Source organism: Rhamphochromis sp. 'chilingali' (genome assembly GCF_963969265.1).
Source record: "Rhamphochromis sp. 'chilingali' genome assembly, chromosome: 4".
Classification (NCBI taxonomy): domain Eukaryota; kingdom Metazoa; phylum Chordata; class Actinopteri; order Cichliformes; family Cichlidae; genus Rhamphochromis; species Rhamphochromis sp. 'chilingali'.
The window spans coordinates 22,090,511-22,667,226 of record NC_137948.1 but is presented as its reverse complement, the minus strand read 5'-3'; the positions used below and the strand labels follow the sequence as shown (position 1 = coordinate 22,667,226).

The window sequence follows — 576,716 nt, the reverse complement described above, 5'->3', positions numbered from 1 at the left end:
TTTTTATGTGGCATCCATTTAAGTTCAAATCACTTTGATAATTAAGTACAGCAACAAATATTTGTATTTTGTTCCTTCCCATGTCTGGAGTCACTAAATAGTTAACCTTTCCTTCATGTAATTCAGTGGAAAAGTTTAGAAAAAATCAAATCAAGGCAAGAGACAACTATTTAAGTAAAATGAGAAATATCAAATAGATAAATAGTAAGCAGAAAGAAAAAAAAAGAATATTTCCAAAACTAAAATTTAAAAAGTAATGAAGAGAACAGACTGGCATTTGAAAATACAGTAAACAAAAATAATAGGAAATATTTAACCAGAAAGTCAAACTCAAATATAAAGAATTCAAAACTCCAGAATATAAGACCCACAGACCATAACACAGACACAGAAACACCATTTTAGGGTTATCTGACATCTCATTCGAAAGGCATGAATGTTTCCTTGTATACTGGAGTTTTACATTCATTACATTTACACCTCCATTCAAATGTCTGGATAGAGAAAAGCTGTTACACAGAGAGCGAAACTGAGATGACAACCCAATGAAATGTTCTTTTTCCTGGCTGTGATAGAGTCTTGGCTGCATGTTTTTGTAAATATGCCTTGACAAATTTCTTTTATAGACACTTGTATATGCTTGTATAGGTTGCTGCTGTGTCAAAAAAATTCAAACAAAAAAGATTCAACTTGTTTTACTTGAGTGACAAAAGCAGTTACTGGAGTTTAATTTAGAGGTTGTGGCTAGTTTTAGCCGCTTTATTGTGGTTAAATGAATGGAAGTCAGCATTTCACAAGTGTGCAGTACAAATGGGGCCACTACATATAGGCAGAAGGAAAAGGTGACTAATGACTTCATTGTGTATGATTCAGGGTAATTAAGAAAATTAGACAAACAAATGTCTGTATAAGTGATAAAATTTATATTTACATTTCTGCGTTGTCAGTGATCAGCTCCTAATGTAAGATGTATAACACAATATACTGTATTTATTCATGATCATTTTAGTGTTGTCAGGGTAGTTGTCATGAGATATAGTCAGACTAAAGCTCTATGCACTTCAGGAAATGTCCTTCAAAATAAATTTGAAATTGCATATTTATTAAAAACAAGAGCAAATCTTAAGACCTTTACAAGAAATGTACATAAAGATCTAAACTCCTCCCAGCAGAGAACTTGTAAGCACTACATCCAGTCAGAGCCAACTCAGGGTGTTTAGTATACACAAAAATTGAAATGTTGGTAAGAGATGAGTCACAGAAAGTATTTTCGTTAAAATGTAATACTATATGGTAGATAACAGCTACTGTGTTTTGTTTTCATTTTCGTTGTAGTGAGACTTGTTTCCCTCTTTACGTAAATCATACAGTAGGTGATTCACATAAGCAAAGTGCTAGGTTTTTCAGATGATTTCCTATAAATTATCATGAGACCTGCTTGCAATGGGTGATATACAGGGAGTGCAGAATTATTAGGCAAATGAGTATTTTGTCCACATCATCCTCTTCATGCATGTTGTCTTACTCCAAGCTGTATAGGCTCGAAAGCCTACTACCAATTAAGCATATTAGGTGATGTGCATCTCTGTAATGAGAAGGGGTGTGGTCTAATGACATCAACACCCTATATCAGGTGTGCATAATTATTAGGCAACGTCCTTTCCTTTGGCAAAATGGGTCAAAAGAAGGACTTGACAGGCTCAGAAAAGTCAAAAATAGTGAGATATCTTGCAGAGGGATGCAGCAGTCTCAAAATTGCAAAGCTTCTGAAGCGTGATCATCGAACAATCAAGCGTTTCATTCAAAATAGTCAACAGGGTCGCAAGAAGCGTGTGGAAAAACCAAGGCGCAAAATAACTGCCCATGAACTGAGAAAAGTCAAGCGTGCAGCTGCCAAGATGCCACTTGCCACCAGTTTGGCCATATTTCAGAGCTGCAACATCACTGGAGTGCCCAAAAGCACAAGGTGTGCAATACTCAGAGACATGACCAAGGTATGAAAGGCTGAAAGACGACCACCACTGAACAAGACACACAAGCTGAAACGTCAAGACTGGGCCAAGAAATATCTCAAGACTGATTTTTCTAAGGTTTTAAGGACTGATGAAATGAGAGTGAGTCTTGATGGGCCAGATGGATGGGCCCGTGCTGGATTGGTAAAGGGCAGAGAGCTCCAGTCCGACTCAGACGCCAGCAAGGTGGAGGTGGAGTCCTGGTTTGGGCTGGTATCATCAAAGATGAGCTTGTGGGGCCTTTTCGGGTTGAGGATGAAGTCAAGCTCAACTCCCAGTCCTACTGCCAGTTTCTGGAAGACACCTTCTTCAAGAAAAACATGATTTTCATGCAGGACAATGCTCCATCACACGCGTCCAAGTACTCCACAGCATGGCTGGCAAGAAAGGGTATAAAAGAAGTTAAACTAATGACATGGCCACCTTGTTCACCTGATCTGAACCCCATTGAGAACCTGTGGTCCATCATCAAATATGAGATTTACAAGGAGGGAAAACAGTACACCTCTCTGAACAGTGTCTGGGAGGCTGTGGTTGCTGCTGCACGCAATGTTGATGGTGAACAGATCAAAACACTGACAGAATCCATGGATGGCAGGCTTTTGAGTGTCCTTGCAAAGAAAGGGAACAGGGCTTTTAATCAGGTGTTTCTTTATCAGATACAAGGACTGCAGGGCAGTGTACAAGAATGTGGAAGTGTGATACTGACAGCGGTCAAGGTAGACCGGCCTTTCTGTTCATGGGAATGAATGTTTAAAATAGAGTGTTGGGATATTCTGATGTCTTTGTGGGATAGCGTTTTAGGAACTTTTTATTTTCCCCGTAACTTTTGGAATAAAAGTCATGTGCCTACGTTAGTTTTTGAATAGCATTTATGAATTGAGATCACAATGATCTTTGTTATTAATCATTACAAATTATGCATTGATTGCAAGATCCATGTGGCTGTTGGTGAATATTTATTTTAGCACAGTAAAATTAACTTTCATGACTTTACAGTAACCTAGATAAATGTATTTTCTCAGACATTTGTGTCTAATCTTGCCATGAATCTTGCAGTCATTGACAAATCGACATGAATCTCTTACAATGGGTGACTTAGCCTGCAATAAAATACATGGACGTATGCTCCAGAGTGATCAGTAGCAAGCTTGATTAATGAACATGTGTGGGATAGAGAGGGGGGGAGGGAGAGAGAGTTGGTGCAGTAGCCCCACTGGTTTTGGCACTGGGATCTACCATGTGATTCTTGATGACTCTGTGCCGTTGATCTGTGAAGGAAAAGAGAAAATGGGCCATTTAGGGAGAGAAACAGTCAACTTGCTATGTCTTGTCCACTATCTGGGATTTACGTGAAGAAATCGATTTGTCATGACACTTTACCAATAAAGTTAATTCTCTCATTCTTTCCCTGTACTCATCTTATATGCGCACTAGCTGTGTTTGTTAAATTATTGTCGATACACACTCAGACAATATAACAATATATAAATATATATGCATATATATTTAAATATGACTGCAAAGAGATAGAATAACACAACCATAAGAGAAATTGACTTATATACAAGAGGAAGCATAATCTGAAGATGTAGATTAACCATAATAATAACCCAGGGGTCTTAAAAATGCAGCATGTGACACTTGCACCCCTCCCATAGTACTAGGAAGAAGGAATTTATTATCAGGAATAAGATCCAGTCATGATAGCCAGCCTGACAAAGTTTTCCCTTGGTTCAATCAATCACATGTGTCCTCTGTGAAGATGCTCCACCACATGGGGCCCTCGGAGGCTTTGCCAGCAGATTAGTCACAGCCAAGTCTTATTTTTGCAGCTGCATCAGTACAAAGATGGAATGATGAAGTTGCGTGGGGGTGTGACATGTAGGCAAAAACGAATCAGAGAAAAAACTGGGAAAGGCTAACAAGAGAGAACGAAAACTGCTGAGAATGAGAAGGAGGGTAATTATATAAAATAACTGAGTGGGTGTAAAGAGAAGCAAATAACTGGTAATACAAATAGGGAAGAATAAACAGAAACATATATCATGAAACTTACACAAAGGAAATGAAATGGATGGGGGAAATTTCAATGGCACTCTTTGTATTTTAAACTGCATTCAAAAGCTTTCCCATGATCCAAGAGCTTTCGGCTTGGATGTAACCATACTTACTTTAAGCTTCATGAAAAAATAAAGTGATTTAACAAGAGATGTAAGATTTTAAGGATGGTCATTTACATCCCAATTGAAAGAATGTACTGGTGTTACTCAACAAGACAGTATACTGCATCACAGGTAGACACTGAATAACTGAAGTCAGTGTAATTATCAAAGGAACAACATCAAACTCACATTTATTAGTAAAATTTAGTGAATGTTTGGGTCGTTAATCAAGAAAACTAATGTAATGCACATTACTTTTTACTTTTGTTAAAAGTAATACAACACATTACTTGCCAGAGAATTTTTTTTATTTTTATTTTTTTACAATATTTGCTACATTACTTTCTTGTTACTCCATAAAATGACCTGAAACAGATTATCACAGAAACTTGGGCAACACAAATATGAGCTACCTTTTAGTTTTTTGAAAAAGAAATGTTAAAAAGACTCCAAAACTAAAGACACTTAAAAGCAATCAAAACGGCCTGACTTTTTGTTAGTTTTTTATTTATTGAAGATCAGGCTCTGGCTGCTGGGCCTGGGTCAGCATGCACTTAGCTTTAAAAACACTCCCAGTTCTTGGCTAGCTTTGGGTTAGCATGCTGTTAATGCAAATGCTTGTAAAGAGCTGAAGTTGCGTAATTTTTGTTTCTGTCCTGAATGCAGTTTCCACTTTACCATTGCACTCATGTCTTTTTGTGCAATAAAAAGGTGTGCAGATTACTGAATAATCTTAGTAACCAAAATAATGACATAATTATAACAATGTAAATACTGAATTTAGTACTGTAACTGTTGCATTACTGCATTACTGAAAAGTTTAATGTAATTACAGAAGTGTAATATGTTATAACACATTACACCCAACACTGCATTTAGTCATACAGTGCCCACACATGAAAAAACTGCATAAAATGTAAATAAATTACTGAGGTTTGAAGAAGAATGAGCTGAGTGACTTTATATTTTTTTTATATATAAAGTCTGTGTAAGTAATCCAAAAATGTTCTAATGAAAAGTTTGACAAACCGTGCCGACGTGCTCTTGTACTGATATAGTGGCACTGTCCCACTTTTATCACTGTGATGATAACGGCTCTATCTGTTCATTACCTAAGCCTTGGGAGAGATTGCTGACCTAGCCCAATGTGCCACAGGCCTATGCCACCATAGCTCACCATTATAAATCGCTCCATACTCGTGCCAAGACTGATGAGCACTTGTTTCCACAAGAGCTTACTACAGCATGTATGAACACAAACAGAAGCAGCTATGAGACAATAAGAGCACTACGTAAAACAAGAGGAACTACAATGTTCTATTACTCATTTGTAAGAACCAAGCATGTGTACTCATAGAGACTTTGTTATCCCTGTTAACCTCTCCATCGAGTATGGAGGGAGTTCATATTTTTGAAGTAAGTATTCTCTAAAAATTAAAAGGTGCTCAAGTTAATAATTTCCATGTCATAGATACATCTACTGATTGTCTTGTTTTGAGTTTTCCTTACTTGTTGTGATTGCCTTGAGCATTTTAAGCTGTGCCTTATTCAGCACTTCCCTGTTATAAATACTTCTTTCTTCCTTGTTGTCTTTGTTGAATTATCTGTTATTGTGCCCCCTGTGTTCCCCAAGTAAGGTTTCATGTTATTGTGTACTATTCTTATCCTTGTTTTATTATTTCTAGTCTGTATTGGTATTGGGTCTGTAGTGAAACATACTGAAGATTTAAAAATGGAAAAACAGTGATGTTCAAAAGCAGATGGAAAACTTAAAAAAGAAACATAATCTCAGATCTTAAGTAACTATTGTTACATTACCGTCCACCATGTGCATGCAGCAATATATTGCCTGTTTTGTTTTTGTGAAGGTTTACATATTTAGTACAAAATCTTAAAAATAAGCGCAACTTTATTAAGGAAATAGCCAGACTGATAACTGCTGTACTTAGTCATTACCTAATTGATGATATGTCCAGTGTGTATGCATCCCTCCCAACCTGAAATCATGGCAAAGCATCTAATAGACATGCCTGTCCACCTTGTCCATTTCATGCTTTGCTTTAGTGTTTTTCCACGTGTTGGATTTCTGCATGGTTGTACATTCCACATTTTGGAAACGTGGAATGTACATGCATGCAGAAGTTGCAATAATCTGCAGTAACAGCCGAGGGAGATATTTTATTTCAAGCCAACATGAAAATAAACACAGACATTATAAACACAGACATTATAAACAGACATTATAAACACAGACATTATAAACACAGACATTATAAACAGACATTTGGATGTATAAACATTTTAGTTGCCTATCTTAAACGTTTCTGATGATTAACACCTTGACATGTACTTAAGTTTGTGGGTTTTTTTTTTTTTATTTATTCTGAAAAAATCCCCTTTTTTAGAAAGTGAAGTTCTTGTGTTGAATCTTTCCATGTCATATGTACATCAAGTAAGTATGTGACAGCCAACCTAGTCAAAAACAAATTGAAAATGATCAAAGGTGCCAAAGAAAGACTACAGAGAAATCAAATCTCAAAGTACTTCGTTTGCCAAAAATCTGTATTTGGATACATAATGATAAAGCAGAATAGTAAAACAAACAAAAAATAGTAGATGCACAAGAGGATAATTACATTTATAAAACACTTTTCTGGTGTTACAGATCACTCAAGGCACTTTATAACCTGATGGTTAACAAGATACAAACTCCATGAAAGCTTTAAAAAAAACCTTATAGTTGGAAATCACACGATTTAAAGCTCTCTAAATTTGCACTTAGTGCCAAAACTTGTTAAAAAGAAATTGTAGAATAACAATAGAACAACAATTATTCAGCTTCAGACATATTTGATTATTTTGAAATCCTAAACCTGGGAACTGTGTTTTATAATTGCTATACATATATCATAGGCATGATTATCAATCATTATCAACTGATAATTAGGCTCAGCAGACATAATTTTATTAAAGATTTTTCATAACCTTGGAGATTTGAAAAACAAACAAACAAGATTTAGAGATTACTACATAGACTAAACAAGAGTGACATGTTAATTTTAACCCAAACGATTTCGATTTTGAGACTAATAGTGTTCTTTACAGACACACTACAAAATGGACAATAAAAAAATCTAGTAGAAAAGTTGTACCTTCTTTCTCTATCTCTCTCCCTTCCTGTCATGCACACCCACACACCACACTCTGCAAGTTAAAGACAGCAAGGAAGCTGTTTTAAATAGTTTACACAATAAACAAATGCTAAGTACTTACTCGTTTCCTAAATGTGCCAGTCACAGCAATGCAAGGACGTTTGAGAGTCTTTCCACTCTAAAAGCAAAATGTATTGTTCCTAGTATACTGAAAACAGGTGAGACTGGGAGGAAATAATCTACCATGGGTAGCATTTCAACTCTAAACTTAAGGTCTAGTACAGCTAATATATTCAAAATAGCAAACAAAGGTTTATATTTTTCAGCCTATATATTTTATATTTTTCAATTGTCTTTTCATGAGCCTTATCTTTACCTGCACTGCCAAATAACATGCAAACTCCACACAGAAAGATCCTGGCCTGATGGTGGAACTGAACTCAGGACCTTCTTGCTGCCAGTAAGCAGTAAACAACTTATGCCATTTTTGCCAGAGAACCATGGGATCAGACTTTGAGGCGCTGATTCTTATACCGACCGCAGCGAAACCATCTGAAAATTCATGCATGCATCCTAATGGGCATGTGGCAATTACTGTGAGTTAACAGAACAACAATTCTGAGATACCCACAAAGAAAATTGTGATGTCCCCAAATGTCCATTGATAACATGCCAAGAACATAGACACAGCTCTGTCTTATGACTTGATGTCTCATAATAGCCTTCCCAGTAACCCATACTCTGTACCTCTCTAAGCTTCTTCATCCATCAATGCCTTCCCGGTCCCTCAGGTCGGCAGACCAGCTCCTCCCGAGCGTGCCCAGGACAAATCGTAAGCTCAGACCTGATTGGATGTTTGCTGTGGTGTTTGCTGTGATGAGTTGCCTTTAAATGTTTGACAGGCACCTTCTTTATCTGTTTTTAAATCACGTCTTAAAACATATCTATTTACCTTGGCTTTCAGCACAGCAGGACTTGTTGATGTCTCTTAATATGTTTCTTATTAATTATATTATTTTTAATTTTAAGATATTCTATATGTAATTTAAACAGTTTTCTCTTTGTTTTATGTTTGTAGCACTTTGGCCAACATTGTTGGATGTAAAGTGCGTTATAAATAAAGATGCTATACTTCATAGCACAGCCCTAGGATTTAACATTCCAGTAGGAATCCCATCCATATCTGGCACACTGACTTTTGACACGAGGCCAAGAACATTTATGAGCTTGAAGGTGGTTTTCTAACCAATCCAAACAATAACATAACAGTATTCTGTAGTGGTTTATTATTGTCTGTCATTCTTCATTGACAGCCATGTGAGCACAGAAGTCTCCCAGGAAAGGTATGGACTATCAAGCCAAGGCCACATCACTCACTGCTTTGTGAGTCCTGTTTTTGAGTCCTTGAGTTTAGTTATGTCACCACATTGTTTTTTGAAGCCAGAATTGACCATGTTTAGCCTTTGGAGCATATTGGCAGGGCTGCATTGTATTCAGTCATTGGTCTGTAGTGGATCAATAAACTACCCAAACACACAGAGTTTGTTTCCCCTCAAACCTCTGAGTAAGTAGAAAAAGTTTTTAATTGCAAATAGCAAGTTATAAAATACATCTTAACCAATGTAAATATGTATAATCACTTTTAATGAGTAATGTAAAGTGCTTTTTAGTGAATGTAAACTTTCAATCTGACCTGTTTACTTTACTGTTTACATTAATATAAATTCAAAGTTCAGCCCACTTTCATTTCAAGAAATGAAAAAGAATTAATTAGTTATTAATTAATTATTTAACTAATTAATTAGAATCTGCAAATATTTTCAGCCACTGCAAAATTAATATGTATTAAAGATGCTATTATTAATTTAAACTGCTCAAATCAGTTTTGATATGCAGTTATCCATTAACTCTCTGATGTCATGTGTATAACAGGATGCTGATCAAATATAGAAGACTCTGCCCTATATAACGCAAGCACAGTGGAGGTTAAAACAAATAAAGAGCACTTTTGTGTTTACTTTGCTCCCTTGCTGTGCTATTCCCCAGACTTACAATGTCTTTTAACATCTATAAACAGCTAGAAATATCTGCACATGTAAGAATAATCTTCAGTGATGATAGAAATGAGACCTTTGTCGCTTGATTTTTACCCCACAAATGGCTATATAAAAGTCAATCACATAAACTTTAATTATTGTAATCTTCTTGGGTGGTGACACTAAATGGTAATTAAAGAAGAACTCCTCATGGCTTCACAAAAGTAAGCGGTTTTTATGCCAATATATGCACTGAATTGTCCCAACATTTCTCATAATTTCTGAAATTAAAAAAACTGTTCTCTGGGTGGGCTATAATCAAGTCTAGGATAGTAGTAATACATTTTTCTTTCTTATTTTTTAGACAGCCTTAGCCTGTTCTTAAAAAATGTGAATACGTATTTGTATAACATTCAGCATGAAAAGGCTTCTTTCTGCCAAGAAAAATCCCTTAAGGGTAGAAGTATTTAATAAATATTGTTACTGTAAAACAACCCTACTGGAGTTTACAGGAGCATATATTGAAAGAAAAGTAAATAATGACTTTTTCCTGTATTACCCTTGCCTTTTTTCCTATATTTGCCCCATTTTTCAATCCATTATTTGATTTCTGAGCTTGCTTTTTGTAAGGTTTAAATCAATGTCTTTGCAGAGTAGTCGTTATGGATGTGTCATGCTGTATACAGTAAATGTGGAGAAGGAGAGACTATTTCTTTTAGAAAAGCTTTGCAAATTGCTAACTAATACACAGGGTAAAATACATTTATTTATAATACATTTATATTTCCCAAACTGCAAGACAGCAACAGTACAAAAGAATGCCACGCTGGTGTATTTTGGTCTTTGTGAGGTCTTCATCGTCCACAAGTGTGTTTTGTCTCGAACACACCAATTATGCACACTGTTAAATCTATTAATGTGTCAGCTTATTCTGCTTTACAAAAAGTCACATTTTCTTTTTTCTTGAAAACTCTAGAACGTAATCTGTTAATCTCATTCAAATGAGGATTTAATGAGGCTCAGCAACTACTGAGCAGCTAAAGAAAAGTAATGCCACACTCAGTGTCTGTCAATATAATGACACTGTGGGAATGTAGGCTCTCTGTCACCATCTTATCTTCATTGTCTGTGCAAGTAAGGTACTTTATTATGAAGGCCTTTTCCCTTTAGGATTTTTTAATTCTTTTTTGTAAAACATGTAATGTTTTGTGATGATTGTGTTTCTTGATAAATGTCATTAAAAGTCTAAATATGTAATTTTGTTTAACGCAGGTGCATTTTCAGGGGTATCATTAATTTCAGGAAAAGGGCATCTGTAGAGGCTCCTGTAAAAAAAATTCTGTTAAACCGCAAATGAGATCTGTACATTTCATTGCTAATCCACTCATAGGAAGTAAGTGGCCTAACACAGGCAAATTACTTGTCTGAAGATGATCTTTTTAAAAAATATTATCATCTATCTCAAAAAAATTAAATAAATTAATTACTTAATGTAAGGAACACAAATGATTAGCACATAATTTTTGCATTTTTATCCAAAGAACAAGTGCTATATGATTAGATTATGAACTTTTTTGCCAAAAGCTAAGAAGCAATATACTTTAATATGTTTTGATATTTGTTTACTCTTTGAGGAATAGTGTAACCCAACAGTTTCCTCACAAATCATGAATGATGTCTATAGAAGTGTGCTTCAGACATACATATAACCAGAACACAGCATGACAATGAAAATGTTCATCCTTCCACGTACCTGTGTGTAATTATATTGCTTTATTGTCTTGAAAACACAACTGTTTTGGTTCCTTGATGCTTTTTATTAAACTACCTATTAAAAGCTGACATTTTTTTCTTTTAACTTAGTATTTTAATATTTAAATACATGTTTTTACAATATCTCAAGATAAGAAATTGAAATAGGAAAGGAATGCTCCATGCTTTATGTCAAAGTCATTGTATGATAGATACAGCTGAAGTTTGAACAGTTTTTTCCCCTTATTCACTGAAATTGAAATTAATTAACAAAGTGGTATATCTCTGTCTGTGCTAAATTATTTGTATCCCCAGTTGGAGACATTGCCAAGCTCCAAACTTTGTTGTCTTTGCAACCTCACTCCTACTTTTAAAAGAATGACCCCAACCTTACCATCATTGAGTGCAGCAGTCATAAGTTAGAACCTGCAGTCCATGAAGCTTTTAAGCATATTATAGAGTCGAGTCATTTTCAGATATTTATTGACTCTCAGACTCAGTAAATGCAACAAGAATTGCCTCTCTCCCTATTTAGAGATTTTCAGATGCGGTTAAAAGAGGACCGACACACCTTCATGTGAAGAGCGTCCACATTAAAGGAGAAAAAGTCATCAAGACAGACTGTTGTCTCAGAAAACTACTGTAAAATAGTATTTACTTGCTGCTGAAAGTTGAGATTATGTCATTATGAAGGGGAATTTCAATCTGACGTGTTAAAATGACCTTTGATCAGATCACTTGTGTCTGGAAGAGGCACACGTGACTCTGACAATATTGTATTCATGATTACATGTTGTAGTTCTGAACTTGTGTACTTGTTAACTTTTTAATTGATTTACAGAAATAATAATGGCAGCAGTTATAAATACTACATGATAGGTTTCAGAGAGTAGGACCACTCTGGTTCCTCAATAATTATCATGGAGAAGAAAAAATGTAAGGGAAACACTGGTTAGTACAACTTCCTTATTTGTTGCCTTAATATTACTATTATACTTCTTTGAATTTACAACCTCGCTCAGTTTGAAAAACTCTTTGTGTCCAGGGAAATACATTGATTTGAGCTCAGCCTTAACCATAACATCAGAAATCACTTATTTAGAGACCAAAATCTGCATCAAAAGTCATGATCTTCATAATCCATCAAACTGTCTTACATGAATGTATTCATCAGGGTACCACAATTTCACCTCAACTTCAACATTTGTAATATGTTCTCTATGGAGGAGAGTGTAATTACCAATCATTTACTTTTCAGAATCTTATTGAAAAACATTTTTCAGTATAGTGCTTTGACCATACTAAGGTGGATGCCACACTTTGTAACCTTTCCTCCTTTATGTGTGTGTGTGTGTGTGTGTGTGTGTGTGTGTGTGTGTGTGTGTGTGTGTGTGTGTGTGTGTGTGTGTGTGTGTGTGTGTGTGTGTGTGTGTGTGTGTGTGCTCACTTTGCATGCTTCTCGAATATAATTCAAGGTCTTCTGTTGGGCTCAACGAATTAAAACATTCATTTTGAACCATCTAACCTGCGTGATTTTGGCCAAAACAAATGAAAATAAATTGCGTAAAAATCCATACTAAGTTGTAATTTCATCTTTTAAAAAGGCTGTGGCAGATTTACTAGGCTCTCCACTCATCCACCTCCACCTTCTTTTACAGACAGTCCCTTGGACAATCACATATAATGTTTCCTGCATAGACATCATAAACATCCACAGCCACAAATACCTACAATACAGCCCCATAAACAAAACTGCATTCTATGTTCAGAGCTGCAGTATTGTGATGAAAACCAGAGCATCAGAAAACGTTATACTAAACGATAAAGCTACAACAACCTGTACAAAAAAATAAATAAATGAAAAAACGATATGTTGATGTCTTCACAAAGTTGCATGTTGTCAATTTATTGTAACAAAGGACAATCTGGTATTACCAGGGATACTGCAACAATGGTCTGGATAAAGAAGTTATAGTTCCCAAAGGTTTTGAAGCAGAAAAGGTTCATGCACATATTCTGCATGTTACATGCTTTCAGTAACTTTCAGTAAGTACACTGAAAAAATGGCCATGTTGGATTTACTTAATTTAATAGTGGACATTGGTTGCACACAACCGTTTTGCTTTGGCAGAAACTTAAACAACTGAGTTAAATCACAACTTATTCATATTCAGTAAACCTGTGCATTGTGTGTCGATAAAACGCAATTGAAACATGTTTAGATGAAGTAAGGTGAGCTCTTGGAATATTTTAATCCTTCGCAATTTGTCATTTTATTTCAACACTATTCAATAACTTTTACCCCAATACTACTTGGTCACTTAGATACTAATTGTCTTCATATTACATAATGTTCAACAAAGTCTAGAATCTGGTTAACATAAGAATTGACTGGATCTACAACAACTACTATCCTTTATCTGGGTATCAGGGGTGCTGGGGCATAACCCTGAAGTGATAGGTTAGCCTGGACAGCTCACCAGTCTATCACATAGAGACGAACAACCATTTAATTCAATTCAATTCAATTCAATTTTATTTATATAGCGCCAAATCACAACATAAGTCGCCCCAAGGCGCTTCATAGATACAGAGAAAAACCCAACAATCATATGACCCCCTATGAGCAAGCACTTTGGCAACAGTGGGAAGGAAAAACTCCCTTTTAACAGGAAGAAACCTCCGGCAGAACCAGGCTCAGGGAGGGGCGGCCATCTGCTACGACCGGTTGGGGTGAGAGAAGGAAGACAGGATAAAAGACATGCTATGGAAGAGAGACAGAGGTTAATAACAGATATGATTACACTCACATGTAATTTAAAATCACCAATTAACCTAACCCTAACAACTGCATGACTTTTAACTGTGCGAGGAAACCAGAATACCCAGAGAGAAACCACTGTAAACTAACCAGATAGTGGATTTTAACCCAGGACCTTTTTGCTGTGAGGCAGCAGCACTAACCACCATGCCACCAATCCACGCTTAACAAACGTAGGAAAGCTATGATTTCAAGGCTTGATGCAGAATTTTCAGTATGCCGAAAAAAGTAGAGGCAGCTGCTCGACTTGACTGAGATGGATGCCTTCCTCAAACCACGATCCAAAGCACGCAAGACTGAAATCCCATGCGCTGTCGTCAGATTTAACATTGCTATATCATTGACTTACTTCACTTGAACATGATATGAACAATTTAATCTACCTTCTCTGAATATCATGTAGTTTCTACAGTATATAGTTACACTTAACTTTATTTATTTATTTATTTTTTCCGCCTGTCCCGTTTGGTTCTTTTGCCATTAGAATTATTGTCTAAAGGCAAAGAAAGATGCCCAACAGATTTACTTTACCAAATGGACCATCCCAGCCTTGCCGTAATGGTCTATTTCATTGACCTTTGTTTTTATTGTTTATTTTATTTTATTTTCACTTGCTACACACAGAACAGACATGACTGGGGAAAAGAAAAGGGAGAAAGAAAGAGAGGTAGGGAAAGAAAAACAGTGGGGAAGAGAAACGGTGATAAAGGGCAAAAAACAAAAACAAGCAAAACAAACAGACAAAAATACATATATCAATCACCTGGATCACCTGTTGAGAAAGAAAAAAGAGAAAAAAGGCAAAAAAAGAGAGCAATATAATAAACAACATCATCTCGATAATCTTTGTGAATATACCAGTAAATACTAAATATTAAACATTATTGCGCAACATGTAGGATCGACAGTGCACAGTGTGCTTTGAGGTAGGAGCCAAAAAGGGTGTAGTTTGTGTGTGTGAGCACCCGTGTGTACACCTGTGAGCATGAGCCCGCTTGTATTCAAAAGGTTCCTTCACGTAATGATCTTCTAGAGGGTGTGGAGAGCCACAGCCCCGTCCACCAGGGAATGAAGCAGGTATGGAGGAGATCCAGGCTCCAGACATCCAGAAACCCTCAGAGCACAAGAGACCAAGGAAGACCAACAGAGGGGCAACTGTGCCGGAAAGAGCTTTAGGAGAGCCCCAGATGAGGGGTCACTCAGCAGCCGCGGAGCAGAAGCCAGGGGGGGTTGCAGTGACGTGCCCGTGAGCTCCGCCGGCAGCCAGCTGTGCCAGAGTGACCGAGCCCCAGGCCCAGAGGCTGAGGGCACCCCATCCCCCGAAGGGGCCCGAGCGAGCCCCAGGCTCCAGGCCCCAACAAGCAGCCACCAGGAGTGAGCTGGTGTATACCTGGACGCCCATCCCCGGACACCAAGAACCACCAATACACCGATGTCTGAAGGCGTCTGCCACTGGCAGGGGGAGTGGTGGGGGGAGATAGGCCTCCATACCTTGGAGGGCCTGAGATGTTCCCAGAGAGGTGGCGTCTGATACCCAACCTGACATGTAGACACAGACAAACAGGCACACACAGATACAAACATCCATTCCCACCCTCATGCTCTCATATGCAAATACTCAGCACTCACCCAACGTGGAGACAGACATAAATAGACACTGTACACACAATCACACTCCCCAAGCATACTCTATACCCCAGGTCGAGGTACCCTCTTCCCTGAGAGAAGCAGACCGCCCAACTCCGCAGCAGGGATGCTCCACATTCCAGACCCCAATTACACTTAACTTTAAAGCATGAGGCAATTGTGTTGAATACACGCAAGATGCTTACATAAATCCAAGAGATGGTCAATTCCTTTTTTCCCAGTGTACTTCTAGAAAATGTACCCATCAGGAATGCATGTATTTTTGTGTGGAAGATGTTGTTAGTGGTTAAATTCTTACATCTGGCGCAGTAACAGGAAAACACAGGGTTTTATGGCTGCTCGAGTATGGCAAAAATGATAATCACGATTATTTTCACTGAAATTGAGATCTCGATTATTTGACGATATTTATTTAACAATAACAATGTATTGAATAATGACTTTAAAGATTGTCAAAAAATAATATAAAATAGTGTGCAAATACTGATGACAGTGCAAATATTTGCAATATAAAAAATAAATGAAAAATGTAAACAGCTATGTTTAGTGAACGTTGCAGTGTTGCTCTGTGGTGCAGCTACGACACTGTAGCAAAGTTTACACACTATGTCTACTTGATCCACGTCTGACTCCGCGAACCCATAATGTTTCCACACCACTGAAGTTTTTTTTTACCTCTCTTTTCAACCAGCGGCAGTCACTCTCCTCTCCAAATAACTTTTGCTTAGCTACCCGAGCTTCCCTCGGGTCCTCTTAATCAGCGGTCCCCAACCCCCGGGCCTCGGACCGGTACCGGTCCGTGAGAGTTGAGGCTCGGGTGTGAAATGTATAGTTTTCAGGGTTTTTATCAGTTTTCAGCGTTATTTTGTTATCGTTTTTGTCGTTTACTCGGTTTTCCTTGGTCTTTTCACATGTGTTATGAATAAATTTTCTTTTTTTCGGTACCGGTACTAGTTTTATTTTGTTGTATTTATCCGCGACACCTTAAAGGCCGGTCCGTGAAAATATTGTCGGGCATAAACTGGTCCGTGGCGCAAAAAAGGTTGGGGACCGCTGCTCTTAATTGTTGTGACACGTGTTCGAAATGCAGAGAGGTGTGCTCGATTTGCCACACGGAGCAGCGCGAGAGTAAAGCACGAGGGAGGGGCTAATAATCGGCTCAGTCATTTTTAATGATCGTTGAAAGCCCAGATCGTAATCGTGATTAAAATTCGATTAATTGAGCAGCCCTACAGGGTTTTATAGCAAAATGTTAATTTTGCACATCAACAGTGCTTTGAAGCTTACCTCTATGTAAACATACTGCTATGTAAATGGTATTTGAATTTGATTGTTTTGTTTATTAAAGACAAAGTATTATGTCTTTAGTAAATATAATACTGTTTACCACTCATTGACATTCAAAATGTACATTTTAACTCAAAACTGCATTATGTATTAACATTATGCAAATAAAAAAGCAGTGGCATAATTTTTTATATTGTATATTTATGTACACAGTAAGGTTATTATTAAATTAAACAGACACAGGAAAGAAGACATTTCATGGTAGAATGGAAACATGTTATTATGAGACTAAGTAAAAAAAAAAAAGCGAAATTCTATATCAAAGGAAGTCTTTTCCAATAGTATTTGTTTGTCTTGCAGGTAGAAGAGTAAGGACGTAGACTAACTGGCTAATTTGGCAAATTTTGTTTTCCAGCATAAAACATAAAAAGTCAAGCTGATTATATTTCTTTTTCATTTTGCTGTTGTTTTCCACTCAGTCTAAAACCTGTTTAATTTGTTCTGGATTAAGCATGAAAAGTGCTACTCTTATGTGTGCCACTCTTCCTTGGTGAAATACTAAAAGATTGAATAATTAGAAATTGTTAACATTTATTTTCACTGAGCCAAACGTATATCATAACTGCTTTTTGTTGAGTATCAAGATTTCCTAAATGTTGAACCAAATTTGGCTTTTAAAAACACCTTTGGCCTTTGGTAGGGCATCTGCCTTCACAAAGGTTGCACACTTCATGTTACTTCTAGGTTTGATATATATTTGTTTGGACTTGGATGTGTAAATTTTTACAAACACAATTTTCAAAAAAGGTAGGAAAGTAGGTGCTGTGTAAAAGACAAATAAAAACAAAAATCAATGATTTGCACATTTCATAAATACACATTTTAATTACAATAGAACAAAGAAAACGTGAAAAATTTAAACTGATGCATTTTGCTTGTTCAAGAAAAATATCAGTTCATTTTAAATTCAATGGCAGCAACACATCTTAAACAAACTGAGACAGGCAATGACAATCTGGAAAAATATGTGGTACTAAAACAACAGCTAGAGGAACATTTGCAACTAATTAGGTTAGCTGGTAAAAAGTCAGTAACAATCAGTGACAATGAAACTGACAGTTTGCAAATTTGGTAAGGCACTATAAGTAATGAAGGTATTGACCAGTTTTAGAGGAACATATGCTCCCATCCAGACAAACTTTCCTGTTATTATAACAAGATGACTTCATAGTAGAAAAGTTCAGATGCTGAACTGGCCTGCCTGCAGTCCAGACCTTTGACCGGTGATGGATGGAATTTGAAATTAAAAATACAACAATCAGTCAACAATCTTTTCTTTTTCATGAAAGAGTAAGTTGCAGTTTAAAAAAATGTATGTCTTTTCTATGTTCTTATGTGAATAAACAGATTTTTGAATCATTGCATTTTGTTCTTATTTATATTTTAGACAGCACCCCACCTTTTTGGAATTAGTCGTGTAATTTTAACAAAAACAGAAGAAAAAAATTTTTTTTTGAAGTAGAACATGTATAAATTTACTGCTTTAGCATAAATGTTACAACTTATATCTATCTGTCTATTGTTATGGACCATCTAGGGGTGACCAGACCACAAAATAAAATTGATCCATCCTCGTTAGACCCTAAGCAGCCACATCACACAATTGATAAACAGTGACAGTGGTTTATTTACAATATGTTAATTGGTTAGCGTATTTGACAGTAAAAAAGGAGCTGGTTATAGCTCCAGAGTGGACCTAACACCAAAACAACAAACAAAAGGAGCCTATCGATAGGATTTACCAAACATACCTAATCAAAAGAACAGCATTGGGCATGTTGCAAAAAGTCTTCTGGTTGAGATGAGCCAAATATGAATGAATAACTTTCCATGGTGGTGTCATCATTATAAGACATCTCCAGCTAGGTAGCCAATCGTTACGGTCCAGCCTCTGGATACCCCAATCACAGAGAGGCACCTGGACACTGAGTTATGCATATTAGACAACATTACAACAGCAGTTGTATAGATAAATATGTATAAGGATTTGGCATATAATTTTACAAATTTATTAATAATGAATAAATAACTGAATTATTGAATAGTTAATTATTACTACACTAGCAGTGAAGAAAAAGAGAAAATGTGTTCTCATGTAAATAATTGAACTGAAAATACTTTTGGATAGTTCCTTTTTTTTCTTTTTTGCTGTGAGGAAGCCATCTTTCTAGGACGAACAGGGAAAAGCTTCAGGAAATATAAAGCCATCACACGTTCTGTTTCTCTCTAAACCTGTTGACTTTCACCAGTGAGCTTGAAACTGGAGCCCATTCCTGGCACTGAGGTCCATATCTGAGAGGTACTGGCATATGCAATTGGCCCCAAGGGACTCCTTTGAATCTTGGCCATCTTAGTACTTGCAGAACTGACTTGGCATTTCATATTCTGCACATACTGTTTGCAAAAACAACCACAACCCACTTCAGAGTTAGTGATTAGAACAGAGATGTTAAGTAATAGGCCATTAAGTACTTAAATGTAGTTATAGCAGAGCACTGGATTAGCAAGTGTCTTTGTAAATATTGGGTACTGGCACAGTACACTGTAGTAAACGGAGCCAAACAGTTGACAAAATCCTGCAGAATTGTTTAATAAATTCCGGAAGACCACATTTTTATTCATCCTGTAAAAATGAAGTTTAATTCATTTTTCAGCTTTGTTGTTAGGTTGGTGTCAAAGATAGAGGAAAAAAAGACCTAAGGCCTTAAGGTCTAAAATGTATTTAAAAATTTATGCCAAGCTTCTATGTCCATCACTTCAACAAGTAATAGCCTTTTGAAAAAAGAGTATTCCTTTTAATACATGGAACTGATGGAAATATAAAGCTTACATGTAACATTTTAATGTTGAGGTGAAGTTTACTGATTTTATCAAATTTTATTCAAGGGTTGCATGAAATGTCAAGACATTTTGGTACAGTAAAGTGCAGGATATAGGGATGAAGTTTCAGAGCAGTACTATGTTGGACTGGTGTAGAACAGGCTGTGGTGTTCATGGTCAATGTTAGGTTACATTAAGGAAGCAGACATCAATTTAAAGTTAAGGTGATAACACAAATAGATTTGCTCACCAAATTATTCCTCCTACACTAGCTTTATATTGTGGTGGGAATTGAAAGTTAATTAACATCTCCAACATATGTTGGTCAGGTCAGTTGGCTAAATTCACTAAGAACAGCTAATACTGAAGTAACAGCACATGAAAAATCTGCTACAGCTCACAAAACAAATTATTATGTGACTTATTTCTAAAGAATTCCTTACCCCATGCTGCAGTTCCACATCTAATTTTAGGGCTTCTCCACCAACACAAAAAGAAAAGAAAAGAAACTTTATATTAATGGTGAAAATTCATGTAATAAATAAATGTTTGCTAAAATATGAATGTGGAATTCTAACTTCTCCATCATAGTATAGAATCATGCAATATTGGTACCATGCAGATCTGGCATTCATTTTCAGCTTGCAATTAATATCCCACAATAATTGTGATAACTCTTTCATACATCGTCCTTACAATGAGATGGGTTTGACAGTCACCAGAAAAACATAAAACCATGTAACATTTAAAATTTCGCAGTGAGTAATATTATAATTGGTGAAACATTAATTAGTGATGTATTTTTTATGGGCTGTAATAAGCAGCGTGTGCTGTAATTACCTTAAACTCAGCTATTTCAATCTGTCTATTATCTATATTACCCTATCACTCCCTGTTTCACAATAACAGGATACTTATTTTAAACTAAACTGGGTCATTAGCGCACAATGCAATTAGTCTGTCCTCACCCAGTTAGCTGCCGGAGCTCAATTTGATGTGTGTGAAACTTTAGTTTTAACAATAATAAGACCAATTTACTCCAGAGGAAATAGTGTGGCTGGATCATGTAAAGTATGTTGGAATAATCCAACAGAACAAGGGGAAGGTGTTCCTGATCATACAGTCATCAATAACAAGCACGTAAGTAATCATTCTGATAGTCATTTGTTCACTGTGATAAAAAGCAATGACCGTGGTAAACAGAGTCACAGGTGTTTGCTGTTTACTCCACTGTGAATTAATCCAGTGATATTTGAAACTAAACTCATCATAGGTATGCTTTATCTTTAACCATGCACGTATAATTTTAGGATAAAATATGAATATTGTTAATAATACCACAGCAAAATCAATAGAAACTAGTACCTTCAGATTCAGTTATATCAGTCATGCTAAAACTACTGATATGTGTTAATATAACCTTTTTAACACTCAAAACTGCTCCTCAACTTTTTTGTGTTGTCATTCAGATTTGATATTCTGGTGACCACTTTTGAATTGCTGATTATCTTAGTCCAAAGTCCTTACATGAGGGAAAGGAAATACATTTCAAGTGAGACGCAGTAAAATGGCAGTGACCCTTTAAACAAGAGCTATTCGCCCAGAAGCAAAATAAATGAATAGCACTATGCTTCCACTGTGACGTTGTACCATAAATAATTAAACACTCATTGTTTGTACTGAAGCTCTCACTCAGCCAGCAGCTATATTCATCTCAACTTCTATAATGCTCTTAATAAGCATCACATAATATTTATCTCAAAATAATCAATGTGAATAATCAATGACAATGCTTTAAGGGAAATTGTACTGCCATTGAATTATTATTAATCTGTGTTCACTGTGTGTTTCAGGCTCTATTTTGTGTTAAGATGTTGCAGTTTTACCTACATGAATTCTCTCTACTACATTTCTACACTTCTATACTCCTTGATTGTAGACCTCACCATAAAGGTCTTTTGACAGCCCTACTTCTGCAGGAAAGGTAAAAGGAAATTTCACAACTAAAGTGCATTGTGGATCATGCTGATTTTATTCGTCGAACAACATTACTAACCATTCATAGCAAATATATGAGTCAAAAACTGACTTTCTCACCAGTGTCTGACTTATTTGAGTTCAGTCCTTCCCTAGAGGGCTGATTAAATTATAGCTGCCTTAGAAAAAAACATTAACACCCCAATGAAGTGATGCTGCAGTTTTCCATTTTCCCTTATTATTTTGTCCCACCACAAACTTGTTTTCTGTTCTTTTCAGGAAATTTCTCTTAAAATAAGATTATCAAATAAGTACTTTTCTCCCCTTTGATCCTTAGCAGGACAACCTCTTTTCAACCTCCCTTTAAATATCACATCTCAGCTTAGGTACAAGATTACTGGTGTTGAATTAAGAGATGATTAGATATAGGCTGGAAGGGACAATATATTTCTACATGTTGACTAAGCACTAGAATTTTGAATTTAGGTTTGTCTGTGCTTGAATCAGCAAGGACTCGGGTGAACCATTAAACTCTTGTACGCCTTTTCTCACACGTGTTAAATGCGGTCATACTGGGACACAAGATTTGGGTCATGCAGTTTGTTTTTGATCCCAGCAGCTAGATCTGCACACATTTTAGAAGTTATTTGGGCTCTGATACATCTTGTGATAATCACTGCTGTGATTGGCTATAAAAAACAATTTAATGGGGTAGTTGAACATTTTGGGTTTATAAACTTTCTTGCTGAAAGTTAGATGAGTCTATCAGTTCCAATATCATGTCTGTGTACTAAGTAATGAGCCAATGAACCAAAGAAAAACTGTTAGCTGGGCTCCATCTGTGTTCAAACATACGCCTACAAGCATTAATCACATGTTGTATCTTGTTTGGTAATTCTGTTTACAGAAATGTTGAAAAATGACAATTTCTGGTTTTAGAGGGAATTAGAAGCTAAAACTGCATATCCACCAGCAACAGTTTATCCTTCCACACCCGTGTGAACTGCTGTCATGTCAATCTCTGTGATAACAAGGGACACCATTCCTGTGTATTGTTCTGCAAGAATAACAAATAACACCCAAAATCCCATCAAGCAAATAACTGCAGTTTCTAAATCCTGTAAGATTTGAAAAGGCCAAGGTCAGCCGTTCTTATGTCTGACCATTTGCCTACCCAAGATCTGCATGTAACACAAGGACTGAATACCAGGAAAATAAATAAAATATCTGTTTAAATAAATCATTTTTAAAGACCCATTTCAGCATAAATTTATAAAACAAGATGGGTTATACAGGATAAAACAGATAAACATTGGCCAAGGCCGTCATGTCATATTTGTAGATGTGCTAATAACAAAGCTGTTTAGCCAGTACATCCCTGGATAAGAATATTCCTTAAAATGTTGAACCAGAGAAATAACTATTTTATCCTCCTCAAATACAGTAATGTGCAAAAGTCTTGAGCTTTTCCTCATTTCTTTATAGTTTGCCTGCAAAGAGCCAGATTTTGTAGTCATTTTATAAGTACCCTTAAGAAATAGTTCTCTGGGCTTGGATATTGACAGGCATAAAACTGTATTTTTGGACCAGCGAGGTGAATCTCTAAGAGCCACTAACCAAACATTTGGTATTGTATCCAGCGTTTCCTTAAATAATTTTGAGGAAACTGGAAAAATGGAAGACAAAAAAAGAAGAGGTCTAAAAACACTATGTACAGTAGGAACACTATCTGAAAGTCTCAGCAAAGACTGGACCAAGGACCTAAGAGATGCGTTGGGCCCTTTATTTCATTCATCTACTGTTCACTGAACGGTCATCACCACTCGACGAGGGTGGCTGTCAAGAAGCCATTCCTAAGGAAAGGAAACAGGGACAAAAGTCCCTTTGGAATCCCAAATTACATAAAAAATGCACTTAAAATTAGTGGCAACAGGCTTTATGGAGTCATGAATCCAAATTCTTGGCTGTAGACACACTGTATTGCGTGTCTACAGCCATCTATGTCATTGTTAGGGGCTGCATTTCAGTGGTGTTTGGGACCTCATGAAAATGGATGGAAATATGCAGACAGGAAAGTACCATCAGACTGTGATCCACTATGCAACACCATCTGGAACTACCATCATGTTGAAACATGACGAACAAAAGGCAGCCCGTTCAATGAAGAGCTTCTTTAAGAACACTGGAGACGTATTCCTGAGTCAAAGAAAAAAAGCAAAAGCTTACAAAAATGCTTGCCTCAGAAAATTCAAGCTGTGTTGAAGAAAAAATATGGCTTTTGCATTATATACTTTTTTATTTTTGTCACGGTACTGGGCCATGAGGCCCAGGGTTTAAATTCTAATGCTTGTTTTTGTATCCACATGTGTAGTTTAACGCATCCAGTTGTTTTCTAGTTTGCAGTTTAGTCCTTGGTTTCTTAGTCCCTTTTGTCATCTCTCCCTGGCCCGTGTGTCTACCTGTCATGTTTCGTGTCTCTGGTTAGGTTAAGTTCATGTTCTATCTCCATGTCTATGTCTCTGTGTTTCTTGGTATCCTGTTCCTTAGTCTGCGTCTCTCTGCTCCTCTCTCCGTTTCGTTATGATTCAGGTTTGCTCTTTAGTTTTTCCCAGTTTAGGTTTCCATTAGTAATTTCTCATGCTTCGTTGCCTGTTTCTGCCACTGCCACTTTGTAAACAAATGTCACTCTCATCACCAGTCGCTTGCCTGCATTTTGGGTCCTCATTCATTCCACAACACGACTGCTGCCCCAGCCGTGACAATTTTCATGTATATTTGCATTTTTGAATAAATTGCTGCAACTATTTCCCATTTTCTTCCTGCAACATATAAGATGAGGGGGCGGCTCAAGACTTTTGCACAGTATTGTGAATTAGGTAATAAACCAAATATTATTATAATAAACCAACTTTGTATATATATATATATATATATTATCTATTTACATGCTTCCATCTCCCGTTTCTGGTCGGTGACATCTTTTCGACTCTTTTTCTCCCTCCTTGTGCTCACAGGCACATAACAGGTATGGCAGTCCATTCTCCCTGCAGCACAGACTACACTGCCCATGAGGCTACATTCTTTAGGGCTATGCTTGTAACACTCTGCCTATTGCCTTCATATTAAATCATTTTTGTGAATATTTTTTGAAATATTTCTTTACGTCATTATGCGGGCCGCAAGTAGAGGTGACATGGGCTGCGAGATTGAGACACATACATGAGAGCCTCTTAATGCGTGTTTTGTTTGGGTTTCCACCGGCGTGGACACCAAAAATATAGAGTTCATAGCCTTATGAAACAGGATAATACCGCCATGTAATCCATTCATTTCAACAAAGTAACTGTATTCTGAATACCATCTTTTAAAACAGTAACTGTAATGGAATACAGTTACTCATATTTTGTATTTTAAATATGTAACGACGGTACATGTAATGTATTCCGTTACTCTCCAACACTGCATATGTACCTTGTACAGTATAAGATATTTAGATGATTGCAAATGTGACCATGTCTGCATCTTGGTTAACAAGGGTGTGGAGAAGGCCTCTTGTATAGTAGCATGTCCTTTTTCAGTTATAGTACCCTTTGATGTCTCGCACCCTTGGAAGGCCATGCGAGGGATCAAAGCTGGAACAGAATAATTTGTCCAGCATGCCTGTCAGTTTTAAGAAGATCTAAGCCATTTCATCTACAAACAAAGCACAACAAAGGTAACACAGAGTGAAAACTGCAATCATGAAAAAGTGGCATGCTTCTCACTGTAGTCTTTTATCAGATACTTCCATTGCCACAAGACATTAACATCATGGTTCTGCAATGGTGCATGGAGAGTCGTAGACAGGGTAATTACTCGAGAGCTATTTCAAGCTCCCTTTTTCCCTTGTCATATACAGTTAGGTGACTCTCGTTTTATTTCTTTATATGTTCCACCATCAACATATGGTTGTCACTTTGCACAAAGTTATATAAAACTTTGTCAAAGGGCACTGGTACTTTATTAGCCCATTTAAAATTGACGATTATTAATTCTTTGTGGATGCAAAAGGTAAAGGGTGAATTTCAGGAAGTAAGCATCTTATATTGGTTGTCACATTTGAGTGCATGCAGACTTCATGTCTGTTGTGCTTCAGTGATTACTGATTAGCACCCATTTATCATTTATTGTCAGGCTCACTTATTAACTCCTAGATTACAAAAATTACTCTGAGTAGGCTACAAGCTAATGATAATGGTCATGCTGTTTTCATTTTCAGATTTCAGGATGCAACGTTTCTTATCACTTTGAAAAACGCCTCGCGGATTAAGTTAAATGATAGTGTTACTGTTAATGTGTGAAGTAAAAGCAGACACCACAAGCACTTTAGGTCTTATATCACATTAACATAACAACTGGGGGGGGTGTATTGTTTACTTGTCCACTCATTACTGATTTCACAGTTAATGGAATGCTCCAACATAATAAGTTGTGGTATTTCCCACCAGCGAAAAGATGAAGTGAATATTTAGGTAGCTACAACTATAGTGTGTCTCTTCTATAAAGTCATGTCAGACTCAGATGGGTTGATAAACAAGAGTGACACATTCCACCCACATTTTTGCTTTGTAATTGTTCCCTTTGTATCTTTTTGTTTAGCGATGGTTAAATACTAACTCCACATTCTGTCTCTGCCTCCCTACACTTGAATTTTCAATGTAATTTGCCAAAAAAGGTGACAAATCAAAGTGTCGCTGTAGATGTATTTTTTTAAATACCCTAAAGTTCTTCTATTGGATTCAAGTGAGGCGGCATACCAGGCCAGATAGTTTTTACTTTTTTCAGTGTTTTTGTCAGTGTGAGTTGGATTGTGGAGTACTGCTTTTCTGCCAAGCTTCTGACAACAGAGAGTCATCTTCTCAGCCACTATTCTGGTATATCCACAGGCATTTCATAGTGGCATCGATAAATGTCATTTCCCCAAAACCCTTTGCACACATACCCCACATCATCTGTACCTTACTATCAGTTAGATAGTAAGGTTGTATTAGTCCTGGCCAGGTTGAAGGCAAACGTGCTGGACTCCAGCTGCGATGAGCAAACATATCATAAATGTATGGTGTTATTCGACCAAAGAATGAGCTCCCAGTTTGGCCTGCAGTTATCTACCAAAAAGCAAGCAAGTGCTTATTACTTTGCTGCTTATAATGTCTTTTGCACTGCGAGCTTTTACAGGAACTCTGATTTCACTGTTGTCCCGAACGTGAACCACTTACCTGTTTTCAGACATTGCATTTCTTTTTATTATGGATCACTCAATAACAACATTAAAGCATCGCCTCATTGCTCTCCAGGCTTCTCACATCAAGAAATATGCACACAGGAAGTGTGTGCATATTTTTTTTATCTTTTATCTTACCAATGTTTATACAATTATAAATCATGTTACCCCATTCGAATATTTAGTATGTTCTCCAGCATATATCGGCAAAACAAAATAACTGCTTACACTTTGCTTGCAGCTGCATTTAAGAAAGCTATTTTAAATCTGAATCTCTACAGGTGACCTGTAACCTGCATCTCAGTAAACTTTTTTTCTAATTTTATACAAGGTGTTCAGGGAAAAACATAAAAGCTCATTATATAAGGGAAGAACATTAAAAGTTTATTTATGAGTGACAAGAGGCCATTTATTAGATAATTAGCATTTTTATGTAAGTTCCTGGTGTAATTATCTACAATTTTTAGCTGCACTGAGATTAAAATTCCCTCCAACAGACCAACCACATACTGTCTTGTCTGTGGAGGTTCTCAGTCATCCAGGTCATCGTAGTCAAAGGAGCTTGCAAAGAAAAGAGTCTGGACTTCTTTAAGTTGCTTGAAGATGTTTCACCTCTCATCTGAGAAGCTTCTTCAGTTCTAAGGTCAAATGGTGGAGAGTCCCAGATTTAAACCTAGTGGGAGTTTCCCCCCACAGAGGGACAAAAGGACCCCCTGATGATCCTCTAATCGCCTGAGCCAAGGTGTGAAAATGGGTGTGGGTCTCAATCAGCCAGGGTTTCGGGTGTGTTCATTGTGCCCCACCTTATCATGCGAATTCCTGAGGTCAGATGGCCCAGGATGTGAGTGGGTGTTAAGGCGTGTGAGGAGGGAACTCAAAACTGGATTATAGATGGCAGACAGTTGGTGTCGTAAACCACCGCCTCTGTTCAAAGATGGTCGCTCACAGTGGACAGAAATGGCTTCTTTCACTCCTCTTTCAAACCATCTGTCCTCTCTGTCCAAAATGTGAACATTGGCATCCTCGAAAGAGTGTCCTTTATCCTTCCTTTCCACTTCCTCCATGTAGCCAACCTTTACATGTAGGAAGTGGAAAGGAAGGCTCTTGGCTCTTTCAAAGGAAGAGTACCCAGCCACTGGTACAGATACAGTGGGGCAAAAAAGTATTTAGTCAGCCACCGATTGTGCAAGTTCCCCCACCTAAAATGATGACAGAGGTCAGTAATTTGCACCAGAGGTACACTTCAACTGTGAGAGACAGAATGTGAAAAAAAAATCCATGAATCCACATGGTAGGATTTGTAAAGACTTTATTCGTAAATCAGGGTGGAAAATAAGTATTTGGTCAATAACAAAAATACAACTCAATACTTTGTAACATAACCTTTGTTGGCAATAACAGAGGTCAAACGTTTACTATAGGTCTTTACCAGGTTTGCACACACAGTAGCTGGTATTTTGGCCCATTCCTCCATGCAGATCTTCTCGAGAGCAGTGATGTTTTGGGGCTGTCGCCGAGCAACACGGACTTTCAACTCCCGCCACAGATTTTCTATGGGGTTGAGGTCTGGAGACTGGCTAGGCCACTCCAGGACTTTCAAATGCTTCTTACGGAGCCACTCCTTTGTTGCCCGGGCGGTGTGTTTTGGATCATTGTCATGTTGGAAGACCCAGCCTCGTTTCATCTTCAAAGTTCTCACTGATGGAAGGAGGTTTTGGCTCAAAATCTCACGATACATCGCCCCATTCATTCTGTCCTTAACACGGATCAGTCGTCCTGTCCCCTTGGCAGAAAAACAGCCCCATAGCACCCCCATGCTTCACAGTAGGTATGGTGTTCTTGGGATGCAACTCAGTATTCTTCTTCCTCCAAACACGACGAGTTGAGTTTATACCAAAAAGTTCTACTTTGGTTTCATCTGACCACATGACATTCTCCCAATCCTCTGCTGTATCATCCATGTGCTCTCTGGCAAACTTCAGACAGGCCTGGACATGCACTGGCTTCAGCAGCGGAACACGTCTGGCACTGCGGGATTTGATTCCCTGCCGTTGTAGTGTGTTACTGATGGTGACCTTTGTTACTTTGGTCCCAGCTCTCTGCAGGTCATTCACCAGGTCCCCCCGTGTGGTTCTGGGATCTTTGCTCACCGTTCTCATGATCATTTTGACCCCACGGGATGAGATCTTGCGTGGAGCCCCAGATCGAGGGAGATTATCAGTGGTCTTGTATGTCTTCCATTTTCTGATGATTGCTCCCACAGTTGATTTTTTCACACCAAGCTGCTTGCCTATTGTAGATTCACTCTTCCCAGTCTGGTGCAGGTCTACAATACTTTTCCTGGTGTCCTTCGAAAGCTCTTTGGTCTTGGCCATGGCGGAGTTTGGAGTCTGACTGTTTGAGGCTGTGGACAGGTGTCTTTCATACAGATGATGAGTTCAAACAGGTGCCATTCATACAGGTAACGAGTGGGGGACAGAAAAGCTTCTTACATAAGACGTTACAGGTCTGTGAGAGCCAGAGATTTTCCTTGTTTGAGGTGACCAAATACTTATTTTCCACCCTGATTTACAAATAAATTCTTTACAAATCCTACCATGTGGATTCATGGATTTTTTTTTCACATTCTGTCTCTCACAGTTGAAGTGTACCTCTGGTGCAAATTACTGACCTCTGTCATCATTTTAAGTGGGGGAACTTGCACAATCGGTGGCTGACTAAATACTTTTTTGCCCCACTGTATGTAGACGACACCTGGGTCAAAATCAAGACACAAGAAGTGGAATCCTTCACTGCGCACATTAACTCTGTGGATAAAAACATCAAGTTCACCAGGGAAGACACAAAGGACAACTGTTTGCCTTTCCTGGACTGCGCTGTGCACATTGAAGAGAACGGCAACCTCAACAACGAAGTTTACCGGAAGCCCACACACACGGACCAGTACCTCCTGTTCGACTCCCATCACCCTCTGGAACACAAACTTGGAGTAATTAGGACCCTACAGCACCGGGCAGAACATGTTCCCTCTAAGCCTGAAGGAAAAAAGAAGGAACACACACATGTAAAGGAAGCACTCAAAACATGCGGTTATCCTAATTGGGCGTTGATAAAGTCAGCAAAGAGGCACAGAAAAGAAGACCAGACACCAGCGAGGGAGGATAAGAAGGACAGACGCAACAACATTGTCATCCCCTATGTAGCCGGTGTATCAGAGAAACTCAGGAGAGTTTTCTCCAAGCATGACATCCCGGTGCATTTCAGACCCAGCAACACACTCAGACAAAAACTGGTTCACCCGAAAGACAAAACTCCTAAACACAAACTTAACAATGTGGTGTATGCTGCACAGTGCAGCGAGGAATGCTCAGACCTCTACATTGGAGAGATCAAACAGCCACTTCACAAGCGCATGGCACAACACAGAAGAGCCACCTCCACAGGACAAGACTCAGCAGTCCATCTGCATCTTAAGGATAAAGGACACTCTTTCGAGGATGCCAATGTTCACATTTTGGACAGAGAGGACAGATGGTTTGAAAGAGGAGTGAAAGAAGCCATCTATGTCCACTGTGAGTGACCATCTTTGAACAGAGGCGGTGGTTTACGACACCAGCTGTCTGCCATCTATAATCCAGTTTTGAGTTCCCTCCCCAGATGCCTTAACGCCCACTCACACCCTGGGCCATCTGACCTCAGGAATTCGCATGATGAGGTGGGGCCAGGTTTCACAATGAGCTCACCCGAAACCCTGGCTGATTGGGACCCACACCCATTTTCACACCTTGGCTCAGGCGATTAGAGGATCATCAGGGGGTCCTTTTGTCCCTCTGTGGGGGGTCACTCCCACTAGGTTTAAATCTGGGACTCCCCACCATTTGACCTTAGAACTGAAGAAGCTTCTCAGATGAGAGGTGAAACGTCTTCAAGCAACTTAAAGAAGTCCAGACGCTTTTCTTTGCAAACACATACTGTCTTAATAGTGATGTATATTTTTCATGTACAAAGCATATTTACAGTCCTATGAAAAAGTGTTTGCCCCTTTCATGTTTTCCTATTTTTTTTACACTTAAATGTTTCAGATCATCAAACAAATTAAAATATTAGACAAGGATTACACAGGTAAACACCAAATGCAGTTTCTAAATGAAGGTATTTATTATTAAGGGGAAAGAAAAATCCAAACCTACATGGCTCTGTGAGAAAAAGCGATTGCTCCCTAAACCTAAGAGGTGGTTGGGCCACCCTTAGCAGCAACTACAATCATGTATTTGCAGTAACTCACAATGAGTCTTTTACAGCACTGTGGAGGAATCTCGTGCCCACAATTGTTGTAATACAGCCACATTGGAAGGTTTTTGAGCATGAACTGCAATTTTAAGGTCATACCAAATCATCTCAGCTGGATTAGGGTCAGGACTTTGACAAGGCCTCTCCAACGTCTTCGTTTTGTTTATCTTGACCCATTCAGAGGTGGACTTGCTGGTGTGTTTTGGATCATTGTCCTGCTGCAGGACACAAGTGCGCTTTAGCTTGAAGTCACAAACAGATGGACAGACATTCTCCTTTATGATGTTTTGCTAGACGCCAGAATTCATGGTTCCATTTATCACAGCAAGTCTTCCAGGTCTAGCAAAACAGCCCCACACTACCAACACCATATTTTACTGATGATTTTTCTTTTGTGAAATCCTGTTACTTTTAGGCCAGATGTAATGGGACACACACCTCCCAAAAAGTTCAACTTTTGTCTCATCAGTCCACAGAATATTTTCCCAGAAATCTGGAGGATCATTAAGATGTTTCCTGGCAAAACTGAGACGAGCCTTTATGTTCCTTTTGCTCAGAAATGGTTTTCGTCTTGGAAATCTGCCATGCAGGTCATTTTTTGCCCAGTCTCTTTCTTATGGTGGAGTCATGAACACTGACCTTAACTGAGGCAAATGAGGCCTGCAGTTCTCTAATTGTTGTTCTAGGGTCTTTTGTGACCTCTTGGATCACTTGTTGGTGTTCTGTTGTGGTAATTTTGATCAGCCGGCCACTCCTGGGGAAGGTTCACGATTGTTCCATGTTTCCACCATTTGTGGATAAGACCTCTCACAAATAGCTTTTTAACCTTTTCCAGACTGAGAGATCCCAATTACTTTGTTTCTTATTTATTCCTTAATAATAAACACCTTAATTTAGAAACTGCATTTTGTGTTTACTTGTGTTATCTTTGTCTAATATTTAAATTTGTTTGATGATCTGAAAGCATAATTTTCACACCATCGTATATACATATACACACACACATGCACACATACACACACACACACACACACACACACATTAGTATTACGGCCTTTCTGAATTTCCCTCCTGCTGTCATAAAGGAAAGACTTAAGAATATTTTGTGTAAGCCTTACATTTTGTATAGTTTTATTCATTCTGTATTTAGATCTTCATCAGTAAGTGGAAGAAACATTACCAAAACACTTAAAAACATATTTCACACCTCTGTGACCAAGATCAATAGAATGTAGCTGTCAAACGACCCAACTAAACAGTAACAAAACACAAAATTAAACTGAATCACTAATAGGAAGGAAAACAGACAGAACCACTACCTACATTGAGGGAGAACGTGACAAAGAACAAAGGGATACGCAGACAATATATACACTAGGAGGATAACGAGGGGACAAGGTGGCACTAATCTGATTGACAAGACAGGGGAAGCTAAAGTGAAACAGAAGACTATCAAAATAAAACAGGAACATGACTGCACAATACAGAAAAGAAGTGAAGCAGATGTTGTCTACCTGACACAAGAGAATAAGTGGATAGAACTAACAAGAGTCATGATGTTTGCATCAAAATATCATTTTTGAGTCATCAGATTAATTTGAACATGAATGTATTTTCTACAATAGTCACTCTCTTAATCTTAGGAGTGTGCTGAAGCTCTGGAGAGTTAAACCTATGACTCATCTGACTCCTGAATCACAAGGCATCATGACCCAAAAATACAGGCTATGACACCATCTGTTTATTTCATCATTAGTAGCAATAGTGACATCAGAAGGTCAATGGCTGCCTGAATAAAGGACTACGTCTTATAAACGCTAAGTGTCCATATAGAGTATATTACTCTATAATCCTTAGAGAGAAACACCACATCTCCAGCAAACATTGCTTTAATGTCTAATCATGTTATCATACTTGCTCTTTCCTCCTGTGTGCCTCATTCAATTAATAATTCTGCACTATTGTCTCTTCCATTACTGAAGATTTACCCAGATGGCCAATACTGCACACGGGTGACACTTGCCTCAAGAGATATACAATTATATTACAGTTATCCAGTTAATATAAAATATGTTCAGGAAGAACAATGATTTTAACTTGATATGATCATGAAAATGTCTGAAGAAAGATTTTTTTATGAAGTTTGTATAATTATTATGCTATATGGTGTTTGTGTAGTGACATACAGTAAATTCATGTTTTTAAGAGACTTAGACAGCTACTTTGATAGGTAACACCTCTAAAAATTGTGGTTTTGCAAGCATGCACTGACTTTAACTACTTACTGCTCCACTGGTTTACAGCTGGTACAGACTTGCAAAATACTAAAACTTTACCCAAAGGTTTTGTTATTAAGCCCTTTTTAGAAATGCCTATAGTGTAAGTATAGTGTAGGTCTAAAACTTAGCAGGTGATGAATTGATCATAGCATAATTATTGATACAAGACAATTTGTTTTGAGTATTTCAGATGAAATAGTTGCTCTTATTTCTGTTGGTCACAAATCACAACACATAGTCTGGAAGCAGCTAGCAAGCAAGGTATAGACAGGCCAAGAGATGGATTGGCTAGAACTTAAGCTACTGTTAAATGCTAAGGGCAGACTCAGTGAGGAAAAGCTTGCCTGAATGCTACAGTTCAGATTGGTGTGATACTACACTCCACCGCAACCCTTTATGACCCTAACAAATAATCCAAAAATATGAGTATAGCATCTGACTGACATGCAGGGACATCATAGAGTCAGTTTGACTCTCCAATGGAATGATGCATACCCTCAACCCTCAACTTATTCTCTCTCATTAAACAATTAATTGATAAACAACCTGCTTTTGTAATGCGTATAGAGCTGTATTTTTACACATTGTTCTTCTATGTTACCAGTCTTTATCACTGATAACTGGGGTGCAGAAAAACAATTGAGAATTCACATTTAACCTTGAAGCAAATGTGCTACAGCAGCAGATGGCCACATTGGGTTACTCTCCTATCAGCCAAGAACAAAAATCAGAGGCTGCAGAGGGCACAGGCTCACCCAAACTGGAAATTTGGAACATACTCTCACTCGGCACTGGGTGACCACAAAACGTGTACAGAGCCAAACCAAGTGCAGACCTACTGTAACTATAGTCATTGCACTTGTATTTAAGTTGTGTAGAATATGATATTAACTTATGTTGTACATTAGTTTGTGCAGTATCATTTTACAACTGTGCATAATTGACTTTATTATATAATTAGTTACTTCATTATCATTTACAGCACTTTATATTTTTATGTATAGCATTTAAGCTATCTATTATGGCACTATATGCAATTGCCCCACATTTTAAGAAATATTTCAGTGCATGTCACCAAGAATTGAGGCTTTTATAATCAGAGAGTTGCTATCCAATAGTGAGTGGGCATTTATAAAAATAAATAATTAGTGAATTTAATGATGAGTTTTTTAAGTTATAAAACATTTGACTGAAAAAGCTAACAGAGACAAGATGTTGTTTTATGCATGTAACCCTGTAATAATTAAATAATTAAAAAATAACCACTGTTTTTAAATAAGATATAATATAAAAATCGGGCCTTATTTGATGTTCAACTCAACTATGTTTGCTAGTTACTAGTATAGTAGATGTATTTCTGTGTTAGAAAGTATATTATTAACATGAATATGTAATAGTTCCTCTGTCAAAGATGGAGAAAGATGAAGAAGGCCAGAGGAGAAGAAAAAGATTAGGTGAAGTACTGTTCAGCAAATTACGTTTCATGAACTGGAAAAACCTCAGAGCTTGAATAAGCAATGCAGTTCATTTAAGGTTTTTTCTTTTTTTCTTTTATCAGATAGTAGATATATATGTGCTTAAGTGGGCAATTCATCTTGTGAAATGTCTCTGACAATAAATTATTTTTTGCCATTTAGAAGCTGTATGAGAATACTGTGCAGTTTAAACAACAAACCATGAAACTTGGTAGCTTTCAGTATTTTTGTAAGGAATTTACAATTAATTGTAAAGGGCAGGGTGTAGCATCCATTGTCACTTGTTAGTCAGGTGGAGCAGCCATAATTTAATGCTGAAATTTATTTTCTATAGCTCTTTGCGACCTGTTCTCTACTGTGTGTCTTCCTCTGGTTTTGTATATTTTCCTCTTGTTTGTGATTTATTTTGTGTGTGGTCTTAGTATTTATATTTTATTCCTGCACAGTTAGTTTGATTTTAGCAATAAATTGACAAAGAGCAGTAATCCCCATAGCCACACCAGCATGAAGTCACTTGATGGTTCTTAGGATTTGTAACGATTTTTTAACTTCTACCCCGAGGTCTGGGAAAGTGCTTCTGGGTTAGCAGGCTGGGGTGATGGTTCCCTCTTTTGAGAAGGGTGTGCCCACATCAGGGGGATCTCATCCCCCAATCTCCTTGCCACAGATTTAGGAGGAACACTGTGATTTTCATCCTGGCTATGGATCAGTGGTCCAGCTCTTTATCATCACAAGAGTATCAAAAGTGTTTGGCATTTTGTCCAACAAGCCTGCATATGTTTTGTGGACTTGGAGAAAGCATTCTTGTTCTTCTTCTGTGCCCAGTGCTTTGGGAGAATGCAGTATTAGACCCATTATCTCAAACTATTCTGCAGCTGTAGTGACAGCATTGTCAGAAGTGACTCACACTACTTCCTGGTGGGTGTTGCATTCTTCCCGGGTTGCCCTTTGCCATGAACAGAGTTTCCAGTCACTGCCAAGGGGTAGAGGGTGTCAGGTTTGGTGTTGTCAGGATTTGTTCTCTGCCCTTTGCAGATGATGTGCTTCTATTGACTTCACCAAGCCGTAACTTCCTGCCTCACTGAGTGTGAAGTTGCATGATGAGAATTTGCATCTCCAAGTCTGAGGCTAGGGTTGGCAACCTGAAAAGGGCAAAGTAGGATAGGTTTGTGTGTTAGGAATGAGTTGGTGCCCCAAGTGGATATATTCAAATATCTCAGAGTCTTCTTCACAAGTGAGGGAAGACTGACACGGGGTTTGATGCAGTGTCCGCAGTCATGCTGATGCTGCACCCATCTGTAGTAAAGAACTTTAAGCATGAAAGCCAATTTGTTGATTCACCAGTCTTTCTGCATTCCCAACCTCATCTATGGTCACAAACTAAAAGCCTGAAAGAATGAGGGTACAGATTGTGGTGTATTGAGAGGGGGATCTGGATGTGTCTGCTTAGACTGCTGAAAAGAAAAGAAATTATTACTTTAATTGGGATTAATATGTGTGCTTTAGGAAATTGCCTTCATTATGTTGAACTGCTGAAATGCAGTGCTAATAAGAATATTGATATTTGCATTGTCACAAAACATTAAGGCCATTAAAGTTTATATGGTACGATGGTATTATTAGGAGCTATTTGTGTTTATTTATGCTCTAGTCATTATTCAGTTTTTAATGCTATATGACACTGTTTAGGTTTTTATGGTGCATTATCACTATGTAAATATATATATTTTTGCTGACCACAAAAGGAAAAGCTGCTGCATTGTTGCAGCTTGTGGGGATGCAAAAAAAAAAAAGCCCCAAAGCAAACAGGTTTTCTTTTAACTTTTCTTAAACTATTACTCCCTGGAATTATACAAACCCAGGATAGGATACTTTGTAACTATAAAAAACTGAAACTTATGGGCTGAAAAAACTACTCACAAAGTCTGAGGCTCAGCTTCACTATGCTATGGCAGTTTCAAAAACCACTATGGACTCATACTGTCAGAAACTATGATCCTGTTTGTTGATGCTTGCTTGAAAACAGGACATCAGAGCACTCTGCTGTGACATAGCAGGCGAGCCAGTTTATATCCTTAACACCAAAACTATTTCGGTGCTACTAATGCTTCTGTCAGTTCAAATATAGAGCAATGCTGTTAAAGGTATTCAGTTATAGTAAATTAAGTATGGTCATCCATCCACGTATATCTTAAGTAATAAGAAAGGGAAAACGAAAAATAGGTCCAATATTAAGAGGTAATGGAACTGAAGCTTTCTGTGGACTATTAATTTTATTATTTACTGTATTTTTATTTTTATTTAATGTAATTAAAATCATACATTAAAAGTACATTGATGTATGGGTGGAGAAACATAGAAACAGTATTTACAGTTGCAATAAAAAGTATTCCTTGCTGTGTTTGTAGAAGACTAGATCCGAAATGTTGTGCTGATTAGTAATGTTTGAAGGGTAGTGCCTCACAGCAACAAGGTTTTAATTTCAAATCTGCCAGCCGAGACCTTTTTATTTGTATGCTTTCCTTCTGCCTGCATATATTTTCTAAACAAACTACCAAGTTGTTGAGAATGTGACAGATGGAAAGATGGTCAAGCCAAATGGCAAGCATTGTAAAAATATAAAACCTGTCCCAAATGTGTTGCATTTTGTCACTAATACGAAGGGATTAGGGGAAAAAAGTAAGTCAGTGCTATACCCAGGCAGGAAACTACAGACGAACTATCCAATTTATCCAGTGTCCAAGTATAGTGACAATAATATTGAGCTACTTGTAGGATAATGGTGACATCCAGACATTGATCAGGATGTGCATTATTTTAAAAACTGAATGAACTTGTTGCCTTTGAAATGGTTGCTTCAAAAATGCGGACTAGGTCTGCAACCTCAGCTGCTATTGTTAAAGTAGCTTTGGTGCATCAAGACTATGAAAAAGTGGTATTTAGACAGAGTCAGTCTACTGTCACTTTGATATTGAATAGGGTCAAATTAGTGAATACATCTGGCTGTTAATAATGTGGCTAATCCTGTGTTGTCTCCAGCTCCCTGTCCCTGTGCCCAGCTTTCTGGGGTGGGTGCCACTCGTTCATGGGATTGGTAGAGATACTGGGGACGTGGGGCTCAGTTGGGAGCCTGTGGAACTGATTGTTGTGGGGGGACAGCTTGCCTCCCACCAGATGACCTGTACAGTCACCTTTTGATTGAAATTGGTTGTCCAGAGGGGTTTTTTTTCTTACTTTCCACAAAGTACTTTGAGGAAAAGTAACTTTGTTCATTTATTAAAAGGATAAAGGAAGAGTAAAGTCCAATTTAATATGCTTTAGTTTCCAAAATAAAACGTGCTGAAATATCAGTATCTATTCTTGCATCATCATGGATGTACGGGCCACACTGAGTCTGTATCCATTCCCTTTCCTGCCTGTGCAGATAACTAGTTTGTAATTAAGAATATTTTTCCTTACTATAGTATAAAAAGCATGTATACAATCAAATTATGGCATGTCATACACATATCCAGAAAGAAAGTAAGGCTTGAGCAAAAATGTATTGTTCTAGAGCATACCTCTCAAGCTGTTCCTTACTTCTTTTTCTCCGCACGCACACAGTGGCTTATTCAGAGCCAGCATGACAGCTTGGTCCTGTGATGCAGAAAGTGATAAGCTCATCTCCAAGTCTCTGTGGTACTGGGAGAAGAGAGAAAATAAGAGAGAACGGGAGAGAGAATGAAAGAAAAAAAATTAGACCAGGGGAAATGAGGGAGAGGGAGTAAGTCAGAGGAAAGAGAGATAAAATGAGAAAATGGCAAAGAGAGCTCATCACATTTGGGCTTGCAGACCTGTGCCCAGAAGAGAGGACAATGTAGATGAGTAAATGATCCTCATTTGGACTCCAGCATGTAATCACAGAGTAGCCATTTACTGAGAAATACAATTCCAAGTCTGCCATTTGAAATAAGAAAACAGAAACATTTGGCGAATAATGAAAGACCAGTAATCCAGGATATAACTGCTGATGTGTCAGCAGAAATATACGTGTGATCATAAATAATCTTTAGCTAATGCCTCACCAAACAGTTTCAGCCCCCCTCACTCCATACCCCATAGCCGTGCACCACCAACCAATTTCCTCCACCATCGATTGGTGGTCCGTTCGAGCCGAGGAGAGAGAGGCAACTCTTCTTCCCTATGGATTTTTACGTCACAGCGATGACTGACTGCAAATAACCACTCGCCAATCATGTCCCACTTTCCGAGTGACCTTCCTCAAACACTCACACTTAGTGCTCAGATGCAATAGTGTAGTTTTATGGAAAATACACAGATAAGCTTTATTTGTCTAAAAATGTTTTTTGGGGGGTGTTAAATGTTTAAATTGAGATTGTGTGCACTATCACTGTATCTAACCTTTGGTCATCACTGTAGCAAATCAAAATGTAATTATGCATGTGTTGGAGATGGGGATGGGGAGGTGAGGGGTCGATTAATAGCTTCAGACACTATACCTCAGAACAGATGTGTAAACAAAGCGTAGAGACCAAAAACAAATGGAGTCCTGTTTCATTTTTAAAAATAAATAGCACTGTTTTTTTCTAAATTATATACAGTTTTTTAGTGCAAAGAAATATCGTTAATAAAAATGAGAAATGTGTTTTCCTTTACGCATTATATGACCAAAAAAAAAAAAACCAGTCATGAAAAATGAGCCTTTACTACTGTAGGCCTTTGATGCAGTTATAATAAGGTTATGTGAAAACTGTAATAACTTTCATGTCTTTATCAGATCATGTTCTATTTAAAATGAATTCCACAATTAGTTTGATCATCAGAATTTATCCAGAATACGGAGCTTTATAGTCTGCATAATGAAATGTAAAAAGCCATCTGCTCTTTAACCTGTGCAGATGATTTAGAAGGCCTAGTCACACTCTGATTTCATTAAATACATTTCACCTATTCCCTGGCTTCATTAATGGGAAAGGGAGGTTAAAGATAGCACTATGCTAATAGGGCTGAGGTACGCAGAGAGAGAGGGAAGGAGAAAGACAAGGAGGAGATACGGGAAAAGTTGGTAGTTTGAGGTCAATTAAAATTATCTTTCTTCTTGCCACTATAATACCCAGGTCAACAATGCAGTGTTGTGGGCATGAGTGCTAAATAATTTGCAATTTTCTTTCCAATATTGCAGTTTGTTTTGTGAAATGTGATGTGTGTGTTTTTAATCTTTAAATATGTAATACAGCAAAGCCAGATGAGAAACTGTCAAAGGCAATGGTATAGGAAACACTGTTGGATGAATCTCTCCAAGGAGAGCTGCAAACAGTTCGTGGAGGGGTTTTTTTGTCAGTGTTTTATATCTTGTGAGATTTGTACTACCTCCTGCTGTTGCAGCATGGGTTGTAACCACTCAACGGAAATGGGAAATGGGCCCAGTTGAGGTTTATTGTTATATTAAAGTTGATTTATCGTTTTGGAGAGTTCTGTGTGTGACGTTCTGCTGACTGTGGGTCAAACTGTGAGCAATGTGATCTTGGATTTTTACTTATGAAATTACCACAATAACAGTAAAACACATCTTTACCGCCTGGACTCAGTTGTATGAATTCAGGCCAAGAACTCAGTTGTGGTTTCAGGACACCAGGATATATCCAAAAGGATAAGCTTAACACAGAATACTGAGGGGAGAACAAGGCCACTTGCTTGTTTCTGTACAATTACAAGAAAAAAATCTTTAGTTAATAAACATTCTGAACGCAAATAAATTAAGATTTAATGTTCTGAACAAAAACAATGCAGTACCAATTATAAATGGAAGTCATAAATTACATCTGTCTAGATCACTAAGACTATTACCACTTAGTGATCGATATCTAGGTGTTCTAAAACATTTTTCCAGGAAGATAATTTAATGCAAAGGTTTAAGCACCCCAAGAGATTTGAACACTCAGATAACTTTTCCCAAGGTCTGGGCCTTTTAATGAGCTTGTTAGGACTAAGTCATCAGCAGAAAAGGCCAAGTGATGCACATCTCAACGCTTTATAAATACTCACTCACTTGAACCTTGACCCAACAATCATCAGCCTCTTTAAATCATCTGACTAACTATCTGAAGGTTTAAACAATCCACGCCTATAAAGCGAGAAGAGGATATAAGAAGAATGCAAAGCAATGCAAAGATGTTTCCTCAGTTTGTAATGTAACTAAGAAACTCCAGTAAACTAACAATGGGAGTGTGTAAGACCATAAAAAATAAATAATATTAACTTGAAGAACTGATAAAGATATGTTCAAATCTCTCATTGCCACAAAAGACCGTCAAGGATATTCAGTATAGTGGAGCGTTGTTCTTCGGAGCAGCAATACATGCCCAAATATGACCCTTATGGAGGACTTGCCAGAAGAAAGCCTGTTCCTTGATATTCACAACAAATCAGCATCAGATGTTTGCAAGTTAATATCTAAACAAGTATGCTGCAGCTTGCTGCAAACAAGTCCTGCGGACTAACGATGTTAAAATGAAACTTGTTGCCTCGAATTTGCACAGATATGTTGAAAAGGTTTTAAAAAGGGTGGAAAAGTTAATGAAAAGAACACTTTTCCAGTTGTTATACATTTGGTTGTATCGGTTATGCTTTGGTCAGCAACGTGTGGCAGCTAGTAGACCAGAGAAATATTTGCTGGTAAAAGCGAGCATTAAATTCAATTAAACACCAGCAAATTCTGGAGGCATAAATCAAAGTCTCAAAAAGTGGTTGATACTGAAAAGGGCAATATTTCTAATTGCACCTTAGAAATCTACACTGAGCCACCTCAACAGGCCCCGTCCGAAAGTGTCAGTGTGGTTGGGACAAGAGCAGCACATAAATAAAAGGGACCAAAGTCCGAAAACCAGAATCCTCTTGCGGAAATAATGGGTGACTAACTTTATCTTTAGGCTATTTAAACTGTTTCTTATTTCAGAATGAAAAAGATGCAAATAAAATAGTGATCATACTCAAAATATTTAAGATATGTTCACTTATCTTGTCAAAAAAGCTAAACATAGTTTCAAAAACGTTTACCATGGTATGTGCACATCTTTGCACAGTTGTAAACATTCATTATTATTATTATTATTATTATTATTATTATTATTATTATTATTATTATTATTATTATTATCATTATTATTATTATTCCAGTGCAGTGCTCCCTTTCAATAAAACAGAAGCTTTAGCCACATGGTGTATTCAAATGTAATAATACTACATTATATTCACACGTTAACAAGACTGCACACTGTTGTGTAGTCATAAAAAATATTCCTACTTCTTTCGGCTTGCAAAAGTCATACAATGGCCAAGCATTAAAAATGCATCAGATGGACTTAAAAGCAGAGGACTTTTACACTGCATTCATTACTGTATCAATTTACTGTGCACTGAAGTTATTATGAAAAATGCTTCTGATATTCATATCTGCTTTTGGAGTTTAAAAATAGGCTGACTTCAGTGATCAGTTATTTTGTTATACAGAGTGATTTCCACTATTGCACTCTTTTAGTAAAGTTAGTTACAACGAAGACATACTGTATGTACAGCTGCTGACAAGAACAAGTCGTAAAATAAATGCAAAGCGGTGTCAGTTATCCATCCAGAAAAACAAACAGGTAAATGTTTCTTTAAAACGTTCATGTATGTCAATGTTTACAACTGAGAAAAGGCACAAAGTAACCTATGAAATTTAATCTTAATGTTTGCATTTTGTTCATTTGTGTTTGTTGATATATGCTTAACCACTTACCAAGGAATGTGTATTATATGTGCCATGCTGTGACATCATATCACATACTGGTAGTTAAAAAAAACGTAATCACTGTAAATTTTGATGTTTGATGGAATAGATAAGGTATTCTTAATCTCATAAATTATTGGGGTTTATGTTATAAGAACAGAGAATTTGGGAATGTCTGCCCACATACAGTGTTGTTATCTTGAGGTGCATATATGTAAACACACAAGTATGTCTTGTTACCAAAAATATTTTTAAATAGCTTTTACAATAGTTGTGCACTTAATTTTCTTCTTGTCATTGTTTTTCCTAGATTTTTCTTTCAAAGCTTAAATATAATAATAAGCAAACCCAGAGGCAATTTTTCATCCATCGAGTTTCCTGTTGTTTATCCAGGTCCAGGTTGCAAGAACAGCAGTCTAAGCTGAGATGCCCAGCACTCCCTCTTCCCCTTCACCCCTTACAGCTCTTCTGGAGAGACACCAAGGTGTTCCCAAATCAAGCCAAAGATATAATCTCTCCATCATGTTGTGGGTCTGTCAAGGTTTCTCCTCCTGGGAGGACAAAAAACCTCCCCTTGGAGCCACCTATGAGGCATTCCAGACAGATGCGTTATGCACAACTGGGTCCTTTCATTGTGGAGGAGTAGCAGCTCTAATGGAATGGACTGGCCAAGTTTCTTGGACAAACTCTCATGTATAAATCCTTCAGAGAGAGAGGGGGAGAGGGAGAGAGAGAATAAAGAGCTGGTCCAGTGTTCCACAACAAGGGCAAAAACAGCATTGTGCCTTCTTAATATACAGTTCAACTCAAGTTCCTGACATACAAGACTAAAGCTACGAGACTGAAGTAAGAGAACATCCTGTGGTTCTCCTTGTTGAAAACCACCACAATGTTCTGTCAGTGTTACACAAATGTGACAGCCAGGACAGCCTGTAAATATCTAGAGCCTTGACAAACTCAGGGAGAATCTCATCTAGCTCATGACAAAAGCTAAGCAGTTGGTTAATTATCTCAAGTCCAAGTGCAAGTTTTGTCCATAGTTTACTAAACTGTTCCCTTTTACATGGTTTAACTCGGGTGTGGCACAGCTGTAGGGGCTTTGGCAGTAGCCGAGCATTGCAAAATTCAAAATAGCAGTCTTTCCCAACCACTGTGGCCGCAGCATCTTGGGGGTCCATGAGAAAATTCAGACCCAGATGAATGTGTAATTTTTCTAATGTGAAATATGTGCCATGGCTCCCAAAAGTTGGGAAACACTGCAAGGGCGACCGTGGCTCAGGGGGCTGGGAATCGCATCTGTAACCGGAAGGTCGCCGGTTCGATCCCTGGGCCCTCTGTCCTGGTCGTTGTGTCCCTGGGCAAGACACTTTACCCTACTTGCCTACTGGTGTTGGCCAGAGGGGCCGATAGCGTGATATGGCAGCCTCGCTTCTGTCAGTCTGCCCCAGGGCAGCTGTGGCTACAACTGTAGCTTGCCTCCACCAGTGTATGAATGTGAGAGTGAATGAATAGTGGTATTGAAAAGCGCTTTGGGTGCCTTGAAAAGCGCTATATAAATCCAATCCATTAATATAGTACTCTTATAAAGAGTAGGTACATATATAGACTCTTAGAATTATAACCTGGCCCTTTAGTTTTGTGATAGCCCATCCTCCAAGTTTCTCACTCCTCTCTATTTACTTTAGTAGCAGAAGCAGCTGCACCTGATAGGATGATTGGTGTGGACTCACTTGGCAACAGGGCAAATGTAATGCTGAAGGGATGAAATTGAGTTTGACATTCCGTAATACACGTAATATGTACCCTAATACTTTGAAAAATATATATATACTCAGTATTCTCAAACATATTTGCATTGGCTTAAGTAAACTCCATCTGAGCATTGAAGAAAAAAATCAAATATGTGCGCCACTGCACATATTTGCAAGTAGATCACTGCTTTTGTGCTTTGATCTACTTGCACTTATATTTTCCACTTGAATAGAGTGTTTTTTTTTTTTATCTTAGACGATATCTTTGGATGGACGACCATTCAGCAGACTGTCATTAAATCTGATTATCCCCTGACTTCTTTAGCACCACCAGACAGTCAGATTTTTACTTGGTTTGTTAACCAAATTCTTAATAACGTGTTATTGATGTCCTTGTGAGCACAGTCACAAGATAATAGTATCACATGGCTCAAAACATAGTTTTCCCCAAACCCCACAGATTACATTCACCGTTGTCCTGGCACTGATTTATTAGGCATGTAAATCAAATCCAGAGTAGGGTTAATACCTTTTTTCACTTGGGTTAGCTGAGCCTTAAATTTTCTCTTCAGGTAAAGCTTACACTCGTATGGGCTTACAGATGTTTGTCAAATAAAATACAGAATTTCCCCGTATATCAGTGGCAGTCGGCCAAAGTCTTAGAAGAAATATTGAAAGATAAATGATGCTGTGAAGGTGTCATCACGAACTGCCTGGAGAGAACACTCGGCTTGACATTGATGTAGTGACATGAAACAGTTTTATAACTGTTCAGACAAACAAAAACACAATTTACAATGTCATCTGATGAGTTTTGACATGTTCTTTTATTATTGAACCAATTACCTCATGCGTACCACTGACAGATGTCTTCATGAATTTCGGATGGTCTCTTGGCCTTCCTCTGCTACCACCTACTATACCTTAATCACTTAAGGAGGTGAGGAGAGTGCTTGAACATGGCAGATCACTGAAGTATTTAAAGTCAAAACCACTAAAAGGAACTCTCACAAGTAAACCTGCTCAGTAACATTTCATCGATGAGAACAAACATTCTTGGGTTTAAGCACAGAATGGATGTGTTTCTTAAGTATTCTTTATTTTGCTTTATCAGTTTTTAAATATTTACTCCACAAACAAGCAAACCTAACTTAATATGACTTCCTATTTAGTCACAAAAATGTAGCAGAACACACGAGGTAGAAACTCACTTCCACGCAGAGACGTTTTTACTAGCTGTCCTTATTTGTAAGGATACAATCCTTTCCAGGTGATATTAACAATAAATGTCTGTTGAGCTTTCACTGCCTCCATATGCTTTATGGTTTAAGCTGAAATACAGTAAGCAGTGCTACAATGGGTGCCATGGGTGTGCTGCAACCATGACATTTAACGGGCTCACAGAAATCTATCCAAACAGGTTACAAGCTTTTCTGGTTAAGTTATGATCGTTTCAGACAGTTTTTTATTAACAACAAAGTCCTACAGTAAAATAAAGTGTTTCCCATTTCTGCTGCGGTCTCCCTGAAGACTGTAAAGGAAACATGACTGACCATATTAATCAGTGTTCGATGTTGTGTAGTTTCTCAAAAACAGCAGCCCTCAAAAATAAAGTCTCTGATATGCAATATGCCCAAGTAGGCTTATTTTATATTATTGATTCAGCTCAAAGGCTTAGGGTTAGGGATCTTAGAGAAAACAAAAACAGAGTTTAATGTTGGGGAAGGGGTTAAAATGATCTTGTTTGGAACAGCTTGCAAAATATTCGATTAATTGGCATATGATCCATCCATACATTTTCTTCCACTTACCCAAATAAGGGTCACGGTTGGGCTGAAGTCTGTCACAGGTATCAATCTATTGTAGGGTGAACACGGAGAGCCATACCTACAGTCAGCAATTAGCCTATAATATATGTGTTTGGACTGTGGGAGGAAGAGAACCTACACAGACACATGGAGAACATGCAAACTCACACAGAACAGCAACATTAGCGGAAAGAGTGAATAATTTGAGTAATATGGGGGTAAAACATCCAAGAAAAGGATGCAAGGATAAATGAGGAGATTTCATTATTTCTGGTCATTTCAAAGGTATAATGGGAATCTGGAGAAATTGAAGTAAGCCAAGGACAAGGCCAAACATTGTAGTTGTTTTGAATGATTAAACAGTATCATTGATTCTTGAAGAACTATGTCTTAAACTATCAAAACGTTTACCCAGTATGACAAACTGAATGAGCAATCAATGAGTAGTCCATTTGTCAATTTTCTAAAGACTATTTTATTGAATAAGTTTACTTAATAATCAGACCTTGAGCACTATAAAAAGGCCACAGGTAAATATCTGGTTCTGACTAAAAATGAAGGCCAGTAATAGGCAGAGAGTAAGCAACGTGAGAATCTGTAGGACGAGGAAAATGAAGACGTTCAGGCCAGACGGGGAGAGCAGGGAAAGAGTATGGGGAGTTAGAAGCACAATACCTGGTGATCAGTGTGTCTGTGGTTGACCTTGAAGTCAAGCATGGGATGAGGGAGGCTGGAAAAATCATTCAGCCATATCTAAGCCACTATACTCTTAGAGGTATCATCCAGTAACTGTAAGTGCTGCAGTGTAATACAGTTCACCCACTTTTCATTGGACTGCCAACTGTCCATACTCTCCTTTCCTCAGTTGTTTTGAGAATTATTTGCTGCGTGTTGGAAGGTGTATGATCACCATCCCTGTTTAACCCTGCTACAGACAGTGGAAGCTGCTTGTGGCAACATGAATCAGGGGTCTCTCATGACAGGCAATGCTTTTCATGCAGCCTCTGCTCAAGCCAACACTGCATTCGATGTGAATGAAATCGTATGACAGACCCATGAAAAAAGTGAAATTAAAGGTAAGTTTTTAATGTGCTTTCATCGAGCACAAATATTTTCGTGTTCTTACACTGCAGTTTTGGAGGTGGGACATTTTAATTTGCGTGTAATGTCAAAAAAAAAATCACATTTTATGTGTTTGAAGTTTCACAAAAAGAAAAACAAACTGCACATTTTGTTTTATTAAATATAAAACATTATATTGGTTTTATGTTAGGTTTTGTGGTCTGTTTGTAGGGTTTTGTGAAATAGCCTAAGGTTTCTAACACAAAATCAGATAATATTGAATGGCTGTGATCTTTAGGCCCTCGGGCAGAGAGGCGTAACACTATTCTGCAGTTGGAACAGAAGAATGTGATCAGGAAGGCTTCAAAAATATCATTGAACACAGTGGTCAGCGCATTAAAAAATGTAAGTTAAAACTCTACTATGCAAATATTATTATTAGTAGTAGTAGTGGTAGTAGTAGAGGAACTTCTTCCTTCAATACAACATAAAATTGGATTGCAATAATTTGCAGATCATAGTTGTTTTTTTGGAGGCAATTTATACATGATTTTCATAAATTTATTTTTGTTTTGTTTTTCACCAGTTTGAGTTTCAGCATGAAAAACATGACAAGGTCAAATACTTGACCATTTACTAATTGCCAGTAGAAGGAGTATAGGTCTGCCTTTGTTAAGCCAGTATCATGAGTTTAAGAAATACTGAAGAGGTATTTCCTATGTTTCCTATGTTACTTAAAACATTACTCGAAAGCTTAAGCCCTGACAGCTTTCCCTTATTACTTTGTTGTTCTCTGTCTGAAACAGATGTTGGCTAATAGGTCTCCTAATCATTTGTTCTACAGACTATAAACCATAATATAACTCTACAAACTGCTCAATGTGTTAACCTCGCTAAAACAAGCAATCTACAGATATTCAAAATTGCAGACTTTCTAGTGATTCATTAATTGACAGTCTTTTGTCTTCTCTTTCTCTGCTTCCTTCTCAACCCCCACCGGTCACAGCAGATAGCTGGTTTCAACAGGAAAAGGTTTCTTCCTGTTGAAAGGGAGTTTTTCAGTTCCACTGTCACCAAGTGCTTCTTCAAAAACAGTTACATGCAACACCAACATCAAAATGAGCAGTTGAAGTGGTTCAGGTATCTTTTTTTTTTTTTTTTTTTTTGCCTGTCCCATTTGGTTCTTTAGCCATCAGAATTGTTGTCTGAAGACCAACAAGGATACCCAATGGATTTACTTTGCCAAATGGATCATCGTGGCATTGCCGTATTGGTCCATTTGGTCGATCTTTGTTTTTTTTATTTATTATATTTTATTTTCAGATGTTACAGACGGGACAGACATGAGTGAGGGATAGGAAAGGGAGAAAGAAAGAGGAAGGAAAGGAAAAACAGAAGGGGAGAGGGACAGTGAGAAAGGGGGGGAGAAAAAAAAATAAAAATCTCCTGGATCACCTGTTGAGAGAAGAATAGAAAACAAGCAAAAAAAACAAAAAAAAAAAACAAAATACTAAATATTCAATGTTGTTGTGCAGCACGCAGGACAGATGTGCTTCGAAGTAGCAGCCAAGAAAGGTGTAATTTGGGTCTACGAGCAGTGAACACCCGTGTGCATACCTGTGTGGATCAGCGCGCTTGTATTCCAAAGGTTTCTCCATGTAACGATCTGCTAGGGAGTGTGGGGGGGCCACAGCCCCGTCCTCCAGGGTGTGAGGCGGGTGTGGAGGAGATCAAAACTCCAGACATCCAGAGGCCCCCCAGAACACAAGAGACCATGGAAGACCAACAGAGGGGCAGCCGCGCCACTGTTCCAGTAAGAGCTGAGGAGAGTCCCAGATGAGGGTTCACTCAGCAGCCGCGGAGCAGAAGCCAGGGGGAGTTGCAGTGACGCGCCCGTGAGCTCCGCCTGCAGCCAGCTGTGCCTGAGTGACCGAGCCCCAGGCCGAGAGGCCGGGGGCACCCCACCTCCGAAGGGGCCCGAGCGAGCCCCAGGCTCCAGGCCCCGATAAGCGGCCGCCAAGGAGTGAGCCGGTGTGTACCCGGACGCCCACCCCCAGACACAAACATCCATTCCCACCCTCATGCTCTCATATGCACTCACTCCACACTCAACCAACGTGGAGACAGACATAAAGAGACGCTGTACACACGATCACACTCCCCAAGCGTACTCTACAAACCGGGTCTAGGTACCCTTGCCCCTGGAGGGGGGAACTGCACCCAGACCCAGGTGGTGTTACCCTTTTCCCTGCGGTGGGGAGAGGCAGACCACCCCAACTCCGTAGCAGCAGGGAGGCCCCACACTCCAGACCGCAGTCGGACGGCCTACTCCTCCTAGCCCTCCCGCTCCAGCAGGCCGCAGAGAATGGGGGTGGGAGAAGACTCCAAACCTCCCTCCACCCGCTCATTGTAGTGTTGATGCATGTGTGTTCTAAGGTGCAATTAAACCCAGGAGGGCATGGAGCTAGTGGTTCAGGTATCTGACTAAGATGCCTCCTGGACAACTCCTAGGTGAGGTATTCTGGCCATGTCCTACCAGAAGGAGCCTGCGGGGCAGACCCAGGACTCGTTGGAGAGATGATATCTCCCGCGACCCAAACACTGATAAGCAGCAGAAAATGGATGGATGGTTTTTCTTGAATATTGGAGAGTCTTCACAATATAAAGCACCTTGAGGCAATTAATGTTGTGAATTGGGGCTGTACAGTATAAATAAATAAATTTGAGCTTAACTCATTTATTAAAACACACTGACAGAAATGTAATTCTAACCGTTGATTATATTCTTGAGTGTGAAATGTGAATGAAAATGAATTAGGAATTAGTAAGCACTAATAACTTTACTGATAACCCAAAACAGCTTAATAGGCTTATGAAGTTTTAAGTTTAAGTTTTCAAGACATAAAAGGGATGTTTGTTTACATGTGCGGCTCCTCCCAGTAGCTTGTGTGTGTGTGTATGTGTGTGTGCTGCTCTCTCTCTTTCCTCCCTCCAACGTGTCTGCATGCTTGCTGCTGAAACATGTAAAGATTGCTGATTGGCCAGTTTAAACAAGATGCTGTATGTGGATTGGATCAGTAAATGGACAACAGCCTCTTAACCTCCAGCTGCCCCTCTCCTCCACTCTTCTGCCAACAAGGAGCCACCTGTTAAAATGAGACTAAGTGAGAAGCCTTGAGTAGAAGTTAATAATTAAATTGTGAGAATTGACTTCTTTGTGGTTAGCTGAAGGCTTTTTGCAAATAGTCATTGTAAATAGTAAATACTTATACATTGTACATATTGGGCAGTTTGAAGCAGTTCAGCAGGACTGAGAGGCTCTTTTTGTTAAAATGCTTTACATGATCATCAGTGTCGGTTAGAGAACTTTCTTTTGTTTGCGTTTTACTTTTGTTAGAGAAGAATAGCGATCATTAGAAGTTGTTCTTGTTTTGGAATTGCTCACCACCAACGTGAATGAACTGGTGCTCAGCATCTTGGGTTGTTTCGCACTGCTGGTCTTTTCTTGGGAATGATAGGAGTGAGGAGTTGTACTTCATGGTATGTCTAGGGTACCCCTAGGCCGGGGATGTAATCTTTAAACTGACCTTATATTTTGCCTCGCCATTTTTCCACTCACCACTTTGTTGCTGAAGCGTTTTTTTCTGAACTAGGGCTGGAGCTTAGCTAACATTTTAAGGGTTACAGCCTAGACAAATTACAAGGGTGATCAAGAGAAAGACACTCAGAATTATTCATGCTCATATCCACACCTGCAGTCAATTAAGAATATTAGGTTAATTCGATTTAGCATAATATGGCCTTAAACTGCCCTGGCTTTTAACACACTATGACCCAAGCATTTTGGTCTTATTTGAATTAGTTTCGTTATTGTTTTAATTCTTCTACTGTCCTTTTACTGTTTTTTACTGTTATTATTGTATTACATTGTTGCTTTTTAATACCATTTTTATATTGTTAAGCACTTTGTGCAGCATCGGCTGTTTGAAATGTGCTATATAAATAAATTTGACCCTTGACCTTAAACTGTGGTAGAAAACCAGAGCATTTAGAGATGTGTGTGTGTGTGGGGGGGGGGGCCTGAAAATTAACAGTGCATCACAAAATGATTTACCCAAATAAGATTTCCAAATGGTAGATGTCTAGTGATTGCTTTTCATGGGTATGCGGCTGCAAGAAGTTTTGCTATTATGATTATTATTAGTCCAAATTATATATCATATAGCATACTATAAAGGGTGGGAAAACCAGGACCTCTCTATTTCTCTCTCTCGCTTTCTCACTCTCTCTCTCTCTCTCCCTCTCTCTCTCACACACACACACACACACACACACACACACACACACACACACACACACACACACATACACACAGAGAGAGAGAGAGAGACACTGAGGAAAAAACAGACCAAGTAGAGACAGTGAAAGGGTTTCTTACATCTTTGCAAAAAATTATCAGTGAAATCTTTTAAGCTGCCACACAAATTAATAAATCAGTGTGTACACTACAGAGCAGAGCTATCTGATGAAAAAGTTTTCACAATATGCTGTGAAAGAAGAAATAAAGCTTTTCAAAAATCCTCAAACAAGCACAACTTTGTGTATAGTAAAAAAAATAAATAAAATACAGTATCGCTCCCTCATTTGACAATATTCAGTTTATGCCTTTAACCGACATTTTAGAACATGCTAGCACAAATTCTTGGCTTCCCTTTATCTCTCCACAAACTCATGCTTACATCTGTAAAAACCACACAAACACACACTCATACACAAACATCCAGGCCTGCAGCTCGGTAGACTGCTAACAGGCTTTGCTGTCAGCTTTCCACCAGACGAAAGGATGTTTTTCAACACATAGCTACAACCTCACTGCATTTTTCATCCAGACCCCTAAGTGACCCTTCAGACTATAGCAGTGAGTCACAGTAGGGGAAAGCAGGGCCTACGCACTGACAATGTCCTCCCTTTGCATACAGATAGAGGCTCTGTGCTCCTCTCCAATTTAACCTCTCTGCATCTTCATGCGTATTATTTGTCTAAAAAACTGTTTGTTCTGCAGGCGTAGGAAATTGAGAACAGGAAATAGAAGCCTACACGTAACGAGAGACTCATGTTGATCACTATAAAGAGGACAACCTTCTGTGTCCCATCTCCATACTTCATAACAGTGTTTTTGCAGATTATGCAGTTATTATGCATGGAGTTAGGAATACTATTTTTACAGAGAGGGTGAAGGGGAAAGCAGGGAGAACATAGAGATGACTGCAAAACACAAAACTGCCTGTTGTTAAATCCCCTAAGCAGATGGCTGCCCCTCCCTGAGCCTGGTTCTGTTGGAGGTCTCTTACTGTTAAAAGGGAGTTCTTCCTTTCCACTGTCACTAGGTACTTGAACATAGGTTGTCTGTGGTCGATGGGGTTTTCTCTCCAGTTTCATGCAAACGTTCCTCCCAATGTAAAGTGCCTTGACACAGCTGTTGTGCACAGAATAAAACTAAATCAGAAATTAAATTAAAAGTGAAACAACCCATTTAAATATTCAGTCATTACTAAGTGAATTTTTATGAGATCTTTCTGAAGCTGTATTACACACTGTGATCAACTCTCCCCTTTTCTTTGTTGTCTGCTTTGTAGGCATGAGCATCACACACTCAGCACATTCAGATTTACTTTGCATCAAGTGCCTCTGCTTTGTACTGAACTAGCAGGTATTGTATGCTTTTAAGTGTTGAGCTTTGAGGATTACACAGTTTCTAATAAAGGGTGTTAATTTGAATTAATCATCACTGGTGACTTGGATAGTGATGGTTTTTTTTATGTATCTCCATCTTTTTTGCTCTTGAAATTTAAACCACATTGCTAGTAGGAAAAGCGTTACTCCTCAGCCTTCTGGTAGACACACTTATGATATCAATTTCAAAATCCTGCACTGTCTTGTTTTTGAGTCATTACATTCACAAGATTTTCAGAAACACTGACCTCTAACTTTGACCTCAAGGTTGAGGTCACTGAGATTCATGGTTCTTCAAGATTTTTAGTAGATTTTAGTAGATGCAGCTGTGGTATCAATTTAAAGGTCCTACGTTGCTTCATTCATCTATGCCACCCGTCTGTCCATCCGGTTGGTGGTGTGACAACATTAACCCATCACCTGTGATAAAAAAGGCCAGGAATAAGAGTCAAAGCTTCCACATAAATCTGCTGGGGTTATCGATCTTCTAGTCAGCAGGGTTTTCACCTCCTACATATCTTAACATTGCATTTGATGTTTTATTTATCAAATAGTTCTGTGCTTTGGTTCATGTTTGGTTTTGTGATCACTGAGAAATTGCTTAGAGTTTTTAAACAAAATCACCTGTTTTGATGGTACCTGACAACTGAATGGCTGTTGACAGCTGTTATCAGGGCTTCTTCTGCCTACAGAGAGGCTGTCACCTCATATCAGCTCATTCAGTGAGGTCAGTTTGCCTTGCTGAATGGATGCAATAACGAGCGTTCTACTGTATTTCCAATTTAACATAGAAGCAGAAATCCACGTTCAAACGCTCAGGTTCAAAATCTGTATTTTAACTGGCATTACTGTGCAGCATTGCTTTCATTTTCACAAGATATTTGATTTGGTTTAGGCACCAAACCTACTTAGTTAGGAAAAATTTGATTTAGTCCCTCAAAGTACATAATTAGTGTTATAAAAAGAAATCACTGTTTGGGTAAAGGTCATGTTATAAACCTATATGTGGCAGGCATGGTTTGCAGCGCGGCAGCAGGGGAGGCCGACACACCAGAGCGCCATCAGCAATCACGCCTCACCTGCATAAAAAGAATGAACTGGGTCCTGAGGTTGTTGTTGTGTGGTGGCAGCTTTTCACTGTCACCAGCCGAGTGCTGCAAATGGCAACAACCAAATAAAGGTGCTGAAATGTATGAACTGTGTGGCTGGGTCCGTCATGCGTGCTACATTATATTTGCTAGCTTATGACAATATGCGACAATTCAACACTCGAGAGTTTATGTGCACTGCTTCATATGACCACTAGATGTCTACATGATCTTCGTTGCTCTCTTTGTACAGTGGATAATGGCATCCCATATAGCCTGCTAGAAGCTAAAAGAGTAAGCCTTTTGGTGAAAAAAATACAAACTGTAGAACTTCTGGCAATCATTGCATTCTTTCTCAAACAGAATTACAACCACACACAGTGATGCAGTATGTGCATGGAACACACACAGAAAGAAAAATGCACAATGGAAGAGACAGGCCACATTTGTCTATGATTTCCTCTGTCTCCTTGTCTTCGGGGCATTTGTGGTGTCATGTGGAGGGCTTTAATGCCAGTTCTTCAGTCTAGTCTATTGTGAGTGTTGTCTACTTCATCTCTGTCTGGTATGTCAGGACAGCTTTAGCATGTGTATTTCTTACACTCACAGGCTATTACTCTCTGCCTCTTTTTTTCCCTTTCTCTCTCTCTCTCACTGTGTGTGTGTGTGTGTGTGTGTGTGTGTGTGTGTGTGTGTGTGTGTGTGTGTGTGTGTGTCTTTTATTATACCACAAAGACTTGGGCACTCAGAGTTCTAGATAGTTGTAGATATGAAGATAGTTGTTTGGGCCAATTTTTTGTCCCAGTCCAGCCCTGAATTGCATGTATACAATCGTCAGTCACATGTGATAAAAATGAGCCTAAATTCATTTACTTTGCCCCCAAATAAAATTTACATTATACTTGTACCTCTTACTTCTACGCTAAACACAACAGTACAGTACGGTACACACATGTCATTGTACCAAAGAGAACGCTGAACAAACAATACTGTAGCCTGTTGCTGCTGACAAGCTAAAAAAGTGTTGGGTGGATCAGTCGAGCCACTTTTTTCTAACCCATTTACAGAGACAGGGCAGTGCTTGCACACAGAATAAACAGCGAGCAGACTGTGAGAAGGTATTTGCTGAGTCTGATGAAATGTGTTGCTTATGATTTACTGTACTTCTTTTAATGGTAGCAGCAACTTTGGCTGCACAGTCTTATTATATCTCTGAACTTTTTAAACATTTTAAATTCTACTTAAAATTCAGACAAATCAATGCCAGCGTCTTTAATGAGTCTCTTCAATCTCGTCTCTTGTGGGTTTCGCCTACTTCATCTTCGTCTTGTGTGCCAGGACAGCTTGTGTATTTCCTATGCTCACAGGCTGACTATTATTCTCTGCCTCTTTTTTTCATTTCCACTGTTCTTGTCTCTCTCTCCGTCTTGCTCTTACTTTTTGTTTTGTTGTGGGTTGACATTTTTATTGATATTGTTTCATATCTTTCTGAGCCCTGCCTAAAACCTGACTGCTCAACACTCCTTTACTTACCTGTTAAAAATCATGTCCTGGCTGCCTGAGTGGGGTCGGCATTCACACAGTGGGAGTATTTTTTTTGTGCTATCTGCTTTGTGATAGCATCACAGATGTTTGTAAATAATAAAGGTCATATTATCAGCTGTGGATATGTTTTTCTGGTGTTGGTGCAATATGTACTTTACTCTCACATTCTTGGCCTTCTGTACAATAAAAAACAAAATCATTTTCACTCAGAGTTGTAGTGCAAATGTGCAATAAAAGGAACTGTTTTATGATTTTTCTATCCATGCAATATGGAAATAATATTTAAAAGTTAGCTAGAAGTCAAAACATAGTTGAATGATTAGGAATTTAGCACAGTAATGAGTAACATTACTGCTACACAATAAATGTCATAGTGATGTGATGTGATAACATCAATGTTTTGAACCCAGTAGAGACAGTATAATATTGCACTTGAACAGCTGTTGACCAGGGTTGATTCCTGGACTTAAATAGCTTTTGTGCTTCTTAGAACAAGGTATAAATGATAAGGCATAAGTTTAAACATTACCATCAACTCCAAAGTATAATGTTTTAAATAACAATGCACTTAATTTAAAATGTTCCTATACTAATGAATCTGTCTTTAAACGGAAAAGAGTTCATTGTGATTGTATTTCAAAGAGCAACAAGCGTTACAGGCCTAATTCTTAACCCTTTAAAGTGTGTACCATTAAAAAATTGCCAGAAAATTCTAGCTTTTTGAAAATCGAGAGTTTACTGAACCATCAATTTGTTTAAACATTTTCTTTTATTCCGATATATGACTTTCAATTTACATTATATTTGCGACATCTGTTTCTTGTGATTGCTTAAAAATGTATTGTGCAATGCACATCACTCATGATGATGCAGAAGTCTCAAAAACTCACAACAACTCTGTATGTATCAAATATTATACAGTAGGCATTAAGGGGTTCGATCCTTAAAGATAATAAAAGGACTTTAAGCAGATCTACTTTACAACATGCCAGCATTTTTCATCTGAAGTGCCTCAAACAAAAATGTTCCTTATGGGAAATTCTAATGTGTAAGGAGAATTTGTGACCAGGTAGAGTTTGAGGCTCAATCTCACCACAGTGTCATGTTTTCAAGATTTAGGGTATAATGTGCACTAGAGCCAAACACTTTGCAGACACACAAACTTACAACAAAGATAGATGTTTCTTGTTATAACATACAGTACAGAGACAGAGAAAATTAAACAATCAATGAATAGCTATTATTAAGAGTGATGATGTACTGAGAGACATCTTCTCTGAACCACCATTAGTCTGTTTCACTACACAAAGGCAAAACACACCGAGACATTTGTTGATTTCTCTTTTCAAAAGGTGCTATTCATCTTTGACTATAAAGCCTAATTTGTTATCTATAGGCTAATTTTTCTCTTACTTTGGAAGCACCTAAAGATATTTGCAGGATAGTATACCAGAACACAAGTATGCTGCACATGCAGGCAATGTTAATTATCCCATGGCTAGACAGTACCTGGTCTTCCATATTAATAACCCATCCACATTTAGAAGTCTTTAGAATTCACCACATCCTTCTATCCATATGAAGAGGTGACAGACAAAGTGGATTTGACCAAATGGAAGCCTTTTTGAATCAAGCATGGGTGTGTGTTGTGGCTATATTACATTAAACCACTGGGAAATAGGACTTATTCAATTATTCATATTCATAAGGGCTGAGTGTTCTAAAAGAATAGCAAAAAGATTTATTGATGAACAAATACAAAACAATGAACACGCTCAGATCACAGTGTAAGCACACGATAGGAAACAGAAATACAAATGGCATACTCGTACCTTTGATGAATAACACAATTCCTCTGAAAATGAACAGGTTGCATTAATTATATAACCTGGCTTTCAAAATTCACATTCGTATATACGCAGCTAATCAACGTCGCTGACAGGCTATGACAGCGTCCTTATGTGCCGACACCGGTGTTTTAGCTAGTGTAGCTGTTGCTGTTCTGTGAGTCTATGGTGCAAGTGGTGTGATATGCCCATGTAGAAAGGACGGCACTGCGATGCTGGACTTGCCCTTACTCTGGGCTCCCTCTCTATTCTGGCAACTGGTACAAAGAAAACAGCACACAGTCGTCATCAACAGTGTGAAAAGCAACTGCAACACTCAGTTCACCAGCTTGGGAGTATTTTCCTTTTTTTTTCCAAACATAACACTTAACAAATCACTAAGATATATTTATACAGCACAACATCAACAAAGTCTTTCTTTAAAGGTTCTAGCTGAAACCAAACCTGTGATCATATAGTGGCAGTATTATTTATTTATTTTTCTCCTTGTGGTAACTGAGAGATGAGAGACATTATGTCTCCTTTTTCCTAACTAACAACAACAATAACATATAAAAACAGCTTTTCTATAATAAAACAATCATCATTGTTCATCTTTTTTTTCCCCCTATACAACAGCATCAACTAAAACTTATACTTAACAGCGCCTACCTGGTACAATGAAAACAGCACACAGTCGTCATCAACAGTGTGAAAAGCAACTGCAACATTCAGTTCTGTTAACAATAATTAGAACAATTACAATCTCATAGAGAAACATTAGAGCTGAGTACAAGTCAAAAAGCACCCAACTAGCTAACGAGTATTAGCTTAGCATGCTAAATAAAAAAAAGCTACTGGTGAATAAAGTTACTACCCATGCATCAAAATGCCTGTAACTTTCAGGATACACGCTAGTACTGCTTACAATCAAAATACATGTTGGCAATTACCACTGTAAGAATGTTTTCATTAATACACATACAAAATTGACAACAGCATCACTCACAAGCACCTACCACCAGCTTGGGAGTATTTTCCTTTGCTGAGGCATGGGCTGTGCAGCAATTTGGAACCTTAACAGTTGCAGTTGCGGTATTTGTCCACCAGGTGGCTCCGACTATTCACAAAGCGCATCAATTTGAGGAAATTCATTAAGCTATCTTCTAACTCTGTTACACTAGCAAAGCGGCGTGGCTGATATGGAGTGAAGCCACGTTAAATGACAACGTGTACAACCATTGGAGATGTGAGCAAGACAGATGGAACAATTGACAGAAAAAGTGTGGACCTTATACCAGTTTTTAAATTGTGTTGATAGGCCACGTAAAACCAGAGTTATGATAAAAATATATGCAATGTTTGTTTTTTTCCTGAATACTATCGTTGTTTATATTTACTGCAGGAAGAAACGGTAAAAACGGTGTTTTAGAAGTAAAGCGCTCAAAAGCACTCTCCGCCTGTGAGCAAAACCAAAACCCCACCCTTTCCTATTGGTGGAAAAATGTACCATGTCGACCAATCAAAAATTATATGGCAACATGGCATTTAGTTATTTAGGAAGGGGGGGAGTTTTAAGAGTGACAGCGGTGGTTTGAGATGTGAGAGATTTGCGTCGTTTAGCGTGTTTGGAGTCTAAAGTTAGTGTGTTGTGTTGTGTAGTTAATGTGTAGTGTAGTCAATAGTTTTGTTATGTGTGTCAGAACAATGAGGCGACTGCTGAATGTTACAGGTGTTACAGGAGTGATACATCTTCTGTTGTCAGGCCTGCAGGAATCAGGCTCCTTTATCTCATAGTGGACAGAAATTATTTTTTGGAGTGACACAAATAATTTGTGTAGCATCAGATTTGTATTCTGGAAATACTTTGAAATGTTTATTTATTTATTTATTTATTTTAAACGCCTTGGTTGCATTAAATAGCCGCAAAAAACTTTGTTGTTTGCAAAACTCAGTTACTTTTTTTAAGAAGTAACTATATAATTAATTGCCCAACATTGGTCATTATATACTGTATTTTGCAGACAGAGAGTTACAGGACTCTCTCCCAGACCACAGACTCAGACTCATAATACAAGTCAGAGCTTTATTAAAAAAAAAAAGAAGAAGAAGAAGAAGAAAGAAAGAAATTTTTGTTTTCAAAATTGGAGTTCAAGTTATTTTCCCTTCCAATAGTGTTAACATACTACACAGGTCATAAACAAGATTTTTTTTTTACATTTTCATGGTAAGTGGGCTAAAGCAGTTATTTAAAAGTAGTCCAACATAAATGTAAATGCTGTAATTTGATTATTTTAATAAACCATGTTCAATGCTGGCGTGACCACAGTGCACACGTCTAATGTTGCTGACAGTGGTCCAAGGGACCGCTCAGGGAGTTTGTGTGTTTGCTCAGACACATGAAAAATTAGAGGGAACATTGCCCTGAACCCCCAGTGATGGTAATGATCCACGCTTTTTTCACACTTTAGCTCAAGTAATGGTAGGTCAGCAACTACCTCCAAAGAGGACAACACCAACTAAGAGTTTGCTATCTGGGACTCTCCAAATTTTGTGTTTTTAGAACTAACAAAGCTTCATGGGTGAGAAGTGAAACATCTTCTCAAACTTAAAGAAGTCTTTTTTTCAAAGTCTTACAACTAAAATGACCCATATGATTGAGAACCTACACAGACACATTGTCCTAGAACCAAGCATCATACTGGACTACTGGCCAAAATGGTTACCTGCACACTGACTGATAGTATTTTCAGGAAAACAACCAAAGTTCTTTTTTTGTCAATCTTTTAAGAACTTTGGTTCTTAAAAGATTGACAAAAGATAGATAGCATTTCACTTCTCCCTTCCACTGGAAAACCTATAAGATCTTCATTTATCTTTTTCTCTAGCTTAAATATTTTTCTGTGTATATCTAACTTCTGTGTATTATTTTCTGCATGCCATACAACATAATACAAAGTATCTCTTGATTTACCATATCAACTATCAATTATCACTTATGATTTGACTCAATAGCATTTTCTGAGACTCACCAAGTATTGAAGACCCACACCCCCTTCTGACCTGGCAAATGCTGAGTGGCTAGGGTCCTCTGATGATCTGCCAGGCCGCTAAGTGAGTTAAACGAAATCTAAAAATTTGCATTTGTTTAAAAAGAAGAAAGTCACTAAAATTCACAAATCACTAAATTGGCTGCATATAATCAAAACCACGCAAAAACAAACTAACTAACTAACTAACAACAACAAAAACAATTGACACACTTAATTCAACCACATACACATGGTGACGATGACAGATTACAAAAGTCATGTAAAAGATGAATAGTCAGTGGGACATTGGACACTTTATTACAACAGTTCCGCAGTTTGCTGCTGCAGAACGTATGCATCTATCATGGATGAACTGGTTTTCCTTCTTTTTAATTATCAAAATGTGCAGCTGTGTGGAAAATAATCCAAGGTGCATGGTGCCATATTTTAAATCCCACAGCAGAAACATTTTGGGGGGTAAAAATATGTATCACTGCCATTAACCTTCAGGGCAAGATTAGCACTGTTCACAACATTCAGGTCACAGCTCTTTCGTATGAATATTGTACGCAAATGTTGTATAACTGTAACTTTTAGGACACATACAGGTATAGTATAAGCATACCCCAATGAGTTCCTTTTAACTTTAAAAGGCATCAAAAAAATCATATGTAAACGCTAAGACTATATGTCTTTTTATATCTTGTTTCAGTAAAACCTCCTTTTAGAAGATTTGGTTTTCCAGGACCTTAAACATTAAGTGTTTTATTTTGGAAACTAAAAATTCAGCGTCCTCAAGTAGCCTGTTCTAAGCATTAGACATGAGGCAAACAACCTCCCAATCTTCATTTATTCTTTAAATGAAAGTATAAAAAGCAGGGAAAACTTAAGAATAACACAGTGAAACATGTCATACATGGACTAACTGTAACTGCAAAATCCCATTCAAAATCAAAGTGAATCACAGATGTGTCATATTAAATATGCTAGCTTCCCAGCACAAACTGTGAACACCCCAACTCTATCATGCCATTTTCCTCTTCTTATCTTTTTGTAAATTATTTAGTGAAGTGAAAGCTAAGATGTGCATGTGGTACATGCCTCGCTCATGTCCCTTTGGCTCTCCTTTACTGAAAGCATCATTCCTGTGAGCAAAGAAGTAATTACAAATAGTACAGTGGCTCAGCTGGCTAGGCAAACAGTTTGAAAGCAGGAACAGGGCCCTGTGCTTCGTACGTCGCTTACTACATCCAAGATCAAATGAAACATCCAAGACCAAATCATCGCGCTAACTCTGAGCTCGCTATTCCGGTTCCCCGAACACACCTGTTGTTGACGATTAGTATAGCTGGATGAAGTAATGTGAGATCACTGGGTGGCCCAACAGGGGCTACGCATCGATAGTAGAAACATTGATCGGCAACCCTTTGATTGGTCGGCGAAAATGTCGAAGGAGCGCGCTCGGTATTTTTCGGCAGCAGAGCAAGAACTCTTGAGTGAGGGATTTCAGGAGTTTCAGAGTTTAATTAAAATGCAAGGGAACACTGCAAAGGCTGCAAAAGCAAGGAGAGAGGGCTGGCAGAAAGTTGCTGACAAATCAAACTCGTAAGTAATTCAATAATAACAATAATAATGGAGTGGATTTATATAGCGCTTTTCAAGGCACCCAAAGCGCTTTACAATGCCACTATTCATTCACTCTCACATTCACACACTGGTGGAGGCAGCTACAGTTGTAGCCACAGCTGCCCTGGGGCAGACTGACAGAAGCCAGGCTGCCATATTGCGCCATCGGCCCCTCTGGCCAACACCAGTAGGCGGTAGGGTAGATTTATCATATCACACTATATTATCCAATATTATATTATATTATAATATGTTATATTATATCCCCTTTCACATTAGAGCCACAACAGGACCCACTAGAACATGGGAACAGGTAAAAGTGAAATATAAGAATATTCTACAGAATGGTAATATTTATCACTTATATTGCTTGTCGTCTCTTGGAAAGAGACCCTGGAATACTCTGTTTGTTTGTTCATAACAGCAACCAAGAAAAGGGCAGAGCAAAAAAAAAGACAGGTGGTGGTCCTGCACCCCCTCGTCAACAAGTTGGTTAAGTGAATAATACCCTCACGGGAAAATCGATATCTCTCTATGAGCACACTGTCGCGCTGAGCTAAAGGATCCTGTCTGTCCCGCAATATACGCTGAATTCTGAGGACTCTCCTTATCAATCTTGCACCTTCCGCAATGGGTTGCTCGCGTAAACGGACAGGATATGACTGCGACAGACTTCCCAAATCCACCTTCGCTTTTATAGCCGTGGTCTCTCATCTTGATTACACGAAGTAATTTACAATTACTACTCTGAAATATGAATTACATCTGTAATAATCACATACATGTAATAGAATGTTAATAGTACATTTCCCTTTTTTAGGGAATGACCTGTATCTATCTGTGTGAAATCAATAAAAGGATCAAGTGCTGCATTATCTTTAGTTACATTGATTTTATTTATTTATGGTGAAACAGTGGTGGAATATCGCTGTTGCTTTCGTATGAATGACGCGGACATACCTGCGTGGCCGCGATCTAATCCTGTTTACATAAAGTAAACCTGCTCCCCAGCAGGTTTACGCTTACGGCTCTGTTGCTATGACAGCAAGTCCCGGATGGGCTTCGGGGAACCGAACGATCCAGGATCACGCGAAATCGTCAACAATCTCATCCAGCTAACTCACTTAGCGCGGTACGAAGAACAGGCCCCAGAACTACAAAAAAAAAAACCCACCAGATTCGTCATGCCCAATTTATCTTTTTTTTCCTAAATAGTAAACTAACTGCCCTACTTGAGATGTTCAGTTTTATTATATTTCTACTATTTGAAAGTTGCCCACTTTCTAAAGAAAATGTCAAACTGTACATAAATGTCAAACTGTCCAAACTAATGTCAAGTAAGTGAGTTAGATCAACTAAAGGTCGATCTTTAAAAGAAAATACAAAAGACACCTTTACTCCACGGGGTCAGGTCTGCACACTTCTCTGGAACAACTATTAAGTTTTCTCTATTAAAGCAGCTGTCAAGGCCCAAAGCCTTGACAGCTCAAATAAACCGAGCCATCTTGTAACAAAAGGGGAGCGTTAACGTTAATATGTATGCAAAATATAAGCAACTATATGTGTATGTTTGTCATTTTTAAAATGATGGTCTATAAAACAGCAATATTGTGCATAGATTTCACAATTTATCAAATTACGAATTGATCACATTAATCTTGTTTTACTCTCTATTAACTAAGTATTTAACAAATTTGATCATATTATTGGGAAATTACAATAATAAATAAGTAATACATATGTCATAAAAACACCTAGGGTCGAGATAAAAAAAGAAACTGGTATAATAGTAACAGCAATACGATACAATTAAGAATAATAAAAATATTTAACCAAGAAATACAAAGTGATTTATGAAAACTGATGAGAAAGTCAAAATAAAAAGATATGATCAGCAGTAATAATAGGAGCATCATCAAACCATGACTACATATAAATAAGAAAAACAAATCTAATGGTATAAACAAATGTATGGTCATTTGGATCCTGTTGTCACTGGAAAAATAGCTGTACTAATATTTATTTCCACCCTGCTGTTTCCATAGAAACACAGTCATCAAGTGACTTTAATATGAGGAGCAACATATTGGAGTGGCAGTAGTCCATGTACCCAAAATGCAACTGCGATCATTCATTTTCGACAGTTTCCTGTCAAAATTTTGTGTCTTGTAAGAGAATTCAATAAAAGGCTCATTTGGAAGCATATGAATGAAATGTACATCATGCTGGAAGATATATTATCAGAGGTTTGACCCAAACCTTTCAATTTAGTGCAGAGCAAGTGGGTTTTTTTCAAGCGCAAAACACCAGTGTCAAAACCACAGCCTCCTAGTTCATAAACCTATAACTAAGGCCAATGTCACCCCTTTAAGCTATAAGTATAGTTTTTGCAAGTTTCACAAACAGATATTAACTCCTGATGGTCAGATAGTGCAGCAGTCACCAAAGTCCCCATGGACACTAGGACACTATGTACGTAATGGTGCATACAGCGATTGGCAATACTGCATTATTTAGCACCCTGAAAAAAGAGCACGCAGGTTAGACCACAAGAAGGCTTTAACCTATATGCTTTAAAGGCTATTTTGTACACTTTTGTTATGCGCAAAAGTTACTATGTATGTTCAATGCCTTATTGCACAGCATTGTTTTGAATAGCCATTTTGCTGAATTCTATCAACTGTATTTATGAAAATCTCTCATCCCCTTATTTTGCAATGCTTTAATGCTCAAAGAAATAAATTAATAAAATAGCTCAAACCAAACCAAAAACCAAACTTAAAAAAAAGTTTATTTCTGTGAATTCATGAATCTGCTGAGATTGAGGTGTGCTCCTTGTTCTACTTTTATTATTATAATTCTACAAACAGGAACATGTGTCATCACAATTGGTCAAATTAAGTCTAAAATTACTCTTGTTGGTTTTTCTGTAATCTTCCTCTTACCCCACGCCCACCACCACTTATAATCTTCCCCTGCTTTTGCAGTTTTGAAAAGATACCAAACTTAACTCCCCCATGCTTCCTGTGCTTTTTGTACTCACATATAATGGTTTCATCAGATTACTGTGAAAATTTAGCATTGCTGTGTGCAATCAATTTTCTGTTTTCTGTAATTGCACTGAACTTCTGCCACTTGTGCCTTTGGTAATGCATCACATAATGCATGACAATTAAAAATAAAACAACTTCTTTTTTCAAGAACAGTAAATTACATTGGAAAATTGTGTGTAAGTTGAGGAAATTTTGACTTAAAAAAAGTTTTTAAAAAAAGTCAAAAACATTCTATAGCAATAAAACCTAACATGGTGAAGTGGCAAAGGAAAAAATAATAATGAATAATATTACTCATTTTACTTGAGCAGTTGTTTTTTTTTCATACTACTTCTTACTTTTACTCCCTACATTTTTAAACTAATATCTGTACTTTCTACTCCTTACATTTTCAAAACAGGCTTGCTAATTTTGATTTAACGCATTTGGTGAGTTGTTATTTTGTCACTGCGAGCCTCCAAACATCAAAGCATAATCAGTAACAGATGAAAGGCAATCCTGTTCGTGTACTAATCACCAGAGGATGGTATAAAAAGAGATGACATGTGCCTAAGTCAGGGGTTAAAAGGGAGACAATGTTTTTGTTGCATTTTTGGCACAACATTGAAATGACTTGCAGTGTCCGTAAGTTGCGGTCGAGGTGCTTTAGCAACTAGCTAGCTCTACTGAAGAGGAGCAAGCATGAAGACTGTAACGTTTTTAGTGTCTACTAATTCGAAATGCAGTGTTTCTATCCGCTCAACAAACATCAGCAAGCACACAAACTGTTTGTGTTCAGTTTGTCTCACAGTGTGCTCCTAGCTAAATGTCCAGCTGCTGTATTTCACAGAGAGGTGGAGAAAGATAAGAAAGATTGGACAGGAGAGGAAGAAGTGGGATTTCATAAACTGGAAATTTAAAGCTGAAATGTAAATCCTAGTTTTTAAATCAGATATTGGGTCTGTACACACAATATTATGTTTTTCACATTGTGAAACAATATGCAAATCAAACTGAGGTAGACTAATTGCTACTTAAAGGTTGCATGAAAATCTTCTACATAGCGCAGGATAAACAGGTTAGTTTATTGTACTGTGATGGGTTTAAAGTAAAGAACAGTCTGTGATTGGTACAATGTGGATGTGGTTTCATGGTCAGTTTGGTTATGGCAGAGATTCATATGAATTTTAGCTGATGATGCTTAGATTCACTGACTGAATTCCACCTTCATACCAACTTTATACCATCTAGAAAAAAGACAGCATAAATATTATACTGTCAGTGTAGAGGATGGAAATCAGCCAGGATAAACATCTGCTGACATCTGGTTGAATTAAGTTATATACATCCACAAAGAACTACATTCACTATGAAACTCTAGCTTCTTTGCTGATTTGGACTGAGGTTTTGCTCTAGTTGTATCATGTTTAATTCATGAAAAATTGTATCTTGATGCATTTATTACAAACTGCACCAAAATGAAGGTACAATTCTTGTTTTTTAACCAGCTTATTACAATTTTCTTGTTATAATGGTTTATTATGTAGAATTGCAAAACTATCCAATCCGGTTGTTCAGTGATGACGCGACGAATCCTACTTCCGGGTCGAAAGTAGTCTGCGTTTAATATGGCTTTTGTGTTGTTAACATGTTTAATGTTATGTATTTTCTTCTATTTGATCTCAAAAAGCTCCTAAAACAGTCAGTGATCCCTGTTGACCTCCCTCGGCTTTTATTACCGCTAATCATTTATTTAAGCTCAGTTTTTAAAACCTTAGGATGTAACTACAGCCCAGCCCATGCAGCAGTATATGAATGACTAACCTCGTATTGTGGATGGATTATCTCAGTTGTTCTCCTGGCTGAAGTTTGGTCCTTTTACAGCATCCTGCCATGCGATTACATTTGTTCCTGACCACCGAGAACACTCACGGTAACTTTTATCGAGTGGAAAAAAAGTTAGCTTGTTTATATTATGCTAACATAGCTGTGTCGCTAGCGGTCACGTAGCACATCATTATATACCAGCTAGCCCAACTTCAGTAACCCTACAAACGTCACTGCTGTTTAGTTTTCTGTCTTCATTTATGCTGGAAGTGATAACAGAGCTGTACGTTTTAATTTGTTTCCAAAACCCAGCAGTCAGGACATGCTATATTGTATTTAGATAGAAGCTAGCGAGCTAACTTCATGCTAACTTCTAACTCCGTTAAATGTCATAAATTCCGTTTTCATGGATGCCTGGATGTTAAACTCAATTGTTACACCTGGTAGAGCAGAACGCTGATCATTTTATTAAAGATGAAAGACTTTAGACAGTTTTTCAACTCTCAGTAATGCCACAGTGATCGTTTGATATATGGACCTGCAGCGGAGTTTAGACCCAGACACGGCTAGTGACGTCAGACTGAACAACCGGATAGTCTCTAAGCGGTAAAAACTATCATTTTAATTTCCCAACTAAATTTTTTTTTTAAAGTACAGATCAGTAAAGGTCGGTAACAATTTATTGTAAAACATTTTTTGTTTCTTGTGAAGGGCACTAGAAAAATGGTTTCTGGTGGGATACAGCAGATGATCACAGCTGAATAGAAAACAGCTATTGTAAACGTAGCCTTGGCCGACAAGAGAATTTGCCCGAGACAAATGCATGAGTGCATCATGGACAACAACACTACATATCACAACTAGTGCTGTCAATAGATTAAAAAAAATTAACTAACTAATCTCACAATTTTCTGTTATTAATTGCGATTAATCTCAATTACTTTATTAATAGCCTGGCTCCAATTACATTTTTTTTATTCTTTATATTTTAAGATTGTAACAGACATTTATGCAACACAATGAAGTAAATGCAGAATAAACACAAAGAATGTATGCTGAAATTCAAAGAGAATTTTAATAGTTTTCATCAATCTTTAACACAGTGAAAACTTACAAAAAACCTTTAAGGCCATCAACAGTGACTGAACCCAGGCCTACAGGTTAAAGTGAATATCATAACAATAAAGGGTGCACAAAACTCAGTATTTAAAACACAAAAAGACACAGCTGAAAACCCAGAATGTTGAACATTTTTCACTTCAAAGGAGCAATCTGGATTAGTCCTTCTTTGCACTCAGCCAGTTACTGAGGCAGACTATTCTGTTTACATTGTCTGATGACAAAGAAGCACGCTTCTTTTGAATGATGTGACCTGAGAGTGAGAATAATCTCTCACAAGGCACTGTGGTTGCAGGGGTTGACAGGTACTTGCGTGCAATAGGTGCCAGCCTGGCATGTGCTCCTTCTCTCTTTAACCACCACTGTAGTGGACACTCTCCTATGTCAATTTTGGGCTCTGCTTTGTACAGATTCAGACAGCAGTCTATAGCATCTTCCTCTTCCTCTGTATCTGAATCAGGAGAACCCAGCAAGCAGATGGACATCTTGCTCTTCTTTGGTGAGGGTTCCTCTGTTGTCTGAGCAGATGGTTGGTGTGCATCCGTCTCTGACATCAGAAGGTCATGTACTGATGCCCACACCTCTCTTCTTTCATCTTTGGAAAGGCATTTAAGATCTTTAAACCTGGGATCAAGGGCAGTAGCGATCTTCAGCCATGTGAGATTGCTGCTGTCCCTCCGCTGAGCTAGGTCTGTGGTAAAAATCTTCTTAAACCTCAAAACGTAGACTGGGTCATCATCTGAGGGCTCCATAATCCTGAACAAATGACACAAGGCTGGCAACACCATGGAACAAGAGACATACCGCTCTCCTCCCAGCAGTTCGGTAACATATCTGCAATAGAAAGATCAAGTCTGTATTTTTCTATTAATCACACAGAGACAAACATAAAAACTACATATGAAAATACACAGAGAGGTGGAGGTGGAGAACATACTTGAAAACAAAGCTAGAATGCAAAGATAGACACACAATCATGAGAAACAAAATGTATTTACCTGCAAGGTTCCAGTAGTTCCTCCAGCTTTTGCAGTCTGTCAAGCTCCTGGTCAGTCAACATAGTCACCTTGCTGTTTTGTTGAGTCAGGATGGTGGTCAGCCCAAATTTGTTTCTCTGGATCCGCTTGATCATCTCTAGGGTGGAGTTCCATCTTGTTGGAACGTCCTGAACAAGCGGTTCTGTTTGATGTCCATGTGCAGCTTGCTGTGCCTTTAATTCCTGAGCGTTTGCTGGACTATGCTTAAAATGTCCAACAATCTTGCGACATTTGGCCAGAGCCCTTTCAAATGCGCTGTCATTAAGAGAAACTGTGACTGTTCTTTGCAGAATGTGGGCCATGCAGGGCATGTGTTCAAATGGAAGTAGTCTGGCGGCTGCAACCATGTTACGAGCACTGTCGGTGCCAAGCGTGGTTACCTTGTCCTTGATTTTCCATTCGTTTGCAACATTCAGAAAATGGTCAGCACACGCCTCAGCATAGTGTCTCTCTTCAGTTTTACTCACTGTTAGTGCAAACGATTGCATAGTCCAGTCGTTATCAATAAAATGCGCCATGACCCCCAAGTAATTATCGTTGTTCACCGAAGTCCAGTGGTCTCCGGTGAGAGCGACATTCCTTACTTGCACAAGCTTGCTGGACTGCTGAGCCCTCTGGTCCCCATACAAAGTGTGCAGTCTCGACACAATGGTTCCTCTCGAGGGCAGATTGTAACACTCATCTCCTGATGCAGCACGAATGACTTCTCTCAGTCCATCATCTTCTACTATGCTAACTGGTCGGCAGTTTTTAGCTATCCAAACAACCAAGGAATTGGTTACCTTTTCTCTCACATTTTTTGTTATTCGTCCACAAGCACCATACTCCTGAAGCGTAGACTGGCGAGGTCCCGTAGAGGTGGATTCAGTTGGGTGTTTTGCTCTCAGGTGATACGCCAGTGATGAACTGCTTCTGTGGTACTTGAATTCAGCGTTGCAAATTGTGCATCTTACTCTCGTTTTGTCCAACAAGCCATCAGGCAACTTCTTAAAGAGAAACTTTCCACCCAAAAGTCCGCCCTCGTCCATGCTTGCGTGTGTTAGCTAGTGTTAGCTAGATAGTAGCATGGTGTCACTTCTTCTTCTAATCATTTCTGTCAGGCCAAACGCCAGCATAGCACACTGTTGCCCCCTCCTCCAGAGGTGCTCATGAATTTAAAGGTCTTAGATTACAGGAAATTAATAAAAAAACAAAATCAGCGTTAAATTTTTTTAATGCATTAAACATTTCGCGTTGATCTTAACAATTAACGCGATAATTTTGACAGCACTAATCACAACATAAAGAGGGTTGGCCTGTCAACACTAGCTTGTGTGCTACAACAGCATGGAGTACATATGTAACAGATATACATGGTTGCCTTTGAGTGAAGAGAGATTCAAGGACCTATTCGATAGATATTCATCTTGCAATACTTTGTACAGACGTAAACTATGACAACTACATGTAGCTCATCAATGATTCTTGGTTATTCTGATTCTTTTTTTTAGAATAATGGGCTAGAATGCTGCACCCACACAAATTACACATTTACTGATGAAGCTGGACAAGGGGGCATTTAATGAATATCACTAGCCAAGGTACAAATGCCAGTGTCAGTGTGGGGAAAATGTTGTCATATTTGCTACAGCTGGGCAGAATGGTGTCCTTCATCTTGTATAAATGACACAATATAACAGAAAATATCAATAATGTTCTACAGGGATAATGTTGGCAGCCATCCAGAATGGTAATGGAAGTGAACATGGTGATGTTGCATATATTGATGGTCTTTGGCTATCACTATATGTGCATAGGATTCAAGGGTCCATACAGAGGACTGAAGAGTTAATATTGTGGACTCTTACACAATAGTGTAAGCAATGATATTATAAAGATGGCTTTCTGCTCTTTTGTTTGATATCTATATGTAAATATAGTCATAGAACAAAATGCTGTAGGAGACTGTGAATGGTTTCTGGTTCATGTGCCACTAGTAAGGTCAAAAAGTACTCTGGTGGGAAGAGTTTTTAATGGAGACAACCACAGTTGGATATAAAATTTCCCTGTTGTTCGGCAAGATACAGTGGGGCAAAAAAGTATTTAGTCAGCCACCGATTGTGCAAGTTCCCCCACTTAAAATGATGACAGAGGTCAGTAATTTGCACCAGAGGTACACTTCAACTGTGAGAGGCAGAATGTGAAAAAAAAATCCATGAATCCACATGGTAGGATTTGTAAAGAATTTATTCGTAAATTAGGGTGGAAAATAAGTATTTGGTCACCTCAAACAAGGAAAATCTCTGGCTCTCACAGACCTGTAATGTCTTCTGTAAGAAGCTTTTCTGTCCCCCACTCGTTACCTGTATGAATGGCACCTGTTTGAACTCATCATCTGTATAAAAGACACCTGTCCACAGCCTCAAACAGTCAGACTCCAAACTCCGCCATTGCCAAGACCAAAGAGCTTTCGAAGGACACCAGGAAAAGTATTGTAGACCTGCACCAGACTGGGAAGAGTGAATCTACAATAGGCAAGCAGCTTGGTGTGAAAAAATCAACTGTGGGAGCAATCATCAGAAAATGGAAGACATACAAGACCACTGATAATCTCCCTCGATCTGGGGCTCCACGCAAGATCTCATCCCGTGGGGTCAAAATGATCGTGAGAACGGTGAGCAAAGATCCCAGAACCACATGGGGGGACCTGGTGAATGACCTGCAGAGAGCTGGGACCAAAGTAACAAAGGTCACCATCAGTAACACACTACAACGGCAGGGAATCAAATCCCGCAGTGCCAGACGTGTTCCGCTGCTGAAGCCAGTGCATGTCCAGGCCCGTCTGAAGTTTGCCAGAGAGCACATGGATGATACAGCAGAGGATTGGGAGAATGTCCTGTGGTCAGATGAAACCAAAGTAGAACTTTTTGGTATAAACTCAACTCGTCGTGTTTGGAGGAAGAAGAATACTGAGTTGCATCCCAAGAACACCATACCTACTGTGAAGCATGGGGGTGGAAACATCATGCTATGGGGCTGTTTTTCTGCCAAGTGGACAGGACGACTGATCCGTGTTAAGGACAGAATGAATGGGGCCATGTATCGTGAGATTTTGAGCCAAAACCTCCTTCCATCAGTGAGGACTTTGAAGATGAAACGAGGCTGGGTCTTCCAACATGACAATGATCCAAAACACACCGCCCGGGCAACAAAGGAGTGGCTCCGTAAGAAGCATTTGAAAGTCCTGGAGTGGCCTAGCCAGTCTCCAGACCTCAACCCCATAGAAAATCTGTGGCGGGAGTTGAAAGTCCGTGTTGCTCGGCGACAGCCCCAAAACATCACTGCTCTCGAGAAGATCTGCATGGAGGAATGGGCCAAAATACCAGCTACTGTGTGTGCAAACCTGGTAAAGACCTATAGTAAACGTTTGACCTCTGTTATTGCCAACAAAGGTTATGTTACAAAGTATTGAGTTGTATTTTTGTTATTGACCAAATACTTATTTTCCACCCTGATTTACGAATAAATTCTTTACAAATCCTACCATGTGGATTCATGGATTTTTTTTTCACATTCTGTCTCTCACAGTTGAAGTGTACCTCTGGTGCAAATTACTGACCTCTGTCATCATTTTAGGTGGGGGAACTTGCACAATCGGTGGCTGACTAAATACTTTTTTGCCCCACTGTATATATATTAGTGCACAGTGTAGCTAAGATACTATGGAATAATCTCAGTGAGAAGATAAGATAAGATACCTTTATTAGTCCCACAAGTGGGAAATTTCATGTAAAACAAAAACAAGCAATGGTTTGAATTAAAGTAATGAATAAAAAATAAAGAAATAAAATAAATAAATTTAAATAAACAGAATTTAAGTTTCAACAGCAAATAGCCAAAAATTCCTGTAAATTTTTCATTGTGCAGTAACACAAAGATTAAAAAAAAAAAAAAAAAATCTGGTTGATTTTCAGTTTGTGATATTGCACGATTTATCATTCTATAAATAGTGACTATTAGCAAACTGTGACGATAAAGGGATTATCTGCATAATGTGTATTCCAATAAAACCAGCTTATCTGCTTATTTTCCCAGGAAAACATTGCCCACATCATTACACCCACAACATATTATCATCCTAGCTCGTGATAAATCCCATTTTGTCAGATGCCAACATAACCAACAAGCTGTATAGCCATAACCATCCTGATTTAGGGAACTACAAATACCACATTAGGAAGCTGTGGTCTCACGTTTACCAAGAAAGGTTAACCAGAAAACTATGGTTTACACCCAGTTTGGACCTTTGTGGTTAAGTGTCCAGTTTTCAATGAACATTTTCCTATTTCCTTAAAGGTTTTTGGTTTTTTTTTACTTTAGTATTGTGGAGCCAATTGTGGTTGTAGGTCACCTGCCTCGTGTTATAAGTACAATATGTGTGTATCCTGAGATGTTTTCTGCTTACGGAAATTGTAAGTAATGGTTGTCAACTCCAACTAGTCTGGCCTCATCAATAAGGCATTTCTGTCCACAGAACTGACACTCAAGTTGTTGTGTGTGAAAATCTCAGGAGATCAGCAGTTTGTGAAATAATTAAACCACCCCTTCTGGCACTGTCAGTCACGCCATAGTGAAAGTCACTGAGATCATATCAATTTTTCTCACCCCTCTGGAACATGAACTGAAGTTCAGACTGACATTATCATGCAACCAATTAATTACTGAACTTGTATCATTTGTATATGGAAACCATATCTTTTTTTTAAAATTTATTTAAAACATTTCTGGTTTAGATGGATTGTAGATTAAGTCTTTTTCCTTTTTCAGAATTTGCTTTTATTTCATCTCAATTATACCCACAGTATTCAAACAATTGCTGTAATTTATTAACTTTACTAATTGTTGTAACCCGAGGTCGGGTTTGGTCAGTAAGGCAACCCTTAGATTAGATTCTAGTAGTCCAGAGTGGGGGGAAATTACTTAGAAACAGGGGCGATTTTAGCCAGTTTTTGAATCATAGCACCCCCAAAGACGCAGCGGATCGGAGGTGTGAGTGCTTGGCTTAAAACAGGACATATTAGCTGCATTTAACCTTCAGTTACTCTTTATATAGTTAGGTAGGAGTCAGACCATGTTTCTTTTGAGCTGAAAAACATTACACCAGGTAACCTGCAGTGTTGGAAACGTGTTTTCCGACGATGTTTGCTACCCTACAATCCGTCCTACTCTGTAGTAAAATCAGCGACATTTGACCGCCCTGTTGCTCCCATTAAAATTTATATAACCTATTTAAAATCTAAAACTTAAAATTGTCTGTAGCCTGCTGTTGTTACCACTGTCCTATTTGAAATGGAATGAGGGAAGTTTGTTATTTTGTCATATGTGCATGTGCCAAGATTAAACCCAGGAGCAACATTCAGGTAAAAGTGTAAAATCAAATGATCCGTCAATCAAGGATAATGTTGGATCAGTGTTTCAATATTTATATCTTTTATTAGATGTTCATGTGGTTTGGTTATTTGCCTTTTGGTTGAAAGTACACTGAGAGAGGACTTTTTTTTATTAGTGATCTTAATAGTATTTGTTGTCTCATATTAATGTAATTTTTTTCATCTAATTGAATACAATCTATTTGTGTATGATTGTCAGTCCGAAGAGGGAGAGAGGAAAGAGGGGAACGTGAGGAGAAAGGTCAGGAAGAACCAGGTAAGAACACAGACAGGGAAAAGTGACAGGCAAAACAGAAACTGTTAAACTGCTTGAGAGACTTGACCACCAAACAGTGATAGACAGATTTGCCAGCCTCAGGTGAGGCGACATAGGTTAAAAGAAAAGAAAAAATCTGCAGAGCCATAGTAGTATCTGCAGTAAAGATCTTTTCATACATTGTGTACATTGTACCACAGGCAAAGTTGCCTCCATTTTTATAATTTTATTTTGTACATTTGTACATTTCAAGGACTCTATTTTTGGAGTGTATTTTTATATATCTGTATTGTATTATACATACACATTAAAAGTGAATCTCTGTCCAAAAAATGCACTCAATTTACTTCTTACTCACTATGAGCATCATTCATTATTCTCCCCCAGTAATTAAGGTTAGGATATGTATTTTTTTCTATTCCAATCCATTCTTCGTTTGCAGCATTTAAATAACCTTGATCAGATTTGATGGTTTTGTTACAGACTTAAAAAAAAGTTTTTTGCTTTTCTTTCTCAAATATGGGGATTAAGTTGTGTTAAAATGTACAAAACAGTGATGTCATGTTTTGTGACGAGGACCAAGGCACAGAGAGACTTGATGAATTTAAGAATCTTATGATTTAATAAAGAAATTTGCAGACTTACTCAGAGATGGTAAAATTATGATGACTGATAATGGAAACGAAGACAACAGACGATGAGGACAGGGAGGAACAGGGGTTTAAATGCACCAAGGAGACAGTCACAGGGAACTCGGGACAACTGGAGACATTTAAGGGTGCAGGGACTGACAGACACGGGGAAGACGTCTCATCGTGACGAGTAGGGTTTATCTTGCCTGGCTGGGCAGCTCTCTGGGTGCTCAGCACCCCCAAAGCTCTGATCCTAGAATCGCCCCTGCTTAGAAATCAGTTGTATAATAATATCTATAAAGCAGATTTTTCTTTGTCTACAGGCTGTAATAATTTCAAAATCAACAAACTATAAACAGTTTCATTAGCCATGTGTTTTATTTCCAGCCTCAAGATACCATGGAGCTTTTATAAAAGGTAGGTAGGTAATTGCATCTAACTAGCAACATCGCCATCCTTAAATATAAATTGATGTCTGCTACCCATAATGTAACTATTGGCCATGAGCACCACAGAATATATACGGGGTTTGATTCTGGGCCTGTTTTCCAGCATTTTGTAGTTTTGGGCTTTCTATTTCTGTTATTGTATTATTGTTCTGTTGAATTCTCGTTTTTTTTGCAGGTCTTGCAGTCTGTTAATTTGGACATCCATCCATCCATTCGCTTCCGCTTATCCTTTTCAGGGTCGCGGGGGGCGCTGGAGCCTATCCCAGCTGTCATTGGACATTTTAGATCTATTTCCCAATAGGGAAATAGATCTAAACATCATGTTTACATTCTCTGGCCTTTTATAGTATTAGCTATTTGGGTTCTGTCTATATGTTCTCTTTATCTTGTTGTCAAGTCGCTGTCTCTGTTTGATATTTAGTTACCTCCGGTTTTATTTTGATGGTCTTGTTTCTTGTATGTGTTGTGTTCAGTGTTGCTTCCCCTTGTCTTGTTAGTTAGATTATGTTCACCTGTGTCTTTTTTTCCCCCCAGTGTGTCCTCACTCCCTAATTACCTTGTGTGTATATTTAAGCTCTCAGTTTTACCCAGTTCCTTGTGCTTTGTTTCCCTGTCTGCTTCTGTTGTGCTGTTCTCTTTGGATTGCAGACAACTGCAATCGGACAACTTGAATCAGCTTTACATTTTTCGGTTTGTCTGCCAGCAAAAGCTGGGTCTATACGCACACTCCGTCTTGACAGCATCACTGTAAACTTCATCATAATACCCCAAACTAATCAGTTTAGCATCCACTGAACTCTCTCGTACAGTATTTTCATGCAGCCTTTGAATAACACAAAATGACTATAGTTCAGTTTGTTTTGCAAGACACTTCACATAAACATAAATCAGCAGCACATGTACAGACCATATCTAATTTACAAATGCTATGAATTGGGGAATAAGAGTTTTACAAGAGTAAGATTCGAATTTCTAGTTTATAAAATTTCAAGTGCTTTCCTATTCCACACTGGTCCTCCTCCTTGCATCTTTTCTTCCGTCTCTGTGTGTCAAACATGAACATGTTTTCCTTTTTTTGCCTCTCCCTGGGAAATGCAAACAATTTGTGACAAACTGCAGAAACGGTTTTGTTTACTGATATATACCGAGCTGTTTGAAAAGTTGCATTTGAAATCACCTGTCACTTCAAGTTATTCAGTTTATGCTAGCCCCGCTTCTATAGTGTTAACTTAGTGATGACGTACTGCGACCACAACTTTATTTATATGTGTACCATTAACACATCACTCTCATGCACATCACAGGTATGAGAGATGTGTTGTGTGTTGAAGTGGGTGTGGAATAATACTATTTTCCTATTACAGAGCAAGTACCTCAAGAACCAAGGAATTCCAGACTACAGTAAGTATTTACATGGGAGTTTTTTAATATTTACTTTATTGTTTCACTTGAACGCTTATGGTATAATTTCAGTTATAGATCATGATGCAGCTGCTCATCTCATCATCTGTAAAGGGGAGATTCCACATATATTTCTAAAGCAGTTCTACAAGAGAGTTGTGTTTGGGTGCAACAAACTTCACTGTCTAAGCCTTCCATGTTCCCAGACCCTTGAATATTCCATAAAACGTTGGTGTCTGAAAACAGTTGCTACGACTGTCAACTGAAATTGTTCTTCAACCAACACCTTGTCTTTATGGCCACATTGCTAAAAGCAACCTGTCAGCAGCACATCAGGAGCAGCTGCAGTGTCTACATTGGTTCCAATCACTTATGTGATTGTTGTGCACTCAAAAGCATAAAAGTGTTTGTTACACTGCACAAACCTAACACGCGAAATCGATCTGGGAGGATTTAGGAGCCTTTTCTGGCACAGTCCGTAGAGACCCAAGTCTGTCTTGTTATAAGACTGAGTATACAGTTAAACCTGTCTCATATTTGTTATTATTATATTAAACTTAATTCCTTCACTTGTTTAAGTTACCTCCCCTACATCATTCACTCCTTAGTTTCCTTGTAGGTATATGTGCAAGTTAAGGAAAAGCATACCAAAAGAAGATGACTTTGTGACACTTAAGCTGTGTCCACACAGGAAATGATTTACAGTGGTGCAGCAAACAAATACTACCAATAAAAATGCAGTAGAATGGTGATTAATATATAACAGGGTAGTAAATACGTTAGAGAATTGCCTAGGCAACCAGAGGCTGGAATTGTTACAGACCAATTGTCAGCTTCAAATGTGATGCCCGACAAGCAAATCACTTCCTGTGTGGAAGCACCTTGATGCATGGTAAGTACTGAGTACTGCTGTGCAAAGATTTCAGATATGCAACCCCCCACAGATCTTTGTTCTTGTCTAATTTCAATCTTTTTAATATGGTAATAGTTCACAGAAAAAGGAAAATTATTTTAAAAAAGAAAGCCGGACATTTGGTGGGGTGTAAGCATTTTTGATGGCATGGTCGCTCAAGTCTATGTGTTTGTGCTTGCGCTTGTAACAGAAATTTTAGATTGAATTCATATTTTGGCAGTGTGCCATTTGTAGCCTTGCATCTGTGATCATGCTAGCAAAATTAGAATACAAAGCTAGGTACACACTGTGCAGATTTTATTAATCTTGTGTCCATTAACTAACATTACATTCCTGCATAGCCAGAAATGGTCCCTTCACACAATATGGATGGTCATGTGCAATTCATGGTAGTGTTTTACTCCCTGCAGTTCCAAAGCTGAAATTGTGCTGCTGTTTTTAAAGGTTAATTTAAATTGTGATTATCTGTGGGGCATTACTGACATTTGTACCATATCTTTTTTTTTTCTTTTAATTGATTTTGTTGACAATATGCCTCCAATTACATGTCTCAGGTCTTACAGTGATAATTTTTGTCGGTATTAAAAGAATATGTATATATTTAAAAAAAATTATTTATTAAGAGATCTATTTTGTTCTCCGTGACATAGCATAAATGTACCAAGCTGTGACGCCAAAACCAAGATGCATTCTATACCATTTGTTGAATCAATAAATGAAACAGAAAATGACAAAATCCTCACTTAAGAAACTGAAATTTCCAGTGGTTTGCACCTTTGCTTGTTAAGTGCCATTGTGGAAAAAAACGTCCAAATTAATGACAAGCTTTATTTTAACAGACTGATAAATTTAGTGCAAAAGCTCAAACGTTAAAATAGAGTATTAAAAAATGGTTTTCTGATTACAAAGGTAAAAAAAAAAAAAGCCACAAGTGGAAAGTATGAAGTAAAAACTAAGAACACTGAGCTGTTTGCTAAAAAGTGAGATTAATGCATTAGCTGAGTCATAAAAGTGGCCCTCTTATCCTGGATAAATTGATCATTTACACCGAACACATAACCTGGTCAGGAGCTGGTTATGTTCACAATTTCAATTAAAAATTCACAGATAATAGCACATTTTCACCGATTTTGTTATTTGAAACATGTTTTAAGAGCAAAATAGATTCTCAGCTGGGAAGCAGAGGTGTGGACTCGAGTCAGACTCGAGTCATTAATTTTATGACTAGACTTGACTTGAAAAAATGTTCTAAGACTTGTGACTTGACTTGGACTTTTACACCAATGACCTGGGACTTGAATTGGACTTGAACTGGTTTACTTGAAAAGACTTGATATTTCACCCCAAATATAAAATTTAACACGCATATTATGTAGAAAGTGTGCACCATTAATTCAATTCATTCATTCATTTATTCAAACCACACTCCGTACGTATGTGTGCGTGAGCTGTAGCACAGACAATCAAATTAACCAGATTTAAAAAAAAAAAAAAAAGGCTGCAAGGAGATATGTTTTTTCAGGTACATAAACTATGAAGTAGTCAACAAAAACTGAAATGCAATATGCAAAACATGCAAGAAGAGAATCACAGACAGAGATGGAACAACTTCCAACTTTCTCCGACGGTTGAAGTTGCATAAAGAATGGTAGGTGGTGCTTCTCTTTTGCTACGATGAGATAGCTGACTTCATCTAACTAGCAAATGTTGTCCATGCTCCGTTGGTGATACAGTTTTTTTTTTAATGTGTATGATATTTTTGTCATGCGATTTTAAAGCTGGTCCTACAAGCGCATCCAAGAACAACATCAACATTTTGCACTCCATACTGTACAGTAATGCCACTGTTTTGCACATGTCTCAACTCTGTATATTTTTATATATTTTATTTATTGTTTACTCTATTTAATCTGTAAAATATGTGTATATATACACACACACACACACGTAGAAAAACATTTAGTATACACATCCAGAAATTTTTTTTGCATATACTATTATATATTGTACATATATTTATTAGTTTCAGATTTAGCCATTCGTATATTTTGCCTGTTTATGTTATTGTATTTTGCACAACTCTGTTGCTTGTGAAGCTCGCACACAAGAATTTCACTCACATGTACTGTACCAATGTACCTGCACATGTGATGTGACAATAAAAGTGATTTGATTTGATTTGATTTGAAGAATAACATGCAGCTTATCTCAGAACTGTCGGTGAAAATTATTCTCGGAACTAAGTTTAATTGAGCTGCATTTTATAGAGGTGCAATTTCACAATTTGTGTATATTTTCTAAGTTCACTATTTTGTCATGTGTTGAGAAACACAGATTTAAAAATTACATAGTCTAATATTTACATTTAGCATAACTGCAACATTCTTTTTTTCTTTCTTTTTTTTTTAAAGACTGAAAAGGACTTGGAATTCAAAGTTTCAGACTTGTGACTTTACTCGGACTTTTACACCAGTGACTTGAGACTCCACTCTGACTTGCCTGACATTACTTGAGACTTGACTTGTGACTTGAGGATAAAGACTTGAGACTTACAGTACTTGAGACTTGCATGTTTTATAGGTGTATGTTGTTAAGGTGTAACTCATCAGCATCCAAATGAAACCAAGATAGAACATTATAGCTGCACAAACTGTTACATTGTTTCTGGAATGAGCATATATTTGTTTGGTGGTGCAGAAAATGTATAATTTTATTATATTTCTTTACGCCTAGCTTAGTCTCTTTTCCACTGCTGGAGTTGCAGCTACTAGACCACAGAAAACCCACTAATATACATTTAATCAATATCTTATTTTTTTATCTAAATGCAAACTGAAGCAATTTTACGTCTCCATTATTAGGCTGTGGAACAGTTACCTTTAATGTTTAAATGCATTTAAACTTTCAGGCCTCTAATGTGCAGCTATCATATTAGAAACAAACAGCACCACCAAAAGCAAACTCAGCCTCTAACTCTCGCCCTAACAGCATATTTAACATGTATGGACTACTGACAGGGATCTCTGGGGACATCAAGAATAATTTACTGTGAGAATCAATGATAGGAGCAAAATAGTAATACCAAAAAATATTACTTCTCATGTTAGTATTAGTGACACATACTCCTCAAGAATTGCACTTTATAATCAGAGTATAGCATCAAGTCAATAAAACTTCTGGGATATTGATCTAGTCACTTAAATAGAGAGTGTTGTTAATCAATTTCAGCTTCTTTGGTGCTAATTACATTAACAACGGGTGCACTACAATAAGACAACCCCCCAAAACAGGAATGGGGAGGTAGGTGGAGGCCACTGACATTTTTCCCTCCTTATATTTTCTGACTATTTTATCACTAGTTTTTTCATTGGTTAGGATCTGTGTCCCTGCTGGTAGCATGAGGTGATACCTGCACAAAGGTCACACAGGTATACAACTCCTCCAGGATGGCACATGGATGGGGTACGATCTGAGATCCTCGTGTCGGTGTTGTTCCCACATCATCATAATAAATGTTGTTCCAGGTTCAACCTTGCAAGTGACCAATCACATTGTTGTGACGTCATACTTTTGCGACTTCGGAAAAAAAATGCCTTAAAAAAATCTACTTAACTTGCAAGAAACCGCATCTGTCCGCCAATCCAGCAATTTGAATTCTTTGCATTTCAGGATACTGTTCTTTAATAAACGGTAAGCAATATACATATTGTCCTTGCAACATTGGAATTTCATAAATGAATGAATCGCTTGGCTTGCAAAAGTATGACGTCACAACAATGTGATTGGTCACTTGCAAGGTTGAACCTGGAACAACATTTATTATGATGATGTGGGAACAACACCGACACAAGGATATCAGATCATCCCATGGGTGGGTGCCATTATCAAAAGGTTTGCGGTTTTCCAGCACACTCTAAAGAGCAGCGAGTAGATTCCAGGACTCAGGCAATTACTTTAGTAGAGCTAGACGAGGCTTATAGAAGGTCCTTAACCAATAAGCAGGACTGTTATCTGCTGTTTTGTGATGACCCCTGCCAAAGCTACAAAATGGACTCCAGCAGGCCACTGCCGTGAATGTCTCATCCCAAACAATCAATTTGGTCAGTTTCCTGTAGTGGGCCCAGTGCTTACTGCCTGGCACTGCAGAGCCTGGATAGCAGAATTGGCAGGTCCATCACTGATGCCCTATGCTTTTCACAGATGAGAGCAGGTTAAGCCTGAGCATATGTTGTGTGGACTTTACCTCACAGCATAAAATACCTGGCGGTGACTGTTTTTATTTGATGCTATATAAATAAAGCTGAATATGTAACAGGTGTTAAAGTGCCTGGAGAAGCTGTGGAGAACATTATGCTGCCTTTAACATCGTTCAGCATCACTGGTTTGGTGGTTGGTCATTGATGTTGTGGGGAGGTATATCCATGAAGGTATGCACAAACATCTACAGGCTAGCTAGGGGCACCCTAAGTGCCATTAAGTATCGGGATGAAATCCTTGGACCTCAAGACACCATCTGTAGTGTCATTAGGAGCACATAAGGGGCCATACAAACTACTGAGTACCACATTAAGTTGCTGCAGTGAGATTTTGGTCAAATAGACTGCGGTGTAATGTTTTCATTTTGATTTTCAGGATGTCGTTGAATTCAGTCCTTTGTAGGTTGCTTATTTTAATTTCCATCCAACGATGTGGCATCATTTCATTCCTAATATAATTAACCAGTCCAAATATTAAACATAGCCAGCATGATTTTTTTCTAGTGAGATGTGATGTGTTTTTCTTCTTTTGTTTGAGCCGTATTTTTAATGAATCTGAAAAAAATATTAATATAACATGTCATATTATAGCATTTTATATAATAATAATAATAATAGTAACTCAATATTATTATTGCATGAAGTTACAATTATAGTTTAGTTTTCAGTAATTGTGTTCAGTGTTTGTATTTACAGTGGCTTGCAAAAGTATTCGGCCCCCTAGAACTTTTCCACATTTTGTCACATTAAAGCCACAAACATGAATCAATTTTATTGGAATTCCACATGAAAGACCAACACAAAGTGATGTACACGTGAGAAGTGGAACGAAAATCATACATGATTCCAAACATTTTTTTACAAATAAATAACTAGAATAGAATAGAATAGAATTCAACTTGTCACAGGTACAGGGCAACGAAATGCAACTAAAAAGTGGGGTGTGCGTAATTATTCAGCCCCCTGAGTAAATACTTTGTAGAAACAACTTTTGCTGCAATTACAGCTGCCAGTCTTTTAGGGTATGTCTCTACCAGCTTTGCACATCTAGAGACTGAAATCTTTGCCCATTCTTCTTTGCAAAACAGCTCCAGCTCAGTCAGATTAGATGGACAGCGTTTGTGAACAGCAGTTTTCAGATCTTGCCACAGATTCTCGATTGGATTTAGATCTGGACTTTGACTGGGCCATTCTAACACATGGATATGTTTTGTTTTAAACCATTCCATTGTTGCCCTGGCTTTATGTTTAGGGTCGTTGTCCTGCTGGAAGGTGAACCTCCGCCCCAGTCTCAAGTCTTTTGCAGACTCCAAGAGGTTTTCTTCCAAGGTTGCCCTGTATTTGGCTCCATCCATCTTCCCATCAACTCTGACCAGCTTCCCTGTCCCTGCTGAAGAGAAGCACCCCCAGAGCATGATGCTGCCACCACCATATTTGACAGTGGGGATGGTGTGTTCAGAGGGATGTGCAGTGTTAGTTTTCTGCCACACATAGCGTTTTGCATTTTGGCCAAAAAGTTCCATTTTGGTCTCATCTGACCAGAGCACCTTCTTCCACATGTTTGCTGTGTCCCCCACATGGCTTGTGGCAAACTGCAAACAGGACTTCTTATGGTTTTCTGTTAACAATGGCTTTCTTCTTGCCACTCTTCCATAAAGGCCAACTTTGTGCAGTGCACGACTAATAGTTGTCCTGTGGACAGATTCCCCAACCTGAGCTGTAGATCTCTGCAGCTCGTCCAGAGTCACCATGAGCCTCTTGGCTGCATTTCTGATCAGCGCTCTCCTTGTTCGGCCTGTGAGTTTAGGTGGACGGCCTTGTCTTGGTAGGTTTACAGTTGTGCCATACTCCTTCCATTTCTGAATGATCGCTTGAACAGTGCTCCGTGGGATGTTCAAGGCTTGGGAAATCTTTTTGTAGCCTAAGCCTGCTTTAAATTTCTCAATAACTTTATCCCTGACCTGTCTGGTGTGTTCTTTGGACTTCATGGTGTTGTTGCTCCCAATATTCTCTTAGACAACCTCTGAGGCCGTCACAGAGCAGCTGTATTTGTACTGACATTAAATTACACACAGGTGCACTCTATTTAGTCATTAGCACTCATCAGGCAATGTGTATGGGCAACTGACTGCACTCAGACCAAAGGGGGCTGAATAATTACGCACACCCCACTTTGCAGTTATTTATTTATAAAAAATGTTTGGAATCATGTATGATTTTTGTTCCACTTCTCACGTGTACACCACTTTGTGTTGGTCTTTCACGTGGAATTCCAATAAAATTGATTTATGTTTGTGGCTGTAATGTGACAAAATGTGGGAAAGTTCAAGGGGGCCGAATACTTTTGCAAGCCACTGTATATGATGAAACCATTTGGGGTAATTTAGCCCCAAAACAAAATAACTGCCCTGGGTCTGCCCCGGGGCCTCCGTCACATTTCCAAAACACCTGACCTTGGAGGTACCCAGGAGGTCATAGGCTGGCACCACCCCAGCCAGCTCATATCGAGTGAAGGCATAGGGACTTTAGTCCCAAATGTCTAAACTCCTCATCCTAAGGCCAAGACCAGGCACCCTTCAGAGAGAGCTCATTTCTGCTGTTTGCATTGGCAATATTGTTCCTTTGGTCCCTTGCCACAGCTTGTGACCATAAATGGGAGACAGCATCTGTAGATTCAGCGTCCACACCAGCCTGTTCATCGATCATTTGCTGCACTTCCCCTTCACTTTTGAACAAAACTCCAAGAGCAGCAACTCATTGCTGATCTGGAGTGGGCACGCTACCTTTGTTAAACTGAGAACCATGGCCTCAGACTTGGAGCTGCTAAATTGCATCCCAGCTACTTCACCCTCAACTTCAAATCACCCAAGTGCGACTCAGAGGTCATGGCTCGATGAAATCAACAGAACCACATCATCTGCAAAAAGAAAACTGTGATAAAAATTGGTCTGCTCTGTCTGCCCAGTCTGATTTACCGCAACATGAACCAAGCTCTTCCTGTGGTTGTACAGAGACCAGAAACAACCAAAAACAGCTAAAGCTAATCAGACACAAGAGGCAGTTTGTAGCACACAATTTACCTCATGCTGTGCTAGCATGTGACAGCAGGAGGAAACTGTTGATACTTTCCTGTTGTGATTCAGCAGCAACGGTAACACCTTTTCCCAGCAGATCTTCCAGCAGAGAGTTGAACAGTCACATTAGCAGGTGATGTTTTCCTCACTCCTGGTCATCACTGCTCAGGTTGTGGCTTGTAATGTAGCAGAGAGAGATAATACCATACAGCTTATGACAAAATTTGATCCGAAGTGATTGATGGCCCTAATCACGACCTTTTGACCTCCCGCCCCTCCCCCCCCGGAAGCGTGTAATGAGCGTGACGAATCGCATCCGGAGAAGGGGGGTGGGAAACCCCCCGCGTGACGAATCGTATCCTGAGAAAGGGGGGTGAACCCCGGAAGCGCGCCATCTGTTGCTAACCGTGTCGAATCGCATCCTGAGAAAGGAGGGGTGAACCCCCGGAAGAGCGCCATCTGTTGTTGGGAAAAAAAAAGTTTTTAGTGGGAGGGACTGCAGCGAGGGAGGAGAATAAAAACCAGAGAGGAGGAGTCCGTCACAATTTCTAAGTCACACAGACACAAGATGGATTCTTTCCTTCTGCAGCCCTCCAGCGGTCCTGTTTACTTGGACGGTGAAGAAATCTGCTCTCCCGCAGAACCCTCGAGCATGGGCGGCAGCAGCAGCGAGTGGGCCTCGTCGATTATCAGCGATACGCCGGTCTCTGTCTACAGTACCAGACCCGAAGCAACCGCCACTCCGCGGAAAGAAGGAAGAAGTAAGAGCGTCTTCATGTTCCGCAGCCAAATTCCAGCACCGAGAAACTTGCGAGGAGAATGGACTCTGCCTGCTGAGGGTTGTGGAAAGTGGGGCTACATATTCAAATATGAATCAGGGGAGCTCTGGTTTTATCAGTTGAACGAAGGAGAAAGCTTGACGGAATCGAGCAGCATTGTGAAGCTGACTCCCAATGACTGGGCCGTGCTGAAGCTGCTGGTTGCGATGGCTATCGGAGAGGCAAATGAGGATTTTCCCATTCCTGAAGAGGAAGATGTTGCCGCTAAAAGACCCCGGAGAGAGGTAGATTCTCCTCCCCCTCCTCCTCCTTCTGGCTTCGGTGATGAAGAAGAGCATGATGCTGCTGATGATGAGAATGATGAAAAAGATCCTCCTTCCCCTCCTTCTGTCTCCTCTGATGAAAAAGAGGATACTGACCCTGCTGTTGAGAATGATGAGGATAAAGAAAAGACCCCCTCTGTAGAGGATGTTTCCTCCCCTGATGAATCAGCTGTTGAATCAGCTGATGATGATGATGATGATCATCCTCTCTACACAGTTACAGAAGAAGAAGAAGAAGAAGATGAGCCCCCAGCTCCAGAAATAAAAGAGGAGAAAGCAGCTCCTGAGAATAAAGAAAACATTCCCCCAGCTCCAGAAATAAAAGAGGAGAAAGCAGCCGCTGAGAATAAAGAAAACATTCCCCCGGCTCCAGAAATAAAAGAGGAGAAAGCAGCCGCTGAGAATAAAGAAAACATTCCCCCGGCTCCAGAAAAAGCTACGGAAGAAGAAATAGAAGCTATTCCCCCTCCCCCGCCGCGGAACGGAGGCATACGCTTCAATGATGAGCAACTGATCAAGACTAAAACAATCTTGTCAACCGTCTGGTCTTCAGGAACCACAGCCACGGGGAGATGGAGAATGAGAGCCAGCCTGCGTTCGACGGATGAATCTGATGCGCCTGACATTTTTGTCATGGAGAAATTCAACCCCGACTGCGGATTATTTCGCAGCATGATGGTTATACCAGCCAAAGAGTGGGTCGTAAGAATGCTGCAAGTGAGGAAGGATATTACAATTCTTTTTCAAACTTGCCGCTGCTGGAGGGATGCTGTAGGAGTAAGGAAATGTCTCAGCTTCTGAAAATCCCCGCCCCTCCCGGACCACGCCCCCCTTCCTTCTGTTTTAAAAGTCCGATCAAAAAGCCTTTTTTAGCTCAGAGAGAGAGATGGACTCTGCACCCCTGCTTCGCGATGAGGAGACCAGCTCCACCGATTGTTTTTCTGACGAGGGCGAGCTGGTACCCAACACTCCCGGTTACTACGGGCCTCTGAAGCGCCAGAGGCGGCAGCGGCAGCAGCATACCGACGAGATGGACGGCTGGGCGTCTTCTTTATTCATCGACACTGTGAAAACGGCTGTGTATCATCTGGTCAACTTGGTGATAAACAAGCACCGCACCGACGAATGTAATGGCTGTAAGATAGACCATCCCAGCCAGAGACAACACGAGTGCCTGCAAATTCTGGAGGATGATTTTTATTCCGACAACTATTATAACATCAGAAAGAAACTGCTCACTCCTCGCTTTGTCCCTTCCATTCAACGTCTGCTGATTGCCCGCAACATCAAGACTGAGGACGTTAAAGTTGGGATGGTTGCGGAGACTCTGCTTCATGAGCTGAAATCGGTGAGGAAAGTCTTTGACGCCATCACAGACGCTTATGACAATTTGGTGGGGCAAGACGTGGTCAAAATCGGGGAACTCCGTTTGGTTACGGAGTTTTACAAAGGTTGCTGATTCTTATCCTGCATGCTTCCTATATTTAACCTTGTTTTTTAAATCATGTATTCTGTTTCTTTTTAAAAAAAAAACAAAAAAACAAAATCCTACCTCATTTTTAATCATGTATTCTGTTTTTTAAAATCCTACCTCATTTTTTAATCGTGTATGCTTTAAAAAAAAGTATCCTGTTTGTTTGTAACCTTTTAACATGTTTACCTCATGTTTTTAAAAAAAAGAAAAAAAGAGTTTTTGTAACCGTTTGACTCTATAACTGTGTTTTATCTCAGGGTTTTGAATAAAAGTGTATTCTGTTTCTTTTTAAAAAACAAAAAACTACCTCGTTTTTTAATTCTGCTTTATTTTAATCATGTATTCTGTTTCTTTAAAAAAAAAAAAAAAAAAAAACTACCTCGTTTTTTAATCATGTATTCTGTTTTTTAAAATCCTACCTCATTTTTTAATCGTGTATGCTTTAAAAAAAAAAGTATCCTGTTTGTTTGTAACCTTTTAACATGTTTACCTCATGTTTTTAAAAAAAGAGAGTTTTTGTATTCTATAACTGTGTTTTATCTCAGGGTTTTGAATAAAAGTGTATTCCTGTTTTTTTTTGTAACTTACTTGTATTCCTGTTTGTATTCTATAAGTGTGTTTTATCTCAGGGTTTTTGAATAAAAATGTATTCCTGTTTTTTGCATGTTAAACCCTCTGGTTTTGAATAAAAAATATTTAAAAAGCATTCATCTCTGGTTTTTGAATAATGTATTCCTGTTTTCTGCACATTAAGCCCTCTGGTTTCGAAAAAAATAATAATAATAAAAAACATTCATCTCTGGTTTTTGAATAAAATAATAAAAGCCGACTCCTGCGACGTTATAACGCAGCCGAGCTTTTTATCAGAAGACGAGATGGCCGAGAAAAGTGAGATGAAAAAAGTGTATTACGACCCGCATCACCCAGGTAGTTTCAGAGGAGTAAATAGACTCCGACGTGCTTTAGAAGATGAAACTGGTAAAAAAGTTGATATCCGCAAGGTGCAGAATTTTTTATCCGAGCAGGACGCCTATACTCTGCACAAGCCGGCGCGAGTAAGATTTAAGAGAAATAGAGTGTTTGTGACCAAACCCCTGAAGCAGCTTCAGGCCGACCTGTGCGACATGAGACAGCTGTCTGAATACAACGACGGATTCAATTATTTATTAACCGTCATAGACGTATTTTCAAAAAAGGCTTACGCCCGCCCCCTGAAAAAGAAGACGGGTTCGGAAGTGACTGAAGCTTTCGAATCTGTGTTGAGAGAGAGTGAAATACCGGAAAATTTACAGACCGATGCGGGAAAAGAGTTTTTCAACAAGAGTTTTCAAGCTCTGATGAAAAATCACAGCATCTCCCATTTTGCTACCGCCAGCGACCTAAAGGCCTCGGTGGTGGAGAGATTTAACCGCACCCTGAAAACGAGGATGTGGAGATATTTCACCGCGCACAATACCAGACGCTATCTGGAGGTGTTGCCCGACCTGTTAGAAGGATATAACCGCAGTTATCACAGCAGCATTAAAATGGCACCTGCCGAGGTGCGCCCCGAGAACGCGGATCAGGTGTTTCGCAACTTGTATGGAAAGACACCCGCCCGTCCTAAAATAAAGTTGAAATTTAAGAGGGCTGATCTGGTGAGGATATCCAAATTGAGAGGAGTATTTGATAAAAAATACGAACAGTTTCACGGACGAAATCTTTACTGTGATCCGGGTCCTTCACCGATCGCCCCCCGTCTATAAGCTACAAGATTATGACGGGGACCCTATTGAAGGGTCGTTTTATGAGCCCGAGCTGCAGAAAGTGAAACTGACCGAGGACAAAGCGTTTCATGTGGAGAAGATTTTAAAGCGGCGCACAGTCAGAGGGGAAAAACAGGTTTTTGTCAAGTGGAAAAACTGGCCGGATAAATTCAACAGCTGGGTGAAAGCCTCGGAAGTGGTAGGCGTATAAAAAAAGAGACCCCTCGCATCATTCGGCTCATTTTTTAAAATTCATCATGGAGTCCGAAGGGTTTTACGTGACCCTGCCTTCCAACGCCAGCAAGGGTTTATTTAAAGATAACGCCAGCGGCTGCTACACGGTGGATCTGGCCAAACCCCTCGAGCTGACCGGAGAATGGAGCGTGGGCTTATGCGAATTCATTTATCCGCGCACATGGTACAATCTACCGCCGGACGCCTCCTACTTGGAGCTGATGCGGACGACGGAGGAAGATCAACCCCTGGTGATTTTAAAATTCGGCAGGGGAGGTCATTACGGACGCGTTAAAGATCTATTGGATCACCTGGTGCCGGCGATCCAAAAGTACGACCCGTCCTTCGAGGCTTCATTCAACAACATCACCAAACGTCTGGATGTCAAAGGAGTCGGGAGCCATAAAATAAAGGTCTTCCCTCCTCTGGCTTACATGCTGGGATTGAAAACGAACGAGTGGTGGACTCTGTCGAAGCGCTCTACTCCGTATCCGTGCGATATGAACGCGGGCGTATATAACCTGTTTCTCTACACCGACATCGTTCAGTACCAGCCGGTCGGTGACAGTTACTCACCGTTGCTCAGCGTCCTTAACGTGAAAGGCGATTACGGAGACGTGATCAGCATCAGACATAATACGGTCCATTACTTGCGCGTATCTAAAAAATACATTAAAACCATACGCGTAGAAATTAAAACGGACCGCGACAGATTCGTGGATTTTGTTTACGGGAAAACGATAGTCAAGCTGCACTTTAAACCGGCTTGAGAATGGCGGCGCGTCTCCCGCAGGACCCCCACCGTTTTGTGAGGTATTATGAGGGGCAGGTGGGAGGTTCCCTTCCGGGTTTTTACGGAGCGCCCGTGATGTACGGCAGAGGGATAGGATCCATCTTCTCCAGACTGTTTCGTTTCGTGTCTCCTCTCTTCAAATCCGGGTTCGCCGTAGCTAAACCTCACCTGAAAACGGCCGCAACCAATATCGCTACAGACGCTGTGAAAAGAGTGATGGGTAAGCTGACAGAGCCTCGCCAGGAGGGGGCGGGGGGTATGATGGTCCTCTCCCGCAGGAAGAGGAAACGCCCTCCGGGCGAGCGGATTAAAAATAAAAGCGTCGGAGTAAAAAGTAAATCAGTTAAGGCTGGCAGTGGGAAGAGAAGGAAGCCCCAGAGGAGCTCGGACATATTTTAGAAGAAAATAAATAAATAAAAAAATGTCTCTCTTACACAAGAAATCTGCCGAATGCACCCTTGCCGAACTGGATCTATTTTCGGCTCCCATGACCCAGCTATCCATAGAGGATAAAAAATATCAAGAATGTCAGCCCCTCTCTGCTTTGAACGACAACTCACCCATTGAATTTTTCATCCCCGGAGACGGGGAAAAGTATCTCGATCTGAACGACACCATGCTCCATCTGAGAGTGAAAATTACGGAAAAGGACGGGAGCAACATCCCACCCGATGCAGGGGTAGCCCTCATCAATTATCCTCTCAACACAATTTTCAGTCAGTGCGACGTTATTCTGGGGGATCGATTGATTTCGCAGTCCAGCGCCACCCACCCTTACAGGGCCATGATCGAGACGCTGCTCAACTTTTCAGAAGACACTCTAAAGAGTCAATTCAGCGCCGGTCTGTTTTACAAAGACACTGCCGGAGACATGGATTCTATAGTTATAAGCAACGGGCCGAACAAAGGGATAAAACAGAGAGCCGTTTTCACGGCCGAGTCGCGAGAAGTGGACCTGCTGGGTCCCCTCCACGCAGATATTTTCTTCTGCGAGAGGCTCCTGCTGAACTCTGTGGATTTGAGAATTAAATTGATACGCAACAGCGATGCCTTCAGTCTGATGGGAACTCGGGATTCGCAGTTTGCTCTGAAAATAACTTCGGCCTCTCTGTTTGTTAAAAAGGTCACGGTCTCACCGGCCGTCAGGCTGGGGCACGCCGCGGCCCTGATGAAAGGAAACGCCCTCTATCCTCTTTCGCGCGTTTCTGTGAAAACCTACTCCATCCCTGAAAATTCCAGGATCTGCAACCAAGAGAATCTCTTTCTGGGAGCCATGCCCAAATACGTGGTCCTGGGCATGGTTCATCACGACGCCTTCACCGGGAGGAGGGATCTGTCGCCTTTCAACTTTAGACACAACGATGTGGAGTATCTGGCGTTGTGTCAGGACGGCAGGCAGGTGCCCGCCAAAGCTTTCCAGCCACAGTTTGACCGCGGAAATTCGGTCAGGGAGTTTTATCACGTTTTCCGCCACGGGGAGACACCTCAAAGATTTACCTCTGAGCATCGACCGCCGGGAATTTAATGAAGGGTACGCCCTTTTTGCCTTTAATCTGGAACCCAGCGAGGATGCTGACGCCCTGTCTCCCGTCTCCAACGGGAATTTGAGGCTGGAGATGAGATTCAGAGTTCCTCTGCCTCAGACCACAACTCTCATAGTGTACGCCTGCTACGACTCAATTTTGGAGATTGACTCTAAAAGACAGGTGCTGGTGGATTATTACTAAAAAAAATATATACATGGATAACCTTCAGCTGGAGCACATTCTACATCGCGCCTTGGGAGACGCTTTCTGCGGGGTTTGGGCCTCGGACCAGCTGGCCTTTTTGAGGCGCGACTTTAAACCCCCCGCCTACTTTATAGTAAACACTCACCCCTCGCACTTGAGGGGAGAACACTGGCTGGCTCTGACTCTGGAAAAGGACGGCTCCTCCACTTTTTTTGACTCTTACGGATTCCCTCCCGACTTTGCTCACTATCCCTCGGTCATCTCAGAGTTTCTGGAAGGCCGCTCTGACAAAATACTCTATCACGATCGTCAACTTCAGCACCCTATGTCTGTCGTTTGCGGGCAACATTGCATTTTTTATCTATGTCACAAGGCTCAGGGGTTATCCGTCGGTAAAATACTTTCTCTGTACTATAACGATGTGTTTAAAAATGATGATATGGTGTCTGACTTTCTGAAAGGACGCTGCCCCGCTCGCTCTCGCAGAGGTCATCACGGGGCGTGCTCCTTACAAAAGTTTAAAGATGTGTGTATCGAATAAAGAAACGTAAACAAAAAAAAGTTTGTTGCAGCGTTTTTTATTTCATTTGTAAACAAAAAACATTTGATTTTACATAGAGGTCCAGGTCGGGGAAAGCGTTATTTTGACTCGAGAAGGTTTTCTCCCCCTTCGCGCAGGTGTCTGTCCTCCCTCCTCCTCCTCCACAGATTTAAGACGCGCATACTGGTCGCGAGCTCTACGGTTATGTATTGAGGATGAGGGTATGTTTGTTTCGACCAAAGTAGTTAAAAATGCGTTCCATCCTTTCGGTCGCGTTTGGTTTTTACTTTTAAAAGAGAGGGAGAGGTTTTTAAATAGATCGATCATGTGCGAACCCCGCACCGCATCCCCCTTATAAACAAATTCACCCCTCTTTGTCCATCCTCCTCCACCCTCAGGTAATTTCTGCATAATGTAGCGGGCGTTTTTGCGATCTCGAGGGGGTAAGGATTTTAATACTTCTTCCATCATTTCATCATCCTCCTCTCTGGGCCGCTGCACTTGTTGCTGCACCTGCTGCTGCGCCTCCTCTGGCGGGAGGTGGAAAGTCACCCTACTCTCCTCGTCCCGGTCCTGTTTAGAGAGTGTGAGATATCTCCGCAGCAGAGACTCGTATCTTTTGATTTTTTCGTACGAATTTAGCCGCGGATCCTCCAGTATGGCTTTCATCTTTTCGTCCAAATCGTCTTTGGCAGTTTCTCTGACGGTAGGCTCGGTGGGTCGGGTCAGTTTTTTCAACTCGTGAGAGGGAACGAGAATCATTTTTTTAAACATCTCAGCGTTTTTGAAATATTCCTCCCAGCAGGTTCCCCAGAATGGGTACGGCTGCGGACAACAGAGGGAAAAGAAACCCGCCCGTTTGTTTCTTTAAAACTTGACGCTTACGGTTTAAACTCGTTTTCTTGTCGGCCAGCAGCCTGATGATCTTTTTCTGGCGTTTCAGTTTTTGGTATTGAGGAGCGGAAAGAGGTATGTTTCCCCTTAAAAGATTTAAAGCTATCTCGCACAGCGCCTGGAGGAAATCCGGGGAGCTGTGAGTGAGAATGTCTTTGCGTTTCTGCGGCGACGCGTGGTACAGAGCTTGCAGTAAGACTGCGTTTCTTTTTATACGCTGAGACATGGCTACTTAGGTTTAGGCAGGTAAATGACGGGGTACTGCCCCGGAAGCAGACCGGCACGCACTCTGTAGCGTTCTGGGCACGAGGGAGTGAGATCGAGGATTAAATACCCGTGGGGCTCCTCGGTGGCGTCTTTGAAACTGTCTGAGAAAAATGTTTTTTGCGAAGGGAAAATCTGACGGGCCAAAATCTCAATCTGCAGCTTGTCTCTGGGGTTTTTAAACAACACCATATAATTGGAGTTTAAGCTGATGGTGCGGCTGTATTTACCCTGATGGAAAACATTCTGGGTCAGCATCATGACCGAGACGTTTTTATGGTGGCGGTATTGAGTGAAAATTTTAACCACTTCCTGGTGATCCGAGGCCTGAAAGATGACGTCATCCAGCACCACCAGAACGTCTCGGAAATCTTCAAAAGAATCAGGCAACCCCTCGACAAATTTAATGTTTTTATTGGTCTTTGAAAGCTCCTCGTACATGGGTTGAAAAGAAGTATAAATCCACACAATATTCGCGGGCACAGTATCCATGACGCGTTCACAGTTTTCCAAAACACACTTTACAAAATGAGTTTTCCCACACCCGCTAGGACCCACAACTAGACAGGAAAAAGGCACTTTCAGTCTGTGATCAAAATCAGTTTCCTCCATTTTTTTTTTTTTTTTAGAAGAAAACTAAAACAAAAACACTAGTACCCGAAAGGCAGAGTTGTGCCGTCTGGAAAGAGACGTCTCTTGTCGTAAACCACGCGAAACTTTTTCTGAAATGTTCTGTTTTTGAGCACAAAGCCTCTCTTATCCCTCTGAATACCGTTCTGAGGGGTCTCGAGCTCCGCCTCTTTCATACCAGAAAGGTAACTTTCCACCAACCCGCTCATACTGTCGAAATTGACACGTTCGCAACATTCTCTCGTCTGCGTTATTCCTTTCATTTTTACCACCAGTTTCTTTTTGTTTCTGGTCCGGTAGGCGTAACTCTTTGGACCCGCGGAGACAAATTCCTGGATGGTGTCCCCGTCTAATTCGTCCGTGAGATCCCCTAGATAGTTGCCCAGCTCTAAAGGTTCCTCCCCATCTTTCACTACGTAGATCAGAGAGTCGGTGTCGGTGTACAGAACGCTGCGCTGCAATTTTTCTAAATACTCGTAGAGTTTTAGACGGGCGTAGGCTGTGGTGAAAGCGGCTATGAAAACGTTATTGGTAGCGCCGGGAGGTATCACGCACCGCTCGTTATAGCTCCACTGAATTAAAGCCACTTCCTGTTTTTTGGTCTTTAAAAAAGAGACGTGTTTAAAGACGTACTGTCCTGAAAAGACGTAGTTAAAAAACTGACTCGGCTTTCTGACCAGAGTGGTCTGAGTCAGGTTGGTTCTCTGAGCAAACTTTCCCCAGAAACTGTTGAGACACAATTTCGAAACTTGTCTTTTGGCCGGATTCACCTCTATTTTTGACGGGTCTAAACGTATGCCCTGATGCCTGTGGTACTCTTCCACGTATTTGTTCCTCTCACCTCGTCGCGAGCTTCCGGAGGATAACCGGAGGCTTCCTGTTTGCCTTTGAGAAAAGTGTTAATATAACCGGCGAAAATATCGCTACTGCGATTATCAAAGTGCCAGACCTCTGTGATTCTAGCCACTCTGTAACCTAATTCTAAGGCTTTGTTAAACTCGACGGTGACCCAGACCCCGGTGAGAGCTCTGGCCTCGTCGTCGTGAAGGCACGGATCGCTTTGTTGATTAGTCTCGGCGCAGGTGCGACAGAGGGAGAATATTAATTTACCTCCGGGGGTTTTGTACGGTACAACGGGGAAATAGAGCCCGCGCGGCGGGTGGCTCTGATCAGCCCGAAATAACTGCGAGGGTCTGCAAAATTCTCTCTGATGATTTGGGGGTGATGCAGAGGGTAAGCGCGCTTGGCGTTGACGTAAGGGTACAGGGATGTGACGTCTACGTAATACACATTTTCTCCTGGTGAGGCGCTGTAACGCAGCCTCAAGGCCGAAGTGCGGCCTCCGTAAAGTCCCGAGCGAGGAGACAGAGGTTCCGGGACTTCGTAGCTCCGCATAAAATTTATAACCTCCTCGTTCGATTTTTTCATCTTGTTCCATTCGTGCTCCCACAGAGTGACCGTGCGGACTCTGTAAACGTTTCTCAGCTCCCGGAGCCTCGCCTCAGCTGAGGCGTGTAGGTCCCCGTAAGGAGCGCGGGTCAAAGGGCAGATTTCCTCAGGCCTGTAGCATTTTGGACAGCCGTGATAAAAGCATCCCAGAAATTCCCACACCCACTTTTCCCCGTTAATCAGCGCGTATCCGTCGACAAAGTACGGGCCTATTTTTTTCTCCCCACCGGTTGTGAGAGCGTGTTGAACGGGAATTTTCTGAGAGTGAGCTACCCACTCCAGCCACTGAATGGACGCGTGCGAATAGGCTCTGAACCTGCGCCCGTAGTTGTCGGGCGAGGGAATGGCCAGACTGTTTTCGGGTAGGAAATTGGTGAGAAACACTTTCATGCAGGCTGAAGCTATAGTGATGCAGCTGAAAGGGTCTACTTTAGTTTCGCCTATAAACCCGTCTCTGAACTTTACGCACGCCTCTCTCAGGATATTAACGTCGTTTTGGCAGTAATACAGGGACTCTTTTTCAAAGTTAAACACTCCCCGGGAGGCCTCGCAGTGCCAACGCAAAAACTCAGCCCGTTCGGGGAGTGACATGCGCTCCACCCCGTAATCTGAAGGAGGAGGATACGGACCCGAGTATTTTAATCGGTCCCGCGAGCTGAATTTGTGAGGAAAAAATCCCTTGGATTTGTCCTCGAAGCCTAAAGCTTTGGGCATAGCGCTGAGACGCATGGTGAGAAAAGAAAGCGAGTCTATGAATTTGAGAAGGAAATCGGATTCTGTGAAACATATAATTTTACTGCCTTGCATGATGAGAGAGGGTGTCATCCCACCCCCCACCAGGTGACTTAGAATTAAATAGCTGTCAAACCCTTTCGCGTTGTGCGCAACGAACGTGGTCTCTCTATATCTTTTCCTTCTGTATCTTTGGAGAAACTTTTCAACACAGTCTACACCGTAAGCGTGCCACTCTTCTCCTTCTAGAGATTTTGTGCACACTAGGTAAGGGACGTGCGCCCCCTCCCTGTCTGGGAAGGTTTCAAAGTCATAAAAGATTATGGAAGCGTTATCAGAGTTTTCATGTTTCAAAGGTTGGATGTAACACAGGTGTTGATCGTTGTCGGGAGGAAGCTCCGCGCGACAGATTTTACATCTGGCGGCTGTGCACCTGTGCTTTCCGCGACGGGAGAGGAACTTGCAGTCCGGACATTTATACAATCGTTGACAAACGCTGAGGTCTGAACCGGAGTGAATTCTAGGTTGTTTGTGCTTTAAATAACACGCGCGTGTGCGACATGATCTGTTACAATCCGTACAGATTACAGAGTCCAGAAAGTGAGAGGGGCATGCGGGGTCAAAACAGAGGTTGCAGCGGTTTTGACAAAAGTGTTCCTCTCTTTTATAATACCCGCGGTGACATTCTTCACAAATGTACTGAATTCCTAAAAATGTTTTTAGATTTTTTATTCCGTAATAGTGATGGTGGAATAAGAATAAGTACAGCGGGTGAGGCGTGTTCGGGTAGTCTGTTTCGATTAATGAAAGAGTTCTGTCCTCGGGCGGGCGGTAAAACACGACGATTTTACGTTTTAGTATTTGTTCGAATTTACCTATGTCGGTGAGAGTTACCTGAGTGCGATCGCTCAACCCCGCTAAACGCTGCAGCTCTCTGCCGCGTTCCAGGGCCTGTTTATCTGTGAAATGAGGTTGAGTGAGGTGAATCAGGTTGATGGCAAAACACAGATTATCGTTTTTGTTTTTTACCACGTACAGACAGCGACGCTTTTTGACTAGAATTTCATCATCTAACATTTTGTGAATTTTTTTACGCGGGTCATTACTGCCACCGCCTCTAGGATTTCTAATTACTTGCACAACAATTTCTAGGGGAGAGCCTGCGACGATCGCTCCGTTTGATTGTATCAGCCTGGCTAGCAGGTCCTCAAAAACCGGTACAATGTTTTCAGCGCTTTCGTCATCGACGTTAAAAACAGAGTGATTTCGCGCGTGCTCGCTGATGATCTCCAGTTGAACCCGGTCGTTACGACTAACTTCCGGTCTGACCCTATCCGCTAGATCTACAAAATTATCCCTGACGTCGAGGTAAAATTGAGCGAGGTCGCTCGCTTCATCCAGAGAGGGAATGTTAAATACTCGCCTTATTTCGAAATTATTAAAATGTTCGCGGCGAGTCACCGCATCGTTCTGTACCCGAGATCCTCCTCCTCCTTGTTGATGCTCCGCAGGCCGGTCCTCCTCCTCCCTGGGCTGCTGATGATGATGCTGCTGCACCTGCTGCTCCCCCTGCTGCTGGTCGTAGAGCTGAAGAGCATTTTCTATCGGCTGCAGAGGGTCAAAGTTCAGTAGACCGGCAAGCCGTTCGTTTTCAATGTTTTGAAGGAGGACCTGCAATGCGTTTTCTAAAGGTTGTAGTGGGTCGTTTGGTGGTGGGGCTATATTGTTTTCTAAAGGTGGGGCTAAATGTTCATCGTTTCTGTTTAATTCTGCCACGGCTTCCAACAAAGCCTCAGGAATGCTGTGTTCTTCCGACATGATTTTCTTTATTTCTTAATTCACAGACTTTTACATGCTTTTACTTTACAGGTCCTTGTGTCTGTATATCGATGCATATGTGCGAACTGTTATGGCGTACATGAAAGCGAGGTTTTCAAGGATTCTCTTCTTATGAAGCATCCGTCGAGCTGTAAGAAAAGACGGACAGAATGTATTTTTAAACCTTACATTTTTTATTTTTATTTTTATAGAGCAGAGAAGTTTAATAGGATCGATTCATCCCCCCGTCAATTACCTCTCGGTCTCCTGAGAGGAGCTCTCAGTCTCCTAAGAGGAGGAGATCTGGACGGTTCCTCCTCCTCCTCAGCCTGATTTTCTTCCGCCTGATTTTCTGTATCGGTCTCTGTCGGGGGGGGGGGGGAAATAAAACAGAAGAGATTTAAGAAAACAATCTCCTCCTTCCTATTTTTTGAGAATGAAAAAACTTTTTATTTACCTCGCTCCTCCGCGCGATTGTCTGTAGCGGCGGGGGTTTGTATAGATATATCTGCAATCTCGGCTGCCGAGAAATAAAACAGAAGAGATTTAAGAAAACAACCTCCTCCTTCCTATTTTTCGAGAATGAAAAAACTTTTTATTTACCTCGCTCCTCCGCGCGATTGTCTGTAGCGGCGGGGGTTTGTATAGATATATCTGCAATCTCGGCTGCCGAGAAATAAAACAAAAAGAGAAAGATTTAATAAATAAAAACTTTCTAGCACGCTTTATACCACTCCAAGTCGGGAGGGGCGGTATAGCACACTCGGATTACTCCGCCACATCCTGATATTTATCGAAATGACGGATATTGCATCATATTGTTTACCTTTTGGTTTAAAAGGTATTTTCCTGCAGTTCTCCCGGTATGCGTTGACGAAAATAACGTCGTCGTCTTCTTCTTCTTCTTTTCGCTGCGGCGGGGTCTGTATATTCTCGATTACCTCTGTCGAGAAATAAAGCAAAACTTTTTAAAAATCTGCTCCGGGTCGGGAGGGGCGGTATAGCACACTCGGATTACTCCGTCACATCCTGTTATTCAACAAAATGGCGGATAATGCATCATATTGTTTACCTTCGATTTTAAAACTTTTTTCTCCGCGGTTCTCCCGGTATGCGGAGACGAAAATAGTGCCGTCTTCTCGTTCTTCTCTTCGACGCGGCGGTAGCGGAGGTTCTGCGGGGGATATGGCTTCTAATTCGCCGCGGAAAACGGCCGGATTTCTGCTGTTACTCACTGCATTATCGATTGTTTCTGTAAGTATCAGAGCATGGTTAAATCAAGTCTATCTAAACTTATTTAAAAAATGGTATATACTTATTTAAACGTACCGTAGTCCACTTGCGTGAAATCATTGATGTAGAAATCTAAAAGAAAGTAATCAAATTATTGACATCTCTGTTGATATATAATTTAAAGTCGTAAAGAAAAAAACTTACCGGGGTGAGGTATGAACAGTTCTGGCGAGATGGCTCTGGCGCTCTGATCGGCGGCGTTGTTTGAACGGAATGCTGACATAATATTCACGGATTCTTCCTCGCGATTGGTAGAACTGTCACAGTAGGGGCTGAGCAGATAGCGACTCCCCTCCCGTTTCTTCTCTCATTTTATCCTAGTCTAGCGAAGCATCTGTTTTTCGCATCTTTCTCTTGACAATACCGATAGTTAGAGAGGGTTGTTTGTTTGTTTTTTGATTGCCTTCTTGCGAACGCCGTCTGTTTTCCACATTCTGCAACGGTAAAATATGACTTTGAGACGGGTATTTGTTTTACCAAATGGACAATTGCTGTCTGACCTTGTTCTTGCTGTTGACAAAACTCGCCTCATGGTTGACTCTTTCCCACAGAGGGGGGTGCTTTAATAAACTTATTCGAATATGAGCTTTTTTCCACTAAGACTAGTTTTATGGGGAGATGTAAGAAACCGGGTTACAAGCAATGATAATATCGGATGTTGACTCCTCAGCGGATCAACATTTTCTATCTATTGAGAAAACCCATTGTAAAAGTACCCGCGGTGTGTGTGTGTGTGTGTGAGTGTGAGTGTGTGTGTGCCTTCTTGCGAACGCCGTCTGTTTTCCGCATTCTGCAACGGTAAAATATGACTTTGAGACGGATATTTGTTTTTACCAAATGGACAATTGCTGTTGACAAAACTCGCCTCATGGTTGACTCTTTCCCACAGAGGGGGGTGCTTTAATAAACTTATTCGAATATGAGCTTTTTTCCCCGCTAAGACTTGTTTTATGGGGAGATGTACGAAATTATTTACCGGGTTACAAGCAATGATAATATCGGATGTTGACTCCTCAGCGTCATCATTTTCTATCTATTGAGAAAACTTATTGTTAAAGTATTGAAGAAAAAAACTCCTCCTTGGCCCGCGGGGTGTGTGTGTGTGTGTGTGTGTGTGTGTGTGTGTGTGTGTGTGTGTGTGTGTGTGTGTGTGTGTGTGTGTGTGTGTGAAACAAGATCGCCTGTCGCTGCAATTATGGTTTGTTTTTCAGTCTCTCAAAAGGAAAAGTAGTATTCACTAAGGGATATTTATTCGTTTTTTACACATAGGCAGCCTGTAGGTTACAAGCGGATAGAAAGTTCTTCTTTTCATCATAAGCTATGGTGTATCTTAAAGGTTTTTTACTGCGTCTGTATTATAGGAAAATAAAATTACTATTGAAATCTCTACAGGAAGTCACTCTTTATTTCCATTACAAACGCCGGTGCAACTTAAGAAAGTAAAATTACATCCGCTCTGTCTCTCTATACATCACAGAATCAGCTGCTGCATCACCGCTGTGCTTAGGGAACATGACGCAACAGGTCTGAAAATGACTAGACACTTCCGGAGTATTTCCGGTAGGGTCATAAGGTCCGGATCGAGATTGAATATGTCATATTCAAAGCCTTCTTCTTTGGGAGAGCAGATCTCATCGGACACAGGAACGCTGCAGAAGGAAATCCATCTTGTGTCTGTGCCTTAGAAATTGTGACGGACTCCTCTCTCTGCTTTTTTATTCCCCTCCAACAGATGGCGCACTTCCGGAGGTTTCCCCCTCCCTCTAAAAACTTTTTTTCCCAACAACAGATGACGCGCTTCCGGAGGTTTCCCCCCTCCCTCTAAAAACTTTTTTTTTCCCCAACAACAGATGACGCGCTTCCGGGGTTCACCCCCCCCCTTCTCAGGATGCGATTCGACACGGTTAGCAACAGATGGCGCGCTTCCGGGGTTCACCCCCCTTTCTCAGGATACGATTCGTCACGCGGGGGGTTTCCCACCCCCCTTCTCCGGATGCGATTCGTCACGCTCATTACACGCTTCCGGGGGGGGAGGGGCGGGAGGTCAAAAGGTCGTGATTAGGGCCATCAATCACTTCGGATCAAATTTTGTCATAAGCTGTATGGTATTATCTCTCTTAGCAGCATCAGCTGCCCTTTTCATATGAGGCATGACCAGGGCACATCCCAGTGCTCTTAGGTACTGTAGGTCTGGATGTGTTGCCCACATTCTGCCAACTTCCAATCTGGGAAGTTCTGCATCCGGATGATTAAGACAGCCTTGATGTCTAAGTCTTTCTTATTTAAAATCTTAAATTTAGGATTCAGGGCAAGCATTAAGCAAATCAATATTATAATTTATTAAAACTGTTTAGGAAGAAATGGTGCATTTAACTAAACACTAATCAAACCAGAAAAGAAAGTAATAATATAAACTTATTAAGAACAAATTGATTGAAGTCATAAAGAATTGAATGTTTAAAAATGACCTGTAGGATATATCAAAAATATGTCTGCACGGACCCCACTCGGTGGGATGAGTGTTAAACAATTAATTGGAACTAAAATGTTTATTTTATGCATAATCCCAAGATTAAAGATTTTCTGCAGCATTTATCTCATCCTATTTTTGGCAGTGTTGCATTTTATTTTTTATTTTTTGAGTCCTTTATATTTAATCACCATTTTATCATCATCACCTGATAATGTCTCTGATTGTTGACGTTATCAGATGATGACAAAGTGGCACTCACAGGTGGTGAGGAAGAGTCACCTAACCCAGAGCCAGGTAGCAGCCAGAGCAAGTTAATAACCACTGTCATCATATACGTCATTTCCAAATGAGGTTTTAGGTTTGGTCAAAACAGACAATGCAAAGAGAAGCTAGCTTTGTTGAAGTTCCTTCATAGTATTTCCCTCTGTATTACAAAGTAGGCTTTGAACTTATTCAGGTAACTTCAGCGTTAAGTCTCGATTTTCTGTACTATGAAGGTGGTTTCCATTCTTACTGAGGAATACCATCATGGTAACTTGGGTTCACTTGCTGTGAGCCGACAGTTACCTTCAGATGAAATCATCTGCCACCGATTTGTCAATTCGTCACCATTCCTCGAAGACTCCTGAACTTCCATGGGCAAGTCAGTAGGAGGCCTTTGTTTGTTAATAGAGTCTAAGGTCTTTTTTTGTTGTTGTTCTATAAAGATTAATATATGATCGATCCCAATGCAGGAAACCTATTTGTACTTGCTGATCTCATATCGCCATGCCCGTAGACTAAGCCTACATCTGGTTTTATTCTGGTTCTTTATTGTTTCAGACTGATGAAAACCAACAGGCCTGAAAGAATACACATAAATAAATAACACTGTCTTTTAAACATATTTTTAGTTAAATACTGCATTATAATCCATCATGAGACTACACTGAAAAAAAGGAATTGGCCATCTATTGGATTTATGTAAGCATCTTGTGTGTATTTAACACAGTTGCCTCATGCTTTAAAATTAAGTGTAACTATATAGTGTAGAAACTACATGATATGCAGAGAGGGCATATTAAATTTTTCCTATCATGTTCGAGTGAAGTAAGTCAATAATATAGCAATGTTAAATCTCACGACACCGCATCAAGATTTCATTTCGCGCGCTTTGGATCATAGTTTGAGGAAGGCATCCATCTCAGTCACGTCAAGCAGCCACCTCTACTTTTTGCGGTATATACTGAAAAAGTAAACTCTGTGGTTGTTACATTTACAAAAGTCTAACTTGTAATTTGAAACAAATAATTTTATGTTTCTATGGTGAACGTAATTAAATCATGTAGGATCTGTATGAAATTCAACAACTTAATTTGTTCTTGTTGAGAGGACATGATAGTAAGAGTGGTTAGTTGCTGAAATGCACAAGATCACATGAGATCTCAAACTCCAGGAAAATTACTGGAGTTATAAGAGGCAGACAACTAACACACACCACGTGTATGCAATCGCTATTTATTGAGGTTTAATCTGTCCAAGCCGGGTTTGATGGTGTGGTGGTTTGTGCGCTTACCTCCCAACAAGAAGGTTGCTGGTTCAAATCGACAATCCGGCTAGTTTGCAGTGGGTTCTCTTTGGGAACTCTGGTTTCCTCCTGCAGTTATTAGAGTTATGTTAATTGGTGATTTTAAATTACCCATGAATATGAGTGCAAATGGTTGTTTGTCTCTATGTGATAAGCTTGTAAGCTATCCAGGGTGTACCCTGCCTCTTAACCTATCAGTTTGGGGTTATCCCCCAGCCCCCCTGCAACCCAAATAAAGCTAGGAGGATGGAAGTCGTTCTAAATTCATTGGATTTTTTATGTTAACCAGACTCTAGACTTTGTTAAACATTATGTAATATGAAGACAACATGTAGTATTTAAGTAACCAAGTAGTATTGGGGTAAAAGTTATTGAATAGTGCTGGAATAAAATGACGAAATTGTGAGGGATTAAAATATTCTATGAGCTCAACTTACTTCATCTAAACATGTTTCAATCATGTTTTATCAACACAAAATGCACAGGTTTATTGAATATGAATAAGTTGTGGTGATTTAATTCAGTTGTTTAAGTTTCTGCCAAAGCAAAACAGTTGTGTGCAACCAATGTCAACTGAATTAAGTAAATCCATTAAGTAAATGTTCTTTTTTCAGTGTATGAAGTAAGCAATGTCTTTTTATGCAAATTTTTGTTGATGCAAATGTTCAACATGTTTTTAATTGTGTCTCTTTTATTTATTGAAATTTGTTTCAGCATTGCAAAAATATTCAAATGATCAGCATGCTTAGGAAAAAATATTGGCGAGAAATGGTTGCTTCATTTTTAATATTTATCTATTTTCTTGAACTTTGTTCTTGTGGATATCACGGGCCTCCTTTTCCAGGGTTGGTTTTTTTTTTTTCACATGGGCAGTTTGTGGAGTTGATAAAGACTTACTGCCCTGTCTAGTGGGACACTAGAGTGCAGAATAGGGCAGAGGTTCTTCCCTGCTTGCCCCGCATCTCTCTTTCCTCCCCCTACTTAGATCAATAACAACCTCCTTAGCCATAGGTGCTCTCCAGGGAGACAGACCTGGAGAATTCCCTTGTCAGCTCGTTGTCTGCTGACTCTGCCAGAGCCAAGCATTCGAGCTTGACCAATGCGCACAGCCTAAAGCCCTGTTAGGAAATGGAACTTACAGAATGCAGGTATTTTGTCTAAATGTTGACGTGTTAGCACATTTTATGTCTAAATCTCCATTACACAGAAACAAAAGAGAAGCTTGAAAACAACATACAGTATCCCTAACACTGCAAAAGCTGGGCTCTATATGTATAAATATATATAAGCTTTTCCTTTACGACCGACACTGCAAATCATCCAGTGCTTACTTTACATCTTGGAAATAATTCACTGTCCTTGTCTTATCTGATTCAAGGTTTAAAAATAAATCTGTTAATTTAAATTAATTTCTCAATTATGCATTTCATTTATGTTTTTTTCTGCATAAATTGCCACAGTGTCCTTTTTAATTAATGCTGTGATATTTAGCTGTGTGACAACAAACATGACCTTAATCTAACATCGTGTCTACTAATCTGACTTGACCTGTCTCTGCAGGCTGGCACTAAAGATGTCGTGCACGCTGTGAATTCTTTTTACTGTTGCTGTTATTATTTCTGACATGTCAGCATACCTCATATAGCCTTCCATAGATGTGATTCATGTCTCACATGCTTTAATCTTGACAGTTGCATGTAAACGCCTAGCCACGTTCATCAATTAATAAGTAACATTATGGTTTCTTGACAGTTATAGGTCTACGCATAACAAATAGGCAAATACATACACAGATGATGCATCCGACATGGGATTGGGATATGATACCCTTAGCAATTAGCAATTAGTTCTGGGAACTACATAATAAACCCAGGAATCTGAAGAATTAAAATCCATATGAGTATAAGGTACAAAATGTCATGGAAATCCATCTAGATTACTATAGTCAAAATTACTCGTGATTCTCGTGTTAGCAAAGGGTTATAGTGGGAGGAATGGTTTCCCTCACTGATGACTGTTGCATGCAAATCTGGAAGACTTGTGCTTTTCAGGCACCCAGACTAGTTTTCTTTGGTTTGATTGTGTCGCAGTTATTCTTTGTTTAAGCCACAAATTCATCTGTTCCATTTGGGTTCACTTAGTTTTAATAAGTGTAAAATGTAACAGTTTAACATTATTGCTCCCCTGAATGAGCCACGCATAACAGGTAATAGGTAACTGAGAAACTTTATTTGAGCATTAAAAAATGGTTCTGTCAGGAGAATTAAGGGTAAATCTTAAATTCGGTTTCCCTAGAAGTTTATACTTTCATTCACTTAGTGTTGAATTGATCTGGAGTGATTGGTTGAGTTTTCTGGAACAATTTCAACAAGGAATTTAATAATACAGCAAGAAGCTGGTAGATTCAGCAACCTCTGGCTCTACAACATAATAAATAAAACTCAAAGCACTACAACAGTTACTACAGATGTGATGGAAGTAGCCTCTGCGCACATGTCAATAAGGGTTATATTCAACATGAACAGCTTCAAATCACACCTCACGACCTGCAGAAATACCAAGAAGAGAGAAAAAGAAAGGAGTGTGATTAAAAGAGAATGGAGTAAATGAAGAGGGCAAGCAGATATTTGAATTTCACTACCTGCAATAAACTGTTTTTATGTATTTCATCATTTTAGAAATTGCATTAGCATACTATCTAGAGGTGTATGAATAAAACAGGGAGCATATGCATCTAACAGTTGCATGCAGTACATCAAACACGAAAGAAATGATGCTCCTAATGCACTTTTAAAGTAAAGAAACTAGTCTTACAACCCACACACTTCCCCTCTTACTCAAAAAGATGATGATGTATACATCTGTTGTCCTGCTGATTCAATACACAGAAAAAACATTACCCACAACAAGTGCTGTGTTATTTGCATAATTGATGTATATTCTAACGTTGTTCTCTCATAACCATAGCATATGCTCAAAAAAGTGCACAAATAAAACATGAAGTTGTTGCAGGTGTTTTCTATTTGCTTTTAAGATGTCCAAACTTGTACTGCTCAAGGACCGATGTTCAAGATGAAATGCCATGTCAAAGAATATCGGGCGCAAATATGATTTTAAAGCTTCTGGAAGATGGTTTATGAGTCATTTTAGTAGTTAGAATATATTATAGGATATTAGTAGGGCAACACAAGGTCATACAGTAGTGTGTTTCCATGTATTCTCAGTAGATCTCATAAAAGGCACACAGTGCAAGCAGGCCACGGAGGTTGCCAGCGAGATAGCAGCGGGTCAGCTTTCAAAGCATCTCACACACAATCACTGTACATGCTTGCGCTGCACTCTGGAGAGGATAATCCTGGGGGTAATGAAGAGGAGCATATGTCTCCCTCTTTCTGACATGAATTCTCAAACATTTAAAGGTCAGTAAGAGGTCGGACCTCTATACGTTTGATTTAGAACTGTATGGTTTTTTTTATTCTACCAAAAGAAGCTGTGCAGTTACAAACTGCATGCTGCTTTGCATTTCCAGGGGCATTTAATTACTAGAATAGGAAATGCTTGATTTTCTTTTATTGAAACCTTATCTGTGTTGAACTTGTTACATTGCAAGCTTCAATGATGCACTGCTTTGTGAGTTTCAGAGTTCTCTGGATCTCTTCTCCTGTTTATTTGCTCTTTTTGGCTACAACTCTTTAACTTAAAATCATGTGTCCAAAAATGGTTTCTACAAGTTCAATCTCTGATGTGAAATCATCACTAGTTGTGCCCATGTATTCATGGTGATTGTTCAGACATAAGCAAATACTGTCATGGTCCGGAGTCTGTGACTCCGTGTTTATGTTTAGTTTATTATTATTCTGTGGTTTTGCTTACCTTGAGTGTTTGTACTCTTCTGTTTCATGGTTCATGTTCCTATGTTCTGTCTCCCCCAGTCTGTGTTAAGTTGGTGTGTTATGTCATTACATGTATGTGTTTCCTGTTTTACTTTGAAGGTCCGTGTCTGTTCTCAGTGTGTTCAATTTACTTTTCCCCTGTCTCGTCAGGTCGGATTACTCCCAGCTGTGCCCTCCTTTTGTGTCTCATCCCCTCGTTATCCTTCTGTGTATTTTAACCTCGTGTCTGCCTCTGTTAGTTGCTGGTTCGTCTGCGTTATTCCCCTCCGTCATTCTGTGTTTATTCCTCCGGCTTCCTGGTCATTCTCCCTGCAAGGCACCCTCGTTCGTGTTCTGGCTTTGTGTTTAAACTGGGAAAACTAAAACTAGAGTTTTTACCGTTCTGTTTCTCGCCACCCTTTTTTGTTGTACTTCACCTGTTGTTAATAAAGCTCACCCTCCACTTAAGCAGTCTGCATCTTGGGTCCGTTATTAATCCACACGGCCTGCCTCGGCACCCCGTGACAAATACAAGTTTGTTTGAATTACTGAACTTTTTTTAGGGGCTGAATTTTTCACCTTATCCTAAAAAAATAAGAAATAAATAACTGGCAAAAAAAATACTGAAACTTTTTCATTTGTTTGCTTTTCATAGAATTATCTACTTTTCAAAGCTGCGCATCTACAAATTATTATGTAATTTTCGACCTCCCTCCAAGAATTTCTTTTTTATTCCAATAAGCTTCCTGGGTAACTCAAAAAGTCTGAGAAACAGTATTTTAGCACCATTTAACTGCCTGCAATTTAACAAAAAAAAAAAAAAAAATAGATTACAATTTTGTAGCACTTCACACTTTAGTTGTAAGAGTTTAATCACTACCTCACACATCTAATTTGTAGGTTGATGCTGTGAATTGAGGATGATCCAACTAGTGATAGGAGCGATACCAATGTATTGGCATCAAATCAATAATGATAAAATTAGTGCTTTAGTTTGTTTCTCTCCATTAAGTTCATTACATTGCTCACCTTTCATCACACAACTCGTCCCCCCATGCTCTGTTGTGTCATGTCAGCAGAAAGAAAAGAAGAGCATTGGGTGGAAAAAGTTTATAGCTGTAAATTAAAAAACTGAACTGGAACTTCTACATATGGCACAACAGCACCAATTTATATAAACTTGTGAAAACATGTTTTTTTTCCTGGAACAAGGAAGAAAAGAAACAGAGAAGAAACAAAATCTCAGGCAGACCACCAGCAGAAGCTTTCAGAAAGACAACAAATATCCAGATATTACAACTACTAAAAGTGATGTTTCATTCACAGCTCCTGTTGAATTTTCTATCTGACTGAGAGAGTGAAGTAGTGAAAAGTTTTATATCCAAAAGTGATAGAAAAAAAAAGTAATCTAAAAAAAAAAAAAGAATAGAACTATGCAGAGTAGAATTCGTGCTAATGGTAGTGCAATTATCATTAACAGACTGTAAATCTGCTGGTCATCATAGTTGTTACCTCAACAGGCTCATTAGTTGGGGACTATGTTCAGACATTCAAACAATATACTCATCCCACTGAATTATGTTAAGTGAATTATTTTAGTTTCAATGAAAAAGTACAACTCACATATGAAGTATGAAAATGCCTGGATATAATAATCCTTTTGTGTTAACTGTCAAGCCGAGTTATTTTTTATTTATATAGCACATTTTAAAACAACAGAAGCTGATCCAAAGTGCTCTTCAGGTAAGTGCATTTCAATTCCAGGTTTTCAAAAAACACTGTTGCAAAATACTTGAAAACCTGTCAAAGATGTTTTGTTGGTTTAACTAATTAACGATGAAAAGCAAAAATCAAAGTAATTTAGTTTTCTCGTTTCTAATGTAGCATTTGTATGATTTCTATGATCACACTGCTGTTCAAACTGCTAACAGTTAACAGCATGCTGCCGTTTCAACTCTGCTCTCTGGCCAGTTATGTCCTAAAGAATGTCTTTATGTCTTAAGTTATATCTTTTTGCAGAGTGAATGACTAAAAGAAGACTCCCTCTGAGCACTCTGATTGAACTATATGTTTCAGTCATGCTAAGCACTGTAGCAGGGCACCTTGTCCAGTCTTACTTGCCAGAAGGCTCTGCAGCTGTAGATAATTCATCAGAAAGTCCAAACCCCCTTGACAGCCAGCAGAGCTCTGCTTATTCTCATGTTGTGGCTCAATGCCAGAGATGAAACACTTAAAGCTACCATGCTGTGTCTTTTTAGAAAAAAAGTAAAGCTAATTACAGTGAAATACTTCTAAGTGACAAGTTTATTAGCATGACAGTTTGTCAGAGGAGCGCCCTGACTTAATTCAGCAGTAAGTGAAGGACAGTAGAGCAACTCCAATTGGATTTAGCAAAATCTAGACCAATGCTGTCAGCATATTATGCAGATAATGATGAGGATGTGTCCGTGCTTATAGCATCGCTGCTACATGAATCCACATGGCAAATATTATTCATCCCTTCTGGTTAGCTTCAGAGGAGAGACCATGCCATGATACGAGAGCCACTCGAGTCTCATCTCTTTGTGTGCCGTGACCAGTAAAACACCATGAGCAGACAATTTCTTGGCACTGAGTTTGTTTCACAATGCATCTGTAATGCAGTGAATTAGCACACAGTTTTAAGAGATATCTGCACTTTTAGTTGGTAGAGAGGCATATCATAGTAGTTTTTAGTAAATAAACTCAGCCTTCTATCACAATTAATATTTTAAAAACTAATGTCTGCATTTTTTATGATTTTGTTGGGACTGTCAATGATAAAAGGGTTCGGTCTAGTATTTCCATTCACATATGGTTTTGCCAGGTTAGCCATCATATACTGTTTTTGTTGTAAAAAGTAAGAGCACACCTGCTACTTGATACAGTTTTTATAATTAGGTAAATACAACTTCAGCTCAACTATGAAAATTGCATGTTAGATGTGTCATAATAAGCACATCCTTGCTGCATCCATAGGAATTAAGAGGGTAAGTAGCAGGCAGGTACTGCTAATCAGATGTATTACATTCACTGATCATCAGCAACCGTGAGCAGTTTCATTGCATTTTGGCAGATTGCTGTGCTGGAGCATTCAGGTTTGCATTAACACGGTGCCAAAGAGGAAAGTTATCAGCATCGACCTCAGAAGCAGTTGTTGCTGCCCATCAGTCTTGGATAAAGCCATTTCTAAACCATTTACAGTTGCCACTGGACATTCCTGCAAATTGACCCCAAGGTTGGACCACACAATGCTCAGAAACAGCAAAAACCCAACAGCATCATCAGAATCTAAAGGCCACAGTTAGCAGATGAAATGTTAAATTTAATTACATGTGAGGTTTAGGCTGAAGAGCGAGGTTTTATTTGGAGAAAGACTTTTTTTTATTGGAAAAACACACAATAAACCATGGCAGCTTAGGGTTGCAAAATTGCATCTGAACAAACCTCAAGACTTTAGGAACAATGCCCTTTGAACAGACAAGACAAAGTAGAGAGTGTTTGACCTTAATGCACAGCACCACATTTGGAGAAAACCAAACACAGCATTTTGGCACAAAATCCTCATACCTCATACTGTCAAGTACAGTGGTGGAGGGGCAATGATTTGGGTTTGTTTTACAACCCGCGGGACCTGGGCATCTTGCAGTCACTAAGTCAGCCAGGATATGTTCTGTACACCAAAAACTTCTGAAGCAAAATGCAAGTTTGTCTGATGACTAGAGCCCAAGCACAGCAGCAAATCTCCAGCAGAATGAATTAAAAAGAAAAGAATAAAGTCTTCCAGACCTCAGCTACCTGAAATATGTGGTTTGACCTTTAGACAGCTGTGTATAAATGAATGCCCACAAATCTCAACAACCCAAAGCAACATTTTAAAGAAGAGTGGGCAAAGATTCCTCCACAACAATGTGACAGACTGATGAACTCATGATGACAATGAAGGTGATGGTTCTACAAGCTACTGAATCATGAGGTGCACTTTACCCCAACCGGTCGTGGCAGATGGCCGCCCCTCCCTGAGCCTGGTTCTGCTGGAGGTTTCTTCCTGTTTTTCCTTCCCACTGTCGCCAAAGTCCTTGCTCATAGGGGACCATATGATTGCTGGGTTTGTCTCTGTATATTTTATTGTAGGGTCTACCTTACAAAAAAAGTGCCTTATGGCAACTGTTGTTGTGATTTGGCTCTGTATAAGTAAAATTGAATTGAATTGAATTACTTCTGAATTTTGTTAATTTTTGTTAAATAGTTAAAGAAGCGGTGTAATACACTGTGCATTGTTTTTCATCTGAGGAGTCATCTATATAAATTTAAGACCTGGTTTATTATGTCCTGATATGTAAAACTTTCAAGTTGACAGAGGGGGTACTTTCTTCACAACTTCAAATGTGACCACATTTGAAATGTTAAAAATCTGTTTCCATACTCAAGGTCAGCATATTACAACTGAAACATCCCCATTTTAAGATTTTAAGACTGGTCCAATTCACCCACTTATCTTCACTTCCCATCCTTACTAATGACAACTTTCCATCTTCTACGGTCATATTCACTCTTATTATATTCTGTATTGGGATTTACTGCCTTTTCCTTAAATACATTGACTGGATCAGCTGTTGAAGGTAAGAGTCTTCATTTCTCCAGATTTATCGAGTAATTTAATTAATGAAAGAGAGGAGAAGAGGTTTAGATGGATTTTTAGACTTTGACTCTGGTGTAGCATGAGCTATGGAAAACAGGTTTAGAATAAATATATATATAAATATAAAGGTGGCATACTGGTGTAATTAATTTTTAATGATTGTAGATTAATCAGTTGCGTGCATAGTTCACCATGTTAACAAGGAACATTTTCCAAATGAACCCTCCACTTTCTGTGGTTCTGTTACGACCATTAAACTGCTCTTAAGGAAAGATGCAGAAAAAAACACTGTAGTGTTGTCTGGTCTATCTCTATACACGCAGACTCTTTCACTGAAAATACATAGGAAAATAAAGTGTTTTACCGTCTCAGAGAAACCTAACCTATTCCTGAGCCCTAGATGCTGCAGTAAAGAAGGACCTGGTATGGTCTCTTCCAGCACTTTCACAGCTCAGCATGAATCCACTCTGCTAAAAGGCTCATAATAAACGTCCAACACTTTCAAAAGCTTCTCCAAGCGGGGTGAAAGGAATAGCCACCTAGTGAAAACTGGCCACTGTGCAAAACCAGAAAAGTACATTGTAGGTCTATTCATTGAAAGCAGCCAGTCTTTCAGCCACTATAATGGGATTTACTGCAAGAATTAAATTCATAGAATAGTAAATCTAAGACCCAGAAACTAAAGTATGAATACACCTTAGAGGAGGTGAAGACAGTTTTTCATTGTTTACCTGTCCGCATTTGCTCCCTTCTTGGCACCTTTTTTAAAAAAAGATTTAAAAAAAAAAACTTATTTATTCATGTTCGTGTGTTATGTGTAATTAAACTGAATGTTGGTAAATTTATGTTGGATGATAATTTTAGTGACTCAAGCTTCCTGAATGTAATCTGATCTCATACATTCAGGAATCTTCAGCACTCCCAGTAGAAATAATGCAGATTTTTTTAGGTGACCTTGGTAAGAGGTTAACATATCACATGTAATACATGTACACCAACTCTTGCTCCCACCTGAAGTTTTTACATGATATACAAGTCGGTACTAATCTGAACTGTATATCGTTGCTGTAAAAACTAAAGGGGGAAATACACACACGTGAGTGAATTTAGTATAGGGAAACTTGAGGGAAACTAAACTCTAAAATACAGAAGTGACAGCTTCTCTATTTCTGATAAATGCTGTTTTTGTACTTTGTGTACATGTGCTCTATGACAAAGCATATGGTTAAGGCTGGATAAGGTGACCCTGTATCCTTGCTTAGTTTTGCTGTTGGGTTCTTCCCATGATGCACAAAGTTTTTCTTCTTCACCCATGTTTTTCACCCACTGTGTGAATCATTCATTATTAATTTCTGTCTCTCTTCCACAGTGCCCCTTGGCCCTGTCTCTCTCTGGTCACGACAGATGGCTGTTTCCTGTTAAAAGAGAGTTTTTCCTTCCCACTCTCTGTTTGCTCATAGAGGGTCATCTGATTGTTGTATTCTTTCTATTATTGTAGCGTCTTAACTTTACAATGTAACGTGCCTTAAGACACATTACATTTTTGTGATTCGGTGCTAGATAAATAAAACTGAATTGAGCTGAAGTGAATAACTAAATTCCACTAAGGAAGTACAAGAAGAAGAAAGTGTAGACGACAAGGAAACAAAGAATAAAACTGAAAATATCGATAATTAACAGAACTCGAAAGTCTACAGACTCGAAGCACTAAATCATGTTTCATGTACTGACACCAAATGCAGTGTATAGACCTTTGTGAGCTGGAACGTCTGACAACTTCTTACTGACTTGTGAATAACAAAGTAAGTCTGCCCTAAAGCATGCTGCCGTCCTTTTAGACCACATTAGGGGCCAGTAAATTTTTTTTTTAATTACCTTTATGTTGTATTTGATAAAAATAGTGACAGAGACCATAAACCCTTCAGATCATGTTAGCTGTAGGCCTGTCCACTTATTTTATTGAAATTTAGCTATTGAAATGTTTCTGGTGATTAGAAAGAATTCATTTTCAGGTCACATACACACTGGTGTCACTTTGCAGACCAAAGCAACATTCATCTTTTATGTACATATCCAGCTTAACAGCCAAAAATGTCTTTCTTTTTGTTTTGGTTTTTTTTAACACGTCGAGTTGATGTTATCGGTTTTTGTCCGGCCCCTAAATATCCTTCTCTTGATCTCTCTTGGACCTTTGGTGACAGTAGGACAAACTACTAATTAATTTTTCAAAAGGAAAGATAATTCGGCCCCTCCTTTGCCACTGCAGTGCCAGATTTCTAATGAGGGCAGTGCTGCTGAGCAAGTGGTCTCATACTTAAAAATTGCAAAGACCTGCTGTGGTGCATTTTAAGTAGCCAAAAAAAAGTAACCACTTGTTTTGTATGTAGCCATCACTTTACAGAAGGAAAAGGCGTGACCAAGTGAGCCATCTTTGTCTAAAGGTAAAATACATCCCTTGGTTGTCCTTGCTGACCTCCATGAATTTCAGTTGGCCAGTCATCCAACTGAAATGTTAAATGTCACACTTCATGTGGGGCTTTCTTTTGTTTGTTTGCTGTTCTTACCTGTAAGTTGGATTTACCACCACCGTTGATAAATCACGTTCTCTTGATGTTCTCCAGTAATTACAGCTTTCTACGATGTTCTTGATGATACCTTTCATTGTAAAATGAGAGTAAATTAAGTATTCAGTTCAGTTCTCATGATATGTTGCATGATTGTTTTTTATTACTATTATTATTTTAAGATCTACATCAGCCATTACTGCTCACAAAAGTTGCTTGTAAGCATTGCGTGCATCTTTTGCCCTGTCATTTCAGCTTGTGCATATATCTGTCAACATTCACATCAAAGCAACGCTGATGGGCTTCATAAACTATCCTCATAACAACAGGAGATGTTGGCTTATTAAAAAATAATATAACCTGTTTTATGAGGCAGAAAATGTCTGGAGAAACATCTGTGAAACAAGTTGTTTATTAAATATGTAGGAGCTACATTCAAAATTCCTTTTTGCATGGGATGGCAGAGCTATAAAGAGAATCCAGAGTGCAGGCCCCCAGGCTCATTCAAGTCCTGCCATTCTCCCTATCTGACAGTCAAAGCAGAATGATCTTGCTCTCTATGCCTCCCTCTCACTATTTCCCCAACTCTGTGGGGATGAAACAGCCAAACTGTTCCTATCACTGCCAGAAATTAGTGGCTCACGAATATCTCTGATCGTTTGAGAAAATCAAGAGAAAAAACAAAGAAATAGAAGTATTTTTTTTCTTTTCCTGAAAGCAATTGTGCAGTCTAAAGAGTTCATTAATGCCGTTTTTGTACTGAAGTGGAGGTCTCTGGAGACATCCAGGTTCCCAAGGCTAGAGAAATGAAGGAAGGATGGGGGTGTGCTGCAGTACAACAGGAAAAGGAGCACAATGCTAGTAGAGAGATTAAAGAAGCTGTATTTCAAAGGCTCCTCTATAGCCATTTAGTATACTGTTGCTTTATCCTTGAGAATTACACTGAGCAGATTTTTCAATTTATCTTCACATGGCTGATTTTCCAACCTAATGGGATTGCAGAATCCGTGCTCGTGCTTTAATCACGATCATTATTTGCACCGCAGATCTGTAGTAGAGTTTTTAATCTGTGGTTTTTGTTGTAATTTGATGAGAGCTAATAACTATCAGGGAAGAATTGTCTTCCTCTGCAATAACCGCAGCAGCACTGCATACCTGTTAAACTGATTACTTTATTATATTAAGAAAGTACATGGCGACTTCACTTGACGTATGCGATCAGATATTGTCGTGTTTGGAACCCATTTCTGTGTTTCTGATAACTCGGGGAAAACATTGGCTCATTTCATGCAAAAATCATTCAGCACAAACAAAGCTGATGCTTGCAGTGTTCGTTTAAAGGGAGAACATTCTGCAAAATGTACACCATGCAAATGTAGACATCAAGTATTGTTCCCTGTTGAGTAGAAAATACAACACACAAATGAAAAATGTAATCAAGCAAGTTGTGCAACAATGGCAATTTCAATGTTTTCCAAATTGACTCCAAATTGGAAATCAAAGAGGCCCCACTGCCAACATTTAGCTTGTTGTTCTCAGAGGAAGCCCAGTATTGAATTGCACAGGGGATGGTAGCGTTTTATTTTATCAAAATTAGGAGTTGCTGCTGCGTTGTATGTGCGCGCGTGCGCTCGCTTTGTGTTGGCGTGCGTGTGATAATTAAGGCATACGCATGTGTGCAAAGAGACATATGGTGTCTTGGGCTCATATTTTATTGCCTCCTTCCCCTGAAACAGTTATGATCAACAGTCTGCCGAAGTGAGGACGTATCGAAGGAGGCACTTAAAGCAAACTTTTGCTGTTATGCTTGCAGAATAAATCACCTTCCATACTGCAAACTGGACTTTTGTAGACTATTTTACAGTTTGCAACTGAGCTTGGACAATACACGCTCCATTTTTTTTAAAGTGACAAAGACCTACTTTGCAACTTTTTCTTTTAAACTTTCTCTTTAAAAAAAGACCTCCAAGTATTTCTGTGGTAACTTATTTAAGATTCTAGTTCTGACCTTTTCAGAAGCAAAAACTATGCTGACCTTGTAATTTATGAGTTATGTCGCATTGTGTATATTGACATGTGCTATTTTTGTTGTTTGTGTTGCCTATGCATTTTAGCAAATCTATGACCTCGACTGTTGCTTGCTCTGGACGGTGGTCATCGCTAGAGACACGATCAGATGCAGGATTTGTTAGATATTAGATAATACAGCGATTCATTAATCTTTGCGGTATATGACAACAGATGTGTATTCTTTAAGACTGTTAATCAGAGAGGGTAACTGCAAAAGGGCCATCAGATTTTAAATACCTCGGGCCTTTTTTCTGCTACATCAGAGCGTCTGCTGCGTTTGATGCTTGAATGATATGTCTCCGTGACTGCTGGTGAGATGAAAGATTGCATTTTGAAGTCGTTAGTGCTGGTGTGCTCAGCCGGCTGCCCTGTATTCCTCCTCCTGTCAGAAACACTGGGCAGCACCTCGCCTGCCATCCAGAACCTTTTATCACATGAATAGGCCATTGTCTGATGATAGGACATTTCTGAGCATGTTATTGTCCATAATATGTTGCAGTTTACTTCGAAGCCAGAGGGACTGGAGGTAAGCACAGAGATGATGAAATAAAGGGGCTCTGAATAGCAATGAAATGCTGTTTGAAATGGACACATCAGCTTAGCCCAAGCTGACACCGCTACAGCTGTGAAGTTAATATAGATTGGGGTGTGGGGGGGTGCAATTTCATATGCATAGCCAAGTAAAGTGATGCACCTGGGGCTGGCTTGATGAAGAAAATGCTTCAGTTTAGATGTAATGGGTTTTTTTTTAATTTTAGTATTCTTTTAGCTTTCCATTAAGTCATTTTTTAAAGTTAAAAGCCTCATTTCTACCAAGTGCCTGTCAAAGAGATGAAGAGGTATTACTTCACATCTGGCGCCAGGAACAATGGTGATGGGGGGGGGGCTGTATGCAGAAAAAAGAATTTAGTTAGCTCTCTGCAGAAGGCTTTTATAACCACAGTCAGAGATCAAATGGAAAATGTGGCAACCTATTTGAGGGGGAAAGTCATTATCTAGTACAATTAATGGTTCTGATACGCTTTCTTTTTTTCTTTTTTTCTTTGATGCCATGCAAGAAAAACCCAAATATTTTTACCTAACGAACCTACTTTATAAAAAAAATCATCATTATGCTTTTTTTTAAGCAAAAACAAAAGCCCTTAAAAGCCTGGCTTCTTTTACAGTACATGCTGTTCTTGAGCAACAATTTTTCATTACCAAAACACCCTATTATAATTCATAGCAATATTCATATCTCTCATACCAAGTCAGACCTTAAGACTACATATGCATTTGACAGACTGAAATAACAGCAGGTGTTTTCTCAGCGTGGTTATGTGGGATGTTATCAAGACGTGTTCGGTGCATGACTACATTTGACTAATCAACTATCAATAACAGAAGACATGACAAGAAATACCATACTGCTGAGGAAAGTCTACATTAAACAGCCAAACTTACAGTGCCTACTAAAATCACCATGTTGCAAGACAAGCTGAGCAGTTTATAAAACCGTTGTTGGCTTCTTTTAACTTCTGTGGAGTATTGTGCATGTTGTTTCACTGACATATTATTATGGGCTTATGGTTAACTGATCCCTCGACATATGCATTGCCCACTGTATAACTTAAACATAGATTTTATATATAAATCAGGTTAACTGGGATAGCTGCTTTTCCTGTGCTGTGAGGGGGGAAAAGCCTGTTCTCCTATAATCATGCTGGTTAAACACCCCGCCTGAAACTGGTGACTGTGGTGAGGATTAGAAGCACAGCTGCTGCTGATGAGCACAGGAGGATAGACTGTGACCACCTTGACCGTCAATGAGTTGTCTCTAGTAAAGTTGGATACAAAATAAATGTGTTTTTTGTTGTAAAAACACACTGTGATAGTGTAACTAAAAAATAGCTTTTCTATGTCAAAGGTAAAATGACAGAGCTCTCAAATTTGCAACAAAATGAAATAATAGCAAAAAGAAAGAGATTCTTGTAAATCCCTATCATCGAACTGATGTATTGAAAATGTCTTTCCCCTCATTAATAGTATTAAATGTCCATTCCTGGAACCATATTCTGAAACTGCTTAGCAAACTATTTAGCTGGAGCCCATCCCAGCTGACACTGAGCCGGGTACACCCAGCCCATCGCAGGGTAACACAGCACAACACTAGCACGTTTGGACCCGGGGACCAAAACCTACCAGGCATAACGGACTCCGCACAGAAAGGCCCCAGGAAGGCTTGAACCCAGAACTTTCTTGATAATGCTATCCCATTATTGCATTTGTTTTGTATTTTATATTGTGATTATTACCAATATCAAAGAATATGAAACAATAATGCTGTATTGTGACCATATATTTGGCTTTATTAATCAGCTCTAGTCATTTTTGTCTCTGGGGGAATCATTTTGATGATTTATTGCATCCTTAATACTTCAACATTGATGTTAATCAATAATTTTATAATCCAGCTTCATCCACCACATGAAGAATTACCCTACACAGCTTCACCAGAGCTCTATTTGCTTGCTCACGACCGGGGCTTTCAGCTGGGGGTTGGTCTCGTGCTCAGTACCAGCCCCTATTTTTCCTCCATCTTTCCTTTTTTCCTTTCTTAAACATGGCTTTAAGTAGACAATATTTTCTGTGTTCAGCCTAAGCTGAGTGTTGATGGTCTCTCCAGTGCCATGTGAATGAAAATTCACCCGTCATAATATTGATGGATGGAGCTACTTACAAAAAGGTATAGATGCATTTAATGGGCGGTGGAACATTTTAATGGCTAGAGGAGCACCTTGGTGGCCTTCTCTAAGCGCTTGTTGTTATTAAGTGCAACAAGAATGGAATTATAAAGTAATGAACAAGGTTTAAAGGAAATTAGTCGTCTGAATCCTTACCCCGGAGAATATCAGTGGACAAACAGTGGCATGGTGCGACTGTCCTCTTGTCCTCCTGCGTTTATTCTTGAAGTACACCACCAGTTCTCATGTGTGTCAGTCGATGAAATTTAATTTATATCCAACGTCCCTAATTTACCTCAGAGGACTTTACAATCTGGACAGCATATGTTTTTCATTATTCCTCAGCAAACATACACCAGCAGGGCCAAATCTGACATATGGAGCATCAAGCCTTTGGATATATGGTTCATTTTTTCAGTCCATTCATCCATTTTCTTCTGCTTCTTATTTAACTCCTTTAAGAGATATAGACAAACTGCAATTTATTCAACATTTCCTTCATATAAAATATTGGTCAGTTGTTTCTAATGTCTGAACCACAAACCAGTTCTTCCATTTTTACCAGCCTGTTTTAACAATTCACTTTTTCTTCAGTTTTCAGTCACAGCAGAATAGATTCATGCACCCAAAATACTTCTAAGGTTACCTTTTTACCATATTTTGCACATTTGAAGGCTCTTTCTTTTAGGGGATCAGGTTATCTAAATGTAACAACACACATTTACACAACAAATGAGTTTTTGCTTTTCTGCGAATGCGATTTGACCTGAACGCTACAAGCTAAATCCTTGATCAGGTTTCTAATCTTAAATAATGATGACTAAGCTATGAATGGAGCACCGGTTTAATTCAAGAGTCATAAAAAATGCATGTACTCAGCTAAATCTTACAAAATAATTTTCGTGAACACTTCTGTGGGTTTGCATAGGCTTTGTCATAAAAATATGCGATTTTGATTAATCTGGCTCCCTGAATGGTTAGATCAATGGGATCAACAAAGGAAGGAAGACGTTCCACTTCATGGTTATGCCCAAAGATGAATTCAGTGTACCAAGACAATGATGGCAGAAACAAGAGCTGATGCAAAAACCACACACACACATAAAAAAGTCTGAATCAACTCAGATCCATCTTGCTGTGATGATACAACGCCAACCATGGAGTCGTGAAAACCCCCTTGCAGAATCTGGCTTGTACTGACACTTGCTTGGTATCTGACTGCGTGTGCATTCCTGCACGCATGTGTCTTTGTATGTGTGTGTTTGATACCTGTGGTTAGATTTATTGGATTCGGAGGTGTCTCCTGCTATGTGCTCTGTGGTACAAGTGGGTTTGACTCAGTTTCTCTGTGTGAAGCTGGCAATGCTATGGACTGACCTTGCAGTGGAGGTGTCACTCTGCAGAGTTGTTGTCATTACTCAATTAGATAGAATTAGGCACTGGCTAACGTGACAGTAGCGTGCTGTGAAAACAGGCTCCACATTAGATTCTAGACTTGGCAAGGTTAATTTTAACGGAACACCAATGGAATCCATCACAACAGGACGGTGTTTATGTGATGATATATAAAGCCACATCTGCATTTCTCTGTAGGAAAAAAGGGCATGCCTGCTGCTCTAATAAGCAGCGAGGTTAATGCAGTGTTAGGTCAGGACAAATGTCGTTATACTTTCAAAACACAGCGCACAACTTAAACATATGTTGGTTGTCATTTGCAGTAGGTCAACATGCATCATCCAACCTGGCCTCAGTGTGGGTTATTAAGTGCTTGGCTTTGGTAAAAATGACATTTGAATAATTATTCTCAGCACTACACTTAACTACAAAGTGGAAAAAAACAAGGTCAAGAAACAAGAATTTATTTTGCAGAATGTAGTTATGACAATATGAATATACACAAACTGATCACTTCATTAGGAACGGTAGTTAATTTGTAATTAATGCAAATATCTAATCAGCTAATCACATATCAGCAACTCATGGTCAAAATGATCTACTGAAGTTCAAAGTAAGCATGAGAATAAGGAAGAAAGGTGATTTAAATGACCTTTCATAGTTTCATTGAGGATTTCAGAAACTGCTGATCTACTGAGATTTTCCCACACAGCCATCTCCAGGGTTTACAGAGAAGGGTCAGAAGAACAGAAACTCTCCAGTGTGCGGCAGCTCTCTGTGCAAAGTTCTCGGTCAATACAGACAGCAAAAAATGCAAACAACCACTTCTTACAATCTGTGTACGCAGAAGAGCATTTCTGGATGAAGGTTTGACATGTTATGGGTTTAGATGGGCTACAGCAGCAGATGACGCCACAAAGTGCCACTCTGATTAGCTAAGAACAGGAAACTGAGGTTTCAATTCACATGGGCTCACTAATACATGAACTATACTTATGCGTCTTAACTTAACTGGAACCCCATTTTAATGCAACGCCACAAGCTTCTGCACCTTTTACATTTATGAGAAATGTAATTACATGTCAAGTCGCAACAACTTGAATTACCTGCAAGTTTGTGGTGTAGGAGTTTCCAGTTACAACATCAGTTAAGACGTAGATTTCCAGTTGTCCAAATCAAGTTTAAGATGAAAGAACAGAAGACTGGAAAATGTTGCCTGGTCTGAGGAGTCTCCCTTTCTGTTGCAACTTCTGGATGGTGGGGTCACAATTTGGTGTAAACAACATTGAAGTACAGAATCAAGGCTCATGGTGTAATGGCGTGGAAACATTTTTTTACATACTTTCGGACATCTCAAAGGTGCTCTGGTGAGTCCATGTGAAATGCAACCTCAACACCTTGTAGTAGCTGACAGGAATGGCATCTTGTGTGGTCTTCTGCTGTTGGAACCCCTCTGCATCAAGATCCAGTGTTGTGCATTGATAGATATTCTGGTGCATGCCTTGTTTGTAATGAGTGGTTGATTGAGTCACCATAGCCCTTCTATCATTTCAAAGTAGTCTGGCCATTCTCCAGTTCATAGACGAAAGGGTGTCCAAGCTGGTACTAGCAACATGACACCTGTGACACAAGAGTATGTATTTCTATTAGCTGAACCCCAAATTCTTCTGCGCACACATGTTTATATTTGCTTTGAATTAAGGGGGATTTCACTACCACTCATGGTGTGTTACTGGCACAAAAAGTTTGAAGTAATTTGATTGAAAACAATGATGCAATGCTTGAGTATTCGGGAAAGTGAGAGATCTAGAGTTCTGACTGACAAAAGTGCAATGGGTTGTGAGATTCAGTAGTACTAATGTGCTACATCAGTCTAATACCAGTGGGGAAATGCATTAACAGCAGTGATGTGAAAGTTGCACTAAAATGACCGAGAAAAGTTGCGAAATGAAAATTATTATTATATGATTATGATTATTATATTGGTATCATTTAAGTATAGGAAAAAGAATAAGAATTTGAAACCTTGGATAACTAAGGGTCTTGCAAATGCGTGTAAAAAGAAGAATAATTTATATAGGGACTATATAGCACAGAGAACTAAGAATGCGGAAATGAAATATAAAGTTTATAAAAATAAGTTGGTATTAATATTGAGGAAAGCCAAGAAAGACTATTATAATAAACTTTTTCAGGAAAACAAGAATAATATTAAGGGCATTTGGAATATTTTAAAGAAGTATTGGGTAACAAGAACACACCCTCAGATCGGCCTATTTATTTTATTAGGAATAATCAAGTTGTCGATAATAAGACTGAAGTAGCAAACGAATTTAATTCCTTTTTTGTAAATGTTGGACCTACTTTAGCAAATTTAATTAAAAAAAATGATGACCCAGAATATGAAGTTTGGATAGGAGAAAGTAGAGTGGTTAATTCTATATTCTTAGCTGATATTACCATAAAAGAAATAGTAGCAAATGTAGAAAATTTTAGAAATACAAAATCTACTGACTGTGATGGTATATAATTAAAAAGACTTTAGACTGTATAAGTATTCCTCTTTGCTATATTTTTAATCTCTCGTTACAATCAGGAGTATTTCCTGATCGAATGAAAGTGGCAAAAGTGATACCCTTATATAAATCAGGAGATAAGCATAGTTTTAACAACTATAGGCCAGTGTCTCTTTTGTCACAGTTTTCAAAAGTGCTTGAAAAACTTTTTGCGCAAAGACTTGATAGTTTTATTGAAAAAAATCAACTAATAAATGAAAATCAATTTGGATTTTGTAAAAATAGATCAACGGCATTAGCATTGTTGACTCATTGATGATATTTCATCTGCAACCCATAATAATAAATACACCGTTGGGTATTCATTGATTTAAAAAAAAGCTTTTAACTCTAAATTGTATAATTATGGTGTGAGAGGAGTGGCATTGAATTGGTTAAGGAGTTATTTAGAAAATAGGTTGCAATATGTACATTATCTCAGCAATACCTCTGAAAGATTGAAGATTGGAGTGGCCACAGTGGTATCGATCGCTTAGAACTTTTTGGCAAAAAAGCAAAAAAAGGTTGTTTTCCCAAGATGTCAAGCTGTTCTTATAATGAGAGATTTTGTGAGAAACTCTGCTGCTTCAAAATGCAGGATATAGCCAAAGGTTGTTTTGGTGACGCCATGTAGTGTAGAAAATCTTCTAAAGTGAAAACTTTCCACATCCAGTTCCATTACAAGCACGTAAAACAACAGTAACTGATGCTGATCTGATGGCTTTTCAAACTACAGCAACTAAAGGGCTTTTTTGTTTTAATTTTCACTGAGGAGATGATGGAGCGGGTCAATGCTGGGCTCAGATCTACCCCCCGTCCCAATCCCTTTTTGTCCCCCATAAACCCCCCACCAGAGCGGCCAAAGGTTCGCCATCGAGCCCCACCCTCAACAGAGCAATCGAAGTCACATTGCCCAGCCTCGCCCCCCTTAGTTCCTCTTCATGCCCTGTCTCCGCAGTCTGATGCGTGATGTGTGAAGGGTCTGGGCTGCGAGGATTATGGCAGTGGTGACTTTTCCCAGGAGAAGCTGGGACCCTGTTTACTAGAAGGTTTTAAAATTTCTGTACTTTTAGGTGACAGGAGACATGTGGCCTGGTCAAAACACAGAGAGCTGCACTCTAAAAGATCTTTAAACATAGTAAACATACCTTGTGTGCCACAGACTGCTCCCAAACACGAGGGGACAAGTAATACCTCTGTTAAGAGAATTTTTATTTTAGTTAAATCATTAAAGTATAATCAAGTAGAAACAAGTATGCCTTATAATCAAGTGTTTATATATTTTCACACGGTAAAGCTTACTGTTGAAAAGAACACAATGTATTCCTTGCTTAAGTGTGTGAGATGTTTGACAAAGACAGGACATATACATGCATTCTTTACTTCAGTGTCTGCGATGTCAGATAAGCATGAATACTGCTGTGTCGTTGTTTTTCAGTTTGTGTGCAGAAGTTAGATAGCTAAGACAATGCCTGAGCTCTCCCCTCTTCAGTTGAAAGAGGAAGTATTATGTAACCCATTTTGCCTTATAAATAAAGCGAGTAAACGGTGCTCGGTGTGTTAGTCTGCTCAGAGACTCTCACCCGTGCGCACGTCTTTGAAACTCTGAGTCGGTCTGCCAGTGTCTCATTTCTCTCTTACTGTGTTTGAACAAATTGTCAACCCTTGACATTTAATTGGTCCTTCGTAGCCGGATAACTGACTGTTATTTTAACGTCTAGTTTTCCACAGACGGTCTCCATCGGATCCTGACGTCGTGACGCCTGCGCTGGAAGAAATCTGATCAGTAAAACGAAAAACCCGGGAACGTGAATTCGATCTCCGGTCAGCGTTCGGCCTTCACGGCTCCAGGACCCGATGAGCACCGGATCTTAAAACGCAGCGCCACAGTAGAGGTGAATATGACACGCATTCCACCAAGCGCTAAAATACGTTGATATTGAGATTTTCCTTTAAGTAGTGTGTAAACCTAGGTACGCCGACAGATCTCAGTGTCCATGCGGGACTAAGAAGACGACAGGCAAGAGCGAAATTCTAGAAAAATCGCTATTAAAAGTTCCGGTCGCTCTGGGAGTGGCTGCAACGGAACAGGTTTCCGGTCACTCAAGAAGAGTGGCTGAAGGTGAAGGTGTTACACAAATAAATAGGCCTACGGAAAATCTCAATAAAAATCATAGAAACGCGCTTTGTTTGTGAGGAGTGAGTTGTTTTTACGACCCAATACGCGGTCGAACCACTTCTCAAACTGTTTTCCTGTGTACACTCACGTATTGGTAAAGGTGGAAAAAAGGGTTGTGCTTCATCACGTAAAATTGATAACCGCTCTCTCAATTAGTGGGAGAGTAGAAGGCTGTTATCGAAAACCCATTCTCACTTTTTCATGCCAAAGAAGGTGTCACAGTTCTGACGTAATTAGTTCAAAATGGGTAACTCTAAAACTAAAGTAAAATTAACAGCAGATGAAGGATGGTTGGAAAAAAACTGTCCAAATGCAGGAAGAGTCAGTGCAAATAGGTGGAGAAATCCACATAAAATTTATTGCCCAGCCTGGCAAGGCAAATGCAATCAAGAATCAATAACTGCTTTAAAGGCTGCTTTACAAAAAGAATTATTTGAGGAAAAGAGCCAAAAGAAAAAAGCAAAACGCTTAGCAGAATGGCACCTTTTCAAGGCGTGGATGGTAGAAAACGATAAACGCATTGTTAAACGTGCCCAAAAGCAGGAAACTAAAGATAAACAGAAGGAGTTTTCATGATTGATCCAGAGACAGGCTTTATAGCCTTCTCAGGACAGCAACACACGGCAGGTTTTAAGCAAAGTAGGGGAAAGCAAAAAGCAGGACAAAGAAGAGATAGAAGAGATATGAGATGTTATAACTGTGGTAAAATCGGGCACTTTGCTCGAAACTGTAGAAATGTAAGCCAAGAACAGGAAGGTGGAGATGACAGGCGCAGACGCCGTGATGAATGACTAGCACAAGAAAAGGGAAGTGAAACAAGTGAAGGGGAAGTTTACAACATTGAACAACTGCTGCTAGGCTCAGAAGCAAAGCCCACCGTTATAGTGCACGTTAACGGGGTCCCAATAAAATTCCTTTGCGACACAGGTGCTTGTAAAACTGTCCTAACAGTAGAAGTCCCAAATTTAACCTCTTCAAAAGATACCTTAATCGTGAAATCAGCCTCAGGACATGTGACAAAACAGCATCTAACCGACCCCCTTTTTATGTCACATAGAGATAGTGGCCGTGCCTGCAAAAATCAGTGCATCTATGATCCATCTTGTCCACTAAATTTGTTAGGAAGAGATGCTTTAACAAAATTAAAAATAGGAGTTTTTCCTGAAGAAAGTGGCATGAAAGCCAGACTCCTACTCTCTGAAAGTCAGAGCCAAACTGAAGATATTTTTGTTTGTGAAGGTTTAGGTGAGCCAAATTATTACTGGGCCTTAGATTTACCAAAACTTGAACCATTAGAGGCCAAAGCTAATATGTACTTACCTGAGCACTCACATAGACAGGACCCAGCAAAATATCACAACACCTTGTGGTATAAATATGTCCCAGGTCCAGACAAAATTTATGATCAACAAGTGCACAGACTAGGACCGCAAAAACTAGTCCTACAACACCTGTATGTGACACAGAGTGGTAATGCAGTATGCTCAGTGTTACAGACAGATGCAGTGCAGCGCTTAAATAAGATATGCAACCCTCATGTATCTGTTGCACGCAACGACCAAACGCCTTGGTCTGAGTTAGGCACAGTGCTGAGAAATGTAGAAATGGACAGATATGACAAAATAGAGTGTGAGGACTGGCAAAAAGGCCGTAGAACTGGGTGCATGAGGCTAACGCTGTGTTGGCCGGTGACAGCCACACCAGCCACACATTTAGCCACAACAGAGCAAGATGAATGACAAGTATTAACAATTGAAGCACATCCAGAACTAGAGAAGCTGCCACAAACATTATGGTCTCAAGGACCCACGGATGTAGGCCTAATAAAAGGAGCAGATCCAGTAGTGGTGAAAACTACAACCTCATATAGGCCTGTAAAACCACAATATCCCTTGAGTGCAGAGGCAAAAGAAGGTATCAGACCAGTCATAGCAGAGATGCAAAAAGCAGGTATTCTCGTGAAAACTAATGAAGCCACGTGTAATACACCAATTTTTCCAGTAAAAAAGGCTAATACAGGAAAATATCGCTTAGTTCATGATCTAAGAGCAATAAATGAGGTAACAGAGCAAATACCTCCAGTGGTTGCAAATCCACACACAATTCTAAATCAAGTAACACCAAAAGAACGGTGGTTCTCTGTAATAGACTTGTCCAATGCCTTCTTCTCCGTACCTCTGCACCCTGACTCACAGAAGTTATTCGGATTCACCTTTGACAATCAAAAGTATACTTATACAAGGTTGCCTCAGGGATTCCAGAATAGCCCAACTCTGTATGCAGAGGCTTTGAGAAAATCAATGTCATCTTGTACGCTCCCTGCCCCAGGGCAGTTCTTGTTGTATGTAGATGATATATTGATCACAGGCCATACAAAAGATGAGTGCAAAGAAAACACATTAACAGTTTTGCAACATCTCGCAGAGCAAGGCCATAAAGTGTCACAGCATAAACTGCAATTGTGGAGCCAGGAAGTAACATACCTTGGCCACAAATTGACAGGACAAGGCAGGCAGCTGTTAGAGAGCAGAAAGATAGCAGTCCAAAATGCCCCAAAACCAGTAACTAAACAACAAATGATGAGTTTTTTAGGACTGTGCAATTTCTGTAGATGCTGGATTCCAGAATACGCATTACTAGCTCAACTACTACAGAACCTCATTTATGGTAAAGATCTAGCATTAAAAGACAAAGTACAATGGATTCCAGAAGCAGAAAAAGCTTTCGTTGATTTGAAAATAGCACTGCAGACATGTACCGTCTTAGCATTACCAGACTATGGAAAACCTTTCGTTCTCCATGTTGATGGTGCAGGAGGGTATATGAAAGCAGTCTTAACTCAAGCTTTTGGAGAAAAACAACGTCCATTAGCTTTCTACTCATGCAAACTTGACTCTGTAGCTGCTGGATTACCTACCTGTGTTCAGGCATGCGCAGCAGCAGCAGAGGCAGTTAAAAAATGTGCAGACATTGTTCTAGGACATAAATTGATCATCAAAGTCCCACATGCAGTGACCTCTATTTTGCTCCAAGCGAACCTCTCTTTCCTCACGCATGCAAGACAACTTTCTTATGTGGGGATTCTACTTACACAATCACACATAAAAATAGAGAAGTGTGGCCAGCTAAACCCAAGTACACTTTTGCCGACTTCTCTGGACGGAGAACAACACTGTTGCATTCAAAAATTAGAGGAAGATACAAAACCTCGCACTGATATATACAGCTCCCCCCAGAGCAGTTTCAGTAATGTTTTTGTGGACGGCTCAGCGTCAAAAGACATTCACGGTAGAAATTGTGTGGGTTATGCGGTCACAACTGTTGATAAAGTGATAGAAGCAAAAGCTCTCAGCTCCTCAAACTCTGCTCAAAGCGCAGAACTAACCGCAGTCATCAGAGCATGTACTTTATATAAGGGTCAAAGTGTTAATGTTTATACAGACAGTCAATATGTCTATTCAGCAGTTCATCATTTCGCTAAAATATGGCATAACAGAGGAATGACAACTTCCTCAGGCAACACAGTTCAACATGCAAACCTTCTAAAAAAGCTATTAGAAGTAATAACGTTGCCAAAAGAATTAGCACTATGCAAATGTGCAGCTCATCAAAAGGATGACACAGAAATTACGAGAGGAAATAACTTTGCTGACAAAGCAGCAAAAGCAGCTGCAGAAAAACAAATTGATGTTTTAACAACAGAAACCATAGATCTAATACCTTTAGAAATACTAGCAGATGCACAGAAAACAGCATCGCTGAGTGAACAAAAATCTTGGGTGAAAGATGGAGCAGAATTAAAAGACAACCTTATGATGTGTAATGGCAAACCAGTGCTTCCAAAATCTTTGCATAGAACTGCTGCTTTAGTGACACATGGGAAAACTCATGTGTCATCAGGAGGGATGATTAATATTCTTAATAAACAATTCTATACAAAAAATTTTGAAAGTTCAGCACAAGAGTTTATCAGAACATGTATGATTTGCCAAAGACACAACGCACAGGGAAATCTACGTCCAAAGCGAGGGCATTTCCCTATACCACCGCATCCATTTCACACTGTCCACATGGATTTCATAGAATTAAATGAATCACAATCCTCCAAATATGCACTTGTGATAATTGATGTATTTTCCAAGTGGCCAGAAATATACCCAGTGAAAAAAGCAGATGCAATATCAGTAGCAAAATGTCTATGTAATCATTTTATTCCAACGTACGGTATTCCATCTCTGATAAGATCAGACAATGGCACACATTTTGTAAATGAAGTAATAAGTAAAGTTTCTGAAGCTTTAGGCTTCAGCATAAAACATCACTGTTCTTATCATCCACAAAGTGCAGGATTAGTCGAGAGAACTAACGGCACAATTAAACAAAGGTTGAGGAAATGTATGGAAGAGACTAAAAAACCTTGGCCTGAATGTCTAAGCTTGGTTAAATTATGGATGAGAATAACTCAAGGAACAGGTGGTCTAACGCCATTTGAAATCGTACATGGCAGACATTTTCCACTCCCCATAATGAGTGAGCCAATTAATAAATCTATTGCAGAAACAACAATGGCAGAATGGATGACAAAACTATTTGAGAATAAAGAAGTGAGATTAAGCAATCAACTGCCGAGTGACTTTTCTTCAGTTTCTTGCAGGTTGAACCCCGGTGATTGGATTCTGATTAAAGTCCTCCAGCGGAAAAACTGGAGTGCTCCAAAGTGGGAAGGTCCCTTCCAGGTGCTACTTACCACACCCACAGCGTGTAAGATAGCCGAACGAGTTTCGTGGATTCATCAATCCCACGTGAAGAAAGTGTTTGCACCACAATAAGACGCCGGTTCCCCTGACTCTTACGTGAACCCCTGCTGGAGGACAGGGCTGAACGGGTTTCCCGCCCTGTGCTTCCTCGGCAGTGCTACTCACGTGGGAGCTCGGGTGTGCCTGGTCGCCCTGAAGATCAGACTGACCTATCCCACCGAAGAGCAGAACCAATAATAACACCAGGGACGCCTGAATAAAATCTCAACAAGATGACTGAGGAAAACAACCTGATAAATCCAGAAGAAGAACCAGCTTCAGAATCAATGCTAGCACCAGTTCCAGCCCCAAAGCTGTTGTGCTTGGGCGCTTGTGACATCAAACGAAAACTACTCATGTGCTACATATTCTGTCTAATGGCTATCCTCCTGATGACGACACTCTTTTGGTTGATGCCCAGTGGAACCCACAAGACAGCACCAATTATTCTCCGACCTAAGAGGTGGACCCACGACAACTCGCACCTGAAGGAGATAGACAAAGAACACAACCACCCGTGGCTGAACAATGCATGGTACCGGTATGTCCATGACAGAGTGCACAGAGAAGACAATGCCGCAAACTGCTATGTCTGCTCACATATGCCCACGACAGCACTCCATGCCACAGTGTATGGAAAACCCCCAACCAAGGCTGAAGCACTCTGCATATATGACAAAGCCATTACCGGGACCTGCTCAACACCAGGAAAACCTGTGATGGTGATAGGTGGATCCATAAAGGACCAAAACAGCAACACATGCCACAACACTACACAATATATAGTCCCACAGAGTGTAAAGTCTTTAATCTACAACATAACAAACTGCACCCACCAGTACCCAAATATAAACTACACCTGCAATGAAGCCTACTGGGTGCATATAAACGTCAGCCATAGAAAACTGAAATCATTCTCAGTTGTTTTGCCACCTGACATACAACACCCAGTGTGCTTTAACTTCACAGGAGCAACCGGACAAACAGGTACGCCCCAGGGTCTGAAGAAATTAGGACAAAACCGAAACTGCTCCATGATCCTGGCGGCACCAGATTGGGATGGCATCGGCTCATCGACAGGTACATACTGGGTACAGGGCGCAGCTTGGGCGTGTGGCCTGAAAGTCTATTTCATGCTGCCACCAAACAGCACCGGACTCTGTGCCCCTGTTCTGGTATCTGACCACACCTTTAAGATGTCAGTGAACAGCAACACCAGAGCTAAACGTAGCACAGGCCTCAAGCCCCATGATCCATATCTTGGTTCTGATGTACCAGATGACTTCAAACTCTGGACCAAGAGCCAGAAGGTAATACACGCTTTGTTTCCATGGATAGGAGTAGGGAAACACGCACTACGGATAGAAACCCTGGACTATCGTTTTGGATTATTTTTAAATGCTTCAACCCGCATTAATCAAGGACAGAATGAAGAAATTGATGCAATTCGCATCACTGTCATGCAGCACCGAGTGGCTTTAGACATCATTCTCGCAGAGAAAGGTAGTCTCTGCGTATTGTTTAACACTACATGTTGTACCTACATACCTGATAACATCCATTCATTAAACATGACAAATGCTTTGAATGTTTTGAAACAACTGAGCGGCTCTTGGAAATCTCTACTGATTAAAGGCCTGTTGGCCCTTTTCAGTGTGATGTTACTATTTTGCCTTTTCATTGCTTGTATTATCCCATGTCTGAGAAGCATAATGACAAACATGTTCAAGCGTATGTTAGGAAACCATGTCTTGGCTCAGTCAGTTATGGAGGATCCCTATCGTCAGTATGGTATGCTGAGTGTGGGAGAGAGAGAAGAAAATCTCTATGACAATCTTGACAAGCTTGTTGTTTAATTATTTCACTGAATGACGTGCAAGTTGAAAATGTGACTAACAAGTGACTATGCATTGAGTAAAACATGTGAAATATATTAACATCAGGAGGGAATGTTAAGAGAATTTTTATTTTAGTTAAATCATTAAAGTATAATCAAGTAGAAACAAGTATGCCTTATAATCAAGTGTTTATATATTTTCACACGGTAAAGCTTACTGTTGAAAAGAACACAATGTATTCCTTGCTTAAGTGTGTGAGATGTTTGACAAAGACAGGACATATACATGCATTCTTTACTTCAGTGTCTGCGATGTCAGATAAGCATGAATACTGCTGTGTCGTTGTTTTTCAGTTTGTGTGCAGAAGTTAGATAGCTAAGACAATGCCTGAGCTCTCCCCTCTTCAGTTGAAAGAGGAAGTATTATGTAACCCATTTTGCCTTATAAATAAAGCGAGTAAACGGTGCTCGGTGTGTTAGTCTGCTCAGAGACTCTCACCCGTGCGCACGTCTTTGAAACTCTGAGTCGGTCTGCCAGTGTCTCATTTCTCTCTTACTGTGTTTGAACAAATTGTCAACCCTTGACAACCTCTAAAACACTTAAGTTGGCTTTATTAAACATTAGATCTCTAGCTGGGAAAACATTTTTAATTAATGATTTAATCACTGAGCACAGCCTTGATTTTATGTTTTTAACTGAAACTTGGTTGGACCAAAGTAACAGTGGAGCTGTTCTCATCGAGACGACCCCTCCTAACTACAGTTTTATCAGTGAGGTCAGGGCGAGCAGGAGAGGAGGAGGGGTTGCTGTCTTATTTAATGAATCATTTCAATGTAAGCAGCTATCTCCTGGAAGTTTTCAGTCTTTTGAATATGTGGCTTTACAGCTGAAGGCCCCATCCAAAGTTGTGTTTCTTAATGTTTACAGGCCTCCCAAATACTGCACAGACTTTTTTAATGACCTCAGTGAACTGCTGTCTGTGATCTGTGTTGATTTTGACTGTGTAATTATTGCTGGGGATTTTAACATTCATGTGGACAACCCTCAGGACAAAGGGACTAAAGACCTGAGTAACACTCTGGGCAACTTTAGGCTGACTCAGCATGTAACAGAGGCCACACATAATAGAGGACACACTCTTGACCTACTGATCTCCAAAGGCCTGAGCATTTCAAAGGTTACTGTGTCTGATGTGGGCCTGTCTGATCATTACTGTGTTTTCTTTGAAAGTAAAATCTCAGCCCACACAAATATATCAACAACAGTGATCACAAAACGGTGTATAACTGAACACAGTAGTGCAATTTTTAACCAGGTCTTCCCATTAACACCTGACCTGTCCAGAGGGTCAGTCAATGAGCTCGTCAATAGCTTCAATGCTAACATGTTAAATGTAATGGACACTATTGCTCCCATTAAGGTGAAGGTTATCTCTGGAAGGAAAAAGTCTCCATGGAGAAACTCCACACTGGTGAAAAAAGAAAAAAGAGAGTGTAGGAAAGCTGAGCGCAGATGGAGAAAAACAAACCTCCAGGTTCATTATGACATTTATAAAGAGAAACTTCACAATTATAATTTACAACTGAGGAATGCAAGGAGGTCCTACTTCTCTGACATCATCACTAAAAACAGCCATAATGCTCGGGTCTTATTTTCTACAGTTGACAGGCTAACAAACCCCCCTGTGTCAGTGGCAGCTGAACTTCATTCGACCATGGCCTGCAATGACTTTGCCAAATTCTTCACTGAAAAAATCCAAAAAATTAGACAAGCAATTGGTACATCAACAGCAGATCCAGGATATGTACTGTGTCCACCAAAAAACTGTTTAAACACCATGAAACAGTTTCAACCTATTAACAGCAAAGACCTGGAGGACATCTTAGGTCAACTGAACTCCTCCTCCTGCTGTTTAGATGTCCTGCCAACAAGTTTTTTCAAAAAGGTCTCAAAGACTTTAGAGTCAGACCTGTTACAGATCGTCAACTTTTCTTTATTATCAGGTGTGTTTCCAGAATCACTAAAAACTGCTGTAATCAAACCTATACTGAAAAAGGACAATCTTGACAAGACACAAATGAACAACTACAGGCCGATCTCAAATCTCCCGTTTTTAAGTAAGATCATTGAAAAAGCAGTTTCCCAACAGCTCAGTTACTTCTTAAAACAGAATAATTGCTACGATGCCTTCCAGTCAGGTTTTAGACAGAACCACAGCACTGAAACCGCTCTGACCAAAGTGTTTAATGACATATGTCTGAATACAGACAGTGGAAAAATGTCAGTCCTAGTTTTACTGGATCTCAGTGCAGCATTTGATACAGTTGACCACAACATATTACTCAAACGACTGGAGAACTGGACAGGTCTTTCAGGAACTGTACTAAACTGGTTCAAAACATACGTAGAAAACAGGAAATACTTTGTATCAATAGGTAACTTCACATCTGAGCAGACAAGTATCACATGTGGAGTTCCCCAAGGTTCCATCTTGGGACCCCTTCTGTTTAACATCTACATGCTCCCACTGGCACAGATTATAAACAACAACAAAATAAACTATCACAGCTATGCAGATGACACACAAATATATATCACAATGTCACCAGGAGACCGAGGCCCTGTACAGGCTCTTGGTAAATGCATTGAGGAAATCAATGACTGGTTGTGCCACAATTTTCTCCAGCTAAACAAAAACAAAACTGAGGTAATAGTCTTTGGCGCCAAAGAAAAACGATTACAGGTCACCAGAGAACTTCAATCTATACATCTAAAAACCACAAACCAGGTGAGAAATTTGGGTGTAGTGATGGATGCAGACCTAAACTTAGAAAAACACATTAAGACAATAACAAAGTCAGCTTACTATCACCTCAAGAATATATCAAGGATAAAAGATCTGATGTCTCAACAGGACCTGGAAAAACTAGTCCATGCATTCATCTTTAGTAGGCTTGATTACTGTAACAGCATCTTTACAGGTCTACCTAAAAAATCAGTCAGACAACTACAGCTCATTCAGAACTCTGCTGCTCGAGTCCTCACTAAGACCAAAAAAGTGGACCACATCAGTCCAGCTCTGAGGTCCTTACACTGGCTGCCTGCACTGAAAAAAGTGATATTGTCTCCTTTTAAATATAGCATATTATATTTTGGTATATCTTTTCAATTCAAATGAGTAATTCCTGTCTACATATATAATTCGAGTAACTCCAGAATACATTCCCTGCGTTTTAATCCAATTAATTTTAGTTAATTAAATGTAGCTCAAAATGCTTAAGTATGTTTTTCATAGCCTCCTGCTGGGCCATTTTGCGCATGCGTTAGGACAGGCCACCATTTTGCGCGCGGACTGAAGAAGCGGACTCTTTGTGTGCTGCAAGCGGGCTCAAGTTAATCGCACAACTTCATATAAAGGTGGTCTAGCTTCGGTAAGTAAACCTTTTACGGTCGTTTTTGTTTTATTTTTTTACCTCAGTCAAAGCATGTTGACTCTTTAAGACGTGTGCACATGGAGAAAGAAGTCTAAGTAGTTGTACACCTCTGAACTTTGTCATGAATTTGACTTAAGCTAGCTATGTGCTCTATTAGCTACTGCTCTAGGATTGCCAGGCTTCTACCGTTCTACCTTTAAAAGCCGGAGAGCAGTCAAATGCTGGAAGTGGAAGCTAAATCATAGTCATTCATATGTATATTAGGTTGTTAAATAGGAATTCTGGAGGGAGGGGAGTGGGGGTGTGTGATTGAGGGGGTGGGGGAGTGGAGTGTTTCAGTTTGCCATCTTAGGGAGAAATCAACACACATGGGTGTAGGTCCTTTGTTGCTGACATTTATTGATAAAAACAGTACAAAAACCAACCATTTGTACACATATTTACAAATAATAATAAAAAGCGAGTGAGTACATTACAACATTTTCAGCAATCACTCACAATCCTGGCATGGCGTGGCAGCAGAGGTTGAAAACACCTAAGAAATAAGATAAATTGTTATTTCCATAGCCCTTTTACACACAATGAAACACATAAACATAGAACCACAAAAGACCTGCAACATACCTGAGTGGTGAATTCATTGCGATCTGTCTGTCTAGTGGATTGAGGAATTTCCCTGCGAATCCTGTTGACTGTGCCGAGGATGGTGGTTTTCCGTCTAAGAAGTTTTTGCGCAAGTGAAAGCGATGTGAAAAAATTGTCCGTGGTAACATTTCTGCCCTTGTCTACGAATGGTTCCATCAGCCTCATTACTACATTTTCAGAAAGTCTCTCCCCAGTGGGACGATTGGGGTCCTTGCCAAGATATGGGAAGACATTGCAAATGTACTTGGATTTTAGGTCGCAAGCCACCCAAAACTTGATCCCAAACTTGTCAGGTTTACTTGCAATATTCTGCAGGAAACAGCACCGAGTCTTTGATGGGAAAAGCTGTTCATCAACGGTGATATGTAGACCAGGGTTGTAGCACGTGATGCAGTTGGTGACAAATGATCCCCACACACTGGAAATTGCAGCAAACTTGTCAGTCTTTGCTCGATCACAGCGGGTGGACTTGTCATCAAAGCGTAGGTGTTGCATGATGTCTTGGAAGCGGTTTCGTGCCATACAGGGAGTGCAGAATTATTAGGCAAATGAGTATTTTGTCCACATCATCCTCTTCATGCATGTTGTCTTACTCCAAGCTGTATAGGCTCGAAAGCCTACTACCAACTAAGCATATTAGGTGATGTGCATCTCTGTAATGAGAAGGGGATGCAGAGGGATGCAGCAGTCTCAAAATTGCAAAGCTTCTGAAGCGTGATCATCGAACAATCAAGCGTTTCATTCAAAATAGTCAACAGGGTCGCAAGAAGCGTGTGGAAAAACCAAGGCGCAAAATAACTGCCCATGAACTGAGAAAAGTCAAGCGTGCAGCTGCCAAGATGCCACTTGCCACCAGTTTGGCCATATTTCAGAGCTGGAAGAAGTCTGCATCCTTCAAGAAAAACATGATTTTCATGCAGGACAATGCTCCATCACACGCGTCCAAGTACTCCACAGCGTGGCTGGCAAGAAAGGGTATAAAAGAAGAAAAACTAATGACATGGCCGCCTTGTTCACCTGATCTGAACCCCATTGAGAACCTGTGGTCCATCATCAAATGTGAGATTTACAAGGAGGGAAAACAGTACACCTCTTTGAACAGTGTCTGGGAGGCTGTGGTTGCTGCTGCACGCAATGTTGATGGTGAACAGATCAAAACACTGACAGAATCCATGGATGGCAGGCTTTTGAGTGTCCTTGCAAAGAAAGGTGGCTATATTGGTCGCTGATTTGTTTTTGAATGTCAGAAGTGTATATTTGTGAATGTGGAGATGTTATATTGGTTTCACTGGTAAAAATAAATAATTGAAATGGGTATATATTTGTTTTTTGTTAAGTTGCCTAATAATTCTGCACAGTAATAGTCACCTGCACACACAGATATCCCCCTAAAATAGCTAAAACTAAAAACAAACTAAAAACTGCTTCCAAAAACATTCAGCGTTGATATTAATGAGTTTTTTGGGTTCATTGAGAACATGGTTGTTGTTCAATAATAAAATTATTCCTCAGAAATACAACTTGCCTAATAATTCTGCACTCCCTGTAGTTCCAATTATCTGTGGGTTTCCCAGGTTTGCTGACCAGCAGTCATTTACACTACCTTTCACCCCAATAGAAGCGTACGCTGCAGATGGAGAGCCAACGGCTAAGGCCAGGAGAAGTATCTCGAGTCGCCTTCAGAGCTTCCTGTGTTTCATCACTCTTGACATGCTTCATAGCATTCAAGAATGGACTATTCAACATGCACAGCAAACGGAGCATGTTCATTGGTTCATGGACCTCCCTGAACTAATGGCATTTATTGCAATTGTGATCTTGCGGGGGGTTAACAGGGTTCCATCTGTAAATGACTGCTGGTCAGCAAACCTGGGAAACCCACAGAATGCAAGAAAAATCAGGCCACTGTGCGATGTGTTCACTGCTACAGATACACATGTGGTAAATGCAGACTACAGATACCATGGCAGTGCCAGGATTGTGAGTGATTGCTGAAAATGTTGTAATGTACTCACTCGCTTTTTATTATTATTTGTAAATATGTGTACAAATGGTTGGTTTTTGTACTGTTTTTATCAATAAATGTCAGCAACAAAGGACCTACACCCATGTGTGTTGATTTCTCCCTAAGATGGCAAACTGAAACACTCCACTCCCCCACCCCCTCAATCACACACCCCCACTCCCCTCCCTCCTGAATTCCTATTTAACAACCTTATATACATATGAATGACTAGCCAATTTAGCTTCCACTTCCAGCATTTGACTGCTCTCCGGCTTTTAAAGGTAGAAACACAAAATGATGGCTCCGCGGGGGTTTAAGAGTAATTGTATTGATGCGTTAAAATGTCATATGTTTTTAGCTTAGTTCTTGTGGCACACTTTGTACTAACAAATTATGGAACGAGGCAATTTCTCTGTAGTTAACTGTAAAGTTCACTGTACAGTCGCCTGCAGTTTTAAGTGGAGAAATCGTCCCTCCCGCCACAACATTGGCATTAAGGAATAGTCGGGCGGGGGAGGGGGCTTCTGAACGCACCTGCACAGTCAGGGGTGCAGTAGGAAATAAGTAGGATTGGCGTTGCACAACGTCTTTTGTGCAGAAAAAAATAATGGTTGTAAACTGTGGAGGAGAATAACTCAGTGGTTGCCAAAAAGAGTGAGGTTTGTCAGGACTGAAATTAACTCAGAAAAGAAGTTGCTTCACTTGATAGAGCTGTTGAGTGCAAGACCTGTCAGCGGTCTGGTTTAGCATTTAAAGCCTCGCTACGTGCTTCCAAACCGCTGCATTTAATCTCAGAGAAAACTAACACAGAGAAGTAAAGCAAGTGTGTAAGTTCATCTCTTTATGTTTGCATAGTATTTCCATGTTGAGCTTAACAACCGATGTATGGAGCCACAGCTGGACTGGCTGTCGGAGTTTTGTATTGAGGGGAAAGGAAGCGATTTGTTTCGTACTTCAGCTAGAATGAAAAAAGACACAAAGCTGGAGTTATTCGGTGTCTTCATGCTGAACAGCTAAAACTTCTTCCCTCATTCTCCCCCCTCCCTCTCCTGTTGCTACTTCAATCATGAAACTGATCGATTATCAGGTGATCGGCTTTTCTGTCGCTAGTCTCTCTCATTTGTTAGTCACCCAGTTTGCGCTAGAAAGAGGAAAACGGCAGATAAACAACAGCAGCACGTTTAAGCTTGATAAGCTGTTGCTAGAATTTTTTTAATATTACTTCTAGTATCCGCTTATGTTTTCTGGAGCCACAGCCGTAATAGCTGCTGGTCATGATAGTTTGGATATGTGGTGAGAAGGAAACATGAAGGTGAAACCAGGAGAAGTTTTTACTGAATCATTAGAGCTGAACAGGTAATGAAGAAACAGGTTTACATTTTAGGTCACATGAATGAGTTGAAGGGAAGTTATGAACTGTTTCTGAGAGACAAATAACTCCAGGATCCTTTTTTAGGTAGCTGACAGCTGGTAACTGTGCAGGGGCGGATCTAGCAAAGTTTTGCCAGGGGCCAGGTAGGGCATTAACAAGGAAAGGGGGGCACAAAGACATAATTTTCTTTCTTATTCTCATTTAAAATGTCTAGCTTTTAATAAATAATTATTCTAAATCTTACTACCAAAGTGGTGATCTGGTTAAATGTATAGAGATCCATTATTGTATGTAGTAAATATTAAGTCTAATATATGCCCTAGTAATAGTAGTACATATAGCACTTTTTCCTTTGGGAAGGTACGCTGTCTGCGCTGTCTGCAACTGTATTGAAGAAAAATGTTGAATCAAATTATTATAGAAAAATAATTGATTTCTGTGCATTAAAGTAGATTACGTCAATTAAGCATTATCAGGCGGAGGGTGCGGGGTGATTTCCTAATATTTTTGCTGGGAGTTGGCAGTCCTATTAGTTAGTTTAATATTTCTATGTACTGTTTAGAATACCTGAATAAGGAGGATGGTGTAAGTTTTTTAGGTTGATCAGTATTGCTGAAGTATAAAATATTTTGGGTGCAGTGTATTTTTTGCATACAGGTATAACAGAATAGCTTTAATGTTTTGTTTTTAAAACTGAGTATGAACTTATACAAAATGCAGCAAAATATTTATAAAAACAGTTTTATTTATTATAAAATACACTATATCGGATTCATATCGGCATCGGCAGATAATCAAATTTATGATATCGGTATCGGACATAAAAAAGTGGTATCGTGCCATCTGTAGTTTGCACAGAGGCACAAGTAAGATTTGTTTTGTTACAAGGGAGTATCATGAAGTAATGCACTAATGGCTTGGAAACGGTAATTGTTTGTCTTTCTAAAGTTTTTTTTATTTTTTATTTGTCTTCCTTTTCTGGCAGATTTTCTTCCCCTTATGTGTTACTGTTTATTCAAGAAGATGGTGTTATTTTGGTAAGTACATGCAAATTCCTTACATATTTATCACAACAGTATTTGTCACAGTATTGCAGGGACAAGTTTATCTATCTCATCTTAAGGGTTCTTGTGATTATTAATATTGATATTAATTAATATCAATTAATATATATGATTAAATTTCTTTTATCCAGGACAAAAGAAAAAAAAAACTTGCGAAAGTGAAATGAAAAACAGGAATTTAGTTCTTGTGAGTTAAGAGGATGCAGAGCATAGGGTTAGATGGAGGTGGATCATTCACTGTGGTGATCCCTGAAGGAAACAGCCAAGAGAAAAAGGATCAGATTGCAAAAAAAAATGTGGTTTGTTTGCATACATGAGTCTTTACGGTACCCACAGGACTCCTGAAGTATAAGTACTCTGAAGTTTGCAGAGCAATTTCAGAGATGTTTGGGGCTTACATGGCAAGCATGTTTTTAGTTGCACATCTAAATTTTCTCTGCTCTCTGTTGCTGATGGCAGAGTTCTGCCCCGCTGACCTCACAGGTGAGACACTCCCACCAGTGGACAAAGAGCACAGGAAAATGTGTTGCCAACCACCTGAAACAGACAAATATCTGCTTTTTAAAACCCTTTAAACCCGTTAAATGGACTGATGCCATTCATTTCTTCTTTGATTAACAGTAGTAACATCCTTCATGCACTGTATACTAACCCATATGATAATCATGCTTTATGAAGTGATGGCAATTGCATTGTAGCATTTAATGAAGAAATAACAAAATAATCATACCAATGATTAAGCACCAGTCTTCTTTTTTTCTGTGTGTGTGTGTGTGTGCGTGCGTGCGTGCGTGCGTGCGTGCGTGTGTGTGTGTGTGTGTGTGTGTGTGTGAGAGAGAGAGATACAGGTAAATGCTGAATTCCAGTGTATTACAACACTTCAACTGGAGATGACCTTCGCGGCACAGTTAGACAGAATTACACCTCAGTTGATGACAGTTTTCCAGAAGAAGGGCGGTGTTTCTGGGCAGAAACTTGCCCACCACTTGCAGATCATGCAAGAGGTAAATCTGAATATTGCAAATTCTATTTGGATTTCTTTTGTCTTAAGTGGCAAGTCACTGGTGAGTCCAATAAGCCGTTTTAGGTGACCAGCCAAGCAATCTAAATTTTGAAATTTCATATATAAATTTTATTTACTATGTTTGAACTGACATATGATAAAATTTACTTATTGCGAATGTCAGACATTGTTCTTTTTTCCAAATTGGTTTAATCAGCAACTCTCTTTAAACAGGCTGAAAGTGATGTTAAAGTGAAAAGGGAAGCAGTTCTCAGGGCACTTTGCCTCTACCTTGGTGAAGAGGACGGAAGCCTTATTCGGGAGTTCTTTGTAAGTCATTTAAGTCATTGTAAGCAAGTCGTCTATACACACACTTTTTAGATAGATATCTGTGTGTGTGTGTGTATTACACACACACACACACACACACAAACGACTAGATTGGAATTTAATTGTAGAGTTAATTGTTTTTTCTTTTACCTTTTTATTAAATGTTTAGGACATTGAAGGAGATGATATCCAGAGAGACCTGAAGAAGCACACCATGGGCATTTATGTCATCAACAGGGAGGATGGACAAAATGGACATTATGATGACATTGGAATATTTGTTGAAGGGGAGATAGTCATGGACAACATTGGATCTCTGGCCCAAGCTTGTGCATTGATGCTTGGAGTAATCTATGCACTAAACCTAGCCTTCCCCAAGGAATTGAAGGACTATTATGAATTCATTTAGAAAGTGTTGATGGGATTCGATGGTGAAAAGCTCTCCCCCAAAGTCTTTGGGCTGAAGAACAAAATTGCTACTGGATAGGAAGATTTCTAAAATAACACATCAAGAGAATGCTGTTATGTAAATTACCAATGACTGGTGCTCTTGTGAATAGGAGTGAAACTCTTGTACAACCATCATTTGTTCTGTGTTATGTTTCGATTGAACATTTTAACTTTCAATAATGAATGTTTCACGTGTGGTACATTTGAGTAGCTTGAAGAGCAACTTTGTAATTATTCAGTTATAGCTGCTGCCCTGCGTATAATCAGTGTTAACTCAACCGAATTTAAAAAAAACAAAAAAAACCATTCATGATTACCACACTGCAGCACACTGGTAACACTTTAAAGACTATTAATTGTTTTGAAGCGAGTATGTTAGGTCAGAAAATATGTAAAACATTCAGAATCTTCAAGGAAGGACTAGAATGGAAAGACAGTGGTCAATAAGCAGTAAGGAAAACACAAGTTTAATTTTAAGTCTAATTACCTTATTAAAATGCAATTTCTAAATATGGATCGCAGAACAGCAAGTCTGAAACTGGTTAGTTTGTGGATGCATCAGTTTCTAATTGTGATACATTATACTGCTGGTAGTGTTTTATTCTTTTATGTAAGGAGTTTTTTTTTTTTTTTTTTAGAGGAAGAGAAACATTGGTTAACATTTCTCTTGTCTGTTGTTTCTGTTTTGTTTGAATACAGCTTTTTAAAGCTACTAGTTCATAGGCAAAAGTTTTGTAATTTGTATTATACAAATTGCAGCAATTTTTCTTAGAGATGTGGATTCTTATTCTGTTTGCAACAAATTTTGCATTAATAAATGATGTGAAAGAATGTTGTAGTTCTCATTATTGACGTTTTTAAAAACTACAAATCAGGGTAAGCAATATTTTTTAAGTAAACTTAACTTAATTGAAATAGAGAGAAATTAACAATTTGATTGATTTGAATATAAGTTTGGGACATAAGTGTAAAGGAAACAAATTATTCTGGTACATTTAACACGACCTTAGTTGGACTTACTAATAATATTTGACTAAGACGTATCCACAACAGTTAAGTTAAAGTAGCTTAAAAATATATGTTGGTTTTACTCGCTTAAATTAAATTCAGTGTACTTAAAAAATATTTCTGGATTCAAACAAATTTATTTCGTGCAACCACTTGTCATAAAAAAATTGAGTAAATTGAACAAAACATTTTTTTCAGTGTGTCCGTTAGAGGATAGACTTTAAAGTTATGATGCTGGCCTATAAAGCTCTGAATGGTTTAGGACCAAAATACATCAATGACCTCCTGACCCAGTATGAACCATCCAGATCCCTCAGGTCATCTGGATCCGGTCTTTTATCAGTTCCCAGAGTCAGAACCAGACACGGAGAAGCTGCATTCAGCTTTTATGCTCCTTATATCTGGAACAAACTCCCAGAAAGCCTCAGATCAGCTGAAACACTCAGTTTATTTAAATCCAGGTTGAAGACTCACCTGTTCTCAGCTGCATTTGAATAAAGCACCAAATCCACACTTTAAGCTTAAATTTCAAAACTTACATTTAACTACTGATTTTATCTACTGTTCTGATTTTATCTGTTTTGATTTTATATACTGTTGTTTGTTTGTTTGTTTGTTTGTTTGTTAATTAGTTAGTTAGTTTATTTGCTTGTTTTAATCTATTTTAAATCATGCTTTTTATTTGTTCTTGTTTCTAATGTCTCTGTAAAGCACTTTGAATCACCTTGTTGTTGAATTGTGCTATACAAATAAACTTGCCTTGCCTTGCCTTGCCTTAATTAAAGAACTCTAGATAGAGAAATCTGTAAATCCATAATCAAACTCCTCTGAATTGCCAAAACTGACTTTCATATTTGGCATAACTATGATTGTATGTATCACAGTACGTGGATAAAGCACAAAGATGAAAAGATGGACCACTGGTCCTACCTTTAGTATTAGCTTATGGCCGTTTGCTATTTGAAATAACAGAGAGATGCAATTAGGCTAAAAATGAGCTCATTGGCTGTGAGCCATCAATGACAAACAGCCTAAATGAAGAACATAACAAATCGGTGAAAATTAGAGGAAGCGGGCTTTCAAGTGATTAAAATGTGGATGAAAAAACAGAATTGCTAAATGCATTTTATAAATACTAAATGTGTTTGATTATTGGATAAAAATTGAGTGCTGTCTCTCCAAGCAGCAAATCCACATTGAAAGATTGAAGATTGTATGTGACGTTCCTCAAGGTTCTATTTTGGGACCTAAACTTTTTAATTTATATATTAATGATATCTGTGACGAATCAAAAAGGTTAAATTTTATTTTATTTGCAGATGACACAAATTTTTATTGCTCTGGAGAGAATTTGAAAGATTTGGTTGAAATTATGATTTCTGAGATGTTAAGATTTAAAAAATGGTTTGATGTAAATAAATTATCTTTGAATCTGACAAAAACAAAATTCATGATATTTGGCAATTGTGCAAAGGAGGAAGAAGTCATTGTGTCCATTAATGGAGAATTAATTGAAAGAGTTACTAAATTTCGCTTTTTGGGTGTAATAGTAGATGAAAAATTTGACGTGGAAATCACATACTGAGTATATTAGAAAGAAGATGGTTAAAAACATTTATATTTTGGGAAATGTAAGAGATTTATTAGACCACAAAACAATGCGCATTTTATTTTTTTCATTGTTTTTTCCATACTTTAGTTACGAAGTTTGGGGGAATACATATGAGAATACTCTAAAACCTCTAAACTTATTACATTGCTTCTGTTTTTTGACTTTTGGAAATTGGGTAATGAATTTTCATGTGATATCACACCTTATCAGTTGGCAAGAGGCCCTGCTGGGGGGGTTGGTGGTGTGCATGTAGAGGCAAGTTTTATGAAGCTAACCTGGAAAGTCCTGAAGCCAGGTACAGTCACTGTGTGATCTGGCACGTGGGAGTGCAGCAGAATCTTACATAAAGCACATGTATATGTCACATTCCCTGTGATGATCACTGGAAGAGCAACAGCACTAGTATGTTTCCTCGGTAGCTTCCCTAGGAGAAGACCTCGCTCCAGCTAGTGCTATTAGCTGGTGAAGATTCTCTGTTGCATATAAGGCAATGCAAAGTAAAACGTCACTTGTGGACTTGTACAACTTGGAAAATAAAAAAAATAGATGTTGAAATCCGAAATAACAAGAGTAATACCTCCTCTAAGGAAAAACTTGAAATACAATATAATGAACTAAAGATACTGTATGCAACATAGATGCTTAGAAAAAGAATGGGTAATTAGCAGGAATGGGTTACAGAAAGACTATGAAACACTTCATTCACAGACATTTGAAATGTTATTTCCTGTTTCTAGATAAATGAGACACGTAAGCTCAACACACTGAGTCATGTGCCGTCACAGAACCATAAACTCAGAGGGACGAATATCATGAGAAATAATGGGCTTTTTAAAATTGTACGCGGTGGGGGCATTTCAGGAGCATTAAACGGAGGTTTCCGAGGCCACTTACCAGAGCACAGGGCCTATGTTAGTCCTGTTACAGTGTGCTTATGTGCCTATTTTTCACTGTAGTGTTGAATTATTTTTCGAGGGGCATCCATCCACTCCAGCCCCATGTGGCACTAATAGCTTTCAGCATATGAATCCTAGCCTGGGCATAAAAGACCATAATTTGATGAAACATTAAAACAAATGGTTTTATACCATAGTTTGATTTATATCAGTAGTTATCTGTGTTTTACTGTTTGAGCCGAATAACCCATAAAAAGCTGCTGACCAAGCAGAGAAGTGTTTAAAGTTTTATCAGTCAAACACTTTTCAGCCTCTATGAGAAAGCACATCCCCTCTGATGGGTAAATATGGACTCCAGCCGAAGAGCTGCTCTTATGTCTGCTCTCTTTTAAAGCTAATAGTATATATTTAATAGTTGAAGGGATGATAATAGTTGGTGATAGAAAGAGGGAAAAAAAAGGCGATCCACATCATTCGTGTGTGATAGCTTTCCATTTGATTGGTCAAGAAGAGGTCACTCTCTTTCCTCATTTAATTTCCAAAAACATTAATCACACGGTTTCTACAGCTATTTTGAGCGTCTGCTGACCACTTTACTATGACCTTGTTCAAATTCGCAAAGGTCGTTTTACTGCTTGCCACTCTATCCCTCCCTCTCTGTAATTTAAACATTGACAGCTCCGGCTCATTAAGGTACCATCTGGTGAAATGCACTGTAAAAGAAGAAAACAGTGGAGTGCAGACCTCCAGTGGGCTCTAATAATCCCCTCTCTAAGCTGTTAACATTATTTTCAACAATGTTCCAGATAGATTAAAAGTTGTTATGAGGGCGAAGGCAAAGTTTGTCCTGATTATTGTGTGATGGGCCATGGGGCAGCTCAGCTGTAAAGCGCCTCACGTGTTAGCGCGCGTGAAGAGGGAAATGTATGCGGTGTTCTCAGTTAGGTTTGCAGAAAATAATGTTGTGATCTGCACAAAGAGAGTATACAGAAGTAAGAATGTATAAAGGATATACACTATACTGCCAAACGTGTTCATTCACCCATCCAAATGATTGAATTCAGGTGTTGCAGTTACTTTCATGGCCACAGGTGTATAAAATTAAACACCTAGGCATGCAGACTGCTTCTACAAACATCATAGTGCCACCAGTGCAACAAGTCCAGGCATGACACCTCCTCACTCCTAAATATTCCAGTCAGCTGTTAGTGGAAGCGATTGGGAACGAAAGGCCATGAAATCATAAATAGCGTAAAATCACGGAACTCTTAATGCTTCACTATACCAAGAAATTTTGGATAATTTCATGCATCCAACTTTGTGGGAACAGTTTGGGGATGAAAATTTCCTGTTCTAATATGACTGCACACCAGTGAGGTGGTCCAGTGAGGACCAGCAAGGTCCATAAAGACATGGATGAGCGAGTTTGATGTGGAAGAACTTGACTGGCCTGCAGAGTCTTGACCTCAACCTGAGAGACCACCTTTGGCATGAATTAGAGCGAGGACTGTGAGCCAGGTTCTCTCCAACAGTGTCTGACCTTGCACCTCTGAAGAAGGCTTCCAATGGTTCACATAAACACACTCCTACATCCTGTGGAGTTAAACCTGTTATACCTGCAAAGGGTGGGCTGATATCATATTAAACCCTATGGATTACAAATAACACTCATGTTTATATTCCTGTGAAGGCAGATGAGTGACTATAGTACTATAGAAGTAGACATAAAATGTACAGTATCAGCGATGAACTGCATGAAAATCATAAAAAAAACACAAATGCAAAAACACTACTTAAAAATTGATTAAATGACTAAAAATTAAATCCAGCTCTCAGCATATTTACATCTCACTATTTCATGTCATGTTATTCTTTTTTTCTTTGCTGCAGTAACTTTATATCTAATGGACAGAGTGGCCACAGTGGTATTGATCGCTTAGAACTTTTTGGCAAAAAAGCAAAAAAAGGTTGTTTTCCCAAGATGTCAAGCTGTTCTTATAATGAGAGATTTTGTGAGAAACTCTGCTGCTTCAAAATGCAGGATATAGCCAAAGGTTGTTTTGGTGACGCCATGTAGTGTAGAAAATCTTCTAAAGTGAAAACTTTCCACATCCAGTTCCATTACAAGCACGTAAAACAACAGTAACTGATGCTGATCTGATGGCTTTTCAAACTACAGCAACTAAAGGGCTTTTTTGTTTTAATTAAAGAACTCTAGATAGAGAAATCTGTAAATCCATAATCAAACTCCTCTGAATTGCCAAAACTGACTTTCATATTTGGCATAACTATGATTGTATGTATCACAGTACGTGGATAAAGCACAAAGATGAAAAGATGGACCACTGGTCCTACCTTTAGTATTAGCTTATGGCCGTTTGCTATTTGAAATAACAGAGAGATGCAATTAGGCTAAAAATGAGCTCATTGGCTGTGAGCCATCAATGACAAACAGCCTAAATGAAGAACATAACAAATCGGTGAAAATTAGAGGAAGCGGGCTTTCAAGTGATTAAAATGTGGATGAAAAAACAGAATTACTAAATGCATTTTATAAATACTAAATGTGTTTGATTATTGGATAAAAATTGAGTGCTGTCTCTCCAAGCAGCAAATCCACATGTGTGTGAGTGCGTGCGTGAGAGAGGAAGACACACCTGGAGACAACGCTCCAGGTCCTGCCCCCTCCCACCAGCTGTCCATCACTGCCATCCAGGTGAGAAGGTAATTGAGGAGATTCTGTCGGAGCAGAGCAGTGGCCTCTGACAGCATTTAGAGTGCACAGAAGATGTACCAGACAGCCAGAGGTGGTTTGACGGCATCTGTTCAACATACCTTCTGACATCATGAATGCCGGTGCCTCCAGAAAAGACAACGCAAAGCAACACATAAAGCAAAAAAAAGTTTTTCTTTTTTCGATTCAACTCGTTAAAACTACTTCTTAGTTGTGTTGCACAACCAGGGAAATGTTTTCATCCCTTTCTTACACATAAAAGCTCAGAGCCACAGTAACTTCTAAGAATGAAATCTCCTGCATTACTGAGCCAGTTGAGACGTACAGCAGGAAAATGAGAATGTGTGGCAGTCCTTATAAGGTGGGTCACACAACAGTGCTCCACACTGTTGGTAAGATGAATGACCTTAAGATTTATTTCCGAAGGAATAATCCTTTAACTATATATCCAGTCCAGAAAGCCTGTGTATTACACTCATATTTGGATGTTTGTTCTTTGCATGATTTATGTCCAGCGCAAATACTCAAAGCAAATGCTGGAAATAGTGTGCCCTTTATGGAGCACAGGAAGCAGTAGGGGGGGGGGGTGTAGCATATGCAGTTTGATGCAGGAGACTGCAGCTTGCATCCTGTCTCAATGCAACAGTTACAGAAAAAATTGTTTTAAATAAATAAATAAATCTTAACCCATTTTTTTAGTAGTCTTATCTTAACCAGGGCATAAAAATCTACAAGAATTTTCAAAATGTGCATTCCTTTGTAGACGAGTCAGTACTGAAACCTGCACTTCCTCAGCTGGCAATCGCCTTAAACAAAGAGCTATTTAAGGGAACTTTAAAGGAAGAATATTGAATATTTATAGAGATAATGATTTTCTTTAATATTTATGATATTAAATCATAAATGTAATGATTTAAATTTATGATTTAAATCATAAATTTATGATTTAAAAATTTATGATTTAGTCCCGGTATTTTGGGACTAAATAGCAATACAGTCCTGTGGTATCAGTTTTATTGTGTTTTGGGTAAATTTCAAATGTGATTAAAACTGAAATATCAATATGCAAAAGTGCAAAAATGCACCTTCTGGGAAGCCACACCTGCTTGACCTCCAGGCGTGTTCGAGAAGCTGAGCTGAACCTGAAAGAGGTATGAACCAGTGGCAGAGGACTTGAAGTGTTTGTGTTACTCAGGCTCTTTTAAAAGCATAGGCCAGCATTCTGAAGAAATTATGAATTGTCTAGACTCTCTATACCTCGTGGCTTTCTTGAGAAAATTAGAATTAGAAATAGGTTTAACCCTTTTGTGGAAGTACATCCAAAGAGCTAAAGGTATAAATAAATAAAGAAGACAAAGCCTGAGGTTTCATTTCATATCTCCCCAAAACCGCCCGCAATTAATTTGCAGCAGTAATGTGTCGGTGGGTTCAGACCGGAATTATTCATCAGGTGGTAAATATTTGTGCGCTGCATTAGTGATGTTTTTGTCCAGAAGAAGAAAACAACCACCTCCTGCCTACCTAATGTGGAGCTAAGGACGTTTCAGAAAATGCATTTCGCTGATAACCTTTCTTGTCTTAGCGAATGGATGAAAAAAAATGAGAGAGAGACTCAACAGTGTCATCAGGTCACACTAAGACGGTTTCCCAGATTTAATCTCGACGTTACAACAACGGCCATAAAGAGGTCCCTTTACAGCGCTGATGTCCGCGCGTGTGCAGATGGCAAAGTGCTTGGTGTCAGAAGGATTGTGACACCATAGACCAGAAGCCAAAAAAGCATATTGCGGCAGCTGCTTGTGTGCTGTTCATCACCATTCTCCCTCTGGGACTTTGACAGTCATTTTCCTCTCCGTCTATTTTTATAGTTGGTTTGAGGGAGGTTTGCTTAACTAGATTAGAACTCTATTTTAATCCTTTTAATGCAGCGAATCCCATCTCAAATCAAAGTGCTAAAACCCTACACTGCACTGGCATTTCCGCCACCGTCGTTATTTCTTTTTAATTATTTTTAATTTTCGAAGAGAACAAGCTGTCAGCCATCGCGGCCCGCTTTATTTGGATAGGAGGGATGGATACACACAGGGATAATTTTAGTTAAGACAGCACAACAGCCAGGAATTAATCCCTCCATTAACTGGATTGTGTTACTACTTCTCCCCTGTGGCCCTGTTTCCTAAACAGAGGGTGGCCTGGTGATGCACGGATGCCTGATGCATGTTGTGTTTAATGGTCATTAGCAGCACAATGTGGATACATAAAGAACCTTATTCATTATCAGGGACCGAACTGCAGAATTATTCAAACTAATGTTGCATGAGCCATTATTGGGACAATTATGCATGTCGATGCTTTTGATTTGATTCGTAAGAGATCGAGGTCGTGTTAAGCAGTTGGTTGATTTGCTCTCCGGTGTTGTAATGCCACAGTGTGCAAATGCCTCTGGGGACTTTTTAAAATATATATATATAAATAATGAATGTATTGCGCTGTCTCTAAAACTGAGCTAATTTCTTGGAATTAAACAAAACAGGAGGTCGTAATCAGGTCTTGCTCCTGTATAAAGTTTATAGTGGTAGTATTCACGCTGATCTTTGATCTCTTTCTTTAAGAGAGCTCGACTTCCTCATTCAGAGAACTGTGGGGCTTCTCGTCTTGCCTCCCCAACAGCTGCGCCTCTTTCATAACCAATCCTTTCCTTCCTTCTCTGACAGCTCAGCAGATTTAAGAGAGATTGATAAGGACTTCAGTAATCAATACCGACTTATACACCTGACATGGAGTCAGCAGTTAACTTTGAGACAATGAGGAATTGATACAGCTTTGGCAGCACATCACACCCATCACATGAATGTCAATTTAATAGGCAAAGTGTATTCTAAGAGAATACAATACCACTAAGATTTGAGCGAAGTGGGAACAGCGCTCGCTTACGTGGTGATGGTGAGCTGGTGTTTATGTTTGCCATGTTTTGGCTTCACCACGAGTGACGGCGGAATTTGTCCATTTATTTAAGTGTTCGTTTTTGGGTCGATAATGGTGCTCTGGGAAACGTTTAGGAACCATCAAAGCCTGAAGGCGGGACTCGAATGTCGGCGCTACGCTCAATATCAATCCATACAATCGTGGTCAAGACATTTCGGTTAAGCATCAGTCTCGCGGAGGCATTAGCAGAAAGGTCAGGGCACTTCCCCCACACTCTCCAAGGAGGTAGGATATGATGATGATGTCTGAGGACAAACATACAACTTTAGTGGCAGACGCTGCGCTGTTACAAAGGTTACATGACACCTGCTGAACATGAATGTCAGTAAAAATCATGGGGATCCATTTCAGATGTGTTGAGATCTTCAAGGCTAAAGCGATCACATACGTTAGGACTGCTTGTGTGGAGAATGTGTGGAAATATCACAACGACAGCACTAACCGTGCTGAGCCAAGACCAATTATCTCCAGTCACAGCGCAGAGTTGACCTGTGACCCCAAATCAATACACCTATTCTTGTAAGCTTGCGGCACTAATGGATATTTTCTCCTCCTTCATCTTGCACGTGAATCTCGAGCAGTTGTCAGATCCTTCTGACTAATGACGGGCTGTAACACTCTGATTGATATTGTAGCTGCTGCTTATATGAAAGTAATAAAGACACAGGAAACTTGAGGTGTCAAGTAGGGGGATTTATTAGAGAAGGGTGGATATAAAGGTATCGTATGCAGGGGTTCTATTCTCTGAGCAAACCACAACTAGTCAAACCTCTCTGTCTATATTATACGCTACACGACTTCCAAACAAGGTCATCATAGTTAGTGACGTTACCATTCAAGAAAAGGGGTTTAAAAAGGCAATACAATAGACCATAAGTGTGCTTTGGTAAAAAAAAAAACAACACCATATGGATTATTATTAATATTATTATTATTATAATCATCGGGAATGGGGGAACTACTCGGATGCTGACACTTCCAGGTATTTTAAACATAGGTTATTCCTAGCACTACAGGTTAACATTCAAGTTGAAAAAAAAAAAAACAAAGTCATCAAGGATCATACCACCACTGATATCCTCCGCTTAGAGCAACTCCTTTACTGAACCATGTAAGATTTCCATTGAGACTGTTTAAGTGTGTATACAAGCAGCCAGTCAGTAGCACATTAATGATACAGCTAGAATATCAACTGCCACAATTAATTTTATTATTTTTTTTAAATGCCTCACTTCCTCCTCTGATATGTTTCTTTCCCCTTTTTTTTGTTTTTTAACTTCCATATTTTCAAAATGTCGTTCTGTCTTTGTCACATTTTGGCTCTCACATATTAAGCTACAATAAGATCGATAAATACTGTTGGATTGTGTGCTGGCTGTCTGTGAGCCATGAGGACCACAGTGTTAACAGGAGCCACAGTGTGGCAGTTTTAATATATACTGTAGTCCTCCTGAGGTGTCACCAAGCACACACAGGGCAAACAGAGCTGGGTTAACACAATGTAAAAAGGGAACTTTTTCATCAACTTCTCGCCGTCATGTTGAGTTGTTTTTCTTAAGCATGACTTCTTTTTTCGTTTTTCTCTTTCTTCTTAGAAGGAGTCCATGGCCTTGAATTCGCTGAGGGCCTGGACGGGGGAGATGTGTTTCTTCTGGGAGCCTCGTCGTACACGAGTCTGGCATTCCTCGGGCTTCTCCCTTTTTACCAGAGGCTTCTTCTCGGGGGCCTTCATGCGCCAAGACACAACGGGCGAGTTAACAGCCGCTGTTCCGTACACCTTCTGGTACTTGGTGGAAGCTACATAAGATGCCTTTACAGTCAGCACCACTGCATTCATTAGGTTCTTGGCCGCTTGGATCAGGGAGGTGGCGCTATCCAGCTGAAGAGGGTACGATGAGTTGGAGGGGAAAGAGAAAAATATTACATCAAAAGTCAGTTTGTCTTAGAATGAAAAGGACACTAATTTTCTTGCCTTAAACAACATTGAAACATATCAGTTACAGTATTGTGCAAAAGTGTTGAGCCACCCTCATTTCTTTCCTCATTCTCATTTCTATCTACAGCAGAGTGTGTACAGTTCTGTTGAGCTAGAAAAAGTAACACTGGTATGATCACTTGCAGTGTTGGGACTAACGCATTATTAAGTAACGCGTTACAGTAACTACGTTATTATTGTGGTAACGAGCACGGTAACTAGTTATTATGCCAAAATCAGGAACGCGTTACTCGTTACTGGGATTTAGATAGGCTCGTTATTCGTTACTTCGTGTGGTGGCTATCGCGGAGCTTCCACAGATTCAATAACATTAGCAAGTGGTGGAGGCAGCAGGTGGATGAAGGAAAAGGGGGGCAAGAGGAGAGACCCGAAGCGGCCGCTGGTCCAAGAGTGTCAGGTGAACTGAACTTCAGGTAAGAAGTTATGACCTGCAGTCCATCTGGGTCAGATATGAACCAAGTTTAGGTGGAGTTTATTTTCGTTGTGCTGACTTTTTCGTACTGCGTGCTAGCTAGCATGACGGAGTTTCTATACAGCTGTGTGGGTGCTATGTTACTGATGTTGAACTTTATTTTGTTCATAAGGTTAATTATTAGAGTTGCCAACCGTCCCGTAAAAAACTGAATCGTCTGGTATTCAGAGAAAATATTGCGGGTTTCGTATTGAGGTGAAAAGGAACAGTTTGTCCCGGACTTCAGCTACAATGAAAAAGACACAAAGCTGGAGTTATTCTGTGTTTACGCTGCACAGCTGCCTCTTCTTCTCTCATCCTCTCACCCTCCCTCTCCTGTTTCTACTTCAATCATGAAACTGATCAATGATCAGCTGATCGGCTCTCTTGTTTATTTATCGCCCACTTTGCGCCAGAAAGAGGAAACCAGTGGATGTCGCGGTAAACAACAGCAGCACTTTTAAGCTTGATCAGCTGTTGTTAGAATTTATTTAATATTAATTTCTAGTATCAGCTGATGTTGGCTGGAGCCACAGCCGTAAAAGCTGCTGGTCATGATATGGTTTGGTTATGTGGTGAGAGGGAAACATGAAGATGAAACCAGGAGATGTCCTTACTGAATCATCAGAGCTGTGATGGAGAAACAGGTTTACCTTTTAGGTGACATGAATGAGTTGAAGGGAAGTTATCAACTGTTTCTGAGAGACAAATAACACCAGGATCCTTTTTTAGGTAGCTGACAGCTGGTAACTGTGCAGGGGCGGGTCTAGCAAAGTGTTGCCAGGGGTCCATGTAGGGCATTAAAAGGGAAAGGGGGGCACAAGGAAATACTTTCTTATTCTCATTTAAAATGTCTCACTTTTAAAAAAATAATTATCTGAGTCTTACAACAAACGATTGATAGATTGATACATATATACCATCAGAACAGTGTACATCACTGTCACAACAGTGTTTGTTTTCATTCAAAGGCTTTGTCATTTTTCCTATAATGGTGGTTATAGTCAAAATGCCCGGGCCGATTTTTTGTCCCAGTCCAGCTCTGTATGCAGCTCATCTGCAGTCTGGTGTTACCTACATCTTCCTATACAGAAGGCAGAATTTCCGAGTTCTGAGTACAATCGAAAGCACCACGACTGCAGTTTTTGTGTTGGATGTAAAAAGCAGGCTAGGATAGAATCAGGCGTGGGATTTCTCTCGTGGAAATGTGCACATTATTTTTTCCTTTCTATTGGTAGGTGGCACAGTGCACTTGTGGCAAGTAAGCAAGCTAGAAGACTGGCAATCTTGCTGGGTATCCAGTTACGGAAGCAGCACATTAACAAGAGAATTCTGAGAAAAACCAAAGTTACTTTCCCTAGTAACTAGTTACTCTGAAAGAACGAGTAACTTGAAGTAACTGAGTTACTTTTGATAGAAGTAACTAGTAATGTAACTAAGTTACTAATTTAAAGTAACTTACCCAACACTGATCACTTGTCTTTAAACACTGCCTGAACTCTCCTGGGCAGGCTTTTGGTTAATTTGTCTTCTTCAGGAATAGTTCTCCAGGTTTCTTGAAGGACATTCAAAGCTCTTCTTGCTGTGGCTACATCCAGGCTCTGGGCATATTTTTTTTTTTGGTACCCAATTTTTTTCTAATCTATTTATTTTTCTATTTTATTTTTATAATATATCTGTAATTCATAAGGTCTATCTCTCTATTTCTATGATAATGTTGCATTGTGTGTTTTTCCACACAGCTATGATTTTAATGCATTAGCAGTGTGTTTGGGATCATTCTGAAAAATGAAGCTGTTGCTAATCAGAAGCTTTCCAGATGGTTTTGCACGGTGGATCGAATTGTGATGGTACCTTTTTGTGTTCATAAGTCAATCATTTTCGATCCTGAACACTGCTGGCTGAAGTGCGGCTCCAATTTGAACCACAAATTTCAAATGATTCAAATGATGATGAATGGATTCATCACTACAATATAACCTGTTACCACAAAATTTCAGTCTAGTTCTTACATAATTTGGCGTGTCTCAGACTTTTCTCCTGTTTCCATTTCTTCCTTCCTATTTCTTAAGGACATGACTTTTAGATACTGTTCATCTGCTCTAGATTTCAGGGTCTTTTAGAAACTGTCCACTTGTCCAGTTTCCTCAGATTTTTTAAGGCCACACTGCACACCATAATGGAATTTGTTTTTGGCTAACAGCTCTCTAAGAATTACGTTGATGTTGCAATACTTGTATCGTGTGCTTGTCAAACTCTGTTATTTTTGGCATTTTTCATGGATTCAACTAAAGAGCAGGGAACAAATGATGTGTTTTTGCAAGTAAGTGACTAAAGATAGCAAAGAATGAATTTTAAATTGTAAGTTGTCTGTTACGTTCAGACACAACACTGCTTCATCCCTTGAATTAAGTGCCTTTTTTATACTTCCACTTATACTTCAGTGTTAAGTGGTTCAACAAAAATGCTTCTTTAAAAATGATAAGGTACAAGGACTGGACTAGAAGTTAGTAAAAAACAGCGAAAAACTTTCAAAGCCTGGACAACTATTGTTTAAAACCAAAAATCACAATAACATTTGGCTTCTTGGAATCAAAATATGAAGAAATGAAGGGTGACTCAAGACTTTTGCACAGCAGTGTAGATACAACACCTAGAAGGTCTGTGCCGCAACCAGCAATTAGAGAGGATAAAAACACGGCTCTCACTATATGACATCTTATTTTAGCAGTTCTTAATTAGCAGAGGCAGGGGTCAGGTGCACCTCTGTCTCCGTCTGTTTTGTTTGGCTGACATTTAAGGGTCGTGGCCAGTGGGCCTCCTCCTACATCACACTGAGATGAGTCAACAGTTTAGATTTAATGAGTGTGGACTCCAGCTGGCCACCATGAAAAGGTTAAAATCTCAGCGGGGCTTGCATATCTCATGTGAGACAAACATTAGAGTCCTGAGAAATTAAGAAGTGTATCAACGAACGCAGGATGCGGGGAAATCCAAAGCAAAGATAAAAGTCAAATTTGTTTTTAGTTGGCTCCATTGAAACAGATCTTTTATTTTTTTCCCCCTGATAATATCTAAATTCACAAAAACTGGTCAGTAAGGAGAACTGCAGGGCTCAACTTTAATAGTTTAAAATGTGTTTAAAGTCCACACATGCTGCACTAATGATGATAGAAGAGACTCGTATACCAGCTATTTTATAAGTTATACAAATGATACTGTTTAGAAAGGTTCATAAAATTGTGCATTGTTGTAGTTTTTGTATTAACTTCTATATTTCCATACACTGAAAAACATGGTGGATAAGAAGTTTAAGAACCTCATGAATATTAAATCCAAGCAACATGGAATAATTGTCTGATTTTGGTTGGAGCACTATTAGGAGTTCATGAGGCATGAACACTACAACTGGAAAAAAGCCCGTGGTGCATATTTCAGGTATTATTAGATGGCAATCGTTTTGAAATAATTGCATCAGCCATAATCTACATGACCCTTTATCTCATCTTCCAAGCTTCATTATGACCTTGAAAAAAAAGATTTGCCCATCCGCAGCACGGAGCATAAAAAAGGTCTTAAATGGATCAAGTCTAGTGAATCTACGCTTAAAGCGTGTCTACAACATCAGTGATAGTGAAGCACTTACCCCAGACACGATGAGCTCTCCACCCAGATTCTGGACCTCAGCTTTCACCTTGCTGCAGATGTTGAGCTGATGACAGTACAGGGCAATTCTCTGAAGGTAAGCCAGCAGATCCTGCTTGCATGCTGAATCAGGGCACTGAATGGAAAAGAGGTGCAAAGACACATGTAGTCTATATATGATCATGGCAATTAGACTTTAAATTAACAGCAACAAAACCCAACAGTTTTTACTTTTTCATCTTTAGCCTCCTCACACTGACAGCTGTGCATCATGATTCAGAAATTCTGCAATACAAATAAAGGGATGTGCCCTGAAATGTACACTGTTTTGATGAAATAGTTTCCAATGCAAAGGATATAAGCACAGAGAATTACATACATCTTCCTGCATCATCACAATGATGTGTAGTGACATGCAAATGTGATTATTGCATCTACAGTGGGGGAAATAATTATTTTATCCCCTGCTGAATCTGTGAGTTTGCTCACTTATAAAGAAATGAACAATGTCTAATTTTATAGTTTATTCAATGAGAGGAAAATCAATTTATAACTTTTGTTTTTTTGTTTCTTTCTGGAATTTTGTTTGATATTCTTTCTCCATTAAAATCAAACTATCACCTGTTAATTTCTTTGTAATGAGCAAACTTACAAATTCAGCAGGCGATCAAATAACTATTTCTCCCACTGTATGAAGTGAAATTTGTATACATGGCTGAAAATGTTTTTAAATTTTGATCCAGTCAAAGCCATGGAAAATGGTCTTAGGACTTGTTTCAGACATTATTGCCAAAATCTAAGTCTATGCCTATCGCAGAACTACCATCTGGATTTAAAGGCGGTACGTTTTCCCCAAAAAATAATTCAGATCCAAGTCCTCCATCAAATTGGATTGTTATAATAGTCATGGTGTCTGAAGTTGAGCCGGTTTTAAAATATAACACCAAGAGAAACAATCCTAAACAAACCAAACAAAAAAATAGGAACAGCGGGGTTCCGGCGTTTTTGGTTGCTAATTACACATCTTTGCGCGAAGCACGAAGGCTGTTGCTCAATATTTTTTCCCCCATTGTTAGTTGTTGCAGGCATGGGTTTCAAAGGCGAGTTGAGCTGCACTGCAGGGTGTCAAACACATTCATTTCACATGAAACAAGTTTGTCACAGCATGTTGCAGAAGAAGAAAGCAGATCAATCCACAATGAATGGACACAATATTTCAAAACCCAGAACGACTTGCTTCCACAGCAGCCTTTCTTCCCCTGTGGCCCACTTTTATATTATTTTTTTGAATCAGAAGTTCTGACCTGGTCCTGCTGGCCTTTGTGCTACTTCAACAGGAGAAAGACCAATCATACAGAGCAGCAAATGGACCAACAGGGAATAAGAGGACAGCCTCCTCAGGTATCCTACTATCACACAGTTTGCCCCTATTATTCCATCTGGAAGTCTTCCAGGAGTCAGCTATGGCCCACTAAGCTCCCAGTGGGTTAAGAACACTGCATCAGCTGCTTAAACACTGTGAGCATCATTTTGTAGCAGCACCTTTCTTCCAGCCATTAATATTAAACGGTCCTAACTAGGACATTCAGCACCACTGTGTGGGGAAATGCACAGCTCATTTCCTTGTCTTCTGGGCTCGGGTATATGGGGATGGCAAGTTAAACATCGAGCTGTGACATGAATATACCCCCTCCAGGACTTACAACTTTCCTGGCTTCCTGTTTCATCTCCTTCTACCTGAGACAAGGCCTCCTGGGCCAAGAAAAATTGCATCGACCGGCCCAAAGTGCCCTTCACTGATGCTCACAAATGGATAGCAAAAGTCTGTCTTTTGTCTTTGGTGAAATGTTTGGAGTTTTTTTCTCCTTTCCAACCTACAAATATAATTGCAAAAAGCAATTCAAGGCATAGTTACGGCGAGAGCAGGACTTTCAACAGCACAATAAAGCACCATCTTCCTCTCACTGAGTGCAGACTGAGGGCGAGCTGCTAGCTCATAAAGCAGCCAGTGAGGGTGAAGCGTCTCTTTGGGCATTATCACTGCACCGCCAGTCCTGGCTAGAATAACTGCTAACTGCACTTCGCACTGCTGGCACTTCACACTATTGCCCGAGGCAACTTTGATGCAGACGTGACACAATTGTTCCCTATTGTACAGTTGACTAATAGCCCAGTTCTTCCACAGATTCCCTGTTGATGTAAATAAATTGTATGGCCCATTACTTTGCCTGGCTCATTGAAGCCCTCTCTCTTTATAGCGAAATAGGATCCATTACTGTCTAGTCAGGAAACAACGTGCAGTGACAACTGGACTTTTTCGGCCTTCGCCAAACTCTCTCTGACCTTCTCTCTTCTTTCACTATTATATGAACATTTTATATTAGTGTCCAGAGGAACAAGAAAGAGAGTTCTTTTTTGTTTTTGCATAATTTGGCCCTAAATGAATAAAACATGCTCCAAATGGATAATTTAGCAAGATGATGTGAACTCTCTTGCTAAGATGAGGGCAACACCATCAGAGTGTGGCAGTCTGTCAAAACACAAGTCACACCTCACGCTGATGCTGCATTTATAAGCAGGCTTGGACTTTTTCTCCTAAATGATTCACTTTGTAAGAAGTAGTAATTAGTAATTAAAAACTGTTTCGCTCGCAGCCTGAGCTCTGTTGTGGTTTTGCCTTTATTGTAGCGTTTTGTTGTGCGTTAAATGGATAACAGTAGACGAAGACAAGGATGAAATCTGAAAAGGCTGACTTGAAGATGGTACGATGACAGATTCAAATAGAGCATGTTACACTCAGTTACACAATATGTCTTCTAGCTGACTGGACAGCTACAGTCTCTCTGATGGTAAGCTGTCACTTGTCAGTTACGTCAAGATAGCTGGTAATCTTTCTATTTGCTCATTCAGTCTTTGCATCTCCACCAAAGGCCGAGCACTGTTGTGCTCTCATACATACTAAAATCACTTATTCTATTTTAGTGCATTCCTAATGCACCGCATCTTCTTTTTATGATTTATTCCATTATCTGGCATGTTGCACAGGAAAAGTCTTAAAAGATAAATTACAATTTCCCACCATCGACAAAATAAATAATTCAAGTGACCTTGAGTACCATTCATGATTTTTTAAAACATGTGACTATTGATTTACATCTAAAATGTGCAATTTCTGCCCAGAATTAAAATTATTATTAACTGAATCTTCTGCTCAGGTTGTGTCTTACCTATAAGAACTACAGACCCCCCCCCCCAAAAAAAAAAACAAACTTATAATGTCAGATACATCCTCTTCACTTCACACACTTGCAATGTGGTCACATAATATTTTAGGTAAAAAAAGGATTTTAACAAATGATCAAACAAAGCACACGGAAGATCTTCCACACAGCTTTTCACTCGGCGACAGGGATGGTAGGTGGACTGGTTTTGATAGAGTGCTTTTCTACTCTACCTGAGCACTCTCCAAGCCACAATCATTCAAAGACATCTACTTTGTCTAATATTACACTGAATATGGGCACTGTATCACACTTACACTCTGTATGATGCTTTTCTAAGAATAGCTCCAACCTGAAGTTCTTACCATCTCAGGTGTGGTCATATTTTCTCAACTTGACATGCTACACAGAAATGTAAAGACACCTACGACAACTGTCAACACAGATACCAAGTACCTGCGCTGACAGAATGACTCGGCAATCAAAGTGTGCCTGCCTCAAGCCAAGTTATTCATACTGCTACATGTCACAGTTTTTCATAACGCTGTGCTCTGCGCTACACAAACTCCTAAAGATAAACTTGGTGGCGGTTGGTGTCATAAGAATCCTAACAGCGTGAGGAGTCCAAAGATGTGCTCGCTGAGATCTTCAAACCCCAGTTTCACTTCTTTTGCCGGGACATTCAAAGTCACCTGAAAAGCTGCTATGTTGTGACCCATTTATGTCCACAGAAGGCAGTCAACACTCGCTCCTCTGTCGAATGATAAAAACATTTGTGATCGGTCAGATGCATCTTTGAATTTGCCTCCAGAACTGTACATATAAGACACCATAACTTTGATCTTCTAGCTGTGTGGAACAACAGCTGGAAGGATCTCTGATGCTGTCCTCAGTCTCCATCAAGATGACGACACACCCACGGTTTTCCCTCAACTTTACTCGCTTTTCAGAACCTCAAATTACCTTTTGCTGCATTTCCAAACTCCATTTATCAGCTGCTGTTTGAGGTGACGGCTACTGCTTTTTGGTATTTATTAATTTGCGGCACATTCATGTTTAATGCTTTTCATTCATCAACTGCATTTATTATTCATGCGTAATTAGCATCTTTGTGGCGTTATTGTTGCGTCTGTGTTTGTTGTTGTTATAAATAAATGTTTCATATTTTCATCAGGTGCATCAGGTTCCTGTTTTCTTAAAAATACTTTCAGTTATGTCTTCTAAGCTCACTTCCTGTCTTTAAATGGGTATGCCTTGCGGAAACAGACACACTCTCTACTTTTAAGATTACATTTAAAAATTTCCTTTTTGATAAAGCTTATAATGATTGTTAGATCAGGTGACCCTGAATCCTCTCTTAGTTACGCTGCAATAAGCTGCCGGGAGCTTGAATATTTCATATTCACTCACTGTGTTTATATACCACTCTGTGTTTAATCGTTAGTTATTATTAATCTCTGGCTGTCTTACACAGCGTGTCTGTTCTCCATCCCCTCATCCCCAACCTGTTGCGGCAGATGGCTGCCCTTCCCTGTTCCTGGTTCTGCCGAAGGTTTCTTGCTGTTAAAAGGGAATTTTTCCTCCCCATTGTCACCAAGCGCTTGCTCCTTTGAGGCCATTTAATTGTTGGGGTTTTCTCTGTGTTATTTTAGAGTCTTTACCTCATAATACAAAGCACCTTGAGGCAACTGTTGCTGTGATTTGGCGCTATACAAAGAAAATTGAATTGAACTGAGTTGAATTATGTTAAACCGCGATCAAGCCTCAACGTCTGGCTGTGTTCACATAAGCTTTATTGTTGTGCAACAGTGGGACAACAATACCACTGTGCTATATTGGAAAATACACAGTTTTTGCTTGCCAACATGTGCATTCAGAGTACTGTTAAAAACACATAACACAAGCAAAAAGATGCTTCAAGAGAGAAAAAAATGCACATTTGGATTAGAGACACGGTTTGAGGAAAATCGGGGTGTTGGACGCTTAAACTGAATGAAATGATGAATTAGATCTTTAGTATGCATGTAGGGGTTAACAAATCAAGCACCATGAGAAAATGAAGAGGGAGAAATAGAGTCGAAAAAAAGACATTGCTGGAGTGAAATGGGGTGAAGTGCCTCTAGGGTTTTTTTCTATGTCATGTGCTGTGCTCAAACGACTATGAAAGTCCCCCACTTCCATATTGAATTGCCTTCTGCCTCACATGTGCTCATCAATAGGGCTGACGTGGAGTCATGGTGACAAGGTTTGCTACTTATGGGACCTGTCTGAATGCAGCGGAGAAGGCTTTACTTTTACTGTCATGCCACAGCGCTCTTGACAAGCACCGGTTACTGACTACAATGTGCGAATGCAAAACACTTGTCTTTATCCACAACAATAAAGGTCATTTGATTTGTTGTGTAATTCCATTAAGATGCTTGATATAAGCAAACTTTTCAGCTTTTAACTTTTATTAACTCACTCCGATTACTAGATGGCATGGCAGCAAATGGACCGAGTGCCCACATTCAGAATAAATACATGCTGGAAATGAAAAGGTCCTCAAGTCCCACTTTATTTTCAGTACACAGTGCTGATGTCCCTGGAAGTGTAGCAGAAGGTTCTGAATATTCAATAAACACTGGTCTAGGAAACATTTAAGTGAGAATTAAAAATGGCAAGCCACCTGCTCTTTTCATTATGGCAACTGTTGATTCAGACACAGGCTCTGGAAGTGATTTGCCATGTGACAGATTCACTCCTACCTAAACCCTGTTAAACACTGATCATCACTTGGCAGTCTACGAGCCAAGAAGTGAATACAAAGGCACACAAATACAAATCCGTGCTTCTTTTGTAGTCTCTGTCCCAGATATTTCTCTCAACAGCATACGCGACACCAAACAGAGGCAAATGTTTTCACACATGGAAACATGCAAAAGAGCCTGAAACTTTGTTCTGTAGTGCAATATGGTCTGGAGAGCAGGATAGTGTGACACGAGCAGAAAAGTGCCAGCTTTGACTAAAGATTCCTTCTGGGCCGCTGAAAGCTTAACATACTCTGCAGCCTTAAAAACTAGTGGGCATTCTGTGCTGTGGTAGGAGCAGAAGGCTTGTTGATATATTGTTGTGAAATCACATATTGTCACAAGAAGGCACAAGATAAAGAACATTTAAAAGAGTTGGTCAAAATCCTCTTTGGTTGAATCCACATCCAAGGAAAAATGTTACAAAGGTTATTTCTTTTCTCCTTTTTTTGGTCTTTTTTAAGATGTCGGACATCTAAATAGCTTTTCAGCATATTTTAATTTTCCAGAAGGTTAGGTCATAGGCCACAACAAAAGGGTTTTCTCATTTAAAGACCTTTGGTACTAAAAGTCTGCAAAGAAAATACCTCCACACCATTACATCAGCATCACCAGCCTGAGCTGCTGACTCTCTCGTTCATCATCTGAATGCTGCAGCAGAAATCAAGACTCATCAGATGAGGCAACTTTTTTCCAGTCTTCCATTGTCCAGTTTGGTGAGCCTGTGTGTAGCCTCAACTTACTGTTCTTAGCTGGAGTGGCAGCCAGTGTGCCCTTCTGCTGCTGTAGCACATCCTTTTCAAGGTTCAATGTGTATTTCAGAGATGCTCTTCTGAATACCTTGGTTGTAGTGACTGGTTATTTTGTTACTTTTGCCTTCCTATCAACTCAGAGCAGTCCGATTATTCTCCTCCAACCTCTGGCATCAACAAAACATTTTCACCCAGAGACTTGCTGCTCCTTAGATATTTTCTGGGGGAGCAGCAGTAAATATCTTATAGATCATTCCCTATAAACCCTAGAGACGGTTGTGTGGGAAAATCCCAGTAGATCAGCAGTTTCTGAAATACTCAGACCCTCTCGCCTGACACCAACAACCATGCGACATTTAAAGGCATTGAAATCACCTTCTGCAAATCCCTCTCTGATGCTCCGTTTCAACTTCAAAGCTTGTCTTGACCTTGCCTAAACATACTGAGCTGCTACCATGGGACTAGCTGATCAGATATTGACATTAACAAGCAACTGGACAATAAAATGAACAACAAAGTGAATAAAGTTGAATAATACATAATATAGTGGTTAGTGAGTGTATGTGGCAATGTTATCTGGTCAGTTTTCATGGATGTACACACTTATTATGCATATAACATATAAAATAAACTTTAAGTATAGAGATTATACTTATAAAAACCTTGTGCTTTTCACTAACGTGGCTGTGTGTGATGATGCATGACGCTTTATGGAGGCTTCAGAAAAAGATTTCACTCTAAAATTTAGCTTCATTTCTTCAGCTAAGCAGCAATGGATGGAAGCCCAGTGTGTGTTAGTGAAACCAACAATAATTATTCCAAAGGTTTGCTAGCTAACAGCAGCAGCAATTACAATGACAACAGGCTGCCTTAATGAATCAGTGAGTCTTGAGCCTAAGTTTATTCTCACTTCTTATTAGAGACAGATGAAATGAAGAAGAACATTATGCATTACCTGGAGTGCTGCTAGCATTTTGAAATACCTCCCACTTCATTTGCTGTACACACACATACACAACATACACACGTATTGCTTTTCACTTCCATCTTCCCCCGGCGCAGCGCTGATTGATTAGATATTGAAAATGGTCTGTCAGCGTGTTTTAGAGAGGTACTCATCTGATAATGAATGCAACACCTCGGTTGGGAGCTAATTATATTAGAGACACAACTTGGTTCTGCTGTCTTGCTCTCTCAGTGTTGGTCCCTTTGGGAGACAAAGTCATGCAGAAACACACCCTGCTGCTTCGGCAAGGCTCATCAATGCCCACAGTAAAGATTTCCATCGGCCATGCCGGCTTATTCACAATTTGCTCCTCCGCCAGAAACCGTGACACAGTCAGAGACACATTTAGTCTGATACAAAGTACGTGTATAATGGCAAAAAATTAAACTAAGCAGACACAAACTGAGTTGCAAAGCTACCTGATCTGCAACAGCACGGGCCAATTTGTCCATCCTCGAACCAGCCTCTGCAATTTTCTTAGCCGCGTTGATCACATCTGAGGAGTTCTTCAGGGGGCCTTTGCCTCTGGGAAAATTCAAGGAGAGAAGAAGGGAAAAAAGGGATGGTGGGTGGAGTTGCAGAGGCAGGAGGCATGCAGAGCTTCCCTTTAAAGACTGCGCTCACCCCAGTGCTGCACAGGCATGTAGGGAAGCTAATTTGCTGTTTGTGGCATTAAAAATATGACACAATACAATAACAAAGACATTCCCAGATAATGGATGAAACAAATACAGTCTACCTGTATCCCTAATGATCCATCTTGGAGACATGCTTTGAAGCACTCTCCAAGAAGGAAACAATTTATGCTTTAAAAGCAAAACATGAATTTTCAGAGAAGTTACGGTAAAAGGGAAAAAATACAGGAGAGGAAACCAGATCGTTTGTGATCTAACTTGGGTTTTTTTTCTTTCTTTTTTGCAACAAAGGGGAGAGTTAATGTGGATAAGAGAACTGTGCCTGCCTCTCACTGATGTCTCATTTTTAGTCACTGGAAGTTGAAACTTCCATTCAGTTTGTTCATGCCAGCGTGAGTCAACGGGGTCACTGCCAAGTAATAACGGTGCAGTCACAGCACCGCAGTCACAAACATTCATGACTAATCATGGTTCTGATTTTCACCAGCCGCAATGGTGTGACCGGTATTGTTTTCACCTTGTGAGTGTTTGTGCGCGTGAGTAAGTGTCATCGTGGCAAAATGTGGTCCTGAGGACACCTACGGATCACGAACTACAGGTGGCTTAAGTACTGTGGCAGGGTTAATGTGACTGTCTGAACGCTCAGATTAAGGATGGCTTTAAAAAAAAGCAGGAGTCAACATATAGCCCGTCTCTGAACCATGACAACCATTACAGTCTGATCATAACAAAGTGCTTTTTTTGCCTTCAACAAAACAGAATATAGTTTGCTTTTCAAACAATCTCCATCTGCATAATTTTCACATTTAAAATAAAAATGTCCACTGTGTGTCACTCTTACCTGGTGAAATCTGTCATCTCCATCATGATCATGCACATCTGCTTGGCGAGCACAATGATGTCGTTGCCATTGTCGTCCCACTTGGCAACTTCTGCGTCTAACTTGCACTTTTCCTGTCTGAAGCTCTCCACCTGCTCAGCAATCTTTGCCTTCTCCTCCTGGGGAAGCTGTGCCATGATGGCCTGCAGGCAACACGGGAGTATGAAGGAAGCAAAAAGCATTAGAGGAGGAGGAAGATATTATGAAAGGGTACATTTGAGCTGAATAAATTGGGAAGATGGCTCATGAGGGAAAAAACAGTGGAGAAAATAAAGGAGAGAGCTAAAGTTGGGAAGGAGAGAATGAGAAGGAAATGAGAAAGAAAGGGGGATTATGCTAAGAGAAACAGCATAGAGGGCATTTATAAAAGAGCTGTTGCACCATTTGTTCATTTTTTTCCCTTCTGGTACACTTTTTTATCCACTCAACAAAAACTTGGACAAAAGTTAAACATTAAATCTGGGGTCTGATGACTTGCTCCTCTGAAACACTTCAAAATAAAGTTCTAAACTTTATATTTAATGACTGGAACTTTTCAAACCACTTGACATCTTATATCCATAAAAAGCAAATCCATTTTTTTTATTCGCCTTCATTTTTTTTTCTCCTTCCAAGAGAATACATTTGCTCTCTCAGCGGCCTTTGGGGGCAGGTCCAAAATGGCATAAATCTTGTGGCAAGGTCACAGGAGCAGTAAGGACCCAGTATTATTTGGGAGATAAATGTATAATTACCTTGCTTCTTAGACCAGAGAATGAATAATGCATTTGTTCAACATTATGTCAGGGAGGTGAGATGGAAGGAAGAGTAACCTGGTTTCCATTAGGTCGATTCTATTGACTCGAGAGGGTGAGAGAGAAAACGAGTACAGTGAAAAAAGGAAAGTCACCATTGTTTTTTAACCTCATCTATTATTGACTGCCCCCCAAGAACTGCCATTCTCTTAATGAAATAATCACCCTACTCCTCCCTTTCCCTCTTCCTTATTCCCTCTCTCACAGCAAAGCTGGTGTGTGGGGGTCTGGGGCGAGCTTGATGAGCGAGTGCGTCACTTTGCTCAGTGCCCCTGGTAGATGCGTGAGGAGGGAAACGGGAGGGGGGAAAAACCATAGACGACTTGTCTTCTTGAAATTCTTTGAAAGCGAATAAGCATAGGGGAGAGGGCCAACAATGAAAAAGAGAAAATTGAAATTACAGACAGAAATAGGGAAGCATGGAGGCACAATTTTCTCATCAGAGGCCAGCAGATGCGTCCATGAGCTTTGGCCTACTGATCACTTTGTGAGCGGGGTGCTGCAAAGCTTTGATGGCGGTTAGCTTGAAAAAAGAAAAGAAAGAAAAAAGCCCATACGGCATAAACAAACAAGCAAAACCAGCCCCCTCAAGCCCAGTGTAGATTTCCTCTGCTGCTTGTGCCAAGACACACAAACAACAGAGCTGAAGCAAATCCCATTTAACAGCATGTGGGGTGAAAACACTGCTCATACTTAAAACAAATACCAAGTTACTATGTATTCAGACTGCACAATGAGGAATAAACCATTTAAATCACACAAGTGATTCCAGCAGGGCAAACTTCTATTCGCACTGCAGGTATGCCTGCGCGCGTTGCTCAGGGGCTCTGGGTCCTCGGCACCGCTGACTGGCTGAACATCGACTTTGCACTCGCTCGTCAACACATCAAAAACACGTCCAAATGTTAGTTCACCAAGGAGATTTGTATTATTTTATTAGAGTCACGAGTGGTTCTTAAAGCGGTGTCTGTGTCGCATAGCATCCCAATGATGATTTTTTTATGGATGGCAATTTGCAGAAATCGTAAAAACTGTGCTACATGATAAAAAAGTTAATACATTAAAATGGGACGAATTTATGCCAATTAAACAAGGATACTGTGTCTATTTTTCTTTATTATTTTGGCATTATTTTGACGTGGAAGAAACTCACCCAGAAACAGTCACAGCCTACTTTAACAACTTTATTTTATCAGCAATGAAAACATGGAGCCAAGTCACCAGCAGCACGGCACTGCCTCACCTCAGACAACCTCAAATATAGCTGTTTTTAATTTTCAATTTATTCTTCAAAACTACCTAAGAATCTTAATCTGAACACATCTTAACACATTGCCTTAAAATAACCGTACAGTTATTTTAATATACATTTTTTGGACTGTGTAAGCCACTTAAAAATGTTGCTGTTTTCTTCTAATCTTTAAAACAATTTAAAAAAAAAGCCTCATAATTACATGTCATCCCCCCCTCCATGATATCAAAAATGGTGTCAAGGATCAAGTATTTCTGTGGGCATCAGTATCGAGTTTAAAATTCTTGGATGGTGGCCACACTAATATGTTGCATGAACTGCTCTGCTCACTCTTTTCATGCACACCTGCTTCCTTCTCGCTGACCTGAATCTATGTCGCTGCCACTGGTGTTACAGTTGTTCTTACAGCATTTCAAAAGCTTTTTAAACCCCACAGTCCACTGGTGGGGAAGTCACAACCTGCTGAGCTGAGCCTCAGGTGTGTTCATGTGGGAAATGACAAGGTCAAAGTCTAAATGCCAAGTATTAACACTTAGCCACATTCTACATTTATATTCTCGAAATTCTCGGCTGATTTTTTTGCTTTGTTCTATGTAACACCGCTTGCTGTTTCTCAGCTCTAAGAAAGTTTTATTTATGTTGCTGATTTGAATTGCAACCTGTTCTTAAATTCAAATGAGTCTGAATAATACTTCAAGTATTCACAAATATAATCTTGAGAACAACAAAAGATATTTTAGTCCAGATTCGTTAAAGGTGCTTGTGCTCTCAGCAGGTGGGGTCTGACGATTCAATAGCCCCCCCTTGGATATGACTTGCTGATTACATGTTCACATCTTAGTGTGGCCAAAAATATAATGCACTGTGAGTGCTGCCTCAGTAATAGGGACACTGGTGCTTGTGCTGTGACAGGCAGAGCTCTCTGACCTCAGGTCTCGAAGGTGGTCATTATCATCTTTGCTGTTCACATCTTTCCTGCACCCAACTGTTGAGGCATCAATAATTCACTTATTTCTATTATTATACTGAATGGTATGCTGCCAGTGTCAAAAAGGCTGAGTACGCCATTAGGAGAAACACATGGTATGGTATGGTATGGTTTTGCAAAATGCCACTGCAATGAGGCAGGGAAATAAAAATGTAAATTGAGAATCAGCGATCCTCTAGATGCACCAAAAATGTTTGTTTTTTTTCCTTCTCCCCATCTTCTGCTTGTAGAAACTACATAAAACGAAGTGAAACTGCTCTCCTAAACAACTAAAGGGAGCAAAAAGTCTCTTGAACTCAACAATTTAGAGTGAAAATTCCTTCTCTAAAATTAGGGATCAGGGGAAGTTGGGGAGAGAATGTGAGGGATTTGGTTAGTATACCGATTCACTCTGAAAACGGCGTGACAAAAGAGAGTGCGTCAGGGAGGAAAAGAGAGAGAAAGAGGTTCTGAACACAAAAGAGAGCTGCAAGCACAGGGGTAAACACACGAGCCAATTGGGACGTCAGGGGAGCAGGAAGGGCCCCTGGTGAAGCACCCCCCCCTGCCAAACACACATGAGCGCGCGCACACTCACACACACCGTCGTATCCTCCTCCTCCTTCTATCCTGCACTCTAGAATTCACTTATCCCCAAATCCCTTTCCCTACTTTACTGATAACAACAAGGAGCGGGCCTCTGGAGCTTAACATAGTGGCAAATCCGGCCGAGGGAGTTCTGTGCCAATACACTCTGCGGCTCGGCTACGTCTGCAGGGATTAGAGCGCTTTCCGGGTTTCTTCACCAAGTGCGGCATCTTGAAATGACTTTAATTTGTTTCATTTGAAATAAACTGCCCAGACACTCAGAGTTCAATTTTATGGATGACCTATCAGCTGTTATCCAATCACAGTGTTAAGAAATGTTTGCCGTGTGTTGGGGTGCTTTATGTTTGGCTCCCCGTGCATTATCTGTGGCTTGTTATAGCAGCAGAGTTTGCTTCGGCATGTTCTGATAGAAAGAGACACTATACACAGACCCAATTCGCCTCTGTGTTTTTCTGCCCCCTCATTATACATGTTTGCTTTAATAACTTGGCTTTATGCAAAAGTATAATACAAGTGAAAAGCAGAGCACCACACAAGCCTGGGGAACAAAGGCTCCTGGGACTGCCCTAGACTTAATTTGATTTTCGCCCCCTCTCTTTGGAGAAAGAAAGAGATTGAGGAACTTACTGAAGATATCATGCCTGTGTCCTGTGTGTGATACGACATACTGAAGGGCCTTGGAGGGATCGTGACTGTAAACCCCAGTATGCTCGTGTCAACTCCTATGGCAAAACCAGATTACGCTTTCTCTTGTCTCTTTGAATAGAAACACAGCTCGCTAGCATGGACTTGGCATGACCGTGAGAGGATAGCAAGCTCTATCCTGACACAACTGGATGAGGCAGACTGGGCAGATCACCAGCGGTTCACAGCAAAAACATCTTTTATGAATGCACTTGCCTCATGCATGTTTAAGCTCTGAGGGCATAACAGTAACCATGAGTAAAACAGGCAATATCAATTAACTATGTGAGAGGCTTTGTCAGCACGCCAGATACTAAGAAGGCACATGACGATGCAAACTCAACGTACAAATACGAGTAATCACATTTGATAACCCGCTGTGATATATGGCTTTTTGATGATTTAAACCACCTTATATCCTTATATCGCAGTAATAAGTTATGACAAAGGGACATGTTGTGACTTCAGACTGTTTCCAAGAAGAGCTGCCCACTCAAATCACAGCTGAATGCCAGGAAAACTAGTTAACAGTTTGGTGCTGTGGAGCTCCTTTGTGTGCAAAGGCTGGTGCATCTAAGCTCAGATGGCCACGCAACGTTACACTGCGGGTGCCTTAGTGGGAGTATACATACAGCAAACTTAAAGTACTTCGCACCCAGGACCCCTACAGTGCTGGATCGGCTATTGTGCACCCAAAAGCCTGCGCCTGTTCTTAATCCTCATAATTAGAATAAATTCTTACTCTTCATTTGAACTGACTGACATTTGTTCTCTTGACAGAAATCAAATCTAAAATATTCTTCCATGCTTGTATATAAAGTGTACATTATTGGTCTGTTTTTAAGGATGGAAAATATATCATTTGAATTTCTCTGAGTCATTTAAACATTTTCTTCTACGTGCTGCTAGTTCTTGATGTTCTGGGTGCTTTATTAAGAAATAAAACAGTGTCAGGTGTTCGATCAGATGCCTGATATGAGCTGTAATTAAATTTCACTCACAAGCACTTCCAGTATTGATTGTGACTTCCATCTTTTAGGTGCAAAGGCAGAAGTAGCAAGATGGTGTCATAGAGTCGTAATGTGGGAGGGAAGAGGTTGGGGTGGGTGGATGGTTCAACATGATATGCAGCTTTGCCCACAGGAGCCTATTTGTTTCCTTCTGCATTTCTCTCTTTAAACTATGAAAATAATCTTTAGCTAACCCAAGGCAATGATAAAAAAAAAAAAGAAGATTTTTTCGGTTCTGTTTTCAAGGGTTTGTTGGCAGGAATCATGTGATGATATTGAAAAGTTATACAACATGTTCTCATAGAAAACTTCCACTTATGGGTTAGTTTCTAAAATGCAATAATGGTAAATGAGTTGGTGCTTATAGAGTGCTTTTCTACTCAATTTGAGCACTCAAAGCACGTTCCTACTACAATCCTCATTCACCTACTTTTACATTCATTTTTTCTATGTAGTTTGAAGCACTTTTGCCCTAATGTTAAAGCACACAATGAATGCATTGGGGTCAACTCGGGGTTCAGAGATGTGCAGGTTGGATGAGCCAAGGATCGAACCACTGAACTTCTGATAAGTAGATGACCCACCCCAGAAAAAATAAGAAACAAACAAACAAAAAACCAGATAACGGCCTTACTTTGAAGCCATGACCAGTAGACTACTGCGACTAAATGTCTAACTGAGTCAGTTCCTGTCACACAGGCTACTGTCCAGCACAGGGTTCAGTAGTCATGAGTTAGCTGTTTTGTTTTACCTGTCAGCAGACACCACATGTCACATGTAGCACATTCAGTTATAACAAGCTGCTGTTTTGATGTGTTTTATTTCTCCCTTTTTATGCATTAGCCCCATGCGTGCACACTGTGGAGAGACACGGGTGGGATAATGCAGGTCTCTGCCACAGAGAGAGGTGTCGGGCCAAGTCGCACTCCTGCCATCCACAATCCATTCAACATGCAACACACCGCTAGTCTCTGTGTGTGTTGCTGGAGGGGAGCAAGCACTGATACCCTCTTAATGTCCTTTAAGCTGGGCCCAAGTGAAAAATCACTAATGTGAAACAAAGCCCAGACCATGGCGATCACGACTGAAGCCTTGGCTCAGCACTGCACTGTATTTTGTGTTGTGGCTAGTGTCTGAAGGGAATTTGGTAATTACTTTTGTGTTTGTGATTGCAATTTTACACCTGCCATCCCGGAACGGTGTTTATTTAAAATAATACAGCTTGTTAGGACCATTTAAATGGACTTATATGCTATGTAAATGGACACAGTTGGATGAATCAATTTATGAGTAGACAGGGAATGGGGACGAATGTATACAAAGCAGCAACACTATAGTCACTTTGGTATTTCTGCTACTCTTTACCCAAAACAAATATATGTTATTTTTTATGTCAGCTTTGATGTTGATGTGCATTTGAGCAGTTGCAGCACAGAAGGGATGTGAACATCCACTCACCCGGGCACTCTGTCCAGCAATAAGCTGGTCATCTTCAGTCTGGACACTAGTCCTGCTGCGAGTATCATAGTCCTCCTGTTCAAAGTCAGAATCATCTTCCAGCTCCTCTGGTGTCTGCAGCAAACACAAAGACAGAGATAAAGTCAGAGATCAGGGAACAAACTGAAATAGACAGCTGAAAAGGGCATTTTTTTCTGCTTTCAAGCCCCAATGTGCTGAAATCATGTCCTTCTGATGCGTAGAGAATGGCTTAAAGATCCCTGAAAAGTTAATTTTCTCTGCCATTTTCCTACGTAAGGTCTTCCGTCATATTAAAAACCATATCCAATAGGTATTTCCAAATCAAATTCACAACCATAATGATTTATGCATTATTTACTGAGTGCTAAAAAGATAACTGGGAGGAAAGAGAAAGTCATCTGCGAATACATTTACTGTAACATGTCCCAAAGCATGTTGTTTAACTGCAGGAGAATAAATCTGTGAACAACTTGCATTTGTGCATTATTCACAGGTAAATATCTGGACCCATTTCCACAAGATCATTGATTGTAACTGCAGTTTATACAGAATGATGTTAAAAAGGAAGCCAAAAAGGGCTGCCAAGTTTTAGTCAGTTAAGGGGAGGAAGCAGCTTGGGGCGGAAAGCGATGGTGCAGCAGAGTATTTGTGAAACAGAAAAGCTCAAAGTCAAAACTCTTTACAAATGAGCATAACAGAGATGCTACCAATATGTTTCAATCGCTTAAATATTATAATCAGTGTTATTATTAATTTTCTTTGAAACATTTTGACTTAAAGTCTTTAGCCAAACTCTTAAGTTACTGTTTGAATCCTGACTGCTTTTTTTTTTTTGGCATAAGATTTAAAAACTGCTGTGCAGTGATTGTAAGTTCTTAATGTAATTCAAAGCTAAAATAGTTTCAAAGCTGGGGAAAAATCCCTGTGTGTTTCATCAAATAAAGAATTCAGAGGAATTAGCAAGAAGAAGAAATGAGAGAATATCTGCTTCAGTTTGTTTATAACTTTGTATGTGTTTTCTGTACGAGGCGAGTGACTCAATCATTAATAAGCATCGTTATTCCTCTCTGCTGTCTTTTAAGTGACGTCCCAATGACAAAGGCTGTTAGTTTGCCAGGTAACTTCAAAGCAAGTAGTTGATCTAACGCAGATGGATTAATTTTAACAGCATCACAATGATAACACAGCTGGGCGGCTTAGGTTCTGTGGAGCAGAGGATCAAATATAGACATGTATCTGTGTAAAATTATTCTTACATGGTGACAGCCTGTATTCACAGTTCTGTCACAGCTATGCTTGTGAAGTGCATAGTGTTGCCTGGTTATTTATATCGGTATTATAATAAACTAACAGTAGTTTAGTTTTTCTCAAAAGGAGCACTTACAGTATAAAACAGGACCACAAAAGTACCACAGGTTGCTAGAAGGCCTACATTTAACTGTGCTAAATTTCCTTCTTAATTTTAGTACAATGCGAATGATTTTCTTTCAACTCAATCAGTGATATGATTATTCTCTAAATAAAAATAAAAAATGTGCCCATTCTGCCCTAATTGCATCGTTGAACTAAGGAAATAAAAGGCAAAAGGGAAGAGCATTTACACACTGGAAATTTGCTACTTATAATTTATTCACACAAATCTCAGGCCATATGGAGCTTCATTATCCATTCTTTAATTCAAGTCAGTTTGTTTGCTCACAATAGTGGGAATACAATTTCTTTATAGTTTCATAATAGCCCATTTCGTGCATATCCATTTGTAATAGGTTTTATAAAAGCAAATGTTTTATCAACTCATTCTACTGCAAACACCTACAATTTAGCTAGCATACAATTCATTTATTTTACTGTTTTATTGAACATAAAATCATTTTTTAATCATTTCTTTTGTTGGTAGCTTCACTAAATTATAGGATCTTGTTTCTTTACTTTCATTTTATAGATATGACAGTGTTATCCTGTCACAAATTAAATGCAGTGTATTGCTGGTGCAGCTGTTTAAGTCTCGGGTAAAATATCCAGGATAAGGGAACCAGTTGCTGACTATCTTTGTGAGACAGGTTATTCATGATAGCCAATTTAAAAAAAAAAGAAAAGAGCCAGCTGTGTGAATGTGCAGCAGCGAAGATGATCGGTTTTGCTTTTCGTCAATAAAAAAAAAAAGTCTGATTAGAGCTGTGATCACACAGACATTAAGACTATAATAAAAAACAAAACAAAAGCAGCCCCCTCATTGATTTCAATCAGGTCATTGCGTGGGGGTGCCAACTCAGAGGTTGCGTTACCTTGGAGATTGTGTTGCTATGTGTATAGGTTTCTGCTATTTACCTTGTAATGATTTTAACAATCCTAAGGATCTTTCAATAAAAGAGGCCTGCTATTACGATTACATTTTAGCATTTACACAGGCCATGAAACAACTTAACCCCATCAGATCACAGCAGCTCCTTTCATTGATTTCATTTTTAATCTGAATGTCTGGTAAGTTTGAACTTTCTAGGTGAGAAAGGCTGTAGGTCAGTTTCCTGAGACTGGGACACTGCGTAAATATTGGTTATATTGCAGTCTCCACCCATTGTTCAGTTTCATATCTCTTCCATTCTGTGCAATACTTACTACTTTCCCCCCCTGCACTCCTGCGTGCATGTGTCTGCGGGTACATAAAGGCCTGGACAAAAACTATGTTTCCAAGAACTTTCATAATAACTTTCCACTCTACTCAAGTTCAGCCTCAATTTTTAAACACTGTGGAGAATTGGTTTCTTAATCCGCTGACTGCTCATGAGATCTGTGCTGTAAAAATTCTAAAGGAGCTATTACTCGGTCTAAGTGGGGGAAAATTTTAAAAAAGTACACTTAAAAAAAATAAAATAAAAATTACACGTGGCACCAACATTTGCTATTTATACAATGAAGTCAGACGACAGAGAAAGCAAGGATCTTCCAAGTTGTTTCCCCAGAAAGTAATTGTACTTGGATAGGATTATAAAGCCAGCTGGTCCCGGGCAGTTCAAAGCTGCCTGTTTTACATTATTTACTAACATCAAATTATTTTCCATAATTAGATTTTTTTCTTTCCGAAGCTGAACTGGGAAACCTTCCAGCCTGCATAAAGTTGAATAAATGAATTACGTGGTGAAAGAGGAGGGACAGTTGGGGTGGGGGGGGTGGGGGTGCAGATACTGTAACATCAGATTTGGTACGTGAAACAGCAGAGCTGGTATCTTGTTGTTATGGAGCCGTTTTATCGTGACACGCTGTCAAGGGTTCTGCCAGATTCATAAAACAGATCATGTGACAGTGGTGACACTCCAAATGAGAATTGAAGATTTCAATTATGCGCTTCTTCATCCTTAGGGCGGATGTATTTTTGTCACAAAACTTCCACTATCACCCAAGACAGACAGCAGCACAGTTTTCAGTGGGAATAAGGTCCCTGTGATGAAAAGCAAAAAAGCACAAATTTGTCATGTTCACCAGTAGATTCAGGAAGTTTTTAATGTAACAGGTTTTATGATAGAAACCCCCCACAAAACACAGGTTATTACCTCAACAAGACAGATATTTAAACCAAATTTAAAATATGCTAATGGTAGTGAAGCTGCAAAAAAGCATATATTCAAACTAAATAAGCTCAACATTAGGAAATGAGCAAACTGTTCAGATGTTTAAAATAAAAAACCCAATCAAATATTTTGAATACACAGAAGAAGATGGGAAATTGGTGCAATTTGCTTTTTTTTTCTGACGGGCAATTCAAAACACTTTGACACTATCGCTGAGCTCTAGAAGCATTTCAAAGTATCTCAGCTAGTCTTTCCCTTTTGCTCTCTTGCAGAACATAATGGACGTACCCTTATCATGAGGACGGCTTTCCTGACGTCGCGGACGCCATCGTAGACCAAACGGGATGCATCAATGAACTCGTTCTCCTCAAAGGGCTGTGGGGGGTTCATACTCAGTGCCTCGATAGCTACTTCCACTTGTTCAGCAAATCGGGGCATTACTGCAGGAAGAAAGAGGTAATGGAAGTAGAGATAGAGAACAAAAGAGAGACAGGAGGTATGGGTTTATCACTTTTTTCTATGATAGGTGAAGGATTATGATTAAGTAAAGGAAAATATATAAGAAAACACAGCTATGACTGTGCTGTTTCTCTATCCAAGGACATGGCTACCACTGTCTTCAAAATGTCTCGCAGCACATTCTTCATCAGTCTGTGTTCACTTCTGGAATGTCACCCTAAACCTCTTTATAAACAACAATATGCCATTCACACACTGCACACCAATTAGCTACTCCACATCGGCTTACCCGGCACGGAGACTGACCTGTCTCTCCCAGATCGGTTTGTGTGTTTGCTGCCATGTGGCACGGGGAAGTGTATGTATGTGTGCGTAACCTGGGAGCTCGCTCAGAGATGTCTGTGTGCTTCAGTGTTACAGCGCAAGGACGCGAGCTCAGCCTGTCAATTCACAATGCCGACGAAGGGAAACAATTTCATCAAAGTCTTTTCGAGGCAGACAAAAGCCAAGCAACAAAAGAAACGTCCCTACTGACCATAAAAAATGGTTGGTTTTGTTGTCGGTACCCATTGGCTAGACCTGATGGAAGAGCTTTATGTTTTTGTGTCTTCAAATGAATTGCGCTGAATATGAATAGACATTGTTTAATATCCAAAAATACAGACTGAAGGTTTTAAATATTTAGCAGGCCACCTTTCCAAGTAATCTCCTGTTGTGTCACAATAATTGAATTCCAGCTATGATAATGTACTTTTTTTTCTTCTTATGGACTTTGTGCTGTAGCAAATTATCATAACAAAAGCAAAGGCTTACCTAGAAAGCCAGTTGCCAGCTAGAAAAAGGTGTCCATTTACTGTAGATTTGTGGGTCTCTTTTCAAACACTACAAAAGCCTAAAAACCCACCATCACATTTGATTTCATTACAGTAGCACAAATAGAAAAGTATTTTCTTTGAATCCGGAATAGATATTAGAAAATGACTTTATGTACAGAAGGACTGGGTGAGACAAAGAGAAGGACATACTGTTTTATGTGTTTTAGGGAAAAAAACATTCAGCTGCTTTAGAAGTAATAAGCAACAAATGTGTATCAATGGAGTGGATTTTTGAAGTGCTGATACTATGAATAGTTTAAGACAACATCATTAGAGGAGAAGACAGCTCTAATGAGCACAGAGAGATAAGAAAAACTGTGGAAAAGACAAATGAGGTATTGCAGTTTGGCCAGAGAGCCATGTTTGTGATTTTATTAGCATCTTCCACACTCTCGCCTCATTCTGACATGAAGAGTGAACTAAATCAATTAACTAGCTTGCACTAAAGGTGTATGAATCTGCAGTGTGCTTATTTGTCTGATATAAAACATACGGTATATTTCATCAAACATAAAAGGCACTACAAAAAAGTCTCTCCCCTTTTCTTTTCATTTTTAATTCAGTTTAATCCACTTACTGGAGAAGCGTAAAATAGGCTTTTGGGAATTGCTGGGAAGGCGTTTTAAATAGAAATATTTAAATGTTCTCTGTGCTCTTAATGAGCAAAGTTGCTGATGGTAAGGAGCAATTTCACTCATTCCAGTTGAAAAATGATGAAGGGAATTAAATGTGACCATGTAGGGATGGATTTTTTTCACCCTCTAAGCTTAAGCATACTTTAAGTGAGAAGTTATGTAAGTACAATGAATGCCTCAAACCTCAAAGCTAACACGGTGCGCACCTGTGCCATGTTTAACAAGATTTAAACAGCACAATCTGCACAGTTCCTGATTTCTAAGCCACAAGATTCAAATTAAGACGGCTACATTTAGACAATCAAACACACAGCAAAACTGCACAGAAGCACGCACTTACATTCAACAGGTGAACACAAAAATATCTCCAAATCGATGACGTTGGCCCACTCGGACGGAAAATTTTAACAAGTACAAGTTTGTGAACAAGGTTTCCAAATCTGTGGTACTTTTTCTGCACTTTTGTGGCAAAAAAAAATCAAAACAAACAAATAAAAAAAAATAAGCATGTGCATATTGAACACAATTATTTATATTGTGTGACACTACTACACCTGCATGTTACAACATTGTTTGGCCTACTCATGATGATAGCAAACTGCTATTTAATCATAGTGAGAGAAGTAAAAAAACAAGGGGTGGTAGATGTTGTTTATATCCTAAAAATGGGTCATTTGAACCCTTTGCTAAGTGGTTGCTAGGCGGTGTGATGGTGCCATAACATACAATCGATATTTCAACTTCTGCTGATATAAATTAGATCATAGTGTTGTGAAATGTAAATGATGTGAGGCTTTTATAAAGCGTTAGTGATGCATAAATAACAAAAACGGATCATTTTAGCCTGTTGCTAGGTGGTTTGCTCAACTCCTGACGACCAAAGCAAAAAATAAACACACAGACAGACAGAGACTTTGGATATTAAAGTAAGATATCATATATCACAGCAACAAAGTTGCATTTTATCCAGTTTCAGATCAATTCTTTCCACAATTCCCCAACACAGTCTGTTTCAAAAGAAAACAGAAAAAACAACAACAAAAAATAAAAGCACTCCCAAGCAATGCTGTAGTATGAAGCAGGTTTGACAGAGCTGCCTTACTTTCTGTTAGCTGACTTGATAAATTCTAAATATTAAAAAAAAATGGTTATCTCGACAGGGGTTTTCTACTTTCTTTGTTAACTTTAGACTCTCCGAAGAGACATGAGACATTAGAGGGACAGGTGATAGAACTCTACAAAGAACAGGAAAAATATAATGCCATTGTTTACCACTCTTACAATTATCCACCCATTTACTTATTGTTTTCATTTCCTTATTGCCCTGTTACTTACATTCTAAGACAATATAACACAGACACATCATTAATACTAAGCTATTACTTGGGTACTGCTTATTATTTAATTACATGGTATTTACTTTATCACGTTATTACATGACATTTAAAGCTGCTACATAACGTGCAAACCAAAAGTGTGACTATTAATTCACAAAGTAATATATATTAAGTTTTACTCCACAATGTTACCTGTGTCAGCAACAGGAACGCAGAGTGGCAGAGTTTGAAATATTACTCTTTCTGGGTCACATGATGCTGTGTAAACTTCAAATACAGTGGCTTGCAAAAGTATTTGGTCCCCTTGAACTTTTCCACATTTTGTCACATTACAGCCACAAACATGAATCAATTTTATTGGAATTCCACGTGAAAGACCAACACAAAGTGGTGTACACGTGAGAAGTGGAACGAAAATCATACATGATTCCAAACATTTTTTTTTTACAAATAACTGTAAAGTGGGGTGTGTGTAATTATTCAGCCCCCTGAGTCAATACTTTGTAGAACCACCTTTTGCTGCAATTACAGCTGCCAGTCTTTTAGGGTATGTCTCTACCAGCTTTGCACATCTACAGACTGAAATTCTTGCCCATTCTTCTTTGCAAAACAGCTCCAGCTCAGTCAGATTAGATGGACAGCGTTTGTGAACAGCAGTTGTCAGATCTTGCCACAACGTTATCAAGGGTTGCAAGTTTGGTTAGGAATCTGCATTCATAAACCAAACGCATCTACTAAACTACTACACTTACACTGGTAGGGATAAGGCCTAGCCAGCAACTCTCATACTGGTAAGGCTTTAAACCTTATCAGTATTCAAATGTATAGTTTTTTGACAACTATTGATGGGATACAGAGGGAGAAATTGGAACAGTGCTGAATTAATGATGGTCACATGAACAATTTCATGCGCATTGTTTTAATATTATTTCCATCATCCCTGCACAAGTTATATAAAAAAAAGCAACAAAAAAGAAAAAAACCCTGCCATCTGCCTCTGGCTGTGGATGGTGTTGTGTTCACTCACTATGATAGAATAAAATGTTTTCCTCAAGAAGCCTCAGCCCATTTGGTGAGCTGTAATTGTCATGCGTCACTGTAATTGGCACAGTTATTTCAAAGCCAGTGAGGCCAGAGATGTGATTCATATAGACAATGAGACCAGTGGTACAGTTTTTGTTTTCTGGTAATGCGATTAACACTCACAATCTAGAGATAAAAACAAGCGTAAATACTAACCTCCACCTATTCAAACAGGGAACGTGTGACCAAATGAGAATTTGAGAAAAGGGCAAATGTTTGAAAACACGAAATACCATGTGACTAAACCTTAATTCTTTAGTCGGACCATAATTCGCCTGGTGTAATTTACAAAAGCAGAATGGGAGAGGAAACAGGGTGGGAAGGGTTGCAAAACATGGTGCGTCAAGAATAGCTAGGGGCTTAATAACAGCAGCCCACGAAATTGAAAATTATAGAAGCTTTTATAAAACATATTACTGTCATTAACCTTCATCCCTGTCCTACACGCACTGCGGCCAAGCAGCATCGCCCCTTATCTGCTGCTTGTATTAATTCCCTGCACAGGTAGGCACAAAAATGTGACCAAAAAGAAACAATCAGTGTTTTCCAAATGAGAGGTCAGATCCACTTCCTCTCTCATATTGGCTAGATATTCAAGAGTGTTGCAATTTATCTGTTCAATCAGATCATTCTCTAGAGTTAAAACTGTGTTTTCTCAATTTAGTGCAGGTGATGAATGGGAAAAGGCTAATTTCTGGCATGCACTACGTAACACTCAGCAAGGCCTTTAAAATCTAATGCTACTGCACTTACATAAAGCAAAATCACTAAATGCGCTTTAAGATATCCACACAGCTTGCATAGCCACTTCCTAATTTTGAAAACGTTGAACTTAACAGCTTTGATGATCGGCGGTCGAACCACAAAGAGAATGTGCTGTATATGATGCTCCTCCTGCTTACTGGTCTCCTCTCCTTCACTCTAACCTTGGTTAAATTGTTCCACCTACCTCTTCCTACTGCACTGCTATTCTCATAGCAATTTCCTCATCAGTACTCTCTCCCAACTTCTGCCTCTCTTTACGCACTGATTGAAAGGCCCCACCTCCTCTCCTTGCAAGCTTAGTTTGCCATCTGCTTCACATTCTGGTTAAAGACTCTTTTCCTATCATTAAAACAATAGACACAGATTCAAAAATTATAACTCATTTATCTCAACAACCGTGTTGTACACTTATGGGCCATATAAAAAACGCCATTTTCAGTGTTAAAAAAAATGATAAAAACCACTGATTCACTTCCACATTTCCCCTTAACAGTTATTTTTTAGAGACACAGTCAATGAAAGGTCTTTAGTTTTCTTCATTAGACCCTCCACTTGGCATTAACAACTGGCTTCTTTGGGTACATGTGTGAATGTGCCCAACACACTGATGAGTCATTAAAAGCAGATTGTTCCTGCATATGGACCCATTCCATTAGCACGTGCATCTCTGTGAATGTGTCCTACACTTGGAAACTTTGGCAGTTAAGGACTCCGGTGGTCTGGACTGACATTTAGCCTTCCAAACAGAAACAATTGCAGGCTTCCTTTTTCCTTTTCTGCATATAAAGCAAGGAAGTGGTAGCTTGAGCACTCTACTTGAGATCAGATCACTGAAGGCGCATGTTAATGCGCCAGGTATGAGCCGAGCCTTAGTGTCTGATGCACTTCCTTTTAGTGCTCTTGATCCACTGATTTACAGGCATGACATGTGGGTGGCAGTGTGTCCGTGTGTGTTATTACTCACTGCACTCACTGCAAAACCCTGGCTAAATCCTATTTACTGTGCCCTGATGTAATAACAAGGAGCAACATCACCCTGCTACCTAAATGGCACTCTGACTTAGGCAATATATCAGTTTTTTAATCTACCCTCTCCAGGCACCACATTAATGACCAACTTAAAAATTTGTCCCTTCTTTTGAGGAGAAGATTAGTCTAAACCAAGGCAGTTAGTGGGCAGAATAGTGTATCAGTAAGGAAGGAGGGAGAGGAGGAAAGAGAGGGAAGCCATAACCACTTTCCCATTAGGCTATTGATTTTTCTCTCTCTCAAGGACACGCTTCAGTCCCGGGCCCATGTGTAGACTGTCTGTCAGGAATCTATAGCTAAGCTTTGCACTGATGAGTTGTGAGCCTTGGCTGCTTGTGTTTTGGCCTCGGCATAAATCTGGCCACACTCGAAATGAGAAAGAGGGATGGGCAAATTGAGACAAGGTCAAAGGGTAGGTAGCTGTGATGAGCGCTGTGTGCCAGCTGTCAGAAAGAAAGGCAAGTGGCTGTGATTGGCATGAGTGGCTGTGGGCATAAACACAGGAGCAGTCCAATAAAAACACAAATAGCCAACGCAAAACACACAACTACCCACATACGCACACTTACACCCACACACACTTGCAGAGACAGAGTAAAGGGATAAATGTTTTACACATGCTCACCACTGGAGGAAAGTTAAGAAAAAGAGAACACATCAATGAATTCCACTAAAATCCTTGCGCAAATCGCTTAGTGAAATCCTTGGTGACAGCTATTGATTTTTTGGTGGAGTCTAGTTAATTGGGCTCAGTACCCTCTAAAAACTGTGTGGTCCTATATCCCTTCCCTTTGTTCAGCTACACTTAATCATCTTTCCCCCTTGCTATAGATTTCTCCTTGACTGTGTTCAAATCCATAGACATCAGGTCTGTGAGGACGGAGGGGAGAGGGAGGCAAAAGTTCACAAGGATCAATAAGTGCTTTATGGTCCAGATCAGATGTACATGGTAGCCCTTAAAACCCCCCAACTACTGCTAAGACGGAAACTGGAAGGGGAAACACAACAGCTCTTCATCAAAGAGAAATATGGAGCCAATGAAACATTCGTCTAACACGGTTGCTAATTCCCCACCTTAACGTCTCAATTAGCGCCCAAATCATGAGGAGACCTTGTTAAAATTAAAGACAGAAGCCCTCCCAAACGCAACAAAAATTTGTTTGGTGCATATTCTTTCTGTGAAGAAGAAATCACCTCAGCCCTGACCTTAATGTGAAGTCGCCTTGAACCTGTGTTTTAAACAAGTCTGTTTATCTGTGGGTATAGCAAAGTGCAAGGTCACCACAGTTGACTAAATCTAAACCAAAAACTAGATCAAGGTGTGAAAATGTATTTCCTTTAGATTTACTTTTTTCTTTCCCCTGAAATCTGAGGCTGTCACGAACAACAGTGTAAAGTTTGCGCGCACACATAATCCTCATCTGCAAAATGGGAAGTGTTACATAAGTTAACAATCATTTCCTTTCATTGCCTACAGTGCTAAATTTACAGGAGAAATTACCGCCCTGCATCTATCAAAAACGCTGCAAAATACAGCCTGCGTGAAGTAGGAAACTGTGTAAGTGACGTCACCCCATCAACAGCTCTCGATTTGTTGGTGTTAGTAACACTGACATAATGCTTCTTCATAGTGCTGACTCTTGCTCCATGGAGGATTAATAAAAGCATGTGACGAGGTTAGAGTCATACAAAATTGACCTCAAGTGTCTGTAAGATAATCACCGCTGAACTCTATCAATTAATTACCCCAATCAATTAAACTGAATCATGCAATAAGTGAACAGAATGTGTTTAAAGTACCATATAACTAATACTGTAAGTAGACTGTTATGGTGGGGTTCAGCGCCAGAAGAGGGTCTCAGACAGATGGCGGTGTGAACACACGTGGCACACCTAATGCTGTTTGCGACTTATCAGCTAGCAGGGAGGGGAGCTGATTGTGTCTCTCAATTATCCCGGCAGATGAAAGTAACGAGCGAAACAATAGATATACCACCTCGCTAAATGGGCTCTAATGGGAGAGATAGAAAGCCGAGTCGGAAGGATGGGTGAGAATGGAGAAAATATAACAAGGAGGGGAGTTGCTGCTGTGCTGATGTGAAAAGGGATTGTGGTCAGATTTTATTCTCGTGGACAGCTAATTGCTAAATTACTTCTCTCCTTTCATCCTGCATTTTTTTTTGGGGGGGGGAGGGTTTGGCCTTCTTTCATGATGCCACATTTTAAAGGCGTATTATGGTATATTTTTAAGGGATTGGCTAAGACAGTATTTCATAGCAAACGCTGCACATTTTCTATCTTCCTTGCTTGTGTCTAGAAACTTTGTAAACAAGACAAAGTAACACAAAATCACATTAAAAACAGAAACTGTCACCAGTCTGCTTCTCTGAGTATTGCAGGAATGTTTTTGTATGAACAATCGCTGTAACATTTGGAGTTGTCACGTGAACGGCCCTGGCAAAAATGAACAAATTGTTTCTACTGAGACTTCTCTGCATTTTTCATGTGGCACGTCTTCACCGGTGCACATATCGTCAAGAACTCTGCAAAAGCTTTCACCTTCTTCCAACTCGCAAATAATACTAGGCTGCAGCTCAACACCTGCGCTGAAAGTGGAAACGTTGCAAACGCGCTGAAGCAATGTCAAAGTTTAGCTTTAAGTGGTGTAGGTGGTGACTGAGTGATACATGTTTTCCTCCTCTGGGCTTGCCGGCTGTACTAACTGTGTACTCAGCCCTGCTGATGTTACCACCTCCTGTACATACTCACTTTCACAGATGCTTTCTGTATATGTTACACTGTTTCCTGTAACCACAGTCAGGAAGTAGACTCAGATCTACAATATACTACACTGCAATGTCTAAAGTATTCCCTCACCCATCCAAACCACTGAATTCAGGTGTTTCGACTACTTTAATGGCGACAGTGTATAAAATTAAGCAGGTAGGCATACAGACTGCTTCTACAAACACTTTTGAAAGAATGGGTCGCTCTCTGGAGCTCAGTGAATTCCAGCGTGGCATTGTGATAGGATGCCACCTGTGCATCAAGTCCAGTTGTGAAGCTTCGTCGCTACTAAATATTCCACAGTCAGCTGTTAGCTGTCCATAAAAACATGGATGAACAAAACACCATTGGGATAACTAGAGCAGAGACTGCAACACAGGCCTTCTTGTCCAACATCAGTGTCTGACCTTCTGGAATAATTAAAATTAAATTTTAATTAAAAATTCCCATGAACACACTCCCAAACCTTGTGGAAAGCCCTCTCAGAGGAGTTGAAGTTGTTATAGCAACAACGGGTATTCCAGCACCATATTAAAAGCATTTTTCTGTTGTACCTTGTTTTTTTACTATTATTATTAAATTTTTGTAATATATATCTACAATCTGCTTTTCTTTTTGACCCTTGTGCTGCTGATTGAATTCCCCCAGTATGTTCAGAGGTAAAAACTACTGAGACAATATAAGAATTCAAAGTTGTCTCCTAAACAAGGATTTGGAAATGTGTTCATTGTTTGATCGGCCTGGCACTGAGACAAATGCAACTTTCCTGGAAGATGACATTGGACAGAGGCTGTAAATGAATAAATAAAAGAGTGAGAGCGGATAAGACTTTCTGTTAGAGCCAGGAAACTAATCAAAACTTTAGACACTGGACACAGAAGCAGTCAAGTCGTATCTGTGAGACCAGACTGGTGAACTAATGTAGCTTCTACATGTGTGCGCGTGTGTGTGTGTGTGGGTGCATATACGTATGTGTTTCTATATGTTAGGCTATTCCTAAAAGTAGCTTGGCTTGCCAAAAAGCTTGCAGCAAAATATTTTGACACAGGGTGAAGCACAGTGTATGCATCGTACTAGTAATACATTAAGCTATGGCTCATTGTGGATCTTCTGCAGCTACACAGGCTCTGTGTACAGCGCACTAACCAGTCTCAGACAGGAGCTTGATGGACTCCAGCACACGCTCGGTGTAGACCCCGGGCTCATAGTTTTCCATCTCAGCGTTAATGATGTGGACCACGCGAGCAGCTCGGCCCCGGATAGCTCCAGCAGTTCGGTCAAGAGTGTCCACATCGCCCTCTTGGAGAGCTATTACACATTTGTTGACATCCTCAAGGATGTGGTTCTCTTGAGAGTGAGAGAGAGAGAAAAGATGACAGTGTGAGTGTGGATATACTGGTGAGTTTATTTCTCCAAGAAACATGTTGATTATGGATAAAATTTAATACCTGTTGCTTTTTTTGGACACCATCCCACCCCCGTCCAAAAAAAAAAAAAAATTTCTTCTGCCTTTTGATGGTTTTTTTCTAGTTCACTGTATTTTGCTTCAAATGCTGTGATTTCTTATTTTTTATTAACTAAATAGTAATTTTGTTTTTCACATCAAGCCTCCATAGAGATTTTTTGTGAAAATTTGGTACCAGAGAACACAAGCAACAACACTCAATAACTCACTCGCTTCAAGCGAAAATCAGGAGCATGTGGAACATTTGCTTCAATCAGTCAGTCTGTGAGGAATTTGTGCTGGCTCATACCTGACACAGAAAGGAAATCATCCACAGAAGTGATGTCATCCACAGCCTCAGTCAAGATGCGCACTTGTTTCTCCCACTGATCTTTGAAAACATCCATGTTGTCCTGGGCCACCTTGCTTTGGGGGCGGGCAGCCAGAGTGAGTGCAGCATTGATGACCTGATATGGGACAAGAAACGTTTGCAGTAGCGTAGGTGTACATGTGTGCTTTTAAAATGAAGTCTTAAAGACATTTCTGCACATCTGTGAGTCATTTCAGGAGAAAAGACATCTGTACTAGTTTATATATAAGATATATAAGAACATACAGCACGGTGAAACAAAGTCTGGCTATCATGTCAAGACTCTGACACTGTGAGGTGAACAGTGTGGCAGCAGTGGCACAGTAGCTGAGTGCTATGCTCTTTCTCGTAGTCATTAAGGTTTGCAGTCTATGCTGTGGCCTGCTAGTAGCAGCTACAGCTACAGACTAAAAGGATTTAGGAACCAAACGTTTGCCACATTTGCTGTGAGATAAAAAAAAGATATGCTTGAAATATATTGTTAATTGCACAAATGTAATAAATGATGCAGAATCTTTTACAGCTTAAAAAAGCAAGGCTTAAAGAAAGCACAAGACCTTGATATGTGCAAGGTAAACCCTTCAGCTTTAGGACAAAGAAAAAAATAAGATAAATACTTCACAGGGATATAGGGATGATAAAAATAATACCGGCCTTATCGTGTACTTTGAAATACCAATAGACAATATTTTAGCTACCCAAGGGAAGTAGCAATAGCTCCTTTGGAAAATGAAAGTGCTCTCCTCCTCCTGCTTTTGTTCCACAGTCAAACCCTCACTTTCCCGGGGGATTTCATACCCGGAGGCAGTTAGCAGAGTTAGTACCACCAATAAATTGTTCAATAAACACTTACTGCATAATGAAAAGTTAAAGCAAATAACTTGGGTACTGCCACTTTAACAACAAGGACCAGTTTATTTTTTTTTTTGTGCTTTTTTTGCTTTCTCACTTTGTGCTTTTTAGATTTACTTTTAGTGAAATGAATCTGATCTAGATTATGATCTGAACATGGCAGTCACTGAGGCAGTGTGTGTGTGCACGACTGCGTGCATTTGCACGTGTAAAGAATAACCAGTCTGGTTTAACTCTACTTGGAACAGATGGAAATACCTCTCTTTGTTGCACCTCCTCTTTGTTCCCTCTACTCCAGTCACAAAGCCTATGTCTATTATGTTTTTTAATCTGCCTGTGTTCAGCTGTGCCAAGCAGTGTCAGGGGACAGCGCCTCTCCAAGTTTTATAAGTTAGTTGGTCTCGGTAGGTACGGGTAGAGGAGACTGCACATTAGATCATGAATCTTAAAATCAACCTCCCTTCTCCATTTCTCATTCTCGTTACAATGTTTGGTCCTGTGTGGATAAGGCTTACTGTTAACCTTGGAAACAACTGATGGATTTCAACATCCTCCTTTGTTTCTTCCTGCGAAACAGGACTACAATGTCCTCCTACACATTATTCATAGCTTTTCCTCCAAATCCGACAACTACAACCTCTTTCCTTTAATATTCCTAAATATTACACTTTCATAAATCAGTAATTAAATATAGAAAAGTTCCTTAAAAGAACATTTTGATTTGATCTTATGTTAAGAATTTGTATTTTATGTAGTGCTGTCAGTGTTAATCTCGTTAAAATGACGTTAACGGCATAATGGCTTTAAAGCGGCAAATCTCCGTTAGCGAGTTAGCGCGGAACGCCCCGTACGTGGGGCTGCACGGCGTTGACGCATTAGCACGGTTAGCTCGTTAACGCGTTAGCACCGTGCAGCCCCACGCAATCTGCGCTAACTTGCTAACTGAGATTTGCAATGTTGATTCGGTTATGGGGTTAATGTCGTTTTAACGAAATTAACGCTGACAGCACTAATTTTATGTGATGTAGGTGTTTTAAAATCCTCACCTGTGGACACAGGCTGTCGATCTGGGTGGCGGCCATTCGTACCAACTTCACGCCCTCTTCATTGTTGGAGATGGAGCATGCCAAGTTGGCCACCTGAATAAAACAAACACAAAAAAGAGACCTAGCTGTTTTAATCTTGAAACTGTTAGCATTGAGGAAAACAAAAAGAAAAAATGTTGTGCCTCTATCAAGCGGTCATGCTCCAAAAAGGATATCTTCATCTTTTTCAAGACTTTTGCTGCAGCAAATATTTCTGCATGCTGGCCATAAATTCCTGTCTAAACCAGTTTCAATTTAAGTTTGAGGGCCACAAGTGGCAAAACATTTTATTGTGTAGTTGAAGGTAGAATTCAACAGTCTGAATTAAAGCAACCAAGTTCCAAAATTATACTCCAGTACAGGCCAGTACAGTCTATTCTTTGTGTACAAAACTCCCTGCCTGTGTATTCTCTCCACAGCACAGCAAGGCATCAGTGAGAAACGAGGGGGGATTTTGTATTAAAAATACTGTAACTGTGATAAAATCCCACTTGATTGGTGTAATTGTGACTCACACTTGGTGTGTTGTAAAGTTAGAAAGCAATTTTGAACAACAAGAGGACAGAAGATTTTATTCTCTATTATCTGCAAATGAAAAGTAAGGGTTTGTGTTTCATTGTCCATATGAACATGAGTGTTTATCTATCATTTAATATGCAAATCTGGGTTATCTTTGTATCATTATTTGTCCAACTGAAACATTTGTGTTTGTACTGTACATTCATTTCTTAGGTATGCCTGTTAAGCTGCTTGTAAATACCAATCTCTAATAAGTCCTGTCCCAGGAGCTCAATGTGTTTAGTCATTTCGACACGGTGAAGACAACCTGCAGGCTGGACCTACTGAAGTTCAAACCGAGCATCTGAATTGAGAAGAAAGGTGATTTAGTTGACTTTGAACATGGCATGGTTGTTACTGCCAGACAGGCTTGTCTGAGTATTTCAGAAACTGCTGAGATCCTCTGCTGGGATTTTCCCGCACGACCATCTCTAGGGTTTACAGAAAATGATCCAAAAAAGAGAAAATATCCAGTGAGCGGCAGTTTGGAGGATGGCCAGACTGTTTTGAGCTCATAGGAAGCCACCGGTGACTCAAATAACCCAAGGTATTCAAAAAAGCATTGCTCAATGCACCACAGGTCAAACCTTGAAGCAGATGGGCTACAGCTGCTGAAAACCACACCGAGTGCCATTCCTGTAAGCAAAGACGAGGACACTGAGACTTTAGTTTCCACAGGCTCATAGAAGATTGGAAAAATGTTGACTGGACTGACAAGTCTCGATTTCTGCTGCAGCATTTGGATGACAGGGTCAGAATTTGGTGTAAACAATATGAGTGCATGGATATGTCCTCCTATGTATCAATGGTTCAAGGCTACTGGAGGAGTAATGGTCTGAGTGATATTTTCTGGGAACACCTTGTGCCTCTTAGTACCAAATAAGCATCATTTAAATGCCACAGCCTACTAGAGTATTGTTGCTGACCATGTCCATCCCTTTATGACCGCTGTGTACCCACTCTCCCGATGGCTGCTTCTAGCAGCATAAATGTGCCCTGTCACAAATATCAAATCATTTCAAACTGGTTTCCTGAATGTGACAATGAGTCCACTGCACTTAAATGGCAGTCACCAGATCTCAATGCAACAGAGCATCTTCTGGGATGTGGTGGAACAGGAGATTCTCATGTATGAACACCCGTAACATCTGCAGCAGATGTGTGACGCTATCACATCAATATGGACCAAAATGTCTGAATCTCTGCCATGAAAAATTAAGACACATCTGAAGGCAAAAAGTGGCAAAAGGCAGGCACAACAGAGTAGCATTACCCGTCTTATTTTTAACTGCAGTAATTAGCTGGTATCAGATCAGATTACAGGGCTTTCATTTTCATTTTTCATTAGACAGGCGGTGCACATAGATTTGTAAATGAGCAGCAGGTGACATAAAGCAGATGTTTTTGTGTGTGGACATTTTCTTATGGAAAATAATGGCACAGACGTCTAAAGTATTGCAGTAACATAACTATTTAGGGCATGCACATCAGGTAGGTCTGAGAGAGAGTAGAGTACTGCTGCACCGGCTGAACGTAGATAATAATATTAATTCAGATCCGAATGGCCAAGCTTATCAAATATGTATATGCAATTAGGATTTCAGGTATAAAGCATGACTGGCATGCCTAAATAATCACGGGGCCTGGTGGTGGTGGAGAGAGGTGTTTTATTATATAATTATGTTGCCAGATGGTTTTTATGTATGACACACCCTTAGGTTGATTTATGTCTTTCTTTATATCAAGGCACAGTTTCTTGATCACATGCTTTCAGCTCGAATCCTTTATGGGAGACACACAGAGTCGCTTATCCAAGTTAACTTTTAAAGACTTTGTTGTTAAAAAGCTTCACTTTAAAAACTAAATTAGAAAATCCCATGCCTCTCTAGTTTTTAAACTAATTATAAGAGCTTGACAACATTTCAAGATTTTATATTTTAGTGTTTGCGTGCAGTATTCCTATAAAATATCTGAAACCACCACAGCAATTTTTTGTCTTTATGGCTATGAGGAACAGGGGCACAGTTTGTGCTAGTCCCATGTGAAGTCATCCACAATATCACTGTCTCTCACTGTTAATTTTCATAACTTTAAACTGTTTAAAACCCAACACCATCTCTAAACAAATCACATTTCGGCATGAGCCCAGGCTTTGAAACTGAGCTAAACAGACACATGCCGGTTGGCAGTAAAAGGTGCCAGTCTGCATTAGCACTTCTAGTACTCACACGTCACTGTTTGAGGCAAATTGAGGTAAATCAAATTTGTGTTAGAGGACTCTTGCTTAGAGCTCTGTCTCTTTACTCATGACAGCAATGAGCACATTGATGGATTATAGGCCTTTATGCGAATCAGTGTGTGTGTGTTTAAAGCGGTGTGTGTGTGTCGGGGGGGGGGGGTGAGTGAGAGCCTTCACTTCACATAAACGTGAAAGACGGTTTGCATATTTGAGAGCTACACAAATCACAAATTAAGTTACCTGAGTTACAGCTCTAGCTAAATTTGCATAACCTTTCTATATTTCTTATAATATTATAATATTTTTGAAAAATCTTTTTCTGTTTGCAAAGCACCTTTGAAATGTACAAGCTTATAAAAATACTTCAACTGATGTTAAAACGCCCTTAAGAGTTTCATTTTACTGCAGTGGACTAAAGCTATTCCCAGTTCCTAACTGAAAAATAAACACTTGCTATTGTGTTGGCAATTAAAATAATTTCTCTCATTAAACACATTAATATGAAAAATGAAATTGGAGTAAATGGACCTATTCCTCTCTGTCACAGGATATTTTTAGCTGTACAGTCGTACTTCTTAGTGCTTAACTTGTTTATCCAGTTAACTTAAAAATACATGGGAATGGGAATTTGTAAAACAGAATGCAAGGACTTTAATACTTGATTAAAACTATATTTTACTGAAGTAGCGTAAACTGATCATGCTGCTGTGACACTTGCAGAATGTGGTTTAGCATTATCACTGGTACCTATTTTGCATTATTACTTAATTCCAGAATTTTATTGGTTGACAGCATTGCAGGCTCAGTCTCGGGCGATCAGCTCATCATTGCAACTTCTTGCGATCAGTCGCCAAACTCAATAACTCAGCAATGCAGAAAAGGTTTTACTTAATTTCGTACATATATGTTTGATTTATCTTTGGATGGAGTTCTAACTGGTATTTGTGGAAGCAGGGAACGCTGCGTTTGCTGACAATTGTTTTCAAAAGTGTTCTTGAGGCCATGCTGTGATTTCCACTACAAAATTGTGTCTGTTTTTAATGCAGTGCTGTCTGCGGGCCCAAAGATCACAGCTATTCAGCACTGGTTATCTCCTCCAAACAGGCATTTTCTCTTTTAATGACATAATATTTTTGCAGATGATTCCTAAATTCTTTACAATTTTGCATCAGAAAACGAATTTTCTTAAGTACTTAAAATATTTACCCACACTTTCATCCACAGAGTGGTGAACCTCTCCCCACCTGCACTTCTGAAAGACTCAGCCTCTCTGGTATCCTCTTTTCATACTCATGTTACTAATTAACACAATTTGTTGTGAAATGTTCCACCTGTCTGTTTCCTTTTGTGGCAATTAACAATTTCTTGTCTTTTATTGCCACTCTTCTAAATTCAAAATGAACAACAAATTCCAAATGGGGATTAAACTTATAAAGTTAAGATATGGCAGTGTATTTTACACAGCCTTTCTGGAAACAGCAACATTTTTGCTGGCAAAGTGTTGACATGTCATTTGCTTTGTCTCTGCTAAGTAACAAGTTCTCAAGATATAAAACCACAGTGCAGCACCTTTCCCATTCAGAGCTTTTTGCAATTATAGTATAAATGCAGCACCTAACCAGCAGAAAGCAAGACTCTGCTCTCTGTCTTTATTTGCTTACATAGTTTCTTATCTCTTCTTCTACCCAGCTTTCTGAGTGCAGCGTTGGCCCTGTGTGTGGCAAAGGGGCAGAGGGCTTTCTAGAGGCTGGAAACATGCCTAACAAGCCCACTCCCACTCCCTCTTACCTAACACAGAGAGCCAGGTCAGGGCCAAAGCTACAAAATCCAGCCAAAACTGCTAATTGCAATTATCTAGGGAAGCACTTCTTCTTTGAGGATTTTTTTTCCCTATCAAGGAGGGAAAAATCAAGACAGAAGGTTTGAGACTACACCATGCAAGCCTAATGCTGATACGGTCAAGGATGTTGGAACAGAATAGGCAATTCAAAGAGGCTCGTGTGGGAGTGCACATGCCTGTGTGTGTGTGTGTGCATGTGTGTGTGTAGGAGAGAGAAAGGGAGAAATAGAGAGGGAGAGATCCCCGCTGAATGCCCATTCTTCATTTTAGCCTCGAACAAAGAACTATCGATTTTGTCCTTTTGCCCTGCCCTGGATAATCACTTCAATTCTAATTTGATGAAGGTTTCCATGGCACTTGGAGAGATGGGCATTCTCATGTATGCTATCTAAATCACCTAAATGGAGCTCAGTAACTGGAAATAGCTCTGATAGTGTTAATTTTTTTTCAAGTTTTTTTAAAACATGAGCTTGTGGCGGTGGACTTCAAATCTATCGCCACAAAGTGATGAGGGTAATACAATAAATAACATCTCAGCAGTCTCTCTTTATTACCGCACTGACTGCATACAGTGCACATAATCAGTCAGTCTTTGAGTAATCTCATGAATATCCTCTGTTGTACCTCTTTATATAATGTACCTTTGAATCAATACCTTTTTTTATTCCCCTTTAAAACAAAATCTTTAAAATTTCTTGGTAGAGTAGATAGAAGGAGAAAAGTTAAAGAGCCCCAAAGCAGTTACACTACACAAATAACACTTATAGTTACTTCTACTCTCAAGAACAACTAGCTGAGCTGCCAAGGCAAAACAGCTTTGCCTTGAGTCAAAGCAGGAAGGCAGCTTAGAAAAGAGAAAAATGTCTTTCAGTCACTGTATATGATGTAAGAAATACTTTTTTTTTTTCTGTTACAGTCAACTATCTAGCTGTTAACTAGTTGCAGGGATGGTATTATTTTTTTTAAAGTGGGGGTCTATTAGTTCTGTTACATCCCTTTCACAAAACCACTGCCTTTTACTGCCTCTTTGATACTTATGCAGACACATAAACACCGACATACACTCATACACAGTAAATAAATCAGTCTGTCAACATAGATGGAATAGAACATGCAACAGGGGAATACAAACTGCAGTGTGAAACAATTACAGGCCAGCTCTCACAGGAGCAATTCTATTTGCTATAGTCAGGAGCTGCCAACTCCCAATAGTAAAGATTTTACATACTGTGTATGGACCAGAGGTGACATAAACGGGTTAAGGTGCATGACCCTAGATAACACAAGCTGTCAAGGTTGCGTGAGGTTCAAGTCTACGGGGGACATAAAGCAGCAGGAGTTTACGACCTGCTGTGAATGACTACAAACCACGCCTCTGAAAATCAATCCCTATTAAAGAGTGAAGTGCATATTGCCTCCGGAAGAATGCCCACCGGGCTCGCAGCAACATCAAAACGAAAGCCAGAACTTGTGGAATATTAAACAAGAAAAGTGTGAAATAACAAGAACAAAAGGAATAGATTTTTTTTTCCAGCAAGTTCGGCATCATAATGACTTTGATGTCTGTTTAATGCTTGGATCTCGTTCCAATGGAGCTGTTTCTCGATTGGCGGACATCTCCTGCAAAAGTAATTAGTTCCTAATAAGGAAGCAAAAAAAAATAACAATACATACTTAATATTTAAAACGTATATTTAAAAAAAAAAAAAAAAACAGCAAAAGACTGGCAATGACATTTGCTAGTCTGTATGAAGAGAATGCAGCATCATCTTTGCAGGACTTTGATTACAGGCCGCTGTTAAATTTCTACCTCTGTTACCTTATTTCCCCAACTCCCCATTCACCCTCGACTGAAAGAAAAAGTGGACCTAAATTGCGAGTGACTCTAATGCACTTAGGAGTTCTCTATACACTTCCTAACTCAGAATGGAAATGAGTCTAAGTCAGTGTTTACCAAGACGGTTCCACTAATATGTGGCTGACTGGGATACAGTCTGCTCCACAGTCTCTCTACGCACCCTTTATTCAACATACCAATGTAGCCAGCCGGCAAAGATGCAGACACACACGACAGCACATGAGCGCATGAGTATCTCTTGTTAAATTTTTTGTTATAGAAGTTCTCCTTAACTGTAGGCTTCACTCACTCGAGAGCCATCGGGAATGACCCTAGGCTTAAGGATGGGAGATTTATACTGAGCATGCAAGATTACAATGCTGATAAATCACATGAAAACAATATAAAGAAATATAAAGATGCCTTTCTGTAACGCAAACATTACAATCAAATGATCGATATAAAAAGTAAAAAACTAGATACATTTTATATTAAAATAAAATTAATTTCTTTTTAAAAAATGGTCTAATTTCTATGTATTGCTGCAAGAACTGCCCCTAGTTGGCTCATGTTCTGTGCTCCTAAACTGTAACTAACCAAGGTTAAGGCATCCAAAATGACGCCTTGATAGGAACATAGAAGTTCAGTGACCTTGTTCTGTGCGGTCAATGAATCCTTAACAAATCTGCTACTGGGTCAGCTCTAGCAATTGTACACATCTCCTTTGAGCCAACCTTTACAACATGAACACGTGTATGCGAGTCAGACTGAAGTGGAGACGTACACTGGGGCTACAGCGGAAGTCACGAGGCTTGTAGTACACTGATTATACTAATATACTATGACTTTCTTTGACTGAAAAAAAGGCTTCCACATTAATTACCCTGTAATGTGTTTAATGCGGCTCCGCGGTGTGTTAAGTGATTAAGCTCGTCTTTTGACAGCACTAATTTTAATTGAGTCCTGCAGTGTTCAGTTTCCGTCCTCTGTTTGCATTTATCGAGACGAGCATTTGGAGTAAAAGACCTTGCATTAATGTTTTGGTATTCCCATTTCATGGTCAACACCGCCTGCAGTCTGTATAGATCAAGTGCTCATAAGGGTTTTATAAGAAAAACAAACATTTAAAAATTCTCTTTAATCTTACCTCAGGCCTGTTCTTTACAATGCTAAGAAACCACAAGTTTGCTGAAACAAAATTCTTTAATAGGAAGGTTCAAAAACCTCAATACTTCCCGAAAATAAGGCAAAAATAAAACCATCCAATAAAGTATGGCTTTTAACAATTTTATGAAAAGCTCATATGTTCTCCCAGTGTGTCGTTCACGTTTCAGCTCTAAATCTCAAAGGCTTTGTTAGTCTCTGTGGAGTAAACGGAACAAATAAATGTTAATGTATCTCTTAATCTTTTTTTTTTTTTTTAAGTGGATTTGTATGGTGTGCCATCTAAAAGTCTTAGATCTAATGATAATATATATATACATACATATATATATACATACACATACATATATATATACATACACATACATATATATATACATACACATACATATATATATACATACACATACATATATATATACATACACATACATATATATATACATACACATACATATATATATATATATATATATATATATATATATATATATATATATAACACGTCTAAAACCAGATGACATTTGTGTTGAATAATCATTCAGTCTTCTTTGTGAATAAGCTCCCAGCCGCACTGAAGCAATACCAGCTCTCACTGCGACTTTCATATAGTCAGACTTGCAAACCGTATTTATATTTTTATCTTTTATAAAATGTGGCTAAATGTTAGAAATCCTATTTATCATGGATTTTTTAAGCATTTCTGTGATTCTGAAATGTTTTTAGAACTCTCAGAAGTCTGTGTTTAACATAAATCAAAGTTTTTGTTGACTTAACGTTAGAAGTTGAGTATGAAAATGCCCCAATATGCAACTCCCAAGTGCCTGATTTTGACCTGAACTTATGAAGAAGCAAAATCAAATGTTAGTTATAATCTATATCCTTGAATCCTCCAGGAAACAGAGTAGCCTTCAGAATCACATCACAGTCTCCTTGACAACCGTGACTGAGCTTGCATGAAAGGCTGACAGTGTGATTTACAGTGGTCGTTTCTCCGGAGCCACAGCCGGGGCTTGTGTATTCCTGCTAATGCTATGGCTCGCTTCTCGATAAATATGATAATTTGCTGCAGGCTCCTGGGGATGTGAACCAGCACTGCTAGCAGGGTGAGGTTAGAACTGACATGAGACAACAGCAGGGGTGGATGACAACACAGTAAGCACAGACACACGCACATGGCTATGTGTGTACACACTCAGACTAGTGGAAAACAGAAAACAGGCATCTGATGCAACACACAAGAAGATGCTAACAGTCTGTTTGAAGCACTCTGTACGCTGCTTGTTTGATCCTTTATAAAATGCCAAGGACGACTGGCTTCCTCAGTGACCAAATACAGAGGCTTCAAAACATGATTTATTTACATGGAAATTGTAATGCCTAAATGAAGAAGGCCATAAGACGAGAGAATGGGCACCCAGAGATAAATATCCACAATATAAAATTTTATTGAGCTCAACAAGGGACACAGAGAGGTAATTGAAAGCAATATAAACAAATCAAATCATGTGTCTGCACATGCTGTAGATGAGTGCCTTACTGTATAGCTTCAGTCCTGGATATTGGATTATCTTGTTCACATTACTGTGAGTGACACAGCATTAAAGAAGGAAGGGAGAGGAGAACAAATGGCTGGCTCACTTTGCCCTCGGCAGGGGGCAACTACTCACACTTCTTGCTGGCAAAGGTGTCTTGCTGATTTCCTGTGCTTAAGTCAGGGGGAGTAAAGGCTGGGTAGACCGATAGCTCTCGATTTTGCTTTGAGCATCCAGTGATGGGTTTTTGGGTGGTCGGTGCCACCTATATAGTCAAAAAGCTTGTGTCTCCCAGGTAGTACAGTAGTTTGTTCATCTTACAAAATCTTCTGCCTTTTGCTCCAGCTGGTACTGTAGCCACAGGGGTCAGACTGCCTCTCTCACACAGGTCCTCTCCATCCGTCTCCCCTCCCGCCCAAAAAATACACAGCCAGGGCTGTTTCAACTGAACTATTGATTTCTCTTTGCTTTCCCTCTCTCTCCCACCCTCCCTTTCTGGGAGTGCTGGCCAAGCAGTTGGGTTTGGCACCAAAAACATAATTATGAAAATGGACCTCTGGGTTGTTTTAATCTGTCTGTACATTCCACAGTCCCTCTGCAACAGAAGCCATTTAAAACTGTTTCAGGGGAATTGAAATGTTTAACCCACTTCACTGTAAAGAACAGTAAACTTACTCGTAGCACAACACTGGTCGCTGTCTAAATCAGGTGTAACAGCTGCATTGTAACATTTAGCCAAAATTAGAAAGAAACAAAAGGTACGTATACTGTACTCACAGATGTCTAACTACCAAATCAACGTGAGATTGTATTGCTTGATAGTTTCTGTGACACAGCTATGACAAAATTCCTTGATGTAGACAGTAACTGCTGCTCTTTCCACAACCTGCAAGTGAGTGACATCTCCAAATTCAGGCTCATTCTCTAGACATTGACGTAGCATGCCTGCTGACTACAGTAGCTGCAGTCTGTAAATGGTTTTCTTGCCCAAAACATCAGTGTCATGAGTCATCGGTTTCAGTATCAGGATCAGATTTGGTTACTAGATTAAACATCATAGATGTTGTCATTTTTATTACCTGAAACTTTAGCTAAAGCCCATGTTTGTGATATTTGAGAAGTTTGTGTGTAATCTACATAACCTTGGTCAAAGGCCTTTAATAGATCAGAGAATAGCATCCTATTTCATACAGAACTAGATTATCAGTTGATCCAATGGATCTATAACAACATATTCCAATCTCAGACAGCAAGACCTTGACATTTCTCCATATCACACCCCTCTGCCTTCTCACATCTATCTAAGGCACAAGAAAAACATGATTAGTCCTGTTGGATAATAGATGCACGCAGAGGGAAAGGTCAGCGGTTGTCAGTCCTTAATGCCTCAACCTTTAAACTGGGGGATGGGCAAAGAGAGATGAAATACAAAAAACATGAGCAGTGAGGACATGACTTGGTGACAATAATTACTCATTCTATATCATGTGCATGTAAAGCATGGCAGGGAAATGTAAATATCACAGCGCATGGGGCAGAAAAAACTATAAAAATATATAATAATATTAATTGCTCCTATTCCATATATGTGTGTGTGTATATATATATATATATATATATATATATATATACATACACACAGACAGACGGGGAGAAAAAAAGAGATGCATCAGTCACACTTGATTTGAGCTACAGTATGTGGTGTGTTAGGCAGTCTAAATGTGCCAGTGGAAATGTCACACTTATTCCTGTGCTTTTAAATTTATGCTTGTGTAATTTTCTCTCAGGTGAGAACAAAGAAGTGTGAAGACGTGAAAGGCCATGATGGCACTGGCTGTAAAGGGAATTAAGAGCACAATTAAATAGTCTACATAAAGATGGCCATTAGTCTTCCTTAACCTTTCAGGGTTTTAATAAATAACACATAGTGTAGAATGCAGTGTGCACTGAGGCTGGTGATATTTGAATAGTTTTATAAATAGTTTCTATTTCACAGTACACTGTATTTTTTTTTAGCAGTGATAAAGACCTGTCATGACGACAGAGGGTAAATCAGAAACTGATAAAAAACAACCTCTGGGAGTTTTCTTTTTCTAGAAGCCATTTTGTCTTCGGGTAATTTCCTGGCCCTTAAATATTCTGGTCACATTTTCGGGGGGGAAAAATATCACAATGTCAACATTCATTTTTCATTTTATTCCCTAATGAAAAGAAGTTTTTGGAAAGAGGAGTGTTAGAGGAACTGCATATCTATGTTTGATTTACGTTTAATGTCTTAGCGGTTTTAAATTTTAAACTGTGATATCAGCAAATATTCGAAGAGAGGATGTTCACCAAAATAATAAATGAATCTCAGGTCTGAGGACGAGTGGCCAGACAAAGCCAAATATGCAATCAGCACAACCCACTGATGCAATGACTTTATCTAATTACTTAATTAAGGAGCAAGCATAACTTTTGCCCTGGATTGCCAATTAATGTGAACCCTGCAACCAAATGTGTTACAGGTACTTTTCTTACATAGCAATGGCAAACTATAAATTGTAAGTCCAATTCGTTTAGGATTGGTTTAATTAAGCTGTGGGACTTGAACACTGCTGCACCTATTGCTCCTTGGAGAGTAGCGTCTAGACATTAGCACAGTAAATATTGCTCGCCCACTATTCTTTCAACCTTGAAAATGCTATTTCATATAAAGAACTCATTATAGCATGCTGCTGTCATCAACTACCTTTCAGAAATTGGTGCCTTATGATCAGCCGGGGTCCATCCAGTAACATTGCACTGCATTTTTTAGCCAGTGTATAACAAACAGCAGTAAGAGAGAGTCACCTAAAAGGGCATAATCTCACTGTTGCCGCGTCACAATGTGATTGGACATTTGAATTAAAAATCATGCGTCCGTTTGGCTTTGCAGAAGAGCCACAGTAGAAACTTTACTACAAGGGAATAGTATTAACATGTGAACTAGTAATGTTGTTTTTTGTTTTTAAAGTTTTATATTCCTGTGAAATTATATTTTATTTCTGGTTTAATTGTGAAGCAATGTGTTATAAATTTATGTCACATGTAATGTGTTTGCCACTCACGTTTTGTATATTTGTCATACTTACATGTTACAGAACAATGTTTTCTACTAGACAAAGATAACCTGAGTATATACACGGAGTTTGTAAATGACGATTTCAGGAAATCAGATCCAAATCTACCTGTTAATATGCGAAAAATCAAACTAAATTAATTCTAGATAAAAGTGGACCAGAATTCCTCCACAGTGACGTAAAAAACACATTGTGAGTTACTGTCACTGCCTGAGCGGTTTTTGGAGTTAAGGTGGCACAAAGTGTTATTAAGTTTAGGGGCCAGGTACATTAGGATAAACTTTTTCCCTTAAAAAATGAAATAATTATTTAAAAACTGTCTTTCGAATTTATTTGGGTTATCTTTGTTCATTATTAAAAGTTATTTGATGAGCCGATGTCTTCACTTACTTGACTTTTTCTCTCACAGCTCAGATCAAGCTCAGATGACCCTTCTGGCTATGACTCAATTGTCAAAGCACTACTGGTCAATTCAATATATTGACACCATATTAAAGAAGCGACCGATAGACAGACAGATAGAAACGCTGTTTACCCCTGATAAGATGAATAATTAATTTCCATCAATTTTTGCTTCTTATTTCCTTTGTGAGAAAACGAAGAGACAAGAATAGCATTAAGCAGCATTATCTTTGAATGCGCCTTAATTGCTGTTGGTCTCAGTGGGATGCAGCTTGTTTCAATTTTAACACCACAGCTCTCTTTAGAGTTCTTCGTCTGCCAGTCCAATCACTACAATATTTAGAATGACGTCTACAGCACCCCACAGAGACAAGATGAACATGCAAGAGTCTAACTAAGGGGGACTAAGGAACTTTTGATAAACAATCATCATTCCAATAAAAGAACAAAAAAAACTGGAATTTGTTCAGTTTTCTCGCTGACTGCAAGGGGGAATAAAGACAAAATTCAACAACAAAAACTAACCCAAATAGCGAGTGTGTCTTAACTTCAGCTTTGTATGGTATTTTCAAATACTTAGAAAAGTATTAACATTTTAAAATATTATGAAGAAAATTGCAGTAACTTGATTTATTTAAATGCCAAAAATGCAACTGAGCGCTATGAATGATGACGGTAAGATGATGACTCAGTGCTGTCCAAACCCTCACGTGCTTGCCACAGAATAACCTTACTCCCTGTTTTACAGTGTAAAGGATAAGAAAACATGTAAACAGTCATTTCAGTTATAGCAATATATTCATTCATGCTAAACTATAATTGACGATGCTAGTCCGTAACCCTACAGCCTACAAATTGCTGTCAAATTGTTCACATTTCAAATGGAGTCACTTAAGAAATTATGAGCAATATCCTGTCCTGGTTTTCTATCATTAAACAATCAGACATAGGATCATCCCACATAACTATGGTTGAATGATTTTAGGAAAACAAGTAAATAGTCCAGTAAGTTTTAGATGTGCATCTACAACTCGAGGTAGAAGAAAAAAGAAGCCATAGCAACAACTCAAATTTAAGATCTTCAGATGTAGCATCTGCTCAATTATTCATCCTGGATACAAGTAAATTTATAGCTGAAAACCTTTGCCACCTAGATGACACACTCGTCTCCAGGTAATTGGCTGAAAATGGTAAAGCAAAGAAGTTCTGAATTATTTGCCATAGTAACAGTTTTCTTCTTTCTCCTCTCAGCTAACACTGTTGTGCAACTTTAGTCTCCTCAGGTTTCCACTTTATTGCTTTTCCTCTTGCCAGAATTAATTCAATAGAACAAAATCCTAATTCCACACTGCATGAAGTGTGTTGATATAAATTTACATGCTACGGGCAAAGCTGTAAAGTTGCTCTTTTAGAGAATTTGGGCAGAGCCTCATTAAAGACAACAGTAATTACAGACAGCTTAATGTGTAATTAGGTGTTAATGACTGTACAAAAGACATGATGTAATTACAGTAAAATGGATTTGTCACTTTGTTTTGTCTGTTTATTTTAAACATATTAATATAAAATGTAAAGTATAATTAAACAAAGTGAAGGGATGTTCTGCTAGAACGAAATATTTATCTTACTTTTGTTTTTTTCTAAAATTTCTAAGCACTTTCAGAGAAAGTAAAACATAGATTAAAAATGTATATTTCTTTTAATGTCCGCTGAAGCCCACTCTGAGAATACTAGAAGCCCATTAGGATCACAAGAAACCATACCAAAAACATCACTGTAGATATATGAGATCAGCAGGAGGCGTGAGCAGAAGGGGGACAGTGCTAACTGCCATCATCATCCTCTGTTTGAGGCACATACTCCCCTTCACTTTCTCCTCACCCTACCCCACCAAAAGTAAAACTCCCCTCTGGAGAGAGAAGGGATGGCTCCTTCTGCTCCATTAATCTAATGACAATGCCCCGTGACTAAGACCAGCTTAGCAGGCATTGCTCATCCCCATTGGCTCCTCTTTCACTTAGCATGCCATCTATGCATGAATGCAACGGGGGCAATGACAGCAAAAGAGGAGGAGAAAGAAAATAAAGAGAGACAGAGTAGAGACAAACAATGGCCAGATTATATTGCACTGGTGTCCATGGTTACCAAGGGATGTCACATAGCAGCACTGATAAAGGGTTTGATGAACTGTAGAAACTGGAAAACTGTCAAAACAAAGTTAAGAGAAGTCCGGTTATTTATTTCCCTAAATCACATCTATAATTATCAATGTAGTGGAATTATACATGGCCTCATGAGAAGTAGAAAACATTCCTATCAACTAATAATTCTGTAATGGATTTAAGGATGGATGAATGAAAAGATAAATAAATAGCTCCCAAAAACTGACAGGATTTCTGGAGTCTGCAGGGCCATTGTTCACCTCGTCAGTCATGAAGCCATGCAGGCTACCCAGATGTCACGAGCACTGTCATTAGTCGGCTTGCACTGCTCGACAGCATTTAATGGGTCAAAATCTTGTCTTTTCTCAGTGACGCTAAACAAAACAGCTTTTTGTCATATTGCAATGACAATGATTCCGATTCAAACCACTTCTTTGTTGCTACTGTAACAACTCAGTAAATTCATGCAGTGTATTTGAGAGTATTTACATAATTACAACTTTTCTGACAGCATGAATGCGCAAAACTGCGATCTAATGTGCCGCAGTGAACAGTCAACGGGTGCAGTCTACACAGAGCGACGAGTCACTAGCTAGTCACACTGCACCTACAGCATAGCTGTAGCACTGCCTCAACTGTAATTTATGCTTTAGAATACGTTGATGCACTTTTAGTTCAGTTCTGTGTAGAAGGTAGTAAAAACATCCCCTTCCATCTGACACCTCTGGGAACGTCAGCGCTCTGTGGTGTATGTTTTGCTTGCTGATGTCCTCAAGGAGCACAGACTGTGTCTATGTTAGTCTAGCGTCTCATAGGAGAGATGTCCGCTTCAGCCAAACCTCTGGGGAAATAGCAACCAGAAGTTGGCTGTCAAATAGCAGAGCTGTTGGCCCAGAATAGCACAGGGTCAGTGTAGAAAAATAGGCCTCCCACACAACAAGAGCAGACAAGGCTTCTTAACTACATGTGTGACACTCTAGTAAAGTTAAGTGCCAAACATTCTAACTCACATTAAGAGTTAATGGAACAGAGCAAACCCCGTGTTGCTCACTTGGTATTGGCTCACATTATGAGGCATTAACATATAATGGAAATTATAATTATCTGAAAGAAATAGCTAGAAAAAATGGTCAAAACCAGCGTTCTTGAAAAAAGAATGGCTGAAAAGCTGACATAACACTAGATTTTGTTTATGATGAGAATAAATAACATAATCTGATTTAAATTTTTTAATTAAAAGACTGCAACTGTTTATTCATGAACGCACAGGTCTTTAAAGGTTCCACGTTAGATACACAAAGAAAGGAAACCCTTTCTGTATTTATCTAAAGCCATCCCCCAGTTAAATGGCATTCAATCAAATATTTTGACTCAAAGTCAATCGATGAAGCCGTGTTTCAAGTATAAAGCTGATTATACAGTGAAATCTCACGTTAAGTGCTTTAGCCATAAGAGCGCGGCTCCTATTTCCATGTTGTTTGGGGGTAAAAATGTTCTCACCTCAGTGACTCAGGCATGATTGAGTGTTCTTCTGCTTTATTACCAAGAAGAATGTTTGTTGCCATGGTGATAGAGAAAGCAGGGAGCTAATACAGTATTTCATTACTGACTGAACAAAGAGAAAAATGAAACATAATTTGCCATTCTGAAAGGCAGGCAGGCAAGGATTAAAAGTTTTTACATTGCTGTGTCATTTGCCTGTTACTGCAGGTACAGTAATTATGTGCTGCAAAAACCATTACAATCTGTCACAGTTTTCTTGCAATTGTTTACTTAGTACATGTCAGCAATTTTCGGAAATGATGAGTAGATTGTGTGCTGGGGCTATAAATTGTAATATACATTCATGTCACTTGTATCCAATTAAAATGCTAGAGGGCACTGTGTCAAGAGTTTAACAAAGCTAGATTGGTAGAACACATGAAATGTTTGATAGAGATATATCTGGTCTGAAACCTTTTTTTGGCATTACTAAAAATCTTACATTGCAATGAAGAACTGAAAATTCTTATAAAAAAAATCCCCTCTCGCCCCTGTGGGTGGTCTATCCTTCAAGCTCGGATCCTGTACCAGAGGCCTGGGAGCTTCAGGGTCCTACACAGTATCTTAGCTGTTCCTAGTACTGTGCTCTTCTGGACAGAGATCTCCGATTTTTTCCTGGGATCTGCTGGAGCCACTCGCCTAGCTTGGGAGTCTCTGCATCTAGCGCTCCGATTACCACCGGGACCACTGTTACCTTCAGCCTCCAAATTTTCTCTGAGGTCTTGGTACTTGTGTTCCTTCTTCCTGATATTGCTGTCATTCGGTATCGCTACATCTATCACTACGGCTGTCTTCCTCTGCTTGTCCACCACCATTTTGTCCGTCTGTATCTGGAAGTCCCACAGGATCTTAGCTAGGTCATTCTCCACCACCCTTGGGGGAATCTGCCATTTTGTCCTCGGGACTTCCAGGCCATACTCGGCACAGATGTTTGTATGCTAGTCACTAGTAGTAGTATATAGATAGTATGCTGGTCACTTGGTTATGGCGTTCTATGTATGCCCTGCCTGTTAGCATCTGCACCCTGCTGTTATGTGCTGGATTGTCTCAGGGGCATCTTTACACAGCCTGCACCTGGGGTCTTGCCTGGTGTGATGGACCCCAGCCTCTATGGATCTTGGGCTTCCTCGGGTTTCTGCTGCCTGAGGTATTCACTAAGCACATGGTCAGTAGTGGCCATCTTCCTGATGTACTCGTGGATGTTTGTTGTTTGTTGTGTCATCCTGGACAGTGGCTCTGGCAATCAGTAGTCCTTGCCCTCCCTCCTTTTGTTTAGCATACAGTCTCAGGGTGGTGGACTAGGAGTGAAACCCTCCATGCATGGTCAGGAGGTTCCTGGTCTTGATGTCAGTAGCTTCCATCTCATCCTTTGACCAGCTTATTATCCCAGAAGGGTGCCTGATCATGGGCATGGGTTATGTGTTGACAGCCAAGATCTTGTTCTTACCATTCAGCTGACTCCTCAGGACTTGTGTTAGGACTTGTGCCCAGTCCAAATGACATTTCATTGCTGTAGATCCTAATGGTGTGGATCAGTGAATTGATGTCACATGGCATGCATATATATATAAATATATACATGTATATATATCTATATCTATATGTCTATATATATATATATGAATATATCTATATATTCAAGGATTCAAGGAGCTTTATTTGTCATTCGCATCGCATGTTAACATGAGGTGGAACGAAATTGAGTACACACGATCCAGAGTGAAAAGAAACAAAATAATGAAGAAACCAAAATTGTTTCTTAAAATTATAATAAATAGTCGTTTTTTGTTGTTGTTTTGTTTTTTGTTTTTTTAACAAACAGAAATGACAAGTAAGAGAAGGGTCCCTGGGGCATTGTGCATCCCTGGTTTTGTAGTCAGTGATGCACTTGATACCCCTCCACATACTGCGTGGGTCCTGGGAAGAAATCTTCCGTGCGTATGTGGCTTTGGCTCTTTTTACACCTGCAGTCAGTTCTCTCCTAGCCCTCCTGAGTCTCTGTGCATCACCAGACCTGAAGGCGGCGTCTCTGGCTTTCAGGAGGGCACGGACTCCTGCATTCAGCCAAGGTTTCTGGTTTGGATAGCACATCACGGATTTGGTGGTGGTAACATCCTCCGCACACTTACTAATGTAGCCGAGGACAGCAGATGTATACTCCTCCAAATCCAGCTTGTCCTTATACACCGCAGCATTCCTGAAGACCTGCCTGTCTGTGCATTCAAAGCAGTCCTGTAGTACAGAGTCTCCGTCATTGGGCCACACAGTGATGGTTTTCTGTGTGGGTTTGGAGCGTCGTAGTGGGGGATGGTAGGCAGGGACCAGCATAATGCAGATGTGGTCGGAAAGGCCGAGGTGGGGGCGGGGTACTGCTCTGTATGCAGCTCGCATATTGGTGTAAACATGGTCCAGTGTGTTATCTCCCCGTGTCGGTATGGTGACATGCTGGTAAAACCTTGGCAAGATGTCTGTCATGTTTACATGGTTAAAATCCCCAGCCACTACGTAAAAAGCTTTCGGGTGCTTGTTCTGAAGTGAGCTGATGTTGTTGTGTAGCTCCTTCAGTGCGTTGTTAGCGTGCGGTGCTATGTAGGTTGCTATGACAAACATGACCAAAACCTGAGGAGGTGAATAGAATGGGCGACATTTCACAGTCATGAGTTCCACATCCTCGGAACAGGCTGTTTATCACCACACAGTTCGTGCACCAACCTTTCTTTATGTAGACGCATACGCTGCCTCCACGATCTTTCCCCGATAGCATATTGCGGTCGGCCCGGAAGAGCTGTCAGCCGTAGATCTGGAAGGCTGAGTTCGGCATGTTGTCTTTTAGCCATGTTTCTGTGAGAAAGAGTATGGAACAGTTCCTCATCTCCTCCGAAACACTCATTCTCATTCACAGAAGGTCCAGCTTGTTGTCTAGAGAGCGGACATTCGCCAGGAACAGGGACGGAACAGGGACGGAATTAGCGGTCTCCTAGCATTAGCCTTTAGCTTCTCCTCTTCTGCCTCCGCTCACAGCGCTTCCTCTTGCCCGTTATCCGCTGCGCTCTGCTCCTCCAAGACCGTAGCAGCTGCAGTCTGCCTAGCATAGCTCTGAGTCTGTGGTCTATAGTTGTTGTTGTAGTCGTACTGTGCCTTAAGCTCAAAAGTTCTGTACGATTATATGCCACACGCTTACAGCGGGCAAAGTCAGAACCAGTATTACAAACATTAAAAACATTAGAATAGGGGGGTTCCGGTGAATATGGTAGGCTAGAAGACGTGCTTTCACTGTGCTCCCGCTCCCACCTGTACTTATCACAGTGTAATGCGCACTACTGTCTATATTTTTACCTAAACTAGTGACTGAGAGCTTTGGGAATACTCAGCAGTCCTAAATACGCTTTTTGGAAGTTAAATAATGTCGAAGCAGACGAAGATACAATCTCAAAAGACCACGGCCGTCGTGATGAACAATGCTAGCCAAACTGACATGCTAGTAGCAATGGGCGACCAGCCCTCGCCCCCGGTGGACACCGCAACTCTCGTCCGTGAGGTGACCGATAGCATCAGTGAGGTAATTGACCAAAAACTGTCTGCACTGTCGGGGACACTGGAGAAAATTTCGTCCTCGCTGGAAAACGTCTCCAAACGCGTCACGGAGGCAGAGCAGAGAATCTCAGATATGGAAGATGGGGTGACTGACCTCGCGGGGAGGCTGGCTGAAGCGGAGGGGAGGATTAAGGTTATGGCAAAAGGTTTGGACGACTTAGAGAACCGCAGCAGGCGCGACAATATTCGCATCATTAACCTGAAAGAAGGTGCGGAGGGTGAGAGCCCTACTCAGTTTTTTGAGGCTTGGCTGCCTGCCACACTCGGGCTGAGACACAGCTCCGCGGGTAAAGCCCGCATTAAAGTTGACCGCGCACACCGGGGCCTCGGCCCGCGGGGTGCTCACCCCAGGCCGGTGATCATCAAGCTCCACAACTCCGGAGATAAACAGCGGATTATGGCTGCAGTGAAAGCGGCCCCCGAACTCCACCACGACGGGCAGCGGATCTTCATACATCAGGATTTCTCCTACGCGATCCGTGAGAAACGACGGGGATTTAATGCTTCTTGCCGTGCCTTAATCGACAAGGGCATCCGCTTTAGGATGCGCTATCCAGCGACGCTTGTGCTGACTTACAATGGCAATGAGCACAAGTTTGAATCGCCTAAAGATGCACAAAGTTTCATCAATGCGCTGGATTAATAGATGCTTGCCCCGTACAAACTGTGGCACTGCCGGACTTAACAGGGACCGTGTCATTGGACGCCTGAGTCCGCAGCGTTTAACGCAGTTTGAGGAGGCAGAGACGGTTTAACGGGGAAAATAGCCTAATTGTTTACTCAGTCTCTAATTTTGATTCACAACTGACAGTAACCCGATTCCATTCAGGTTTGGGGAGCGGGGGCGGGGTTTTGCTTTGTTTTTTTTTTCTTTTTCTTGTCTTCTCTCTCCTTCTCTCCCGTGGAGTGAAACTTCTTTTGGCTGCACTGGGCTTGTGACACCACCCGGTGGGTGGCATTTTCATTTTTGTTTGTTTCTTGTTTGTCTGTTTTTAGTCCGTGATACCTTGACGTTTATCTTAATTCTGTTATTGTATGCAATTTGTTGTGTGGGTGAAGGTTCCTTTGCCATCTTTTTGTGATGGTTTTGTTCATGTCAGCACGGCCGGTTCAGGCCATGGGTTAAGTCTTTCACATGTCTTTTATTATGATGGCTCTTTCTGTTTGCCTTGGGTTGACGATTCTTGTCCAATGACAGATTACTTTTGCAATGAGTAACACTAAAATTATTACTCTTAATGTCAAGGGAATTAACCACATCATTAAGAGGCGCAAGATAATTTCCTTACTCAAAAAAGATAGAGTGCAGATTGCATTACTGCAAGAGACTCACCTCACAGATTCCGAACACCTAAAACTCAAACGTGATTGGGTGGGACAAATTTATTATTCCTCCTTTAACTCTAAAAGTAGAGGCGTCGCAATATTGGTCCATAAAAATCTACCATTCACGCTACATACTATTGTAAGGGATACGGACGGACGATTTATTTTGATTACTGGGCTTCTATATGGGGAATTAATTCTATTGGGAAGTGTTTATGCACCAAATACTTTTGATAGATCGTTCTATTCAAATTTTCTGGCAAAAACCTCCCCTGTGTGTCCGAACCACGTAATAATTGGTGGGGATTTTAACTGTGGCTTGAATCCTGAAACTGATTATAATCCACCAAAATCTCAACCATCTTCAAAAATGGCAAAGGCTACAACGGACCTCTGTTCAGATCTTGGTCTCTTTGATGCTTGGAGAGTTTGTAATCCACATGTGAAGGACTTCACATTTTTCTCACGCCCCCATTTTTCCTTTTCCAGGATTGACTACATGTTTGTTTCTGGATCTGTCCTTGACAGAACTCGGGGCTGTTTGATCCGCACATGTGCGCTTTCGGACCACTCATCAGTTTCAATGGAGCTATCACCACCTTATTATGACCCTTCGTCTAGACATTGGCGGCTAAACCCAGCTCTCCTTAGTGACCCTAAATTTGTAAAGTATTTAGAAGATCAGTGGGAACTCTATCTTTCTACAAATGACTTACCGGGGGTTAGTGCTTCTACTCTATGGGAGGCGGGTAAGGCATTTCTCAGGGGCTCCGTTATCTCTTTTACCTCGGCAAAAAAGAAGAGCAACTTAGCAATAACAATTAGTGCTTGAACGCGATATCACTGACTTGGAGAGGGAGTTTAAGAAATCCTCGTCTATTTCTGTGCTTCGGAAGTTGGATGCAGCTAGATCGGCCCTGGACCAACTGTTAACTCAGAAAGCGGAAACTGCAATATTCTATGCGAAGCATAGATTATTTGAATCAGGCAACAAACCTGGACGCTTGCTCGCCCGACTTGCCCAAGGGAAACGGGGCTCTTATGCAATACCCTCTCTAAAAGATAAGGCAGGTGTCTTACAGTTTGAGGCTAAACTTATCAGCAAAATAATGAAAGAGTTCTATCAAGACTTATATTCCCCTGAGTGTCAAAATACTGTAGACGCCAGGAAACTGTTTCTTGACACTGTTAACCTCCCTATACTGTCAGAGGAAAGTCGATTGGATCTTTGCAGCCCTATCAGGGTGCAGGAGGTCTTGGATGCAATTAAATCCTTACAGAGTGGGAAGGCTCCGGGCCCTGATGGGTTTGGGCCAGAGTTTTATAAAAAAATGGCCAAACATGTGGCGGGTCCTTTGTTGGGGATGTATACAGAATCTCTTGAGAGGGGCGTGCTTCCACCCACCCTAAACCTTGCCCATATATCCCTGATCTTAAAGAAGGATAAACCCGCGGATCTGTGTACATCCTACAGACCTATAAGTCTACTTAGTGTGGATTGTAAGATTCTGTCCAAAATTTTATCCAGACGTTTGGAGGAGGTTCTGCCGGTTCTGATAAAGCCTGACAAGACGGGATTCGTCAAGAATAGATACTCCCGCTCCAATGTCCACCGACTCATAAATGTTGCGCAGTTCTCTCAGAACACCAATTATAGGGCTCTTGCGATCTCTTTGGATGCTGAGAAAGCATTTGATCGGGTGGAGTGGGAATATCTATTTGATGTTTTGGACAGGTTTGGTTTGGGATCTGAATTTGTCAAGTGGGTCAAACTGCTGTATGGGGCCCCAGCTGCAAGGGTCTTGGTTAATGGCTTGGTCTCGGATGTCTTCCCACTGGGTAGGGGAACGCGGCAAGGATGCCCCCTCTCTCCCCTGTTGTTTGCACTTGCTTTGGAGCCACTGGCAGAGGCTATAAGAACTGATCCTGAGATCTGTGGGGTGACCTTGTCGAATACTGAATACAGGATTTCCCTTTATGCAGATGACGTGTTGCTCTTTCTCACTAAGCCAGAAACTTCTATTCCTGCACTGACACATATCATCAACCAATTTGGCCTCTTCTCAGGGTATAAGATAAATTATGATAAATCTGAAGCTTTGCCACTGGGTGACGGGGGGAGGTGGGACGCTCCTCCTAATTTCCCTTTCAGGTGGTCGACCACGGGTTTCACATATTTAGGTATCAGGGTGTCCGCAGACACAGCGGAGTTGTACAAGTTGAACTTCAAGCCGATTGTGGCCTCAATCAAGAATGACCTCAATAGGTGGTTTGACCTCCCCCTGTCTTGGACGGGTAGAATAAGTTTAATCAAGATGAATGTGCTACCCAGAATATTATACCCCATTCAAATGTTGCCTCTCAGGATCAACAGAAAAACATTCATAGAGATTGAGGGATGTCTTTCTAAATTCATATGGCGTGGGAAGAAATCTAGACTAAAGATACAGATTTTACAACTGCCCACGGATGAGGGGGGTCAGGCACTGCCTAACTTTTTATATTACTACTGGGCTTGCCATGCACAAATAATCTCAGGGTGGTTACATTCCTTCCTTCACCGGGGCGAACCATCGGTAGATGCCTGGTGCTGTGACCCTCTCTCACCTCTTAGTCTCTTATCCACTGACCTGGCGGACCTCCCTCTTGGTGTCAGAACTAATTCCGTCTTGATGCCCACTTTAAAGGTTTGGCGTGATATTACTGCCCACGTCGGAAGAAGAGGTTTCTCTAGTGCACTGCAGCCTCTAACTAGGAATAAAGCTTTCCCCCCAGGTATTGGCATTAATATATTTGATGATTGGTATTCCAAAGGTATAAGATTTATTTGTGATCTGTTCGAAAGGGGTAGTTTTATGGCCTTTAATCAAGTTCAAGTTAAGTATAATTTACCACAGAAACACTTCTTTGGATTCCTGCAAGTAAGGCATTATGTGAACTCCCTTAAATTTCCAGCCAATCAACCAGTTTTGAACCCTGTTGAAAGCTTTCTTCTCAAAGTTAACGAGGAAATGACTACAAAAAAGAAATTTATTTCTCTTTGTTATGGGAAATTGTTGTCTTTGAACTTTATAACCACTGATAAGGCCAGGGTTCGGTGGGAAACCGACCTCGAAACTCAGGTTGGTGCGGAAGCATGGTCCAAAACTTTCAGATCTGCCATGAAATTGTTTCCCTGTAACAGACTAAAGGAAAGCCAGTACAGAATCTTACATAGACTACAGCGTACGCCGGAGTTCCTAAATAAAATTCACCCTCAGATTTCTGCTCTTTGTGTGAAGTGCAATACGGCTGTAGGGACCTATTACCACTGCATATGGCAATGTCCTTTAATTACTAGATTTTGGAAGAATATTGCTATAGAGCTTTGCTCTATTTTCCACCGAACGATCCCACTGAACCCTATGCTGTTCGTTCTGGGTCTATCTATAGAAGGGCTCTCTCTGTCTTCTGTACAGATGCTTTTGTTAAGTAAACTTTTACATTTGGCGAGGCGATGTGTACTGTTTCAATGGATTCAGAGACGGCCTCCTACTGTTACACAGTGGTACAGAGAACTGCTCAGGGTGCTGCCGATGGAGCGCCTCAGTGCCATCATAAAGGGCAATTGTAATGCATTCTGTAGCATATGGCAGCCTCTGCTTGATCACCTACCTCATGACCTTACTGTGCTATTACATAAAGGGGACTCGCAGTTTGTTTTTAAACACACTGATTAATGTCTGTGTTTTCCCCCCCTTTTTTTTTTTTTTTTATTTATTGTTTCCCTTGACTTCGAATGTGAAACGCTTTACATATTTTGTCCCAGGCGTGTGTACTGGTAACTCATATACCTGCATTTGCTTTGTTATTTTTTTTTTTTTTTTTTTTTTTTTGTGCTTGGCTGTGCTGACTTGTTGCTGTTCGTGTTGTTCTGACAAAATCAATAAATCATCGTTTCAAAAAAAAAAACATTAGAATAGACGTGTTCTCCGGGAGCATGAGTAGCCGCTGCTCTACTGTGCGCTGCCATGTCACACATATATACATGTCACTCACACTCACACACACACACACACACACACACACACACACACACACACACACACACACACACACACATATACATATATATGTGTATTAGGGGTGCAACGATATTCGTATCGATATTGAACCGTTCGATACAGTGCTTTCGGTTCGGTACGCATATGTATCGAACAATACAACATTTGTAATTTATTTTATCAACTTTCCTTCTGACGATGCTGTCTGTGTGGAGCGCTCAGTGAATCTGCGTTCGACTACTCCGCCTAGGCTGCACTGTCGAGCGCAGATCCACTGAGCGCTCCACACAGACAGCATCAGCAGAAGGAGGAGCGCAGGGCAAGCTAGCGAGACAGAAGTTAAGCTCTCCTTGCAACATGGCAAATTGAACCTCCCCCACCCTCATTCAGATCTGGCGTTTGGAATTATTTTGGTTTTCATGTGACGTATGACCCTGAAGGTAAGCGCGTCATGGACTAAAGTAAAACAGTATGTTGGATGTGCCACGCAATGCTTAATTACATGGGTGGGAACTAGTGTGTTAGCGCAGTTAGCTCGTTAACGTGTTGGCCGTCTAGCCCCATGCACGGGGCGATCAGGGGTAGCTCGTTAACGGAGATTTGCCGTGTTGTGGCGTTAAGGTCATTTTAATGAGGTTAACCTGAAAGCACTAGTGGGAACACAACGAATATGACTGCACATTTACGCCGACATCATCCTAGTGCAAAGACAAAAACAACAAGCATGCATGCTACAAACTTTACCCGAGTCATTTAGACAGCTGTTAGCACATGATTCTCCTTATGGGGACCTGATATGTTTAATATGCTGCTGAGAATATAGCCCAGAAGAAGCGGATAGTATAGCTTTTATTTTGGAAAGAGACATTTCTCTGTAATAAACTCTCTTTTCCAAAGATGAGTGATTCCTCAATCAGATACAGGGCTCGCAAAATCGCTAGCCCGACGTCCCGGGGCTAGCGATTTTTCCAGTCGGGCTACCAAAATCTATCTCTGCCCTGCCTGTCGGGCTATTGTAGGAAGGAAAAATATATGTCAATGCTTTTGCATTCTTTCGGAAATGTAGCTGGGTAATTATGTCATTGGCATCGGTGAGCCACTGTCAATATGTGACATATTGAAATCGTGTTTGAATTTGCGCTTGTTTTTTGCTTTCACTTTGCAATCGCGTGAACTGTGTATAGAGAGCAACAGCACTGATTGGTGAGTGATGATAATTTGTGCACCAATTCCTCTGACATTGTCTTATTAATCGTTAGCTTACTATGCAAACATGACAAGTGAAATCTCCCGCAGCAAGCTTAAACATGTGAGAGGTTGATCGCGCAGAGAATCGCTGAGCTTATGTGAGTGCGTGTGTAAAAGCAGCAGGATTTATATTTTAGTTCTGCTGAGCCAAATAAGACAGGTCAGGGTGAAGAAGTGACAGCCAAAGAAAAGCTTACCACAAAACGGAGAAGTTATGACAAATCAGACTATAAGGCAAAAAGAAAGTGCAGCTTTATGGTTTCATGGACAAAAGAATTTCTGTGGCTGCAATATGACGAGCTAAATAACCAGGGCTGCACATAAGTGGTCCGCAGGTGCGCATTCGCTGTCAAAATAAAAAACACGCACAAGGGTTAGGGTTAAATTTAAAAACTGTACTTTTGAGTTAAAATATATATTTATAATTTTAATAAATGACAAATTAAAAAGGCATGAACATTTTATTTTGTATCGAAAAAATATCGAACCGTGACACCAAAGTATCGAACCGAACCGAACCGTGAATTTTGTGTATCGTTGCACCCCTAATATGTATGTATGTGTATACACACACACACAAAGAAAGAACAGCTCCAGAAGCATTCCACTTTATGGCAATTTCTGAACTGATGATGTCCTAAGGGGCAACAGTCAGTGCATAGAAAAAAAAGTATTATTTTCAAGTTCTATTTTTAACCTTACACAATAAAACACAAGACAACCTTGAACCTGCAAATGTTTCTTTCTGCTCTGTCATTAGGGAAGCAAATACAATCATAAAAAGTGTCTTTACAGTAATATTGGTAGTGACTTTTTTTTTCGTACAGAGGACATGTTTGCTTTGACTTTGTGAAGATATTGTGTTTTTACTGGCATGCTTTTCAGGTCACTGTCAAATTAAAATGGTGAAAAACTTAGCTGATGTGTATGCAGTTGTGTGCGCGACACACATATGTGCACGTTTTCACCAGGGTTTGTGTAAGAAGTTGAGATGTCTTTGTACACCCACCCATAGCCATCTGTGAAAAACAGCTGGAGCTACATTGTTAAATAGTAGTATTGTATTCAAACACATGACGAATCTTTAGTAAAACTTAAAATAGACAGTCTAGTGAACTGTGTTTGTAATGTAAATTCTGGAGAAGAGCAGCTGTGGATAACTCTGGATGATGTTGTCTGATGATATGAGAGGGCAGCAGGAGGTCTAGAAATGCCTTGTGTGCTTCTGTGTTTGCATTTGCATACTCTAATTGAAAGGGATCAAAGATAGTGTGATGAGCAGTACCTGCCTAATGAATATGCACAAGAAAATGTTCTACTTGCATTATGAGTCCATTTAGACTCGAGTTGCACTGCTCAGTGTTTTCACCTTTCCAGGATACTCTCTCCATCTGCGACCTTTTCTAAACAAACTGCAACTTATCTCGCTTATAGTCTTAAAAGAAACTAGGAAATGGAGACGAGGAAATAAACAAACAAAGCACAAAAAGTGCTGAGGAGAGAGATAAGACTACACTGGGTTAGAAGAGAAAGGAAATGAAATTAGGTATATGTCCTGTTTGTGCCTGGCTGGATTTAGAGTCCTGCTTTACTTATTTCATTCCGAGAACTGCAGAAGCAAACATGTGGCTATGTCGGCATGCTTTCCATAAGCAGAAATATTAAAGAGTGAACATGGTCAAAAAACTGGCATGTGAATAGCCATGTAGAAAAGACAGAAGGCACCGTGTCTTTGGACCCAGTTGGGCTGTTATCTGCAAAACTGGGACAAATGTGACAGATGAGAAGATGTGTGCTATACAGTCAATGAATCAAAACTGTACGGCATCAGCACTTATGTACTATATACTACAGCATATGTGTTACACAAGTAGCCTTTAAAAGACTAGCTTTTAAATTAACTTCTTGTACTTTGAATATTTCAAAGTAAGGACAAGTATAAAAGTTTGTTACCTTAATGAAGCCCCTCCCTGTCTCCTTTTCTTTTTTTTTTAGATTTGTAACACCATCTTAATCATCTAAAAAGGAAGATCCCAATTATCTATAGTGGCCCTTGCTCGACCAATACTCTCTTGTTGGTGCCAAAATTCCTCTCCTCTCCACACCCATCACTCTAAATTTGACAAGGGACAAATCCCAGTCACCCCATCTATTCTATTGTTTCATGATTACTGAACAAATGCCAGTGAGTGTAACTTGAAACCTTCAGAAATCTTCAGATCGAGTTGTTAATCCAAAGAAAAGTTACAGCCTTTGCTTTAAACAACAAGACGTGCTTCAGACTAAGCAGAGTTTAACGGTTCTGTGAATGGATATATTTCCGCATATATTTTCCAATAGGACCTGACCCGCAGTATATCACATCTTATCTTTAATAAGCTATCTGGGGCAAAAACTCGAGCCTCTTATAGGTATTATTCGTGTATCTCATTAATCAGTAATGGGAGGTGCCGGCAATCGCTAGCTTGCGTTATTTGGCATTTGTACTATGGTAAAAAGCTGTAGTACTAATTAGGAGCGATGATCTATTGTTCATAATGAGAATTGATGGCTTTTCTTCTGCACTACCAAGCATTTTCTCTCTTTCTCTCAGTATTTCCAACTGAAGGCACCGGTCTCTCCTATTCTCTCACCTAGGCACACTTCAGAGCTGTATATAGGAAAGGACTAAATGAAACACTATGTGATTAATGGACTTAATTTCCAGCAAATCTGAATTCACGGTGACAGCCTACTTCACCTCGAAATGCTTTCTGATTATTAGATTTGAGCCAGTGTCAAAATGTCAGACAGTTTACACAGGAATGTCCCCCCCCTGCTCAAAAAGGCTCATGTAGGGGACAAATGCAATGAGTCTAAATTAACCACCTTGTAAAACACTGAACCCATATATACAATAATCCTGTCACTTCATGTGGGTGTCAGAGCCTCCTAATCTTTGAACACAAAGAGAGACCCTGTCTATGAGACTTTGCAAGCCTGTGCTAATGCTGTGTAAACATTGCTGCTGCTGTTTGCCACTGATTTAGCACATGTTAATATTACATGAGACAGAAGGGCCCTTTGATGATGTAAGTGAACACTCAAACTAGGGCTTTCTACCTCAGGGAAGGCAAGACGGGGCTGTGGAGCAGCTCCTTCGAGATTTTACTTCCGCATTAGCAATCTAGCTTGGTAGGAGTCGAGCGGTACATTTTTTAACATTCATATTACAGAATAGGATGGTTCTAGTTTCAAATACCAGCACAGTGACAAAATGTAAATGTAGTGAAAGTTAAATATACTAGGGCTATAAAATGATGCTTCATTTTTCCTTTTGTTTTGTTTTTTATAATAGTGGCCATTCATCTTTTTTGTAGCTTTCCTTTTAAGCTTTAATTAATGATACAGGAAACCAGTTATAGAAGCGTGTTCTTAAAAATCAAAGATATGTCTACAGGGAAGTTTAAGGGATCACTGCACACAGTTTCTCGTGTAGTTATTTCTAAACAGGGATCGACAACTGTACTCACTCTGATGCACTTGGCTGATATCACATCAATGCGGACACTGGGAAAGTTTGATGAGGACTATTTCCCAATAGCTGAGAAAGGCTAGCTGAAGTTGGTGTTTGGAATCAGGTGAACAGTTAGGTGCAAGAGGCTATTTGACATCAAGACACTGGTGAAGCAAGTCAAACCCTTTTAGTTTGTCTGTATCAACTGTATACACTCCTTGCAGTGATTTACATACACGTCTTTTCTAAAATAATGCAGTAATGTGCAATAGCCTCACCCCTCATTTCTTTACATTTTGCTGTGAAACGTGTACACACATACATGGAATTATAGTATGTAAGGCAAAAACAGAGTTTTGACAATTGTAACCAGCTTAAAAATTAATATTTGGTATGACCACCTTTATTCTTCAGCATAACTTAAACTCCCTGAGGCAAGCTTTCTCGTAATTTCTTTAAGAAGTCTTCAGGCAGACCCACCTTCTATATCAGCAGCAGAATCTGGAGACAAATTGGGATGACTCCCCCATCACTGGGGATGAGGTCAATAGGGCAGTTAAACAGCTCCTTGGTAGCAGGCCCCCTGGGTTGGATCAGATTCCCCCTGAGATACTTGAAGCTCTAACTGTTGGGGGGATGTCTTGGTGAATGTGTCATGGTGATTTGGAGTGGTTCCTATTTTTAAGACAATTAAGACGGCTGAGTGGAGGATGGGCTCCTATGGTGGATGCTGGTTATCTGGTCCATTGCTATGAATCCATTCAATCTCTTTACAGCCAGTAAGTGTTTGGTTTGCACTTATGGCAATAAGTTTGACTCATTCCAGTGAGTGGTGGACTTTGCCAGGATTGCCTTTTCTTTGATTTTATTCATGACTTGTATGGACAGGATTTCTAGGTGAACTCAAGTGGTGAAAGGCTGCCACTTTAGAGGACTCTCATCTCTGCTTTTTTGTGGATGATTTATTTCTGTTGGCTTTATCAGGTGGTGAAGAAGGGTTAGGGTTAGCACCTCCAGTTCTGAAGCCATGGTGAATGGTTGCTTGTCCGCGTAAGGGACATGTTGCTGATGAAGTTTAAGTATATCAGGATCTTGTTTACAAGTGAATGAGGACGGAAAACGGGGGATGAACAGAATCTGCATCACATCAGACTCTACAGTGGGGTGTTGTGGTGAAGAAAAACCTGACAATGGAAAACAAATCTGATGATTTACCAGTGACTCTATACCCTTACCCTCGCCTATAGACACAAGTTCTGGGTAGTGACCAAAAAAATGAGATTGCAGTTTTGATAAGATCCCTAACATCACTGAGTGCAATGAAAGAGCCTCAGCGGTGTAAAAATAAGACATGTGGCCACCGATTTTCAGTCCACTTCTTCTGTAAATTACCTCAGCCTTTTTTTTCCCTGTTTCCCTCCTTAAGAACAGTGTCTTGTGTAACCCAGTGTTAAAAACGGGATTAAAAGTATAAATGAATATTGATAAAAACAAAGTTAATTATAATAAATACTGATAAAAAGCATGTAAACATAAGTTTAATTAATATGTACATATGTATATGTAATGTATAAATGGTGTGGGGGCAGGACTTAGTCCTGTAGAGTGTACACTTGACCGCCACCCTTCCACTCAGACCATTTCTGATTAGGCATCAATGAACAATTGAACTGAAACTGAAGGTGCAGCTACATCTAAGGGGCTGAGGTCTTTGCCTGATTTTTTTTCTTTTCTTAGGGATGTGGCTCAAAGTATGTTATCTTATAATATATACATATATATATATATATATATATATATATATACAAGCTTGAAACCTGGATCCCCCGTAGCCGGTTACCAAGATTACGTGAAGTACCCTCAGAAGGTCTGCTAGATGATGTTAATGCAGCACTACGGGCAATACCTACAACCACGATTACCGACACTAACAAGCTGATCTACAATACGGCAGCAGTGATCAGTGAGATGCTTGGCTACAAGTTGAACAGCCACAAGGGGCAGTACCCTCCATGGAGAAGGAGGCTAGAGGGCAAGATCAAAGTAGCACGGAGGAAGGTTAGCCAACTAACAGAGTTGCAGAAAGGTGTGACAAATAAGGTGCCTAAGAAATACAGCAAGCTGTCCATACCTGAGGCCTTGGAAACTGCCAAGCAAAGACTCACAGCCTTGGCCAGCCGCTTGAGGAGGTACACCAGAGAGATAGAAGGCAGGAGAATAAACCAGCTGTTCTCCACAGAACCAGCAAAGGTGTACTCTCAGTGGCAAGGGAACAATAAGAGAACAGCACCACCAAGGCTGGAGACGGAGCAATACTGGAAGAGCATATGGGAGAAGGACGCAACCCATAACGGCAATGCTCAGTGGCTAGTGGATCTGAGGGCAGACCACAGCGACCTCCCTGAACAGGGTCCAGTAACCATCACAGTGGCAGATATCCAAGAAAGGGTCTCCAGTATGAAGAGTTGGACAGCACCAGGGCCCGACATGGTTCACGCCTACTGGCTGAAGAAGCTGACTGCACTCCACGAGCGTCTGGCAGCACAAATGAACCAGCTGCTAGTTAACGAGAGACACCCGGAATGGCTAACTGAAGGCCGGACGGTCCTGATCCCCAAGGACCCCAAGAAGGGACCGGTCCCCTCCAACTACCGACCAATAACCTGCCTCAGTACTACATGGAAGCTCCTGTCAGGCATCATATCGGCTAAGATGAACAGGCACATGGGTCAATACATGAGCGGGACACAGAAAGGAATTGGCAAGAATACCAGAGGTGCAAAACACCAGCTACTGGTAGACAGAACAATCAGCCGAGACTGCAAGACCAGACTGACCAACCTGTGCACTGCCTGGATTGATTACAAGAAGGCCTATGACTCAATGCCCCACAGCTGGATACTGGAATGCCTAGAATTGTACAAGATCAATGGGACCCTAAGAGCCTTCATCAGGAACTCAATGGGGATGTGGCGTACAACACTAGAGGCCAACTCCAAGCCCATAGCACAAGTTACCATCAAGTGCGGGATCTACCAAGGAGATGCTCTGTCCCCACTGCTGTTCTGCATAGGCCTGAACCCCCTCAGTGAGATCATTAACAAGACTGGCTACGGATACCGACTATGGAACGGAGCAGTTGTCAGCCACCTCCTGTACATGGATGACATCAAGCTGTATGCCAAGAGTGAACGAGACATCGATTCACTGATCCACACTACCAGGCTATACAGCAATGACATTGGAATGTCGTTCGGACTGGAGAAGTGTAGTCGGATGGTAACAAAGAGAGGGAAGGTAGTCAGAACTGAGGGGATTGAACTACCAGAAGGCAACATTGCAGACATAGAGGACAGTTACAAGTACCTGGGGATCCCGCAGGCAAATGGGAACCATGAAGAGGCCGCTAGAAAGGCTGCAACCACCAAGTACCTGCAGAGGGTCAGGCAAGTCCTGAGGAGTCAGCTGAATGGTAAGAACAAGATCCGGGCCATCAACACATACGCCCTGCCCGTGATCAGGTACCCTGCTGGGGTAATAGGCTGGCCAAAGGAGGAGATAGAAGCCACTGACATAAAGACAAGAAAGCTCCTGACCATGCATGGAGGGTTTCACCCCAAGTCCAGCACCCTGAGGCTGTACGCTAAGCGGAAGGAAGGGGGCCGGGGACTGGTGAGTGTCAGCACCACAGTCCAGGATGAGACAAGGAACATCCAAGAATACATTGGGAAGATGGCCCCAACTGACCGAGTGCTCAGTGAATACCTCAGGCAGCAGAAACCCAAGAAAGAGGAGGGAGACGAGGAACCATCATGGAAGGACAGGCCCCTGCACGGTATGTACCACCGGCAGATAGAGGAGGTGGCTGATATCCAGAAATCCTACCAGTGGCTGGACAAAGCTGGACTGAAAGACAGCACAGAGGCACTAATCATGGCAGCACAAGAACAAGCTCTGAGTACAAGATCCATAGAGGCTGGGGTCTATCACACCAGGCAAGACCCCAGGTGCAGGCTGTGTAAAGATGCCCCAGAGACAATCCAGCACATAACAGCAGGGTGCAAGATGCTAGCAGGCAAGGCATACATGGAACGCCATAACCAAGTGGCCGGCATAGTGTACAGGAACATCTGTGCCGAGTATAACCTAGAAGTCCCGAGGTCAAAATGGGAGATGCCCCCAAGGGTGGTGGAGAATGACCGAGCTAAGATCCTGTGGGACTTCCAGATACAGACGGACAAAATGGTGGTGGCTAACCAACCGGACATAGTGGTGGTAGACAAACAGAAGAAGACGGCCGTAGTGATCGATGTAGCGGTTCCGAATGACAGCAATATCAGGAAGAAGGAACACGAGAAGCTGGAGAAATACCAAGGGCTCAGAGAAGAGCTCGAGAGGATGTGGAGGGTGAAGGTAACGGTGGTCCCCGTGGTAATCGGAGCACTAGGTGCGGTGACTCCCAAGCTAGGCGAGTGGCTCCAGCAGATCCCGGGAATAACATCGGAGATCTCTGTCCAGAAGAGCGCAGTCCTGGGAACAGCTAAGATACTGCGCAGGACCCTCAAGCTCCCAGGCCTCTGGTAGAGGACCCGAGCTTGAAGGATAAACCGCCCGCAGGGGCGTGCTGGGTGTTTTTTTTTTTTTTATACATATATATATATATATATATATATATATATATATATATATATATATATATATATATATATATATATATATATATATACACACACACACTGGTCCATCCCTTGAGTTATGTGTCTGTTTTATGCTTGAATGATTCGCAGATGAGTGTAAAGTGGCTTAACAAACAAACAATCAATCACACAAAAAATCCTGAAAACAAAATGGTCAAGTACAAGGACTGCAAAAAAACAAAAACAACAACACCAACTTGGAAAGACCTTCAGAAAGCCTGGAGTACTACTGCTGAGGACTACTTGAAAATACAAGAAAGTTTAACCCCTTAGATGAAAAATATAAAGAGATCATTGGCCGCTTACAACCTTTGCACAGTACTGTAATGTTAATAAAGGGTGAATATTAGATATTCTGAGTAGAAAATCTGCTTCGTCTTATCTGTGGCATGTGTTTCTTTACAGTTCAGTTTATTTTCTGTAAAATACAAAAACTGAAAGGTATCTGAAGCCTTGTTCAGTGATCTAAAAAACACAATACAGTCTTGGCTGTGCTTTTGCAGAAAGCAGTGATCATTTGTCTTTTTTTCCTGTTTCACCTAAAAGTATGAACTGATTCCTCTGATCTGTCAAGTTCCTGTGGGCAGCTTATGTCTACTGGGAGTTGTCCTCTGTTTCTTCTGTACAAACCTTTAATAATCCCACACCTCCCACAGCCCAGACAGTTCACTAAGGATGGAGACAGAAATCTGGGCTCATTTGCTTGTGACACTACACAAGAATACTTAGAGTCTCCCTTTCTTTTGTCCTTCTGTGACTTTAACTACACACCAAAACCTTGAATTTTAGCTTGTCCCTTACTCAACATGAAAATCAACATCAGCTTTTACTGTAGTAAAGCCACACATGTGTAAAAGATTGTCCTGTACATCTATATGTGCACAATGTCATAAACAGACATGTATATAATGGCGAGCAGGAGTGAGATGGAGGAGATCAGTTTGAGGAGAGAGAACAGACTCTCGATGAGCCATTAACCTGCTGTCGGTGAGGTAAAATGGCTGTGGGACGAGGTTTAATTTACCCTTTTATAAAGAGGTCGTTTAATTGATGAGCCAAAGGAAAAGAGTTATACCCCTGGTTTGGTGTATTAGCACGGTTGATGGTGATCAGGTTGAGTGAGGAATTGGATGAGCAGTCAATAGTCCCAATCAATCTAAGCATTCAGAGAATCGCCATGATACTTGTGGTCAAATCCTTGACAATAATAGTACAGATCTAAGCACTTATGGAGGCAAGGTTCAATTTGAAAATGAAATCCTTTAAATTCCCGTCTCATATTTGTTTTTAGCTAAAGCTGTTACCGAGAATGTAGGTATGTTCGGTGAAGTAGGCCAAATGACTTCCAGTTTTGCAAAACATTTTATTTTGTCAGTCAGCTCTTTCATTTATCTTTCTTTGCACTCAGCATTCACAGAGTTGAGTTTAAGATCTCGCTTTAAAAATACCCATCAGCAGGTACAAAGAGTCAATTTTCACTTTGAAATAAGCTGCCAGAGAGTTCTACGTGGTCTCTTCACCATCCATTACAGTACCTCTATGGATGATAAATTTTAATAGACAAAAGATGACTAGTGGAGGTCTTTCCATCAATGAAAAGGAGAAGAGAAAAATTGAAAATTATGGACTGTTCTGTGCATGAATGTGTCCAGGCCTTCAGTGGTACTGCAAGTTACATGCTGACTCTATTCATAGCAATAGACCTCTCTCTTAGCCAATTGTGGCTCGTGTAGTCAAGACATAGGTGGCATGAATAAGTTTCAGGTGTATCCTCTCAAAAACAGATTGAACTGAGTGGTTTTCTACAATGCGAGTTGTCTTCACAGCTTACATACGATAGGTGTGTGAGCTGTGTAGTCTAAACATCTTCACCTCTGACCCTTTGTTTTAACGCTATGCATGCTAAACTTCTTTCCTAATATAAGAGACATCTATTATCTCCCACACTACTGAACATGTAGAAACTCTTCACATCAGAGCCGTGAATCTTCACAGCCACCATAAAAATCCAAATCCATTGTTTTGCATTACTGTGATATTAAGTTGGCTGTAAAACTCAAATTATTTCACACAGACAGACTATTGTGTGCGATATAACATCACTGTGCAGCTAATTACACATATTGAATTGTTGCCCTGCTCAAAGTATATGCCCTTTACACAATCAATGACTAATTGAGGTTCATATTCCATTGGTGTGAATAAGAAAATATTTTTTTTCTCTAATGCGCTATTCTTCAAAACACAGCACACATATTCCATGCTTTTCACTATAAAACCACAAAAGGACTAGCTCAGCTGTAGGTTAGTGCTCCTTACTTATTAGTCTTCAGTGGTCGGACAACTAATATGACACTGCGATTCAAGGTCATCATCTACTCATTTCCTTACCAGATATTTAGAAAAATGTTGTCCCAGGAGTACATACTATACATTATTCATTGCATGAGTAATGAGGAGAATTCCTTTTTATGTAGCTCTGCATTACAGACAGAAGGCGTATGTCCGGATGCCTTGCACGCTAAAAAACTCTCTTCGTATCCTGGATAAATGGTACATGAATCTGAGGGAAACAGGCATTATGTGACATCTCAAGTGATATGACTAAAGCCCCACAGGTACACGATATAATTAAGGATTTATGCTGGGCTATATTTCATATTACCATAGGAAGGATAGTTGTTCAAAGCATGGAACCATGGTACTATGTCAAGCCTTATTCCTCTTTTGCTTTTGTCAGACTTAATCTTGTGTAATCCACTTAGTGTCATATCTGAAAAACATGACAGGAATTCCTCTAGTCCTTGTCATGTAGCACCTTTAGAGAAGCTATCCCAGCTCTTAGCGGGAATGCTGACGTTGTTTTCTCAGAACTAAGCTTATCTCCACGGCAACTTGCTCGGGCAAGGTTTGGCGAAGTCTGCCACACAAACACTGCCACCAAGTCTTGTATTCTCTGAGAGATAACGGACCCTTGAGTTGACTCCCTTAGGCCTGCAGGGGAAGGTTAGGGGCACTCTTTTGTGAATACATGCTTGATGCCAGTGTAATTTCCATTTGTTTATCTCTCTTTTCCCTCTTTTAGGGACAGTGGAGATGTAACACAAATAATATAAATGTCAGCCTCAGATTAAAAGATTGCTTGATTCCATCCTAGGGCGCAGCGGTATTTCATCAGAAAAAGGGATGATGACAAATTCCCTCTCAGAAACATGGAATGAGTCAGAGAGAAATTAACAAAGAGCCCAAGAGGAAAAGCTGCCAAAGATGCCGCGTTATTATTAGAATCCAAATTCTACATTATGTGTACAGTATATATATTTATATATATATATATATATGTATGTTTGGCAATGTCTGCTCAGCATCTGCCACTGTGGAGAAAGAATTACTATTTTTATTATACACATCTTACCTTTAAAGCTTATGATCAGTGCAAATAGTTTAACCTCATCTCCTGTCATACTATTTCCATAAGTCTGATGTTAATACTGAGCAGACAAGAATAATATGTGATAATGATGGTAGTGCTAAAATATCAGGCCATAGCACCACTGTAACGTGGAACAGTACAGTTGAGAGAAATCAATGACTCCAGCTTTAGCAGTGACTCTCTTTCAGTGAGAACCTCTCAAGGCTGAGACTTACTGTTTGTAGCCTGTAGCAGTACTGATCAGATTACTTTACTTTAGGTTTGATCCCCCTAAGACCACCCTCAATACTAAATTGTAAGAAATGACTGCTAAGCGCAGGGACTGGGTCTCCCTTTAGCTGCCAGTTTTCTTTGTTTTCCCAAATCTGCAGCAAATTTTGTTTTGACCTGATTATCCAATGTAATGTTCTTAGAATAACAAAAGCCTTAGCCTTTAGCCTGTTAACTTGAATATTTATACATTAGCACACGCTTCAATTGATGTAAAATATGAAATAGCTGAAAGTCTGCCGTGATATTTTGCACATAAATAAAACGAAAGAAAAAATCATGGCAAAAATCCCCCAAACCATTAACAGCCCTCTTTTGAAAGTGTGGGGTTTTCATTTTGGTTTGCAGTTTTGTGAGCAGTACACGCAGTACACAGTTAACTATAGAAAGGAAAAAGGCCGTGGGTTGGGAATCGGAAGAAAAAGCCTTAATCGAGCCTCGTATTTCTTATGTGCTAAAAAAAACAAACAAAAAGAAGAAAAAAACCATATTACTGGTCTGTGGCCTTGTCTTATTGAAAAAGGCTACATTTCAAAACATGTCCGAAACGAAATATGTATTTATATATCAAATTCAGAATATTTTCATTTTTAGAAAACAGTAAATATTAGTGTTTATGGACATGTAGGGAGAGTTTTAATATAATTCTGTAATTTAATTAAATATTAAATGTAATTAATAAGTCAGAGGATGCCCATAGGTGTGTGCAAGGCGTGACAAAAAGGACAAAAAAAGTGCTTTGTTATTTGTGACCAAGGTCAGTCTGGTAGAGTGGCAGCCACTGGTCTGGTGGGTCTGGTAGCCTCACTTGCATCATTTTAAACGTGGAAATTAAAATGTTTTCTTTACAGTTCTAGTTTAATCAAATCAACTTAAAAATAGCGTTATTTCTGCTTTTTAAATGTAGACAATTTGTTTCTTTACATATGTTCACAAATCTAAATTCATGACTTTAAAAGCATGTCCCTCACACACTTTCTTTGGCTTAATAGTGTCAGTACAGTGTTGTGTGACCTCTGTTGTGCAGATTGCGCCACTCTTTTTTAAAGACTGTTTCCAAGAAGTCATTAGGAAGCGAATTTAAAGTCTATAAGATTGAGTTAATTAAAGACTCTTCATGGGAGCCACAGCTAAACAGCTGAATTAATTTAATGGATCCACTTTAATCATTTATTAAATTTAATATATTGCATCATTAAAACTGCAATTTATAAAATAAAAAAATTAATAATTTTTAAGTGAAATTAAGACCACTGAACATGTCAGTTACCAATAGAAATAGGTTTATTCTTATAATCTTATCTTATATTTATTTATTTGAATAAACTTTGATCTGATCTTTTACAGACTACATTTTTACAGACTTCACTGAACTGGGATTGACATTTGCTCTCTGGAGACATCAGATATTGTCAGTATATTACAGACTCGTTTTTATTACCAGGGAAACTCTTGTCTAGTTTATTTCAATCACTACTGGGTCTATTATAGTTAGTATTACTTCCTAATGATGCAGCCAACTGTTTTTTTTTCTTTCAAACCACACTCTTTCAAAATCCCCTTTGTACTTCCCTCAGAGGTATACCTCTCCTCAGTTCTGTCTTTGAATTCTAATGGACTGAACTGACGGTACACTTTCAGGTCTGACATGCCCTGCAATGTGTAAAAACCTTGGCTGCCCATTAGATATCTTTGATGGGTAGAAAAGCACCAAGAGGCCTGAGGACTAAGCACCACACAAAAAACAAAACACCCGCCTCAAAGACTCTTATAGGTGCTGGGCAGTGATCTTGTGCCAGCTGGCTTTGTATCACGACTATAGTTTGCTACAGTACCACAGGGAAATACAAAAGTACAATAGTTTTGACTATAAAAAATACACCCACAGTTCCAGGGATGTTCAGCATGCACTCAATGTGCGCTCAACAGTTTTACCTGCTTTGCTGAGAAAATGAAAGTACTTCCTCTACTTCCCTTGTGCTAAACTTTAACCTTAACTCCCATCTCATCTCGTGGTCATTTCGTGAAAAGTAAAACTGAGGAGAAGAACTTCCCTTTCAAACTTTAAGCGGATTTAAACTTGCAGTCAAAGGTGACCACAAAAAAGACGGCGTCTTTAGATCAGAGAAACTCCACCCAGTGGAAAAACTAGCTTCACATAATAAGTGCTTAATTTCAAATAGCTGCATGTACTTTCACTCATGTAAAGGCTGCTGTTGTTGATCAAGTTTATAGCGGATGCATTTGTGTATCACATATTGAATATGGTAAAGAATTCAAAATGAACACAAGCATAAAGTGTGGATTTTAAAAGCAGCAGTATGAATTTGCATCCAATCACATGATTTATTGGGAGAATCCAAATGATAAAAGAAATCACTTCGAATGAGACTGTGCTTGTGTATCTGCATTTGTTTATGGAATTTTCTTGCTATCAACACACCTGCTATCAAAATAACTCCAAAAGGGAACAACATGAGGTGGATTAGGTAGCATGTGATGAACCTTTTAATGCACTCCCAATCTTTCAAAGGGCGATTTCTTTGGGGGGCTAAAAACTTTGAATGCAAAGAGAGGATTAATGTTGGCCTACAGGTTCAGGTCATCACAAATAGACTTGTTCCAACAGTGATCCATCCACTTCCCAGTTAACCGTCCAGTAAAGTGCTTAATGCAGTGACCTCAGAAGAATGTTTAGTGCTGCAGTCTGTCTCATGTCGTTGAGCCCCGAAGGCCAGTTCAGTATTTGTTACATTCAATTTTGTATTGATTATGCGTAATCACAGAGGGTATGACTATCCCCTTTATTCACTCCATGTCCAAAGTAAGGTTGCTGCTGTAAATCAAAAGTAAGAAAAGCTAATGAACTGATGAAGATTAACTGACCAGCAAAAGTTGCAGCCACGTATGGAGAAAGCTCCACAGCTCGCAGACAACAACACACCAAATTCTTAAACAGGAAATATTACATTTGCTGTGAGTAATTATTGCATATTTAACTCAAGGGATTAAGCTGTTGCACAATCTGTGACAAATAAATAGACTTTTTAAATCTCATCAAACAACATTTAAAAAGACAAAAATCTATAAAGCTCGCAAAGAGGTTGATAGTAGCCAAGCAACCTAATCATGCATCAGACATCATGTGGATTTGTGTGTTTACCAAGCATGGTTCTGAAAGCACTGCAGAGGTATTTCAGAGATAAAGCATATGTAGAAGTGTCCTTCATAATGCCACAGCTGCTGAACAGAACTGCTCCAAGATGGAGTCAAGGTCAGAGGAAAATCTGATTCTGACATTAGAATAGTGATGGAGCGTAACGTCCTTTAGATGTCCAAGAATTGCTGGCACGTATAGAATCTCACTGCAGTGGTAATAAAAAGGAACTACGGTAACTTTAAAAGATTGGATATTCATCTTGTGTTTAAATTAACAAGAGCACATCCATGTGGGCAGTGGTGAGCTCGGTCTGCAGATGTAATAGAAAAGGTCCAAATGAAACTGTACATATGTACTTAGTAGAAAGTAGAAAACAAACAATTACAGCAAGACAAATACAGTTAGTCAGGAAAGAGCGGTTAGAAGTAAAGATCAAAAGAGATCTATCGTTCATACTGAAAGGCTTTTTTTGCATGAATTTATATTTAACCACCCCCCCATGTTGAAATAGTTTATTGCTATCTAAACATTTAAATAGCTCCAATGATAACAGCCAGAACTGAACAAGCAACTTGGAAAAATATCTAGACTATAGTTGCACTACAGTAAATTTGTGATTCAACAACAGGTTATGTAAAAGTTATGCCTTAAATATATATAAGGATATACTGAATGTTTATGTAATGCATGTATGCATGAAATCCTGAGAGTGGACATATTATAGTACAATATTTTTTTCTTTTGCACATTTCATTTCTTTTATCTTAGAAGCTTCTGTGTAAGTGGAGTCAAAGTTTGTTATTCTGTTACCCCTGATGCATCTGTTTGGACTGATGATGGGTTAGTATTAGGTCCTCATTAAGGATAGTCATGGGAATTAATTAGCACAATCTGTGCTAATAGAATAGTGATACACAGATACCCAGAAATTTATCTCTCTGACTTGAAAAGGAGCTATCGCTGTATTTCTCTGTGCATGTATCCCATACAAAAAACAGGAAAAGGAAACGTGACCAAATTGATACAACTGAGAGTATCAATTCTGGAAGTTACAGACAATCTTTGCTTGGCTATGGCAGGTCCATTGTCATTACAGTCCTTTAAGGCAATCACATCCTCAGCTTAAAGTTTATTTACTTCCTGTTAGTGGTCAAGCTGGTGTAATGAATATGATGTGATTAAGGGAGTCCTCAGGGTAAACTTTGCTCATCACCGAAGTGACAAAAGAACAATGGTGAAAGAAAAGACACACATTGTATACTGTGGAGCCAAATGGGGCAGAATTAAATGGAAACCAAGCAGACATGAAAAGAGGCACTTTGATTTGACTTTACTTTGATTCTGATCGTGTCTAAACTCTGTTCTAATGGCTTAAGACAGCTCCTCCCTGACATCAGGGAGATGACTGCAGTGACATTCATCAGAATGTTAATTACCATAATATATTAGAGGATTGCAATGGTGGCTATGATGACTATGTCTACGATAGCACGAATAATGATGATGACAGGAAAGACAATGATATTGCCTGCTATATAGGACAGCCGTGAGTGTATTAGCTAGTATGGACAAGTAATTTACATGCTTACCCTGACAAAGGCGCAGAGCTGCTCATTGCACACTCTAAACTTGTAATATCCATATGGCACTTTTTAATTTGGTATGTATTGGGATTTGTGATATGATATTACCTTTTCTTTGCAACAAACAGTCTTTAACAGTACTTATAGGGTACTTTATCCTGCAAAGTAAAGACCTGACAATACTAAGAAGAAGAAAACAAAGGAAAAAAAGCAATTGGTCACAATGTGGAGAAAGAAAATGTCGACTTTTAATAAGGAGAAACCTCTCGCAGAGTCAGGCTGCAGAAAGGTGGCCATCTGCCTACACTAGTTAGGGTGAGGACGAAGTGAAGAGAAAAAGGAAGAACAAAGAGAAAAGAACGATAAAACAGGAAATACTTTTCAGGTTGGTGTATTGGTTTAAAATTGCTGCCTTACAGCAAGGTTTCTGGGTTCTTAACACATACCAAAGACATGCATGTTAAGTAAAATAGTGATTCGAAAAAAATTAGGCTTGGATTGATGTAGATAAAGTGCTTAAAACTTGTAGAATACAAAGCTGGATGAATGCACATGCATGATTAAATGTGACTTGTAGTCTAAACAACTTTGAGTGGTCAGTGAGATACACGTGAGTACATTACTTTTCCATATGAGCTACATAGTGGTTCACTTTTCTCAGATGAAACATGCACTTACAAAGCTGCTAATATGTGTTGTACATTATGTTTTGAAGTTTTAATTGGAATACTTAAAATAATGTTTCTCTAACTGCAGCATGACACTTATCTAAGAATCAAATCAATTTATCATTCAAACATCAAATTTAATGCTTCCTTAGTATTAAATCTGATGAAGGAAAAATGCTCAAATGAGCTGATCACTATTCTATAAGCTCCTTTAATAAGTTTGCTTAAAAAACTTAACTGCGTGACAGCCGAGTCAGTGTTCTGCCACAATAATAACTAATTCCAATCACTCAAAGGAAACCATAAATGTAGGCATACAATCATGGCTTGAGCACTGTAAGAGAACTTAATTGACATAGCACCTCATTATCTCATGAACGGAAATTTAGATGCTTGTGCTGCGCTGCAGGTTGCATTTGATGAACCAATTTAACCCTACAGAGCTCTGGGGCATGAAAATATCTTTTCTCAATCAGTCTTCATTGGAAAATATCATCTTTATACCAAAAAAAAGTTTGTGTAGAACTAGCTCCATTAGAAGCATATTGTGAAACCGTTAAAAGAGAATAAGTGACCTGAAACAACCAGACAGCAACAGTCAGGATACTGTTATACAATTTTAACGTCCAAGACCATTACAATGTGGACATTATGTGTTCGCAGCTAGAAACAACTTTGTCATAAATATTTTTCATTTTGATCGATAACATAATTTGCACACACAGCTGATCTGGGTTTTGTACCTGCTAACAACCACTTGCAACAAGCCACAAACAACTTGCAACAAACCAATGTACAGCTGATAAACTACCCTCAGGTTTGACTGCAGTTTACAGCCAACTCAATGCATACAAACAACTGCATATAAACACAAGGCAACGTTTCTTCCTTTTTCCTTTATAAGGAGAACAGAATTCATCTGCCTGAAATGTCCCAGGGCTACAGAAAGCTTTAAGATTGCTGTATGCAAAGCACAGATTTTGAGTGTAGCATCAGTCAGGACTCCTCTCATCAACAAACAGCTGGGGGAAACCAAAAGGGCACACAAATCACTCACTCGCTCAGCTGAAGTCAACGAAAGCTAGAGTGCTGTTTTAAGTGACAGTATTTTACGAGAGGCCCACATAAAGGCTCTAAAGGTTCTAAAGGCTCCCCTGAATGGACCATGAGAACAAAAGGCAACTCCCATCAAAGGGCACAGACATTTATCACAGGACTCCATCCGCTATCTTCCTGCCGTTGAGTGGATGGGCAATAAACGAAAACCTCATAAAAGCAATATGGAATGTCCTAAAACCAACTTCAAGTGAAACACAACACATATTCTTCCACATTTTTAAGCTTTCTCACTATTTCTCATGGATATTTTGTGATATTCCATTCGTCTTTACAGTGATCCTGGGAAATTACTGATGAATTAGTATTTGGATATCCATCCATCCGTCCATCCATTCGCTTCCACTTGTCCTTTTCAGGGTCGCGGGGGGCTCTGGAGCATATCCCAGCTGTCATAGGGCGAGAGGCAGGGTACACCCTGGACAGGTCGCCAGTCTGTCGCAGGGCCAACACACAGAGACAGACAACCATTCACGCTCACATTCATTCCCACATTCACACCTATGGGCAATTTGGATTAATCAATTAAACTATCCTCACTAATTGCATGTCTTTGGACGGTGGGAGGAAGCCGGAGTACCCGGAGGGAACCCATGCAAACACGGGGAGAACATGCAAACTCCACACAGAAAGACCCCGGCCTGATGGTGGAATGAACTCAGGACCTTCTTGCTGTGCAGCAACAGTGCTCCACCATGCCACCGTGCTGCCTAGTATTTGGACAGTCCGTTTAAAATGGACTGGAATAGATCCCTATAGGGCACCTCGTCATCCAAAACGCCTGCCCATGAAACCCCCAATACCAGATTCCTAGCTATTGGAACACTTTTACCCCCTCAAGACCCCCACAAATAACCTCCGTATGGTGAGACCACCAAAATTACACCAAAAAACATACCCCATACCGAGTTCCCAGGTCACAGGTTGGGGTTTTTTTAAACCAGGAACTTTAGGCACCCTCAAAGGAGAGCATCCATTCATTCACATGGATAAGGCACAAGATGCAGCTTGGCTTTATTACGTTACAGAAACTACACAGAAGCATGTCTGACATGATGTTATCCTTAAATGTTTGTCAGTAACACTGTCTTTATCACTGCCATAATGGCTCGTGTACCATATGTGCTATTGGCATATAGCTTCAACTTCAAGCATATTTTGTTAGGCTACATGCATGGCGACAGTGTATTGGGTTTAGAATGTGTGTGAGTGTGTTGCTTCCACTATGCTTTCTATGTAGAGATGAAGGGAGGCAAATGGCTGTTCAGCAGTAAAAGGAATCAGATGCATATGACTAAACTACTTGGACTTATTCCCCAAAAGGTTAGAAGCAGTTCACAGTAATCTGGTTTTTGAGGTTTTGATTGGCCTTGGAGACTTAGTCAGTAGAAGAGAAAGAGAGATGGACTATAACTTCCTCAATGCAGCCTTAAAATTTTGGTAGCAGTTCAGACAGGCCACTGTGAAGACCTATGGTCAGCATGCCATTCACTGTCTATGACTTAGCATAATTGAACGCCTCAAATTAGGATGCAGTCAGGCAGTAAAAAGGATTTTTTTAACCTAATACTTCTTTAAGCAAGAGTCAAACCTCTTCATACCGTCTCCATGCAGCTAAGACTACTCGGCCAACAAAGCCAAAGAGACAATGGCTAATTGTCAAGTGCACATGAACATGCACACTTGCTTCTGTTAGTGCATTTAATACACAGAATATTCTTTTCAGTCCAGCAGTTTATTTCTAGGGAAATGAAAAGGTAAAAAAAACCCCACCTCTACATTTTTTTAATTATTACATGTTCAGTTGCAGTTTGCCTGCTCACTCTTTCATTTAAATGTAAAATGTAAAGTTATAAACTTTCTATATTTTTTTCTTGCTACGCGTCATTTAATATAAAGTAAGAGAATCAGTGAGCATGTGTACGTGTGTGATTGTGCCCCCGTGTTTAATTCATGACTGACCTCCACCAGCTTGTTGGCGTGCTCACGGAACACCTGGGCGTACTCCTTGACCTCCTTCTCGTTTCCACTCTTAGCTGCTTCAATAAGCACCAGCAGAGGGACGTTGGTTTCTAGGAAAGAGTCTGAGATGTGGTCCATCACTGCCTTCCTCAACTAGATTGCAGAGGGAGAGAGACAAGACACAGAAAAGAGGTCATATTATTAATAATATTACAGATGACTTCACTCTATTACATTTGGCAGTGATTACATATCACTTAGAATTGTAATGAATATAATGTAGTAACATAATTAGATGAAAGGACAGAGGGAGGAGAAAACAAGAAGAGTGGAGCTAAAAAAACCCCCAAAAAAACTCCAGGCCAGGAGCGTAAATTGCTCATAAGGTGTCATTGCTCCCATAAGGCCTTTTACTGGGGCAGACATTGTGACTTTGTTTATGGAAGCATTTTGTACCAAACTGGCAAGGGACCGGTTGTTTTATAAGACAGTAAATGGATCCTGATCCTGCTCACTGTGATATCTGATGAGATGCCAGAGGAAACAGTATAGAAACCACTATAGACAGGTCCTTTATCTTACACAAAGAGGGAGATATCCACATGAGGCCAAAGCAAAGACAGACAAGAACGACATCAGAGGAAAAGAAAGTAGATTCCCGGACGTGCAAATATTTGTTTTCAGGCTCCTTTCATTTGCAAAGCCTCTGTTACTAATTAATTACTACACTAATGCTCTAATTATTTACCTTTAATAAATACTGCTTATATGTAATGCAACTTTAAAATTCCAGTGGGTTGAATTACCACCGTTGTGATGTGTTTTCACAAAAACGAATTAGAAGGACAGAAGAGGAGAAAACAGTGGCATGAGAAATTAAAAATGGTATCAAACATAGTTAAAGTTTATATAAATTAAAATAATAATGTACTGTTTCGTATTTCTGATTGTATTATAACAACTTTAAGATGAAACTGGTTTTTAGGTCATTTATATATTCCTAAATAACAAATGTTGACTACTACACAGAAGGGAAGAGAAGACTAACAGCACAGAGTGACAAGAAAAAATCATTTAGCCTACAAAAAAAAAAAAAAAAAAATCATATGTTAGTCTGTCAGTCGCACTTAAATCACCTGCGGCAATAACAAACTTAATTGCCAGTCCACAGAGGGGAGGAGAATAATTGAGAATTCTGGAGGGCAGATAATCCATCACCACTACCTTCAGTAACACATTAGATTTGGACAGTTTAGTGGTGAGGACAGGTCTGTAACTGCCCTGAAGCCCACACTCACTGTAAGCATGTAAAGGTTTCTGGATAAAGGAGTGCTCTCACTGTTTTTTCCTCCAGAACTATATACTTGCAGCTCACTGATGTGAAGCAATGCATCTGAGATGCAACACAATACCATAACATGATGCTTTTCTCAAAGGCTGATAAACTTTGCCATTTCTGAATGGGGAATATTGCATCTTATTCTTCCTGTAGAGATGAGACCGGCATCAGTGCTATTCTGTAACCTTGCTATCCTGTCACCTCGTGCAAAGGTGAGGAAACAGTCCAGATACAAATCTTGCACTGCCAGAACCATCTTCACACTGTCCTAGTGATGGTACAGCACAGGGGAAAGTCGTGGTGGATACATGCAAAGATCAGAGTTGTCTGGAGGTCTTATCTTACTTCTTACTTCAGGATATAAAAGGTGACCTGCATTTTGCATGTGGAAAAATAATTACCTTACAACCACTGTGCTATAAGTCCATACTGATCATACAGGTTTTGAATGCAGCATGTTCATATAACATGTATGTTTTCATATGTGTTGTATCTCCATCATATTTATTTCATTTAGATTAGCTAAATAAAATTTTGAACAATTAGAACAGACTCCAGAGCAGATAACAGCACAATGTAATACCATAAGCCATTGGGAAAGATGCCTTACAGAGGCAAATATGCTTACAAAAAACCCAAAAAACAAAAAAGTGATTGGATCTACTTTTTATCTTCTTGAGACAGATAAGACTTAGACTGTGTTATAAATTCTTAAGATTAAAATGAGTTGTAAGTGCAAAACAGTATAAAGAAAAAGAAAAGCATTTCCCATCAATTATGTGCTTTCAGTCATTTCCGTTCTGATGAATGTCACTTGTGCATTAAAGCCAGCAATGTAAAATAATTCTCTCTGTGTTCAATTATCTTGGTATTGCTCAGTGAAATGATTTCTGTTGAGCATTATTGTTAACAGAAACCTCCTTATGGTATTCTCTTTTGTTTGCCAAACACAGTTTAATTTGAATTCTATATTAAAACAAAACAAATAAATTTAAAAAAAAAACAGACCCTTTTCATTTTAAATGTGAAGGTTATAACAATAATCTTAGAGATGATGTCATTTACTGAAATGCAACTGCATAGTAAAATGTCTTCGCAGTTGTTATGAGTAGTTTGTTGTTGATGATGATCAATCATTAGTTAATTGTATAAATACACATGCATGACATGCATGAACCTAAAAGTGCGTGAGGCATTAGGACACTCATGAAAGCCTAACAGTGAAACTAATCCTAATGTTTAAGTGGAGAAACGATACAGACTAGAGATTTCCCAAGTTGCACGCTCTCCTGCACCATCAGCATTCTGATGCCCACACACCACTCCCTCTGAAATCCATCTTCAATTTTTCAGATCTCACCTCCCTCCATACTCCACCCCCACTGTCTCTCCTCTAACAGCCTGTCTGTATTTCACTTACACTTAAAGAAAATAGATCTAGAATTTCAAAAGCTAAAAAAAAGAGGCTTTGCCCATTACAAGTTAGTGGGGGAGCCATTTGTCTCACCTATCAAGCAGTGCAGTTCTAGCTATGAAAGTATTTGTATTTCCTGAGAAGTGAGATGAGTATTAAATTCTGAGTACCATTCATAGCTATGCATTTATTTATTTATTTATTTTTATAGAGCGCTGTGCTGCTGGCTGTAAGAATGTAGACTGCTCAGAAAAATGAAAAGGTTGTGAGACTGCTGTCATGTCAAAGACAAAGAAGTATACGGAAATGTTAAAGGTAATTGATTTGGGCTCATTTTTAATGCTAATAGTTCATTTCTTATAAAACTAACCTGTGTGGTGGGATGTTCAGCCTTTTTTGTTTTTTTAAAGGCTGTCCATTGCGCTGCACTCCCAAATTACATGCTAGCTATTTCTGGCAGAGATTTCATTGAATTTTTCAGAACCACTTAACAGTTGTTGTAACCTTTTAGTCTTTAAGTTTCTTCTTTTGTTTGTGTAGTAAAAAGTAAATGTCACTGTTCAGACACATTGGCAGCTGTTAACAGCTTTTTTGTTTGTTTAATGGAGATAGGTTAACCACTTCTAAATGCAGTACTGCCACCTACAGGCAGTAGAAAAACATTCATGTATCCTATTAATTGCTAAAACAAGGAAATATATGTAAATTTAAAATAAAAAATATCAGGTTTTTGTGAGCATTTGTGAGGACAGCAAGAGCAAGCAGTGGATGGTTACATGGTGGAAAAGGAGTGCTTTAAGCAGCTGTTTAAAAAGCTTGACAAAAGTTGCAACAACCTATTTTATCATGTGACAGCATGGCTGTAAAGTTCCCGAAGAGTTCCTTTAAATATCGTGATATAATTGTGAGGTTTGGTTTCTGGTAATAGATCTTTGGGAGAAACACTATTTTATGCCTGTCAAACTGTGTTATATTCATCATACATTCATTAAAAAAAAAGCAGAACATGTTCTGTGTTTTTGCATCAGCTCATATAAACAAAGTGCCTAAAAAACAATTTAAAATAGTTTCTTTGCTAAGTTGTGTGTTATGATACAACACTGGTTCATCCATTGTGTTCGGTGCCATTTATATGCTTGAATGATCCATAGATCAGTGTTAAGTGGCTTAAGGAAAAAAAACAAAACCAAAAATCAAAAAAAAACCCCAACAAGACAAACATTCCCTTGAAAATGGTATTGCACTGACTGAAAATGAGTGAAAAAGCAGACAGCACACAGAGAGATACAGCCTGACTGCACAGCTCTGGGATGAATTAGAAATCCAATGGTGATTCTGGCTTTACTGCCACAGTATCTGACCTCACAAATACTTCTGATCCTCAACAGGAGAACATTCTTGCACTCAAATACCAAAATCTTGTAATGAGCCTACCAAGACAAGTGGAGGCTGATCAAATGGCATTTGCAATTGGGATTGTATGTTTACTCCAACAAGCATGCAAACAACTGTAGCAACTCTGTTTCTGTTAGTTTTATCTTTCTAACTAGTTTACTAAGCTTTTTATATGCTTTTATAAACTATCATACTAATAGCTAAATGTAATACTGGCTTTTAAATGAACATGTAAACGAACATTGACTGTTGGGGAACTAGCTAGTAACCGTGCAGCATTAGATTTAATGTAGGGCCATCTTTTTCATGATCAAACAAACTCCACATGTTGAAAGGTTCAGGAACAGTAAAGTAAACTAATAACTCAGCATAACCAGATATAAAAATACTGGAGGCCTCCAGTGATACCTCTCAGCCTCCTAGTAGATATACCTATGGTATCAATTTGAAGCTGCTACGTCACGTCGTTCTTGAGTTATCACATTCACAAACTTAGGTGTCCATGTTGGCTGTCAGCCCAGCCGGGTCATGACAAACACCCATCACCCTTTTTTTAGCTTAAGGGTAATAAAAAAAAAAAAGCCACTATGCACAAAAAACACCTTAAATATAACAAAAATATCACAACGTAACTATTTTTAAAACCATTTTTAAAAGGTTAAATAAATAAATACATTCCAAAAGTTAGATAGAGATACATAAAGATTACCATTAATGGTCATATGTATGCAAAGCATGTTTTTTTTAAAACTAGCACACCAACAAATGTAGATAGATGACCCAATGTCACTGTTACATTGGTTGTCGAGCAGAACTGAAGAGGCATTTGAAAAATCATCAATGTCATTAATGAAAAAATCATCTAGCTGTAATAAAATGTGATTACAACTGGATTTTAATATGTTTTTTTCTGTTTTTTTGTGGACCTATAACATGAGGATGATCAATGGTATTCACTTCACCTGTCAGTGGTTTTTAATTATTGTTACATTATTCCTGCACCATGCTACTTATTCAGCACAGTCGTTTAATCCAAAGATACATTCAAATCCCAACTGACAATGAAGTGGTTAACATAAAGAATAAAAAAGAACAAACATTTAAATGATTAATAAATCTTGTCATAACTTTGTTCAATGATAAGAGGGTGATCCTCAAAAATAAGATGAGCAATCATTTGTTGCATCTGCTCTGTTGTGAGGAATCTGCAGTTTGTGGGATTAGGCATCTGTTCTGTCACAAAAAAAAAAAAAACTGATCCTGAGGGAAATTTTTGCAAACATTCACTATCATCAGTGTATCACTGGAAAACAAAGGATTGCACACACATGCATGAGAGACTCTAGTAACTTGACTTGTTTACAGTGGAAATCGTGGATTCCCATATGGAAAAGAAATAGTAAAAACTTATATGTGATTACTCATGAAAGTGGCCACTTTCATGAGTAAATCATATAAGGCTTACATGATTTACTCATGAAAGTGGCCACTTTCTCATTACTTTCATACATTGTTTTAGTAAGTATCCAAAACATACAAGTTTCATTATGTAATTTTTCAAGGGATCTTATATCTGTTTTCACTCTTATATGCTTTTCATACAAGTTTCACACAAGACAGATACAAACTTTATAAGATTTATATATATCTTTTCCATATGGGTTTGAATCTGGAAGAGAACACCGTGGTGGATTTTTGAATGTTTACTTTTGCACTTTAGTTTCTGTTACATTTCACTTGTGATTCGGAACACATAGTGGTGGGTACCTTAGAGTCAGCACAGGAAAGTTTCTTATTAAAATGTCAAGAGCAATCACAGCTTAAGCGGCTAGAGTAATGGCTGAGGGAAAACAGCCCGAGCAAATCAAAAATTAAATAATAGCCCTCATATATGATACCTATCAGGCAGCATTGAAAGATGATGAGTGAGAGGAGAGTGCGGAGATGAAACGGTGAGAGAGTGACTGAGAGGGCGTCAATAGCCTGTAGACAAACACATATGATACCTAATCCCAGAGTCTTAGTATATCTTGCAAAATAAAACACTCGTCCAGGGAATCCAGTGTTGAAAACAAGGAACCTCAGAATAAACACTGATTTGTCATTGTAGCGCTCCCCAAATTTCCAAGCCCATTGTGTGCTCAGCATTTACTCTCAATATAGTGGCTGCTGATCGCCAGAAATAAGCAGCATGTTTTTTAATAACTTTGGGGGTCTGACAATTCCTGAACACTACTGAGGTAATAAATTGTTATGAAGCACTTTCTTGTAAACAGTTAAATAGGAAGAAAACTGGCATTTATGTGGACTGAAGCTTCTGGTTAACTGGAGGAACAACCCCATTACATGCTTTCTTTTAAGCTCCAAACCTTTTCTTTAATAATATTAAGACATATTTCTGGGTGCTAAATGTTTAACAGCTAGCTAACTGCTAAGTTTGTCTTTCTGCTGAATGGTGCTGGAGGGAAGTGCACTGGCTCCATGTTCAAAACAGCGGCTTTTTAAATCTAGAATTTCTACTAAATCCATATACTGTGTATAAGGGATGGGCTTAATGCACTGAGATTACTGGTCAAAGTCTTGATGTTAAACATGAACTATTACCATAGTAGTGTTTTGAAGAGCAAAGGAAAAAAGGGGGAGGGAGATTGCACAACCATACACTAGATAGGTCCATTTGAAAGTACCATGCTTTTTCCTCTTTTTTGATTCTAATGGGGACCATAATTTAAAGGTGAGCATCTTGTATTTAACATGCCTTTAGCCTACGTTTATGACCACTGTTTATTGAGATCATGGATCAAGAAGCAAGCTGTTTTCCCGCAGACTTCTATATAAACAAACTTCATTTTAGCGACAAAAAAAGGTTACATTTAACCTGCAGCTAGGACTGCATCTGCATGGTGTAAATAATAATATACACAGTAAAATGGTAAATAAGTAAACTAAGGTTTTATATATCTGGACATTAAAAAAAAATAACAACAAAAGCAAAAAAGCAAAAGCATGAGGTACTTAGCAGGTCTCATGATTAGGTAAATGCCATTTGAGATGAACAATGACACAGGACATATTAAGACTATTATATATTTAACAAACACAAATGCCAAAATTTGAAAAAAACTAAGTACACTCTATGATTCATTATCCTCTAGAACAGCGGTCTCACGGACACCGGTACTGGTCCGTGAGTCGTTTGGTACCGGGCCGCGAGAGTTGAGGCTCGGGTGTGAAATGTATGGTTTTCAGGGGTTTTATTGGTTTTTAGCGTTATTTTGTTATCGTTTTTATCGTTAACTCAGTTTTCCTGGGTCTTTTCACGTGTGTTATGAATAAATCTTATTTTCTTCTGTACCGGTACTAGTTTTATTTTGTTGTATTTATCCGCGACTCCTTAAAAGCCGGTCCGTGAAAATATTGTCAGGCATAAACCGGTCCATGGCGCAAAAAAGATTGGGGACCGCTGCTCTAGAACCTCCTTTAGCAGCAATGAAATAATTGTTTTCGATATGACTTGTGAATTGTGGATCAGCCTTCTTTACAACACTACTTCAGGTCATTGACATTTATGGGCATTCATTTATGCACAGCTCTCTTAAGGTCCTGCCGCTTCATTTCAGTGGGATTGAAGTCTGGACTGCGTCACTTCAACACCTCAGTTCTTTTTTTCCAGCCATCTTGTTATAGATTTGCTGCTGTGTTTGGGATCATTATCCTGTTTCATGTCACAATTTCGGATAACTTTTTTAGCTGTCTAACCTCACATTTGACTCTAGAATTCTTTGGTATCCGGTCTTTAAGTGATGACGTGATGAATCCTGCGTCCGGGCCCAAAGTAGTCTGCATTTATAAGGCTGTTGTGTTTTTAATATGTTTATGTTTTAATGCTTTGCATCTTGTTCTGTTTAATCTGAACAGTCAGTGATCACTGTCTGCTTCTCTCGGTTTTTATTACCGCTAATCATTTTAAAGCTCAGTTTTTAACCCTTACGATGTATCTACAGGCCAGCCCATGCAGCAGTATATTAATGACTAACCTCATACTGTGGATAGATTATCTCGGTAGTTCTCCTGACTGACGTTTGGTCCGTTTACAGCATCCTGCCATGCGATTGCATTTGCCCCTAACCATTGGGAACCCTCACATTAACTTTTATCGAGTGGAAAAAAGTCCTCCGTTCGTTAGCGTTTATCCTCCAGCTTTACTGTTTATATTATGCTAACATAGCTGTTTCGCTAGCGATCACGTATCACATCATTATATACCAGCTAGCTCAACTTCAGTAACCCTACAAACTTCACTGCTGTTTACTTTCCTGTCTTCATTTATGTTGGAAGTAATAGCAGAGCTGTATGTTTTAATTTGTTTCATAAATCCCTCAGTCAGAACATGGTATATTATATATAGATGGAAGCTAGCGAGCTAACTCCCTGCTAACTTCTAACTCTGTTAATAAATGTCATAAATTCCATTTTCATGGATGCCTGGATGTTAAACTTAATTGCTACAACTGGTAGAGCAGCCACAATGATTATTTTATTACAGATAAAAGAATTTAGACAGTTTTTCAACTCTCAGTAATGCTGCACTGATCATTTGACTTAGGGACCCGCAGCGAAGTTTGGGCCCAGACATGGCTAATGACTTCAGACTTAAAGACCGGATACAGTGACGTTCATGATCACCAAGCCTAATTTGTCACCTCTCCACCATCATGACTGACAGTTGGTATGAGGCACTCGTGATGATATGCTATTTGTTTTTCATCCACCATTGCTAAACATTTTTGCTCTCATCTATCCAAAAGAAGTCTAGTTAAAAGTTAAATCTTTTTTTTTTAATAATACTGTCATGAACATAAGCATTTAACACACTAAGGACAGCAGAGTCTAAAAAAAGCTCCTGAGTTTAGCATGTTTTTGTGTGTTTGAGGATTGCACAGTCTGACCTTGGAGTAAATTTGCCAGGATGTCCACTCCTGGGTAGACTGAAAGTGGTCTATGGTGTCTAGTTGTTAATAATTGTGCTCACTATAGAATGGCGGACTTCAAATTGTTTGGAAATGGCCTGACAATCTTTCCCAAATTGATGGGCAGCAACAATTGCTTCTCCTACAATCACTGATGATGTCTTTCCTCCTTGGCACGGTGTTAACACACACCTCGATGCTCCAGGGCTGCAAACTTCCAAAACGTCTGCTTTTATAGAGGCGGTCACACTTGCTGATGATTCATTAATCAAATAAATTTTATTAGTAGCTCCTGGCTGCTACTTACCTTCTTAATTCCTATGGAAGAAGTAAGGGTGTGCTTAATTTTTCACACAGTGTTTCTGCATTTTGGCCTAAGTTTTGCTAAAAAGAAATAATGACATGTTTAGTATGACATGTGTTGTTGTTAATTTGAGGCCATCTTTACCTAAGTTTGAGACCTGCTAAGTGCCACATGATTCATCATGTCTTCACGCATTACAATTTAGAATTGACAGAGGGTGTACTTTCTTTGTCACATGATTCACTCTTTCTCTCTATATAGATTAGATTCTTTGAGACTATTCCTGCTTTTATTTAAAACAAATGTCTTCCATCTGCCTGTAACATCTACTGTGCGACCAGACGCGATGATCAGCCTGCAGCATGACGACAGTTGAGCCCAGAGTGACAGAAAATAAATTTGATTAGATTCAGTGGAACTGTTCCAACGTCATTGTCGCTGTGTGTACATGTTACATGTTTCAGTTACATTAGTGCAGTGGTTCCCAAGCTTTTTTTTGCTAGGCCCCCTTTTGTTTTACAAGAAAATTTTTTGCACCTATGTTTGTCCGTGATTTGAACAGCCCAGAAAACCAATTCTGCAGGGGAGACCTACCTTGGCACTTGTGCAGGTGAAACCAAAGGGCAGATATGCTTCACCATATTTTCTAGTCTTTGGCTTAGAATGAAGTTGGTTTGGAAACATATTCAGCGATGCTTCATCTTGAGATTGAGAGACCAGTGTCGGAGTGTTAAAGAACAGCTTTGAAATTCTCATGAGTTGTTGCAAAAGAAAAATTACCATCATAATCCGGCTACCCCTTCGGCGCCAGCTGTGGGCTCAAGGCTGGAGCCGAACAAAACACCCTGATAACGACTGTGTTGAGTCTGTTCCTTCCCATTCCATGCAAGGCCACCTGGGTTGGCTGGAAGACTGTTTACCTAGCCTGGCAGGATGAAGGACACTGTCTCAGCTGAACTATGGACACGCACACACATGCATATGCACTCACTGACGCATCACATTCCCTACCCCGGATCCAACGCCACCTCCAACGCTTACCTCCCCCATGATGTGGACATCGGGTCAGCTGGAGGCACAGTCGAAGATTGCAGCGGTCCCAGATCAGATGTACACACTGGAACACTTTCCCATGTTGCTTGTCTGTGTTTATTGTGCTATGGTGTGTTGATATCTGTGCATTCCTGTATTATCCTTTTGTGTTACACATTTCGATGTTTTTTTTCCTCGCTACCTAGCCTGACCTGTCTCCCCAATGTGATGTTTGTGTATTGTATGTACGGTCGGCAAGGTCTGTCATCTCGGTTGTGGGCAAAAGACCTGCAACTGACAAATAAAGGCTATCTCATCTCATCTCCTGCTTTGCGTTTGTGTGGGCGCCCCATGCTAGCAGTGTCCAAGCATTTTTTTCCCCCCATTTTCATACCGCGCCCCCCCTGCAATGGCTCTGCGCCCCCCCTAGGGGGCGGGCCCCACACTTTAGGAAGGTCTGCATTAGTGGATGTATAGTCTCAACACGCAGTTCACTGAGTGATACTGATTGTCTTATTGTGTTTGCAGAAGATGAAACGTACTTGTGGAGATGCTTCATGATTAATGCTGAGTGAGGAAGTTTCTGGTTTCTGGTAATGCCAGTAATTATTTGTTATCTAATATTGTTTTTGCTATTTCTGTTGTGTATGAACAAAGCTCCTACGTTGTTCAAGATGTCCGCTCAAATGCTTTTTTTTCTTACCAATAAATTATAAAAAATATAAACAGATTAAAATTTGATCATGTTCAAAGTCATCTTCCTGGGCATGTCCAGACAGCTTCCAATTCAGCTATTATTGTTAGATTAATGACCATTTGCACTCTGCTCCCTGTGAATCTCAAGGATTGAGGCAGGTGCTGAAAGCCTGGACTCCAGCTATGACCAAGCAGTTGTCAGCAGTTTAAGAGTCCACATTTTCTAAACCCCAAGGGCAAAGTGTCAGGTGGGGAGCTAGACCATGAGCTTGCTCGTCAGTTTTATTCAGTATTTATCAGGTTGTGCACCGTAAACGTGTAACCGCTGGAGTGAGTTCTGTTGTAATGTCCTGAGGACTCAGAGAGGAAACTCAGCGAAAAAAATTCACATTCAGGCCCATTTTCATCTGTGAAATTCTCCTTCCTGTCGGTGTCAAGAAGTTTAACTGCTCATTTATTCCCCGAGATATCGTAAAATAAGAAAAAAGAGTGTCTCAGTTTTTCTATATGATAAAGAAAAGCTGCTGTAGTAAATGAAAGAAATCTGTGAGCACAACTCTTTCGAATTAAATTTTATTATACAAATTATAGAAAAGGTTCTGGTAGCTCATTGCCCAGACTGTCCTGTAATTATAATACTGAAAGTTTTTGTTAAGTCACAGAAGATGTCCCATTTTTTCCAGTAAGGATCTATTTAAAAAACAACAACAACAACAAAAATGTATAAAACCTGGAATCTTTCTGTCATTTAATTACTTTGGTATAGTAAAAATAAGCTCGAGGAATCTATGAAAATATAGTTTAAAGTCAAAAATGTATCCTGTCCTTCACATTTTCCAAAGCTGCCCATCTGGCCGGATTGATAACACAACTTCCACTTTTAAAAATGTCAGCAATGACAAAAAGAGTCAAGATGAGGAACTTGGTGGTGAAATCAGTCAAATTCAATTAGGGTATGATGATCTTTATGGACCTCAGGACTCTTCATATAGAGCATGTTAGAGCCTAAATATTATTTTCATAAAATAATATATAAAAATTATTTTCATTAAAGTGATTACAATATTTAGGTATAGAGAAATGTACTATTTAAGGTAGTTACTACTATCATTTGTGAAACTAGTGATCTGAAACTTTAGTACAGAGGAACGAATGTGTTAGAGATGAGGAAAGAAGCCAGTGTGCTCAAATCAGAGAGAGACTGACTCATTCTAAGCTCTGGTCTGTTCAGGGTCACAAAGCCATGATGTTATGTTAACTCATTTCTTTGCAACAGATAATGACTGGCGCACACAAGAATGTTTGCCTTGAATCTATGTATGTCAGCAGTTGATCAGCATAGGAAGTGACTGTGAGGAAAAAAGAGGTTTTTATCATATCAATATATGATATTGGTATTTACATTTATATTTTTACAGGCTGATTTCAAAGACCTGAGGAATCATTGTAAAATGCATTTTCAGCCTACAGCTGAAATCTATAAAGCCAATTTTAAGCACAACATACTTCTTTCTTTCTATCCACACACACTGTGTAGGTGCACTATGATCCTTTGTTCCAGTTTTACTCATTTCTATCCTCACTGTCCTTCCCTACTTTGCTTGCAATAACAGAAAACACTCACACAGTACTTTGCCATGTCTCGAATCCTACTTACAATTGCAAGTATGAGTGCATAAGCACGCTCACGCTGACAATTATTACAACACGCAGTGCATTATGAGTATCCAGATGGTGTACCCACAATGGTCAAAAAGTTGAGTGCGATCTGTTCTTAAGAGACTAGAGGAAGGAAAAAGTGGGAGAGACTATAAATATCCCAGTTCTAACAATAAAACCGGGATATTATTATTTTTTAAGGGCAAACAAAAAACAGACACCAAAGTAGCAGTTTAGGGGGGAGTGGGGCTGGGGAACCGAACCAGGGTGGGTGCAGGGTCTAAGCCGAGCAGAATAAAAGAAAGGGAGGTGGGGTGGTATGAACTGATCTCCAAAAGGCATACAGTTAAACACAATACAACATTTTTTTCAACATTTAAGCAATGGGTTTTGCTTTGTACAGTTTTAGAATGAATAAAAGGAAAGGAGTCCTACTCAAAAGTTGGGGCACCCCAAGAGATCTGAGCTTTGAGATAACTTTTACTAAGGTCTCAGACCTTAATTAGCAAGTTCACAATCATCGTTTGAAAAGGCCAAGTGATGTAAATTTCAAAGCATTTTAAATACTCAGACTCCTGAAACCTTGTCTAAGCAATCTGCATCCATGGGCTTCTCTAAGCAACTGCATAGCACTCTGAAAATTTTAATAATTGATAACCGCAAAACAGGAGAAGGCTATAAGAAGGCTGCTTTATGCCTTTTGGAAATCAGGTCATCTTTTACTCACTTATTTATTGATAGCAACCGAAACTTTAACCAGGGGTGCTCAAAGCCACTATGTAGACAGTGTACTACAAGGAAGTGTACTAACAGAAGTATCCAACATGAAAAATGGTGCTTGTCTTGCTCTAAGCATTTGTGCTCTGTGTGAAGTCAGGTTTTCCTGTGCTCCGCAGTGTGTTACAGCGCCACATCGCTAGTCTGTCCTAAAACCTGAGCAGATGAATTCTGATTGGCATCTTTTTATTCTTCTAAGCCCAGCTTAATTACCTCTAGTTACTCAATGAGGAGGCAAGCAGAAGTGGTGCATGGTGAATGGTAACTGTGCTGCAACCCTAAATACATAGTTTTGGTTACACATTATCCATTATGAACCTTTATTGAGCTGTTTCGTTTTTACTTAATATCGTAAAGCTTATCTACTGTGTGTCTCATCCAAAATTCTACAACATATGCAGTGGCTAACTAACCTAGTTTGCTACATTGATTAGTAGCATTTCAATCATTAATGTCACACACTGAAAATGTACATTATTAGCAAGTGTAATGAGAAGAGTGGGGCCACAGTTGGAGATGGAAAAGTAGGAAAAAAGGCAGGCTGCAGTCTGATTACAAAGTTGTGATGATTTGCTACAAACAGGGTCTGCTTTAGCCATGTTTCACTGGGGCATGATCAAGACTCATTAGTCATTGGAGTTAGTGGAGTAACCACTATAAACAAACTTATAGGGTTCTAAAACAAGATAAAATGCAGCAGAAGTAAGGATTCAAATAGAACGGACTGGCAGTTTTATTGGGCTCTTCTAGCTTTAACTGTGCAAAGCACTCAACAAGTGACATTTTACGGCATTTTACCTTTAATCCACACATATGGCCAATTTAAATTCTCCAGTTAACCTAGCATACATGTGTTTTGACTATGGGGGGGAAAAAAAGAAGAAAAGGTTCATTTTCCAATCAGTCCGGAGGTTGTGCTCTCAGGAACCTTTTTAGGTTGCTAAAAGGCTCCTTCGAACTACTGTTGCCGTGTTTCCAACACATACGGACTATTTTCTTGTCTGTCTCCGACTCTCTTTTCTGCTCTCTGTCTCTCGACTATATCCATCTCTTTCTGTTCTGTACCTGCAGGTCTGTGTGCACGCACACAAAGCAGCAACAGTGGACAGAATGAAGACTAGTCTTCAGTTGCAAAAACCCAGCAATGCGGCACCTTCCTGCAGCGTTGTGCAAATGTGTAGACACGTAATTTTAGTGCTATAGAATGTCGTCAATATTAAACAATCAGACACTTATATTTTATTTCTCCCATTCACTGCTTTGTTTTCATTAACGCTACTGGTTCTCTTCTTTCCCTTTTTACTTCTCCTGCTCACATTCTCTGTCTGTTTCACTGCCTTTAGCTTTCTCTGACATGAAATCTCTCTGGACTTCATCACTGGTGTAATAAAGAAAGAAAAAACATGCAACGCCTCTTCGATGTATTTCTGACCTATATTTTTATATTTTCTTTTTTTCCCCCCATTCTTTTTTCTTTCTTGTGCCTGCACTCAGTTGCAGGAGTTTTAAATATGTCACTTTTATCTGTCTTCAAGTAAAACCAATCAGCCTCTAGCCCTACCAAAGACTTTCTCAGGGTAGGTTCCTTTTGCCCTGAAAATAGCCCTGAAGGTCCTAAAGTGGAAGTTTTTCACACATAGATTTTTGGGCCACCCAAAAAGCATCTTATAGTTCTTAAAATAGAAAACAGGATATTGATGTCTAGATTTTTTTATCTTTCTATTTATGTACTTGGACATTTTCTGCATTGTACTCAAATGTAATCAAAGCAGGGACATTCATACAACATGGATTTAGGATTATGTTGATGTGTAAAAACACAACTTGATGTACAATCATTCACTGACTGATTAAGTAAAGCTGCTTATTATTTCTTGCATGTATGCATGTAGACATGACCAAGACAACCTACTGAAGTTCAAACCCAGCATCAGAAAGGAGAAGAAAGGTCATTTTATTGACCTTAAACATGACATGGTTGATGGGGCCAGATGAGCTTCTCTAAGAATCTCAGAAACTGCTGAACTACAGAGGTTTATTCACACAGTTATCTCTTGGTTTTATAGAGAATGTTCTGAAAAGGTGAGTGGCAGTTCTCTGGACCAAAATGCTTTATTGATGCCAGAGGTCATAGGAGAATGGCCTAAATGCTTTGAGCTGACCAGATATGCAAAAGAGCATTTCTAAACTTCAATGGCCTACAGTAGCAGAAAACCACACTAGGTGCCACTTCTGTCAGCTACAAAAGCTACAATTCACATAGGCCCACCAAAAATAAACAAACAACAAAAACGGCCTTATCCAATGAGTCTTAAGTTTTGCTGTGACATTCATATTGTAGGTTCAGACTTTGGCATAAATATCATGAATCCATTCTGTCTTATATGAACAATTTAGGCTGCTGGTGGTGGCATGATGGTGTCAGGTAGGGCTGGGCTATATCATACCGTTCACAGTAATACCGGTGTAATTTTGGGCAACGATAGGAAAATGAAATATCGCGATAGAATATGGGTAAAACGCGCATGCGCAGTGCCTATGTTTCCATACGCACCTGGCGGAGACGCAGAATGAGAAGAGCGAAAGCGGATCGTTAAATGAAACGGATGAACCAGAATTGGTTTGTAAAAATGCTGCAACTTCAGTGGTGTGGAACTGGTTTAGCTTTCGTCCGTCAGATACACAACAAAGCACTACTTTTGGTAGAGTATGCTAGCGGGCCGTCGTTATTACCGTGTTGTTTGGAAAATACGGCACACTTAAAATCAATCCTTTGATTTTTCTGAAAATGTGCCTTATGTATGAATTCTGGTTGTGTTTACTGACCTCGAAACGATTTTATGTCGTACACGAAAATCTGTCAAATGTTTTAGTACGACTTTGCTAAGCTACGAACCCGCACCGCTTGATGGATTGTCGGAGCATTACGGCTATCGTAGGCAGGAGCCTCGCGGAGTGATACGTACTGCGCTTCAACATAATATTATCGTGTTGTGTGTGTATAACCTCTTTTTAAGTTTTGTGGATATTATACATGGTTATGCTGAGGACATGTCGGCCAATTTCCACTGGAAATGCCTTTTGGTTCAACTGTCAGCAAGGATTTTGCATTTGCACTGTTAAATTTTTATATAACTTTAATGCACATAAAAAACAGCTGCTTGTTTAAGTGAAAATACATTGATGGGGTTTATTGCACTAATAAAGTTGTGGAGTTGTAAAGTATTTTGTCTAGTGTCAATTATATCATCAGTTATATCGTTATCGCAAGTTTTCAAATGTATATCGTGATAAATATTTTTGGTCATATTGCCCTGCTCTAGTGTCAGGGATATTATCTTATCTCAGTATGATCTAACTTAGCATCTTTTACATGCTACAGCGTACCTGAGTACTGTTGACCACATTCATTACTGATGGTTGCTTCCATTAGGATAACATGCCATGTCACAAACATCAAACCATCTCAAACTAGTTTCTTGAACATGACAATGAGTTCCCTGTACTCAAATGGCCTCCACAGTCACGGATCTCTATCCAATAGAGCATCTGAATCCAGGCTACAAAGAATTAAAGCAACTCTGAACATGGTAGTACACCCTGATACTAGCAAGTTTAACCTAATAAAGTGGCTGGTGACCATATACAATTGTATAAACGAATCCGAAAAATATGTGTTTTGCAGCCCCCCAAGAGGAATCTTCACTACCATAGCTAATGAAACTTGAATACTTGAACACTTTGCAAAAAAAAAAAAAAAAAAAACGGATCAAAGGGATTCAAAAATAATTTGGAAACTGTTAGTCTAAACAAAGAGTTACAGCTGACAAGATTCGTGCCAGCTGTTTCTCCTTAACATGAAAACCCTAAACAATTAAAAAACAGCTGCACCAATCAACAATCTAATAGCAAAAATGGAAATGATTTCAACAACCCAAAGCAGACAGAGAGGAGGGGGACGGAGTGAAAAAAAACTAAATTTGTGAGGCAAAATATGCGAGGCAGTTGTGCTATAGGGAATCCTGGAATCAGCCATCAGTCAAAAAATGGCCCAGAGAGATGACTTGACAGATGCATCCATTACAGACAAGACGACAGGAGGTTCAACACATGGCTCATTTCCAATGGCTTTTTTGGTCTGGCTATCAAGTGAATGTTAATAAAGAGAGAGAAAAAAACCAACTCAGAATTATACTATAGTTTAAAGGGTTGATGAGTGTTGTTATTTATATTTTTTACATACACGCTTCTTCATGCCTGCCTTATATAAAGTCCACTCACCCTCCTATTTCAAGCAAAACATGTCTTTTCAATTGTTTTGCTTGCTTCGTTGATTACAGGTACGGAGAAAACAATGTCTCCATCAACTCGCTCAGTGTGAAACACACAGAAAGGAAAAGGGGGGAGTTTACCTATAACTATTGGATGGCAACTGATGTGCTTGAACTAAGTTCTTTGTGGAAATGTGTTTTACATCTGTGGAGTAGGTGCACATTTCACACATATTCTGAAGTGAATAAAGCACTCCACACTCTTCTCTGTTCAAGAGGCCAAATGACTACTTTCTCCCAGGGTCCTCAGTTTGCTTCCTGTGCACCTACCCCAACCTTAGTTTTTTAAAGATAGTCAAACGATCACAGACGAAATAAGATTGATATTTCTGTAATAAGAAACCGTTTACTTGTGCACTGAGGCAAACAGGCCTTTAATTTAAATGCAACAACTTACTTTTTGTGCATTCGTGCTGAACACAAATGCAGGCTGACTTGGTAAACTCAAAACTAGGGGCATTATAAAAGACCCAATGATTTAAGAGCTTTTGGGTTTGCTGCAAATCTTTATACATTTATTATAATCTAACATTTCCCCCCTATTTCACAAAATATTTCCCCATATATGTCTGAAAGTGGCCAAGCCTTAAAGTGACATGCTGTTTACCTCCAGCTCTGAACAGTAGTGGCACAGAACAAATAATTACAGTGTTTTTGTCATGAAAAAGTCAAGTGAGTGCTTTAAAACGTGCATTTAATATTATAAAGAAATGATGGCTTGTTTATGAATAAGCTGAACTTTAGAAATGACCACTCTCCTAAACAAATGCCAGTTTGGATTGCTAATTTTCAAGCTTGAGTTGATGGGCTAATTATTGTGCTTCAGAATACTCGAATCACTCATTAGCCCGGCCTTGACATTTTATTTTTCTAATCTGTTAAGAAGCCTCAAGGTCAAAGCTCAGTTAGTTTTATGTTACATTTTAATTGCATTTAAATGTTCTAATGGAGTTCCATTTACTTTCTCTTTTGCATGAGCATCATAAGTGAGTAGTAAAGCAATTTGTTTCACACTTATGGAAAAAAATACAAACAAGACATAGCAGCAGTGGCTTCTTAATTATACCAAGTGTACTTTGATTAAAACAGTGAATAAGAACAATAAGGCTGGTTCTACGAGAACATAAGGATTTACTCTGTATTGGAGCAAAGTGAAAACCACAGCACAAATAAGATTACTTGATGTGCCGAGCAAAACCTTACAAGGACCTTTCTTAACATATTATATATTAGTTTACCGTGGATGCAATTAATTTGTTAACCAGCAAATTGTGTCTTAAATTACAGTAAGCATTACTCTCAATAAACAGTGTTCATTGCAATATTGCAGCTGTGCGTCATCTGCTCTTTGTTAGGTAAGGTACTGACTTTTTATGAGGAAGCAGTTTTATGTAAAGTTGCCTTCTAAACAACAACTTGTGATCTGATTTTGTCAAGAAATAAAAGTGTGTGCACAGGTGGTTTTCTTAGTCAGACTGCCTACATGTTTGCCTTTTTTAAGGGGTGTTGGTGACTGCAAATTTTCCCATATGGAAAAGAAATAGAAAAAACTTATAAAAGACTTGCATAAGATGTAGCTTACTTCATATAATGAATCATATAAGGCTTATATTATTTACTCATGAAAGTGGCCACTTTCTCATTACTTTCATATATTGTTTTAGTAAGTATCCAGAACATACAAATTTCATTTATATAAATTTTCAAGGGATCTTATATCTGTTTTCACACAAGACAGATACAAACTTTATAAGATTTATATATATCTCTTCCATATGGGTTAATACAGTACTCTACTCTGCTGAGGGCCACAGACGAGCCTCAAAAGTGCCTACAGCATAGGCTTGTGGTGAAAAAGGAGTACATTAGCTCCTCAAACTACTTATACAATTATATAATTCTATTAATTTATGTAAATTAAAGAGCATACCATATTTATTGCAGTCGATTAATTGAGCTGTTGCTCACCACCGACTACTCATCTCTTGCGTACAAATGTGTATTTCTGCAGAATTTGAAGAAATTCTTTTAACTTGTCAAGCAATATTGTGTTTAAGAGAATAGGATGAAGGTCACACTGACCCTGACCACCAAAGTTTTTTCGGTTCGTCGCTAAGTACAAGTGTTTGTGACATGACTGAAAAATATTCCCTGAAGAGATGCTGCAATCTTCTACCAACTACGGGCATCATTCATACTGAGGCGTTACAATAACAATAACTTGACTGTACACTTCACTGAAGGTCTCTCATAAGAAGATACAAAAAACTGAAACTCTGTGAATAAAGACCAACTGTGTAATCATTGGGAATGGAATAACAGGGAACCAGGCTGCAATTTTGAGTCATAAAGGCCAGCTCTATGTTTGTTGGTGCATTTCTCAGTTTCCCTTTTTGAATGAAAAGCAAAAAATATATATAAAATGTTGGCAATTGAACATTTTGTTAACATTTGTTTAATGCTGTGAGGTTAAGCCGCACTGCATTTCCTCTACCAGACTAGAAAGCATCGCAAGAGTTTATTCTTTCCAAGAAAACAAAATCAGGGCGGAAAAGATATCAGCTGAATTGTCCACGGATAAGAAACAGCTTATGATTGCTATCTATGTGTACACAACAGCATGAAAGAGAAAACAATGTCGCATGTCTCTGGTGGTGTTGTTGCACAGCATGTTTGGTCTTACCTGCTCCACTTTTAGAAATGCTGTCTGTCATCTGTGCTTGTCTGCTCTGCTATTTGATCCCTCCTTTACACAATGGAGATGTCGCAAACTTGGATGCTCAAATGCAAAACCGTGCTCCTCCCCTCAGGAAGGTCTTGTGTCTCTACACGGTGCCACTGACTTGCTAAACTCAACATGTGTTTTGTTGACATAATTACAGTATCACAGCACTATGTAATGCCTGCAAGTGTGCTGCAAGTTTGCCCTCCCATCTTAACTCAAAGCTCAAACACACCGCCCATTCTGTCAAGCCAACCCCTGAGTCAATAGAACATCCTGTCAGAGTGAATACCGCCTGCCAGCCTGTCAGGCAGCCCCACCAAAAGCCCAATGGGAGGGAGAGTTATAGCCTCCCATCTGGAATGATCCTCTGGGTCTTCAGAGGTCAGGAAAGACAAAGCCATAGCTCGTTTGTGCAGGAAGCTGCTACAGTCGATTTCCAAGAAGTGCCAGATGTGACGGTGGAAAAACGGAATATTGAACACAACTGATGTTCTGATTTTTTTTTTTTTTTTTTTTTTTTTTGGGGGGGGGGGGGGGGGGCAAGAAGATGGTTCAACTGCACTCAAGTCTGCACTTCAGTATAATTGATTAGGACTGAAAGAGTAGCTCTAAAGCACACTGCAGTCACAGTATTACATCAACAGACACCTGTGCGCACTCATTAAGTGTTGTCGTGTCTTGGCTGTTTTTTTCCTCTGCGTAAGATCCAGCAGTGGAAAGCCAGATTAATCTTGTCTGTAGTGAAGATGAGAAAGGAACCAGCATTGCTTCTGAGTTCTGACACTTTGTATCACAGCAGGAATCGTGTACTTATTCACCACCAGAAGGTAGCTTCAGAAATCTTTTTTGGTTTTTTAATCCAGATTCATGATACAATATTAGAATTGAATGCTATATATGTGGCCTGATATTAATTTTATTCATTACAATTCTTGTCAGTTGTTAGTTCATGATGTGCAGCCAACCCAAATAAGAGGAAATCTCAAAGCAGTTTGAAAACAAAACCACTGGCAGAAAAGTGAATGATGCTGGCAGAGCTGGAGTGCCCCAGACTAAAGGTATCATTAGCTATCAAAGATTGCGGCACATAGGGTCAGCAGATGGCAGGTATTGCTTGGTCTGAGTCTTAAAGGTGGTTCTGTCTGCTCTAAAGCTACATGAACACTTTTCTGTTGTTTCCCTATTAGAAGTGACCTGTCTAGGGTCAGATAAAGCACCATCTCAAATGAATCCCCACGACCAGTGATGCTGCTTATCACGATTAGGTGGCAGAGGGGCTCGGTCAATAACAATTATTGGTCCTGTTTGTTACAGATGCAATGATATGATATACTATTATATGCATATTGCCGGTCCATCCAGTGTTTACAACCCTGCATCTGCAAAGAGATATATGCTACAGCTGGCCTATATTAGCTGCATTGCTAATTGCCAAAATCTTTTTTTTTTCTTTGTTTGTGTAAAGGTTAATCCATCAGTAAGTTATTTATTTACAATTGTATTTTTAATGCTGAAATATAATTATTGTTGTTATCTATTAATTTTCAGATTTACAGCTCTATAACAAAAAAAAGAAAAGCAGAAAAAATAGTAAATCACAGCATTATTTTTTGACCAAGATGCCAAATTATTGAGTTATTTACTTGCATTCCTGAACACAAACATTGGTTTCAGTGGTTGAATGTTATTAATTTCTGACTTCTCAGAGAAGCTTAAATTTGGGTATTAAAATGTGAATTTGGGTTTTTTTTGCCTGACAAATTAAAACAATTTGAAGTTTAAATACATTTTTGTCAGTTTTTGTGACAAGTGGTCTCATAAAGTTAAGTGCTGTATATATACATACATAACTGTTTGGCATTTGTCTTCATTTCTACACAAAGCCAACGAAAAACCATCAAAGAAATATTGTTCCTATGTGCCATACTTATAAGCTTAATTAGCTCAATTCCATATTTAGTATATGCCTGCTATAAACAATCATGAAAGTATGAAGTCAACTTCAATAAATAAATTCTCTAATAAATACACTATGTGATGCTCTTTGAGAAACATTTGCCAAATATGTAACTTAGAAAAATACATAACTGTGACCTGATCTTTTGAAATAGCACTGAGATGGACTGGAATATTGCTGGTATTTCTCTTTTTATAGTGGCAGTAAAAAAAAAATAGTGAAGGTTATTGTTAGAGGTGTATTAATGAAAAAAAAACAGTTTTCATCAGCAGTAGATCTGAGACGTTGCGGGCAAGGACTCACCTGTCTTCGCAGGTCCCTGGTCTTTTTGGTCATTTTGTCAATGGCTGAGTTCAGGGGGTCACCTTTCTCTTTTCTGCCAGTCTGTAAAAACAAAAACAAAAAAGTAGAAACAGGTTAGTGGAGTTCCAGCGCACAATATAATACATCTTACAGTTCTTGTGAGTTTTTCAGTTCTTTCTCACTTTTTTGGTATATTCAGTGCAGATTGTAAATACTGAAAACACGCTTCCCCACAAAATCATTTGCCAACATTACAAGAGGTCATTAATCTGAGCAGAGTCAGTGAAAACAGATCAGAAAATGTGTGTAATGTCACCAGCAACTAGCCTATCTGGCATGTGTTACTTTAGTTGTTGCCAGTGCCCCTGTGCGCTGCACTTCCTGTCAGTGCCAACTCCTACTGCTGGCTTTAGGAGGGTGTAGACTTCACCTGATACACGCAGAGTCACAAGCTGCTTCATTTCACCTGACTGTGGGGAGTTTCACTGAACAAGCAGTGCAGAGCTTCTTGCTGTTTTAGACTTCCATGCTTTCCAGTAACAGCATACCAATCAACTAGTTAAAGTTGCTAAGCTACTATGACTCAATATGCCAACTGTGTTCATCGAAAAACGTGGTTAAGCAAGCCGCTCCACCTTCAGTTACATGTCACTGCTTGTTCATTTAAAGCATTAACCGTTTTTGCTTAGAAAGGCATTTTTAGGTAAATGCATACAGCGAATGTCCAGTTTTTCTCTCCGATTCTCAATGGCAGCTTGGTTTGGAAGTTATTATGATTAAAATAAATAAAGGTTATTGCTTTATTAAAAATATGCACTCAACAGGTGTCACTAAAAGAATAAGAAACAAACTTATTCCAAGTAACAATTGGGAAATGAAGAAAAACATAAATGTTCCTTAAAAGTGAAGAATTTCATGTTTTTAATACCTTTCAATCAGCTATTATGTGGAGTCAAAAGCCATCACTCTTTAAACTAAAAGAACAAATATTCATTCTTGGTAATTACTAGGCCCCTTTATTTTGACAACTGACAAATGAGAAAAAAATGTGTCTCGCGTTTGAAACCTGTCCTGTTGTTTACTGAATGGTGTGATTCATGCTGTATGCAAACAAGTTAACAGGAGAAAAACAAAACAAAGCCAAATTTGTTTGTAGAAATCCTTCACACGGCTCCTTTTATTCACATTTTTTTGTCAAGTTATTAAAAAAAAAAAGAGGGGTTAGCAGGATGATCAACAGATTGTAAGACATAGTCATCTTCTGTCAAAGCAACACCAGCGTAAAATATTATTTGTATTGTTGCCAGGCAACCATCTGACAGTTCTGCCAGCATCAAGGCCCAAATTATCCTTGAAGGAAAACGTACATGTGATCACATGAAGTTCAATTCATTTATGTCTGCTTCATAAGAGGATTTTGGGGGAAAAACACTGACCACTCCAGTACAAAATGAGTCAAATAAAAAAGGGCTACTTTGATTGTACTGCTCCACGAGACTGCCTCCTTATCTCAGCGTTGCTTTTTTTGCCCTTTTGATAACGAAGTGGAGCATAATGCCACCCATCGACAAACAAACATGTAATGAATTAAAGGAAAACCTGAACCCTTGGATCTTGCAGTGAGGGGACCCAGTGGTTCTATTATGCTGTGGAGGGTATTTCCTCAGTCTGAGTCCTTTATTTTATGATGAAACAGTTTGATTTGGATGGGAGTGGTGTCTTTAAGGATGACAATGCCTCTTCCATAGGGCACTGGGGCTGGGGTAGAGAGGTGGTCACATAATGGTTTGATGTGAATTGTAGGCTTTAAAATCACCAGAGTGCAACTCAATTTTGAAACAAAGTATCAGTTAACTGGAAGCTATTTGCATCAATGTGGTGACCAGAGACCACCACAGACAGTGAATGACACTCAGACTTTAAGCATCTAGGCAACTGGTTTGTGGAATATCGACAAGCAACCAACTTCAAGGGAATGCGCAACGTGCGAATGAATGTGCAACCAATTGTGCAAGTCTCAAGTCTGTCAACTTAAAGGCCTCTTAAAGGCAACAGAAAGCTTTCCAGCACTTCAGGTGTAGGCAGCAGATTTCTAAGCCAAGATTTTAGTTTCTACCTGCTGGTTTATAGTTTAAAGACAGATAAATTTGAAAAATACTGGTGGCCACCAGTGCTCAGGTCCTTAGTCTCCTAATAGAGGAACACTTGGTATACTGAGGTCAAGGTCACTGAAATTCAAACTGAGACTGTAAGTAGATGCATCTATGGTTTGATTTTTAAAATCCTATGTTGTCTCATTCTCGTTACATATTTTAAAAAACTGCAAACCTCTGGTACAATTGGTCCTGTCCCATGTCTATAAATTCTAAATCTACATATATAGAATCTATTTTTCTAGAGAGACTTTAGTTTAAGAGGCTTATAGAATCAATGCAAACAGCACTGAAGCTGTTCGGGTGGCTAACAGTAGCTCAGACACTTACAAAGATAACTTGACTTTAGTATTCTCTTTACTGTGTCAACTCAGCGTTTATATCCAGGGAAGTAAAAAAGCTCACATCAGACACTCACCCCACGATAAACTGCTCTCAAGGTAAACACTGATTCTTACTTTCAGTGGCTATCGGGTTATAAAATTATAGTTTAGTTACAACACGGCCTCCTTTGCTGAACAACAGAGGAACCGAAAAAAGACTGATATTATGAACCTATGCACTGGAAGCACAACGGGGCAGTACATGAGCTCTGGTAGCTATTTTAGTGTAGTTATGTTACATTTGTAGTGAGCAGGCACCATGCGCTGGAAGTTAAAAGCAACTTGTGCGACTCAAATTCTTTTCTCCAGGCCTCACAGAAGACTTGACATTCAGAAATATACCAACTTGAAGACAAACAACCATGATCATGTAGTGTTTTCTTTTTGGGATTTGTCAGACTCAAAGTTCAACATGTATTTTTGTTGTGGACACGTGCTATTGAGCAGCGGTCCCCAACCCCCGGGCCTCGGACGGGTACCGGTCCGTGAGTCGTTTTGTACCGGGCCGCGAGAGTTGAGGCTCAGGTGTGAAATGTATGCTTTTCAGGGTTTTTATCGGTTTTCAGCGTTATTTTGTTATCGTTTTTATCGTTAACTCAGTTTTCCTGGGTCTTTTCACGTGTGTTATGAATAAATTTTCTTTTTTTCGGTACTGGTATAGTTTTATTTTGTTGTATTTATCCGCGACACCTTAAAGGCCGGTCCGTGGCGCAGAAAAGGTTGGGGACCGCTGCTATGGAGAGTTCACATATCTGTGAGCCAACTGATGTGTTTATAGCCAAACAAACATAATTCCCAGCGTGATTTTCTGTCTAATCTATCACCTGCTCTTAGCCAAAGGTTTTTGCTCATATAGATGTTAAGCTTAAAAAAAAAAGAGTAATTTATGTCCAAGCTTAGACTATAGTTAGTCTCTTTCTTATCAAACAGCAATCACACAATGCTGCATTCTGGAGTTTTGCAGTGCAATATCTGAAACTGACAAGAAGCAAACTGGCACATATAATTTTAACATCATGTTTGAGATTCTATCTGGCCCTAACCTGGCTATCTGACGTGCTTGCAGTTTTATTATATTTGCAAATATTGCTCTGAAAATGGCTTTTAACCAGTTTTCTGATTGATATAAGGGGAGGGGAGGAAATGAAGACAGCAGAGTTTCCTTCTATTACTAGACCCTTACACGTGCCCTCACGTTTTCATGTTAATGTACAGAGAAGAGGACACGACAGCATTAGTCATTGTTTTGCCTGAAGAGCCTAATGTGTCATTAAGGCTCCAGAGGGACGTGCAGGATTATAAACGCACACCATCAAAAATAAAAAGGCGTTTAACTGGAGCCTTTCTAAGGACACTTCAAAAATATTTGTATTATAATACATTAACAGACAAACTGAAGTGAAAGAGAAACATCATCATGGTGCAAATACTGTAAACGCCCTCGCTAAACAGTCATCTGATGAACAGGCACACTGATAAACCAAACCATGTTATTTACTAGAACTGGAAATCTCAGATGTTTTATTGCTCAGATCTCTGAACTGTTTAATCTTAGTAAAGAAGATTAAAACAGAACAGTGATGTCAGGTAAAGTTACGAAAATCTAAACGCGCATATTTGAGCTCTTACTGACAGCTAAGCAGCAGCAGAGTATTTTCTTAAGGCTCCTACAGCGTTTTGTGTGATCTTGAATCTTCAAGACGGATGCAGCAACGACACTTTTGACAACTACAATAAGTGAAAAAGACCATTACTGAAAATATGCGTCCCTTATCCTTTAATTACTCTTCCGCTTTAATATGTCAAAGCTTCCTCAACTTGAGATGAAAAATTTATTGCTCATGTTTTCTGAAAAACATAAAACACCCAATTAAAAAGACTACGCATGAATTCCTCATCACAAACTTTATATACAAGGCGGTCCCACGATGATGAATCATAGGTTAGCCGATGTGTCGGGCTCATACTCAGCTCAGCTCAGTCAAAACTGCGACCTTTGCTATGTGCGTGCATACGAGTGGTTAAAACCGCCTGAGTCACAATATGGGATTTATGTATCTACTGTGTTTATCTGAAAATCTATTTGACTTTCCTCCATTCTCGTCCAGGTGTGCCCTGTAGTGTAGGCAACAGTGCACATTCACGACCATTAAAAGCTTGACAACACATTTGGATGTTGATTGAATTGTCGCCAATATAGCAACATTGATTGCTTAGTTTTTGACCGCCACATAATGAAATGTGCATGTTTGGTTTTCTGGTAAACACAATTCCCCATGGTGCTTTGGCAACAATGTTCCCAACTGTCCCCCATCCATTATTCTGCACCCCCTGGTGTGCACTCATTCATTCTCTGTTGGTGAGAGGAGGACAGAAATAAGCATCTAGTGTATGTGGGGTAGTGGAGGCAGAGCAAGTGGAGTTATTCTTTCCAGCTCCAGAAGACTATGGTTATGTGTTCTGGTGGAAAGGCTGAGAGCTGCAAGCATGTTCACTCTTGCTGGCTTTTTCACAGTAAGTGTGTAATTGAGTAGTGCAGTGCACCACAAATGTTTCAGAGCACTGCCTGACCTTCAACGCTGTTACAAAGGAATAAGACATATATGGTAGCAAGAAAAAGCTTTTTTTCTAATCTCCGCTGAATTCTTATAAAATGTGTACTGATCATACCCAGTCAAGCACAGTGTTACTAAACATCATAACACACACACACCGCTGTGCTCTAATGCCTTTATTAAACACACTGGATTAGAAACTCATAGCACGTCCTTTCACCACAGTTTTCCTCTTTCACTATAAACCTCATTCACATTTCTGACATGGATTGATTGAACACCCCCTCGTCAGGCGATTAAAAAAGTAAATTGTCTCTAAACCATGCATCGTGTTCGTATAATGTTTTTATCCTCATTTTTTCCCAATTGTTGCCTTTTTTAGGAAGTTGTAGATGTTTCTATTGGTGTCTTCTATTTGACTCTAAAGCGTGCTACTGGTGTGGGCTTTGTATGATGCCCACTCTCTGATGAGACAATTTGTCTCATTAATGTTCTTCAGTTCATGATGAGACACAATAAGACAATTTGTCTCACCACAGACAGGCTGCTTTTGCAAACTTTTGCACTTTCACACACCTGATAATGCCTCTTCTAAAATCCCTTGAAAGTTACAGCGATTGAGACATGACTCACACAAACCAATCCAATTTTCAGAGCAAAGACAGACATTGAAAGTACATGCATTGCTAAAGTTTATTTATAAGGACTCATAATTCCAATCTGATATCCTTAAATCCAAGACTCTACGTAGAAGATGTTAGCACTGAGGCTAACACCTGGTCAACACCTGGACTCTATTTGTTATGCAACTGAGACATAGAAGAAGTTTCATGTGCATTATATGTCTAATCAGGGAACCTTTGGCTATACTAATGTCTAAGATAAGGGTGAGATCACAGCTGTAATAGTCTCATATAACCCGAATAATGCACGAAAGGATGTGACAGACTTTCCTTTTTTTTATGGTTACTTTGAAATGTTAAAAAAAAGATGCAAGGCTGAAATTTGACTGTATGTATTTATATCACATACAGAGGTCTACTGCCTGCATTTGTAAGTTAATGTTTTTGGCAGAATTGAGGGAAAATACATTTTATGTTGTTGGTCTTTGATTTCCTGAGGCCAAACTGTTGTGTATGTTTATTTTATGACATTTTTTGAGCAATAACTGAATAAATGACCAAAGCTTTTATTCTAGGAAACAAAGAAATGAGCAGACATAAAGAAAATGCAGGTGGTCAATAGTTTCCAAAGCCATTCAAAAAGACAGGGTGACTGCATTCACGTATTAAATGAACTACATAGTTTTTCTTGTTTGTTCTCTGCTCCTCCCTTCAAACAAATGCAATAAAAAAAACTAAAATGACAATGGAAAAAGAATCCCAAACTCGATGGCTGGTGAAAGAGATGAGGATTGAATATGGTAATTCATAGGCAATAACATGGCAAATCAAAGGAATGGGAAGATGAATCAGAGGGAAGAAAATAGAAGTCAGGTGGAAGGGGTGGGGGCATTAGGCATTGTGTCTCATTGTCTCCCAAGATCAATGTGTTAAATGATATCAATTCCGGCTCCTTGTCAATTCAATTAGGCAGGAGCGAGAGGTACAATTACTGTCCAATGTGGTTACACTGTCTGCAGCAGGCTTAAAGGGGGAGGCGAGCTGATAATGAGGGGGTGAGAAAATGTTTTGTGTCTGCGAGAGCCAGGGGTGGGGGATGATAATAGTGGTAACATGTTGGTCGGGTTACCAGCATATAATGGGTAGCTCGATCCTCATTAAGATAAGTTGTGCTCCCTCAGCCGTAGTGCCACAGATGGGCCAATTTGACTTGTTCTCACTAAGTACATCTTAAAGAGGTGCAGCGGCAGCTATCAGATAGTTTGATTACAGGATACCCAAAAAGAAAACACACTACAATGCCGACAGCTAAAAAAGGATACTTCGAGATCAGTCGTTCCGATTAGAATTTTCTTTTTACTCGTTTTAAATAAGATGATAGAGCTATGCTGTGCAGAAAAAGATCTCATATCATAATCTCATTAAAGCCTCTAAACTCGCATTAAACTACTAGGTACATAATACAGGCAAAATTCAGTCCTGAAGCACATCAGTAAATATTAACAGTCTGCATGTGACCATATATTTTCAAATGTCTCTGCACACAGACTCAAACAGGTCAGTTACCTGAAAATTGTTCCGGGGGGGTTAAAGGTCAACCAAAAAAGTTAGGAGCATATGTGAAGGTGGTATGCCCTTTTGTTATACCGTTCATCCATCACCTGCTGCTTATCATGCAGACCGTGGAACCTATCCAAGTTTATCACAAGGCTAACGCATAGAGACAGACAGACAGGCGACCGTTCGCATATTGACACCACAGGTAAATTGGAGTGAATAATTCAGCCGCTTTTCTTTAGAAAATGAGGGAAACATTGTCTGCAATCATGCTTCTTATGCATATGAAAAGACACAGCTCTTGTCATTAAACTGTAGTCTAGTTTTTTTCTATTATGCAGTTTTGTTGTTGGCCCATTGAAAAAATGTGCATTAAAGGTTTTTATCTTATTCAGGCATATAATGTGGACAAAGGTCTTTATATAAAATGTTCCTGAAATTCTAATATGCAAGCAAATTGTTGTCATGTGGGAAAAAAAACAACAACAAAAAAAGAAAATGTTTTAGAATTTCTGATGCATTAATTCAGATGAAGGATGAGTCATATTGTTATTTCTTTGTCAGTTTTTTTCCATTGTCTTGCAGAAATTTTACATGCTTCAGCTATTCTTGTGACAGTCTCAGGTAAGTTTTTTTTTCTACACTAACTGATGCTGAAATGATACCAAATTGAAATAAAAAAGGAAAAGAAAGACTTGCTGGAAGCTCTGATTAATAGATGAGCTGCACACTAAGTGATGTCTGTAAAGACAAGCGCATAGGTTCAAACACTAACCTGTCTTTTTTTTCTTTTTTAATAAATGAGGCTTAATGAATTCAATAATGACCCAAGGCAGCGGCTCTTAGACCTTGAATCCCTGTCGGCTTCATGTTACCCATTATCTGTTATGTTTCACTAATTATACACATCAGTTATCATTTTGAGGAGGGTCTACACAATGCTTAGGTAAATTACTGTCTCATCTATAATTAATTTTATTTTAGATTAACAAAAAATCTGGATCATACAGTTGCTTAACCAATTACTTATGATTAAACAAAGGGTTTTTTGTCACGCTCTTGATGAGCATGTCAGATAAATGGTCAATGATCAAATTCAGTACAATACTAAACAGTAAACACACACACACACACTTCGTAAACCATTTGCTTTGGGAGAATGAAGCAGTGAGTAAAGTTCTCATTCTAACCCTTTGGGCAGACAGTACGAGACTCCCAACCTGTCATGCAGTCCTTATATGAGAGCTTCAAGTCTCTTCTCCTCTCACATGGTTAACCATAGTATCTATAACTGTGCTGTTTTATCTTGGCAGTCTCTTGTCAGTTACAGTTAATGCAGCCTAGGAGGGCACTGCCTGAGGAGGAGCTGGAGTGCCTTCTGGCGCAAGCCCTCTTATGTTTAATGGTTGATGCCGTTTGCTTACTCCTCTCATTACACTGGCTCATGTTTAGACTGTGGGCCTGTCACTGGCTATTAGCATCTGTGGTCAAGCAGGCTGTGCATGAGAGGAAGCATCTGGCTTATCATCAAGTGCATCGTAAGTATGAAATGAACAGTTTGTCTGGGATGGAGCAAACACAGAAGGAAGTATTAACGCCCTGTGTGAAAGGCTAAATGTTAATTGTTTGATGGATGCTACACAAACACTAAATTCAGAGACTTCATGAAGAACTACAGAGCTCAACATAGTTTTTTTTTAAAGCTAAATTCACTAGAGCTCCCAGGCTTGTCTCCATAAATGATTGCTGCATTGTTATTCCTTTGAAAAGACACACTAAAAATACACACTGACACAGAGAAATGAGGATGACATGCAGCAAAGGGCACAAGCTGGTGTGCATCTTAAACCACTCGGGGCATGAGGACAATCCTCAGTTTAACACTGCACAGCCTAGCTTTTTAAGGTACACAAATAACATTGTAACTTGATGTAAATGAAAATTCGGGGTCAGGGAAGCAAAAACACAACAAAGACAGAGGTGGTGCCATTAAAAAAACAAAAACAAACACGCAGAGGCAGGAAAGAAAGGATATCTGGTTGCAAGTTTATTACCTCGCTGTGCACTTTGTTCGACAGCCAGATGTGAACAAAGCACATTAAAATAAAGAGTGTAAACACATAAACTGATTTGGTTTTAAGGAACACACATTAGGGGTATGTATGATTGAATGAATCTATTACAAGCTCAACCAAGCTAATAAACTGATAGTCATAAGCTTGTTCTAGAAAATTCAGACCTTATGTGGCCTTTACAGCCATAGTCTACAGATGCCATTAAGATTTTATTATCCATTTCCATTTAGTCAGATGCAGTCCAACGACACTGTGAAGCTCTGAACTATCACTGTCCATTTTCCCAAAAAAAGTCAGTCAGCGGCTGAGCTGGTAACAGGAAAGGTGATGTCAAATTATAACAGGGGTTGTTGAGGGCTCTGAAGTGAATAAAATACTTATGACATCCTGGCAAGATCTACCCAGCATGGGAAGATATTGGACTCTTGTGTTGTTTCCAAAAAGGTTTGTCTATTTGAAAAGACACGTATGTCTATGTACAGTGTGAAATGCACTCTTCAAAACACAACCGCCCCAAAAAAGGAAAAAAGGAAACAAGTAGAAGCAGCGGAACGTTGAGGGTTAAATATTAAGTGCGTTGGGCCGTAAGCCAAGGTTTTAGGTGCATAGTTTCAGGAGAATAAGAAAAGGAGTGAGGGGAAATGTCTGGTTATCAGACAGAAAGAGAGAGAGTAGGGAATAAAAAAGTCTAGTCCTGCAGCAGCAGTATGGGGAGCTAGAGCAATGCTGCCTGCAGCCTCCCTGAACTGAATAGCAAGTAGTTTTGCGAGGGAGGGACTGAAGGAAGGGCAGCAGGAGAGAAGAGAAGGAAGGGAGGGAGAGGCTGAGAATAGGTTAGAGAGGGTGAGAAAATAAGAGAGCGGTGCGATATCTCTGAGAGCAAGGCTGTGGTAAAGAGAAAAAAAGCGAGTCAATGGGGTGAGAAGAAGGTTTGAGTATCATTGATGTACTTTTGTTTCACTGCAGAGCTGAAAAAGTCAATTTATCACACACACACGCACACTTGCCTATACATGCATACACAACCGTGATGCGGCTGTCTGGAAGTACGTGGGTTTGTTTTTTTTACTGTTGTTTTTTTTTAGTTTTAAGCTTCCAACGTAAAACCAATACTACAGAGCAGCTAGAACACCCACAACACAGCGCTATAGGTCGGTCCGGTTCAAGGACCTGTTATTAATACCTCAATACATAACCCAGTTTCATCATAAATTTCCTTTCCTGCATTGCATCATTCCATTCTTCACTCCTCCATAGTAAATCAGACCAAACAATGGTGAATTAAATTGCAAATCAGGCTCTAGTCTCTGTCAAAATCCCACTACTACTAGGTTTGCCTATGGCTATCATGTAATACAGACATATTCCAGTTACAGCTACTTTTAACATAAGAGTTCTGAGAATATATGATACTACAAAACAGAGATTAGTATAAGACTGTATACTGGAAATGCAGGGTATAGGTACCAAGTCAATGGAAAAAAGTGCAATGGCAGAGAAATAAGGAAGCAGATTGTTGTGTCTAGACATTGTCCACCGTCACACTTGCTGATGGCCTCGTTCCGCTCACCGTTCCCAACTGTCAAACCCACCATTCTGTGACCTTTTAAATATACAGTGTCGAGTACAGGACGACAAGTCGAAGAGGTAGCTCCAGAAACCTGAAGTGACTGACGTGAAAACAAGTTTTTTCAAACGCAGATGTGTTTGGTTTCCATTCCATCACTCACACGTTTGCTCAAACAAATGAGCCGCATAGGTAAAGTGAAGGTACAGTCGGGGAAATAATTACTTGGATCCCCTGCAGTCTCCAATTTTAATCAGAGTTTAATTTTAATAGAAAGAGACAGAATATCAACCAAAAATCCAAAAATCACACAAAAGTTATAAATTGATTTGCATGTCATTTAGCGAAATAAGCATTTGATCTTCCAGCAATGCATGACTTGGTACTTGGTAGAGAAAGCCATCCTGGCAAGCACAGCGGTGACATGGTTTCTGAGTTTCTGCAAAGAGGAGTGGGCCAAAATCCCTCCTGAGATGTGTGCAAACCTGGTGACCGACTACAAGAAACATCCTTACTTTTATGTAATGTGTGTTTCATTCTGGGTTTTTGATTGATATTCTAATCATTTCTTTGTAAGTGATCAAACTTACAATTTTAGCAGGGGATCAAGTAATTATTCCCCTCCGCTGTTAGGTAAGAGAGGCGGGTGCGTCGGTGAGTGGTGCTGGGTAATTCAGGTGACACAGCAGCCAAAGAAAAACACTCAGGTTACACAACAACAATTCTCCAGAGCCAGCTGCTCTTTGCCTTCAGTGTAAAATTGGTGGTTAGCAAGGGACACAGAGTGATATGCACATTTTTGTGAACCAGGCTAATGATGACTCAAACTGCTCCTGTGGGTGCACTGCAGCACCGTAGGTGGCACTAATCAGGGATTAGGACAGTTTGGAAAAACAGGGGGAAGAAAAGGAAAAAAAGAAAAAGAAAGAACGGCCTCAGGTCTGACAGCAGATCAAATACAAACTAGCTAATGATAGTGTGATAATACAGACATACCAACTGCTATTGTATCTGAGTCTGCTGTTGAGACAGTAACTGTGTAAATATAAACCGATACACTGTATAGAGCAAGACAACAGGGTGTTTCCTTGCTGTAATGATTGAGCAAGCAACAACTTCAAAGATCGCAAAAGCTAGCTGCACTGGTGGAATGATTATCTCTCCCACTGTCCTTTAATGTAGGCTTTGTGAGTCTAGCCAGGCACCAGAGCAAGCCACTAACAGAGTTGTTGCTATTAGCTGCAAGAAATAAAAAAAGAAGATAAAAAAATAAAAATAAAAACAGTAAAGCCACAGAATATCCAGACATGATATAACTGCACTGTGTGAGGATGGATTGGGGGAAAGGACTTACTGTCATGGTGGGTGTTTAGAGATTGATGTCTTTTCAGAGGACATCCATTCTCTTCCTTAAGCTGACTTATAAAATGTATTCCTACAATGGTTACAGTTGTTGGAGCCCAACCACTATTTTCAGGAAATGATATGTAGACATCACCCTTGAAAATATTGGCCGTCATTTATCAAAGCGTCTTGGAAATGGCACAGATTCAAACACTTGGAGAGACATATGAACCTCTCTAGAGTTGATTTATTAAACTGTCGCACAACATCTAAATGAGCACTGATGTGATCACAGACTGATAAATTGATTCAGCTGTGGAAACAAGGGCATTCTGCACCAGTCTTTTATTTACATATGATGGACCTTTATTTATGTGAGCTTGGCAACTCTTTGTCTATAAAAACATTGGTTTTGTGCAGCAAAGACATCACTTCCTCCATGGTTAAAGAAAGAAAACGTCATAGCAAATGGTGTGAATGGAGCCCATGGTCCATATCTCCATAGGTTTGATTACGCTTTCAGTGTAGAATGTCATTTTTGGACAATGCTGCATATTTCAGACAATGCTGCATATTGGGTTTGGTATTCCAAACCCAATACCACCTAAATTATACTTAATATATGCAACAAGAGGCTTATAATCTCTGTGAAACCTAATTAACTTTTTTTTTGTTAAGTACAGTTTCTGGTCAAAGTCACAATATTGATTTCATTATATTTAAGAAGTCTGTAAAGTAGAGACCTTTCACATATTTAAACAGACAATAAGGATAGGTGTGCAGGTTATTTATTTATTTATTTATTCTAAAATTGTATTAAAACAGTTCAGCAAACTGTCAAGCAATAAGTTGTGGTAGCTTGGGAGAGGCCAAATAGGAACTTTCTGAGCATAACATAGAGGGTGAAGTGTGCCCCTGGGCTGGTCAGACTTATTTTCAATGCTGTGACAGGGTCAGGTCTCTGTTGTGGGTTATCATCTTAATTATGCATGGCCCGTCTGGTAGACAAGGCTCTGGTGCAGGTGGGCAGCTGCGAGAGCCTGGAATTGATAGAAGAACGACTCGATGAATCACGCCGATACCGAGACGGCTTGGTTCGAGTGGTTGATGATGCTGGGCTAGTGTTTCGTAAAGGTCAGCGTGCTCGCATATAGGTGTTTGCATATTAAAATGACTCCCTAAAACCGAAGGTCTTTAACTTTGAATTCATTTAATCTTTAGTGGGTTGTCAACGGGTACATGGCTTTGTAAATAAATGGTGATTTTGATTCTCTTACAGACATCTAGGGTTGACATTACTGAGCGGGAGAAAGTCAATCATGCAAAACATTTTTAAGCAGTTAGACAGTGTGCACAAGACACGAATAAATGCACGCGAGCACAGAGACGGCGGAGAGGAAGCGAGGCTGTGAATTTTTCTTCTTGTCAGAGGATTTAGCTGCCATTGTCTGCTGCCAGAGACAGCACTCTGCATATTAATCAAGGGTGCAGTTTTGAATCCACTGGTCTTATGATGTGATAACTATTGTATTTTTTCCTTCTATTGAGTGGGGCTTGGGGGGGGGGGGGGGGGGGGTGTCAGCATGTAATGTCACATTGCACAGATCTGCCATACTCCCTAGTTATCTGTACATTGTGCTTGTGGTTGGTATACATCATGTCATGATTGCTGGAAGATGAGAAATTATGTTGGCTTCTAAGGGTTGAGTGGTGCAATAAATTTGACACAAAGCACATTAACAGGACAGAACTAACATTTTGATAGTGCACAATACAAATCATTACTGCTGAATTTAATAGTTTTAGTCAGGCAAGATACGTGAGATTGCAGTATTCGCTTGCAACGTTTCGAAAGTCCTTTTATCTAAATGTGTGTTATCAAGTGTACATAAGAGGAAAATAAGGTCAAGGGGTGAGGTGAGTGACATAATGCAACATTAAAAAAACAAACAATTTTTATGGTGTTTTAAGGCTAAAACAGCTGAATAAGTATGTTAAAAAACACTTGTATTGAAACTAAAATGAATAAAACTCGTAAACCAGACAAAAATCAAAGAATTAACTTCCAGTCTTGCTTTCACGTGGTGAGTCTGCCTGTGTGTACATCATCACGGAGATGCATACAGTCTTGGAAGTACCTACTTTAGCGGGAACCATCACACACAGCATTCTGGGATACTTGGCAAGTGTTTACAGTATGTTTACCTGTCTGTCTGTGGACAGATATTATCAGCAAGAGGTAGATGTTCTTCCATCTAATCCAAGCTTTAGGCTATGTTTTGCTGCTTTTTTTGGACTGTTTTGTTGTCGGCCAACTTCAAAGAGAGAAAATAATAATGGCAGATTTAGCCATTTTCATGTTGTTTTGGCACATCACTCTGGACATAGTTCACTAAATAAATGACCAATTAGCAGACTAGACACAGGTAGTTTCACTATGAAAACAATGTTTAATGGTAGATGGCCTAATACAGACGTAATCTGAGCCATTTTCTTAACAGTTGCAATTGTTGGCGACTGTGGGGGTTTTTTATGCGTGTGTATGTGTTTTTATGGTGTGCAAAATGTCAGTTTGGCAGCTGTACCTGTCTGTCTATCTGCAAGTGGACAAATTTAGTCACCTCAACAGAGCTCCAATTGTGTAAATTCATTCAGCATATTTAACCTGACATCACAATAAAGGCAGAGATCTAAGATCAATATGGTCAAAGAATTTATCGTCCCAGTTGTTGTCTACTTTATAAATATTATCCATGTTAAACCAGTAGCTGTTTTCATCTAAAAAGATTCACGTCAATTAGGGCTTTGTAACAAGGCTACAATAATTGTTTTCAAATTGTAATCACATTTTTTCTCCCCCTGGATAAATGATAGCTTTATAACTTCAGGTGCAACACAGCTGAGGAGAATAATAAAATACTTGCACTGCTTACAAGACAGTGCACATTAAGAGCATAGAGGCAATTCGATTCACCTATGGATTGTGAGTGCTAGAGGCTACATCTAAAGCACTGTTATCCACATTAATAATCAGTTGCAGCATAGATAGAGCGCACTAATTTCTCTGCTCCTGCTGTCTGAGTTTTGACACCAGTCTGATGTCTCCAGAGTGTGGCTTACTAATGTTTGCTTCCCTGCAGGTACAGATATACTGAGTGAAGTGGATTCTGCACACATTTCCATTGACTGTGGTAACTTGATTTATGACTGATATATACTATGTAAAACATATGAGAAAAAAAATAAATAAATAACCAGAGAGACAACGAGATAAATATCCCCACACATCCATACACTCATACAAACGTGCACAACAGCAATGGTGTCATTTGCTCCACATGTCAACAACTGTTACACTCTGACCCCTGAAATAAAATCACTGTGATATAAAATCCAACGTCAATTTACACCTACCAGTGAAATAGATCTATACCTTGATACAATTATGACAACTGCTGTTTGAAACAAAGGGGTTATCTATCAAACATTCCCCCGTTGTGGTTTGTATAAGCTAATTTTGACTTCACAAGAGGTCGACACAGCGAATGGCTCCGTTTGTTTGGAATGACCCCCAATGGATTTGTGTCTCCTCCAGGGATCGAACAAGGGATCTTTCACTGGACAGATAAATGTGTGAACAACTACACTTTAGAGCCACTAATGCAGTTTGTATAGTCAACCTTTTATTTGCCTTGACCAGAGTATTGTTTATAAACTCGAACGTTGGAAATTCATAAATTACAATTTTCATTAGTCATCATCGCCCATACTAAGAAAGGAAAAGAATCCCTTTCTAAACAGACACCTTTTATTGGTTCTTGCCGCCTACAATAAATTACATTTCCACCTAAAATATTTCAAGAACAAGATTTAGCAAATCAAGTAAAACTGTGCAAAATGATTAGTAAAGACTTTCCAGTAAAGACGCACTTAACAAGCCTGGTGTTTAATATAGCCTAAAATGTTATTTTATATTGGAAAAGAAATTTGAGTGGTAGATAAATAAAGTTATCACCCTGACATAACATGAAAACAGTACACACACCAGCTCGTGCGCGCAGCCACACAAGCACAAGCACACTCAAATACTTGAGTGCAAGATTACAGTGTTTAACTACTAAGCTGATGTCAGTGTAATTTTATCAAGTGCTGTAGAAGATCACCTAACTTAGCCCAATGTGACCCTGACTCTGTCCTGTGCTGCCTGTGACTAAGCAATGAGTGGCAGTAAAGGCTTAAGATGACATTATCTTCAGATCTTCAGTCTTTGAAGAAAGAAAAAAAAAACATTAAAAACACATGAAAGAGCCACTCTGTAACTGACACTGTTGTTTGGTGACATGTTCTTTCACTGTAATCAACAGAGCAAGTGTAGTTTGCACTGAAACAACTCTGACTGCATTTTTAATCGTGGAGCTGCTCTTTGTTGGGCAGGGATCACACTCGGAGCACACGATTTTATGTTAACACCGTTTTGCTGGTTTGAAAATCAGTTAGAAATAACGGCCTACTAGTACAAACCTTTAGTCTTCACAATAAAAATCTCTGGGGATGTTTTTTCAATAAATGTACAGGGAGTGCAGAATTATTAGGCAAGTTGTATTTTTGAGGAATAATTTTATTATTGAACAACAACCATGTTCTCAATGAACCCAAAAACCTCATTAATATCAAAGCTGAATGTTTTTGGAAGTAGTTTTTAGTTTGTTTTTAGTTTTAGCTATTTTAGGGGGATATTTGTGTGTGCAGGTGACTATTACTGTGCATAATTATTAGGCAACTTAACAAAAAACAAATATATACCCATTTCAATTATTTATTTTTACCAGTGACACCAATATAACATCTCCACATTCACAAATATACATTTCTGACATTCAAAAACAAATCAGCGACCAATATAGCCACCTTTCTTTGCAAGGACACTCAAAAGCCTGCCATCCATGGATTCTGTCAGTGTTTTGATCTGTTCACCATCAACATTGCGTGCAGCAGCAACCACAGCCTCCCAGACACTGTTCAGAGAGGTGTACTGTTTTCCCTCCTTGTAAATCTCACATTTGATGATGGACCACAGGTTCTCAATGGGGTTCAGATCAGGTGAACAAGGTGGCCATGTCATTAGTTTTTCTTCTTTTATACCCTTTCTTGCCAGCCACGCTGTGGAGTACTTGGACGCGTGTGATGGAGCATTGTCCTGCATGAAAATCATGTTTTTCTTGAAGGATGCAGACTTCTTCCTGTACCAGCTTTGGGGTCCCATGGACTAGAAAAGCGCTATACAAATGCAGGCCATTTACCATTTACCACTGCTTGAAGAAGGTGTCTTCCAGAAACTGGCAGTAGGACTGGGAGTTGAGCTTGACTCCATCCTCAACCCGAAAAGGCCCCACAAGCTCATCTTTGATGATACCAGCCCAAACCAGTACTCCACCTCCACCTTGCTGGCGTCTGAGTCGGACTGGAGCTCTCTGCCCTTTACCAATCCAGCCACGGGCCCATCCATCTGGCCCATCAAGACTCACTCTCATTTCATCAGTCTATAAAACCTTAGAAAAACCAGTCTTGAGATATTTCTTGGCCCAGTCTTGACGTTTCAGCTTGTTCAGTGGTGGTCGTCTTTCAGCCTTTCTTACCTTGGCCATGTCTCTGAGTATTGCACTCCTTGTGCTTTTGGGCACTCCAGTGATGTTGCAGCTCTGAAATATGGCCAAACTGGTGGCAAGTGGCATCTTGGCAGCTGCACGCTTGACTTTTCTCAGTTCATGGGCAGTTATTTTGCGCCTTGGTTTTTCCACACGCTTCTTGCGACCGTGTTGACTATTTTGAATGAAACGCTTGATTGTTCGATGATCACGCTTCAGAAGCTTTGCAATTTTGAGACTGCTGCATCCCTCTGCAAGATATCTCACTATTTTTGACTTTTCTGAGCCTGTCAAGTCCTTCTTTTGACCCATTTTGCCAAAGGAAAGGACGTTGCCTAATAATTATGCACACCTGATATAGGGTGTTGATGTCATTAGACCACACCCCTTCTCATTACAGAGATGCACATCACCTAATATGCTTAATTGGTAGTAGGCTTTCGAGCCTATACAGCTTGGAGTAAGACAACATGCATGAAGAGGATGATGTGGACAAAATACTCATTTGCCTAATAATTCTGCACTCTCTGTATGAAGAGAAGAGGTTGCATTCAGTAGTTTCTTGCAATATTTGTAAGAAGACCTTATTTGTGTTAACGCTGTGTACACACTTAGAATGCCAAAGTAAAGATTCACAAATGCCAAGGTAACATTATTATGATAACCCTTGTGCAGACGTCTGATAAAGAAAACATGATGGAATTTTCTATCAATTCTTCATGAACAAAATCCACTTTTACAAACTTCTGATAGACACAGAGAAATATTTTACTCTGATCACACATTGCTATCCGTCCCTGTTACAAATCCCCCTTCTGTGTGAAAATTCAAGGCAACTTTTTTGCAGCCTAGATAAATGTTACAATGTTGGAAAGCGGATACAGTAGGCCTTTTTTTATTTTGAACTGAAAAAGCAGAGATGTCACCACTAAAGCTTTGGTGGCTCTGCTCTGTATTCCAGTAATCCATGACAATGTCACTGTAAGCCAGCACACACAGTACTCAGACATGAAACTAAAACAGCCAAAATTACAAACTCTCCTGTATGAAACTGGTGTATGATGGGACAGGATGATTTCACTGCAGCACTTACACTGATCTTATTGCTGTTGCATCATGCATTATGAATACATTTTTACTGATTTCAGAATGAAAGTGAAAGAAGTTTAGGAATGTGTCACAGTTCAAAATTAGATCTCGGTTTCATTAATATGAGAATTCAACCAATTATACCATCTCTACTGTGGCGTGCTCTCTGCGGTCGCAGGCTTTTAGTTATTTGAATGCTGCTGGTGAGTCTGACTTATGGAATGGATATTGTGTGGATTTCCTAAATCCCTCCACTAATGCATTTAATATAACTAAAATAACACATTCATCTTAAACTGGCCTTCAGACTACACTGGCAAAAAGGTTATTAATACTAAGGTTGCAAAGTTATCAGGATGACAGCATGCTATAGGAAATATGAAAAGGTAATGGGGAAAACGGTTATTTCAATTCCATATCACACTGAAAGTGATAATATCAATGCACAAAAGGCTCTTTTCCACTAGTACTTAGAAGGTTCATCTCGACTCTCCTTTATTTTGTTGGGTTGTTTTCCATTAGAACTGAGTATCTACTAATGCGCGTGGTTTCTTATACCTGAAAGTCCTGTGACACGATTTGCATGCAACACAAAAAAAACAGATGACATCAAGATGATGTTCGATTTTTTTGAAGTAACCGCTTTCATGACTCATTGATTCATGAACGCACACAACTGATTGGTCACTGACTGGCCAATCAGTGGCATGCAGTATGTTGATGTCACATTTTAAGATCAACTCAGCTCACTGGCTGAGCAAGTGCCAAAAAAGTACCTGCTACCAGGTAGTACTAGCTAATGGAAAACCCTAAAAAAACGACATGTGTCAAGCCGAGCAGGTACTAGTGGAAAAGGGCTCAAAGAAATTGAGGTAATACATATCAGCCGTACATGCATTTGTTAGATCTTTTCATTTCATAAATGCGGACAACAACAAAAATATTGCCTTAAGGAATCTGAGCCAAAAATCATCATTTTGGGATTTCATATTGCTTTGCCTTTTGTTAGAAGTTTGTAAGTGAAACTGTGAAGCTGTGCTTTTGAAAAACATTTATTTTCAAATGTGCTCAAAGATATTCCTGGAATATCAACCAAATTACACTGGCTCTTTAGAAATTTGGTATGGTAATAATAATGAAATATTTTTTATTATCGTCCCTGCACCTGCAAGGGGCAAGTCCTATACATTTTTTTCTTTAAATAATGTTGATAGTGATTTTTGTATGTATATTAGAGTGTATCATTTCATTTTTAGTCTATATTAGAGATGGCACGATACCACTTTTTTATGCCCGATACCGATATCATTAATTTGGATATCTGCCGATACCGATATAAATCCGATATAGTGTATTTTTTAAACAATAAAACTGTTTTTTTGCTGCATTTTGTATAAGCTCATACTCAAGTTTAAAAAACAAAAAAAACACTAAAGCTTTTAACAACCACATATCGGTTGTTAAGCTTAGTGTGGGAATGCTTTAAAAACGTGTAGAGGTGAAATTACACACTTGCTTTACTTCTCTCTGGGATAACTTTCTGGGAGATGAAATGCCGGTTTGGTAGCGAGGCTCCAAATGCTCAACCAGACCTCCGACGGGTCTCGCACGCCACAGCCGCTCTGTCACGTGACGCATGCTGCTCCGACGTGTTAAGGTTACGAGCTGAAATACGCAATGCCGCAAGTTTTGTGAGGTGCTCTTGTGATATTAATGGATCGGATTACATTTTTTAATTTCTCTCCAATATCCAATCCAGTAATTTAGGTCAGTATCAGACCAATACCAATACGTAATATCGGATCGGTCCATCCCTAATATATATATATATATATATATATCCATCCATCCATCCATCTTCATCCGCTTTATCCAAGGCCGGGTCGCGGAGGGCAGCAGCCTAAGAAAAGAGGCCCAGACCTCCCTCTCCCCAGCCACCTCCTCCAGCTTATCCGGGGGAACACCAAGGCGTTCCCAGGCCAGCCGAGAGATATAATCTCTCCAGCGTGTCCTGGGTCTGCCCCGGGGCCTCCTCCCGGTGGGATATGCCTGGAACACCTCACCCAGGAGGCGCCCAGGGGGCATCCTTGTCAGATGCCCGAACCACCTCAGCTGGCTCCTTTCGATGTGGAGCAGCAGCGGCTCTACTCTGAGCCCCTCCCGGATGGCCGAACTTCTCACCCTATCTCTAAGGGAGAGGCCAGCCACCCTTCGGAGGAAGCTCATTTCTGCCGCTTGTATCCGCGATCTCGTTTTTTCGGTCACTACCCACAGCTCGTGGCCGTAGGTGAGGGTAGGGACGTAGATCGACCGGTAAATTGAGAGCTTCGCTTTTACACTCAGCTCCCTCTTCACTACGACGGACCGGTGCAGCGTCCGCATTACTGCAGCTGCAGCCCCAACCCGTCTGTCGATCTCCGGCTCCCTTCTCCCATCACTCGCGAACAAGACCCCGAGATACTTGAACTCCTCCACTTGGGGCAAGAACTCATCCCCGACCCGGAGTGGACACTCCACCCTTTTCCGGCTGAGAACCATGGCCTCAGATTTGGAGGTGCTGATCCTCATTCCTGCTGCTTCACACTCGGCTGCGAACCGTTCCAGTGCGAGCTGGAGGCCCTCACCCGATGAAGCCAACAGAACCACATCATCCGCAAAAATCAGAGATGAGATTCTGAGGCCACCAAAGCAAAAGCCCTCCGCCACTTGGCTGCGCCTAGAAATCCTGTCCATAAAAATGATGAACAGAACCGGAGACAAAGGGCAGCTCTGGCAGAGCCCATCACCCACCGGGAACGACTCCGACTTATTGCCGGCAATGCGAACCAAGCTCTTGCAACGGTTGTATAGGGATCGAATGGCCCGTAGCAATGGGCCAGACACCCCATACTCCCGCAACACCTCCCACAGGACACCCCGAGGGACACGGTCGAATGCCTTCTCCAAGTCCACAAAACACATGTAGACTGGTTGGGCAAACTCCCATGCACCCTCAAGTATCCTCGAGAGGATAAAGAGCTGGTCCAGTGTTCCGCGACCAGGACGAAAACCGCATTGTTCCTCCTGCATAGACTTTCCCAGGGAGGCTGAAGAGTGTGATCCCCCTGTAGTTGGAACACACCCTCCGGTCCCCCTTCTTAAAGATGGGGATCACCACCCCGGTCTGCCAGTCCACGGGTACTGCCCCTGATCTCCACACAACATTGCAGAGGCGTGTCAGCCAGGACAGCCCTACAACGTCCAGAGCCTTCAGGAACTCGGGGCGGACCTCATCAACACCAGGGGCTCTGCCACCAAGGAGTTGTTTAACTGCCTCAGTGACCTCGCCCCCGGAAATTGACGGGCCATTCCCCTCATCCCCAGACTCTGCTTCCTCCTCGGAAGACGTGTCAGTGGGATTAAGGAGGTCCTCGAAGTATTCCTTCCACCGCCTGACAATTTTCTCAGTCGACGTAAGCAGCGCTCCGCCAGCACTATACACAGTGCAGGTAGAGCACCGCTTTCCCTTCCTGAGATGCCTGATGGTTTGCCAGAATCTCTTTGAGGCAGTCCGAAAGTCTTTTTCCATGGCCTCTCCGAACTCCTCCCACACCCGAGTTTTTGCTTCAGCCACTGCCCGAGCCGCATTCCGCTTGGCCTGTCGATACCTGTCGGCTGCCTCCGGAGTCCCACAGGCTAACCAACCCCGATAGGACTCCTTCTTCAGCCTGGTGGCTCCCTTCACCTCTGGTGTCCACCATTTGGTTCGGGGATTACCACCACGGCAGGCACCAACCACCTTGCGGCCGCAGCTCAATGCAGCAGCTTCGTCAATGGAGACGCTGAACATGGTCCATTCGGACTCAATGACCCCAGTCTCCCTCGGAATGCTGTTGAAGCTCTGCCGGAGGTGTGCGTTGAAGATCTCGCGGACTGGGGCCTCTGCTAGACGTTCCCAGCACACCCTCACTACGCGTTTAGGTGCACGAGGTCTGTCCAGCGTCCTCCCCCGCCACCTGACCCAACTCACCACCAGGTGGTGATCAGTTGACAGCTCAGCCCCTCTCTTTACCTGAGTGTCCAGAACATATGGTCGCAGGTCTGGTGATACGATTATAAAATCGATCATCGACCTACGGCCTAGAGCGTCCTGGTGCCACGTGCACTTCTGGACACTCTTATGTTTGAACAGGGTGTTCGTTATGGCCAAACTGTGATTAGCACAGAAGTCCAATAACAAAGCACCGATCGGGTTCAGATCAGGGAGGCCGTTCCTCCCAATCACGCCCCTCCAGTTCTTGCTGTCGTTACCCACGTGAGCATTGAAGTCTCCCAGCAGGACAACAGAGTCTCCAGGTGGAGCACCTTCCAGCGAACTGTCACTCGGCGCATAAGCGCAGATGACAGTCAGGACCCGTTCCCCGACCCTAAGGCGCAGGGAACAAACCCTCTCATCCACCGGGAAAAACCCCAACGTACTGGCAGCAAGCTGAGGGAATATTAGAATACCCACCCCAGCCCGCCGCCTCTCACCAGGGGCAACTCCAGAGTGAGACAGAGTCCAGCCCCTCTCCAGGAGACTGGTTCCAGAGCCCAAGCTATGCGTAGAGGTGAGCCCGACTATAGCTAGCCGGTACCTCTCAACCTCACGCACTAAGTCAGGCTCCTTCCCCACCAGAGAGGTGACATTCCATGTCCCTATTGCCAGTCTTGGCAGCCGGGAGTCAGTCCGCTAGGGCCTCCGCTCCTGGCCGCCACCCGGCACACAATGCACCCGACCCCTATGGCGCCTCCTGCGGGAGGATGGGCCTATGGACTAAGGCCCGGCCACCAGACGCTCGCCCTCGGGCACCCTCGGGTATATATATATATATTAGGGGTGCAACGATACACAAAATTCACGGTTCGGTTCGGTTCGATACTTTGGTGTCACAGTTCGATATTTTTTCGATACAAAAAAAATGTTCATGCCTTTTTAATTTGTCATTTATTAAAATTATAAATATATATTTTAACTCAAAAGTACAGTTTTTAAATTTAACCCTAACCCTTGTGCGTGTTTTTTATTTTGACAGCGAATGCGCACCTGCGGACCACTTATGTGCAGCCCTGGTTATTTAGCTCATCATATTGCAGCCACAGAAATTATTTTGTCCATGAAACCATAAAGCTGCACTTTCTTTTTGCCTTATAGTGTGATTTGTCATAACTTCTCCGTTTTGTGGTAAGCTTTTCTTTGGCTGTCACTTCTTCACCCTGACCTGTCTTATTTGGCTCAGCAGAACTAAAATATATATCCTGCTGCTTTTACACACGCACTCACATAAGCTCAGCGATTCTCTGCGCGATCAACCTCTCACATGTTTAAGCTGCGGGAGATTTCACTTGTCATGTTTGCATAGTAAGCTAACGATTAATAAGACAATGTCAGAGGAATTGGTGCACAAATTATCATCACTCACAGATCAGTGCTGTCGCTCTCTATACACAGTTCGCACGATTGCAAAGTGAAAGCAAAAAAACAAGCGCAAATTCAAACGCGATTTCAATATGTCACATATTGACAGTGGCTCACCGATGCCAATGACATAATTACCCAGCTACATTTCTGAAAGAATGCAAAAGCATTGACATATATTTTTCCTTCCTACAATAGCCCGACGGGCAGGGAAGAGATAGATTTTGGTAGCCCGACTGGAAAAATCGCTAGCTCCGGGACGTTGGGCTAGCGATATTGCAAGCCCTGTATCTGATTGAGGAATCACTCATCTTTGGAAAAGAGAGTTTATTACAGAGAAATGTCTCTTTCCAAAATAAAAGCTATACTATCCGCTTCTTCTGGGCTATATTCTCAGCAGCATAAGGAGAATCATGTGCTAACAGCTGTCTAAATGACTCGGCTAAAGTTAGTAGCATGCTTGTTGTTTTTGTCTTTGCACTAGGATGATGTCGGCATAAATGTGCAGTCATATTCGTTGTGTTCCCACTAGTGCTTTCAGGTTAATCTCGTTGAAATGACCTTAACGCCACAACACGGCAAATCTCCATTAACGAGCTACCGCCGATCGCCCCGTGCATGGGGCTAGACGGCCAACACGTTAACGAGCTAACTGCGCTAACACACTAGTTCACACCCATGTAATTGAGCATTGCGTGGCACATCCAACATACTGTTTTACTTTAGTCCATGACTCGCTTACCTTCAGGGTCATACGTCACATGAAAACCAAAATTATTCCAAACGCCAGATCTGAATGAGGGTGGGGGAGGTCCATGTTGCAAGTAGAGCTTAACTTCTGTCTTGCTAGCTTGCCCTGCGCTCTTCCTTCTGACTATGCTGTCTGTGTTGAGCGCTCAGTGGATCTGTGCTCGACAGTGCAGCCTAGGCGGAGTAGTCAAACGCAGATTCACTGAGCGCTCAACACAGACAGCATCGTCAGAAGGAAAGTTGATAAAATAAATTACAAATGTTGTATTGTTCGATACATATGCGTACCGAACCGAAAGCACTGTATCGAATGGTTCAATATCGATACGAATATCGTTGCACCCCTAATATATATATATATATATACATATATATATATACACATGAGGAAATTTTTGGTATTTTCAGCCTTTATTAGGCAATGGAGTACAGAGATTGTACAGGAGAGCAGAAATGGGGGGGAATGACACACAGGAAATCGTCTCGAGTGGATTTCAACCAAGGTCTCTGCAGTGTCATTTGGCATATGGGTCACTTGGTCAGTCAGGTGACCTAAAGCAACACTGACTTGTGTTGGTAGGCTTGATAATATATGCCACTGTGTGCATTTTGTGCTGTACAGATGTGATGCTGGCACAGGTATAGTATTCATTTCATCTTCATTACTCCATGACGTCTAATTCATCAGAACAAGGAGGAAATAAAAGGAAGTACAAGATGATGAAGTGATCATGTATTATTTTATCAAATATGAACATGAATTCATTATGATTCATTTGTTATTTAGAAATGCATTTTACAGTAATTACCAATTCACAATTCAGATGTCCTTATAATAACCCAGAGGATTAAGTATGAGATAATACAGTCATATGAGATAAGCGTCAGCATCTACCATTTGTTTGGTAAAACCAGTGAGATATGATACTAGCTCATTAAAGATGGTAATTATCTTGTTAAACTGCAGTGTGTATGCATGTGTTTGTGTGTGTTTTTTGTTTTAAGGTCATTTAAAGTATCACATGATGAATATAAAGTTGGCTTCAGTTATAAGACATTTTTAGGAAACCCGGGTCACCCCCAGCTGTGCCTGCGATGAATAACATTGTCATCCTGTTTTTCAGTCATCGTGTAGCTAATTACTGTCAAGGTCAGTCATCAGTAAAGGAGAAAGCGGACTGCATGTACATCACCACCTGTGGCACTGTCACTGTGAATGAACAGCCGGGAGGTTCTTGGCATCAGTTCTTCTCTTTTTGTGTTGTTTTTCTTTTCTTTCTTTCTTTTTTTTTTAAACAATCCGTTAAGATAAAAACCATTAAACGTTGCTAATACCCTGTAGTTTTTTGGATTGCGATTATTTGTTTTTCTCCACACACACACACACACACACACACACACACACACACACACACACACACACACACACACACACACACACACACACACACACACACACAAATAAATGACAGGGACATTTAGATGAAGTCGAGGAAAATCTGATAGCCATTTAACATGGTAATTATGGCTGATCAAAAGAAGGATGCAGCACTGTGCACATAATTTCAAGCACAATCAGATTTTTACAAAGAAACAGTGTCTTGTTCCGAATTTTTGCAAGTACATTGCTAACCAGTGGAGTTTTAATTTATGAGTAACAGAATCTATCTACTTTTTCTATCTCATGCTTAGAATAAGCACTTTTGGTACAGTCTATTCACCTAACTGATTGTCTTCAACCTTCTGTTAAACCAATGAGAAATCTCTGTCATGCCACTGTTGTATTTTTTAAAAGATTACCTTTTTCTGCTGGTTTCAGCTCTCATTTCAGTTTCACATTGATGCTGTTCTCCTCCTTACTATTTATCCTCCAGTCCTCGTGAGTTCTTTGACTCTGCTCATTAGCAGTTCTTCTCCACATCACATTCATTGAGATCTAAATCATTACTCCTGCACCACCACCATACCACCAATGCTGGGATATTTTTGGAGAAGCGCTTTTCCCCTCCTTAAATACGTTCCTACATTTCCTTATTGTGTGCCCCATGTCAAATAAATCGTTTTACTTTCCTTCGCTTGAGTCATTGCTGATTTAAATTTCAATTCACGGTCCAAGGGTTAGGACTTCATATACACAAAGACCTTCAATGAAAGTTTATACAAAACTCTCGGTTAGTGTTCTAACTTTACCTTGAAGCAGGGACACGGAATAAAGGGACAAGTAATTTTCTGTCTAAATTTACAAGTGTTTCAGCCTTTTGCATCAGAGACTCCTCTGTCACTGCATTCTGCTCCGATTCATCCAAACATGAGAGAGGTTAGTGGACACATAAAGGATGTACAGGCTTGTTTGGCTCTGGATGAGGCAATAGGCCAGAGTAGTCAGGACTATCAAAAGTGGAGGGGGGTGCTGCCTCAGAGAGCTGGGTTTTGAAAATGGGCTTGGTGGTGCTCAGTGGGATTTCTGCATCATCTGACAGCTGAACAAAGTTCCTTTGGCAGACAGAGCCCAGTTACAAGCCACTGTTTGATGTAGTCTCTGAATCCAAAAACATTAGAGCCAGAACACAATTGCATAAAGAAAGTAGCAAAGCTAAAACAAGTAATTGAATGAAATACTGCATATGGAAAAACCACACACCAACCCACTGAAGGTGGGTGAAAAACTGGCTGTGTCAGGTTGTTGTAAATGTGTGCGCATGTGGTGGAGGGTGAAGAATTTTGATCTCGTTTCAGCGTAAAAGCAAGAAGTGTGTGACTGCACTGTGTTGTGACATGGGAAAACTGTGTTGTTTTCTCTCTCTCTTTCTCAACTGGGAACGTGTTGCTTTGGACATGGCCGGAAGCAATTTAGAACCATATTAATTCTCACTCTGTCAGAGCAACAAATACACACAGATGCATTTCAACAAAAAAATACACCTGTTCAACTGCTTGGTGAAGCAGTACATCTCTCTCTCTCTCTCATAGGCTGAGGACTAGGGAGTGTCAGAACTGCTATCCGGGATGACACAACGAACATCCACGAGTACATCAGCTTAGTGAATACCTCAGGAAAGAGAAATCAAGAAAGATCCATAGAGGCTGGGGTCCAGGCAAGACCCCAGGTGCAGACTGTGTAAAGACGCCCCTGAGACAATTTAGCACATAACAGCAGGGTGCAAGATGCTAGTTGGCAGGGCATACATGGTACGCCATAACCAAGTGGCCAGCATAGTATACAGGAACATTTGTGCCGAGTATGGCCTGGAAGTCCCGAGGTCAAAATGAGAGACGCCCCCAAGGGTGGTTGAAAATGACCTAGCTAAGATCGTGTGGGACTTCCAGATAGAGACGGACAAATGGTGGTGGCTAACCAACCGGACATAATGGTGGTAGACAAGCAGAGAAAGACTGTAGTGATAAACGTAGCGATACTGAATGACAGCAACATCAGGGTCAAGGCGCACAAGAAGCTGGATAAATATCAAGGGCTCAGAGAAGAACTAGAGAAGATGTGGAGGGTGAAGGTAACAGTGGTCCCCGTGGTAATCGGATCGCTTGGTGCATTGACGACCAAGCTAGGCGAGTGGCTCCAGCAGATCTGGGAACAGCACCTGAGATGGGAGCTTGAGGGTCCCAGAGGCCTAGGTACCACTACTTATATAGATAGATAGATATGTACATCTGATGTGTTATGATCAGATCATTGCCCTCTGCATAACCCAAGTGCTTCAGGTCATGAACTGATGGTTGGACATCTTCCTTCAGAATTTTCTGGTAGTGAGCAGAACTCATGGTTCCATCAACTATAGCAAGTCATCCAATTCCTGAAGCACACTACCACCACCATGTTTCACTGTTGGTATAATGTACTTTTTATGAAATACTGTGTTAATTTGACAGATTTAATGACATGCTAACCTTCCAAAAAGTACAACTTGCGTCTCATCAGTCCACAAACGATTTCACCAAAAGTCTTGGTGACCATCAAGACGTGTTGTGTTCTTTTTGTTCTGCAGTAGTTTTCACCTTGAGACTCTGCTATTGATGCCAGTTTTGCTTCAGTTGTTGTTCGGGGGTCTTTTGTGACTTCCTGACTTTTGTGACTTTTTGTTATTTGTTTGCTTTTTGACACATTTTGTTAACATAAAAGGATGCTAAAGTTCAGTGAACTTAGATTTTATATACACATACAAATTTATACTCATTAGACTTTAGGGAAGTAACATGCTAGTCAATGCAGTTAGTCCAGTTCTTTACATAATTGTATTTCACTGAGGACAGAGTTAAGAGCCATGCCATCTAAAAGGGAAGAACTGCCAGTGCCACATAGAGGTTTCATCTCTGATATAGCTACCCACCTGGAATACTTCATCAATATCCTGTGTTTACAGAAAAAAAAGGTATATACAACATAATCAAAATAAGAAGTTCAAAGTTCTATGTTTGCACTCTTTCAAAGTTCAAAATGTTGTGCGTGTTTAGCATGTTCAAAAGACTAGATAAGTCAAAAGAGTGTGGGGTGAAACTAAAAGCAAATCATCAAATCCTGAATTAAAACTCTAGTCATTAAAGCAAAATGCATCTGCAGAGAAGACCACCGAAATTAAAAAGAGTCTGGCTGAGGGAATTATGAAAGTCTCTGTGGTTTACAAAAATACATCCAACGCTTAAACTAAAGTGCCCGTGTGGTTCAAAACATGCCAGATACTGAAAGTACAATGAACTTTGGACAGTTCAACGATATGCAATATGGAAAAAGCAGCCATTAAGGCCAATCATTGGCAATGTCTTCTATCCAGCCAACAATAACAAGCTTGGCTGTTTCAAGCAACAACAAAAAATAAGCAGAGAAAGAGCAAGCTGTCTCAGACTTGAAAGTTACATGCATTTATATAAATGGGGTTAGCAACGTGGAATTAAAGATTTTAATATGTAATGGCAGGCTTGTGTTCTTAATGCCTTGAGCTATTGTACCTCCATCATATTATATGGAGAAATACAAAGAGTTTTCTAAGTTCATCCATTCTGCTGAGTAAATCATCCCTCCAACCAAACAATCAGCCCTAAAGCTAAAAAACATGGACAAGTCATGCTAATAATTCAGAATATTTACACAAATAAACTTTGCATCATACAAAAGCATACTTCAAGGAGCTATAACCTAGTGTGACACCCACGGTCCTCTTGTCACATGCCCCACTGAACATGATGACGCTCCCCTTTTTGTTTACCCAAGCTGCAGTTAGTACAAGCTCCTTTAAAATCATTGTTTGAACAAAGTGGATCTTTTCTTGATACTGTGGAGTAAACTCAGACTGCACAACCCTTCACGAGGCTACTGTCATTACGGGTTTAAGTGTGAAGGAAACAGGACATTTCCTCTGTTCCTCAGATCATTACTGTGGATATTAAAATACTAAGGAAGAGACACAACAAATACGAAAATTTAAATTAATAAACTCCATGTCCGCTTGTGACCCTTTCAAACTGAGACAACCTCCATCTGCTAGAATTCCCGGTCCATTGTGGACGTGAAATCATGTCTTGCTGTTTCCACTCTGGGGTGTAAGTGTTTCCGCCAACCCCTATCTCAATGCTTTCCGAGATGCCCATCAACATTATCGCTGCGGCAGGCCAATTAGTTATCATCTGCCTTGTTTTCTCGGACTCAAACAGTGGGACGTCATCTGATTCAATAAATGATTTTAATAATGGGCCTGCAATCAAAGATGCTTCTAATTTTGAGACATATTTGAGCCCTCAAATCAAGTTCAGTCTGCTGACGATACACCATAACTGATAACCACTTCGTTATTAAAAGCTATTTATGAATTACAAAATAAATAATGATATTATGTGTATATTATTACCATATATACCATATATTATATTATATTATGTATGAGCATCACTGATAGCTAGAAAGTCTGATTCTTATATAACATTTTTTTAATAGATTTTCTTATTGACAATATGAAAAACACTCATGACGCAAGATTTAAAAATATTGTCAACCAGGTAAAAAAAAAAGTACACAGACACACATCAAGACAGCTTCTTTGTTAGAGCATGCCATCACTGTCCTCTGGTATGACTGCTAACTGCACGCTGAGGAAAAAAGTGGGAAAAGGAATATCCACACTTCAAAGAGTTTTCCACATATCTGCGTGATCCTCGGTCCACAGTTCACTTTTACGTCTGACACTAAGTGAAAAATTATCACACAGAATCCTGAGATATGGCTGCAAATGTGATTTGCGACGGCACTGTGATCTTAAATGTTGACCATCAAATTTTAATCAGTTCATCCTCGAGTCTAAGTGAAGCATTTGCTCCAGTTGTAATGAAATTCCATCCTGGAAACTGTAGGATATCACATTTATGAGAATGGAGTGAGGTGAAGTCAAAGTGACCTTGAGCTTTACACTATAAGATCTAATCTTGATTACTAACCTAATTTAAACTAATTCAATCTCTTAACTCCAAGCATAAGCACAAATACTTGCTATTAAACAAATAAATAATGAATATCAAATACTAAAAAAATAAATATTTAAGCCACTTCTCAAAAAGACTCTTCATGGGTTGCGTTAGGACCAAAAAAAAAAAAAAAAATCACAGTGACCTTTTGACCTTTGATCACCCTTGAATCAAGCCAAATGTTTGTTCCAAATTTAAAGAAACTCACTCCTGATGTTTAAAACACACCAGGCTCATGACAATGTGACAGAGATATACAGTGGGGCAAAAAAGTATTTAGTCAGCCACCGATTGTGCAAGTTCCCCCACTTAAAATGATGATAGAGGTCAGTAATTTGCACCAGAGGTACACTTCAACTGTGAGAGACAGAATGTGAAAAAAAAATCCATGAATCCACATGGTAGGATTTGTAAAGAATTTATTCGTAAATTAGGGTGGAAAATAAGTATTTGGTCCCCTCAAACAAGGAAAATCTCTGGCTCTCACAGACCTGTAACGTCTTCTGTAAGAAGCTTTTCTGTCCCCCACTCGTTACCTGTATGAATGGCACCTGTTTGAACTCATCATCTGTATAAAAGACACCTGTCCACAGCCTCAAACAGTCAGACTCCAAACTCCGCCATGGCCAAGACCAAAGAGCTTTCGAAGGACACCAGGAAAAGTCTTGTAGACCTGCACCAGACTGGGAAGAGTGAATCTACAATAGGCAAGCAGCTTGGTGTGAAAAAATCAACTGTGGGAGCAATCATCAGAAAATGGAAGACATACAAGACCACTGATAATCTCCCTCGATCTGGGGCTCCACGCAAGATCTCATCCCGTGGGGTCAAAATGATCATGAGAACGGTGAGCAAAGATCCCAGAACCACACGGGGGGACCTGGTGAATGACCTGCAGAGAGCTGGGACCAAAGTAACAAAGGTCACCATCAGTAACACACTACAACGGCAGGGAATCAAATCCCGCAGTGCCAGACGTGTTCCGCTGCTGAAGCCAGTGCATGTCCAGGCCCGTCTGAAGTTTGCCAGAGAGCACATGGATGATACAGCAGAGGATTGGGAGAATGTCATGTGGTCAGATGAAACCAAAGTAGAACTTGTTGGTATAAACTCAACTCGTCGTGTTTGGAGGACAAAGAATACTGAGTTGCATCCCAAGAACACCATACCTACTGTGAAGCATGGGGGTGGAAACATCGAGCTATGGGGCTGTTTTTCTGCCAAGGGGACAGGACGACTGATCCGTGTTAAGGACAGAATGAATGGGGCCATGTATCGTGAGATTTTGAGCCAAAACCTCCTTCCATCAGTGAGAACTTTGAAGATGAAACGAGGCTGGGTCTTCCAACATGACAATGATCCAAAACACACCGCCCGGGCAACAAAGGAGTGGCTCCGTAAGAAGCATTTGAAAGTCCTGGAGTGGCCTCGCCAGTCTCCAGACCTCAACCCCATAGAAAATCTGTGGCGGGAGTTGAAAGTCCGTGTTGCTCGGCGACAGCCCCAAAACATCACTGCTCTCGAGAAGATCTGCATGGAGGAATGGACCAAAATACCAGCTACTGTGTGTGCAAACCTGGTAAAGACCTATAGTAGACGTTTGACCTCTGTTGTTGCCAACAAAGGTTATGTTACAAAGTATTGAGTTGTATTTTTGTTATTGACCAAATACTTATTTTCCACCCTGATTTACGAATAAATTCTTTACAAATCCTACCATGTGGATTCATGGATTTTTTTTTCACATTCTGTCTCTCACAGTTGAAGTGTACCTCTGGTGCAAATTACTGACCTCTGTCATCATTTTAAGTGGGGGAACTTGCACAATCGGTGGCTGACTAAATACTTTTTTGCCCCACTGTATATATAATGATACAACACAGTGGTGAGAAAAACTGAAAAATTTAAAGAAAAATAAAAGGGATTAAAAAATGTAAAGGCTTATGATGTGTAAATGACATTCTTTTTGTTTTTAAATTTATAAAATGCAGGGGAAAGAAATCCACATTTGTGCTCCACATTGCTTCATGTCACCCCTCAAACATCCACCAGATGTCCTCAGTCTGTCTTCCTGGTTATGACCACATGACAATCACACCCACCTCACCTGTTCCCAATTAACCAATCAATGCTTGCACCTGCCTCTTGGCTCTGTATGCTTATCACCTGCAACAATGAAATGCAGAGATAAATACTAGCAGAAACATTGCATAGAAAAAGATCTATTGATCGACTCGTGATCTGCTCTACAGAATTATTTAGCAAATCGCAATTATTTCTAGAAGATGGCAGTAATGCAATTCCCCGGTTGCCAGAGGCTGTAAAACTTTAAAGAAGAAAATAAGTTGTGCTTTGTCAAATTTTCATTTTTACCCATATCATTCTGGCTTCTGCTTTTTCCGCACTTGTTGCTAATATACATTTGTCTGTTTTCTATCTATCCTACATTTTGAAATAATCCTCTCAATTGTTTCTGTCTATACTTTGAATTAGGCAATAAATTCGAGAAACTTGTGGAAACTGCTAGTTTGGCTAGGAATGCTGAGGTCGTACGCCGATGTAAACCCTTTCCCATCCTTTCTCGTCTCGTTCTCACACTGTATACTTGGCTCTATATCCTCAGCCTGGATTGTCAAGCAGGCATAATTAAAAATTAAAAAACACTCTTTATCTTTTTGTTCAGACTCTTTTTTGTTCATCTTAAATTCATTGTTTTCTGAATAAGTGAACAAGAAAGTTCCGTTAGCCAATGTGCAATTAACTCAGAAAAGGAAGGAGGTGAGTCAGAAGTTTAAAACTTGGCTCGTGTGAAGCCTATAAGACACAGTCACAGCTCATTGTCTTTGAACTTTTAGGGCAGAACAATGACACGGCTAGAAGCAATTCCAGAGAAGTGCAAAGGAAGACAAGTGAGCCTTCAGAGGGAATATCTATGTTAGCTTAATGCTAATATTATGTGGGAAACAATTGCATCTGCATTCACAATGGACACAGACAGCAATAACTGTCAGCGACAAAGAATTTCTGGTGGTTTGAGCACATGAAGAACGCCATAATCATCTTGACTCACAGGCCGACCTTTGTTGCTGGCAAGCAAGCAACAAGTATACCATATATACACGTATGCTCCTGTGGCATCTATGATATAATGAAGGACATACATGGTGACTAGTGCATTTAAGTCTCATTGAAGATATTTAGAAATTCTTTGATGAAATTATATATCTTTTCTTTTCCTCCCTCTCCATCTATATAGCACAGATATATAAGCAAACATCTGTTTAAGAAAAGAAATAATATAAGATCCCATTTTCATCATTGCAAGCCTGAAATCAGACAACGTCAAGAGGCCGATTTCATTGCAGTCATTGAGGGAGGGAAGGAGTGTTTGTATGTGTGGGAGAGAGAGAGACAGTGAGAGAGAGAGAGAGAGCGAGAGAGAGAGAAAGAGAGAGAGAGAGAGAGAGCGCTAGAGATATGGGGGGTGGAGGGGGTTCATTAAAGCCCCTGGTTTAAGCCCAGCCCATTCTGGATATGTAAATGTCTGAGGCACAGAGAAAAACACAGCAAGAAAAAAGCAGTGAGGGAAGATGTGAGAGCGAAGAGGAGGAGGGGAGCAGCATGAACAAGTGAGAGAGCGATCAAGGGAAAGAGAGCAAGAGAGTGAGGGAAAGGGAGCGAGCACTCTGAATTGTGAGTGGCTTACGACACTCAGTGAACAGAAGGTGCTTCTGCATGCGCTGTCAGTGTACTGGTCTGCTGCAAGGGATTGCGCGCTCCTTTGCTTCCCACATTTACCGCCCCTGCCTGCCTACCAGCACCAGCCTTCAGCAGCCTCTTCCAGCTGGCTGAGAAGACACCCAGAGAGCAAGGGAGTAAACGAAACCTGCGAGCCACGGGGGATGCGAGCGGCTACCGAACCAATATGAGCCACTCAGATGACGAGGAATACTGTTACACAAGAAAACAGTGAACAGGGTTCATCTCTTTATATCCTGTTTTGTTTTTTTGTTTTTCCCTTGCGTCCGTCACTGAAATCATGATTAAGTGCTTGAATGGATCTAAACCTTACAAGTCAGTGATTTCTTCAAGCGATGGACGATAACACATTTTGACAGATCTTTTGAAACTTAAGCGGGAGGGAAAGGAGGAAAGAGCTGAAGACCGATTATTTTAAAAAAGAAAAAAAAAGATTCTTGCTTATTTTTTTCTTTCGCTGGTTGTCTCTTCTTCCCTCTGATCGTTGCAGCAGAGGACTGCGGAGGAGCAGGAGAGACAGAGCTCATGCAGACAGGGGTACTTGCACTTCCTACCATCTCGCTGAAAGCTACTTGGATTCCTTCTCTTTCTGGCTCTTTCACTTGAAGAGAACTAAGACATTGTAAGCCTGCCAAGGATCTGGTGTCCACTGAAAAGAGAGAAGGGAGGGGGGGAGAATTTGTACCACAGTGGGGTCTTTTTTAGATTCGCACATAATTAGTGTTGGGGCACAAAGCGAGATGCTGAATGGAGATTGTCAGCTTTTGAATAGGGGTGAGTAGGAATTTTTTCGAATAAGATTGATCAGTGAGGACAGTTTGATTTTCCATCCCCTCTACTCTCCACCCACTGCTTGATATATAACGTAAGGAAAGAGACTTTATTTTTTTGGCATTTTTTGGGACTTGATAACAAAAATACTATCACTGTCTTCAGCTGACATACATAGAATGAGACAGCTTGTTGAACGAGATAGATATGATGCGATAAATATGATCTGATACGAGCAAAACCGATATCCAGAGTGGTTCAATGGACATTTTCTCCCTGACATCCCTGGATATTTATGCTAATGGATTTCCTTCTAATTGGACTGTACTTAAAGTGGCCACTGAAGAAGCCCCCTGGGTTGATACTGTGTTCATTGGGCATTTTTCTAAGAACAGTTCCCTTGGTAGAGGGGGTTTGTCCAAGGTTGTGCCGCTGCGACAGCAAGCTGCTGTACTGCGAGGGGCTCAACCTCACAGACATTCCCCGCAATCTGAGCAGTGCCATGGGCCTGTCCATGAGAGAGAACAACTTAACGGAGCTGCGTGAAGGCCAACTGGCTGGTCTGTCACAGCTCACCTGGCTCTATTTAGATCACAACAGCATTGACGTTGTAGAGGAGGGTGCATTTGACAAGCTGAGACGAGTCAAGGAGTTAGACCTGAGCAACAACCGGATTGAGAGTCTGCCAAATGGCACCTTTAGGCCCCTCCCAAACCTCCGTATCTTGGACCTCTCATACAACAGGCTGCAGGTACTAGAGCCTGACCTGTTCCACGGCCTTAGAAAGCTCACCAATTTGCATTTGCGCTACAATGCTCTCAAATTTGTGCCAGTGCGGATTTTTCAGGACTGCAGGAGCATGCAGTTTCTGGACTTGGGATACAACCAACTGCAGAGCCTGGCACGAAACTCCTTCGCTGGCCTCTTTAAGTTGACTGAGCTGCATCTTGAGCACAATGAGCTAGTTAAAGTCAACCTAGCCCACTTCCCACGCCTCATCTCTTTACGCACTCTGTACATGCACAACAATCGTGCCACTATTGTTGTAAACACACTAGACTGGACATGGCACTTTTTAGAGAAGATTGACCTGTCAGCAAACGAAATCGAGTACATCGAGCCACATGTTTTTGAGAGTACACCAAACCTCAAGGTACTGATGCTAGACTCTAATCGTTTGACCTCTGTGGACCAGCGCATTCTGGATTCGTGGTCATCTCTGGACAGCATTACCCTGGCAGGGAATGACTGGGAGTGCAGCCGCAATGTGTGTGCCTTGGCCTCTTGGCTGAGTGCCTTCCGAGGCCAGCATGACAATTCCCTGCTGTGTTCAAGCCCTGACACAGCACAGGGTGAGGATGTGTTGGATGCCGTCTATGCTTTTCAGCTATGTGAGGATCCCCCAGTAGAGGTGACCACAGCAGGCCTGTACGCCTCCACGAGGGATCTGGGCCCCATTACTCCCAACCCCTATGAGGGCGAGGGTAGTGAAGTGGTCACAAATTCTTTCACTGTCACAGTGGGCCATGATGACCTAGAGAGCACCATGCAGATCCACAAGGTGGTAACAGGCACCATGGCACTCATCTTCTCCTTTCTCATCATAGTGCTCATGCTATACGTGGCATGGAAGTGCTTTCCAGCTGGAATAAGGCAACTGAGGCAGTGCTTCAGCAGTCAGCGCCGTAAGCAGAAGCAAAAGCAAAGCATGCAGCAGATGGCTGCAATTTCTACACCAGAGTACTATGTTGACTATAAACCTAACCATATTGAGGGAGCTTTGGTAATCATCAATGAATATGGCTCTTGCACTTGCCAACAACAAGCTTCTCGGGAATGTGAAGTGTGACCCTGCTTTTGAGTAAGTCTTTACCTGTGATTATCTGGATATACAGTAAATTCCTTTTTGGATACACCGGGGAGGGGGACAGAAGGAATTATTCAATCTTCTGGACACTTTTTTTTTTACAAAGCATTTCACTGTGATGTGGAAGAAGTGTGCTTCATGTGGCTGACTATTTTGTGGTGGATTTACTGCTACTGCTATCTGCTGCTGATCTGAAGTCACATAATGGTCATGGGACTCTTGGACCTGTTCGTGTTCTATCGAAAAAGAGAGAGGAATACAGTGCTGAGGCTTTTCTCTCGAGGATGGATATTTGAGCTTTAATGTGTCTTTCTATTTCAGGACATTTAATTATTGTTTAAAAATAAACTGGGGACACAGGAGAGGAAAAAAAGAAACCATTTGTATTATGGTACACACAATATTTGAGCATTTAAAATATTAAAAACACATTTAAGTTTAATTAAAAATGTAAAAATAAAACTGTGTAAAATATGTTAAAGAAGAAGACGTGCAAGTGTGGACAAAAAAAAGATAATCTATTTCTTTTGTAAACTACAAAAAAGTGTTTAAATAAATGAATTGCTATTCACAGAAACTCATTTGTATATGAGAAGCCTGTCAGAGAGGATGAATGACGACAGACGCAGTCTTTGCGCTCGTGGACTGTAGAGCCATGACTCTGCAGTGCATCAAACAGCCCCCCCCCCCTAAAAAAAATAAGGCGAAAAACAAAAAAGAAGAAAAGGGGAAGAGGGATATCTGCATCTCATCTCCAGTGTAAAACCCACCATCTGAGTTTTAGACCTCTTCTCGGATTGAATCACATTTTGTTTTGCATTCATTGTGTTGACTTTCTATCAGTGTAGTTTCTTTCCCATTGCCTGTCTGTGAATAGATTAAAAACGATCTATTTCATCCTTTATCAGTAATCATATTTTCATTTAGTGATATCATAATATTTGTGCTCCATCCAAGTGAAGAAAGCAGAGTATAAAAGAGCTAAAGCTATGCCTCTCGTTGCTTCTCACCTTTTGGCTGTCGCAGAGGAGCGTTGCCTCCTCTTACTGAATCAAGCACACCAAAGCCAACAATCATTCAGACCATCCATAGTAAAATCAAAAATACTGTTCAAATAATATCCAAACCACCGAAGGAATTATTCACCAGCTTCAAGAAGATTTGCACATATTGGTCACTTTGTTTTGTTTTTTTTTGTTTTTCTTTTCATGTGATGTAAAATGTGTGTTGAATACAAGGCCATTTCCAGGTGCGTGTATATATCCTTCTCCCTTTGGTGTTTATTGTGTACATTAGCGCACTGACAGATGTTGTGTTTCCTGGGTCCTTTGACATGAACAGTATGTTATGTGAGAGAGAGATGGAGGATCACAACGACTGCAGAAAGAGGGAACAGACTGCTCTCTAGTGTGCACATTCTCATACCGTGGCAGCATTATACCAATTGTGCACCATGTTCTGAAAAATTTCACAACGGGGGCAACATCAATATACTGATTTTACAGCAGCTTTTTCTGAGAAAAAAAAAAGAGAAGAAGACAAAAAGATCAATTTGCATTATTTTTTGTGTTATTTTGCGATAAATAAGATAATGTTTACAACTTGTAAGTCATCAGGAATAAAAATGTTTTAAGAACTCACTGACAATCATTACACAATAAGTTTACATTCTTTAAATCTTTAATTCGATAACATTGTGAGATGGTGTTTGGCTGTTCTTCTTTTTAATCATTTGCAATAAGTGGTACAAAATGAGATGCTTTGGTGTATTTTAAATTGTTATAACTTGTTGAGGTTGATAAAGGCCTGGGAGTAAACCCAGCCTGAGAAGAAGTATAGAGGATTTAAGGTCCCTTAAGCAATAAAGTGTCTGGAAAAAACAGAGAGGGGGGAGGGGATTTTTGCAGAGAGTAAGGATTAAATTTAATTGAAGTGTGCCACTATTTACTGGGTCTAAATGAAATATTTTGAAGGGAAAATTCGAGTGGCTAAAAAAGAAAATTAGAAACTATATTGTTATATTGAAACATTTCATCGATCTATTTAATTGTGTTAATTCTTACAAACTCGAGATCCCCAAAATGCTAGCCAGAATGCCAGTGAGCCACAGAATATGTAATACCGAAGCTCCTTCGTTTCCTCCCACAGCTCATAGGATTTCTCCCAGGCCCAAAGAAATCCCATCACATAGAAATCATTCTAATTATTATGAAGGACAAGGTGGGAATTCAGTGATTTTTTTCTAAAATGAATGAACTGTCCCATTCTATACATAATGCAAGCAGCAGTAAACATACATAAACATAAAATTGTATAACTTGGTCATTAATCGGTTTTCAAACTAGACCCTTTTTGTTCTCTTCAGATATATACGTCCCAAAATTAAGATTAGTTTAAATCTTAAAGTTATCTCAATAAACACTGTATGAATCATTAACATCAAACCAGTGTCTGAGGAAATGTCTCGCAGTGGGTGAAAAATAATAATTTAGTCTGAGCACTTGGCAAAAGTGAAATGGTGTGGTCATAATGAAATGCAACAACCACAGCGGCCCTCAGTGTTCAACTTAAATCCCAGAGGGTCTCTCCAGCTGTCAGTGAAAGGAAAACAAATACCTGTACTTGTTACCAGAGGCCTCAGGCTACAATTAAAGTTTTTATGCGAGTATTCTGGGAGATGAATAAAATGATATAAATAGAAATTATGTTTTTATTTTTGACTATTGATAGCGTGGCATGGAATTTCAGCAGAGCACAGATTCAGTACTGGATTTATTTCACTTTTATGTAGTTGATCCAGTAAAAGAAAAAACCAAAGTGTAGCCATGACGCTTGAAGTTCAAGCCTTGGGAACAACTTAGTAATTTAGCAGTTCTGAAAATGTGTTTTAGGGACTGGCAATGGCTTAAAGTTGCCATGCGAAATTTACGATCTGGTTCCTTTTTATTGTAGCAAGCGCACCCTGATTCAAAACTCGGTACAGCTGGAAATCATGACCTGTCAAATGACATGAATGCAAATGACTATGTAAGGACATCTTGATAGGGACAGAAATTTATTTTATTCTCTTCATCTTCATATCCTGTCCAGAATTCCCCTTACCTTCAGGTACTTCACAGCCCCTTAAACAGGCAACTGCAGGGTAAATTGAGGTTGTGAAGCTTCATTTATATAAATATTGGATGATGCTTGGCATGGAGGCCAGTACTAGCACCACTATTGATTTCATTTAACTACTTTTTTAAACAAGCAACCAGGGCAAATGGTGATGGAGAATGGATATGATTATTTCTATACCTTTGAGTCCTCAGGACTGAAGTTTAACTACTTTAGACTTCTTTTTATTCCTCCTCACCTTTACCTTAATCCTCTCCCTACCTCTCTCTGTTGTGTCTGTAAGACATCAATTCATCTAACTGACAAGAGATCAAATCTCTGCTTGACCCAAGCCTGAGGTGATAATTCTCTGAAGGGAGATATGTGCTCTCAGACAGCATCCATTATGAGTGCCTTGATTGATGATGCTCGGTAAAAATCAATACAGATGAGTGGTAACCAAAATGATCACAGTGATAACAAATGTATTCATCTCGTCCTCACATTTTGAGGCGTAAACTGATGGTTAGAGATGATATGTTTTATTTACATGGAAATCCATAACTGCAATAATCCATAATCAGATCACTGTTCAGTCAGAGGAAAAGGGTGAGATTGTTGTTTTACTTAAGAGCAGCCGGGGAGGAGAGCATAAGATTGCAGAGCTGCCGCTGCTGCTGTTTGGCAGCTAGAGGATATATGGTAGCTGCCTGTCCAGATCACAAGCTAATAGGTCTGAAGCTATTGTCTTGTAGCTCGTGTGTGCAAATTCAAGCATATGCTGCCTGCATAACAGACTTGGAAACTATTTGGGTGTCTAGGGATATGTTGTAGACCAACAACACGACTGGTGCTTGGACAGAAAGCCACAAAGGGATGAAGAGCAAAGGTCAAAACAATGAAAAAGGAAATTCTGACATGGTTTGCAAAAAGTGGGACACTAGGTGCATAAGGCCAGGGTAAGAACTAAAGGTCAAATACTAACAATACAGAGACCCTGCGGACTCAAATTCTACACATTCTAGCCAGACTATAGCGAGCATTCAGAAACATGCTTCAGTATTATTAAAAGGGCAGCCCGACTTTTGGTATCACAAAAAACGACAGCTTAATAACACGTACCAATATGGCGTTAGCATAATGATGTCAGAGTTTCAGCACGTAGGGCCTGTGCAATGGTGTGAGTGTCAGTAACTAAACACTCCTACCGTGTTAGGCAAGACCACAGAGGGCCATAGAGGCACGAGAACATTCTAAAATGAATAAATTAACCTAGGTTCCTGTGAGGGGTATTGATCGGGCAGCATTCTGCCATCTCACTGGGACTGGGACTGTGCTGCATAATAAATGCTAAACACCCCCTCATAACTGGATGCAGAGCTAAATCATGGGTGGCAGCATGTACTGCAGTGGGCTGTAAGGAGCTGCTGATGACTATTGACAATGTGTGGGTGGCTTTGCACTGATTCTTTTATAACAGGTGGGTTATCAGGATCAATATTCTAATAATCATCAACATTATCTTAGAATCCAAATCCTCTGACACGCCATTTTCTCTCTCATTGTACATCCCCTTCTCTCCCTCCTTTTTAGTCCCAATGCCGCATGTGACTGGTGTAAGTGCGATTCTACAGCACTAAATTCACTGATAGCCACTATCAAAACCCCAGTGTTTATATAACCTGCGTGTACAAGCTGGGGATTAATTGAAAGAGGACAGTAAGAGGGGAATTTAACACACACACACACACACACACACGCACACACACACACACACACACACACACACACACACACACAGACATACACATAAATTATACAGAGAGATTACTCTGACAAATAATACATTTAGATGCAAAAGTAAAGGAAGCTTATAATTTAATTCCAGACCTTTCCTTATGAATGTGGCGCAAACTGTCAAAATAATAACTTTGCTAAAACAGACACGGGCACAATAATTACATTCATTACTCAGGCTAACTCTCCAGGCAGCCTATAGCTCTCTCTGCCCACTGCTTCATTTACATGCACCACACTGTAGCAACACTGAATTAATAATAATGACTGAGGAGTCATTATTCTTACCTACATATGGAAGAGCTGTGGTACTCTGAAGGTAAAACTAGTTAGAGAATGGGGGCAAGGTTGACATTACTCTGACTTAGGGGGTGGGAGAGGCTTAGTATTATTATTATTATTATTACTATTATTATTATTATTATTATTATTATTGTTGTTGTTGTTGTTGTTGTTGTTATTAATAGTGCATTGTTTTAACGTTAACTTACATGCCATGGTATGGTTGGATTAGCGTATGCTAATCTTTTGTCTTGCATTTAACTTAAAACATCAGGGTCAGTCAGTGTGATAATACATGGCAACAGCTGGGCCTGCATCTGGGGCTCTATGTAACCTGCATGATGGCAGATGTGGGTCAGTGCCTAATATTCAGAGTATTACGGTGGCTGAACGACAAAGCTTTATCCAGGACTGAAAGCAGGATTTCCTGTTCTTTTATCATAGTTATTTATACCTTTACAGATAGTTCAGATGATGAGATATTAAACAAATCCAATATAGGATATAATGCTCACACCTCACGTTGTCTATCATGCATTGTCTGGTATGCAATTTTAAACATAATGATTTTCCTGTTTCCATGTTAGTGGATATGGGCATTGTCCTATTAAATTAGATGTTTGGAGATATATCTAACACTTATCTTAAAGTAGAAATTAATAACAAAGCATAGTCTGATTCAGTGTAAAAAGAAAAAAAAATCTGCGGATGAAATCATATTTAAGGGATACATTTGAAGGTTATAGCAACAAATACCTTCTATTACAAATACTTGCCATGGAGGACATATTTGTTGCATCACTTGCCAGGGCGACTGTGACATCAGTAACAATGGAAGTATGAGACGGAAACACAGAGTGTCTAAATAGTGCAGCGAGCTAGTTTTCCTGTAACGCACTAGTCATGAATTTGTTATATACTTGTCAAAATTTCCCAATTCCAAAGCTGAACGTTATAAAAACCAAAATAAAAAACAAACAGATAGGAAGCAGGAAGAAAAATTCTTACTTTTGTGATGTTAGTTTTTTTTTTAATGCCTTTTTTCCTGACTGATCCTACGAGGTTCTGAAACATCTTTGGAGGGACCGATCAGAAATTCAACAAATAACAAAAAATGTTTGTGTTTGAATATGTATCGCCTTTACAAAGAATATGTAGGTAATGTTTAGTGTACAGTAGTCTACCAATATTGCGCACAGACAAGACAGCACACGGCAAACACTTCTTCCACTAGCATGTGGTATTCCCAAAGTGCTGCTTTGGGGACATATTATTAAAGGAGACCTGTAGTTTTATTTAAATGTTTAAAACACCGTCTACTAGCACACCTTCAATATTTTTGCCACTTATTCCTTCACTTCCAGCAGCCTGAATCCAGGAAATTGTGGTGAAGCTTTTAAGGCCAGCATATTTTAGCTTTGTTAAAGCTAACAGCAACAAAACTGGAAAGACTAAATTAGAAATAAAACGAGGGGACAATGTCAATAAGGAACAAGGCCTGTCTCTATACTGTATCACACATAACTACCATAGAAAGCCACACTTGTGCTAACTCAAAAGTTGTAGTTTAGTTGAAACTGTGTGTAATTATTAGGAGACAAGGTTATTCTCGAAGCCTTCTATTGATTCAAAATGTCATTTTTCTCTGCTATTTGGTCTTTATTTCTTGAAGGCCTTTGAGAGCTTCCGTGATCTCGACAAGAGGACAGTGTACATTTCAAAAGCAAAGGGGACCACCAGACCCTGGAATAAAACAAACGTTCATGCCTTGAGGTGTCTCCTATCAGTGGCTCCTAATCTGGAGCCCCAGATTCAAACTTTATGTATCCAAAGGAATGAAAACTGCTTCAATCTTCACTTACTTATAACTACAAAATGTCAATTTGATGTTTTCTCTTTGTTTTTTAAGACTATACATATGTCATCATTTAGTAATTTTGCCAAGGCGATCAAGGATTTGTGTGTCTAAACAAGTGAAACAAACAAAAACAATAAATTGCTCTTTTATAATGACTGCTAAATTGGAGTTGTAACCTTTAAATTTAAATAGCTAGAGAACAAATTAAAATATTAAAAAAGGCACAGGTTTGAATTTGATTCAAGCCACAGCGTCTGTTACGCTCCTCGAATACAGAATGGTATTCTGTTTATCTGGACTTAAATTTAAAGTCTTAAAATGTGCAGATTGTCTTAAATGTAAATGTCACCCTGGCTGTCATTTTAAAAAGGTCCCTGGCCTTTTCAACAGCTACAAATGAAGCTGCCTGGGTAAATGTTTAAATTTACCATGTTAGATGTGGGCGGAATCAGATATCGAAAGAATTCAAATGAGAAAACATTAGCAATAGTTAAATGCATAATGGGAACTGACTTTAAAGCAAGGCCCTTTTTTTGTTTTCTTAATTTATAACCACATACTTTTTGTTCCCTCCTCTCCAAGCAGTATATCATTAGCTCAGCATATTCACTCTTTATGCTAAATTATTAATCACAATAATTACATCTTTCATAATTTATAGGCAGATCACGAAAAATAAAAGTAAATCCCTAACAAAACTTTGATCAGGTTTTTCAGAGGCATAGTAAGCTCGTAAGAGCTTCCCTTTGAATATAAAGTTAACACCGGTTAGGGGAAGTAAAAATAGACAGCATTTATCATTTCCCATTTATCTGATCTGTGTCAGGTTGAATAAATGCTTTTCTCCTACTCCCTTTGCTCCCTCTCTTTTCCCTATCTTCGAGGGAGATTGGCATCTCTCCAGTAGCCAATGAGATTGGCTGCATAAATGGAATTGCCCCATTCTCCAAGTGTCAGCTGAGAAAAAGGGAATGTGCTCACTGTTTACAAAACCATTGGACTAAAGATGCATCCCCAGTACTTAAGATGCAATTTTGGTAAACATTCTCAGTGTGACACTCGATGCATACAAGTGAGATCCAGCCCAGAGGCGTCGGTAGAAATACAAGAGATGGACTTACCTGTCATATTAAATGCAGGGCAGAAGACAAGTGGATCCAAAAAGGAAGCCATGAAAGAGAGAGAAAGAGACAGAGAGAACAACGTTAAAATATTTACGTCTGCATTGCAAACTCTGAAAGGGTCAGATGCAACATCCTTACACACTTAAAGGTAAAAATGCGCTCAGCACACTGAAGCTTCACTTCTTTCAAGACAGTCACCATAAGAGTGCAACACTCGGTAGTGGGATCAGACAGCCTATGGCAGAGTGAAACAGCATGTTTGCATTACTGCAGTACCACAGTTAAACTGATGGTGCGTTTAATGTCTAACTTGTGAAAACCATTGTACCTGACAGCAAGAAGAGGAGGAACAGAAAGACAAGCTTTTATTGGACTTTGCTGACTATCGACTCTGATGGCCAGCAGCGACGCTGGGATCACATTCTGCCAACCAAGCAGTGCCCCACTACAAATCTGTGCATGTTTCTGTGCAGCCTAACTGCCTTAAAAACCGATGGCTGGGCTTGACCACAAAAGTGCCACTGGGTAGGCTTGTTAGCACTGTTACCTGCCACTAGAAGTATGTTTGAAGGTTTTTTTCTTAATGATTAGCATGACACATATGGCACATCCTTGAGAAACCACCTCTTTTAGGTGCCTCAGTGTGTTCAGCTGTTTCCGGGAGGTATATTTATATTGTTGTATGGCCGGAAAGGAAGCATACCTGCCTAAATGCTTGAATATAACTTCTTTAATTTCATTTTTTTAATCCTACAGTTTTTTAAATATTTAAATCTACTTATTTAAAATCATTACCTTTGATATAGATAGTGTCAAATCACAACAAAAATCATATCAGGACACTTTACTTCATAATGTCACAACAATACTACAGAAAAGTAGGGTTATGGGGGTGGGTGGGGGGATGAGGGTTGGAGCCATTTGTTTCAACTGGGTGGGGTAAAAGGAGTGTGTGTGTGTGTGTGTGTGTGTGTGTGTGTGTGTGTGTGTGTGTGTGTGTGTGTGTGTGTTTCTTGTGGGGGGGCACAGATGAGCACTGGCTGACTGAACCTGTAATAGTTGATTTGGTTGATAAATATATACAGATAAAGAACAGTATTAATATTATTTGCTCTTTTACAAAAAACGATGATGCAATGTGACATCAACCCCCTCCGTCACTTCAAAAAAGCATTTCAGCTGAACACCTCTACCACTGCTACAACTTTGCACAGTAAAAAGAAAAACAAACAAACGTGAGGCTGCCAGGAGCTAAATGAGCTTTCGAATATCTATGCGACGTATATCTTAAAATAAAGTGTGACACTGAAAACTGTTTCTGAATTACCAGTCATGAGATATTCTAGGAGTCTGCCCACAGTGTCAATCATCTTTGAATGTGTAAACTACACTGTGATGTTGCGCGCTAGTTTAATACACAGGCAATACAGTTCTAAGAATACAAACGTGTGACAGGCCATGTTTTTATTTAAAGTGGGGTTTTTTCATACTGTGTATAAATGTATAAATTCTGTGATCTATGTTCATCTCAATCATTTAATTTCAAACAAACTGTACAGTGTTGCATTTACTGTACCCAGGATGTTCTTTTAAGAGCTAAAATGACTACAAGCCTGCATTTATCAGCTTGTTTTCCTTTGTTGGTAAAATGCTTAGGGAATCAAAGAAATTTCATTTATGAGTTTACATCTAATAATTTTGCCACTTAGAGGACATCTGAAGAATGAATAAAGTGAAAAATACAGCGATTATCAGTCTACCTATGCTGGAAAGGAGTGCAGTTGTTACTCTGGTACTTCAGTTGTTTTATAGAGGAAAGCAATCTGTTTGAAAAGTGGATCAAAGAACTTTTGCAAAGTTCTTTGATCCACTTTTGAACAACTTGTGTTTACGATCAGAACGCTACAGCTAATGTTTAGTGACAAATTTATTAGTTTTCGTTACGGCATTGCAAATTCCATCTGACTCTAGTTTCGACAGCAAGTATGTTAAAGAAAACTGAAAATAATTCACACTGCATCATTAAACAGGAAGTAGGTATGAGTCAAACAGAAAAGTGCTTTTTTTGTTGTTTCAACATGAGAAAGCCCAGATGGCCAGACGAACTGTGGGAGTGTGGAGAAAGAGAGGAAATAGGTGCTGAAAACACAGAGAAACAGACAAAAAACAGAGTCTATTAACAAAGACAACAGGTAAAAGGAAATTGCGTTGAAAAAAAGGCAAATAAAATATACTGCAGTTTTGCCAATAATTATGAGAAAGCAGTTATCATGCACATTTAGATCGATGATTATAGTTCCCCTGTAAACAAAAACAGTGGAGGAGAAAGTGTTTTAAAATACAATAAGAAAAGTTGTTGCTTAACAATATTTGCTCTATAATGAATTTGAATACATTCCCTCCAAGTCAATTAGCTCCACGGTGGTGTGTTTTACGAATTTACAAGCAAAAGATCACCAGTTGAATCCCAGGAGAAGACAAATCCCTGTGGGCCCGGGTCAGTAAGGTCATCTGGCATAAAAAATTCAAAATGGCAAACTCAAATATGTGGAGCTACCTGCTGTGGTGATCCCGTGTAGAAGTGCAAGATCTTGTTTGCATCGATATTCCTCCCCAAGCGACTCTAAAACAACAACTTTAAATTACCCAGAGAAGTTTGCTTTCGTTGTGTTATGTCCAGCACCTCGTGCCACCTGTAATGCTTGTTGTGTGTGTACAAAATGTGTGATTTTCAATAGGTGAGACTTCATGGATTAGCTTAAGGTCATAGTTTAAAACCTATTCCCTCATTGTATGGCAAACACAGGGGTTTTAGGGTGTCTTTTACACAGATCTGCCTCATCTTTTAATGATTCTAACTAATCATAAACCATTAAGTGTCAGCTTCAACAGTATTAATTCAATCAGACTCATCATCAAAATGGTTGCTCCGAGCCCCCTGCTGCACAGCTTAGTGATAGTGTGCTGAGAATGAAACGACACATTAAAATGGGCTGGAGCATGCAATCCCCCAAAAAGGCATTTGCTGCGCTCCGCATGCACCAAGGACATGCTACAGTAAGGTCAGGATCACACACTGGCAGAATACTGAATAAGGCAGCCTTCTGGGCTGGGATTCCTGAATCCGGCTCATCGTCCCCTGCCCTATGGTAAAATGTCTGATCGCTCTAGATATGCAGTCCCCACAGGCCTTCTGAAAACTTCAGACAGGCAACAAAAAGAGTGAAGCGCAAGTTACACACGGTGTATGTGTGTTACAGGTAAAAACAAAATCACCTACACAGTAATCAAAAACCTGATGGGAGATGTTTTATGTTCGTGAGAAATACTACACAGCTAAATATCCTTTACAGTGAAACATTAGATGCTCTGATCTTCTTTTATTATGAAGCTGCAGATGAAGGCCCTCGAAGCATCTTGACTTTGTTGCTAGGCAACCTCAAAGTCAGCTGCTGTCCACTACTTTGCTGTTTAGTTAAAGTTGTTGCAACTGAAGTGGGGGAAAGAAGTCACAACGCTACAAATCAGACGCTGTTACTCTTCCCATTTAAACCACTGGCAGCGCTGCACAAGAAAACAGAAAAAAAAAAAAACCTTCTCTGCACTAATTTGTTTAGGATGCAGAGAACACGCTTTGGTGACACAGAAGATTATCTCAGTACACCCTGGAAAACTTGTCAACTTGGGGTGCTCAAGGGCATTTCTAGAAAACAGTCAGTGAGATGAGGGATAAAAGTGAGATGCCCTAGGAGCATAAGAGGCATATTAAATCCTTCAGATCCAGTGAAAACAAATACAAAAGGAAAGAATCGCTGCCAAAAAGACGTCCATAGTGATCGTCCGCTCTGCTCATAGCAGAGAGCAGAAAGCCTCTAATTAAAGCTTTATATTAATAAACACGCTTGGTGCTCACTTTGGATGCAATTCAAATTTGGAATCTCTCCAGTAAACACAAACTACAGTTACTCGACCGCATTTGTTGGGATCATGAATTTAAAAAGGTAAACCGGCGTTAGTGTGGATGGCATGTTATTCTTCTGAGTCGGTCAAACGAGAGGAGAGAATGCATTTCCCAATTCTCGCTATTTTGTGAAATTTTACATGCACCTACCCTTCAGGCGAGTGTTGTATCCTTCTTCACTGAAAACATTTGGGACTAGTGTGTGGGAGTGGGAATGAGAGTTGTTGTTTTAAAGCTGGCACTAATGAAACCCATGGGCCTGAGATGACAATGGGAGGATGTTTGATGAGAAAGTATTTGGTCCGGTCTGTACTCTGTGTGTGGTGTTGCCTGTGCGTCCATATGTGCACAAAGGAGCGAGCGCGAGTAAATAAAAATAAATAAATAACAACAACAATGAAAAAGAGTTTTGCGACAAAATCTGTTTAAACCACCCATATGGCTTTTTTTTTTTTAAGTCTCATGCCTGCAAATAAAAATGAATATATTGCAATTGTTGTTGTTTTTTAAACTGAAAAAGAGCCTTCAAGCAGACATTTAACAACAGCTAAGCAGAACAAACCTAATACACAAACTCTGAAAATGAAATACTGTATACTCACAGCATATTCAGGGGAAATTCCAGAAATGTTAGCAATTTATTCAAAGATGAACCATGAAAAGTCCTTTCAGAGACTGCACTTGCGTAACATTAAAATGGGTAATATAAAATTCCACTAGAGCTAAAAATGTCACGAGTTATGCTTTAACGTTGAATCCAAATGTGCAAACCGATATGCAAAGTTGAACCCAACCAGAAAATAACCGGGTAAAAGAAAACATTGCTGTGGCTGAATTTTCAGCTGAGCTACAAAATCTGCAGATGCAATAAAGGGAACAGAAATTAATGTACAATTATTTTTTTTTGGCATTGTTTAAGCAACTATTTCAGCTATTTAGTATAATTTTAGCACACACACAAATAGCAAACAAACAACAAAAATGTTTTATATTCAAATTCATCTGTGGCAGCAAAAACCATACGACCATAAACAGCCATATCACATACTGGCATTATTCCCAACTGTATAACTCATTATCTTGTGACCTTATTCCACATGATACTTGTAGCCTCTCAAAATCATTTGATTTCCTTAAATGTATATGTCAAGCAGCTAAAGCTTAGCTCTCTAAAGGTTAAAGTACACAGCCTGGAAACACCAAATAACCCCCTTTTAAGCAGCAATTTCTTAAATCCCAGCTTTCCTGGTACAAGGACACTTTTGCAGCTCTTAGGTATTTATAAAGGGAAGAGACTGGATGTTCAACACTATACTGTGCATCTTGCATGCTGATGTCTGAAAAGGGGTGCACCCACTGCAGCACAATTTTAGATTTGTTTTCCCCACGTTGGGGTACGGGTATAAAACTGCAGAATTTGTTTGTAACCCCTCAATATATCTTTCTCACAAAGAGACCAACGGAGATATTCTGCTGTGTTACTCCTGTCCTCGTATAAGTGTGTCATTTATGCATTTTAACTTATGTTACTTAATTTGATGCCTTTTGTCAGTGCTTAATGAAATGCTTTCATCCTACCGACTTAATCGTCTCCTTACTTTCATCTAAAATTCTTATAAAACTGACATACTATTCAGTAAGTAGTTTATAGTATATTTCACCTTGTTACTGTTGCTGTTTCATTAAAACTGCAGATTTGGCAGTGTGAGGAGAGAGACGGATTAGCACGTAAAGTAATTTGCTATCACATTACAATTTGTAAGCAAAAAGAAAAGCTGAAAAAAATAGACAGAACTCTTTAAATAAAATATTACTGAATCAGATATTAAATTGTTTTTTCTTGTAAACTAGAAGGCAATGAAATCAAATAGATTGTGAAATAGTTTAATTGTAACCTTGACATCTGATGAAAGGAACAACAGAGACTGAAAGCGGGTTAAAGGTTTGGAGAACACAGTGTGAACAATGCCAAAATCCAATGCAACCAGATGGTCCCTGGAACAAGCATCGCCTAGAGCAAGCTACCTCCCCCATCACAATTTACTGTATATTCAAGCATGGGCCTACATCCACATACTCCATGCTTTAAATATTTTTTTAAGAATGACAGTAAGATACCACAGTCGGTTTTGAAAAACTGTTTATGCTGATTTATCTCAATATGTAGGTAAAAAAAAAGAATATATTTCATAGCAACAGATACCGTGCCATTCTTCTATTATTTCTTTTTTAGATAAAAGGGATGCACATTGAGCTGTTCTTTTAGATAAAATCTTGTTGCTTTAATTGTTTTTTTCTCCTCTCTTTCTTTAAGCATTTATGCATCCACTCAGTCTCCATCTCTGAAAAAGCCTGTCTTTGCAGCACCTTTTAGAGTGAAAGGTGAGGATGCTGAGAAAGGAAAAGACATATCTAACTATCCTGAACAAATGGTTTTTATTTCCTTGGACGAAGCAAAGCACAAAGTAATCAGTGAGCAACCTCTCTTGCCCCTCTTTCACGAGCCCACGCACCAACACATCCCACACTCACAGATATACTGAGAAGAGAATATAGGCTTGTTATTGGCCACAGTATAGGAGACTCAATCAATCAATCATGAATTAATGGCTAGGCCACGCACTCCTGCAGTCACGCACCCGTGCAGATACAGCTTACAGACACACATGACACAGAATCAAATCACAAAAGCAATTTCATTAAACCCAGTTGTAATTCAATAGCTATAATCGTTTACTAAATGGTTGCTGAAAAAAACTAATATGGTGTGCTACAAATCCTATTATTCTACACTATGTAGCATAAAAAGACTGATAAGTACGATGTCTGGACATTAAACCGAAACAACAAAATCATCTTAGAGTCACAAAATGAGCTTAAAGTATTTTTGGGGTTTTGGGAGCCTTTTAAAGCATGATGCTTCTTTGTTCATTAAACAAGGAAACAACTAGAGAGCCATGTGACAGATAAGCTTTATGGAAAATACTGGCATGCAAGTTTTTGGTCCATAACAGCCATAAGGATCTCTGTAGGGGGCGGTGAGAAGGGATATGCTCTCCAGTCATTGTTGTTTGAGAGGCCACTGAGCCTCTTGATCCCTGGGTAATCTCCAGCTATCCGTCTGAGTTATCACCTCTCTTGATTTAGGTCACCCTGGCGGCTTTCGGTTTTTAGGTTGTCCACCATCCCCCCACAGAGCACATGCACACAAAATCCCACATGCAATGAGACAAGAAGATAAACAGGCATACAGATGCCATGAAACGCATTTAAGCATATACACTAAACAGCAATTTCTCAGAAACAAATGCTTCACACAAAGCACAAATTCTCTCACGCAGCAGTAAAATGTATTTTGTTTTTGTCACTACATGTTTAACCTGTAGTGCAAAATTTGCATTTTCATGAAGTAGCGGCCCTCACTAAGACTTATAATGACTTACAATTTCTTTATACAGATATCAGGTTACTTTATGTATTGATGGCATGTGTGCCTCTAAAATGATTTGCACTACAGTAAATAAGAAATTACTGTTTTCTTATCTTATCTGTTTTCTTATGTCTTCTTTTTTTCTTTGATGAACCGGAGATTCTGAGAAATCTATAAAAGTGGTTCAAACATATCTTTATATATCCATGCAACAGCCTGTAGTTTGAACAATATGTTTTTACTCCTTATTCAGCCATGACTAGACTGAAAGAAAAGAAAAAATAAGAAAAGGCTATAAATTTTTTTAGATTCACTTTGCAGCACAGTGCTGATTCAACATGACATCATTAAACTGTCTATTCAGTATCCAAGTAACGCTCAGACCAGACCATAGCTCACCCCAATCCCCCAACCCCACCCTAAACTACAGGGCATTCTTTCTCCATATTATTGCCCCGTAGCTAACAGTACTGTGCTCTGTGACTAACAGGTCACTCCTTGGCCCTTGAGGGAGACTAATATCCTGTCCTCTTTTGTTGTAATGAAAAACACAGGCCAGGGAGAAAGGATGAGAAAGCCTGGCTGCACACGAGCATGGCCTTGGTTTGGTACCAACGCATATTTGCCATTTAATGTCAAGCAGAGATGTTGTTGATAACATGAACGCCTGTGGCAAAATACACTGCTCTAATTTAGCATGTAAGGTAGAGCATAGGAGTGGTAATGCTCACTGAAAATAGTGTTTAATGTGTAGATTGAATAGATCTGTATGCATACCAAAAATGCTTTTTTTGCCACTAGTCTTTACAATAGCACTGTGCCACTTACACGTAGAGGACCTACTCGACAATGGAAATGCATGCCGTGAAGCTCCTTGTGAACAGCTTTTATGCAGATGTTAATGCCTAGCAATGATAGTTGTGGTTGGTTTGTGGTTGATTTACAAAGTTGTGCAGTTTTCTAGGGATACGATTATTTAAGAAATAAAATGCCTGATCAGAAAGGGTTTTTAATTCTATAAACACAGAAGCTTTTCCACAGAGCATTTGTTTAACAATCCCCCCACCCTGGAAAAAAACAACAAAAAAACCCAGTACTTAGCAGATTTCAAGTGCGTTCTATAGCGCTCTTATTTCCATGCATTTGAGTACAGCTTTTGAGATCATCATGAAAACCACGCTGTCTGTGGTCCAAAAATATAACAGTTTAAAGTAAAACTGTAATTAAATTTTTATCAAGGGAAAAATATCTTTTTTTAAAGTTTATCAATGTAAACTATCAAATAAATAAGAATTCCTGTGCCTGACGTCCATCGGAGGCCTGATTATTTTCAATGACAGGGCCTTAAGTCAGCATGCCATCGCTCCATTCTTAAGCCATTCACTTTGAACCCCTGCACAGGCTGTGTAATTCCTGCCACAGAAGCCATAGTATATTGAAAAAGAACCTGGAAACTGCAGAGATGGAAGAAGTAGTGTTGCCACTGGTTTTGTGGGAGTGCTCTTGGTTAGAGGTCCAAAGTCATCTCTGAGTTCATTGAGTAAATTCAGAATTAGATTGCTTAGTAATCCACACATTTCTATTCCATTTTTATGTGATTTGCAAAAACAACAACTGGAAAAATGTGTCATACTAAAAATGACCCATTTGTTTAAAAGTGATTGTAAAGCATGGCTTTATGTTATACTGTGGAAATGGGACTGAAAACACATGAATTCAAAGACTAAGAGGTGTGGTGTGTTTCTTCACATCACTTGATAAAGTTGTGGAGAAAATACAAATAAAAAACGATTGACATCAACAACATCTAAGATTAAGTTAAACTTAAAAGCACTTTTATACTCATGTAGAGAAATTCACTGAAACAGGACTGGAAGGGAACAGTAACTGAACTGTTTACCCAGAGTAGGCATAAATTCTATCACTGTTGTGAACTGCCCAAATGATGTGTGTGTATATCATGCCTGCCTTTGGAACAAAACCAGCAATAGTTTGGAACATAGAGTGTAAATGCATCTATTCACAACAGAGGGAATTGCTGACCCACTGGGTCAACTGCAGTCTGTCGCTGCAGGCTTTATTCTAAAAGCAAGTTCTCATGCTCTTGACCTCTGCATAGATGTCACAGAGAACTGGTGAAAACACCATGTTCCCTACTGCTTTCCAATATATAATACATCACTAGCCATCATGTAGTCAGCATCCCAGTCTCTCTGCAACACTGAGCTATTGTTTGATGAAACCGGGTGACAGCGGCCACAGTTAACAAGAACGATTCATCATCCAGGTCATGGGTGCTCTTGATGGCGTTCCAGTATAATGGCCATCTGAAATGCACGTACTTGCAAAAAACTAAACATCAAAATACTTGTCATATCTGCACATTACCACTGGCACAGGAAGAGTTCATTTAATTCTGGCTTTATTGCTTTTCTTTTTTCTGCACATTTCTACTTGGAAGTAGAAGCTGTAAAACTGTGTCTTCTGCAATGGCTGTATCTTATGTCAGTGCAAAAATGTACAAATGGAAAAACGACCTGAATCATTTTTCACACATATCTGAATCCACGTCTTGTTTTTGTAAAGCCGCCATCAATCAGAACAATTGCATGCTCATAATAACCTACAAAAGTAGAATCTCATTAACGCCTTCACCTCGCAGCATCTGGCCGCGGACCCTTCGTTTTTAATATACATGTTCCTACATGAACATTATCCTTGTCTTCAAAGTGGTCGTAGCAGTTTCTGAAGTTATGCAAAAGAAGTTCATTAGAGAATTTACATTGTCCTGGAGTTTAACAGCACATCTAACACATTTAACACTGTCTGTTGCTGATGGACTGGGATACAGTCCACTGTCAACATTAACAGGATTAAACTGGCAAAGAAAATTTGTGGCATGTCACCAGCACACATAAAAATATGCAACCGCACATGAATCTCTCCAGCGTAGCGAGGTGGCAGTAGAGAAGCTGACCAAAAGGATTTATTCCATATGAAATGCCATCAAACTTTTACAGGCATAATTTCAGGGAAAAGGTAACAGCTGCTGACAGTTCCACCCACACATTGGGCCTTGAGGACCTACCGAAAAAAGGGCAAAAGTGAAGCCAGAAGACTTTCTTGCTGTGTTTACAAAGTCACCTGCAGTATTCAGGCTGTAGGAGGAGGTTTGAATAGGTTTAGAAATTCAAAAAGAGCAAACAAAAAAAATTGGAACCGAGAAACTGATTCTTCAAAACCATGGCAACAGTTAGACTGTCTGCAGTGTAGTGGAATGGTATCTACTTCGAGCTGGAGAATATTCAATAAGCCTGTATATATAAATGCATCTTTCATAAATTATAGAGCTGTTTAAGATGGGACACAATGCAGGCCCCACTTCCTTTTATTCCTTCTTTTTTCTAAAGTCTGGGTGTCCATTCAGAAAGGCACAGTGCAGACGTGATGCTGGACATTTAAGAGCACACAGCAAATAATGCACTTTAAATTCAATGGGCCATTAAAGTGTTACAGCTGGAATAAATTTTACATGCATTATGTAATGTTGTATACAGAGGGAGATACGGTGACTTGAGTGGTGGGCCTAGTGAGTGCTGTCTGACGCAGGGATGCTAGTTAAATACTGGTATTTCAGGCTCATATCAAAACATTATATACTTATTGATCTCTGCATGGGGCAATTAGATGAGAAACAAATGCAGTTGTTAGGAAAGAAGCATTTACAACTGCAATATCAATGTGGTTTGACAGTTTGTAATGAAGATTTAAATAGCATTGTTTGATTTTCTGATGATTAACGTTGCTCGAGTTGCAGGGAGAGCCACCTCGAATTTCATCACATGGTTCTAGGAAATAATGTTATTTTAATGAGTGCACGCGTTGGATATTTAGCGTTAACATGTTGAATTAAAAAAAAAGATTGCTAAATGGGTATTACTGAGGCAAAGTAGTCGCTTTTCAAGGGTGTTTCTGCAAAAGTGCAGAACGACAGGAAGCAACTGGTGATCCGTGCCAGACAGACAGATCTTAATGGTGTTAGCTACAGTAAGGAAATGGACTGAAAAGGCCTGCCTGTTGGGTACTGATAAACAACAGTGAATATCAGAAACATTTATCTGTAATTTCTGCAAAGTAAAACTGATTTTTATTGTATCTTTTTTTAAAAATGCAAAAACTAACTAAGCTTTTTTCTTCACTTTCTTCATTTAGGGTATATTTGCATGGACGCAAAGTCAGGATTTGTTAAATTATAGTATCATATTCTAGAAAGTCAATACGCAGAAAATGCTTTTACAGAAAAGGGGGCAATAGTGCACCGCTTACTTTGACTGATGGACAGGCTGGCTAGAGCTGCCTTTGTAATGACAAATCATACAAATGCACAGAGCTCACTGATGCTATTTATGTGCAACAAAAAATGGGCTCAAGTTAAGCAGTGAGACACTGCACCGGGTCAATGATAGAGAGAAAAAAACAAAGAGAATGAATGACTGACAACAGCTTAACCAACATCACATCAACATATAAATTAGAAAACATTAATGTTAAAAAAAAATAGGCAACAGAAAAATAGGAAACAAGCTTGAATAATCTTTAAAAAGTGACATTAACAAGTGATAATTGTTGTATCACCATCCTTCGAGGATCACTGTGTAAGCACTGAGAATCCTGAGGCAGATGGAAACCCATCTAAGGAAACCCAAAAACCAAAGAGGCCATCAATCAAACCACGTGTATTTTTATGGGAATGGGCTGTGATGTTAGTGTTAGCGTCTGTTTGTCTATCACTGGGAAAAAAATGTCACAAATTCACTTTGTCACAAAACACGTCCACAGACATCGGGGTGGAAATTTACATGTAAAACTGTGTCCAGGCACAAAGGTAGAAAAGTGCATACAAATTATTTTCATCCGGTTTACAAAGTGATGGTCCTTACATATAAATCTTAGTCATGATGAAATTTTACACATGCATGAGCCTCATTTTTAACCATGAATGAATGTCACTGGATGTGACAATTAAGACAAACTCTAAGCAGAAGTGCAATTTGCCCCTCTGAAAAAATTGGAGAACAGGAAACATGGATGTGTGCTGTGTGGGTTTCACATCTGGCATGCAAAAGAAATTTCTTTTTTTACAAGTCAGATTTGACTCCAAATAAGTCTGTCCATAGTCTGAAGTATGTGTGAGATTCACACATTTCTTACCACACGTACCTTCTGTAAAAAATAACAGTTTGTGTGTTGGAAAAGGCATACGCATGCCTTTTGTGTGAAAACATCATTTATATAGCTGGCCCCAGAACTATTAAAACAACTGTAGTATTTAAAGATGAGTTGAAGAATTAGAGGAGAAAAGAACCAAAACTCAAACCTGTAGCCTCTGCAGGCCACAACACAAATGTACCCCCTTCTAAAAAGGCATTACAACAGACGTCTCTTATCTGCCATATTATGGCTTTTCCATTATGAAAGGACTCATCCATTAGACACCCACAAGATTTTACAATATTACAGTTGATCAAGTTTTTTTGCCTCACTGCCTGGGGGTTGAGGGCTTGGCAGTGCTCTCTAGTTGACTAATTAGAGCCTAAACAAGTGCATAAATGAATACAGATGGGGACTGCCATTCATGGGCAGCTTTGACTCTAAACACAATGCTGTACTTACAGTAAAGTCAGCCCGCAAATCTTACATCTTTCTCTTATTCACTCAGATGTGACATTCATGTGTGTGTGTTTCTGAGAAGGAGGGAAAGAATAAATGAGAAAGAGGAAGGGAAAAGGCAGACACAAAGGGAGAGCATGCAAAACCATCATCCTGTGTTGCACAGGGATGATTTGCACAGCCATATTTAGCTTGAGCTGTATGCTATCTCAAGTCTAAGGCATTAAACTATGTTGTGCTCCAAGAGAGCTGTAAACACCTTGTAAACATATTGTCCCTCACCATCTATGAACGGCTGTATTCCTTTTGTGGGGCTTTTGTTAAGGCCACCATTAAACAGAAAGATTAAACTAAATAAAAATCGATTCATAGCAAATTAGCTGCATCTACAGTAGTTAACAATCATCTATTTTTTCTAATTTGGAAGAAAAGATATCTCTATAATTATGGACATAATGATGCTGTGCTACACCATTACAGGCTAAACAGAGTAAAGTAAAGGTGTTGTTTGATATTTGGGGGAATGTGCTGAGATGAGCATACTGATACTGATCTTAGCCTCATGTGGAAATTAACCACTTGCCTGGATCTGCCCAAAGATATCAAATCAATTTAACATCATTTTTTAAAGATCACTAAGTAACAAAACAAAAGTTCAGTTGTTAATATCTCCATTTATGTGTGTGTCATCATATCGAACACAATGGCTCACACAGAAATGATCCAGTAATCCACAACAGACGTGTTCTGGATATCCAATTAGTGCACCTCATCATATTCCACTGCACAGACATAACTTCAGCTTCTCCCTCTGCCTGCATTAATAAAATAGCAGTGATCTTTGAGTGACCTGTGGGGCTGTTGACACCAACGTGTCTACACCTTCTCACACCCATGTCTATGAGAGACAAGATATAACACAAGCTAATGCCTAACGCCTGTGTTATAATGAGCTCGTTAAACTATATGGGGCCCGTTTCCTACAAGAGTCACTAACCAGTCTCTGCAACATGTACAAGTCCATAAACTTTTATTAGCTGCCACCCATTGCATCCCCCAGCCATTAATTGTCAGGGTGGATGTGTTTCATTACTAAGTGAAATCCAACCTTGTTCAAAAATAAATGAACTAAGAATATAAAACATGTCTTATGACAAGACAGCATGTTCAATTACACATACTTGGTCTCATATCTCAAACCCCCCACCCCGTGATGACCTCTTATTTTTCTAGTTGGTTTAGTTTACTCGAGCCTCTTAGACATTAACGCAACCAATTAAGTTTTAACTGCATGCAAATGAGTGTATAGGCTTCCTTTTCCTTCCTTCGAGATATCAACAGACACACATATACTTGCAGCTTGCTGTAATCACATTTTGTCATTCAACTTGTAACTTTACAGTCAGTTGATGTACAAATTGTATTGTAACCTTCACTGATTTTACATACAAGGGACTCAGTCCAATTCATCTTGTAAAAATAAGCTGTGTGACATGTTTACTGCTGTGGCAAACCTTATTAAAATGAAGGAAAATGACCTTTTGATGCCATTGGTAGGCTTATTTTTACATTATTGAAGAAGCGTTAAATATGTTGTAGGATTAAAGCCTTGAATCAGGCTGAACATTGATATAACTGCAATGAAGAGCAACCAATCACATTATTGCCATCTTCCTGAAACCCAGCCACCACCAACACCAACGCCATGTGTGAACACAATGGAAAAGACGAAGATGCAATATGAATACCCAAAATTATGGCCACCATCAGCCGCTCCTGAATGGAAATTCAAAGCCAAATGTGGGCTAAACATTTGTAAATATTTTTCACTCATTAAGCAACCAATTAAGATGATTGTGCAGGCTTGGAGGAAATATGCACCGTGAGTGCTGTCTACTCTCGCTACATTCATATTAGGTTTATTATTGAAGTTTGTGGCACATTGGAATATTTATTCAAAGTACCATATCTTTGTCCTTCTTTTGCAGCCTGTCATTTGCATCCACTGGCTTGAATACAGAATCATACTTGTTTACATTTGAGCCCTGAAGCAAATGGATGATTTGCGTGTGTGGAGTGAATACATCATTCACTTCTGTCTCTGATAGTGATTTATGGCTTACAGCCTTTTGTGGCTGACAAAAGATAGGCAGTTCACTGGCCTGCTCCCAACATGTCCCCAGCGCACATCTCTAACACAAGTGATACTGAAGCCTCTAAACTTCTAACTTAACATATAAACAAACGCCAAGTCTGCCAGGCCTTGTGTTAAGCTTTTAAACCCACATCAAATGCGCATCAACGTACAGGAGAAAAATAAAGACAAACTGACATAAACAGAAGACCGACACAAGGTTATATAGGCATTGATATCCAACTACTTCAGCTCATGCTGTATGTGCCTATGAGAGAAGAAATTGTTTGTCATCAGTTCACCAAAAGGCTAACAGACACCCACTCACACCCCTATAGAGATAAGCATCAGAAACTCTGAGGGACTGCACACCTCAGTAGATGAGGCACGAATGCAGTGAGCACACATACAGTAGAAAGACACAGGTATGTGCATTATATTGTGTCAAATAGAAGGGATAAAGCATGCAATTCCTCATCTAAAACAAACAGAAAAGAAGAGCAGCAACCTGAAACAACTGCAGCTAATTTCAACACTAAACAATGGTTTGAAGAACTCTCCTATCAGAAATCAGGAAACAAGTGTGAATATCCCACAAACGCCTTCTAATCACATTGCTGCTTACTTCAAGTTACTGCCACCTCATCAAGGTACAGGGTTTGTTTGCCTGTCTCTGTGATCCGTGAAACTGCGTTGTCTAGGGCAACAGCGCCTTGTAGGGTATTCCCACAGCAAACTGTTCCCCGGAGGGGACTGTACCTGATTGCAACTTTAACCTATCATCATGCAAGTCGGGTAATAACCGAATAATATGATTGCAAATGTGATCTTACTCTTGCCTCACAGAGGAGTCTGTAGGGTGACCAGCTTATCCTGAGAGATAGATATTCAGACTTATGTCCATGTGGCTAAAGCACAGAAGTCAGTTTCAGCTGCAATATTCAAATCTGGATTTTTACATGATCAGAATCACGTGCAGATAACAGATACGCCATGTTTTAATCAGTTCAGAAAAAGCTTTGAGTCTTTCCTCTAGCATTTTCCACAAGCAAAAACAGTTATCATGTATAACGCTCTGAGCACTCTGACAATGAGACTGCTCTAAAGCTCCTTTCTGTCTCTGAATGGCTCCTATATTACTAGATCAAAGTAGAGATGCCACATTACTGTTTCAAAAGGCACCAGATCAGCCAGAGGAGGTCTGAGCATCTAGTTAGGATGCTTTGTGGATACCACCCTGTGGAACTGTTCCAGGCAACCCCAAATTGAAGGAGACCCTGGGGTAGACCCCGAATCTGCTGGATAGATTTTATATCTCATCTGACCTTGGAACCTCTCGGGATACCCGAGGAGTAACTGGAAAGGTGCTGCTAGGGAGAAGGGGATTTGGAAAACCCTGCTTATCAGACCATAATGTTTTCATTTCAGATGATCTCATGCTGTCAGACTATGCATGCAATCTATAAAAGATTAAAAAAGAAATAAATAAAAATCTTCATTAACTGTTATATGTAATATGCACCTCTGGCAATCAAAACATGCTACTAATGGGCTCATTAGTGTTATTATCATCACTATTATTTATATACACCAAGTGCAATAGAAGGCATTACAAAACTTTGCCTCTGAACTTACCCAGCCACCAAAAACACCAGTGACACTCACAAGAATTCAGGCTGCCATTGTGAGCAATTATGGAATTTAGTAGTCACATTGTCAGAATGATTTGGCCAAAGAGGAATGATTGAATTAATACATCATGGGTCATTAGGCTTCTTCTCTTTTGGCCAGTAGAAAAGGCAATCCTGAAGGTACCAAATGACCAGTAAAGTGGAGTGTAATGCAATTTGATTTGAGAGTTATTAGATGATGAGCGAGAGGAAGAGACGGAAGGAAGACACAAAATAGAATGAGACAAATTGTTCTCCTAATTATGTTTTTTTGCCTTTCTTGATCCCTTGCTGTCCGGTTTGTGATTTTTATCCTCTCTGAGTATTTGTCCAGGAAGCAGGGAGGGGGACAAGTGGAACGAAAAGTGTCTCATCCTATCAGCTGCTCTATTCCTTTGCCCAAAGTCAAGATTGAATCACAGGAAAATAATGCCAAAGGAAAGATCAAATGGACTGACAACTCAGCTCAAATGCACTGACAGGAACTAAAACAACACAAGTCCAAGCCATAAATAAGGTAGCCAGGATTCCTGGAGCTGCAGATGCCTGTAGACAATAAATGTAGACTAAAGGTTACTACAGCCAAATATTAACACCATAAACATGTTTACGTATCATTCTTAAGTATAAACCGGTGACTCTTTTTTTAATAACCAATTTACTGATGTATATCTGTTAAAGCCTATGAGGGCATATGATGATGGTTCGTTAAACGTTGGATATTCTTTTCTACTTTCTTTTCCTTTTTATTCTAACACCAGTGCGGGGAGGAAACTGTGCCTACCAAAACTAACACAGCAGCAGAGCAGCAGCAGCTCTAGCGCTCTGTATGTATGTAGCCAGGGATATAGGAGCCATTCAGAGTTGGAAATGAGCTTCAGAGAACTCTCAATTTTAAAGTGCTTAGAGTACTGCACATGATAAATTTAGTTACATGTGGGAAATGCTAGAAGAAAGACCTAAAGCTTCTACTGAACTGATTAAAAACAGTTCAGTAGAAGGAGGGTGGCTGTAGCTCAGCCACTAACCAGAAGGTCGGTGGTTTGATCCCAGGCTGCTCCTTGTCTGCATGCCAAATATCCTTGGGCAAGATACTAACCCCATGTTGCTCTCCGATGCATCCATCAGAGTGTGAATGTACTGTATATGAATGTTAGATACTCAGCACTTAAACTTAGAAGAAGTGCTTGTGTGAATGGGTGTGATTGGGTTAATAAATTAGTTGTATAAAGCGCTTTGAGTGCTCAGACAGAGTAGAAAAGTGCTGTATAAGAACCAGTCCATTTACCATTTAAAAACACGTTGTATCTGTTGTGGCAGAAACACGTAATTCCAAACGGGTAAAAATCCAGATTTGAAAGCCGTCGCTGAAACTACCTTTTGTGTAGAAAGTGCTTTAGCCACACGTTTCAGCGACTTATATATGTGCGTGCCAGCTTACGAACGAGAATGTCATCTTCCTTTACAGGTAGCTACCATTCATGAAAAGCAGCTGCAGGAATACGCATTGAGAATGGATACGGATGACACAGCTGTGAAAGTTCAAGAACAGAAATAACTCTTTAATTGACATTTCTTTGAGGTGAAGCACTGTGATGTCAGCTCAGAAACCCATTTATCTCTCTGACAACCTGGAAAAGTTTCTTGTGACGATTTTGACAGCAATATACATAAAGAGAAAAGAAAATCCCCACTGAAGGCAGAGTACCATGACAGAGTTTTTACAAGCCAGACTTATATCTTCCTGAATACCTCCATTTTAAGCAGAAGATACTTGAAGGCTCCAGTTAGTTCTGACTTTGTATTCAAGTCTAAATTCTTTGGGACCTGACACGACCCTCTGGGAGATTGGACTGTATCAGGTTTGCATTACTGTATGTGCAATTTGCATAAATGTGCGTGGCATTTACTAGCCTGAAATTGAGCTGGCAGGCTGTTTTCCACTCACCATGGTTGAGTCTGCCTTACTTAACTCCAAGTCTAAGGGTTTTCCAGAATGATAGTTACAATAACGCTGTTGGGTGTCTTTAAATAGAACCTTTTGGATCAGTATTTTCAGCATGTATTCACTGGGCAGTGGACAGGAATTGGGGAACTGGCAGGCATCAATAAAACTAATCCAATCTCTGTGTAATACACAGTTATTTAAGGAGCAAAATATGCTCTGATTAATATGTTTTTTCATAAAATCAATCAGCAATTAATTCCGGTAAACTACAATGAAAGTGGAAGGTAAATATATTTCTATTGATTTAGTTAGGATTTGTTATTACCTTATAGTGCTGCAAGCTTGCCTTCAATCCTGTGGTCTCAGGTGCAGGGGAGATGAAGAAAATATGCACACTTTCATTCTTTTCTTTTTTTTTGCAATTGGGTTTCTTCATGTAACTCCATGTTAAGGATAATTAAGGCCCGGCTTCTGTTCACATGGGACAGTTAAGCAAATGCTTGAATTTTCAGGCCCACTGAAACCTCTAATTTAGCTCCTCACTCTAATGGTACTCTACATTGCCATCTCCAGAGCTTTCTGAGGTGTCCTCCCGGAGCAACTATGATTAAAAGTAAAGTAATCTGTCGTCAGGGGCGAGCAAAAACTATCACAAAAGCCCACTTAATTACAAAGGGACAGCAGACACATAGCCAATTTCAAGCTGTGGGCTTCCTTCTTACTGGCTTACACGCCATCAGAAATTTTATTGATGTCTGTTGTTAGAAAGGCAGCAATGACCAGTGATGACAACACCCTCCTCCACCTGACACGCACATATTTCTGCCTCTTGCCCCCAGAGCATACCAACCAAGCAGCTGGCAGGGAGCTGATTGATGGCAGATGACCAGCAGCTTAGGCAACGCTGCTCTTCTTTCTTCAGTCCCTGATGTCTGTCTTGGTTGTTTCCCCATTTCCACTTAGCCACTGCTCATCACTGTACTGTAAATCTTTCTGTGTCTTATCTAATACCGTAAATGTCGGGCTATAAGCCGCTACTTTTTGCACAAGCTTTGAACCCTGCGGCTTTTAGTCAGGTGCGGCTTTTCTATGGATTGTCCGTGATTTTTGTCATATCGTAAGACGATTTGTTTTGTGTGTTCCGCTGTTGTACGGCACTACGTTGCCTGGCGGAAGGATCGGGGTTCAAGAGTGGTATGTTAGTCACATGTCCGTCCGCCAGGCAACGTAGTGCCGTACGAAGTAGCGCGAAAAACAAACTTCAAAGTAGCGCTACGCGTTCAGCGGGAGTCGTGGATGATGAGCGGCGATAAACTTGCAAGTTATGCCCAAAAAGCAAGTTATGCCCAACTCCACCGGTGGATTCTGACAGCGTGGAAAAGTGTGAAAACATCCACGATCACCAACGGATTTTGAAGGGCTGGACTGCTGCATGATGGAGAGGAGGACACCGCCACGGCCCTTCTGAGGGTGTTCGACTCTGACACTGACAATGAGGATTTCTTTGGTTTTGAAAGTGACAACGAAGGAGAGAAGAAGAGTGGATGACGAAGCCATCCTGAGCCTGTTTGTATCCGACACTGGAGAAGAGGACTTTGGTGGTTTTAGTGCGTAGGAAGAAGAGAAAGATGGTGGTGAATGACTGACTTTTCTTCTTGTTAAAGCTGTGTCACTGCACCTGAGCCTAAAAGGTAGGCCGAATCTATTGTTCTGGTGTGCTGTAGGTTATTGTTATGTACTACATGTGCAAATATGTACCCATAACTTGTTTTTCAAAATATTAATAAAAGTGATGTCTCCAAACAGCCATCTCTTTCCTGACAATTCCCTTTGTGCATATTCTCTTACATATGATAAGTCAACATTGAAACACCTGCGGCTTTTGGTCAGGTGCGGCTAATGTATGTACAAAACAGGATTTTCCCCTGATTTTAGCTTGTGCGGCTAATATTTAGGTGCGCTTTGTAGTCCGGGAAATACGGTAATTGTTATCCATCCATTTATAAAAATCCAACAGCATTTAAAGATAAGAGAGATTCATGGGGTCCCCCCCCTTCCATTCTCTAGTTAAACAGTCTTCCCCCTTGCTTTCCCAGAAGGCTCCATTTCTGCTGATATCTGTGGTCTCAACCGATGGCGCAGCCTCCTCACAGCTAGATACAGCTCAGCCATCATACACATCAAATCAGAGTAAAGAGCAATCGATAGTGTGTGTGGTCTGGGGTTTATCAGAGCAACAAACACCAGCATGTGCACAAGCTGCTGCACAACACTGCAGTAGCTAACGTACACAGAGCCAGCTCCCTTTGCCTGGTTGTGGAAATGAGAGAAGGAGAGAGATTGTTTGAAATGCAGAGAGATGCTTATTTTTAATTATGCATTTAGTTGGAGTAGGGAATGCATAATGCGGGCCGGCCTTATGAAGGGAAAGTATAATGACCAGTCAAAACGCATTTACTATTCTCCAACAGAAGAACAGATTTGTATACAGGAGCTAATTCACATTGAGATCGCATCCTCATCATTTCTTTGAAATAGCGATGCTTTGATCTTAGGGGGCATTTTACATTAAGGTCATAAACTCTAATTTATTTCCAAAACAACAAGACTTTGATGCTATGTATCAGTACAGATCACTGATTATGCTGATCTTTTATGGCTTTTGTAACTGCGGACACTCATGTCACCATTACTCTACTGCAAATATGTAGTTGAACAATCCTAATAACATAGACCACTTTGGGAATGTTACTTAATATGATCAAAGGAAAATAATAATAATAATAATGGATTGGATTTATATAGCGCTTTTCAAGGCACCCAAAGCGCTTAACAATGCCACTATTCATTCACTCTCACATTCACACACTGGTGGAGGCAAGCTACGGTTGTAGCCACACAACCACTGTGTACATTAAAACTACATCACAGTAATATGAGCTTATAAAAATGTTTGCCTACAGAAATGAGCCATAAGGCAAAAACAGGGTTTTCTTTTGCAATTTGGCATACTTCAGTCTTTCTTTAAGAATGGCTTTGTGGGTGCCACACTTCCACTGAGACCAGTGGAGACTGCCACATCTGCCACTTGTCCAGTTTCCTCATCTGTTATTTGTGGACACAACACTGGGTCATCTCTTGAGTTAGGTGCTTTTCATCCTCGAATGATTCATAGGTCAGTGTAAAGTGGCTTAACAATGTAAATCATTTGCTTGTACCTGGTCAGGTACAAAGTCTGGATTGAAAATGATTAAAAAGCAGCAGATGTCAAAGGAAAAACAAGAAAAAGACTTCAGAAAGAATGATGAAATATCGTTCAAGGGAACTTTAAAAAGCAAACTACAAAGAAATGATGGGTGATTGAGGCTTTTGTACAGTAATGTAGCCCCAGACTTTACTGTAAAGTTTATAGGCTTTTTTTTGGAATGCGATTCAACCACATTTCAAGCTAACAAAAGAAATATATACCGAATGCATGGTATGCTGTATCATGTTTAATCACACATGACCAAAACTCCAGCAGAGCTTCTTTGTGTAACACAATCATGCCAACAACAACAGTCATGGAAGTGTTGGTGGGTTTGCAGCAGGACACAAACCCCTGAGTCCCTGTCAAGTTTTATTACTTGCTGCAGTATTCTGTCTACTGGCAGTCAAACAAATAACCGTGTGAAAACTGTTAAATCGGATCTCCTGCATGCTCTTTTTATGCTCCTGCAGATTTTTCAGGAAAAACTTAACAACTGTGTTGAACAGCGAGCGGTTAGGGGGGATGCATCTGTGAGAAAGAAGAAAATTCCTTGTGTTTGTGTGTACACGTGCACACATCTGCCCATACGACGTTTGTTAATAGAAATGCCCAAGGCTCACTTGTAGAGGCAAATAGAGTACCAAGATGCAGAGATGGAGAGAGAATATATTAAAATGAAGCATGGAGATACAGATTTTTTAGGCGGTGTATGACCCACATGGTTTGGACTGCTTTCTCAACAGCAAAAAGCAATCATTATTTTAGCACTAGGGTGGATTAGCAAGGCTTACCAGGAATTTTATCACTCTCCCATAATATGCTGCATGGTATTAGCATAATGCGAAAAATGATTAGACACCCTTTATCTCTGAATCGCATGGGGTAACTATGCAATTATTAATATGAGCTGTCCCAAGTATTGCCAGCTATATGTGGAGCGTACCATGGCATTTGATTAAAAAGAATGTATACTGCAACAGCGAAACAGGAGTGAATGAAGTTGAAAACAACTTTTATAAGCTTCACTGTAAACCCTGGGCCGCCTACACTCACTCACACCGATTCTACTACTGATCAGATGTTACGGTAAATTAAGGTTGAAGGTGAAATATCTGCAAAAACAGAAGGGCTTTTAGACTTTGAATGACACAGATATCACAGTCTTGAAGACTCCGTTGCTACCTTTTCATATCACAGTTAATACGTCACTGTCTCCTGCAACTTTTTTCTTTGTAAACCACACTTCTCTATATTGAGTTTAGCTCTTCAAAATTCTTCACACAGTCCTCTTCACTGACACGCAGGCTGGCATAAAACATTTGTTACACTCACAATTTGCTAACTGAATAGTTAAATATCTAATTTAAGGATGATGCAGACATTTAAATATTGCTGGAATTAGAGTGATGAGTCTCAGTGTCAGTCAAGGTTTATTTTAAATTTAATATGTGCACTACACACTATTAAATAAATAAATAAGAGTTCCTGAACCTGGTCCAGAACAAGGGTTCAAACACAGCAGTGAATAAAAACATTACCCATGTACCTGCTGCAAATATAATGTGCTAATTAAACTATCAAAACAACACACTGCACTGACATGTATGCAATGATTTACATTTTCCTGCACTCAATACTACATCACACACAGAAAGACACACACACACACACACACACACAACCTCTCAGTTCAGTTCGGATTTTGCTTTAATCCGCCTTAAACAGTTTACCCTTAACCTAAACACAAACACGTCAGTGTTAGATAAATGGATGTGTCCCAAATATAAAGTATTTTTTGTTTTTCCACTCTCGCTAGATTTAGTTTAGCTAAATATGACAGCAAATATTGCTACATATTTGTTTGCAGCTGATCAAACACACACAAACACACACGTGCAATAAGACTAAGTGCAATACTCTTTTCTGACAAAGTTGTATTTTTACTCAGTTGTATATAGCATTTGTATTCTATTTTTATCCTATTGTATATTTTATTTTATTCTATTTTATTCTACTGTATATAGTATTTTATTTTATTCTATTGTATTCTGTACAGTTGTGTACAGTATATTATTCCTATTGTATTCCAGTGTTCTCTAATTTTTGCTATATAACTCTGCACTGTCCACTTTCTGCTGTGACAAAGCAAATTTCCCACGTGTGGGACTAATAAAGGTTATCTTATCTTAGATTTGCATGTGTTTCCTGATTATTTGATAGGAAAAGGCAAAATAAAATTAACAATCTTGGCTTTTTTATGTAAAATGTATTGGAACATGGTAAAGGATTGATGTTAAAAATCAGTCAGCAGTGAAAGAGCAGTGGGATAATGAATTTTAGCCTCAAGAATATTTATTCCTTTTATTCTTTATCCGCTTGTTGATCCCCTAACAGTCTATTTGCTTTGTTTAATTTTCATTTTAATTATTGGAATATGTATGATAAGGATACAGCATATAGAATAATAAATAAATAATATAAAACATAAAGCAAAGAAACCAAAGCAAACACACTGCACATGAAGTAGTTCAGGTATATTGTACAAAGACTAAAACTATGTAATTAAAACTATATATGTGAAATTACATCTTTTCTGTATTTCTCTAGCATTCCCATCCCACCACTTCAGTGAAGACCCCCCCGCTGTTCCAATTAGCTAACTGACTTTGACATGACATAAATCGAAGTCCTAGTAAATTAGCCTCTAAATGAAGGCAACATGTGGGCCTCAGTTAGTAAAGTATGTTTAATGTTTAGCAGGGAAACACATCCCCAGCATGGAGAAAATTACTTAGAAATGATACTTATGATCAAATAGCTCATCAGGAAATGAACATCAGGTTTCCTGCCAAGAGCACATGTACACTAGCTCATTGGATCCTACACAGCTGGTTTATAAGCTCTTGCAGACAGACTTTCTCTCATTGCTTCATTTATGGGTTCAGTCCACATAGGACTTTCTGCTAGCTTGCTTTGATTAGTGTGTAACCTGCTGCAAGATTGGGAACTGCTGACTTTTTTGGTGAATCTTCTTGTTATTTTACTCCCTCGAGAAGACATGTAAAGTGTAAAACATTTTGATGTCACAAAAAGATAAACAAAGAGCATTACAGTTGAGAGAAATGTATCCCTCCCCCCCCCCATTTCTCACAACTTCACAATTCTAAGACTTGTCTTCTATCATCCCTTTTAAGTAGGGCTTTTTACATCCCAACTCTACACTCACTCCCACTCATAATTCAGGTTTTTGTTGAATTCCAGCTGACAGTGCGTCTGAGCAATTCTTCCTTTTCCTTCCTTGCAATTTTGTGAAGACCGATTTGAAACATAAAGGCTTATGTGTCAAGTGAAGTGTCAAAGAAAAAAAAAAGGCAGGGTGACACTGCCTAAAATCATTGTGGCAGCTTCAAACGTGTTTGTAACCGTGAAATGGAGCATAGAAAAGCAATCAAAACACATGCTGGATGCTATTCTCATCCAAATAAATGTAACAAATACCATAAAAGGCACTTTCGCATTGACTAGAAAAATATTGGAAGTGACACAATCGGCTAAAGAAACACAACTTCATTAGCATGTCTTTCAATGATCGCAAGATGACAGGTCAGAAAATAATGTTTTTCACTCCCTTTACTGTTTTACCCTTTCCCCCTTTTTTGATGTGCCGTGAATGCTGATCTTGCTGTCTTTTACTGATTCCTTGAGTTTTGCTTTCATCAGTAATAGGCTGTCTGTCTGACTGACCTGTTTGAATAAAGGTGAGCAAGATCCAAGGCCAGTTCCACAGAAAGAAATGATTAAAGAGGGAGGAAGGGAGAGAGAGAGAGAGATCCACCAACTGGCAGTTCAGCGCCCCAGCAAACCACACATACGCACTCATTTACACCTTTTTTTGTTGTTAATGTCTTTATTTCATCCCTTTTCTATCCACTCTTTTTCTTTCTACCCATTTCCTTCCTTCAAGATTTTTTACTTTTGGTCAGAAGCATGATTACTCCAAAACATTTAATGCATGAGTGTGTAACTTGCCTTCTTCCAACTTGACATTGTGAAACAGGAAATAGGAGAGTGCTATCTCTAAACTGGCCTTATGAGACCCATCACAGAGTCCCTAGACAATATAAGATTTGTTCTATTATGTACTGTGTACACCTACAAAACATGCCAATAATTTATATGTATACTTTAGTAACAGTGATGCATACACAGCAACAAAACAAATTAAGTCAATTTGTATGGTTCAACAGACAGTACAAGACAGTTACGAATGGTAGATTTTTGCTTGCAGCAACATGAAATACTCATATAGCTATATTAATATCAACAATAATATAAACAATGCTGCAATAAAAGGACAGCATGAATTTGTCTTGCTAGCTTGGGCTTTTTTTAGAAGATAAACTTATTTTCAATAATCTCCACATGAATGCCTGTGGCAGTGGATACTGCACAACTTAAGTTGTTATACTGTTGTAGAGTCTTAGAGGAGGAATTTAAATGAGACAAGTAGGGCTGCGAGATTATGGCCAAAATGATAATATGATCATATGATGATAATTACGATTATCTTTGATCAACATTGCGATCACAATTATATGTCATTGAATTTAGTGGCACTGCTATGCAATCAGAACACTGATTCCTGCTAATGTACAAAACTGGTCCTGCTCATTCGCTTCAATTCAGAGGCATCAGTTAATCATAAAAACTTCATTTAAAAAATAGAAATAACAAATAATATTTGTACACTGTGGTGCAGTCCTGTCGATTAAAACATCTTTGCAAACAAATGTTTATTCACGTGACTTAAGTGCAAAGTCTTTCACCTTATTCGTTTTATCCGCATGACAGTATGTGTTCAACATAAAAACCACGTCTTATTGAGCTGTTTGACTTATTTCAGATCATAATTATGTTTAGAATTAGTTGAAGAGGAATAGTTGAAGAAAAAACTTGAACTCTAGTGATAGACATGAATGATGTTCAGAGCAGATTAGTTGAAATAACATATCAGACAAAATGTCAAATGAGATTTAGTCTGGGGTGAAATCTGAATGTGCCATATGAGTCCATCCAGTATTTGTCTCTACGGTAGCATTTCTGCACAGAAGTACGGGACTGTCTTTACGGTGGTTTGTTACCAATATTCACATGAAGGCAGTGCATAATTTAAAAACTTTTAGTCTGGCATGTTGTGTGTAATTAGCCATGGGGAAGGAGACAGTGACAGGAATCTAATTAAATCCAAAGTGGCTGCAGAAAACAAACTCTGCCATGGCTGATTATCAGAGACAGCTAGGAAGTGCAAAAAAACAAAAACAAAAAAATTAAAAATAAAGTAAATCAATTTACTCCAAAACAGCAACTCCAACATTTTGAAACGAGTCTATAGAAATGATAAGAAAAACCCGGCAATCGATCCCATCATCTCTAAAGCAAAAAAACAGAAAAAGCAGAAAAGGAAAGAGCAGGCTACGTGGATCTAGTATAGCGCAGCATCATAAGCCTGAAAGGAGTCAACAACTGTAAAAAAAACAAAAAACAAAAACAGGACCCCGAATCAAACACCAATACAAATACAGACAAATGATAAAGAATGGCAAAAGATTAGTCAAAGGGGGAAAAATGAGAAAGAAAAATAAAAGATAAAGATTTTAGAGAGACAGACGACAGAGACGAATGAGGCCATGGTTGAATATGAAGCAACCCACTGATTAATGTTACGTTTTGGGTATCAGAGAATATGGATGAGTGCAGACGGCCATTTGGTAGTCAAATGTAATGCAATTACCATGACACACCAATATATTACTGCAATTAAAGCAGAAGTATTGGTATAGTCAGGGAAAGAACAGACGTCAATTTCAATCAAGATGGGGGTCTAAGCTCCACAGGCCAGTCTGGCATGTGTAACAGGTGTAAGGATGTGAAACGGCTCATGTAAGAGTTATTAATGAATACTGGCGTTACCCATAGCCCATAGACTATTTTTCTATAGGTGCCCCTGTCAGAGCTGTTAATTCTTCCAGCTTCAGATAGAGAAGATAGTGTTCAATGGCATGGGGCCTCAGGCCACTATTATATACAGGAAATAAAACTGACCTTAGACAAGTACTGTGGAGATGAGGTATAAACAACGGTGGTTAGCTTAGTCAGCACTCAGCGGACCTTGGACGGTACTGTTACTAGTGTCATCCACGCTGAGGTGTAATAAAAGAAAAAGGGGGGAAAAAAGAAAGAGAAAATGTAATTTGGCTGGCTGCATAGACCAGCTTATGGGTTCAATGGCCATTTGACTGCTCGCCTTCCCAAGGTCTGTGTGTGTGTGCAAAACAGACAGACACACACACACACACAGACAGACAGGGAGGTGGTGGTGGGAGGGAGAGTAGTGTTATGAACTGTATGTTCAGTATATATAAAGTAACAGGGACATAAATCATGTTCTGGTCACAATGGGAACAAAGAAAGCATGTTTCTCTTCACATCAGCTTTTACTTTTTTCATTTTTTAATATTTCTACTATTCTTTTTTTTTTTTTTTTATTAATTTACCATTATAATTTTTTTAATATCAACTGCAAAATTGCAGAAGCATACTCACCTAATTTAACAATTCTACCAACTGGATCTATATTTGAACATTTTATATTTTGAGTTTCGGCATGTTTTCCATTATTGCAAGTACGCATCTATACATTTTTTGTACATTGCAAGGATGTAACATTTATTGTCCTAAAATAATGTCGGGGGATTTCAATTAATACAATGATACTGATGCTACTTAAAATAAATCTGTATTTCTTGTAAAAACAACAAAAAGTAAAAGTCCAACATGTTGGCCTTCTCAGGTCAAGTACTCTTTAACATAAATACAGTGGGGCAAAAAAGTATTTAGTCAGCCACCGATTGTGCAAGTTCCCCCACTTAAAATGATGACAGAGGTCAGTAATTTGCACCAGAGGTACACTTCAACTGTGAGAGACAGAATGTGAAAAAAAAATCCATGAATCCACATGGTAGGATTTGTAAAGAATTTATTCGTAAATCAGGGTGGAAAATAAGTATTTGGTCAATAACAAAAATACAACTCAATACTTTGTAACATAACCTTTGTTGGCAATAACAGAGGTCAAACGTTTACTATAGGTCTTTACCAGGTTTGCACACACAGTAGCTGGTATTTTGGCCCATTCCTCCATGCAGATCTTCTCGAGAGCAGTGATGTTTTGGGGCTGTCGCCGAGCAACACGGACTTTCAACTCCCGCCACAGATTTTCTATGGGGTTGAGGTCTGGAGACTGGCGAGGCCACTCCAGGACTTTCAAATGCTTCTTACGGAGCCACTCCTTTGTTGCCCGGGCGGTGTGTTTTGGATCATTGTCATGTTGGAAGACCCAGCCTCGTTTCATCTTCAAAGTTCTCACTGATGGAAGGAGGTTTTGGCTCAAAATCTCACGATACATGGCCCCATTCATTCTGTCCTTAACACGGATCAGTCGTCCTGTCCCCTTGGCAGAAAAACAGCCCCATAGCATGATGTTTCCACCCCCATGCTTCACAGTAGGTATGGTGTTCTTGGGATGCAACTCAGTATTCTTCTTCCTCCAAACACGACGAGTTGAGTTTATACCAAAAAGTTCTACTTTGGTTTCATCTGACCACATGACATTCTCCCAATCCTCTGCTGTATCATCCATGTGCTCTCTGGCAAACTTCAGACGGGCCTGGACATGCACTGGCTTCAGCAGCGGAACACGTCTGGCACTGCGGGATTTGATTCCCTGCCGTTGTAGTGTGTTACTGATGGTGACCTTTGTTACTTTGGTCCCAGCTCTCTGCAGGTCATTCACCAGGTCCCCCCGTGTGGTTCTGGGATCTTTGCTCACCGTTCTCATGATCATTTTGACCCCACGGGATGAGATCTTGCGTGGAGCCCCAGATCGAGGGAGATTATCAGTGGTCTTGTATGTCTTCCATTTTCTGATGATTGCTCCCACAGTTGATTTTTTCACACCAAGCTGCTTGCCTATTGTAGATTCACTCTTCCCAGTCTGGTGCAGGTCTACAAGACTTTTCCTGGTGTCCTTCGAAAGCTCTTTGGTCTTGGCCATGGCAGAGTTTGGAGTCTGACTGTTTGAGGCTGTGGACAGGTGTCTTTCATACAGATGATGAGTTCAAACAGGTGCCATTCATACAGGTAACGAGTGGGGGACAGAAAAGCTTCTTACAGAAGACGTTACAGGTCTGTGAGAGCCAGAGATTTTCCTTGTTTGAGGTGACCAAATACTTATTTTCCACCCTAATTTACAAATAAATTCTTTACAAATCCTACCATGTGAATTCATGGATTTTTTTTTTTCACATTCTGTCTCTCACAGTTGAAGTGTACCTCTGGTGCAAATTACTGACGTCTGTCATCATTTTAAGTGGGGGAACTTGCACAATCGGTGGCTGACTAAATACTTTTTTGCCCCACTGTATATAGGAGTTATGATGGGTGTACTTAAAGATAATTACCTAAATAATCCTTAATGGAATAGATCATATCCCAGATTTGGCAGATTATGGATGTTTGTGAAACTGTTTATGAGTAAAGAGCTGAAACAGGAATCATTTTTGGTGATATCAGTTTCAATCAAATGATCAATTAAGACTAAAATGTTATTTCAAAGTAGCGTTACTTGTGTTTTTTTCTGTCTCAAAATGTTTTTGTTTTTTTTCATATGACACTGGATAACGTTTCCAATTCTTAACATATATCATTAATTGTATTAATGATGTGCAAAAGACATATTTACACAGCTGTTGGCTGTAAGTCTTACAGCGCAAACATTTCATCTTAAAGGAATATTTCGTTCCCTTTCTTTGTGCTTTTGTGCTGCTACGACTGACCTTGCAAAGAAAAAAAGTAACCATCTGCATTTTAAATAGAATTCAATTATTTTTTCTTGCATTCTTAGGGTTTAATCATTTAAATTTCCTGGTTATAAGATAAGAAAATAAATTTCTTTTTGCTATTTGCTTTCTTTTTGGAACAGCATGAAATGCATCAGTCACTCAAAAGTATTGTTGGATGGAACATTTTTTGTCCCCGTGTTATTATTTATTGATTTTGAGAAGTAGTGCCAGAGATAGAGTGTGTGTGTGTGTCCAAATTCTGTGTCTAATCCCATACTGTGGTGAGCTCCAGTAGCCACTCTCTTCTTCTAGGCCTAAATGGAACAGGTGAGGAACCACAGCCTCTCGGGGCCGGCCTCACACCTCACTGGGGCCCACGCTAATTTGGCTTCTTCTCCTGCTGTTCCACACCAGTAATTACCCTCCCCAACCCCTGCCAGGGACAAGAGAAATGAATGTAGACAAATAAACAAATAATAAATAGAATACCTGAGGGGCAGAGCCACACTTCTTTGCACCTAGTGCTTCAAACTGAGGAAAGAGGTATAAAAATTGGTATGGATATGGGGAATCATAGCTGTTTGTAAAAACAGATGCGCTTGGAATTTCAACAATCTGATTCTTCCCCCGTAAAGGATATGGTTTCATGTAACTAAAAGATATCGTATTTTGACAAATGCACAGTGCATATTTCACAGTTGTTCCAGTTGGACAGCCATGATTGATCTGTTGAAACATCAGTATAGTGTCCCATAGATTTGTGGCTGTACTGTTGAACTAACAGTAATCATCACTTTTCTTTTTCCTTTGGTTTTAGGAAATGAGAATGAAAGTCTTTGTTTCTGCAGCTGTCAGGGGAGTAATCTCTGAAACACCTACTGTGCCCCATGTCAGAACAACCCAAGTCAGAAACACATGATGACTCATAGTGTGCCCTTTAGGCTGTCAACACACCTCTCTTTCTTTGAGGCTATCCATTTTCTCCCTTCAGAGAGTGCCATTAACTTAGATGGGGAATGTTTAAAGGGCTTTGCGCATGCTACTGACACCCTGTCAAAGGCTCCAAGATTACCTTTGTCATCTGCCTGTCTGTGACAGACCCGATGATGTGCATGACAAAGTTGAGAATCGAAATGGTAGCAAAGAGGCAAAGTGAGAGAGAAAACTGATAGCTTTGACCCATTCATAACAATGAGAGAGGGGAAAAAGTAGGAGCTGTATCCGAGTGATTCAAATCTAATCCATTCACTATAAATTATATGATTAAATCAGCGTGCGATGTGGTATCTGACTGCCAAGGCCATACGAGTTACATAATTTAAACACCCCCTACAAGCCCGTGGTACAGGTTATCCATTAAGGGTTTTAATCACAATCACATATTCTAGGTTTGTTGTACTCCACTATTACACATTGACATGTGTTTCTACAGTCTTTGAGAATAGACTGTCTGATTATATTACACCGCTTTGTAGTATCAGACCACCAAGGTCATCGGTGTTACATAATTTAACGTCTCCAACAGAGTTACGTCTCAAGGACTTAAACATAAGTGTCTAGCTTCATTGTTACAAATTCACAGGACCATTCTGAATTTTTTTAATACTGCAGTTATAAACACAGAGGCGGAAGATGGCAATTACTGAGATTCCAAAACAGCTCATGTACATAAACTCTAACTAGGCCCATGATACCCCAAGACATGTAAGCACAGCTCGATGTAAATTATTTTAGCTCCCTCATCTTCAAATTTTTGTTTAAATCTCTTGCCTGAAACAACAACAACAAGCCAGATAATCGTGTTTTAATCTGCCTTGTGTCCTGATGTCAGCAGATAATGATATTCATATTCATGGGTGCATTACATAGACAAAGCCTAGTAAATCAGGGTTTGCAGCACAGCCTCAAAGCTTTATTTCAGTGAGCCTGAGAAGCTTGAAGGGAGAATTTGGCGATGACGTGGGGGGTGGTGGGATGGGATGGGTTGCCATGCCAATTTGAACCATCCCTGCTACACAATCTGCCCATCCAGATTGCTCTTTGGACCCATTTGCTTTTCCATTTGGAAAAATACATCAGGTGGTAGTGAAAAAATGATGCTCTACTGCATCCAAAATTATACATCATAGTAATAAATAGGGAAGAAAAAAGGTACACATATAAAAGCTGAGGTCAGATAGTATGATTTAGTTTGAGTTTCCTGGGACAATCTAATCAACATTGACAAGGTTGGATATTTGTTATACAAGGCAATTTGTTACACTTAAGAGAGTTATTGAAAAAACAACCAATAATAATTTGTAGAGCAACTTGATTTGGTTTTTTGAAAGTGTTTCCTACAGGGACCGTTAATATAATTGTGTTCTTACACAACTCAGTAGTTATGAATGAACAGATGAAACCTGTTAATTGATTCAACCCCAATTCATAAAAACAACTTGGGACAATGTCTATGCAAATCACATAAGTCTATCATTTATTGAAAACTGATCAAATATTTAAAGTGAAAAAACACAGCTGGAGGAACATTTTACTAACTAATTATCTTCATTGGCAGGACGTCAGTAACATCACTGGGTGTAAATCTTAGAGAGGCAGTTTCTCAGAGCTGCTAAAAACTGTGTCTACAAATTATAGAACAATTTCAGAATAATGCTCCTTAGCATAAAATAAAGACTCTGAATATCCTATTATCTACAGTGCACAATGTCATATAAAGAAACTTGAGAAATCTCTGTGATATTTAGTCTCTTAGGGGGTACTGCATTAAAAACAGGCATGATTCTGTAATGGAAACACTTCCAGAAATTACAGCCTCATGGTCCCATCCACAAATGCAGGTTAAAGAAATGAAGAGGAAATATATGACCATGATCCAAAAACAGCGCTTTCTTCTCTGGGTCAAAGCTTATTTAAAATGGACTGAGGCAAAGCAGAAAAACTGTTCTGCGGTCAGACAAATTAAAATTTTAAATTCTTTTATGGAAAACATGCACACTGCATCCTCCAGACTAAAGAGGAGAGGGACCGTAAGGCTTGTTATCAGTAATCAGTTCAAGAGCCTGCATCGCTGATGATATGGGGGTGTACGAGTGCCTATGGATGCTGCATCTGTTATCACAGAATGGCTTCGTAGTAGAAGAGCCCAGGTGCTGAACTGGCCTGCCTGCAGTCCAGACCGTTCACCAACTGAAAACATTTGGTGCTTCATGGAACGTAAAATATGGCAGAAAACCCACGACTGCAGCATTCCTCTGCAGAAAGTCCAGCAGCTTGTTCCCAGATGGTTCCCTTTCCACGTTCACAGACGGTTGTTAAAATAAGAGGGGATGCTATAGAGTGGTAAACATGGCCCTGTCCCAATTTTTCAGAGTTGTGCTGCCATCAAATTCAAAATGACCTTTTTCTTTCTTAAAATGGCACTTCTTCAGTTTATTATGCATTCTAGATTTATTTTCATTTTGCATGGCACCCTAACTTTTTTGGATGTCTTTTAGTACTGAAATAATAAATCAGTCCAGACTTGAAAAGGTATATAAACTTTTGCACTGCTGTACAGAACAGTTGAGTGCACACCAATTTCACACCATACTCCACAGTCATGCTCAAACATGACTAAGGGGCTGTTGTTTTTCATCATGTGGTATGGTTCTCTTAGTAAGACAGGGCATATCTTATCTGCAACACATGCTGATTGACTGCTGGTCAAGACTCCTTTACATTCTGACATATTGTTGCTTACTTCTACTGCTGAGACTTTAGGTCCTGTGTGTTGCGAGATATGGGTGGATATGAGCATCTGAACAGAATCAGGAGAGTATGAAGACCAGGTCAATACCTTTGACAATTTGCGATGTTTCACCAGTCTTTTCTGAGCAGCTTTTGCTGCTTATAAGGCCATTTTCCTACTGTGGCAGGCCACAGCTATCAGTTGCCATGGAGGAGTGGCTACTTGCTAAATGCCAGGTCTAAGGTTTCCCACCAGAACATTGCATTGTAACAAGATTATCAGTGTTATTCATTCTACCTGTTTTTGTTTTTAATGCCGTGGGATCAAATTTGTAAAAGCCATGACAAGCAGGGCTCAAAATGTACCTCACCAGTCCATCATTGTCCCCCAAAAACACAAACTTCTTTAAAATATACAAAATAAGTATTTTGTATCTGTCACTGACATGTTCTCTATTACTAATTAACCAAATGCATTGCACTTTGATAGAATATCAGGATTTGCTTATCAGGTAAACAGAAATATAAACATATAAACAGAAACATATTTACTTTTGTTTTTTTCTTTATTTTTTTCTGTAGTTCACTTAATATAGTTTTTTATTTTTCCCTTATAGTCACTGTAACTTTTTTCTCTTTTTCATTAATGAAGAAGAGAGCTAATTAGTGTGCATGTGTTTATATTTGTTAATGTGATCTCAAGTGGCAATTAGCTGCCAAGCTAACATGTGGCAGCAATGACATGAAAAACAACAAGCCTTCTCTTCCAGAGGGAAATTCACAATTTTAGAGCAGTAACTGAATATGTACCCGGGTCCTTCTTTTCAATCCAGAAACACATCAAGATGGATGCCAGTCTGTACTGCCACTTTAAGAAGCCTGCCACACCAGTTCTCCCAGTAGCACATTTCAATGTTTATATGTTGAAATATTAAAACAATGTACATAACTATGACAAGCTGAAATAGCTAGAAACAGCAATACTCAGTAATCCAGGAACAACACACAGTTGTTAGCTTAGAGCTGTACGAAGCAAAGCTGACAACTGTGGAGTAATACCGTGCTCAGGTAAAGTATAATAAATGGTTATTTGTTGCTCTCATCAAGTAGATTATTTTTTTATCTGTCAAACTTTAGCACGCACAGCAAAAAAAAAAAAAGAAAAAGAAAAAAAAACATTTTTGAATTTGTGTCCTCTGCAGACCTTGCAGTAGATGAATACAAACAAAAAAAATATCAAATTTGATTACTCAAGGACTTGCAGTCTTGCAATAATGAATCGTTTTAGGATATAAGACGGGAAGGGGAGCAATGGAAGAAACACAAGGTCTTGAACTTCAGTGGGCATGATTTATGAATGCTTTGCTTAGAAAAAATAAAAAAAAGTTTAAAGTATGAAGGGGTGACAAATAATTGCAGCACCTGCATGTTATATAGGCCCTGCCAGGTTAGCTGAGGCTAACACATCTGAGCAGACTCCCACCTCAGCTACTTGTCATTTGTAAACAATCTCAGGGAGCATGTGGTGGCTAGCCTGTTGCCTGGGTTACAGTCTTCTGCAGAGGTTCAGGCCCACTAGGCTCATTAGTGATGCCAAGGTTGTCCACAGGCTGGCCAGGAGCTTTCAGAGTATGCTCTTCCCTCGGGGAGGGCCAGAAGGCATACTGGAGTAGATCCAGCACCAGACCAAACCCCGTCTTCACTCCAATAAGGAGGTGCCCTTCTCTTCCTCTAGCAGCTATCGTCCACCAGCAATGGCCCTTGTTTATTTTCTCAAATGAGAAAATTTAACTCATTCATTCATGTCCCTTGCATCCCAAATATTGCTTCCCTGCCAGCAAAGTGATTTATTTTGGTCAACCCTTCTGTCCCTTTTGTTTCAGCTGGCAGCCATTAAATCTCAGAACACCTTCTCCAGCTAATCACTAAACACTAAAGCACTGCACTCACAAAGTCACTTGGGCTGTGTGTGTGTGTGTGTGTTTGGGGTGTCCTGGACAACACAACAGCAAAATGCACATATTCATTTTTAGAAGGGAACTAAATGAGCTGAAAAACACACACCTTCCCTGCCTGTCACTGGTGCAGTAGGCACATTTGTCACTCCTCTAGCACGAAATGATTTTGTTAGCATGTGTGGCTTGTATGTGGACCATATCTAAAATATGAGTAAAGCCACAAACAGATCAATAAATAAATGGTGGACAGTCATCTCAGTGCATATGCAACCCTGAAATGTAATATTTTTATGTGAAGTCTTACTGTTGTTAGGAAAAATTGTAACATAAATTCATAGCCTATGTACAGTACATGTAATATATAGTAAGATACTTAGAACTTGATTTCAGACATGTGCATGTGGATTCAGTGAAGGTTTGGTGTCACAAAATCTTTTAAAGAATTACATATTTGATGTAGTACCAAAAACAATATCTTTTACAGAGATCTATTAATTTCTTATAAAATCTATTAAATCCTTAACTTCAGATAGAGTTGCATTTACAGCACAAACTTATGAAAAATGTCCTAATATGAAGTTAAAAAATTACATTTTTAGACTCGGCCATAAAACCCCGGCTACCGTCTATGTCGGCCAACTTTCAGACTTGTCCAGAACTGCTTGTACAACCGTGCTCTCCCCATCTCTTTTCTCATTGCAGCACAGAAGCAGACAAGCTCCTCCATCACCCTGACTTAGGTAGGACGGCTGGATCTATGGGCTGCAACGGGGCTGGTGGAGGGGGGTATAGCTGAGAGCCTGGCCAGACACATCTCCCTTTAGATCAATCACATTTCCCCTTTCTGTCCTTGAACCTCTCTCTCCTTGTGTTACTTTCTCTTTCCTCTGTCCTATTTAAAGAAAATGGATATGTGATGGGAAAGTTTAACAGTATGAGAAACCACCTGCAACACTCTGAGCACAAATACTACACATACACACGAAACAATTCAGGATCCACGGGTGCATTATTCTCATGTAACTTCAGGTACCTGCTGTTAGTTGGGGATTGACAAAGAGGTGTTTATTGTGTTTGTTGTGCACATACATGTGCAAAAGAAGCAAGCGGGTCTGCTGTCCAGGACTGCATCAGCAGCTCTGACTGATCGCTGTTGTGTCGACACACTTCACTCTGACACTGCCACTCCAAAACCAAGGAGCCATAAAGCACGGCTGTCTGCCTCAAAGCACCCATCCATCCACAGGCACTCAACACTACCTGAACTCTCTGATCTTATTCAGAGACCCAGTGTGTGAGTAGCAGGGTTACCAGTGATAGTGTGTCAACAGTGGATAATACAGCACACACAAATGCAGTCATACACTTTTGACTCTCTGCATGTTAACATGTGGTACATGATGCGGTGTCTAGTTTCACAACAACATACAACTGATACTTCTGATCGAGACGAGGTTTTTATGCAGGATTTAAATTCGTTATTTTAAAAGCAAGCACACACAGGTATGCTTTTTGTTTTTTTCTTTGTTTACTTTTTGCAAATGATACTGTTTGATGATCATCCTCTGATTCCAATATGTTAAACAGGTTTTCATTTCACTTCCCTGTAAATTTACTTCAAGTGTCACCTGGTAGCACTAACACCATACCCAAATGTAGATTTGAACATTATATACTTCTACGGTCTAATCTGAGTTGGTAGTTATGGCAAGAATGCCCCAAAAGACTGAAGGTTGTCTCCTGCATAGCATCCTAACTATACATTTTATTTATTCATCTTTTTTTTTGTGTTGTCTTTTTAAGATTTTGTGTTGTAGCACTTTAAGACTTTCATTATTTGTTTCATTATTTTTGTTTTCAGTCAATATTTGGGTTGTATTAGGCAGAAACATTGCTTGGTTAGGTTTTATATAGACTCTTTCACAACAATAAGCACGCGTTAGACAGCTCCATCTTCCATTTCGCTTGTGATGAGTCCCGCCCTAACGGTACACCCAGAAAAGCAGGGGCATCTGAAAGTTTTACAGCCCTAATTGTAAAAATCACTGTGTTTTGCGCTGTTGAGTGTAGCTTTTAAATTCAATGAACTGCAGAACTAACATAAAATCAATCACCAGGTTGACTATCAAAGCCAAACAAACAACATTACTGTCATATTAGTGGCTTCCTTGAATCATTTTCTTCAGCTGTATGGATTTCAGAACAGCTCAGTCAGTCTACTCTAATCCATGCTATTTTAAAAGACACTTACTTTCAGTATGGCTGAACATGACACAGACAGACAGATAGAAACCATGCAGTCTAAGTCCCAATTATAAAAGAACAATTTAGGATTCTTCTGCAATCGTGCATAGTGTTAAATGTTTACATCACAGTTTAAAAGGACATTCTACAAATGCACATGTAGCAGTAAATATTTTAAATTTAAAACATGGAAATAAAAAGAAAGTCAAGTAAGTCAGATGTGAATCCAAGTAAGCGTCCGTATTTATGCTGGAAGACCGAGTTTCTATCTCTTGCTTACTTTGGGTAAAATTCCCGAGTCCCATTGATTGAGCATTGTAATCCAGGTCAGAGCCCTGAACTGGCAGCCACAGAAGCTACCCAAGCAGTGAGCCAGCCAGGTTGAAATTGATCCTAGCAGTCTCCTGAATCAAACAGTGTCCAAATCCTCTGTGCCTTCCTGCTACTGATACAATCTTCTGTTTGACCCCAGTGCAGAGTGAAAGAAAGGAAGAAAGAAAGAAAAGAGAAAGAAAGACCTGCAATTTTGAGGAATTCATTTTTCGTTGTTCTCTGATGTTTGAATAATAACCATTTTACTTAATAAATTGCTTTCAGTTTGCTAGTTCCGTTTCTTTGAACTCAGGTTTTATAAAGTACTGATCCAGAGCAAGTGCCCACAGTACAGGCCAGCACGCACAAAAGAAACGAATAACTGTTCAAGAGTAATCTGTTATATATTTGGAACATTTTGCTGGTTTACCTGGTTATTTATGTTACAGTTGTGAATCACTTATTATTATTATTATAACTATTATTTATGCAAGCAGTTGTATTGCGTTCCTAATGCAGAAATGTTTTTGAACGTTGCTTCCTCAACCTTTTCATTTGTCTTATTTTGAGAATGGGGAGAAGGAAAAGAAAATGTATTAGAAAATGAATTATGTTGACCAGAAAAAGACTGATAAAGCAGAAATGATTAAAATTTTAAACATTTCAAAATACTAACGACAAACATTTATTTGAAAGGAACATTTGTGTAAACCTGAAATGCCAAGCATGTCAGAGCATTACATCTTTTTTTTAATGCTTTCATTTGATACGCTTAAATGGACCTCTTCTAAACCGTTGAAAATAATTTGCAAAAATTTTGAACAAAATTTAAATAAAATAATTTAACCTTTTCAAATGGTACAGTTCAAATGAAAAGTAACGTCATGTGGTCATGTGGAAATACAGCACTGCAATGGGAAACAGGTTAGTATTTACCAACCCCGCACATTCAGTGACCCCATGATACAGCAAAACCAACACAAATAGTTAAAGCTCAGTTGTTTTCACACCTGTGTGAAGTGGTATGAATGGCTGTTCATACAATTTTTGCAAGAAAGTGTGAAAAACTGCTAATCTGTCTGAGTGATGTAGGTTGACGTAAACTGACAGACTGACGTAGATTACATTTATACTGCTATTTTTGCAGATTAATAATCTGTATGGTTTCATACCAGATGCAAGATTTACTTTTGCTATAAAACTGTTTGCAGTTTCCTTAAGAGTCCATCCAGAAAATATTCACAACACTTTTTGCGCATTTAGTTATGTTACAGTATTGTTGTCCAGCTACTGTAGAAAGAGCTTTTACTGGATCAACAACATTCAGTGAACATTAGAGCATTAAAGGATGGATGGGTTATTTGCACATTCAAAGCGGTCTTGATAGGTATGATAGGAAAGCAAAAAGTCTGTTTTTAACTTGAACTATTTCTGATCAATTTACCTGTAAATAATGCCAAAATGTGAACACATTATTTACATCTGTTAAAGACAAATCTGAATGACAATTTTTGTAAGGCAGTGTGATGGGAATATAAATAAATAAGACAAAAAAATCTGTTGTTTTTTTAAACTCCATCTGTTAGTGATCATTTTACATGTAAACAATGCCAAGATGAGAGCGCAGGACTCACAGTTTATAGAGACAAATCTGTATGACAATTATTTCAGATAACTTTGTGATAAAAATCATAATAAAGAAATAAAGCAATCAATTAGAAACTGAAAAGTGAATATTTTTCACTGCAAGTGTCCTTCGATACACTCTTTTGACCATCTCTGGTGTGTTTAATAATTATGACTTGAGAAGCTGAATGCAGAGTTTCAAAAAGGCTGAAATTATGCAGCTCAAAACGCAAAAGCCCAACAACGATCAACCAATAAATAACTATTCTTATCATACTCATCTTCATGATTACCATAATATATTTTAATTGTAGTGTATTTATGTCTCTATATCTATTCTCAAACTGCTTCTAAATAACTGTTTTTCAAGTAAATCAAATGTAACGTTTACACGTCCGGACGTTACATGTACATTTGAATTGTCACCTGAGGGCTTACGTTCTAATAACTATTGTCTATGTGCCATGCCTTTCACATTTCAGACCATTGACTGAGGGTGAAACAGCCACAACAGATGGCAGAAAGAGGGGACTCTTTCCGCATGTTTGAATGCTACATCCAGAGGACCATGATCGACACAAAAGGCTACACGCAGTCGCTTTGAACAGCATTTTTAGTCTTTACTCGTTTGTGGTAAAATATTGCTTTGCCTTTTAAGTTCATCTAAATTTACACTTAAAACTCCCTATTACTGATATAATGCAAGAGTTAATGTGTTTGACCTGTAGCAAAATATTAAAAGCCACATGCTTCTCTCTTCTAGTGATAGCGTAAACATGTACGTTTAGGTTTCAAAATCATAATTAGTAATAATTTAGTAGTAATTAAGCTATTTAGGCTTGTAATTCATAGATTGGTAAACATTTACAAATAGCAGAAAAGATATGTATAACAATGTAAATAGGGCAGAATAGTCAGACATGATTACGGATTTAAAAAAAAGTAATAATAATGTTGAGTGAGTGGTCTTGTAATTCAAAATATATTTTCTTCTGGCTTGTAATTATTAATCTTGACATGATTGCCTCTACAACAGCAACAAAATTCTGTTTCAGTGCACAACCTGACTAGATACTGGCGCACACAAGGGTAGCTTTGTTTCAGAAATCATCCACACAAGGAGGGCAGCAGTACAAACACCGCAAGTGCTACCTGACAAAAGAATATGATTCCATCTGGGTGATGTCTTGGCTAATAGGCAAATTCTTTAAAATAGAGTGACATCCTTAAAAAAATAAGTAGCAAACAGCATTGTCTTAAAATCTCTGAAGGACTTTGTTCTGGCCCAAGAGAAGGTCACATATAACAAGGCCATGTTCACCATGGTGACAACAGAGTAATCCCATCAGTGTGCATCAGCCTGTCTTATTGTGTTTATCTGCAGGGTTTTCAGCTCTGGAACACTCCACATTGATTGCTGTCCATGAGCAAATCCTGGTGTCACAGCAGGTAAAACAGTAAAGCACTGCAATCCCTCCTTCATGGTTGAAAACAAAGGAAAAAAAACCCCACACACAAACAAAGAAATAAAAAACACAACATTTAGTGATGCTACATAAAAACAAAGCCCCAATTTGACTTTTCTGTGCTTCACAAGTACTGCTGCTTCTTTTTGTATGTCAAAATGACTTTCTCCTACTTTTATTTGTGCTAGAAAAAAACATCTTTGAGATATCATGAGTTTCTTTATTGAGTCCATCACATGATGATGATGACGACTTCACTGGATGTGGAGAGAGAGATGATGGTGACATCCAGTAATCCTACCATGAGAAAGCATTGCCTAAAATAAAATGTATGTCTTTAAAATATATTTGTTTTCACATTTAAATATATTTAATAGATGCAAATGGGAGACAAGCCTCTATGATTTGTTTTGATTATATTGTTTGTAGGGCTTTTTTGCTTGCCATGTCTTGTCGTTGGTAATTGCAATCTAAATGGGAGACTCTCAAAAATAAAAAGATTTCTCTACTAAATAAACTCATCAGCATCAAAATTGTATATGTGCACCATCTCTGTAATTAAATATTTAGTCCCCCTACATCTATATGCCTGAGTGCTCTTGTCTTAATTGCAATGAACACAAGAGTGAAGCCAAGGAGAGGGCAAAATAAGGCTGACAGATGTTTTGATTTTCAACAAATAAACATGTAAATGGGATTTCTGGAAAATGTGTCACCATAACAAGGCAAAAGCTGTGTCAATATAACATTTAGGCTTGGACAAAAATAATATTTGGTTTACCTGATCTTCTTAACTACAGTTTAATTCAACTAGCATCTGTTTTCTAATTTGTCTTTAATTTCATAAAGACTTCAATTTTACTCAAACTTTCATAATAAAACCATAGATAACTAGGGATGGGTACCGGTATCCGGTGCCATTATGGCACCAGTTCTGACATAAACGGTAGTAACCAGACCGAAAAGCAGCGCACATTTCAGTGCTTTATTTCAGTGCTTTTTTCCCCCTGAGATGTCAGACACTTTGGATTCTAGCCAATCATTTTACCTTTCCAAGGATAGTAGGCGGGCCCAGGTACGTAAGTTCTTTTAGAGCAGAGCTACAGATTCAGATTAAAAATGCCCAAGGCGCAGCAGCCTGCAACAAGTGCTTGAAGGTGATACTGTGCAAAGGAGGTAACACCCCGAATCTGATGAAACACCTGGCGACGCATAGCGGGGTTTTTTAAAGCCGAGAAATGCACCGTACTTGATAGCTTGCTGCGAGACCTCACACGGATCACATCTACTGCGGGTGTGGTGCCTGTTATCGGACCAGGAGTTAGCAACATCCCACAAAAACCCGAAGAGGAGAGTCCCGGCCCCTAGTCCTGCCAGTGTAGCAGAAATGATGACGGATGATGATGCAGCAGCAGCCGTTCTTCTCTGTGTGAATAGCTTAATGTTGTTTGTGTGTAATTTACGTTGAGTAGGCTAACCATGTTATTAAATTAATGCATGTAAGATGAACTAGTAAACACCGCCATAGTTACCGTTTCAAAAGTACCAGTTTGGCACCGGTATTGGATAAAACCTAAACGATACCCATCCCTATGGATAACAGAACACAAGTCCGATGAAAAGGTATTTAAAAGAACATAATACAAAATAGATTATGGATCCTGACTGTTCAAGACGCCTTTAAAATTGACTTGTCGAATGTGTAAGCACAATCAGTAAGTACCCTTACACATGCTAAAACACATGAAAAACTTTAATCCCCCAGTGCAAAGCTAAATAACCCCCGCCCAGACAAAAGATTACCACGGGGTATGAACACCTAATCCGAATCCATGTCATGCACATCAGCTCACCGCTGCCGTTAATTTATACTCGGACTGCAGGCACGAGTTAAAAACACAAAACAGCAACTATCATAAAAGGGGCCAGTGGATAAAAGTATTTCCATCTCAAAGAAATTTGAAGTCAGGTGGGCCAAAGTATTCATCTTGGCTTGTACTGATGAATCCTCAGATTTGTGGCAGCAACAGGCATAACCATTACTCTTCCTTCACTCCCCAGTTACTATGATGTATTACTCAGACTGGGGACAGTAACTGAGCCCTTTGTGTTTCATTAAGAATGAAACATGGAGTTATAGTAAAGATGGGATTTCTGGAATCAAGAAATTGTTGAATCACTGAACACACAATGTAAGAAATGCTCAAACGTTTCTTGCTTAATAAAATGCAAAATGATGACATAATCCATCAAGATATTACATTTTCTCTAATCTACTAGAAGTAACAGTTATCAAGTAATTTGTAGGCCTATTCCTTAAACCGCATGGCAGAATTGGTACTAAGATTATTTTAAGAATGACAAACATAATTATTTTTATTTGTTATTATGATTATTATTATTATTATCATCATCAAGTTCTCTCATTAGTCACTCGTGATGCTCCGATTCAGTTTGTTGAACCTAAATTCCTATTAATAATCATCACCAATGACAGGGTATGCTGACATGAAATACCCCCCACCTCCACATACATACTGTATAATTTGCTCCTGATAATGTCTCTTGTCCTTCTGTGAAAATCCACTTGTTAATGAAATGCCATTCAGTGTTGTTTGCAGCATCTTTTGTTATTAGGCAGAACTAATAGAAGCAGCAAAAGCACCTGTCTACACCTGTCTGTGACTCTAGCTGGATATGAACCAACCGGCTGAAAGTAATTTCAATCTGGGATTTAAAATGAGACAGACAGAAAAAACAGCAAAATCCCATTATATGTCAAAATTATACTTTCCCATACGGACGTGAAATGACAGTTTATCCTGAAATATAAAATAATGGCTGTTAGATTAAGAATAAACAAGACTTGCGACACTGTCTAGACCGGACATTGTTGATTAATGAGGTCTTACAAGAACACATACCGGTCTCAGATGAACACCTTTGCCTTGAATACCTTTGGTCGCACATATACCACTTAGTACTGTACTGTGTAAAATAAAGGGCAATAAACATTAAAAAGACACATGAAGACATATTAAAGCCTTCATCCTCATACCAAAAAGCATGTTTTACTGTTGAATGGCCAGTGACATTAAAGGCCTGAAAAGGGTCTTTAAAGTTATTGTTGCAATAGTTAACAAGGCTCATCAGAAATTCTAATTTGGCCTTTAAAGTCAAGTCGTGGCATCTCTGCTGTATTATTTAGGCAATTAAAAGTCTCTTCTTCACGTGCCACAGAATGAAAACAATTAGCACGAGACAAAAAGCCCCACTTATCTCACTGCCGGTAATCTGTTTGTGTGACATTTAGTAAAATGTATTTAATATATGAAATTTTAAATAACTGAAGCATGCATAGGTCTGAATTAGACACTGGAACCAGGAAATATTAAAAACTAAAACAGCTTCACAAACTGCCATTCTACCACAACAACATAATAGAGAGACCCAAGTGTTAAATATAAAAGTGACAAAACGCACATGAGCCATCCCCATGAGAATCTGCGAGAATTTCTTTCTTCTCAGTTTGCCATCTAAGTGTTAATGTGAAAAATGACAGGATCTGGGAGGACTCCAGAACTCCCACAGTTATAAGGGTGAACAATGACACTCTGTTTTAATTGCAAGACCTGATCTAAGAACTGAGAAGATCAGAGAAGATGGGAGCATGACAAAAACAAAACATCATAATGACACAGGTACACACACACCTGTGGGAAGCTTTGGTGGCATCTCATTGTGTTTCCACCTTGAATCCGTGTGCATAGTGGACAAAGCATATTTGCCTTTTTTATTTGCCCATGAAAACAAAATGTCCAAAAATCTATGAAGTGATTAATGCGGTGTCTGTTTCTTACATCATGACCCGTAATAATTTTTTGCTTGTTTTGATTGTCTTCAAAAATGTCACGCTTTGTGCTCTGAATATACCCTATCCAAGTTTTGTTAATTTGGGTTAATTAACAGTGTCTTAATTTATCAGTTTCACTTTAACATTGCTGAATTTGTGGATAAGGTTGTTCCATATATTTGATTTTTAAAAATTTAAAGAATCAGTTACAACAAATCTAGTAAAAACATCATCTTTTTTTTCTGCCAACTTGTTTGCCTCACAAGCTCAGATTTACAGGGCTCCGCCCATCAGAACCTGCTCTGACTCTGTAAAGACTGAAAAGTTGCTACAGCATGAGGCCTGCAGACCTGCAGCACCCAGCCTGTGACTGCAGATAGTATGCAGTTCAACATCTGTTCCTTTTGATCAAAGTTATTGGTACTCTGAAATGATCAAACTGATTATAAGCCTATTTAGTGACGCAAACGTTTGATTAACTTTGCGCTTTATATGTTGGTGAACTGAGAATTAAAATCCCCCTTTTTCTTCTTTTTTTTAACCCTTAGCCACAAAAGGGTGATGGGGGTATTGCTGTCACTACATCAGACGGACACCCAACTTTGTGAATGTGATAACTATAGGATGAGGCAACGAAGCATTGAAGTATTTGGAAATTCATAACATAGGTGTGCCTACTGTGTCTACTTTTTTTGTATATATATATATATATATATATATATATATATATATATATATATATATATATATATATAGATGTTCCAATATTTCACACTAAAGTACCGTATTTCCCGGACTACAAAGCGCACCTAAATATTAGCCGCACAAGCTAAAATCAGGGGAAAATCCTGTTTTGTACATACATTAGCCGCACCTGACCAAAAGCCGCAGGTGTTTCAATGTTGACTTATCATATGTAAGAGAATATGCACAAAGGGAATTGTCAGGAAAGAGATGGCTGTTTGGAGACATCACTTTTATTAATATTTTGAAAAACAAGTTATGGGTACATATTTGCACATGTAGTACATAACAGTAGCCTACAGCACACCAGAACAATAGATTCGGCCTACCTTTTAGGCTCAGGTGCAGTGACACAGCTTTAACAAGAAGAAAAGTCAGTCATTCACCACCATCTTTCTCTTCTTCCTACGCACTAAAACCACCAAAGTCCTCTTCTCCAGTGTCGGATACAAACAGGCTCAGGATGGCTTCGTCATCCACTCTTCTTCTCTCCTTCGTTGTCACTTTCAAAACCAAAGAAATCCTCATTGTCAGTGTCAGAGTCGAACACCCTCAGAAGGGCCGTGGCGGTGTCCTCCTCTCCATCATGCAGCAGTCCAGCCCTTCAAAATCCGTTGGTGATCGTGGATGTTTTCACACTTTTCCACGCTGTCAGAATCCACCGGTGGAGTTGGGCATAACTTGCTTTTTGGGCATAACTTGCAAGTTTATCGCCGCTCATCATCCACGACTCCCGCTGAACGCGTAGCGCTACTTTGAAGTTTGTTTTTCGCGCTACTTCGTACGGCACTATGTTGCCTGGCGGACGGACATGTGACTAACATACCACTCTTGAACCCCGATCCTTCCGCCAGGCAACGTAGTGCCGTACAACAGCGGAACACACAAAACAAATCGTCTTACGATATGACAAAAATCACGGACAATCCATAGAAAAGCCGCACCTGACTAAAAGCCGCAGGGTTCAAAGCTTGTGCAAAAAGTAGCGGCTTATAGCCCGACATTTACGGTACACATCTGCTCATCAGTTATGACCCTTGCAACATCTGGAAACATAGGCATTTAATACATTCTTGTTCCTGTTGTATGTAGACAACCGGAACATGAACCCTCATTCAAAGTTGTGGCTATTCTGCTATTCTTTTTATAAAAACAACTTCAAAGATTAAAAGTTACAAAAAAGCATGTATGTTCTGCTTCACAAAATTAGCTAACAGTATGTTACTTAATTACTTGAACTGAAAATAAAAACAAATCAAATCTGTGCCTTTTAGGTTTGAACATTGCCGTTCCATGGTGAAAATGCTGGACCAGTTTCATTCAAAATGTTGCTTCTAACATCTAAACAGGATAGTTCTTTTGATGGAGGTTTTCAACATGTCTACCCATCTAAAACAAACAAACAAAAAACACCAAAATTTTGCAGCCTACCAAGTAATATTCTTTTCTTTATTTATTCATTTTAGACAGGCTTCAGTACATTGAATTTTAATATTACTAAAAAAGACAGCTGGAGTGAAGTCAACCTTTAACATTTATCAGATACACTGAGCTTCTCACCTTACTTACATTTTGATGCTGGCATTCATCAGTTTAACCTTTTTAAAGCTTATCTTATTTTAAGGTGAGCAAAAGGCAAGCAAGCCCCTAGAAGGAAAAGAAAGTACTTCAAGACAGTTTGACAATTGAAATGTCCTGAAGAGTAAAGCAGATGAGGTGCAGTAAAAACTTTAAGCTCTACCTCTATCCTCACTGTCACAGATCCCCCAAGCACACATTTGGAGGAGAGAAGGCCAAACTTCTAGCACCACAACTTATCTTAATAATTTTACACTAAGAGGTATCATACATATTTTTTAATTACAAATCACTTCCACAGGAAATTCTCTACTGTGAAAAATTCGCCCTTGAACACCTACTAAATAAATAAAGCAAAGTCCCCTAATTAAACAAGAAGTGCCTCTCATGCAATACGCATGATGGCTTTCTTTATCTCTGAGCCTTTTAGGGGAAAGTGTGCCTTAAGTCTTTTATGAAAATCTGTTTTGAAGACTGTGAAAACACAGACATGTAGTAATAAATGCCCACTTAAAGTGCAACAAAAAGTCAGCTTCACCCTCAAGTCATTTGCAAAGCACTTGGCTTTTAAGTTTAGGTTTAATTATAGATTGGACAACAAGGTCGTCACAGTATCAGAATAAAGTGATTTCTATCTATTCTAAACATTCTTATTTGCATTGCAGTTCCTTGAAAAATAATAATTCCATGACTGCAAAGGACAGCTGCCAATACAAATATTCTGTAACTCAACAGCAAAAGAAAAATGGGAGAGGCTCCAGCCCTTGGCGACCCTGAATTGGGTAAGTGGAAGAAAATGGGTAGAGGATGGATATATGAATAGATGGATGGATAGACTCATTGCATAGATGCTTATTCTCATCAGAGAGATGAGAGTAGCCAAATGGGTGAGGCATGGATACTGAATTCAGTTGTGCATAGAAACAACTGTTCGTTCAGTAAATTTCACATGAAAAGGATCTTTCTGTTAGATCCATTACACATTTATAGGATGTTTTTAATGTCAGGTTACCTGTAGTGTTTTATGCACATTTCTCTTTTTTTCACCCTATTAGCTATCACAATAAGTTGCTGTTGTTGTTGTGATTACTTTTACATATGATGTTTTTCAGAATGATCCCCGAAGGTGAGTTTTAGAAGTGAACTGCACCAAACAAGGTCAGTGAAGAAAGAACCAAAAAACCTGATCAGACATGTCCAGAATAGTGCAGCCTGGACACCTCTGTGAGAGTTTCTATTGTATTATATTTTATATGTAAGTCTCAACTGGACACAGTTGTATATACAGACAGGCAAGCCCAGTATACAACTGTCCATGTGAATAACATTAAACTAAAACTGACCTATGTAATTAACCTATCCCCGTATTTATGGGGTTAGGTTAATTGATTAATCCAAATTGTCCATAGGTGTGAATGTGGGAGTGAATGTGAGCATGAATGCTTGTCTGTCTCTGCGTGTTAGCCCTGCGACAGACTGGCGACCTGTCCAGGGTGTACCCTGCCTCTCGCCCTATGACAGCTGGGATATAGGCTCCAGCGCCCCACGCGACCCTGAAAAGGACAAGTGGAAGCGAATGGATGGATGGATGGATGGATGGATGACCTATGTAAATAATCGGTTTATCAGAAATGTTTTAAAACACTACGGTATATTCTTGGACAGGCAGTCACTAAGACTAACAGTGCATTGTTTTAAAACAACTCGTAGTATGCTTTATGGTATATATTTCACTGCCTACAATTAAGACAAGTTCATTATCCGTTTATGTAATTTCCCCCACCTTTTTGCAATAATGTTACAGATGTGATAGAAGATGAATCTTTAGGCATCTTGGTGATTGTGCAAAAAGGCTACAATATGACAAGCAGTGTGCACATTTTTGTTTCATAGCTTTGCTATTGTGCTGACTCAAAATGTGGCAAATTTACAGTGCTTCCTTTTTAAGAAGAATTAAGAAAGGAGGCTGAAGAAATACAGTAGCTCTTATGATATGTGGTGCAGACCTTGACTGTGAGTCATAGCTGACATGGTCACAAAGCTATAAAGTATGTTCACATTCTGTACTTCATCAGTGTGTGGGTCTTCATTTGGTGTAATATTTCATTAAAACATTCCCTTGTTTGTGTCTGTAATAATAAATTGCTAATTCATTCACAATCTTTTGTAAATGTGACGGCATGATTTCCATAAGCCAGTTATTCTGGGTTGTGTAAAAGCCATTGAAGTTACAAGGACTGTGCTAAACAAGCTTATACTTAGCATAAAATACCAATTTGGACTGGACTAACTTTGCAAAGAAAGGGGTCTGCTTGAATGGCCAGTCTGATCAGATGGCTCATGAGAGACCATAAAGACCTTATTCAGATTTGCTAATCTATTATATATGCAATGCAAATCAAAAACACAGAGCTTAATCTGTTTTTATAATGCATAATTTCAGAGCACAAATCAGGAGAGTGGCTGGCTGTCGGTAGGAAAAAAGGTCAGAAATTCAAAATAATGGATGCAAAACACTGACAAAAAAGGGATTTTAATTTGAGACTGACTCAAAGCAATAAGCACCTTTGGTTTTGTTATTATGGCACAATGTTTATTAATGTGTTTATTCCCTGGCTTAAACACCAAATCATGCGCCCTGATTATTATATCAAAGAGGGACAGACAGCTGGAACCCTGGTTATGCTTTATCCCTTTCGACAGCACAGACTAGTGGAGATGAGATGTTAGTTATGCTCAGGGGATTAAAGAACATGCATTAAGGCACACCACATTTAAGTGTAAATATTTGTTAGAAACACTTCATATGCAACATAAAAAACAACTATAGCTTCCGTGATAGGTCTAACAATATAGATATTTTTTTAAATGTGAAAAGTGATCATTGTATCTCGCGCCATGTAAAATACAGGTGTTCATATAATATGTGGTTTTGGATCATTTGAGGTTTAAAATGCTTTATTAAATACTGCAGCGTTCCACACACTTGGTTACAAAGTGACACTAAATCAGGCATTCTGTCAGTGTCAGCACTGAACCAGATGACTGATTCCCATCTGATGGAAGCATCACTTTCAAAACTAACCCAATATACATCGCTCATGTGGGACCTCTTACACACTAAAAAAGGAATAGCTGCTTCAAATCAGCAGGGATACTATTCAGGGCCTTCAACTTCTGTTGAAATTTTAGTCTGATACATTAAGGCAGGTTCTATTTTTTCTTCTTTTTTTTCTTTTTTTTTACTTGAGACTTGGCCAGGAAGATCAGCTGAATACAAAAAAGGAACAAAAGGCAACTCAAAATCCATGTAAGGATTAAGACGAAGAATCTAAACAATAAGTAGCCAAGTGGGATTGATGATAGTGTCACAGTTTTGGCCAATTCACAGCACTGAGCAGACTATTAAATGATTCCACTAGCATTACAACATGCAACTGACAATATTTAATCTGTTCACTTGTTATAAACCAGCCAGTCTTCTAAAGCTTATGCTTCAAAGGAAAGTGATCTAACACGTGCCATAGAATATTTTCCATCTAAGACTGTATAAGTAACCCTGGAGGGGAAAAAACAAACCAAAAAAAACTTTCATATGAAATTTTTATAGAAACCCAATCTTTATTACACCAATCTGAAAGTTAACATCTGCTAACATCTAACATCTTAAGAAAAAATTAAATTTTTTAAAAAACTGTTACATTTTTACAAAACATATTTCTTAGCAAGCTAAATGGTGTTTAGTCATTTGCACTACCTCATCATATTTTCCTATTTATAATAAGAATAAATAGAAGTGCTTAAAACTGTACCACCAAAACATGCTTCCAAATGCTTTATGATGTCCTTTTTTCTAACCATCTGACAAACAGAAATGTCTGTTTTGTTTGGGCAAATGGAACCTCCAGAAAAACAAATAGGTGGTGATTTTCCCTTAGCTCTGTTCAAAACATCTGAGGGGAGTGGGACCATCATTTCCCCATGCAATCACAATTTGCATGAGTTTGAATTTAAAAGTAGGTGGCATTAATAAATATGTAATTTTGTATTCTGAGTCTATCTGACCATCTGTTTTTTTTAATACTTTGCAAACCAACAAAAACAGACACTATTATTTTCTTGGTGTATTCACAAATCAAGCCACCCTCCACCCCAAAAAACAACAGGGAATGTTTAAAAGGAAAAACAGAGCAAAACTTATTTTTTTGTCTGACACAGGATTACCCAAAGACGATGAGCTGTAGGGCAGAACCACCAACTTTTACTCAAGAAATGAGTCTTGGATTCTTGGGGACTTTTAAATGTAGAGGTCACTAAAGAGGTCTCATATCTCCCGTAATAATTCTTAAAAAACAAAGAAACAAAACACACAAAAACAACCTGAAGGCTTCCTGCCACAACAACTTAACAGCCTCCAGTTGATATCAATATCTCCCATGTGCAGAGATATCATGAGATCCCTGCATATTTCAATAAATGAGACGATCCCGGCGGAAATTGGCAAAGTATTTGTGTTGCTTCCAGCTCCGTGTTATTAGAGAGAATAATTTAGACCGAAGAAGTTGTGTAATCTACTTTGCAAACATTTTTGTTTAATGCCGTGAGAGTCTGTTTATAATGATGCTTAACAAACATCATACAGTGACTGTGCATACTTGAAACAGGCCTTCAGGAATTACCCTTTTTATATAAAAACGACTGAATCATTTCTATAAAAATGTCAACAATAACAGAGCTACTAGTCTCTCTGTTTTTGACACAAAACCAGTTTCCTAAATAATATCTGAATCATTCATTTGCACCATGTCTCTATAAACGGAGATTAAAATGAATGGACTGATGGGGAAAAAAGATAAATGACTAGAACAGACATTTACCTTTGAGTGTAATTACAGAGTGCATATCTAAAAGTGCATGCAGAAAAAGAAACAGAAGAAAAACATAAGTAATTTTGCAAATTGCATCAGCACTCTCCCCATTAAACAATATAATCCAAAGGTAGGCGGTCAAAATTATGACTGCCTCCAGCCAAGGTGTGGGCTGTGGGAGCCATGTGCTGTTTCCTTTGGTGACTGAAATTTTAATTACAGTGTACATTTCTCTTAATAGCAAAAAACTTCATGAAATCCATTACCAGAGTTTGAATAACAAACCCTTTATAGTCTTCTTTAATTACTGGCATTTTAATTAGTCAGGCAAATGTTATAAGTTGATATAAGCCTAGATTGATTAGAAAAGATCAAAATGTTTGCATCTTATACGTTCGGGAGAAATGAATGGAGGCAGATTCCTTTGCTGCCCTAATAATACAAATCAAGAGGGCACAAATTGTAAAGAGAAGACTTGATCTAAAAACACAACATGTATGTGCATAACACACGCAAGAGGACTTCACTGATGGAGAAGGAGAAACCAAGACGAGATTAGTGTATTAAAGTCTTACCCCGTAAGACTTGACTTAGTGAAAATCTGATTCTGTTACCAAAATCTCACATGACTGCATATCCCCCCTGTATTGGACTGTTCTAGTGTTATTAGCAAAGAAAGCAGTGACTCAATGTGAAATTACATAGCACAAGAGTATAAAGGCATTCCACTGCCAGTCATTCAAAATCAAAGCTTGATATAACTAAATGGGACAACACAACTCCACTTATCAACTGAAAATATATTTGAAGGTGCTGTGAACCGTTACACACAATGAGTCTTGAAATTCAGTCTCATGTTTGGGAAAGCGCATGATAATCCCAGAAAAGGAAAAACAGAGCAAAACATAACCTTTTCCTACAGATAATGGAGTTCTCATACATCTTTAATGCAATGCTGCTTGTGATTGCTGATGACATATATAAATGTCACTGTGTTGTTAAAACAGTCTCCACAAAATTCCAAACAAGGTGTTCTCTCCATTCTCACACAGTCCTCATTTCAAAACTGGAAACCAATCTGGGTCACATGATCTCTGAGCTGCTGACATCAATAAAAACAGTGCTGTTGTTATAACAGCAACATTTTCTAATCATGCTCAGACATTAGTGGGGAAGAGGGTCACATTTCAATAGTCCTTACCTTCAGAGTTCTATCAAGAGAAAAGTGGCCCAACAACTGTTACTGTTTTAGTATAAATACTATTAGGAGTCCTGTGTCCTGTGGCATATTTTGTGGAATATGTAACTGAATTATTAAATAAAATAATGCCTTATTCTACAAAACTGTCTAATCAATCAACAGCACAATGCATCTTTTCATGAATCAATCCATTGTTAGAGATTGTTCCAAAGACTCGTTTGAAAAAAGCAGCTGCAGGGTGCTGATTGAGAAATATGCCATGATTTGTCAGGCAGACTTTGAAAAGTTTCCTTTCTATGATATTAACACTTTTTGACAGTTGAATAAAAGTACAAATTTTAAAAGCAATGACCTGACCTGGAAAAGGAAAATGAGTGTAATCAAAAATGTCAAAATGTACAGCCAAGGCTAAGACACGTGTCTTCCTATTCCTTCACAACACCTATTTTTTGTTACTGTAAGAACAACTAAACTGTAACCATCGTGTAAGCAAAATTACATCACAATGATAAATATTAAGATGGACAAACACTTGTATATCATTTGAAAACTCTCCCCAGTATTTTAACAAAAAAGTAAGAGACATGGAGACTGCATCACCCTTCCAGATGCTGTTTGACCTCCACAGATGTGTTACTACATCTTGCATTATGCTCATGCTAAATCGTTACCAAAATTCACATGCAGACATACAAACACCTGAGAAACCCATGTGAAACTATTCAAAGCTACCTTTGTGGTAGTTAATGTAGCACTAGATGTTTGCCTTCATGATACACATGCACGCACTTAAGTGAAGTGAAAACAATAACAGCTACAAAATAACAGCTGGTTTATTAAAGGTGGCTCCTGTAGCGCCCACAGGAAAGCTGTGCTTCTGTATACAACACCCAAAATGGTCCTTTGTTTGCTGTGGATGAGAAGGAAACACTGCAGCTCATTGCATTTGTCAGTGCTGGTCAACATATTGAAAGAGTGGGTGATTAGATCCACGGAGCTCATTTTCACACAGCAGCAACCTGATTCTCCTTTAGCGCAGCTAGCTAGCACTCTCATTTTGAAAAATGCCAGAGCATTTACTACAAAGAACACAAAGAAATTACAAAATATAAAAATGAAGCACACAACTTTAACTAAATCAAAAATTCTGTTACACAAGCATATGCTAATTAATCTCCGTTCCTTTTGGATAAAAACTGGTTTATTTGTTCTTTCCTTTATTACTTTTTCAGGGCTGGAAAATGCAATGTATAAATTCCATGATTTTTTCAGGCTGTCTATGAAAACACTGCCATTGATATGCAGATAGTAATGGTCTATGATCTATTATGATGACAAGACATAACTTTTCAAAACCTTCAAAACAAAGGGATTTCCACTTGACTTCTTTAAAAGATAATACAATAAGCATAGATAGTGTTCATAATGAACAAAGAAAATGTAAAAACTGGAAACTCTGACTGCTTTAGTGATAGCCAGGTTACACACTTAACTCTTACTGCCTGAACTAAGCTTGCTAATCTATGGATTAAAATCATAGAGGTTTCAAACCACCCAGGTATTAACCAAAAAATGAATACAATGAAATAATAACGGCTGGCTCTCTGGGCACACAGAGAACAGATTGCCTGATTCTAATGCAAGTGTTATTCTTACCTAAGAACACTGTGCATGAGTGTTTCCAAAGCATTTCAGGAGTATTAAACTGTCTGTGCATCAATTAACATATTAATTGGAAGGAAAGAAGAAAGATGTGAGCTACTGTTCTAAGGCTAAAGAGGCATTTTGGCCAGGCCTTTGTAGCTCCAAATGAGGGTGCATCATTTGAAACGGCGCCAGATCATCTGGTCATGATCCAGTTATCATTGCACTGCTTCAGTGAGCACAATTGAGATGGCTCTGTTTATCAGTTATATTGCTCCTGCATTGCATTAGCACGACAGAATCGCAGCACCGCCCACCCCCCTCTCTCGCTTCTTTTCTCGCTCTCTCCTGTCAGCGTTAGATTTAGTTCGATGAATTCAAATGAAATAAGGCTCTGGAAAATCTTAGAAAGAAAACATTCGAATATTATCAATACACCCTTTTTCTCCACCATTCTTTTCCCCCCTTACATTCATATTTTGCTGTCAAAAATCCATCACTTGAGCAATGCTTTATGGTCAAAATGGTAAATTGATGTTCTCTTTAAAAAACAAACAACTAATACAAAGTTGTGTTGTGTGACTCACACATTTATCTTGCTTCCGTTATTGGATTTATTGGTCTGAAGTTCTTATTTCTCTAAAAAAACTATACATTCTTAACTGAAAAGGAATCAAAACCATTATTAGTATATGTGCATGTGTCTGCGTCAATCTGTATAGTCGTAAAAAAAAGACACAAAGCGACGTTTGTATCCAGAGTCGGCGCTCGTCTGCTTGGCTGAGATGACAGTTCTGCCACTAAGACAAGGACATGACAGCCAGAAAACTGACATTATGAAGTCTATGGTAATTCTACCGCTACTCTACCCTTGCTGCACTTGATGTTTTAGCTTGTTGCTCACATGCCACACAACAACACACTGTAAGATTCAGTACGTAGGTGACAAACAGCTGGAAGGAAATTAGGAAGCAAAAACAACAACAAAACGTACCACTCCAAAATCTGTTTTTTTTTTCTTTATATGCCTACTCGTTGTATTTGGAAACTGATGATCAAATATAGAATATATAAATAAATACTAAAGGGTAGATACTGTTTACATGCTAAAACTGAGTTATTTCACCTCAATGCCAGGTGACTGCTGATGGCGTCATATAATTCCACTTTTCAGGATCTAAATTAGAAGTTATTGTCATGAATTTGAAATTATGCTTTTATGAAGTGTCACAGGTGCATTAATGCTGAAAAAAAAAGGTCATTTAAATTTCAGTAGGCTACCTGTGAGCCAAGTTTGGTTACAAAGCTCCTGATTGTCTAAGAGGAGTTCAAGGACAAAGGAACAAACAAACAACACACCCAGACAAAAGTTGGCCAACATTCATGGTTTCAGTCTTTAGTCGTGTCCTGATGTTTTGTATCTTGTGTTTTAAAAGCTATTTTAAAGAATAGACAAGCGTCCTAATAAACATATTTGATGTTAATACAAATACCAGTATTCCCAGTATGAAAATGATGACTTAATTCAATTTCAATTCAATTCTGTTTTTGGTTTTTTTATGTTTAGTTACATAATGACATCAGCCACTCATCTTATTCTGGAAATATTAACTAACACACAATGTATTGTTGAATTATTGTTTTAACTGTCATGTCAAATCACTGCCTGAACACATTTCTTAAGAAATCTTGATTGGGATGTAAGAGATGTCATGGGCAGCTACAATAATGGAAAAGATAAATGGTGGATGCACATTCTGTTAAAAAACAACCCACGGTACAATCCCATGACTGTGTACTATTCTAGAAGAATACCTTTGTGTGATGTTAAGAGAAAAAAGGCAGCTGGAAGTTTGTTCTAGCAGATGTCAAATAGTCAGAGGTGAGAAGGAGGCAAGCAGAGTGCAATTATTGTCCCCTGACTGTTTACCCATGACAGAGTGATTCAAGCAGAGGGGTTAATAACTTGGCGTGACCTCAGATCAACACCGACAGACTACATTGAGTCTCTTTTAGTTCACCATTCTACAGTTAAACATCTTTCAAAGAGATAAAAAAACAGTGATTAGATGACTGCAGTATTGTGTAATTCTCCATAACAAAGTCAGTGTTATAATTTGCATTGATTCATTCTTTATGAACCGTTTTTGTCCCTAGAGATGGAAACAGCATATGGATAATTGGAAGTAGTATAGACATCAAATAGGCCTAAATTGAAAGGAGAATGCACAGTAGTAGCTCTGACACTACAAAGGTTGTTTCATGTCAGAATGATAGATAGATAGTGTCTCTTTGTAATCTAAACAATAATGAGAAACAAAAGGGTTGTTCTCTATTCATTAGGTATGTAGCTATTTACAACAGGTTGAATGGAACAAGTCAAGCCCTTATATTACAGAGTAAGCCCGTCACCTAAATAGTGCGTTTATGTTTGTAGCTGTTATATAATTGTTTCCACAGAGGAATTAAGAACTGGACTGGAACAACATTGCCAGTATTAGGAAAAAACCCAAAGACCCCTTTGGAAAATATAAAGATCCGAAATTCAATTTCAATGTACTTTATTCTGAGAATGTACATTTTGCCTTAGAAATGGCTATATGGTTACAAGGTTGTTAGGTTTTGTTAGGTGCAGCTTTTGCGTACATAAGGTTGTACCTTTCACTTTATAAAAAAGGCAAAAAGACAGTATGTAACAAAAAAAAAAATGTCTTCCCACTTTTTAATTATTGGAAAACATATTTTTGCAGATCCAGACATGAAACACACTACTAGAGGAGTTTAACCCCAAAAGAGTCTTCAGAAAATCCTTCTGTGGTCCCAAAACCAGCAGCTTCCAAGAAGTTGGCAGGGAATATATGCATACGTGACTGAAAAACAGAATGAAGGAAGTGCGGCACTACACAGCACTACACAGCTTCAGAAGTCATCAAATGGGTAGAGCCACTAGTCAATGCATGATAGTCTTGAAGCAGCAGGTTTTTTACTTAGTAATAAAGTTGTTTTAAAAAGATTATATCATTAACTGGTTTAACACACACACACACACACACACACACACACACACACACACACACACACACACACACACACACACACACACACACACACACAGAAAGAGATTTACATTAACTGCACCAGTGTCTCCCTTGCTGTGTGGGGGTTTAAGTCTGACCTGCAGACAGATCACAATCCAGCTGTTTTTGTTTTTCAGTTTATCACCAAAAAAAAAAATCTCTTGCAGATAATTTCAACAGCTCTCATCCCTTCTGTTTTCCCCCTACTCAGTTGGATTATATACATATGGATTTAAGTATCAGTTAGCCTTATAAAACTAGCTAAACTAACTCACGGCTGAAAAAAAACAGCCTGTGTTACAGGCGGTGCTCACATTCTCTCAATGTTCTTAAATCAGACACCTGAATGATGTTAAGTGGTGAAGTTTGTCGTGTACTTATAAAGCTTTGATAGCAGAGTGGCCTTTTGGGACATGCAATTGCACTTGTGCTTGCATGTCTACCACTAGATCTCATACCAGTTTAAAAGCCACTTTACTTAGCTGGGCAGACAAATATAGCCTCTAGACTGCAACCAAAACTGTCATATGCAATTTTTCGCCAGTTAAGGTCTTATATTGAAATGCCTAAAGTGTCTTTTTTTTTTTTTTTTAAAGAGTCATTTTGCCATGTGTTATGGTAACTGCCACAGCCACTGGTCTACATAACAGGGATTTATCCTTCTTCATTAAGTCTACATTGCAGGTATATTGCAACCACAGATCCTACAACCTTAACTGATGTGCATCTCTCCAGAAATGCATGGCTTCATCGCAGCCCGCAAGTATGGTGATTGGCCCGTTCAGTACCATCAGTTCCTCCTGTGCATTTCCAGCTACTTTTTGCAGCAGTTTTTGAATTTATCAGGAATAGAAAAACAATCATTACCTCAATACAAGGACTCCAGATGTGAGTAAATTCCTGGGAAGGGACTATCAAAACTATCAAATTGGACTTTCAGGAATGTAAAAAGTGGAAAAACTCAAATAGGTTTGCCTCTAAAGAAATTAAAACTCGCCAAAACAAAGAGTGGGGATCCAGGAGAGGAAAAAAGAGCATTTTCCCATTTGTATCATGGCTGAAATCACATACAAAACATTATGAAACGACTAAAAACTAAAAGCACAAATATTGGTCACAGTGTTGGCCAATTTCGTAGACTATGCCATAGGCTTTACAAAGATTAAAAGCGGAAGACTACATGAGTCAAAAGCAGTAAAACTGAAAAGGCACTGAGGCCTAACCAAGCAATACCAAACTCAGATTTCTACACCATTTCCCTCAGTGTTTTGCATTGCATAAAGCTGCCTGCTGTCAAAGATTACGCCGATTATAAAACCAAGAATTGTGACGCAGCAATGGGCAACACACATGCCAATACATATGCACATAAATCACGTTTAAATTTATTGTTATTAATATTAAAAGGTAATTAAAGAATCAGCTAAATTAAGAGGAAAATTATCCTCCTGGCTATAAAAGTAGGGAATGTAGGACGAGACTATGAACGAGCAGATTTCCAGCAATAAGTAGTCCATGACAATAAAATGCAGAATCAGGGGTTCATAATGCTGCAGCAGAGACCTAGTAAAAGTTAACTAATGTGCAACTGCCCAGTGAATGTAAAGCAATACTGAGACACTAGGAGGATTAGAAGGAGGAGGGACTGTCTCAACACTGTATCGAACTTTAGTTAGCTATGGGGTGAGCATATGTTTTCATATGCTAATTGTCATGGGGCACGATGTTAAAAAGGTCATTCAGGTAAATATTTGATTGGAAAGATGCAAAAACAATGTTTTTATTTTCCGTTAAATAAAAAGAGTGGTTGTACAGTGCAGTGGTTTACACAAATCCCTTTGGGGTTACATCAGGAGGGTCATCCAGGGTGAAAACAGACTGTCAAATTAAACATGCTGAGTTAGCCTTGTAAGTAAGGGCTTCAAGTATGTCTCATTAAATGAAGGGGAAGTGGCTAAGCCTGCTTATACACCTCTGGACTCTCCTCATTTCTGATATATAATAATTTCAAGAAGCCCAATCGTACTGTGTACGGCAAAGACGTTAAGTGTTTCAACAAAATGCCAACATCCAAGCGTATATAACTTAATTAACTTAACAATTAACTTAATTGTAACTGTGCCTTTTTAGCACTATGAAAGTCAGCTAGGTTAGCTGTTATTTAGGTGACATTGTAACAGTTTTTAACTAAAGTTGGTTGATGTCAAGTGCTCTAAACAAGTGGCCAACCAAGTTAAAATGTTAAGTATGGGAATATATTTGGGATAATATGCAATTCAATATTTGAACAATCATTAAGTTATTCAAAATGTTGTTGTTGTTGTTTTAAAAAATGTTTTTTTAGCAGTGCCTGGTAGGATGTAATGCTATTACAATTTCTACTGGTGCCAATGAAGCGTGTATCACATTCTCAGATTACATGACACTGTAAAAGCAGGAGAAGCATACAAGGCTGATGACCACTAGAGCCACCAGAATGTTTTGTGTGGAAACGAACAAAAATGGCATCCAGCGTTAGTTAAGCTAGCATGTCACAAACCTGCCACAGCTATGCACATTCATTTGAGAGCAGTTTGATTTGGGAGCGATCTTCCACTTAGTTCCCGTTGACTTTCAAATAGTGTTTTTGTCTTAAGTGCCCACCCCTGCTATGTACACACCACAAGTGTGAGAAGCAGTGAGCCAATTTGTACTAAGAAAATAAAGTTTTTTAGTATTTCATAAAGGCTTTATCATTTTTCCAAAGACATTTCCGCTGTGTGAACCATTTGAACAGTTGACAGACCCAAGGAGCCTGTGGTGGTTTATCTCCTGCCAGTTGATGTGAAAGAGCCTGCAATTCTGTTTGCCTACTTGCATGCACCAGTAATTACAACATGATTGATTTGTTATTTCAGCATGTTCCCTCTGCTCTCTTATCTACCCTCTGTATATATCACTAATTTTTAAACTTTCTACTTTTACAAACCTAAATGTCTCAGCTTGCTTTTTCTCCTCTCTTGCTGATTTGCCATTCATACTAAGGTTTGAAATGAGAGCTGAAATTTTCATAGATGCATTTCACACAATAAATCAGGCTCGTCTGTGAAACAAAGCACCGCCTAACAAATTCCCTTGGGTCTACAATTTGCCAAGAGGGGATATGTTCAGTTGTCATTTGTGTTTAATCTCTACTCCAGAAACTGTCAAGTAGATATTAAACTCCGTAAGGAGTAGATAGGCAAAAAAAAGTGTAAGAGAGCTAAAGTTATGGATTCTCCCCATTGTTCAGATCTGTTTACTTATGAGCATTTACAACACATCGCACATCTCTTTTAACAAATAAAGAATAAATATATTTATTTCCTAATCCCTGGGGGAGGCCTCCGGATTCTGCTTTAATGAGTGCCATACTTATTGATAGAATATTGTTTAACTGTGCATGCTTGCCATAATTAAGAGGGTGAGACTTATTCATTCCACCCCAGAGCGAATAACCACAACTTTAATTTAAGAAATAGCAAAAATGCTTCATTTCACAATTGCTTGCATTTGATGCCTCATATTTCTAATTAATGAGATAAGGAAAAGAGACTTTTGATGAGGCTTGCATGTGTGTGTCTAAGGCCCGTGTGGACACAAGCTATCTCTCAGAAGGCGACAGCCTTGAGGTGAGTAATCACCTCCAGGGATATTCTATGAGAATGGCCTTCTTAAAGCTATTAATTAAGCCTCATCTCTCACTGCACTTACCTCAAGGTAGGACACCAGAACTGCAGCCTCCCCCTAACCCTTTGTCTTTGCGTCACCCTTTTGCCCCTTCTGCCTTCCTTGCTTCACTGGCCTCCTATCTCTCCTCTCCTTTGCTTGTTTATCCATGGGTCTTTTTTGGCTGTAGGCTATCTGGGTTGCCCAAGAGTTGCAGCTCTATTCTCAGTGACAAGTCCTTGTGGCTATTACAGCAAAAAAGAGCAGTAAGCTCGAGGCGCACATGCTCACGCATCAAATAATAATAATAATAATAATAATTTAAAAAAAGACTGTCCAGGTTACAAAAATACGCCTGTATGAACCTTGATTATAAGAACATTTTAGTGAATAAGAATTGAAGCCAGAAAATTTGTGTATTGAACACAGGTTGGAAAAATACGACATAAATTAAACTATAAACATATATTAACATAAGCATTTATTTAATGACTGATGTGTTGGTTTTTACTTTACACATGTGAGTATATAAATGAAAAAAAATCATTGTTTCAAATGATAAAATTTTATTGTAAGTATGCATGGATAAACTTAATATGCAACATCTGTGCTTCCTGCAGTATTTTTTTTTTTTTTTTTGCTTCACCCTTTTCACTGTTTTCTTAAATCTGTGTTTCTATAGTATCTGAGAGGTTCCAGAAATAAAACTAAAAATATTTAAGCAACTAAAAATAATAATGGCTAGTTTAGGGGGGACTTGTTAGTATGGTAACATAAAGCATATATGGTTAAATCTGTTTTGATCCTCTCGCCTTAATTTTTCTCAGAATCTCTGAACTTCTGAACATCGAGCAACAGTGATCTACAAACAGTGCTAACATGTGATCGTGACTCCCCAGTAACGTTGCCATATATCTGAAATGTAGACTTGTTTCATATACAGGTAGCATCAGATACTTCTTCCTTCCCTTACTTCTTCTATTACAAAATGTAATTTTAATATAAAACATACAGTAAAAAAGGCCTGTGAGCTTTCTTTTATTTGATTTCCTCGTCTTTTTTTCATGTTTTTTCATAGGTTCATATGTAAAATCTAGAATGATCAAATGTAAATAAACGTACAAAGAAACCTTGTCCCCTTATACGGTTCACTTATTCCCATCTACTCCATATGCACTGTAACTCAGAGCCGCATGCCCACCGGGAAGAATAATTTATGTCCCACTGTATCTGCCAAGCAGTTGCATGGCTTGAACAGCGTGTTTCTCAGGTACAGAAAGAGAAAGGGAAAATAAAAAACCATGATAACAGTAATTAACAAGGAAACTGAACATATATGTAATATCAAAGAAAAGCAATTTGTGATTCTGTTATTGCTGTGTTCTGAAGAAAAGGCACATATAATGTGGACTCCATTTGCAAGGCACAAATTAAACTATTCAGTGAGGCTACTGAAAAGCGCTACTAAAAGATGTGCTGGGAGCCATTCGGTCTACCGTGTCTCATAATGTGCATTAACACAAACCTTATTGAAGAACATTTTAACCCTCTGATGCATGAATTATGAAAGCCTTGGTCAAGATTTTTTTCTTAAGTGCTTTTATTCTTCTCAGGACATGAAAAAAAATGTTTAACTCTTTTTTTTTTCAAAAATATGTTTTTTTATAAAGTTATAAACTTGTCCACTCCAGTGGACTACATGCGCCTGAGCACTTAGCATGAAATACTGTGAATTTACTGTAAAAATTAATTACCTTGTGTTCTATTGTAAATATACAAACACTTGTTTGCTTGTATCCTTTGAAAAACATCTCAGCAATTTTTTTGGAACTTTCAACTCATAAGGCCCCAATGTTTAGACGTAAATAACAAAACCAATCAACAGTCCTAGCTATGAATCCTACACCTGAATATGGCAAACTATCTCCAACAAGAGAAACATTTTTGAGTCTACACAGTTCTATAACGATGCAGGACAGTATTACCAAGCCCTTAGTAGCATGCTGGAAGAAAACACAAACTGACATCTTAGTCTCTGCATCTCCAAACAGTTCTATGTTCATCACACCTAGGCTGTGCGAAAGTTTGCAACGCATCCAGGGCACAATGGCACACAGCATTGCATGCAGATGTATTTGGTCTTCCGTGTGCACACAACATCATGGCACCTGTTTGCATTTTTCACCTCGGTCAGTTGGGGCCAGTGATATCCTGTGGCAAACCTGACCTCACAGGCTACTTTGGTGACTGCTCTCCACTTCACGGGTTGTGGGGTCCCACTGGGTCTTCCTCTTTTGCATTGCTGGAGGGAGAATCTCTTCTCTTGTTACTGACAGTTCTTTCCCATACAAGTTGGTGTTGTATGTTATATTATCAATTAGATCTGCTGGAAACAGATGTCTGAAGAAATCTATGGGATCCTTCCCCTCCACATTCAATTTCCACTCTCCTAGAAAAGGAGGCAAGTCTCCAACCAAGTCATTGTCTTGGACTTTCCAAATATTTTTGCGGGCTTGAGTATGGTCAGGTGCCATGTACCCATCTCCCACAGCTCCCTGATCATACTGACCTTCCTCTTCATCCTGCCCCTCATCGTTCTCACTTTCTGCATCCTGACTGTCTGTGTCTTCATCATCCGTAGTTCCTATGTCTCTGTTCTGCTCTGGCAGCCACTCTCATCATCACTGGACTTATCACTGAACTCCTCATCACTGCACTCATCAATGAAATCATCATCACTGGAGCTGGATGGAATTTCCTGGACTATTCTGTACGCTGCCTTATTCTTTGCTGCATTTGAAGTCTACAAAATATGATAAAATAATTATTATAGTAACTCAAACTACAGCTGATCTGCACAGAAATATATATTTTAAATGAGTAGCTTATAAATGTAACAATTATATGCTTAATTATAACCAAAACAGTCCCAAAAAACAGTGAGACAATTTATGACTTATGTTAAAAAAATATAGTGGGTAATGCATGATGTCCACTACAGTGGACACATGGTTAATCGTAGTTTTCTACATATTAGACATAACAATTTCTTATTCCAAACAGATAATATCCTTCCCTAGATGTTACTGCATATCATCATATTTTTTTTTACCTGTTGGGCTCTTTTAGCATAGAAGGATTGACAGGATATGCCAGCAGTGGTCGGCAGGGGTGACAGTTTGTCTGCCATCTTTGATTCAGAGGAAATTTACTTGCAGTTGCACTAACTGAACACTGAATTGACCTCAATGGAGCATGGCAGCAGAGAGCACTCTAGAGGCTAATATGCAGTTCCACCATAGAAACCAATGCATTAAAGAGATATGTACGTTTTAGTAGCTGTCCACTCCAGTGACCACTATGCATCAGAGGGTTAAGTTTATATAAAGCCATGTTCTGCATATACATACTCCAGACGTGGCTGTCACATTAAATTTATAGTGGAAATCAAGAAAGCTATTATAAAATCAGTTATTAAGGAAACACACCATGTTTCCATGCTGCTGACTCTGCCCTTAAACCAGTAGATGCCTTGAAGGGTTTTTCGAGCTGACTGAACACTGCTGTGATGAAAAGGCTGCATGTCAACACTGGAATCCAACAGGCACCTTCACACCTGTGTTTTTATTTGTAAGACTTTCCTGCCAAGGTAAATAACATGCTTAGTTGAATTCAAAGCTCTAAGGATGACACCAGATCACAGCATTTGTTGGGTGTTTATTGACACATATTTCAATTTATGCAAAGTAGACACCTACAGTGTGCATCCTCCAGATGAAGGAAAGACTTTAAAGCGAGAAACTCAATCGCTGCATTGTTTTATTTACTCTGATCTTTTATTGATTTATTTATATGCGCTGTGTAACTTATTTGTTTGTCAGTGTGTATAGGCCTGTTACTACTGTTTCACATGACTGCACTGTCTTATGAGGTCTTTGTGCAGTCTAATCAATTTGCTCTTGCGTTCATCTATTTTTTTAAGCATATATACTTTTTTTTGGTTTGTTTGTCAAGAAAAATGCTTCACAAATCAATACTCCATCAAAACATTTATTTTAAAGCAATGATCTCAAAAGCTTGAATCAGAAATGATTCCGACTTCCAAACAGTTACTAGAGCTGATGATCCCAGTGTGAAAAAATTTACCTCAAATTATTCCAGTGAAGGTTATACATTCTTCTGAAAGTGACTATTTGGTGGGGGTGTCTGCTCTATACAAGTCCCCGTCCATTACAATGGAAAATATGTAAAATAACTACACTCACTGGCCACTTTAATAGGTACAATGGACATATTAGGTCCCACATCCCAAAGCTATTCTATTGGATTGAGATGTGTTGACTGCGGAGGCCATTCGGGTACAGAGAAACTCACTGTCATGTTCACTGCGGATGATGATTTGAGCTTCGTGACATAGTGTGAAGATGGATACACTGTGGCCATAAAGAGATCGACATGGTGGAAAATAATACTCCGGTAAGCTGTGGTGTTTAATAAAATGCTCAGTTGGTACTAAAGAGTCCAAAATATGCCACACCAGCACAACCAGCCTAAACCATTGACCCATACAAAGCAGGATGGAGCCATGCTTCCATGTTGTTCATGCCAACCTTTGACTGTGCCACCTGAATGCTGAGAGGGACACCAGACAAGAGGTGGAAAAGTCTTTCCTTTTTGTTTTTTTCTTTGCGTCATCTGATGTGAACAAGCTCAAAAAGGCTGTCTTGGTTATTAATATCATTGCTATCCATGAAACAAACATTACTGATGACCTTCCACAGTGAATTAAAGAAAAAAACATATCATCTCTATACTCTTGTGTTTTTCCTCTTTACTGATAATAACAGCTTCATTTTTCCATTACTGTTGCTTTCTGAATAGGCATTCTCAACTGAAAAGCTTTCTGTATTGTTCATGAAGAATATAAATATCATGAAGTTTCTTTCATTGTTCATGAACAATAAAACTTTCCACATTTGCTGGCTGAGTTAAGAATATCTATGATGAGTTTAGTGAAAGAGATTCTAAACTTCATACTGTACAGTGGAGTGACACCTATCAGTGCAGTGCCAGGATTTCTTTTTTTAAAGCTGTGATTCTTCTAAAATACAAATATAACATTTCCAAACAATGTCAGGAAGTGGGGCTGTGTATGCATGAAAACTATACAAACTAAATTAAACAATGTTTTACTGATACACGTCAGTCAAGTCTGCAGAAGGAACAGATAAAATGTGAAAAACCGACTTCTGCCCGAAGCAGAGTTTTGTTCTGTGGGAGTAGGAGTGCAACCGCTGCTGAACAAGTGCGAGAGAGTTCACAGTGTGAGGGGAATATATCATGACAGAGAGAAAATGACCAAAAATATCCATTAAAAAGGCCTTCACTCCAAAATGAGCTATCACCAATTCAGCACCTTGGGGGCAGAATAATCTTGCTTTTAAACAACCTGCAAGTTGCACTATCAAGCAGAGTTTCTGAGACGAGCACAAGGACAATGTGAAAACCACATTGGTGTAACTTGGTTAAATATGGGTGAAATTACGGGTGAAAATAGAACCCTGCATTCTGATTTAAGCTTTTAATGGGGATGTAACGAAATGTATTTGACTCAGCCTCATTTCAGTCATATGTATATAGCAGTTCTTCGGTGTTCTGGGGTAAAAAAAATAATTGTTATGTGTCTTCTTATTGTTTTTTTTGTCATCAATAGAAATAATGATAGTATATATTTATTTGTTGTGCAAATGTTTTCGGAACCTAATGGGTCAAAAACTAATTCATGTGACAGGCGAGAGATCCATAAGGACATCCAAATTTAAAAACTGTCCCCTTTTGATCAACTATCAAATGCAGTCCATTGACTCCTACCTTCATTTCATTCATTCATTAGACGAGCCTAAAGTGTCTTTTTAGGCTATTGATAATCAAAGTGGACACTTTTGGGTAAATTCAGTTAAGAAAGGAGTGGCAGCTCTCTTTTTAAGCCATGCAAGTCCAGGAAAAGGAAAATCTACAAATAGGCAGTGAGATCTGAGGAAAGGCTTAGGAAGCACATATAGTCTTAGATGTGAATTAAAGAAATTAACATTTAATAGAAGAATGTCTGATGAATGTCTGATGAATGACTGTTGCACAGTCAGCCATCCCAAGGCTTCGCAGCAGTAACAGAATCCTTACATTTATCTTTAAGATTTTGTTGAAAGTTTTCTTGAATAGACGTGGATAAAGCTAATGAATAACAACCAAAAAGATTCCGTCTTTAACAACAGACCTCCGAGTGCAGTATTGATTGAGCTGAAAGTGCGATGGTTTGTGAAAATCGAAACCTACTAAATAATGTAAGGGACTTAGGCAGAAACCGTGTTGATATACAAAAACTGCTAATCCCTGCAATATTTGTGATGAAGTGTGGAATGGAAAAAAAAAATCATATGGCTGCAAATCTGAAAATTCCTGGAGGGATTGTTTCAATTTCAACATCCGCCTGGAGATTTCTCTTGTCCTACTTAAGGACGAGCTCACTGTGTTTCTGAGCCATGCCTCAGACTGTTTCTTGAGTTTCACTGTGCTGCAAGCCAAGGCTGTTGTAAGGTTAAACTATCTGACAGCTCCAGTTTCACGGCAAACAACACACATCCTCGGGCTGATTTTCACATACTTAGTAGTGTGTATTCTCATATGCTCCATTTAGATTGATCATGCATGATTAAGCTTGGTTATCGGTGCCTCCGTTGCTGAGCGCAAAGTGTAAGGAGATTGTTCAGAAGGAGGAGAGCTGGGAAAGAAAAAGAGATGTAGGTGGGCGAAAGAGTGAATATCTAAATATACTGTAAAAGACTTAATGGTCTCTGCGTGTGCATTGCATTAGTGTTCTTCACATGTCTCTGTGGGATTTCTCCTTCTAAATCTTTGACTCTCCTGTACTTGAAGCTTGGGCTGCAGAGGTGTCTCATTGATTGAACTGAAGGGTTGTTAATAGTAACCAGTTTTGTTTGATATTAATCCAAAAAGAGCCCTGTATGAGTTTGCTCTGGGATGTCATTTTTTTCACTAACGTCCATGTGAATGACTGAGAAACAAATTACATATAAATTCCCTCTGACCGAGTCAGGAACACTTCAGTACTTGAAGTTAATATATATAAATGTAGTAAGATGACAGCATCAGGTGGTTGATAAGCAATGAACAAGGACTTGTGCCTAAAATGAGATACACAAAACTTCTGGGGAACAAAAAAAAATCCCAAAAAAAAAAAATCATCAAAGCTACTTTGGACTTTGCACCCTTTCCGTTTTGAAAAATGAACCTCCACCCCCCGCCCCCAACACACACACACACACACACACACACACACACACACACACACACACACACACACACACACACACACACACACACACACACACACACACACACACTCCCCACGATTTACACACAGACATTAAATTTAATTAAAACTAGACCTAAGGTGAAGCAGTAATGGCTTCACACTCTGGTGACTACCAGACCTAATCAGGCCAATAACTGCATTTTTCTTTTTTCTTTAAATGCCAGAACACAGTGCCAAATTCTAGCCTGAAGGACTGAAGCACGTGCTGCCACCATCCACTTGGGGGTGATGACACAGTCTTCATATACAGAAAAGTCACAAGGCCACTGTTTATTTTGATGGTTTGACTGTCTGAATTTCTTATCATTAATTTGAGAATAAGATCAATCAATAAATATGTCTGATAACTTCTGATGTCTTGCCATAAAAATTTGAGTCCAAGTCCTGGCCTGTGTAGCTGTCCAAAATGAGCCCCGCCACTGCAGTATACCTACACTTAAAAGCTGTGACAGATGGCGAGAATAGGCCTGCCATTAAGCTGGGCTATATTCAAAGCAAATGCCTTATGAAAAAATAGATCATGTATCTTTCAAAATTGCAAACGAGGTTTGGATAATGAAAAGTTCATTTCAGCACACTGATAAGAACTCCTAAACATTTTCAAACAAAAAAACTAAATACACTAGAAACTAAAAAAAATCTAAACTGTATTAAAAACTGAAAGTCAAAATAAAAATAAAACCTAATTACAAAATACAAAACTAAAACACTCTGGTATGAATCCATTTGTAGCCACTGTGCTAATTTTTTTGACAGTGTATTTAATTTTTGTTTTAGTTTACATGAACAGGATTTTATTAATCTGGTGGACAGTCACCACTTGATTCAACACCGCACCACGGCCGCCTACTCTTTTTTTCCCCCTATTTCTTTCAAACTGTCCTACATTAAGGTTTCTAGATATTCTTAAAAGTATTTTTGTTCGCCTCGTTGTCAAATCGAGGGTATTTCTTTCCTAAATGAGCCTGCTTCTGCCCAAGCAGATGGTTGTACAACATGCAGGATTTATCACTGTTCATTTCATACAGGTGTGCATGTCTTAAATATAATATGATTAACCAACTTTCTTGTGCATACAGGCAGTTCCTATGCACAGATTTAGAACGTGCATGCTCTGAAAAATGAGGCCGCTGTTACTTGAATGTCTATTCTTGGCACAACGACTTTTACCAGAACGCCTCATCTAACACTTCACTCTTAGACATGCAGCTCCTTACCAGATATAGATTATACCAGAACAATAACACATATGAATGTTGATGAAGCTTGCAACACTATGCACGTCAGCGTAATAACAATTTGCTTCATTAAGCAACAAGCTGCGAGTGTTCAATCTATAATGTTACTTACTTACTTGAATGTACAGGATGCTTATAAAGGACAAATTAGACAACCAGGTGTTGAGCACCATGAAAAGTAGACAAGGGAAAGGAAAATCTACAGAAAACCAATAAAAATCCATAGTTTACCTATGCATACTAGTGATAGAAAATTGTTGTAATTGTTAGAAGCCAAAACATTTATTGAAATCAAAAGTTAAATAATGAAAATCATATTCTTCAAGCCCTAGTGTGTGTGGCGGTCTTTAAATAATGTGTGTTAGGACTCTGTACTCTTGAAAAGACTGATATACATAAAATATCTTTAAAACAATATCAAGCATAGGGGTTCATATTTTTGTGTAATGAAATAAGAAGCATCGATTAAATGAGAAAACTGCAACAAAGCTGTAAAACTAGACCATCTGTTTAAAAAGGAAGTATGCAATAAACCTGGTTCTTAAGGGAAAATAGGCAAACACAAATAAATAAATATTGACCAATTCAGCTAGCCACAAAGACCATTAAATCAATCAAAACATTCTAATATAGTGCAGGTTTTTCAACCAACCTGCATTGATTCCTGTAAATGAACTTCCAAATGCATAGTAAATCCTACAGGTTTGATGTAACAGACACACAGCTCTATATAGAAATGCTTTTCTGGCATTTAAATACAGTAATAAAGCTAACAAAAATCAATAATGCATTATCAAAGAACAGGGGAGAAATGGGTGTCTATAAAGTACATGATCTAACAGAACAACAATCTATTTCTTTAAAGGTCAGTAAGCTATAAAGCCTCGCCCAACTGCACAACTCCCTCTCATTCTTCCCTGACACTATAGCCACTCATATTTTTCCAATATTTTAGGGAATTATCACCCAGAAGCCATGAAAAAGCATTTTAGACCTTTCTCGATCTAAGTAATCGCTTTATTAGTGACACAAAGATGAGTTTGTGCTGTTATATGGATCCAGAGGGTGTAATGAAATTTGACTCTGCTGCTGAGTAACGATGAAATAAAAAGGAGAAGTTGACCAAGAATCAATATGATATACAGCGATCAGTCACAATATTAAAACCACCTCCTTAATATTGTGTGGCTGTTGTGTGGCCCTACCAAAACAGCTCTGACCCACCGGAGCAAGGGACCTCTGAGAGTGTCCCGTGATGTCTGAAACATTGATGCTGGCAGCAGATCCTTTGGGTCCTGGATTTTAGGACCCTCAATGGATTAAGTGTGGCAGGGATCATTGCTTTACACAGAGGGTGGTTTGGGTATTCTGCCTTGGTGCTATCCATAAAACTAAAATCCAAATGACCAGGAGCCAAGGCATTAAAGCAGAACACAGCATTAAAATATAATATACTGCTGTCTTAAATGGATAAGGTCGGCTAATTCATCCACATTTCCGCCTCTTCTGACTACTTTTAAAGTACTTACAGAAACAAGCAGCATAGTTAAGTTTGGTTTACTTAAGTTTAGGTAAGTTTCAGCAAGCAGACTAACAAAATGATACCTGTATAATCACATGAGAGTGTATATCCTAGTTGGCTACTTGTCATATTCCTCCATGAGCTGGCATGATCTATTATATTAGTTTATGTATGATGTGAAATTGTATTGATTACTAAACTTACACTCAAAAAAATGAATGAGGTGGATTGTTCAGTGTATATTAATTATTTATTTTCATTTTACTTAAAATATATGTTTTTGTTAAGTTAACATATGTTTTTCTAATCAAGTCTACGTAATTGTGTCTATTATTCAACGTACATAATACTAATGTGTTACTTGATCGCATAACATTTAAGTTAAGTCAATGAGGATCGATATACCTTGTATATCCACAAGGTGGCAGTAATGCAAAAACAGTTGTAATGAAACCGCGCAGAACAAGAAGGTTTCACGGCTTGTGCCTGCTCATGCGCAAGACTTCAAATTTAACTGAAAAAGGCTGTTTTGGCGCCAAGCTGCTGTTTCTTTGAGAGGTAAGACCACTTTTTTCTTTGACTATGTTGTGTAGTATCTATATGTCCAGCATGGTTATATTTTGCGTTTGTCTTACAAGACATGTTATATCGTTTGCGTGTGCTTGTTTTACATTAGTTTTACTGGGTCCTGGACATGCTTATTTTGTGGACTGTGTAAGAAACATTTTTATTGTTTTTTGTTTTATTAAGGGATTAGCTACAGGGGTTCATGGGGTTATTCTTTCAAGGGGTTATTTTTCCATTTGCTTTCTTGGGATTCCTTTTCTGTAATCCGAGAGTCGGAAATATCGAATAGGATAGCAAGGATAGCATAAAGTGACATTTAAAATCCAAAAAGTCAAGGGCGAAAGCCACTGTGACACCATTGTTCTGCTCTATCAGTAATCTGTATTATGTAAAAATGGTCTGTAAATACAGCATGTTTCCTAGCGGAGTTATACATATCAATGTAGTTATAAATTACAGTTTGTGAAAGTACACACTTAATTTTTTTAATAAAATTATTCAAGACATATGAGTGGACAGACAATGGAGGTCGACAGACCTGGTGATAATTGCTTCTATAGAAAGTTAGCACATGGCAGTGTCAATCTCTTGCTTTTCTTCTGAGTAGTATTTTATTTAGTTGTAATTCAAACAATAATTTGCTTCTTGAAATTAAGTAATGAATTTCTTGTTTTACTTTATAAATCTCAGATCCTGCCTTTACCTGCTCCCTCCTATACTGATGTGGTGTATGTGGTACTGCTGAGCTTGTATGTGGTATGTGAACTGTTATACTTTTAAAAACAAAACTGTTTTATAAGTTAAGTTTTCTTTTGTGACCCATCCCATGCCCCTGTTATTTCTTCTCCACATCTGAACCATGGTAAAGGTTGCAGTTCAAGGGCCTGAGGCATGAAATTCTTTTCAGATCAGCTGTGATCAATATTTTTTGGAACTTGATAAATAACAATAAAAGCTGTAATGGCTCCATTAGCATTTTGTGTAAATGTTTGTGTTAAAATTATAGCTTTAATGAGGTCTTACTACATTAGTTTTAGTTTGTATATGTGTACATATAGTATGTATATTTACAGTACAGTATGTTGTGTTTGTTGACATATTTTCAGGTGGAAGCAGAATATGTGAGGATTACTACTGCTGCACATGTTCCAAGGCTTTTTACACAACTTGACCAATACACTGACCAGCTCATAAAAGTCTTCAAGAAAAAAGGAGGCGTTGCAGGGAAGAAAATTAGACAAACTTTGGCCCCAGCCACACAGGTGCGTTATTCTGTTGGTAGCAAAATATTATGGCTAATAAGATCATTTTCAAATTTAAACAGCTAGTGTATGGTAGCTGCACAGTGCACTTACATTTATATTAAGCAAGACAAAGTTTGGTACTCAAAACGTTGGAAAATTTAAATTACCTAAACATATGTAAAATCTGATCCCTTGATTTAGGTTAAACCAGAAGTGAATGTTTTTATGTTATGTTTTGAATGCAAAAAAGATGATGTATTAGTTTGTCTTTACCTCCATTATGGACACACTGCTCCCCGGGCGCCTGCTTAGTGGGCTGCCCACTGCTTCACTGAGTGAATGGGTCAAATGCAGAGAAAAACAAGTAATTTCCCCATGGGGATCAATAAAGTATCCATTATTATTATTATTATTATTATTATTATTATTATTATTATTATTATATATAATGTGGTGGAAACCCTGCCCAACAGGTTAACTATTCATGTCCATGTGATGATTAGTTGGTCTTGTGTACATGTCTATCTGTGCAGTGGCTATGTCATTCATTTTGCGTATAATGTGAGTTTCTGTCATCCTAAAGTATATCTGTTTTCTCTTCCTGTATCTCTGCCACTCTCTACAGAAGGAAACCATTGAAAAGGGGAGGGAGTGTGTCCTCAGGGCACTACCTTTTTACCTGAATGAAGACCCAAGCATCCTCTTCAAAGAATAATTGGTTGGTAATTTTAGTTTAGTTTTTTATCTGTATTAAACCAAATTTTGAATAACTAATGTTGTTGCATGTTGTAATGTTGTTGTTGTTGTAATTTGCATGGAACCTGTTTAAATGTTTTGGGAAATCTTCTTGTATACCCAAACTATTTATATTTATCGTTGAATCTGTAGTCTAAAATAGTGGCGCACTGGGGTGCATGTTCCTAATATTGTGTTTACGTCATTAAAGGGTAGCTTTGGCCCTTTTTCTTTCTTTTTTTTAAAACTGGATGCCATTTTTCTATGTTTTTGCGTCTAAGCTACAGCTGTTCAGAGGGAGCTGGAACAAATTACCCTTGCTATCTTTACCATCGAAAGAGCTGATGCCAGCACTCCTCCAGCCGATGTGGGTATAACCATCTAGTGTGTCCTGCATGACCTGGAAGACCTGGCCTCTGCATGTGCACTCTTAATGGGTGGGATATATGCACTGAATCTCAGTTAACCTCAAGACTGAAAGCTAAGAGACAATCAAAAGTATTGAGATTTAAAGGATTTAATTGAGAGATGATACTGCACCAGAAATGTTGAAGGGTGGTGTGTATATTAGCGTTCAAGGCATATTGTTATGAGGTGGAAATATGTTCATATTCAGTTTGTGTTACATTGTGTGCATTGTAAAGGTAATTGCAATACATACTAAAAATAAGGGTAAGTTAGGAGGTTGATCCCAGATCATCATACTAAATGTTGTTCCAGGATCAACATTGCAAGTGACCAATCAGAATGTTGTGACGTCATACTTTTGCGACTTCGGGAAAAACCGGCGTAAAACAAAAAACTGTACTTAAGCTGCGTGAAACCGCCTCTGTCCGCCGATCAACTGACCCTAACCCTAACCCTTTAATAAACAGTAAGCAGAATTGATATTGTCCTTGCAACATTGGAATTTCATAAATGCACAAATGGCTTGGAATAGAATAACGTCACAACAATGTGATTGGTCACTTGCAATGTTGAACCTGGAACAACATTTTCATGATGGTCTGGGAACAACACCAACACGAGGATATCAGATCATCCAAGTTGGGAATGCAGGATGAATGTATATTTTGTGGACTTTTAAAGACGAACAATTGTTTCCATGTTAAAATGTTTCCATCTGAAGTTTTTTGCCCAAACACTGGTAAAATAAATGTTGACAGTGGCGAGTGTTAAATGGTTACTGCTGTGCTGTTGCAAAAAAACTGAACGCTGACAAGCTGTTTTATTGTTAGACCATAATGTTGGCATGTTTTGTTAAAGTTTTATTTGGGATGGTGATGTAATTTTCTTTGATTGCTAATATCAGTGGACTATTTATTATTATTATTGTTGTTGTTGTTGTTGTTGTTGTTACATAATTTTTTTTTTTTTTTTTAAATTGTGGCTGTTGAGGTGGACACTTCACTTTGCATTGTTAAAGGAAAGCACTTCATTGGCATTGTGTTACTGGACTGACCCTAAGCAATCATTGCAAATAGCAACTTTGCTATCCATTTTAGACACTAAAAGAAAAAAAACACTCACAGACCTTACTAGCATCACATGTGCATAACTCAAGTGTCATCTTATCAATGTGTTATGTGATCTTCAATGCGTTTTTTTTTCTTCTATTTCTGGTAGATACAGACATTTAATTTAAAGTCTTGATGTTGCATCTGTCTACATACTGTTAATTACTAACCCTAATGAGCTGTTGTGTTTTATTTTGGACTGGGTTTACACAAATGCTCACTGAATGTGTTGGCAATAAAATAAATTTTAAAAAATAAGTTGGATGTACTTAATTCATTTGTGTGGAACCTGTTGACAAAATAGATTTATGTAAAACTAATTAATAAAGCACAAGGTGGCTGAAAATATAATATTTGAATTAATCTAACTTAAATTTAACATTTTACTGCCACAAATAAGAAATGTGTTGAAGTAACTAATCTAAACTATCTAACCTGAAAATATATCATCTATGTTCATACAACATAACTTGATTTAGTTAGTCTTAAATATGTCTTGTTAATCTTAAGTAGTTTTTTTAAATTAGATGAACTAAAGATTTTTGCTTTAAACTAACATAATTCAATTTCGTGGAACCTGTTGACAAAATAATTTTAATTAAAGTCAACGTTTCATTTTTTTTGAGTGTACTGATAGCCATCAGTTAATCACGTAAAGGTAACTGACATTAGCTGTTATCATTATACTCATACACTGGTAACAGGAATACACTGGTCTCCCAGCTGTTGTGCAAAAAACATGACAGTACATGTAAGAGTGCAACATAATAAAGTAGTATATGACACTATGCCTTGTGACTTTTTTTGATCAATACTAGCTTGCAGACATTACCTCAGTATAACTGTGCACAAATGCAAGCAGCATAATGAAGACTCCAGTTCCATTAACCGCCATGAGTAATAACAAAGAGTATTTGTTAGTATTTCAAGAGTAAAGTTTCAAGTGCAGAGCTTAATTTATACTCAGTGCACGCTGCTGATCTCGCTCATGCGGAATTTATTTTGCCACATATTTCATCAGGAAGGGCTTCCGGCATTTAAAAAAATAAAAAATAAAATCTGCTAAATCAAACATGCGGAGCTACCTGCTGTGGTGTGGTGACCTCTAGGGAAAAGCCAAAAGTTTGGGGTTTCTTTTTAACCCATGTATCTCATATGAAGGTTCCTTACCTATAAAACATTTCACTCATGTTGCCTCCTATCTCGTATTTCGCTCATTCATGTCATTCTAACCTCCAATAATTCCTTCGTTGATTCACAAAGAAGCAAGTTCGGGAAAAAAAACAATTATCATCGTGGAATTTGGAGGCACCTGAAAACTTGTATATACATTATAAAAAGGTTACAAAACATGCTGAAAAGGTTGATGGCATCTGTTTAGAGGTTGTACAGTATCACAAAGAAGCTCTTTGGATTATGGATGGGATATACTTAGAGTAAGCACATGAGCTTGGCAGTAAAAGGGTCACCATGGACACAATAAATCAGTTTCCTGGAACTAATAGCAGGATGTATGATGAAGCAAGTGGGGGATTTCATCAATTGTGTTCACTAATACCAAAGTATTTGGCAGTGTTAGTGGGAATAACATCCCAGTTATTGAAATAGAATACATTACTGCTCGGTGCTACATGTAGATACCCCTTGATGGCTAATCCTGTTTTCCTCAGAAACAGCTGTTGACAGATAGTGAGACTAGTCGAGGTCTCAGTCTATTTACATAAAATAAGGGATTGTCTGTTTTCTAAAAGGACATTAGGATTGACAATAACACCTGATTAATATAAAAAGCAAGCAAATACCAACACAATCTATTTTGCACACATCATTTCACATTTACACCTGCACACAGCTTTGTACACACACCAGCGGCAGCACAAATTATACACACACACACACACACACACACACACACACACACACACAGGCAGGTATACTTTTTTAATGCAAATTGTGACTTGCAAGCATGAATTCCTAATGCAATTAGCTGACTGAATCCATAACCCTAACATATGTATCAGCTAATACAGTTAGAACTTAGGTCTTTGCTTCCATGTCTGCTCACTTAATGATATTATGGTTGATTCTATAGTTTGATCCAGCTATCAATGTCAATCATGTTAGCACTGCTCAAAGCACCAAGCCCTTCAGGGGAAATGGCACTGGAGGGACGGGGAAGAGAGAATGGCTGGCAGCTTTCTAATGCAATAGACCTGCCAGAACTGAGAGCTTTTTATTACATTAATATGTTCCTGGATAATTCTATCTCATCTCCTAATATGACTTAGCCTAAAAACCCAATTAAAGTCTAATTTATCCGATCACCTCAATCGGAGACGGTGATGTGAGGGCGTTCAGACAGCCATGTGCTGGTTGCTCGCTACCGCCCACAGAGGATTCTGTTTCGTCTCCGTCCCCAGACCAAAGAAGTTAGAATGGCGAGTACGGCATGCAGCTTCTATTATAGCTACAATTGGCACAATTGGTAAGCACATGGAACAAGAGTCTCATCATGGGACTTGCTGTTATCAGATGCACAAGGAGGTGTTATGCATATTACTTCAAAGATTTTAGGAGATATAATAAACTATTTAACAGTGTGAGAATAGAAGCTGACGCAAGTGAGACATCATTAGACTTAATGATTCAGTCGGATTGACTTTTACATCAGTGAGATTTTTCTTGCAGATTTTGACAATCATTGCTGTACTTGGCAAGCTTTTTACAAACACTGCAGAATCCATCAATCTATTTTCTTAACCGCTTATCCAATCCAAGGTCACAGGGGAGCTGAAGCCCATCCAAGACAGCGCTGGCCATGAGGTGGATAACACCCAGGACAGGCAATTCTATCACAGGGCTAACACAGAGAGACAGGCAACCATTTGCGCTCAGTTCCACACCTACAGCCTACTTGCAATCACCCATTAACCTAACATGCACCTCTTTGGACTGTGAAAGTAAGTCACAGTATCAGATGGAAAGTGTACATACAAACTCCACACAGGAAGGTCCAGGCAATCAGGAGAGCACAAGACACTTCTGTCTGTGAGGCAAGAGTGCTAACTATTGCACCATTGTGCTGTGATGTGCAATTGCTCTGATCAATCAGTGGAAAACTTTATTTATTTATTTATTTAACCACATGCCAGGTGACTGGAGAGTCAAAGGGCCAATCTTTTATCTTTCAAAAGGAGTTTGGCATGAGGGGTTAGACACCCTTGTGATCTTTGTTTTCTGCTGCCATCAACTCTTTGCTTAAAAAGTATGTCAGTGCCTAAAGAGAAATAGATGTATATTTTGGTGAGATGCAGAAATACAAGGAGATCACCTCAGCTGTTGAGGTTACCCTTAAGCTGTGTCCACACATGATGCAATTTGCAGCATACGTAGCAACTAAACGTCATGAAAGTGAATGACATTCGACAAAATGCTGGCGTTAAAAAAATGCTGACAACAGATCTCCAGATATAAAAATTTTCAGCTTTGAGGCATCCAATTAAAAGTGGCTGCCAATGAGAGCACAGGATACTGTTAATTGACATTCAGTGTGATCTTGTAGTAAATACATTATAGGGATATTGAGGCAACCGGCGTCCAGAATGTCACGATCAACTGGCAATCAACTTCAAAGCAACCAGCAAATTGCTTCCAGTGTGGACTTCAGCTTTATATCCTTCATGTCCATCCCAGGAACCCTTCAAGTCAGTTGATTCCAGAACCTAATTAGTCTGAGTTATTTAAGGAGTCTTCTGTTTGGCTCAGGTGTGGCAATCACCATCGCCATGCCATGTGACTAATCTCTCTGTGGCGATAACTACAAATCAGCCAGCTGAAAAAGAGAACGCAAGAGAGACAGAGTAAGAGAGAGAGCAGGACGAAAAAGAAGCATTATCACTTCTACAGTTATAGTGTAAAAGATGCAAATAGCTTCAAGGTCTGAAAAGTGAAGCCAACATAGAAGTGTCTTAAACCTGCATTCTTTTAATCGCAACTAAGGGGCAATACTTGTGCAAAGGTCGTACAGAAGTCTGTAGGAAAACAGCTCTCTGTCCTGAACTCAATAAACACTTTCATGAGGAGTTTAAGCGTTAGTCACTCATTTTGTGTCATATTGGAAAAAAAACAAACACACCTGGTACTTTTTGTTTAAATGTTTATTTAAATAAAATGTTGGCTTTTCTATATGTTAGAAAGGAGGATTATCCATGTATGAAGGTCATTCTGTGCATTTTTTTATATTTTAATAGCACATTTCATTAACTGCATTAAAATATCTGTATTAATTGTTTCATTATATGGATGTCTAATGTCTCCTTGCACACAAGGGTGGCTGACACGTCATGTCAGATAAAAACAGGAAGGCCACTGCAGACATGATAAGTACTGAATTCACTATTCTATGACAATTACATGATCACATTTTGCTCAGTAAGTGTTTAAAAACCTACAGCGTGATCATTGATCACACGTCATCCTCATCATTCTACATCTGTCTCTTTTGGAAAATATTAATATAAAAATTTCTTACACACAAAGCTGTGAATTCAAAGACTATTTCTAAGACTTTTAAGTCCAAGGACAATAACTCGAACCAGAAAATTGCACAATTTCAACAAATACCATCACAGGAGGGAATATAAGTTATAAGTATATATAAGTTTGCCTCGATGGCCAGCACAGTCTGAAGCTGAAGGAAAAAGCACCTGTGGGAGTCTGTGGAATGACTGGAGGTTGTAAACATAAATTCATGGCCAAATCAGCAGAAGCTGCACTGCACTGAGTCAGCATTGTATATACCTGACCTTAATGAAAGCATTGCATACCTTATGTAAAGCACTTTGAAGGCAAAAAACCTTTTCATGACTCACCTCTTCATCAAAGATTATTTATTTTTATTATACATACATGCGTTTGTTTTGCACTATAGTATAATTTCAAAAATGGGCAAAGAAAGACAACATGTGAAACAAATGATGCTGGAACCAAGCATGACTTGTTGTGCAACAGGATTGAAGAGCGACTGCTCATAGCTTCAGCAAAATTGTTTGTCTTTTGTATATAAAGCGCAGAACAAATTAACATAGCAAATCTTCAACTATAGCTCTGTTGTATGTTTGGCAAAGTGCTACAGTTATTTTTTTGATGGAGATCCTTCTTCTTAGACTGCGTGGGCTGCTTGCTGCAGGGACTCTTTTAGAGATTTGGTCCATCTGCAGGGAGGTGGCCTTGTTATCACAATGGACGACATTCGCTGCGGGTTAGCTGCTTCAGCTGTCTCCAACTCAAGCTCAGAAAGAAGGGGTGGGAACAAACATGTCCTCTAGGTGTCCTAAGGGCTTTAAATAAACTAACAGTTTTTACCTAGATGTTCAGGCCAGTCTCCTACAGGGGCTACATCTTCGAGCCAGGCTTCAACAGCTGAGAAAGCTAAGTTGCTCGAAGTAAGTGGTTTGTTGGAGCACAGTGGATGGCGCATTAGGTGTTGACAGATGGGAGGCAGAGCATGGGACACTGTAGGGAACCAGTGATTTATAGCTAGGTCTAGGACATCTAATGTGGTGTAAGTGCTGAGTCTGAAGGGACCGTGATGAGAGGACAATTGGAAAAAGGGAAGGAATAAACAAAGGAAATAAGTAAAAAGAGGACATAGGTGAGAAGTTACTGTCATGGCAAAATCTGGCAAGGTTTTAACAAGGAAATCAGGTGCTTATCAAAGGTCCACAACCTAGTAAGTCAACATTTCAACAGTACTCATGAACTCAATAATATAACTTAAAGTACTGGGTGTGCACAGCTCTGTGTATCAGATGAATCTGTCCTTTCACAGCACAATCAGATCCTCATGGCACACATCTCTACAGGTGTGCTGAATGCAGATGGTTTTGTATGAAACCCCACTGTGCTGTGTGAAACAGATTAAGTTATTTTATCACCAGCAGAGGTGTGGTAATTACTGTACATTTATGTGCTGCTGATTATTGTCAAAAGCTATGGTGTGCGTCTGATCTTAAGACAATGGAAAGCCAGTTATTTAATTGTTAGTCTTGGAGAGGGAGAAATTAAACAGAAATTTCATGCTGATTAAAGTGCTCATGACTGAAGTAGTGCTGTGAAAATATGTTGGTTTTTTTAAACATTCTGTTAAAAACTTTTTTAATAGAAAGTACCGTGCAAAAGTCTTAAGCCACCCCTCATTTTTTTAAATATTTTTCTTCCAAAGAACCTGATGTAACTTTTTTTTATGATCTTTAGAAATAGTTCTTCAGGATTTCTGAGGAGAGGTTTTCTTTAAACATTAGGTCATTTTGACCTAATGACTGACTGACCATCTGAAAGTGGTCAGTCATTGCACTTGACCACTTTCAGATGAATGTTTGTTGTATAAAAAAACAACAACAAAACCCCAAACAGAATGTAACAGGAAACACACACAGTGGAACACTATCAGCCATGGATTGACCTCACATAGACCGCACATGTTTTCAATCAATCAGCTGCAGCTACGGATGGGTATCGAAAACCGGTTCTTGTTGAGAACCGGTTCCCACTGTTTCAATTCCTTGGAATTGTTTGCCATTTTTGCAAAGGATTCCCTTATCGATTCCAGTCGCCCCGAATGACGTCACCACATTGCAGAGCATCATTTACCTGGCAGGAAACACGTCGCCTCAAAACTTTAATTATACTTTACGAGAACGGATGACACAAGGGCAACTTGCAATACTTGCTAAGTAGATATTTTATTTAAGAGAGGAAACACTACGAATATGCAAAAGCATTTGCATATTTGTTTGTGGTCAAAGGCTTGCACCCATTTGCCACAGCAGATTCGCTAAGTGAATGTGATTAATTGTAGGCAGGGACATTATTGGATATTCTTGTGTAATTGCTACAGAATAATTTATGTTATACTTTGTTATTGCTACAGACGAATATTTATTTTATTGTTTTACATTTACAATTTTTTTCCTAGGGACCCTGTGACACCCCATTGAAAAGCCGTAGGCTGTGGATCTCTTAAGATCTCACTGTTGGGTTTGTAAGGCCATGTTACTCCTAAATTTCTATCTTGTTCAAAGAGAAGAATAAAATCGTTAAACAGAATCGAAAATGGAATCGGAATCATGAAAATCTTATCAATACCCATCCCTAGCTGCAGCATTTCCCAATTTAATAGCCAAATGTAAAGAAATGGTGGCATAAGAGTTTGTTATTTGAATAAAAGATTCCAAATTTTATTGTTTTGTCATTTAACAACAGAGTGTTTGTAGCATCATAAAAATTAAATAGAAAACCAGAATCAAAACAAGAAAAGGCACTAATACTAAGCAGGAAAAAAGAATGAGAGAAACAAAATAATGTTCTTGTACTTTGTGTAGAAGCTTAAAACCGAACAGTCTTTGAAGATAAAGTAGTGTCATCAGACACATGGGCATTAAATTGTTAAAAATGAGGAAATCAAAAGGGAGACTTGGTGGTGTTATGACCAAATAAGGATTAATGAAATTAAAAGCAAACAGAGAGAAAGAAATGTGGTGCAATTCCCTATAGGGTTCATCATGAACAATGTTTTTCCAGCTCCTTTTGTGCTATAACTTTGTGAAAAACATACAGGAATTATATCGATTTACACTGCATGTACACTTTGTGTTTACGGTGATAGTGATAGATCCGATGGTTTGCTATTAATTCACAGTCAATGCTGTGTTGAGTACATAGAGCAGCGTCTACAAAAACTAAGTGTAAGTTAATATTCAAGCAACAAACCCCCAAAATCTGACCTAGTCCCCCAGCAGAAAATTCTGGTACACTATTAAGACTTAAAGTGTGCTGAGCTAAATTCACTCCCCTTGCATTTGTTGCAGCTGTATTTACAGCAAGCTGAAGATTTTAGAAAAAAAAAAGAGCACCTCAGAGAAGCAAAAGAACAAACTTTGCTGAAACACGTTTCATTATAATCACACTGTGTGATTTCATTAAGTAAGAAAACAAACTTTAAAAATGGTGACCCTGTGGTCGGGTCAGGATCCTTATGCCCTGAACAGGTTCAAATCCTGGCAGCCTCAGCCATTTGGTGCGTGTTATTCCCCTGGTCTCTTTGCCCCATTTCCTGTCTCTCTTCACACCAACTGTCAAATGAAGGCTTAACATGCAAAAGCACATATTTTTTTGTAAGGAAGTTTGTGGACTGATGGCTGAGTGTTGAGCTACTCAGCCATCAGTTGCCAACGCTGATGGCCGAGCATCTAGCCAGACTGACACTTTTCATCTGAGACAAAATGGTCTGAGGTCGAAACTGCAGTATTACAAGGCCACAGGGTACAAAATCACACTAGAAACCATTTTGGGGGTTCGGCAATGTTTTGTTTTTCTCTTTTCCAAACCTGTCTTATATATCACCAGTAGATAAAGTGTAGCAAAATACTGTTGGCACCATTTATCCATGAAAATAGACAGTTGCAGAAACAGGAAAGCATTAAAGTTTGTATTTGGCAGTGCCCTCTAAAACAGAAAAAAGATAGAAAAAAAGATTTATTTTTTTTGGACTTTCCAAAATGCACTTTTTTCTTTTTCTCTTAGCCCAGAGGCTCAGTGACCACACCTTCCCCAAACACCTTTGTGCGCTCATTGATCTGTAAATTGTCTTCCCTTTATTTTAATCGTTGTTCTAACGCTATCACACTCTCATCTTCACTTTAAGACAGTGACAGGTAAAGGAAGGAAAGGATATTATCTGTGTGTATGTAATCGGTTACGCAATTGTTGACTGAGCATTCTACATGGCAACTCCCGGCGGAGCCGCATGAGCAAGACGGCCATCAGTCTCACGTTAATGATCGTCCTACCTCACATCTCCCGTTTAGTTTTATGTGCCACATCCAGCTAACTGTGACATTTGTGTGCTTGCTATCACACTCCCTAAATCCTTCTCTCTGCTGCTCACCGTTTTGTCGAGTTGCCCCCTGTTCACCTGCCATGGCTTCTAGCTATGGCTATATTCTGCCCAGGCTCCCTTGACCCAGGCTGGCAATGCATTACTCCCCAGATCAATTGATAGATTGGCCCTGTCTGAGCTGCCGTAACTAAATCAGCTGCTCCTGATGATTCAGCACCAGCAAGGGAGCCGGGCCTGCTGTCACCAATCACAGATCACCAGCAGCTGAGACAGGTATGGACATTCTCCTGTCACTTGAACCTAATTTATTGCCAGCTACCACATTGATTAACCTTGTGCTGTGGTTGAAGCTTCCAATAAAAATTTGTGTGTTGTGAGGCAGAGGCAATACGTGGGAGATTGTATGAAAAGGAGGAGGAAACATAAAGGCAACTGGATGTTTACATTACTTCAACAAACTTTGAACAAAAGGAAACACTACACCGCCAGGAGCAGGTGGGTGGCTTTTGTTCCATTAGGCAATTTGTTTCATCATGAAAATAAAGTCTTTGAGAACCAAGAAACTTTTGATGTACAAGTGCTCCTTATTTGTTTATATGTATACACACACACACACACACACACACACACACACACACACACACACACACACACACACACACACACACACACACACACACACACAATAAAAAGTGTGGTCACCTACAAACCAAACTTATCCACAGACTTCTGACTTCACCTTAAAACTGAATCTGTTATATGTGAAGCTGCTTTAATGTGATGACTCACAGATCCTATGGTGTCCAAGTGCTGCCAGCTGCCACTAAAAGCTGTTTTTATTTATATATGTTTGACTCAACTTAGCGAACGTGTAAGGCAAATCGAACCTAAAGCTGCAGTTCAGGTTTGCATTCAGTTACTTGTTTCTTTTCCCCTCCCTGCCCTCTGCCATTTCCACTGACTGTCTTGTCATATTCAGGCACTTCCATCTGCCCTGTGGTAACCCTGAGCCTTCCTGCCTTTCCAGGTCACCTGATTTCCCACACCTACATGGATCGCCATTTTCCCTTGGCCTGCACCAACTGTTTCTTGTAGCTCTGTAACCTTGAATGCCATTTGTGGCCTCCTGCATCTTTTTGGACCCTGCCTGTTGCTGATCTCTACCTGCCATCTGACATGCCATCTGAAAAAGGAAAAAAAAGATTTTTCCATTCCAAGCAATGAATGTTACTGCCTTATGGTATAGGTTCATATAATCAGTCATGAAAAGTGGCCTGTTTTAATACGGCTCTGAAACAAATAACGCTTTTTCATTTACACTTAATTCCTAACACTTAATTATTTTACACGAGAAAAATAAGAACAATTTTATTTAGTAAATCACAACTTTGTAAATCTTACAAATCTTACAGTATAACATAAATATAATAGTGTTTGATATTTACGGTCTATATAGGTTAAATGTGGCAGATTCACATACCTGCCTCTGCCTTTTACAAATACCTTCAAACATTTCAACTGTTTGATCAGTGTTGCTCGGTCATGTGCTTAAATTCTGAGTCTAATGCCATGCATGAAAGACTACTGAATGGCTTCCCTAGAACAGGCTGTTGATGAGCTTTAAAGGGCCTCGGGTGATGATTTCTTACTCAAGGGAATGAAAGTTAATTCCTTAGAGAGAACTCTTTTGCTTTTTGTAATCAAATACATCAAAATCTAAATTTAATATAAGTCTTAGCAAAGCTTCACTTTTAATTTAATTCATTTGACAAATTTGCACCTTTTTAAGAGCCCCAATCTTTATTAAATAATGCACTTTATAAGCAGAGCTAAAGTAACATCGTCATCAATGTTCAGTCTTAGCTCAGCTGTTGATTTAACCTCATTGTGGATGCTGAGCAGAGAAGTGGAGGCATTTTGTTCTTTGCGTCTCTATGATTTACTCTGTGCTCGTGCTAGGACAGCCAGGGGCTGTCAACAATCTCCCAGCTGTACCCTCTAAAACACAACTCATGGGGCTAATGAACCAAGGCACAATTACTTTAGCAAAAAGCTGCTTTGCCTTAAGAGGGGGAGAGGGCATCTTGAGTGTTCATAAACACTCACTTGATTATAGTTTCTTCAAGTGTAAATAAAACAAGACAATCACTGTGGGTATAACAATACATTGTGAGAAACAAAAGCACTGATGATAATAATAATAATATAATAATAATAATAATAATAATAATAATAATAATAATTATTATTATTATTATTATTATTATTGTTGTTGTTGTTGTTGTTGTTGTTGTTGTTGTTATTATTATTATTATAAATCCTACCAGTGGCTGGACAAAGCTGGACTTAAAGACTGCATAGAGGCACTAATCAGAGCAGAACAGGAACAAGCTCTGAGTACAAGATCCATAGAGACTGGGGTCTATCACATCAGGCAAGACCCCAGGTTCCTGGTCACATCTGTGCCAAGTATGGCCTGGAAGTCCAGTGGTCAAAATGGGAGACGCCACCTAGGGTGGTCGAGAATGACCGAGCTAAGATCCTGTGGGACTAGACGTTGTGATACTGAATGACAGTAACATCAGGAAGTAGGAACACGAGAAGATTGAGAAGCACCAAGGGCTCAGAGACGAGCTGGAGAAGATGTGGAGGCTGAAGGTAACAGTGGTCCCAGTAGTAATCTGAGGACTTGGTGCAGGCCCAAGCTAGGCGAGTAGCTCTGATCTCTGTCCAGAAGAGCGGAGTCCTAGGAACAGGTAAAATACTGCGCAGGACCCTCAAGCTCCCAGGCCTCTAGTAACACTACCAACACTATGACAACAATAACTTTAAGTACACGCTACTGTTAAATGGCATACCACAGTGTGTATATTATATATATATATATGTAATAGTTTGATCCACGTATGATGCTTCTAGTAGCCCCTGATCATATTCACATGTGGAGGATTGAAGGTTTATTAAGCCTGCTTGTTGATCAGTGGCCACTTCTAAATTTAGGGTGTTTTTTGATCTGCACTGTTAAAATACTTATTTTACAGATTAAAATGTGCTGTGATTTCAGTACTTTTCTTTTTCATTTATGTCCATGTCAGCTGCCCTGTGGTCAGCTAAATGCTCTGCCGTTCACTGAGCACAGATACACAGTAGATGCAGAAGGCGATGACTTTGTCACTTAAGGGGCAATAGTGAGTTACTGTAGTGTCTAATCTTCCATCAGTCTAACATGAAAGGAAGATACAGTAGAGCTGTCTAGAGAGCGCATTTATCTTTTATACAGCCTGTGATTTTGACCACTTGTCAATCATGTTGAAGAAGTCATTTAGTGGATGAAATAGAATATGTAACAATGGTGGAAACACTTGGAAGGGATAGACAGAGGAGTCAGACAGCTAGGATTTGCTTTTTTTTAGTCTAGCAAAGACCACTGCAATCTTTGTCTGGCCTCCAGAATCCAAACTAACCTGGTCCCTGCAATCCATCCACACAGCTTCCAAACCTACCTGTGTAAATAGAATTAAAGTTGACAGTTTTATGGCTAATAGATCTGTTTCTTACTGATTTATTTACTGTCTCATTCAATATGGAAACAACATTATGTTTAATTAACACATCATGCTTAAAGTGGTCTAAATATCTCATATACAGAGATATTAACAGAGACACACCGCTACTTCAATTTTCTTCAAACCTTACTACAAATTTTTTTAAGAAGTCAAAGGCAATAGTTAAACACAACTAAAAAAACATAACAGTTTTGGCTTCGACATCAATTCAAGGACATTTTACCCAGGACACACATACTGTACTGCAATTATCCTATTAAAACCACAGAGGAACTCTGATGTAATAACGACCATTATTAGATCCCCATTGTTTTTAGACAATGACCACGAATGCCACAACAAACATATTATATTAGCTGCACAGTAGGAAAGGCGATACTGTTTGGATCAATAGACACTTGCAGGCTGCTCATTGGTCACAAAGGGCACAATGATTCAAACACTGGCACCAGTCTGAGCAGGTAACACACACATGAAAGTCACTCAATTGTCACTGACATGGCATTCTGATCTGTGAATACAACTACACTAAATAATAATGCAGCTTTTTGGTTGTTTTTCCATACGGTAAATATTCCTCACTTTCTTTAAGGAGACAGCCTTGAGAACTGATCACAGCCTGGCCTAGATTGTTAGAGTAGTGAATGGGATGTTCAGCCTCTCAGTCCTTTTTTGGTTAATCCCAGTACTTCACACAGTCTTGTTCCCAGGAGCAGTACGATCGTTTACTTTAAATTACAACCTCATTTTTGAAATCCTGCAGCTTTCATTTGAAAAGAAACTAATGCTTCACAAAACTACCTCTGAATAACTGAAAAGAAAGGGCAGAGTATTGTTCCTTGTATCATATTAAGTACTAGCAGTATAACTAGGTAATGGTAACCCCCAAGCTGCCTTTTTTCACAGATGGTTATATGACTGTAGGCTATAATGACCGATGTTGACTCTAAGAGCCATTTTTAGTAGGTCACATGGGTATAATGCCATCATTTCTAACACAGCAATAACTCACAAGCAGTCTCGGCAAACTAGGGATTATCTAAAAAGTCATGCTGGCCTAGTAAATGTCCCAATTACAAATATATGGTCTCTATGATTTATGACAAAGACTGCCAAGTTCATTAGATCTCAATACCAATATTACACTGTCATTAGCTTCTTTTAAAAAGAATGAATGACAACGTTTTAATTTCTTTCAGTTCCGCTCTTAATTTTTTGACTGTTGAGTTGGTAGCAATAATGTGACCATACAGACGAAGAAACAGATTAAAGCCTGACACTGAAACGCAGAAAAAGTCTTGTGAGTGACAGTAAAATCCTTTGCATTCTGAAGAAAGACCTCTTTGCGACTGCAGAGCAAGTCACCAACAAAGATAGGATACTGCGATGCCATGGGTTAGTGACGTTCAACCATCATTGACTGGAAACTGGTTTGCAAATATTTCTAAAATATAATTTGGTTTGATTTCACATTCACTACTATATGTTAAGAAAAGCTACATCACTAGGGCTGCCACGATTAGTCGACTATCAAAATCGTCGACGACTGATTTAATAGTCGACGCGTCGTTTGAAGCTTTGTAAGATCCCAAAAGACACAGGAATAAGTAGCAGGATTTAAGAGTGTAATAACGGACTGAAACAGAAGATGGCAGCACTGCATGTACAAGGATGCCAGCTGCCGTTAAACCCCGAAGAAGAGGTAGCTCTGTCTCAGGATTCATAGCGCGGCCCAGCTCAGTTTCCAACAATGGCGGCAGCTAGTTAGTTTTAATATTACTCTTATTATTCTTTCTGGGTCACAAAATAAACGTTTAACATATTTTCAGGCGAGAATGTAGCTGTGTAAATCTCAAATATCTGCTCAGTTTATCAAGACCACATATTTTCAAAAGCTTTCCGACGTTTTCGGAGACGTCTGTTACCCACTAGCTCGATAGCTAGCCGGGGGCAAGGCAGGGCTCACTAGAGCCCGTGAGCTCTACAGAGGGTTGTGCGGTCAGCTGAGCGCACCATCCGCTCCGAGCTCCCTGACCTGCACTCAATCTACAGCAGGCGGTGCTGGACCAAGGCCAGGAAGATCGTGAAGGACCTCAGCCATCCCAACAACAGACTGTTCTCTCTGTTGAGGTCAGGAAAGCGATTCCGCTCCCTGAAGACCAACACAGAGAGACTGAGGACGAGCTTCTTCCCGCAGGCGATACGGTCTCTCAATCACACCACCACACAGTACTGACCCACACATACAGTTCTTACACACACTGGACATTCTGGACATTGTTTCACTTCATTACTTAAATCACGCTGCTGTTATTGTGTATATATTTATTTATATTTCTTCATACATTCTTATATAGTTCTATATTGTGTATTTTGTTGTACAGTTATTTTATTTTCAACTTTAATTTATATATTTTATCTTATTCTCCCAGTTAAATTTACCCTTCATTCTAATTTGTGTTGTACAGTTATTTCATTTTTAATCTTAATTTATATTTTATTCCTTCCTAGTTAAATTTACCCTTTTTAATTTTTCATATTTATTTCCTATCTTATTCATAGCCTTTTCCTTTTTTGTTTTCTTTAGGTCACGAGCAGTTGTCCAAGCATTTCACTACATATCGTACTGTGTATGACTGTGTACGTGACAAATAAAATTTGAATTTGATTTGAATTTGAATTTGAGAACACCGCACTCCCGGCAAATCGTTTTCAAACGCACCGCCGTCTTTCGCTACTCAGGTTAAAGATGATATATAAGTCACTTAGATAACTTAAAAATGTTATTGTTTGGCTTTTTTTCAGTATTTTATTTGTTCCTGAGTAAATCGGTTTGGCTGAGATTAAAGTTATAGTTTTTACACAGCTGAATAAACGTCAAGCAGACAACTGATTAGAAGTGTGAGATGCTCGAGAATATACTCCGGTGTCCCATTATATTTTAGATAGCAAGGAGTTTATTAAACTTCACCGAAACAATCTGCAAATTTCAATAAAAATTTAATAAACTATCATCTTGTCTTTATTTTTAGTTAGCACATACCTTAAACACTTAAAGCTTTAAGCTAATGATAGTTATAAAAGAGCAGATGCATTATTATTATGCATCTGCTCAGCATACGTTTTACGCCCAATGGATGCATGATCTGATTAGTCGACTAATCGCAAAAATAATCGGTGACTAGTCGACTATCAAAATAAGCGTTTGTGGCAGCCCTATACACCACCCATACAAGTTTTTCCACATTAATGCAAACCTTAAATTAAATGTGAGACTAATGCTCCTTTAATATAGTTGCTTAATTTAATCATTTATTTTAAAGTGAATGTGCTAGAGTGCAGATCAGGAATTAGCACAGTGTAAATGCAAAGTGGAGGGGGGAGAGAAAAAAAAACAATGAATGTCTGAATGCAGCTCTGCAGACAGATTCAGGAATAACTCGACTGTGTAAAACACACTTGGATTTAACATGATAAAAAGAGATCAGACATTTAATAGATTTGACATTGAAAGTTTCAAAAATCTTATGGGCTGCCATTTAATGGCAAAGTCTTCCAAGAACTTATTCATGTGTGCAAGGTCAATGACAGAGTATCCAAGGGCACCTACTATTTCCCTTATGTAGACACAGCTCACATGGCTCACTGTGCACAAAAGGGTGGGCTGAAGAAGAATATAAATCGGATATGTGTGATGATTAATCATTGTCTTGGTCAGCCTCATAACCTTTAAACAGTTGTGCCAGTCACAGTGTTGCATGAGAAATGGCTCACTAAATGGAGAGAAAAATTCCAGATGAGCTTCTCCAAGGATGAAAATACTACTGTTAACCTCAGGGTTTAGAGCCACAGTGTGCAGACCGATGACTTACACACTCAGTATACAGTAAATATTCAGAGATTGATAACATAACCCTTAGTTTTAAGCTGTAAAGGCAAACATTTGTGAAAACCTTACTTTTTTGGCCTCACATTGTTGGATACATGACCATTATTATATGTTCAGTTAGTACTCTGATGTAGGGCATATGCTTTCCAACCACCATACAATATGTCCCAAAATACAGTACTTTTGTACACCCAGCTTGTTTTCTTAATGCTGCAGTCACACTAGGGAAAACTATGACTGTGATCATGTGCAACGAGCTTGCAGTCTCACAGTCTCAATGGTTCCTTGAAAGACAGCGACATGATGTGTGATCATTACATTTAGTCATCATTTTCAAAGTGACTTTGGTAAATCAAGAAGTATGAAATAAAAGGGCAGTAAGACAGAGTCAGCCTGAAATTGAATGGGTTCAAGTTGCCTATTACATGCTATCTGTTTGTGATAGCATGAGTGATTAATTATGATACACCGCAAAATCTGTTGCCTTCCACAGATAGAAAAAAAGAATCACATTAAACAGGAATTAACATTCACCGCCTGTTTTCAGGCTCTAGCCAGAACCTCAACAGCAACAAAAATCCTGAAACTCCTCCACAAATAGTGACATGCTTGCTGGAAGTTGCCAAATAACATTCACACTCACAGCCTTATTTCTGTATAGACATATATAGAATACAACTATCTGACAATCAGTTGAGTTCCCTACAGCAAAGAGACCCATCACAGCTGAGTTGCTCTCGTTGGTGTAGACTGCCACAGAGTGATTGCTTTTTTATATGTATATAAATGAGAAAGCAATCATTAACAAACCTTTGGGAGTCTTTTCTTAGTTGTCGCTCTTTCAGGGTATTGAATGCTCAACCTTTGGGTGACATGATTGCTGGTTCAACAGGTTGCAATCGGTCACCAAATGTGAAAACTTCAATGCAATCACCTGGCAACCACTGATTTATTCCAATTGTAAGGAGGTCGCAGTCCTATTTTTACTCCAGGGCGACTGAGCCATGATTTTCATTACTTTTAACTATATTTAGGTACAAATCCTCAAAGCGATGATAGTTTCATCACTCGTAAACATGCAGTTGTGCATTTCTGTCATTTAGTCACTTTCCATTACCTGATGGAAATGCAAAGTTATCAAAAGAGTGATATGTGCTGAAAATAGACCTGATCCTCAAGTCATCTATTCTCAGCACGTCAAAGAGCAGATTTTCACCCACACCTCGCCTCGCATAGTCTCATCTCCTCTCACCTTTGAGTCTACTTGCAATGCTCTGGGAATGAAAGCACCAAAGGCATGAGGGATGGGCAAAGAGCAATTGAAGGTAAGAATATTGCCAACATACTGTTAACGTAGCTTGCAGCAGTCTTTGGACTGCCCTGAAATATAGAGATATACAGGCTGTTGCCTTCATTTACCATCAAGGCACTTCAATTTTATTTTTATAGCCCAAAGGGGGCTTTGGGCTATATAAGGTGTACAGCTATAAGGGGGCTTTACAAGGTGTACACCTTGCAAGACCTCTATCCCTAGGACCTCAAATCAAACAAGGAAAAAGTCTATTAAACCTCTTCAAACAGAGAAAAATGCAATAGCAACAAACAATGCATCCCTCCTTTAGGACAGAGAGATTTATGCAAGAAATATCTCCAGAAATAGAGAGAAGTGTTTACTTCTAAATAAAATGTCAGCTTTACCAAGAAAAGCCAAAGATTAATAACAAGGCCTGTTTTTATTAGCACAGAAGTTTTCACTGATGTATGTGAAACAGGTGCGCACACACTAATGAACGCAGTTGCAATTCAGTTGTGAAAATAAAGCAATAAGAGAAAAACTCACATTGTTCATGTACTCGCTCAACAAGTCTTGAAGGGCCTGTCGAACGGCGTTGCATTCAGCCACGATCCGTTCACGACGGTCATCGCGTGTGCATGAAGAGTCAGCCATTAATGCAGCGCCACTGATGATGCTCTCTAAGCGCTCCTCCAGAGACGGACGGAAACGAGCCTCACTGAATGTCAGAGGGTCCAGGATGATCTTGTTCTGTAGGTCAGAAATGTAGAAGGTCAGGACAGTAATCCAGGCAAAACGGATAAATGACTCACCACTGGATGACCGGTTCCAGAAACTGTACCCAATGACAAATGGCAGTTCAGCTTTTAATCACAGACTAGTGTCTTTGACACAGACCCTGGGGCACAAGATCGGGATGGAGTAAGTTGAAAAGAAGAAGACAAAGAGCACCACACTGACCAGCCACTGTTCTGATTAAATCGTGTTTATCTAAATACAAAGGAAATGTTTTACCTCAAGCACAGCATCAAATTTCATGAAAGTTTACAACAAATTTAGGCCTTTGTTCATAAAAGGTTTTTCAAATATTGAGAGCACAAATAAAATGAAGCTGCATTTCTCTCATGAAAGGGAAGTATCCCCTCAAAAAGCCTCAAATTCTGGATGGGCTGCCATCATTCCAGCAACAATCAGCCACCATGACTAAGTCAGGCAAAACCAAGAATGCATAAAGAATATCTAACACAGGGTAGCTCGAGTTCATAAATTTAAAACAATACCCCACCCACATTTCTCTGAGCATAAGACTTGCTGAGGCTACCGAGGAGGTAACGAGGAGAAAGAAAAATTAGTGACCTGAACGTCAAAACCTTAGCATTTCAAAATCTTAGACTTTATCCTCGCTTTTATTATGATCACTACAGAAATAGAGCCCAGCTTTACAGTGTTGGCTACAATGTGAATAATGGAGCAATAAAGTCATTTATTTTAGCGATGCCTTATCTTGTATTGTTTAAGTATTGTTTAGTCTTTTGATCCTAAGGTGCTTTGGGTCTGCATAAAACTCAGAATTGCTTTTATTCATCATCTAAGCTTTAAATATATTTAATATATTCAGAGCTATAGCTCTGATGTAATTAAATGTGACTCTGTGGTATAAATGACCAGTGTTGAGTTACAGCAAAGAGCAAAGATGCACTTTTCAGTCACTCCAAACCAGTCTGACACTGGGATAGAGTGACATGTCAAGTGGAAAACTGATAGGGAATGCTGAGTTACGGACGAGCTTCCTGTATTTCATTGATATCTGGATGGTTCTATTCTTAGTTTCTCTCTGCTTCTTTACTTTTTATTTAGTTTTTGAGGTGTTGTTTACAAAGCTAACTGCATCAGCGTTTTGTGATATCCCGATCTATATCTGGATTGGAAGCATAGTCAAATTCTTTTTTAAATGCCATCTGACTCTGAGTGAAACATAAACAAAAACACTTGAATCTAAGTCTCATTTCTCGAGGGGAGATGTGTTCATTTATTTGGAAAAAATAAACCATGTATGGCACACAGAACTATTTGTCTGACAATGTCGCCATTATATCTTTGAAAATTTCACTATTATCAAAGGTTGCTGCTACATCTGGTACTTCAGATTAAGTTAATCAACTTTATACAGGAAAAACACCCCATATTCCTTCATCTCACTTGTGCAGTGGTTATTATGCTGACATTCATATCATATATTAGAGCTGTAAAATGAGAGGCAAGCAATGCAACAAAGCCCTATACAGTGAAGGTCTCAACATGAAAAGATGCAAAGAAGAAAATAACATGAATGGAAATTGAGAACATTCCCCGAGGACTCCAGTGAATTGTTATTCCACACATGGTGTCAGGTTGCAATTATCACTGGGAGTTGGGAATAGGCAGAGCAGAAATAGCAACAAATGCTGGGCTGACAAAGGCTGGGAGGATTTCAAGGTAATTGGCAATGGCTAAAGTCATCTTCCAGAAACTCACAAATGTGACTGATAGTCCCTAGTCCCTTAGTGAGTTTCAGTGTTACACTTTTCTTCCCCCCTTTTACCTAATAATCACTTACTCTGTTGTACTGCTTTGCTTCAAAGCCCAAAACCATCGTGTAAGTGAAAAATCTTTAGACAAGTGCGCACAATTATAAATAAATATTAATTAAAAAGTATTAGAACACAATCAAAAACTGCAAACTTAAAATCATCCAGATACAGTATTTGTTTCATCAGGAAATTCAAAAAGCTACCAGAACACAGAGGAGATTTGGTGTCTTTCTGGTACTGCATTCAGGATCAGAGTGATATGTCAAAATCTTTAAAAGTTTCACACTTCCTTGAAGAAGAATCTTGGCATCATGCTTGGTAAAATGTTTCCTTTAATTCCTCTTATGATGTAGTTATGTTAAACTCCTATAACACTGCTGACAAGTGTTGGCTCCTAATGCCTTCTGGTTTCTAAAAGGTCTGGAAAGATATAGAGGATAATACAGCAGCATTTTTATACAGAGCAGTCAGAGAGTCCTTACTGCAAGTTTTATAAAAGAAGAGTTCTTTTTTTCTTTAGTTAATTATACACCAGTCTCTTAAAGTCTGTAATTCTATGTGAATGTACCATTGCATTTGACAGTATATCAAGACCGGAGGGAACCTTATATTTGCCTCACTCACAGCGAGGCTATCGGTTTGACCCCACTTTAGGGCATGAACCAGAGACAGGGCACATGCCACATCAGCCTTTGTCAAGTGTGCCTTCCAGAACTTTCCAGTATTTGATGGCAACTGCTTTTTCAGAGATAGAAGTTCAACAAAGTCCTGAAGATACCACTGAAATGCCTCTAGATGCCACATTATAGTTCAAGGGTTGTGTAGTTGATTATTATGGTGTTTGACAAAGCTCTACCCACAGTGGCCCATGAGGGACATTAGTCATAACCCACTCTGTGATCGATTACCCTAATGAAGTGTGTCTGACTCAGAAAAAGTTCCTTATATTGTCCCACAGTGGATGCCAACTAAAACAGCTTGATAAAGACTGTGATATGTAACAGTCGCTGGCACACTTACAGTAACGCTACAAATTGTCAGCTACTACAAAAAGTAGTACATGAATGTGAAGGAATTTCCATATTATACCCATACAGCAATACTTTTTCACCGTCCCCATCTGTTTAAGAAATTCTACATTCCAATATGGAAACTCTTGATTTCTTGGCTAGTTCAATAGGTATCCAATAACATTTCGTCAGTCGTGTAGCTTCTGCATGATGTAGTCCAACAGACTTTTGACACCTTCATTTGAAAGACAGTTGCACAATGTTCATACACTTTTTGTCAAATTTCCTATGTTTACACTTCAGGTTCATGTACATGCGTGGCATGTTAAGTGGAAATACTTTAGGTTTCCATTAGAAAGGCCAAGAGACCACTGTAACATCTGGTCACTAAATGGTAAATGGCCTGTATTTGTATAGCGCTTTACTAGTCCCTAAGGATCCCAAAGCGCTAGGGAAACAGGTGTATTCCCTGCCCACCTTGCAAGTGTTTGTTAGCTGTCGCTGGGTAAAATCTGGAAAACCCTCCTCGTGATTGCTTTGGTTATTAGCATATTGTCACAATTGCCTATAATTTGCATGGAAGACACCAACATATATACAAAGAATGAGTACTAAGGAAACTTGAGAAAATCTGACACAAACCAGAAAGGGGAATGTTTGCAATCAAAGTAAAAGCTGTTCCTTAAATCTGAAACTAATTTAATTCAAAAGGCAGCGCTTTTACTTTGAAGGTGAATGGTTGCAATTTTGAGTTTGCATTAAACTCTTAACAGTTTCAGTACCAGTTAGTGAATAGCCAGGGAGTGTTTGCAGACTTCTGATATCTGCTAGCAATAAAAGCAATTATGTCAGCAAGTGTCACCCCTATGTGTTATCTTGAATGATCTCCAAGTCTGAGTGACTGGGGCAACTTCCAACAACAACTTATAACCTCTTTTTCTTTTTTTTTCCTAGACGAGGGACTGGTGGTTACCAGGAGGTCGCCAACCAGCCTCACTGCCTGTGGCCTTACATACATATTACATTGTTTGATTGCCATCTTGGTTAAGTACCAGAAATATGATTTCATGTTGTCACTGGAAGTTAGCTAGCAAATTTAGTAATATATGCAGTCCACAACAAAATCATTACACCATTACTGAATATGAGGGTTGAGTCGCAGCTGCACAAACAGCTAAATAATAATGGTTAATATACCAAAATGCTTTTTTATTGTTTCTGTAATGGTTAATCTACCACTATGTGCAGTCTTTAATCAAAATGATATGTTTAATGCTTAAATATAATTACGTTGTTATCCATGAATATTCAGATTTACAGTTTTATGAAAAAAAGCAGAAAAATATGGTAACGTAGGTTATTAGTTTTGATTAAGGTGATAAATTACAGTTATTCACTTACACTACTGAATAGAAAAATTGCTTTAGTGGTTGAATTTTATGCTTGATTATCTCCTGCCTTCTGAAAAAATTCCAATGTACCGGCTTAAATTAGGATATAAAAATATGTGAATTCAGTATTTTATTAGCCCAATAACTAAGAATATAAGTTCTAAATTTGACCAGGTTCTTCACAGATTTTTGAGGTATTTGTATTTTCTTGTTTTTATGACAGGTAAATGTCATAATGGTAAACGGCCTGTATTTGTATTGCGCTTTACTAGTCCCTAAGGACCCCAAAGCGCTTTACACATCCAGTCATCCACCCATTCACACACACATTCACACAGTGGTGATGGTAAGCTACATTGTAGCCACAGCCACCCTGGGGCGCACTGACTGAGGTAGTCTAATAATTTTTTAAGCACTGTATATGTGTTAGATTACAGATTTCACAGTTTATAAATACTCATGCTTGCTTTGCCAGCAAGCACACAATCAAAGCTAAACGTTTATTGCTTTAGTTATATTGTCAGAAAATATTAAACACATTTTGTTCAGTTTAAGACAACACTTCTATACCTGTTCAAATTTAAGTACACAGTGTATTTAGAAAAGAAAGAAGGCACAGAAGCACACTAATTAGTTCACAGCCTATGACCGTGCAAACAGACAGTTCTGACATGAGTAAAGAGGCAAAAAAAAGTTGAACCCTGATCATGTGTATTTGGCTGAATATTATTTCAACATGATTTGATATTCTTTAGTAAGCTAAACTTTATAGTGCTGAATCTTTTAAAAAAAGAAAAGAAAATAGACCTTAGTAGAGTTAAAATGTCTAACAAGATGCATCTGCTGTACTGTTGTGCAAAGAGACGATGGAAAAACATCTGAGGAAAAGTATCATATAGCTTGAAGATACGAGAGAGAAGAAAATGCAAATCCAAGTTAAAGCATTTCATCGCAGTTGATAGAGGAACGGCTACAGAGTTGTATAACCGAGAGGATTAACATTTTTTGTTTTAGCAGTCAATCTGGACAAAGTCATTTTTTGATTAAAATGTGAAAAGCATTAATCAAATAACGACAAGATAAAACCGCAGCTTTGGTATTTTATAGAAGATTGATTCCAGATTTGAAAGCTCAACTACCTGAAAGTCACTTATTTAAATTCAACCAGTATTTTCTCATCAAACAACTCACTTTTATAAAACTGCCTTTTAAACTCATAATGTGAAAAATAAATTCTTATGCATAATTATCATGCAGGTAATCAGATCAAAACACAGTAAAAAAAGAATAATTTGGAACATGCATCTGTGTGTAATTATGTTCAATCAAAAATGATCAGTTCTAACTGAAATTTAATCAAACACTGCGGCGCACAACTGCAGCCAACTGAATCACCAAATAGTGCTCATTCTGTTGGAGGCAACTCTTTCATTATAACTAAAATCACAAGTTGTGGGTACTTTTTTGTCTTGTAAAGTATTATTAAAACATTTTGAAAAGCTAAATACATATTTACAGAGCCAAAAAGTAGCTGTATTGGTTCCCCGTATTAACGTGGTACACAGAAACATACAGTATATTCAACTATTTTTCATGAAATTGTCATAGAGTGAGTATTTTAACCATTTTGCTATGATATGGCCACTTAAGTACAAATTACTTGAAGCGTTATTGGACTTAGCAATTAGTAAACCTCTGATTTTTGTTTCTTTTTTACAAAGATTCATTCATATCACATAGTGCATACTAAAAATATTTCACTTTTTGAGAGGATGCGTCTCCCCATGATCCTTGGGTACAATATGTTGTTAAGCTGAGTGGAATTTTTCCTTTTCGGTGCAATCACACTTTGCTTTGGATCATAACGTAGCCTAATTTACTCTAAAGGGGAAATATGCAACTTAATAGACCTTAAAAATAAAATATTAAAGCATCTTTTAATAACCAAGGTATGACAATCAAAGTAAAAACAGTGTAGTGACAAAGAAAACCATTTAAATTGCTGTTAAAGGAACAGTGTTTGTATGAACCATTAAGCTTGCTTTGTCCATTCTGGTTAGATTTTCACAATGAAACCTGTATGGAGCACATGCACGTGTTTGTTAAAGCTTGGACAAGACTGGAATTACTGTAAACACTGCTCAAAACTACAACAAAAACTAGTGCAAAATGGTAGAAATTCAGAATATTCAGACAACAATCTGAATCTATTCTCCATTTGTCTTGAATACATGAATATTCTGAGCCATGATGTTTACTTGGAAATACAATGAAAGAAGGCAAAAATGATTCAGGGAAAGAGGAAGTAAAATTTACTACTTTCCCACACACATTTAGACGCAAGCTATTTCTCTGTGGTCAAGACATCTTGATTAATGATTGTACGCGCATCCCGCTGGTTTAATTGTGTCAAGTAAGTTTGAATATTACCAGCTACACCTGAGGGGGAATATCAAGGTTCTGCATATAATCAACTTGATTAGGGAAAAGAAATAACTTTCAGTATGATCAACATTTTTACATAATATTAACAAATTTATTTCTCTGTGGGCAATCCGCCCTTAAAATATGCCTGAAACTCATATTCAAATGCATGTTTTCTGAATGTTTATATCATTCAAGCTGTCAACTTTCCATCTTTGGTAACTCTACGCCTGACTCATTGCAAGTGTAATTTGTTCCCCCGGGTTTGCACTACTTGATATCTCATTGGTTTTCTGTTTGCTGCCTTCACAGATTCGCATAAAAAAGTGATGCCTCAATTCACCGCAGTTCCAGTCTGCTATTCCTGGCTTACACATATCTGCCATGGCATGTCTGGAGACAGAAGTACAAAAGTAACTCCATCCATTGTTAGCATCAAGGTAACGTTACTATGACAACCTCCGAAACACCGCATCATAAAACGGTATGACTAAAGCTTTTTTCTTTTCTTTTTTCAGGCACATTCAAGTATCGACTGAAGGTCTTTGGACAAACAAAAACCCATATGAGTCGCTTAACAGGTCCAAAAATAAAAATAAAATAAAAAATACAAACACTAAAGCGTTGTCCTCTATTATGATCTTCGGCTGTGGCGCTCTTGATTCTTGGGCTCTGGGTACAGCATGTATTCAAAACTCAGTTAAATTGTAAGTGTGTGTCTGAATGTTTATTAAAGTAGCAGATGCACACAGACAGAGTCATAAATCATACAGTAAGGTAACATAAGAAAGCCAACGAGGATGCTCCCCTGGCTGGGCGATGGTAGCTGGAGCAGTGCCAAGGCTCTCTTGAAGTGGCCTGTGATTGTGGAACTACAGTAAGCTGTGGGGGGAAGCTGACAGTTTCTAATACTTCAATTTATCTGTGATGCTCGGGAATATTGAACGGTTCTCCTTTGACCTTGTGATCTAAAAAACTTTAGAAAAAAAACCTAATTTGTACATCATACTTTTTCTGCCAGAGGAGGGTCATTCGTCTCAAAAAATACATATTGTTTAATTTAATTAACCATTACCCTTTTAAGTGTTAAAGTCATTAAGGCCAGTGAGCAAACGACATGTCAAATGAAGCTTTTAGAGGAAGCTCAAGCAGTCAGACAATTATCGTTCTAATTTCCTAATCACCCCAGGTCTCTGCCTCTCAGTTATTATCCAAAGAACTCACTAGGTTATGTTAATAAGGCTGTCTGTCAAACAGTGATCATCCTGGCTGAAGGGTATTTAACTACCTAACCTGTTGCATCTCTTTGCTGTCACTTAAATGCATGCCCACCGCACAGCCACATGTGTCAAAAACCAAACTGTAGCGCCCCAGAGTTATGTCTGGAACAGCTTAAATTCACAAGGCTGCACTTAGACAAACAGATTTCATCCACAGGTTGCATATTAACACATATTGAGTTAATACTCTTACTGTGAACTAACTTACTACCTGTTTCATTTGTAGTGTTACCTTATAATCTTATAATCTATGACGACCTTATAATCCTTTCTACTTTTACTTTTTCTTCTTCTTCTTTTTAAAATCACTGTCATACTTCCAAGTTGCCAAACAAGCAAGAGCAGGTCTGACAAATGGTTATTTGACAGAAGTGAGTGGTTATTTAAAAGAGGACGAATCCCAGGGGGTCATCAGCAAAGGCACACCTGCCATCTTCCCCTCTAATCTCACTTGATGTGTTTAGGAGATATGTGGAATCAATGTTTCTGGAAGTCATTTTTGTCCCCATTATGCTGGAAGTCCAGTAAATAAGGACATAATTAGATCTTGGTAGGTTACAGACAACCATTTTTGTTCCAAAGATATAAAAAGAAAGATTTTTTTTTTAAAAAAGAAAGAAAGAAATGGAACTGCTCTCAAAACTGATATTAATATGTGGAAACAGTTCATGCATGATTAATGATGGTGTGATTTCTTTTCCTGCAAAGTTAAAAGCTAATTGGATAATCCATAAACTCTGAATTACTTAAAATTACCTTTTAACTAATTCAGCATGCAAAGGGGTGTCTTCGATTTGCTGATCCTGGCTAGCAGGAGAAATTCACTGCACTTTATTATCATAAAAGGAAACCATTCATTTTAATTGATTAATGGCTTTGTATGCATTTACACACACTATATATTTAACTTTATTACTTTTTATCTTACAGGGCAAATTTTTTTATTTCCAAAAAAACATTCGTATGAGCTTTTTGTTGAACATATACGTGTTAGTAGTTATATCATATGCTGTCATATGTTCAACCCCCCCTCCCTTCAGAATTGCTTTAATTATTTATGGCACAGATTCAGCATGGTGCTGGAAACATTCCTCAGATATTTTGGTCCATATTTAGCTACTGCAGGTCCACGATGTGAATCTCCTGTACCACCACATCACAAAGGCGCTCTACAAGATTGAGATTTGTTGACTGTGAGAGCCTTTTGAGCACAGTGAAGCTTGTTTCAGATTATGTAAGCTTTGTGACATGTCAAATATCCTGGTGGGAGCAGATATTCAATTCAATTCAATTTTGTTTATATAGCGCCAAATCACAACAACAGTCGCCTCAAGGTGCTTTATATTGTACAGTACACTTTAGACCTGTCAGTGAGTACACTGGTCATAAACAGACAGAAATGGTCAGCAAAAATACTTCCTGTGCTTTAGTGCATAGTTGGCACTAAAGGGCCAAAAGTGTTCCTGGAAATTATCGCCAACACCATCACACCACCAGCAGCCTGACCTGTTTATTCAATGAAGGATGAATTCATGTGATTTACACCAAATTCTGACACTACAATCTGAATGCCGCAGCAGAAATCGAGGCCATGAAATACTCAGATCAGCCCGTTTGGTACCAACAACCATGCAACGTTCAAAGTCTCTTAAATCACCTTATGTCTCCATTCCATGCTCAGTTTGAATGTCAGCAGGTCATCTTGACCATGTCTACTAAATGCATTACCAGAGCAGGTAAATAACAGAAGCCTCGCAAAAAAAAAACCATGATAACGGCTATTCAGTTGACATTGATACCAGTCTTCAGGTTTCACGTCCCTTAGAGAGTCTTATTGTTGAAAGTAGTGATTATGTCTGCTTTCTAACAAAAGCAAACAAAACAAATACCAATAAAGTACAGGGACAACAACTGCACATCAATCAGCCTGCTGCGATTCGCAGAGGCTACAATAGTGCTTGAGGAGCAGAGACGATTAACTGACCTCTAGCCCAGTCTTAGCGAGTCTGTGTTACCCATAATATCTTGTTACAGAGATCTCCCCGTCCAGCTCAGGAGCAATTTCTAAATACCTGTGACAGTGGCCTTCACAGTTTCGCCGTGGCCAAGATGATAGTAAGGGAAAGCGCAGACAGTGCCATGACTGGCAGCCAGGCCTTTCTGTTCACTGAAAGAACAGTGGGAATAGAAAATAACAATGTAGCACTGCATTTTCTGTTATCTCATCATCAGGTGTGGCAAACCTTTTCTTCAGGGGTTCATACCCACCTGTGAAAGCACACCTGAGTGCTCTTCACACATTAACTGTTAACAGTATAACTGTTATGTATAAAGTTGCCTGTTTCCACAGCTATCGTTTCATATACAAGACCTTTATGTTACACACATGGGGTCTGTGTGTTATTTGGATGACATTACCCCCTCAGCCAGGGGGCTTCTGTATGCTGGTATTAACTCTAGCCTCTGACTGTCTGCTCCATAATGAGGGGAGCATTGAAGGAGATTGCATGATCGTGGGTGTAGGAGGACATGGGGTATAATGTTCCCAACCACTAACTGTGCACAGCACATGAAACAAACAGAGTTCTAGTGCACTGATGATGCACACATACGGTACAGGCACTATAGAACACTTGGAATGCAGAGATGGTGGATGACGAGACACCTGTTTCGTGGCTTTGGCCATGAGACCCTGTGGAGCTGTTGCAGCTGCGAACAGTAATAAGAAAGGTATTGGTACATGTCAGGAAAACTCAAGCAGATCCAATTTTCAAAGACTACAAATTAGCTCCCCTGACTTTGCCAGTGTTAGCAACATGCACCAACTAACAAAACATAAAAGAAATATGCCACAGAGGTTCCGGGAGCTAATTATGTTCATCGTAGCTTACTTAATCCTTATTCATTAACCACTTTACTTCTAGTATCATAATAACTGAGGTATTGCTAAATTGCAGATATTTAACCCTAAAACTTTTGAGTCCGTATACTTTGTTTTGCTCTCTGCTCGTTTAGGTCAGAAAGGGTCACACTGAAAAAGAGGACTATCTTAGTTATCAGCAGGATCTTGAGTAGGCCCTTTCATATGCAGTGTGTCAGACTGAGTGCGCTGTGTTTTAATGAGTTTTAAGATCCAGCGAGGTCTCCAAATTTTCATTGCAAACAGAGGAAATTACCTTACATGCTGCAGACACACAAGGCCAGATTTACTAGGACTGGTAAATTAATGGGAGGTCGGAATGGCAAAAATGTGTTGATGAGTAGGGATGGGAATTGAGAACCGGTTCATGCAGAAAACTGGTTCCCAGTAGTCCAATTCCTCAGGATTTTTAGTCTGCCTGCCGATCGAGCCCGCTTGCCGGTTCTTGCACTCGCGCTGCAATCAGCTGATTCCAGTTCTCATGTCATTGCATCAAAGTAATGTAACCAGTAGTATAGCGAATTACTTTTTCCCAGGAGTAATTAAGTACCATACTGCATAACTTTTAAGAAAAGTACTTTATGCAATATGTTTCATAATTACATTTTTGAGAAATGACTCTAACACTAATCACAACAAACATGCACAAACATTTCAACCACAGCATAATAATTTCTTTATTCCTGCTTAGCAATGGCAGTGGCTCTCAAAACAGAGCCAATGAGGATCGATAAGTGATATCGATAATGGAATCGGAATCATTACATTATCATCAATTCCCATCCCCATTGATGAGAGTGGAGAATTCTGCGGGTGATCGACTAATAATACACTGATTTATAAACAAAAAACACGGCTTTGCAATAATGACCAGCATCCTATAAAGAGCAGGGCAAATTAGCAAGCTCAAAAACAAGCAGTCTGGTGAAAGTAAGTGTAGGCTAATAATCAAAAAAAAGTGTAAGAGCAGGTTTTATGGACGTCTTCCTCTCTGAAAACAGTGTGGCAATTAAGACCAATGAGAGGCAGCTGAAGAAGAATCCATATGTAGAAGAAGACAAAGCATTATTTGCCATCAGATCCTCATCCATCTCTGTGTTAATGAAGGTACTGTCACTTTGTCAGGTATCCAAATCCACTTTTCTTCCCAGCAGGTAGTGTGGAGCTGCACTGTCCAGCATCACATGCATTAGGTTAATATCTAAAGGTAAACTGTAACACACATCAGATCTGTCCAACCCGCATTAAGTGCTGCATTTTGATCTATGTTTCAATCTGGTTTGTAATAGATCCGACACCAGAACACACAAGACGTTTTTATTGTGGACCCATCTCTGTGTAGAAATGTGACTAAAAGCCTGAAATGCTCTGAAAACCCATCAGCCCACTGTAAAAAGTGATTTGGCCTTTAAAGCAAGACACACTCTCATATGCGTCTCGTATTAGGATTCTGGCCCTCTCTCCGACACTCAGTTCAATTCATTTAAGTCAAATCAAGTCAATCAAAATACCAGTATTACTGAGGAGCAGAAATATGTGTGGCTGGGCTCTAAACAAGCAGGGTGAGGGCTTAGTGAAGAGCTACGGGACACAGCCAGAGCTTAGGCACAGCTTTGAGCCATCCACCCACGCCAATTATGCACTAGTTCTGATAACTTCTCCCCCTCTTGTTCCAAATAAATGAACACTCCTCGCAGCAACTACAGCAACAGCAACCACGTCGGGGGCAAAACAGAACATGCAATTTTTTTGGCCGTTAAATTCAGAGCAATTTGCAGTAAATCGGTTCTGCAAACCTCAGTGAATCACATTTGATTCATTTACATACTCTCATAGCACCATTTCGCACTTTAAAAGCTAAACTCTCACACAAACATACCTGTGTCTGCACTTTTCCAGTTACAGAATTATTTACTTAATACCAGCACTGGCTTTTTTAACGCTAAAAGAGGGTTGTGGGCTAGCACAGACTGTTAGAAAATCTGGCCCACAATGTGTTTGTATCCAGCGCTGTTGCCACGGCATTATATGACTCTTTATATACCATAAAACCTGTAGTCAAAGAGTAGCAAGGGCATTTAAAGTCAATATAGATTTCACTGTACAACTGTATAGCGTAATTACACTGATGAGCAGCTGAAGGATCAAAGAATCAAGGATCAAGAAACTGTTTTATTTACTACTTATTTACAGATTCATTTATTACCATTCATTCGTGTTAATCTTAGTGTGCCCATGGCAGATTTCTGCCAAGTGAGGTCTTTCGAGGTTGCTGTTTCCACCGTTTCTTTTTTTTTTTCAAAGGTTCTATGAGTGAGAAGCATTAATATGTATTGCACCAGCAGGCAGCTATTTATGTAAAGAGATAATAGTGGAGTAATGATTTCCTAGTCATGGATGTGCTCTAATCCAAGTTTCTGTCTTCAGTGTTTTGGTAAATGTTCCATGTGCATTTGAGTTTTTCTCTTAGAAGCCATTAGCCAGCCCTGCTGCCATGTCTGGCCATCCCATAAAGTGCGAGCATGAAAGTGAAAGCAGGATGGCAGACCAAAGTCTGGAACATTCAAACAATCAGTCAAGTGAACCATTTTTGTTTTTTAGTTTAAAGTTATTTATGTTACCAAATATGTCTGTGCACAGGGAAACAGAGAGCAGAGGAGAATAGCAGAATAAAGGTTTTGTTTCTTTAACTGTTTTTGGAATCTGGTTGTCAGTTTGTCTTGTAGAGTCGGTGCCTTGGCTTGCACTACTGTTCCTACCTGTGCTTCTTTGTCTGGTTTATTTTGCTTGTGAAAGAAGCACATAAACGGCTGTGCACAGACTGAGGAAGTAGGACAAGAGAGGAAGAGAAAGAGACAGAGAGATACCAGACATGGTAATGCTTAAGAATTCAGACTCAAGGTATTTACTAGCAGACCCTGCAGCAGGCTGGCAATCTGGAGCACTAGGACTTTTCCCAGTGGGTTGCTTCACCTGTGAGGTGGCAGTGAGAGAAGGAGCAACAAAGAGAGTTAAATCAAATTTACTGCTTTGATTATTTATCGTACTGGTATGTATCACATCATGGGTCCTGATTTTACCAAATCTGATGTTGTGTTTTATCAGTGACAGCCCAGTCCTGTCACGGGGACCTCCAGGGTAGGAAAAGTTAAAACTAATGGCACACGAGTAACAGCTTTCCTACGTGTCAAAAGAGAATCATACAAGCAGTCACCTGTAGGATGACCTGATAAAAGCAGGCAAAAAACATGAGAAGAGCACAAAACAAGCAACCATACCATAAACCCTTGTGCATGAGAGTAAAGTTGGCTTGCATATGTTCTATAAAACTACAAAGTAAATACTGAAAAAGGACTTTTTGAAATGATCAGCAGTGCGTTTTGTGAAAGAAAGCCTAGAGCACTATCCAAGCAGATGAAAAAGGAAGTAAGTCTGTGCTGCTGAGAGGTCATTTACTGCTGGAGATAAACGTAAACTTGCCCGACGTCTTGAATATTTTGAAATACAGTGGGGCAAAAAAGTATTTAGTCAGCCACCGATTGTGCAAGTTCCCCCACTTAAAATGATGACAGAGGTCAGTAATTTGCACCAGAGGTACACTTCAACTGTGAGAGACAGAATGTGAAAAAAAAATCCATGAATTCACATGGTAGGATTTGTAAAGAATTTATTCGTAAATCAGGGTGGAAAATAAGTATTTGGTCACCTCAAACAAGGAAAATCTCTGGCTCTCACAGACCTGTAACGTCTTCTGTAAGAAGCTTTTCTGTCCCCCACTCGTTACCTGTATGAATGGCACCTGTTTGAACTCATCATCTGTATAAAAGACACCTGTCCACAGCCTCAAACAGTCAGACTCCAAACTCCGCCATGGCCAAGACCAAAGAGCTTTCGAAGGACACCAGGAAAAGTCTTGTAGACCTGCACCAGACTGGGAAGAGTGAATCTACAATAGGCAAGCAGCTTGGTGTGAAAAAATCAACTGTGGGAGCAATCATCAGAAAATGGAAGACATACAAGACCACTGATAATCTCCCTCGATCTGGGGCTCCACGCAAGATCTCATCCCGTGGGGTCAAAATGATCATGAGAACGGTGAGCAAAGATCCCAGAACCACACGGGGGGACCTGGTGAATGACCTGCAGAGAGCTGGGACCAAAGTAACAAAGGTCACCATCAGTAACACACTACAACGGCAGGGAATCAAATCCCGCAGTGCCAGACGTGTTCCGCTGCTGAAGCCAGTGCATGTCCAGGCCCGTCTGAAGTTTGCCAGAGAGCACATGGATGATACAGCAGAGGATTGGGAGAATGTCATGTGGTCAGATGAAACCAAAGTAGAACTTTTTGGTATAAACTCAACTCGTCGTGTTTGGAGGAAGAAGAATACTGAGTTGCATCCCAAGAACACCATACCTACTGTGAAGCATGGGGGTGGAAACATCATGCTATGGGGCTGTTTTTCTGCCAAGGGGACAGGACGACTGATCCGTGTTAAGGACAGAATGAATGGGGCCATGTATCGTGAGATTTTGAGCCAAAACCTCCTTCCATCAGTGAGAACTTTGAAGATGAAACGAGGCTGGGTCTTCCAACATGACAATGATCCAAAACACACCGCCCGGGCAACAAAGGAGTGGCTCCGTAAGAAGCATTTGAAAGTCCTGGAGTGGCCTCGCCAGTCTCCAGACCTCAACCCCATAGAAAATCTGTGGCGGGAGTTGAAAGTCCGTGTTGCTCGGCGACAGCCCCAAAACATCACTGCTCTCGAGAAGATCTGCATGGAGGAATGGGCCAAAATACCAGCTACTGTGTGTGCAAACCTGGTAAAGACCTATAGTAAACGTTTGACCTCTGTTATTGCCAACAAAGGTTATGTTACAAAGTATTGAGTTGTATTTTTGTTATTGACCAAATACTTATTTTCCAACCTGATTTACGAATAAATTCTTTACAAATCCTACCATGTGAATTCATGGATTTTTTTTTCACATTCTGTCTCTCACAGTTGAAGTGTACCTCTGGTGCAAATTACTGACCTCTGTCATCATTTTAAGTGGGGGAACTTGCACAATCGGTGGCTGACTAAATACTTTTTTGCCCCACTGTACCAGTCCATTTTGAGGAACAAGTCATCAGTGTGTAAATTATAGTTTGGTAATCATTACACTTTCCAGCAAGAAAGTGATACCAAGCCAAACAAATCTTTTGTTGTTCCTGAAATACATTTGAGAGGTATTTTTTTGCCGGTTTGAACGCCACTGAAAAACTTGGGTGGGATTTATTGAAAGCACTGAAATCAAAGAATAACATTTACTATAGCCATTTAACTGTTTCGGCTTAAAATCCACCAGAAGTCCACCAGAAGCTTATCAGAAACACACAGAAATATTTAACAGCAGTCGTAAAGTTCAGCAAATTATTTTTAAATACTGACTTTGGTCGTTCTATCTGGAGCACCATTACAGCTGTAGTAAACTCAGTCTGCCCTCAAAAGTCAAATACATGTTTATGCATTACATACTTTCTTTTAAATCCATTAAAAGTGGTGATTTACATGTTTGTATCTTCAGCCAGGACCCTTTTGGTTTGTCATTTGATTTCTTGTTTTTTAATGTTTCATTTCTTGTGACATAAATGAACCAAATAATGATAACGATACACACCAGGTTGCAGGTTAAAGGGGTTGCACAGTTTCACAAGAAAAAACAGAAAAATAATTTCTGTTTTGTGACGACTGGCAAAAACACAAAAATACAGGTTTCAAACTGGTGGGAGAATAACACACCTGGATTGTGATGCCGAGCCTCAGAAAAGGATTTTGAGGCCTGTCCAGTTTCCTTTGGAGTGGACATAAATATACATATCTCCCATAATTGAAATCCGCACAGGCACACAGGGACTTGTCTCAATTTGAATATGAATACCCTTTTCTTTTTATTTTCTGCCTTTTCAAATTCTGCCTAGCAAAACGATAACCCCAAACCTCACTCACTGCCAACCCCTTCAATAGAAATCATTTTGCTAGACACTGCCTCTGTCCCTCCCAATAACCCAACCCTCTTCACTTTTTTTTCCATTTCAAATCAGCTGTGCACAAATCAGCTCTCCATACAATGGCTTGAGGAATCTCACAAAAGCATGCCTTCTTTAAAGAGAAGATAAAGCTTCTACTACATATAGGAAAGAAAAACAAAAGCAAAATGCAGAGTGAATACATCTCCAAGATGATGTTAGTCAATGTGGTAGAGGGTATACTTTATGTGTAACATTCCTGTAGATTAAAGATATTGTGTAGAAATACTCACTAGACAAATACAACCTTAATCCAACATTTAAAAACACAAATTATGTGTTACTAGGACAACAATCACGATCATAATCTGTCTTTCTTGCTTATATCTTTAGGATGAACTTACAGGAGCTAAATGTCTGTGGGTTTGTAATATATGTTTAAACACTATCATATGTTGTTCGTTGTTTATTCAGTAAAATGTAGGTCTAAATTATAAAAGAAAATATGGGTTTTACTGATGTGTTTATGCCTATTTGAAAAATATATATCATATTTTGTCCCACTCATGAAAGTGGTGTAAAATGTGTCTCTCTCAGTGTATCAACTGGCATCGTTGCTATTTTGTTGACGGAGTCTCTTGAGCAGAACATTTCCAGAGGTGATGATTCGAGAACTGAGGTATTTTAAATTGAACCTTGTTTACATCCATGCTTGCTAGCTCCGTGTGATCTCCTTCCCTGTCTTAGTTGTAATTGTACAGCATATTTTGTGTGTCACCTCCCTTTGTTAAACAGTAGAATAGTTTAACACATGACTGCCCTCCACTCCTGAAGGTCCACAGGGAATCTATAAGAACCTGAATCTACAAATTAAAAATACTGGCTTGGGTAAAATTACCAGTTTTACCCCACAGCCTCGTAGTAGAAACTCGTATGGTATCAATTTGAGGCTCCTACGTCTTATTTGTTCTTGAGTCATGAAATTCACAAACAAACGTACCAAACTTACACGTGTCTTTCCCATCAGTCGTTTACGGCTGAGTGGTAAAATGGTCTCATTTTACAATTCTAAATTTTCTGTCTGACTCTCCTGTCACACAAACCCAGAGACTGGATGGCAACCATCTGACAACTTTCAATCAGTAGAGCAAAGAAAATGTGTATTCCCCAACTGATTGCAAGAGGTTATTAGATGTTGCTGGCAATCACTAGTATGCACTTACTTGCAAAGAAAAAGTACATCTTTCTGCACCAGAAAACTCTTTGTAGTTGATTTGGTTGCTAGCAGATTTCTATGGTTGCCAGTAGTTTGCATGGAAGATGCAAAGAGTCAAACTACTCACTACTAGTGATAATGAAACTGAAAATTGTGATGCACAACGGAAAAAGAGATGGTTTGTTTTTAAACTGAACATTTCATCTCTACAAACATTTAAATATACTGATTAACAAAAAACTCTTTGGAGCATGAGTTAGGTCATGTAACACCATGAGTGATAAAAATGCAATCCCATTATTCATTGGCATAAAGTATTCCCTCATTCCATCTGCATTTAAGTAAGAAATTTCTCTGTGTCTCTGTGTTCTTCTAAATTGTTAATCTGATCTGCTTCACACTCTGCGGGTGAATTGCCGGTGACCTAAGGCAATCAAGTGTTGAGTGTGAAGTAGGTCGGATGAGCATTTGTCAAGAAACATAAAAGGAGATCCATGAGTCAACAGTAAGTGCCTATGATAAGGCTGCGGGTGAATCATCAATCTAACAGACGTCACTGAATACAACACTGACGCATCAGAAAGATCATTACATGTGGTCATAGCACGCTTGCTTTAAGAAGAGCTTACAGTGATGGAAGATAATTCATATTAGCAAAGTGACAGGACACCAGAATAGGAGAATTCATGGCTGAGGCACGGACATGGCTAGCCTACTTTGCAAGGCATAAAAAGCTACTTCCTGTCCTCAAAAAGGCAGATAATATTGCTGTCTTTATTCAGCTTTACTGGAAAATTATTTGCTTAATGTTAAAGTATTTCACAAAGTTTGTTGATTGAGACAAGGATTGAGGATACATCATCAGAATATCCTCTAGGAAATACGCAACTGGGTATTTACCTCTGTGAGGAAAGGCAGTGGAGCTGTGGTACAGCCAGCCAGTGGGTTTGGCAAGGAGGGAAGGATCATTTTCTCAAGTTTCTAATTTAACTGCTGCAGCTTTTGCAAGACGGTGTTCAGAAGAACTCATAACCTTCAGCCAAGACAGATTTGCAATTGGACGCCATTGAGGCTGAAAGTGAGAAAACAACTGCACACAGTGGGAATGTACACACAGTGGATGCTTTAGTAGGCACCATTACAAGATTTAAAAGACTGGAAAGGGGATAAAGGGAAAAGATGTGGAACTAACAAGATGAAGGCATAATGCTGGGAAAGCAAGAGTATGAAAGAGAACAGTCAATTTCACTGCAGCAAAAGAAGTCCTGAAAGCTATGCTGATGAGAGGAGATGCATCATCTGGCTCATTGCTAAGTTGTCATTCAAGGAGTGTTTCCCTTTCAACTTCTGAGATGTAAAACATGAATTTAATGAGAACGAACACTTGACTTGTTGGGAATGGAAAATACTCTTTGTCCTTCACTGTATTTAATGTCTTTAATTTAAGTAAATTGCATTTATTTTTATTTTTTATACATTTAGGACCAGCTTGCAGTCTTCAGTTCCATAGTGGTTATTCTATAGACATGGAAAATGATTTTTGTTTTGCTGTGAAAGAAGACCAGGATCTCCAGGATTTGAAGGAGCTGAGCTCTGGATGATTGCTGTATGTGGATGTACTTACTGCCACAGAACTCTCCATTATCTCAAAATGACAGCTAAATTGGCCCGTCAACAAAGCTGCATTCATCTTAGCAACTTCACTGGTGCATTAGTGCATCTTCCAAACATAGATGAAGGATATGGGGCATCGCTTCCATTCTGGATGCCACAGGGGGAAATTAGAGAGTTTCTGAGTGCAGCACTATTTAAGTAAGCATGCTCGACTATTGGTTGGTTCCCCTCGCTTGTCAAAATCCCAGTCGGGCACCTTAAGTATTTTTATAACTGCCTATAGATGAAGAGGGGGGAAAAAACTAAGCCCGGTACATCCGGGGAACAAAGCCCTGACAAAGAAGGCAGCACAGAATTGATGGTGTGTTAAAGTACTTCTTTTGACTGCTTCAAATTCAGCTTCCCCTGTGACCCAAATAAGGCTTTTTTTGGCATTTATTATAAAACAGAAACACTATCTACCCATGCATGTGGATCATCCTTGTATTAATCCAGTCAGGAACTGTCCTTGTATACTTTGACATACATTTTTATAGTTTTGATGTCAGACACTTCAAATCAGAGGCAACAGCGTGAAAGGAGTTCTTGTGCAACTACTGACTTATCTACAGTAAGCAAAAGCTTAAGGTGGTAGCTGAAAACTCCGACTACACAGAATAAAATCTAATATATGGAAGGAAACATAGCAACACATTAACCTGAATGTATGAATTACGTTTGAACAGGAAGAAGGAAAGCCCCAACATGTGGAATATAGAGACTTTCACAAAATATAGATGGAAAATTCTCTCTCTGAGATGCTGAACGAGTGCCCGTACCGCGTGCCTCCGCTTGTACCTGGAGTGTAATTTTATCTCCCTGAATTTCTTCAAGAAATGCTGCATAATGTTCTCTTGGAAGCATTTTGTTGAACATCGTTATTCACTAAAAATGTCCAAATAATGGAAATCCTCAAGTTGACGTGATGTAGGCATTTTGTCTATTGTGACCAGCACTTGATAAAAGAGTCTTTATTTAATATTGTATAGACCTTTGACTGCCGAAATCTTTGTAAATGTATTCCGACTTCCTTCTATACAGTCACGTGTGCGTTTATATGAGGAACCAGGACTTCCTTCCTGCCAGATGTATTCCGTTACAAACATTCCTTTACAAGTGCGAGTGTGTCGCACTTTCAGAGTCATCAAAATGTTTCCCAAACAAATGCTGCTTTGTGAGACTCTGGAGGACAGTGAGACTGACCTTGAGCCAAGAGGCTCTCCTAGTTGGTCTTATCTTTTGCATTTAGCTGTTCAAGTGCTTGGTGTGAGTGTGTGTTTATGTGTGCATACAGTATACATGTATTGCATGAGCAAGAGCTAGCACGCCCCCGCATCCATGAGACTGAACAGAGCTGAGTGGGCAACCTGGCATGTGAGACACTGATAGAGAAGACCTTGACTAAAAGGTGAGACACCTTAAAAAAAAGGAAAAAAAGAAAAAGAAAGTAATTTGCTGCACCCACTCAGACATCAGGTCCCATGAGTTTTATGCGGAGAAAGGTCTGAAGATGCAGTATTTCACTTCAGTTGCTTAGACTGAGTGTCTGTATATGAAGAGAGTGCTAAGGAGAGACTCAAACTGCTTGTTTAATCATTTCCTTCATTTAACCGAGAACATGGTCAGGAAAAAACTGTCTCTCTTTTTACTAAATATGAACCAAGAAATGAAACGAATAAATAAATAAAGATATTTTTAAAAGTCTGTGAATATGGGAGTCTGTGTTTTTCCGAAGCATCTGATGTATTACAATATAATGTATTTTCATTGTTTTGTGTGCATCATGTGAATTCAAACTGCCAAAGTGCCTTGGCAGAACATCAGTCAGTCTAATCTAACAGGACTTAAACTATGAGAGGAAATAAACAAGTAGGGCTGAGTAATTCCTGAAAGCTGCAAACCGAGCTTTATGGGAAGAGTAGGTGGAGAGAAACAATGGACCTTAGACTGTAAGCTCCGACTGTAACGAGTATGGATCCTGTTTACCAATGACCCCTCCCACTCTCCGTCTGCTTCCCTCACAGTTCGCTCATACCTTATTCCCATCAAGACAAGACAGGCAGTGGCTAATTACTGTACAGCAACAAACAAACCAATACTTCTCTATCTCCCATGTCCCATTACTTCAGTTTAGTCCCCCTATTCATATTTCTCTTGACAGGTGCATCTGTCCATAGAGAATAAGGCAGGGTTGTAATCGGCAGGCAGAGGATGTTGTAATTAAGAGGTGTACCTCTGGGCTAACATGTGGCTCAGCCAAGGTGAAAAAGACGGTGGGAGTGGAGTTTATTGAACACGCCAGGGCTCCTGTCAATAGCAAAGCCACTTGGCACTATGTTCGATACTGTTAACAATGCTTAAGGTCTGTGAGCATCTGTACATGATTGGGCATATTTATGTCTGACCTTCCCCAGCAAAGTGCCGCTGAGATGATCGGGATATACTCTTTCTTATCTGCCAGCTGCTCACGGGTAGCTTTAAAACTTGTTGATCACCCACATAATCAAAAGCAGGAGAGAGAGACAATGCAGAAAGAGAAAGTGTGTGTGTGTGTGTGAGAGAGAGAGAGAACGAGAGAGAGAGAAAAGAGAGAGAAAAATAAGAGCGAGCCTGAAATGAGATAGTACGGATAGGAGAGCCCAGATTGATATAGCAATTACCAAGAAAGCTATCCCTCAGTTAAGAATACATCTACATACATTAGAGCCGCGTTTCTCCCTGCCACCATCTCTGTGTCTGGTCCAAGAGTATCTCATCCACAAACGCAGTATGCGGAAAGGTCATCAGTGTGCAGTCCCTGTGTATACACTAACAATGAAGACCCTGTCTATTCTCCATTTTGCTCATACCACAAGACGAAGAGATCCACAGGAACGACGAGGAAAGAATGAAATCAAAATGTCAAAAAGAACATGTGAAAATCTTCATCACATGCACATATTTCACACAGACGGGCAGACAGACGGACAGAAAGGGGAAGAGCATTTTCCCCTCACTGTTGTGATGTCTGTGATGTTTACTTGAATTCCTATATTAGCTGTAATTCAAAGATTCTCAGTGCGTCATCCTATAAACAGAAAGGTGTCCAATTACCTGTCGCTACAAAGACGGACGTGCAGCACTGAAAAGTGACTTACACTAGGAGCCAATGCTTGCCACAGTGACATTCAAAGAATGGCTTTCATGCATACTTTCTTTGAGCTAGCAAGTAAATCCGGTTAGAGTTAGCCCCTAATGTATGCAGGCATGTGCTTGTGCAGTGTGACTAGAGGCCCAGCAATATATGGAGAAGGGTTTTGCATAAAAATACAATGGTGCTATCAAATAGGCTCAGAGCACGCATGTAAGCAAGCTAGCATTTCAAACACCTCTATTGGTTCAAAACAGATCAGACAATGAAAACATCAGACAATGAAAACAAAAAGAGTGAAAAAAGAGAAATAGAAAAGGAGACAGAGGTGTGAGAGAGTGAAAAAGATGCCGTGTAAATAACCCCCTTAAAAAAAAAACATGAGGAAAGAGGACAAGCAGATGGAAAAATAAACCATGGTAAAGTGATCCAGTGCGACTTGGATCTCTGCCGCAGGCTCAGAGCTCTCCTCTGCCCGTGTGTCTGCAATGTGTGTGAATGGAATATGTTTCTGTCTGCATGCGCGTACAGTACACATGCAGGCACTAAGCACCATTCACAGTGCACTCGGGTCAGGGGCTGTTGCGAGGACATAACAGGAGTAGGGGTGAAAGAAGGGTATAGCTGAGGTTTTCTAACTGTGTTGCCCCTTTCTTTGTAGAAATGTGGATGAGAAGAGGGCAGCATTTGTGGGGCCATATTGAAAAGGCTCTATGTGGTAATCTAATAGTGAATTCTCTTTGACGGAGCTCAATTCAAGGCATCTACATGCATCAAAACGTCTCCGAATCAAAAAATAGCTTCAGTCTCATTAACGGTGCAAAAAAAAGAAAAAAGAACATACAAGGCAATGCAGGCTCTTGCTCTAAGCAAGTCTACAATCTCTGTTTCTAAGGAAAAGGGGATAAAAATGGAAAAAAGATATAGAGAGGGTGGGGAACAGGAAAACAGAGACCGGGCAAGTATTAAATGTAATTAAACACTGCCACCTGCTGGTCACTGCGTGAACTTACCATAAGCTTTTAGGCTGAGGGTAATATGTTTGAACAGCTGCACATTTGACCACCTGTTTGCACTGATCCACACAAAGCAGATGTGGCACACAAAGGACACAGCACTGGACCAAATCTGACATAATATTAAGGAGGAGAGAAAAAAACGTTCAAATTCAAACAATGCTATCGTGTATCCCTGCTCAGAAGGAAGCAAATTTAATTTGCTGGTTGAGAGGAAAGAATGAAAGCTGAGGACGAGGCAATCATTTTGATGCAATCACAATTATGTTAAAAGACACCAACCTCATTTTTTTCCCCACTCCACTTGGCTCATCTAATCGAAGGCGGCAGCAGCCGCAGCAGCAGCCGCAGAGGAATAAAAGGAAGACCATCTATAACTCATACTTGTGTTGGCAGGCTCTTCCTAGCTCAGTTACATTACCCGAGTCATAGTGTATCTTGTGTTTTTTCATACTTAGAAGGTCTCTGCGAGAAGTACTTACTTTACTGCTGTTCGCTGCTGCTGCTGCTGCTGCTTTTATGTGACACTTCAAATGAGTGTGAGAGAGCACGAAAGACCGACAGTGTCACCATTTTAAAAGGCTGCATCAGATCCTTCTCGCGTTTGACTGTACAGAGATAAGGAGGCTCAGAGTAGGAGAAAGGCAGCGAGACAATAAGAGATTGCTTATTAAAATTTACACTGGGTGAGTGCAACAGTCTGTTTCCTCCCTGTGCATAAATCCTCATAGCGAGTGACCGTTCTCTCCCCACAGAGGAAGTCATTTCTATGTGTGCATGTGCTATAACAGCTTACATGAAGCATGAATAAAAAGCCATAGCAAGTCTGAACATCTTCTAAAATGAATTCATACCTACACTGCCTTGGCATATATTGAGGTCTAATAGAATCGCTACATTGTGTATGTGGTTTGTGACCTAAAAATCAAAGCATGTGTGTGCTACAGTGTGTCTTTACCCACATTCCCCGTAGGGCCTCAACGCCATCTGTCCTCCCGCTGAGTTCAGATCCTCAGAATAAAGACTTTCATTCCAACATGACAGGGTTTTTCCTGCATAGCGAATTTAAAGGTAGCCACTCTTAAACGCTGTGCTGCCTTTCCCAAAGCCTGACCATGTCTGCAATATAAAAAAAACCCCCTATTTTAAGGGTGTTAAATCTGTCACTGTCGACTATTATTGCAGAAAAGGAATCAGCTGGGGCCGGTGGAAAATTGAAGAGATAATGGACCGAGGTAGCAGATGGCTAATTAAGAACATAACTCGTATTATTAGTAAAAATGAGGTCACGTGATTTAAAAGAGAGAGTCCCGTCTGTATTTTAGCCGTAAATCACAACAGAACGCGTTGTCAATCTTGCTAACGTTAGCTGACTTACTTCAAGGCTCGGCGTGAGTTATCGTCCATGCTGGATGGCATTTATATGATGTACGAGGTAATCGGTAAATACTCTTTGATATTTATCGTTTGAAGATTGTTGATAGCAGCTCCACTTAAACTTAACTGTGTTTATCTCTGTCATAGTCAATCCAGTACAAACACGCACATCTCTTTAGCAGCCTTCATTAAATTTAATTAACTTCACTAATGTTCAATCAGTTCTTTGCCATCATTGTGAGCCTGGAAAAATCCCGGATCACACATTTATCATTAGAAGCAACAGGAATTTCCACAGCATATTAATTTTCTATACTAAACCAAAAACTGGTGTTAACACTCAATGTCACTAACATGAAAGCTATATTCATACTTGCGTACTTTAAATTAAACCTCTTCCCAAGACATTCAGTGTATTTCAAAAGACGCTCTAGAGGAAGTCCTTGATGGCGAGCTCTTAAAGGTAAAAGGGTGACAGGGAGCATACAACCTCTTTGTTGTATGCCAAAAGATGCTGAAACTGAGTAAATGTGAACTAACGCTGACCTCCCTTTTCTCTCTAAATAGATCTTATATGTCTGTGTCCTATGTTGACTTATTTCAAACTAATTCCAGGTGTCAGTAATTCCAGGTGTCTAGGAACAAATGAGGTCATTCCTTCTTTCCTGTCTTATTCCTAAGCCGCCTTTTCACTCCAGCTATAGACCTATCTCTGTGCCCAGCATTTAAAAATCTCAGCTAACCTTTAGTGTCAAAAGATATTGAGGGTTTGTTGAGGCATCCTTGCTAGTTTTTCTTTAGCCACAAATGTATAGAGTCTTCAAGTTGTTTTTCTTTTCTTTTTTTTCGAATAACTACCCACACAGCAGGTACTCCATGCTCTCACCTCTTTTATAGGTAATTACATATTCTTGAAATTAAGATGGCAGAGATGAAGGGTACTCTACTTTCATTCTAACCAAAATGAAAGTCAATGTTATAGAGACCACACAAAAGTCAGTGTGAGACTGATATAAATCACTGTACCCTTTAGTCATATATCTACATTTTTGTGCGACCAAATTACCTTTATTTCATAATGTCAGTGTCTAAAAGGAGACTGTGGGAAACTGCGGTAACTGAGTACAGAATCAATGAGTCAAAGCTGATAGTCTAGGCAAAATTATGATCTCTCTGGTAGAGGGAACAACTTGTCTATATGTAGTCACTCATATCCATTAGTGAAACGAAATGAGTACCATTATACTGCAGCCCTTCCTCCAAAAACCCACCCACTGGAAAGAGACATTTTACCGTATATCTGTCACAGCAGTCAGTGCTACAGTCTGCTCTTCCATCCATGTGTCAAACCAATGCACAAGAGTCAAAGGATTAGAAGCCGATCAATGGCGAGTCAAGACGGGGACTATCTCTCCAAAACAGATAAAATCAGGAAACACGAAAACACATGCGCACCGACAGGAATGAATGTTAATCACTGTATAAAAAAAAAGATGTGCAGCTATTTTTGCATTGGAAGAATATATAAACTGAATATTCTATACAGTATTGTGGGTATGCGTGCATGTGTTTTACCGCTCAGAACAAGCCGTTATTAAATATATTCGCACTAAACATGTGCTGCATGTGCATACGCAAAACCCTTTAAGCATCTCGCCTCATAGCTTAGTATATCAGTTCATTACTATTCTGAGAGGACCTTACCATAGTCTGTGTCTCTGTTGTAAGTTAGGAATTAAACATGCACCAGCTTCGGGCAGCACAGAGGGCCTAGCAAAGGGCAATTTGTCTCATTTAACTGCTGGCTGTCTGCCTGCCGAATAGAATCGAATTATGCACGTCTTTTGCTGTTCTAAAAAGTCCTACTGTTTTACATAAAAACACAGTCAATGTGATTACTTTAGGCCATGGCCCTGTGCAAAATAATAGGATAGGAAGTTCAGAAGAAACTAAAATATAGGTCTCTGTCTAATCCCTCAGCACAAGACAGCTTTTATTTTCTAATATTCAGCTGCCTGTGTTTCACCCTCAGTTCTCTTCAAAGCTGCTACATTGCATTTTTAATTCCCAACTGTTACCACAAGGTGTCACTAACACAATGCAAACCAGCAATATTTGGGGCCAAAAGAAAGTACTGAAAATGGCACTTGGGGGACTATATTTCATTTACTGTGGAAACACACACACACACACACACACACACACACACACACACACACACACACACACACACACACACACAGTTTGTTTGAAGGGGTGGAAACCTGAGCTGCCAAAGAGATAAAGAAGAGCTGGAAATATAAATCAAATTGGAAGAGAAAGATCCAACATGTAAGTGTGGGTTTAAAGACATAAGCTAGAGTAGATCACTTCCTCCGAGTTAAATGTTGATTACTCAAAGCCCTACATGGAACACAATCTCCCTGAAAATACATCAAACAATATATATGAAAGTGGGGCTAACGAGATTAGAGAATGCATAATTATAGTCAATTTTTATTCCACAGGGTCTATTGTGATTTATCTCCTCACATTTAAGGAGACAGTTTACACAGAGAGTTTTCTAATGTAAATTTTTTAAACAACATTGTGGGATCTAAAAAGGCCATTGTTTATTGCACTTCCCGTTCTGAAGGGTCAAACCAAATTGTCATCCTTAAAGTCTAAATTGTATTTAAATAATATTACACATAAGGTTGCATATCTTAGGCCCCTAAAGGGTGAAGCTGTAAAGTTTAACAGTTTGTTTCTTCTATAAATATATTAAAAACAAATCCAAAGCTAAATATTCTTTCATCATGAAAAAATGATTTTCTGTCAGGTAACTAACTTGTTGTGTCAGCTCAGTAACACCAAACAGAGAAATACAGTCGAGCAGAATCGTACATTATCAGATATAATGGTTTATCATTAGTGTACTGGGTGATAGGTAATAGACTGCAGGGATTTTTAATGGTTGTATGGGTTTTTTGATAAGCAGATTAAGTGAGATTTGAGAGATTTGAGAGAGATTTTGTTAGTTAATTCTTTCAGCTTTTGGGACTCATACTGTCAAGGATTATAGTTACTTAAATCAATGATAAAACATTTTATGCAGACAGCAATAAAACCCATTCATTGATAAGAAAGGAATTTTTAAATAGGATTTATTTATGTCTAATTAACATAACTGTATGTACACAGTAAGTGGAACATTGCGCTTTTCTACTCTGACTGTTGTAGCTGTGAGTGAAAACTGAAAAATATTAAATTCACCATATGTTGATGCAGAAATCTGTCCAAAGCTGGTTTAATGGCAAAGAATAAACTGAATTCATGTTTGTTTGTATCCAAATTTGAGTCAAAACACTGGACTCGACTTCAGCAATACAAAAAAATATTAAGAATATTATTTTAATATTATTTTGGTAATTACCAGTACTGTTAAGTTAAGGCAGCTGTGTCATAAACCTTACATTGGGTGGCTTTGCTAATAAATTTGTTACACACTGCAACATTTCATGTCTTAAAGCTATGTGTTAAATACCGTGTACCGCAATATACCTTTCAGTAAATCTACATGTGAAGATAGTGTGATCCTGATCGTGATGGCACAAGCTTGAATAATACTTTTATCCTTAAATAAGGGTCCTTAAACCTATTCCTTAGTGGCTTAGTGACTCACTATTCCTGGATTTCAAGCCCAGTTAATATTTTTTGTCAGAACATGTTTCAGGGAATTTAAAAAAAGAGGACTGATAGTTTTCAACATCTGAAGGACATGATGCAAAAAGCCCATCCAGCAATACAGCACTGTTAACATCTGGCCACTAGATGGCAGCAGATGATGCTTTTCATGGAGGTTTCTGGCCATAATTGGGCCTATGATTGTGTATAATCTGAATAAAGATGATTAACCATCGCTGTGCGTGATTATTATTATTTTGAGTTATATGTTGAAAGAAAGAATATTCTAGTGAGTTTTTTGTCAAAATATAGTCAAAATGAAAGGTAAAATACATAATAACTATTGTCCATGTAGTCATAGCATCAGTGATAACCTGTAAGAAGTTGCCCACATAAACACCCAACCTTTTATATCACGCAGTACTCTTTGTATCAACATATCATGCAGAAGCCTTGTCCTGTACTAGAGACGTGATATATATATGTATGGTTTAGTCTTGTATTTTTAAAGCAGTACAAAAATGCTTGTTGACTTACATCAAATTCATTAAGGGCAGCAGCAAGTTCTCCAATGCCAGCATGGCCATGCTTCTCGTCAGTGGGTGAGGTGGCCTGTGCAGCACTTGAGATGCCTCCTATGGCCTCCTGGACCTGTTTAAACACATAGTCTCGATTGGCCCGTGTGGCTGCCACGTCTGGATGGCGCAGAAAGGCCTGAGAAGCCGTATACAGCATAGTGGCATTTTTCTTAAGGGCCCCACGCGCAGCTGCCATCTCATCTCGGCACTGGGGGTCTTTCAGCTCCTGAGAAGATAGCAAAGGTTTTTTTTTGATTTTCAGACAAGCGATAATAACAATGTAACTTGCAAAACCCTGGAGTATTGCTTGAGAAATTGAAAACAGTGTGAGGAACAGGTCACAGTTGGAGAACTATATTGTTAAAAAACAAGTTCATGTCCCATTTGATGAATTGAATCTGATGAACTGGTATTGTTTCAACTTCACAAAGTTAAGGCAGCGTCAGCAGATCAGCAACGATAGAGCTGGGCAGAATTAGCCTCAGTGTTTTGCTCTGGTTCAGCTCGGCAGCATGGGCGCTTGCCAACATGACACATGCAGGAAAAAATCCTCTATAAGCTTTTTGTCACACTGGGGGCCATATTAAAAATCACTTTGATGTGTAATTCTCCAGGATCAAATAAGCGCTGGTGCAGAGATTTTGCTTACTCTACATCCCAGCTAAAACAAATCCTACACACTAATAATCCGCACCATTTATAATTTGCCAAAACATTACAAAGGAGACTACACAAATGTGGCTACAAATCTACAACAGCTGTGAATTCTAGTGTTAAATGTTAATGACCAAAAATCTAAAAGAAATGTGTATACCGTATTTCCCGGACTACAGAGCGCACCTGAATATTAGCCGCACAAGCTAAAATCAGGGGAAAATCCTGTTTTGTACATACATTAGCCGCACCTGACTAAAAGCCGCAGGTGTTTCAATGTTGACTTATCATATGTAAGAGAATATGCACAAATCGAATTGTCAGGAAAGAGATGGCTGTTTGGAGACACACCACTTTTATTAATATTTTGAAAAACAAGTTATGGGTACATATTTGCATAACCTTTTAGGGTATGTGTACAAGTAGTGGTAATTACAAGTACAAAACATGTACTGTGCTTCATAAATGAGTAACAAATGTAGTACATAACAATAACCTACAGCACACCAGAAAATAGATTCAGACTACCTTTTAGGCTCAGGTGCAGTGACACGGCTTTAACAAGAAGAAAAGTCAGTCATTCACCATCTTTCTCTTCTTCCTGCGCACTAAAACCACCAAAGTCCTCTTCTCCAGTGTCGGAAACGAACAGGCTCAGGGTGGCTTCATCATCCACTCTCAGCTCCTTTCTTTCGTTGTCACTTTCAAAACCAAAGAAATCCTCATTGTCAGTGTCAGAGTCGAACACCTTCTGAAGAGCCTCCTCTCCATCAGGCAGCAGTCCAGCCCTTCGAAATCCGTTGGTGATCGTGGATGTTTTCACACTTTCCCACGCTGTCAGAATCCAGTGGTGGAGTTGGGCATAACTTGCTTTTTGCAAGTTTATCGCCGCTCATCATCCACGCCTCCAGCTGAACGCGTAGTGCTACTTTGAAGTTTGTTTTTCGCGCTACTTCGTACGGCACTACGTTGCCTGGCGGATGGACATGTGACTAACATACCACTCTTGAACTCCGATCCTTCCGCCAGGCAACGTAGTGCCGTACAACAGCGGAACAAACAAAACAAATCCGCTCATGGACAATCCATAGAAAAGCCGCACCTGACTAAAAGCCGCAGGGTTCAAAGCTTGTGCAAAAAGTAGCGGCTTATAGCCCGACAATTACGGTAATATTTCTGACTTTAAAATGATGAATTTTACAATACATTTTTAAACAATGTGTGTTGGCTATTGTATTTTTTTTTATCCTATCCTATGCAATCTTTCAATTTTACTCCATGGCACGAAGAATTTGGATGTATTAAAGCTGGCTCTAATGAGACAAATGTCCTTAATGCAAAACAGATTAAACTGGTTGCTGTCTGAAACAAACACTTAACATCTGCTAGAGAGTGATGTCAGATTATAGCAACATTTGTTTGCACAACGCTTGCAATCTGATTGATTAAAGCTTTGAATTGAGTTCGAGTTTCTAATATTTTACAGGCTGAGGCTTCAACTGTGACATTCCCTCGTTTATCAAGACAGAAGAAGAACGGCGGACACTTGGAGGACCTTTTATCCAAGAGAGACACGTTATTTTTCTGAAAGAGCATGAGACATTGGAATTCCAGGTACCTGCTGTCTCCGGGCTGCCACATAGTTAAGCTTCACCATCTCTTTCCCAAACTCTTTGAACCGGTTGGCCAGATCCTGCTCATTGGTAGCATTCTTTACTCCTTCCAGGGCCTCTTCCACCTGATACACACATACGCACACAGTCTTTCAAAAACTTTGTGCACAAACCAGTAGACAACGTCTTAAATAATTAATATTAGTTAAAGCATTTATTTTCTGTAATTGTAATTTCTAATGTGTTTTTAGTAGTTGTGTAATTTCAGTAAGTGTCAATCCATCTTTCTGATATATCCTAACTATAAACTGTTTATCCCTGTTAAAAATGCTGCGGAAGATGTAATGAAAACGGGAGAAGAGACAGAGATAATGTTAAGTGGCCTTTGATGGTGGGGCTTATACAGGCTTGAGTTAAGTCCCTATGTGGGCCTGAAGAATGAGACTGGAAAAAAGGATTTTTAGTGTTTGTGCATTTGTGAGACAGGGACAAAATGAGTGACTGCAGATGGATGCAGGCATGAGTTTGAGTCAGATTATACCAAATACATATCATTCTTTCTGGCACACTGTATTAACTCGAGTTATAAAGCCCAGAGCTACTGTCTAAGTGAATGAACAGCTCACGTTCTTCACATGACTACACTGAGAGTAGTTCATCACACTATGCTATAATGTCCGTTTCCAGGATGCTCCTCTATTCCCTTATCTAAATGCAAATGTGTGCAGAGGTTGTTATAAAAGTCTGCACTGACTACACGGACTGTACACCAACAGGAAGTCTTTTTCGTTTACTGACCTTCTTTAAGCAAACTTAAAACCACGTACAGATTTGGAGAGTGGGTATTTTTTACACATATATATATATATTTAAAGTGTTGCAGTTCTAAGTACAGCTCCATCACAACGTAACCAAGAAGTATACTTGGTTGGGTGTTAACTGCACTTACAATTTTAAGGTGGGCCAGCAGCCTCATGACATCAGCCATGTCAGCAAGGATGAGCAAGCGAGTGACAGCAGACAGCAGGGCGCGGGCAGCCCTCACCATGGTGCCACGCTTCACAGAGGAGCACGGGTCATCGGCAAACTCCGACGAGGCAATACGCATGGTTTCTCCTGCAAAATGGATAAAAGAAAACAGTAAGTGGAGCAGAGAGTAAGATATTATCTGTGTGTGCAGACTCTCATCACCCATATTGTTAAAACTGACTGGAGATTAAGTGTAATTACGCTTCTTCTCATAAAGCTCAGAGGTCATGAAGCAGTTTGTCAGAAAAACTACATGGTAAATGGCCTGTATTTATATAGCGCTTTACTAGTCCCTAAGGACCCCAAAGCGCTTTACATATCCAGTCATCCACCCATTCACGCACACATTCACACTGGTGATGGCAAGCTACATTGTAGCCACAGCCACCCTGGGGCGCACTGACAGAGGCGAGGCTGCCGGACACTGGCGCCACCGGGCCCTCTGACCACCACCAGTAGGCAACGGGTGAAGTGTCTTGCCCAAGGACACAACGACCGAGACTGTCCAAGCCGGGGCTCGAACCGGCAACCTTCCGATTACAAGGCGAACTCCCAACTCTTGAGCCACGATCGCTCTATTAAAACAGCTTGTCCTAGCAACCAGTTTGCAACCTGCTGACAACCTCCAGTTGCTAGGCAAATATATGTATTCCCCAACCAGTCACGAGAGAAGTTGCTTGCTGGTTAAATCAATCAGAAAAAGGGTGCTGCACCAAAAACCACCTTCGGATTGCTTTGGTTGCTAACTGATTGCTGCAGTCACCCACAGTTTCCATTTCAAAAGACCCAGCTTTTAGTTTGAAGACAAATGTTCTCCTTCTGCAGTTTACATTGAAATTTCCAAAGTTTTACTGCTACTTAACAAGTAGTTTGCTAGCATGGCAACCACAGTAAGCCTTAGACATTTCAGCTTAGGCCGGGTAGTACAGACAATATACTAGTATGTATATGGCTCATATTTCTGAGCAAAACCCATCCCCCACATCTCCAACATTAATGAATCTGAATACGCACATGCATGCAAACATTGGTACTCTAAATAATTAGACATGTTCCACCTGGATCAGGAGAAACCTGGCAACAGGCAAAAACTGGCAAACCACTTCTCTTAACATAAATAAGAATTAGTGAGTAAACAAAGTTGTTTATGTTATGCCAGAGTGAAAACCTCATAATCAGATAAACAGAACTCAGCATGTTAAACACAAACATGCACAGCATGTGTTCAACTAAACACACACACAGGGACACACACACAGAACTGCAAATGAACTCATGATGATACTGGTAGTGCCATACGTCTGTCTAGCCCAGTGAAGAGTGACAGAGAAAAGCGTATTACTGAACCCCTCCATGGTCTGAAATCAGCATCTCTAATTTAATTTATGACAAGATGAAGGGGACTGGGACCCTGAGGTCACATTGAGAGGAGCCTGATGAGGCGATGACAGATTTAAAACCATTTTATAATTCACAATGACTTTAACTAGGCAGACAATTCCTTTCAAAGGGGCGCGCTTCCAGCAGCTGCTAAAGGTCACTTAAACTGCGATATTATTTTTTAGTCTGTGGGATACAGACAACATAGCATATCCTCATGCTCATAAGTTTAACATTATTAATATGAACTGTTCTCCCTGATGACCTGGTATGTACAGTACTTATATACAACCTACCAAATATGTGGGGTATTAGTACTGACGTCCTATTATTTTCTTAAAGTCAGGAAGTAAGTATTTTAGTCTAATATTCTTTTCAGGGACATATTTTCTAAGAGTCAGAAAGGACTGTAAATTTGCTTCAGTATAAATATGGCCATTTGCACACAAAAATGCTGCAGTGTTAGTTGAAAGCATGTCCTACATTTTTTAAATGTCCAAGAATATTTTTTAACACACCTTGTCACTTCACTTTGCATGCCTAACAAGCGAGAAGATTAATCTTGAACCTTCTGATGTCAGCTGTGGTGATGACCTGTATGGTAACAGTCTATTTCACACCTCAGAAGAGCGGTGTGCCAAAGCAGTCAAGTCAATATTCAACAGTACCAGCAGCCAAGTACGCGCTGACAGAGCAGGATGAGGAATACGGCTACAACACAACATATGCTGAGCTCCATTTGCTCTTTCTGCTGATGTGGTTTCTGAACAGGGAATCCAATTCCATTCTGGGGACAAACATTTGATTCACATAAAGGCTCACTGACTTGCACTCCGCACAGAAAATAAACTTCGGAGAACTACAAAGTACTGTGACATTGCTCCATCTGTGTAAGCCGCCAGAAAGTAGAGTATGATTTGTTGTTCGAGTGAGGCGCTGCATCCATGCAGAAGTTTCAGTGACTAAGTTTCAAATCGTTAATGAGAATGGGCATCTATAATACCCTTAAATTCAGCAAGGTCCCTCAACATTACAGACAGTCGAAGCTTTAACGATGCATGACTTTAGGGTAAACAACTCCAGAACTAGACTCATTACATTCGTGAGGCTGCATGCACTGCAAGTGAAGCCTAAATCTAATGGGTACTAATCTGCTATATTTAATGGATTTGGCTTGCCACTTTTAACTCTCCATTCATCTAAAGTTGAGCAGACAGCTGACTTGCTATGACATTCAAAACACTTAATACTTTCCCAAAACATTACATTTATGTCAATTACGCTCCCTATTCATCTAGAATACTAATACTTACACAGCAAGAGAAGTCAGTAGGGGTCCTTATTTCAGTCATAATAGTAGTGAACATGGGTGTTGTAAATTAATACAGTGTCTTAGCATAAGCCATTTCCCAACACCATTTTTGTGGTGACTTAATGGTTATACCAGATACTACGATGATCTGTGATTTTGTTGTTTTCTGTTATTTTTCTAGCCTTCCCCGATGTGTCTTTCTAGCTCAAGTTTGAGTATGCTAGTCTGTGATTTCCTGTTTTATTTAGATAGCAGATAGTCTTGAGCATGTCATGTCTAGTTTGACTTCTGCTGTCTCGTTGTCTTGCTATCCAAGTGTTTCTCATTTGCCTTAAATAGTGCTGTCTTCTCTTTGTCACATTGTGTGTTTAAACTCCCAGTGTGGTTCCTCGTGTTACTCCTGCCTCTGCATTTATGTTATTTTGTTTATGGATTTCATTACTAGACTGTTTATTGAGTCTTCCTTCATTTCATTTCTGCATTTGGTTTCTCAATCTTGTGATTTCCTGCTAGTAGGCAAAGTAATCGTAAGTAGGTTTGGGGTGTAGCACCATTCTTGCAACTGATTTCACCCAGCAGCAGGAAGCAACCTCCATTAATCATTCAGTCGAGTAATACACATTTTTCCCCACCAACTAAAGGTTGCCAGGTGGTTGCCAACCAGTCTATAGTCCTGTGTGAGTGAGACCTTAAATAACCCATACAGAACTACTTTTGATTATTGGAATGATTTTGTCAACTACATATCAGTAACATTAATGTGACTACACTCTGAATTCCACATGCATCTCACACTTCCTCACTGTTCATCTGTAGTAGTGTCATGTGTAACTGCAACCTGGAGAGATGTGGTCTGTACGGATGCTCAGTTAAACATATGTAAATGAAAGTACTTCAAGCAGAATGAATGACAGAGATTTTGATTTCATATGTTACAGAGAATAAACAGGTTAACAACCCAGTCTCCATTCCATTGTAAATATATCCAAACTAGATGCTTGGAAATAAAGGAACATTTTTTATGTCTTTTAAAGTGTTTTGAAGAAAAAATATTTTAACCTCCTAAGACCCGAACTCTTCCACTGCATGCATTTTAAATTTCTCTTCATCATTCATCATTTTCATCATTCTGCCCAATGATTGTAAAAACAAAGAATTACCAATTTTTTTTTTACCTTACTTTTATTTTTAGGAAAAATAAGAGCCACATATGAGGATATTCATTTAAAATTTTGATAGAACAGTAGCAGTATAATGTCCTCATAAGTGGATATCAGGCCCTTGTAGAGCAAAATTGAATATTTTGGTCTAAATAACCCAAAGTGTTATGTCCACATATGTGGATGCCAGGTCCTAGGAGGTTAAAGACAATAACTGATGTTCTAGAAATTGATGATCTAGAAAAATTTACTAGATGTCTAACAGTGAATAAGCATAAGGAATTACACACACTAACAATCTTGTTATCTGACCAGTCACAATTTAAAAACAAAAATGAAAGCACAAACAGTTACCTTGCTTACGAACATCCTCCACAGCAGCAATAAGCTCCTCCTTGAGGTCCTGGCTGTCTTTGGCAATCTGCTCTCCCTTTTCGAGAAAGTTCTGGGTAGCCTGCTCAACAGACACTGCCAGGACATGGGCCTTCTTAGAGCGTCCCTTCTTCTTACTGGATGGCCCTTTGTTGCTGGTGTTCACCAGAGTAGTCACCTTCATAACAGGAGAGGAAAATAGAAAACTTACTGAACACACTGATTTGCTGCTTGTTGCTATGGTGTATGGTCATCGTTGTTTCTGAGGTTATGGCACATAACCTGCACATCCCAGCAATTAAAGATAATGAGAACACCAAAAATAATAGGAAGATCCAGTATGTATTATTTTATTATTATTCTAAAACATTAAAAACTGCTACAACCTAGTATCTGTTACAGGGCTTGCTGATTATAATCTTTATACATTCATAAGCCACTGTATTATGTAAGCCTCCAAAACCAAATACAGTCCAAGAAACCCCCTCACAGCCATACTGCCAACCATCAGAGGATATTTTTGATAGCTATTATGTGATAATTAGTAGTAATTATGTAATTTTAATGACATTATGCCACTGATATGGTAGCATAATAATGCATCTAAACCCTCTCTTTTATATAAAATACTTATTACCATTAAGTAACATTTCAGTTCATTTTACCCACTTTATACATATTTTTATTTCTATTCATTTGGTCCTTGGAAATGACTATGAAATAATAGTAGTGAAAACCCTACTGTGTTATTCAGCACCAATCTGGCTGAAATGTTGATAATGTTCTTATGTAAACAGTAACGAGGTCATGAGTAATTACTGGGTTCAAGTTCATATAGTGTATAATAAGTCAGTAATATAATTATTACTCAAGGCTTGATGGCAGAGATGTTCAGTTGTTCTGGGCATGGTGATCAGTGCCACTGAGATGATAGTGGTTTGAGTATGGGATTATACAGGGGAGCATTATATTACTGTGATTTATAATATTCTGATCTCAACACTTTGCAAATCAGGATCACAAAGGGGGGGGGGGGGGGGGGGGGGGGGATACGGGACTTCCTATGCATAAAAAGAAGATCTTGTCAAAAACTGTATTATTAGCTCTGTAAACATACTGTTATCTAAACACTTTACAAATGGTACCCAGTGTAATACTGAAACACAATATGGGCAATTTTCCCAATCCTATAAAAATGTAATTACACTAATCTTCTTTCTTTGGTTCTTTTCTGAATAATAATGTTTCTGTACATTCCATAATAATGCAGGGAGTATGACTTGTGCTGGTTTTGCACAAAGGAAAAAAGTTGAACGAAAACAAGATGACAAATAGTCCAAGCTTCGTTCATAATTTGGACCTTCACAACAATAATGAGGTTATTCATTCTAGATTCTATTACTGCTAAACTGTGTGCAGCATCAGTCAAGTACCTGTCTTGGGCTGCAACCACTGACAATATCCATCAGTGCTTTTGCAGGAATGTTGCAGGAACGCACAAACACAGATATATTTTACTAATACTGTTAGTCCATCTAACTGTATTAATAAAACTTCAGTGTTTTACAGGATTATGTTGTTTTTGTTGAGGTCCTGGCTCTGGGGAGGATTGTCAATGACTGATAGTGTTCCTTTCTCTGTTTTTCTATCCAGGTAGGCTTTTAATGTATTGGCAGTGTGTTTGGGATCCTTGTCACACTGAAAAATGAAGCTTTTGCCAATCAGACACTTTCCAGATAGTACTGCATGTGGATCAAAATCTGACAGCAATTTTCTATGTTAATAACTCCGTGGATTTTGACAAAATTCCCAACATCACTGGCTGAAATTCAACCACAAACCATTACAGTTTTCATTGTGTGTTACAGATGGCTATCATAAGACCTTTTGCCACTGATTTAGACCAGTCTTTATCTTCTTCTTTCCCATCGTTATGAATGGCTTTCTGAGAGCCACCCTTACACTGAGTGCATTTCTGATTAGGTTTTGGTGAACAGTAGATAGGTACATTTGCCCAAGGATCAAATGTATTTTTCAGGTCCTGTGTCAGGTTTGATTGCTGGATTTTTTTAGATCCATGACTTTCAGATACTGTTCACCTGTTGCAGATAGTCTGCAGGCCTGCCAAGTCTTCTTTTGTCCTCCACTTGTCCAGTTGCACATTTTTTAGGACACAGTATACATCGCGCAGAGATGTGCCAACTTTTTAGTAAATAGCTCTTTGTGAATCACCTTGGTGCACAGATTACTGCTTCATGTTTGTCAAAAGATGTTCTCTCTGGTATTTTTTTAATAATAGATGCAAAGGAAAAATTGACAACAAATATAAATATAAATTATTAAAACAAGATCTCTGCTGTTGATTATTTTGTGTATGTGCTGTTTCCATCTTTGTGTAGACACAACACGGGTTCATCCCTTGAGTTAGCTTCCTTAACTAGCAAAAGTAACAATTCTGAAGATTTTCAGGTAAAAAGACAAGACTAAAAAAGCAGCCAATGCACAAAGAAAAACTTTCAAAGACCTTAAAAACCTTTAAAACAATTACGAGTACATCTGAGGGTATATATTAAGACTTTTGCACAGCACTGTAGTTATGGATTCTTTCACAACATTAAAAAACCATTTAGCTATCAGTGTAAAGTACCAAACACTGCACTGTATCAAAAGTGATATCATCATAGAAACAAAATGATCACCTCTAAAAGAATAACATCCTACTTTTAGCATAATTAAGACAAAATAATGAAACAAAGAATACATTAAAGTCAATAAGCTTAGAGGGCAAGAGCATAACCAATCATTGCTGCTTGTACAGGCAAGTAGGGACTAGAAACATTTGGCTGCTTATATCTTGGTGACACATTTGCTGTACATAATTATACACTCCCATCTGAAGCCAGGGAGAACGTACATGGGCAGAATTGCTCATTCCACACTCCAGTCAGAGACTGCCTTTGGACTATCTGTCTGACGGCAGCTGAACTTGCACAATAGAGTGATATGATTAGTTTGAGGAATATATCAGAAGCTTTCACTCTGAAAAGCCCCTAAGAGCAAAGTTATGTCCTGTCAAGGCGGCATTACTTCAGGGCTTCTAGCCTGCAATATAAGTGTTAATGATGTATGGCTTCACTCATGATGGATCCAGGAATAGTAAAGCTGATAAAAGACCAAGTTAAACTTTTAGGTCATCGTGTATTTGTCTAGAAACGAATTCATGATTCAATAGCATTATTTTAGGATTTAGAAACTCTGATACATCTTAACCATCAGGTCATCTGTTCAGCACCACTTGGCACAGTGGAATTAGTGCTCAATATGAAGTGCAATGATGTGTTTATTTCAATCCTGGTTGTTATAAATCAATAACTCATCATTATATTTACACATGAATGGACAGAAACACACACACAGACGCACAAACTCACACTCGTCTATAATACCAAAAACTCCCTTCACCTCAGAGATAAGGAAACACTCAGAGTTAGTGACACTAGGGCTGCACGAAAACAGAAAACCGCGATCTCGATTCATACTTATGTGCGATCTCATTTACAAATGACAACGATTTAAAAAAAAAAAAAAAGAAAAAAAAAAAAAGACGACGATTGTACCGCATTTTGATCCGGGACGTAATCTGCATGAAAACAAGCGCTCACTCTTCCTGCTCAACAAATGACAAGGGCGGAGCCTTATACCACGTGATACAGAAGCTGTGCCGTGTGATGTTAAAATTAGCAGGGAAAAAACAACGGAGAGCACGTCAGGGATGAGGAGAAAGTGACAGGAGAAAATCCGTCCCGGTCAACCACCCAAACATCAATAACGGGAACCTTATACAGCGCTTCCCTATACCCGTCGAACTCCCGCAGGCACAAAGAAATTACGGAGGCTATCACTTATCACATGACCAAAGATATGGCTCCCATCAACACTGTGCAAAACGAGGGATTTAGGAAAATGATCAACACCCTAGACAAACGCTACACAGTGCCGTCCCGCAACTATTTTTCTATTGTTGCACTACCTGCTCTATACACGCAGTGTCGAGCAACGGTGGAGACGGAATTTCAAGCAGTACAACATTTTGCGGCAACGACAAAATGTGAGACATTTATTGTTTTTATGTTCAGTTTCAACTGTTGCGAAGTTGATGTGCAGTTAATAAGTGCAATAAATATTTATACTGGAAAAGAAAATCGTGAGAGAATCGTGATCTCAATTCTAAGCCAAAAAATCGTGATTCTCATTTTATGCAAAATCGTGCAGCCTTAAGTGACACTCAAATAAAACCATTCATTAACACAGGAACACAATCAAAAAATAACTATCTGGTTTTTTCAAGCAGATCACCAACACGTTTTTTTGATTGTTGACAAAGATAAGAACCCCAAAAAACAACTGTAAGTTAATTAATGCAGTTATATTACAATTACATGACTACAGATAAAGTTACACAACAGCTAAGCTTAGCCAGCTCTATTGTTGCCGATTAGTCATTAGCATAGCGTCAATGGCTTGTGTGCATGCATGCACACACAATGCAGATGACAGTTCACCATGTTACTGCAGCATTTGAAAAAGAAGAGGCCAGCTCACCCTTTGTCGTCCATCACTTAGTAACATATGTCCAATGTCAGTTTGCAAGCTTACATTAAAATAACTTCTGCTCCAGTCCTGTGAATAAGGTATTACTAATTTTATTAACCCATTAACGGTGCCATATTATTATACCTACACTCCAAGCAGTCTTTAAGTTTTTGCAGAGTATGGATACGGTAATGAAACAATCCCACAGTCCTTTTTTATTTAACTGATGTTAAGAGTCAAGTGTCTCTTATATGCATACACATTCAACACATTTCTGATTTATGAGAGTTACATGTCATATACAGTCATTATAAAGCTCTTTGAATGCTCCGCTAGGGTAGAAAGAGCTATGTCAGAACCAGTCCACATACCAATAAGCAAAAATTAAGTTTATCCTAAAATGCAAGCAGCTGCTGTTCGTTTCTCTTACTAGTTATTAGAGGCCAAGTTTGTAGAGTTGCCTTCTTATCTTGCCTGCATTAAAAGTTGATCAGCCCTTTTTGAACTTGAGTGTTGATATAATGTCTTATGTAACTCTTCCATGGAAGAGAACAACATACTGAGTTATGAATCTGAGTGGTTTATCTGCTCTTCAAACCCTCATCCATTCATAAACACAGGGTTGGCCTGTCAAATACACACAGCGATCACTACTGTATCAGCCAAGCTGCTTTCCACAGGGAGAAAATCACTAAAGTCAAACCTAGGTGATGTTTTGTTCTACAGCAGTAGCTTAAAAAATTATGTATATTTAATTATATCTGTGATAACCTCACAGCAGGCACCGAGCTGGAATCAACTCCATTACCTTCACACAGACTTAGCTGTATTGCTTTTGCCTAACTGTCCATGCATTCATATGCTTAGCTGAATATCCCAAGAATGAGCTCTAGAGAAGCAAAAATTATACCATTTTCAGTTCATATTAAATAACTTTAACTTCAATAACAGTTAAAAACTGTTACCCATGTATTACACAGGCTATTTACTCCAAGAAGCACAAACAAATAATTAATTTTAAGGACCTACATGAACGGCCAGTGGGGATAATGCTAATTAGGCGAAGAATTTGCATCAGACTTAACAAACAAACATTACTGGGAGCAAAAAGCATTGCAGGGGGTATTTCAGTGCTTTTGCATGAGGCTGAATGACATAGCGATTTGATGTCCTTAGATACTTAAGATTTTTACTGTGGCTGAGTCATTTAAATTCAATCACGGTCACTTTCACGCTGATATGGTGCACTACAAAAAGCCATTGCCATTCTCAGCCAATCAAGAAACAGGGAAAAATATTTGGAGGGTTCTGGCTCCAACCAGGAGAGATGGTGCTGACCTTAAAGCCACTCTCTAAGACTTGTAATGAATGTAAATTATGTGCTGTTTCCATCTTTAAATGCAGCGTGTGTCACATTAAACATAACCCGGTACTTGCTGCTCATCTAAAGCTGTTAGCGGGGGGAAAAGTATGTAATAAAGGTACACATCATAGAGAGGTATAGTACCTGCTGTAGCACTGTGACATCAACTCATAACTCAGCTCATTGGCTTAAAGATATTTTCCGAACATCATGACTTTAACACAAGAAAGTCTGAATGATACATTATCACTTGCAAGCACAAAATAAGAACTGTGCTCACTGAATAATCGAATGCATGCCCCAAGGAAAGAGTTAGAAACAAGTAGTTTGCAAAATGAAAAAATGAAGTGAGCCACAATAATGTCTCCCTAGTGCATCCAAATATGCTCTGACACAAAACAAAATAAATTCACTGTCTACGCAAGGCAGCCTTGCCCTTTCTGGCAGCTGGTAATTGGCCCTTGGTAAGCCCATTTATCGTGCATATTAGCAGCACTGTTTGGACTTTATGCAAGACCACACCGAGGTTCATTCCAAACAACCACAAGTTATGTCCTCCTCTCAGCCTTAACGCACAACGCTGAGACACAGTCAGCCTTTGCAAGACTATAATCCTCTATGCAACCTGTAAAGCACACCCATATAGATCTGTCTCATTAAGCTTAGAAATAGTGAGTATTTCTTTCAAGATATTTAGTAGGGTATTTAATTCTTTAAGATTACGCATCAACTCTGAGGTCATGTGTGAAATGATATACATTGTTAAAACGACAGGAGGTGCACGTGTCAGTGAACCGACTTGTCAGTTTTACTTAAGCCAATTTTAAAATTGGCTTTCGCTAAGCGCATAAAAGTATTAACCAGCATAACATTAGTAATCGCATGAAAGCCTAAATATAGATGTCTAATCAGTAGATTTAGAATTAAATGATCAGAAATTATGGCATCATTGGTGGTATGTAAAAAAAAAAGAAAAATTAAAAAAAAGGGGCATAGTCATTCTGCACAGATGATGCACCAATGTAAAATATTTATTCTTAACCAACTAAGCAGGGAGACTCTCATTTGGTTTAGTGCTTCCGAATGAGGAAAGAATTAAAATCTCTGTCTGAACACTTCCTGAGGGTGAAGAGAGACACACTGAGCGCTTTGGTTCATTATGTTGTTATGTGCTGAACCACAGGGGCCCTCCACACAGATGGTGATTCTGCAACATGCTATTTTACATTATGTGGTTCTCCAGCAGCCAGATGTAAACACAATATGTCAGATCCCATTTATTTACTGGCATGTATAAAATAAAGTTCTTCTGCTTACAACAAATGTCTAGTGCGAGCTGAGCACAATATAAGAAATGAAAAATGTGAAGTATAAAAGGTCGAGGTTTTCTTAAACTGTGGTACTTTTGCGAGACCCTCATAGACATTGGTGTCCATGAGGGTTTCTTTCACGCTTTCTGTGTTTATTCACCACTTTGCATTTAAGCATTAGTTATTATTAATCTCTGGCTCGCTTCCACAGTGTGTTTTTTGTCTTGTCTCCCTTCCCTCACCCCCAACTGGTCATGCCAGCCTGGTTCTGCTAGAGGATTCTCCCTGTTAAAAGGGATTGTTTTCTTCCCACTGTTGCCAAGTGCTTGCTTATAGGAGTCATCTGACTTGACTTGAATTTAATTGAATTAAAAATGTGTCTGATTTATAGTTATTGCTAACCCACAAGAACACAACCCTGGAAACAGCCAGTAAACTAGCGATGGATCTGTGTATACCTGAGCTGTATGGATACACAGCTTTATCTGTGATACCACGAGAAGATCAACAAGGATTGAGTCATCTTCAACAAATTTCAGCTGAACATACATTTCATAAAACGCAGGCGCTCATGTAATTGTTTTGCCAGTAATAAGATGGAACTAAAAAGTGATTAGGGAAAAAAGAGAGATGAGCACAGGGGTGATAACATCAAGACCCGGACACTGAGCAAGAAAGAAACAAGCTTAGAACAAAACCAAAACAAAATTTCCTGGCCATACCCAAGTAGACACAAAAAAAACCTCAGTTTTTACCCATGCTTTTTCATCAAACTTTAACAATTTTAACTCCAAAGTAACAGAAATAATTTATCCTTTAAATATCCAAAAGGAAAAAAAACGACTTATAATCATAGTTATGCTGCAGAAGTCCTGAGGTTTATGCCTCCTTTTAGTTATAAAGAGTTGCTGTGTCTTTTGTTCCAGTTTTATTGCTGATCAATAGTTTTAAATGCCATGTGGCCACTCCTCTGCAGAGACTGACCAGTGGACTCGTCCGTCAGTAGTAAATCCCCTTGACTCTGCGTAGCCATTCAATTTTCCGCCTTCAACCTCTAAGACTCGCATCCAAAGGATGAGTGATGATTTAACCACTGAACACTACAGAAGGGCGTGTGCATGTGTGCGTGCGTAATAGCCAACTACACATGTAAGATCCTGTACACATATCCAGAGAGATTATTTTAACCTTTATCATGTTATATAGTAACTGATATACAGTGCTCAAGGTTCTTTTTTTACAAGACCATTTATAGACATGTGTAAAGAGCATAATGTGTCCAAAAGCCCAGGGGACGAAAGCAGGATGGGGCCTTCTACAACTTAGTCGCCTCGCTGTGACTGTACTAAAACGTGTGTAGCTGCTGTGACGACCTAAAGCCACATATTACACACTAGCTGACCACCAAGTGTTTGGCTGCAGGAACAATACACACTACTGATCGCTTAATCACCAGGAAGCTGAACATCCATTCATACACAAACTACAGAGTCAAACCGAATGAATAGGCAGAGAGGCGGCTTTACAGCTCTAAAATTCAGCAAGGCTGAATACCTTGTCCCCGAGGACTTTGCTTAGCTGGTGTTATACTGTGTTATTTAAAATATATTTTGAAGTTAACAAGTCCTGAAGTGCAAGGCGAGAAGGATTAGCCAGCATTAATGTACCTGAATAGGTTTTCGGGTGGCAAAGAGGAAGAATGTTAGCAGGAAGTGTCACACTGCAATGGTGTCAAGCTCTGACATTCTTAACCCCAACATGTGCTCTTGCAGCTATATCCTCTAAAAGTCTCTTGGCAGCTTACTTAAACGCAAATGCTGGAGAGAAACTGTGTCATATAACAATGAATAAGAAGGGAAAAAATGTATGAATTTAAAAAAAAAAAAATGGCATTGCTGTCAAATATTTTTCTACTTCCTGGTTTATTTTCTGACAAATAAAGATATCCATGCACCTAAAAACTGCCAGGTTTGAATTTGAATTCTTTCAAGTGTTTGCTCTTGATATGTGATATTTGCACCAAATCTTTATACTCCAAGAACATATTTGGTGGTTCTAACTTGCAGGTGTGAACACTCACAGAACTGAACAAATAAGTGCAGGAAAACATGATTCAGTAGAACAGCAGAGCCAATGAATTAAAAGCATTTTCTGCGATAATGATTCGCACATTTAATTCCCCAAGGTGAACCTCTAAGAACAGCATTCATTCATTCTGCTTTGAGAGCAATAGGCTTTCAGTCTCCCCATAATATTTCCTCATTAGTAACCCCTTAGCTCAAATCCCTGTTTGATCCTCCTACTCCTTCATTATCATTCTCACTGCAGATATCTTTGTATCAGTGCTGTTTCTTCACTCTGAGGAATGACAGGACAATGTGATGTGTAGCTGACAGAACAAAACTGAGTGGGGCAGTAAATGGTAGAAGCAGTTTTCAGGTGGAGCATTTGATGTGTTAACACATTTGCATTCAGGTCTAAAAGGAGTCAAAGCTTACATGTACATACTCTGAGTGTAGCGCACTGAAAATTATTAGCAAGCCTAAGAAAATGCTTGGATGAAAAGAGCTATATCAACATATTATTTCAACTAGTGTGCAAAACAGCCCATGATTAGGCCTTTGGGAACTAATCTGAGGAAAACAAAGAGTGGGAGAGAGTGGGTTTTAAATCTGTGTGCAAGGCTGGCCAATTAGAACATTTCAGCAACAGCGCATTCATTTTAACTGTCAAACTCTCAACTACCTCTATAGGAAAAAAGAAAGAAAGTTTAGTAGATTTACCTATTCTTTAGTGAAAATGTCAGTGAGTCCCCATTTGACTCGGGTTCATTTCTTTGCATGACACCCCTTGAGGCGCATAATCTTCATAACAAATGCCAAAATATGTGCCACCCAAAATGATGCTCACTTCAAAGACAAACCACATAAAAGCTTTCTTAAATCTCATTCTGAAATGGTATGGGTACGGTCACAAGGATCAGTGTCAAAGGAATCAGTGCAGCAATCCTCAGGGGAAAAAAAGGGGGCTTCGAGGAGTGTGTGAAAATAATATCACTACAGTACAACAAAGTTTGGATTTTATATCATGTTGAGATGATTAACAACAGAAGTCATCTGAATCGACAGTATCTGTGCCTTCTTCACAGCAGACTCAAATAATCAGAGGATTTAGAACGACTGCATATGACTGCTCTGCAGCATGCACTAATCTAATGATGAAACTTCACAAACAGATCTTATTTTTTTCTTATTGCAAGTAATCTACATGTATTTACCCATTTTAGCAGCATAGCATGCTCATTACCCGCTATTTAAAGCCCTGTGAACATGAAGCTATTAATAGGATCCCTGTCCAAAAAAGTAAAAACCTAAACTAGGCTTAGTGTTGTCACCGCAGTTCCATATTTTATTAAGCCTGCTGATATTATAAAGGGCTGCCGCTTCAATTTTAGAAGCTGCTAAATAATTGAGTCATTTCTACAGTGTACTAAATGAATATAACATGGGCTTAAAGGATCAATACACTGAAGGTCGGGTTTGATTTTCATGTTTCTTGGGGTTACTGTATCTTATACTATGTAAAGTGTCAATAAACCTACAGATTGCAACGTAGTAAGTTTAATGAAAAGCAATTTTATTAAGAAAAACAGTTCAGGTGAACATGTTATCATGACAAGAATGCAAGAAGAATGAAAACTGGACACACTATGTGAACAGTGCTGTCATGAGTCACAAATTGGCCTGGCTGTATGCTTGCTACACAGAAAGTCCTACAAATCTAACTAGTGTTCCCACTAGCTCAATCAACAGACTATAGGTTTCCTCAAGGTAGAAACTAAATGCATTGGATAAATATAGTAATCAGACTCTAAGAAAACTATGATCACAGAAAAATAGATTAGCCGTCAACTTATTTAGATTTGCTACAAAAAGCTCAAAGGGCCAAAACATTTAGGACAAGAGACAGGTTAAGATTCTAATTAAGTTTATTGATAAAATAAAATAAAATAAAATAAAAGTGTAACAAAGGGACCCTGTGTGAAGGATGAGGAAAGTGAAAGGGGTAAAAAGCAAGAGAGAGGGCGCTATAGAGGCCACTTAAATATGCCCACAGGTGCCCCAAGTTTGTCATCAAGAGAGAGAACCGAGAATTTAAAGACACAGATCAGACACGCAACAACTGTGTAGATGAATTACTCTCTGTCTGCTATTTAGGGAATTATTTATTGTCCACTATAATATTTAGGTGTTTAAAGTGAAGATTACGATGATGGAAAAAGAATGTAGACCATTACCACACTGGCTCAGGCCTTTTTTACTGGCCAGATGGTGAGCACAAAATCACATACAGCTACACTAATATAGTTTGAGGGCAACATCTAATGATTCAGTTCTCTGTACAATATGTGGAAAAATAATACCTATAATTACTAGGTTCACTCCTGTGCAGGTAATAACCTATATCGACTACTAACTCCACCTTCAAGCAGTGTAACACCAACTAACGCTGAAAGAATATTTATAACAGAAAATGTAGAGGCCAAAGTTGTTCAGCAGTTATTCATGAAAATTGGCTTATTTGGTGTCTGTTTCTTATGATAATAAGACCCTTTTTTTTATCAAGGTAAACCAGGTTTATAGGTCATAAGGGAAGAGGATGGCTGCCTGCAAGAAATAAAAGACAAACAAATTGTAAAAAGCATACTTTCTTATTGAGGAAATATCACCCCCAAAAAAGCAGACACCCATTTCTGCCACATCTGTGCAAACTCCACTACCAGCCAGAATCTCGGATTATTGACCCCTGTGGGCTCATTATCACAGACGCAAACAACATAGGCTGGCATATTGCCATTCTCTATTCAGTCCAGGCTCTGTACCAGACAAGCAAAATCATGTTTGTGTTGGTTCACAAAACATCTGATTTTCCAGACCTATATTGATACACCATGAGTGTATTTAGCAGCAAATTGATTCACAAATTATCAAACATAAACAAGACATACTGACCTTGGGCTTTCCGCTGTTGCACCCACATACTTCTACAGTTTTGTCACATAGAATGAATAAACACTTCTGACATGGAAAAGTATATCTATAAGTATCAGGAAAATTACAGCTTTGACACAAAAAACAGATCACATGAACTCTAGGCAGAGTGAACCAGCATCAATACTTTGTGGCTGCTGAAGCTGAATGAAATTTAGCTAAAAAAAAAAAAAAAAGTCATTGGGGATGTTTGGTTAATCTTATGGTTAAGTGGATGTTTAAAAACCGTCAACCTTTTTTTTTCTAAGAAAAATGCTTCACGGAGATAAGTTGTGCTTAACCATAATGTAGACAGAGATAGATTGTGAGCTGTGGAAAGTAAAACACTTTTGCAATCATGCAGTCTCATTTGCATAGATGGCCCAGACCTGCCGATTTTACTTTGGAGAAAAAGATAAGTATTTTAAGAGACAGCCTTATATAACTAGCAACAAGCTTTTCTTCAACCACCAAAGGCTCTTCTCATAAAACATGCAGCTGAGCTGTGCTTCTCAGTAAAATTTACTCACACTCCAATGGACAACCATGAGGACAAAAATACAAAATGTGTGACTGTAGTGATTTTTTTACCTACCTATAAGTAAATGTACCTAATAACACCCTGCAATGCAGAGTTTTCAATGAAATGTGATTTTAATAAAGACTTTCTCACACGTCAAAGTAAGAAAAGCATAAATATAGGTAATAAGATAAATAATGGCTGAATTCCCTTTAGCTGTTTCAGTTTCAGCTTCCTTGATGGCCAAACTCATATATCATAGCACTCCTTAAATTGGATCGAGCCATAATTAATCATATTGCTTAGTGAGATTTATTTAATCTACATCGCAAACAAGTTTGTGTCAAATATCAGTCATCTATATTGTTGCTGCATGTATAGCTTAATTTCTGTGACATCTATTAGATACGAAAAAGATCCCTGTCGTCCACTTATCATTTCTATCAGATATGAAAATGTATGTATTTATCACACAGACCTCTTATTTTTGAGAAATACTATTTCAAACCTCTATATGGCACTATATTTAGAATAATAAAGCCGAGATTTCTCTTGACTGGAGGGCATAGTGGTAAGAGAACAGTAAAAACAACAGTTAAACTAGAAGGGCTGTGTTTCTGAGGCAATCTCTTTTGATGTGATGCATTTTCTCTGGTAGAGTAGCAGAGAGGCAACGAGGCAACCAGCATCTGTGCAGAACTGCTGTTCAGAACCCTGGGGCAAGCCATATGCTGACATAGTAAAGTGTCAGAAGATACTGCCCAAAGACAGATGAGTGTGTTGTTTCACAAGATCCAGCAATGACCCCCAGGCAATGGCAGAAGTAATGAGAAGACGTACGCTAACAGGAGGCGATCTGCATAACGACACAGCTGTCATTCTTATCATACAGGTGAAGCATTACTTACTATTACCACCTTTGTCAAGGCATCAGCTAAAAATGTGCTATGCCTTCGCACATGTGTATTTTTGTCTCACGGGCAGGTGAAGAAGTGTTTGAGTCTGACAGCCACATATGAAGGAAACACCAGTGGTTTGATTTTTCATCAGAATGCAAACACTACACTAAAACTGTTGTGAGTTCACTGCCTGGCTAGCAAATATCTTAATGTACTGACCACCTGCAGTTTTCCAAATAATAAAAGTAGCAAAGCTAACAGTGACAGTTTTAATAAAACAATTTTACTAGGTCCTTGCTTTAGATAGATTTAATTGGAAATGTTACTCTAAAATTTCACCCCAACAGGGGAGGAAAATCCAGTTTTTAGAAAACTGCAACATCTCTGTCGAGACACAATGTCTTTGCTGAAAAATGACATTCACAGAACATAATGTGTACAGTTTTCAATGGTCCTATTTTCTACTTGAGAAATTGCCCTTGTTTATATGAAATGTACACACTTTCATATAAGGGCTCTATTCAATACACGTAAAGTCAAATATTTCAAGCCTTTATTATTATTTTGATTATGGCTTATAGCTCATAAATTACATTTAAAACTCTTCAAAGTATGTTCATTTGTACACAGCAGCATTTGGTTGGAAACCCCCGACTACAAATTACAGCGTGACATAGAAGTGATGGTCTTGTAACACTCTGACAACAGCCTTCAGCTCGTCTGTATTTTTGGGTCGGGTATTTCTCATCTTCCTCTTACAATACCTCATTGATTCTTTGTGGGGTTCAGGCAAGTTGGCAGGCCAATCAAGAACTGTAATAACATGGTCAGCAAACAATCTAGGAGTTTTGACTTTGTGAGCAGGTAACGAGTCCTGATGGTGAAGAAAATTGGCATCTCTGTAAACTCTGTCACCAAATGGAAAGTCAAAGTGCTCTTAAATCGTGTCCTAACTGTGGACTTGATAAAACACCACCAACACAGCAGCAGAAACATGGTACCCCAAGTCATCACAGACTGCAGAAACTTCACACTGGACTTCAAACACCTTGAATTATGAGCCTTTCCACTCTTCCTCCAGACCGAGTTCCACAAGAAATTCAAAAAATTACTTTCATCTGAAAAGAGGACTTTAGAGTACTAAGAAACTGACCAGTTATTTTTCTCCTTAGCCCAGATACGATGTTTCTGTCATTATCTCGACAGAAGCAGTGGCTTGATATTAGGAATGTGACAACTGAAGTCCCTTTCCTGAAGACATGTGCATGTGGTTGCTCTTCATCTCCAGACACCAGCCTCAGCGTATTCCTTGAAAAGCTTTCCTAAGTTCTTGCCAGTCATTCTACAAGCTTGTTACTTGTATATCTTTTCATGCCACACTTTTACATCAAGTCAACTTTCCATTAATGTGCTTTCTTACAGCACTCTGTGAACAACCATCCTAGGAAGGATCACCATCTGGAAAGTGCCATGTCAGTGGTCTTTGCTAAGATTGTGGTTGCATGTGCTGAACAAGACTACAAGATATCGGAAGAGTAATTGGAAGCAAAATAGTCTAATGTTTTGAGATTTTTAATTTTTTTTTTGTACAGCATCTTCTATTAATTGCATGTCAGTGCTGAAGAGACAAATATAGTTTCTAACATGTTTTAATAATACAGTTTTTTTTTAGAATTAGATCCTTTATTAAGATGGCAATAATAGGATTGATCAATATTATAGATTTGAGTTGATCACAACAAGCCTTGCCCAGAATACTTGTACATGTGTCCCTGTCTATTACAGTTCAGTTAACCGGTCTCGTAAATAACAAAGATTTGGTAAATATTACACAAAGAACCTTTAACTTTAACATCTATAATACTAGTCTATTGAAAACATGTTTAGGTCATTACTATACCACACCAAATCTGAACTGTCAACAATCTTATTATTCACATGTTTCTGTCAAGCCATTGTTAAACCATACTTTGGCCTTTACAAGATGTCACTGATAATCCAGATGTCCTTTCTATCCCCCCACCAAAAGAATTTAATGATTCCTTCCTCTAACATGGCAGGAGTTCAGTGAGCAGTATGCCAAGAAGCAGGGGATCTAGACTGGCTTTTGAACATCACTTACAGTGTTCAAAGCCTCTTCGAAATACTGTCATCCAAATTCAAACAACGAATTAAAAAATAAATAAATAAAATAAAAATCTAAAAAAAAGAGTACAGAGAATGGATGACTTCTCAGCCTCAAATGAGGAGAACTTTTTCTTCCTTTCTTAAGTCCAAGCTTTCACAAATGATGCAAAAGTGTTGCGCTAGAGCTATTTTAGCAGCAATACTCAGACGAGTAATATCACATGACTATGGCTTGTGTGTAATCTGACAGATGTGTATTTCTCAGGTAATTAAAGTGGATGTCTTCCAATAGCAAATACTTAGAAGACTACATCAAACTTGTTTCTAGGATAATACAAAAAAGTCACCTCTTAAAGTGATTTTCTTTTTTTCCTAAACAAAATAAATAAATAAGTTTCTACCGCCAGAAAAAGTAAGGTGTTACAACTTCCTACCACACTGCTGTTAGGACTACTCTCCAAACTTAGATCAAATTACCCAACTTTGAGAGTGACTGTTCTGTGTTTTCACTCTAAAACTCTGAGGAGAAGCAAAGCATCCCTTCTTGCCTCTGAATATTGTCTGTTTGAGGTCCAGGCTTCCTCCTTTTCCGCTAGCTTAATGGATTATGACAGTGATGCAGCATGAAGCCTTAATCCCTTCGCCGTCGTCGTCTCCCCTCCCTTTATGTTAAGCCCCTTGACTAGAGAGTGTGTCTAAGTGTGTCAGGTGCCAACCGTAACTTGCAGCCAAATGTTAGCTTGGATGACATACAAAAACAAAGGTGATTAAAGCATCAACTGCTGACAGCCATTAAGGCTCTTCCTTAGCCTATTACCAGGCTGTGGAGTTAATATGCCAAGGAAAAGGATCTTTCAACTTAATAACACCATAAGAACACCAAAAGCAATCAACACTTATTTGCATTTTTTTCCTGTGTAACCCAAGCATGATTACTCACCATGATTTGATCCATATTAGAGTAACAAAAATAAACTAGGGAGTCAGAGACCACTAAAGGAAGAAACCATAACCAGGAGCTGGCTAAGTAGCTCTCTGTGATCTGGCAAACTGGACAGACCGCACAGCAGAGAGGCTCTCCAATACACCACATTAAGGCAGAATGTCACATCAGTGATCATATATCCCAATAATGGAAAATCCATCTAAAAGATGGAATTAGGGAGGCGACACCAGGTAGTAAATCCACTTTTGTCATGTACAAATGGTACTCACGTCATTATTATGTTAAGCTTAACAACAGAGGAACGCACAAAATCTACACCCAAAGTTTAAACTGCTTTGTCTGAGTTTAGATCAGCTGAATATTTTTTATTAAATTTGGCATGTACATCACAATAACAAGAATCGGGCTGAACGCACTGAACTGTGCAAAAGACCTTCAAAGCTAATGCATCTAACTGAATTATAATTAAACATAAAACGAAGTACAAAACCCCTTTAGACGACAGTTTCATCTTGAATGAGGAAAAAAAACAATCTGAAGGAAGGAAAACTACACTTCTAAAGAGGTAAAAGTGTTCTTGTGGTTTTACATCCAGCTGAGGACAGAAATAAAAAATCTATATTAGAACAAAAAGGCAAAATTAGCTGAATGCAGTTTTCAGCTGGCCACCTAAAGAGTAATAACAAAACGTTACATATAATGTTACATTTTGATCATTACCAAAGCAAGCCAAACATCTCCATGAATATACTACTGTAGATGACTGAAAGCAATACAAACTTAAAAAATACAGTCCAAATATGTCCATCTCTTTTTTGTTCAAAAATTAGATACCTTGATGTCCTGTCAGTGGTTTATGAACTCATAACAAACAAAAAAAGCATTACTTACTTATGTAAGTGAGTAAAAATTGAGAACAATGTGTTGTGTGTTTGTGACAAAGAGAAGAACAGTATTTTCTCTGATGATATATTATTTGACAGACAACAACTTGTAACCTCAGTATTTGAGTTGGAGAGTTTTAATCTCATTAGTGGTTCCTGCTGCAAAACAATTACAACCCTGGACTCAGCAAACATATATTAAAGTATAAGTCTACTTTCTCTGCAATACAAGAAGCAAGATATACTGCACAGCAAGGACACTCTCACTGACAGGGAGTCAATACTACTCTTTATAGCCCCCAAAATTTACTGCCTAGCACAGAAGATCTCCTACAAACCGCTGAATTTATTTTTTACTTATTCACCTCATCAAATGAGAAAAACATTATTATGCAAGAGCAGTTATGAATAGTATCAGCCATTTTAAATACACTTTTTTAATGCACCAACTAACGTCATTCCAGACGTCTTATGCTCCATTCAGTTCTGATCAGTATGAGTTACTTCATAATGAAGACGAAGAACAGGAAATGTACTTTCCTTTCATGAACATGGGCTCCCTTACAGTTAAAAGCAAGCAGAGACACACAAATAATTTCTAATCTTTTTATGACCAAGTAAATGTATCTGCATAATCAATGGCTATTAGTCCTTCGTTCCTCAAGAATCAACAACTACAGTGGGGCAAAAAAGTATTTAGTCAGCCACCGATTGTGCAAGTTCCCCCCACTTAAAATGATGACAGAGGTCAGTAATTTGCACCAGAGGTACACTTCAACTGTGAGAGACAGAATGTGAAAAAAAAAATCCATGAATCCACATGGTAGGATTTGTAAAGAATTTATTCGTAAATCAGGGTGGAAAATAAGTATTTGGTCAATAACAAAAATACAACTCAATACTTTGTAACATAACCTTTGTTGGCAATAACAGAGGTCAAACGTTTACTATAGGTCTTTACCAGGTTTGCACACACAGTAGCTGGTATTTTGGCCCATTCCTCCATGCAGATCTTCTCGAGAGCAGTGATGTTTTGGGGCTGTCGCCGATCAACACGGACTTTCAACTCCCGCCACAGATTTTCTATGGGGTTGAGGTCTGGAGACTGGCTAGGCCACTCCAGGACTTTCAAATGCTTCTTACGGAGCCACTCCTTTGTTGCCCGGGCAGTGTATTTTGGATCATTGTCATGTTGGAAGACCCAGCCTCGTTTCATCTTCAAAGTTCTCACTGATGGAAGGAGGTTTTGGCTCAAAATCTCACGATACATGGCCCCATTCATTCTGTCCTTAACACGGATCAGTTGTCCTGTCCCCTTGGCAGAAAAACAGCCCCATAGCATGATGTTTCCACCCCCATGCTTCACAGTAGGTATGGTGTTCTTGGGATGCAACTCAGTATTCTTCTTCCTCCAAACACGACGAGTTGAGTTTATACCAAAAAGTTCTACTTTGGTTTCATCTGACCACATGACATTCTCCCAATCCTCTGCTGTATCATCCATGTGCTCTCTGGCAAACTTCAGACGGGCCTGGACATGCACTGGCTTCAGCAGCGGAACACGTCTGGCACTGCGGGATTTGATTCCCTGCCGTTGTAGTGTGTTACTGATGGTGACCTTTGTTACTTTGGTCCCAGCTCTCTGCAGGTCATTCACCAGGTCCCCCCGTGTGGTTCTGGGATCTTTGCTCACCGTTCTCATGATCATTTTGACCCCACGGGATGAGATCTTGCGTGGAGCCCCAGATCGCGGGAGATTATCAGTGGTCTTGTATGTCTTCCATTTTCTGATGATTGCTCCCACAGTTGATTTTTTCACACCAAGCTGCTTGCCTATTGTAGATTCACTCTTCCCAGTCTGGTGCAGGTCTACAATACTTTTCCTGGTGTCCTTCGAAAGCTCTTTGGTCTTGGCCATGGCGGGGTTTGGAGTCTGACTGTTTGAGGCTGTGGACAGGTGTCTTTTATACAGATGATGAGTTCAAACAGGTGCCATTCATACAGGTAACGAGTGGGGGACAGGAAAGCTTCTTACAGAAGACGTTACAGGTCTGTGAGAGCCAGAGATTTTCCTTGTTTGAGGTGACCAAATACTTATTTTCCACCCTGATTTACGAATAAATTCTTTACAAATCCTACCATGTGGATTCATGGATTTTTTTTTTCACATTCTGTCTCTCACAGTTGAAGTGTACCTCTGGTGCAAATTACTGACCTCTGTCATCATTTTAAGTGGGGGAACTTGCACAATCGGTGGCTGACTAAATACTTTTTTGCCCCACTGTATGTCTTGACTGAAGACATTACTACATCTGGGGTTCTCATTGATATGTACAGAGGAAGAGGGCTAACAGCACTTCAGGAAAATATTCACAGTCCGGCTGTGAATAAAGCAAAGTAAAGTTACAGTTTAAAAATTCACAGTTTCTATCATTTTCTCTGGGTATATTAAAGCCTTTCCACTTTACACAGCCTATTTACTATTCTGGCTGGTTTCTCTTCTTGACTCCCATATTCCCCTTCCAGGATGCTTAAAGTTTGCATTGCAGTAGATGAAAATACCCTAACTTCTTGTACCTGCTTCTCAAGGCCAATTTTGCATATTTCTTTTTTTTTTAAAGAAAAAAAAAAAACAATGCCATCGCTTGCAGCATAAAAAATGTTTACTATATCAGAGGCATGCTGCTTTCATACACAGTGATAAAGTAAGCCTTTCTGTTTTATTAGTTAGGACTTGCCCAGTACTGTTGCTGAGGTGGGAGAGGCTTGGTCTTGATAAATGAGGCTGCTATCTCCAGCAATGCCAGTGTGAGCCTGTTTGTCTATCCTCCTGAGGCAACCTTTTATTCCATCACACACTGAATCATCCAAATTGACAAGAAAAACAATCACAGTGTCTGGTTTGTATCCCAAAATGTTTCACACTTCCAGTGCAATTGCAGAAAAGATGAACTACCATAGTTAGCTATTGTGCTTATTCCCCTGGTTGTGTGGAGAATGGATTTTGCCAGAGTATGATCTTTTTACTGTTGCTGCACACAAGATGAATAAATGATGAATAATGTGAACTGTAATATCGATCATTTCAAAAAGGTAAATGGACTTGTTTTTATATATATAGCGCTTTTCTACTCTACCTGAGCACTCAAAGCACTTTATAAATCTTGCCTCATTCACCTATTCACACCCACTGATACAAGCTCTTTTTTCTATGATTTTTCTAAGTAAGTCAAAGGAAAATGTCAGAAAACCTGAAAACAGTCATCAACTGACTTCATATGTTGGCTAAATTAATAACTATCATCTTACTAAATTCACACAATCAGAATGAAGCTTTTTAGATTAACCTAGGTTGTCACTGAAGCAAAAACAGCTAAATATAAATCAGCAAAAACAAATGACTATGTCAGAAGACACATCATTTAAGATTTAATAATGATCACTTCATGTTAAAACTCTAAGCTCATCAGCTTTCTGTCCTAGTAACAGTAAGCAATTACCTAGCTGTCATTTAGATGACCATGCATAAGAGAAGCATAGGATGTGACTGACAGATGTTGGAAAAATAATAATACACAAAACGCAACACTAAATTGAAACCAGCAATTCAAATTTTCAATACTTCCTACCTGCAGACAACTTACTGTAACCTCAGGCCGACTTGAAATTACACAGTCATTTGGAAAGTTCAGATATTTGATGCCAGAAAACTAGAGAGACTCTGCCAGTTCAAAATGCACGTCTGGGTTTTCTTCCAGGTAAACAGCGATGGTGGTACATTATTAATTTTAATGTAATCCTTTTAAAACAAATAAAGCCAAAACCCATAAAGTTTATAGGCAGAGAAAAGCAGAAGGATGGTAAAGTTTGATGGTCAGCAATAACTCAGGCTTAAAAAGACTGAACTCATGCTGCATATACAGTTATCGTCTCCCTTTCATTGCATGAAACATAAGAAACAATACAAAAACATTATTAATGCTAATCATATTATTCTATTTGGAATTTACCTTTTCTTCTGTTTTTAGTTTGGAGTTTTTGGTGCAGGAAAGGCACAAAGTCAGCCGTGTCAGGAAAAAGAAAACAATGATGCCCAGCACCAATGTGACTGCAGGATGTTCAGGATTTGCAGATGAATAGGCTACAGATTAATTTTTACTCAATACGTGGCACTTCATGTCATCTTCAAGGTTATTTTAGTGGATTAGAAAATGGAGGCATGGTTGCACTGATCCTATTCAATACTTTTACTACCCTGTCAAAGGCTTTTTTTGGTTTGACATTGATGTGAACATCAGAGCCCTGAAGAAACTCATTTTACTGCAGAGTAGTTCTCTGCATTTTTTTAAGTAGCAAAAAAACACCCTATAGGTGATTTTGCTTTCAAGGGCTACAGGACTTTGTTCACTTCACTCATGCATGAAAAAACAGACATGTATGTTAATTCATTATAGTACTCCTTTTATGTTCATTATATCACTTTATATCATAAGATGGCAAAACAAATGAGTAATAAAAATATATACATACTCATCTCCTTTACAAGCTAAATATTTATTATTTAGAACAAAGTAATCAATTAAAAGCACAATTGGCATCACTTTTAGGTGAACATTTATTTACAAATACCAACAAAAAAAAACAAACAAAAAAAAAGATGACGATTGTACCGCATTTTGATCCGGGACATAAGCTGCATGAAAACAAGCGCTCACTCTTCCTGCTCAATAAATGACAAGGGCGGAGCTTTATACCACGTGATACAGAAGTCAGCTGGCAGGGAAAAAAGCACGTGAGAGATGATAAAGGCCAAGAGTGACAGGAGAAAATCCATCCCGGTCAACCACCCAAACATCATTAACGGGAACCTTATACAGCGCTTCCCCATACCCATCGAACTCCCGCAGGCACAAAGAAATTACAGAGGCTATCACTTATCACCTGACCAAAGATATGGCTCCCATCAACACTGTTGAAAACGAGGGATTTTGGAAAATGATCAACACCCTAGACAAACGCTACACAGTGTTGTCCCGCAACTATTTTAAAAATGTTGCACTATCTGCTCTATACACGCAGTGTCGAGCAACGGTGGAGACGGAATTACAAACAGTACAACATTTTGCGGCAACGACAAAATGTGAGACATTTATTGTTTTTGTGTTCAGTCTCAACTGTTACGAAGTTGATGTGCAGTTAATAAGTGCAATAAATATTTATATTGGACAAGAAAATCGTGAGAGAATCGTGATCTCAATTCTAAGCAAAAAAAATTGTGATTCTCATTTTATGCAAAATCGTGCAGCCCTACAGTGCAGCCAAGCAAAGAAGCTTGGATCTTTGGTCAAGGCTGCTGGAACATTTGATGATAATGAATTTGTAATTATAATATTTATTGTTGGGCAAGACAAATGTGTTTTGGCTATGAGCCATTACCTTCCCTAAATCACAAGTGGGCTGATTGCACTGATAACCACTCAGAGTGGAAATAAATAATACAAATTCTAGAGATGCACTAAATGGCCAGGAACCAAAATCAGATGATAAGGCCTGGACCTGTGACCGGATGGTCAGCCTCCAACATGTCTGATGATGAGCCAGTCTGCTTCATGCATGAGCAAAACAGCAATGCAAATAGATCTGTGCACACTCACAGCCATATGCTAACATGTTGTTAGCATGGAACTTTTCAATGTGTGCAAAGGAACCTAATGAGAAACTTAAATAACCTTCAATGACTTAAACATGGATATTTTAATAAAGCTAACAAAGGCAAAGTGGCTAAAGCTAAAGCTCATCAGAGCCAGTTGCAAGCCAGCAGCCTCGGTATGAGCAAAAGATAAAAGCAGTTGTGAGGAAAATTATGGAGATAAGTGAAAAAGTGAAAAGGATTGATGTCATCTTATTTGGTAACTTTATAAACATACTGAATAATGATGCAGAAACCTCACATTTGCATTGTTATATAAATTCGCTTTTGTTTAAAAAGATTTAAATAAGTACAACATTTGTACTCATTTACAGTTAAATATTTGTACCAATAATAATAGACCACTTTATTTTCACTTTAAGCTATAAAGCACTTTATTGCTATAATGACTATAATGAATTACTTTTATTATGAAAATAATAATTTGTCTTCAAGAAAAGTGTTTCTGTTTATACTTCCAGGTATAGTTCTTAAATTTAAATTGGAATTGGACAAGTAAATTGCAATTGGTGTGTCTCTAACAAACTCTTATTAGTCAGTAATCTATTTGAAATGTTCAAGTGATTAAAATTTGGAGTTGAACGTGTTACTATTTTGTATTTTACAATTGGTGATCACACAAGTACAATCACCAAGGATGAAACAGCAGTTCATGCCATATTCTGTGCCAGCCTCTGTGCCAGCCTCTCTCTTCACATGGCGCTGTTGCCTCCTGTGAGATTCCTGACACCCCTCCCCCACCCATCACCTTCACTCAATACCAGGTTGAGATGCAAATGAGGAGACTTCACTCAGGCAAGTCTGCTGGACCAGACGGAGTGAGTCCCCTTGTCCTCAAGACCTGTGCCCCCCAGCTGTGTGGAGTCTTTCATAAACTGTTTATGCTGAGTCTGAGTCTGCAGAGGGTCCCGGTGATGTGGAAGACATCATGCCTCGTCCCTGTACCAAAGACGCCACGTCCCATTGGCCCCCAGGATTACAGGCCCGTGGCATTGACCTCCCACATCATGAAGACCCTGGAAAGGCTCATCCTGGACCAGCTGCGACCCATAGTAAGACCACACCTGGATCCCCTTCAGTTCGCTTATCAGCCTCGTCTCGGAACTGAGGACGCCATCATCTACCTGCTCAATCATGTCTACACCCATCTGGACCAGCCGGCGAGCACTGTGAGGGTCATGTTTTTTGACTTTTCCAGTGCTTTCAACACCATCAGGCCGACCCTCCTGGGTGATAAGTTAGCAGCGATGCAGGTGGATGCTTCTCTGGTGTCCTGGATTGTTGATTACCTGACAGGAAGACCACAATATGTACGTCTCCCACAGTGTGTGTCTGACAAGGTGATTAGCAACACAGGGGCACCACAGGGGACTGTCCTCTCCCCCTTCCTCTTCACCCTCTACACCACAGACTTCAGCCACTGCACAGAGACCTGCCATCTTCAGAAGTTTTCTGATGACTCTGCGGTGGTTGGATGCATCAGCAGGGATGATGAGACAGAGTACCGGGCTGTGGTCGACTCCTTTGTCACATGGTGTGAGCAGAATCATCTGCAGCTCAACGTGGCAAAGACCAAGGAACTGATCGTGGACTTCAGGAAGACCAGGAAACACTTGACCCCTGTTTCAATTCAGGGGGTCAGTGTTGACATTGTGGAGGACTATAAATACCTTGGAGTACACATTGACAATAAACTGGACTGGGCTAAAAACACCACAGCACTTTACAGGAAGGGCCAGAGTCGTCTCTATTTTTTGAGGCGACTGAGGTCCTTCAACATCTGCCAGAAAATGCTGAGGATTTTCTATGAGTCTGTTGTGGCCAGTGCGATCCTCTATGCTGTTGCATGCTAGGGGAGCAGGCTGAGGGTCGCAGATGCCAACAGACTTAATAAACTAATCCGTAAGGCCAGCAATGTTGTGGGGATGGAGCTGGACTCCCTCAAGGTGGTGTCGGAGAGGCGGATGCTGTCCAAGATAAAGACAATGTTGGATAACAGCTCCCACCCACTCCAAATCATTCCTGCCTGTGGCCATCTCCCTGTACAACGCATCCACTTAACACACTGTTTACTGCTACAACTACACATGTTTCTTTTCCAACTATTTATTTATGAGTGACTTATGTATGTATGTATGTATATATATGTATATATTGTACTATTCTTAGTTAGTGTATTGTCTGTCTTGTCTTAATGTTGGTTTAAAATGGAGCACTGTAACAAAAAATAATTTCCCCCAGGGATCAATAAAGTATTCTGATTCTGATTCTGATTCATGTGCTTGAACCAATTCTTTAAAAAGCATTAATCACTGTAACACATCCACATTTTGTTTTGCTTATTGTTCAAGGTTTGAGCCTTTAAACCATATTTAACACATGCTAGAAGTCAGACAAAACGTCTCTGATAAAACCCTCTGTACTAAGGAGGAGTGAATCCTCCTCAGCATGAAGGATTGTAGTGTTGCATACATTTTCTGGAAAAAAAAGATGTGATTTCTTCAGCAGCTTGTAGCTGGAGGGGTTATGATGCTCTACCTCTTTAAAACACCCAAAAGTTCTTCTATTCCAGGCAACACACATAGCGAGGTCATGGTTTTTACTTGTTTTTTTTCCTCTTCTGTAGTGAGTCTTTTGACAGTGTTTTGGGATTGTTATGCTGAAATATTCCTGTTCTGTTGAGCTTCTGACATTGTTACCCATATTTTCGGTATAGCCATAGGAATTCAAAGTGCTATCTCCACAAAAGCTTTTGGCATTCACGCAGCCTTGTACTGCTGCATTCTCACCTCAATGCTTCACTGTCAGAACTATGCAACAATGTGGCAGTTCTGGCCAGGTTCACAGTAAGTGTGCTGGATCAAATCTTATACAGAGAGATTTATCTTCATGTCACCTGACCATAGAAAATAATTCCAATATACAACTCATTTTCTTGTTCTTTAGCAGAGGAAACTAAGGTTTTTTTGTCTGTCTGTCTGTCTGTCTGTCTGTCTGTCTGTCTGTCTGTTTGTTTGTTTGTTTGTTTGGGTGTATGTGTGTGTGTGTGTGTGTGTGGGGGGGGGGGGGTACCAAAGACCATAAAAAGTTTTTCTTTAGTTTGGCTTTTTGTTTGTTTACTTTGGTTTGTTTTTTCTGGTGCAAAATGTGTTCCCCTTGCATCATTACCTTGTTTATCTTTTCTCACTATTCCACTGTTTTCTTTCCTTTTCTTTTGTTACCTGTCTGTGTACATGTTCCTGTTCCACACTATTGTGTGTGGTATTCATTTTCTGATTTAACTTTCTGATCTATGGTTACAGTCCCTTTTCTTCAGCCAGAACACTAGCTCAACAAGTTATGGCAAATACTTAAATACTATCTTTTTTTTTTTCCTTTTCTTTCTTTAAACCAACTTGTCTGCTCTTTGGTTTACATTTGGCTCCTCTTCCTTAAACTGAACGTTAGAATTAGTGGCACTGTGACTTGTTGTTTACCTGCTAAACATAGCTACAACTATGTTTTGACTAATGTTCCCCTGGTCACTAACCTTTCCAATTTCGTACAGGTAAATATTTTCCATGTGGAGTTTCTCATATTCATTGCTTTCATAATTATTTATTGCTTATGTATCAGTGGTTGCACATGGTTTACAGTGGGGCAAAAAAGTATTTAGTCAGCCACCAATTGTGCAAGTACCCCCACTTAAAATGATGACAGAGGTCAGTAATTTGCACCAGAGGTACACTTCAACTGTGAGAGACAGAATGTGAAAAAAAAATCCATGAATTCACATGGTAGGATTTGTAAAGAATTTATTCGTAAATTAGGGTGGAAAATAAGTATTTGGTCACCTCAAACAAGGAAAATCTCTGGCTCTCACAGACCTGTAACGTCTTCTGTAAGAAGCTTTTCTGTCCCCCACTCGTTACCTGTATGAATGGCACCTGTTTGAACTCATCATCTGTATAAAAGACACCTGTCCACAGCCTCAAACAGTCAGACTCCAAACTCCGCCATGGCCAAGACCAAAGAGCTTTCGAAGGACACCAGGAAAAGTATTGTAGACCTGCACCAGACTGGGAAGAGTGAATCTACAATAGGCAAGCAGCTTGGTGTGAAAAAATCAACTGTGGGAGCAATCATCAGAAAATGGAAGACATACAATTGGGCGATCGTGGCTCAAGAGTTGGGAGTTCGCCTTGCAATCGGAAGGTTGCCGGTTCGAGCCCCGGCTTGGACAGTCTCGGTCGTTGTGTCCTTGGGCAAGACACTTCACCCGTTGCCTACTGGTGGTGGTCAGAGGGCCCGGTGGCGCCAGTGTCCAGCAGCCTCGCCTCTGTCAGTGCGCCCCAGGGTGGCTGTGGCTACAATGTAGCTTGCCATCACCAGTGTGTGAATGTGTGCGTGAATGGGTGGATGACTGGATATGTAAAGCGCTTTGGGGTCCTTAGGGACTAGTAAAGCGCTATATAAATACAGGCCAGGCCATACAAGACCACTGATAATCTCCCTCGATCTGGCGCTCCACGCAAGATCTCATCCTGTGGGATCAAAATGATCATGAGAACGGTGAGCAAAGATCCCAGAACCACACGGGGGGACCTGGTGAATGACCTGCAGAGAGCTGGGACCAAAGTAACAAAGGTCACCATCAGTAACACACTACAACGGCAGGGAATCAAATCCCGCAGTGCCAGACGTGTTCCGCTGCTGAAGCCAGTGCATGTCCAGGCCCGTCTGAAGTTTGCCAGAGAGCACATGGATGATACAGCAGAGGATTGGGAGAATGTCATGTGGTCAGATGAAACCAAAGTAGAACCTTTTGGTATAAACTCAACTCGTCGTGTTTGGAGGAAGAAGAATACTGAGTTGCATCCCAAGAACACCATACCTACTGTGAAGCATGGGGGTGGAAACATCATGCTATGGGGCTGTTTTTCTGCCAAGGGGACAGGACGACTGATCCGTGTTAAGGACAGAATGAATGGGGCCATGTATCGTGAGAGTTTGAGCCAAAACCTCCTTCCATCAGTGAGAACTTTGAAGATGAAACGAGGCTGGGTCTTCCAACATGACAATGATCCAAAACACACCGCCCGGGCAACAAAGGAGTGGCTCCGTAAGAAGCATTTGAAAGTCCTGGAGTGGCCTAGCCAGTCTCCAGACCTCAACCCCATAGAAAATCTGTGGCGGGAGTTGAAAGTCCGTGTTGCTCGGCGACAGCCCCAAAACATCACTGCTCTTGAGAAGATCTGCATGGAGGAATGGGGCAAAATACCAGCTACTGTGTGTGCAAACCTGGTAAAGACCTATAGTAGACGTTTGACCTCTGTTATTGCCAACAAAGGTTATGTTACAAACTATTGAGTTGTATTTTTGTTATTGACCAAATACTTATTTTCCACCCTGATTTACGAATAAATTCTTTACAAATCCTACCATGTGGATTCATGGATTTTTTTTTCACATTCTGTCTCTCACAGTTGAAGTGTACCTCTGGTGCAAATTACTGACCTCTGTCATCATTTTAGGTGGGGGAACTTGCACAATCGGTGGCTGACTAAATACTTTTTTGCCCCACTGTATATTTTGTTTTTTTATCATTTCAGTATAGTTTCTACAAAGTCTTTCTTTTGCTTCTTCAACAGAGAAAACTGTTGGAAATACTACAGTTATTGAAAGGTGACACACTTTTGAATCATTTTACCTTTAACAGACTCGACAGTGATGAACTCATTACTATACAGTGGTCCCTCGTTTATTGCGGAAGTTTTTGGGGAACATTTTCACACTTTTCTCTCTTGTTTAAACACTCTCAAAGTTCAAACCTTCGTAGAAAAATAAGTCCAGTATTATAGAATGAAACCAAAGATCAAACCCTGTTTTGAGGGGTTCATATTCAGGGCCCAGAACAGGGGCGGAGCGTGGGGGTGGCTTACGGGGCTTAAGCCCGGGTTGTTTTGTCAGAAGCCCGGGGTATTTTGGAGTGTAATTTTTTCATAGTTAGATGCCTGGCTGACAACTGTATAAAACAAAAAGTACACACAATATTCGAAGCACATAGTGCACACTGTGGGAATTTACGACTGTGCGTGAATCCCCCCCTGATATTGGTATGATCCAAGCTCAGGCACTAAGCGACTGAGCGAGGGGGCGGGGCAGCTGCTGCCCGTGAGTGCGCTGTTGGAGAGACGGAGCCAGCCATACTAAGGAGAGCTTAAGTTTGACCAGGTACCAAAGCAAATCATTCGTACTGTACAAATAATGTAAATATGACGGTGCATCACGAAAGATTGATATGAAACTGATCACTTGACCAATATTACGTTACTTGCTCTTCAAGTGAATCAACAAATGGCAAAATGAAAAGCCGAACAAATGCTATTTTTTTTAGAGTCTTAGCTTACGTGTGTTTATTTCATATTTTCAGTTCTTACCCTCCCCGACTAAATCGGTTTCAGTTATGTACTGAAACATAAGAATGGACATTAGAGGGTTCTTTCAAAGAAAAAACTCAGGTAAATGTTATTTTATATATTATGCTTTGTATGTTGTTCAGTATATTTCTATGCAAAACAAGAGGGATTTCAGTACACAGCAGGATATTCACATTTGTAACCAGATATTTACATACACTTTAGGGAGAAAACATAAAACATTTTTACTGTACAACATCAATTTAGAGTAAATTTTTGTTTTAGATAAATATTGAAATATATTTTGAATTAGTTAAATTTCAGAATAAAGAGAGACAGAGCTATTTTTATCACTTTCATCAAATTTAGGAGTACATGTACACTAAATTTATTGTTAATTAATAAGAAAACTCCAGACGATTCCATTCTGAGCTGAAGAAGCTTCTGATAGGTTAGTAGAGTCCATGTGAGTAAACTGGTGGCACAGCTGTGGATGCATATAAGGCAAAACACAGAGCCTGTTTCTTTGACATGGGAAAATCAAGAGATATCAACCAAAACACCAGGAACAGAACTGTGGAGCTCCATAAGTGTGGCTCAAGTTTGAATACAATTTGGTGCCATTTGCAATTAAGAAATACAGACAGTTTCTCTCTTTACTCTTAAAGTTAACAAATATGTTTTTATATTTATCGATCTAAAAAAAATAAACATTTAGTCTGATTTGATGTTACAATTAAAAAAGTGTTTTTATCTGAAGAGTAAATATCTGGTTTCAACTGTATATTTGATGATTGTCAGCACAAAGAGGGAGAGAGAGGAGAACGAGGACAGAACAGATGAACAAGAGCAGGTGAGACACACATGTTAGTCAAATGGTTGTTTACCAAAAGTATCACCGTATCATAGGTCCTCATGTATCTCGTACCTAGTGTTTCTTTTTAGGTTTGTTATTTTTCAAATTCTGTATTTATTAAGTTCTGCAGGCTTGTTTGCACAACAAGGCTGAATAATTATATAAACTTTTCTCAATCTAAATAGTGTACTTTGGTAGAATTAAAAAATAAGTGTAGTGCAGGTCTATGATGATTTTTAGTGCTATCATCTAGTTCTGATTCTGGTTCTGTCTTGGTTAAGTCCTCAGTAGTCCTGATTTTGAACTGTTGTAGTCCTGTTTTAATTCTGGATCAGTTCTGGGTCTGGTTGAATTGGGGTTTAGTCCTCGTGTCTTGATGCAGCCCTGACCTTGTTCTGCCTTGCTGCTTAATTAAAAAACTAGTTTAAGGTGTCCTGCACATGTGATAAATATTTTTCCCTATATGAAGTCATTCTTTTTTGAACAGAGCCTATTAATCTTTCAGTCATTTCTACACCCCCCCCCCAAAAAAAAAAAAAAAAAAATCCCACATGCATACTACTCTTTGGGCTAAGCCCCGGGTGTTTCAAATGTCTGGCTCCGCCTCTGGCCCAGAACATGGGAATAGAGCAGCTGCGAGAGAATTCAACATTAATGAATCAATGGTAGTAGCAAGCAAGAAGAATGAGTTGAGTAAAGTTTGACTTATCTGACTGTTTTGTTTTGCTTAATGCGCCTTATAATCAGTTGTGCCATATGCTCTGAAAAATACGGTAATTTCTACCTTCCTTTAGCATGTCTAGAAGTTCAACTTTTTGTGCGATGGTTAGCATATTCCTCTGCCTTTGGGTGCTACCGCATTTTATCGACACAGTTGTGTTTGTTGAGAAGAAAACTTACAAACATACAGTACAGCACTTCAGAGTCACACTGCTAGCAATCGAAGATTTATGTAAATTTGACAAGCTGAACGCATTCTTTACTGTAAAGGAGACACAGCACGAGATTGACTGACAATGGTCTACAGCCAGTCAAGACGCAGAACACAATGCGCTGTTAAAAAAATAAAATACAATAAAAAAATATCAGTGAAACAGCGAGGCCGCGAAAGGTGAACCGCGTTATAGCGAGGGATCTCTGTATATAATATAATATAATACTATAATAGACAAAACAAGAACCTGAAAGTGAATCTACTAAATAGAAACAATATTCAATTCTAGTCAGAAACTCTGTCACAATAAGCCAACGTGATCAAAGTCTGCTTCAGCCATCTGTTCAGCTTAAAAGGCAAAGTCATTTGCGATGAGCCAAAGTCCCTGGCTGTAAACCAATACAGTTTAACAACCTTGTAACAAGTGATCCAGCCAAGGTGCAACCAGAAAGTAATTGCTGCTCTGATACTGAACTGTAACAATTATAGCTTGTTTACTTGTTCATTAATATTGACACCATTAGACTTCAGAAATTCTCCAAACATTATTTACTGCAAACAAATGAGTGGATTACCAAAAGTTATGACTTTGCTCTGGCTATGGCTGGTAACTTAAAACCGTTTGTTATGTTTATGTCATAGATTTATCTACCTGTGTCACCAGGGGCTCCAGAAGCCGCTCCACAGTCAAGGTGCGAATTTCAAGACTCTTTGGGTCCCATTTCAATAGGATAGGGGAGGTGGCGGTCGTCATGGTCTCTGTTAAAAACAAAATAATTAAAAGTTAGAAACATAACATAAAATGTATTGGACATGAAAAAAAAATCTTACAATTTGCACAAAGTAAATTTCCCCATGTGCTATTGAAGGTATTCTGGGGTATTTACATATATAATGTGTTCAAAAAGCAATGTTTTGCTGATAATGGTACAGGGGGGCAGAATTAAAAACGTGCAGGTATGTATGTAAAGCCAGCCAGATGATAAGTGCACAAACACAATAGGTTTCAGAGTGGGTCAGGCTTTTGACGGGGGGGTAGCCTTTCTACAGCCGCATTGTGTTGTGGATTGTTTCAATGGAAGGCAAAGTTTCAGTGGAGTCTGGAAACAGCAAATGCTGGCTCTGCACATAAAAAAAAGCTCAGTCAACAATCCCATCAAACCATCAATGAAAGAGTGGTCACTTCTCTAACCTTAAGACACTGTAATTAACTTTAATAATTAACACCACCAGTATAATATATGTCTGCTAATCTGTAATCTACTGAGTATAGCTGTAATAAGTTCAGAGAGAACTCTATTGTGTATCACTTTAAAGGTATTTGTCATTCTGTAGAGTTCTGGCCTACATTTGTCCACACTCCTTTAGAAGAATCTGAGCAGCATTTTGATTACGTCAAAGTATTCAGGTACAAACACTGCATTATTGTGCAACTGTACAATGAGAGAATGCAAATGAAGAGAAACAGTGAAGAAGGAGTGGGAAATGGGATGAAAGCTTGATAAAACTTGGAAACAAAATAAGCCCCAAGTTCAGCTCCTTCAGTTAATCCGACCACCTCCTCAAGAGCTTCCTCTGCAGAAAAGGGCAAAACCAGAAGTCACATTAAGCTCTGCAATATGAGTCTCAACTGGGCAGTTCTTCAGACAATCTGTACTAAACTAGAACTATTTTTTTGAGGGTAGGTTGGTTTTTGTTTTTTGGAGGGTTCTTTTGGGGGGGACTCAGTAGGTTACATTAGGTGAATGTGACTACTGAACAGCTGGTATGGGGGGTAGCAGTCTGTTGGTACTGTGGGGATGTTTCTACGGTAAGCAATTTCAGAATGGGCCAACTGGGACTGGCCAAGTCTACTGCCAATGTCAATGAGGCAGAGGGGAATAAATAATGTGAATAGGAATGACAGATCTGGGCCACAGGCTCCCAACACTACACACAGCAGGTTAAGATAGATGGACAGAAGGAAATGTAGCAACCTGGCACTACTGATAATGGTGGACCTTTATTTTTAAAAAGTTTGCAGGCCTGTACTTATGCTCATGTCATTACATTTTTGTCGCCTGCAAGGAAATGTGAGGGACAATGAATCAGACCTTGTGCGTCAGCTCATCAATCTATCATGCACAGCACTTTGACAAAACCTAAGGGAATGATGAATGTACTTTCTCTGCTCTGACATTTTCAAAATGTAACAAACTTGTATTTGCAGGTAAGAGTAGGGGGCTGGCTGTAATGGCAGAATTCTCACTTACTTCCTTGAAAGACAGACATTTGTGCAACTACTGCTGCAGTGAACATGAGGCAGATATTTTTAAGATCCATAATTCAGTATTTAAATGAGTGCAAGCTTGCTTTCATTGTAATAGCTGATTTTACTAGATGACGTAACATGTGTTACTAGTAGGTTTAATCCGCTGTACTTAGTTGAAATATGAGTAAGGGTTTTTTGCCATTTTCTGGTAAATTCACTCTTAACATCATTATGTTGACTTTGTAAAGGAAGAAACTATACGGTCTGCTATTTAGAACAACATCATCATTTCTACAGTATTTTAAAACACTTAATAATAGTAATGGATTGCTACTTAGAGTCAAGATAATGCAAATGACAGCTGCTCTTGTCAAAACTAGTTAGACAGTTTTTATGATATTAAAATGTTCCTGGCAGAGCTTTGTATGTACAATAAGAATAAGCAGAAGTGATGTGAATGCTTGAGGCAGAAGAACACGCCATAGACGGGAAAACAGCAGCACTGTGAAAAATACCAGTGCCCTATTGTAATGTAATAAACAGTTCACTGGTGTATGTCAGTGTAACTTCTCAAACACCAAGATGCAAATTATTTGTGATACCTTATCTAACCAAGCCATAAAAGAAGGGGACTGTGTCTATTGAGCTATTGGTTTTAAGTCACAGATGGTAGTTACAACTGAAGGGAAAATGTCAAAATCAGTGGTGACTGCATTAAAGTAAAAGTGCTGAAAATAAATAGCCTTTATAAAGTTTATAATAACTATTTTGACTGAATCGGCCGAGTAGTCGATCTGCCAGCTACTTTGATATTCAACATATTGTCTAGGTTATTTGTATTTATAGAAATACTACCAAGCCTTGTAATCATAAACTAAACATCTTTTAGTTGTGGACTGCTCTTCATACCAAACATGACATTTCATATGTCGCCTAGGATTCGTTTAATGTTGGTTATGAACATTTTTCATCTTCCTCTGACATTTTAATGACATTTTAAACACCAAACATTTGGTTACTAGGGTAACCCCATGAAAACAGAGTCTGAACAGCAAGCAGCATTTGAAAGAAAATTAATTGGTTAGTCAGAACCATAATAAATTGCAGTGCAATAATTAAGTCATGCCGATAATGATAGCCCTTCCTGTTTTTACACTGAATTAGTATAAGCTATGGAGAAAAGTAAAGAAAGCATGCTTTCCACAGTAATGACTACACACTACTCATCACTGCAACACCACAAATGAACAATAAATCACAATCAACGTGTGCAAGTGAATAACATTACTATAATATAGCCAGTGAAGGTGAATGTTCAGATGGTTTATGGGTTGTTTTTTATTAATATTAAGTTCACTGTCATCTACCACGTATCTGTAATGCACCTATGTTAATAATAAATCAAAATGTTTCAAAAATAGTCCAAAGCAGGGTTTCCGATGATGCAAAGCAGAAGCAGGAAAGAAAGTAGAAATTCAGTCAGGATGTTTCGACAAGATTACATCTTTCACAGAGCCAGAATATAAACAGCTGAGCGACTGCCATCTGTCAAAGAGATGTCATCTATAACATCATTATTCACCACATTCAGAAGCACAGTGTAACAACAAATATGATGAAACAGAATGATATGTGGGGACGCATTTCTGAAGAAAAAAATCAGACTCTCATGTTTATCAGTAATACAGTACTGCCATCTGACTGAATGGAGTCACATATTCATAGTTTTCAATGAGGTGGCTGGTATTGAGAGCCACACGACGGAACGAACTGGTCAACATTGGACACTTCATAGTACCGCAGCACCAGCTCATTAATTTTCTACCATTTAAACCACAAATGAAGAAAACAAATTACCAACTCCATTATTTCAATCACTGAAAACAATGAAGTCCCTGCCAGAGCTTGACTTTGTCTGTGTTTACATATATCTTACGGAGGATCCTTCCACAGTGAAAACATACAAAGGTACAGGCAGTTGTAAGGATTTTCAATCTGGATAGGTCAATAACGCTCCCTTTAAGCAGGTGAAGGGCACAAAATTCGTCACTGTCACAGCAAGGGTGAGTGCTAATTAGCAAACAGAGGTAGCTAATGTTAATCAATTGGTCATTAGTTTCAGGGTCAATGTGGTCAGAGTTCTGGAGGAGTAGTGACACAGTAATGTATTTTAAAGGTTATATGACATTAATCCAAAAGAACCTTAATTGACAACCTGGGTTACTGATAAGATTTGGTCATTTAACCACTATGCATGTACAGCAGGTGTTAGGAGAAGTGTGCAATTTGCATGCAATGTTATAACACACACGTCACCAGCATGAGTTAACAAACTGAATAGCTGGCAATTGGTGCATCTCATTAGGGCCATTTCAAATACAATTTTGGGCGGGTTTAAAGCATCGGTAGTTATCAACAGCAAATAATATAAGTTTCACCAGGCGAGTGAGATGAGGTTAGCTCTAATTTGCTGTGATTTCAGATATATTTATACATAAAATGGTCAATTAGGGATAAAGTTAGAAAGAACCCTGGAGCTCTTAGTTTTCCTTAATTTTTCCTCTCACCATGCATGTCTGCTGTCACTCTGAAGCCTAGCTGCTTCCTTTCACAATGTATACAGCAGAGAGAACGAGAGAGTAGTATTTCTAGGCTTGAGAGTGCGACACTATTGGACAGCACCATGATAATGTCCCCACATACTTTTGAAATGTGTTTAGTTAGCCCACTAAAAGTGTATGAAAAGGTGTTGTTTAAAAAACAATGAGATCAACTCTTTTGGGACTGGTGATCCCAGTCCCAAAAAAGAATACCCGTTTAACTAACAAATAGCTGAACAGAGGAATATTTGGATATAGCCTTATTTATAACTACCCACCGCTTTGGCAAACCAAACAGGCAAAAACAATACGTAATGGACAATGGAATAAATTGCCATGCCCCAGACTGGGGCCTATTATGTGAGGTCATTGAAAAATATTGATAAAAATGAACCACAAGTGCATATTATGCAGCCACTCTCATTTCACTGCACATTTTTATCTCAACAGTGCTGTCCCAAGATTAAAGAAACAAGTATAAAGTGTTAGTTTGTTAAGTGACTTGCATTCTGTTTCACAGTTTTCATGATTTGGCATCATGCTCTCAACTAACAACACTGTGAAAAGGTGCACACATTCAAAATAGAAGAGATAACATGACACAAAAAGAGTATCATCACAAACAGCTTCTAGATTTACCAGAGATAGCTACAGAAGTGGGACAATAGTTTATCTACTTGTCATTGTGGCACTACATTTGCTACAATTATAGCTTTGTACTTTAAATAAACTCCAGGGTACCACAACACCCCAGGGAGAGTGTCCTCTGTGAAGGCACAGATTTTCTTTCTTGTGGATCTATTTTGTCTAATTAGTATGTTTTACTCAAAAGCATCTCAAGTGTCTTCGACTGACTGGAAAAACCACATTAAAAGCAAGAAATTACCTGCCTATAAACATGATGAAGGGTTTTGATCCAAAGCTACAATGATGAATTGGTTGCTGAATCAATCAGAAGCTACTGTGATAATCTCTTAACTCCAATTTCTTGAATTTGAATATTTTCTGGTAGTCAGTTTTTTTAACCATATTCTGATAGTTTATAGAGCAAACAGCAAACATTCTGATCATGAAAATAATCTGCACGTTAATCTGCAATAAAAATAAATTCAGTCCACACTGATTGTCCTTTGAGTTAGCCATCTAACATTTTTTTGTCTGTGGAGTTAATCATTTAATTAAGGTTATTTGATAAATAGAAATAGAAAGTCCACAGTGACCTTTAAAAAGTTTGTAACATGTAGAAGATTTGTGTTATCTTTAACTGTTTGGACACTGAGAATCACTAAGATGCATAATGGTATGCAAAATATACAGCAACATCTATTCAAAAAAAAAAAGAAAAAGAAAGAAAAGGAAAAAGAAAAAGAAAAGCACAGGGCGTAACCCAGAATGGGTCATTTGTTGCACTGAGATGAGCGGGATACAGTCAGAACGGAGGATGTCACAAAAGTTTCTAAAGCTCTGGGGACTGCCTTTAACACATGAGTAAGAAAAAAAAAGCAAATACAGAAAAAGCACATTCAGGTTTTTTAAAGCGCACAAGAAATCTACAGTTTTGTCACACACTGTTTTCAGCATGCTATAAATTTGTGTGTTTTTGTCTTTTCACAGACACATGTGCAGACACAATCTAGGGATGTACCAGTTTTTGCAGAATTGTTTACCATCACGTTCCCATTACACAACGGTTTTCTCCTGCCTCAGGACAGGCTTTTGGGGAAGAGTAATTAGGTTTCAGAAGGTTTAGAGTAGCACAATTCAAAGAAGGAAAATGGGCCATGTGCTAGAATTTTTAGATTTATTCAAAAAAAAAAAAAAAATCTGTGATGCACCAACACTTGCATAAATAATCTACCCTCTAGGCTGAACAGTAACAGCTATCAATGGAAATTTAAAAAGTTTTAGAATCAGGGACAGAAAAGTTTTATGAGCAGCACCATGGCTCGTTATAAACTTGTTTCTATGGTCTTAATTAGCCACGTTATTAAAATTACAAAACAAAAATTATTATAATCAACAAAGCACGTGCTTGATCAATTCCAGTTTTGAAATGCTCTCTACCAAATGATAAAATAATGCCATGTCATGTTCAGTTCAGTTCAGTTCAGTTCATTTTTATTTCAAACATTTCAAACATGTGCCTTCACAATCATTACAAAATATCATTCCATTATTTGTTTGAAAAGGAGTAGGCTGAAGTATTTACTTATTTGTCCCTACCCCCTCAAGTTTTACCTCTCATTCATTAAATTTTTTTTTGTCTTAAATTAAACAAACAACATATGAAACATATGAAACATATGAAGTAAAACAAAACATAACATACATAAATCAAAACAAGAAATTAGCAAGCCCCACCACAGTATAGTTTCTTTCATATGAAAAATACAGAATGTGTATATTTGCAGATACACAAGTTATGGAAAAACAACAAACCAAAACAAAACAAAAAAAACAAAAAAGAACCGCAACACCATTACCAGCAACATTACCGTCCTGGGTTAACCCCGTTTTCTTCATTCTTATACTTATTTAAAATTAGGTTTTTATATTTTACTTTAAACTGTTTTATGTTTTGACTGTCTTTTATTTCTTCTGTTAGACTGTTCCATAATTTAACTCCTGCAATTGAGATAGACATAGTTCTTAAAGTTGTTCTAGCACTTTGTATTTTTAAATTCCATCTCCCTCTTAAGTTATACCCACCTTCTCTTTCTATGAACAATTTACAGATTTCTTTGGGAAGCAGTTTATTTCTTACTTTATACATTATCTGCGCTGTTTTAAGCTTCACCAAGTCTTGGAATTTGATAGCTTGCATTTTGACAAAGAGTGCATTTGTATGGTCCCTGTACCCTACATTATTTATTAATCTAATGGCCCTTTTCTGTATTATAGTTATTGTTTGTGTGTTACTTTTGTATGTGTTTCCCCAGACCTCTACACAGTAGCTCATATATGGCAGTAGTAAAGCACAGTATAAAATGTGCAGTGCTTTCTGATCCAACATATGCTTTGCTTTCCCCAGGACGGCAATGCCCCGTGCCAATTTCCCCCGAACATAAGTAATGTGTGGCTTCCAACAGAGCTTGTGGTCAATGATCACCCCAAGAAATTTTATTTCATTTACTCTTTCTAAATATACATTGTCAACACATATTTCTACTTCGATGTTTTTCTTTTGGTTTCCAAACAACATAAATTTGGTTTTATCTAGATTCAATGATAATTTATTTATATCAAACCACTTCTTTAATATCGTTAATTCCTGTGTGATCATTTCCAAAACCTGTGGCAACTCCACACCTGAACACAGTATATTTGTGTCATCTGCAAATATTACAAACTTTAAAATCTCCGATACTCTGCAGATATCATTTAAGTACATAATAAACATTTTTAGACCCAGTACTGAACCTTGAGGTACTCCACAAGCTATATCCATCAAATTAGATTTATATTCATTTATTTGTATTGTTGCCTATTCCCTACATAGCTTTTTAACCATTCCAAAACCACTCCCCTAAACCCGTACTTTTCCAGTTTTTTTAATAGAATTTCATGATTAACAGTATTAACAGTATTAACAGTACGCCTTCTTTAGATCTAAGAAAACTCCGAGCGCATACCTCTTATTATCCATACATTCCGTTATCTTTTCCATTAAATCTATCAGTGCCAAAGCTGTTGATCTGTTGTTTCTGAACCCATACTGACTATCTGTCATTAATTCATATTTTTCCACAAAACTGTCAAATCTTTTTATGAAGAGTTTTTCCAGTATCTTAGAGAACTGGGAGAGTATTGACACTGGTCTATAGTTTGTAAAATGATGTCTTTCACCGGTTTTGTAAATGGGAATAACTTTAGCAACTTTCATTTTTTGTGGAAAAACTCCTTTTTGAAACGACAAGTTGAATATATATTTTAATGGTTTTACGATACCATCAATAACTGTCTTTACCGTTACCATATCAATATTATTCCAGTCTGTACTGGTTTTGTTCTTAAGTCCTCTAACTATGTCATAAATCTCTTTCTCTTCCACTGCTCTTAAAAACATTGAGCTACTATTCCTTTCAATATTTTCACCAGTGTCCCTTTCTATTCCATCAACCTTTATTTCTTCTGCCAGTTTTGGCCCTATGTTTACGAAGAATTCATTAAAGCCATTTACTATCTCCTCCATGTTATTAATACTTCTTGTCCCTTCTATAAAGTACCCAGGGTAATCATTATTCCTTGATTCATTTTTGATTATTCTGTTTAATACATTCCATATATCTCTTGTGTTATCTTTATTGTGTTCTAACCTTTTAATGTAATACTCTCTTTTACAGGATCTCATTATATTAGTTAATTTATTTTTGTAAGTTTTATACTTCATTTCAGTTTCTATTGTTCTCTTTTTTATGAATTCTCGATATAGGGTATTCTTTTTTTTGCTGGCATTTTGTAGTCCTTTTGTCATCCATGGTCTTCCTGCATAATTGTGTTTCCTATTGATTTCAATTACTGGGCAGTTTTTATCAAGTAATGTGTTAAATGTTTATGTGTTAGTTTTATGGTGAAGGCCTCCCTGCTTAAATTGTGAGTTGACACGTTACACACGTTCACAAAGTAATTCAGTACATAATAACTTATGTATGTAAAAAGAAGCCCCTCTGAATTAAATTTAGAAAAAGCCACCCAGAGGTTAAACAGCCAATATAATATACTGCAAACTCCAACTTAACTCAGTACTTCACAAGTGGAGTTCCTGCTAGTTTTATCAAGCGCTGCTATTCAGCAATTCATTTCAGTGCCAGAAAGCAGCATCCTCACTGCTCAATTAATCACAAGCTTGCAGATACTGTGCCTTCCGAGTTTGGCAAAGAGTGCACACCAAATTGCAGCTTTGTTGTTAATTAGGTTTCTTGTTTTGTGTGTTGGTGTTTATAATACTTCAGTTGTCTTAGTACGTTAATTATGTCTGCCCACTCAATGCCCGATCGTTAATATAGGTTTCTGTTTACCGGTTGAAGAAACTACTGTGGAACCACAGTTTTTTCAGCATTATGGATTCGCCCTGAAAAACATAAAAAAATGGATTAAATAAGATATTTATTTTCGTAGTGTTAAGTACTATACAATAATTGCACTCATTAGAAAACCTTCAGTAGGCCGGAGCAACTAAAATATATACATAACTTTAATCAAGATGTTTATTAGGTTAAGTGTTGCTCATCTGTGATGTTGCTTAGAAACACCTTCTGATTAAAACACACACTCACACAGATGGGCAGCACAGATGCTTAGCGGTGACAGCAGGCTCACGTGGAATTTCCATACTCTTCCTGATTAGAGCGTATTTCCTTCAGGTACTGTGGTTTCCGCTTAAGTCTAAAGCAGGGCTCTAGACTAACTTTTTGACATGGGCGCACCGGTACGCCTAACTTTAAAAATTTAGGCGTACCGGCACAAAAGTTAGGCGCACTCAAATTTTTCAACCGCATCGCTTAACACCGCAGTTTTACATGTGCACTTTCTTTGGGGGGGGGGAAGTCCATACAGACAATATTAATTTCTAAATTATTAACTAACAAACTTGTGCTTAAAGTGCTTTGTCAATATTGTAGAAAATGTTAAAAACTTAATCATCATCTTGGCCTCCTCTGACGACCTGTTTGCTGCTGTCTGCTTCTGAAAGGCCGTGGGGAGAGGGGACACTTGGGCAGTGCATTTATTGCAGCATATAATGTGTTTCCTGGATACACTGTGCTTTTTCAGCATTCAAATATTGATGGCACCGTGTCAGAGCACTGGCTATGAATTTCAGACAGATCAGGCCTTAACTTAACAAAAAAGTTATCAATAGTTCTTTTCATCTTTTCTTATTACCCACAGCTACAGTACATCCACTTCTCTCAGGCCTAGGCTGCTCACTAGGGCTGAGTATCATCACTGATTTCTATAATCCATTCAATTCCGGTTCTCAAAGTCCTGATTTGATTCAATTTAGCCTCAGACAGTCAGAAATATTATAATTCTGATCATTTATCAGTACTGATACACATGAGACTTCATCAGAATTGTGAAAATCACAGCAGATGCCTTTGTGTGAAAGTAACTGAGAATAAAACACAGGAAAACATGAAGGAGATTTTCCTGGTCTGGCTTTTTATAGCAGATAACCTTAAAAATATTCTGCAATTTTGCATAATTTTAAGAAATTTAAATTTCTTCAGTATTGAACAGCAGAAATTAGGCTTTCTTGTCCGAGGTCATTTAAGTGAAAAAAGAAAAAGCGCTGTAAACAACGCTAGACTGGTGGGTAATAAGCGAATGAATAATGCAGAAAACAGATTTGAGACGGGAAACTGTTCCTGAAGTACAGAGAGAGAGAGAGAGAGAGCTGTGCAGGAAGTGTGATTTTTATCGTGGTGGAAGCAAAACAGCAAAAGTCAGAGGGAATTCATGACGACATTGATCAAATGTGAAGCGCAGTTTGCTGCTTCTTTTGCTGCAGGCTCGGTGAATTTTGGTTGGAGAGAGGCAAAACCTGCAGCTCAGAATCAGCGCAAAAAGACGTAAACACAGCGCGGACCCGAAGAATCGCTAAGCTCCGACAGCGTGTCCGTGTTTCAGGCCGTCGGGTGAGAAAGCCGAGAAAGACGAAGCTGATTCTGATGTGTTGGGTCCGCTCCGTGTTTAGGTCTTTGTGTGGAATCCGTTAATGAATTGATATCGCTTTATTCAAGCTACTCACCTCTCTCTTCCACCTGCACTTTCAACTGGACCACGGCCAATCAGAGAGGTCCCGCCCCTGACTATCTCTGATTGGTTTAGTCCACGATAGGGGCATAATGTGTGTCTGTTGTTGACCACACGGAGAGTTACAGAGATTTTTTTTTTGTTACCGGAACAGTTGGTCGCACCTGTGCGACCAAATATTTATTTTTAGTCGCACCACTGAAAAATTTGGTCGCATTTGCGACCAAATTGGTCGCACTCTAGAGCCCTGTAAAGGCATATATGGTGAGCTATTTCAACTAAAGGATTCTTAGTGTTGGTCTGGTCGAATCCAGACTACTTAAAAATAATATCCGGAAACGGATGGATTAAAATACAAGCATGAACTGCAGACTGACAGTATTTCAGATGCACTTTGAAAGCCATATGCAGGAACTCATAAATTGTCTAAAACACTGAATTAACCATAGAATTTTTTATGTAGCAGTGGCAAAACACACATGATTTCCAGTGTATTATCTTGGGGCTTCACACTGTTCTTTTTGATTTTCCAACTTCCATGCCTCTTCTGTCTATCTAACCTAGGAATGGTAATGAATTTAGCACAAATAAAACACAGAAGCAAGAACTAAGACGACCAAGACATTAACAAAGTCAACCACAAATTGTAAAACCTCCTACAACTTCGAATGTGTTATTAAAAAGCATTCAGAACAACACCAACATTTTTTTGTGACTTTGACTTCTGCTTCCTCAAAACTCCCCTTTTAACTAATTTTAGCCAAAATCTTCCGACCAGAATGAAAATTGTGAAAGTGAGCAACAACTGTGAAGCTGAGGGTCATGTACACAGAGGGAGAGAGCACCAGGACAGATATTTAGTGCTCTCTCTCAGCTTGAATGACATGTTTTATTATTAGTGTGCAGAGATGGCAGCAATGCGGGAGTGGCAACAATGGCATCCGTAGCAAGTTCGCCACATGCTGCCATTCTCTGCAAGTCAGCTCATTTGTCACCTAATGTAGGGTGTTCTTGATACTGTCTGTTTTTATTGCCCATTAAACAATATTATTACCTCTGGTTGTGCTTGTGTCAGCTATTCTTTGAAATAACGCTGATGACATGGCAGAGAGACAACTGAAAACGGATGTAAAGTAATTACCTCAGTCAGCCAGATGTGAACTGGGTATTGTCTGGGTTTAAAAGGTGGGTTTCTGTGCACTCAGTTGTGCCTGAATCTTTATATTTCTGCCTTTTTCAAATCACCTCATAAGTTAGTGTGATCAGAATACCTAACCTTAATATATATTAATGATACCAGAAGATAGAGAGGTGTTGTAGGCCTAAAGACTGATCGATGACCCCCTAGCAACCACTGGCTGCTGGTAAAAATGTTTTACTCAACAAGCTAATGAGTAGTGGCTGGATGTCTGTAAAAAGTATTGCTAAAGCCAGAACCACTCACATCTAAAACCATTAATTGACCTTCTGGAAACCACCAGTTGCTAGGGAAAAATATAGATATTCTCCAACTGGCGGCGAGTAGTTGCTGAAAGTTGCTGGCTATCACTAAGTGTAATGGGTCAAAAAAAAGTATTTGGTGCTTTAAGAAAAATAACCACACCATTGGCTGGTCACTAGCCTGTTGCTGTAGTTGTCTGTGTGCGTGGAATATGACGACTTCACTGGAAACACTGGCCGAGTGCTCACTGAGTGCTAGTGAAATAGTGAAAAATGAAACTGGAAAAAGAGATCATTAACTTTCAAAGTAAAAGTTGTACCTCTTGAAACATGTTGATTTCAGCATTAAGACCCATTTTTTATTTTGAAAGAGAACATTCTGTGTTTCCAGTTTGCATTGCATTTTTTCACTAGTTTCACTATTTGGTCAATACTTGGCGAGTTTTTACAGACAAGTCGCCATTGCGGTGCTCTACTGCCAAGCAAGGAGATGACAACAAGGGTTTTGGTCTAGCACCCTTGATACTGGTCAAGGAATTCCCTGCCGATTCCCTGAGATTCCGACCAGTATCTCACAAAGACCTAAGCTATACAATCACTAACCAGCAAAATAACAACCCAAAAGCAATTAGCTAGCCTATTGAAAAATAATGCAATTGTTGAGTTAAATGTTAATCCAGCAACAGGAATCCTATTTTATATTTTACCAAAAAAAAGCACCCCGTAAAACTGAGAGATGTGCAAAAGCCAATTCAATTTTATTTGAGCAAAACCAAAATGAAGAAATCCCAGTAATAACAATGTTCAACAATGCACGCTCAAACATCCAGGTAAAGAAATCCCAAAAAGCTGATAATAACAAAGTTAATAGTAATAATAGTAATAAGAAAGCTACTATAACAGACAATTCATCAAATCCTTTGTTGACGAATTCTATGTAACAAAGTAACCAATAAATAATTGCTGAAGATGAACAAAATTGCTAAAGTTGTGTGGTAAAAGCTGATAAACATTAATCAGGTATGACCTTTTAGCTCGTTTTCATGCTCGTATCTAGTTTTGTCTGGTTCATTTCATTTTCAATGTCACAGCAATATTTAAAATGTGAGACAAACAAATTTCAAAAATAAAACCTTTTTTAATAAAGTGTGTTCAAAATAATTTGCTCCATATCTTTATTCAGTGAGCACAGGCTTGAGTTCTGCTGCACATAACTGGGCTAGTGTACCTATCAAAACAGATATGTGTAGTACTGTAGTAAAGCAGACATTTCTGTATTTATTCATGCCGAGTCACACTGTCAGCGCGAAATTGAATACGGTTATCACACTTCACAGATCTTTCTTGCATTGTGAATGCCTAGTTGTGACAGACTATGCACATCTCTAGACCTGAGGATCTTGTTTAGAAGTAGACCAATATAAATTTAACTGCACTAACAATAAGTAGCAGCGAGAGATGCAGACAAGGGCTGTGACAGTTCATTAAGATGTCCTTTCAGACTCAGTAAACACCAGTAGCCCTTGCAACGACTCCTGAATTAAATCTTGTCAGAGAAAGATTCATTTACATATTAGTGACATTTTGATTAATGACAAATCAAATGATATGCCTCTCACACCTGAAGAACATATTGCCGAAAAGATCAAGCAGGAAGGTCCTATCATTAACCTAAAATGAGCACTCTGTCAAAGGAGGAAATCAAGCACTAAATGAAAAGTGGTGCTTTTAGACTGCAGCAAGACAAAGTCGAGGAGATAGCAAGGCTTTTTTTCCCCTTGGTATGAGCTGCACCCTTGTGTGAACTTACCACTGAGTAGAAATCCAAAATCTCCAGGGGGAAGATGGTGAAGAGATTTTTAAGGCCACAAGAAGCATTTCAGAGCTAGTAATCAAGGTGCTAGGTTTAAGTCTGCCTGCCTTAAAAATTATGGCATCCAAGAAGTCTAAATGTCATGAACATTTATTTTCCCTAATAAGGAATAAGATAATTAATTGTTAATTGTGTTAATTTCCCACTTAATGACAGAAGTTGTCTTAGTTCAACTCAAGATTATACAACCATCGAATGTATTGCTGACATGCAAACCCCAGGATCTGTCGGATATACTGTTTGTGGTTACTTCCTGTATTAAGGTCAGAATTTCAAATATTATACAAATATATAGAGAAAGATTCATGTATCTATTATATAAAATATATAAAAATAGACACCAAGGTTGCATGAAGTATTCTTTTCTCAAGCATTGTGAACTTGCATAGGTATTTGGGGGGGTTTTTTTTAGGGTTTTTTTCTTTTCTTTTCTTTTTTTAATCTTGTGTTCTCGCCTAAATGGGTTTTGTCTGGGTGCTGCTGTTTACTTTTCACAGTCCAAATACATGATTGTTTAGGTTAATTAGTGAGTCTGAATTGCCCATATGGATGTAACTCTGAATGATTGTCACTCTTGCTATGTTAGCGCTGTGATAATAGCTCACATGATGGAGGAGTGTTTTGCAGAGGATTCACACCTTGGCCTCTGTGATGGTAATGGCCATGTGGTTTTTTTCTGGCTCATGTGATGACTCACAGGATTAATAGTGGACTACCTCCAAGGGGACAACCCCCACTAGGGGTTTAATACCTTGGACTCATCATCAGTTGTTTTAGAACTGAAGAGGATTTTTGGATGAGAGGCAAGACATCTTCAGAACAATGTGCCCATACATTTTTGTCATCTACCAGATAACACAAATGCTGAATAGAGTATCTTTATCTAAATGCATATAAAGCTAGAATTTTCATTTTTGTCTAAAAACAATATCGCTATCCCCCACGGTGCATGAATGTTACAATCCACATACTCAAAACACACTCAAGTGCACTCTAACAAATGATTCAACTGTAAAAAATAAATAAATAAAACAATTAAAAAAAACAAAAACAGGAAATCACACTGTCAAAGGTCATCAAAGTGTCCATTTTTAATTTTTATCCAGTTGTATTTCTTGACACAGACAAAAGGCACATGATTTAACCCTGACAGACTGGTGACCTGTTTGGACTCTACACTGCCTCTCCCCCTCTGGTTAATAGTTTAGGAGGTCCCACATGTCCATCATTATTGCTATGAATTTAGATGCCACTGAACAATCCTCTTCATTTGTTGTTAAACACTTGCCTGCTACTCATTCATCCATTTTTCTTTTGACTATGCAATGCAGTGTCATGGTGGCTTGAGCAATATCCCAGCTGTCACGGGGTGATCACATTCACACTTACAACCAATTTAGAATTGCCAGTTAACCTAACATGCACGTCTCTGCACTGTGGGAGGAAGCTGAAATACCCAGAGACAACCCACACAGGCACAAGGAGAACACAAAGCTGGGGGATTTGAACCTAGGACCTTCTTGCGGTTAGGTGACAGTGCTAAACGCCACTGCTAGTTATATGATATATATTTCTATGCCAGTGCTAGTGTTTTACATATTTTATGGTTTTTGTGGTGACAGTACCAATATCACAGGCCACCATATAGAGTTTTTTGTTTGTTTTTGTTTTGAAGACTTTTTAATCCCAGTGAAGAGCTCTACACTGGGCATTGATTTTGGTCAGCAGCTCCCTCTTTCTTTCTCCCCCACCCTCTGTTTTTGTATGTTTGTGTGAACAGTCTCTATGCAGACTGAATCAAAACAAGATCATTTATGGAAGAAAGGATTATTGTTCGCTTTACCCCTGTAAGAAAACAGGAGGCTGAATCCCTGAATAAAATCAATCCCAAATGGTCATGAACCTGTATATACAGTGGGGCAAAAAAGTATTTAGTCAGCCACCGATTGTGCAAGTTCCCCCCACTTAAAATGATGACAGAGGTCAGTAATTTGCACCAGAGGTACACTTCAACTGTGAGAGACAGAATGTGAAAAAAAAATCCATGAATCCACATGGTAGGATTTGTAAAGAAATTATTCGTAAATCAGGGTGGAAAATAAGTATGTGGTCAATAACAAAAATACAACTCAATACTTTGTAACATAACCTTTGTTGGCAATAACAGAGGTCAAACGTTTACTATAGGTCTTTACCAGGTTTGCACACACAGTAGCTGGTATTTTGGCCCATTCCTCCATGCAGATCTTCTCGAGAGCAGTGATGTTTTGGGGCTGTCGCCGAGCAACACGGACTTTCAACTCCCGCCACAGATTTTCTATGGGGTTGAGGTCTGGAGACTGGCTAGGCCACTCCAGGACTTTCAAATGCTTCTTACGGAGCCACTCCTTTGTTGCCCGGGCGGTGTGTTTTGGATCATTGTCATGTTGGAAGACCCAGCCTCGTTTCATCTTCAAAGTTCTCACTGATGGAAGGAGGTTTTGGCTCAAAATCTCACGATACATGGCCCCATTCATTCTGTCCTTAACACGGATCAGTCGTCCTGTCCCCTTGGCAGAAAAACAGCCCCATAGCATGATGTTTCCACCCCCATGCTTCACAGTAGGTATGGTGTTCTTGGGATGCAACTCAGTATTCTTCTTCCTCCAAACACGACGAGTTGAGTTTATACCAAAAAGTTCTACTTTGGTTTCATCTGACCACATGACATTCTCCCAATCCTCTGCTGTATCATCCATGTGCTCTCTGGCAAACTTCAGACGGGCCTGGACATGCACTGGCTTCAGCAGCGGAACACGTCTGGCACTGCGGGATTTGATTCCCTGCCGTTGTAGTGTGTTACTGATGGTGACCTTTGTTACTTTGGTCCCAGCTCTCTGCAGGTCATTCACCAGGTCCCCCCGTGTGGTTCTGGGATCTTTGCTCACCGTTCTCATGATCATTTTGACCCCACGGGATGAGATCTTGCGTGGAGCCCCAGATCGAGGGAGATTATCAGTGGTCTTGTATGTCTTCCATTTTCTGATGATTGCTCCCACAGTTGATTTTTTCACACCAAGCTGCTTGCCTATTGTAGATTCACTCTTCCCAGTCTGGTGCAGGTCTACAATACTTTTCCTGGTGTCCTTCGAAAGCTCTTTGGTCTTGGCCATGGCGGAGTTTGGAGTCTGACTGTTTGAGGCTGTGGACAGGTGTCTTTTATACAGATGATGAGTTCAAACAGGTGCCATTCATACAGGTAACGAGTGGGGGACAGAAACGCTTCTTACAGAAGACGTTACAGGTCTGTGAGAGCCAGAGATTTTCCTTGTTTGAGGTGACCAAATACTTATTTTCCACCCTGATTTACGTATAAATTCTTTACAAATCCTACCATGTGAATTCATGGATTTTTTTTTTCACATTCTGTCTCTCACAGTTGAAGTGTACCTCTGGTGCAAATTACTGACCTCTGTCATCATTTTAAGTGGGGGAACTTGCACAATCGGTGGCTGACTAAATACTTTTTTGCCCCACTGTAAATGTATCCAAAACAGAGTGGATTCAAGCTGATGCTGGCAGGGTAGCATATGTTCATATCATGCTACTGTGGCCTCAGTCAGGCCTAGAGACTGGTGGGCCATGGCCTGATAACCTGTAAGGGAAAAATGTGTATTCTCTAACTGGTTAGTGAGTGGTTTCTGGAAGTTGTGTGAAATTGGTCACAAAGAGGGTGTACAACCAAAAATATCCATGTGGTTCCTTTGGTTGCTAGCAGAATGAGGCTTTCACCAATAGTTTGATATAAAAACAACCTGAATAAAATGCCAACTTATCTAGAAACACTTGCTAACTAACAATAGAGCAGTCCTGACTAGTACAGTGCTGTACACAAAGCTGCTTAAATTGACTGAGAAAAGAGTGGACTGGGTAAGAGTTATGAGAGTTTATCCTTTCTCTCACAGAATGTTTTGATAACTATTTTGACAGACTTATAAAAAAAAAAACTCACCCCAAGGAGAGACAGACAGTCTGGACCAGAGTTATTAGCTAAACAGAGTGCCAAGCATATGAAAAGTCTAAGCAATGCAATTATCTATCCAATTCATTTGTTTTGAATATTTCCAGCCTCCAACCAGCAGCAGCTGAAGCAGCAGGAGAGGTTCAGGAAGAGAAAGCTGTAGCTAATGAAGAGAGTGATGTAGGAGAGGAGTACAGCAGCCAACATGCTGCTGTGGGAGAGCAAGCAAGGGCAGAAGCAACAGTTCCACACGCACCCGTCAGCTATAGCCACAAATAGAATCCAATTCTGTCATGGTCCCAGCTGTGCATCTCCCTGATTCGTAGTGTTTCTGCTGCATTTTTCTTCTTCGTGTTCTTTGGTTTCCGTGTTTGTCCTTTCTGGGTTTGTTTATGTTTACAACTGTGGCATTTTATTTCTGCACTGCTGCCAGTTCACCTGTACACAGGTCTCAACTGCCCAAAAATCACATTTTTTTGTCTATATAACAAAACAAAAAAAAAGGGGGGGGGAAGAAACACATAATTGAGCACCTAGACAACAGACAGCCATCGGCAGTGCTATATATGTTTTCTTTTGCAATTAATGATCAACTCAAACCTTATAAACTTAGCACAAAAAAATGAAGGAAGTTAGGAAGTTTAGTTGATCATTTCTTTGTTACAATTCTCCTTGGCAGTAAATCTTATACCTTTGGAAAGTCTGTTTATTTCCCCTTAAACGGTGCCAGATTTTTATGGAAAATGCACTTTATGGGTTGAGCAGCAGAGTTCAGTATGTGGGTTGTCCCCATAAAGAACTCTGTCAATGCTAAACAGCTTGTACTGCTTTGACTCTTGTTTTGAATTTCATCAGGTGTCTGACTGGTGCTTAATTAGCAGCACCTGTGAGCAAGAACCCTGCTACAGTTCGAGTCTGCTCCAAGCATCCCAGATTTCACTGATATGGGTAGGACCCGTGCCACAGGGCAACTTCAAGCTGTTCTTTTTGCAAAATCAAGTTGCACCAATATTTGGAATGAGCCTTGAAATCATCTCCAAAATGAAGGCCATATGAGAGGCAACATCAAAGACAGGCCAATAAGTGGGCACCCACAGGGAGAAACACCACAAAAAGACCATTTCGTCAGTCTGTCAGCACACAGTCTACAGATTTGTAATCATGTTTGCTGGACAATACAGCATACGGCTCTCTACCCAGACAATCTTCAGAGCTGCCAGTAGGCCTATCATGACTGCTCTTCACCATTAGGCCGGTTTGGGCCGCTGTCACCAACATGTGCACTGGAACTTGAAGGTGTTAAGGAATGTTATGTTCCTCTATGCTGATGACTCTAGATTCTGCCTGCAGGTTATTACATATATTTGTCATGGTCTGGGTGGTTTTCCACAGCATCAGCTCCTCCCCACTGGGTGGAGTCTTTGTTGTTCCTCACCAGATGGCAATCGTACCAGCAGTATTTATGACCGGCGCACTCAACTGGTCTTCGCCAGATTATCTGCCAACTTTAGTCAGTTCTCGGCCTCACGTCCGTTCCTTGGTGACTAATCGTGTGTATTAACCGTATCTCTGTTTTTCTCGTCAGCTTCTGAAACCCACCTACCAAGCTCTCCTGGATACCAGTTTGCTGCCGCCGGTAATCCCTCTCCGTTTTGGAGCTGCCATTCTCTCCTGCCTGCCTCCCTGCATTGAATGCAGCACCCACCTGGACCTCTCCTGCCTCCCCCCTCCACGCAACCCCCACCTGCAAGCTTGTAAGACAGCTCAGTGTACTATCCTTAGATTCACTCGCAACCCTCTGTGGGATTCCCCTGACTGCTCTGTCCTCTGTTTCAGTGCCCTGGCCCGCCACAGTTTCCCCTGCCCAGTACCTGCACCCAGTTATCCCTGCCATCTAGTTATCATCACAGTATTTTTCTCTCGCCTCAGACATCTAGTTTATGTTCATTGATTCTAGTCTGCACTTTCTGTTAGCCTCTGAGCATTGTAAAATAAAATCTCTTTTCGTTACACCTCACCCCTGGCCTCCGGTTTTGAATCTGCACTTGAGTCCATCCCATGTCCACGGGCCACTGCGCCTGACAATATTATTTAATATTGGATAATATGTTTGAATTTAGAATCCAGCTGTACACCAAAGATTCACCCACAAATCAAGCTCTTGCAGTGTAGGCCTATATCTGCTCCAACTATTTAATAATAATAATAATAATAATAATAATAATAATGGATACTTTATTGATCCCCATGGGGAAATTACTTGCTTTTCTCTGCATTTGACCCATTCACTCAGTGAAGCAGTGGGCAGCCCACTAAGCAGGCGCCCGGGGAGCAGTGTGTAGGGACGGTACCTTGCTCAGGGGTACCTCAGGGTAGCCGTTAAGTGGATTCAAACCGCCGACCTTCCGATCACGGGGCGACCACTTTACCTACTGAGCTATCCCTACTCCACTCTCCCTGAGAGGATTAAGTTCACCAGTATGGTGTAAATGCAACAAACTAAATTCAGGTTCAGCAACATTTTTCCAATACTGTTTGACCTTCTAGAAACTTTTGTTTGTTCCTGTGCTTTAGGTAGTGTAGTTGCTTCTTGCCAACACCAGCCAAGCTTCACTCCACCAGCTACCAAGCCTGCCTCTCCCATCTGTATTCCAGCAGACACCCTCCTCAACTCACTCTGTTAACAGTCCAAACCTATATTTCCCAGCCTCACTGCCAGCTACAACTAACTTTGAACCACTTCCCCACTTACCACAACTGCAACATTTAAACTGCTAAATTGAATAGATCCTTTTCCAATCTGTTCTTTTTTCAGTTGTTCTTTTGGATTGCCTCTTCAGCTCTTAACAGATTCTGTAAATCTGGCAAAGTGCAGTGCATAAAAAGAAACAATTAAAAAGACATTTATGTTAAAGTCTCATGAGTTACACATATTGCATCTCAAAGTGATGAAAAAGAATATTCAAGCTCACTACAGTCCTTATGTGTGATTTGACTATTTTCTCCTGTGATGGTCTTAAAGGCAGAATCACAATCAAGATGCCACCCTGCCTCATGTGCGTGTAAACATGGATTAACGTCACTACACTGAATGTATTAACAAATGAGGTTAATACATGATAAGCATTTAAGGAGCAGAGAAATTAGGACAAATTCAAGTGCTAAAACAAGTGGGGATTACTCATAATATTTACATTTACAACACTATATTCAAACAAAAATGCAAAACAATAAAAATATATAAATGCATAAACGGTAAATGCTAAAGCATATTTATTTCCCAGCCCCTTGTTCAGTATGTTTACAGTAGTTTTAATATCAGTAATATATAATATTATCAGTACTGACTAATTTCTATTTTAAGCATGGGCGAGAAGCCGGGTAAAAATAATGCTACAAGAGGAAGGTCCTCGAAATTGAGCTTGCAATACTTTTAACACTCAAAAGGAAAATTATAGTCTTATTTACTGCTAGACCATCTGCTAAACTCTCCAACAAAGAAAGTTAGTGGCGAGTCAAAAAACGTATTAGCGCTTACAAGGCTGAGGCATTTAAAATGCATTTCAAATGAAATATCTGAATGGTTATAAAGGACCATAAATTGCACATTTTTCTCCCTGAGAACATGCATATTATTCAAAGGTAGAAAACAACATTTAAACACTGCTTGCAATGCATAAAATGGGCATCAGCTCTTTTTTTACCCTCTGACACCAACTTTGTGACTACAATCCCTGTCATTTGCCATTATGTAAAGTTAATATGCCAACACTGCACTGACCCAGATTCAAAGCAGAGTTAAATACATGCACACAGATGCGTGGAGCAGCAGGGGAATCTGTAAATGCAGAAGTCAAGGCTCAAACTGTCATATCGCTGTTCTCCAGAGCCGTGTTTTCAGAGTGTCCAAAAAAGCCTGATCAAAGTAGAGCACAACCTGTGAAATTCTCAAAGCAGTCATGTTCTCTAAGGAACTCAAAACCCTTTTTTAAATACATAATGTCTGCAACAAAAAGCTGAGTTACAACGTCTTCTGATAACCTACCCCCAACTGACTGGAAGTGATCCCTCAATCAAATGAAACACTTTTCCAAAAAGTCACATTTTGTCCTTTGGATATAGTCGGTGTTAGTAGAAAGGGAAATTGTAATCTTGAGTATATCGCATTTTACCCCACTCATCAGGATCTGTTTGAGTGGCAACCCTAGAAATATAGTAAAAGAAAAGAAGCTTTAGTATAAGGTGCAGGACAGCTGGTGAATGTAAAAGTTTTGTTTTTTTATCATGAAAACACAAAAGAAGATGAGTATCATAGAAAAAAAACCAATGAGTGTGTATACCTTGTAGAATGCATTATGTACTTCGTAGAGCTGAATACTTCAGTAGCTTTCAACTAATACCTAATTCTTAAAAGGATGACTAGGCACTGGTTGTGCAATTATCATTCAAATGTTCCTTTAAAGGGTTACTGGCATTTCTCCCTTCTACTGCAACTAAAACAATACATCACACAGGGTGAAGTCCATCAATACTTAAAAGAAACAAAAAAAACAAATCCTAGACTAATTGGCTTTTACTCATTAATCAATTTGTTATTCTCTTCCCTAACAAACAGGAATTTGTTTTTCTCATTATTCAGTGCACCCAAATTAACTTGAACATTGGAAAACTCAACTAAAACAATTCATGTTTTATATCCAAAGTGGTTTGCCATTTACCATTGCCATTCCCCAAATGGGCTTTTTTTTTTTTAATCTGTTTTCATTTAATCCAAATTATGTCAAAAAAAATTTTTTTCATTAGAACAAATGTCTAAAATCTGTCAGACCTTCATCACACCATATCTAAACATTCAGTCAGCTGAAGTCACGTCATTTAAAACTGTCAGGATTATCATTATTAACACTCCTCTCATTGTCACTTTTCTATGGTGAGTCTGCTGCACAAACAGGCTCAGATCCACAGTCCTAGAATGCAGCTGGCAACAGTAATATTTGTTTCCAGTGATTTGCTGCAATCTATAGGCTATGCCAACCAGATCTTCCAAGTATGAAGAGAACTGGATATGCTGCACGCAAGTACAGAACACAAGAAAGATTACAGATTCACTGGATAGACAGCTGAATGAAATCAATGACCACCACAGCAGCAACCAGACCAGCCTGTAGGTAATGAAACATAAGACAAGGCAGGCAAAGGCTAGCTTGTTTCCAGCGATTGAGTTTTCAGTTAAGTTAAATATGTACATATACACATACACTAAAATACAGAGCTATATACTTAAAATCATAGATATTATTACTAGATGTATGGCAGCCCATGACAGTTTAGTTATGGTTTACTGTCTGGGATTAACTAATGACAGCAGTTTAGAATAAATAGGTCACATATAAATAAAGATTTATAATCCCACATCAGACATGAGGTTTGCCTTTGGAAGTGGAATACAGTTAAAAAGAATGAAGATGCATGCAATCTGCAACTTCTAAAAAAAAAATCAAACCATCTAGTGGATAACTAAAACCACTTCACTGTTTGTTTGTTTTTTATTACTGTTTTTATTTTATTTTTTTAAATGTTATTTGGGGAATGCTCCCTGATTTGTGTTTAATTTCAAATACTGTAGAACTTGAGCACAGCAAAACTCATTGGCCAGATGAGAAAGTGATGGGAGGAAAGAGCAAACAGGACAATGAAAGCAATAAATGTTCTTCATGGATGCTGAACATGTATGTGTGCAGGTCATGGGTCAGGTTTTCCATGGCCATCTAATATTTAATATTATTACCATAGCCCTGTACGTTGTAGCAAAACAACATAATGGTCATTATCAGGTCAGCTTGAAAGACATATAAGTGGGCTTCTCATGATGCACATAATGTACATGTCCCCTGCTACATAACTTAAACTTTAACTTAGTCTTAAAGCCTCAAGCCCCCATCTTGCTGAACAGTAATACGTTGAAATCTTTCATGGTTGAGTACTCTTCTTTGAATTTTTATTTTTTTAAAATGCTTTTAAAACATTTTGTGAGGTGTGAATGCGGGTATGAATGTGAGTGTCTCTGTGTTAGCCCTGTAACAGACTGGGTGTACACTACCTCTCACCCTAAAACAGCTGGGATTGGCTCCAGTAAAAATTGGTAACTGAAACTGTAAGGTAACTGAAATAGGGTAACTTTTGTCTACAAAAGATTTTTTTTAAAAGAATCCTTAGTCCAAAGAACCGGTTGGAGGTCAATCCAGACCACCAGTCTTGCAATACATTGATGGAAATTCTGGAACATGACATATGGCTGTGACTGGGCTCCTTAGGCCAGGGACCATACTATAGCTTACATAATGAATCATGTTGTGTTCAATTAGACAAGCAATTAGGAGGATCAACTAACTAAAAAAGTGCCTACTTAGTTCATTACAGCATGTGAAGAGGATAAACGTTTTCTTACAGACCTCAACAGAAACTGGCTTCATTTTTGTTTTATTTTAAACCAGAGAAAAATGGCGAACGTGATCAATGTCCAGAAACAAGTTGTTTAGCCAAGGTTACTAAAGTTGACCAAAGCAAAGAATGTACATGTTCTTAATCTCATGAAAACATTTTTTTTAGTGTTTCAAAGCACCTGACTGACTGGACCAAAGATGCATCTTTTAACAGGACAACCACCCTAAACCCACACCCAAGACAGCACTAAATCAACAGGAATAGAAACTAAGTCAACTGAAACTGTCCACTGAAGTTACTGTAAAAGAAAGCTAGCCTCTTGTTTAAAAACTCACACACAGGATCACTAGCTCTTGTAAAGTTTTAAAGCAGTGAGTTAATACTGGGTAACTATGAACGACTGTAGGCAAGAGAGAAAGGAACAGCAGGAAGCACAGTACACTGAAGTATGGGAATAATTTCTGAGAAATTGGGAAAGACGCTGAAAGCTGCATTCAGCCACTGCACTGTAGGGCATTTCTGTGAAAATCGGTAAGCAGCTGCAGATTCTAAGCCTTTAACACCCCAGTTTTTGGTTTATTTATAGAAAAGATCCATCTTATCTTGACTGAGGTTGAGGTTCATTTGAAATCAACTTTTGAAGGGGGGGGAGAATTATTTCCCCAGCCACTCATTCCAAGCTTCTAGGCTAAGCTATGAATGTATTGCTCCTGGTCAGCATATAGATTTTCTGTAAGAAAAGAGAAGAAAAGCAGTCACCTAACAATAGAGAAGTTAATTCACCAAGACAGAGCGCACACACACACTGTGGGGGAGGAGCTAGCAAATACTTGGGGCCCATGTTGGTCCCAGATGTAGCCTGAGGTGGGGGTGTAAAAAGAATCAGAGAGAGAGAAGAGAGGCCCCAGAAGCACAGAACAACTGAGAAGATGAGGGACTTGAAAGCCCTCTAGCAAGACTTTCCACACAGCGTCGTTATTGATGATCAAAACAATAAGGTCGCATGATAGAGGATAGGGACAAAGCAGAAGGCGAGAAAGAACCTTCTAGCAACCTGAGTGTGTTGACATGGCACTGCATGGCTAGAGAAATGACAAATGTGCAAGTAAGGATGACCCTGAATTTCTGAAATTACATACAGTTCACCAAACAACATTGTTAGTGCTCATTCATTGATGCACATGCTACATCTGCAAAACACAGCGGATTCCTACAGCGATACCTCCCTGCTGTTGAGTCCTACTGAAACTAACGTGCTTGTTAGTTGTTCATTAATCTCTGAACAGATGAAAAAGTTATCACAATTTTGGGCAATTTCCACATGTCACTATCAAATATCTTTTCAAAGAATAGACATAAAATTTTCTGTTTTTTGAAATACAACATTATGCCAAAACAATATCATAACAGATGCAATCGATAAAAACATCTCACATGAATTATCTGCATGAATGCATTTCATTTTTACTCTTTCAAGCACTCCTCTGAAGGTGAAAGAGAGATCCAAATCACCTGGACAAATTCTGGAAAATAACTTAGGCTTTGTTGTTATTTTATACGCTCAAACCGATAGGGCCACCAGCAGACAAAAAGAAAAATGCTATTAACAATTCAATTTTGTCAGAATCAATAACTGCTTCCAAGAGACTGTGACATCTGTGGGAGGCTGGGGGAGACTCATTACAACAGTAGTGTGACACTTGGCAGCAGCGTGGCATAACACTCTAGTTCAGAACCTCTATGAGAAAAGGTGCCGTCTGTGCTGTGAAACAATATACAGCTCTCGGGAGAACTGAACTCTGTCCACTGTCCACTCTGTTTTCCACTGATACGACTAAAATTTCATTAGAGGTTGTTTCCACTTCTTAATTAAAGTTGTTATCAAAGAACAGCTTTAATTTTGTAAAGGGAGCTCCTTGGTCTTTATGTTTTGCTGATTCAAAAGATTTCCATTATCTAACTAGCAGCTCACTGTGAAATAAGCAGACTGCATTTTCCCCAGATGCAAGTGTTCCCTTGACAAAACGCGCGATTACAAAATTTTGGGTTTATCAGTGAATTGTATAAAAACAAAACTTGCATTTGACATAACTTATATTTGGTGTTAGACCCAGCTGCTGCCACACTATCCACGGTAAGTTTATACTGTGTGGCAGCAAAGTTATGTTAGTTCTGTGAGTCTAATTAGTTTTTATTTTTATTTTGTTCCACTTTTTGCTTTTCCAAGGTGAGTTTGCTCATTTCAGTTGAGTTTTTATTAATTTAAGTGTTAGTTTAAGTCTTTATTACATTTTATTACATGGAGAGCATATGTCTGAGACAAGATTTATGGAAATTAGTGCAAGTATTACAATAAAAACACAGAACCTTTGAAAGCAGTTGATCACAGTGTTGTAGATATCCAAAGTCACACACACACACACACACACACACACATACCCAACTCTCTCTATCTCGACATATTAGCAGACGAAGGCAACCGTAGTGATAGATATAGCTATACCCAATGACAGCAACATCGGGAAAAAGGAACACGATAAGTACCAAAGACTGAGAGAAAAGCTCAAGAAGATGTGTAGGGTGAAGGCAACTGTGGTCCCAGTGGTAATCTAAGCACTCGGTGCATCGACCCCCAAACTGGACGAGTGGCTCCAGCAGATCCTAGATAACTGTTTTGGGGTTTTTTCCAGATATAATTTTAGTTTATTTTTAGTCAACTACAATGACCTTGTGTGGCAGAGCTGCTGGCACGAGTGTGGGCGTGACTACCTAAATGAAGGAATATAAATGTCTCAGATATCAGTTAAACAACAAGGTATACAATGAAAAAACATCTTTAAAATACAGTATTGCCATCTTTGTTTGCTTTTGGAAGAGTGACTCATTTAAAAATATAGATGATGGATTTCACTACTTTCTGTGGCCAGTTGTGCAGAAATATTATATATAACATTCCAGATTTCCCATCCTTATGCTGACTTCCCGAATGAATTCACATCAGTTAAATGAGCTAAAAAAATTGGGTTAGCTGTAGCAGAATACTTATGAAAAACCTGGTTTACCAGATGGCCACCAAAAGTTTCTCTCATTTTCTCCAATTTGACATGAAACTTAAAACCATGTTTGAAAAAGAGCTCTTGTGCAAAAAGCCCAAGGGGCTGTTACTGCTACTGAATCTATAAGCGCTATATGCTTACAGGCAGCTGGCCACAGTAAACACAGTATCTGTATGACTACAACAAAGTACATAGTTTAGTAGATCAGCACAGTGTAAAGGGAGCATCCCTGTGAAGTCCTGAACATTACATCCTGACATTAACTTGACATTAAACACTAAAGTGATGAAATATTTACCAGTAAAATTCCCATAAGTCAGTCTTACTACTTCAAATTCTTACAATCATTAAAAAAAAAACCTCATCATTTGTTTGAGTCTATAAAAACCGGGCAGAAAGCAGTGACAGCTGCCTGGATACCTTTCAGCCTAAGAGGATAAAATCTCAAGTTATATTTTGATTTTTAATGGAGTGCTGAATGGAATTTTAAAATAAGTGCAAAATCTAATTTTACCTTCTACCTCACTGTATTGCAATGGGACTTTAAAACAGGGGGAATGTAACAGTCTATCTAACTTGCTAATAGCTTGTCAATAATATAAACTGAAGCTTTCAATGTTATCCACTTTTGTTAAAACTGCTGCTGTATGCACCGTTTATCTGCAGACTCTATTAAACCACTGTGCAAATACAGTGTGTAGGACAATGCAAAGTAGTGTGCAAAAGTCTGCAGTCTTCCACGTTTTCCATTGCTTGATGGATTAAACTAGAATCGCACTTATTCATGTTCATAATTCAATTAATCTTGAGAATATCTCTAATGCTACTGACTGAAATGCAGCTCCAAACACGACCACTATGTTTCATGCATGGCTGTAGAGACTAATGCACCTGATGCCACTGATGTTAACTTCTTGTGTGGTGACAGCCACCGTTCCACTGTGATTATTTCTGACATGGCTTCAGCGATCATTAAACAGATCAACTAAAGGGTCAGCTCATTTCTCGGGTCCTGTGTCAGATCCTTTCTCTATATTGTCCTATTTCTTCCAGATACTTTTTTCCTCTGTTGTACATTGTTTCAAGGCCTGCCAATTCTTCGTTTGTCCTCCACATGTCCATTTACCTTTTATTTCTTAAGGATATTAAACACCCTGCTGAGATATGCCAAGTTCTCTTTCGAATCACCTTAATGGCGAAAAAACATTATCTTAAATGTCAACCTGTTATCTTTTGTTTTTTGTAGTTTGAACTAAAGAAATGCGAATAAATTATATAATTTTGTGACAGTGTGCTAGTAAAAGGTGCCTAAAGATACAATTTAAAACAGTCTTCTTGCAAAGTTGTCTGTTATGTTCAAGCACATTAGTTCATCCTTTGAACTAGGTGTCTCTTGTACGCTTGAATGTTTCATAGATCAGTATTGAGTGGCTTAACAAACAAACAAACAAACAAACCATTCCTCTGAAAATAGTCATTGGGTGAATAAGCAGCCAATGTCCAAAGAAAAACCATGAAAGACCTTCAAAATATCTGAAGAACTATTGCTCAGGACCATTTCTTTATATTTTGCTCCTTGGAAGCAAAATATAAAGAAATGAGCGGTGGCTCAAGCCCTTTGCACAGTGCCAAATTGGCCATTGATGTGGACATGAGCATGAATAGTTATCTGTCTCTCTGTGTTAGCCCTGTGATGGACTAGTGATATGTCCCTGGTGTACCCTGCCTCTCACCCTCTGGCAGTTGGAATAAGTTTCATGGCCCACTGCAACTCAGAACCGAATAAACAAAAGAAAATAGATGGATGGTTATATGGATGTTTTTTGTTTTGTTTTTTAAAATATTATCACACTCTGATTTTGAAGCCATCCCACACCTTAAAATCTGTGAATATCTGTTCGCAGCTTACAGTGGCTGAAAAGGGCAGGATTCCTATAATTCCAAAGTGCTGTTAAAAATTTAGCTGCAACCTGGTTTTAAGATCCAAGTTTCAAAACATTAAAATTTAACAATTGTTCCCACACAAGTCAATTCGTGATGACACAAGAGATGCACATACATTGCACTTTTCATTTATTTAAATTTTATTAGCTTCTTGAGTCTCCTGATGGCTTCCAACACTTCATGAGCATTTTTTTATGGGAGGAAATGTTATTCGACCACACCCACTCACAGACCATCCTCAGTAATTGAGATTGAGTTTATTGATTTTTCTTTTTCTTTTTTTTCTCTTTTTTGGTAATGACAGTCTTGTAAAGAATCAAGCTTGGCTGGAACACTATAAATGTTCACTCAAACGGCCCTTTTTCCCGGCATTGTAGCTGCAGTTGTGGTCTTTTGCAGAATAATAGACATGAAAAGTAAATTAAGAGAATACCCCTGTTCTTTGTGGCTGTGCCAAACTGCTGCTGACACGATATTTTCAAGTACTGCTGGATCATCTAATTTATTGTCCCCCTTGAAAAAATAAAGATCTCAGTCCTATTTTTTCCTCTATAGTCCATTGTGGAATAATGTTCTATAAAAAGTTAAGGATTAATCTAACCAATGCAACATATGCCCATGTCATATACTATTGAGTAGGCTGAAAAAGAGTTATCTGTCCCCACACACACAGACCAATAACACTGTTTCGCAGCAGCACAGTATTATGCCTTGAAAATAGAAGACAATGAATGCTTAGTGAAAATGCCTGCTGTCTGGACAGTGCAATTCTACATGAAGGCACAGCAGGATAATATAAACCCTAGTTTTAGGAGAGTTAAAATCGACACTGTGGACAAGTGTGCTACAAGAATCGATTGTTTGCTGTTGTTGCTATTGCCTCATCCCTCATTTCTTAAACACCATCAAATATTTGTGCAAGAGCTGGAGTGAAAGAGGGCTTAAGAGGAGAAGCAGTCGTGTTCCACTTAGCGGGGAACCATGGCTACCTCAAAGCTCTGCTTCGGTATAACAACAACAGGGGGTTCCATGGTAGTCAGCCAATATCACTTCCTCTCCCAGGAGACAGAGAACACAATGCACTCCTGGCTGCGATTGATTGCACAGTCACACCCATAAATTATGGCCTTTCCTTATCCCCCAGTGACAGAAACGGGATTTTATACTGTAAATGACATACACTAAATGAGCCAAAATATTTCCATGATTGCATAAAGGTGGCTGGAAAAAACTACAATTTTTGTTATTTGGATAAGAAAAGAGTTTAATTGTCTCACAATTAGTTCAAATTAATTTTGCTCAACAATGGACATTGTTCTGATTGTGATTGTGTGACTTTGATTTCAAATTGTTGTTGAAAGGTTTGAGTTCTTCGAAGCAGTGGTGTATGATGTACTTATCCGCAGCAAATGTATTCCTCACATGCAACAACTCTAGTTTGAAATCCAGCAGGCCGTGCTGGTGGACTCAAACAAACTCTAATTAAGCCAACGAAAAAGAGGTCTATCTAAAAAGAAATGTAACGATATCATTTAAAGTGTTAATTGTATTATTTCACCTCTTTATCCTGCCATCAGACGGCTCTTTCCATCGGGAAACAGAGAACGTTATATACTTCTATAATCTCTTAAAAGCCACTAGACCAGCGGTCCCCAACCTTTTTTGCGCCACGGACCGGTTTATGTCTGATAATATTTTCAATGACTGGCCTTTAAGGTGTCGCGGATAAATACAACAAAATAAAACCAGTACCGGTACCAAAAAAATCGGATTTATTCATAACACACGGGAAAAGACCCAGGGCCACCGAGTTAACAATAAAAACTATAGAAAAATAACGCTAAAAACCGATAAAACCCCTTAAAATCATAAATTTCACACCCGAGCCTCAACTCTCGTGGTCCAGTACCAAACGACTCACGGACTGTTACTGGTCCGTGGCCCAGGGGTTGGGGACCACTGCACTAGACCACTTAGCCAATCATTAGACATTATCAGACTCTTCAGATATTTGCTTGTTAGATTGATGTTAGGTTTCATAATTTGGATATTCTTGTTTGCTTTGTTTATAAGGAAACATGGACCCTCTCAGCTTGAGTGCTGACAATCCTCTCACTCAAGGAATCTATCACCATGCTCCAGCTGATCTCATTGTTGTCTATTTAGCAACTTTTTTAACCAGACCTTTTTGTTGTCCTTTTCTGAAAAGGGCCAAGCTCGCAATAGACAATAGCAAAAGCATTGCGTCACTTCCAGCTAATCATTTTACTTATGCCTGTTGGCAAAATCACAGCAGACATACCTTATCTACAGCACTGCACTGCATAGTTTCTGTCCCCATACTACAAACTGCTTCTCCAAACTAGGGAGTGCCAGCATAAGCTATAGGTAATACAGTGATTAAGGGTAAGTACCTCATACAAAACTACTTCAAAGAAACTGAGCTTCCCCTTTAGGTTTTTCCAAAAGATCAATGTGATTAAAAACCCTGTAAATAAACAATGTCATGCTACTGACTAAAGCACACTTAGCATTGGTTAAAATGACAACAATTAAATATATATAAATCACAAAGGTTAAACAAATAAGCCCTGCATAAAGATAAGGTCTAAGGCAGATGGTTAGACAGTGACACACATATGCAGCATTTCCCAAAGGGCAGAGCAGAGTCTGTCCATTCTTGGCAGCGTGGAATCACAGCTCTTGCTTTGGCTGTCTCTTGTCAGTATTGTGTAAAAGACATATTTAGTGCTTATAGTTTTACATAGCAAAATTAGTGCAGCTACACGTCTTCTCTTTGATCATCAAATCGAAGCACGGGAATTTAATTGAGTGCTGAAATCATTAGCTGATTATTTGATAACTATTCTTCAGAAACTAATGTGACAGTTTTGTCAACAGTTTTCATACTTGCGCTATCATTCAGGTTATTTTACAGGCAAGACTGCCTCATCTTCCACATTTTGCCTTATTTAATTTATCCTCAATATGTGTAATACTGTTAAATGTTAAACTAAATTAAAATGTAGGCACATTTTACATAAAATTGCTTACTAGTTTTCTGGAACTGTATAAACTAAATGATTAATTTGTGTATTTGAAAATAACTAATGAATTACCTGAACATATAAATAATCACTATAGGTGTAATCACTGTGACAGCTGGCAAACATAACATCTGTTGATGCCTTTGGAGGACACACATATAGTTTTTTTTCTTCCTCAAGACTTCTTTTAAAATCCAAATCATTAACACTCTAAACAAGATTCCTCTTTGATTTGAACTTCGACTGTCTCATTTGTTCCAGGCTTCCCCTTTCTAGCAAACAAAATGTGAAGATAAACATAGGAGGGAGAGACCAGCACAGCCCATCAGTGTCAGCTCAGCATGCCCCCTTGCCAATCAAAAGTTCAGATTCTAAATCGAGACACTGTGTGAACTCTAGAGGCTTCTGGGATCTCAGATCTCCAGTTACAGGAAAGGAATGAGGCAAACTACACTGGGTCACCAAGCAGAGTAATAAATGAACGCAAACACTACACACACAAACTTAGAATTTTACAAAAAAATAAATAAATAAATAAATAACCAGAAACTCAAAAATGTATAATATGCCAAACCCTCACTCGACTGTATGTTATTCCTATGTATGAGTGCTTCCGCTGAATAGAGCGCTTTAGTTTATTCCACTGTGCCATAATGTGACAATAGGGCGATTTAAGGGCATGAAAAGTCTATGCGTAAGTGAACTCGGGTGGGCTAAATAAAGAGGCTACTAAAACAGCTATTCCTCATTTAAAAAGAAACGGACTTGGCGTTAAAAGTAGGGTTTGCACTTGCAGCGTTGAGACAAAGCAAAGCTGTGTAGCGTCACTTTGCCACTTCACTTCACATCCTCGACTCGGACGAAGACGGTGTTATAATAACGGAATCAAAATCAGCTGCGAGCTAATAATAAGTCTTCGGCTGCCGCAGAAAAAGAGTGATGAGCTCACAAGTAACAAAGTAACAGTCTCGGCTAAACAAAGAGGATTAAAATTATCTAAGAAATGTAACAGTGCTGTTAACAACACGGCGGGTGCATGCTTCACTGTCTCAGCGTAAAACAAGAAACGGGAGGTGTTCTAAGCAGCCCCTGAATAATTAAGCAGCTTCCAATGCAGGTGTGGGTCCGTTATTTTACTGGCAATAAAGTACCCCGGTGTCTTTTAGCTTTAGCTACTATACTAGCCTAGCAGCCTAGCATGGCTCTGCCCCACAGACAGGCTTTCAGCACTGGGTTCACTGGATAGCAGCGCTCGGGAGTGCGGTTTAGATAACGTTAGCAGAGTGGGCGACACTGAGATTTTTAGCTAACGAGAAATTTCCAGCTCAGTATATAAAAGTCTCTTGATTCTGCTATGGTAATAATGAAGCGTAAAGTATTTCGACGAGGGGTTGTAGTCAAGTGCCCCGCCAAACTGGCTAAAGCACAATGATGAATGAAAAGCCGGACCTCGCCTAAGCTAATGTTAGCAGCACGGCGGGTCAGTCAGTGCAGCAAGTGTAATGCTACCAATGTGCTAGCAGCAAAAATCTCTCAGCTGACAACTAACTACATACCTTTAACCGTTGGAGATGACACCTCTTGTAGGTCCACAAACTACTCACGGCGCCTGTTCTCACTGAGTATTTCCCAAACAGAAAACGAAGGGGGTGGGGGGGCCTCCTATTCAGTAAAGCCACAGCAAAACGTGCAAATAGACTCAATCCGGACGCTTTCCTCAGTCTTGTGGTGCTGAATCTAAAAGCTACACGCTTCTGTCGGTGTCTCGGAAGTGCCTCCTCCTTCTACAGCTCCCTGCGAAATAATGACCCCTCCCAGCGCTCCAACCACAACAACGGAGTAGGCAGGTGCAGATGATGGTGCGCTACTAACGGAAAGCCTTGCAACATAGTGGACTGTGTGTGTGGTAGATTCCAGGGCTGTCAAATCAGGAGAGTCTCCGTCGTTGACGCATGCGTGCTTCCTGTGTGCGAGCGCTTCTACGGGGTGTAGGAAATCTGGGACTCTGAGAGCGGGATGGAGCTGTTGGTAATATTAAGCAAAAATATACTGTATTTGTGTTTATGACATCATCAAAATTGAAGAAATAAATATAATAATATAATAATAAATAACAAGCCTACTAAATTAGCTGTGTGGATAACACTAGGTGTGATTTGCAGAAAGTTATGACTGATTATCTTAGACAGGATAGACACTCGATATTTTGATAGTGTGACACCAGCTTGAGAGCCAGCGCTGTGCGTGATACATAAAGAATTAATGTGTGCCTGGCAGTTATAATAGTTTTGCATGATTCACTAGATTTTTTAAAAAAATTATTTACTTCCCTTTATTTTTGTTTCAAAATCACATTTTGTTCTTTCTGGATCTTTCTGGATTGAATTTGCCTGTTTTAGTTTATTATTAATAGTTGAAAAAAACATTATTAGGAATAGGTTGCAATTTCCTTTTACAAAAAAAGCAAACACTTTTATCATTTACAGTAATGTAAATATCCTCATCAAATCAATATGCACCAAAGCCAAAGTTGAGACTTTCCTTGTTTTTCTTAGCAAGCTACCAAGTTAATTTTTTCTTTTCACCTCTATTAACTACAGCTACAGTTTCTTTTTCACAGCTAATCTTCAGGAATTCGTTTTCCAGGAAGTTAGGAAAAGTGTGACAAGGACCCATTATGCGCAGAAGGACCCTGAAGCTGAAACAGTAATTGTATTATTTACATTACTTTTACTGCTGTGCCTTTGCTTTCTAAGAAATACTGAAGAGATGAAAATAAAAAATCTACAAGGGCTCCCACTCCTCCTGTTCACATTTATATCATTTATTGACTGAAGTCCTTTGTTTATTGTAGTAAAATTGTAACTTAAATCAAGAAATCAACAAAATCAACAAAATCAACTGGGGGTAGGGATAGCTCAGTAGATAGAGTGGTGGCCCCATGATCAGAAGGTTGGGGGTTCGACTCCACTGAATGGCTACCCTGAGGTACCCCTGAGCAAGGTACCATCCCTACACACTGCTCCCCGGGCGCTGCATTGGTGGCTGCCCACTGCTTCACTGGGTGAATGGGTTAAATGCAGAGGAGCAATTTCCCTATGGGGACTAACACATTATTACACATTAAGAATATTCTAATAATAAAAGGTTTATTAATCTTTTCTATACGGAACACGGACCTTATCTCACCCAGTCCAAAACCCTGTAACATACTGTCATATGTACCTTACTGGAACTTTTTTATATGCATTCTTTTCCCAGTCCCCTGGTTATCTGTGGTGATCGTGGCTCAAGAGTTGTCAGTTCGTCTCGTAATTGGAAGGTTGCTGGTTCGAGCCCCTGCTTGGACAGTCCCGGTCGTTGTGTCTTTGGGCAAGACACTTCACCCATTGCCTTCTGGTGGTGGTCCTCGCCTCTGTCAGTGAGCCCCAGGGCAGCTGTGGCTACAATGTAGCTTGCCATCATCAGTGTGTGAATGGGTGGATGACTGAATGTAGTGTAAAGCGCTTTGGGGCACAAAGTAAAGCGCTATACAAATACATTTACCATCACTCTTGACCTGAAAGTATTTGCATACCTTCACATGTATTTAAAATTTTGATAGTTTGTACAATTACTTTTGAGCCTCTGAAAATGGGAGACTTTCTATAAAAAATGACTGTAATACTTAAATGGTTGTCAAATTTCTGAATCATAGTTAAATGTTAAATGAAAGTTGAAAGTCTGCACTTCAGTCACTTTTGTTTTGATTTCTTGGATCTTCTTTTCCTTGAATAGATAGCAGATAAAGAAGAAATAATAAAGCAGGGAGAAAAGGTGTGAGGGCAGTCATCCATCAAAGGGCTCTGGGTTGGAGGCATTTGCCTTGGGGCATATGGTTGTCTGCACAACATGTGAACTTAACCAGCACCCCCAGCACATTTGGATTGTTTGATTTTTATTGATTTTTCCACTATGGTGGTGTACAGAAATAAAACTACAAAAATGGTGTCACTGTCCAACAAATTATTGATAAGGCATAAACCTGCACTACCAGCTATAGGTTTTTGGTAGGTGATCTTTGACTTTACGGCGGGAACAACCTCATGGGATGCTTTTAGATTCTATGTATGGTAAATCAGCAGAAGACAACTGAGCTTTATTTGTCAATTCATCTTGTGCCACTTTACATTGCAAGGTAAAGATTTGTCAACATCGCACAGAGAAATCCAGTATCACTTGACAATAGTGGCGAGACGTTGCAACACCCTCATCTGGGTCCTTTTCCATGTAACAGAATGGAGGAGCTATTTCTGGTTATCTGTGCTGCGCACACTGTCCCTTAGGGTGAGCCCAAATGCACTGTAAAGGAAACTCATTTCATCCACTGCCCATAGCTCATGACCATTTGTGATATTTGGAACACAGAATAATGGGTTTAATTGTGAGCTTTGCTTTTGGGCTAAACTCCCCTACCACACTGATACCCCAAAACAGAACCTGGATTACCACAGGTGTGTTATCTGTCCACTTCACAGTCTCCAGATCCTTCTTAGCTTCACTCATAAACCCAGCTACTCTACCTGAATTCAGCCTTCCCAGTCATATGAATGCAGATCAAGCAGCAGAAATGCGCTTTCTCTGAAGGCTGGCCGGCCTCTCTCTTAGAGATAGGGTGAAGAGAACAGTCATTTGTCACTCCTCCACATTAAAATGAGCCAGTTGAGGTGGTTCAGGATGCCTCCTGGGTGAGGTATTCTGGATATGTCCTACTGGGAGGAGGCCCGGGGTAGACCCAAGATATGCTGGTGAGATTACATCGGTGTAATTTTGGATAAACTGAAGGAGGTCTATGTGGAGAGGGAGGTCTGGGCTTCTCTGCTTTTGCTACTGACCCTACGACCTGGCCCTGGATAAGCAAAAGAAAAAGGATGGATGGATGGATTCAAATGATAACCATTTATCTCTAAGTAGTTTCAAAGAAGCTTTGTGATTAGGTTTCAGCTCAAGCTTGATTGAGATGGTTGACTGTCCTCTACATATCATTTGTACAGTGTTTAACTATGTATTATAAGCCTGCTATGTTGTAACAGTAATGCATCATACAGACTTTTCATATACCATAAAGAACAGAGATGGAAAATACACAGAAATTAATTAAAAAAAATATCCCCAGAACTCATGACAAATGGTCCCTCTGTTCTTATTTCACTCAACTATCTAGTCATCCATTACAAACCACCAAACTACTTCAGAAATAGGCTACATTAATTAGTCATTTATCACTATGTCAGCGCACAAGACAGTCTCAGAGGAGAGAGTCACAAAGTTACATTCAAGCTTAGTCCGTTGAACTTGAGGACAATTACAGAGTCTGAAATGAGCAGGTAATCACTGAAAGCCTCAGAGAAGTTATGTCTCCCAAGGAAATTGGATTACACAGAGCTCCAGCCAATATATTAGGTGAGTAAGACACTACTGAATTAGATAGACCTTTGATGCTGTGCAGCTGTGGAAGACAAAATCTCGCTGCCGAGCATCAACAGTCTTTTAGGGAAATGACCATGTTATCGTCAACTCAAGAGTGATGCTAGAAAGAGAATTTTTCTAAAACTAGGGTTTGTTTGAAAAAACAAAGAGTGAATTAAGATTGCCGTGAAAATGATAATCAGTAAAGGTAATGAAAAACAAAAACATTTATTTTGGGGGACAAATGGTTATAGCCAGTTGTGTGCATTGTTTTAAGCTCCAGTATTCTTTTTCAGTCTCCCTATTTCTTTGTCGTGGGAGAAGAAAAGAGCAGGAATAGCAGTCCATTGTCTCCCATCTGCTTGTGTTTTTAGTGCATGGCAGTAATCCAGCACAACATGTTAGCAAGCTATTCCTCATTTGTCAGATCGAGGTGCGTGACTATAGGGTTTCTGTATAGTTGTCTCAGGTTGTCTCCAAGCCTTTCACTATCTGCCTCACTGGCTTGAACCACCTGGTACCACACTACACTGGGAATAAATCTCTGAGTTTGAATAGTTGCTAACTACTTTATTATATTTAGCTAAAGGCAGGTAGACTAGAGCAGTTCAAGATGTTAAGCTATTTTATTCTTGTAAAGCTACACAGCTTCATGCTGAGATTTCCTCTGATTTCAGCAAATTGCTGTCTAGTCAGTGAGTGCTGCAATCTGCAATCATTCGTGTAGCATGTGTGTATACATGTGTATGTAAAATAGCAAGTGCAAACCATTGGCTTGGTTTATATAACCCCATCTGTTCAGAACTCATATTCATATTTTCCACAGTGTCCAGCTGCACACTCCTCTGTACCCAGAGGCCAGGAGCTCCGGGGATTGTCAAACTGTCTGTAATGTCTGGCTTCTATTGCTCTCTCCACATAATGAGGTCATCACTACACACAACACGTTGTACTTTGGGGCTGAATATTAAAGTTTTGAAGTCCCCTAGCTCACAAAATCCCTTGCTTTATCCTGTGAGTCAAAGAGAAAGAATTTAGGACAGGGAAGCGTGATTGGGACTGCAGTTTCTAAAAAACAACAGTGGAGGTTAATATCCCATGAGGACATTGGCTTTGGCTTACTTTTGGCTTTTCTACATTGTTATTTAAGGGTTATTCATATCACAGAATACAATAGCTGTTTCATTTTTGATTGCCAGAGTCAAGAATAGGCACTATCGACTCCATTGTTTCCACCCTTCTGGTTATCATTGTCCTCACTTGAACACAAATGTATCAGATGGTTGTGGGTATTGTTGAAGCTATGTAATCAGTGCTTTGTGTTTAGGAAGAACCACAAAGAAGAATGAATATGAGGAATGCAATACACCTTATTGATGTTGGAACAACATAATGCATAATCGATCTGAATGGTATTTCTCTCTTGCAGTAAAATAACGTATGTAGCTTTTGCACATAGAAAGATAGACGACATGAAAAAACGTATAGCACAAGTCTTACATGATATATGATATTGCAAACAAAGCTTAATTACATGTAACAACATGCAGTTGCACATCAGCAGCTCTCACTTTTCAGCTTTGTTATAAATACTTACATTTGTTGCAAAGCATTAATCTCTTAAGAAAGCGCTTTATTTTAGATCAAATTCCATTAAATACATTTCAGGAACAAGGAAAAAGGCATACGAGTACTTTGCCAAAACAATGTGAATTCTGTCACAATAGTTTATTGTCAGTGAATCATTACCATTCGAGACAGGGCGCCCATTGTACTGTACTGCACTTTACATCTTTACATCCAGTGAAATATGATCACAGCAGCAATCACCATATAATGTCTGACTCCACTGTCTCCATCCTTCTACTTTTCACTGTGTATCACGAATCACTTGGTCGGAAGTATTGTTAAAGCCATTCAACATCAATTTAAATAGATTTTACAGATTCAAATCTTATGCAATGTGGCAATCAGATATGATTTCTAAAAGGGCCTTTGCAGTGTTGTGTTGAGATTGCCTTTCAAAGGGAGAGCGTGAGAAAGATTGCATTTAAATGGGCATAATTTCAGTGCAAATATGACCACAATTATCCCTGCGGTTCCAGTTGAGGATGCTAAAAATAGATTGATTCTTTTTGATTAAGTATCTTACTAGAAAAAAAGAAAAAGTCTTTTTTTGGCTTGGTAAATGGAGGATGGGCCTAATCTGTGATCAGATCTGTGATCTGAACGTATTCTTCATTGTGCATTTATTTTTTTTAAAAAACCCTTAAGTTTTTTAACACCTTTTTATTGCTAAATGCTCTGTTTTGTTTTGTTTTTGCTGTTAGCTCATGTGGCATTCTTAACCATGAATTAAATATCGTTCATGATTTAATAGATGAGATGAAATGAATCTTTTAAGTTACTGTCAGACATGATTTATTATTGGATATGATCTAAAGGCTGCCTTGCATCCTTTAGCAAGTGTGTGAAGTCATTTCACAGTAAATGTGGAAATGACTGAGCTCTTTGGATCATGCGTGAGAGAAATCTTGACTGTAGCAAAACGCCATTATTTTCTTTTGCCACTGACATTACTGAATCCTCGCTTGCCTGCTGACAATGCCAAATGGACTGCACCAGAAAGCAATGTATCTATGTAATGCATTTTCCCCACTCATGCTAGTTTTGTAATATCCATTTACTGCAGGTCAAGTATGATCAAAGGCAGGATGGTTGTATAGCTTGTAAATGTGCACATATTCATCCCTAGAAGGGCCAAGACTAAAGCATTAAATAATGTCAGAGCTTTTTATCTTGCTTGCTTTACTGACCATCTCGAGCGATCCAATAAAGCCGTGGAAAGGGACTGTTTCTACTCCAGTAAAAAAAAAGCAGTTATGTTTGTGAAATGTGCTGTAGATTATTACACACTCAGAGGGGAGGTGGCATATTTGTGATCAAGCTGCCCTTTCTACATTACCCAGCTGCTTGCTTTGTGAGCCTCTGAAGTTGTTGGGAGTGTGCTGACTAGATAAGCTTGTGGGGCATCTCCCAGAGATGCACGCCTTACAATGGGATTTAGAGTGAGAATGAAACAACATCTGCCTGTCATTTTCTCTGTCTGCGTGTTTGTGAATCTCAGACTTCCATCCCAAACACAATCCTTTTGAGAACTGAGTGGTGCCATCTGTTAGGTTTTCATACAAGACTATATTCAGATTTTTTTTTTTTAAACAGATCGTTCAGGTGGCTCTTGAGAAAATGATTTTGCAGACAGGAACTGCAAACCGAAGCATTTAATGAGACCTGCAAAGTCTAACTTTTTCATCTGAAAGCAACCACCCTATTAAAGCTTTTCATATCTTCGGGCCAAATGTGCTGAAGAAAGGTCAATTTGTGGCACCACAGCACTTGCACGATTCCTTTGTAAGCTCCATACCGGTACACAGCCCTCAGGAGAGGCTCCAAGCTCTTTTGAATGAAAGAACGGGCTGGTAATACAAAATAAAAGTAATATGCAATGGAATATATAACAACATAACCTTTATTAAATCATAATAAGAAGTTTACTGAAGAATTGTTTTTGAATACTTGAGGCATAATACAATAATATAATAGCGAGAACAGATTGATTCAGCATGATGTCAGCAGTAGTCCTTTTCTGCCCTTTTTGTGTATAACAATTAGTTTATTGACTGAAGTAACAATTACACTGGTCAACAAGCACTTTCTCAGCACCATTTACCCACCCAACCCAGCCTGCTTAGTAGATGGATGAATTCCTCTAGAAAATAAAGCTTTGAGCTGTTGTAAAATGGCTCTTTACATTTACTATCAAACTACTGTAAACTCAAGTCTCACCATCATCTTCAGTGTAAGTATTCCCTGCGTCATCACCACATCACCTACACATGCAAATGTTTATGGCGCTGCCAATCCACCCTCGCACACACCCCTCTTACGGTATGACTCATTCCTATTTTGCCGTTTCCCCAGCTCCTTAAAAAGCTGCAAAGCTGATTTCATATGTTATCTTTTACTGGCAGAATATCTCTCCAAAAAACTGAGCATCCCTGTCAGGGGAAATGCTGCAATTTGTGCTGGAAGTTATGGGTTTTCATGATGCAAGAACAATGTTAGCCTCATGCTACCTTGGGTCTTCACAACTACCTGCAGAGCATAGTGAATGAGGGAGAGAAGGTGGGCAAAAATAGGTTTCATTTTCATACTTCTCTATGCTATGCTATTACTTCTCTGAGGAAGTAATAGCATAGTCAAACCAGAAAAAAGCCATAACAAATGTTAGGGGTTTTTTTTGTTCATTTGTTTGTTTTTTTAAGCAGAGGTTTAATTCCAGAGAGATCTTTTCTTCTCAGTCACAAAATTCACTCTACAATACTGCAAGTAAATGTACCAACAAGGCCTTGGGGGTGTGTTGTAATTAGTTTTCTGGCTTTTGTCCAGGAAAGGCAGCTAATTATGCTTGTGGAAGCCCTAAAATAGGAGGAAAGCCAGTATTGTCTCTGACTATTTTAATAATACACCACAGTACACAAGCACACACTTGTGTCATTTATATAAGAAAATCAGGGTGTACAAATATGACTTGCTTTAATACCACCAACCCCCAAATAATACTATAAAACATGGTACTAGAGTCCTCATACAGCATGACTGTAAATATGTTTTTTAACTCTGTATTTTATTAGATAGTCACATATTACTGAAATCTATATCTTTGTGACAAATTATATGTTTTAATGGCAAGAATAAAGTACCCTGCAACAGATATGGCCCCGATGTTAACATCATCAATTAAGAGACAGAAGCAGCATATTCAAATTGTGACCTTACCTTGAAAAAGGTACAAGTGTACCAAACATTGATTGGTTTTCAATTAAAAGGAAGGTCGCTCTTTAAATGACATGAACTAACAATGAGATGAATTTACATAAGCGCCTTTACGACCTTCACAAGCACCTTAAACCTCTTGCGCAGTGTTATATGTCAAATTGCTTTCATTAGCATGTCGCTGACCTCATCAGCGATGCCACACACCTTCATGGAAACTACGCAAGTTCATTAACAGCAAATCTTTTGGCTCACCAGTGCACACTATCAATCACAAACCACCTTCTGTGCAGGTTTTCTCAACCATTCATTTTAACAACTGAACATAGCACAGTTCAGCGATGCAGATAGTCTGTGAGAAAAATAAAATTTAGTGTGAAATGTCCTGTAGATATAATGCTTTGTTGTGCAGGTGTGGCGTATTGATCTCTTCCTTCTACTGCTCAAAGGCGAGCTTTAAATTCATCCATATTTAATTAACGCACAAAATTTGCTCTCGTCTTTCCCTCTGTTTTTTTATGCTAGGATAGCAGCTTAGTCATCTCATTAAGTTAACCTAATACAAGTTTGACTTACTGGTAGTTTTGCCTTCCTTTGCTTTTTGTTTTGTTTTTATCGTGCCCACTGTTATTATTACAGTGTTATTACATCACCTAGCCTCTTCTTGGATATATTTTCCCTCTTCAAAGGACTAGGATAGTTTAGTATTTAGAGTAAATTTAAACTAAAACCTAAAACTGACTTAAAACATTGTTGTTTCCGTAACACTATAAGTATGGCTTCATGTTGAATCTGGGTAAGTGATGGTAAAAAAATATCCCAACTTGTCTATAAATTTCTGCAAAAGGGGTACTTAAGTAACAAACAAACAAATTATTAGAAAATCAAAGCAGCAGACATACTGTTACCCTTACTACCTAATTTAGTTTGCCCAATTTGAGCTGCAAAAATAATGAGTCTTACAAAAACCATAATGGAAATCCATTGCGACTTTCAGAAAAGCCTCTCTGCAAACTAAATAGCCAGATCTGTTTAACCCCCTGTCCCCAGCTTGTCAAAGTAACTTCCCACTTAAAGGGCTTGACCTATTCCAAGTTAGCCCAAGTAACATAATCGGTTAATATTACATATGAAATTTATTCATTTCCCTCCAGAGACACAGTGTGATTTCCATTCTCTTAAGTTCTGCTCCCTGCCTTATTCAGTCTTGCTCTTCCATTCTTAAGGATGTTATGCTGGAAACTCCCGGAGGAGCTTTCAGCAGCGAAATAAAACATAGGGTTTTTATTGGATGGCAACACCTCTTCTTGATAATGGTTGATCGGTTAGTTGAGTGCTCAGAAACAAGCAGTACCACCTGAAGTGTCACATTTTTAAATAAAATAAAAACAAACAAAACAAACATTTGTTGAATCTGAGGAATGAATTAATCCTTAAATAATAATGATATTCAATATTTGAGTTATAGTTATTGTTATTATTCAGCATAGCCAGAAGAAGAATTGTGACCTTTTACAAAATATTCTCATTAGTTCTTGCAGTTTATATAATTTGGTACAATTTTATTCAATAACAAATATAATTGTTCATTTATCGCTAAATTCTTTTCCCTCTTTTTTTCTCTTACAATTACTTAAACACATATGAGATGCTCAGCATCGGGAATGTGCACCATTTAACAAAAATCTTGTTCGGTACAACTTTTCTAGGAGAAGCTCAAACCTGAGGAATGTATGTAATTGAGGAAAGCAATGAGCCCATCTACCAAGTGGCATACATCCATAGAAAGGGTTTCACACTGGGTTTTTACATGTTATAGTAAGTAGTGCCCAGTACACTCAGCTTCTCTGCTGGTCATATATATATATATATATATATATATATATATATATATATATATATATATATATATTAGGGGTGCAACGATATTCGTATCGATATTGAACCGTTCGATACAGTGCTTTCGGTTCGGTACGCATATGTATCGAACAATACAAAATTTGTAATTTATTTTATCAACTTTCCTTCTGACGATGCTGTCTGTGTTGAGCGCTCAGTGAATCTGTGTTCGACTACTCCGCCTAGGCTGCACTGTCGAGCGCAGATCCACTGAGCGCTCAACACAGACAGCATCGTCAGAAGGAAGAGCGCAGGGCAAGCTAGCGAGACAGAAGTTAAGCTCTCCTTGCAACATGGCAAATTGAACCTCCCCCACCCTCATTCAGATCTGGCGTTTGGAATTATTTTGGTTTTCATGTGACGTATGACCCTGAAGGTAAGCGCGTCATGGACTAAAGTAAAAAAGTATGTTGGATGTGCCACGCAATGCTCAGTTACATGGGTGGGAGCTAGTGTGTTAGCGCAGTTAGCTCGTTAACGTGTTGGCCGTCTAGCCCCATGCACGGGGCGATCAGGGGTAGCTCGTTAACGGAGATTTGCCGTGTTGTGGTGTTAACGTCATTTCAACGAGATTAACCTGAAAGCACTAGTGGGAACACAACGAATATGACTGCACATTTACTCCGACATCATCCTAGTGCAAAGACAAGTGGAAGCAGACAAAAACAACAAGCATGCTACTAACTTTACCCGAGTCATTTAGACAGCCGTTAGCACATGATTCTCCTTATGGGGACCTGATATGTTTAATATGCTGCTGAGAATATAGCCCAGAAGAAGCGTATAGTATAGCTTTTATTTTGGAAAGAGCCATTTCTCTGTAATAAACTCTCTTTTCCAAAGATGAGTGATTCCTCAATCAGATACAGGGCTCGCAATATCGCTAGCCCGACGTCCTGGGGCTAGCGATTTTTTTCAGTCGGGCTACCAAAATCTATCTCTGCCCTGCCCGTCGGGCTATCGTAGGAAGGAAAAATATATGTCAATGCTTTTGCATTCTTTCGGAAATGTAGCTGGGTAATTATATCATTGGCATCGGTTAGCCACTGTCAATATGTGACATATTGAAATCGCGTTTGAATTTGCGCTTGTTTTTTGCTTTCACTTTGCAATCGTGCGAACTGTGTATAGAGAGCGACAGTACTGATTGGTGAGTGATGATAATTTGTGCACCAATTCCTCTGACATCGTCTTATCAATCGTTAGCTTACTACGCAAACATGACAAGTGAAATCTCCCGCAGCTTAAACATGTGAGAGGTTGATCGTGCAGAGAATCGCTGAGCATTATGTGAGTGCGTGTGTAAAAGCAGCAGGATATATATTTTAGTTCTGCTGAGCCAAATAAGACAGGTCAGGGTGAAGAAGTGACAGCCAAAGAAAAGCTTACCACAAAACGGAAAAGTTATGACAAATCAGACTATAAGGCAAAAAGAAAGTGCAGCTTTATGGTTTCATAGACAAAATAATTTCTGTGGCTGCGATATATAAGTGGTCCGCAGGTGCGCATTCGCTGTCAAAATAAAAAACACGCACAAGGGTTAGGGTTAAATTAAAAAACTGTACTTTTGAGTTAAAATATATATTTATAATTTTAATAAATGACGAATTAAAAAGGCATGAACATTTTTTTGTATCGAAAAAATATCGAACCGTGACACCAAAGTACTGAACCGAACCGTGAATTTTGTGTATCGTTGCACCCCTAATATAAATATATATATAAATATATATATATAAATACAGTGGGGCAAAAAAGTATTTACAGTGGGGCAAAAAAGTATTTAGTCAGCCACCGATTGTGCAAGTTCCCCCACTTAAAATGATGACAGAGGTCAGTAATTTGCACCAGAGGTACACTTCAACTGTGAGAGACAGAATGTGAAAAAAAAATCCATGAATCCACATGGTAGGATTTGTAAAGAATTTATTCGTAAATCAGGGTGGAAAATAAGTATTTGGTCAATAACAAAAATACAACTCAATACTTTGTAACATAACCTTTGTTGGCAATAACAGAGGTCAAACGTTTACTATAGGTCTTTACCAGGTTTGCACACACAGTAGCTGGTATTTTGGCCCATTCCTCCATGCAGATCTTCTCGAGAGCAGTGATGTTTTGGGGCTGTTGCCGAGCAACACGGACTTTCAACTCCCGCCACAGATTTTCTATGGGGTTGAGGTCTGGAGACTGGCGAGGCCACTCCAGGACTTTCAAATGCTTCTTACGGAGCCACTCCTTTGTTGCCCGGGCGGTGTGTTTTGGATCATTGTCATGTTGGAAGACCCAGCCTCGTTTCATCTTCAAAGTTCTCACTGATGGAAGGAGGTTTTGGCTCAAAATCTCACGATACATGGCCCCATTCATTCTGTCCTTAACACGGATCAGTCGTCCTGTCCCCTTGGCAGAAAAACAGCCCCATAGCATGATGTTTCCACCCCCATGCTTCACAGTAGGTATGGTGTTCTTGGGATGCAACTCAGTATTCTTCTTCCTCCAAACACGACGAGTTGAGTTTATACCAAAAGGTTCTACTTTGGTTTCATCTGACCACATGACATTCTCCCAATCCTCTGCTGTATCATCCATGTGCTCTCTGGCAAACTTCAGACGGGCCTGGACATGCACTGGCTTCAGCAGCGGAACACGTCTGGCACTGCGGGATTTGATTCCCTGCCGTTGTAGTGTGTTACTGATGGTGACCTTTGTTACTTTGGTCCCAGCTCTCTGCAGGTCATTCACCAGGTCCCCCCGTGTGGTTCTGGGATCTTTGCTCACCGTTCTCATGATCATTTTGACCCCACGGGATGAGATCTTGCGTGGAGCCCCAGATCGAGGGAGATTATCAGTGGTCTTGTATGTCTTCCATTTTCTGATGATTGCTCCCACAGTTGATTTTTTCACACCAAGCTGCTTGCTTATTGTAGATTCACTCTTCCCAGTCTGGTGCAGGTCTACAATACTTTTCCTGGTGTCCTTCGAAAGCTCTTTGGTCTTGGCCATGGCGGAGTTTGGAGTCTGACTGTTTGAGGCTGTGGACAGGTGTCTTTCATACAGATGATGAGTTCAAACAGGTGCCATTCATACAGGTAACGAGTGGGGGACAGAAACGCTTCTTACAGAAGACGTTACAGGTCTGTGAGAGCCAGAGATTTTCCTTGTTTGAGGTGACCAAATACTTATTTTCCACACTGATTTACGAATAAATTCTTTACAAATCCTACCATGTGGATTCATGGATTTTTTTTTTCACATTTTGTCTCTCACAGTTGAAGTGTACCTCTGGTGCAAATTACTGACCTCTGTCATCATTTTAAGTGGGGGAACTTGCACAATCGGTGGCTGACTAAATACTTTTTTGCCCCACTGTATTTATATATGCATTTTTTTTCTGCAGTAGGGTGGACTCACAGCATACAGCTGTGTGCACAAGAATAACACGCATCAGAAGATGAAAAGCCCTCCTGCTGAGAGGATGATTGTATTAAATAATTACCCTGCATGTGTAGCATTCCCTGCACTGCAGGAGGGCCAAGGAAAAGATTATGTAATCACAATTATTGGTTTACTTTTAAAATGAATAGAGGATTTGAGAAATACACCATCAGCTTCCTCTGTGCTCGGAAGTTATTATGAAATATGGGTCTCTTAGGGAAGATCCATCTAATTTAACATTTTATTTCCTAGTAGCAGTTGTCATTAACAAACTTGAGGCTGTTTAACCTTTTAATGCATCTAATAGCATATAGTAGGTACATATTTAATGGGGATAAAGTTGAAAGAAATAGCTACTTATTCAAATTTTATCATTGCGTGATTGCACTGATTCAATCCACAGAGTGTCACTCAAGAAATATATTATCTCATTATCTGGGTCATCAACAGAAGGGTCAGCACTTGGTGCAGTACTCAGAGCACTTCAAGCTGTGGAAAACAGATTCATCACCACCCTGTCATTATATTTTCATACCCTCCTATCAGTGCCCACGACGATAATTCCAAACATGAAGTGGTAATCAGAGCTTTAAGTGACAGTCCCTGTAAGCATAAATCACAGTGGCCTCTACTCTCTTCCCAGTGGATGAGTGAAATAATCAGGGGCAAATGCATTCTGCAGGTGTTGCCAGCTTGCCGCTGTCACAATAGTTCCAGACAAGGATGCCTGCGGATACCGCTCACCTCAACTAATGATGCTTTACTGTTCATCATTTGTCTTTGCCATAGTATCTTCAACAATAGGGCCAGTGTAGTGTTCTGACTTCATATTCTTGATTTATAGAAGTCACTTGGCTTACAATATGAATCACAGCCATATTAATTAATTTAAAATAAGCTAAGATGGAGTACCATTTACTAACTTTGTAAAAAGCTTTAAAATGTTGTTGAATAATTTGTTTGTTTCTCTGTGTTGTTATCTTTTCCTGAAAGACCTTGACTGGCTTACATGGAGTTTAGTTCACAGAGAAGCAATTAACCTTTGAAATAACCCTTTAAAACACTTTCGTATAACATCATTCATCCATTACAAACTTTCAGTGTGTAATGGCATTTTTGTTTTTGTTTTTTACTAATCTCATTTGCTTTAATGTGGTCTGCAAAGAAGCATTACCATTAGTGTTTCAGCTAAGTCTGTGTTTGATGAAATTACAAATACAAAGACATGAGCAGAAGATAAAATAAGATGTCCATTCAATTAGTCTTCCATATATTCATTACACATGCCACAAAAACCATTTAAAACTGAATAAATGTCACGTTTTCATGATTTTTATGCTTACGTTTTTGCTACACTGCAAAATAAAGCCAAGGGCTAATAAAACTAGAAGGGCAAAGACTTTGCAAGCAGAGAGCCATGTTATTTGGAGGCCACACATCCTTGAATACTTGCTGTTTTATGGTGTGTGTACTGCCAAAGGATCTGAAATATACAGTGCTACAAAGTCCTGTTCAATGACTCACATCCATTTATAAACAGATCTCGCGGGAGGTTTCAAAGCGAATGCTTGTCCCAGAATGCAGCCTTGCTGGTTTATATTGAACCTGTAGACATTTTAACTGCTAACCAGGGGCTCACTGGGCTGCCATTGCAAAGGAATACTGCGGCACCGTTACTATACGAGAACATAAATGTCTTTAGAGGAAGATCCATTTCTTTCCATGAGATTGTGAAATGGCTTCCGTTAATGAGAACAGAATGGAAGCAAAATTGAAAAACCCCTTGGATCCCTCATTTTTGATGTTCTTATATGGAAAGGCTCAAAAATGACAAACAGTACCTCTCTGCGATAGCACCAGTGGGAGCAAGTTAAAGCTTTATGTTCTTTCCTGCTGCCATCAATATAAAACCAGAAGGAAATTATTCAGAAAGACAAATTTCCCACCTTAATGTCTCTTTCTCTCTCTAGTCAACAACACAAATGCAGACAGATTGTTCTGCAGCAACACTGAATGGCAGAACTCTTGATCACTGTGTTGTGAGGAAGAAAATCTTAGATATATTACTGCAAAAACAGCAAGTGACAAATGCATTTCCTGTTCACTGAAATATACCAAGAAAACCTGTTTAGTTATTCCATTTTCTGCAAATAAGCTAGGAAGGAAGGCAGGGAGACACACTGATGGAGAACAATAATCAAACAAATATTACACAGAGCCCCTGTGAGAAGAGCCAGTGAAGAGCATATCACATCTTTTGTGAATGGAATCACGTTCGTGAGTAAATCTTGGGAGCCAGTCTTAAAGCTACTCACCAAATTAGAAAGCGCAGATTTCTTCCTGAGTATGCCCAGATACTCCAGGAATCTGGTTTCAAGCTATAGCTGGAAACAAAGCTAAGCCTGAAAATAAATAAATAAAAATAAATAAATAAATACTGACATAAGAGAGCTCTGAGAATTCCTACATAATGCTCAAAGTCAGAATATTTTGCATATGGTAAGATCATAGCATGATACTGTGCATGTGGGCAAAGGCTCATAAAGGCTTGCAGAAATGGAAATCTGCTTTAATAAAGAGTAACAAAGAGGAGAAAACAATACAAGCAACATAAACAGTAACATAGACATTATCTGTGACAACAATTTAAACTAACACAGCCAACAGCTCTTCCTCCACTTTACCCTGATTATCTGCATTTATATATATATATATATATATATGAACACTCTACCTGTTGGCATAATGCATTGCAGATGCATCTAATAATAGGAGTACATCTATAGTATACTGAGCTGAAACAATATGGCTTGTCACTTAACCTCATAATCTGTTGTATAACTATGTGCAAGCATAGCGTTTCATGCTAGTGAACTCTCAGGCTAAACTGCAAAGAAGACAGTGATGAACAGTGTGCAGAAATGGACAGACCCATGACTCATGATGATAATTAACAACATTAAACAGACAATCCCAGTCACAAAATAAAGAAATAACAGTCGTATGCAACACCTGTCACACATCCAAGCACAGGCTTCTGGAGATTTCGAGCACAATACAGCCACAGGTGAGCAAAAAGAAATGAGCTTGTGCTCCTTCAGTCATTTTAATACAAAGTTAGTTCACTGTTGGTAAAACACTGGCCTTAATTGTCTCCCACAGACAAATCTGTTGTATTTTAATGCTACCAGGACACCTAATCCTGTAAATCAAAGGCAAACTATTGTTCCTCACTGACAAAGAATAATGGAAGCAACCTGAACTGACCTAGGATTGCAGAAAAGCAGGTTAGTTGTGTGTGAGGGGGTTGTTTGTGTTTGTGCAGTACAAGAGGAATCAAAAAGCCTACAAATATCTCAAATCTAAAAACGTGCCACCTGTAAGAATTTTTTATTCCCATTATAGGATGAATTTGTTAGTCTGTTCATATGAAACAAAGTAGACAAGGGTGTAAGAGATTGAATAATAAAGTGGCTCTATTCACCCTTTTCTCATACAACAATATGTTAGTAAATTCATAACTCATGGCTCACCAGTTATTTATAGTATGAGTACAAATTCATTACATAATACATATATTACATACATTACATACATAAACAGCACTATAACATAAAAAAGATCTCATGGCCTCTGACAGCAGTATTGGGATTCAGTGAATAATATCTGTCCAGTAGATTTGCTTATGTAAATGCTGAGTCTTCTTTACACTGTGCTGAGACAAAATGTACATACTTCCCTTAAGTAATGTTACTGGAAATAATATTACTAGAAAACATGGTATACATTTTCATTGTTAAGCAGATGATATCCAGTTATAGTTATCCATTAAGCCAGATATCACAAATCAAACGTATTGCTGCTCTAAAAGCTCCCTGAATCTTTAGTTGATTCAGAATGCTGGATTGAAAGAAAGAGCCGCCATATTTCCCGTACCCTGGTTTGTCTTCATTGGCTCCCTGTTAAATCCAGAATTGAATTTAAATTCCTTCTACTCGCATACAAGGTCTTTAATGAGCGGGCCTCATCATCATTAAAGACCTTATAGAACCATATCACCCTAACAGAGCAGTTGACTCTCAGACTGCTGGTTTACTTGGTGGTTCCAAAAGTTTCTACAAGTGAAATGTAGCACCTTTCCTGTGAAACAAGCTTCCAGTTTGGATTCGGGAGACAGATGCCCTCTCTACTTTTAAGATTAAACTTAAAACTTTTCTTTTGATAAAGCTTGTAGTGAGGAATGGATCAGCTATTCTGCTATAGTCTCAGGCTGCTGCAGAGCTTCCTACACTGAGCATTTCTTCTCTACTCATTCCTCAGGTATTTAGATACAACTGCTGCATATCATTAAAATCTTACCTCTCGTTTTCATAGTGTGTGTTTTATCCCATCTGCCTATCCACTCAATTTTCTTTTCTCTGTGCTCCTTAATAGGCTTGGTTGTGATGGAGAATTCTTTCTGTTGAAAGGGAGTTTTTCCTCCCCATTGTCGCTCGCAGGGGTTCATTGGATTTTTGTGCTATATAAATCAAAGTGAATGGAATATAAACTGGCATTTCTTCTCCACATAAACCTAAACCTAAAGCACTGAGATCTGTCTGTAAATGTGTCTGACTAAGCATAACATAGCACACTCTGTCCTCAGCAGAAAAACAGCTGCACTGGCTGGTTACTGACCTCTGACACTGATGTTTACATTTTCTTGGCAAACAAAGGCAGAGGTTTCACAAAGTTTTTATAGCACTGTAAAACCTCTCAGGATGAATCAAAAGCAGTGACTTTGACACGGGAGAGAATTGTTTGCAGTCTGTCTTTGACCAAACGGTGAGATGTGGCAGAAAAGCCGATGTTCCTGTGAATTACTTTTGTGCACACATTAAAATTGAGTTCTAGTGAAAGTTTGGCCTACGCTGTAAATAAACTTTCCAAGTAAACTTTCACTAAGATGATACTTGACAGAAATCTTGAGATATTCGTTCTCCTGCTGGTCCCCTCTGAGTAAAGAGCACATTTGTTGTGTGGAGGTTTGGGTGGGGTATGGTTTGGATGATTGTGTTCAATAATAAATAACACTAAAAGAGTGGAAGGCCAGCTCATTCGATTCATTTCCGTAAAAATGAAAGACCTGAGTTTCATATTAAACAATGTAAAAACTAATTAGCTTTGACAGCTCATCCACCCACATGCCTGAATTGTTAGTTTATTGAAGATGCAACAAATGAGCTATAAAATTATGCACCACCAGCAGACCCACTGAACAAAGAGAGGGAAAAAAAAACAGAGGGTACACTGTATTTGACCTAAATTGGGTAACGCTTATAAAGCGGAAGGGTTTATTTAGTCCAGCAGAGGAAGAAATAGTAAGAACCTCTCTTAATGTAAAAATGTTAGTACTACAAAATACAATATTAATTAGAAGCATCTGACATGTATTTTGAAAGAATAAGGCAGTGTGGAAAATGCAGCAACACACACACAGTAATGTCACTAAAGTCCTTTTGCTAAGAGAACAGACAATAGTGAGCTGATCATTAGCTGGGGTCTACATTTGCAATGTGCCATGGACTTTGCTTCTGTAGATTATGTCCAAGCATTAGAACTAGCACTACAGCTGCGAGTGTCCATAAGTCAGGAAGTACCGTACAGTAAGTTTGTCATGCCGCTCAACATTAGTCTTCCTTGTAGCCACCCATCCAGTTAATTGAATTTCTCTTAACTTCCTTCTCTTTTTTCCCCCTTTTATTTACCTGCTACTCATCACACTGGCTAAGAGTGAAGTAGATTTAATGTGTAATCTGTGGTGCCCATTACAGTTTCTTATACCACTACTGACTAGGCAGAAAACAAAAGATGCAACCTAACTACATAAGATGGTGAAAAAGGGGAGGCAGGGGTGGTGTGGTTATAGTGTTAAGAAGTAAAGCCCAGTATTCAGCCTGTGTGGAACAAAAGCAGCCTCCTCCTGACTCATTTCAACAAACTCATCCTGCCATCAGTCAAAACTCTTTACAAATGCAAGCACACATTCCTAAGATAAAAGATAAAAAAAAAATCCTGTTGTGATAATTTTCAAGATCTAAATTCCTGTATGAAAATATCACACATGCTTGTTGGCATCAGAAGTCCTTCACATTCACTGATGGGCACAGTGCATCGACCCTTTCCTTAGTTTAACACAGTTTTGGCTCCAGACAGCTATTTAGCTCATTCTGTTGCATACTTTATTATACTTATAATACTCTTTTTATTTAATACATGTTCTTTATTTGTGTTGGGACAAAAAAACTAAATGTGCTTGAGATTGTTAAATTCATAGTAAAATCATGATATTTAAACAGACAGGATTGTGCATTTCATTCACTTCATTCTTAATTAAGGTTATTTTAAATTGCCCCATGATTAACAATCACAATCTAAAACTGTGATCAATGCAGTCCATGGAGCAAATGCATCGTATGAATGAAAAAAGAAAAAAAAACTCCTCTAAGTTATGCAGAGAATGTTCTACGTTGTTGAGATGCCTGTCAACAGCCCAGAAAGAAAATCCATTCAACTAATCAATTATTTACATCTTCCCTAAGTCATGCCAGAATATTCCTGTGAGCATATAAAATAAATACACAGTGGAAAGAAAAGCAGGTGACAGAGAGCTTGCATGGTGCATATGTATGTGGGGTTTGTTAGAAATCCACCTATATTCTTGGTCGCTGCCATATGTTATCTTCATTTTGTCCAAACTAAGGCGTCTAAAACGTGCAAAAACCATCCCTGCTGCCTCTTAAAAGAGAAAAGCAAGCAACTTACGAGAGATCCAAAGACACTAAAATAAAAGCTGACATAAAAAATGGTTGAAAAAAGAAAAAACACACAAACAAACCCTTGCTCAAAGAAATGTTGACAAGTGAAAGTGATGTTATTTGAAAAAATATTGCTTTAGTGGTTTGGAATCATTTAGTTTACTGCAGTTTGCATCTTGTAACTGTTGGCTCATCACCAGGCCCCCGGGGAGTTTTGTCTCCCTTCCTGTGTCTGTTTCAGACAAAACACAGCAGAAGCTCCATATTTAACACCTTTACATTGCTGGGCATCAAGAGAAGTTGAAAAAAGACAAATAAAAAATAATGATTGTTCTTCGCACCCTAGGTTTACCGTAACAATGAAACACTGTTTAAATAGCATTTTAACACTGTTCTGCTAATTTGCAGAGAAAAAATGTTAGCAGCTGAGGGGGAAAAAATCAGTGTCCACAGCATTTTTCAGAGCTTATTGAGTGCCATCTTGTCCTGTTGTCATGGTGATGTTGTCACCCTGTATGCTAGCAGGAGATGTGCGCAGCCACAGGGATGGGGTTTTTTCTAATTAATGCTTCAAGACAGGTCACTGTGGAAACCAAAATGTCAGTGCTAAGGTGGGCTTTTGTGGAATAGTTTGAGTGTGAGTGTTTTATGCATTTCCATATAAATGAGAGAATATGCTAAAATACAGTGAAAGTCAACAACATATGATCACAAATTTAAACATAAAAGGAAATAAGTAGCAAATTGTAATGGTGTTTAGTGACATACAGCTGTTTTTTAGGAACTCTATAGTACAGCTATGACTAAAGAGACATTATGGTGTTGACATCACCATTATTTGGCACCAATATTCATTGATTTTAAGGACATAAAATGTTTTTATTGCACTGATGTGTAAACAGAACACTGTGGTCACATATTCACATCTGTACAAATCTTTCTATCAAAATACAATCGTACAATGGATCGCCCTTAGTCACCTGGGGCGCACCTCTGTCAGTCCCTTGATCGTGTGTGAATGTGTGTGTGAATGGGTGAATGACTGAATGTAGTGTAAAGCGCTTTGGGGTCATTAGGGACTAAGTGAAGCCCTATACAAATACAGGCCATTTACCATTTACCAAAAGTTCAGTGCAACTCTTGGAAGAAATACACATTCACATTGTTGCCTTTGTTACTCACCATGTTTACTTGACTTTGGTTGAATGGAATGCGACTTGCTGATGAGTTCAGGGATGTGACGAGGATGGATACACATGTGTAAACAGGCTCCCTTTTATGGACGTCTGAGCTGATCTCGGGTGATTCCTGTTGCTAATCGCATTGTTTTTCTTGACCTTTGTGCTTTAATTGCACTGCAGTTTGTTTGTGGCGTGTTTTCAGGTGGTTCATAAGTTAGCTGTGTTACTGTGGGGTGCAAACACAACTCCATTTCGAAACAACAGATGACGATCCGCTTCGAGGGACAAGCTCTTCGCCTTCTCTGTGCCAGACGTTTGATTTTTGCTGTGTATTTGTCTTTGAATGACATGTTACTCTTCCACACAAGTCCAGAAAAGATGCGGCATAGTCAGACCTTTGATTTAGGGAGTGCTTGATTTGCTTTTCTTCTCATTTAATTGGCCCCCACTCATTTTAAATGTCCCTTGATCATGCTCATTCAATTGTGGGAAGCCAAAATCGTGATCGAGATTAAAATTCAGTTAAATGGGCAATCCTGTTGCGCCTTTTAAAAATGTACTGGTCATAGTGGCAAGAGACGATGAAAATTTTATTACCACACTTACTATATTCATGTATATTAACTGAATTGTCATTATGCATCATTTAGTAATCACCTATGTGATATGACGTGCATTGCTACAATTTTTTTTCAAATTTTACAAAAAGAAATCACTTAATGAGAGCCTGTCTGACAAAGTGAAGTACGTTAAAAGATCTCAAAAAGCAACACTCAAGAACAGCAGAGAAACAAACTCCTACTTTTCCATCCATCCATCTATCCTTCCAATTCAGGGTTGCAGGAGTGCCGACGAGAGGTGGGGTACACCCTGGATTGTGTCTGTGACAGGGCTAACACAGAGAGGCAGACAGCCATTCACACATATATTAACACTGAAAGCCAATTTAGGAACACCAATTAACCTAATCCCACTAATGTGCATGTCTTTGGACCGTGGGAGGAAGTCGAAGTACCTCGAGAGAACCCACACTGACTCGGGGAGAACATTCAAGTACACCACAAAAAAAGGCCCAGCCATCCTTGACAAGTATCAGTCTGGAAAGGGTTACAAAGCTATTCGTAAGGCTGTGGGATCTGGAACACACCAGGATAAATCCACCTCTGAATGGCTAAAGAAACAAAATGAAGGGTTTGCAGCGGCTAAGTCAAAAACAAATAACTGAATTAAAACAAATCTATAAAGAAGAGTGGATCAAAATTTCTCCATGTGAAAGACTCATTGCAAGTTATTACAAATGTTTGACTGCAGCAGTGGCATAACCAGTTATTAGGTTTAGGGGCAATTACTCACAGGGCCAGTTAGGTTTGAATAAATTATTTCCCTTAATAAATGAATGAAAACTGTATTTTTTATTTACTCATCTTATCTTTGTCTAATATTAAATTCGTTTGATGAAACATGACAAATACGCAAAAACTAAGAAATCAAGAAGGGAGCAAATACATTTTTCACAGCACTGTATTCAATGTATTCTGCCTTCTTTAGTTTAATACATTTTAAATAAATGAATATTTTACATGATTTTTTTATGATGTGGCAGAGGCATATACTGTATGAGTATGCTGTGCTGTTAGTAAAATAAAAATTCATTACTCTTAATAACATGAGGGAATTTGTCAGAGGAAACAGTGTTGTTGTGGAGTGTGTGATTAAAAATAATTTCGGTGTTTGGATCATTAGTTCAGTATACATATAATACAATATACAGTTCACAAGCTGGGAAAATCCACCAACACAGTTTTTTAACTGTCTAAGAGTTAAATGACTCCACCATTAGCACAAACCTATTTGCTAATCTCCTTAATTCATTAATTGTTTGAATAAGGTTCAGTGATCCTGGTATCATTTTATGCATCCTAAGTGATGTATTAACCCCTCCAAGAGCTGTTGTCTGTAAGCATAGACCAATGAAATCAGTGCTGCTGAGGCACCGACTTGTGTTCACTCATTTCACTTTTCACTAAAGCTCATTAGAGTTCATCTCCTCAAAGTGAGTATAATAAAACAGAAAAAATGCTAAATCTCTGTGGTTCAAATTCAGAAGACATGCCACAAACAAACCACTTCTGTATAATAAAAAAACATATTTGAAATTTGGAATGTTATCCTGGGATATGCGTATGGACAGGGACGTGGAATATAATCAGAGAAACAGATGCATATCAGTGAAAAACAGCAGTGACCAGGCACAGCCTTGTGGGAGACAATTGTATCTGCTTTACACGCATGAACACGGATGGTTTCCCTCACTTGGACAAACAGAAATTGTCATCAGAAGACGTATGTCGGTGTCACCGGTTCCTTCAACAAACAAATATATCTGAGCTTGTATATTTATGAGATATGAAAAGAAAAAATATAACAAATGTTGTCTTCAGTCAAGTTCATTCTTACATCATGTAATTTTGTTTGTCCAGTATTTTAGATTGCTTTCTCAGGGAAATTACAGGTCACCAAGTTATTATCAAAATGAAACCAGTGTTGAGAATGAAAGACTTTCAGGAAAGTTTTCCTTACATTTGTGTAAATAATTATTTCCTCGCAACTTCAAGGATAGCAACGGGAATGTAAGTAAGGCATTGCAAACACATTCATTATATTTTTCAGCAATGTTTTATCGGAAGATTTTAGTTGGCTGTAACTTTCTCCTTGGATATCCCAGAAAGATCTTGTAATTACTAACATGTAAGAACTTTGGTAGTTGATGACAGATGTAGAGGAATTCAGATCTGGATCCTGCAATTTGCTTCAGGCCTGGCTGAACTGTGTTTATTTGGAAAGAAAACACAACCTTGATTTCAGTAATGCGTCTGGTAAGCAATCATTTCACTCCAAGTTATTTGTTTAGTCCTGCGGGAAACTCGCATGTTGTATACGCCCCTTCAACACCTCTGACATGCATCATGTCCAACGGTTCTTGTTGTTGTACTTCTGTCACGATGAGTAAATAAAGTAAAACAAATGCTTAGTTAGGCTAAACCTCTGCACCTAAAATTCGACAGAGGATGTTTTACTCATGTTACCTTCTTAACCTTACAGTGTAAAGATACGGATTGGAGAAACATTCAAACCTACATGTACAGGTCAACAGTATATGTTCACTACAACTGTCAGTGATAGTACAACTTGAGCAAAACTGATAGATTCCAAAAGGCTTGACCATGGTGTTGGTGTAAGTATATCACAGTAGTGCTAAGGTCATTCTTCAATATTCTGCAATGTCAACTTTTCAGCTTTTTCACTGTCTGAAGACAACAAATCTAATCTATAGCTTGAAAGACCTATTTAAATGTTATTTCTCACAACATCAGAAACCCCTTTCATTGTGATGAATGTCATACATCTACAAAAACAATCACAGAAAAACAAAGAAACAAAAATAGAGAAATGTGTGTAATCAGAACATTCATAAATCATATTTCAAAAGGTGTAACACATATATTAGTGCATTTTGGATGTGTTTCTTTTAGGCGCTTATTTTCTCCACTGAAATATTTCTTTTTTTTCTGAAAGTCCACATTTTGGGTTATTATCTCAAAATTGCGAGCTAGATAGCTCAAATTTCAGGTTACTTATTTAGGGTTAGGATTAGGTTTAAGGGTGGTCTGACACTTACTCACTTGAAATGCTGAGAAAATAACCTAAAATTGACTTAATTGACTTAAATTAAGTACAATGTGGGATATGATATTTTTTTGCTTTTTAAGGGATACAGTGCAACTGGAAAATATCCACAGCTCTTTACTTGTTCCACATTTTGTCATGTTGCAGCCTTATTTCAAAATGGATTAAAATCATTTTCACCCAAAAGTTCTACACACCACACCCCAAAATGATAAAGTGCAAAAAGTTTGCTTGAAATTCATTAATATTCACGGCCTTTGCCATGACACTCTAAATTGAGCTCAGGTGAGTTCTGTTTCTACAACTTGAAGTCCACCTGCAGTAAATTCAGTTGCACTGCACCACGTGCTCACTGGTGGCCAAGAGAACAGTTTCAGACGCCCTCTTCTGCCCAAGTTATGGATTAAGGTGTTGAGCTTTTGCATTTGCAGTATGTGGTTCTTTTCCTTTGTAATCATTTTATAAATCCAAGTATGCAACAGCTCTGAGGGTGAACTGTTGATCACTTCCCAGCTCAGCGTTACTATTGTTATGATAATTAGTGTCACACTAATAACTGTCATGTCCCTGGGGTCCCCTTAAGGTTTAAGCTCTTTGTCTTCTGAAATGAGATTATAGGCCCCCTTGTCTCATTTTCACCACATAATTTTCTGTATTATTGTTCCTGAATGCATTTTAATGAAAGAAAGAGGAGGTACTATTATGATAGATTTACACATCAGCTGGAGGCAAATCAGTCAGTGGAATTATGAGTTATTGTTCTTTTCGATATACAAACTGCACCTCACATGCTTTCTGGCAGTTTTTCACTATACTTTTACTTTTCTTATTGTATGTAAATGGTATAGTGCTATAGTCCTTCAGTCTTCTCAAAAATTAGCATCTTTGTGCAAAGAAATGATCTTTTATCACAACATTGATATGTCCAAATTTTATATATATATGTATATATATATATATATATATATATATATATATATATATATATATATATATATATATATATATATATATATATATTAAAACGAGCCTGGTCATGTTTTTCTGCACTTTGGGGTAATGTGTAACAATAAGAACTCAATTAGAAGCTTCTCTATCAAAACTGTATAAAACAGGTATAAAATCTTGCCACTAGGTGGTAGAGTGCAATAACAAACTACTCCAACGTTCATCATCTGAGGGTAATTTTAACCACCCACTTCATTTCCCTGAATTGAGTCAGTGATGCTACATGATAAAATCTGTTCAGCTCATTTAAGAAAACCCTACTTACCTATTATTGCATCATATTATATTGTCTTACAGCAAAAGGAAGGAAAGCTTTTCCAAGAACAGTACTCAATGACAAATCAGGGGAAGGTTTTTACCATAAACTGGAGTCACTGCCATTCACCTCGTTATTTCTTGCTGTCACACAACATGAACAGAAGTATGACAAAAACAGTGACAGCCATATTACTCTTGCGTTGCTGCCTGCGAAAGATTCAATATAAATGTAGAGAAGGTAAAATAAGAGGAACATAATTGCCTTCATATTGCCATTTTGCATTTAATCAAAGTTGAAGTTTTAGTCACTTTCAGTATTTTTTGCCACCAAGAATTGTAATAAGAAGTTCTAGCTGTGGCATTTGGTCATATGCAGATTAAATCTTTCTTAAGTAATTCCTGGCAGTTATTTAAAGTGATTGCTTTGCCTTTTATAGTAAGTTCAAGAGAGAAGCAGCTCTACAGCTCCCTGATCATTTGCAATCTCATTATATTTATTGTAAGACATGACTTTTATGAAGTGTCCCACTAAAATTTTAGACTGGGGTTAAAGTAGGCTGCTACCTTTCATTAAAGAATGGGTTTTTTTTTTGCCAAATGTTCCCACACACTCTTAATATGTATGGTATCCAACTTGTCACGTATGATACATGAAATAAAAAGAAATCAGTACATGAACATTGACTGAGCCTGCATTAATCTTTTTAGTGCTCATGCAACTATTTCAATGGAAACATTTTAATCTAGAAAATGTTGAAATGATAACGAAAGAACATGAAAAATTTAAACCTCAACCTCAAACTTTTTTTAATGTACAAACTAATCCACCCTGATGCTCCTGTACATGCTGTTAGACATGAAACTTTAATGAAGTGTGGTAGGTGCATGGATGCAAAAAATGGGTAATTTCAGCCCTATTCTAGGTAGTTGCTTAGCAATATGATGACGTTATAATATGTCATGTATAATTAAGCTTTTGTGGCTATAAATGAGAATTTATTTTTATTAAATGAAACTGATAAGATGCTTTTATGTTCTACTGTAAGTGCAAAACAAGAAAACAGGTCATTTTCATCCGTTCCTATGTTGCCAGGCAACATGATGACGTGATAATATCATCATCTATAACCGATGTTTTGCAGATATCAATTAGATGTTACTGTGCTGAAATCAAAATGGTATGATGCTTTTTTTTTAAGTGGTTATAAGTGCATAAATGCTGAAAAGGGTATATTTAGCCTGGAGCTAGAAAGTTGTGAAGTATGATGATGTCACAGTAAAAGATGATAACCTTAAGCAGCCTGCGACATACCTGTGAGCCAAATTTGGTTGCACAAGAATGAGTTGGGGGCCAAAGAAACGCAGACACACATCAAATCTATCCAAAGCAAACATGTCAAATTTACCTTCGCGTCCAGATCTACAGATGGGATTCAAACGGAATGTTCTGCAGATATTTTTTGATTGTGTGATAATAGCGTCCCATCAAATCTGGTGATGATCTGCTGACTTTTTTTTATGCAGAGTAAAAATAATCTAAATTTGATTATTTCCTTTGTTTTCAGCCAGCTAAAACTCAATCATAGATTCAAAAAATAATGTTACCACACTAAAATGTTTATTTATAACTCAATTTAAAGGACATTTATACTCAATTCTGCCTTCACATGCCACACAGCTGCAGCCTCCAGGCAGGATCTTGGACATACGTGGTTCAGGTCTTAACATCGAACCATCTGACATTGAACAAGTTGGGATTATGTGCTGCCAAACAAAATGTTAGCTGATAAAAGTTAAGCTTAGCCACCCAATCAAACCACATTCATGAAATGCGACAGCACAGACAGTCAAATCACAAATCAAACATGCTCATGCATGCAGTCATGTGACGTTAATAATAAACTACAAGATGATTATTATAGCAATTTTTTTGTGATCACAGTTGCTAATGCTAATTGGCCGGTGTGTCCATGATGACCAAGCCAGCTAAAACACCCCTTCAAATGTCATACACACTTGCCATGAACCAATAAATCAAAGCTTATTGTTGTGAAGATATAAAATTACACAAACTATTTCCATTTTATTTCGTTCCGGCATCATAGTTACTGAAACAAAATGGCTCCTTTGGCACATAAAGCCTCTTGGTTACCATTATAAAAACTGTGGTTGAGTGAAATATTACCTCTGATGCACACAAACATTAAATTGATGCACCTTTGGAAATTCATCCAACACCCCAAACCAAAGTATATTAAAGTCATTCTGCTTTCTGTTCTGGCAATAAATGTCCCCAGTCAGCATAAATCATGTTATATACTGTGTGAATGGTGCTTGATCACAGTGCTGGAGGTCGATATAGGATTAGATATTCACAGGTGTTACTTCATTTTGTAATAATGTAATCAAATCCCTGAGGGAAATCCTTTACAGTTGACGTCCTTCAAATCATCCTTCATCCAGTCGAGCCCTGCCCTTCGAGGGCGAGAATGCAGAATCAGTGTAACATCCTCAAAATTCAGCTGCTGCATCGGACAAAAAAAATCCCTGTTTGTTCCATCTGTCATGACCGACCTGTGTTTCCAGGACAGTGTGGTTACGAATTTGGAAACTAGATTTCACAGGTAATAGAAAGCAAGACTCTTATCTGAGGGTAAAACAGTTTGCATTGTCAATTCTGTGACTGAAAAGCAGTAAGAAAATCAAATCATCACCAGGTGGAAGAATCAGGAAAAAAATTGTATTTTCCTTCAAATTGAACTGGATGTTTTTCCCCAGCGACTAACAGGAAGAAAGCAAGAAAATAACGAGGATACAAAAACAACCATTGCTAAAACAGTCAGAAAGCTACTTGTTATATAATAAAAGTACAAAAATGGCATGACGTAATAATGTCCTTTCTATGGTGAAAATGTACACTCACTGGCTGCTGTATTAGACAGAGCTCGCTAGTAGTTGGTTGGACAGAAGTGCTTTAAATCTTCATAACACAGACTGAAAGAGTTTTTGCTCCATGTTAAAATGCCAACATCACACAGTTGTTGCAGATGTGTTGGCTGCACAACCATGATGTGAATATCTAGTTGCACCACATCCCAAAGGTGCTCTACTGGATTGAGATCTGGTGGCTGTGGTGGTCATGTGATTAAACTCATGTTCAGGGAAGCAGTCTGAGATTATGACATCATACTTTTTTTGCTGAAGCAGCCATCAGAGGTTTGACTCACTTGAGTCATAAAGGGATGGACAAGGTCTGCAGTGACACTCAGGCTTTTAGATCAGTTTGCACCACCAGCCTGTTTTCATGTTGGTTGTAATCTTTTTTTTTTTCCGAGCTGTTCTGCTTTCTTAGTTGTAACAAATGGTTATTTGTGTTACTGTGGCCTTCCTATTGCCTATTCTCCTATGACTGGCATCAACTAGGTATTTTGTCCCAGAGAACCACTACTCACTGGATATTTTCTGTCTTTTGGAGTCTGTCTCTTTAAACCCTAGAGATGCTTGTATAGGAAAATCCCAGCAGATCAGCAGTTTATGAAATACTCAGACCAGCCCAACTAGCATCAACAACCATACCATGTTCAGAGTTACTTAAATCACCGCTCTTCCCCACTCTGCCACTCTGCCACTTCAGCAGGTCCAAGCATTTCACTGCATATCGTACTGTGTATGACTGTGTACGTGACAAATAAAATTTGAATTTGAATTTGAGGTTGTCTTAGCTGTGTCTACATGGCTGAACGCACTGAGCCGATGCCATGATTAGATATTTGTGTGAACAAATAGTTGAACAGGTGTACCTAACAAAGCTTTCAGTGCTGCTGAAAGCTTTGTCAAACACTATATCCCAAGTGGTCTGGCAATGATTAAATCCACAATTAATCCATAGTTACGTCATTATAGTTCAGACGTTCTTGTCAGAATTGATATTGCATGATAACTATAGAAAGCCTTTCTCTTTCTCACCTGAATCATTACTAACATTAAGGATAATCAGTATAATCAAGAAAACATTGTATGGACGTATCAGATGATAACTACTCCAGATTCATTCTTGAGCTGCTCACTACCCGTGCAAAGATGTACTGTGCCTCCATATTTATCACAGACCAAATCAGAGGCTTGCAGCATGGCATTCGCCCTAAATCGTGACTGAGAATGCTGCTGTTGACTGAACTGAGGTACACAGAACATTGCATCCTTGTTAAAAGCTGAAGCAATCATAGCTTTCTGAGCTATTAGCTTTATGTGTCGTGTTTGTGGACTACACTAAAATGAAAGTTTGATCAGCAGAAGAACAAATTAACAATTAAACTGAAAACTAAATGCAGGGTGGATGTTTTCTGTATAAACAGTGGGTATGAGTACAGTGTGTTTCTGTGTTTGGCAAAAGAGAACAAAGGGCCGGTAAAGTCTTTCACAATTTCCTCTGTTTAATTAGAAAAATGAAAGCTCTGACGTTTTCATTATTTTTCCAAGTGGTATTATAAAATGTATCTTCCTCTTGTCGGCTGACTGGTGTAAGCCTTGTGTTGAGTATACTGGCTTTAGATACCTGCTGTTCAGTGACTGGGAAGCAGAACAAACAACACAACACAAGAAAGGTCCAAGTCACTCACTAGCACGGCGCCCTGCTACCAGTTTGAGTTTGTATGAGAGGCCTAGGGGGAAAGTTTTGTGTCAAAACACCACTTAAATTTGGCAGCACATGAAAAGTCATCACAGTATTTCAAGCCGCAGACTTTCAGAGTGAGTTTCTGTTCGCTGAAATAAGTGTGAAATGCTTCTACTGCTGTCACTGGAAGCATGCATCTGTGGAGGCCGTTTGTCTTGGTGAAGATTACAGCTGCAGGGAGAGAGTGTGTCAGACAGGGGCAGGCATTTAGCCAAGTGTACCGTTACTCTCCAAGTCAGAAGTCTGACACAAGACAAAAATATTCACAGGATAATTTGGTCTTGCTTTTTTTATTTTTTATTATTGAGTAATAAACTTAATTATTCAAATATTCATGGCATTTCTTACTGAGCCTCTTCAATGATGGACCTAATGTCTGGAGATTGAATTCAGTGTATAACAGCTGATACTCAAAATTTTCAGTTTAACCAAGCCAACTTTGCTCTTTGTTGGCAAAAAGGTCCTCGGTCCAAACCAATCATCAGGCTGAGGGCTATCCTTGTGAAGCAAAGGTCTCTTTGGGTAACTCTGACTTCCTCCCATGTCCACATGAGGTTAGGTTAAATAACAATTCTAGGTTGGCTGTAGGAGGGAGGGGTTGTCTTTTTATTTTAGCCCTGCAATACACTGGTGACCTGTACAGGATTGCTCTATAACAGATGGGATCAGCTCCAGGACACTCTTGACATTGAAACGGATAAGAGGAAGAAGATGGATGCATTTTTTTAAACTTTATAAACAAAACAAGGGCACACAAGTTTTAAAGAAAACGGAGCCAATGTAAATAGCCTGTGGCATGCTGATTTGACTGCCTAAACGTAGGTATTGTCTTCTGTAAAAAAAGAAAACACTGTTAAGTGTGGGAGTGTTGCTACAGGGTACAATTAAGGAACACCTAAGATATGAGATATGAACCACCAAGACCATTTTCTTTTGAAATGCACATTGGTTACTACTTCTTTTAAGTTAGTTGCAGCAAATGTGAAAAGTTGATTATAGCGCAAATTATTTTCTGCTTCATGCCTGCAAGGTAACTCCAACCTAATACAATACTACAAAGTAACAAAGTTAACTGTTGATACATTTTTATTATACATTTTTAATCTCACAACAAAAAATACCAAATGAGACATAATTCTAAATAGATTTTTTTTCTGTTAAAGTGGCAATCACAGCTTCAGATTCCTCTCTCTTTTACCATACCAAACACCCAGCTCTATTAGATTAATAATTATGCAGGTCTTGTTACTTACTGATACATAAGAAAAGCCACATTAGTCTTCCATCTAAGACTTTAATCTTGTATTACTTGAAAATTTTATCTTTGTCCTTCTTTTCCTTGTTTTTGTTTTAAAACTACTCAAATTTTTCCACCATCTGCTATTTCAGCTAGCTGAGGGAAACAAAATCAGTATCCTTGCCCTTTTTTGGTCATGCAATCAAGCCTTCATTTTCCTGGGAGATTTCATACCCAGTGGCAGACAGAATTGCATAGTCCAAGTGAAGCTCATTGGTAATGAATCAAATTTTGTTGTTCTACAGCTGCTACATCGTGCAACCAATAAAAACCTGACCCTTGCCATTTTAATGCTGCCATTAATGGCCCAGTTAGGCAAGGGAGTACACGGAGGAGGAGATCAACCTTCACTTCAGAAAGGATCCACAGTGCCTGCGTGATCTGAATCCCACGTAAAAAACACAGCTGTTACTAAAAAGGTTCTTGACTTGATTATGCATATGCAGATGTGAAATTCTATGCCACCCTGCTGTATGTCCATTTATTTTGTACTGATTTGCAGTCAGATCAGATTCTGACTGACAAACGGGTGTGGAAGTGAACTTTTAGCAATGTACATCAACATCGAATTTGTATTTGGCTGTAAAGTATACAATTTCACAGCAACTTAATACGTTTCTGGTGTCTTGAATAATAATAACACAAGCACATGCATTTGTGGACACAGAAACAATGAATTATGCATGTCTCTTCTTTCCAATTACTTGTGCCAAAGTACTCACATTCCCCAAATACGCAGAGCCTCTAATAGCGCACTCATATGTGATTCCCGCATAGAGACTTTTGATGATCTGAGAATGTTTTAAGAAAAAACAATTGAGACCAGTGAAAATCATAGAAAAGTTTAATGCATTTTTTTCATACTGTAACATTATATTTATTTTTTTCTTTCTAGGTAAAACATAAGCTTACCTCTGTTATGACATCATTCAATAACACCAAGTGTTGGGGTTGTTGCTTAAGAGAAGTATTTTTTTTTTTTTACAGTTTTTTAAAGCTTTTTTAAATTTTCTTTTTCACTTCATCAGCCGTGTGTGCAGATAATTGAATTACCTTATTACCTTTGTAACGACATGATTGTAACTATTGTAGTTACTGAATTTAGTGCCGTAAACCCTCTAAGTTAATTATTATAGATTTAAGGGACACAAATTTGACTTTGGATCAAAATGATGAGAGCATGGCAGTTCTCAAACCATTCAGTTTAGTCAAATTTAAAATAGCATTTTAATGAGTACATTAGTAATCGTAATAGATAAATAAACACATTTTTCAGGATGACTCGCAGATGCCCAAAATAGAAAGAAAATAAGTTATTTTTGATGTATTCATCTTTGGTGGATGTAATCCAGATGTGTAGCTCCAATCCTGTATGTTGAGTATAACTCAAAGTGAAACAAAAATCAAGGACTTAATCTCTTCTGGCTTCTGGGATTTTAGAAAGATTTTGTAGTTAATTGACTCCAGCAAAGAGCTAGCTTTCACAGCGAAAAAGATTAAATGAATGTCTAACTAAATAAACACACCAATCACATACTTGACTGGAAATGAGTACAAATACTTTTTTGCTCATTGAAAGCACAAACCAGCCAGTGTTTTTCCATTATAAATCATTACATGTCTGCACCATTCTTCATTATGCAATCGAGGCTGTAAGCATAGCTTACTCTAATTAATACAGATGCCCATAAAAAGAGGAGATGATCAGCACAGAGACTAAGAGGATCCTGTGATGCCAGTGGCAATTTTGTATTGATTCGCCATCTGAGACACAGAGAGAGCAACAGTAACTAAAACGAATGGGGGGCCTTCAAGAGGACAGGGTGCAAAGAGAAGAAAGGGAAAGGAGAAGAATAGGAAGAAGGTGCTTTGGTGGCTGGAAAACAAAAAAAGAAGGTTGGAGTGCATGCAATGCCTTTTATGATGGTCTGGTGGACCATCATAAAAGTGCTGTGTTTCAGCTGATGCAGTAAATTGCAGAAACTGATCTTGGCAACACTGTAGTGAAGAAAAAGCTATTTTTTGTCTAAAAGCTGCAGTAAGTTTAAGTGGCCTGTAGAATCAAACTGATGCGTAAAAGGAAATGAAGTGTCTTCAAATGCAATATATTGCTTTGATAAATGGCCTCAGCTCTTATTTATCTTTTAGCATATGAGACTTGACAGATTTAACGGTTGCTCATTTCTCTTTATATATGCATAGTGCCAAACATTTTTTTTTATTTTTCCAAATATGCTGCCCCTTGCTTCTTTAATTTAACAAGCCTAACATTTGCAATGTGTTCACTTTGCTTTGGAAAGATATTTGTTATACTCTCAAATGCTGAAGTGACAGCATGATGCTGAGACAGCTGACTCCAAAGGATTGATGTTGCAGATTTTGGTTTGTGGTTTGTTTTCCACTTCCTGCACCATTCAGCACTGTTTTTATGATCACGGTCTTTCAGGAACCTTGTTTAAGTTCTTTTATTTGACTAAATTTAGCTCATTTCTCCCCATTGAGGTGACGCTTCAGACAGTGCTACAGTAATATAAAATGTAAATGGATAAAGAAATGCTTTGCTATTTGGTTTTTGTTCAGATACTATTCAATAAAGGGCTTTTTTGTGGATATTTGTCAGTTATTTATGAACATAAACTGGGTGGGCCATAGTGAAGATTAATCTTGATTAATTCAAGGTTTTTTTTTTAATACATTATGTAACGACCTAGTCTGGATTCAATAATTTCTTGCAGGTGTTGTTGCTGGAAATTGAAAAAGTAAAACCCTGTTAGTCATAAACACACTCCCTACTTGGAAGTCATTGGCTCGGAATTTGCTATTTTTTGGTGAAGACCTCTCAGGTTGTGTTGGTGCTTAACACAGAAGTTAAAAACAAAAAAATACTGGTACACACACACACACACACACACACACACACACACACACACACACACACACACACACACACACACACACACACACACACACACACACACACACACACACACCAAGAGATGAAAGCACCATTAGAATACTTGGATCTGATTCTGGGAACATTTAAAGGATCTCTACCTGATGACCTGAGAGGTCTGATTAGATTATAGAGTGATGGAGCGAGTCAGAGATGTACTCAGGAGCTGAACCATTGAGAGCTTTTTGAACTAATAAAAGGATTTTAAAGGTAATTCTTTGATGCACTGGGAGCCAATGGAGTGATTTCAGTTACTTGGGTGATATGGTCAAATTTTCTGCTTACCTGTGAGGGCTCTGGCTGCTGCAGTTTGAATACGCTGAAGTGGTCCCATTGATGATTTGGAGAGCAGATAGAGCATTGCAATAATCTAACCTGCTTGATATGAAAGTATAGAGTTTTGATATATTTTTAAGTGATTGAAAACAGTTCTGTTGAGGCGACTGTTGTTGTGATTTGGCGCTACATAAATAAAATTAAACTGAATTGAATAGTTCTGGAAACCTCACTGATATGATTTGCAAATGAGATCTGTTCAAAATGTTCCTGGCTTGCACACTGTTTTCTGTCTCTGACTTAATGGATGTAGAAAAAATATTTCTGTCTTGTCTCTGTTCAGTTCTAAAAAATGTTCAAAATATTCGGCAGTTAATGTTTTCAATGCAGCTCATTATTGTGTGAACAGAGGTTAGTCCATCAGAGGAAAACAATAAGCGCAGCAGTGTATTATCTGCCTAAGAATGGTAGTATATATCGTGATTCCTTATTATAGTACCAAGCATGTAAAGGTTAAATAGTAATGGACCATGGCTGACCATTGATGAACTCCTGATTGAATTTTTATTTGTGCAGATCTAAAACTGCTAATTGAAACATAAAAGCCACCTGCCCTTCATACGAGAACCAATCAAGAACCTACCTTGTTAAATCAACTGAATCATGAAGCCTTTGAATTAATGTCATGATCAAAAACAGCAGTGAGATCAAGCAGCACTAAAGCTGAAACACTCCGGGCCATTGATGACTTTAGCCAAACTGGTTGTGATTGATACTTACTCATGATAAATAACACCTTAAAGGTACTAATTCAGTTGTTAGTAAGTTTTCTTTTCAAATATTTTGCAGAGAAATGTGAGATTAGAAATGAGTCTATAATTATTAATTACCAATGGGTGTAAATTATTTTTCTTGAGTAGCTGTGTGATTAAAGCACATTTAAGACAAACAGGGAAAATTCCCTGTAAAGGCATACTGATAATATTTACTAAATAATCTGTAAAAATCTGTAAATGAGATTTGAGTTTGGTGAGGATGCAAAACTTCAGCTGATGAATCATTTTTTTCAGATCTTTGCAGTTTAAAGGTGAGAATGTTAACATTTGTGCTTGTATTACCTCCAATTAGTCACACCTATTTGTTGAAAGAAATCCAATTAACCCTGTTTTGAAAGGACCAAGTAGTTAATAGTAAAAAACAAACAAGCATAATAAAAAAAAACTGAATTAGACTGACTAGGATTGTCCTTATTTCATTGTTTTAGCAATAAAGTACATTTTTATAATTTGAACATTATTTGGTAGTTTATTTTTTTCTCTCTTTTAAAAAAAAAATCTTTTATGCTGTTTCACAAGTGTGCTTTGGTGGCAGATTTATGTCAATTAGCAGTTCTGACAGGAGCAACATTATCAATAATTTAAGAAATTGCACAGAAATTGTCTATTAATTCATCTCACAACGACAGTACTGTTAACATGTATTCTGAAAATTCGCCATTGAATGTTTCAACCGTGATGGCTGGATATAAAACTTCGTTATAAAAGGGCTGGTATATGTTTAACAGATAAACAGTAAAAGTCAGAAAGTATACAATAATATAATATAATAATAATATAGACCCATTTCTGTAATATACTCACATATCTATATTATTGCTAATATATATTGTAATATATCTATATCACTAAAGCACTTCTGGATGGATGCAAACTGCATTTCGTTGCCCTGTACCTGTGCATGTGCAATGACAATAAAGTTGAATTCTATTCTATTCTATTCTATTCTATTCTATAATAATCAAAGACAGCAGTGGGGTTTAATGTGTACAAGAGCAGTGGGTCTTTGAGATCTGCTTGCTGGCTGGAGAAAGTTACCATGGAGTGAAATGCTGGTAACTGTAGACTGTGAGGAGTTCAAAGGATCAGAGATACTTGGCTTCGTGTTATATGAGGAAGAGCTCCCAGTATGGAAATTTATAAAGTTAACACAGGGTCATGTCTAGTCCAGTGGAATAAATGGGGATTGATTAGGGCTGGTATTAGACCCAGACGATGTCAGTAGTAGCGGGACTGGTCAGAGTAAGTAGACCATGATTAATTGATTTTGCCAGCTGAAACAGAAGGATCTGACTCTATAGCACCATGTGAAATATCTAAAGAAAGAACTTCTGTTCCAAGTCCATTATGATGCATGCCATCATATTTGAATAACCGATTAAGTTCCCAGAGGAGATTAAAATCGGCAATGAAGAAGATATTGTGGGGAGCGCAGGCTGATGAAAGCCAAGTGTGCAGTGACAGTAACCTACTGAACCATCCAACCCCATGACCACAGACAGGGATGGGACCAGACATGAAAATGCCCCGCATCTCTTCAGTGAGCAGAACAGGTGTTCAGAGCCTTTTTTGAGTAGTTCAGATTGCTCTTTGTGGATGCTTTTACTTCTGCAAGTACAATGACTTCTGTAGAGCTTGGGCACTTTCCAACTAATTTAGCAGCTTTTTTACATCTTGGACAGTGACTTCTGGGAAACAACAGGCTATAAGCTTGTTTTAACATTTCTAATTACTGACATTTCTAATTACAGTTATTAGAGTCTGTGTCTTAGAAGAGCCAGAAGTCTTGCAGGCTCTGAGGCAGACTGTTCAGGACTTTCACTGGAAACGTTTTTTTACTGTGTAGATAGAAACCGAAGGTGGAATCCACAAAACATAAAACCAGAGACAAGACAAGTAGAAATTATGGATCTATTCAAACAAAGTAGGTGGAAAAGAAATAAAATGGAGAGCAAACAGACAGCAGTTGACTAGCAGCGCTGCGCAGCAATGATGTAACAAAAGAATCAAGTAATGCCTCACAATGGATTGCTTCTGGTTGTACGTTCTGTGTTACTACACAATACTGAAAACCTATAATTTGACAAAATGAACCAAAAGTTTATAGTTGTAATCCAAAATTTAGGCTGTCATATATTGCAGGGGTGTGTTGTGAAGCACTGAATCACAGTGAATGTACTCTGGAACAGAATTAAAGCTTCTTCTTACCCATGGCCCACCCACACATGTGTTTCTGCTTATTTTGTCTGATTGGTCCTATTCTCAAACCTGTGTGGGTGTGTGCATACTGTGAATGATTGACATCTGGACCGCTCTTTTGATAGACCTGCTGTTTGAAGGTGACACAGCTTATACCGTTTTTGGTATTATGCTGCAATCATACAGCGACCTGACCTGTCATGTATCAGTCAGGAGTCCTTGCCATCACATTTTAAGAAAAGGAGAACCATCATTTATCCAAGAGCAGCACAGTCTGAAAAGCTTTAAAAAAGAATTCCCTCAACATCTAAATACATGCCATGAGACTGTGGCCAAATTTTCACTGTTGGAACCAAAGTGGGAGTGAAAAAGAAAGGTATGTGGAATTTTGTCAGATTTATAGTTGCTTATCAGCGAGGTGTTTTTGAAAAATGATGCTTAAGTGGTGGCTCATGAAATTATGAGAGCATAAAACACCATCCCAACGGTCAATTATTGTGCACATTTCTTTAGACTATGAGTGTCAGTGTTTGCTATTTATATGTCAATGAATGCAAAAGTTAAATTAACTGTTAATTCATCCTATTATTACCTTCGGGTCATTTCATGTGAAAGGATTCTGTAGTTTTATACTTTCTGGCAGACATTGAACTGATACTGAACTGATATCACACTGAAATTGTTTCTACATAGTAGAACTAAAGTACTATGGTTATAGAAGATTGCTATTATGGTTACACTAGACAGTATTAAAGGTGGACAACATTATACAGTAAATGAAAAGTCATTAACTAATATTTGTTTTCATACAACACATAACACACGTCTGCAAAAACATTTTTTTTTTCAACTGCATGGGATGTTTTTGGTAGATTTGATGAAGATTTTAGGGTGCTGAATCCAAAAATGATCTCCATTTTCCTCCATCACATGCAGTTTTTTTTCAAAACATGAGGAATGCGATGAAAAAAATCAATATTTTATTACAATTAACTATATTTCTGTATTTCTTTTGAGTCTCGCTCTTAGAAATATTAAATTAATGAAAGAAATCATTATTGGATATGTTTTTTGACTCAAGTATAGGATACCAGATTTCAGTTCAAAAAGGAAACTTGTTCGCTTAATTAAACTAAAAACACAAGTTTTGCAAAAAAAAACCTGATGAGACGGGATTTTTAAAATATTTTTCCTGGTTTCAGTGGGTAAAAATTTATAAGACAGTCAAAAAATCCTATGGAGTTTTTTTTTGTTACAGACCTGTGTCCATTTAGAAATTTAGGATGCTCAACATTTACAAACTAGACTTAATTATTATATTCAGTATGGCCACAAATGAGTGACTGAGCACATAAACTCAACAAGAAAGTGTTCACAGAGGTCAAGGCACAAAGCTGTTTTCCCATAAACACCTGTATATCAATTTGCAACTACAGCTATTGCCATCTGGTGGCCTTCAGATAGAATGCAGGCACTTTTGCAGTGTCTTAATTTCTCTAATCTGGAAGCCACGTCTATGTTTCATATATGCCTGATATTCTGTAATTGACCAGATGGAACCAAGCACAGACCTCACTAACAGTTCAATAGGTTTATTTACAGCAGCTGAGATCTGCAATAATAATAATTTTATTGAGCTTTCCTAGCACAAGAAGAGGCTAGACAGCTGGTGAGTGAGTAGGCAGGCAGGTTAGTATTCCCAGTCTGTATCACAATCCAATTAGTTTCACCAAGCCACAGAGTTTCCAAAACTGCCACGAGCAACTGGATGACACACTGAAGATTTCGGGGAAGAGGAGAGAAGAGCAAATGGTAAGCACCAGGAAGTACGAAACATAGAGCTAGATGAGAATAATGCTACTGTGAGTAAAGCTATATGATCTGGCAAAGATGGAGACGAAGAACTGGACTTTAAAAACACCAGCAGGTGATGAGGGAAATGGGCAGCAGGTGTGTGTCATCCAACATAGATTGCTATGCAACATAGATTGAGCACCATACTTCTAGAGTTCCCACAAGAGTGCTAACCGACAACATACTCACACAAACATGCCAAGTGAAAGAGAGAGAGAGAAAAGAAAAGAAACAACCATGGCGACCATGGCAGAGGCATGTTGGGATAAACTCAGAACATTATGACACAACTGTATCCTTTGTTTGGTTTACTTTTGAAGCATAATTCTCCAAAAATCTTATATTTGCTTTCGTATTTCTCTTGCCGTCACAACACATATAAACAGGGGCTTTTCAGATATGCTACAGCTACTGGGCAATTACTATTACAAACATACAGTTTTCTTACATAATGCAGATGTTGGAGGGATAATGACATGGAATGAAGTTGAATATTTGAAAAAATATTTATGCCAGTGGAAAACATCCAAATCTGCTTGACTAGTCCATCCATCCATCCATCTTCATCCGCTTTATCCGAGGCCGGGTCGCGGGGGCAGCAGCCTAAGCAAAGAGGCCCAGACCTCCCTCTCCCCAGCCACCTCCTCCAGCTTATCCGGGGGAACACCAAGGCGTTCCTAGGCCAGCCGAGAGATATAATCTCTCCAGCGTGTCCTGGGTCTGCCCCGGGGCCTCCTCCCGGTGGGACATGCCTGGAACACCCCACCCAGGAGGCGCCCAGGGGGCATCCTTGTCAGATGCCCGAACCACCTCAGCTGGCTCCTTTTGATGTGGAGCAGCAGCTGCTCTACTCTGAGCCCCTCCCGGATGGCCAAACTTCTCACCCTATCTCTAAGGGAGAGGCCAGCCACCCTTCGGAGGAAGCTCATTTCTGCCGCTTGTATCCGCGATCTCGTTCTTTCGGTCACTACCCACAGCTCGTGGCCATAGGTGAGGGTAGAGACGTAGATCGACCGGTAAATTGAGAGCTTCACACAGCCCGAAGAGGAGACATGGGCCCATCCTCCTGCAGGCCCACCACCCGCAGGAGGCGCCATAGGAGTCGGGTGCATTGTGTGCCGGGTGGCGGCCAGGAGCGGAGGCCCTGGCGGACTGACCCCCGGATGCCAAGACTGCTTGACTAGTCTTTGCAGCAAATTTGTTGATATGAATGTTTTGTGTTAATTAGCAGTCTGGAGTCGACATAGTTACCTGCAATGTAGCAGTTGTGGCACTATTTTTTATGTAATACTTTCTGTACATATGAAATGAAAAAAAAAAAAAAACCTTTATGGGATATGGTGAAATACACTGAATGACCAAAAATATTGGAGGAGAGGCTGTCTTTCAGAGGGGATAGAACTGCAGTTTTATTTCCCACAGGAGTGATACCAGATAAAGTATTGCTACAAATCTGTCTTGGAAATTGACTAAAATTAACTCTCTTCGTTCTGCTATGATAATTTTAGTTGGGTCGCCTGTGCAATTATAGCTTAATGTTGAAATTAACAGTATGCCCTCAAAGTGCTCTGCACCACCATCTGTTACATCATATTGATGTCTACACTTTTTTTAATGGCCAATCCATCCAGCATGACAGGTGACATAATCTCACAAACAACATTTAATCAAGTGCAAGGTGTTGCTAGAAACCTTATTTAGCAAAACTGAGAACTGAAAATGCAAAGGTTCTTTAAAAGGTTTTTAGGAAGACTGTATTATATAAAAACAGGACACAGAATTAATTGAAATTGTGTAGAAGACACAATTTTGTTCTGTTTTAAACACATTTCTAAACTTTTTACTTGGATCTCAGTCGAGAAAGTAAGAAAGCTTAAAAATGTCTCTTACACCACGAGCAGTAAAGGTGACTCCTATAAAGGATACTATGCAAGATCAAATAGGATCAGTAGATCATCTATGTGCACACATTTAGCAACAGGGGCAGGAACCTCCTGGCTTTGTCGGGCACTTCAACAAAACTCAGGGAGGGGCAGCCATCAGCTGCAAAAGGCTGGTGGATCAGAAGAAAGGCAGGAAAAAGCAGCACAGAGACACATGAACAGCAAGAGGACAACACATATTCTAAGTGAGATGAAAGTGAGATTGAAAAAAGTGAACGACATGCATCAAGACAACTCAAATATCCTATTCACATGTCATTCTAGTGTTAAATGAGATGCTTGCACTATTTATACATGACAGGAGCTCCTAAAGTGGCATGAGATTTATATACACTCCCACAACATCGCTTAGTATCACTACATATCATCACCGTTTATTTTAGTGGAGAATTTTTTTCAGCTTATTGCTTTATTGAAACCGGATTTTTCTCTTTGTTTAATATTATGAAAGTTTTTGGGCTCAAAATAGATTTTTCGCTCACTACACTAAGCTGTCTAACCAATTCTCTTCATTCCAGACTGATGACATTTATAAACAGTTTTGCTATGTGTTCAGTGATTCACCGAATGAATAAAGACTTTAAGAAACAGTCATAGCTCTACTTTGAAGGGAAAAAAAATATATGTACCTGAGCATTTTTAGGCTATGCTCGTGCTTTCCACTTGTGATATCATAAATTAATAATTGCTGCTCCAATCTAAAAATCGTGCCTTGCATTTACTGCTGAAAAACTCATGTTTGATTGCCTAGTTAGTCATAAAGACTTTTTTTTGTAAACCTCTCTAATGATCAAAGCTGCATACTGAAAAAAGGGGCCTTTTAGCACAAGTGTGTAACACAGCAGACTGATATCACCTGCACATTAACTCACCTGCATATTTGCTGTGGAAAAGGCTCACTCATTTGAGAATGGTTTTCTATGTATCACAATTGCTGAGTCTATGGTTGTGATTGGGTTGGGTTAATTGGAGTCTATTTGACTGCACTCATAGTCTAATCACCTTAGATTTCACACTGCTATGTTATCTGCCTCTCTGTGTGGGTGTGTTATGCGGCCCAGACTCAAGAATGTTTAGATTAAAAATGTTTCTAGTGGACATTTTTCTGTTGTTCTGTGAAATGTATAATTAAGTTGCAGTTGAGCATCAGAGATATTTTCTGTCTTTCTGTGCAGGCCAGGTGCAGGTGGTTGTTTGTGTACTACACACAGAGTGGTGAGTCTGGTATGAAAACCATTGTTCCCTGTGAACGCTGACAGCATGTGGAGTGTAGCTGATTTGCAGCATAGATGACATTGTCCTTGGACTCTGTGTTTCATCCATTTTGCAAGTGGGACACTGGACTGTTTTAGTCCCTAATCTTTATGCGATGATTGTTTCCTGAGATCGTTCCCAGTGATCTCAGTGATTTGACTAAGAAACTGTATTTTATAAATTTACTAGTTGTCATCTTTTGCCCACGGTTGAGACTGTTGGTCAAATAGTCAGCATGTGTTGTGTTTTAAAAGCTCATTTAGATAAGTACAACAAATTGTTCCAAGCTAAAGATAAGAAGACATTTAAATGCCATTTTCCCCCTGATGCATCACAATGATAATATTTCAAAGTGATCTAAAGCTCATTCACTTTCACGGCTTGCCCTGAATAAGTACAGATATGATGAAGGGGAAACAAAAATTATATTTATTTGATACATGGGGTTTGGATACTGGGTACTTTTGTTCCTGTATATACTTTAACAATCGTTGTATCCTTATTTTTTGACTAAAATTGGTGAAGATAGTTTAAACAAAGGTGAAGCCTAACAAAAGATCATAGGACAGGAACAGCAGCGTAATTAAAAACAACCTTGGAGAAAAATGGTCAATCTACAGCCTTGTAGCAACCAAAGATATCATTGGCACCGCTCCTCCTTTTTGTGACCAATTTTACCCAGTGACAGCCAGGACCTACTGCCATATTTAATAAATATTTTCTCCTAGCAACCAGTGGTTATATGTCAATATGGCAAACAACTCTTAAGAAATGTGCACATGAATTCATGTGAGAAATCTCAATAAGTGAACTCCATCCATCCATTCCCCCCTGCTTATCCCAGCTACGATAGGGCGAGAGGCGGGGTACTCCGTTGACAGGTTGCCACGGTGTTTGTCACATTAAAACAATGCTATATGGCAGACAATGGAGGATACTATTGACTCAAATGGATTGTTAAGATAAAACCCCAGACAGATGAATCATTGCTAAATTGTTAAATTACGTCTTGTTTTGTTTTATTAGTTTAGTTGAAACTGGAGCTAAAGGGAGAATAATGTGCTAACTGGCTCTATCAATCTAAGACTGTTAGAAGTGTAATGCTAATATGTTAGCTGTTACAACTTTCTAGTGGCTGTAACTCTTTTCTTATGAATCTAGTCAGTGTGTTTTAACACCATATTTGGTTGGAACATATTGGACATGAAGTTTGTAAGGCGGCCATATAACACTTAACTTCAGACGCAAGTTGATTCACTGTTCACAACTGAACTGCACATTAATATGAGATCACCAAATATTAATCAAAGGTAAAAGTGCAAAATAAGTACAAGAAAATGAAGAGCTCTGATTGCAAGGATGTTTGATGAGCTTTTTCAGAAGATAAATGGCCCTGCAAAAAGATGACTCAGATACAGCGTTTTAGCCCTGTGAGGTGGGTATAAATTAAAACGCCTTCTACTTACACAGAAGCCCTCTGCGATATCTGAACATGGTAAATATGGTTTGCCTCAACTACTTAAGAGACGATGGACTGAACACCCAACCCTTAAAGAGCCTGATCTCTTTAAACATTTAAACACTGCAAACGGGTTTATTATGGATCCACAGAGTCAAGACGTTAGCACAAGATAGTGACTGAAAAAAATAAAAACAATAACTGCTGATACAAACAGATCTGCTTACACTATATCCAAGCGGATCATCATATGACCTAACCGAGGAATGGCTTCAACATATGTAAGTGATACTCTGGATTTACACTGAGCCTACAAAAACAATCCTCTTATAATCCCTTCCATTGTGCACTTTAAGATAACTGTCAGATCTGAGCCTGACTGTCATCTCATGGAATTTAAATATATATATATATATATATATATATATATATTTTTTTTTTTTTACATTTTCAAATAGTTACAAGAAGCAAACTTAATGGAAACACACACAACATCTAATGTTGAAGTCACCAAAATGGTGAAAGATAGCATTAGTGAGTAAAAAATAGTTTTAACAAAGATGAACTAGAAGGATGAGCTTCCTCTTTTTCATTTTAAAAGTCAGCCTAAAAACTAATGTGGAAATACTGGCTTCAAAAAAGAAAAAGCCACCAAAAAATATCATTCAGTTGATTTCAGTGAAACAAGTCTTTACTTGAAGTAAAATACTCACATTTTAATGGGAAAGTACAGGGTGTCAATTTAATTTTGTAATCAAATCTGAGCTAAGAAAGCATAATTGTTTGCCATGTGTAGCCATGGCCATTGTGAGTCTGCTGTCCCCATGTGGACACTGAGTAATGGCTCCACTTTGGCCATGAATTACACAAAGGTCAAGTTTATGGTGGTGGCATGCCCAGATTGAGTATTGTTGGAAGAAAAAAAGGGTCAGAGGAAGTCAGAGGGGATTTACTTTGAGAATAGCAATGATAAAACAACAAACTTATTTCTAGGCTCATTTAAAATAAGCTTGAGGTATGTGTTTAAATATATATGTATTTAATACAATAATATTTAGATTTCATTGAATAACTTCCATTTAGTCTACACAACTATCACTGAACTATTTCACACAGCCAAGTGGCATTTTATTTACTTTTCCTGTCAACATGGGTATCATCATTCAGCAGTGCTTTGGGCTGCATTCCTCATAAACATCACATGTCAGCTCAGGATACTCGAGATGACCCCAGTGCATGCTGATGTGAGAGGAAGAGAGCGCACTGGTGAAGATTAGTTCCCATAAGCTTTGACTTACCCTCCGAACTTAGTGGCTCCCGAGGGGTTTCTGTGTGATTGGGGCTGAGACGGTAAACAAGGCACTGAGAGGGGAAGACATGCAAATTAGCAGGCAGACGAAAAAAGAAAATACACAGACACGGTGAGTTTTTTGATGGGCATGCAACAAGTGAACATAATCTGGTGAGAAATGATTTTTGCTGAAAACACAACACGACCACTGTATGTTTCTCATCCATTCATGTCAACGTTTTGACCAAAAGAGAAATATGATCTCCCTGGATTACTGAGAGCTGTAGATTATGACCAGTTGAAGATGAACTGATGAAGGTCATTGGAGGGGGAGGGTATGAGGGTGCTTTGGCGGGTCTTCAACTTTGAAAGATTACCATGAATCACACTTCCATAAATCCACTGCGCAAAAGCCTTTTCATTTATCAAATTTCCGACACCATTTGCTGCTTAATCTTACTCACCCGACACATATGCCTCAGATTTGGACACGAAACAGAATCAGATTAACAGAAAGTGTGGTTTGCATTAAACTGGATTAAATTTTCTTTTCAATGTATTTTTTTTAATAAAAATATATAGGGTGAAGAGAGCTCTCATGTGCCTCAGCTGTATGTTCTTCAGCAGAAACTACTTTTAGGTTCATGCACTTACACTTAACAATTCATCCCTGCACGTGACACACTGCTGCTATCCCTTCTGTGTGATAGGAATATGAATTATACATTACCTTTCGAATGGGTGCAGTGACATCAGTCTTTACAGAAGTGTTCTGTCATAATGGGCTTGATCTGTGGCGTAGACTTCAACTTTTACAAATGCTATGCATCAGTTTCACTCGGAGAGCTCCAACACGAGGAACTTCAACGTGACTTCATATTGTCCCTGCAAAATGAAACTGATAATAAAGCTATTTATTACGTCTGTGCACGTTCTCTGATATTTGAAGTCTTGGCCTGGGTTGCCCTGCTTCTCTCCTTTTCATGAGGCACTGCAACCACAAAGGTCTGACTTGTTTCCTAATTAACCTGAATACGTGGGTTGAGTATTGTTACAAGAGGGAATCAGATCACATCCTTCTGACTCAATTAAGTTACACAAGACATGGAGCAGGAGAGAATGTATGGGTTATACTTATAACTCCCTCACCTGCATAAAACAGGAGGAAGAAGATAAACGAGTAAAAAATAAGAAAGAAATAATAATAAAAATAAAAGATTTCAGCAGAACAGGTAACCCTTTTAAATCTAAACAATGCAATAATTGCACGAAAATTACAATTTTTTGAAAATAGGGTGTTTATTTAAACTTCTGACAAATTATAACCAAAGAAATCTATATTAATTTGCACATTTTATTTTGTTTCCATTTGTATCATTTTTGCTAAATTTGGCTTTTTTTGCAGTCTGTTGCTTAAAAATGTATTGTGCAGTTTATTTTGGTTAACAAAACAAAATGATGTTGTGTAGAAGTCTTAAAATCGCACAAAAACTGTATGTATCATATATGATATGCTGGGCATTAAGGGGTTAAAGAACAGCAGAGTTGAAGTACAGTGTGTATCAAAAAGAATCATCAAGGTACTTTAATTCCTCATGTGTTCACCGGTAACAATTCAAGCATGGTTGCCGGTAGGTAGCTCAACAACAGCGGTCGCTGCAGTGACTCTAGACATATTCATAAAAGTACAGGACGACTTTAAATGTCATATGGACGTATGCTCTTGACTGGAGGGCAACTTCTAAACATCGTTAGTTTTGTATGTAAAACCTTATATTTAGCCATGTATGCCTGTTACTTTAAAGAATATAGCCTTTTGATATCAGGTGAGTCTTTTTAATACACCCTGTGTAAACTTTGTGAAACAACTTAATAGTCACAACAAATAATATCTAATTGGATGCAGTGCCAGAACTATAGGAAAATGCATTGATTAGCAATAACAATGTTTAAGTGTGTGATAAATGTCAGGTAACATGCACGTGAATGCCAGGAGCCAAGGATGCCCAGCAGAATGCTGAATTGTGATAACACGATTAACAATCTTCACTTCTCCTGTCATTGGTTTTAATGATGTGACTACAAGGTGTCCCAATTTGTCTTCATATCGGAACACAATCTCAACATGTTGTCCTTGATCCTCTGATGCTGTCGAGGAACAGAGGAGAAAATATGCAGACATCTTTGCTATCCTTAAAACCCATTCATGGTTCCCACGTCCACTTGCTCTGCAGTCTTTGAATGAGGACACACTGCAGGCTATTCCATTCAGACTGAAATTACATAGGCATTGGTCTGCTACATAGAAACACTCACATCAAACACAGAAAAACACACAGGCTGCCAGTGACATTACACTTTTTAGCCAAAGGGACTCTGAGTAAAAGTAGGGTAGCTCCAGTTATAGGTATAGGGGATCTAGCACCATGTCGGGGATTTTTCCTGAGGTGTGTCAAGCAGTAAGGAAAAGTTTTCTGCTACAGATTATTGCCTCTCCTAAGCAAAGTGAGAGGTGCAATAACACAGAATTTCTGGAGAATTAACAACTTCCCACTGTGTTTGATGGAGAAAAAAAAAAGTAATTTAATGCCATTTATAAGTCCACAAATGCTTTTCTGAAGGTGTGGGAAAAGGTCAGTCTCTTCTGTCAGCCCCTCAGCTAACTAAGCAACTCTCTTTTCCCTTCAACAATTATCTGCCAAATCTAGAAGCAAATCTTACACTTAAAATCCATTTCATGCCTCTGAGCATCTTCTTGCACTATCAAGAGCGTGTTCTTAGTTAAATGGATGGAGAGAACAATTTTAAACTTAATGGTCGCTGGGACATAACAAAAGACACGTAGGGACTCATCAGTAAAATATACAGTTAAAACTGTATGTGCGAACATCAGCTGTACACGAGTCACTGCAACATCACAATTGGCTTATGCACTCCCTGGTTGACTGTTTATGAAGCAGATGGTTGGCTCTTTGGGGGAAGGGATTGGACAACCACCATCTTTGGAGCTTGAGTGCCATATCTCTCCACTGTTATAGCTCTGCTGAAAAGCAAGAAGCTGGAGCCACTGAATTTCATTGCAATGCTAAAAAAGATGCAAAGCGTGCAAAAGTGTACATAAAGCAATAAATCCATTTGCATATCCTAAATAAAACTTAAATAAATGGAGGTAGCACATTTTTGTCCCATGACGATTTGAGTGACAGTGACACAGGTCAGCACTGATCTCAGATCTGATTACTGTATTTGTCAAAACTGCACAGCAAAAAGACAGATCAGAAATCCAGATTTGTAACAGGCTGAGAGCGATGAGCTGTGGCTCTTTTTTATGAATTGTTGGCATCAGCTCCTTCTTCTAGCTCCTTCTTTCTTTTTCTCGTTCTCCCTCTTTACTCACACAGGCGCACACGCACCTTCATGCTCTCCATCATTACATAGCAGCAGCATGTAATCACTAGGTATGAGTCATCACCCTCAGATATACACCCCTCCCTCACACTCCACTCACAGCTCTTGCCTGACTGTGCAGTGACACATTTCAGCCTAATGGGGTTTTTTTTCTCCAAGAGTTTTCCCTTCTACCCTGATATCCCCACAGAATACATCAGTAATGTGAGGTGAAATTAAACAAAAGCCAGCGCAAGAGACCAGAAGCATTTGCCTTAAATAATAAGATAATGAGAAATACTAATGGCCACCAAAGGTGAAAAACATAGTTACAAAAAGGAGGAAAACACAGACATTAATGTTTTCCTGCTCAAAACTGGTGTTACACCTTAGAATTAATTTATTTGAGTCTCCGCTCAGCACCGTCACAAATAAAAGTCCATCTGTATTTCTACACTGAGCTCTTTTCAAGATGATATTGTATAGTTCCTTAATTCTGAATTTTAAACTCGTCTTTTTAATTAATGTCTACAGTTCAAATGCCTTTCCCTTTTCATATCCTCTGCTTTGAATGTGTTCCTCCTCATCTCGTTTCATCGGTGATTTCATTTCCTATCCACTTTGTTTCTTAAGCCTCCTCGCCTCTTAGCTCTTCCTCCCTGGATCAAAGCTGTCTGTCTGTTTGTAGTTTGCGTGTATGTTTGTGAAAATGAGAAGGTCATCACTGATCGAGATAGTGGCTCGCCTCTGCATTGCTTCTAATTGCTGATCAGCATCATTCACAGAAGTGGACATTGAGCTCTGACAAGCTGCTAATGGAGGAAGCTCTTGTGGGCAAGAGACATGAAAGCTGGAGCCTTTGCTGTTGGCAGAAAATAAAAACACATTCATCGCGATGGACGCACATTTATACATTATGGGATGGAATTATATTGCTGTGTTTTATAAGTTCACTGCTTCAGCACAAATAAGAAGCTATGTTTTCCATCAGGTTAGCTGCACAAATTTAAAAATTGTCAGACCTGTTTTTGTCTTTTGGCTCTGAAAAAGTATTGAATTTTACTTTCCTACTTAACAGAACACACACTTCATGTTAGAAGTAGTGAGAGAATTTATGAATGAAATGAGTCTTGCAAGAGTAGGGATGTCTACAGGGGTGAAGGGTAGAGAGTAATTTGCATATTTGTAGGCATACTAAATGTGGCAGGATGAACTAAAATCATAACAAATGAGCAAATAAATTCTATATAATGTTTTGAGTGAGGTACTACCTGGACAATTCACCAGTGGATCACAACTGTAACAAACAGACATCTGTCATTCATGCTCACATTCCCACCAGCAGCCAACTGTACATTCATGTCTTTGGACTGTGGAAGGAAGCCCACACAGGCACAGCAGATTCAAACCTGAAACCTTCTTCCTGTGAGGTGACGGTACCAACCACTGCCCCGACACGCTGCCCTAACTGGAAATAGGAATTCATTATTCCCGCCTTTAGTGGACAGAGGGTGGTTGTGCCATCTGCTTCCTCTGTTGCTTTCCAAGTAACCAGATCTTCCATAGCAGTATTATGCAAGCTCTAGGCTAATCTAAAGACTCATTAAAATAGTTTGTCCACTAACACCTGCTGCTTTGTGTGGCGCTTAAGCAAATATATAGACAAAATATCCACTTTAACCTAGATAGGACTGTATGGAAAGCACATAGCAAATGAGCAGTCCTCTTCAATACTATATTTGTAGTCAGTCATTGTGCTCATGGGTACCGAAGTTATAGTAAAGAACTCCATACTGAACAGAGCGTCCCATATAAATAATACTGTAAACACATCACACGTCAAAGTGTGTCACGATAACATGGACTCTTTTAGATGTACATCTCAATAATCTATATCAAGCATGATGAGCAAAATGTGCAGCGGCATTTGTTTTGTCTATATTTACCAGCTGGTTGAGGTTGATTAATATGTTAATAACATGAGTCAAAAGCTCTGCCTCCATTGCACTAATATTCCTTTAACAGCATTATGTGTATGCAGCCAGATTGCTCAACAGATAAACATTAAACATGTGAATTATTGCTCCTCTTAAAACACACATTTGCTGCAATGACACAAATTTACTTTTGTTGCGAAGCAAGCAGTTAGACACTCGTGTAACATAAACACCCCTCATCTTTAAGTTGCCAGACCTGAATTTCAATAAGGAGAGATCATTAGAAGGAATTAAACATGCTATGTTGATGTACAGAATTCAGTTTGAGGTAATTGGTTGCATGAAGACATGCGACTCACCTCTTGGTCTAGTCCAATCAGCTTTACGATGAAAGATAATTCATCAGAATCGCTGTCAAGTGGATGTGACGTAAAGCTTAGATTAGGAGCAAACACCTGGGAAGCAAAGTTGTGTGACTATAGAGCTTATTTTTTGAAATTCTGGATACGCTTCATTACCATAATGTTTGTGTTTGCTTGGTGTCGGCACAGTGCTGTGGCAGTTAACTGTGTCGCCCACCCAAAGCAAGGTTGTGGGTTTAAATCCAGGCTGGGCCCTTACTATGTGGAGTGTGCATCTTCTCCCAGCGTCTCCGTGGGTTCTCTCTACATACTCCAGCTTCTTCCCACAGTCCACAGACATACAGGGGGTTGGCAGCCTCTCGCACCATGACAGCTGGGATAGGCTCCAGTCCCCTCATGACCCTGAATTGAATAAGCAGAAGAAAATGGATGGCTGTTATTTTTCTGTCAAATGTGTGGAGCACCAACAATTTCAACTGCATATGTCATAGCCATCAACACAGAGTGTGCTATTTTTGCATATTTTTGGTCTCCTGTTTTGGTGTCTTGTTGCTGTCGGGCACACAGGACAGGTTGTGGTTTAAAAGCATTAGAAAGGAACAAAATTAGACGTTACGTGCTTATAGTACTGGAACATGCTGGCACCTATCAGCTGGCGTTGTTCTTTTGCACTTTACTTATTTTAGTTGCATTTTTGTAAAGCACGAGCCAACAGCATGAGCTGTTGGAAATGTGCCATATAGAGTGCACTATACAGGTCATCGGATGTTCAAGATGGGCTTTACATCTTCCAACAACTGCTCACACTGTCAAGGCAATACACCAGACAATTACATCCACGCTCTTTGGTTCTGTCCACCAGTGCAAAAGTTTTGGCGCGAGATATGTGAAGACTTATCAAAGTGTCTGAAATGTAACATTCCAACCTCCCCCTTAGTGTGTTTACTGGGCAGCTTAGATAATGTCACTTCAGAAAAGAATATAGCCCATATGGTTTTCACTGCCCTATGCATAGCCAAGAAAACAGTCCTCATGAACTGGAAAAATAAAAATAATCTTAATTCTAACCAATATAGAAATTATCTATTAGATTACATTAGTCTTGATACAGCCTCTGCCACCACATCAGATCAATTGCTCTGGACTCCTTTTATCAGCTCCATCACCTAGTGGGGGTGGGGGGTCATAATTTGGTCCCACCTTCACTGTTGTGATTGGTGTGGGGGTAGGGACAGGCTTAGGGCGTCGGGGGGTTCCCCGGAGGCATCTTCCTTGGGGGGCTGTTGGGGGAAAACTCTGTAAAAGACCCAGGAGAAATAAAGACACAATGAGACAAGATCACTTTTTATGCTTTAACGTGCACACGGGTAAGCTGTTCAGAACAACTCACAACGTGTACAGAGGCTGGGCACTTTTTATAGGAAAGACAGTGAGAACAGGATAAGAAAATACAAAACAAATAAAATAAACAACTCCATATGTGGCGCTAGTCTCGTCAGCAGAGAGCTGGGAGAAGGCTGTGAGAGATAAAACAATCTAAAACAATATGTCCCAAAACAGTATGTCTTTGCTGAGAAAGTCTAAAAAGATAATTCTAAACTAATCTAACCATAGACAAAAGGGCATGCTTGCACATTTAAAAGAAGGTAAAGAAACATAGAATCATTTTTCCTGTAACATTCCCTCCTGTTTTAACTTATTTTAAATGTATACAACAATTGTCTGTTAAGGTTATTTATTAAGTATCTTAAGCAATTTTTTAATTTTCAAAATGTCAGCATAGCAGAAATGGAAGTCATTTGGTCTAAAGATTAAAACAAAATAAAATAATAAAAAGAAAAAGAAAAAAGAAAATCATAGTAAATGAAATAACAAGTGGAATAAACAAGAAAAAATAATAAAACTAAACTACAAAAAATAAAAATAAAAGGATGAAAACTAAAATGAAAACTTTGTATTTAAAAATGATGAAAACCTAATATGTAAAATGAAAACTTCAAAAAATAAAAGGATGAAAACCTTATATTGTACCTGCATAAACTACTAATGTGTTAATCAGTGCATGATCACTTGAAAAAGGCAGAAGTCATTTTTAATCACCACGTCATTCATTAGCAGTTATTACAAGTTCTCCTCTAACAGAATTGCAACGGGATGCTGTTCTTCTTTAGGCACGGCAACATAAGCAGTCATTGTAGTTGTTATCATCTTTGAAATCATTACTCTTAGGCATGGCGGTGTAGCTGCTCCAGATGTGTGGTCAGTGACATATTTTTGCAGAATGAACAAATTCTGCAAAGCTTCATAAATGTCTCCTCCAGTTTCGTATCCATCAGGGATAAAAGTGCAATATGTCTCCCCGATCAGTTTGCAAACTCCTCCTTGTGATGCTGTTAGCAGGTCTAGTGTCAGTCTGTTCTGCAGCACCATCGTTCTGATGGCCTGCTGTTCTCCTGCTAAGGCGGTTCCCAGGGCCTTAGTTAAGTTGATGTGTCGTAGCAGAGCATATCGGTTGATTTCCACGTGATCCCGCACCTCGGCAACTCCAATGCCGGGGATCAAGCTCTGTAAGAATTTCACTCCTCCTCAGATGCGAAACTCTGGTTCCTTTACTGCTTGGTGCCGTCCGTGCACATCCTGTCTGGTAATGAGTCTTTGTTTGTAGTATCATTCGGTAGCTGTAGTTGGAGCGACAGTTGAGGCTCATCAGTGTCGCGTTACTGGCACAGGTTTCGTTGAGTGAACAGTCCATACACTTCCTCTCGTTCCTTGGTGGGCAGAAAGTGTATATGTATTTGCATAGCAGTCAGTTTTATTATTCAAGTAAGCTGTAGTGTTCATAAACTGCCACCAGAAATTAGTGGCATAGCCATGGGGAAACTTGGTGTACTTTCCTTTGTCATACAGTGTCTGCCTTTTCTTCATATAGCGTGACTTATTGTCCCTCACGGAAGCAAAGATGAGGAGCCCGGCCATGGTCAGGGCCGCTGCAGTTGTTAAGAGCCACCACCTCATGACGACGGGACACACCCTCCTGTCGCGAGTAGACCCCCCGGCCAGGAAAGCTGACCCCTCCACCGGGCGAGATCACAACAAGTGGGCAAGCCTGCTGTCTGTGTTTAGATGGCTTCACTTACTGGCTCTGATGGATGCAAGATGGTCGTTCCGCTATTTTGCAAGCTCCAGTTTTTCCTTTGGAGCACTTTGATCAGAACCCAGTCACCGGGCTGTGATCTGCAAGACACTTGATAGACATCATTACATTCTTCGTCATTTACAATCATCTCTTTATTTTCCTACAACTTAGACACACATTTTGCTACTGAAATTGTATCTGCCTTTTTCACTGGGTATATTTCTGGCCACTTTGAGAATACATCTATAACCACTAGGGTGTATTTTTACCCTTGGCATTCATTTAGCTTAATAAAGTCCATATGGATTGTGTGGTCGCAGGTTTCCCTGAGCATTATATTTTTTGACACGTCATGCACGTTCTGACAAATTGTTTTGCTGAGGTTTCAAAATTTACAGTGTAGAATTTACAGTGTAGAAATGAGAGTTGACAATACTGGTCAGTCCCCCCGTTGACAAATGCGTACAGCCATGAGTCACTAATGCCGCCATTTTGTGGAGGAATTTTGGCAACACTAGCTTGCCATAACACATCATTAAGTCGTTTGTCAGAACTGCACCGTGTTTTAGCCATTTTGCCTGCTCTGCTGTGCTTGCTGCTTTTGTTCATTTTTCAACACATCCAGTGGAATCTGATGTGTGTTCACTGCCATCAATGTGATGTTTGTCTTTTGTGCCGCCTATTTTGCTGCTCTGTCAGCAAAATTGTTGCCTGTAGTAATGAAAGAGTCAGTAGGCGTTGTAATAGGTTGGCATGCTGGTTTGCCAGTTGGTGTAATCATTCCTCTGTTATGCCAAATTTTTTGCAAAATGATGCACAGCAGAGAAAACATACTGGCTGTCTGTATGTATGTTTATTAGTTTGTCTTTGTGTATTTAGCTTTCGCGTATCACAGCTATCAGCTCAGCGCTCTGTGCAGGACATGAAGAAGAAAGTGGTTTTGCTTCTATTATTTTACTATCTGTGGTTACTGCGTAACCTACACAATTTCGGCCTGTGCTGTAAGGTCAAATGCTGTTCTCCTAGCTTCCACACTTGCTGATCATAAGGTGGATCTGGGCCTGGAGTTTGTTTAAATCTCAGAATGTTGTGATACTCGGTCGGTTTCTGGCACTCAGGTGTAATACCAGAAAAGAATGGCATGACTGCTATCTTAAGTTTTGTCAGAGCGTCTCTACCTAGCAAATTTACTGGACACGACGGGTCATATATGCATTTAATAAAGCACCTGCGGCCACTTGCTGTGTGTACTAGTTCTAAAAGGGCAGTTAATTGTTGTACAGTTGTGTGGCCTGAAGCTGACTTTACAACTAATTTGTCCTCTACTCCTACAATCTCGTGGGAAGTGACCTTCCTCTCCACGGTTGTAGCAGGCGTTGTCTCTATGTTATCTGCTGTTTCTGCATGGCTGTCTGCAGCCTTGGTGTTTGTGACTTTGCTCGCCTCTCTGTTCCTGATAGCCACCTGCGGATTAGTGTTTTAGTCTATTGTCAACAGTCAGCCTTATTTTCAAGTTACAGAAAGCTTCTTCTTTTTTGTTTGTCTTGGTTTGGGAGAATAGATGCAACACTACATTTTCACTTAAGGCAGTTTTGAATAATTTCTAGTTTTTCAAACAATTCATGGATCTCACACATTTCAAACTTTCAAGTTAGGGTTGTTTCCCATTTATACAAATATATATATATATATATATATATATATATATATATATATATATATATATATATATATATATATTTAACTTTGCATTCCTCACAGCTCATAGCTCACAGCTCTAAACCTAGGCATTTTTCAATCATATGCCTAATCACTATGTGTCATTGTGACTCTCAAGTATTGTCACAAGTTCGTTTAAAATCGTTTCCAAAACCAACAAAATAATCAAACAAAAACAAAAAACATAAACGTGTCAGGACACAAAAGAAAAAGAAAAATGCTGCCACCCGAACAAGGCAGAAGTCTGCATATGTTGGCTTGTAATAGCATGCAGCTTGTAACATGGTAGACTAATGTGCCTGTGTTAATTCAGCTCCATATTATTGTGTGAAGTTGCACTGGGTTGGGAGTGGTTTTGTGGTTGTCACATTTTTGGTGAGCCAATGGCTGGAATGGGGTTGGACTAATTAGAGGCAGGTGTACTTGATTGCACTGATACACTGGTCTACATATAGCCCACACTACAAACACTGCTGTGTTGTTTTGTCTCTCTGTGCAGTCCAGGGCCTATTATATGCCACAGCCTAAAGGCAGCAGAGTTCCAGAGGCTTGAGTGACCACTGACTATATGCTTGCAGGGTGGTGGGTCTCCAAGGACAACTTCTAACCCTGTTAAAGGCAACATGTGGGGTGCAACTTGGCCGTGTGGCATAGCTGGCTCTGGCCTTGGGACTGTGTGTTTTTATACAATTCATAAGTGGGACACTGGACTGTTTTATCTTTTATCTCTTGATATATTTTTCGTCAATAAATTATCTTTTAGAATTTTATTGACTCATCTTTTTGCCCACGACTGAGACGGTTGGTCAGACCTAGAGTCTTTCTTTGGGTGTGTTACAGCAGCTTCTGCTCTAAAAGAAACAAAAAAGAAAAAGAAAAGAAAATGTGGAACATGCTCATCAGCTTAGCAGTGTCTACATATTTAATTCAGCTTCTCAATCCTGTAGTTTTAGCTGTTGTCTACAGGGTTTTGCTTATTGGTTGTTATTATAGGTGTGCTCTATATCTCAGCAATGTGTCATTCTAGGATGATAGGTTTCAAGCTGGTCAAGTGCCTCTATGCACTTCATTAGTTTAGTTATTCTCTGTATTGTCTTCATCTCACATGTCATTACACTGAGTTTCAGCAAACCTTAAGCTTGATGCAGACTACTGCTTAACAATTATCCACCTCACATCATAACCGATTAAGGTGCCTCTTCATATTAATATTATGTCATTGTTAATATTATCCTCTTTGTCTTATATAACAGCAATAGCATATTATAATATTTTATCAGTGTGTACCACTATACTACTACTGAGCCAATTTGTTAGTTAGGATCATCTTATTCAGCAAACAGATAATTTAGAACTCATCCAATCTGCGGTCACATTTGTTCTCTCTGTTGCATGGCGGACCAGGCAGTTCTATTATAATATATTATTTATATTTTATTTTGTATCCATCAAGGGCTTCAGATGACCTGCAGAATCATCCTTTTCCCAAGGTGGAGACAGTTACCTTTTCACACACTGTCCTTGGCTGAACAGTGACACAGTCTTAATGTACCTTATTTATTTTATTAAAATATTTTCGTGTGAATTATTTGCTTTATATTCATTTTAGACATGCTGGGCATGGTCATCATGCCAACTGTGTTTCATTGTTAATATCACTTTACAGGTTGTTATCCTTGCTATTATTAATTTCAAATACTCTAAAGATAATTTCTACTGTAATTTTCCCTTTGTTTATCTTTATTTCGTACTTTTTATATTTATATCTACTCAGTGGGGTCTGTTTTCAACCCTTTTAAACTACCTCAAACTACTTTGATCTCTAGTTTTCACTTAATAAGGGATTATTATGTTCTTCCTGATATGGGTGTTGCTGCACATGCGGCTGCAGGAATGAGTGATGGTTTACTAAAAGGATTGTGGACACTGCACAGTGTCTCGTCTTCTGGTTTTACTAAACTGGCAGTTGGATTCTGTTCTTCTGACTGTTTATATTTTGTTTTCTTAAATCTCTCTCTGTTTTTGTCCGGCGTCTGGACTTTTCTTTTCTCACCACTGCTCGTCAGCAGGAATGAGTTTTAATTTCACTTGCTTGATTACCCATCTTATTTATGTATTTACTTATTTTTGTTTATTAAGTAATATATACACGATACAGCTGCTATCACCTTCGCTGGTATTAGAGACGAGAGTGGTTGCTCACACGCCCTTCTACTTTCGGACTATTTCCAAAAGCGGTGTGAACTTTACGAGACGGAACTCGACCGTTCTCTCAACTCACCAGCACGTCAGTGAATAGCAGTAAAAGAAAAAACACAGGAGGAGCAGCTCAGTCTCTTATTGGACCGTGAAAATTCAGCTTGCTCCGTTAATTAAAACAATACACACACACACACATTCACATTCACAGCTTCGACGCGCGCGCGACCGGAACCCTTATGATAAGGGGAGCTCCCAGAGCTACTTACTCCCTAGACCCAGTCTAGACCCAGCTGGGGGAGCTACCCAGAGCTCCAAAGCTACCAGTCGACGAGCTTCCAAAGCTTCCAGTCGACGAGCTATGCTACCAGTCGACGAGCTCCCAGAGCTACCAGTCGACGAGCTACTTCCGCTATTTTAAATTCCCTGAATTCAAAATGCGCTTTTACGCAAGATTGTGTCAGTGTGTCTGTATCTACCTGGTCAGTGTCGCCGGGTCTGGTCCACCTCGATCGGGCCCCACCACCGTGGGTCGCTTTCTAAGAACGTTGGCCAAGACTCGAATTTAACGCTCTTGGTCTTTTATCACACACCTAGTATGTGAGCTGTCGACAGGCGAGCAACGTGGACTGGTCACGGAGATGGGACACGATGGAGGCGATCCGGCTCGAAGGACCAAGAAATGTTGGGGGAAAACTCTGTAAAAGACCCAGGAGAAATAAAGACACAATGAGACAAGATCACTTTTTATGCTTTAACGTGCACACGGGTAAGCTGTTCAGAACAACTCACAACGTGTACAGAGGCTGGGCACTTTTTATAGGAAAGACAGTGAGAACAGGATAAGAAAATACAAAACAAATAAAATAAACAACTCCATATGTGGCGCTAGTCTCGTCAGCAGAGAGCTGGGAGAAGGCTGTGAGAGATAAAACAATCTAAAACAATATGTCCCAAAACAGTATGTCTTTGCTGAGAAAGTCTAAAAAGATAATTCTAAACTAATCTAACCATAGACAAAAGGGCATGCTTGCACATTTAAAAGAAGGTAAAGAAACATAGAATCATTTTTCCTGTAACAGGGGCTCAACCCGGGGTAGCGGTCATGTCCGGTTGGGGGCTCTGTTGGCTCTCAGGTGACTGTTTCCTCGCGGCTGCGTGCAGCGGGGCTAGGGGAGGGTCTGTGCTGACGGACGTGGGTTACTGACCTGGTAGCCTGGCTGGCCCTGGGTGGGTCCGGGATGGGCGTGAGGTTCTGGGGGTGCTCCGTCTCTGGGCTGGGGCCCGGGCCGGGCCTCGGGGGCTTGGATCCTGGTTGGTGTGTTGCCGGGGTTGTGGGCGGGTGGGTGCATGGGGGCCCGGCCCTGGAGCAGGGTGCCGCCGCTGCGTCGAACCGCCTGGGGGGCTCTTCAACTGGTGGGGGAGATGGTCACATCTTGCAGGAGCTTTCCTCTCTTCAGGAACTCTCTCTGCAGGAGGGGGAGATACAGGAGAGGTGGAGGAAGATCTCAGCCTGGGCGTTTACTGTCTTATGTAGTCTGGAAGATGAGCGGATGGTGGGGTGGGTGCAGTTTTCTCTGTGGTGGGGTCGGGTGGACTGTCCCGGGCTCTGTGGGGCCGGGAGGCGCTGCTGCACTGGGCCCCGGTCTGGATGGGCCTGGGCCCCCTTTCCCTGGCGGGTCGCGGAGTGTGGGAGTGCCTACTGGGGTCAGCGGGGGAGCTGGCCCCAGGGAGGGGTTACCTGCCCCTCCCTTCCTTCCCTCCCCATCTCCAGCTGCCTCTCTCTTCCCGCTCCACCACAACCACCCACACATGCAGGGCCTTGGAGTAGGGGTATGTCACCAGGGTGCAGAGGAGGCTACCCCCCCCCTCTGTCCCCTTCTGGCTGCCTCTGCCTCAATTTTATCCCACAACTTAGACATTCACATTATTCACACTCTCATTACACATACATATAGGATCTTGGGGGTGGGCACGATACACGGAGTCCAAATTACCATCAGGGTGTACACCTCACCCCTGGCGTCGTTGCCCACCTCTCAATTTTAAATACACTTAGACATTGAGGGCTATCAGGAGGGACTATGCGCTTACCTGCTGCTCCTTGGCAGGTAGCTCCATGCCCTCCTGGGTTTTAATTGCACCTTAGAACACACATGCATCAACACTACAATGAGCGGGTGGAGGGAGGTTTGGAGTCTTCTCCCACCCCCATTCTCTGCGGCCTGCTGGAGCGGGAGGGCTAGGTGGAGTTGGCCGTCCGACTGCGGTCTGGAGTGTGGGGCCTCCCTGCTGCTACGGAGTCGGGGTGGTCTGCCTCTCCCCACCGCAGGGAAAAGGGTAACACCACCTGGGTCTGGGTGCAGTTCCCCCCTCCAGGAGCAAGGGTACCTAGACCCGGTTTGTAGAGTACGCTTGGGGAGTGTGATCGTGTGTACAGTGTCTCTTTATGTCTGTCTCCACGTTGGTTGAGTGTGGAGTGAGTGCATATGAGAGTATGAGGGGGGGAATGGATGTTTGTGTCTGTGTGTGCCTGTATGTCTGTGTCTATATGTCAGGTTGGGTATCAGACGCCACCTCTCTGGGGACACCTCAGGCCCTCCAAGGTTTGGAGGCCTATCTCCACCTACCACCACTTCCCCTGGCGGACTCCCTCAGGTGTCGGTGCGTTGGTGGTTCTTTGTGTCCGGGGATGGGCGTCCAGGTACACACCGGCTCACTCCTTGGCGGCCGCTTATCGGGGCCTGGAGCCTGGGGCTCGCTCGGGCCCCTTCGGGGGTGGGGTGCCCCCGGCCTCTCGGCCTGGGGCTCGGTCACTCAGGCACAGCTGGCGGCCGGCGGAGCTCACGGGCGCGTCACTGCAACTCCCCCTGGCTTCTGCTCCGCGGCTGCTGAGTGAACCCTCATCTGGGACTCTCCTCAGCTCTTACTGGAACAGTGGCGCGGCTGCCCCTCTGTTGGTCTTCCATGGTTTCTTGTGTTCTGGGGGCCTCTGGATGTCTGGAGTTTTGATCTCCTCCATACCTGCTTCACACCCTGGAGGACGGGGCTGTGGCCCCCCCACACTCCCTAGCAGATCGTTACATGGAGAAACCTTTGGAATACAAGCGCGCTGATCCACACAGGTATGCACACGGGTGTTCACTGCTCGTAGACCCAAATTACACCTTTCTTGGCTGCTACTTCGAAGCACATCTGTCCTGCGTGCTGCACAACAACATTGAATATTTAGTATTTACTGCTGTTTACACTTAGCTAGATTAATGCGATGGTGTTGTGTTTAGTATGTTGCTTTGTTTTTTGTTTTTTTTGTCTTTTTTTGCTTGTTTTCTATTCTTCTCTCAACAGGTGATCCAGGAGATTTTTATTTTTTTTCTCCCCCCCCTTTCTCACTGTCCCTCTCCCCTTCTGTTTTTCCTTTCCTTCCTCTTTCTTTCTCCCTTTCCTATCTCTCACTCATGTCTGTCCCGTCTGTAACATCTGAAAATAAAATATAATAAATAATAAAAACAAAGATCGACCAAATGGACCAATACGGCAATGCCACGATGATCCATTTGGAAAAGTAAATCCATTGGGTATCCTTGTTGGTCTTCAGACAACAATTCTGATGGCTAAAGAACCAAATGGGACAGGCGGAAAAAAAAAAAAAAAAAAGGAAATGTGCCATATAAATAAACTTAACCGTGACCTTTTTAATTAAATTATATACATGGAAATCTATAGCTATCCGGTTGTTCAGTGATGACGCGACGAATCCTACTTCCGGGTCTAAAGTAGTCTGCGTTTAATATGGCTTTTGTGTTGTTAACATGTTTAATGTTATGTATTTTCTTCTATTTGATCTCAAAAAGCTCCTAAAACAGTCAGTGATCACTGTTGACCTCCCTCGGCTTTGATTACCACTAATCATTTATTTAAGCTCAGTTTTTAAAACCTTAGGATGTAACTACAGCCCAGCCCATGCAGCAGTATATGAATGACTAACCTCGTATTATGGATGGATTATCTCAGTTGTTCTCCTGGCTGAAGTTTGGTCCTTTTACAGCATCCTGCCATGCGATTACATTTGTTCCTCACCACCGAGAACACTCACGTTAAGTTTTATCGAGTGGGAAAAAAGTTAGCTTGTTTATATTATGCTAACATAGCTGTGTCGCTAGTGGTCACGTAGCACATCATTATATACCAGCTAGCCAAACTTCAGTAACCCTACAAACGTCACTGCTGTTTAGTTTTCCGTCTTCATTTATGCTGGAAGTGATAGCAGAGCTGTACGTTTTAATTTGTTTCCAAAACCCCGCAGTCAGGACATGCTATATTGTATTTAGATAGAAGCTAGCGAGCTAACTCCCTGCTAACTTCTAACTCCGTTAAATGTCATAAATTCCGTTTTCATGGATGCCTGGATGTTAAACTCAATTGTTACACCTGGTAGAGCAGAACCAGGGAAAAGAGAGTTGATCATTTTATTAAAGATGAAAGACTTAAGACAGTGTTTTAACTCTCAGTAATGCCACAGTGATCGTTTGATATATGGACCTGCAGCGGAGTTTAGGTCCAGACACGGCTAGTGACGTCAGACTGAACAACCGGATAGTTTTTTGCATATAAACTGGTTGCAGTTTAAGATTGTCTGAGAGATTCAGTCATCTGAAAATTTTAAGTCTGCAACTCAATCATATGCAAAATTGAAACAAATTTGATAACATGTATTATATATATACTAATGTATCCTTGCATCTGGTGCGTGTACAGGTTTGTAATAGCTTTATTAATATGAATTTGACTCTCTTTTCACTCTGAATGAAGAAAGAATACTTCTAGGTATGGCAGTGAGACACCACAAAGGCTATAATCTCTTCTTTAAACCAAGTCAGCAATTTAAATTAGTGATCATTAAAAATGCACGAATGGATGTAAAGTAACTCAGCTTTAAGAATATAGGTTTCCGATTTGTGTCACTATGAAAGAACGTTTTTAAAAACCACAGATAAATGTCTACTTTTATGTTGGAATATCTATTATTTGAGTAAAAAAAATATGCTCTGAGATGATTTAGTGAGCAAGCCTGCAAGCCACAGGCCCAATGCCACAAAGTGTTTAGTGACTAACATGAGATGCTCATTAACCACAGGAGGTGTGACATAACAACAAACTCAGAATGAAGCAAAGAGTTGGGTAAAAACACGTAAAGAGTCAAAATATGTGCTAAACCAGTATGTGACAAACAAATAGCAAGACAGTCAGCTGGAAAAGAAAATAACTATAAATAACATGGCTGTTTTTCTTTGGTTTGTGTTGCGGACATGGATTGTCATTCCCTGTAAACCTTTTTTTTATGTTTGCTTGAAGTTTGCCTGGTGGACACAAGCAGAGTTTGTGTACTGTAGCTTACTATCTCTATGCTGCAATATGCAGACATCCACACAGAGACTTGAGCTCATGGCGTGACGGCAGAATTTAAATCACTCTGACCCGGATGAGCGTTCACATTTTCACAGACATGGAAAGTGTAACACTTTGCATCTTAAGGCTTATGTCTCTAAAAGTGGGGTGGTATGCTTTTTTTACATGACCTTGTCTGTATTCTCATTATTTTATCATTTTAGTGTTATAACAACTGTTATATTACTTCTGAACACCCAAAAGTCACGTGAGCGTGCTGAAGATGGCAAATCTTGTGTAGTTTAGCCCATAGTGGTTTAAGAGGAGTCACTGGGTAAGTCTTTCGACCACCTGTATCTATACACATTTTTGTCGCTTGATCCTAAATTCAGTTGGCATTTGCCGTGGAGGTAAAAACTTCACAGATGAAGCAGATAATAGATTTTTCACCAAAACTTTTGTTTTGAATGTCAAAGCTTTTCTTGGCAACGCAAATGCTCTTTATCTCAGCTATTACAGTTTCGGTGTTCAAAAAGACACCGGTCTAGAAGAAGAACTCTAATGTGTTAGCATAACGTGAGACCCACACAGAAGTAATGATTGCATGAACTTGATTTTCAGCATCATACTGAGATAGTTTCTAATTTATCAAAATTTTTCAAAAAGGAACCCAAAACCCCTAAAAAATGTAGTCTAAAATATGACAAGATGGTCCAAGACAATTTAGGGTCTCTCTAACTAAAAAAGACAATTAAGTATGTTTTATTTAGGAAAATTAATATGATTTAAACTGATAACAAGTGTTCTGAAATGTTCATGTTGTATGCATTAATTTTTTTTTCAACTTTAATTTTTTTAAATTAGTTTTAGTTAACATTAAAAGAAAAAAAAACACAGTAAAGAAAATTACAAACCAACAAACATACAAACAGGCTGGAGTTTACATTTCTTTTCCATCGATTCCATGCACATTTTTTGTTGTGTTGTTTTCTTGGTGCCACTTCGGAATGCTTTCCACTTCCTATTTACATCCCATCAGTCTGATATTGAATGTTATTTTTTCCATCTCTGAGATACCCTCTACAATACTAATCCAATCTTGTTGAGTGGGAGGGTCTGGATGTAACCACTTCTTTGTAATTGCTTTTTTAGTTGTGGCTAGAATAATTTTTACTAAATATAAGTCCTCCTTTTGTATCTGTTCCTTTATGTTTCCAAGATACATCACTTGGCAGGTGTTTGGGAGTGCATATACCAGAATATTATCCATGGTCATTTTAAGGTCTTCCCAATACTTTTTAATTTTTATGCACTTCCAGAATACATGTGAATGGTCTGTTTCTCCACACAGTCTCTGTTAGGAGGTGGTGGGTAGGTGTATTGTTGTTGTTTGGGTTTTGTTTTCCTTTTTGTTATAGGTAGGCGAGGCGGGGCTTGATGGTATTCCGACACACCTGCGACGCATCGGACGTCATCAGTGAGCGCTTTTAGGGAGCAGAGTCACGGACGTCTGGTGTCGGAGTATTGTTGCTGTCACAAGTGGTTCTCTTGTGTCTTAGCCTGTTCCATTGCCTGCCTGCCTACCTACCTAGGATTTTGTGTTGGCTATTGTGGAGCCGCAACGGAGTGCTACGTTCCATCAGGCTGCGGTCACTGCAGAAGCTGTGGTTTGTGTGTCAAGTAAGCTCTCCAACTCTCTCCGTCCACTTGTGTTTAACGTTCGGCTATCAACGGTACGCCGTAAACTCTGTTTTGTTCCTTGTTGTCAGGTAGCTCCGGTGTGTCATCTGCCTACCTGCATACCTCGGCTCCGTCTCATCTCCTCGGTGTTAATCTCCTGGCACATTTTTATCTATCACTGTATATAGCCCCTTCCCTTGTAAATATTCCCTACTCGTGTATATAAACTTGCATCACAAACTATTTGGTGTCCGTGTGTGTTTCTGCCACGTAATCCATCCGTGTCCGTTTACCTAACAGAATACTCCGACCACTTTGATGGATTCGGCAGAACACACAGGTTCCGCTTCCGGCGATTTACTCCAGAAACACGAGGAGTCTTTGTCAAGCTTGTCTCGGCAGTTGGCGGCGTCCGAGCAATGGGCGGGCCGGGTTAATGAGACCCTGTCAGCCATTCAAGAGACTTTGGCTCGGTTAGTTCCTCCTACTGTTCCTGCTGTTTCTGCCCCTCCGCCCGTACCGTCTGCCTCACGGGGTTCGGGCTCTGTTCGTGACCCCGCTCCCCCGGCTCTGGTGCCTTTTACGGGAGAGTTGGGCCGTTGCGGGGGTTTTTTGATTCAGGTTTCCCTGCTTTTTCAGCGGTTTCCCCAAGCGTTTTCCGATGATGCTTCTAAGATTTCTCATGTTATCGGTGCCCTTCGTGATCGTGCTTTGGACTGGGCCGAGTCTTATCTCGCTCTGCATCCCTTGGAGACTGTCACGTATGAGCAGTTTGTTCGGGATTTTAAGGCTGTTTTTCATCACCCCCTGCGCTCGGATGAGGCCGCGCGGCAACTGCTCGGGCTCCGCCAAGGGGGCCAGTCGGTGGCGGAGTTTTCTATTGATTTCCGGGTTAAGGCCGCGGAGACGGGGTGGGGTGATGACGCGTTGCGCGGGGCTTTCGTCATCGGGTTGAACGATCGTATGAAAGATGAGCTCGCCACTCGTGACGAACCGGAGAGTTTCGAGGCTCTAGTTAATCTGGCTATTCGTATCGATAATCGCCTTCGCGAGCGTGAGAGCGAGAGGGGTGGCCGGTTCCGTGCTGGGAGTGGAGAGCGCACCGCTGTGCGCGCAGTATCCCGTCCCCCTCCTCCCGGTCCGGCCCATGCACGGTCTCCTCCGGCGGCCGCCGCTGAGGAGCCTATGCAGTTGGGTAGTACGCGGCTGACGCTGGAGGAGCGTCGGAGGCGGTTTGAGGGACGGTTGTGTTTGTATTGTGGCCAGTCGGGCCATTTTGTGTCCACCTGCCCATTGCGGTCAAAAGGCGGTGCCCACCAGTAACTGTGGGGGTACTGGTGGGTGGCACTTCCTCTCTTTCCCAAGTACCCCGCATGCAGATTCCTGCTATCGTGAACGCCGCTTCTGGCACTTTCTCCACTAACGCACTTTTGGATTCTGGCGCTGAGCAGAATTTTATTGACAGCGGTCTCACGCGGCGTCTCGGTATTGAGACGAAACCCCTGCAGGTTCCCGTCTCCGTTGTGGCTCTCACCGGTCAGTTACTGCCCTCCGTCACTCACGAGACTGAACCGGTTTCGTTGATTCTTTCTGGTAATCATCGTGAGCTTCTTCGTTTCTTTGTTTTTTCCTCCCCGGAGTCTCCCATCGTTTTAGGTTACCCGTGGTTCGAGCGTCATAATCCGCATATCAATTGGTCCTCCCGTCGCATTGAGAGTTGGAGTAGCCACTGCTTGTCTCACTGTTTACAGTCTGCTCTTCCGCCTTCGCCTGTCTGCTCGTCTAAGCTGGCGCCCGAGGAGGTGGATCTTTCGTCTGTACTAGAGATGGACCGATCCGATATTACGTATCGGTATCGGTCCGATACTGACCTAAATTACTGGATCGGATATCGGAGAAAAATAAAAAATGTAATCCGATCCATTAAATATCACGAAAGCACCTCACAAAACTTGCAACACGCCGTAACTCACCTCAGAACGTTAGCAGTCGGAGCAGTATGCATCACGTGATAGAGCGGCTGTGGCATGCGGGACCTGTTGGTGGTCTGGATAGCATTTGGAGCTTCGCTAGCAACCCGGCATTTCATCTCCGACAAAGTTATCCCGAGAGAAGTAAAGCAAGTGTGTAAGTCCATCTCTGAATGTTTGTAAAGCATTCCTGCGTTAAGCTTAACAAACGACTGCCTCTCCTGCTGCTACTTCAATCATGAAACTGCTTAACGATCAGCTGATCGGCTTTTCTGTCGCGAGTCCGTGTCTCTAGTTTGCTTTTGGCCCATTTTGCACCAGAAAGAGGAAACCAGCGGCTGAACAACAGCAGCACGTTTAAGCTTGATCAGCTGTTGTTAGAATTTATTTAATAATATTACTTTCTACTCGAGGATCTTTTCTACGTAGCTGACGGCTGGTAACTGTGCAGGGGCGGATCTAGCAAAGTTTACCCAGGGGGGCTGATAGGGCATTAACAGGGAAAAGGGGGCACAAAGACATACTTTTCTTTCTTATTCTCATTTAAAATGTCTAGCTTTTAATAAATAATTATCTGACACCCAAAGTTTTAATTTGATGTAAAATGAATAGAAGTCAATTACTGTATATAGTAACTATTAAGTCTAATATATATATATATATACCCTAGTAAGCTATAGTACTTTTTCCTTTGGGAAGGTACCATCTGTGCAGTCTGCAATTTTGTTGAAGAAAGATGTTGAATCTATTTAATATTTCTTGAAAAATAATTGATTTCTGTGCATTTTTTTTTCACACTGCATCAAATTAAGGTTGATTACGTCGATTAAGCATCATGAGGTGGAGCGTGAGGGGTGGTTCCCTATTTTTTATTTATTTATTTTTGTTGTTGCTGGGAGTTGGAACCCTATTAGTTAGGTTGCTTAATATTTATGCTAAGTACTCTTTAAAATACCAGAATAGGGAGGATGGTGTAGGTTTAAGTTTATTAGATTGATCAGTATTGCTGAACTATGAAATTTTTTTTTGCATACAGGTATAACAGAATAGCTTTAGTGTAGTTGTTGTTTTAAACTTGAGTATGAACTTATACAAAATGCAGCAAGATATTTAAAAAACAGTTTTGTTGATTAAAAAACACTATATCGGATTCATATCGGTATCGGCAGATATCCAAATTTATGATATCGGTATCGGTATCGGACATAAAAAAGTGGTATCGTGCCATCTCTAGTCTGTACCTGAACAATATCATGATCTGGGGGCGGTTTTCAGTAAACGCTGTGCGCTCTCGCTTCCCCCCCATCGTCCTTATGATTGTGGCATTGAACTGTTACCGGGAGCTCCTTTGCCCACCAGCCGGCTGTATAACCTCTCTGGTCCGGAGAAGGCGGCCATGGAGAGGTATATCACGGAGTCACTGGAGGCGGGCTTGATTCATCCGTTGTCTTCGCCGTTGGCGGCGGGTTTATTCTTTGTGGATAAGAAAGATGGATCTCTCCGACCCTGCATTGATTTTCGGGGTCTTAATGACATTACTGTGAAGAACAAATACCCTCTTCCCCTGATCTCTTCTGCTTTTGAACCTTTACAGGACGCGGTCATTTTTACGAAGCTGGACCTTCGCAATGC

At 39.3% G+C, this 576,716-nt stretch overlaps 6 protein-coding genes and 1 long non-coding RNA gene across 14 annotated transcripts; 5 read left to right on the top strand and 2 right to left on the bottom strand.

Moving 5' to 3' along the window:
• Positions 1–68,059: 68,059 nt before the first annotated feature.
• LOC308395543 (E3 SUMO-protein ligase ZBED1-like) lies at positions 68,060–69,568 on the bottom strand. The gene is made up of 2 exons (XM_080880426.1): positions 69,249–69,568; positions 68,060–69,084 (listed from the first exon to the last, which is right to left on the bottom strand). Exons 1-2 carry the CDS (start codon positions 69,380–69,382, stop codon positions 68,409–68,411), a joined length of 810 nt encoding a protein of 269 aa, XP_080736552.1. The 5' UTR covers positions 69,383–69,568; the 3' UTR covers positions 68,060–68,408.
• Positions 69,569–91,532: 21,964 nt separating this feature from the next.
• On the top strand, positions 91,533–92,772 carry LOC308394997 (uncharacterized protein F54H12.2-like; the record flags this gene model as incomplete). The annotated part of the gene is made up of 2 exons (XM_080879648.1): positions 91,533–92,470; positions 92,610–92,772. The coding sequence occupies 2 exons, from the start codon at positions 91,533–91,535 to the stop codon at positions 92,770–92,772; spliced, it is 1,101 nt and encodes a 366-aa protein (XP_080735774.1).
• Positions 92,773–125,478: 32,706 nt separating this feature from the next.
• On the top strand, positions 125,479–133,612 carry LOC308395217 (uncharacterized protein). 5 transcript variants are annotated; one of them, XM_080879975.1, is made up of 3 exons: positions 125,479–125,884; positions 125,997–126,170; positions 131,099–133,612. In XM_080879975.1, the coding sequence occupies exon 3, from the start codon at positions 131,484–131,486 to the stop codon at positions 133,104–133,106; it is 1,623 nt and encodes a 540-aa protein (XP_080736101.1). In that variant the 5' UTR covers positions 125,479–125,884; positions 125,997–126,170; positions 131,099–131,483; the 3' UTR covers positions 133,107–133,612. The 5 variants fall into 5 exon arrangements, with proteins under 5 accessions (XP_080736101.1, XP_080736100.1, XP_080736102.1 ...); XM_080879974.1 differs by having other exon boundaries at positions 125,479–125,888; XM_080879976.1 differs by having other exon boundaries at positions 125,479–126,170; positions 131,109–133,612.
• A 2,807-nt stretch (positions 133,613–136,419) lies between these two features.
• Positions 136,420–144,118, top strand: LOC308395605 (uncharacterized protein). Of its 2 annotated transcripts, none has more exons than XM_080880521.1 (5): positions 136,420–136,519; positions 141,530–141,581; positions 142,457–142,612; positions 142,846–142,941; positions 143,111–144,118. In XM_080880521.1, the coding sequence occupies exons 3-5, from the start codon at positions 142,499–142,501 to the stop codon at positions 143,348–143,350; spliced, it is 450 nt and encodes a 149-aa protein (XP_080736647.1). In that variant the 5' UTR covers positions 136,420–136,519; positions 141,530–141,581; positions 142,457–142,498; the 3' UTR covers positions 143,351–144,118. The 2 variants fall into 2 exon arrangements, with proteins under 2 accessions (XP_080736647.1, XP_080736648.1); XM_080880522.1 differs by having other exon boundaries at positions 136,459–136,519; positions 142,449–142,612.
• Positions 144,119–153,311: 9,193 nt separating this feature from the next.
• On the bottom strand, positions 153,312–506,599 carry ctnna2 (catenin (cadherin-associated protein), alpha 2). The gene is made up of 18 exons (XM_080879193.1): positions 506,277–506,599; positions 471,962–472,068; positions 439,722–439,917; positions 435,436–435,602; positions 434,492–434,611; positions 432,179–432,445; positions 402,519–402,722; positions 260,962–261,042; positions 238,060–238,212; positions 191,045–191,137; positions 189,087–189,243; positions 188,479–188,679; positions 178,651–178,802; positions 174,776–174,889; positions 167,963–168,144; positions 166,906–167,011; positions 158,720–158,854; positions 153,312–154,505 (listed from the first exon to the last, which is right to left on the bottom strand). Exons 2-18 carry the CDS (start codon positions 472,061–472,063, stop codon positions 154,218–154,220), a joined length of 2,718 nt encoding a protein of 905 aa, XP_080735319.1. The 5' UTR covers positions 472,064–472,068; positions 506,277–506,599; the 3' UTR covers positions 153,312–154,217.
• On the top strand, positions 296,198–300,971 carry lrrtm1 (leucine rich repeat transmembrane neuronal 1). The gene has a single exon (XM_080880369.1). It carries the CDS (start codon positions 297,430–297,432, stop codon positions 298,981–298,983), a length of 1,554 nt encoding a protein of 517 aa, XP_080736495.1. The 5' UTR covers positions 296,198–297,429; the 3' UTR covers positions 298,984–300,971.
• LOC308396396 lies at positions 380,703–384,582 on the top strand. Of its 3 annotated transcripts, none has more exons than XR_013971557.1 (5): positions 380,731–380,819; positions 381,519–381,584; positions 381,935–382,090; positions 382,698–382,790; positions 383,089–384,582. It is a non-coding gene; the product is annotated as an uncharacterized lncRNA (long non-coding RNA). The 3 variants fall into 3 exon arrangements; XR_013971558.1 differs by lacking the exon at positions 380,731–380,819 and adding an exon at positions 380,827–380,975; XR_013971556.1 differs by lacking the exon at positions 381,519–381,584 and having other exon boundaries at positions 380,703–380,819.
• Positions 506,600–576,716: the final 70,117 nt, after the last annotated feature.

Coding starts and splice junctions, on each gene's coding strand:
- LOC308395543 (XM_080880426.1), bottom strand. CDS start 69,382: ATGATCAAGCGGATCCAGAGAAACAAATTTGGGCTGACCACCATCCTG. Junction 69,085..69,248: donor GAACTACTGGAACCTTGCAG/GTAAATACATTT, acceptor TTTCTATTGCAG/ATATGTTACCGAACTGCTGG.
- LOC308395217 (XM_080879975.1), top strand. CDS start 131,484: ATGACTGAGGAAAACAACCTGATAAATCCAGAAGAAGAACCAGCTTCA.
- LOC308395605 (XM_080880521.1), top strand. CDS start 142,499: ATGACCTTCGCGGCACAGTTAGACAGAATTACACCTCAGTTGATGACA. Junction 142,613..142,845: donor ACTTGCAGATCATGCAAGAG/GTAAATCTGAAT, acceptor CTCTTTAAACAG/GCTGAAAGTGATGTTAAAGT. Junction 142,942..143,110: donor GCCTTATTCGGGAGTTCTTT/GTAAGTCATTTA, acceptor TTAAATGTTTAG/GACATTGAAGGAGATGATAT.
- lrrtm1 (XM_080880369.1), top strand. CDS start 297,430: ATGCTAATGGATTTCCTTCTAATTGGACTGTACTTAAAGTGGCCACTG.
- ctnna2 (XM_080879193.1), bottom strand. CDS start 472,063: ATGACGACCGCCACCTCCCCTATCCTATTGAAATGGGACCCAAAGAGT. Junction 435,603..439,721: donor GGAGGATGTTCGTAAGCAAG/GTAACTGTTTGT, acceptor TCCATTTTGCAG/GAGAAACCATGCGTATTGCC. Junction 174,890..178,650: donor AAGCCGTCCTCATGATAAGG/GTACGTCCATTA, acceptor TGTTTGCTGCAG/ACACCAGAGGAGCTGGAAGA.